This window comes from Lepisosteus platostomus, chromosome 10, assembly GCF_059453375.1.
Source record: "Lepisosteus platostomus isolate fLepPlt1 chromosome 10, fLepPlt1.hap1, whole genome shotgun sequence".
In the NCBI taxonomy this organism is placed as follows: domain Eukaryota; kingdom Metazoa; phylum Chordata; class Actinopteri; order Semionotiformes; family Lepisosteidae; genus Lepisosteus; species Lepisosteus platostomus.
The window spans coordinates 54,216,891-54,725,656 of NC_142620.1; the positions used below are offsets into that span (position 1 = coordinate 54,216,891).

The 508,766-nt window shown below is 47.3% G+C and overlaps 35 protein-coding genes, 5 long non-coding RNA genes and 1 other non-coding gene across 88 annotated transcripts in view; 21 read left to right on the forward strand and 20 right to left on the reverse strand.

The window, feature by feature from the left end:
- The first annotated feature begins 1,802 nt into the window (after nt 1–1,802).
- On the forward strand, nt 1,803–13,013 carry chic1 (cysteine-rich hydrophobic domain 1). The gene is made up of 6 exons (XM_088597323.1): nt 1,803–1,964; nt 3,677–3,731; nt 5,223–5,378; nt 5,946–6,002; nt 8,140–8,199; nt 9,048–13,013. Exons 1-6 carry the CDS (start codon nt 1,822–1,824, stop codon nt 9,096–9,098), a joined length of 522 nt encoding a protein of 173 aa, XP_088453449.1. The 5' UTR covers nt 1,803–1,821; the 3' UTR covers nt 9,099–13,013.
- Nucleotides 13,014–13,448: 435 nt separating this feature from the next.
- Nucleotides 13,449–26,466, forward strand: LOC148654090 (pre-mRNA 3'-end-processing factor FIP1-like). Of its 4 annotated transcripts, XM_088597330.1 has the most exons (17): nt 13,450–13,811; nt 14,500–14,539; nt 15,756–15,819; nt 17,006–17,115; nt 17,400–17,458; nt 17,680–17,790; nt 18,155–18,285; nt 18,803–18,939; nt 19,073–19,178; nt 19,462–19,603; nt 21,392–21,415; nt 21,858–21,915; nt 21,995–22,053; nt 22,835–22,862; nt 22,964–23,135; nt 23,571–23,729; nt 25,513–26,466. In XM_088597330.1, the coding sequence occupies exons 1-17, from the start codon at nt 13,721–13,723 to the stop codon at nt 25,882–25,884; spliced, it is 1,863 nt and encodes a 620-aa protein (XP_088453456.1). In that variant the 5' UTR covers nt 13,450–13,720; the 3' UTR covers nt 25,885–26,466. The 4 variants fall into 4 exon arrangements, with proteins under 4 accessions (XP_088453457.1, XP_088453459.1, XP_088453456.1 ...); XM_088597331.1 differs by lacking the exon at nt 23,571–23,729 and having other exon boundaries at nt 13,449–13,811; XM_088597332.1 differs by lacking the exon at nt 22,835–22,862 and having other exon boundaries at nt 25,513–25,796.
- Nucleotides 26,467–26,850: 384 nt separating this feature from the next.
- Nucleotides 26,851–44,201, reverse strand: lnx2b (ligand of numb-protein X 2b). Of its 5 annotated transcripts, none has more exons than XM_088597328.1 (10): nt 43,968–44,201; nt 38,559–39,111; nt 36,827–37,023; nt 35,835–36,031; nt 32,831–33,214; nt 32,583–32,732; nt 30,810–30,984; nt 30,082–30,328; nt 29,148–29,306; nt 26,851–28,389 (listed from the first exon to the last, which is right to left on the reverse strand). In XM_088597328.1, exons 2-10 carry the CDS (start codon nt 38,942–38,944, stop codon nt 28,254–28,256), a joined length of 2,031 nt encoding a protein of 676 aa, XP_088453454.1. In that variant the 5' UTR covers nt 38,945–39,111; nt 43,968–44,201; the 3' UTR covers nt 26,851–28,253. The 5 variants fall into 5 exon arrangements, with proteins under 5 accessions (XP_088453454.1, XP_088453451.1, XP_088453452.1 ...); XM_088597325.1 differs by having other exon boundaries at nt 32,583–32,735; nt 43,968–44,200; XM_088597326.1 differs by having other exon boundaries at nt 32,583–32,735; nt 38,559–39,215; nt 43,968–44,200.
- Nucleotides 44,202–55,541: 11,340 nt separating this feature from the next.
- Nucleotides 55,542–66,450, forward strand: slc25a43 (solute carrier family 25 member 43). Of its 2 annotated transcripts, XM_088597356.1 has the most exons (5): nt 55,546–55,953; nt 57,960–58,201; nt 59,357–59,529; nt 61,897–62,031; nt 64,665–66,450. In XM_088597356.1, the coding sequence occupies exons 1-5, from the start codon at nt 55,682–55,684 to the stop codon at nt 64,869–64,871; spliced, it is 1,029 nt and encodes a 342-aa protein (XP_088453482.1). In that variant the 5' UTR covers nt 55,546–55,681; the 3' UTR covers nt 64,872–66,450. The 2 variants fall into 2 exon arrangements, with proteins under 2 accessions (XP_088453484.1, XP_088453482.1); XM_088597358.1 differs by lacking the exons at nt 61,897–62,031; nt 64,665–66,450 and adding an exon at nt 59,675–60,136 and having other exon boundaries at nt 55,542–55,953.
- A 1,802-nt stretch (nt 66,451–68,252) lies between these two features.
- slc25a5 (solute carrier family 25 member 5) lies at nt 68,253–71,180 on the forward strand. Its single transcript, XM_088597372.1, has 4 exons — nt 68,253–68,473; nt 69,624–70,110; nt 70,233–70,373; nt 70,707–71,180. The coding sequence occupies exons 1-4, from the start codon at nt 68,363–68,365 to the stop codon at nt 70,862–70,864; spliced, it is 897 nt and encodes a 298-aa protein (XP_088453498.1). The 5' UTR covers nt 68,253–68,362; the 3' UTR covers nt 70,865–71,180.
- On the reverse strand, nt 68,274–133,663 carry septin6 (septin 6). Of its 8 annotated transcripts, none has more exons than XR_015924964.1 (11): nt 133,506–133,662; nt 128,739–128,853; nt 126,591–126,786; nt 124,238–124,424; nt 121,945–122,106; nt 120,236–120,332; nt 119,136–119,304; nt 118,768–118,900; nt 118,351–118,538; nt 110,875–111,782; nt 68,274–71,180 (listed from the first exon to the last, which is right to left on the reverse strand). XR_015924964.1 is itself a non-coding variant. In XM_088597355.1 (11 exons), the coding sequence occupies exons 1-10, from the start codon at nt 133,533–133,535 to the stop codon at nt 116,652–116,654; spliced, it is 1,281 nt and encodes a 426-aa protein (XP_088453481.1). In that variant the 5' UTR covers nt 133,536–133,662; the 3' UTR covers nt 107,942–109,551; nt 116,611–116,651. The 8 variants fall into 8 exon arrangements, 6 of the variants coding, with proteins under 6 accessions (XP_088453481.1, XP_088453479.1, XP_088453476.1 ...); XM_088597355.1 differs by lacking the exons at nt 68,274–71,180; nt 110,875–111,782 and adding exons at nt 107,942–109,551; nt 116,611–116,655; XR_015924965.1 differs by lacking the exons at nt 68,274–71,180; nt 110,875–111,782 and adding exons at nt 113,097–113,981; nt 117,012–117,067.
- Nucleotides 77,995–90,903, forward strand: LOC148654095 (uncharacterized). The gene is made up of 16 exons (XM_088597334.1): nt 77,995–78,474; nt 78,906–79,014; nt 79,786–79,993; nt 82,153–82,295; nt 83,190–83,346; nt 84,092–84,147; nt 84,356–84,564; nt 84,894–85,007; nt 85,575–85,703; nt 86,011–86,115; nt 86,214–86,369; nt 86,934–87,510; nt 88,034–88,094; nt 88,541–88,743; nt 88,844–88,929; nt 89,610–90,903. The coding sequence occupies exons 1-16, from the start codon at nt 78,286–78,288 to the stop codon at nt 89,697–89,699; spliced, it is 2,592 nt and encodes an 863-aa protein (XP_088453460.1). The 5' UTR covers nt 77,995–78,285; the 3' UTR covers nt 89,700–90,903.
- Nucleotides 91,565–99,392, forward strand: ube2a (ubiquitin-conjugating enzyme E2A (RAD6 homolog)). Its single transcript, XM_088597377.1, has 6 exons — nt 91,565–91,877; nt 92,136–92,216; nt 94,160–94,185; nt 96,102–96,191; nt 96,764–96,852; nt 97,758–99,392. Exons 1-6 carry the CDS (start codon nt 91,834–91,836, stop codon nt 97,884–97,886), a joined length of 459 nt encoding a protein of 152 aa, XP_088453503.1. The 5' UTR covers nt 91,565–91,833; the 3' UTR covers nt 97,887–99,392.
- Nucleotides 100,055–107,804, reverse strand: nkrf (NFKB repressing factor). 4 transcript variants are annotated; one of them, XM_088597337.1, is made up of 3 exons: nt 107,483–107,804; nt 104,441–104,565; nt 100,055–103,924 (listed from the first exon to the last, which is right to left on the reverse strand). In XM_088597337.1, the coding sequence occupies exons 2-3, from the start codon at nt 104,547–104,549 to the stop codon at nt 101,772–101,774; spliced, it is 2,262 nt and encodes a 753-aa protein (XP_088453463.1). In that variant the 5' UTR covers nt 104,550–104,565; nt 107,483–107,804; the 3' UTR covers nt 100,055–101,771. The 4 variants fall into 4 exon arrangements, with proteins under 4 accessions (XP_088453463.1, XP_088453462.1, XP_088453461.1 ...); XM_088597336.1 differs by having other exon boundaries at nt 107,473–107,804; XM_088597335.1 differs by lacking the exon at nt 107,483–107,804 and adding an exon at nt 106,683–107,411.
- A 2,710-nt stretch (nt 133,664–136,373) lies between the features above and the next one.
- Nucleotides 136,374–139,507, forward strand: sowahd (sosondowah ankyrin repeat domain family d). Of its 5 annotated transcripts, XM_088597364.1 has the most exons (3): nt 136,850–137,249; nt 137,613–137,657; nt 137,853–139,507. In XM_088597364.1, the coding sequence occupies exon 3, from the start codon at nt 137,967–137,969 to the stop codon at nt 139,065–139,067; it is 1,101 nt and encodes a 366-aa protein (XP_088453490.1). In that variant the 5' UTR covers nt 136,850–137,249; nt 137,613–137,657; nt 137,853–137,966; the 3' UTR covers nt 139,068–139,507. The 5 variants fall into 5 exon arrangements, with proteins under 5 accessions (XP_088453492.1, XP_088453490.1, XP_088453488.1 ...); XM_088597366.1 differs by lacking the exons at nt 136,850–137,249; nt 137,613–137,657 and adding an exon at nt 136,374–136,837; XM_088597362.1 differs by having other exon boundaries at nt 136,850–137,657.
- Nucleotides 139,508–142,553: 3,046 nt separating this feature from the next.
- On the reverse strand, nt 142,554–144,975 carry rpl39 (ribosomal protein L39). Its single transcript, XM_088597380.1, has 3 exons — nt 144,833–144,975; nt 143,889–143,992; nt 142,554–142,763 (listed from the first exon to the last, which is right to left on the reverse strand). The coding sequence occupies exons 1-3, from the start codon at nt 144,833–144,835 to the stop codon at nt 142,715–142,717; spliced, it is 156 nt and encodes a 51-aa protein (XP_088453506.1). The 5' UTR covers nt 144,836–144,975; the 3' UTR covers nt 142,554–142,714.
- Nucleotides 143,566–143,701, reverse strand: LOC148654100 (small nucleolar RNA SNORA69). Its single transcript, XR_015925012.1, has one exon. It is a non-coding gene; the product is annotated as a small nucleolar RNA SNORA69 (small nucleolar RNA).
- A 555-nt stretch (nt 144,976–145,530) lies between the features above and the next one.
- upf3b (UPF3B regulator of nonsense mediated mRNA decay) lies at nt 145,531–153,343 on the reverse strand. Its single transcript, XM_088597349.1, has 10 exons — nt 153,090–153,343; nt 150,892–150,998; nt 149,857–149,963; nt 149,654–149,752; nt 149,314–149,424; nt 149,093–149,136; nt 148,819–149,007; nt 147,865–148,028; nt 147,404–147,674; nt 145,531–146,696 (listed from the first exon to the last, which is right to left on the reverse strand). Exons 1-10 carry the CDS (start codon nt 153,201–153,203, stop codon nt 146,577–146,579), a joined length of 1,326 nt encoding a protein of 441 aa, XP_088453475.1. The 5' UTR covers nt 153,204–153,343; the 3' UTR covers nt 145,531–146,576.
- A 1,448-nt stretch (nt 153,344–154,791) lies between these two features.
- ndufa1 (NADH:ubiquinone oxidoreductase subunit A1) lies at nt 154,792–156,821 on the forward strand. The gene is made up of 3 exons (XM_088597379.1): nt 154,792–155,024; nt 156,146–156,235; nt 156,715–156,821. Exons 1-3 carry the CDS (start codon nt 154,923–154,925, stop codon nt 156,733–156,735), a joined length of 213 nt encoding a protein of 70 aa, XP_088453505.1. The 5' UTR covers nt 154,792–154,922; the 3' UTR covers nt 156,736–156,821.
- Nucleotides 156,822–157,734: 913 nt separating this feature from the next.
- Nucleotides 157,735–162,565, reverse strand: LOC148654103 (putative defense protein Hdd11). 2 transcript variants are annotated; one of them, XM_088597374.1, is made up of 5 exons: nt 162,273–162,565; nt 160,151–160,263; nt 159,555–159,664; nt 159,054–159,118; nt 157,735–158,194 (listed from the first exon to the last, which is right to left on the reverse strand). In XM_088597374.1, the coding sequence occupies exons 1-5, from the start codon at nt 162,475–162,477 to the stop codon at nt 158,094–158,096; spliced, it is 594 nt and encodes a 197-aa protein (XP_088453500.1). In that variant the 5' UTR covers nt 162,478–162,565; the 3' UTR covers nt 157,735–158,093. The 2 variants fall into 2 exon arrangements, with proteins under 2 accessions (XP_088453500.1, XP_088453499.1); XM_088597373.1 differs by having other exon boundaries at nt 157,735–158,197.
- A 3,646-nt stretch (nt 162,566–166,211) lies between these two features.
- On the forward strand, nt 166,212–168,310 carry LOC148654104 (uncharacterized). Its single transcript, XM_088597378.1, has 2 exons — nt 166,212–166,616; nt 167,383–168,310. The coding sequence occupies exons 1-2, from the start codon at nt 166,430–166,432 to the stop codon at nt 167,499–167,501; spliced, it is 306 nt and encodes a 101-aa protein (XP_088453504.1). The 5' UTR covers nt 166,212–166,429; the 3' UTR covers nt 167,502–168,310.
- A 1,129-nt stretch (nt 168,311–169,439) lies between these two features.
- On the forward strand, nt 169,440–172,756 carry akap14 (A-kinase anchoring protein 14). The gene is made up of 6 exons (XM_088597376.1): nt 169,440–169,741; nt 170,020–170,132; nt 170,228–170,322; nt 170,765–170,944; nt 171,956–172,008; nt 172,588–172,756. The coding sequence occupies exons 2-6, from the start codon at nt 170,027–170,029 to the stop codon at nt 172,670–172,672; spliced, it is 519 nt and encodes a 172-aa protein (XP_088453502.1). The 5' UTR covers nt 169,440–169,741; nt 170,020–170,026; the 3' UTR covers nt 172,673–172,756.
- nkap (NFKB activating protein) lies at nt 172,314–178,888 on the reverse strand. 3 transcript variants are annotated; one of them, XM_088597361.1, is made up of 10 exons: nt 178,704–178,888; nt 176,470–176,855; nt 175,682–175,762; nt 175,479–175,546; nt 175,083–175,184; nt 174,571–174,625; nt 174,333–174,454; nt 174,105–174,174; nt 173,804–173,953; nt 172,314–173,553 (listed from the first exon to the last, which is right to left on the reverse strand). In XM_088597361.1, the coding sequence occupies exons 2-10, from the start codon at nt 176,817–176,819 to the stop codon at nt 173,379–173,381; spliced, it is 1,173 nt and encodes a 390-aa protein (XP_088453487.1). In that variant the 5' UTR covers nt 176,820–176,855; nt 178,704–178,888; the 3' UTR covers nt 172,314–173,378. The 3 variants fall into 3 exon arrangements, with proteins under 3 accessions (XP_088453487.1, XP_088453486.1, XP_088453485.1); XM_088597360.1 differs by lacking the exon at nt 178,704–178,888 and adding an exon at nt 177,451–177,539; XM_088597359.1 differs by lacking the exon at nt 178,704–178,888 and adding an exon at nt 177,451–177,538 and having other exon boundaries at nt 176,470–176,876.
- zbtb33 (zinc finger and BTB domain containing 33) lies at nt 177,572–183,898 on the forward strand. Of its 3 annotated transcripts, none has more exons than XM_088597342.1 (2): nt 177,572–178,206; nt 180,428–183,898. In XM_088597342.1, exons 1-2 carry the CDS (start codon nt 177,937–177,939, stop codon nt 182,147–182,149), a joined length of 1,992 nt encoding a protein of 663 aa, XP_088453468.1. In that variant the 5' UTR covers nt 177,572–177,936; the 3' UTR covers nt 182,150–183,898. The 3 variants fall into 3 exon arrangements, with proteins under 3 accessions (XP_088453468.1, XP_088453466.1, XP_088453467.1); XM_088597340.1 differs by having other exon boundaries at nt 178,085–178,206; nt 180,060–183,898; XM_088597341.1 differs by lacking the exon at nt 177,572–178,206 and adding an exon at nt 179,651–179,855 and having other exon boundaries at nt 180,060–183,898.
- Nucleotides 183,899–184,542: 644 nt separating this feature from the next.
- On the reverse strand, nt 184,543–198,119 carry tmem255a (transmembrane protein 255A). 4 transcript variants are annotated; one of them, XM_088597367.1, is made up of 10 exons: nt 197,195–198,119; nt 194,673–194,815; nt 193,277–193,339; nt 191,155–191,259; nt 190,853–190,921; nt 190,435–190,523; nt 189,782–189,853; nt 189,360–189,522; nt 188,811–188,954; nt 184,543–188,323 (listed from the first exon to the last, which is right to left on the reverse strand). In XM_088597367.1, exons 1-10 carry the CDS (start codon nt 197,247–197,249, stop codon nt 188,180–188,182), a joined length of 1,047 nt encoding a protein of 348 aa, XP_088453493.1. In that variant the 5' UTR covers nt 197,250–198,119; the 3' UTR covers nt 184,543–188,179. The 4 variants fall into 4 exon arrangements, with proteins under 4 accessions (XP_088453493.1, XP_088453494.1, XP_088453495.1 ...); XM_088597368.1 differs by having other exon boundaries at nt 191,170–191,259; nt 197,195–198,112; XM_088597369.1 differs by lacking the exon at nt 189,782–189,853 and having other exon boundaries at nt 197,195–198,115.
- Nucleotides 198,120–200,017: 1,898 nt separating this feature from the next.
- Nucleotides 200,018–211,303, forward strand: atp1b4 (ATPase Na+/K+ transporting family member beta 4). Its single transcript, XM_088597371.1, has 9 exons — nt 200,018–200,365; nt 200,627–200,696; nt 203,788–204,010; nt 206,577–206,705; nt 207,109–207,213; nt 207,415–207,617; nt 208,708–208,764; nt 208,968–209,060; nt 209,522–211,303. Exons 2-9 carry the CDS (start codon nt 200,631–200,633, stop codon nt 209,681–209,683), a joined length of 1,038 nt encoding a protein of 345 aa, XP_088453497.1. The 5' UTR covers nt 200,018–200,365; nt 200,627–200,630; the 3' UTR covers nt 209,684–211,303.
- A 3,667-nt stretch (nt 211,304–214,970) lies between these two features.
- Nucleotides 214,971–228,675, reverse strand: lamp2 (lysosomal-associated membrane protein 2). Of its 5 annotated transcripts, none has more exons than XM_088597346.1 (10): nt 228,535–228,675; nt 224,912–225,030; nt 223,856–224,060; nt 223,269–223,430; nt 222,743–222,821; nt 222,523–222,688; nt 221,928–222,053; nt 221,700–221,760; nt 221,268–221,435; nt 217,341–218,011 (listed from the first exon to the last, which is right to left on the reverse strand). In XM_088597346.1, the coding sequence occupies exons 1-10, from the start codon at nt 228,578–228,580 to the stop codon at nt 217,866–217,868; spliced, it is 1,278 nt and encodes a 425-aa protein (XP_088453472.1). In that variant the 5' UTR covers nt 228,581–228,675; the 3' UTR covers nt 217,341–217,865. The 5 variants fall into 5 exon arrangements, with proteins under 5 accessions (XP_088453470.1, XP_088453472.1, XP_088453473.1 ...); XM_088597347.1 differs by having other exon boundaries at nt 222,523–222,685; nt 222,740–222,821; XM_088597344.1 differs by lacking the exon at nt 217,341–218,011 and adding an exon at nt 214,971–216,936 and having other exon boundaries at nt 222,523–222,821.
- A 3,218-nt stretch (nt 228,676–231,893) lies between these two features.
- Nucleotides 231,894–249,557, reverse strand: cul4b (cullin 4B). 2 transcript variants are annotated; one of them, XM_088597389.1, is made up of 22 exons: nt 249,485–249,557; nt 248,097–248,217; nt 247,262–247,699; nt 246,330–246,445; nt 244,612–244,715; nt 244,089–244,158; nt 243,706–243,779; nt 242,974–243,136; nt 242,464–242,553; nt 241,321–241,403; nt 240,671–240,738; nt 240,306–240,424; nt 239,514–239,706; nt 239,326–239,430; nt 238,966–239,076; nt 238,638–238,723; nt 238,167–238,274; nt 237,573–237,686; nt 237,204–237,309; nt 236,162–236,334; nt 235,584–235,736; nt 231,894–235,387 (listed from the first exon to the last, which is right to left on the reverse strand). In XM_088597389.1, the coding sequence occupies exons 2-22, from the start codon at nt 248,125–248,127 to the stop codon at nt 235,292–235,294; spliced, it is 2,601 nt and encodes an 866-aa protein (XP_088453515.1). In that variant the 5' UTR covers nt 248,128–248,217; nt 249,485–249,557; the 3' UTR covers nt 231,894–235,291. The 2 variants fall into 2 exon arrangements, with proteins under 2 accessions (XP_088453515.1, XP_088453516.1); XM_088597390.1 differs by lacking the exons at nt 248,097–248,217; nt 249,485–249,557 and having other exon boundaries at nt 247,262–247,922.
- Nucleotides 249,558–249,664: 107 nt separating this feature from the next.
- mcts1 (MCTS1 re-initiation and release factor) lies at nt 249,665–253,885 on the forward strand. Its single transcript, XM_088597398.1, has 6 exons — nt 249,665–249,833; nt 250,353–250,505; nt 251,142–251,239; nt 251,895–252,028; nt 252,808–252,875; nt 253,645–253,885. Exons 1-6 carry the CDS (start codon nt 249,823–249,825, stop codon nt 253,724–253,726), a joined length of 546 nt encoding a protein of 181 aa, XP_088453524.1. The 5' UTR covers nt 249,665–249,822; the 3' UTR covers nt 253,727–253,885.
- Nucleotides 253,886–254,421: 536 nt separating this feature from the next.
- Nucleotides 254,422–261,348, reverse strand: c1galt1c1 (C1GALT1 specific chaperone 1). The gene is made up of 2 exons (XM_088597396.1): nt 261,198–261,348; nt 254,422–258,706 (listed from the first exon to the last, which is right to left on the reverse strand). The coding sequence occupies exons 1-2, from the start codon at nt 261,245–261,247 to the stop codon at nt 257,746–257,748; spliced, it is 1,011 nt and encodes a 336-aa protein (XP_088453522.1). The 5' UTR covers nt 261,248–261,348; the 3' UTR covers nt 254,422–257,745.
- Nucleotides 260,348–267,973, forward strand: urp1 (urotensin-related peptide 1). Its single transcript, XM_088597399.1, is given in 7 exon segments — nt 260,348–260,522; nt 263,874–264,206; nt 264,209–264,325; nt 265,519–265,656; nt 266,147–266,187; nt 267,004–267,109; nt 267,818–267,973. Coding segments are annotated over 6 exon segments (495 nt in total). The 5' UTR covers nt 260,348–260,522; nt 263,874–264,145; the 3' UTR covers nt 267,850–267,973.
- A 641-nt stretch (nt 267,974–268,614) lies between these two features.
- clic2 (CLIC family member 2) lies at nt 268,615–274,278 on the reverse strand. Its single transcript, XM_088597397.1, has 6 exons — nt 274,019–274,278; nt 272,447–272,556; nt 271,701–271,826; nt 271,453–271,553; nt 271,098–271,279; nt 268,615–270,694 (listed from the first exon to the last, which is right to left on the reverse strand). The coding sequence occupies exons 1-6, from the start codon at nt 274,067–274,069 to the stop codon at nt 270,533–270,535; spliced, it is 732 nt and encodes a 243-aa protein (XP_088453523.1). The 5' UTR covers nt 274,070–274,278; the 3' UTR covers nt 268,615–270,532.
- A 1,548-nt stretch (nt 274,279–275,826) lies between these two features.
- On the reverse strand, nt 275,827–278,316 carry LOC148654116 (uncharacterized). The gene is made up of 2 exons (XR_015924969.1): nt 278,068–278,316; nt 275,827–277,501 (listed from the first exon to the last, which is right to left on the reverse strand). It is a non-coding gene; the product is annotated as an uncharacterized LOC148654116 (long non-coding RNA).
- A 222-nt stretch (nt 278,317–278,538) lies between these two features.
- LOC148654117 (protein eva-1 homolog C) lies at nt 278,539–286,224 on the forward strand. Of its 5 annotated transcripts, none has more exons than XM_088597391.1 (8): nt 278,539–278,776; nt 280,951–281,156; nt 281,393–281,600; nt 282,342–282,494; nt 283,241–283,384; nt 283,839–283,910; nt 284,585–284,674; nt 285,095–286,224. In XM_088597391.1, the coding sequence occupies exons 1-8, from the start codon at nt 278,677–278,679 to the stop codon at nt 285,493–285,495; spliced, it is 1,374 nt and encodes a 457-aa protein (XP_088453517.1). In that variant the 5' UTR covers nt 278,539–278,676; the 3' UTR covers nt 285,496–286,224. The 5 variants fall into 5 exon arrangements, with proteins under 5 accessions (XP_088453517.1, XP_088453518.1, XP_088453519.1 ...); XM_088597392.1 differs by having other exon boundaries at nt 281,474–281,600; XM_088597393.1 differs by having other exon boundaries at nt 281,477–281,600.
- LOC148654118 (uncharacterized) lies at nt 284,262–286,700 on the reverse strand. The gene is made up of 2 exons (XR_015924968.1): nt 286,431–286,700; nt 284,262–285,740 (listed from the first exon to the last, which is right to left on the reverse strand). It is a non-coding gene; the product is annotated as an uncharacterized LOC148654118 (long non-coding RNA).
- A 143-nt stretch (nt 286,701–286,843) lies between these two features.
- ocrl (OCRL inositol polyphosphate-5-phosphatase) lies at nt 286,844–311,268 on the forward strand. Of its 6 annotated transcripts, none has more exons than XM_088597384.1 (24): nt 286,844–287,416; nt 288,610–288,689; nt 292,290–292,381; nt 293,012–293,050; nt 294,073–294,186; nt 295,769–295,954; nt 296,361–296,607; nt 297,084–297,251; nt 297,815–297,916; nt 298,718–298,832; nt 299,178–299,294; nt 299,520–299,701; nt 300,278–300,389; nt 301,041–301,150; nt 301,686–301,821; nt 302,439–302,549; nt 302,762–302,927; nt 303,798–304,033; nt 305,402–305,425; nt 306,356–306,475; nt 306,591–306,675; nt 307,082–307,209; nt 307,497–307,608; nt 308,170–311,268. In XM_088597384.1, exons 1-24 carry the CDS (start codon nt 287,369–287,371, stop codon nt 308,292–308,294), a joined length of 2,955 nt encoding a protein of 984 aa, XP_088453510.1. In that variant the 5' UTR covers nt 286,844–287,368; the 3' UTR covers nt 308,295–311,268. The 6 variants fall into 6 exon arrangements, with proteins under 6 accessions (XP_088453510.1, XP_088453513.1, XP_088453507.1 ...); XM_088597381.1 differs by lacking the exon at nt 286,844–287,416 and adding an exon at nt 287,436–287,963 and having other exon boundaries at nt 288,583–288,689; XM_088597382.1 differs by lacking the exon at nt 286,844–287,416 and adding an exon at nt 287,436–287,963 and having other exon boundaries at nt 288,583–288,689; nt 297,087–297,251.
- Nucleotides 311,269–335,324: 24,056 nt separating this feature from the next.
- LOC148654120 (uncharacterized) lies at nt 335,325–337,207 on the forward strand. Of its 2 annotated transcripts, XR_015941556.1 has the most exons (3): nt 335,325–336,305; nt 336,541–336,803; nt 337,047–337,207. It is a non-coding gene; the product is annotated as an uncharacterized LOC148654120 (long non-coding RNA). The 2 variants fall into 2 exon arrangements; XR_015941555.1 differs by having other exon boundaries at nt 336,541–337,207.
- A 3,702-nt stretch (nt 337,208–340,909) lies between these two features.
- apln (apelin) lies at nt 340,910–363,886 on the reverse strand. The gene is made up of 3 exons (XM_088597401.1): nt 363,438–363,886; nt 350,091–350,262; nt 340,910–345,141 (listed from the first exon to the last, which is right to left on the reverse strand). The coding sequence occupies exons 1-2, from the start codon at nt 363,502–363,504 to the stop codon at nt 350,096–350,098; spliced, it is 234 nt and encodes a 77-aa protein (XP_088453527.1). The 5' UTR covers nt 363,505–363,886; the 3' UTR covers nt 340,910–345,141; nt 350,091–350,095.
- Nucleotides 363,887–386,686: 22,800 nt separating this feature from the next.
- On the reverse strand, nt 386,687–391,136 carry LOC148654122 (uncharacterized). Its single transcript, XR_015924970.1, has 3 exons — nt 390,944–391,136; nt 390,077–390,155; nt 386,687–389,674 (listed from the first exon to the last, which is right to left on the reverse strand). It is a non-coding gene; the product is annotated as an uncharacterized LOC148654122 (long non-coding RNA).
- Nucleotides 391,137–395,250: 4,114 nt separating this feature from the next.
- LOC148654123 (uncharacterized) lies at nt 395,251–410,236 on the reverse strand. The gene is made up of 3 exons (XR_015924971.1): nt 410,126–410,236; nt 404,707–407,682; nt 395,251–396,383 (listed from the first exon to the last, which is right to left on the reverse strand). It is a non-coding gene; the product is annotated as an uncharacterized LOC148654123 (long non-coding RNA).
- Nucleotides 409,476–422,186, forward strand: xpnpep2 (X-prolyl aminopeptidase (aminopeptidase P) 2, membrane-bound). Its single transcript, XM_088597402.1, has 21 exons — nt 409,476–409,806; nt 410,776–410,855; nt 411,546–411,656; nt 412,143–412,206; nt 412,351–412,455; nt 413,264–413,350; nt 413,900–414,043; nt 414,417–414,518; nt 415,907–415,988; nt 416,517–416,721; nt 416,816–416,905; nt 417,211–417,320; nt 417,547–417,624; nt 417,874–417,945; nt 418,324–418,384; nt 418,527–418,596; nt 419,108–419,212; nt 419,933–419,992; nt 420,503–420,579; nt 421,100–421,189; nt 421,858–422,186. The coding sequence occupies exons 1-21, from the start codon at nt 409,761–409,763 to the stop codon at nt 422,056–422,058; spliced, it is 2,040 nt and encodes a 679-aa protein (XP_088453528.1). The 5' UTR covers nt 409,476–409,760; the 3' UTR covers nt 422,059–422,186.
- A 9,126-nt stretch (nt 422,187–431,312) lies between these two features.
- Nucleotides 431,313–443,665, forward strand: sash3 (SAM and SH3 domain containing 3). Of its 2 annotated transcripts, none has more exons than XM_088597407.1 (8): nt 431,313–431,467; nt 436,148–436,240; nt 438,201–438,341; nt 439,204–439,342; nt 439,825–439,985; nt 440,623–440,829; nt 441,170–441,311; nt 442,180–443,665. In XM_088597407.1, exons 1-8 carry the CDS (start codon nt 431,411–431,413, stop codon nt 442,368–442,370), a joined length of 1,131 nt encoding a protein of 376 aa, XP_088453533.1. In that variant the 5' UTR covers nt 431,313–431,410; the 3' UTR covers nt 442,371–443,665. The 2 variants fall into 2 exon arrangements, with proteins under 2 accessions (XP_088453533.1, XP_088453534.1); XM_088597408.1 differs by having other exon boundaries at nt 439,837–439,985.
- Nucleotides 443,666–443,765: 100 nt separating this feature from the next.
- On the reverse strand, nt 443,766–472,012 carry zdhhc9 (zDHHC palmitoyltransferase 9). Its single transcript, XM_088597409.1, has 9 exons — nt 470,778–472,012; nt 456,423–456,583; nt 453,473–453,631; nt 451,204–451,341; nt 450,422–450,470; nt 449,940–450,042; nt 448,121–448,224; nt 447,637–447,730; nt 443,766–447,164 (listed from the first exon to the last, which is right to left on the reverse strand). Exons 1-9 carry the CDS (start codon nt 470,942–470,944, stop codon nt 447,009–447,011), a joined length of 1,131 nt encoding a protein of 376 aa, XP_088453535.1. The 5' UTR covers nt 470,945–472,012; the 3' UTR covers nt 443,766–447,008.
- Nucleotides 472,013–477,681: 5,669 nt separating this feature from the next.
- Nucleotides 477,682–485,084, forward strand: tyw2 (tRNA wybutosine-synthesizing protein 2). The gene is made up of 7 exons (XM_088597406.1): nt 477,682–478,011; nt 478,456–478,624; nt 479,549–479,747; nt 481,085–481,235; nt 482,240–482,349; nt 482,464–482,621; nt 483,398–485,084. The coding sequence occupies exons 1-7, from the start codon at nt 477,956–477,958 to the stop codon at nt 483,785–483,787; spliced, it is 1,233 nt and encodes a 410-aa protein (XP_088453532.1). The 5' UTR covers nt 477,682–477,955; the 3' UTR covers nt 483,788–485,084.
- Nucleotides 485,085–486,381: 1,297 nt separating this feature from the next.
- On the forward strand, nt 486,382–497,177 carry sytl4 (synaptotagmin-like 4). The gene is made up of 17 exons (XM_088597403.1): nt 486,382–486,538; nt 489,233–489,521; nt 489,836–490,054; nt 490,171–490,280; nt 490,532–490,631; nt 490,880–491,014; nt 491,109–491,199; nt 491,579–491,657; nt 491,979–492,085; nt 492,434–492,526; nt 492,819–492,997; nt 493,629–493,731; nt 494,229–494,390; nt 494,507–494,609; nt 494,742–494,847; nt 495,039–495,247; nt 495,533–497,177. Exons 2-17 carry the CDS (start codon nt 489,403–489,405, stop codon nt 495,670–495,672), a joined length of 2,055 nt encoding a protein of 684 aa, XP_088453529.1. The 5' UTR covers nt 486,382–486,538; nt 489,233–489,402; the 3' UTR covers nt 495,673–497,177.
- Nucleotides 496,771–508,766, reverse strand: part of srpx2 (sushi-repeat containing protein X-linked 2) — a 16,172-nt gene continuing 4,176 nt past the window's right edge. Inside the window, exons 3-12 of one of the 2 annotated variants that reach the window (XM_088597404.1) lie at nt 508,455–508,553; nt 503,876–503,956; nt 503,593–503,784; nt 502,506–502,682; nt 501,388–501,514; nt 500,935–501,056; nt 499,770–499,949; nt 498,965–499,098; nt 498,132–498,253; nt 496,771–497,758 (exon numbers count right to left, since the gene is read on the reverse strand). In XM_088597404.1, the coding sequence (XP_088453530.1) occupies nt 497,578–497,758; nt 498,132–498,253; nt 498,965–499,098; nt 499,770–499,949; nt 500,935–501,056; nt 501,388–501,514; nt 502,506–502,682; nt 503,593–503,784; nt 503,876–503,956; nt 508,455–508,553 (1,415 nt within the window). In that variant the 3' untranslated portion in view covers nt 496,771–497,577. The remainder of the gene's footprint in view (nt 497,759–498,131; nt 498,254–498,964; nt 499,099–499,769; nt 499,950–500,934; nt 501,057–501,387; nt 501,515–502,505; nt 502,683–503,592; nt 503,785–503,875; nt 503,957–508,454; nt 508,554–508,766) is intronic. The other variant, XM_088597405.1, reaches the window with a different exon arrangement.

The window sequence follows — 508,766 nt, forward strand, 5'->3', positions numbered from 1 at the left end:
TTCTCTGGCATCCTAGAATGAGACGTTGTAGTTTTGTGATATTTGGATTACGCTTCGTTATTTTCTGTTGGACAATAATTGTTTTACAACGAAATTTCACGTCAGACTAAACTATAACATTTAGCCCACTGATTTAACTATCTCGAGTGAAAAACAGCCGACTGACGTTTCCCGACGGCACCACGAGAAAGGACCAGAAGGCTCTTCTAGGTTAAATAAATTCAACAGCCTTCAGGGTGTATAAGAATCAGAAATGACAACAAGAGAAGAATAGTTAAAGTTAAACTAAGTTTAAGAAGTACATTTCCCGCTTACATTCAAAGCACAAAAAGAATCAAACGAAAATTCAAGAACGCAAATCGTGGGTTGGCAATTTAGGCAACCGCTCTTCGGTTTAATATTTCTTTTCAGTTTCTAAAATAATTGTTTCACTAATGGAAAAATTACGCCTCAGTAAACCAGCTTATCTTTAATACAGCTAGTGATTTTAAATCGAGGTGTGCTGGCGTCAGTAAATCGTTTCTGGACTGGAATATGGTCGTATTTGCATAGGGTATCAAAAATGAGCTGTCGCAGTTGTGGTGTTGGTGCTTCTCCCAATACTACCAAGGAATGTAAATGCGTTTGTTTGTTTTTTTTTGGCTTACAATATCCTGTTTTCCTCATGAAGCATGTGTTAAACAATTAGTGTTGGTTACATCAAAATATTGAATTGGAAGCCGATAAAGACCACTTTGGTGTAAACGGACTTTGGGTTAACCGATTCTGGGTCGTGGCTGCACTCTTTCAGCTGCGTCTGTGTGCAGCTGCAGTTGCCGCCGTGATGTGGTTCAAAGGTCGCGTTTTTATTGTTGTTCCCAGGATTTATAAAATGTCCTGTCTCTGGGATCATTAACCTTCAACGTGTAAGGTTCTGGTGCTATTTGGTTGTCTTTAATTGAGTTAAAAGAAAGCTTTAGGGTTTAAATAACATGCGTTCATAACAAATAGACATTTTCCTACCCAGTACACCATTCTGAATTTGCCTGAATAGGCATACTGTGTGAAGCTTTGGGTGATTTTCTTTTGTTATATTATTTATATATTATTATATACTGCCCTCTATGAATTGGCTACATTACTCTGCTCTCCTCCCCACTGATAGCTGATGTGTGGGGAGTGTTCTGGCGCACTATGGCTGCCGTCGCATCATCCAGGTGGGGCTGCACACTGGTGGTGGTGGAGGGGATCCCCATTACCTGTAAAGCGCTTTGAGTGGAGTGTCCAGAAAAGCGCTATACAAGTGTAAGCAATTATTATTATTATTATTATTATTTGACGCCCAAGATCCCTTATGTTTGGGTGTGTGTATCGAGGGGTTAAACATGTAAATATGTTCAGAGATGCTAGATGTTAAACCAAATGTGTGTTTCCTAATGATTTCTCCAGATTGGTGTAATTCTGTATGTTTCAGGTCACATCATACAGCAAAGCCGAATCCGTGAAAAAAAAAGTCTGAATTTGTGTGCCTGGCTGTTTTATTGAATAGGGTCACAGTGGGTTGATAAGTTTGTGTTAATCGCAGCAGAATTAGAATTCAGAAACAGATGGGCTGCTATCGACCTGGGCGACTCTGTGCACATAACCTAAACTGCATCACTGGGGGCTACAGACACAGGTCCGGACGCGGTTGGCCCTCCAGACTAAGTGGGCATTTTTACCTGTCAAATAGGTGGGGATCTCGGGGCAGGAGAGCTAGGTACTCACCCCCTGCTGGGCAAGAAGCGCGCACTCGTGTCTATGTAACCGAGTGACGCGCTTCTCGGCGGCGTAGGTGACGTCATGAGCGTCCTACTGCCCAACATGGCGGACTTCGACACCATCTATGAACTGGACGAGGAGGAGGAGCGGGTGGTGAGCGAGGAGCATCTGGCGAGATATTGCCCGGAGCCCGTTATTATGCGCGGGGCTGGGCACATCACCGTGTAAGCAACCGGGGACTGTGACGTTTCTCGGCGGAGTTCGAGGTTATGTCGTTACCCGAGTTCGGTGGCTCTGATTGGTTTTGTGTCGGTCTGTGGGTAGGCCCAGGCTGAAACCGGCCACTTTCCTGTAAGGTGACGCCGGCGACAGGCGGGCCAGGCGTTTTTTAGCAGGGAGGGTGGCTGCACGGCTCCATTGTTGTTTTTAAGCACTGTCGCCTATCCCACAGGGATATATATAAAAGGGTGGATGACGTATTGTGTTCCCCAGTTCCGTGCATTCTGTTTTATTATGCGTGATTTATACCAATTAAGCACGCCGACTTGCAAAAGTAACTTCACCGTTGAAACATTTTTTTTCCACGACAGCATCTAAATATTGAAAGCACTGCATGATTACACAGATATGTCATACGACGTCTTGTGTGCTTGTTTTGTTGTGTGTGTGTACATGGATTATTCACACCGTCTCTTGGTACCGAGCTGCATCGCTGAAGTCCAGTGTTGACCAACGCGTTCAGGTGTCCACGCATTCCACGCGAGAACACTCCGAGCCACACATTTCAGAAGGCACGTGTGCGCTTTTCCGTCCTCTCTCACACGTTTCTCCATCCCGCAGGCGTGAGATGCGGGAAGAAATATCACCCCGGTGTGTTTAGGAAAGGAGAGGGGTTTGTACAGTAGGTCCAGCACCCGGCTCCTTTTCTGTATCGGCAAAGGCAGAAACACAATCCTGGATCCTCTTCAGGCACTTTGTGTTGCAGTGCAGTCTGATGAGTGAACTCGCTCGTATAAGGTGCACAGCCGCTCCTGTGCCTGCCTGCCCTGAGCACGGCCACGGCCGTGTGTTTGCCAGCTCCTTGTTTCAAATTTATATTTAACTTTGCCCTCAGTGGTGTTAAATCCTATTGGCGACGCCATGTGCCACTTCTCTGACTGATCTGCTGTGCTGTGGTGCTCCTGTTGCTTAAAGACCAGGTCTGCAGAGGCTGGTAACTAATCCCATGGTTAATAATCCCTTGCATTAATATAGTGCTTTACTCCTACATGTAAAGGTCTATATTAATGAAAATACTAACCACAGCATTATTTTTATTCACAAACACACCTTACAGTGAACTGAAAACCGGGAACTGCTTTTGCAGAAACCGTGCAGCAGTGTGCTGAGATCCCGACAAGCCTGGAACCCACGGAGGTACTCCACTGCCCACGGCTGTGGAAGCTTGTCAAGTACGAAACACGCAAGCCGAACATAAAAAGTCGCGTGAAGGTGCAGGAAGTCCACGACAGCAGGCCAGCGGTACGGGGGGGAGCCCCCATGCCTGCAGAAGGGGCAGGGCAGGGTGGACTGGGGTTTTAGTCTGGTCCTCGCGGTGCTGTACGTCCAGGTTCTCAGCTGGCACCATCCTGTCTCTTCAAGTCCAGGCATTTAAGCCAAAGGACAATTTCTAGAAATACATGGACTTAATATGGTAGAGTACACTGAGGCCTTGGAGAACAGAAGTGCAGCTTGTATGCTGTTCCATTTTCTTACGTTGTCACTGTAATTGTGGTTTTGGTTTCTGGGCCTTTCCTCATTAACAACTCGTTTACGGCATTTTCAGGACTTTGTTTTTGTCTGCAAAGTACTGTGGATAAAAGCTTTGTCTTGTTTTTGTGACTAAAAAGTCATATTCTCTAACGGTTATTTTTTTTTTATCCTTTCCCATTTAAAGGTTTGGCTTGAGCAACAAATTTGATACCGAATTTCCTTCAGTTCTTACCGGAAAGGTAATTTTTACGTTACTTTACTGTGGAAGTGGAAAGTTATGAATGTTCAAGGCTAAAGGTTATGCAGCAGCAAACAAAAAAATATATGAATGAAAAGATTTATAAGGCTCTTGACCTTTCTGCAGCTTTGAATATTATATAATTATTTTTCCCAGTGCTTTCACCTTTACAGAACGAAGAAAGAAACTAATGCAGTCATAATTTTACAGCTGCTATATCTTATGTCCTTCGTATCATATGCCATACAGGACATTTTTTTTCCTAATTTTTAAAGAATGAGTGAAGCTATAAGGTTTAAAAGTATAGACTTAGTTCCATCATTGCCGTGAAATTTGGAAACGGCATTTTCATATTTCAGTATTTACCATCTTAGAATTAAACTGCAGCTTCCAAGTGTTATGTGCAAGTGTTTCTTGGGCTGATTATTTCAAGCACACCACAGCAGGAAACAGAAAATGGGCCCAGTCGCAAATGGCATGCTGTCTGTGGTGTTTCTGTTACTTTGGCAGGGCCAGGACAGACATTTCCAGAGACTGGAGTGCGTTTTAAGCTGAGCTCTGTCAATGAGTAAGCCATCTCTTGGCAATGTCAGTGAAAAACCGGGGCGCAGGGGAGTGCAGCTCCAGGTGACAAAATAACAACGGAAAGACCGGACCATGCAGGAGAAAAGAAAGCTTCCTGGCCCCAGACCCTGAACACAAAAAGCCCACAGGGGGATGGCTGTGCACGGGGAAGTGCAGGGCAATAAAGGGAACCTCCAGTATTGTGACCCAGGGTGACACGTGATGGACGAGGTCACGATTATGATGATTGAAGGGTGCAGATCAGGCCTGCTGGGCTTTATACTTAGTGTTTCGCTGTTTGCAAAGAGACCTTTGCATCCTGTCATAAAAGATTACGACCCCTGTTTTATAGCATACATACCCAGAAAGGAATGGGCACCCATTCATGTTGTGTGGACTGTCCAGCCGCGGGGCTGTATGCTTATCTCTCCTGTTTGTCCCCCTGTGGCCTGAAGAGACAAAAGCTGGGCAAGTGGGTCACAAACATACAATTTGGAGATTTCATCAGATCTCAGAAGAGCATCTGCAACCATGTACCTTTTTTTTTAGTTACCTTTGATCTACCAGACATCAGATCAGAGAAGAAGACGGTGCATCTTGAGTACAATTTGGCTTATTTTGCATCGAGGTGAATCGTGAGGCAAGGGGCAGCATTTTTTTACACCCCCTGCACATATGGTTTTATTTTGCTGTTGTTGCCGTTGCCCGTGTGTTATCATATTATTGCAAAGGTGCTCTTGTGTTCAGATGTCCAGTGACACAGTGAAGGATACTGTAGAAAAACAAAACAAGGTGTTTTTGCCCTCCAGTGTTTCAACCCCTCCAGTATCAAAAATAACTATTGCTATGTGTGCATTTCGTTGAAACAAAGAAATCCCACTTTTTCCTAATTTTCTTATTGTTCTTCCAATCCTACCTTCTGCTGCAGGTTGCTCCTGAAGAATTCAAGACAAGCGTGGGGCGCGTGAATGCGTGCTTGAAGAAAAACTTGCCTGTAAATGTAAAGTGGTTGTTCTGTGGTTGTCTTTGCTGCTGTTGCACATTGGGCTGCAGTTTGTGGCCGGTTATTTGTCTTAACAAAAGAGTAAGTATCCGCGTGACTCTCCTGTATGTCTGGCGTCTGTTTGTATCTTGTGTGCTCCTTCCGTGCAGTCTGGCTTCACATTCAGAATAGCTCCGTGCTCGGTGAGATGAAAACATCTGTGTGTCATTAGTGGTGGAACACATAATCACTGATTCACAGCTCCGATGTTGTGTGTAAGCATGTGCATGTAAAACACAACGATTGTGTTTGGTTTGGAAGAAGGTAAAGGGGGAAAAACAAGCCTGTAAAATAGCTGGCTGCTTCAAAAACTGTTTCTTGATCCCCTGCATCCTGTTTTTGTGATGTTTTTTAAAATTCTTAAGAATTGAAGACCAATGTCTTTATATTAAGGTGAGACTATTGAGTTTCTTGCTGATGCTTGTTGTGCCGGGATCAGCTGGGTCCGTCCTCCTGGCAGATAGAAGACCGGTTCTGCTTCAGCAAGACTGTGCGTTGCAGACTGTGTCTAGGTGGAAGGCTGTCACTGTTGTGTTTTTATCACACTTACACAGAGTTGAGTCATAGCCTCCCAGAAATATTAAACAAAATGTTCTCTTTTTTTTCTAGACAAGAAGATCAATTCAGAAATTATTAGAATGGGAAAATAACAGATTGTATCATAAGGTGGGTATACAGAAATAATCTAACATACACATGTAGTTCTGTGAACAGTGATGAAAGAGCACAGGTTTATTTCCATCAGGATAATCCAACCCGGTACCTGGAGAGTTGAAGTCCAGTTAGTCTTATGGGGCTTCAGCGTGTTGTGACTTCTGTTACAAATGATTTTTAAATTAATTTAACAGGTCACCTATTTAACAGATCAGGGTTAAATCATTCCAGGCCTTTGGAAGTAGATGATTTAGTGCTTCATTGTTAGAATTTTCTCAACCTCCCAACCTTTTCCGTCTCACAGCACACTTACATAAATCTAAAAATCCCCCCTGCCAGCGCTCACAAACACACACACTGTGTACACACCGACACATTATAATTGACATTGTAAACAAAACTTAATACTACTGGTTTAAGTGGTGTCTTAAAAGTAATGTAATATGTATGGTTTACATGGTGACTTGATAGATTATTTTAAAAAGGATTGTGATCTGTAACAAGTGTTCTGCAGAACTGTAGTTTGATCCTATGTTTTTAAGATGTACAAAGTGATAAATTCTAACGTTGTTTACCACTAATTGTAAGCCAAGCGCTTACTCACTGCAGATTGATGGTTCTGACTAAAAGAACCACAGAGCTGTTGTTATCAGCTTAACATTGGTAGTGTTCCCAATTATATTTTTAAGAAGATACTGGGATCTTCGAGAAGGTGCCTCATCCGCAATGAATAAATACCCAGATTTTCTGCACAATAAAACATTTCTTTGTGTACATCGAAAATATCTGACATCCCAGGTAGGGGAGGTGACATCATTGCTGAAGCTCTTAAAGTGTGTTAAAACAAGATTAGCGTGAAACTTCACAGGTTTTGCAATATATGTAGACATATGTTGAGCATAGCTGTAGCCTCTCTTTAAATCACCCAGCTTTAGTTATTTTCCCTGGAGGCTGATCTGTTGATAGTCTACAGAAGCTAAACCATCGAGGGAGGGGTCAGCAGTTCAGCTCACATACACAGAAAAACTGCTGTATTTCGTCTCGAGACGTGATTGATAGCTCGCAGCAAAGTTTGACCAAAACAGGGAAACCCAGTCGACCTGCAAAGACAAGGTTCTGTGTTAAAACAGTGCGAATGCAGAAGGTGTAGAAGTATTGCACACAGCAGAAGCACTAAAGATAAACAGAATTCCAGGGCCCGATGCTATTTGACCAGATTGTACTAAAGGAAACAAAAGAGGTTTTTAATAGACTGTTAACAGCACTCCTCCAGCAATCACTGAAGACAGGGGAAATACCTATTGACTGGAAAATTGCTAATGTAACACCAATCCATAAAAAGCAACACAGCTAAACTAAGTAATTATAGGTCAATGGGTCTTATTTTCATTAAGGTTAGGTAAGGTTATGGACACAATAATTAGAATCAAACTAAAGGATAACATGTTTGGCAATAGGTTTCTAAGGGTTACTTGTCATGGATGTAGACAAGGCGTGTGTGTCTTGCGCTATGTGTTTTTGGTCTTTGAATCGGTAATGGTTTCCTCATAATAAAAATATTACATTTTGTACATCAGGCTATTGCTTGTCTTTGGATTAAGTACTGGTTATTATGTAAAAATAGAGTAGAGGGTATTGAAAGCTCCTAAATTGCTGAACACCGTACTGCTGTTCTAGTCGGTAGATGGGAGACCGCATCGTTTAGAAGCTTGTGTACCAATGTGGACGCTGTTTTCCAGAATTGATATTGCTACTCGAGATTTGATCCAAGGCAAAGTGAACAGATACTTTTCCCTGGCCTCAAGGAAAGTCCTGCACTGACAAGCTAGAGATTAGCTCTGAGCAGAGACGACCACTAGGGAACAGATTGACAGAGTCAACCAAGAGGACTTTTCCAGAACCCCCAGTGAAAGGGTTGAGCTGGCCAGGGCTAAGGTACATGACCGGTGGAATATCTCACACCATTTCTAGGTACAGTTATCAGGCAGGTTTAGCATTGCTCGGATCTTTGCATCTATTAATCTCCTGATTTTAGATTAATGAATTATTTTTATCTCTTGAGAAATTAAAATTTTCAGATTTTTTCATTTTCACGTAATAACAGTGGGTGGATCAGTACATATAAGTTGTTTTCTATTCTTTCTTCCAGCTTGGTCTTCACTGGAAGTTAAGTAAAAGGAAATGTGAAAGCAGTAACATGATGGAATATGTGAGTTCCTCATTGATTTTTTTTCTTGCTTTTATTTTTTCGTATGTTATTTGCCAGGTTGATTTAAATATTAAAAACATTCTGGCTATCTACCAGTGAGAAGCCCTGTAATAGGAAATGACAAATTCTACTTCTCGTGTTTTAAAGAAACAATTACTTCCATTATTTGATCTATCTGTGTATCTAATCACATCTTAAAGCCTTTATCTTTATCTTGAAGGAGTCAGTGGCATTCTCTTTAGCACAATTGGTACAGTAAAAATCAGTGATCAGTGGGAAACCATAAAGACTTCAAAAGCAGCACTAATTTACAAGGATAACCACAGAAGGGCAACTTGCCTGACAGTCAGTGAAAACAGATCATAATCACTCTTCAAAGTCTACCAGCAAGGACTTCCAGCCGTATAGTTGTAAATGGTATTACAACAGCAACTGCATCTCTGTATGATGGGGCAGTTTATTCTAATTTCTAAAATGTTATCAAACCTACAGTTTCAGTTTGGTGTAACTGCACATGCGATTATATAACGCTGTGCTTTATTTTCAGCAGCTCCTTAGAAAACTCACCATTTTGAACACTTGCTTAATTAGTTCCACTTACAGGAAAAAAAAGTTTATTACTGAATGCAAATTAAAAATCTATGTTGCTTTTGTTGGGCAAACTGTTTTTCTAGCATGGTCAGTTGTAGGAAAATCGCCCATAATGTTTACTCAGAACTAACAGATTTGTTTCTTTTAATACCACAGGAAAAAAAAAGTTGTATGTCTCTCTGAAAATTAAAAGAAACTTGCTTGAGCCATGTATTGATTTAATTCTCAATCAAACTTTCATTTTTTTTTCCCCACAGGTTATTCTTATAGAATTCCTACCCAAGTATCCTATATTTCGGCCGGACTGAAGAGATTCCCAGGACATCCTGCTGCGTGATTTTTCATTCCTATCCTTAGTGCCTTGTAGATGTGTTGGACAGACAGTCTATGCTGCTGTGTTGTAATAACCTAGTACCTTGTACAGCAGAAACGCGACACTGTCACTTCAGCTTTAGAGCAGATTTTGCACACTTTCTTGCATAAAGTGATGCTCCCTTCGTTGCACTTGAGACTTATAGTTGTAAACGACAAGAAAGGTAATTGCCATCGAGAACCTTAACACTGGTGCTGTTTTAAATGTGCGCAAAAAATCCTGCAGGCAGTTCTGTTGAAAATAACCTACTCAAAGATAGGGTGCAGACACAAGCACGCTTATACATTATATATTGCTTATACCTCACAATCCATACCTCTTGTGTTTGCGGAATTAAATGAGGTTTCGTAAGGGGACTGGCATAGCTCATTTCCCGTGTCACCTGTCCCCTTATGTTCCTGTATATAATACACGCTTTTGTGTATATTGTGTCACCTGCAAAGTGACACGTCGGACTGCTGTAACCTCATACAGTTAAACCTGGCAGAGCTGATTTCTCGTAGCGCAAGGGGTTCCACCTGGTAGACAAACGTCTTACACGGATTGCGTGGACAGGGGGTTGGCCGCTGAGCTCAGACCAAAGTTTTACCTTCGACTCGACAGCTGAAGGGATTGCCGCTGTGCTCAGTTCGGCAATCTGAATTCCAGCGTGGTGGTGGCCCCTGGCATTCCTGTTCGGCGAGGTACTTATTCCGGTGAGCCGGACTCCTTTTTGATTTTTCTGGCACTTATCGGATACGGGGGGACGTGGCTTCCCAGCCGAACAGCTGATACCGTCCTGTGCTCCCCGGATGGGTTTCCTGTAACTCTGGTTTGCCACAGACATGCACACCTATCCACGCCCCCATGGCCAGAGGAAGAATCCCACGCTTGGGCGTGGGAATTCACTTACCACGCTGTAGTAATGTGGGTTTTTTTTGGCCATGAGGTTCATTCTTGCAGAAGTATCATCCATGCAAATGTTCAGACGGCCATAACACCAGAGCATTGGGGCGTGCCGGTTTCCAATCCGTGAGGTTTAATCGGTTCGTCCCAGAGTCGCCGGACGCGCCGGGTTCGCCACTCGAGCATCATGGGGGCATGGCGGCACGTGGGCAGACCCCTCTGCCGACCGACCAAGGGGCGGTTTTCTCATTTCGGCCGACTCGACGATCCGCCTCCATAAACCCAGCTGGTGTGGCGCCACGGCCGAAGAGCTCAAACCTGGTGGTTTAAATGTGAAACCTTTTCTTCTTTTTGTGTTCTTGAAGAGTGTTTTGTGTGTTTTGCAAATAAAGCTTAGAGGAACACCATCGCTAATTTCTAAGCAAATTGGAGCAAATTAATCCACAGATCAATTGGACGCTCATACTACAAGAAATTATCACCTTAAAAAGTTTGAGTTCATGTCAAATGCAGTGCAGGAGCATATTTAAGGCAGCATCACTTTTTTCTGCACTTTGGAAATTACCTTATATTGACAGGTCAAGAAACAAGCCTGTAAATAGTGCTTTAGCACATAATGTACAGTGTGGTATGCCATTGTTTACAGAATGTAATATACTTTGTTTTGCCAAGAAATTAATGTACTGTAGATTTATGAAGAGATTTCTAAGTATCTTTGCTATTTATATGGACCCATTTATCTAGCAAGCCATATTAGTTATGTACATAAACGCTAGACAAAAGACTGAAAACTTGCACTTCAGTAGCAGTTCTCCAGCTGGGGGAGAAGTATGGACTGTCTTCAGTTCACATGAACACTTCCTTGTCACAGAGTCAAGTCACTCCATGGGTGTGCTTTGTAACAGTACTGATGGTGTAAAGTCAAATGGGGATTTGCCAACTAGGGATTTTTTTTATTATTTTTTTACATCGTTGAATTTGTACTTTCAAGTACCACATTTTCTTTCTATTGATAATAAATATGCTTTAGTTATCCATGCTGTTCATGGACTTTTGTATTAATGGATTAGTCGGTTGATTGATTAATACAAAATTGCTCTTGGCTTCTAAAGTCATTCACTCTTCACATATCTTCTCATCTTGTGCTGTAGACACAGGCTCCAAGTTTTACCTATATTTTCCTTCTTCCTCGGTACCCTCAAGTACTTCACTGGTGTGGTGTACACTGCACATTTTCTTTCGTTAGCTAAACAAAATGACTTTTAAGGTCCGATGGAAAGGTCAGACATTGTGTACAGTGTCTTGTTTATTTCCAAATACAAGACAAGGAAGAAGGACTACCAGCACGCTTTAGGCTGGTGCTAGAGGCCAAGGGAAAAAGATAAATCATGGGACTGCTTGGCTAATTGTAATAAAGGAATGAAACATCATCCCAGGCGATGAGAGGGATTCAGTAAAACAGAGCTCTCTTCAGTGTCATTCCTACTCGAGACAGTACTATTTTTTTAAACATGACTTGATTCCTAAGGATCACTGAAACAGTTTATTCAGTGGTTTCTACTTCTGTTTTCATTGGTCCACGGTGAAACTGGATTAAATTATTTTAATGTGTGTGTTTTGTGTTTCCTATAGCTAAGAATCGGGGGTTCGTGGTGAATTTCTACTTTCAGAACGTGAAGCAAATTGATTTTGCATTAATGATCTATCGGATGTTTCACTCCATGTTATTTGCATGTTTTCTCCTTATGATTCAAAACGATTTTATTCTGGCAGCGGATCTTCCTTGCCCCTGTAGTGTGTGGGAACTGTGTGAGTACAGGCTATTTGTGAATAACGCTGACTGTGAATTAATTCACTTGTAGCCGTTAGAGGAAGTGTATTTCCTTAGTTCCGTTAATAGTGCAATGCATAAGACGTTTCTAATTCATGCAAAAATATTTCTTCAATTCTGACGCTTTTTAAAATGTGCTAAATCAAATAGTCAAATAAAGAACATAAGAGTCAGTAAAAACAAGGGGTGGGAGTATCTGGCAAATGTCGCTCATTTTATTTAACTACTGTACCTGTTGGTGAAAATGGGCATTGCGATGCTTGTTGACATTGTGGTTTAGATTTAGGTTATTTTCATCGGCCAAGTAAGTGAATAATGTTAATTTACAGCATTTTGTTACACAACGGGTTGGGTTCTGACAGGGGTAACAAGCTGGTAACAAGGTTTCAGTAAATAATTCCACATTTAACTTGGCGATATGAACTGTTTTAGTGAGAGGAATAGTGCACACTGTAGCATGACAGCTGTGAATCTTGACTGCTTTTCTTTGCTAGTGCTGTGTTCCACCTTGATTCTGCATGCACACGAATTAGTTGCCAATATGTTAGCTTTTATGTAAAGAGTATAAAATGAATAGATTCAATTTTTGTTGTAAAAATGTATTTTTATAACTTTTTTAAATATTCTTTTTCAAATACATTTGTTTAAAGTTCTGTTTGCAGCCTGTTTTTATGTACAGTCATTGGGTTTGTTATTTGAGGAGCAGTCTTATGAAAAATGAAGCTTGGAGAAAGAACATTTGCAAACTTTTTTTTTGAGAATTTACAGCATTTTCCCCTTATTTGTGCACGGTGACTTTTTAGTACAATCGGAAAACAACAGGATCTTTGGGACAGAAAGATGTTTTGCTCACTTGTGGTTTTCTTGAACCCTGGACGACCGAAGGACCTTAAAGTCATTGGACCTGATTGAATTTGGATTCCAGAAATGAAGAGCACATTTCATACTGCACATTTCCCAACAGCTGTTCTTTAAACCGAACTGGAGCGACGATCAGCACCGGCAAATGTGCAAATTGTACCAGAATGATGTATCTGTGGGAATTTGTTAAAGACCTCTGTCATGCTTGTCAGCGAAATAGAAGCCGATAACCTCAGGATTTCAAAGCTGAAAATAAAAACTACAGATCTCAAAGAGCGTGTCTGTGTGTTCCGTCAGGATCGGTGTGAGGTGTTCGTGTTTTGCTCTGCGTTGAAGACTGAAAGAGTTTCTTCTGTTGTGGAAAGAACGGGGAAAACGACAAACAATATCTCGTTTTCCGAGATGATGGTCAAATAATATAGAACATATTTAAAGATACGCAGATATTAAATAGTTTCAAAGAGGTATGCGCATCACTCCCCAATTCGTAACGAGTGTTTTCACTTCACAACACCTTTAAATGTTGTCACTTACCAATATTTTGTAACAGTGATGGTACCAATCGGTTTGTGGCAAAACTCCCATCAGTGAGGTTGTCCCTGCTGCGAAATGGGGAACCCAGTGGACAAGCAGGAGTCTCCGGTCTGCTGGGACTCGTTTTTCCCAAGCAGTCGCTCCTCGAGGAATACGCGGGACTTTAGGACCGCGGGAAGCGCAGCTCTGTTTTCCTTTAGGAAACCGACCAGCGATGGCGGAGCTTTAGCCAGGCAGGAATCACAATCCTCTTGCAAATCAGTTTTTATTAAAAAAAAAAACTCCAATCTATTTTATTCATTAAGAAAAAGAAACAACAGCGATGAATTGATGGCGAGGCCCTGCTGGATCTTAAAAATCCCCCTTGATAGGAACACCAAAATTTGACATGTCATGCAAAGCCCCCTTTTCCAACAGCAATAAAATTGTTAAATTGGACGGGGACCATGGCGACTGAGGTGGGTACTTCAGCCCCGAGCTCGATAGCACATCCTGGGGTCGAGCCCGAGGAGGATGAGGAACACTGGCTATACGGGGGTAAATATTTTCATGAACCACGCCAAGCCTGCCTCTGCTCAGCTCGTTTGAATAAGAAGGGATAGGGGGGTCGCGAGGCCTACAGATAAGCTATACAGCTCCTTTTTTATTAAAGCACGTATGATCTGACCCGTGTACGGTTTGGGATGCTTCCGTTACTTAATTATATGATCTTCTGGGGGGGATATATATCGCAGTAAAAGGAGAAAAAAATAACGTTAGCTCGGGCGCATCCGCTTGGGCAGTGTGTTCGCTGAAACCGGCTGATGCTCCTTGAAGCATCGCAGGTTGTTCCGTGATAACAGCCGCACACGTCAGGCTAAAATAACAGTGTTCGCACACCGGCTGCTGATCCTGAAGACGGTAAAATTATAACCGAGAGACGCGTTCGCTTATTTGCGGCTGTTTAAAAGTTCCTCCTTTCTTCAGTGTAAAGACCCTGGTCATACAAGCCGTGTGTAAAGAAGTTATCCGCTTTGGCGGAGGGCAGTTCTTTTGAAACAGTCCGAAGCGAAGGGTTAATTATACAATCCCGGTCACTTGTTTACTACAGTATTTGAAAGAAATATCGTCGCAATACTTAAAGCAACCAGTACACGTGCGACATCCAGAAATCAATAACCTATCTCCAGTTTCTGATGGATGTATGATAATACATGAGTGTCACCAGAAACTCGTGTTTTCGCAGATGAGAACTCTGAGAAGCAACCCGGAGACCCGGCGCCAGGGTATGAGAGACATTACATCTTTTATTGCAACGCATTCGTTTGTACTTAAAACTCACCCGATCCCTCACGAAAATAACCTAGAGACATGTTACAATTTTAATTTCTCTGTATTCGTACGAGACGGCTCACAGTACACCCTGAAACATGGTTTTTGTGAGAGTAGTATGGGCGAGATATCGTCAGTTTGTTTGGTGACAGTTCTGGTGATATTTTCACCATTAAAACTATAACGTTTCCTCTACAGCGATGTCATTGTATTGTCATACAGATACATTGCTTGGGAAACCTGAGAGAAACGCAGTGGTCTTTCTTACCGTTAAGGAGAAAGTTTGAAATGTTCCTTAATCTCAGACGACAGACGGACAATACATCACCTCTTATTTACATGTACAGATGCTGTAAAAAAAAATATAATAAGACGTGTCTGACAAGTTGTTGAAGCAACAGATTTAAGTTTAACATCTTGAATTGTCGGGTTCACAGGAGTTACTTGATCTTAACAGCATTAAGACTGTAATTATGATAAATGACATTTACTGTCGGGTTCAGAACAGTCTCGGAAAGACTGCGAATATAGTCTCTGAATAGGAGGTATTTTGGTAGTTGGTAGATAAGTGAGCAATCAAGCAAGGGAATGTTAGGGTGTACTGGACTGACTGAAGGCGATAGTGGGACAGTAATGACACACTGGTCTTGAGAAGCTTGTTTTGTTCCTAGTGAGGCTGAAAATGGGCAGTAAAAGCTACATTGCCTCATCTGATGGAGAACTACTGCAGCATGCAGATCTAAGCTGTAGCCCGAACTCTTCTGATGCTTAAGAGTGAATAAGCTGATAAGTGAGAAACAGAATCTAGGATGCAGTAAGTGTAATTCTAATTTACTGCTTCGGTTATCGCAGACAGGGGGTTCTGCAGTTGGGAGCAGTTAGCACTATATGGCACTATAGTGACCCCAACAGGTAGACAAGTGGCCATCTCCCCTCATTCAGAATCACACAGACTCTGCATAGTGGCAGGTGTGGATCAGAATGCAGTATCTTCCCTCCTGGGTAGAAATGAAGACGGAGGGGGCAAACTGAGTGTACACCACAGGACAGGACGATTGGAGAGCAGACAGAAAATGACATCAACAGTTGCGTGTCTGCGACAATCCCTGTAGGAAAGGGGGATCAAATTCGATGTCGCGCGATTAAGCTGTTCTTTCCTCCTTCTCCCAGATTCCCGGATTCCACTCAGGAAAGTCACGTCAGCAGCTCGGAGGACAAGGACACCGCAGACCAGGTGGGAATTTCCTTGTCTCTCTTGTCCCAAAAAAAACAGAAATGACAGCAGTTACTAAGGTCCATGCCTTTGTGCCTTCTGCAGTGCTGTTTCCTGCCCTCGTGTTTCCCCTGCTAGGACACTGTGCTGTGCCTGCTGGCAAGATCTTTTAGACTTGTTAATCCACGAGCAGATGGGAAAGAGCTCTTCTGGTCTCTCCTGCATTTTAGCCCTTAATGCCTGAACTCTGATGAAGCAGATTGATGTTTGTCGGCTGCTGTGACAGCTGGTCTTGTGGGAATATATTTGTGCTGCACTGTTGATGGTTTTTAGCCCGGATTTCCTTGAACAAAGCTGCAACGAGGTCATTCCAGTGAGAGGCGGCCATGTCATCCGTCTTGCATGTGAGGTTGTTTAATAGCAATGTGACAGTGTAATTGCAGCCCGGCCCTTCTGGGACGAACCCCGAGTGCGGGCCTCAATGATCTGGCTGCGGAGCCTGTTCCAGACACCCACAACACTTTGTGCAAAGAAGTGATACCCATTCTGCATCCACAATGAATCCCCCTGTGGTGTCTAAACGGAGGGAATCTGAAGGAGTTCCCCGTATTGGGCTTTGTGTTATACCCCCTTAGGATTTTACAGACGTTTTTAGATTTGACTTACCTCCTCTCATGTTGCTTTGCTTTAGATTGAAGAAACGTAGGTCCTCTAAAGTATTTATATGACGCCCCCCCTGAGACCAGGGATCGTTGCTGCTGCTCTCCTCTGACCCCGTGCAAGCCTGTGGTATTGTGCCCGACATCTGGCAGGGACACGCCTTGTGCCCAGAGAGGCCTGGCTCCAGATGTGCGTGTTGCTGTCCTGACCCAGGAGGAGGCCAGGAGACCCAGTAGCAGGACCAGACGTCGGCTGGCAGCCCCAGAGCCCCACCCCCCTCCTCAGGGGGGCTTGAATAGTGAGCGGAAGAGAGCTCACACCAGTCCCTCAGGCCGCAGAATAGAGCAGACCAGTTGGCAAGTTGTTTCATTCGTTCGGGCCCCTCCCCCGTGCGGTGAAGGACATGAAACATTAAGCTGCAGTTTCCTCTCTGTGGTCTGGTCTCCAAACCTGAAAGCTGTGGTCTCCTGCAATTAGACCCACTGATGAAGAGACGGCAGGGGCTGTCAAGAATGGCGAGCTGGTTGATGACACTCTTGTCCCACAGGTTGCTCAGAGCGGCGAGGATGAGGATGAGGAAGACAGTGACAGTGACAGCGATGAGGATGACGTCAAGGTCACCATTGGCAACATCAAAACAGGAGCACCGTCATACATGTGTGTACATGCAAGAGCACGTGATCACCCGCGTCAGTGACGACACCCACCACTAGAGGGCAGTAAACTCTGCGCCCAAAAAAGAGTCGCTGAGGGACTCCGTTAAATGCATTTACCGTACCAGAAACAAACACTGATATTTTATTGAGATCATAAGCATGACTATTCTGGTTTAAATCGATACCTTATAAACCTTCTTGGTATTTAAAGAAGCATTATTTAGGCTCACTCATCTGTATAAACTCATCTCATTTCTGTTTCTGTTTTCTCTCCACATACCGCAGGGCAACACCGATGAACCTCAGTCTGAAAACGGGACGGGGATACGGAGCAGCTGCTACCGGTACGTCATCCTTCCTCTGCAAGGTTTAGCACTGCGGGAAGCGAGACGCCTCCTGGAAAATCTCCGCTTGGGTCTTGGAAGGTGTGGCGTTCCCCGAAATTCCGGAGATTTGAGCGCAGAAACACCGAGCCTCCTTGTGGCTGTGTAGGACACGAAGGCCCCTTCCTGCTTGTGTGGATGTGCTGCAGCGGTGTGACCCCGCCTGTCCTGTTCCCCTGCAGCCAAGCTGCAGCCGAAGGGAGTGGACCTGGAGGCCACCGGGAACATCAACGGGCTGCCGGCGCTGGAGGCGGACCCCGACTCCTTCGAGGACAAGCCCTGGAGGAAGCCAGGTCAGCCGCGGGAAGCGCCGGCGGGGCGGGGGGGGCGGGCTGAGATGGGCCAGGTGGGCCTCGCCCCTGGTCGGCGTGCCGGGGCCGGCGCTGGGCCTCGCCCAGGAGTCACGTCACCCCCCCCCCCCCCATGAAGTCTAGCCGGTGTGAAGCTCCGCCTCTGTCGAGGGGGTGTGGGACCCCGCGAGAATCCTGGGTTCGAATCTCAGCGGTGGGGGAGGGGAGAGCAGCACCGCAACAGCGCTGCCGCAACTCTCTTGGTGATGTCAGAGGAGTTTAGCGGGAGAGTAGGGATCGTCCCGTGATCGCCCCGCCCCCCTCACGCCCCGCCCCCCTCACGCCCCCGTGCCGCCCCCTCTTGCAGGCGCGGACCTCTCGGATTATTTCAACTACGGCTTCAACGAGGACACGTGGAAGGCGTACTGCGAGAAGCAGCGCAGGCTGCAGCTGGGCCTGGACCCGGCCGGCCCGGCCGCCACAGAGAACAAGATCACGGTGGGTAACCGGCGGAGCAGGGGGGAGCCCGGAGGCCGGCAGGGCAGCGCGGGAGTCCAGCAGCAGCCTCCACGGTGTCCGGTTTGAGAACCTAAGCATGTTGACGAGTGAGAGAGAGGCCATTCAGCTCCTCGAGCCCATTGCTCGTTAGTAGTTAATTGATCTGGGTACTATGAAGAAAGCCAGGGTATCGGCTTCAGTAGCATGGCTGGGAAGCCTGTTCCACACTCCCACAGCTCTTAGTGTAGAGAAGTGCCTCCTGTTTTTTGTTTATTGGGAGTCGAGATTTAATTTGCAGTTTTAAGCAGTCGTTCTGTACGAGTTCGTTTTTCAGAGACCGATGATGGGCGTTTCCGAACTGAAATGATATGGGTTCTTAAAATGAAAAAAAAAAGTCATGTAGCTTTAATTCAATCTAAACATAGTGCGTTGAGACTTGAGGAAGCCTGTGACGGCTCTGCCAGCGGGAGTGCCTGCGCTCCGGAGAGCTCTCTGAGCCCTGCTCTGTCTCTCGAAGGTCCAGCAGGGGAGGATGCCGGTGTTGGAGAAGGATGTGGACCTGGCCGCCATCAAACCCGAGTTCAAAGCCGACTTCCCCCCCACTCCCGTCTCCCTGCCCCCCGGCAGGGTCAAGGCTGGGCCACCCCCCAACAGGTAACCCGCCAGCCCGGCACCCGACCTTTCACCCAGGCGGTGGGCCACGTCTCCTTCAGACCCATTCTTATCACTTAAAAATAAACTCCTGATATCAGCGGCTTCTCGCTGTCGCCCCCGTCTCCCTCGGCAGGAAGCTGGGGGGCACCATCGACGTGATCGGAGGGCAGACGGGGGCCATTCGAAGGGTGGAAGGCCGGCGGAGAGAGAAGCACGCTTCCGATGAGAACCCCATCCAGGTGCCAGCGCCGGGGGAGCGGGGTCCGCCGGAGACTGTGATGCCCACAGGGGCGGCGCCAGGACGAGAGGGGAGGCGCCGGACGGTGTTCTTCCCTACACTGTCTGTAAACGGGGCGATTTCCTTATTAATGGCTGCTTTGAGTGTTGTTTTGGGGTGGCAGGGATGCGGGATGATTCCCTGCGCGGCCTCGTGGGAGGTCCGAGGGTTTGTTTTGTCATGGGCGTCTGCAACGGGCTCGCCCTGCGGCGGCGCTAACATCTCGTTTCCTCTTCCGCCGGCAGGTCCTGGGGGACCATGGCAACAAGAGCCAGGCGTTTGCTCCCCAGGCAGGACCCCCCCCACCCCCCATCGGGGCCCCCCCACCGCATTTCCTCCACCCCCCTCCACCCGTCACCAGCGTGCCGCCGCCTCTCCACCCCCCGGGTAAGATCCTGCCCCGAGGATTGGTCTGGCTTCAGCGGCTGAGGCGCTTCTGGACTGGCAGTGCTTCAGCTGTAGCGTCACGCGTCCCTCTGCGCCATGGTGTGGCCACGCCCCTCGGCGCGCTCACACCGACACCGGGCGGTTCTGAACCCCTCGGTGCACTCACACCGACACCGGGCGGTTCTGAACCCCTCGGTGCACTCACACCGACACCGGGCGGTTCTGAACCCCTCGGCGCGCTCACTCCGACACCGGGCGGTTCTGAACCCCTCGGCGCGCTCACACCGACACCGGGCGGTTCTGAACCCCTCGGCGCGCTCACTCCGACACCGGGCGGTTCTGAACCCCTCGGCGCGCTCACACCGACACCGGGCGGTTCTGAACCCCTCGGCGCGCTCACTCCGACACCGGGCGGTTCTGAACCCCTCGGCCCGCTCACTCCGACACCGGGCGGTTCTGAACCCCTCGGCGCGCTCACACCGACACCGGGCGGTTCTGAACCCCTCGGCGCGCTCACTCCGACACCGGGCGGTTCTGAACCCCTCGGCCCGCTCACTCCGACACCGGGCGGTTCTGTGGTTCCTGAAGTGGCTGGAGGTGTCGTATCTGTGCCTGATGGAATAAGCAGGGCCGCTGGGAGCCTCAAGCCCGTTCACCTGCGCTGAAGCCGTCTCTGCATGTGTGCATGCACGCGCACTCAAACGGTTCGGCCATACTTACTGCAGAGAAGGATGAGGAGGTGCTGCCTCGAGGGGCTCGTTTCCAGAGGACGCCAGCAACTTCCAAACACGCAGTGCCTCAGTGCTGCAGGAAGGCAAGAGGGTGTCTGAGAGGCACAGAGGTGGGGGACCCCACATCAAGAGCCCGCAGCTACACTTGTGTGCGGCAGCATGCCAGGGATTGGGGAATGGGTGAGGGAGAGAGGCCGGGGGACTCGTCCTGTCTCCAGGAGAGAGCCGGAGCAGGGTCGCTGTGGGGGTCGAGGAGAACCCCAGGCTGCTGTTTCCTGGCCTGGTCTTTATTTGACGAGGTCACATCTCGGGGGGACTGTGCAGTGGGCAGACCTGCTTTGGCCGTTGCTATGGAATACGATCCAAGTCGAAGAAGCGAAGCCACTGTTCTGTTGTGGAGTGCAATACTGGTCAGACAAGCAGGAGTAATTGTGCTTACACCGCTTTCTAGTTCAGTAAATTACATACTTACTTCGACTTAGACAAACAGGTTGTAACAGATACCGCAACATTTTGGTTCTTTCTTTAATCCAGGGGTTGACAGGTAAATTAGCCTTATGGCACCAGAGAAGTAAACTGTAGTAAAATTCAAATTCATGTCTAACACTAAACATTAGTGAAGATTAACTTCTAATTTCTGCAGAAATGACTGTAATCTAATGTAATGACAATACTAATAATAATAATAATAATTGCTTACACTTATATAGCGCTTTTCTGGACACTCCACTCAAAGCGCTTTACAGGTAATGGGGACTCCCCTCCACCACCACCAATGTGTAGCATCCACCTGGATGATGCGACGGCAGCCATAGTGCGCCAGAACGCTCACCACACATCAGCTATCAGTGGGGAGGAGAGCAGAGTAATGTAGCCAATTCATAGAGGGGGATTATTAAGAGGCCATGATTAGTAAGGGCCAATTGGAAATTTGGCCAGGACACCGGGGTTACACCCCTACTCTTTTCGAGAGTATGTTTAACTACATACTAGGTGTAGTTAAAACACAGTAAGCAGTATTCTTGATTGTTTGACAACAGTATGTTTTTTTTAACAGGTATCCCTCCACCAGCCATTCCAGGTGAGTCCTCTCCTGTCCTAGACAACCTGTAACAGTAGCGCAGTAGACCAAGGGATTTCCATACCCCTTCACAGGCCAGGGGAGAGTTTGGGTTTATGCATCTCGTGAAACCATTCAACTGGAACGGGTGTGGATCACAAGCTGGGCAGGGGATGCAAATTATCAAAAGAGTTCCTTGAACAGACATTTGTAGTGGTGAAATAAGGAGGTGATGCATTTATGGCTCAGAATATTTCTTTGCACCAAGGGTGGTGGGTGTCTGGAACGAGCTGCTCGACCATGTTGTTGAAGCTGATTCTGCTAGACCATTCTGAGATCCTTGCCTCGGGTAGCCCCTAGCGCCCCATGTGTGACGTCTCCCAGGTGCTGTCTGAGGCAGCCCTGGATGTCCTGTGGTAGCGCGTGTGGAAGGAGTCACTCATGCTGCACTTGATCATTTCAGGCCTGTTCCCCCCACCGATGGCCCCCCCCCCAGCCCTGCTCATGCCCCCCCTGGACGGGTGAGTGTCACTGCCCCGTGCGACACTGTGTCCCAGCGCTGTGCGCCCCTGTCCTCAAGCCTCCTGTCTCTCCTCACAGGTGCCCGACCTCCGCCTACGGCAGCCGACCCCCTCCTCCCTTCGGCTACAGCTCCGGGGGTGAGTGGAGCTCGAACCCCTGCCTCTCGCTCGGGCTGCGTCCACTGGGAAGTCAGGGGATGATACATGCTGGGGGATGTTAAAAACACAGCAAGTAATATTGGTCCCCGTACTCATTTACTGATGCCTCTCGATATATAATTTTCTATTTTTCATCGCGGAGAAGCCCGAGGGAAATTGTAACAGCTGTCGATAGAAATAGACCCTCTTGGCGCTGCATGTGGCCAAGGACAGGGGAACATTCAAAACACTCCGTCACTGTGATGTAGGCGCATTCTTCCCTCCAGTAGCTCCAGTGAGAAAGATCTGCACCAAGGCAAAAGGGTTATAATTAAATCATTAAGACGCTTGGAACCTGTCATTACAGAGTTCAGCGAGCGTGTGTTTTTCCTTCCAAAAAAACGCATGGAGCCCAGGGCAGGCTGCTGGGTCGCTCCTGGTGCCAATCTGTGGGGGGCGAGGAGTCGGCCTCTGCTGTGGAGGAGGCTGAGGCTGCACTGGCACGCTGGCACTACGCTGCCCCCTCAGGCTGCCAAGTTTCCCAGGCTTCTCGTTCGTGTCGTTAATACAAAGAAACCGGAGGTTGGAGGAGCAGGAAATTTGGGGGTAGCACAAGTGGTTTAGACTTGAAGACAGGGGGTGTCCTGGGATATTAAGACTTGGTTCTCCGAATTAAGAATGAAATTGTCCCAAACTGACCGGGGGCCCCTCCTCCAGGCACGTGTTGTTGTGAAGAACTCTCTTCTCTGCAGGTTGTTTTATCGCGGTGCGTTTTTCACAGTGCTGCTGGTGATCCAGGCTGCGTTCCTGTAAGAACCTCGTCCCCCGTGGGCCTCTAGACGCGGAGGGGACCCCGGCGAGCCGAGCTCCAGAACCAGAACTCTCTTGTCTCTTGTCTCTCTCCCCACAGACTCCAGCTTCGTCAGCTACCCTCCCATCTCGACCTCGCTCACGCCTTGGGTCACCTCGGTGGAGAAGGGCAGCAGTGGCGCGGGCAGCGCGGGACACTGGGAGTACCAGGGCTCTCGGAGAGACCGGGAGCGGGAGCGAGATCGGACCCCCACCACCAGCGAGTACAGCAAGTACGGCCGCAGACTCCGCAGGGGCTGGGGGGGCAGAGAGGGGAGGGCTCGCGGCCGCAGGCGATGGGAATCTGGCCACAGGTGCCCCTTTCGGGAAAACGAATGTACTCAAGAGGCGCCAAAAAAAAACAACAACAGGATTTAGCTCATTACTCCTCAACGGGGCAGTCTGTTCCAGTCCAGACATGACGGGAGTTAGTAAGTCATTAGTCTAGACAGTTCAGATGTGAGAGTGACGTTCAGCCTGCTCTCCCTGTGGCGTCACTGTTTCCTCCTGTGTGGGCGAGTGAGAGGTTGGTAAAGAGCAGAAGCGCTGTGAACTGTGGTCTGAGGGAGCTGCCGCAGCGGGCGTGCCAAGAGGAGGGTGGTCCGCTGCAGCTCGGAGCCCCCCCGGGCCCCCCACGTCACCCCTGCTGCCGCCCCGTCTCCCCGCAGCGAGGACGAGCGCTACCGCTACTACAGCCGCGAGCGGAGCTGCGAGTACGAGCGGGAGTACCACCACGGCCGGGAGCGCAGCCGCGAGCGGGAGGAGCGGCACCGCGAGCGCCGGCACCGCGACAAGGAGGACGGGAGCAAGCACAAGTCCTCCCGCCGGTGAGACCGCGGGGCGGGTAGGGGCAGAGCACGAGAGGGGCAGGCACAAGTCCTCCCGCCGGTGAGACCGCAGGGTGGGGGAGGGTAGGGGCAGAGCACGAGAGGGGCAGGCACAAGTCCTCCCGCCGGTGAGACCGCAGGGTGGGGGAGGGTAGGGGCAGAGCACGAGAGGGGCAGGCACAAGTCCTCCCGCCGGTGAGACCGCAGGGTGGGGGAGGGTAGGGGCAGAGCACGAGAGGGGCAGGCACAAGTCCTCCCGCCGGTGAGACCGCGGGGCAGGGGGGAGGGTAGGGGCAGAGCACGAGAGGGGCAGGCACAAGTCCTCCCGCCGGTGAGACCGCGGGGCAGGGGGGAGGGTAGGGGCAGAGCACGAGAGGGGCAGGCACAAGTCCTCCCGCCGGTGAGACCGCGGGGCAGGGGGGAGGGTAGGGGCAGAGCACGAGAGGGGCAGGCACAAGTCCTCCCGCCGGTGAGACCGCGGGGCGGGGGGGCGGGTAGGGGCAGAGCACGAGAGGGGCAGGCACAAGTCCTCCCGCCGGTGAGACCGCGGGGCGGGGGGAGGGTAGGGGCAGAGCACGAGAGGGGCAGGCACAAGTCCTCCCGCCGGTGAGACCGCGGGGCAGGGGGGAGGGTAGGGGCAGAGCACGAGAGGGGCAGGCACAAGTCCTCCCGCCGGTGAGACCGCGGGGCAGGGGGGAGGGTAGGGGCAGAGCACGAGAGGGGCAGGCACAAGTCCTCCCGCCGGTGAGACCGCAGGGCGGGGGCGGGTAGGGGCAGAGCACGAGAGGGGCAGGCACAAGTCCTCCCGCCGGTGAGACCGCGGGGCAGGGGGGAGGGTAGGGGCAGAGCACGAGAGGGGCAGGCACAAGTCCTCCCGCCGGTGAGACCGCGGGGCGGGGGGGCGGGTAGGGGCAGAGCACGAGAGGGGCAGGCACAAGTCCTCCCGCCGGTGAGACCGCGGGGCGGGGGGAGGGTAGGGGCAGAGCACGAGAGGGGCAGGCACAAGTCCTCCCGCCGGTGAGACCGCGGGGCAGGGGGGAGGGTAGGGGCAGAGCACGAGAGGGGCAGGCACAAGTCCTCCCGCCGGTGAGACCGCGGGGCGGGGGGGCGGGTAGGGGCAGAGCACGAGAGGGGCAGGCACAAGTCCTCCCGCCGGTGAGACCGCGGGGCGGGGGGAGGGTAGGGGCAGAGCACGAGAGGGGCAGGCACAAGTCCTCCCGCCGGTGAGACCGCGGGGCAGGGGGGAGGGTAGGGGCAGAGCACGAGAGGGGCAGGCACAAGTCCTCCCGCCGGTGAGACCGCAGGGCAGGGGCGGGTAGGGGCAGAGCACGAGAGGGGCAGGCACAAGTCCTCCCGCCGGTGAGACCGCGGGGCAGGGGGGAGGGTAGGGGCAGAGCACGAGAGGGGCAGGCACAAGTCCTCCTGCCGGTAAGACCGCGGGGCGGGGGGCGCGACACGGAAGAGGGGGGGGGCGTGTTTTGTTCCGGTTCCGTCGTTCGGGGGTTAAAGAGTCCAGACGTGTCGTAATTACTTTCATATCCCTCACAGGAAGTGGTCACGCTGCTGCATCTCATTCTTGAACTGGATTCGGTTGTGATGTACAGGGGGGGTGAACGGGTCGTCCACGGCGAGCAGTTTAAATCACGAGCGCTGCTATCTGGCAGAGAAGAGTTCTCGTACCCGAGTTTGACACAGTACCCAAATGAAGCTGTCCACCCTTTGGGGCAATAACAGGGGAAAACACAGCGTTGTTTCTTTACTGCGTTTCCTGTCACCCAACCAGGAAACAGCACGACGGCGAGGAGGGAGAGAGCCACCGCAGACACAAGCACAAGAAGAACAAGCGCAGCAAAGAGGACAAGGAGGCCGCCGAGGACGGGGCGGGGGAAGGGGAGGAGCCAGACAGCAAGGAGCAGTGACTTCCTGCCGAGGCCACGCCCCCTCCAGCACACGCCGAGCATTCCCACAATCCACTGCACTCCCCCCTTCTGCCAGGCGCGCGCGGCCCTGCGGCACGTCGTCCCTCCTGGCCTCGTGGGCCCTGGAAGGCGTCGGACGCCTAGTTAGCCAACCTTCCAGTCCGCGAGTCTCCGCAGGAGCCAGCGTCCACTGCCATGAAGTGGGCTGGGCTGGGCTTCTGCTAATGAAGACTTGAGGGCTTCTTGAGAGAACAGTACACTCTATAGTATTATTTTTCATATATTGTCATGACTTCCTTAAGAAAAAAACCCAAGGCTGTATTACAGTTTTTCAGAATTAATTTTTGTATTAAAAGAGTTTGCTTCGTCTACGGTATCATAGTTTTGATGACGATGATGATGATGATGATGGTGCTCATTCGGTCTTTCCCACCAACGGGCTGTGGGTCGAGGAAGAGAGGCTTGCGGGAAGCCACCAGTGAACTGTTTTATCACCAGCAAATGCAACCCTGTCCGTTTTGGGTGAAATTGAACAGTATTTTAAGAACTTTCATGCATGTAACACCGGCTGTTGAAGCTAAATTGCAAATACTGCGTAATTTAAACCCATCATGAGTATGGAGCTGTTTCAGTGTTATAGAAAAGGTAGGATAAAATACCTAATGGAGTCATATTTGTAAGCCTCGTTGACGAGGCATGGGTCATGAGGGGATGTGACTGCCTGACTGCCAAATCTGTTGGAGCTAATTTCCTGGCAAGATCAAAAGCAGTGGATGTGTAACAAAGTGGTTTTGTAATAAAATAGATTTTTAGCCATATTCCAAATAGTTGAAATCTGGGAAGTTAATGTTTTATTCCTTTCTTTTGCATAAACTGGAACATCCAAAATGTTGTTTTCCTTGTTTTAGGCACAGCTTCACTGTTATAGTGTATATCAGACTGAAGTGACAGATACTTGTATAACTCCAGAGAAACAGGCTACAGGTGTTTTAATTTAAAAACCATGCTCAACTTTTGGTTTTGAAAAGTTCAGCAGGTCTCTCAGGAGTTGTGTAACAAGTGCTTCTGCACTGCAGTTCACAATCATGAACAACTTAAAGCAACAAAGTTTGAACTGTGCTGAATTTAGTTTCTAGACGCTATACAGAAATGGTCTAATGTATCTGCACAGGGAGAGCAAGTCAGAGCAAGTTCCAGGGAGGCAAAGTAGAAAATGACTTTACTGGATACAGTCTTGAACATCCCAGCTGTACAAACGCTTTACAGCATCTCTTTCAAAGTCCAAAACAAATTCTTACAGAATCATTTACTTTTTTTTTAACACTGAAGATTGAGAAGCTTACCTTAAAAATACCAAACTAAATTTACAAGGTATTTATTTTCATATGCATTTAGCAAGCTTATACCTTACATTTGGTTACTAGAATTCTATGGTCACACTAGGTATAAATAAGACTTCACTCTATGAGTGCTCTCACTCCATTGCTCCCTATCAGTGCTGAATTCAAAGACATCTTCAGCGGCAAAGCTCCACAGCCTCTTCGACCACCCACTGTGAAGTGTAGATTAAGAAAGGCTGAAGCGTTGTGGGGTTTTGTGAATTAAGTAACACGTACCGTAGATATGCACCCAATGACAGTGGAAAGAAAATCACAGGCACAGCCATGTACTGTACTCAATGAAAAGCACCTTGATTAAAACTATGACACAGCTTTGGAATGTGATGACCACTGTGATTTCTACACAGACCTTGAGCTATACTTCTTAATGGGAGCAGATTCTCTCTTGAGTCTAAAGGTCACATTGCAGGAGGCCTACTCCCATTGGTCATTTTAATGTCTTTTCTCCTTCTGGAACAGGGCTCTGGTTAAGATATTAATAAGGCACAAAATATGAGCATGGTGTGTCAGAATTCCAGCCACTGGCACAAGTGGCACCAGTCTCATCACTGCAGGGTGCACAGAGAGCACAGGAAATCAGAGCACAGCTTCACTGCACAAGGGGGAAATCACACAGCTGTAGGTTTAGTGCGACAAAATGTCAGCATTACAAAATAGAGAGGGTACGAGAATATCCGTCTCCTAAAGCGTGGAGAACAAACAAGGTCCTTATTCCAGCCATGCAAGGCACGGCCCATAAAAACATCAGAGAAGATTTTTTATTCTACCATCGCCGGACACACAAACTCGTAGAAAAATCCAAACCCTTCAAAAAAAAAAAAAAAAAAAAGAAAGGTCTGGGTTGTTCATGCTTCACAGCGGAGTCTTCTCCCCCCTGTCCACCCAGACACGCAGCACGCGGGGAGGACAGCCCACAGCTGCGCTCACGCAGCGACGCTGCAGGCCAGGTGTCCCCAGCGCGTCCCGCCGCCGGAGGGCTGCAACACAGCTTTCTGCTGGTCTCCCAACGACAAGGGGGGAAAGGGGGGTGAAGGGTGGGGGAGGGATGATGTGCAAACAAGCCGCCAGATAAAACAGCAACTGCAGTGGGGGGGCGGGGGGGGAAACGTCACTTCCTCTTGCTTTAGCGGGAGCGCGCGGGGCCCTGCTGGCGGACGCAGGTCCGAGGTCAAAGGTCATTCCCGCAGCTCCCACAGCAGAGGGCGCTACACGAGGCTCCCCGGCCAGGACACCACCGTCAGGGTGACCTGGTTCTTCTGCAGCTTCAGCATGGGGATGAGGGAGGAGTTGTTCATGCCTCCTGTGGCGGCTCCGTTCACTGCCACGATCTCGTCGCCGCACCTGCGAACGGCAGGAGGCAGATCAGCGAAGTGCGTTCAACATGTCTGCTGGGGGGGGGGGGACTGTTTAATCCCGTGACACACCCTCCCAGATTCCTTCTGTAAGCTGCAGGAAACCTTTAATTGGGCATCTGGCCTTGAAGATAATTATTGTTACAGAAAAATGCAGGGAGAAAGAGAGAGATGTTGCTCAGTCTCAAAAGAACACAGTCTTCTCTCCTTTTCAACAGCTCTTATCTTCCACTCACAGTTCGAACACTGTTCACCTTAATGCAGATGCTTCTACAATCTGCATTCAAAAGGACACTGGTTTAATTACACCGAACTAAAGATGGCAAAAAGAAAAACCTCAAGACCTCACAGGTCTCTTATAAGGGTGCGAAAATGGAGTAATGCTGCTGCACATAGGGCCACAAACAGGAAACAAAGCAAAAAAAATATCCTAAAATATCAATGAATTCACAAAATGATTCATACCCTTATTGCTTGCGAAAAGTAACTTGCAAGGAACAGGTAAATGTTTATTCCATGCTGAAGGGAAAAGAAAGAGAGACACCATTTTGGCTGTGGAGCCGTCTTCAGGTGTGGAGATGGCTTGTATTACTTTAGATTCTGACCCTGACCTCGCAAACTTCCCTCATCAACAAAAGCCCAACCCAGACGGGAGTCCACCCAAGAGCAGAAGCACCGTCCGGCGGAGGGCTGGCCAGTCGGCACGGGCAGGGCAGCCTGGGCCGGGGCCGGGAGAGCCACACTCACTTCAGCCGGCCATCGAAATGCGCTGGCGTTCCCGGCACGATGGTCTTGATGAAGAAGGGCTGGTGCCCGCTGGACTCCTCGAAGCCCCCGACGATGCTGAAGCCCCAGCTCTCGCTGCTGGTCTTGAGCAGGACGATGTCACGGCACCAGTGCAGGTGGCTGGAAAGAGGAAGGAGCGTCGTCGTTACCGGAGGCCTCTTTGTTACAGAAAGTGGAGCTCTCTGTCCCTCCCTCTCTCTCCACACACAGATTCACACCGCTCGCAAAGGCAAGGGATCGATCATGAGAAATCCTTGCATTTATACAGCGCTTTTCGCCCTGAAGGATCTCTGAGTGCTTCACATTAAGGAGGGGACCCACGTCATCCAGCACTGAAGTGCAGGAGCCTCCTGCCCGGTGCCATCGAATCTACAGCTCCAGGACGACCAGACAGCGATCTGACAGCCACCTCTAACACGCCCCACACTGAGCCCCTCCAGCAACAACGGCTAACAAAGTTGTTGTTTTTTTTCCTGAAGTTCAGAGACATTTACACACTACTTTTCATTCCTCTTGCAAAAAAAAAAAAAAGAAAAAGTGATTATATGATTCGATTAAGGACTTCTTGTAAATCCGGTAATGTGAAGCTCTAAAAATTGATTGGTCGATAAAATGGTCTACTAAAATGCAGGTGTCCGATAAAATGCATTAATGAGGAGTCACGAGTCTTGGATAAAGATCCGCACTGATGGTGGGGCTGAGTACAGTTAGCCCTTACTGTTTCCACTACTGCACAATACACAAGAGGTGTGCCGAATGCCTTAAGACTCCCTTCCCTAGAAAAGGTGGAAGAAGTTATTCAGGGATCAAAAAGAAACTCAAATCTGGCCGAGCATGAAGAAACTGCTAAATCGTCTCCAATGTGCTCCTGGGGCCCGGGGCGAGTCCACCTCACCTGGGCAGCCCGAGCCAGCTGGTCCACAGCGGCACCCAGCTGATGGCCTCATCCCGGGGCTCCAGCACCTCCATGTCCTCCTGGCCCTCCTCGTCACTGCCCTCCTCCTCCTGGGGATCCCCAGACAGGGTCTCCACCACCTTCAGGACCACCGAGGACTGGCTGGCCTGGGCCTTCAGAGCCGACACCGCCTCATTGTACGTCAGCTGCGTCAGGTCCACCCCGTTGATGCTCAGCAGCACATCCCCTGGGGGGGGGGACAGGCCACACGTGCAAACGTCTCTCTCGTCCCCGGAAAACTCCATCGTGGGACAGAGAGAGGTTCAACCCAAAAACTTGACATGCTAGAGCCTATCAAGCAGGAACATCCTAAAAATGCTAAACTTAAAGACTGGCAAAAGCTACAATCAATGGGATGCAATCCTATCCTCAACCCACACCTTAGTCAAGACATCAAGAGTCATACAGATGGAACCAAGAAGTGCTCTTAGAGCTAAGCAATAAATATATTTCTAAGAAAATCAGATTGTTTATAGAGAAAAAGCGATGGCTAATAACTGAGCACCTGGAGCCTCCTTACACAAAAGGTTGTGGGAATATGGAACAAGCTGAATCCAACACCCTGATTTCTTCCAAGAAGCTGCTGCACCAGACCCTGGGATCAATTAGCTACGAACGAATCACACGGGCCAGCGGGGCCGACCGGCTCCTGTTGCCCCAGCTCTCACCCGTGCGGATGGTGCCGTCGTGGTGAAGGCAGCCGACAGGCTGGACGCTGGTGATGTAGACGGGGACCCTGCTGCGGCTGTCCCGCCCCCCCGAGATGGTGATGCCCAGGGACATCCGGGGCTCCTTCTTCAGGCTCACGGTCTTCTCCCGGCTGGAGAATCCCCCCGGAGGGTCCTGAGCAAAGACACAGACGCACACACGCCGAGGCTCAGAGCGCCGCCCCCCACCACGCCTCTCCCCCGCCGCCGCAGAGATGGGCCAGCTGGGAAAGCATGCTGACCTCATTAGAGCCGAAACACTACCTTGGGTTTTCAGCTCATAAGTCAACTGCTTGATAACGACATCATCAAATTTTAGAGTACTAATCGCCGACGTGTTTGCTTTCTTCTAAACAGGACATGCTGCTTTAAATATCCTGCCTGGGAAAGATACCTCTCGTCTGCATTTTTCTCCAGCCCAAAGAACGTTTAGCAGCTCCAGGGCCGGGCTGTTGGCGTTTCGGCCAGACGCCCCGACTGCAGCGCGGGACTCGACAAGCAGCTCTTGCGCCGCGTGCAGGCGAGTAAGCCTGCAGCTCCTCCATCGCTGGACGGAGCCAGGGTGCCGAGAGGGAGGGCAGAAAGGTGTCAGGGGCCCCACGCTCTGCCCAGCAGGGGAGTCCAGCCTCCAGCAAAGCACTGAGCTCTGCAGGCAAAGACAAACTGCCGAATCCTTTGATCCTCTGCCCACCCACACAACAAACAACCACCGCCGCCACTCCCCTTTTGATCATGAGCAAGCAGTAACGCAAAGCGCTTTCCCCCCTCTGCCGCTGAGGTACGAGCCTGCTCTGAAGTGCTCGGCCTCCTCCTCTCACCCTGTTCCATTGTAAGAAGTCGGCAATTTCCTTATCATTTCTGCATCCCCTGCGGAGGAAGGCTGTGGTATCTGTGGTATTCAGCTCACCACATCTCAAATGCTTCCAGAGGAAATAACACAGAGCAGCATTAATCACAGGCAGACTCAGTCTGAGCTGCCCCGCCCCTGAGCTCTTAAGGAGCACTGCTCTCCAGACACAGTGAACCTCAGTACTATTGCTGTCCCAGTGGCTGTCTTTACGAGCATGAAGGAGCAGAGACAGGGTTTCGGAAGGATATCTTCCAGACAGAGCACAAGTCTCACCTGTAACCGTTTCTGTCTCCGGGACCGCTACTCCAAATGGCCACAATTACAATCTCGCAACATCATATCGGTCGTATGAGTGACAAACCCCACTATCAAACTTCCTGAGCCACGGAGCAGTTCTCGATCACAGACTCAGTAAAACGATCAACTTTAGGAAACAGTCATGCAGGAAGTCACCAATTCACAGACGGGTTTGTAAATCGGTTGGTCGGAAAAGCATTTCCCATACAGGATTTATATTACAGATGGTGGTTCAGTTCCCAATCTAGCTAACAAATTCCTATTCAACACTTTTTTTTTTTTGCATTCTGTATGTTCTTGCTTGTTAGTGGTGCATCAAGTTGTTTTTTGAATCGCAAATGACAGGGAACACCTCGGCTTTCACTCAGAAGGCGACAAAACAAGCAAGGTAGAGGTCCGTAGTCTGCTGTGACGCAGGCCGGTGCCTGCATGCCTCAGATACCACAACATCTCGGAGCTCTGAGCTCATGTACGGATGTTCGTGACTCTGTGGGGGGGGGGGGGGGGAGTTTCCGCCCTTCAGGCCCTGCTCCCGTGTCACACATCGCGATCGGCAAGATGCTCCCCTAGGTCCCCGTCGTGCTCACCTTCAGGAACATGGATCGGCGTCTGTAGTATTGGGGTTCGGGCCTCCTGGCCCCGCGGCTGGCGCCCTCGCTGCCCGGGCTGCCCTCCGCCACCCCTCTCCCCGGCGGCTCGGCCGGCCGCATCACGACGAAGTTCACCCGCGCCTCGCTCTGCTGCAAGAGCGAGACCACCCTTCACCCGGCTGCCAACCAGCGCGCCGCTCAACAACGAGTCCGGCCGACGGGGCGCCGGGAGACGGGAGACGTACCTGGATGATCTGCGCGGCGCTCTCCGGCGTGCCGTGCCTCAGGTCGTGCCCGTTGATGGCCAGGACCTTGTCGTTGTTCCTCAGCTTGCCGTCCTTGTCCGCCAGGCCCCCTGGAAGCAGGTCCAGGATGAAGACGCCGGGCTCCTCCGACTTGCGGATCAGCTTGATCCCCAGCGGCTCGGAGCGGTCCCTCTTGAGCAGGGCCACCTGGATCACGGTCCCGGGGGCGGGGGCGGGCGGCGATGCGGACGGGAGCTCCGGCCGGGCGTTCCGGGTGGAGAAGCCCTTCTCCTGCATCACCGTGATGCGCAGGGAGGCGCAGGGCCGCCGCAGGACGGAGATGGCCTCGCCGTGAGGGACGCTGGCCACGTTGACGTCATTCACCTGGAAGACACAGCCCAGGCCGCACCTCAGTCAGCCCCTCCCCATTCACCCTGGGCCAGACCACAGCAGCCGCAGAGCGCTGTGAAGGCATCAGGAGGAGAGCGTCTGCTAGCAGACTGCAGAACCAGGGCCCCACGGCGCCACAGGAGCACCTGCCACTGGAATCGAATCAGTTCTCTGGCTAGGAGCCAGGACGTTACACGAGTATCAGTATCAGGGCGTGTCAGCATGGCACGATCACAACATGACGAGATCCCTACTTAAGTGATTACTGCAGACATCGTGCTGCTGCTAAGCAAGTGAAGCTTTGTATTATGAACACAGAGCGTAATGTTTGCAAAGTCCGTGTCTGGAGCTGGTTTGCTATATAAGGAGATCTGGAAACAAACACGGGACATTTGAGGTTAAGGAGACAAGTAGAACTGAACCAGAGGATCAGCATCTGTATAGTAGAAGGATTATTCACGACAAGTCTGATCATGACACCAAAGAAGGAGGGCTGGCAAACACTATAGAAGCTACCAAGGAAATTAAAAAACGATTTAGAGCAAAAAAAGTGTGCAAACACCTGGAAGACGCATTTTAATAAACAGTAGATAACTGCACTACGTTACATACAGACAGATATTTGCTTTTTCTAGACAATATGGGGAAGAGATAAAGAAATTATAGGATAGTGAAGAGTGTATAATTTAAATCAGTGATGCTATGTTAAATTGTGCGACGCATAATCCTCCAAGTTCAGCTAAACAGACTTCAATATCAGCTGTGATACACCAACAAGAAAGCAAGTGGAAACATGGAAGAGCATTTAAAATGGAGAACATGAGGTACCTGTTACACAAAGAGTTGCAGGGGACGTGAAAAGAGACCCAGTCATGTTGTTGAAGTCGATAACCTGAGAGGAAGCCAACAAACTACTGTAGATGGTTTGAATGGCCTTCTCTCACTTGGAACTTTTCTTCAGATCAGTTAACATACCTTTTGCATACAAGGCTTTTTTTGTTTTATTCAATCAATTGGCTCATGTTGACCCATGAATAAAACACGTATGGCTAGTCAAAAGTAACAGGAAGAGCACATGGATCTCAAATACTCTCTAAAACAGGACTTCCCTGCTCTGAACGCCTCTGTTTAAAGACCTGTGCAACAAAGGTTCGGTTTACTCACACAGGACTCACAGCAGCTTACAAAGGTTTTGGGAAAAAAAAGGCTTTGCATCTTGCAGCTGGCATTCCTGCTGCCAGCACAGCGAGACCCATGTGTGCACATGTCCGCTTACCCTGACCCAACAAAGCAAAGAGAGTGCTCGGGCCTCGTCAAGCCAGAATTCCTGAGACTAATCTGAGCCCATTCTGTCACCTCCGCATTCCAGCACAGCCAGCAGGAGCGAAAAGCAAGTAGCAATGTGAGCAAACAGTGGCTAAAGTAATGTGAAACACATACGATACTGCCTCCAGAAGCTCTTAAAATCTGAAAGAATAACTTTCAGGGGGAACAGCGATTACAAATGGAAAATAAACGGTCAGCTTCCACCATGTTCTTCAAGGATTTCAAATCCTGTCATAACGCATTATAATTTCCCTCTTTTTAACAGACTGAACATCACGTGATTCGTGACAAGAACCCCAAGTATGCTGGAAAAAAACTGGTTGACATTATAAACTGAAAGCAGGAAACGTCAACACGGTAACAAAATCTAGTGGTGTTGTGAGTGCAGGTTTATTAAATAGTGCCAGTATGAGCCTTAGAGCTGCTGATGAGGGATTTTCAGGGGTGATGAAGCCCAGTACCGAGCTCTTCACCTTTAGTAAGCGTCAGTGAAACACAGACCTGTCCATCCAGAGTTTCTGCTTTCAGGAACCTGAGTGAGAAGATTCTTCGTGCTAATTAGCCTGTCCTGCTTAATGGACAGAGAAACTGTCCACACCAGCAGGTCAGCTCTAGCCTGTATTCCACTATGATCAGCTGCCGTACTTTTGTACAATCTTCAGGCACCTCCGATTCTGTTTTACATCTACAATCTGAGCTCACTGCTTTCAGGTCCTGAACCGGTGAAACAAACCACTAATTACCCATCAGCCAGGAAAAACCTGTGATCTTCTCACCATCTCACCAGTGGCATCAGCATGAGGAAGGATGTGATAATGAATGGACACACAGAAGCACTCAACAGCTGCAGGCTAGAACACACCTTTCGATCACTTATGTAAGCGCTTACCCAAACAACAGCTTGGCAGGAGAATTTCACTTTCTTGCCTTGTGTGAAGCTGTGTGCATCTTTAACAACACATGCACCCGTCACCTTAAAATGTCTCTCTAGACGGAACAAGTCAACCCATCTTCAACAGCGCAGGTGGAATCAGAACGCCAGCTGCCTGAGCAGTAATGAACTGGCACCTGGCTAAAGGCTCAGACAGAACAGACAAGGGTTCACTCCTTCATTACTTCTTCAGGTGTGTTCTACAGCCGAAACGCTGCGTTTGTCTTGAGCTTTCAGCATTGGAATAAACATTTACCCGTTCTTCTGCGGCCGACACATGCCGACAGAGCCTCTTACTCAAACGAAAGGCTAAAACACCGAGGATGACCTCAGTGGTGCCTCTGAAAGGCTCTTTACCTCCAGAATGTGGTCCCCAGGAGCCAATCTCCCATCCCGAGACGCCGGCGAATCCCGCAGGATCTCCTGGATGACAATGTTCCCCAGGGGCGTGTCCTTCCCTCCCACTATCCGGATCCCCAGGGCCTCCTCCGGCTCTTCCCGGAATATCTCCAGCACGCTTGTCTCGGCCATCAAGCTGGACCGCTGGGGCGCATCTGGAAAGAGCCCCCCCCACCCCAAGGAGTCCGGTGACACACGGAGACGGGAACGCCCACTGGGCGCAGTCTCCTCCAGCAGGGAGCAGGAGGAAGCAGCAGACGCACAGAAGGAAAGAGGGCCAAACATGGAGTTCGCTGGGTGTTAGTGAAGGAAGAAACGACCAAGTTAAAAAGCCCAGCAGTACATTCCCACGCCCCCCCCTCCCCAAGACCTACAAATGAAAATCGAGGGAGTGGCAGTTACTCAGCGAAATCCCAGAAAATCAAGTTTTGGGAAGGACCAGTTTTCTTCTCTCTGACCTCATCTGTTTTGATCAGCACTCTTGTAACCAGGTGGGAAAGGCCCTCTGGTACTGTTCAAACACGAGGCCTGTGGTTAGATAGTCATGCAGGGTTCACGTTCCCATTCACTGTGCGCAGACAATGGGCTGCCTGTGTGTGGGACTGAAAGAGCCCAGCACCGCCAGGCTAGACACTCGAAGAAGAGAACACCTGTAACCCAGACACAGGCCTCAAACCAGCCGACACAAATCCCACACTCTGCGCCTGGGACAGCTGGGCAGTCTCCGAGGCCTAAGTGACCAAGTAGAAGTTCAATCTGCTTCACTCTAGCAGCTGCACCTTTAGGTAATAATTTGCTTCACTTTCATTAAAGTTTAAATGTTCACAGACTTTTCCCCCCCCTTTTCTCTGACCACCAAATACCATGCAGCTTTTTGAGCCCACCAGCCAATGTGGCACAGGAGAGAGGGAGCAGGTGAGCGGGTGAGCAGGTGAGCTGGTGCCCCTTACCGTCCTCGCCCTCCTCGAACGCGGGGTTGACCAGCCCCGGCTCTGGGGGGCCGCGCGGCGCCAGGCTCCTGGGAGGGGCCGCGGTGGGCTTGGCCTCCGCCGCCGGCTCCCCCTCGGACTTGACCGACTTCGCCTCGTTCCAGTGGGGCCTCTTCCTCCGCTCCGCCTCCTCGCGCAGCTTCCTGAAGCCGGGGCACCTGAAACACACCGAGGCGTGAGGCCGTGCAGCTCTGGATACGCTGGGAACACTCCAAACTGCATGATGCGTCTTCACCTCCCCCCCAACCTGGACACTTCACTCACTGCATGTGTCTGCTTTATCTACCGAGAGGCTCCAGAATTACTGCTGTAACTGCGCTGACCCTTCGATCTTTGAGAGTTCGCAGGTTCTTCTGTTCCTCAGGGATGAAGATCTGTAGCCATGTAACAACAGGGTATTAATGGGAGCAGCTTCCTCAAGGATACAAGAGCTCTGCCTCACCTTGGATTCGAACATGCAATCTTCCCATGACAAGTACATAGCCCATATCCATATAACCACGGCGAAAAGGGTTCTTTTTACACGAAGGAGATTGCTTCATTTACTGTACACTCGCTTTTCTTCTTAGCAGTACCCAGTCTTTTGTGGTTGCAGTCAAGCAAATCTGCTGAAAATAACCTTCATCTGAGATGGCACGTCAGAGACCATCACTCCATTAATCATCTTGCAGCAGAGCCTCATGTAGTAACCAGAGATCCTACTGATTCATCTGGGGGGAGGGAGATATTGTCAACACACCTACGTGCGAGTGCATTGGGTCATCTGGAAAGGCAAACAGATGACGACTCGGCACTCCAGAGGTTGTTGACCACCAGGAGTAATGAGAAATCAGGGAACCAACTAAGGTACAGCCTGCAATGTGCTGGGCTACAGGACTTGAGGAGGAAAAGAGCTTTCTTATAGGAGGCGATGCCAGTATGAAACAGCACACGTTCAGGCTACATATTAAGGAAATATAACCGGATGCCAATCTTTTCTAAGGTCTGGGATCCATTTGTATTCATTACCTGCACAAACTCACACAGCATCAGACTTCCATTTTAGCTCAGAGAGGCTTACGCACGACACTTCCAAACTCTGTAGAAATCCAGTTTTCAGTTTATGTCAGAATAATTGAGTTACACGAAAGGAAGACGGCGTTCTAAAAGCGACTAACACACTCTTTAGCAGGAGCAGGGGCCAGCAGCAAAAAACCACTATGGCACCTTTATTTACATGTTGCACGAGTCACAGAAAAAGGTTTGCCATGACATTAACAAAGCCATTTAAACTTCTATAGCAGTTAAGGGGGGTGGGGGTACATAACTCAGCTCTCTACCCTAAAATCAAATGTTCTGCTTAAATGTTTCCACCAGTCAACCCCTCTTGAAAACAGCCCAATCCACATGCAATATCAAGTACTCAGAAAACTGTCTGATGTTAAAATTCAACCAGTGGAGTGAGATAGCCAAGGCTTAAATGAACAGAGAGACATTACATAGTTGAGAAATGTTTAACCGCATTGCAAAACACCCGTGACCCTGTGGAGAGCACATGATTAGGTCACCCATGCCTCTAAGTGACCTGTAGCTCTGTTTGCACTTCTACAGTGCTGAAAACGCCTTATTGGAGCAACCTTTCCCCCTTCATTAACTGCAGGTGATATCTGCCCAGAGACAGGAGAGAAGAGGGTGAGACAGTGACGCTCCTCACCTGTTGTGGAGGTGTGGCTGCAGCTCACACCTCTGCATGCTCTGCTGGCAGGAGCTGTGGTAGGGGCAGAGCACGGTCAGTTTGTCCAGCAGGTTCCTGACCAGCAGGCTGGACTGGCGGCACTGCGGGAGCTGCAGCCGCTGCCTGTCCACGGGACAGAAGTCCTGCTCCTGCAAGAAGCTGCTGAGGCACTGGAAGCAGTAGGTGTGTCCGCAGGGGGTGTCCATGGGGCGCAGAAGCGGCTGCAGACAGATGTGGCAGACCAGCTCGTCGTCCACCTCATCCTGGTAGTCGTACAGGTGGCTCTCCTGGCTACCGTGGGCCTGGCCGCACTCCTTGCACACCTGGCCCCAGGTAAGAGGAGCTGGGGGCTTGGGCTCCGTCATGTTGGCCAACACAGACGAGAAGTGCAATCCTCCCGCTTTCAGAATGGCAACCAGATATTCCTTTATCCTTCGCAGGGGGGGCGTCTCCACGAGGAGGCATCCAGACTGCGCAGAAGATCCGAGCCAAGATCAGACGATTACCTTCGGGGCCTGGTCATCGTGGGCTCCTGGGAAAGAGGACACGCAGATCAGATTTTGATTCTCCCTCCAGCCCACACTTTCTCCTGCTCACTTCCCCCTGAGCACCGGAGCTGCCCCGAGCCCCGAGCCTCTGGAACGACAGAAAACCAGACTGGTTTCCAAAACCGACAGCCTCTCAGCACAAAACAAATTAATTTAAAGAAGAACTCAACTCTACGCAGTCATCTAAAACAAAAAACAGCAGTACTTATTTGTTAGGAGTGAACACGTATATAGTAAAGCATGAAGGTCTGGCTGAAGAGCAGCCCAATCCCAGCTGCCAGTGATCTCCTGTCAGCCTATCAGCTGACTTCCATGAGGTTTACAATCTGTGTTTTTCCCCTGTCTTGAGGGAATTGCCTCATCAATAATGAATGCATGCCTTATCACTGAGAAAGTGTCTTTCTGCACTCTGATACCTCATAGAGGGAAATAAAACCAGCAACATCTATAGGTCTCCCACTTACAGGAAACATCGACAGCACATTAGAGGGAGAGAGCGATCGATAAGCTTGTCCTCTTATTGCTGAAACATACTGACAGAACCATAAAACACAGCCAAATCCAGATAAAGCATGCACTTGCCTTCTCATGAGAATCTGTACAAATACTTAAACAACACGATCACAGAATCTCATATTTACTGCACTTTAGTCTACTTCTGGTAAAACAATGCTGCTGTTGCAACTGGGTCTGCTGTACAGTAAACAAGTTATTCAAGCACAGGTGGTGAATACTTTCTCCACAGGTGTAGAAAGTGAATGCACAGACGACATGCATGTGACAAACACAGCTGAAATTATCTTATTATTGAAGCCAAATTCAGTCTCCACAGTCACCAGGTGAAAAGTTAAAAACGTCCTGTTGATACTACTGTATACCTCAGGTATTTTATGGTTCATGAATTGCTTTAAATGCTAGCAGCCATGTCCCTTTAAAAGCATCAAACAGAAATACTCAGAAACACTGCTGTTTTGTTTGGCCAGGCTTGGACACTGCCAGGAGATACGTTAAGTACACAAGAGCAGCTCTGTGCAAGCTAGTAACCAGAGCTGAGTCGCTGGCTAGCCGAAACCAAACCCCAGAGCCTCACAGCACGTGGACAGCAGGAGCCATGAGGTGCCCTGTGCAAAACCTCAGGTGCTGTGGCTAGCAGTGCCCACGCCACTGCGTCCGAGTGGAAAACCTCTATCTCTCCACCTGCACACAGCCGCTAAGAAAGAGGCCAAGCAGTCTGTGGCTAGCGCACTGGAAGGCCCCTGCCTCAGAGGGCACAAGCAGTAACAGGAAATTAATGCCTACTAGAGAAGTCTGCCAAATAACCGCTGGCCATGTGTAATTTGTTGGTGTGGACAATGTGGATTTGACACCGTCTCCTACACAAGGAAAAGATGCAGGATGCACCCTAAGAGGCTGAAACAAAATCAGGGACATATCCTTGAATTAACAACTCACTAGGCTAAAAGAAACGTATTATATACTCACTGCCTAAGGCTCTACAGGAAAAAAATCGTTTTTCATAACTAAAGAAATTTGAGGTGCACAGAGAAAGGAGAAAACAATGAACTTCAGAGAAAGCGCCTCATTCAGGCACGCTCAAACTTGCTCATTTTAGGACATTTCTGCTTCCACCAGACACAAATAACTCCCCACGAGGCCGATCTGCAGAGCGACGCTGTGAACGCACGAGACAATGACACACACCTGCTAATCCTGGAATTTACACTCAGGATGCAGCCAGCCTCCTCTTGGCTGAGTGCTTAATTAAAAGGGCCCCGAGATTCCGAGCGGCTCTGCTAGTTCCTGGGCAGGCTGCAGGGGGATCCTCGCAGCGCCCCGGGACCGTTTGAAGACCGTGGGTGGCAGAGCTGCCAGATTCAGGACGGGCTGGTCCCGCAGACGAAAGCACGGTGCGTCAGTCAGACTGCTCCCGACTCTCAAACAAATATTTGCAGCTCGGCCAGCGCCAAGGGGATCTTTGTTCTCTGGGAATTCCACCCAGGCACCTTCGGCCATTCTCTCGGAACCAAGAGCGTAGAAACATTCGTCAGTTTTGACGCTTCCTTTCCTCCTCAATAGGATGGGAATTCGGCCTGGGCAGAGCTGGAGAGCAGCTGTTCATGTAACGTAAGAAGCTTGGCCGGCTTCTTACGTTCTTGTCCAAACATTCGGTACAGTGGCACACATGGTCAGCCCCACCAGCCCTCTGCCGCGCAGCTTTCCGATCTGCCCTGCGGGGCCGGGGGTTACCGGCTGCCCAGCCCCCCTCTGCTGCTCAGGCTGAAACCCCTTCGGCCCAGCACGCCCACGCCACGCCAGCTGTGAACCCCGGGGGTGGCCTGCCCGAGCCCGGGTGAGACACCACACCAGCTCCCTCCTCCCTGTTCCTGCCCACCTGACCGCCCATCTGGAGCTCAGCCCCGCGCACGGCACCGACAGCACCCGGTCCGAACACGAAACCCGCAGGAGGCCCTGACCCTCCCTCGGCTCCGCCGCCTCATCTACTGCGCACACAGCTTCTACGTTAAACAAGAAGCCGAGCGGGGGGGGCGTGGTGAATGGGGAGGTTCCACAGCTTCTTAGCTCCCACCCCGAACACGCAGGGGTCCCCAGTCAGGAAACTGGACCCAAGAGCAACAGAAACTGGGCTCGGCTCCAGCGTTGCGCAGCCGGGCCGTTCCGCTCGGAGAGAAGCCGGAGCTGACCTCATCCCTGATAAGACCCTTCACAGCGGAGAGGAGGCCCCCTGGGATGAGCAGGGCCTCAGACGACTGCTTTTAAAGACGTTCAATGAAATGAAGTTTATTACTAACTTTATTAGGAGTTTATTAGAACAGTTCTCCCTGCTGCGAGGGGCACACAATCAAACATGACAAAACTGCACCTTATTACTATCAGGCAGCTTCACAGCACAACCGTTCATATCCACGTCAGCCTACTGCAACATGGAAAGGCTGAAGCCAGAATATAACAGGTATTAATGGAAATCAAATGATTACAACATCACTTGGTCACTCCTGGTCATGGTAGTCAATGTGTCCCTGCCTCACTGCAACATAAACTGATATCACACTGCCACACTCTCACTCATAGCTCATTTTACACCTCTCTAGACAACACTGACGAACATCACATGCTCAGGAACCACTCCCTTCATACAGTTACAAAGCTTCAGAGACACCCTTATCATCTGAAAAGTAGTTAATTATTTTCTCAGAACCTCCCAAGCCGCTGAAAATGACTTTACAGCTGGGGCAGAGCTGTTGGGTTCTGGTTTCAATCCTCGGGTTTAATTCGACTGGCAGCCTGTATGGTATTTTACTGTGCTCAGTTTCCCAAAAGGCAGCGCATGTGATCACATTTACATGCTAGCACTTTTAACAGCAGAAAACCTGCATTTTGACTGAGTAAGACAGGAATAAGATGGGAATAGCACCTTAACACACGCAGAACATGTTAGAATATTAAAAATAAAGTCAATGGCTCCAGCCACAAATACTTCCTTGCGTTATTAAACTACTGATAAATTGTTTTGTCATTATATATTACCACACTTGAAAAAGTGAATCAAGTGATTCCACTCTAGGTAGAAATCAAAATAAGTCGTTGTGCCCCTCTGTTTCAAAAGGGCCTTTACTTAATTGATCTTTTTTCTGCCCCCTTTCCTCTTCCCACATTCAAAACCTTTATTATTGTCCTAACATTTTATCTCCTATCATCCCCATGTTGTTTTCTTGCGATAAAGCACTTCGATAAGCTACAGTAAGCTTATTATTATTATTATTATTATTATTATTACTACTACAACTGCTATTCGAAGTGGGAATCCTGTTTGGGGATGTCATCTATGTATTTAACAAAACGTGTGAATGAAAATAAATCTTTCTTGAATAAAAATCAGATCAAGAATGAACAGAATATCCCTTCCAACAGAGTAGCACACTAAGTGAAAGGGGCACAAGACAACCACACAACTCCCACATAAAGAGAAGCAGGGGTGTATTATATCATAGTGCTAAGACAGACACAAGTAATTTAAAGCGAGATAGGACAGAAGTTTGAGTTCCCCGATTCTACTGCATGTACTGATTAAGTTATACAATCTTTTTCAATTACTGAGACAAAATGGCCGGCGAAGGGGATTCCTGGTTTGATTAAAAAAATTCCTCATGCAAAATAAAAATCTTAAAAAATGAAATATCAGTTATAATTTTACCACCGGTATAAGCCTAGTCAATGACGTTATGGTCCGAGTTCCAGTCATTTCTTTAGGTCCCGGTGACGTGTTTTTAACCCAGAACCAAGCCCCTCCCCAAACACAAACACCGCGTCTGAACTCCAACTTTAGTCTTTTTTTTTGCCGAGACACAAAGGCGGTGTTTAAGTTTCTCACAGGTCTCACACGGTTGCGAAGTCTGAGACCCACCGCCATAAATTAACCAGCGACGCGTCAAGGTTAGCGAACACAAAAACCCTCTGTCACCGCCAAACCCACCTGTTTATTAAACACGAAGAAATGCACATTCTGTAGAAACGAAAAAATGAAAGTAATTTCTGAGTCCACGTAGCGAAAAGGAAGCTTAGACAATGACAAGTGGTTTAAATAATATCCAGGGGAAGCGGCCTCCTACATTACACATCTGGAAAAAATCACATTGGTAATCCAAACGAAAAGAAGTCTTTTAATCCGGAAAAGGGTATCTGTGCCTAAAATTCAACATCCGAGACCGGTGGGAATCTGAACAATAGTTCACATGCGTGTTGTCAAGTGACTCAGTGGGCTTCACGCCGTGTCTTCCCGACCCGACCCACTACCTGGGTGAAGACCGAAACTGCGCCCTACCTGTGTGCTGCCCGGAAGCGCCTTCAAACGCGCAGGTAGAGCTCGGAACCGGGTCCCTGGACGCACAGGGCTCCGGCGGCCAGGGAAAACTTTTCACTCGACTCTGTAACAACGTGAGGTCCAAAGACGTCGCGGTTGCCGTCAGGTTTCACCACTTCAGGTGTTCATGGAAGACGCAGGTCTTCCCCCAGTTTCGTACAACAAAAAGAGTAGGATCTGACGTTTTCTGGCAGGAAGTCAGTCCAGGTAATATTCAAATGAACTCGTCCCTCCTATGGTCGGTACAAATATATTGCAGCATTCAACGCTTTTCTCATCGGAATGTCGTTGCAGTGTCGCGACATCTCGCAGGAATTGTTTCGTATTTAAAAATTGTTCTGGTTTAAATTATTCATCTGCAACATAAATTACATGATATGGACAGTTACGTTACATAATTATCACGGCAGTATTCCCGGGATACAGTCCATTAGTGAAGTTTGGACTGAAAGTAATTGCGTTTGTAAAGCCGAAGAAAAGTATTTATCTGGGAAAAAAGAAATATTGTTTCCCCAGCTGCCCATAAATGGTCACTTTAATTTTGTTTTACTTTAAATGTTACATTAAATATGAACCGATAATAACTCCCTACTGTGTTGTCTCCATATGGTGATTATTGTACGCTAATATGAATTTATTTCGCGAAATTTTAGACTCAGAATACCTCCAATTTGTCTTCAGTTCTAAAAATAGTGTCCTTTTATTCCCAATTCATGTTCATGTAACTAGAAAACATAATGGTGCCGAATACCGAGGGGCAATGTTAAAAGTGTTGACTTTTTAAATATCCTATAACGAATTGTCCATATTTGAACATACTAGTTTTCTCGCATTCTCACAAGTCTCAAGTATTGCATAGTTCTCAGGAAAAAAAGTTATTTTTCTTTCAGGTAATTGCAATAATATTATTATAATATTAGAGGAAAATGTTTTTTTGTGCATTTTGCATCTTTATTAGTACAGTGACAGTCAGTTCGAGGGAAGTTGTAGTGAAACGGTATTCCCGTCAGAAATCAGCAGTAAATGCAAGGAGAGACTATTGTTTTCCATGTCCTTGCATTTATTTTAGTAAGATTTATTTTGAAATAGTAAATAATTAATAAAACGGTCAATGGGTTTTACTTCAAAACAGGGCAGTGGTTTCCTTTTTCTTTGAGTCGTTTCCGTGCCTGACACTGAAGTGGATGCGCCTTCAGTGTCCGGCACTGTATTAAAACAGCGAGCGAAGACATTGCAGGTCAGGCAGGAGGCGATCCGGTTGCCAAGCCTCTGCCTGTCGCGCTGCCTCCTTTAGTTGATCTTGATTCATGAGCCGGCGGGAGCACCGGAGAGTAAAAAGAGATCCGTGTGACTGATGGGCAGTAAAGTCATCATCCGCGGCCTGGGAGTCTGCCGGGTAGGTCTCTCCACGCTTGGGCGGCGTCAGAGTCACACCGCAGCAGAAGGGCAGGGAAGTGACGAGGCTCGTAAACCTGCCCAGCTCAGGTTTGATCTCCTAGTTCTTTGTTAATTTATTGTTTGGAATGGAAAGGGCGTCCTCTGTGCCTGAGCCAAGCAGCAGCCCTGTGAAAACAGCCGCATTTCTAAATGTCCACTTGGACGGTAACATTGTGAGTCTGCCTTCAGTTCCGAGCACCGCAGCACATTAGTCGTCACTTATAAAGAAGTACATAGTACAATACCACAAGTATTTTACACTTCCTATCTTCCAGATGCCTTGAGGTGCGAATGTGCTCTTTTTTTGATCACGCTGTTTTGCAGATTACTAGTCATTATCTCGTAAAAATGGCAAAGAGAGTCTACTAAAAAGCAAAAAAAAAAAGATGTATCGATTATGGCATTAACGCCGAAACAATCTTTCCAATGAAGCGTCAGTCACAAGCAATCAATGGGTAATCAATATTCAGCGACCAAGAGAGGGGTAAGAGTGAAATCAATCATTTGCGTCATAAACTTAGTGAACACAAGTCCCACCTGGTTCTCCTGCAGACTTCTACCCTGATAAATCTTAGCCCCTCAAATTCTGTATTCAAAAAGGAACTAGGTTTGTATGCAGCATTAACGTACAGCTCTTAAATAATTCTTCGACACGAACTGCATTCACTTACTAGAGCGCTATGGCTGATTACGTGCTCCACCTAGTGGCCAGTTACTGAATCTACACGAATGTCCCCAAGCTCGTTGTTCATAATTGAGCATGTAAAGCTTTATTCCATCCTTAAAAGATTAGAGACACCACAATAATAATAATAATAATAATAATAATAATAATAATAATAATAATAATAGAAGAAGTATTTCCAAACCCAAGGAGGATGTTTACATTGTGTTATCTGTAAGGCAATCAGACATAGGACCTAGTAAAAGTTAGTTCAGATTGAAAAAAGTCACAGCATTCATCTCTTGAACAGTCAGAGGAGGGGAGTTCCATAAAGATGGAGTGGCAACAGAAAAACACATAACCAGCATAAGCATGTTCTTAATGGAAAGGATCTCTATTACAACATCTATGGTGTGAAACGTTAAAGACACACGGCCGTTTAACGGGTTGCCTGGGTTCTGGGTAAGCAGCCATTGAAAACATTGCTCAATTTAACTGTAAACAGAGCCACCCACCCCTTCAAGGAGTCAGTGATGGCTTCACAAAGAGCAACTGGAGAAGGCCACTACTGTACACTGTACACACAGAGGCGCCACCACAGCAGAGCGAAGATTCGTACACTCAGTGCCTTCACAGCTGGAGCTCTCTCTGTCTCTCGCGAGGACAGAAGCACAGTGTTGTTTCCCATGGGGGGGAAGAAAAGAGGGTCCCCTTTCATCTCAGAGTGGCCAGCTCCTTCCACACACAAGAGGCAAGCGCTCCAGAGCCGCCTGCTCTCAGGAAGCAGTGCTTTGATGTGTTTAAAAACAGCGCTGATAACAGGGATTATAACATCTGATACCAACGAGTACAACATCTTAATCCCTTTAATTACTAAATAAGGTGACAAACGTTGTGGAGCAGACCAAGAGAAGCAGTTCAGAACGAAGGACGCAAAGGGATACGGTTTGGAATTGTCAAGGAATTCCATCCACTGTACCTTCCAGTTTAATTCCCAATCCCAGTCATTTCAGACCCCCCTGGACTGGAATCACTGGAGAGTGAGAGCAACAGTGAGCACATCACAGAAGCACGTTTTCATTCATGTGTGTTAGGAAAGCAATTGTGCCATACCTGCTCTAAAACATTCAAAAGATTGGATTTTATTTTTCATTAAACCCATTCAGCACTCCAAGCATTTAAGATTGATTAATTTATTGGAAAACGTTTATTTGATGGGTATCTCTTGACTTTATGGGGTGCAGGTCCATGCTTTGCAAGTGTAACAACCAACATGATCATTAACACTGAAGTAGCTGCTATTAATTGCTATTCATGCAAAGGATCTAATTAATCATTGGTAAAGGTCACTTATTATCAGGCCATGGACCCTGTACTAACACTGTCTTTGTGTATTTTGGGTTAGAAAGGTCTACAGCCTCTGTGCGGAGGTAATACTCCTCATCGCCTTTCTTTTAAAATAAAAACAATTAATAATTATTGTGAAGTAGAAAGTCATTTCTTAAAGGTGCAAAATCACATTATGCAAAACTAAACTCACAATCCTAAGAATAGAGTTAATATAATATAGTTGTTTTGATCAACATTTTTATTTCAGCTTGGGTAATGATGCACTTTTAACTTTTTTTAACCTTAACCTTTATTGGAATAATAATGAATAACTTTTATTAACCCTTATTTCCCCTAAGGGAATCTGTCTTCGTCCAGACTACTGTAATACGTTATAACTGTGCCAGCTTACCAAGTGACATCTGGGTTCTGCACATTTCTTAGACGGCTACTGCATAACATTGCTCGTTGACACACCCGAAGCCATGAGTGGACTCTGGTGAGCACGACATAGAACAGCCTGTGAGAAGCATTAAAGAGAGTGTGAAAAAGTGTGTTCTGCTGTGCTAAATTACAGCACTTTGGAGTTCATGGTGTTACTGCACACTTGTAAAGAGAATGAGCCGCGTTCCAGCTACTCAAATTGGCCGCCTTGTTGAAGCACACCTTCTGAGCTCCCGGCTCCGAACGAGCCCCCTGCTGGTCCGCCTGCAACACTGCGCACAGACGCAGGTGCCGGGCAGGTTGCTTCGTTACTGGCCAGTCGTGTGGGGGTGTTATGGGAGGGGGGAGGTCGTAAACCCACATTAGCAGTGCAGGCGGTCAGACTCCACCCAGGGAGAACCGCACAGCCAGGCATCTGACCCTGGCCACAGCTCGTCCTGAATGCCAGGCTCTGTCTGGCCTCCGCACATATGGGATCAATCAGTTCTGGGCAGACCTCCGGGCATTGTGCTCAGCCCCAGCTCCCACAGGACTCCTAAAATGTGACAATCAAGTGTCACTTTGACAAAGCCCCCGTGTGGAACAACCTCTCCTGTTTCCCAGGCAAGTGGGGGCGATCGGAAGAAAGTCATGGCCTCTTCCTCCGCCCTCACTTTTCTTTTTTTCCTCACACCCATCCAGTCGCTGATGGGCTACTGCCCTCCACTCAGGGCTAATCGGGTTCAATGAAATCATTTGCCATTTACAGATCTGTATCGTGGACGGGTTTTCTTGAGAGAAATGAGCGCTGAAGAGCGATCGAGCAGACATTTTGTGGAAGCTTTCCAAGCCATCAACCCAACCACACATATTCCTTACAACAGTGTAAGTATTATCCCACTTGCCAAAGCAATTTTTAAGTAATTGCATTTAACCCCTTCTTAATTGTGTACTTCAGTCGGGTGTTTGGAAATTAAAGAGCAGTTCAAAGACAATGATGTTTGCCGTGCTTAACTGTGTCATTTCCTAAATTTGCATGGTTTTACAACTGTCTTTTATGGATAATCCAAGCTGTTGCTCTTCTTTATTGCTCTTCTGCTGATTGTCCTCCAGTCCTGCCTGTTTTATTTCCTTACCTGCTCTGAAACCCAACACCTAGCCCTCTTGCCTATGTCAGCCTTGCCTGCCCAATCTTCACCACACTTTGTAACCCTTATCTGTCTCTGAGAGATCAAAGCTCTACAGCAATCCTGATCAGATAAGACCGGCCCTCCCTCTTTGTCCCCACACAGCAGTGCTGTGAACAAACCAGAAATGCAGTCTCAGCTCCTGAGTGTCTGCCACCACTTTGAGCTTTGCTTTCCTTATCAGACCCAAGAGCCCTGATTCCACTGTCCTGATAATAGTCACTAAAAGACTACAGCTGTCACCCCAGCACACACAGCTGCCCCCTGTTCTCTCTAAGGCAAATTGAGCTTCTTCTGCTCTTCTGAAAGTGAACTGTTCGTGCTGCTGGTCCACTTCGGAGCAGGTCAAGATGTCCCTGTAATGCAAGATGTGAATGTTTCTGCTCTGCTTTAGGAATTTCTCGTTTGCCCGGCTCTCCTTTCGCGAGCAGGAGATGTGGAGAAGGTTGAAAAAAAGGTGACAAGAACCCGTGCAGCCATGTGACTCAGCTATAGCCTGAAGTAGCTGTCTTAGGTGTCTGCTTTGATGCTGGCTATTGATTTTCAAGACAATGTGGGGAAGCAATAAAAAAAGGCAAACAGCATGCTGGGATATCTGGATAAGAGGAGAATTTAAATCAAGGGGTGTTATACTCAAATTGTACGATGCTAGTAAAACCTCATTTTGAGTATTGAGTATTTGACAATTCTGGTTGTTGTGGATTGCAGTATTGCAGTTTTACTACCCTTTATCTCTAACTGCTGTAAGTGGTGATGGTGGACCAGTGGGTGGCGCTCTTTCCTCTAGTATGGAATTTCTAACAGGGAACGCTGCCATGGCACTGTTTGTAAGAGTAGGGGTGTGAACCCAGTGTCCTGGCTGTTACGTCCTGGGTTTGTTGGTGAGGCAATTTCTCCCTTCTGTACCTGAACTACTGAGTAGTGGAGCTGCAGGCACATAAAGACTCCTGCCCAGGAGGGTGTTGTTCAGGGGGTCTGTCTACAGATAGGAAGGTGCACTAGGCAGACAAAACAGGCCGGAGTGCCCCGGTGTCCATAGCAGTGAATCATGACCTTGCCCTGACCTATGCAAGGAGGAAGTGTCAGTGATGCACGAGACAAAGCATTGAGGGGCTGGAGGTATGGAGGGAGGCGGAGGGGCTGGGCTGCTGGCTCTCTGACAATGGGTCTGCACATTCAGACTGCCAGCCAAACAATGGAGAGAGGAGACCCCTCCACCCGGGCCGTGCACTGCAATGGGCCAGGCATTTCACACTGTCCCGAGAACAGCCTGCTCATCAAACCCCTGTCTAACCTGACCTCTGGGCTATGCAGAGGTCAAGACATGCTTATGTGGGATGCTGAAATGCCTTGTTAATGGCATCTTCCTTTTTCTTCTCCTTTATTATCTGAGAACTCAACAAGGTATTGAGAGTGGGAGGTCGGTACTGCAATTTGTTTACACATCTGCAGGTCATTCACAACCGACTGATTGTAATAGTAGAAGAATATGGAAAAAGGTGTGAATACGGTCCATTAGTATTATTAGATAATAATATATAAACACATTACAGTGGCTACACAGTAAGTCTACACATTCTGGGACAATGAGCTAGTTTTCTGAAGCAGCTGTTCAGGAATCCCACTCTATGTCTGTGGTCAGAGTCACAGCAGAATTTCTTTTTTTTTAAAGAAAAATCCTCACTGTTATTTTGCATTTGAAGATCCGAAGTGTGAGGGAAGTGTGAGTAAGAGGAGAGCTGCAGCTGTTTGAAGGGGGCTTCAGTTCTCCAGTGGAGGATATTGACATAACTGGGATGAATTTAAGGGCTTTTAACTGGGATCGTAAACAATAAATTAAACCAGGCGCCAAGTGTCAATACAGTACTGTTGGAAAACAATCTGTGGCAGGCAATGCCACTTTTCACCTGAGACATGCTGGACACGCTGCACTGTAAGACATGGCGTCCCACAGAGCCACTTCCCAGGGCTGGGTGTGTTTCTCCCAGCAGGGCCCGAGTCTCAGCGCTGCAGGCTGCGTCTCTGCCAGAAGACAGGCTGGCCAGGCCAGGCCACGAAAGGCCCTCCAGCCAGGGCTGCAGGCAACAGCAGCTTGCTCCTGGAAGTCACTCCCCTCCCCTTACATTACCTGTCCCGCAATGCACAGAGGGCGGAGACGAATATCAAACAGGACTGGGCCTTTGAAGTGGGAGAAAACACAAGCATTGTTTTCTTTTCTTTCAGCTGGAGTCCTAAGAGCCTATTTGTCTCCTATAATCATTCATGGGTCCTTCACTGAATAACTGTGCCTTCAAAGGTCTGGAACCTGTCTCTGTTTTACTGTGGCCACAGTACCCTGGCTGCAACTTTTCCAAAAGAAATCCAGACGAGAAGATCAAGTCTCTATGGCGTTTAAAGTAAAAATTAAAGATGTGAATCTAAGTGAAGACATAACATTTATTAGTGGCCATTCTGATATACTTGTTAAAGTGTAAGACAACATGCTTCTTCCTTTGGAATTCAACCCCAAACCACTCATCCTGAATCTTATTTTGTCCAATCCCCAATTATTTCCTACTGGAAACATATGTTACATATGTCAGAGCTCTAGAAAAGACACTTTGAAAAACATAGAGGCATCGGTACCCATGTATGATTGTCCAAAAAGTCATTTACAAGAAGCACATTTATTATTACGTTCTTATAATTATAATTAATAATTGCATACACTTATATAGCGCTTTACAGGTAATGGGGATCCCCTCCACCACCACCACCAGTGTGCAGCCCCACCTGGATGATGAGAAAGCAGCAATAGTGCACCAGAACAGTCACACTCACGTTGGTGGAGAGCAGAGTAATACAGATGGGGATTATTAGGAGGCCATGATTGGTAAGGGCCACTGGGAAATTTGGCCAGGGCGCCAGGGTTATACCCCTACTTTTTTTGAGAAATGCCCTGGGACTTTTAATGACCACAGGGAGTCTTGGTTTTACATCTCATCTAAAGGACAGCGCCTGTTTACAGTATAGTGTCCCCGTCACTATACTGGGGCATTAGCATTAGGTGAGCGCCCCCTGCTGGCCCTACTAACACCTCTTCCAGCAGCAACCTTAGTTTTTCCCAGGAGGTCTCCCATCCAGGTAATGACCAGGCTCACACCTGCTGAGCTTCAGTTGGTTGCCAGTTGTGAGTTGCAGAGTGATATGGCTGCTGTTCTTCCCATCATATACATATTAAATGAGCTTTGTTTGCTATGCCCATGAATTACAGTCTTGCCAAACCAATAACAATTAGCAAGACATTTACAGATACTTCACAACAAGTTCAGTTGTGTTCAAGCGGCTGATTCTCAGGCTCTGACAGGTGATCACATACAGCGTGTAGTTTGTTAGAGAGAGTGCAGGGAACAAGGGTGACCCTGTTCCTTTCATTGTTTCGGCTTCGAGGAGAAATGGAAAACCCGTTGGAGGCTTGATTGGCTCTGCACCATTCTCTAAGATGCTAAGGAACGTTTGAGACTTTCGGGGGGGGGGGGGAGGTCATGTGATAAGCAAGTTGTTGCAACGTCCCATAGGTGTGCTTGCAAAGACTGTCTTTCTAGCACAGTGTGAAAAGACAGGACCCCCCACCCCTCCCCCAGGCAGAGAGAAGAAAGCCCCTGTGAAGTGACTGTCATTTCCTTGGAGCTGCTCTGTTATTCCAGTAGCCTTTGTGAGGAAGCCCAGAGCCGTGGCCGCAGACAGGAGATCCGGGCTCTTCACAAGGAGCTGAGGTCATCATCCCAGCAGGGGAGGGAGGCACTCCTGCCAGGCAGACACAGGCACAAAACAAACACAACCCCTGACAGGAAAAGAGTGACAAGCCCCTGCTGGGAAGGGCAGAGGGAGAGGAATAGAGAGGGAAAGAGAAAGATGAAACAGATAGAGGGAGAAGGAGGCTGGCTTTCTCGCTCATAACAGAGGGGGCACCTGACGCACCTAACCTGAACTGGATGGCCACACAGCACGGAGCAGAGTTCGCCGAGTCAAAAACACACCTTCCTCTCTAATCCCTTGGCTGCTGCCAGCGTGTAGCATTGAGACCATAGGCATGGTGTGCCTGGTAGAGCTCTTCACAGTACTGCATGGTAGATCTGAGCTGACATGCAATGTCCTGAACGGGGGACTGCACCTCTAGTTTTGTATTTCAGGGTTAGAAAGAAGCAGCACAGGTGAGTGCATTTCAAACCACAAAAAAAGTCCAATTTAAAAGCTCCAATTGACATCACAGAACAGAAATTTCCAGGTATTCACAGCGCCATATTCTGTGATTCAGAACAAGGCAACAAAACTCCCGGTGAGGTGAAGCGGCCCTATTACACTGTAATAATAATAATAATAATAATAATAATAATAATAATAATAATGTTTCTTTATTAGCCCTATACAATTTCTTGCATTAGGAATTCGTCTTTTCGCATACCCCAGCTTTTCTCCAAGGAGACACAGACAGGGAGAGAAGCTGGGGGTCAGAGCGCAGGGTCTGCCATTGTACGGCGCCCCTGGAGCAGTTGGGGTTAAGGGCCTTGCTCAGGCTTGTGAGTCCATCTCTTCTCATCCAGTAGAAATATTGCTCTTGACTCTGAGAAGGTTTTGCCCACAAATACTACCTAGTTGTGAACTCTGCACGCAGCTCACATTAGTACTTTCACAGAGTTCACGGTTTTGTGTTTCATTGGGAATTTGTGAAATGTTGTGATACCCTCATGCAGCCAAGACTCTCTCACGATGTCATTCACTGTTCGTTTTCAATTAGCGCAGGATTCGTGCTGTGAAGAGACTGGGCTTGAAAAAATGACCGGTATGACCACAGAGGAGTGTGCTAGATGATTGAAGTGCAGAATTTACATTCCTCAGTATCTCACCCCAGCCATGCCCACTGCTGTGGATCTTCGTTAGTGTCCTGGGGTTTATATCCAACACAGCCGCAGACGTCATCACTGAACTCAATTTCAGCATATTCTTAACTGAATTTTGTAACTGAACAGGGCACTAAAAGTAGGTTTTATCTGTCCCTGCAGGGCCTAAAACCGAAACATATAAACTGTTCAAGTGATGTAAGATACAGTAGGTTCCTCAACAGCAATCATTTTCAGGTGAGAACTCCATGCTTCTTCAGTATAGGTGGGCTTTGGCGCCCTCTAGTGTTAGTGATTCTGCAATAGCAGCTGACGCTACAGAGCTAATTCAAACACGGACACTGGCGCCTCCTGTCTTTCGGTTCCCGAAATGTAACACCCTGTTTAAATTGCAGGCGTGGTATGCGGTGTCTGTGTCGCCTTTTCTGTGAAGACATCTTCATGTGTAATCGCATATATCTGTATGCTCCGGATGCTGATCTTTCTATTGATGCATGATTATATTTCCCATTGGCCCTTACCAATCATGGCCTCCTAATAATCGCCATCTCTGAACTGGCTTCATCCCTCCTGTTCTCCTCCCCACTGAGAGCTGATGAGTGCTGAGCCTTCTGGTGCACTCTGGCTGGCATTGCATCATCCAGGTGGGGCTGCACATTCGTGGTCCAGAAAAGTGCTATATAAGCAATTATTACTATTATTCTATCATGTTTCAAGTGATAACAACTATATTTCTAACCTACAAGTTGGAAAATTGAAACCAGGGCCTGTGAACCCCTGGAAGGCCTGTTGTGTTTTAGATTTGCCCTTGGGATCTTAATTGCAAAGTCCTATATAATCCCAATCCTATATAATTATTTAATTGTTTAATTGACTGCTCAGGTTGGAGAAAACAGAGGGTATTAAACCAGGGATCTCAGACTCTGCTCCTAGAAAGTACCGTGTCCCCTGCCATCCTGAGCTCTAACTTACACAGTGGGGCTAATTAGTTAATTAACTGCATAAGTGTAATACTTGTAACTCGGCTCTGAGGTGTTAGATGTACCTTTAATGAAGGTTTTTTTGAGTAATCAGCCGGAGAAGACCTTCAGTGACCTCCTGTGACTGTGTAAGAAAATAATTAGGCTAATTGTTGAATTGACGATTCAGGCTGGGAGTACAAACAGCAGACAGCGGATCAGTGTAATTCAATAACGCACAATAGGAACACTAATAACGAGCTGTGATGTAAATAGCACCATGAGGAGACCAGGAGTTGATGCACTACAAAAGGCTTCAGAAAGACTTGGTAAGCACACAATTACCAATCAGGATGGTGGTGGCCTGAGCCTCAGTTTGTACAAATGGTGTCTCCCTAGGAGCTGTGGGGGGAACCTGTGTGGATTTGATTTTTCTAAAATAACAATAACAAATGCAGGTGTATGCAATGAAACCCCCAGCGGTTTTAGAGGGTGCGGACCTGAATTAGAGGTGAGCCACTATTCCAGAGATGTCCCGTATGGATGGATAATCAATAAGACTTTAGTGCCCAAAAGTGGGGGGGGGACTTTAAATCAGCGCTCGGCCCTTGATTGGTGAGCTGAGCGCTGAGCGGCGTCTTCCGCAATGCCCGGGACGTCACGTCACGTCACGTCACGGGGCGGCCGGGCAGGCAGGCGCGCGCGCGGCAGGGTGTCAGCCAGCCAGCTGCTGTCGGGGAGAGGGGCTGTGTCCCGCAACGAGCATCGGCGCCGGGCCGTGCCAGGGGGTGACATCATGGCAACGATCAAGAGAGACACGCGAGTGACGGCGTCGCAGGGGCTGGCGTGCATGGGCATCGCGGGGGTCTTCAGCAAAACGGCCACTTGCCCCCTGGATGTGGTCAAGATCTTGAGTCAGGTGGGCACGTTTCACTGCAAGCGGGGCTTTCTGAACACTTTCCGCCTCGTGTACCAGAAAGAGGGGCTCCGGGCGTTCTGGAAGGGGAACCTGGTGGCCTGCTCCCGCCTGCTCCCCTACAGCACCGTGCATCTGTCAGCTTACAAAAGGTGAGTTTTGCTTTTCTTTAAAAAAAAAACACGTATAGAAAACTTGTTGTTGTTTTTACAAAATAATCGTCGCATCAGGCACAGCTTCTTGACTGCTTGTTTATGTAACCATGTGACCAACAGAGAGCGTGACATGGATCCGATCACGTACTGGTCCTCTCGGGTAATGGCTGGGTGTTCTGACTGTAAACCATTTAGACAACAAGTGGACATTTAACTTGCTTAACTTAAGATAGCGTAGCTTTTCTTAACTAAAGGAACATGTTTGTCGGCTGTTTGTTTTCCAATGTTGATTTAGTCCCACGGCACATATAAACTACAGCTAAATGCACAGGGTTTGCTTTTGACTGTGCAACAGTGACTGTAATTGCCGCTGTTTGCTCCAAGTTTCAATGTTTATGTTTTATGTAATGCACAGTTCGGAGACAGCCTACATATGGTTATATAAGACAACACAATTTCCCCTCAGTGACTCGATGTTATTAAGGAGATGTTACTGTCGTGCACCAGACTGGTACAGAAAGCTATTTTCTTTTCAGGAAACGAAACACTTCCGAGCTGTATTTCTGTGTACACCCCTCCCTCACGGTGGGTTACAGTTACAGCTCGGGTTCACTCGCGTTCATGGCCTTTCCAGCGCAGGATCACGCCTGCTGCCGCCCTCCAATCGCGCTCTGCGGCGCAGCTCGGCTGATGCTGACGTCACCGCGGAGCGAGACCGGGCAGCTCGCGGGGATGCCGCACGTGTCTTTTATAATAATAATAATAATAATAATAATAATAATAATAATAGCTTACACTTATATAGCGCTTTTCTGGACACTCCACTCAAAGCGCTTTACAGGTAATGGGGATCCCCTCCACCACCACCAATGTGCAGCCCCACCTGGATGGACATTTAACTTGCTTAACTTAAGGCACATGTTTGTCGGCTGTTTGTTTTCCAATGTTGATTTAGTCCCACGGCACATATAAACTACAGCTAAATGCACAGGGTTTGCTTTTGACTGTGCAACAGTGACTGTAATTGCCGCTGTTTGCTGGAAGTTTCAATGTTTATGTTTTATGTAATGCACAGTTCGGAGACAGCTTTCATATTAGCTTCGTGCCAGATCGCTTGTGGAGGATGGAGGTTTCTGTTACTGTTGAAGTCCCTTTACCTTGGTGTCAACGGAACGGGCTTTTTGGCAGACTGAGCGCCTGTCACGCTGATGGCGCTTGTGTTTCTGTGATATCACACGCCCAGCACAGCGACGTGCTGAGAGCATTGAGTCGACATTTATAACAGGCGAAGCAACACCTACTCGTCTGTTTCTCGGTTGTTTGGAGTCAGGCACAAAACTTTCAATTAGTCCCTTCGACATTTTTGAAAACAAATCTTTGAAGAGAATTCCCTTGTTCTTGTGTCTATTTTCCACCCATTCATTCCAGTTCAGGGCCTCAGAGGGGCCAGGACCTATCCCAGCCAGAAACAGGTGGCAGGCAGGGTACGCCCTGGACAGGACGCCAGTCCAGCACAGGGCAGACACACACCTGGAGCAATGTTCCCAGCAGCCCGTTTACCTGTGGGAGGAAACCAGGGCACCTGGACAAAACCCACACAATTATGGGGGAGACTCCACACAGATAGCACGCAGGATCTGGAATTGAACCCAGTGCCCCAGTGCTAACCACTGTACCACTGCGCCGCCCGCCCTTGACTCTCACCAGAATTAACGAGGGTGCCGATGAGTTTTCCAGAGAAGGCTTGCTGTGCGAGTCCAGGGGCAGGCGTGTGTGTGAGTGTGTGTGTGAGTGTGTGTGAGAGTGAGTGTGTGTCTGTGCTGGTGTGAGTGTGTGTCTGTGCTGGTGTCTGTGCTGGTGTCTGTGCTGGTGTCTGTGCTGGTGTCTGTGCTGGTGTCTGTGCTGGTGTCTGTGCTGGTGTCTGTGCTGGTGTCTGTGCTGGTGTGTGTGTGCGGGGGGGGAGCCGGCCGCTGCTCATGCTGTCCTCTCCGGTCTCCCCTCAGGATCGTGCACCTGCACATGGACGAGCTGGGCTGCATCTCGCCGGGCCGCGCCGTGGTGGCGGGCGGGCTGGCGGGCATCGTGGCGGCCCTGCTGACGTACCCCCTGGAGGTGGCTGAAACCCGCCTCGTGGTCCAGAGCTGCCGGGACCCCTCCTACAGGGGGCTCGTGCACGCGCTGCGGGCTGTGCGCCGCCAGGAAGGGCTCCGCGCTCTCTACCGAGGGGCGTCGCTGACTGTCGTAGGTAGGCAGCGGCGTCGGCGGCCTCAGTGGTGTCAGCGGCTGTTTCTGGGTCGGCCTGCACCTGCCGAATTCCTCGACCGCTCTGAGCTGAGCGCGCTCGTCTGGGCTGCAGAAGGGACAGTCACGCCCGGCTCTCGGAGCGGTCTGTGGCCGTCCGGGCCTGCTCCGAGCAGCTCCTGTTGCTGCCTGCGGGAGAAACTCCTCGTCTCCGGTAGCCAGACTGGTGTTTATTGCCTTGTGCCTGTTCCTGGGGGATCTGGGGTTTGTGGAACCTTGTGGAAAGAGAAACTGTAAACAGCGCTTCAGCTCGGAAAGAGAAAAACCCTCATTCACCATGAGGATACAGACTGTCCGGAAACCTCATGGATGTCTTCTGGACGAAGCCACTTAAATCCCTTGTTTGGCTGGAAAAGAATCGAGGGGAACACCTTTCTGAGATCGTACTGGGATGATCAGGGCAGGTGCAGGCTGGGACTGCGTATATAAACCCATGCGTTATGTGATATTCTGACAGGTGCCAACACTGTTTAATTAATATATTTGAACACTTGCAGGAGACTGGCGCCTTGTGCTTGTGTAGGATTCAGACAGTAAGGGAATCCCTCTGAACTGAAGAAAGCAGTGTTCAGCAGTACAGTGTCTTGAGACTGCTAACGGAGAGTTGTGAGGTTTTGCAGGGTGGCCTTTGTGTGTGTGTGTGGGGGGTGTCTCGCAGTGTTTTGTAAGTGACTGTACAGGGACTGAGACTGATGAAATCATTTTAATGTCAGTCATTAACATGGACTTTAAAGGGTCCTGAAACTACTCTAATCGTCTTGACTTGAACCTGAAGGTGTCAGTAAGGAAATGGAGACGCAGTCACAGGACCTGGGAAAATAAACAAATGTTTTATATTTAACCAATGATTCAATTTATCCATCAGCTTTTGTCATTGTCATCTGATTTCTAGAGCTAAAACGGTTTCTCTTTCGGAAACACAAGATGGAAAAATGTGCCACGGCCGTGTTGACTCATGCTCGCCATCTGGGTGTCGTCCCCCTGGGGTCCTGGCTTCAGGGTGCCTTTGTGAAGAGCGGACAGCCGCTCGTCTCTGGACTGTGTCCCTCTGGGCGCTGGAGGCACTGGGAGCCTCATTCCTGCTCCTTTTCCATTGCAGGAGCAATTCCCTTTTCCCTGGGCTGCTACGTGGTCTACGTCAACCTGGACAAACTGTGGCGAGAGCCCAGCTCCCACCTCTCCCCGGGCCAGGACTTCGTCAACGGCTGTGTGGCCGCAGGGGTGGCCCAGACCCTGTCCTTCCCCTTTGAAACCGTGAAGAGGAAGATGCAGGTCAGTATGCCAGCCTCCCACACCTTCCTCTTCCTCCTCCTTCAGCGGCTTTCTCTTCGTTCTTCATTACTGCCTTTTTTATTCTCCCTATGAAACTGCGGCTTGAATTGCTGAGTCTTTAGAAATATTCACACTTTTTTTTCAGATGGAATTTCCTCCTTTCGACGTCGCTTCCTTCGCCACTGCTGTACTGGGTCCAGCCACTAGATGGCTCCCTCCTACTTCAAACCACACTAGGTTCACATTGGTAGCACCGAACACACCCGCACAGCAGTACAAATGTGATCCAGAATTTTAATATCTAGTACATTACTGTGTGGAGAATGCCACTATAATATAATTGCTTTTAGTGAGCTTTAGTTACACAGAATTAGAATATTGAATTCAGACTGATTTCTATTCTCAGAATATACAGGATTAGAATTTCCGAGTATTTCTTTATTGCTTGTTTATTGAGCCAGATTCACCTTTTTGGAAGTCCTTAACTTATTCTTGCACTGTTCAAGTGCTGCACTAAAAGTTCGAAACATCTATTTACCTCATTAGAAAACTCAAGATGGTGTTCATTAATTTGTCAATAAAAGATAGAATTGGCGTACTTCAAAAAGTGGAACCGAGCAAAAACTTTTTTAATTAAAAATAAAATTATTACTGGAAAAGCTCTTCATGTGAAGTGGCAACAGCATAGTGTTCAGATGGAAAGTGAGGGTGTATTCCGTGCTGGAAGGAGAAGAAAAACAAACGCCGGTTCAGCTGAGGATATTGATACTCTTGGAAGAGCAGTGAGGTGGTGTGTAATAGACTCCTCGGTGTCTATACCTCTGCGGTCACACAGCGCAGTCATTCACCCTGCCACGAGGACGAGCAGGGGCGAGGACAGTCTTCCTGTCTTCTGGGAGACAATTGGCCATATCCAAGCTGAGAGAGAGGGGAAGACAGTAGCACTTGTTGCAGAGAGCACTCAGGCAGCTGAGAATGTGCAAGTTATTCTGAGCGCCTCTCAGCTCTATAAATAACATTTTGAAAGTTCACATGATGCCCATTAGGCTGCACCGCAGTAGTGGTACTGTGCGCTGACATATACAATTCTATGTGTGAAGGTCTGAGCTGGTTGGGATTTAGACAGACTTTGAGAGGATCTGAGCTCTCCTGGACAGATCTTATTGTCACCCTAAACAAACAGCTGGCCAGAAACAGTCTATAGGAAGCAAATGTAAATGCACAGCCCAGTACCCGATTTCAGCCACATTCTCGTTGACTGATTTGTTCATTAACGCACCCCTCTTTTAGAAACAAACCCAGTTTCGGCACTGTTACCCAAGGGCAGATGACCAGGCTTGTCCAGCACAGACTCTGCCCCAGGTTGTGTGTGTGTGAGCTGGAGGTTCCGCATGATTCTTCTCCAAACCGGGAACAGTGGGTGTGGCTGGTTAAAAAAAACAGCCTTTTCGGGTTGTGCCGTCTTCCGACTTGTCTTGTTACAGTACGTACACGATGCATTCCACCTCTGACTCAGCCAGCAGTGAATCACAGTGCTTCTGGGGACATTCCTTTGTGGAAAAACAAGGCATTTCACTTCAGCAGTGTGTGGATCAGATAAGTTCACTTTATTGGCTATATACAATTTCTTGCATTAGGGATTTGTCTTTTTGCAGACCCCAGCTTGCTCTCTATGAGACACACAGGCACACAGACGGGGAGAGAGAAGCTTGGGGTCAGAGCGCAGGGTCAGCCATTTATATGGCGCCCCTTGAGCAGTTGGGGTTAAGGGCCTTGCTCAGGGGCGCAACACGGTAGGATTCCTCTGCCTCTGAAACTTTAGGATTCAATTTCAGACTGAAAAATGGCATAGCAAGTCATGCAGGTCTGATGAGTACAGCATGGACCACTTGGTATTGAAAACATCCACATGACAAACCGGGACAAACGGATGCATTGTGGGAAATTGTTTCTAACCTTTTTATTTAATGGAAAGACAACATGATCAGATCATAGTACACCAGCTCTATCTCAATCTGCATGAGGTGTTGGCTTTTTACTAATGCCTTCAGTGTCTCCACCTTTCTGTAATTCATACTCACGAACCTCCAGACAGAAACCGTGAACTGGTGGAGATTATTCAGTGCGATACTTCTGACAGCAAACAGAAACCGAGGCTGAAGTTTGCCAGCCTGAGTGAAACACTGCAGGGCTGTGTCTTGTCCCAGGAAGTTCCTCATTGCCTGGTTCACCAGCGTGTCTCTGCAGGCCATGAAACGTTGACCTGTGACCTGGGTGATTTGAAACCCCCGCCGCATCAGCTGACGTGACTGTTTAGGACAGGCGAGCTGGGACTGCTGAGCTGAGCTCGTGTTCTCTCTGCTGCAGGCCCAGAGCGCTGTCCTGCCTCACTGCGGGGGAGCTGATGTCCACTTCACGGGGGTGGTGGACTGCTTCAGGCAGGTGATCAAAGCCAAGGGCGTTCTGAGCCTGTGGAGTGGCCTCACTGCTAACCTCGTCAAGGTAGGCACTCTGGCCCCAGTCTCCTGACGGAGAACGAGTTGTTTTTACTGCACACCCCCTGAGTGATACCCGTTCACATGTGTGTCTTTGAGCTGTGCTGTTTTCAATTTGATTTGTCTAATGCAACAATATCGGACTCAGCTGTCTGCTGGCTGGAGGAGAACAGCATTCTCCGCTCATCCTCCTAGAAACTTCCTAGTTTCTGCATCAGTAAGAGAAGATCACTTTATTGGCCATATGCAATTTCTTGCATTAGGAATTTCTTTTTTGCAGACCCCAGCTTGCTCTCCATGAGACTCGCAGACAGGGACAGAAGCTGGGGGTCAGAGTGCAGGGTCAGCCATTGATACAGCACCCCTGGAGCAGCAGGGGTTAAGGGCCTTGCTCAGGGGCCCAACGGAGTAGGATTCCTCTGCCGGCCGCGGGATACGAACCGGCAACCTCCCAGTCACAGGCGCAGATCCTGAGCCACAGAGCCACCGCTCCGCCCTGCCACCCCCTAGTACTTTTGCTTATAGGGCTTTAACTCCTTGTATGTCCAATGTCTTCTGGACTTGAGCTCAGAAATTTCCAGCAGGCGATGCAGAGGTGCAGTGAGAGACCGAAGTGGAATATTGACTCCGCTCCGAATTTTATTCCATGCATGTTGTTGGCTCCATTAACCCCTGTGTGGTTTATGGAACAACTACAGGAGCAGAGTGCCTGAGGGACAAAGATCTGTATCCCCCTGTCCAGATCACGTCTGAGCCATTCACGGCCTTTTACACCCTCCTCTTGTTTGTCCTGCTCCAGACAGAACAGGGTTCGATCAATGGGTTCAATAGGCTGGATCAATATTCTCTATCTGCTGCTACAGCAGTGTGCTGCGAAACAGTGGCCTCGGGCTCTCCCTCCTGCAAGATTAAGATCTGAAGAATGAGAGCACAGCCCCACCCCACCCATGCATACCAGGCAGCTCCTGAATGAAACAAGAGCTCAGCAGGTTTCATTAAGGTGTAACCAATTACAGTCGACTCAGTCACCTTGAAACTGTTAAAACATGAGACGCTCGTCTGCAGAGGAGTTTACTAATCTCTGCTGACCAGCCTGAACTAATCAGCTGGGATGGTTGTGAGCATTTCTACACACATTGCATTGCAGAGGCAGAGCAGAGCGCAGCCCTGACAGATAACCTGGGCATTTAAATCCATTTTCCTGGTTCACTCCCTTGTACCCTGAGGTACCTGAACAGCAGGATTCCGTTGAGTCTTTTAACCACGAGCGTCCTAGTTTGCCGACGAGGGCAAGAAGCGAGATGTTCATTCATTAGCGTGTCAAAACACCGGGAGCGCAGGTTGACCTCCAAGTGAATCGGAGGACCGCAGTGGAATGCTGGCCCATTAAACCGCGTGGATTGCCCAGATCTTTTGGGATTAGCTGTTCTTACTCGCCCTGTTGTTTGGCCGCAGTTCCTGGACTTTTCCCCTGGTAGATAGCCGACGCACGAGTGGCTGTGCGCTCTGCTCTGAAGCGACAACGCTGCCTACAGTGCGGCGCCTCTCCTCCAGTTTCTGTCCCGGAGCCACCTTCTCCTGGATGGACTCCAAACATGGTGAACTCAGTCTCTCAAAGTCCAAACTCCTTTTCCTTCCCCACTTGGAGCTCTCCAGGAGTTGGCTTCTCCTGGCTCCACCCTCTGCCAAGAACTCCGGCGTCACTCTCCGACCCTCCCCTTCCTACTCCTAACCAGGAATTTAAACCGGAATTCTTTCTGTCCGGAGTCGGAGCTGCTCACTCACTGACCACCTTTCAGCTCTCCTGACCCGTTCATCCACACCAGCAGCTCCCAGCCCTGATCCCGGAAAACAAAATACCTGCTGGTCTCTGGGAAACCTGAGCACTCCATTAAATAACTGCACTCTTGATAGACCCAATGCGTTCAATTTGAATTCTTTGTTTTCGGTTCCTAAACAGGTAGGAGGTTGCCTTGTAACTTTCGCTTTTCCCAACTGGCTTCAGATCTCAACTCTTTGAGAGCAGAGGTTCTAAACCAGCGACTTAGAGATCTATGGAAGTAAAGAGCAGGTGTGGGGGTCCCCAAGACCTGCTCTGCTCCACTTATTGGTGCTTTGTATCCCCACTGTTTGTATATGCCTGTTATTGCTTTAGTTATTACTCTTTCAATTTTTGTATTGCAAATCCAGAGTTATCTTGCCTGTTATACATGTAGCCCTATCTACAGTACCGGCTCCTTTGCAGTTACACCTAAAACGCTGTATACATTGTAAGTTGCCTTGGATAAGTGCATCTCCTGAGCAAATAATAATACTGTAAATAATTCCGAATGGGATTCTGTGCACTATTTTGGATGCAATCTTCAGGTTAAAAAAATATGATAAAAAGAAATCATTTAAGGGCTGGGTCTCTTCCCAGTCCCACAAGAAGGTTATTTAGCAAAAGTCCTGAATAACAGGTTAACATGCAAATATGTCCACTAAATGAGCTCATCTGTGGTCCCACTTTGGAAACTTCTGTTTCACTGGATATTGATGACTTTACCGTGTAAACTGCCTGAAGTAAACTTAAGGTCTTTTAATGTACGAAAAGCGTGGGAATCTTCCACTCACCTGCTCCCTACTGTCGTTTCCCTCCAGATCGTTCCCTATTTCGGGCTGCTGTTCAGCTCGTTTGAGTTCAGCAAGCAGGTGTGCCTCTACAGGAATGGCTACATCGTGTCTCCACTGAGCTACCAGCCGGCCCCCGGCGTGGACCAGAGTCTGGGGCCCCACGAGCTCCGGGAGGTGCAGAGGTACCTGCGGAACAGGAACTTCCGCTCGGAGCAGCCGGCCATGAGGGGCTGAGGGGGGGCCCTGTCGGCACCCCCTTTCTGAAAGGCACTGAGGACTGAGCAGCTGGCACAGGAGGACAGGGCTCCTCAAGACAAGGGGAGACGAGGGGAGTGTGGCCGCCTGTCCCAGTTATACATACCTGCAAACATACTGTTTCCAGCTGTACTCCCTGATGCAGGTAACACTGCATTTTACACGTTTACTGTGTCAAACATTACGTGCAATAATTTTTATGTTTTGCTATTTACCTGCCAGACCTCTTGCACTTACACAGTGCTATGCATTACCTGTTCCATTGTGCTGTAGTCAGAAGTGTCTCGTCTGTAGTGCACTCTGCATTATCCGGCGTGCTTTTCTGTGTTTTCCGTGTTGTGCGATGCACCGATCACGGTTTTGTCCCATTCAGATCTCATGGTAAAACTGCACATTTTGAGACGCTGAAAGGGTATATCGCTAAAAGCATGACTGACGGACAGGAATCACTTGTACACACACTGGCGGTGCCCCGGTAAACATTTGCTAAACGTGCACAGTTAACAGTGAAATCCTCGATCTTCTGATCAGCCAGTTAGCCACTGGCAACCTAACGAGCTAAATGGGCCAAATCGGCTGTCCATTGTTTGTAGTTTTTTATGTTCCAAACATTTAGCTCCTCGCTGTTTATTTCCAAATGTTGCACTCTGTGCAATGAGCTGAGAACAGTGTATTAAGAGCTTTTAATTGACTTACCCATCTGTGCCTTGCTTGTGACTTCACAGTGAAAACAGGACCACATCACTTCTGAGATGTTTTGGTCACTTACGTTACAGGAAAGATTGAAAATCTCCAGTATTTTATACTTGAAACTCCTGAGAAGTACAACGAAAGCACTTTGCTCCTACAGTATGCCACGGAAGCAGGAGGTCACGTTCCAAAAGCACATGGCCGCCAGGGACAAACACAGGCGTTGTGCAAGAGAAGCACGCTGCTGTGTTGTCATCTCAGACCTGGAAGGGCCCGCCAGTGCCGGGTTTCGTCATTTCAGGAAGAGCACATGAAAATCTAAAGTATTCTAAGATTGCAAAGGTTTTTTTTTTTTTTTTTATATTGCACAGCTTGGCGATGCCAAATAGTATTTTCCAAATGTAAAAATTCACCCGTCATGCTGTCGATGTCCTCACAGTTGATCAACAGTGTTTTACAAAGAGGCCGAGCGCATCCCTTAATGTCGCCGATCCGTTGCGCGTCCTGAGGACAGGTACGGAGTAAGACACGCTTCCTCGGCCGTGCTCGACTGCAGCTCTTTCCTCTCCCGGTGCGGAGGGCCGTGTGGCTTCAAGGTCGCTCGCTGTCCTGCGCTGGTGTGTAAACACGGCGGGCGCCTGCGGCGTTGCACGGGGACAGAGGGTGCCCGGGGTCACCGTGCACCTCGGCACCCACAGGAGAGCCACGCCCACGAGCGTGTGGAGAGACACTGCAGTGCATGGGGGTGGGCAACTGAAAACAATGGGAAAAACACCTAGAGATATCCTGATCTGCCAGCGCAAGACGCCAGAGGTGTAAACCGAACGCAGGAGCATTAATAAAGACCCTTCAGTCCCACGTACTGTAATCGCGTGTGTGTGTTCATCATTGTGTGTCTGCGCTTCCTCCTTGCATCTCTGTGACATGTGTGGTTCCAGACCTGCCTCGAGTTTGTACGTTCTCCCCATCTTACTGCTGGGGTCCTTCCCACGATGCAAAGACGTGCCGGCAGGTTATTCGGCGTCTGGGGAAACTGTGTCCCCCGTGGGACGGACTGGCACCCTGTCCTGTATTGGATACAGCAGTTTAAAAAAATAAATAAATCGGTGCACGTTCACGTTCTTAAATTTAAGATTTTTTTTTAATTTAAAGAACAGCTTTAGAAACTTCAGTTTTCAGGGACGGTGCAGTCCTTGATCTTCCTTTCCATGTGTCCCACGGGGGGAATTGGACTGGCTTCCTCGGTTGGGAATGATTTCCCTTGGTTGGGCTGTATCCCGTGGGCCAGGTGGGAGTCCCAGGGAAACTATATATGGATCCTTGATCCCTCTGCTTCCTTAGGACTTGTCGGAGCTGCTGCTGCACCTGCAGTGGGATTATAGGGGTGCTGTAAACCATAAACTGCGCCTCCTGTTGTAGCCGGAAGGTCGTCAGTCACCCGAGGAAAGTGAGGAAGGGGTGGAAAATCCTCAGAACGGCAGGATCCTTCCAGGCGGATCTCTGTTCTAGTCCTGGTCCGAGAGGCAGTAACCCACTGGCTCCACACTGAATAATGAAACCATCCCTGAGGATATCCGAGTCGACGTCCCTGTCCTACAGGCCTGGTTTTGCGGGGAGATTATTTCACACGGCACGTTGGGATTTGATTCATATTCCGTGGTTTGAGCACGACTTTCACACTTTGCACACTCGTGTATGTGTGTCTGCATTCTGACTTGGCTTTTTTTTTTTAAAAAAAAAAAAAGAGGTATAGAAATGTTGATGAAATTATTTATCCAACGAATCGTCGATCCATTTTGTCAAATCACGGGCGCGCAATTCAAGTGGCACTTAACCCTTCTCGGGAAGTCTGTAATGAAGTAGTTCAGAGCGAATGCAAGAAAGGGCTGGTCGATAAGGGGACAGGTGATCTCACAGGAGCAAGGGAAGCAGCTGGAGGGTTTTGAAGGTGACCTACCAGACACCAGCAGTGTCGACTTGCAGGAGAACTACTCTCGTCACGGCTGTGAACTCGCACAGGCCGGTCTCGATGACGCCTTACCGGGGGGGAGGGTGAAAGGGCGTTTTCTGTACCCGAGCACGAGGAGGGTAGAGGTTGTTATTATTAACCACGGTCACGGGTCAGGGTTTCGCCGGCTGGAAAGGCCTCTTGGTGACCAGGTCGACCTTGACAGCGCACGGCCGCTACAAATCAGGCCTTAGCCAAGCCGCCTTTCTCGAACCGTCGGCCTCTCCCGTCCTCATTTAAGCGCCGAGTCCAGCGACACGGCCGTCATGCTTTTTTGTAAAAAAAAAAAATACAGTTTCAATATAGTTCCAAACGTTTAACGATGAAACTTACTGGACTCCGTTTTTTCTGCCACAGGCGCAGCTTTTGTATATAGCCGGCGTCTGTTACCAAGGGGGGGACGAGTTTATGAATGCATCACACATGAAACTATTGACATGTTGCTGTGAAAGCTGTGACGAGGTTGGACTGGATTCCGCTTACTATATCTCCCTCCCTGCCCAGCGTTGTTTCTCGGTTACTTAGTAACCTTTCTTCTCAGACGTCATCGTTGGAATTCTCTCATTGTCTCCGCCCCGGGGACGCGCGCGGGGGACCAATCACGTTCCGTCCTGCGGCGCTCGCGCGGCGTCTCGCGATCCCTCCTGTCTTAAAGTCTATACTTCCCCCCGTCGGATCGGCCATTTCGACCGAACCGGTGTAGAGCTCCGAGCTTGCGGCAGTTTTCTTTTCATTTCCCTCCCCTCCCGGTGTAGCACTTCTCCCTCTCACAATGACCGAGACCGCGATTTCGTTCGCCAAGGACTTCTTGGCCGGAGGTATCGCCGCTGCCATTTCCAAAACAGCTGTAGCGCCCATTGAGAGAGTCAAGCTGCTCTTGCAGGTAAGCGAGTTGTGCAGCCGGCCTCTCCGGCGCCGGCGGACCCGCAGCCCAGCTGCAGCCGGCCGCTCCGGTGTGTGTGTGTGTGCGCGGGGGTAGCCCTGCTTCCTGCTCGGGGTGCCTGCGCTGTTCAGTGCTGTGCTGTGATTAAGGGTTGACTGTGGTTACGTAACCTCTCCCTTACGGCGTGCAGAAAGCCTGGGAGTATTCGCCTGTCTGGGGAATGGACAGGGGGAGCGCCGAGACGTGTCCCAGTCGGCAGGCGAGGTGGACCGCTCGCTTGCGGGGCTGGCGGCCGCTAACCCCACCCGGCCCAGCCGCGGTACGGGGGTGCCGTGCCGTACCCCCCTGGGGGGGTCACCGCCAGCCAGATCGCGCTCCGAGTAGGGCGGCGGGTCCGCTTCGCGTTGCCCGGCGCTGCCTGAGGGGGGCCAAGGTCGCGGCAAGGGGGAGGCCCTGCAGCTGAGGCTGAGAGGCGCAGCGCCCGGGGTCAGGGGTGCGAGGAGGACGCCGGGATCCTTTGTCCCCGGAGTGGGAGAGTCCGGGGGGGGGGGGGGGGTCTGTCCGGGAGCGTCACGTGAGCAATCCCCCTCTTTTTTTTTTCCGCCCTCCGAAGGCTCGTCTCTCTGTGGCGGTGTCTAGCAAGTCGCCCCTCTCTCTCTCTCTCTTTAATTTGAAGGCCCTTTTTTAAACCACGTGCCCTTGCCGGCATCTTCTCCATTTTGAGTCGATCGCGACCGGGGCGAGGTGTGCCCGCGGCCGGAAGGCGGAAAGCGCCGGCCGCATCCGTGGCGCGTCCTCGGCCCGCTCGGGTTTTGACCCCACGTCCTCTGAAGGTCACCCCCGCCTTGTCAGCTCGGTTGCTTTTTCTTTTTTGGGGGGGTTAGACGGGGAGCTTCCGAGCGTAAAGGCGCGTCTGCCTGGAGCGTGACGTCACGGCTCGGCGTGAAGACCCGCCCCCGGGCCGGCATCTGCTTCCGGGATCGGTCTTAAACTGCGTGGAAGTGACCTTGTGATGCTGCCGCAGTACCCCGCGCGAATAACGCGTGAAGACCGGATGTGGAGAAGATGATAACTTAAAGAGCTGAATGGGAGCGAGGTACCCCACCCCGGGCCTCCACAGTACTGAGTGTTTTCCGTTCCCCCCGTGCAGGTCCAGCATGCCAGCAAACAGATCACGGTGGAGAAGCAGTACAAAGGCATCATGGACTGCGTGGTGAGGATCCCCAAGGAGCAGGGCTTCCTGTCCTTCTGGAGGGGCAACCTGGCCAACGTCATCAGGTACTTCCCCACCCAGGCCCTCAACTTCGCCTTCAAGGACAAGTACAAGAAGGTCTTCCTGGACGGCGTGGACAAGCACACCCAGTTCTGGCGCTACTTCGCCGGGAACCTGGCGTCGGGCGGCGCGGCCGGGGCCACCTCGCTGTGCTTCGTGTACCCGCTGGACTTCGCCCGGACGCGGCTGGCGGCCGACGTGGGCAAGGCCGGGGCCACCCGCGAGTTCGGCGGCCTGGGCGACTGCCTGGTCAAGATCTTCCGGTCGGACGGCCTGCGGGGCCTGTACCAGGGCTTCAACGTGTCCGTGCAGGGCATCATCATCTACAGGGCCGCCTACTTCGGCGTCTACGACACCGCCAAAGGTACGCCGCCGGCCCCCCAGCCCGTGTGACCCGAGCGCGCTCGCCCGAGGAACGCTGCCCGCCTCTCGCGGAGGTGCGATGGGTTCTCAGTTCTCCTGTCTTCTGTCCCCCCCCTTCCCCAGGGATGCTGCCGGACCCCAAGAACACGCACATCGTGGTCAGCTGGATGATCGCCCAGACCGTGACGGCGGTGGCCGGCCTCACCTCCTACCCCTTCGACACCGTCCGGCGTCGCATGATGATGCAGTCCGGGCGTAAAGGAGGTGGGTTCGGACCCTGGCGGGTCGGGTCGCTTGGGGGTTTGGGGGGTGGGACAGTGGGAGGTGGAGCCCCCTGTAGGGGAGCAAGACCCCGAGGAGCCACAGGCACAGGGGCGTCCCCTTTTGGGGTTACTCTCCAGTGCTGGCGGGGTCCCGTTAAAGGTCATGGCGCCTGAACCGAGTGATGGTGCGTTACTTCGGGGGGGCGGGTCTTGCTGTGCCTGTTCTGTTGGAGAAGTTGAACGGGGGTGTAGCGGTAGGAAAGGTGGCGCCCCGTTAGCCTTTCTGTCCGAGCCGCGCGGCGTGCTGACCCGTCCCCCTCCCTCCCTCCCGCAGCGGACATCATGTACAGCGGCACGGTGGACTGCTGGAAGAAGATCCTCCGGGACGAGGGCGGCCGGGCCTTCTTCAAGGGCGCCTGGTCCAACGTGCTGAGAGGCATGGGCGGCGCCTTCGTGCTGGTCCTGTACGACGAGCTCAAGAAGGTCATCTAAGCGCGTCTCTCTCTTTTTTTTTTTAAGCCCGACGGGTCAATGTTGTGAAACGGTGTGAAATGTAACATATCTTGTACATTCTGGAAGGACTGTCACGGATTCCGCCTTATTTATAGGGACCAGCTAGTATGTCTGTACTAGTTGAACTGGGGGAGACACTTTCCTTATTTTATTTTTTTTCCCCTCTTGCCTCCTCCCCCTGCCAGTGTCATTCCCATACAGAAAGAATGTGGGACTCGGGAGCTCTACGTGTTTCATCCAGCCGGTCTGTTTTTAACCCTACTCTTTAATAAAAACAACCTGATGAATGAACCTACTTTTAGCGTACTGGTGGTACTTTGTCCTGAACGTGAAAGGTTTCTCGGACGGACGATGCGATCGAGGTCCTCGGGCTGGGCTTCCGCGCTGTTTCTCCTCTGGGATCCGGCTTGATTATTGGAGTGGTCTCGGCATTCCTGGCAGCGTGTCTGGGAATGGTGCTGGGGACCAGGGGGTCTGTTGAACCACCTGGAGGAAGGAGCGGTAGGGATTAGGATGTACGTGCTGCAAAGACTCTGGGACAAGATGGTTGACTGCTGACAGGCGTGAGCTGATTGACTGCACTTGCTGAAAGCCCCTCTGGGCTCTGAGCTCGGGCCAGAGCAAACTGCGAGAAACCTGATCCGAGTGGCATGTGAGCATGTAGCCCTCCCCCGCCTGGACAGTGGGAAGGGGTGAGATCTGTGAATGTTGCTCAGGAGTACACTGGACTTCCTCCCGTCTTGACGGATTACTCTTTAAAAGCAGCAGGAGAGCCAGGAAGTGATCAAAACCGCCCGTGTGGAGCAGCCTGCTTTATCAAAGCGTGAACAGAGTCTCTCTTCCGTGGTGGTACTGTGGTAAATGTGTAAATTGTAAGGATGAAAACGAATATGGTAGTTTTCCATTTAACAGTAAGAATGCAAACTGAGAAGTGGTTGTCTGTCTCATCTGGAACGTTTGGGTACTCGTAGGTTAATAACCTAGTCTCACCTAGTTCTTTCTTGGAAGAAGTCGGGTTATTGTGTTTGACAACAGGGAAGTAGCTCGTTCTTTCCTTTGTGTAAAAAGGGATTGTTCTGTCTTTAGGTTTTTACTTGTGACATTCTCAGACTGTCATGGGGTTTATTAACCACACTTTCAGGAAAGTTGTTACTGCAGCCTACAAGCACGAGGCTGGAGCTGGTTGTAGTGACCTCATAACAGGATAACAGACTTAGTGACAGCCTCCACACATTGGCTTTGAACAGAGTGCCAACTGTGTCAGCTGGCAACACTCACCAATGCCCTTGGACAAAAGTCCTGCCGTGGTGACCAGAAAAACATCATGTACAGTAGGTTTGTCTTGTTGTTTTTCAGGCTATTGGGGGATTTTTTGCAGTTATTTCTTCATGCACAGGTAGTGAAAGAAACAGGATCAGAGCCGGGCAACTGTATTGCCTTGTATGATAGTATTGGGGATGAGTGAAGTGGCCACAGAACTTTACACTCTGAGCCCCCTAAAACTAAACTTTTGCCAGCTGTGTGTGCAAATAAAGCTTGAAGGTTCTGTACAGACTTTTGTAATAAATGACATATCCTTCCCCCTACCGCACACAGAGAGAGACAGCTCGGCGGGCTTCACTTTTCCGACCCACAAGAGCCGACACCTTGAGGCTTTGTTCCGGCCTGTAGGATCCCTGCTTTTAACATTCCTGCTGCACGGGGGTGCAGGGGAGAAAGAAATCCGGGCTGGATTAGCGAACTGTGGATGGGATTAGGGCTGTAACTCCTTAATATAGCCCGTGTCTCGTGGTTCTGCAGAGCCCTTGTCGTGACCTTGTCATGTCTGCAGGCCGTGCAGCGACTCTGCCCGTGCTGGAGATCTCCGCTGCCCTGGGCTCACTCTTCCACTGCTGCTGTGTCCCCGGGCTTCTCTGGAGACCCTCAGCTGGCGGGGTTCAGCGGCCTGGTGTGAGACGCACAGGCCCACGCTGGCGCCCCACGGAGGAGACTGCTCTCGCTCCTTCGGCCCGGCAGCCCCCTCTGCCTCGTCGCCCTGCTCCCCCGTGCAAACCCACAATCCCTTTCCCGGCGCTTCGCGACGAGTCGCGGACCGGAGTCCTGGCAGAACTGAAGAGCGCTGAAGAAGACCCATGCCTCTGGTCAGCCATGAGACAGCAGACAGTCACCCCCTGCCTTCAGGAGACGAGCTGGCACTGGGCTCGTCCCTCCCAGCAGCAGGGGAAGCCACATTCGAAGGGGCCCGAGCGGAGTTGATCAGAGCCGAGTCCAGTTCGCCAGCTCTGCGTCCACAGCACGCCCCACTGGACACACGCTGTGCGAAGGGGCTGTTGGAGCTCTTTGCTTTGCAAATTACAACACCAGGGAGAGAAAAAATGAAACCCAGCTTTCATCGATACGGTTCCTTTCCCTTTCCCAACCGCTGTAGCCAATTCGGGGTCACGGGGCAGCGGGAGCCTATCCCAGCAGGCAGCGGGCACAAGGCGGGGCGGGTGGCTGGACGGGGCACCTGTCCATCGCAGGGCAGCCACAAGTCTTCTGTCACCTTTGATATCACGGCTGCTGGGAGACCTGATGCGGGTGTCATTCCGCTGACACAGCTGTGTTTCCAGGCGGTGGGAAGCGCTGTAAATGTTCACTCAGGACAGCTCGTGTGACGAGACGAAGGCTGGGACACTGGCTCGGCATTTGATAACGGCTCTATATTCCCGAAGGGTCGCAACCGGAGAGAAACACTTTCCGGCTGAGGGCTCGCATCCGACAGCAGGCTCCGAGGCGCGGCGGGAGGGCTGCGCTGTTGCATAACAGCTCCGGGCTCCGCCGCTGCAGGATGACGTCACCCGCAGCCGCAGAGCGCCTCCTGGCAGAGTTTCGGTTCCGCTCCTAATTGCCAGCGCAAGAAAACTCTGTCCGCTTGACGCGAGTCACACGAAAACTCGCAGTTCAATGTGCATCTTCACATACCGGAAACGCAAGAACTACCAGTCTTTGAAGACATTTTGGAAAAATAATGCTGGACAGCCACGCAGTCTCATTTCAGTTTGACAATGACAAAATGTAGCCTCCCTGCTGGCCTGTTACGGGCCGTGAGGAATGCAATCAGGGGGTCTCTGGGTCTCCCCAAGATACAGTGCAATAAGCGAGACTCGAGACCCCTCGGCTTCCGGGTCCAATCGACTCCGAACGCACGAGATTCCCAGCGCCTGTGACGCAATAATGAACCATGGAAGTGAGGCGGCGGCCCGACCGGAACACCACGTTCCCGTGGCGGGGTCGGGCTGTGACGTGTCTGCGGCTGACGCCGTCGCCCAGGGCGAGGTGACACTGGCACACCTTGACAAAGTCGAACTGGATCGGAGTGAAGTGCTCCAGGGTGTGACAGCAGTGTCTCCGCTGCGACTGGAATCCCTCACTTCACTCCGATGTCGTGCGATTCGTAAATCCAGATTCCTAACCACTGCTCTCACTAGCGCGTTGCGTTCAGGCACCCCATTAATTAAGCGGGCACGGTTCCTTATTCTTTCAAGCAATCGTCACATTACTGGCCTGCGTGGTGCAGGGGTTCTGTTCGAGTCGGATTCTGTCGTAAATGAATGATTTTATACAGATCCGCTCCAGTAGCAACGATCGAAACGCTTCAAGAGCCCAGCTGTAAATGAAAGACTTCTCTTCCGAAGGCGGGACGCGTCGAAGTAAAATAATTCAGGTGGGGAGCTGCGTCAGGGCAGGGCAGTAAGCAAAGGTGATATAGGTTAATGTAAAATAATGTATACCTGCCACGTGGTCATTCGCAAAAGCTATTCGTTATTTTACCTTTTGAGTCCAAAGCCATTCTATTAATTAATCTATTAACAATTCATTAAATAAATCAGAACAAAGCACTCCAAAAGGAAACTCAGTAGTGTTTGCTCTGATGGTCTGAATCTTGTTCTTATTGTTGATGTTATTACTGTGAGTAATAATACTGTTGTCTCCCGTGAAGGTGACCCTGCGGTGCTGTGTTTAGTAGCTCAATGTGATGTGTGTGGACATCAGGAAGAGCGCTGCCTAATAAGGAGAGCTCATACGATTAGCTAAAGCTTAGAGTCTACGTCGGCTACACGCAACTGCGCCTCTCTACCAACACTTCTGAAGGTCTCACTCCGGGAAATGGAACTGCGTGACAGAGCGCCCCCTTGTGGTCAGAAGTGTTTGGTCTCTCTAAAGCAGGCCACCTCAAAATACAGTAAATCTGCGATATGCAATTAAGTAACTTCTTAGCACGAAGGCTCTTGCTGTTACGTCCTTACATCCTTATGTTTATAACCAGAAATCGGCATTAAGGAAAAAATATAAACCCAGCACGAACCTTTATTGCTGTTTATATGTAGTAGTAGAAACAATAAAAACTGATAATAAAAATGACTTCATGTAAGAATGTAACTTGTAATGCTCATTACAGAAATGTTAAACACACTATTATTCCCCTGAGTGTGTCTGCACATCACTAACAGATACCCATTTAAGAGTCTTTTAAACGCCACAGAGCAGCAGTCATTATAAACCAAGTTAAAAACATAATTCTGATGGCTACCTAAATAACACAGTTTGCATATAAAAGAGGTTATTCGTGAAAATAGAACTTCAATGCAGAAAATACTTAAAAATCAACCTACTGGTTCAACTAGGTGCCTGGTGGGGATGAAAACCAGAGTATTTCATGATCAGGACTGCTTTTCCAGCTGTGGAGAAGAGTCAGCTGGGCCAGTTCAAGCGAAACGGGGTCAGATCAGCACTTCCTCCAGGTGAAGACCTGTTCCTCCCTAGAGAAGACCTAGAAACCCCTCTGGGATCTGAGCCTGCAGAGTCAGGGGTCAGTAATAATGTCTCACTCTCGGCCTTTGAGTCGGATTTCAGGAGCCTGTCTGAAGAGCACTGGGGTTTGTCCCGTGTCCTCGAGTGCTTTTCATTTGTGAGCGAGTCTACAAGCTGCAGTCTCTGCTCGAGGTCAAACGTGGCTTTACTCTCACTGTGAACATCTCCTAACATTACTGTAAAGGACAGCTTCTGCAGCGCTCCCTTTTAAGAGTCTGCGTGGATGTGATTTACAGAACACGAGCAGCCCACTACACAGCAGATGAAAAGAAGTGTGGAGATGTGGCTGAGGGTGATGTTTCATTTCTCTTGGTGGGTTTAGTTCTGTGGTTCAGTTGGTTACTTCTGACTATCCAGCACTCTGCTAGTGAGCCCCCTGCTGTTTAGTGTTCAGTTTTCTCTTGGGTAAAGGCTGCTAGTTGACTTATTGATTCTAGGTGTTTGTACTGTTTCTGTTTATTTCATTTAAACTGGATTTTGATGTCCCGTGTTGCCATAAAATTAAATCTAATTTATGATTAGATTAAGATCAAACAAATTGAAAACTACCTGCTGTTTGCATGATACGTAGATGTTTAGTGTATTCAGAGCAAATTGTGCCAAGGCTTTTCGAAAATGTGAACAATTCACAGGAACTTAAACCTTGAACTTGTGCAAGAAAAAAGCACAAGTAAAAAAAATGGGCTAATATAGATCACACATTTGTTACATTTGCCTCCTCTTGACATAAAGTGATGACTTGGATTCCAGAGGTGCTGGATAGAAATAATCACCCTCTGAGGGCAGACAGATAGTGGACACGCAGCCAGCCAGGGTCAGATCAATAAGGACAGAGGCTCAGAGGGGAATAAAGAGGTAAAATATCAACTCGATACCGAAGAGCCATACCTTGTAGGGTCTTCATTGAACGCAGAAGGGTTTTAAAGTGAACTCAAAACCTGTCAGGAAGTCAGTGCAAGGACCCCAGGACAGGAGTGATGTGCTCACTGCCACATGCACTCTCCATCAGATTCTGAATGTCTTGTGAAGTGCCGTGTGAGACACTCCCGCAAGAAGGGTGCAGCAATAGCCAGTCTTCGAAGAAGCAAAAGCAAAGGACCACTTCCTCAACGAGGAACACAGGCAACGCGGAACAAATCCGGGCAGTGTTTTCAAGTTGAAAAATCAATGTCTGCAGAGTATTCTGCGCCCAAGTTACCCACACTGCTTTTCTCCAAACCTGCTGGGAGGAGCCAAATAGCATGAACTAGCATGAGTCTCATCATGGTTGAGATAAAGAATTGTCCTCTGAGCTTCAATCTGAGAGAGTGTTGTCAGTGCTACCTGGATAGCTTGATTAATTGATTCATGTGCACACAGATGTGAGTATCAACTGGGTAAGTAGAAGGGATTAGTAATGGTAATTTAGAAAATATACTTGTAGGCTTTACTTGTACTGTACGTGTATCATCCGATCACCCAGATGAAACTGCAGTATAAAATAGTCACACCTCACGCCTGAAGAAAGCTTCACAGCCGAAACGTTGTGTTTTCTCTCTTCTCTTTTCAGCAGGAATAAACCTGTTACTTGTTCCTCTGCAGAATACTCATGCTGACGCAGCTCCCCACCTGAACTACTATAAAATCTAATGCTATTTACAGACCCAGGATGTCATGGCTTGTTTCTGTTGGGTAAAGCAGAATTTATAGACAGTTGATGTGTTAGCCTGAACGATCTTAAACACTTTGATATTTAATTAGACTCCCTAAGGCCCAAAACACTTGTAATGTTTACAAAGGGAGATAGTCTGTACTAAAATCAGCTATTTAAGGTACACGAAAGATGTGGGTGACATCTTTGAGATCAACCGAAATGATCAGGGACTGTATGTTCAATAACAAGGCAAACTGAAGTAACCTCTTTCCACCGTCAAAATAACTTTTACTAGCAGTTATGAAGTTCATAACCCATTGATTTATGAACAAAACGAATACCCTGTACAACTTCCCAAGACAAAAAAAAAACGTTGATTTAAATGTTATTTAAAAATAAACGTGACCTTGCTTCAGAACTGTTATTTGATTACAAAGTCCTCATGCAATGCAGAAAAAGAAAACCTTTTCATGTACCGGTCACTTAAAGTCACATACTGGTGCATAAAAAGAAAACTGGTGGGCGATTAAAATCTATTTCATTAATGATAAGAACGACATATTAATGAGGTGCTGTGTTTAACCGCCCGGTTTGTTTACAGGCTCACCTGTGTGAGTGCCGTACCAGCGTGACACCGACCGCAGGCGCTTCCGCATCGAGGTGCTCTCTTCACAGTCATCTGACCAATCCGGCTCTTCCTTTCTGACTGAAGCGTCTTCTCCTTTGAGGAATTGCAGACTTGCCCCCCCCTTTCTGATGAACAGTTTCGTGTTTCAGCGAATGGTGAAATAAAATTAAAAAAAATACTACAATCGAGAGCGCTTGAGGGAGACATGCTGCCCAGCCTCCAGCCGGCATGCGAAGCACGACAGCGGACTGACTAGGACCGACCGCGGTGCGCTTGATCTCCGACATGGACTTCGGCTGGGCACTCGTCGTCGGCTTGTTGGTCTCATCAGCATGCTTCTTCGAAAGTTGGGGTGCCGCGATTCAGGTGGCATTTCTGTGTACCTGGTGGTGGTTTGGGTTCACGGTTACCCCGAAGGACAGCCTAGCCGAAACAAGCACTCAGACGGACGCGGCGGTGGAGACGCTCGGCACGGTAAGTTGCAGATAAAACCGGTATCTGCTTAGTACGTAAGCAGCGTTTGTTCAGCTACTGAAACTTTCTGTAGCTGCACTGATCACAGAGGCTAAAAAAATATACTGGAGAGATGGCAGTACTGTGCGGCTGTGCTGTATGCACAAAGTTCAGAATGACAAAATCTTATCTATTGAGAAATGCTTTTTAAAATTATGCGGAACGCCTGATTTAAAAAAAAAACACACGAGTTGTTGCTCTGTGTTTCCATGTCGTATGCTATTCAGCCAAATGAAAAATTATTTACCCATCTTTGTACTGTGTTTATAGAGGTTACTCATACTGATACTGATGATCTTCACTTCCTCAAGATGTACCCAGTACTTTACTCTGTGTGTTAAGCCTGAAGTTGAATTTCTCTGTTGAAAAATAGCTCTTGTGGGTTTCCACAGGAAACCGAGGGTGAAGAAAGCATGACTTGCATTGTTGAGACTGACTCTAGGATCCAGGCTCTGTGCCCGCAGGCTGACTACCCAGTGGTGAAGACTGCTCTAAGGCAGGGTAGGCTGTTGCCCCAAGTGTTTGCTGAACAAGTCACCCCTGAAGCTTCACTGGGGCATTTATAACATTGAATGTTCTTTGTGTTCTTTGTGAACCATCTCACAAAAATCTCACACTTGGTACTTCAGTGTGTGTGCTCTGTGTTCCCCGGTACTCCAGTGTGCGTGCTCTGTGTTCCCCGGTACTCCAGTGTGCGTGCTCTGTGTTCCCCGGTACTCCAGTGTGCGTGCTCTGTGTTCCTCGGTACTCCAGTGTGCGTGCTCTGTGTTCCCCGGTACTCCAGTGTGCGTGCTCTGTGTTCCTCGGTACTCCAGTGTGCGTGCTCTGTGTTCCTCGGTACTCCAGTGTGCGTGCTCTGTGTTCCTCGGTACTCCAGTGTGCGTGCTCTGTGTTCCTCGGTACCTCAGTGTGCGTGCTCTCTGTTCCACAGTACTCCAGTGTGCGTGCTCTGTGTTCCTCGGTACTCCAGTGTGCGTGCTCTGTGTTCCTCGGTACTCCAGTGTGCGTGCTCTGTGTTCCTCGGTACTCCAGTGTGCGTGCTCTCTGTTCCTCGGTACTCTAGTGTGCGTGCTCTGTGTTCCTCGGTACTCCAGTGTGCGTGCTCTGTGTTCCTCGGTACTCTAGTGTGCGTGCTCTCTGTTCCTCGGTACTCCAGTGTGCGTGCTCTCTGTTCCTCGGTACTCCAGTGTGCGTGCTCTCTGTTCCTCGGTACTCCAGTGTGCGTGCTCTCTGTTCCTCGGTACTCCAGTGTGCGTGCTCTGTGTTCCCCAGTATTCCAGTGCGTGTACGCACAGTTCATCCTGGCCTGGTATGATGCCCCCGAGGACGGCCAGCCCCTCTATGAGGCTCTGCAGAGGGAGTTCGACCTGGCGGTGGAGTACATCATCGCCCGTGCCTGGAAGATGGAAACATGCGTTCTCTGCGTGGGCTCCCTCAGGATCCTCACCCAGCACCTGAAGAACACCAAGCAGAAGGAGAGGTGACGCAGCCGCCTGGGCTGTCTCCGGGGGGCGGTGTGCTGTGTGAGATTGACTGCGCTGGTTACGTTTAGTGTTCGGCTTCTTTGTGTCACTTTCACTGTCCAAACGCAAGGACTCCGTGCCAGTTGAGATCTTCCTCTGGAGAGTGTTTTATTTCCTCTGTGTGTCGCTCCTGAATCCGTGGCTCTGCCAGGCACTTGGTTGTAAAAGCCTGTGTTTTTCAGGGCTTAAAGCTGCAAAGTTGGCCCAATGAACAAAAAAAGTTTGACATTATCGCTTTTTTATTGGATGTAGATTTGTCTTCCGGTATAGTGTAACTAAAGAGTTAATGTACTATAAATACTGGAGATGATAACCATCCTTGTTGACTTCTTAAAAGCCGCTGTTCCTCTGTGATAACACCAGAACACAGTGAGATATTATGGGAACACGTGTTTAAACAGTCTCTGTAACTTCCCATCTGTAACTTTCCTTTGGAGATGCAGTCCGCTAAAAACCATGATTGCGCTGTAATGGCGTGATTAAAGTGCTGTGCTTCATAAACAACAAATTATTTTCGTAAAAACAATGACATCTGTTGTCTCAGTAACACAGGTTCTAGAGGGTGTCTGTTGTCAGTGCTGAGGGATGATAGAGTCTTCTGTCTGAGTGGAGATCACAGTTAAAGTATAACTGTTCTCAGCTTTTAATGCCTTTCCCTGGGTTTTCCCTTGAGTCCTCCTCTGTCGTCTTGTTTCTCTGTGGATACTGCAGTAATCCTAGGAGTTGACTTTGTTTATGCCTTGAGGAGAAATGCTCTAAGCTGTTCTTCAGAGAAGATTAATCTTTCTCCCAGCATGGGGGATGAACAATAGTACACGTTTCGCAGTTATGGTCCCTAGTATCTTAAGATGAAGTCAAGAGACTATAAACATGGAGAACTGGTGGATGAACTGGAGAATGGTCGTCCTGGTGTCTGTTGTAGAATTCCTAGGAGGCACTGCATGGTGCTATAATGACCAACCTCCTGAGATGGCCTAAGTCACCCAGAGACGTGCCAGTGCAGAAGTGTGATGATGCAGGCTGCCTCCTGATTTCTTACAATAAGAAAGTGGTCTCTCAAATTGAAACACAATGCTTGATCCTGCAAAGTGAGCCAGTTTGCTCAGGCTTTTTGGTTTTCAGTCCGCACAGGAGTGAGGTTTTCAGTCCGCACAGGAGTGAGGTTTTCAGTCCGCACAGGAGCGAGGTTTTCAGTCCGCACAGGAGCGAGGTTTTCAGTCGGCACAGCAGTGAGGTTTTCAGTCGGCACAGCAGTGAGGTTTTCAGTCGGCACAGCAGTGAGGTTTTCAGTCGGCACAGCAGTGAGGTTTTCAGTCGGCACAGCAGTGAGGTTTTCAGTCGGCACAGGAGTGAGGTTTTCAGTCTGCACAGCAGTGAGGTTTTCAGTCGGCACAGCAGTGAGGTTTTCAGTCGGCACAGCAGTGAGGTTTTCAGTCGGCACAGCAGTGAGGTTTTCAGTCGGCACAGCAGTGAGGTTTTCAGTCGGCACAGCAGTGAGGTTTTCAGTCGGCACAGCAGTGAGGTTTTCAGTCGGCACAGCAGTGAGGTTTTCAGTCGGCACAGCAGTGAGGTTTTCAGTCGGCACAGCAGTGAGGTTTTCAGTCGGCACAGCAGTGAGGTTTTCAGTCGGCACAGCAGTGAGGTTTTCAGTCGGCACAGGAGTGAGGTTTTCAGTCTGCACAGCAGTGAGGTTTTCAGTCGGCACAGCAGTGAGGTTTTCAGTCGGCACAGCAGTGAGGTTTTCAGTCGGCACAGCAGTGAGGTTTTCAGTCGGCACAGCAGTGAGGTTTTCAGTCGGCACAGCAGTGAGGTTTTCAGTCGGCACAGCAGTGAGGTTTTCAGTCGGCACAGCAGTGAGGTTTTCAGTCGGCACAGCAGTGAGGTTTTCAGTCGGCACAGCAGTGAGGTTTTCAGTCGGCACAGCTGTGAGGTTTTCAGTCGGCACAGCAGTGAGGTTTTGGTATTCCTTTTCATGCACTCCTAAATCACTGAAAACAGGCTCTCGGCCTCTCGAGGAGTAGTTTTGGAGGTGTCCTTTCTCGCTCGTACAGCGGCTGGTGTGCGGACACGGGTGTGACCCGCTGTCCCGCTGTGTGTGTGCCCGTGTGCCCGTCAGGAGGGAGCTGTTCCCGTCCCGCGCGGAGGAGCTGGCCGTTCTGAGGACGTTCGCCTCGGCGCTGGTCCGCAACCTGCTTCCTGCCCCGTTCTGGCGCCAGGAGTGCATCCAGTGCGTCTTAAACGAAATTGTGGCTTTGAAAGGTGAGCGCCTCGGCCCTCCTCCGCACACTCCTAAAGGCACAGCGCGCTACCCATGATGCACGGGTTCTCAGAAGGGGGGGGTCAGGCGGCTTGGGGTGTGGAACCCCATCGATGGTCAGCAGGCCGTGTGGTCAACCGGCAGGGTTGCGGTCACTGGAGAGGTGGGACCGGGGTTCTGGGTTCGGCTTGATCTGCATCCCCATCCTCACCTGTGAGTCTGGCCTGGGAGCACTGGGAACATTGGGGACTGGGGGCTGACCAGGACTAGTGCAGTAAAAGAGGTTGGATGGCGAGGGAGCGCTGGGAGGGACTTTAGGCCCAGTCCCCTGAGCTCCGGCGGAGGACAGGGAAACGACGAGAAGACGGGGAAGTGGTAGAGTGGTGGGGCTTGGAGGGACTCTCTCATTGTGCAGATCCAGCCCCATCATCCACGTGCACTGATTGATAATGGACAATCACCCGAATCCGAAAGTTTTTCATTGATGTACGTTTAATCATTTGTTAGAGTGTGTACTTATTGTGAGAGGTTTTTCATGAAATAAAGTTTATTGTGATAGGAAAAAAAAGAGGTTGGATGGGTTTGGTGTGATCAGAAACAAAGGGACGCTTCTTCCTTCGGAGGAAGACTAGACGGCAAATATCCAACCCAGCAGCAGTAGCGTTGGATACTTGTAGTTTCTTTACAGCCAGAACAGGTTGGAATCCCCTGCCATTCAGACACTGTCTTCATTCTCCATGTGGTGAATGTGCTGTTTACGAAGTTCTCCAGTTTATTGCAGCTATTCACTCTGGCTGGACAGAAAGTCTTTGTTAGCCTCCGATAAAGACTTCATCTACAGTACGAGAGGCTTGCCGACTTGGTCTGTAATGTGGCCTTGGTTGTTTTCCCATCAGTACTGCAGATGCTGGTCAGGTGGTTCTCAGCCCCTGACAACCTGAACCAGCTGGTGGTGAGCTGCCTGGACACTGTCCTGCCCCAGAGTGCTGCAGAGGAGAGGGCCAGCGCAGAGCCGGAGGAGTGTCCCGGACGGGAAGACCACAGGGGAGGAGAGTGAGTGAAACCACTTGCTCCCTGGAGCAGACGGGTCACTTTTCCAGTGTCTGTGCAAGCTTCCTCCTCTGTGCCGCGCTCTCACGTCAGCAGGGTCTGGACTCCAGGCTCCGAACAGGTGCTGTGGTAGCCATGGCCAAGGCACTTGATTCGGATCGCTCCGGTAAAGACCCTGCTGTAGAAACGAGTCTCCAGGTCATCATGCTTACAAGTGAGAATCAGTTCTCCAGTGGCTTCCTAGGTAAAAGAGGCCAATAGAAATGTTTAAACTGGTTCCTCGAAACATTGTCAACATGTCTCATTTTCCTCCCTTCCTCTCTACCAGAACACTAATTATTTCACAAGTAATGCAACTAAAACTTGAAAGTAAAGCCCTCTCTCACTGGAAATCGTAGACTTGTAGAGAGATCCCATGTTACTGAATGGCATCTTTCTCATTTTTTTTCCATCCCCATTTTTGTCATCCAAGTCAACTCCTAAAATACAGGGTTTGTTATTTATAATTAACAAAGGAGGAATCTCAAAGTTCAATGTACAAAAACCTGTGCTACAACTATTGGTATTTTCAATAACCGAATATCTTAGGATAACATACAGTAAAGTTAGAAAATTAAAATATTGATGTTGATTGTTGTTACATTTCTCCCATAAGAACCTATTTTTCTTAACATTTTCTGACACAGGCGCTTGCAAATTTGTATTTTTCATCTGGTGTCATGATGTTTTTGTGTCGGTTTGTTCCCAGAACGGCAGAGAGTGCAGACAGCGCTCTGAACGATCAGCCCAATAAGAAGAAGAAAGGTGAGAGAATGTCAGAAGGGCTGCAGTGAGAGAAGATAATTTGGCTAAATTGCTTGTGTTGCTTGTTTGAAAAATGTCATGAAGCCTAAGGTGGTCAAAACAGTTCTCAGACATGTTTGCTAGATTTTTTAAGTGCCCTTTTAAGTGCGCCCACAAGCTTGGTGGAGCAGTCGAAAGTTTCTCTGCACTGTGTTGGTTCCTCGCCCAGGTCAGAAGATTAAGGAGCACCTGTCTAAGGTCCTCCAGAAGCTGAAGCCCAAGGACAGGAAGAAGCGCAAGACGGTGGCGTGTGAGAAGCAGGGCGATGGCTCTGACCACGCGGGGGGCCTGGAGCCCAGGTCACTATTAATCCAGACCAGCCAGTCTGCCGAAGACCTGGAGGAGCAGTCCACCGCCAGTCAGGACGACTCCTGTAGTGTAAGAGACTTGCTATCTGTCTTCTTCTCACTGATCACCTACAGCTGACCAGAAGGAAACTGACGGGCACAGAGAGCATTTTATATCAGTTGCTTCAGGTATTTTGGCAGTGGCATTCCTCTGTTTAAATAAACTCTGCAGTATATGTGTGATTTAAATTGGAATATTATTGAACATGCTTAAAAGATTTAGACTACAATAGTGTGCCTATAGGAAGGTGACGAAAGAGTTTGATCTCTGGACTTGAAATAGACATTTCTATGTTAGATGCATCTGGATGAAATACTGATGCGCACTTAAGATACTGTGTTGTCCGTGTGGGAGTGTAGGAAGGCACAGAGCTGGAGACTGACAGCATGGACAGTTTCTCCGAGGACATGATGGAGTTCAAGCTGCCCTACGAAATGTGGTGTGTTGGATCCTGGAAGGTGACGGTTACTGAGGTATGGCGTCACGCCCTGAGTGACAAACTTATCTATTATTGGATTTGCAAAGCCAAACCTGTATTGATTGTATAAATGCGTGACTTAATATTGTGCTTTTTTTCTTAAATTTAGAATGGCTAGTTATCATTGTTGCAGACAACCCACCCAATCTGGAATAGCCAGTTCTGTTTCTCTTCTCGACACATGGAGATGTAGCCTGAGAGCGCACATGGGAGACGGTGGAGGTGGAGACTTCTCTAGCCCCGCCTTCCTTCCCACATTCCATCCACTTGCCTTTGCACACAGGCAGCACAGCCCCTTGCAGGAGTGCTGATTTGACAAGAGGCGGATCTCTCCCCCGCTGCCCTGTATGTCTGCATGAGGTCGTAGGGGGTCACCGTTTTGCAGTGAGAGCCCTGGCTGATTAATCTCACCCTTTCCCTACTGTATGTCTAAACTGCATAGTGTGAAAAAATACACACTATACTACATTTTTAGTGCTTGAAGACAGCGAATCTCTCGGGCTTCGTCATCATTTTTGCCCACCCAGTATGACTCCAGCGGAGCCTCTGTCTTGCACTGCAGGTCCTGGAGGAGAACCAGGAGCTGATCTTCACCGTGCACCTGGAGGAGAAGGACAATGCCGATGCTCTGCAGTGGGACGTGAGGAAGTCCCTGAGAAACTTCCAGGCTCTTTATCACAGTCTGCAGGAGGTGAGGGGTGGGTTCATGCCAGTCACAGGAGCACATTTTCAGTCTGGAAACCACCACCAGTGAGATATCCAGCAGACGAACGACTTCGCACTCCGACACCTTCAAATTTCAGAAGGCGGAAGCATTTGAAATGCTCTAATTAAGAAAGTCATTGGGTCAAACAAGGGCCGGTTAAGTAACCGAGAGTCTAGCTGGAGTGAAGTCCATCAGCAGTGGACAGGGGGATTGTGATTAGGGAGAGCTGGTTTAAAGGGATTGGTTACAGTCAATTTTGTCGCTCTGTATTAAGATGTTCGTTTTTTTCCAGACTCCTAACTTACCGTCAATATCGGATGTTCTGGAAAGTAAGGAGCAGGCAGCGGATGCTGAGGTTCGAGAGAAGATGAGGGCGAAGCTCGAAGAGTTTTTACAGGTACAGCGCATCTCAGGAACACCCTGAGCCCCGTTTCTGACATGAAAAGTTCAGTGGTCCCACAGCTCTGTTGTTTTTTTCCCCTCTGTCTTGCACAGGAGCTGGTTTCGAAGAGCCCGCAGGGGTCGAGCCAGGAGGTCTTCCAGTTCCTGTGCCCCTTCGAGAAGCTGCTTCACTCGGGCGAGCCCCTGGGAGGGATGTGGGACCTGCTGTGCAGCCTGGTGTCCTTCTTCACCCCACCACAGGAGGAGGAGGTACAGCCTGCCCCGTCCGCACACTGCTGCCCTCTCCTGGCCGCCGCTGGAAGAGCAGGCCCATTATAAAGCACTTACAGAATGTACAAAAGAACAAAACCACAGTGCAGCACTGCAGACCTGACTGGATCATCTCCCATCTGAGATGTTAAAGCAGAAAATCAGAGTTTTGTTAAGTTTGATCCAACACAGACAAAGGTGTTTTTTGTCAGAAACAGACTGTGGCCGTAGGGGAGAAAAAAAATCTTTCACTTCCATTGATATATTTATTTTCTGTTCTAAGTTTAATTGAATTTTTGAATCATTTTAAGAAGGTCCTTGATCGAGGCAAAATTGGAAGTTTGTTCTTGTGACAAGGTGCCCTAGTCATCTCCTTGCCTGTGCTGTGGTAGAATCAAATGCATTCGCACTCTGGCGATGGTTTAGAAGGCTGTTATCCTGGGGTTTGTGTTTTGAAAGGTGTCTGCATTAGTCTGCCACTTGAAGTGCAGCTGCCAGTTATAAAGTGTGTGGTTCAGGGAATGTGACTCACCTGGTACCCAGTGGCTTGCTTGTCATCCTCAGGGTGGCAGTAGAGATGGTATTGAATGCCCCAATGGGGTGCCACAGTGCCTGGATGGTGACAGCCCAGGTGTGGGCTTGGAAACGGACACTGGGAGCTCCGGAGACGTCCTTGGCTCCTGTCCTGCCAGCCTCCCCAGCGCCCACACCAAAGAGCCAGCAGACAGCAGCAGAAACAGAGACGCCCGAGCAGGTGATGGGTCTGCCAGAGTCCCCTGGCCAGGCGGAGCTGGTGCAGCAGAATCGAGCCACTCTAACCTGGAATTCAGGGAACTCCGGCCCGACTGGCACCCTGGTCAAGCGGATCTGCCAGAACCTTGTCCCCTCAGCAAACGGCTCTCCGTCTCAGCCGATGCCCTGCAGCGCAGTTCTGGGGACGGCCCGACTGCCCCCTTCAAAAGTTTCAAGATGAAAAAAGCCAGCCGGTTTCCGAGAGGGCCCGGGCGTGGCCCGGCCACCGGAGAACAGGCCCAGGAGAGCAAGGAGAGGAACGAGAAGAAGGGCCAGGAGCAGCAGCAGAACAAGACCAGCAACCTGGACATCTCCGCTGCTGTCTGCGATCTGCTCAAGGAGATGGGGGGTATGTCCCGAGACTGCACACAAGTGATTCCCGATTCCAACACGTTCCAGTTGCACTGTGGCTTAATGTGCTCTTCTGTGTAGGATGAGCCAGGGAAAAAGGTGTCCCACTGCCTGTGGTTCTTTGTGTGTACTGCCTTTGCTTGTGAAACCCTGTTTACCACATCTGAATTTGTATGAGATCTGTTTACTCTGGAGCAAACAGTTTTTGCAGTATAGGTCTTTGAATCAAACACAATCCATCGATCCGTTTTCAAATCCACAATATGTAACAGAGCCTAATTTGGCCAGCAAGGCAGGGTACATCCTGGACAGGACACCAGTCCATCGCAGCGCGCACGCGCACGCAGGGTTCATGAAACACATCTGTCAGTGACACAAATGACTAAAGAATTTAATTCTTAATTATTCTCTTTTCAAAATGGCAGTTTAAGAGTCCGTTATCTGCACTGAGGGCGATTAAATAAAAACGGTTTGAATCTGCTATATGAAACCTTACGTAAATGTTTGTCATTTTCTTCCAGGGAATATCTTTGTTAACCTGGCTCGTTTTGTTTGCAAACTGCCGGTGCTGAACTTGGAGAAGTAAGTAGACTTCTTTTTTCTTCTGTAGCTAGTTGAAGGCTAATGCTTTTGTTAAACTGTGGAAGTGAGGAAGACTAACTGCAGAGAATGAGAAGCCCTGGTGCTGCAGGAGGTGAGGAAGGGCTGACAAGGCAAGGCTGTGCGATGTCATAACCGGCCAGCAGCCTGCAGTGTGCCGTCGGCATAGAAGGAAACCACAGTCGCTCAGGACCTCAGCAGAATGCCTCCGCTGATGTAAGGAGCCGAGAAGCGAACTCTTCAGCAATTGCGTGTCGCGCTCGCTCATGATGGTAACTCAGAAATCAGGCCAGGAAATTCTAAACGGATAGTGGCACGTGTTTCAATCACCCTGTAATAACTCAAGGCCTTCAAGCAATAACTGATGATTCGGAATAACTGATGTTGCCTGCCGTGCCAGACGTCTGTGCGTGTCTGCCGCTCTCCAGGAACCTGGACGCTTACTTCAGGACCCTGAACCTCACGGAGGCCCGGCTGGCCTCCTACATCGACACGCTGCGGGAGAAACAGTGGCCCGCGGGGCAGCCGGCCGGCCCCAGCCCCGGCCCCAGCCCGGCCCCGGAGAGGACCGCCGAGCAGAGGGCCGAGACCAAGCAGAAGGCACGGGAGCTGCTGCAGACCAAAGTGCCGTGTGAGTGTGCCGCGCGCCCCCCCCCCCCACTCCCGCCCGGCCCCACAGAGCCGGGCCTGGGGGGCGATGTGTTAACGCCGGCCCTTTCTCCTTTTTTCAGATTTAAAAAAAGTCTTAAATAAAAGCGACGTCGATGCCATACTTGATGTCTTCCAAAACGAAGCAGAGAACAAGAAGCTGGTTTATGTGAGTAGATCTCTGTACAGGACACGGAGTAATGCCAGACATGATGATAGCGGCACTTTGTGTATAACTCTAGTGGTGTTAGTGGGGCCAGCAGGGGGCGCTCACCCTGTAGTCTGTGTGGGTCCTCATGCCCCAGTATACTGACGGGGACACTGTACTGTAAACAGGCGCCGTCCTTTGGATCTGACATAAAACCGAGGTCCTGACTCTCTGTGGTCATTAAAACTCCCAGGGTTTCTTGAAAAGAGTAGGGGTGTAACCCCGGCGTCCTGGCCAAATTTCCCATTGGCCCTTACCAATCATGGCCTCCTCATGATCCCCATCTCTGAACTGGCTTCATCACTCTGCTCTCCTCCCCACTGAGAGCTGGTGTGTGGGGAGAGTACTGGCGCATCATCCAGGTGGGGCTGCACACTGGTGGTGGTGAAGGGGATCCCCATGACCTGTAAAGCAAATTGGGTGGGGTGTCCAGAAAATTGCTTTATAAAGTGTAAGGAATTATTATTATTGTTATTATTATTTATTATTAATAATAATAATTAAAACCTTTGCTTATAAGAAGAGAATAAAGAGGGAGCACCAAAGAAACCAATTAACAGAACAGTTTTTTTTCTGTTTCTTGGCTAACTCATCACAAGGTTAATGAGAGGGGTGTGAGCCTTCCTGTTCTGTTTCTGCAGATGTTGCTCTCGTTCCTGTTGAGGAAGCTGGTGCCCGAAGACCCTTCCCTGAAAGTGCCAGCCCTGTCCTGCCTGAGCAGCCCTCTGTGACCCCGAGCAGAACCGCCACAAGGGGGCGCTGAAGCAACTTCAAGAGCCGAGAGCCTGTATATTGAGACTAAGTACATCTTGGAGCTCTGGGGTGACATGCCAAGCACAGTGTAGCTGGAAGGTTGTTAAACTCTTGAAAGGGTCCGAACAGGACGTATTGGAATGTCCTGCTTCTCCTGGGTTCATCAACATGCTTTTGTGTAGTGGTGCAGTTAAATTTGCACAACCCGTTCATCATCTGTATCGTACGCCACCGAAGGCATCCACAGCCTGCGTGCTGTAAAACGTCCCTCTTCGTTTCCTCAGATACGAGAAGAGATGCGTTTTGTGTTAAAAATCAGTTGTTTCACATTCCTGCGGTGCCCATCGAGTGAGCATGTTTACATGTTTATAGTCTCCTTTTTTGTTACTTTCTGTATCGACTCCTATTAACCCAAAGTAATAAATTAATATGAGCCGTAATGGGTGGAAAAGGCAAAATTAGATTTTTTTCCCCCCCTCGTGGCAGGGTTGTTTCTTCCGTGACCACATGGCCACTCTAGGTTTGAGAGGGCGTAAGTGCAATTAAAATGATTTTATTTAGCTCTGGTTCCAGTAAAGTGCTCTCTTGACAGTTTGCTTGCAGCAGGCTGTGGTCCCCTCAAAACAAGGAATATCTCACTGTGAATTTCTCGTCTGTTACTCGTTGACTCTTTGAAACTCTGATTCTGCTGTTTAACACGGATGCTGCTATTACACCAGACCTACTTGACTCTGTGTTCCTCCCAGAATCCTCCTTCACCCTCTTCTGAACCAGCAGCAGGTTGGTCAGTTTAGCAGATTCTGTACGGGGGTGAACTGCGAGACTTTATTGTACAGTATTTAATTTTAATTTGGGAGGAATGGTGGTTTCTACTGTAAACGGACCAAGTTAGCCTAGAAAACGTACATACAGTCATTTTTATAACTTTTAAAAAATACTTCTGCTTCAGAGTAGTATCGCACAGAATTATTTTTTGGATGGTTAGAGTCATTTTCTCCTGTTTTTAATGGAAAGGGATGGGGGCAGATTCACTGAGTTTTAGCAATCCTGAATATGTGATCCGTATTGAGTGTTTTGAACGTTACCAGTTGCTGAGGGCACTTTGTATTTCTTGTGTTTATCCATAGGTATTTCTTGGATTATGCTTGTTAATCATTTTTCAATAAATTACATTTATTTTAATTGTCTTTTTTTGGAATTAAAAATATTCAGATTCTATACACTAAAATTTGGCTTTATTTGACTTAATGACATTACTGTATCCATAGTCACAACTACCTATGAAATCGTGACCTTGTTCCATATTTTTGGTCTTATTCCCTGGAAGACGTCTGTTAGATTGAATAGTTTGGCGACATATAAATGTTCGGTTTCTGTCAAATTATAGTATGGATTATCGTTTAACAACAAAATTAGTACTGATTGCCAAAGATGTCACTGAGTGAATACCGTTTATACTTGATTTGTAATAAAGCAAAATTAACCTGCAAAGCAAATCGCATATAAATTGGGCTCGGGTTGTCAAATGCTCTTGCATGGTATACATGTTTTTTGGTGATTTCTTTAATTAGAGGACTGTTTAAAAAAAGGGCATTTGTCGGGGAAGCAAAAACGTCTGGTTCACGCTCAGTATTTCAGCCGTGCAGGTAAACATTTGACGCCAAGACTAACCCAGCAAAGCAATGAACAAAAAAAATCACATTGTGATCGATAGGCTTCTGAAACCCGGGGAGGGGGGGGGTGTCGGCGCAAAACACGTCTCTTTCAAAACTTGAGCTCGCAGTAACCGGAGTACTGGAGAATTGAACAGCCGCTGCTTTATTTTCCCCGACCCTGGGCGGTGGAAACGGGATTTAATGTTGGGTGGTTTTGAGCCGGGCCGAGCCCACATAGGGTTGGTCCTCCCCCACGGCAGGGCGGCGGAGTTGGTATCGCCCTGAGTCCTCCGAGATCCCGGCTCGGGAAACAGAGCCGCACGGGCGTCAGATACGTCTTCGGTTGGGGGGTTAAAAAAACCGAGTCGCGCTCGACTTCCCGGCGTCTAAAATCAGAAAACGACCGCCTTATGTTTCATTTTTAACTTTTTTTTTTCCTCCCTCCCCCTTCACGAAGATGTCAACCCCAGCTAGACGGCGTTTAATGAGAGACTTCAAACGGTAAGAGGGTCGAAGGCTTCTTCGGGCGTTTTGTAGCGACCGAAAAAAAAAAGAGGAGGCGAACATGGCGACTATTCAGAAACTGTGCGGAGTGGGACCGAGCGCTACGCAAGTTTCGCAGCGTCCGCCGCGGCGGAGACCGCGGGGCCTACGCGAGCAATGTGGCGTAACGGCCGTTCCGGGATAGGGAAGAGTTTTGATGACAGGATCTCTCAAAAACAAGGCAGTGTGTTATTTTGTGTTGTCTCTGTGAATCAGGCTGCAGGAGGACCCCCCTGCGGGCGTCAGCGGAGCGCCCTCGGAGAACAACATCATGGTCTGGAATGCGGTTATTTTCGGGTAAGTGGCGGGCCGTGCGCGTTTTTAATCCACCCCCTTTATTTTTCGTAGTCGAGTCGGTTGCCCTTTCCAGCCGCCGGGAGAGAAGCGCTGTGGCCGGGAGAGCCGGTTAGCACCGGGTCCCGGGAGCGAAGTTTGTGAAGACAATTGTGCGGACAGCGTCTTTACGCCAGTGGCTGGCTTTTTCCTTCCCTTTTCTAGAGATGTCAGCGCTGTCGAAGTCTCTTTCATACCCAGTCCGTGTGCTTCCAGCTGGGCAACAAGTGTGACACGGTGTAGGGTGGTTATTTAAAGCACCTGGCTGCGCGACACGTATCCGACACCTCGCGTTAAATACACGTTTTAGGAATTGCGCGATTCTTTTTTTCCTTCAACGTTTTATGGAGCAGTCTTGCGTTACTGTCTCCGTCACCGATATTTCATTTGAGTTGTTCCGCATGGCCACACGTTTTTGTTTCTGACACAGAGTCTGTCCTTAGTTTGTTGGTTTGTTTGTGTTTTTGGTGGGGGGAAGGGGGTGTGTGTGTGTGTTGTGAAATGTCCCAAGGAAAACATAAAGAAGACCGTCCCCCCCCCCCCTGTCCTGCTTGTCCTGTTTATCACACAGTTGATTCTCACACACAAAAAAACAGAAGCCGACTGTTCCTGTCGTGTGACGCGTCTACATCTACAACAGGAAATGTTAAAAAGCGATCAACTGTCTTTTTTTAATACTCTTCTCGTACTTTACATTGAATCGTCCCGGGTGCGCTCTTTCAAGGCGGACCAGCGACATCAGTTCAGCGATGGTACTTTAAAAAAAAAATACAATGTGACTATGCGTTTCTCTGGCCTGTTTCCAGTGGGGCTTTGCAGTCCAATGCGCGACAGCTGGTCCGTGGAGAAGACGCTGCTGTGTCGGTGGCCGGTCCGGTGGTGTTAATGCACTTTCCCCGGGTGTCAGTCGCGCAACAGGTCGTCACAACACCCCGACAGGCCTTGAGTGGCGTAACAGGCGGTGGTTCGGTGTTGTTCTGCTGGGTCATGGATCACTCTGGTGCCTGGGCTCCGAACCTGGGCCAGAGCCGGTCCCGGACACCGCTGTCCGCACTGTCGGGCTCTTGAGCTGCGACCAGCATCGGCCTGTTCTAATTGCGCTTGGATTCAGTTCGGGCTGAATCTATTCCATAACAGCAGACACATCGCAGAGACTTAATTCCTTATTGGGGAAAAATAGAAAAAAATAAAAAGATCATTTGCAGTGTCTAAGGGTGGACGGCATCAACGCTGCCTAGATCTAGGCTGTTGGTTGAGAATTATGGAAATGAGTATGCAAAGGAGTTCAGACAACGCTGATGTGTGGTGTCTCCTACCTGTGGGATTAAGGCTGGTTTTTAGTAACTGGATTAATGGTAGAACCACACCCAAAGAAAACAAACTAAACATTTCTAACCCACAGCCTTGTTTCTGAGCAATCGGATGAGGTGGCTGAGTAAAGGGTGTGATATAAGTTTCTGTGCCTTGCATTCTTTATTAACATAACAATGAAGGAACCTGGTGACAGGTTTTTATACTTTTTTCCTTCTGTTATAATTGCACGTCTGTATTTTTTTAAGACTTCCTTTGTTCATACAAAAGAAAAAAGTGTGCGATAGGCTGGTAATGGTATATTTGTTTTCCTTAATGCTTTTTCTGCGCTTTATTAAAAAAATAGAACCACAGGTTTCACTTCTATAGAAATCTAAAACCTGAGAAATGAATGCTGTGTTCACAGTAGCCATACCGATAGTGTTGCCACTAAGGTTACAATGACCAGCTCTGATGTAAATGCTGATTAGTTTTTAATCTCAGGGCTGTTGACACAGATTAACCTTCTAGATTTTCTTTGTTAAAGGAAGAAAAACACTTTTTTAGTTTGTGCTTTGAGGTTCACTAATTCTTTCTTTTTTTTCTCCTTTCTGTAGCCCCGAGGGAACACCATTTGAAGATGGTAAGTTCCTAATTGTGATTTTATTCATTCAATATGTAATGGCACCAGGCACCATTGTGCCGTTAAATTATTGTGGATTTTTCTAGAGAGTGGTTAGATCTGATATTAACGTCACGTTTAAGAGTCAGTTTCTGTTCCCTTGTTTTTATTTGGATTAATTCCTGAGCAAGATGTTGTATTTGTTGCATGTTAATAATTTAAGAGACTAAGCAAAGAGATTTAATAAAGTATCTAGGCCTTAAGTCCAGGTGTGTGCATCTGAGTTTAAATTCAGAAATAAAGAATTCATTTCTGTAGCTGGGAGAAAGTGTCTGATTTCACTGGAGAATATCTAGTCCTTTCCAAACTGGGCTGGATTCTTGTAGGCCTGTACACAGAGTGAATCAGTGGCAGGTGAGACCATGTGCTTTTTATCCTCCTGGCTTTGGTAAGACTAAAGAAGAGGCTGGGAGTTTGAGAGATGCACACTGTTCTTTGGCAGAATTCTAGAAAGACAGGAGAGCCCAAGTTCCCTGCTGCACCTAGTTCTGACTGACAGTATGGAGTGGCTTGGCAGATGCAGGGTTATTTGTTGATCGTGGAAAGGGAACAAAAGATTCAAGTAAGGTTTCACGTGGAGTTGGATGTCTGACATTCCAGGGTGTGTGTGTGTGTGTTGCTCCTGTACACCCTGCACAGTTTGTGACAGCGGATTGTTGGCGCAGAGCACAAACCCCAGCGCTGGAGTGGTGCGTGGAGATACTAGTCGCTGGTGAAAGGGCAGCAAAGCGAGCACAGCCTGTGTGTTCGGGTTTCATTGTAAGGGGAGCTGGCACCTTGCCCTTCTGGCTTAAGTGTAGCAGCTGGGCTTTTGATGTCACAGCGCACAGAAGGTACGGAAGTAAACTGTGTTAGGTTTGGAGTGCCACCCAGGAGCAGGGAGTTCGACTGTGAGGAAGGTGCCAGACAAAAGGAAGTCTTGCTAGGGATTACGCCTTGTGCTGCCAAGGTCCCTAAGTAATGACCTGAATATCTCGGATTTGCACCATAGGAAAAGGTCACACAGAAACTCTTGTCAGTTTATTGCTGCAAGTGCTGCGTTGGTGTCTAGTTCTGTTGCTTCTTTTTACCATTCGAAACATTATTTGGTCATTCAGTCCTAGTGTGGCCTTGAAGATTTTAATAATCAAAGAGCTTTACAGGTCATGGGGATTCCCCTCCACCACCACCACCAATGTGTGGTCAACCTGGACGATGCAGCTATCATTGAGGAGGAGAACAGAGCAATGAAGCCAATTATTAGGAGGCCATTATTAAACATACCACTGTTAACATCATGGATGTAACATTTAAGGCAGGAGCAGCGGGTGATTGGCTGATCTTCTTTAAATAAGGATTGCATTGGAAGCTGTCATTTCATAATTATACACGTACCCCACGTTTCCCTGTCTTTGGAAGACTGGAGCCCCATCGCTGCTTGCTGTTTGACTGACTGGCTTGTTCTGTGACCTTAGATCTGTCTGTAATGGAGTTTGCACTTGTGCCTTCTGCTGAAATGCCGTCTTTGCACTATTCTTCAGTGATTGTTATATCAGAAGGGTTAAATAAGGCTGTGCCTATTGGAGGAATTGTTCTAATCATTAGTATTTCTGCAAGTAATTGTAGATGCATAAGTCTGTAAATTTAGAAGTTGGCACCAATGTTTAATGAGTTGAGAATATGATGATGAATATAAAATCTTTAAATTCTGTAGAAGTTCTGTGTGCACACCAGAGTTCAGAGATGCTGAAATATTATATTCATTGAGTTGCAGGATTAGGTTTCATACTCTTACTTTTTGTGGTGTTTGTATCTCCATTTTTGCTAAGCTGTTTTAAATATTTTTGCAGCAGGAGGTGAAAAACAAAAGCTTATGTAGGACTTCTCTTGATTTCCAGGAACCTTTAAGCTCACAATAGAATTCACAGAGGAATATCCCAATAAGCCTCCTACAGTTCGCTTTGTTTCAAAAATGTTTCATCCAAATGGTAAGTTAGTTCACTCATTATAGTGGCAGTTAACGTGACAGCATGTAGACGACATTTATGCCTCTAGAAAATGGCAAGCTTTTGGTGCACTGTGGGAAATATTTGTAAAGATTAACTTTTGTAAAAAGATGTCAATGCAGTTGGTGCAAACCTTCAGTTTTACCTTTTATTATGGATTATATATGTTGTTGTTTCATATTTCTGTCCATCCTCCCATCAGAATTTGTTTATCATTTTATGTAAGTTTAAGAACCATTATGTAGTAAATACAAACTTTATAAAAAAGTAAAGTCTAGTATTTGAGTTGTTGCATAATTTATTTTCTTTCTAAAGAAAATATATGCATTATAGTTTCTTAAATGATTTTTTTAAAAATGATTCTGGTTCAGAATTTCATGCAGAATACAGATTTAGACAGAAGTTTATAAATTACAAGTGTTTATTTAAAAAAAATGTATTTTATTCATTAATTGTTGCCAGACAATAGATACACCTCGTAGAAATGTGAACTTGGTGGTGAGCTGACTTTATTTTTGTATGATTTATCGTGGTTTTCTCTGTTATTACTTCAGTTTATGCAGACGGTAGTATATGTCTGGACATTCTTCAAAACCGCTGGAGTCCAACTTATGATGTTTCCTCAATCTTAACTTCTATACAGGCAAGTAGACCTGAAAGGTCTTGGTTTGTTCTTATTAAAAACAGTGGTCACTTCTGTTGGGGAAATACATCTGCTTTTTTAAACAGGGCTTATGAATTTGGAAAATCATTTTATATCACCTTATGTTTGAAATGGTAGAGCTTTTAGGGAATAAAAGCAGGTCAGGTCATTTCAGACAAGCTGATACACGGTCAGGTTGATGTGCCGGAGCTCTGCTGTTTGTAACTCACGGCCCTTGCCTTTTACAACTGAGTGTGATGTGGTGATGTGAGCATCACGCATGTGTAGAACACGTCTCTCTGAGGACCATGTGTAACTTGTTACCACTTGAAAGGAAAGAATAGGCACTCAAACACCAGAGGGGAAGGAATATAAAATTTAACTTGCATGAAAAACAAATAGCAGGCAGAAAGCGAACGTTGTTTCCCCTTTTTATATGGGCCTAAAAGTAGAAATAATTTCAGTGGCTAGAGGGCTTCCTAGAAAATAAACTTCATCAGAGTATGTAAATGTGCTCTACGAGACTTAAGGGAAGTGGTTCCCAGTCGTGGCACTGGTGACCCCCATACCTGCTGGTCCTTGGAGAATTGAAGTCTGACTTCATCTAAGAGGTTCCTTCAAGGGAACATTTGCCCTCCGTTTCTAGCTACAAGTTCAGGAGTTTGTTTCACTTGCAAAATAAAATGGCTGAAGCGCCAGCATGTCTTAAGAGCTGGGAACAAACAGTTCAGATTATTCCTGTTGTTCAGTTAATGAGGAGTTTGATTGTATAACTGAGGGCTGGGCTGGAACAAAAACCAACAGGCGTGTGGGTCACCAGTGGGGAAACGCTGCTTTAGGTCACGAGCTAAACTTCAGAGACGTTCATTGTTTTTTTTTAATGTCATTTTTTTATGCCCCCCCAGTCTTTACTGGACGAGCCGAACCCCAACAGCCCAGCCAACAGCCAGGCAGCCCAGCTGTACCAGGAGAACAAGCGCGAGTACGAGAAACGCGTGTCGGCGATAGTGGAGCAGAGCTGGCGCGATTGTTGACCTCGCGCGGGTGCGCGCACACATCGTGGACAGTATCCAGCCTCGAGATTGACGAAGGAAGAGAAGACACACATCTCTTTAAAAAATAATAAACATCACGTTTCCGAATTGCCATCCTCCTCCTCCTCCTCCTAGCATCATCAGTACCGTAATTGTTGCAAGATAGAGTGCCGCTGTGTCGTCATCGCCTTCTCCCTCACCACTCACAACCTAGCCTCCTGGACAGGATTGCACCTTCCTTGAAGTAAATGTACCACACTGTACCTGGGTTACTTGCGACAGGCGTGTCCGTTTCTTAATCTTCAGATTTTAAATCTGATTTTTTTTTTCTGTCTTTCCTCATGCAGCTCGAGCAGGATTTTTTGTTCTCTTCATTTTTTTTTTGTCGAGACTGACGTGTGTACAGTTCTGTTCCAGGTTGCAGTAGCTGTAAAGGGCCGTTCTTGTAATAGGGATCAGGGTCCTACTCATCAGCTGGCTCATGTTGACACAGTGCAAGCCTTTTTTTTCTTTCGTTGTTCCTGGAGTTTAAAATGGTTTTGTCTGTGTGTGTTGTTGCTGTTGAATGAGGTAACTGATGATGTAAATCGTAGACAAACAACCTGTCTTGCAGTTTCTTGACGAGTGTAAGGGAAGAGCTCTCTGGATTACAGAATAATGGTATCCATTTTAAGAGCTGCTAATGTCACTTTCTCAATTACACATGTATGCATCTGGTTTTACAATTGTATATGAGCTGTGGCATTTCACATCCCTACACTCACAGCCGTTTCAGAAGTGAAATACAGGTGACTTGGCAGCAGTCTTTCACAAATTACATGAACGAACAACATTTTGTCATAGAATAATCCAATAATTCTTAATATTTATGTGCTTCTTGTTGATCTATAAATTGACTAATTCTTGGGAACAAGCATTTTCTAGGCAAGATATAGATCAGATTTTTATAAGTTTATTTACATATTGCAACATCAGAAGAGTTTTGGATCATGGAAGTAGAGCAGGAACCTTTTTTGTTTTCTGGCAGCAATCAAGGTTTTTGAATGCTCATTAACACCAGAGGTAAAAAACTCCTAAACCAAGCTCAACTTGATTTAGGATGTTAAGAGCTCTACACTATAAGCAGAGAAGGTTATCCCACCTGCAAGTGCTTCTTCCTCTAGGCATTTCAGGGGGTCAGCTCTTTTTCGTGTATAGGTCTTTGCTATTGCAAATGCTGCATGTTTTGCTTGGTGACTTTTATAGGTTCTTTTAAATTGTTTCTGTGACCCTTCCCCCTCAAAAAAAAAAAGCTACAACAAAAGGCCCATTGAGTGCCTGAAATTGTCATTTTCTACAGATACTGGGCAAATGCAATGATATGAGAGTGATGAGACCATGTCATTTCTGCACATGGGATGTTCCTTTTTCTAATGCACATGCTCCACAAGTGACTGTAACTGCACTAGTAACCCATGTAAGAAACTGTACATTTTCTCACTTCTTGTAAATAAAAAGATAAAAACATTGTTTGGTGTTTTATCTGGATCATAGGCTGGTGACTTTTAATAGGTCAAATGATTCAGGCAAGTTGCTTAGCTGCAAAAGCATTGGGATGAAGAGATGGGATTATTTATACCTTCAAATCAGAATCTCCCCTCGGATGAACCTTGAAGTATACAGTTCTCATTATCACAAGGACCATTTATAGGGAAAACTACAGTTTACTTATACCTGTGAAGAACCTGAAGTAAATGGTTTTAGAAATCTGGGTGGCAAGTCTTTTATTCAGCAGTAATTGGAACTATGAAAGGTTTATGGCACTAAATTATGAGTCCTATACATAAAATACCTTTTAGTAATGGCAAAAATCATTTATTTTATTTTTAAGACCACGTTTCAGCCTAAGGCTCTTTAGGTAGTAAAGGGGATACACTTTACACCCAAGTATTGTCAGCCCTCAGAGGGTAGTGTAATGGAACACTGATAAAGCAGCATACACCTACTTCTAATGAACTGTCCCCTTCCTTCTGCAGAAGCTTTTTAACTCATTTTGATTCTAAAGCTGACTCCACGTGCCGCCTGCAATGGAGTTGGCCGACAGGACAGTCTCTTCTAATATAAAAAAAAACTGACCAATGCCCTTTTGTAAGATATTCACAGTTCGAAAACACATTGTAGTGCAGGACTTATTGACAAAAATACTGTATTTGTGCTTTACATACATCAACCAAGAATTAACCATTTTCTTAAACAAAATCTTTCGTTAAGCCATGAAAGACCTGCATCCAAATAAGAGGTATAATTGTTACAACACACCAGCACCAAGACTGTTTACACTTGGATATACTGTCCTTAAATTATTACAATTTACAGAGAGAGCACTGTTGTTCTAGATGATTACTTATTTTCCCCCTTCCTGAATTCAGGGTTATTAAAAACTGTAAATGGAGACGGGAAGACCCTTGAAAAATGAAAATTAAATGAAACCCTTAACTAGAGGAATGGAAACCAGATGTGTCATTGGTATTCATATGAAAAAAAAAACATTTGCATTTCAGTGGTCACTATAGTCCAAGACCCTTTGCTTACAAAGACAGCTGTGCTTTTTAAATGATCCTACACCGATGACACTGTTTGAGAAGATAGTGAAAACTCATTAACACATGGAATATATGATGCTGCAACTACATGTTATTTCTTGTAACAAAAACTGTGCTGCACCACCCAAATCACTCTGAGCTTTCCTTTCTTTGTTTGCATTCCTTCCACCATCCTTTTCCATGCACTGACTTCTCTCTAACACAGCGTTTCCAGTCCAGGACGCCAGAGGCTCTTCAATTTTTGTACTACCCGAGGTGGGGTTTGTCCATCGCTCACTGAGCTGGTCTTAACCACAAAGGTATCGTTGTGTCTATCCAGGCAGGGGCTTTCATCCTCTAGAAGATCTCCAGGGCTAAGACAGCTCTGAAACTCTCCTGCGTTTAAAGATAAAGCCCTTTGCATCTACTGTTCTCACTGCCACGGGGTCACATCTGCTTTGATTGTTCACAAGAATCTAGGAGAGTGGTCGGCGCAGAGGCAGCTTAAATTAGTCAAGTAAAAACATGCAACGTACGTTAACCCCTCCTAACTAAGCAACTCATTGATCCAATGAAGGCCTGAGCTCAAATGGACTGAAACCCAGAAGAGACTTAAGATTCAGGACAGCAGTTCCAGAACAATGCTCTGGAAGCAGGCTCCAAGTATGGCTACAACTAAGAAAACCATTCAGTTCACCTTACTAGATGCTGAAATGCAAGTTTTATCAGAAAGGCATTCTGTTAGAACTTATATTTTTTCTGCCACAACCTTCTATTTTATTGAAAGATGTCTGTAAAGGTTACAGCATGGTTAGAAGTGTTCAGTTCAATGTATACTGTTATAATCCAGTTTTAAATTCATACATTTCAACAATGAAACACGAAAGATGTTCTAGGTTTTCAAGTTCTCATGATGATCAAGGTAGAGTGTTGGTATTACAGTACATGGTGCAACCTGCAGTTCAGTCCCAAAACAAACACATACACTCATGTCAAAGGTACAGCAGATTTCCAACACGGATCTGAGGAATGACGGGTTTCGCTTTTGAAAGGTTATAGTGAAAAGTGGTCTTCCTATACAAAAAAAAAGGAGAAAAGAAAACCTAAATACTGACTTCGAAAGGGTTGTGCCAAAGTGATAGTACACTTCACGGACCATGGAATAGAAACGATAATGAAGTCTGCCAAGAGATTCTTTTTATAACTGCGTCCTTAGAAAAATGATAAAAGCTCTTTGTTCCCCCCCTGCCACGTATGAAGTGCACATTCTGTTAAAATAAGGTACCAGCAGCCCTCGCCATGTGCCAGGTACGAACCAGTCCAGTCAGTGAGAAGCCTGGGGCTTCACCAGCTCGTAGCGGCCAACCTGCCCTTCCTGGAAAAGCTGCCCGATCAGCTGTTCCTTCTGCACCTTCCTGCTGACAACGAGGAAGCGCTGCATGGCCTGGCCGTAGGACTTGCTGCGCAGCCCATACTTCTGGGCCATCTGGTGGATCTGCTTGCGCTCCTCGTTGTTCAGCTCCGAAGAGAACCGCAGGTCGTCCTGCCTGTCCGAGCTGGCGTAGTTGCGGATGATCTCCTCGATGTCCCTCTTGTTCAGCTGGTTCCCGCCCCTGTCCACGTCCAGCCCGAGGCCCTCCCTCGTGAACTGCTCCTTCACCTTGATGGGCTCCGTGATGCCCTCGCCCTCCCGGCCCAGCCCGCCCCCCTTCCAGCCCATCTTGCGCAGCAGCTGGTTCCCGATGTTGTCCTCCTTGATCTCCTGCTTCTGCGCCTCCTCCCCGGACAGGCGCAGGATCTGCTTGCGGGAGATGGCGTCCTCGTTGCCCTCCTTCCTGAGGTTCGACTTCACCACGGCCTGCGTCTGCCTCAGCTTGGCCAGGGCCTCCTCCGCCGCGATGTGCTTCACGGCCTTCTTGGGCCCGATCCCCGCCGCCACGAACTGGCCCTCCAGGTACACCTCGCACTTCCAGCGGTGGTCCGCCAGCACCACGAACTTGTAGTCGGCGCTCACCTTGTTGAACTGCGCCGTGTCGTTGAGGATGCAGATGGCGTTGTCCGAGTTCTCCAGAATGACCAGCTCACTCAGGTGCTTCCTCCTGCCGTGCTGGCCGAAACGGCCGCCCGGGAACTCGGAGCCGTGGTTCCCCTGGGAGAACTGCTGCTGCTGCTGCTGCTGCTGCTGGCGGCTGGCCTGGTTGAGCCGCAGCTTGCGCAGGGCCTCCTCCGCCGCCGCGTGCTTCGAGGTCTTCTTGTTGCCGGCCGCCTGCGCCACGAGCTCGTCCTGCAGGTAGACGCTGCACTGCCAGGAGCTCGTGTTGGGGATCACCTCGAACTTGTAGTCGATCTTCATCCGGTTGAAGGCGGCCGAGTTGTTGAGGATGCAGATGGCGTCGTGCGCGTTCTCCACGATCACGAACTCGGTCCAGTGCTTCCGCGGGTCCGGCTCGTACTGGCCCCTCGAACTCGGCGGAGGCGTGTCCTCCGGGTTGCACAGCGCCGGTGGAAAGTGGGGAGTCGGCAAGTGCCGCTGGCAGACCACGAGGTCGCTGACGTAAGTGCGCCTGAACTTGCGCTGGATGACCCTCACCTCCACAGGCCTCAGGAAGAGTTTGACCGCCTGCTCGGAGGCCCGGTCCCTGGCTCCGTTCTTGCTCCCAGAGTACCCAGTGGCTAAATAAACGCGTTTGCACCTCAGTTCACAAGCGTACCCATCGGAGGGCACCTTCCTGTTTTTCGGCAGGTCGCCCGGTGCAATCTCCTTGAGGTTCACGTAGATGTACTCCGGGTTGGTTTTGCAAGCCTGGATGCTGCGGCTCAGTATGAAGTTATAGTTCGGCGTGTCTGGGCCGCTCATCGACGTGGGGTCCTTGTAAGTGGCGGCCATCGCCGACGCCACTCTGGCGACCAGCTTCTGCGTCTTCTCGAGGGCAGACGCCAGGTCGCCGCTCTGGTGAGCAAGGCTGCCGTCGCCTGGGGAGTCGGCCGCCCTGGCCGCCGCCGCGCTGTCCTGATTCCCGAACCCCAGGCCCCTGCGAGAGTCCCGGCTGCCCGCCGGACCGCCGGCCTCCGCCGACTCGGACCCGGAGCCCCGGGAAGCCTCCGGCCGCCTGGAGCGGTGCGCCTCGAGCTTGGCACAGTAGTCCTGCTGCGTTTTCAGCATGAAGCCCGCGGAGCCGCTTCGGCTCCCAAAACCCAGGCCGCAGGCGTTCGACCCCGCGTCCTTGTCCTCCCCATCAGCCCACGCGTCGAAAACATAGGGCTTGGCATTCTGGAAAGAGGGGCCCTGCCTGCCGTGGGCTGGGCGGCTGCTGTTCGATTCTGGCGAGTGCTCGAAGTCCGTCTGTCCGGGGCTGTCCCGCTCCCCCTTCCTGCTCTGCTTCTCCTCCGTACCGCTGCTGCTGACAAAGTGCACGGGCTCAAAGCGGGGTCTGGGGCCAAACTTGGACACGGGCAGCTTCTTCACCGGCGCCTCTTCTGCAGAGAGCAGGAAAGGAACACATCAGAGTTGTTCGGCTAATGCAAAGAGTTCTGCTGCAGCAGCCAACTCTCATACCTGGTATCGTAATAATAATAATAATAATAATAATAATAATAATAATAATAATAATAATAATAATAATAATAATAATTAAGTTAAAACAACAAAGAGGAACAAAGAGAGAAATTTAGCACGAAAAACAGCAAGGTTTAGAATGCAGCAGAAGATACCGAGGGCCTGACAGACATCCGTAAAATACATTCTCACAATATAAAACAACATTTCCATATCTGCCATTAACAACTTAAAACGACGACGTCAAAAGTTATATCCATCCAAGACTGACTAAACCGATAAACAATGTTAATTTCTATAAATGCTATTCCGGCCATAAAAGGAATACTTCTCTGAATACCATGTAGTATTCGTGTAACTTGAAGCATCTCCAAAGAGGAGAAGTGGAAAAAAAAAAAAAAAAACTTTTCCTGCTCCGTATTTGTGTCGGTACTCACTGTCATCTGATGAGCACGGCCTCTTCTTCTTTTCAGCACCAGGGACCAGCTCAAAGGAGGGCACCTCCCCTATGTCGATGCCCTCGGCCATGCTCTGGACCTTCTGCATCAGCTCGGGGCCATACCTGCACACAGACATCATGCCTTACCATCTCCACCCGGACAGGACACACCTCACAGTAACAGCACGCAGGCAGGCGGGTCAGTATGTGCAGGCTGCAAAGGGAAGGGCACGGAAAGGTGTACTCCTTTTCCTTTCGGCAGGGAACAAACCTTTACCTGTTCCCCAGCGGTGCTAACCCTTACATCACACACAAACCTGCTACCGCCAGAAAGCTTCTAGCCCCACCAAAATACAACAACTGTCATCGCGAAGATCAAAGGCTCTCCCCGAGGAGCAGTGGCGCACAAGAACCAGAGTGCTTCTGTAGCCCAGGTCTGATCTACCCGCCGGTCCAGCCTGCGAGACTTAATACACAGACACCCCACTGCTAATACAGCAGCCTCACAGGCTGCAGAACAAACTGCTCGGGTCGCTGTCCCCCAGCTCCTAGGAATGTGAACGCAGACATACATGTGTTTCTTAAAAGTGTTTACACTCCCTTTCCTGGTGCATGAATAAATAAAATCAGCGCACACGCACACGCACACTACATTCAGCGCCTGCACAGAATCCCCATGGGTCAGTGTGAGGTCACGCCCCTTACCAACAGCACAAGAAACGTTTCTCAGGTCCGATTCAGGGTAACATCAGCTGCTGAAGACCCACAGAGTCCACCCTGTCCACCTCCCTGGGGGGGGGGGGGCGGTACGATACTGGGCTCTTCCCAGTCCGCCCAGTGATTCCGGAGGAACCTGCACAGACGAGGCTCGTGCCGACGGAGCTATCCGGCATCTGCCTGGCTCAGGCCCTTCCCTGGTCGTAGCGCGGGAGGGGGAAGCGATCAGCCTTCCCATCATCCCGAGACCTGACCTGCAAGAGGCCCGTGGGAACCCGGACCACCCTGCAGCCCCCACCCCGCCCGCCCGCCCGTACAGCGCCCCTTGGCCCCCACACAGAGCCCAGTTCCTCCAGCCGGGCAGAACAACCTCCCCCAGGAAGGGGCTTCGCAGTCGGGCTGACTGCCTCTCGTTTGTAAGCACTCTTTCAAGACTCAGCAGTGTCCCGCCCCTCATCCAAGCCCATGCATGTAAGTGCTTGGAGTCGGTCTGGCCATTCCCTATTCCTCCGCCTCCTCACAGCATGCCCGGGATTCTCCCTGCTCCGGAGTTCAGGAGCTGCTTTATCTTGAGCTCGTGTTCCTTCCTCTGACCCCCGGGAGCCATGAGGTCTTCTGGTTACCTTACACCCGAGCCCTTACTGCTTTATGAATTCATGAGAAAACTAGGACAGTAGTTCGGATGTTTACCAACACCAGAGCCCTGAGCTGTAGCTCCCCATTCTGTATCCCTGTATAATTGTGCCATTTCACCAGACGACTCTCCTTGCATGCGCAGTACAGCCGTCGCTAGGGCGCCGCACACGGCAGCCAACTCGCTGCTCCCGCCTCCGTGATACAAGTGAAAAATAAACCCGGCGATGCGATGACCAGGCGCGGAGAAAATAGAGATTTATTTTCTTTACACAGTTCCTCCAACCCGACAGCTTAAGGTTGACGGGATCTCTAACAGTTCCTTTTTACTGCGTGGGAAACGGGATCAGACCCATGTGCAGCACGTGTACTTCCTCTGCTAGCATTTCTCCTCCTGTGCATCACAAGCTAAACCAGCAGAGACCCCCCCCCAAGGCCGGGGGTGAAGAGCGCTGCACTGGAGGGCTTATGAATAACGGATAGAAAAATGATGTGATGAGCACTACGCTTAAGTGGTCAGGGGGGAAAAAAAGGCATCTGAAACTCAAGTGTCCTGCGCAGAATGCAGTACGGTCAAGGGACGTGCAACGTTACAGCGGCAGCGCTGCGCAGACCACCCACCACTGCAGAGAGTCCAACAGCACACAGGACAGCCCGTTCTCTTCTGAAACCACTTCAGCTGCGCGCACGCCTTTAACAGCAAACGCAACCGGCCTCGCCAAAAAAAAAAATCCCAGCTCCCGAAAAGCGCACCCCAGCCTTGCAGTGAGCAGACAGCCCCCCCCGCAACACCGGCCGGTTCCTGCGCTCCGGCTCCGCTCCCGGGCATCTCCGCGTCTCACTGCCTCCTGGGTCGTGCACAGCCTGAGCTCGTGTTTTGTTTACCTTACCTGCAGCCCATGAAGACGTGGTTTGCCCACACCATCGACAGCGCCAGCAGCTGGTCGACGCTGTTCCGCGCCCGGTACTCCTCGACATGCTTTGAAACAAACTGCCGCCGGACGACCCAGTGCTTGTCGCTCTCGTTACCCTGCCTGTACTCTTCCAAATTCAAAGGGCTGGCTTTCCGCTTACGAGAAGCTTTCCTCACGGCCGCTTTGGAAGAAGCCATTTAAACTCGCTCTGGAAGCAGCATGGCCACTCCGCCGCGCAAGGCATCGTGGGAGCGTCGCCGCGAAAAGAAACTAAATTACTTTTTACCCAAATTATTCGAAGAGCGCCCTTTCCGATACATATGTTTATATATGTATTTGATTCACGAACCGTAAAAATGATTATATTGACAGATAAGTAAGCTGCGATTTGAGCGGCCTCGACTCTGCAGCGCGTCCGGCGAAGCGCGCCCCCTGGCGTTCGCCAAGCGGAACAACAGCGAGGATGCAGCGCTCGTTCTAGAAACTACTGCGAGGTATTTGTCCGCCGTGCAGATCGCAACAGTCAATAAACTAAATTAAGCAGCGGGGAAACGTGTGGCACAGTCAGTATACGCTGCTCGGATATCTGCTTCTATTTCCCTGCAATTCAATGTGATCTAGTCGTGCCGGACCTGCATCACTGTCGATGTGCATTGCAGTGAGATACTAAATAATCCCCCGTGTTCACACTGCTTTAGCTCTGCAGCGCAGTAAAGGGTTTGAGACGCGGAAAGGGGTACAAGACCGTCAGTCGGTGAATACCTGCCTTGTCTTACCGAAGCGTTGCTGCCTGGTTTAGCCCTGCAGGTCGGGGGACAGCGGGCGCTCGTCCTGGGAGCCTCTGCTTCCAACACTGCGGCGCACTGGCCTCGCACACACCCACTCTCGCACACTGACACCCTCTCACACACACACAGCGCCCGAGCAGCAGCCGCGCCGCTCGCGCAGACCTCTCGCGGCACGTCTCCCGTCACGAGCAGCAGAGCTGGGGGGCCTGGAGGGATCCGCCCCCACACTGGGCCGGGGACCCCCTCACGCCAGGGGCAGCCTGGCTGAGCGACAGAGGGAGGGGACGAATGTAGTTCACGCACATCACCTGGACCGGCCGGCTCTCGCACTGTGAAGGATGGATTTTGTGCCTTTGCAAAGGAAAGCATTTGACCCCCAGAGGGCGCTACATACAAACCAAAGATCAGCAGACTGCAGCGAGCAGACATCAAGGTCCATAAAACCAGTTTAGTTTTCAAATTTTTTATTGAAAATGTACACCACTGGCATCAAACTACAACAAAATATTTAACAAGTCAATATAGGGAGCTGGGTTACATGGAATTAAAATCGATGACAATTTTTCCTTTCTGGAAAGATTTAACAGAATGAAAACAGTAATTATACAATATTGTTGAGTCAATAGACAAGGCTCCACTCCTATAGGCCTGTTGCTTCACAAAATAGATTCCCTCTGAAGTATGTAAGTAAACTAGTTTACAGCGTTTTGTGTTGCTCGGCCCTTCTGCACAACCTGATCAATTACAGTTGCCAAGCCGTGAGGTTAAATTGTAAAATTTGGCAAGTTTGCAGAGATCAATTGAAATGACACATTACAGCTGCCGCGTGTGAAACAGAGGTACAGCTGGTTCCAAACAGAATCTCCTCTGTCAAAACAAGCAGTGCAGAATGTAACTATTCCAAAATAAAAGACACTGATCAAAACAAGTTAGATGGAACACAGCGCTCAGTAGACATGCAGACGATACAGATTAGGCAGGAAATACTGAAAGCACATGTTGTAAAAGGTGCCCTATGTGGCCCACATGGTATTTAACAACGTGTGGTACTAAACTTCAAGGAAAAAAAAAAAAGAACATCTAATAGCTTTATATTCTGGATTTTCCTAGCATGAAATCTGCATATTCTCTAAACAGAAAAACTTCAATTTAAAGCTGAGCCATGCCCAACCTGTACCAAGTATGATGTTCAACACACCCATCTCCTTGTCCCCTTTGTGCTCAAACTCGTTTTTGCAAGACGCTGCCCGGTAGTCGCTCACAGCACAGGCCGAGTAAACTGAGGTCCAAGTTCACCCAGAGGCTGTGCAAGTCGAGTGCACAAGTTCACTAGTGCAGTAAAAGTTTTTTTTTTAAATCAAGATCGAACCAGTTACACTGGATGCATGTTTCAAGAAAGACTATTGAAATACAAATGTGTTGAGGACTGCATTCTTTTAAATTAAACCAGCATATGGCAAACTATTTTCTGTCATGGAAACTGAATGCTCTATACTCTCACAGGTTCTAAACCTATTTTGGGATATAAGTGTTTTTTGAATAGAATCGAAAACAAGATACACACTGATACATTTCTATTGTATTACAACGTTTATTTAAAATCATGAAGGTCTGACAGAAATATTTTTGACAACACTTACGAACTACACAAATCCTGATCCGTGTAGTTAGCTGGAAACTTTTTTTTTCAGTCAATTCTGTTTTCTGAGTGAAGAGAGCAATATGCTTTCTCCAAGCAACAGTGGCTGTAGATAACATGGAAGCTAACCATTCAGTACGCTGCTTTCCTTTCAACAGTCCTAAAGTTGACCCAAAGAGTGACCAGAGAGCCCAAGTGTAGAACAAGCCCTCCAACATCTAGGATTCGGCAGTGTGGATTTCTGTGTAAAATACCATGTCAGGCACACATGTGGTTAAGCTCAACAGGGCATACAGGATGAGAGTGAAAAACCACACTTGTACAAAGAACTGGGGTGGGGAGGATAGGGAGGATGCCTAATTCTTGTTGAAGCTGCAATCCCCTCTTCAGACAGGCGACCAAGACAGATTAAAAGAAGCTAGAGGAGAGAGAAACACAGTGCAGGTTATCAGAGGAGACGAAGCAGCCAGTGAAAGCAGTTCCTGCAGGTGTGGGCTCACAGGTCGCGGGGGTCGGGAGGGGGCCCACTTCCCACCTTCTCCCCGATCTGACCACACGCTCAGCCCTGCGGGCACCACACCTCTCCCAGGACTGCAGGAGACACAAAGCAGGGCAGGCAAACAGCACTCGCATATCTGCTCACTACTCAGATCACCGACAAGGTTATCCACACACTGCAACACACAGCCCAGCAGAACACAGCTTTGTTTTGGGTCTCTGCAACACCAATCTTTACATTTCTGATAAAAAAAACATGCTCGTTTTAAAGCTGATGTTTTAATTACTTCTAATCTAAACCAAGTCTCTTGCAACCTAATATTAATCATTATTCATTTTAAATTATTGCACAACATTCACACTGTTCTTATCTTTATAGGCATAGAACTAAGTTACTGCTTAACCACTTTCTAGAAATTGTATAAAAACGTGATCCCTGGAATAGGGCAAGTCATTCTGGTGTCCCCTGTGCAACTGCTGAAGTTCAACTTGCGTCATTGGTAGAAACAACACTAGAAAGTGGTTGAGTTCTGGCACACCAATTAAATAGCAAAAGTGAGGCTCCTTGGAAAACTACTGATTATACTGTTAACAACAATGGTTTATATAAATATATTTTAAAAAAGCAGATGAAAATCGCTATGACTGCCATGGCAGGGCGCAGCTAACTAACAAAGTACGAAAAGCAAGATGCAAACAGGATCAAGTCTGCAATTTTTAAGAATGATCAGGCAGAACATGCTTTCTGTTATGCAGTTAGTAGAAAATGCAGTACTGTGAAACAAAATACAATATTGAAATAGCTTATTCTTTCCCGATAACATGGGTGTGGGTGTAGTGCTGATATTCTGTCTCCTTGGCCCTTGGTCGCATTAACAATAAAGACAACACCTGGTTCCTTAGTAAAGCCTGGAGCGGAGCAACTACTCTGTGCAGAGCCAGGGAGTACTGCAAAGGAAAGTAAATACACACACAGCAATGAACACCAGCCTGACAGGAACCTGAACAACCAGTGATTCCAGAAACCTGGATCAGAGCCCAACAATGCCCAAGTCCTGAAAAGACTGAGGAATGTGGGAAAGAGAGTGAGACCCTCATCATAATTCAATGAAGACATACTGATCAATTACACCTCCCCCATCCCCAGCTTCAATATAGCAATCCAGTTAAAATGCCCATCTTTCACACCATGATCCATTTTATAGTGTGACTGTTTTTTTTTGCTTTGATGGACTTGAGGAACTGTAAAAAAAAAAAAAAAAAAAACCTGGCTAAAAACAATTTCTTTTTCTATTTTTTTTTGCAGAAATATTTCAAATCACCTTTCCCCATAGATGGTTCTTTTAAGCACTACCGCCACAAATAAACACATGTAATCAAAGTCTAATCAAACAGTCAGGCTTCAACGAGACTTTTTTTTAGTTATTTTAAACCCAATGTTATTAATGAAGACCTAACAAAGTACTTGGAACCTTTGAGATCCTCAAAGCAGAGTTAAAAAAATGGATCAAATATTCATTAAGTCATGTCCTACAAATACCACCTCAGCAAAATAAAATGAAGGTCAAAGTGAGAGACAAAAATAACTCAAGACTCTTCGAAAGGCCAGGAGTGAGAAACATGCACACAGTAAGCGATTACAACTCCAACCCACTCATCATTGATCACTAATTAGGATGGTAAAGATTCAAATTGAACTGTACTTAAAATCAGAATCCTTTTAAGCCCATTGAACCCACTCTTTCCAAAAAGCATCAGTTAACATTTTAGTTGAATTTATTTCTATTTGACTCTATTAAGTTCACTTCCATAGCTTTACAGACCTCTGTTCGCTGAAACATCTTAGGTATGATTAATGAGGACAAAATGGGTGATCTTATACATTCTTAATGATTCAGAGAATAACAGTGTGGGGAAAAGCAGTAAGCCGTTGGAGAGCAGCCCAGAGAATTTCAGACAACCCAAACACGAGCCTTGGAGAAGCAGCCAGTCAAGGACTAGGGCTGCGCTGATCTCTGGCCCTGTGTGCAGCAGGTCTGCCTGACGGACAGTCTCAAAGAGCTGTGCCCCGACCAGCCAGAGCCCGGTCACACCCCCTCCGTCACCCTGAAGGGGGGGAGCTGGGGTGTTCAGAAACATTACCACAGAAAGCTGGAAAAACAAAACAGAGAGAGAGAGAGAGAGAGAGGGGGAGAGATGAGAAGGCTGGGAGGTGTCTCCCAGGAGGAGACGGGGAAGGCAGGAGAAATGGAAAGAACAGGGAAGGATGCTAAGAGCCCACGCGCCAGCAGAGAAGCACAAGACTGCCGAGTTCTTGCGTCCTCCAAATCCAGGAGGCACACGGCGAGCTCTTCCTCGGGCCATGACCTGTGACACAATGGACTTTATTCTCTTATTTTGTGCAGGAAAAAAAAATACTATTGCAGAACCTCACACGCTGCAAAGGGGTACCCAAGCTGCACACCTTGGGGTTCTCCCCAAGACACTGAAAATGACTGCAGCCATAAAACACGGGAGAACGCTCCCTGGAGAAGCCAGTCCTTTCTGCGGGGGGAAATAAAAAGGTCAAAACCGAAAGCCGTTTTCCACCTGCTGGCCCAGGGTGTGAGGACGTGAGGAGAGCCAGCCCAGGGTTCGACAGTGCACTGCGCAGGACCTGACTGCAGTAAGAATAGCAGCCTGCCCACAGAGCGCATGCAATCAAGAGATACGGCACTCGAGTGACAGACTCCCCACTTCCACTGGGAATGTCTGAAACTGGGGACAGGAGAGGGCACCACTGCTGAAATCTGACATCCCTGCATCACTATTGCTTCAAGACAACATCAGTCTCTAATTTCTGGTTTGGACCAAGAAGAGGGAGAAGCTAATCCGCCCATCAGAACCTAAAGAGCTCAACTAGAAACCCTCTCCACACCCCAGGCCTGGTCAGAGTCCCTGGATAAATAAACTGTTAGTAAATTACTAAACGGGACAAGTCTGCAACATCCTCATAAAAAAAACTCAAGGTTTACAAATAATGCAAAACAAAGTTTCGACTAAGTCAATGACCAGGCAGTAAATTCCGAAAGCATTCTGTTAAAAAAAAAACTGTCAGATAACCCATCTTTAAAAATACATTACCGTCAACCCACAGTGAAGGCTGAAATGATACGGAAGAAACCTGTCCTCAGATTATGCTGTAATTATTTTGACTTGTTTTTTTGAGGATTAATCGGAAAAGGCTGAGGATTTTTCTTTACATAACTAAGAATGTCAATACTAAAATTCTTATACTGATATCATTCCTGTCTTCCGAAACAAAGAGGAACTTAAACAGAGTAACTACGGACCAGTCTTTGTGAAACTCCCACCCTAGTCCCAACATGGCAACGGGACTCTACAGATGGCACAAAAAGAGTAACACAAAATGGAAAAAGATCTATATTTAAATGAACACAAAGACTTTGGCAACCAGTAAAAGTGTTTGATGTACATCACCTTTTATTTCCTTCAAGAACGTATGGATGTTTAATGCAAACACTGATACACAATTAAACTGGGTTCCTTCAGATCATACCGCTCGGTATGCATTGGGCCGGAACTTGTGCTTATACACAGAATAATAAAAACACTTCATTGGTTAAAAGATTTCAAACATATTTGGTATAAAATCTTCAGCATTATACAATAGCCACAACGTGTCATCGTGAAGCTCTTCTTCTAATACAGATGTGCTTTTAATATATTAAAAAAAAAATGAGGTATGGCTCTTAACATGACTAGAAAGCTCTACTAACTGCACATGCAAAATGTGGAAAAAAAGTTCAAATAAAGAAACATCGGGTCATAAAAGCTGTAAGGCTTCAGACTGGAAGAACTGAAATGAACGAGCTCTACTCCAATACCAGAATTTCAGATACATTAAACAAGAGATGTAATTAAATCTTTTGAAAGGATTAAACGGTGTTAATTTTTAGGACCAACCTCCACCTTATTAAAGGGGTAAAATAAACGAGTCCAAGTCTGTATTGTACTAAGTACTGCACCTCACAACCGATGTTTATTTTATTTGAGCCAACAATCACAAATGTTAATGTTACAGCACACACGAACTATGCAAGGTGTCAAAAGAAAAAAAAAGCTAACAATTTTATATAAAAATGCTTCAAAAACATGAAATGAGCAGTCCCATTCACAGTTATTGCTGGTTTCTTCTGCTTAGCACAGCCATGTGGTTTTGGGGGTGCTTGTGTTTTAAACTGAGGGTGGGGATGGGAAGACAAGACACACAGCAGCACTGCTGGGAACAAATGGGGTGAAAACTCATTCACAGCTTGCTGGGGAAGGACTTTCTACAGGAAGCCTGAACTGGAAACGAAAGAGAAGGAGGGTTAATGTTTTCTAGGGGTTACGTAATCATTAAATTGTATAATTTTTATAAAACAGCAAAAAAAAGTATGTCAGTTAGTGGTTTATCTGTACAATGAATCATGCAAATCAATTTGTATAGCAATGAGATCAAATAAAGAGGACTTATTCTGAGATGTACAATAAACATGATAAATTCTGCATCGCTACTGCGGCCATTTTTTCGCCTGAACTGCATTTTGCACTAACAGTGATTTACCTCCAACTCCAGATCTTAAAAGAAAGCACACTGAGAACCATTCAGAATGTTCCTCTACTCAAAGAAACAGAAATTCACTAGGATGAAGGGCCTCTGGCCTACTGCGCAGGCACAGGAAATCTGCCTGTATTAGCCAACACATCACAACAGAAGATGGAGAAACACTTATTACATTTTACGTGTCAACCTGCAAAGTGCTCACAAACAGGAAAGTCCTGTAGGTAAGAAACAAAATTAAATGACTATGGGGAATCCTGGAGTTTAGCACATCAATTCATAATTTAGGAAAGCAGGTCACATTCTAAAAATACTGATCTACAAGTTCCAAAACAAGAACCAAGAGGAACTAGATCACATCAGCAAGAAAAAAAAATTGGGATGGAGAAAGTTTTGAGATGCAAACTAAAGTGTAACTGGTGACTGGAATGGAGGACTGTTCAAATCAAGGCCGACTATGTTTCTTCTCTAAAGCGAGCGTCAGCCGTAATTAAAGAGCAGGGGGGTCTTCTTTTCGTATGAAATTAGTCTGAGAACAGTCCAGGTATTCCAACAACAGCTCCAAGGCAATGTCACTTGAGTACAAAAACAGGCTCAGGTTAGTGGTGACAACACTGTTTTAATCCTGCTCTTGCACTCAATCCAAAATGAAGACCCTCCAGTTCAACTTCAACTGAGATCACAGCCTCATCCTCTCTCTGTGCTCAGCTCCTGGGGTCTGTCCTAGCTACAATAGAACTACAGAATTATTTCAGATTGAGAGACATTTTGTCGGTTTATCACAACCTAACCAACCCCTAATCCCAATCTATTCATGTTTTATTCTCTAGACAAAAAGCCTCCACACACGTATTTCCACTTTCGGCATTCACATGTTGCTTTAATTTCACCAGTGTTTCAAAGCCAGATCAAGAATTACTTCTTCATCCTCTACAGAACACGAAACGCTGGCAGCTCTGGGCTAAAAATGGCCCACAGGAAATGGCAAAGCAGATGTCTCGTTAAAAGCCTTTTCTTTCTCTCAGGCAGATAAAACAACGAGAGGGAAAACAAATCAGAACTTTTTAAGCTAAGGTGGGGGGGGGGGGGAGGACAGAGTTAAACATCCACTGAAAGTCGATTCGTTTCAGAAAGAGATACAAAAACACAACAGGGATGAGCCTTTGTTGGAGATGCTTCTGAAGTGCGGGACTGTTGTGGGACCTGATCTGAATCGACATTTGTTCAGCGTCAACGAACAACAAGGAGACCCCACAATAGCATATTGTTGGAGGAGCAGGAGGAGGCAGGAACAGCACACTGCGGGGTCAGTAATATACTTGGTGCCTGGCACTAGCTGGACTATATACCACGGCCTGAATTTACTGCCACCGTTTCCTTCCCAGTGCAACTCCCTCAAGTCCCTCATTCTCCTGTTCATCTTTCCAAGGGAAGAGCATGAACACGTATCAGAAGAGTGTAACAGGAGCTCCAGCGCTCTGGACAGTCCGGGAAACTATTCATTGTGCAGAGATCTGTGCTCATGTCTTGTCAGGCTGACCGAAACGGACAACAGGGAGAGGCCATGTTTTCTTTGCCTAATGTCAGGCATACTGTCTGACGTATTCTTTGCACAATCCTGTAACGTAAATTGCACGCTGCACATTGCACTTTATGTACCCTGTACCCTGTCTGAAATGTCTATGTCTACACTGTCTATAGCATTGTCTTGTCAGTGTCTGGAGAACGCTATCTCGCCGCACTCTATACTTGTATATGGCTGGAATGACAAACTTGAACTTATCCTAACAGATCAGAAAACAAAGCAAGGCCACCAATGCTGCAGAACCAGGCACAGGCGACCTGCACCTGAAACAATCGGGGGGGACTGCTGCTCAGATTAAAATGTGAAACCACCCAGGAAAATGGCGTGCTCTATACAGGCAGGGTACAGCTTCTGAAGGTTTAAAATGAAGAAAGGGCCAGGTGACAAAAATGTAAGAAATTCTCAACACCGTATGGCAAACATGGAAAGTACCTTTACATCACTCTTTACAAACACCTGCACTCACAGTTCCTGTCTGAGCTGCATTCTACAAGAGATGCCTATGCAGCCCCTCTTGAGAAACTGACACTCCCTGTCAGTTCCACCTCTGCCCTGTCGCCCCAGGCTGCAGGCTCTGCAGGGAGAGAGAGCAAACAGGATTCCCCAGCTCTGCCCTCTAGTTTCACACACCAGGGCTGTTTTCCACCTCAACCCCTCACGAGGCCCGAGCCTTCGTTGAGATCAGGAGTCCGACACGGACGAACGTGCGTTGTGCAAGCTGTCTTGCCGCAGTTTCGACCTTCCATTCGTTCTCATTGCTATGAGCAGTGTTAGTGAACAAGCCTTACCAGGACAAGGGCGGTCATGCGCCATGCAGCGAGCGGCCGGATTAACTGTAAAACAGTACACACGTGACAAGCTGAGGATGGCAAGGACTCTGGAACATGCTTCGCAGCGAGCGCCGGGTTACTGCTCAAAGCCCGCCACGCCGGTCCTGACGGAAGGGCAAAGGTCAGCCGCGGAGCCCACTGACCCAGGCAGGAGCCCCCGCTGGGCCTGCAGGTCGAGATCTGGAAACCCCAGCGAGAGGAGCGCGGCTTTGACCAGTAACCCATCGACGCTCGATGACGAAGAGCTGAACATGAGAGACCCTACAGTGCTTTACGACAAATAGACGGGGCTGTGTGGCGGAAAGAGAACGGCCGACAATGTCAGCAGTGACACAATAAGAAATAAACGAAGAATGAACCTTTTTAATGCAATGGCTTCTTTTCCTCGGGAGTCCGGGTGGTCTTGTAAAATCAGCTTGAACAGACAACCACAGCGCACAGCGATGAGTGAAACGGGGCTGGCAAGAGGCCGCACTAGTGGGCATCTGCACCCCTGCTCCACTCAGGGCCCCACACACTAACTAGTCACTGCCTGCGTCAGACAGGCCTCCTCCAGAGAGCAATGCACCACGAACCACCGTCCCTCAAGACCACGCTATTTAGATTTCTTTCTTCCTTACAAATCCCTCCACACTTAGGCATCAGAAAGGAAAAACAACAAAAAACACCGAAAAGGACTGGTTTCACCGACCCTGACCCAGCTTTGTTTCTATTCCTCTACTTCACCAGGTCAGTTATTAGAGAGCAACCGGTCTTCTGCGGTTATGAACTGCAGATCCACGAACACAGCAGTGAGTGAAGGGCCTTGCTCAGTGTCCCACCTGGGAGCTGAACTAATGGCTCTCTGGTCTGGAGCCCAGAGCTCTCACCAGTACCTGCTGTTTCCCTGTATGAACAGGAGGCTGTGCAAAATCAGTGCTACGCAGGGTCTGTGAAACTACTGCAGCATAGCCACGAGAAACGAAAAGAACCAGGCTAACTGAGGAAGAGTAATGCATGAAGAGACACACTTTCAGCAGGCTGAGTAATGTAAACAACGATGAATTCACATCTTTAAAAAATACATCTTTAACCCCCAGATCCGAAACCCTTGAAAGATCAAGCAAACCACACTTAAGCATTTCGTAACATTCTCAGCTTCACAAGACACCTATAGGAAGTGTCAAGTTCTGCCCAATCACACTGTCCCACATGTTCTTAACGCTAAAAATAAGTAAAAAAAACATACTATGTTGTAATAATATAACTCCAAAATATGTTTGAAAATATGCAGTGAGCTTAGAAATAATGCGAAGAAAAGCAAACCATGCTTGTAATACCTGAAAGAATGCTGCAAAACAAATTAGCATGTAAATATTCAGACAGAAAAGAAAATGGAAAATGTTAGAACTTGTCTCCCACCCGTTCATTAATATTATATACTCCTGTTTTCAAATGGCACAGCTGCAGGCAGAGCCAGCTGCTTTAGTCTGCTGCCGCACAGAGCACCTCCGTTCACTGCAGCACACTGAGGGCAGGACTCTGACACAACCCCCCCGGTCACAGAGCAGGACTCGCCCGCAGGGTGAGCACAGGGCACCCGTCGCACACAGGGCCAGTTCAGACGGTGTTAGACGGCCCATCGGGGCAGACAGCGCCCAGACCGGGCTTGCAGAGGGTGTTCTGTGGTGGGGGGGGAGGGGAGGGGGGCATACTTACTTTTTTCTCTCCTTCTCCCTCTTTAGAGTCTGCGAGCCCCCTGGCTGCCCCTGGGACTGCAGCAGCTCTGTGGCGGTCTTCCTCTGCTTGAAGGCGTTCACTTCGTCGTCCAAGACCTTCTTCTTGTCCTCCAGCTTCTTCTTCTCCTCCTGGTGCAGCTTCTTCAGGCGGTCGAACTTCTCGTGGAGCTGGGGGGGAGGACAAGCACGTTATGGCAGCTGTGTGGAGGAGGCAGACGCTAACGCACGCGCGAGACCGCATGGCCGCGCCACCTTCTGGGGCTCTGGTGCACGCTTGTGGACTGAGGGTGGTGGGACACGGATTAGGAAAGTCAACCTGAATATTCAGCACTGCCACCATCCTGTGCAAAGACCTGCCTTTGGAAAGGGGACAGAAATGCACAGCAACAGGCCCGACCTCTTTCTCTGCTTCCTTGAGCTCCGCTTCTTTCTCCTTCACCCTCTGGACGAACATCTGGCGCATCTCCTCCTCCTTCTTCTGCAGCTCGCCCATGAACTCGTTCCGCTTGGCCTCGTAGGTCTCCTGCAGGCTGCGGCGCAGAGAGGAAAGGGTGGGGGGTGGAGTTGCCAGTATCACCGAGCGAACGCGGATCGAGCAGAGCCAGCTGCAGATCACCGCCCAACAGGACAGTCTACAGGCATCGCGACCAAATGAATTACAGCTTAACCTGACGAATATGGGCAATTAAACTGAAAAGGTTCCAGCGCAGACTGGAAGTCCATTTAAAGTAACAGAACGGCCTGGGCGCGGGCCGGCTCACTGACCTGAAGGGCTTGCTGTCGGGGTCGGTGTCCTTGAAGCCCATCTCCTCCAGCTTGCAGCGGCGGTACAGCTCGTAGTGGCGCGTGTGGGTCTGCTCCCGCAGGTCCTCCATGTTGACGCGGATCAGCATCTCCCGCAGCTTCACGAAGTCGCAGTGGTTCTCGTTCTCCACTGGGAGCGACAGAGACACAGCGGCTCCGTTTCTCAGGGCTCTCCGGCTGCGCGGCCCCCCCCGCTCTGCTCCGCCCCCCCCCCACACAAGCAGAGAGCAACAGAAGCAGCCCAGTGGGGTTTAGCACCGGCCTGCCTCCCGCAGCCCAGACTCAGAAACCCCTGCAAGAGCAGTCTGTACTGCACACGGCTGGCCACAGTGGGGTGATAAAAACCAATCAATCAAGTCCAGTAACAGACTCCACACAGGTTACTTAAACAGACTAGATAAGGACTCAGGACAGAACGTGGGCCGCTTGTGCTCCGGTGTCACTGGACCTGAGTTAACTGGCGGCAGGACGAGAGGAGCAGAGCAGGCAGAGCTGGTCAGTACCAGGAAGCTCTGCCCGGTGTGAGCCGCACCGCTGTGTGCCTGCTGCCCACACAGGCAGCGAAGGCCAGCAGCAATGCCAAGGAGGCAGCCCTTCCCTGCTCCCGCTGCCCTGGGGCGCAGCGCGGCACAGCCCTGCGCGCACACACCGCCCAGAGCTCCTCCGGGACCCGCAACGCTCGGAAAGCTCTTCCCTCTGCTCATCGTTTCACTGCCGGCGCTGGCCAGTAGATTTTAATTTTGTTTCTGCCAATGTGCATGTGTGGGCTGCTCTCGTTCCCACCAGATCAGACACTGACGACCAAGACTCTCTTCTGTGTCTTCTGCATCACAGACACAGAGGACACAGAAGAGACGCCACTCTTGAGCTGCTGGTGGATTCCAGTTAAGGGAGAGGGTGGAGCTGTAAATGAGGAAATTCTTGATCCTGCCTGATAAAGAGCAAGACACACAGAGGCACCAGCAAGCACTGAGCCTCTGGGCTGCAGGACGGTCCAGCCCAGGCCCAGCCGCCGGAGAATCTCTCTCTCGTTTCCTGCCTGGGACGTGACAGCAACTCACCCTGCACCGTCCCCCAGGGGTACTGGCGCGCCTTCACCATCTTGTTCCCGATCTTCACTTCCTCCGTGCTTCCCACCACCGCGAACGGCAAATGGCCCTGGAAAACACCCCCGGCACACAGCCCCCCGTCAGCCTCCGGAAGGGCAGGAGGGACGCGAGAGGCAGGGCCTCACAGCAGCCACGTCTTCCCAGGGGAAGAGAACATCACACCCCCGTTCAAAACCATTTCCAGAACTGTGCCTCATGTTCTTCGCTGTGTGCCCACCTCGCTTTCTAACGTAACTGCACATCTGCACTCCAGTGCCAGTCTAATTCTGTACCCACTTTAGAAAAATCACTTATTTCTTTGATTTTGCATGGATTGTACTTGTTAGATCGCTTGCCTGTGTCTATGAAAGGAAGGAATTGGATTGAAAGATGTACAGATCACATTGGGGTCCTGAGCACAGTACAATTCACAACCCATGCGCCATTTCTTGTGCATGTACAGGTAATGGATGTTTGCATGGGTCTGCAAACCTGTCAAGAGTCTGTCAGATTACTTCAGCTCGACAGTGACACAATTTATTTTCATTCCACTTCAGACGCGGTCTAGAATCACGACGCTGATTCAAGAAATTATAGACCTCAGCAGAGAGAACCTAATTACTGCTAGCAAAAAAATAAAACAGGTCGCTCCAAACCTGCCCACTGCCTGCGCACAACCCTAGTACCCGAAGCACAAGGCTGCAATCAGTGAACCACACAGAAGGACGCTACCTATCAAGAACTATTTACAAAGTCTAGTAACCATGAAACCTTCCAGGCAGACAAAACACCCCCTCCCTGCACAGAGAAAGAGACCAGCGACTGTGAGAACATGCCTGCACTCTTAAGGAAACACAGGAGAAGCAGATCAGCCCAGCCAGCCCCCCCCCAATTGACTAACGTGTACTGACACCCAACTGCAGAGAAGCACACAGACGTAATTTCTATTGGTTTTTAAGTGAAGCTGCCTGGGGTGCCCACTGCATCGACTGGACACGTGACCTTGCTGTGGAGCGGGGGAACTGGAGGGCTGCAGCAATAAGCCGATGAACCAGGCGAGAGTCTAGCGGACAGCTGTACAGCCACTTGCTGGTGGGGATTTGTAAAGGTCCTACCTCGTGGTTAAAGCTCTCCTGGCCTCACATTCACGACCTGACCCTGGCTATTCCTAGCTTGAGGCACTGGGATGTGGGAAGCTGACCGCTTAGGTCCAAACAAATAGGAAGGTTGGTGTGGACAATAGCCTAGTTCTCTTTTACACAGGGAATCTGGCTCGAGTCCAGTCCTGATGATAGATATATATGCAGACACACAAACACAATAGGCCTTCAAAAACTAAATCGGCTTGGAGGACACTGGGGAGCTCAAAGACTCCAAACCGCCACAAGGAAGGATCCGGAGAGCAGAGCATTTGGCACGGCGGATGGAAAACCTTGTAACTGTTTTTTTTAATTGGATTTTCCACTCTCTCTCTCGCCACTGCGTTAACAATTAAACAATGAAGTGAAAACCCAGGCTCGCTTGTGTAAGAAAAAGTGACAGCAGCCTCTGACACTACTAAGGCTGAGGGACCATCATAGCAGAAAAGGATTTAGAAGCAAATCAGCTTTCTTTGACTGATTTGAGAGCAGATTCTGTGGAGGCTCCTGCCGTACTGAAGACGACCACACCGCCAGCCTTACGTTCATGGTGGAGTTGATCTCGGCCACGGTCTCGTCGTCGGTGGGGAACTGGTAGATCTGCACGCCGTTGCTGACCAGCTCGCTGGTGATCTTGATCTTGAACTTGGTCAGCTCGCTCTTCGAGATCGCGTCCGATTTGGCAATGATGGGAATTATGTTAACCTGGAGAGGGGTCGGGGGGGGAAGAAAAAAAAACTTTCATAGCAATCAAGCAGTCAATAACTGCCCTAGTGGGATGTGTACATGTTCAATCCACTTACGTCACAAGCTCACAGCTGAGAGGCGAGTAATTAGTACTGTAGTAGAAAGTCTAATAAGCAGCCTACAGCCCGGCAGTATCAAACTGCTATTACCCCAGCAGGATCTGGGCAGCTCTTCAGTTAAACATACCATTACGCTAAATGGAAGAGCTTTAAAACTCCAAGCCAGTGTCATCCTTGGCTTTAATAAAGAAAACATCTGGCCAGTGCAAGACAGAACGTGCACTACACACCGGTTTCATATACTGTGTTGTATACCTCCAAGTCTCTTCAGCGCTTGAGACCCCCTGGTAGGTTTTGCACTTTTCAATGTTCACAGTCTGTCTGCAAACATAGTACTATGCACCTGTTATCTTTTCAGGTTAGTTGTTTAGTCCAACTACCAGACATTAATTGCCTTTTCTGGCTCTCTCCAGAAGTGGTAGACCATCTCCCTTTAAACTGAAACCCGCTAATTAATCCGTCTATTTTATGTGAAAGTTTGTGGATTGATCTGGAACTTAAAATAACTTAATTTAGTCACAGTGGGGGACACATCTTTTTAATCTTCAACAAAGAAAAAGGGGGAGACTTATTAAATGCTCACGTTTTCAGTCTTTGAAGCACTGAAGCAGTTTGAATACTTTTAAAAGAAAAAAAACATATGCTTCTTCTGGATAATTAGCAAAATAAGCACATTAATAGTAGAATCATCTAATTAATATTAGATTAAAAGGACTGATGCTTCATCACGGTATTTTGTGTGTTGAAAAAATATACACTGAATACTACCAAGCCTGCATATACAGTACCATAATGTTCACTGTTTTGGACGCATCCATGAAACTGAAGCAGCTAACTCATTCTGCAGGCTTGGCTTGAAGCCGCACAACGGACTGAGACAAATGTTTCAAGACCAGAACCCACCCGGCCACCGGTCCGAACCCGGGCACTGCCAGGCAGCGCAGCTGGGGCACACAGCTGGATTTCACCTCTGCTGGCAGCTGCCAGCGGGCCCAGCAGAAGCGTACTTCACTGCGCTGCTCCCTCAGCTTGCTAACTAATCCAACCCCTCCACGATACCACTCTGTGGTGCTATTCGATTTTGCGACTGGACAATTATAATGGGACAGGAATTGAGGTCACGTGACCATTTCTGAAAGCCCAGTTTGCTACATTTCCGCTACCTTGGGTTCTCAATGACCTGCTGTGTACAGCGGGCCCCTGACACAAACACTCGGGCCACAACACAAGCACTCCTGCGTTACTACTTCGGCAGCTCATACATTTCTTTTGTGTTTTTTTTCTCCAATCCCAGCTAGTGTTCTTCAGCTTTTATTGAAAGAAAACTTAGACAGCCAACTCTAACAGGAGAGCGGAAGGATAAAATAAAGATCCTCCCTCCCCCTCTGCTCTACATCCAAGAGTGAGAGCTGACGATCCAGAGCCCCTGCACTTGAGGAAGACGAACAGAAAGCCTCAGACAAGGCACAGCTGCCCTGGCAACACAAGACCGCTGTAGGCAGCCACTGCTGGAGGGCTGAGGGCTTAGGAGCAGCCTGCATAAATCCACCTCTGACCGGCTCAGCACGCTGAATGGACCCACAACACCAGCAGCTCATTAGAAGTTTCTGCAGTGCAGGAGCAAACAAATGCCAGCACTGTGGGATTTTCAGGGATCAGTTACCAAGGTGTCTCTATGCACTGCTAGGAGCGCAGAGCACTGTGGTCTGCTAGTTGTTGAAAGTAACACTGCCTCCATCTCCCCAAGATACTTATGACCCAGATTGATCACTAACAGTTCATCATTTTCACAGATTCAGCTGAGAGTAAAATCTTTTCATAGCCCTGCAAAAGACTATTACCTGTTCTGTCATTCTGCCTGTCACTATGCCAGCTTCAGTATGCAAAGAAGAAAGGTATTCCAGAGCTCAGTTCACTGCTGTAAATTCTGCTCATCATGACTGCTCTGCAGTTACTTTCACTGAGTTCAGCTCTGGTGTTTCTCTGGACTCCCAGCTGCCCACGCCCTCCGGAGCACCCTGGGGGTTTACCTTGCTGTCCAGCTTCTTCATGGTGACCAGGTCGAGGGACTTGAGCGAGTGGCCGGTGGGGGCGATGAAGTACAGGCAGGCGTGGATGCGGCTGTCATGGTAACTGTGGAGCGTGCGTTTGATCTTCAGCTCCTCCTGCAGATAGGCCTCGAACTGCGTGTCGATGAACTCCACGATGGGCTTGTAGCTTTACGACCGGGGGACAAAAAAAAACAAGCAGATGGAAACTAGTGCTTTGGTGGGAAGGTACCAGGATGCAGGGTCATTGTGTATCAATGCTTTAATCAAAGCTGTATTATGGACCCATTCAAGTGTTCTTCTACATGTTGTATTTGGACAAAGGCCAAAGGCTGGCAAAACTATAAACTGTGACACCAAACTGATCGCTCCTGATAAAACGTAATTCTGTATGCGACTAAGTTTCTGAAGCTACCAATGCTTTTCCAACAGAAAAGAAGATAAAGGAGATAAAACAGACTACAACACAAAACTTTCTCCAAACACAGCGCTCCTGTAGCTGAGCAGCGATTCTCAGATCCTCGAACACAATTATGCAAGGTCACCATGTGGTTCATCAGATGCAAACCATCAGGCAGAGTGGAAAGGGCCCAGGGGACTCAGCACCTCCCTCAGAGAGGCTGCTGGACTTCAAAGGCAAACCTCAGTAGTGACCGAATAAAAAAAACACCCTGCAACTAAGCTGCAGTTCATTTTAGCTCATGACTGCACACGTGTACTTCTTCAGACTTGTTATACCAATTTATAAAGTTAACCCGATACTCTCTATGGATAAAATGGACAATGAAACAGGATAGAGGTCTGAGACAAATGTCTTTATCAACAGTAAAAACTAGGCTCTTCACCGTGAGCAGGAACCTTTATAGACGTTCCCAGCACATGACTAGAACGAGCAGGATAAAGGTTAGAATACTTTAGTCTTCTCCTAGAGATGACAAACTGAGATCAAAGAAATGAAAGCAAACAAACCCAGATATGTCTGCGGTGGCAGAAGAGCAAGGATGGACACAAGCTGGGAATGCTGAACAGCACTGGGACCCCTCTATTTCCAACACACATGTGCGGAGCTCCAGCAGGCTGTCTTACATACTTCCATCCTCCAACCCCACTCGCTCTTCAGGCTTGGAATTGCCTGTTACTGTATTTTTGTTTTTATCTCAACTCACAAGAACAGTTACAAAGCTGAGGAGGTCATGAAGGTAATTGATCTGTGAATCTCACCCAGAAGCCGGGGAACGGGGTACCTCTGGAGAGGCAATTCGTTCCGTACACCCAGAACCCCTTGGGTAAAGAAGTGCTGGCTGTTCTCACTTCCACATGGTTTCCACCTACTGCATGTCCTCGTGTTTCACTCTGAAGAGTCAGCTGCGCTCTACAGCCTCTGTAGAGGCCCCAATCCTGCTGGATCTATCTGGCTGAAACCCGCTTAGTTCCTCTCTTGAACAAGCAAAGTAGAAGCACTGAGCCTACAACCTCTTGCCACTGCCTTCTGCCACTGTGGACACCCTGGCTGCCACAGTGCCTCGACACCAACTGGAGGACTGGTGGAGCCGACTCAAGACGAGTGCCACAGCTCCAGCACACCCTAGTGCTTGGTCACCTGTGCTACTTCCAGACTCAGTCAGCTACTATCACAACGGGACTCCAACCAGCACATGCCTGGACCGCAGGAGTCTGAGAGTACTCCCCATTGCCAACCCGTACCTCCGCGTACGAACAGCCCATTACTGCTGAACACTTCTGCCATTACAATATCGGTACGTCTCTGCATGAAGCAACAGAAAACCACTAGTTTCAAGCACTTTGCACAATTCTAGAGTCAAGCAAGGTGCAGCCCCTGGAGCACAGTCCAGCACAACGCAACCACAACGCATCTAGCTTGAAAAAACAGCTCTGTATTTGCCCATTGTGACTCTGCATGTGTATAAATGGAGATAAGATTTTATCTAATCGGGCTCCTCTGCCCTTTTCAAAAGTATTCTACTGTCGGCAAAAAAACAAGGCGTTCTGAATGCTGGATTGATGCAGCAAATAAAATGAGTGTGGAGTAAACTCTTCTGAGCTCTGAACTCTCTACACAGCTCTCACTGAGAGCAAAACTGGATCATGGAAACAGGAAATAACATTTAAAAAGCTCTGGCGTGGCAGACAGCAATATTCTTGCTGTTCCTGAACACTGGCCGGTTATTCAACGCAAATTAACCATGGGAAAATAAATCAGCATATGTTCACTGTAAAAGCGAGCAGTTTCTCCCCCTGAAATTGCTCAGACTGAGACGCAGCCCATCAGAGGAGTAAAGAGGAAAGGGGTACAGTGCCCCCAGAAAGCCCCTACCTGTCCTCCTTGTTGATCTGGTCTCCGAAGCCCACAGTGTTGACCATGGTGAGCTTCAGACGCACGTTGCTCTCCTGCAGCTCGTAGGTGTTGGACCTGAGCTGCACGCCGGGCTGATTGTGCTGGGTGGGCTCCCCCTCAAACTTGGTGTTGAAGAGCGTGTCCATCAGGGTGGACTTGCCCAGGCCCGTCTCGCCTGAAACCAGGAAACCAGCAGGCTCAGGACACAAATGCAGGAGGTGCTGTCCTTCAGGTAAAGTCCTGACATTTAACAACATGGCTAACACCCCTGCTCTTACGAACGGTATGGTAGGATCTGAGTTATGACACTGTTCATAAGAGCAGGGGTCTTAGCCCTGGCTAAGGGCTAAACTCCTGTTCGAGCTAAATTCCTACCTGGCCTCCCTACTCCCACCCTTAATTAATCTGTGCAAGCAGCTTCTCGTGTCTCCACCTGGTCTGCTGTGCAGTGGGACTTCTGGAGCAGAATGGCTGCTGCAGTTCAGTGGTGGAAGAACTGGGCTGTATGTGAGATGTTCAGCAAGACTGTGGGATGAAAACTGCTATACAAATGTACTGGATTCATTATTTTATAAATTCAAGAAGAGGTATTGTTTAATGCATGTTGCACCCTTACATCACACAAACCAGGCCAATGTTGCACACATACTGAACAGGCACACTGAAATTGGAAAGACGCCGCACTGAGTTAAAAGTGGAAAAAGCTCTGAAACCAGGGAATCCCTGAGAAACTACATATTGGCTCTTCCACTCCAATGTGTGAGGTCAGAGTGTGAGGGGCCTTTGTGTTTAGCCTCAAGAGAAAACCACTAAGAAGAGTTCAGCACATCTTGGCAAAAACGAACAGTCTTGTCTGGCAGAGGATCAGCTCCAAACAGAAAGGAGAGAGCTTTTATACTGGGAATAACATACCCACAAACAACAGAGGAGAACTCGCAATGATAAATGACCAATATGAACTCAAAATAAGGCCACTATTTCAACATCCTCAGATACTCATACCACAGCCATATGGAGCTACAGCTCTTTCTTTGCACTAAACTCGAAGGCACATGCAGGCTTCCACAAAAATATTCCAAATGTATTCCTTTCAAATCCAACAAACAGATCCAGATGTAAAACATGTGATGTGCTTGAAGCTCCTCCAGACTAAAGTAGCTTCTTCTCATATACAGTATATTCAATACATGCTGGATGATTTAGAAATTCAGTTATTTGATAAGAGTTTAAAACAAAAACACTGCTGGGGGGAGAAACTTCTTTGCCTCCTAAAAAAACCAAGAAGGAATGAGATTTCATGAGGTTCAGTTTTAAAACTATTAACAACACTAAACCTCACAAACTAGTCATTAACTGTTAAACCATGCGGTTTTTCATTCCTTTACTAGATTTCATCATTTTATTGTTGTATGCTGCACGTCCCCAAATAACCAGCGATTTTCAAGTGCAATGGCGGCACGTCACTGCTCTCTTGCAGAGCTGGGCTATGAGAATCGCTAGAAAAGACGGCTTGTTTGTTTCACAGTCGAGACAGGAGCTGCTGTGTTTCTTCATCGTTACATGTCACAGGCAGCGGAGAAGAGGAAGTGAAAAGGTCACAGCATCCAGCTGCTCTGCGCACTCTGCTTCCCACAGTGCACTGGAAGATACATTTCCACTTCATTAGGACTTTAATTCCATGACCTCACTGGGCTGTTATGGATCTAAGAACAACATGTCAAGTATGCAAGCACAAACATCTTCAGGGCACAGTTTACAAGTCAAGAAACAGAGCAGCACAGACATTTATAGAAAACCAGACAAGTGAAGGCAAGAGATGGACGCAAAATTATCTTCAGGCTGACAATAATCCTGCAAGACCAGCAGCCACTCAAGACGCCCTCTACAGGATCAACACATGAGCGCTTGGAAGACATAAAAGGAACTGCGTCATCTTCAGAAACAGCTTTAACAGGCTGGACAACCATCTACTGTGGGACTGACAGGCAAGTAGCCTGTGACCTCGGCTGTGTCTAATTCACAAACACCATAGACATGGAAAATGAATGGCCACACAATGGAAACAGTCCTGGGTTTACCTGGTTTAAGCCCTTCACAAGAATGACACTGGTACGGAGTCGGACTCACCGACACAGAGGATGTTGAAGCAGAAGCCATGATTGACGGACTTGTTGACCAGCTGGTCAGGCATGCTGTCAAAGCCCACATGGCCGGACAGGGGGATGGACCGTGCACCTTCTCCCTGAAGGAAACACACACAGTTAGCTCAGACAGGACGCTGCAAACGCAGCTCAACTTAGGCACCCCTCATTACAAAATCAGGGAATGAAAACAGAATTTGACAACTTCATTTCTTAACATGAACATTTTTACATGAAAGTGAGAAAGCATACAGAATTTCATTAGCAATATATACTTAATCAAATATAGAATCACCGGTTATTTTTCAGACTTAATTTGGAAGAGACGTGCTTTGCAAATCTCGATTCACGGGTGTGAAACCCGCGACCGCACACGGGGGAAGAAAATGAGGAAGTGTGGGCTCTGACTCGCTCGCCTGAGAGCCACACGGCTTCCACCACCTCACAGGTGGTAAGAGGAGCCCCTCACTGATTGCCCTGCACGAATGCAAGCACCTGGGGGGCCACAGGGGGCGCTGTGTCACAGAGCACCAAGAGAGCAATCCAACCCAAACCTCAGAAGTGCTCAGCCAACAGCAGTCAGCTAGTGTCATGATGCAGTCACGAATCTCAGCACTAACGCTGGTCAGATGGACGTTAGCTGGATCACAGTTCGCTGCAAACCTTTAAAAATCACACCAGTACAGCAATAAGATCTGTCTGTTCCCTTTATTCTTAGGCAACAAAAGACACCCTATCGCTCATAACTTCACAAATTCACAAATTTATCAGGAAAATAAAAATAAACGTTTTATATACAGTAGCTCCTTTAAAGGTGGCTGCGCAAAGCACAAATTGATCTTTTTTGTAGCAGGAACACTGTCATGTGTTTGAAATGCCATGACATAACGTAAATTCAACATCCAGGTGAACACTTCTCATCAGCTAGGCTGGTTAACCGTCTGCTGTGAGACTCACAGACGAGGAGTATGATGTGACGTCTGCTGGCACCAATGCAAGCTGTGTACCTGTGATTCCTCTGGCCCATTCCTCTCATGCAGTCTGGACAAGCATGTGTTCACTGTTCACACAGATGTCTCACATCATCACAACGGATCAAACAAATGTTCAATGAGCCTCAGGTTGAACACGTCACAGCATAACTGTCACATTTGCATCTTGTTGTTCAATATATTCTTTCAATCAGCTTTCTACAAACTAAGAGTCTAGACCTCTGCAATAACCTGGACCAGCTTCTTAATGCTCACGAACAGAACGAGCATGCGCTATAAACTGCGCGTGCCTGGTTGGTAAAAACTCAAGGAACATTTTCAGGCGGTGAAGCGTGTTTCACTGAAGCTCTCTGCAACACTGGAAACTTGGACTGTGACGGGAGGAGAGCCGTTCCAGGACAGGTCTCTCAGGAAGTAGCCCCAGCTCATCAAAGCACACCCCCACACAGGGCCCGAGGCGAAGAGCTTTCCCAGAAACACACTGGAACATCAACTGCACATACACGTCCAGGCTGAATCCTTTGGCTTGTTTTTCGTGCAGCCGAGGTGCTGATTTTCGCTCGGGGTGGATGAGAGATCTATCAGGGCCAGTCCCAGGTGTGAAACTCAAGGCGGAGTGACATGCGCAAGAGCACGCCGACCGTCTGCTTGAGCGCAGGGATGGGGCAGGAAGGCCCGTTGCACCGCAGCTTCTGGTCACCCCCACCCCCCGCCTCAAGCGCGCAGCCTCCATCGGTGCTGCCGTCTCATACCGTACAAGGTACTCCAGTGGCAGCCTGGCTGTTGTCTGCTGCTCACTTCCTGTTTCCTGTCTGTTAACCTCGTTGAGAATTCGAGCTGCTGAGGCAGCCTGCCAAACCGCAATTTACATATCCGGAAAGTCCTGAATGTTCACGGCTACTTCATCTTCCGCAGAAAACGTTCCACGAGAGGACGTGCAGGACACAGGCCCCCAGGACGGGCGGACAGAGCAGACGCCATTACAGGGTCCCGAAAGCCGAGCGGGGCTGGGACCGAGCGTTCTCCTGTCCCGCGTCTCCAGCTGGACACACAAACAGAGGGGAGAGCGCGGCACGCTCGACTGCTCGCACCTGCAAGCGGGAATCCACAACAAGCACAGACACCTCGAAGGTTAGCAAGACTTGAACAGAGGGCCATGCCTGTTACAACAGCTTCGGCGAGTACTGGGCTTTCATTCAACGCTGCGTTTAAGATGCCGTGGTACAAGTCTCTAATTACCAAAGTGTAAAAGATATCCCATCTATCAGATATGCTCACAAAAAAGAATCTTCCTTAACACCTCAATCACAGCGGGAGACTGCAGGGCCTGACCCTCAGTCGAGACAGCGAGAAGGTTTCGCACACTCCAGTGTGTGTCAATACAGTACCAGAGCCAGCAGTGAGCACAACTACTGCTCTTTCCATGCAGACGCCAGTCCCAATACTCAGTACTCAAGACCCCTGGGAAACCAGTCTGTCTCACACACCCACCGAGGGCACACAGTTCAAACTCGGCCTTCTGATCACGCAAGACAGCTCCCTCTGCCACTCGGGAGTGGGGAGGCACAGACAGGCACGACACTTCAGTCACCAGCTATTCTGTGCTAACCTGCAGTCCCCCAACCAGGGGGCCTAGATACCCACTGAAGAAAAAACCCTGAGTGGACACAGGTAATAGAACATTTGCTGTGTCCAATTTATTCTTCTGTCCCAGACAGCACTGAAAGGTCTTCGAGTATCAATAACAACAGGCTGACTTGTAACTTTTAAGGAATAAAGTTATTGTTTACGTGTCATCACAAGAAATGTTGTAGTGGGAAAAAAGGTGGATGTTACACACTGGTGGTGGTGGAGGGGATCCCCATTACCTGTAAAGCGCTTTGAGGGGAGTGTCCAGAAAAGCGCTTTATAAGTGTAAACAATTATTATTATTATTATTATTATTATTATTATTATTATTATCAGTATTAGTCTTACTAGACAGCATTGCCATTCAAAAACAACAAGATTCTGATTGAAAGACTGTCAGTAGTAAAGCAACGGTATTTAAGGCTATAGATCATGCAAAGCAGAAAACTGAACTGACTAATCAGTCAACAGTCCAGCAAACAGCATTGTAAAACATTTCTTGTGTGGTTCAATGTTAATCAAAAAAGAAGGGATTTAAAACGGTTGTGAAACATCATGATCAGCACATATGAAACAACTATGAAACTACTATACACCGTTTAAAACTGGGCACTGATGTCTTATATTCGCAATTTGATCAAAAGATGACTACAGCAAATGCAAAGCAAATTAAAATAAAGATAGTTATTGTAGACACAAATCTATGGAACCAGACACAAACCCATCTGAGCAGACAATCAGGAATTATAATGGGATACAATCAAGTAAAACCATTCAAAGGCATACATGATTAAGAATTCAGTAAAAAAAACTATTCAAACCTTTAAGGTTCCCAAAATACATCAACAAAGTTTTTTTGTTTGTTTCAGGTGGAGTTTTACTGTGGCTTGTCAAATCGAACATGAAAGAACATCTTCACTACTCCGCCACTTTTACAGAGGTGGCAAGCAAGCGTGACTACGCCAACTCCAACAGGCCGGTCTCAGACATCCCATCAGGGGAGAAGAGCTTGCTCACACACAAACGGCCCTGGCAGTGGGAGGCCATGTGTTTAAACTCAACAGCACCCCCAGGTCACCAAGGCCTGCTGCAGAAACCACCCGGGCAGCCCGGGCGAGTCCTGTACAGTCCTGATCAGTGGGGGCCCCATCTGCACTGACACCTGGGCCTCAGCAATCTAAATAAACCGGCCTTGGGGTCCTACATAAAGTGAAGACACGGGGGGGAAAAAATATCTTTAAATCTGAACGCACGGCGCAAAAACGAGTGTCGTTTCCTCCGCTCAGTGTTTCCGAGCTGGCGTGCAGCTGGCGAGCCCTGCGAACCAGGCGCTCCAGAGTCAATTTACTGTATCCGGCCCCTTCGCTCATCTGCAACAGTGTTGCCTTCTTCTCCGGCCATCGCCGGGAAACTCTCCCGCACACCTTTCCACACCTAAAAAAAGCACAAAACCCACCGACGCATCCGTCGTTGTTGTTGTTGGGTTTTTTTTTTGGTCGCTTAGCTTTAATCCGCTTGAGTTAATTGAATTACAGTACGGCAGATAAGACTACGCCCAGCCAGCCAATGAGACAGGCGGCCGCAGGACCGTTCAATAGCGGAATCGGGGATGATCGTCCCACACCGATGTCGGACAAGACTGTTCTAATTTTTCGTCTGTGTGTACATCCACGGACGTGTGCAACGAAAACGAAACGCGCGTTATAACACACCTGAAATATTCGCCGAGCCGATAGGAAGATACCGGTTTTATATAACGGCTGATCTTATCCACATGAAAAAAAACAAAACAAACAATCGCATGGTTTATCGATTAAGAATAAAACCAAAACCCGTTCAAACCCATCACTAAAAACACACGACAGACATATCATTCACCGGGATTAAGATGCGAGGAGTTGTTGTTGTTTTTTTTTTTACCAGCCTCTACTGGAAGAAAAAATATAACGTTTCCCTTTCCGTGACTCGCTACACTGGAGAATAAATGAGGGGCTGACGGTGTCTGGCGCTACAGCCCGCGACCGGTAACCTCGCACCCCGGCCGTGCAGGGCGTGCAGACGGTGGGTTTCGGACCGGCTCTGCCTCCCCGGGCAGACAGCAGCGCTGGAGCCCCGGGGCTAGAGACACTCACCGCTTGCCGAGCGATCTCCGTGGCCGCCATGGCTGCAGCGTCTCGCAGTGTCGCCGAACAGGAAGCAGCGCGGAGCCGCGAGCGCGGGGCGGCCCAAGGGCGGTGCCACAGCGGGGGCCGCGCCGCCCCCGCCACACCGGCCGCCCCGGCCCCGCCGCACGCCCCGGCCGGAACATGGCCTCTCCTCCCGCCAGCGTCCAACACGCAAAGAAAAAAAGCGATCTTTGATCATCCCCTTTTCATCGGTGAGATTTTAATCCGCTGTCCTCCCTGCGAACCCCCCCCATTCCAATTCCCCCCCCCCCAAATGGTTCGTTCTGCTGTGATGAGGTGGGGAACAGGCCCTGAAGTTCAAAAATTCACGCCTTTGCGTCCCAGGCGGGTGAAAGAAAAGTGCGTGTTAGCGCTGCCTTGCCTCACGAACACCGCCTTGCGTGTAACTGTTCGGGAGCTCGGCTGCCATTAGGGTTTTTGACATCATTTGTTCGCGTATGTAAATAACACAGCACAACGGGCGTTCTAACAGACCTTTACACCAGCGGAGAAACGTGTGTACAAATTCAGGAGTTCCTGTTCCCATGAAGTTTCTCTGTATTAAATAGTTTCTCTGTATTTGTTTGGAGCATGTTGTGGATAATGAGTTTTTGGCCATTTATTCCTACGCCGCCGGACCCCTCCGCCTGACCTAGAATACAGTATTGCGCAGACAACACGCGTGCGTCGCAGGACCGTCCCAGACCGCCTCGCCTGAGGGGCACCTCTGCTGGAAGAGCAGGAAACGGTCTTCTGGGCCTAGGGAAAGCGAACTGTTGCTGGGGATAGGAACCTTCCGTTGTTGTTCTATTTTCCGTCATATGTGTATTTTAATATGTACGTTAATCATTAGAGAACATATCAGAAGTCCCACCAAACTCCGTTTCGGCTCTCTGCAATCAATTAAGAACGACTCCAGCAGCACCGACCGGGGCGGGTTCTGGCTTCTGCCCGAGGTTCTGACGTGCGTGCCGTCCAAATCCTTCTCTGTTGCAGCGGTTGCCAGTCCTGGACCGGGGGACGCCCGTGTCTGCTGCCGCCGCTGTGCCTCCTGGGCTCTTCATCACCAGTAAGGCTGGCGTCCATAACAGACACCGGTGACCCCTGCCTGCTGGTCTGGACGTTTTGTGTTCTGCACAGTTTTAAATTTCAGAAATACCCCCTGTTGAATCGTGTTATTTCCAACATCTTCATCCTCGACTTGCTGAAGAAAACGTTGCTTTACCAGAAGGGGTGTGGGAGACTGGAGCTCCTTTCAAGGAAAGGCTGGATGAGGCCCTCGGATACATTATCTAGTAAAACCCCAACGGGCTGCTGCAGTAGTGTGACCCGAATGACCTCCACTGTCTTGTTATGCTCTTGTGTTATAGCGTTTCTTTATGTTCTAGCTCAATAAACAGCGCGTGTGTGCGAATCATGAACACGTCTTGCCGATATATGGATAAACCAGGATTAAGAGAAACAAACCAGGTGTCTGACATCACCGCCTCCGCCTGTGGATGAGCTCTATTCAGCACGCGACTAGGGGGGCAGATACAGACAGGACCTGGGAAGCTGACGTCTGCGAGATGCCAAGACTCAAGAGTGTAAATCAGCAGGAAATGCGATCATTCTCAAGTTCTCAGGAAGCTTATCAGTGGACTAGAGAAGGAAGCGCCAGAGGGGTTTCTCGTGTTTTGATCCACGCTAGAGAATCCTGCCGCCCTGAGAGCTCTGCATGTCCCGAGGCCGCACGGCACACTTTCCATTATTTACGTACCCCCTAATTGGGAAACGCCCTCCTATCCGAACAATTGACCGTACCGTCCCGCAGTTAGAGATTCGAGCAAAGTGAACACGCCGAGATCTGCTGTGGACTTCGGGCGGACGTCGAGACGGCGCAGCCCACCTCGCCCACCTGCCTAGTTCCGTGTCGCGTTTTCAGTTTGCGCGATCAAACCTTTCCTGCCTCTGACTTGCACTTGGTAACTCAACCTCATTGGCCGGCGGCACCTTCATACAGGAGACAAGAAGAGTGTGTATATGAACAACAGGGTGTGCAGTATTTTCAAATATTTACACAAGACATTTACGGGTCTATTTTTGTACTTTCCTGTGTTCCTTAGAGATTTATAATTTTAGTAAAGACATAGTATTTAGGAAAAGCGCAAACGTAGTCCTAAAAAACTACTTTTTCCCCCCATTTTTTTAACGATTTCACCTGTTAACAAGCATAAGTGAACTAGGAAAAGTTGGAGGATATCTTTGAAATCTGATGCCAGGTCTTGGTGTCGACAAATGTGTAGGAACCCGCTCTCCCAGTCTTGATAATAACCCCCTCAGAGAAGACACGCAGCACACAGCAGTGAAAAGTGACACCGAACCGCGCTGTGCCGTTTCTTGCGCACACGGCCGCAGCACCGCCTATTGCAGGAGCTACTGCGACTTCCAGTGACACGGCCGTGCTGTGGGGCCTGAGCGCTTGTTTCACCGGTAACACAGAACTGCGGATAATTGTTCCCGGGGCGCTTTCCGGGACAAGCCGCCCACCCCCGTGCTGGCAGGGAACCCGGGAGTGAAGTACTCACACCCAGAAAGCCAAAGAGGTGCAATGAGATGCCGCACTCACGCGTGCAATCCTGAAGGTGCCCCAGAGTCCGTGGCAAAGACAAAAAAAATTTAGCCATAGCGTCGACAGGCGAATGGCCATGGCTTACGAACGCCTCCTCTTTACCTCGATCTCATTTCAATTAAAATATTTCCGGGCCGCCCCAGTCAAAGGCACTGAAAAAAACGCTCCCCCAGCATAATTACCATTATTTTCCTGGCGGGACAATGATCCTGAGATTACTCCGACGGGGGTTAAAAGGAGAAAAGCAACGTCACTGCCTTTCCCTGTGGTCTAAAAGGAATTCGGCTTCCTCAGGCTTGGCAAGACTTGGGAAAGATCTTTTACAGGTTTAGCACACTGAAGACAGCTATGAAGATTAGCTATGACGCTAATTGCATCGTTTTAGAAACTTCCATGCGATTTAAACACGATTGGTCTCGAGGTGCAACTTCTGAAACACTGCAGCAAGAGAATGCGTTCACAGACACTCCAAGAGGAATTATTTATTCTGCAATATTACGTAGTTTCCAGTATTCCCGTATTGCCCAGTTGCTTGTAATCTTGTTTTAGAATATTACGTAAACAAACTGACTGTCGAGTACAAACAGAGCTACGACGTGCTGTTCTCTTTACTTTCGCTTCGAAAAGCTTCACTGTTCAGGGCAGATTTGTGGTGTGCGGACTCTCTGCTCCCTTAGGACTGCTAGAGGTATCCATACCTATCGAAAACAAAGTATACTTTATCTTTCTTCATGAGTAACATATTAAAAGTGATCGTGACGGGGGAATACTGATAGACGTGTGTCGCGGCTTGCATACTGCTGGTTCAGTAGTGGCGCAGGATTAAATCTGAACTTTGTTAGCAGCGGTGGGGTGAAAGCGGGGGGGCGGAGAAGGAGGGGTGAGACCTGACCTTCTTGAAAGAGGAGAAGCGATTTCGGTTTGAGAGTATTCTAAGCTTCCGCGGAATGGAGAGTCTTAAACCAGGCTATTTCCTTGAAGGATCTGGCATTTGAGGATTTTCAGCGATAAAAGCTGGGAGAATACCGCCCGGGCAACCGAACTGCGGGTTTGCGTAAAGATCTTCCAAGGAGATAAACGCGCACAGGTGACGAGGAAAGGTACATTGTTACAGACGTTGAACTACTTTAAAGAATATAAGAACCGCTCAGTAACCTGCGGAATGAAAACCGAATAGGTGCGTAGTTTTACCCCATATGTCAGCAAGGAAAAGGGTCGTGCAGACAAATCGGTTTTTACTGAGGCACAAACCAGAAACCTCAATGCATTTCCGTGGGTTTGGGTAAGGGCGTAGCGCCTTTAAACATCACACGTCTCAAGCCCACGGAGCGCAACGAACTCTTCTTGTGCTTTGTTTTTCCTCTCGCATATTTTGGTAGTTTATCTTAAGACCAGCAGCGGAAACACGAGATACCCGAGAAAGAGGAACAGTTAAATGGGTGGCGCTCTCTGTGTCTTTTAAGATCACACATTCGGAGAGGGCAGTGGGGACGATCACAGCACACCAGGTGAGTCTTATATCAATCTATAGATAGGTGTTATGGACTAGCGCACATTGACGAATGCAACAGCCACCGCGAAATTTGCTCTCTCGTCGGTTTCACTTTGTTTGGAGTCTGGGTTCAGGACGAGTACAACAGGAAAAATAATTTCAGAAAGCTGCCCTGGGAACTGCTTTTCTCACTGTTGTTCATTTCCCTAAGGGGCCCGGGCAAATACTCGCGCCGGGGATGAGAACTTCGATGTCTGGAATTTAAAACCCTCTTATCCGTCAGAAGAGCACTTGATCGAGGAAGAGGAGGAGAAATTCCTCAGCAATGGGCGACAGCGCCGGCGTCTCCGAACCGCCAGGGACGGTCAGCCCGGGCGCTCATTTAGATGCGTATCAGATAGCCGCAGCTTCGCCGCCGGTGCAGGAGGAAGAGGAGGAGGGGGGGGAGGAAGGGTCTAGATGCGCCGCCGCGGGTGCCAGCGACGGGGGCCCCCCGATTCCCAGAGCCGCCTGGCGGGCGGCCGGAGGCACCGGGAGCCGGGAGGAGCGCGCGCCCCGGCTGAGCGCGAGAGCCTGCGGGTACGCCTCCGCGCGCAGGGCGAAGCTGCAGAGGCAGCCGGAGGTGAGCGAGACCGACGGCGCCCCGTGCGCGTCCCTCACCCCGGCCATGAGGAAGAAATACCTAAAGGAGCTGTTCCTGCACAACGGTCTGCACAACGGCCTGGGCAGCATACTGGTCTCGTCGCAGAGCTCCAGCGCTGCCGGGGACTGCGGGGATGAGGCCGCCCAGCCCAGCACCGAGGACGGCAACCTGACCAGGACATTCTGGGCCCTGGATCCGGTGGAGCACGCCTGGATGCTGTCGGTCGTGGACGGGAATTACGACACCATCGTGGAGTTCCTCTCGGAGGACCCGAGCCTGCTGACCAGAAAGGATTTTGTCTCCGGGTTCACGGTCATGCACTGGCTCGCCAAGCACGGCAAAGACGAGACGCTGATAAAGGTGATGAGGTACGCGGAAAGCCGGGGGCTGCCGGTGAACATTGACGTGAGAGCCAGCGGGGGGCTCACCCCGCTCCACGTGGCTGCCATGCACGGGCGGCACATGGTGGTCAAGATCCTGGTGGGCGCCTACAGCGCCAGCGTGGACGCCATGGACCACGGCGGCCGGAGAGCCTGGCAGTACCTGAGGGGGGACGCGCCCGCGGAGATGAGGGAGCTGCTGGGGGCCATGGACGAGCAGGGCTGGGCTCTTGGGCCCCTGAACACGAACAACAACAGCGCCGACGCACTGAGCCGGGCGGAGCCGGAGGCCCCGGGCCGGAAGGGCCAGCTCGGCGGGTTCGCGTCGTTCAAGAGGATGCTGAGCCCCCTGCTGTCGTTCGTCAGCAGAAGCAGCAGGGAACCGCTGGGAACGGCGCAATGAGCGGGGGGGGCCCACCCGCGTGAACAGGACGAGAAGGGGCTTTTGAGTTGTGCTTGAAGCCTGGTTTTCATGTCCGTGACCGAACCAGTCCTCCAGGTGCGTCTGAAGCTTTTCCAATGGGATCTGCGCGCCGGCCCAGCGCCACATCGGATAAAAGAGCGGTTGTGTTCCTGGACGCTGCAACGCTGGTCGGCGCGTTAGAGAAACGGCGAGGACAGTCGATCATCCGTGACGCAGGAGATCAGAATGTTCCGATCGCAGTGTTTCGTGTGAAGGGATCAATAAGCACATGGCTGCTTCCTGAATGCGTTGATCATTAATCAGACCGGGATTTTTTTTTTGCTCTGTCAGTATTTGTCTCTCATTTTTTGGATAACCTGGTGCACATTACTGTAACACCAAATATACTTTTGTATATAAAACCCTTTAATATTTCTGAACCCCAGGTGTGGAACGTATTTTAAAGAAAGTGATTTCACGGTACTGTCTCTATTTTAGAGACAGCCAGGGAAAACTGCGAGTTTTTCCTCTCAGAAAACTATTTTCAATTGAGTAGCTGGCTCAGAACAATTGTATCCTAGTTAAGACTAGTTCGTTTGTTTATCTAAATAAACATAAGAATTATTTCAGATAAGCCAAAATTAATTTGTAAAGAAATATTCATACATAGTTCTCAGCAGAAAAAAGAAACGAAGGAGCAGAAACTTCTCGGATTGTTTTATGTATCTCGACTTCCCACTGCACGCGCTGCACTCTGTCGGTATGAAAGGGGAACAGGAAATATTTAAACCCAAACCACCCAGCTGCTTTGAGTTGTGCAGTTTTGAGCCGATTCCGAATTACGAAAGGTCAGTAATACGAAACGAGGAAGCCGATTTCTTATTTGTTGCACCAATGGCGCAACGTCCGTCCACGATTCAACTCGGCTCACAAAACTCCTCGCCATGCCACCGGATCTACCGCACTGCTCAAGGCTAGACAGGAAAAACTGAAGCCCAAGATATTTGGTCAACTATTGACTATCGACTATTGACAAAACGCCCGCTTACGATTAAAAAAAAAAGATGGAGTTCTCTGTTGCATTTCGCATGATTTAGTTAATAAAATTACGTAGTAAAATGCTCAAAATGATGAGACGAACAGCCAACATTATTTTATTATTATTATTATTTATTTATTAGCCCTATACAATTTCTTGCATTAGGAATTCGTCTTTTCACATACCCCAGCTTTTCTCCATGGAGACACAGACAGACAGGGAGAGAAGCTGGGGGTCAAAGTGCAGGGTCTGCCATTGTACGGCGCCCCTGGAGCAGTTGGGGTGAAGGGCCTTGCTCAGGGGCCCAACGGAGTAGGATTCCTCTGCCAGCCGCGGGATTTGAACCGGCAACCTTCCAGCCACAGGCGCAGAAACAGGTTGCACAAAGCATGTCCGAGGCGTCCACCGTCTCCTTGCACATCTACGAAAGAGCCCGAAGCAGCGATTTGGCTGGATCGGTCTACTCCCACTCGGGCCAGCTCAGCAGCCTGCCTGCGGCCGTGTTTGCTTTCCAGCGAGAGCAGGGCTGCACCGCCGAGCGAGAGCGCGCTTGTCTCCCGCGCTGCGCAGGACGGCTCGCGTCCCGGACTCGCGCTCCCTCTCGCGGACTGTCTGGGCTGCGGGGTGCTGGAGATCCGTTCACAGACCAGACCGCTTAATTGGCCGTGTACGATTTCTTGCATTAGGAATTTGTCTTTTCGCAGACCCCGACATGCTCTCCATGAGACACACACGGACAGGGCGAGAGATTTGAACCGGCAACCTTTCAGCCACTGTGCCACCGCTCCGCCCAAATACAGGAGGTACCAGACGTGAAGTGTGGAGCACACAAACACGACACAGACAGAAAACGGCAAGAAACTGGAATCATTCCACCCACCTTCACCCACAATTAAAAGCTAGTATTGTACCAGTACAACAAACAATAGGAAAGACCTGAAATAGCAGAACCTGGGAGATTAAATGTACTCGAGTGCAAAGTAACAAGTAGGCAGCACAAACATACAGTACAACTACATATAAGATTGGAAACGTCGATTTGAAGTAGCGTGAAAAAACATATAGTATATGTTGACATAAGCGAACAGTTATACAAATACTTCAAACAGTGGGGAAAAACCACGATGGAGATACTGTAACAAGTGACATTTCCTCATCGGGACGAATCCAGAAGTGATTACTGTTTTGTCGATTTAAAATGAATGTCCTTCAGATGAAAACACGCGGTCGGGACTCTTGGAATAACACAGCTACATCAGGGCGTGTCTGGAGAGCAAATACGGTGATCACTAGAACTGGGTCATGAGGTCATGTGGGTTCTGTACAGACATTACCGAATCTCCATAAGATAAACACTTGACTAAGCTCCGACTAACAGTATCTGACAATACCAGTCAGAAGCCTTCATCAGAAAATGAGTAAGTGCTTAATTAGCCATATATAATTTCTTGCATTAGGAATTATCTTTTCGCAGACCCCAGCATGGTCTCCATGAGACGCACGGACAGGGAGAGAAACTGGGGGTCAGAGCACAGGGTCAGCCATTTATACGGCGCCCCTGGAGCAGTTGGGGTTAAGGGCCTTGCTCAGGGGCCCAACGGAGTAGGATTCCTCTGCCGGCCGCGGGATTTGAACCGGCAACCTCCCAGTCACAGGTGCAGATCCTGAGCCACAGAGCCACCGCTCCCCTTGTCCCGAGCTCGTCATGGAAACCCCTGGGTCCCAGCAGGATCCTGCCCCGGGACACCAGTAACTCTTCAGAGACAGAGCAGCACAGGCAGCCTGATGAACTTGGCAGGAAACGTATCATTTGTAGGAAACCTACACAAACACGGGAACATGCAAACTCCACACAGCAGGCACCCATCTAGAAACAAACCAGGACCCAAGAGCTACGAGACAGCTGCCCAGCAACAGGAACCACAGTCACTACTGTCTCAGGTCCACACGGGTTGCTTCACATACGTCACAGCAGACCTCCCCCTGTGCCCGATTTGAATATTCATTTCATCCCGTTAAATATTAAAATCAAAGTTTCACATCTGTCCAGTATCCTCAGGTCCTCCCAAAACGGATCTGGATATTAATACAGATGTGTTGTGAAGGTCACCGTCGTTGGGGTTGGCAAACCAGCAAAAGCTCTAAAGAAAAACAATGCACAGTCTCAACCGACATTGCATCAAGAATGTTTTAGCAAAGAAACCCCAACTGTTAAATTGTACACTAATGTAATTCGCTGCAACTGTTAAAAGCATAATGTCCTTTCCCAACATCCTAATTTGTGGTACGTGCAGCACTTTAGAAAGACCACAGCTTTAAACTGCACAGAGAAACCAGGATCTGACCGGTGTACATGGGTTACAGAGCAGTTCTAGAGGCCCAGTTCTTCAGTCAACACGCTGCTTCTGCAAATGACCCATCCTTGAGCCACAAAACACAACGGACACTTATTCCTTCACCGAGTGCTGGTTTTTATTGCGCACACATGAACATGGGTAGAATCTGTACAAAAGAGAGCGACAGCTGTTCCTGGTGACGTGGCTTCTCTCCTGACCTCCATCCAGCAGGACTGCCGGCAGGGTGCAGGGCTTCGAGCTCAACCGCTGGCTTACAGGCCCAGCTTGGTCCTCCTCCAGTGTCTCCTCTTGGAGTTGTACCTACAAAACATGACTTCAATCCTCAGCTCTTCTCTCTTCTTGGTTCAAACTGATCAGCAGTTGTCTTAAGCTCGCTAGTGTCAGGAAATGTCTCTCTCTCTCGGGTGCTTGAGATATGACCACGGTAGTGGTGGCACATGGTTTTACTGAGCACCTGGAGTGACAGGTCTAGGTTGTGCCAGTACAATCATTCCTTGCAATTCAAAATCAAAAATCACCAAACGTCTGCTGACTAGATAGATAAGACTTTATTGATCCCGAAGGGAAACTGATGTGACTACAGCCATGGAGAGCTGCTTTTTGCAGCCAGAGCTTTCCCTCTTCAGCCCCTCAAGGCAGAGTTTACAGGCAGTGCTGGTCACTAATCCCAGAGTACACAGACATTCATATTGACATGTATTTTTTACATGCTTTCACCTGTGGTGTAGTGAGACAGCCAACAGATCAAAGGTGTATAAATAATTAAGGTTAGTAATTTATAAATATTCCGTATCCCATCAAAACCCAGTTAAGGTGCAAAATGTCAATTTAAGGAGTGCACCAGCTACACTTTAATGATAAAATCTCGCTAGGCTGGGAGGAGGGATGAATTATATCACCTGTCCAACATACCCCCAAGCTGTTGAGTTACATCATTAAGATAACACACGAGAATTTATTTCCACCCCCCAACTCTGACCAACATGTAAGCAACACAATTTTAAACATCACCCTTTACGACACAAAAGTGATGCACTGTGTAGACAAACAGTACACACACGCTCTATGAAAGAAATCGGATTTCCTTCCCCCTGAAGTGTCACTGTGTACCTGCTACAGAACACTCACCGCCGGCAACCAGAGTGCCGGCGCTGAAGACGACTGCGGCAGGACCTCGCTCTCAGCAGGTTAATGGCAGTACTCCCACAGAATGAAGCACTGTAATTGCATCCTGCTGTAGAAACCTCAACAAGGTGGACGCGAATGAAATGTGGGACTTAAGAGCACTTCTGCTGACATCAATAATAACAGCCTGGCGTGCACACAGTTATCTTCAAGACCTTCAATTATCTGTCTGACGGCTTCAGACTTTAGGTCAGCGACCAGGAAACGCTCTTTCTGCTCACTGCGACCCCTCCGGCTCACCTGATCTTGTTGCCGGTCTTCATGCGGATCCACTGCGGGATCGGCCTGTTCTGCTTCTGCTTCTTGGCGAGGAAGCGCTTGATCCTGAAGGTCTTGTGGGATGACTGTGAAAGAGACGTCGGGCAGCGGACGTTACGATTATGTCGTCAGGCAACCCCTCCGATCACCCCACCGGAGCGAGTACCGGGCAAGTGACCCCCTTCCCAGAAACTGAATCCCCACTCCACGCACGCCCGGACGCGCACGGCGTGGTGCCACCCCAGTCTCCCACGAAGCAAGTTCCCCGAAGTCCTTTCAAACTCAACGGGGCCCCCAGGCCAACTGTGTGTCAGGCCACGACGCGTGAAGACGCTTCATGATGCTCACGAATTGTCTCTGTTAAGTTTCTAATCACATCGCTACAAAAACAAACACTGGGTCACGGTGCAGACCGATCGGGAGTATCGCAGCCACGTCCCAGGAGCTCAACCTGCCGGATTCACTAGGAGAGCTCAACGTGGGAAATGACCGCAGTTTTCATTCTTGAGAGGGAGAGCACCAGTCCGTTCACACTCTCGACAACCTGTAAACTTCGCCTTACACAGCGCCCATCACGGTTCACCACCCCGATGCTTCTGCTAGGGCTAGCTGGGTTCGCCACCGTTTCCCGAAAAAAAGTTATTTTTTTTCCCTCTAGTAACAGTAATTACCCTCCTTACGCAGTGAGATCACGCATTGACGGTGAACACAAATACATGCTGTGAATGTCACGTTTACACAGCGGCTATCCCTTCCAAAACGGAGAGGAACCGTCCGTCCAGAATCCTCCATCAAGGGTCTTGCTGGCCTGCCTACACCTCAATATCCAGGCTGTCGGAAACGTTAGCAAGTACATTTCGCATCTGAGCTACCGATTGCAGTCTTTACTTTGCTATTAAGTAGGATGTTTAAAGATTTTTCCTTACCATTGTGAATTCACAATCCTATCACCACAATGGCGGTTGTCAGAGAGAGAGAACGCTGGGAAAGGTCAAAGTTTACGTCTGCTGCTTGGAGGAGGGGTGGCTTTCAACATAGAGCGCCCCCCAGTGGCTCCGAGAAATGCCTTCAATCGGAGTACTTCCGTAATAACTCACCTTATGTAGGATAATGGACGATAATTATATTTCTATAACTTTTTTCAGCACTAAAGACCCCACAGTGATCTACACAATGAATGTGTAACTTCAACCTAAAAAATACAGCCCACACCTAAGTAATTAAGAATAAAACTAGCTTTTTACACTCGTTTACAATGGTTAGAATGTATGAGTTTGCCTTTTGGATTAATTTACACGTGTTTTAGAGTTGCCATAAAAAAATCAGTCCCTGTAATTTAAACATCATATTACACTGATTTAAAAAAATACATTTAACAAGCACCTATCACCAGCATCGTGAGGCAGATGTCGCTTTCACGATACAGACTAGCGACGTATATAGTTTGCAGTGCAGCGTATTAATAAAGCAATTTAACATTATAAAAATGCTACATTCCACCTCAATTAGATTAGCAGAACTACGATTTACATCATAATAATGAATTGATTTACCACACTCAAACCACAACAAAACAATATTTATGATAAAAACCTTGGGAAAGGTAAGCAACAAAGAAGACATCAACAATTAAATTACTTTTATTTGATGTTTCTTGTTCATCTCTTTAAAAAAAGTCACGACAAGTGCATTAAAAAATAAAAATAGCACATATCAGAAAGGGAAGTGAGCGCACTCAATATTTTAAAAGATGTTAGAGGATGGGGAAACAATGAGCTTAAACACCGTTGATCTCCACAGAACAGCTTTATTGAGGGAGATGATCACATTCAGGGGATGAACACGCCTCACATGCAGAAATGTGGAAGGCCACTAGGAGATAGAAGCTGTATTGCCCACAGTCGCCTTGAAGAGCAACTGGGTGCTGGCTGAACACAAAGTGCGTTTTCACAGCAGCTCTGGCTAAACGAATCTCAGTGTAAAAACTGAAAATGGGAGGAAATACATTAGGCCATCTTAAGAAGATTTATTTGGAACCAAAATATAACAAGTGAACTGAACGGCCGAATTGTTCAGCGCAGGTTTTAGAAATGATGAACAACAAACAACATTACTCCGAGACGTAATTATCCAGGCTTCGGGAAAAAAACAAAACACAATGCAATGGACACTAGATGCTGTTCTGCAAAGAATGAATTAAGAACACAAGTCCCGGTAAGAAAGTAGGATGTTCTAGGCAGTATGTTGATATTCTCGGGTTTTGGGTGTGTATGCGACAGCTGCAAACTATTAAAGGGTGCAAGCCTTCTGAACACAGCGCGAGAGCCGCGTGCTGCTGCTGCTGCTGCTGCACGGGGCAGCATGTAGGGCTCTGTGCCTCTGTAAGGTCACTTCAGGTTCGCTTGGTCCTGCGTGCTTTGGCTTTTCGTACTGTGCCCTGGCTGAGCTCGTTTAACATTCGGGGAGCCTCGCGCCCCCCCCCCCCTCTTTCTTTTTTTTCCCCCCTCTTCCCTCAAACAAAACTAAAGCGTCTCATTCAGGCACTAGAAGGCAACCGGACTGAAAAGCAACGCTGCCCCGCCGTCCCCCGGCGGTGGGAGGGGAGGAGCGGATCTGCTGAGGCCGGGCCGCGGGCTGCACTGCCCCTCCGCCCCCTGCGCAGTCGGGCCCTCACTCTTCCCCCTTCTCCTGGGCGGTCCTGGCGTCGGTTTCGGCCGGCGCGTCCCCAGTCGTGGCCACGCGGGTGCGGCTCCTGGCACCAGGCTGGTACAGCTGGATCGCGGGCCGGTCCTGCCGGAACAGAGACGCACATAACCACCCGCCGCTTCCAGACACCTGGGGCTACACAGCTCCTAACCGGACTAGAAATAACCACTCCGGGCTTTCCAGAACTACCAGCCCGTTAACGATCAGTCAGAGCAAGGAATTAAATAGGCCCTGAGTAAAGGGAGGAGCGGTGGCTCTGTGGCTCAGGATCTGCGCCTGTGGCTGGAAGGTTGCCGGTTCAAATCCCGCGGCCGGCAGAGGAATCCTACTCCGTTGGGCCCCTGAGCAAGGCCCTTAACCCCAACTGCTCCAGGGGTGCCGTACAATGGCAGACCCTGCGCTCTGACCCCCAGCTTCTCTCCCTGTCTGTGTGTCTGTGTCTCCATGGAGAAAAAGCTGGGGTATGCGAAAAGACGAATTCCTAATGCAAGAAATTGTATAGGGCTAATAAAGAAACATTATTATTAAAATTAAATATTATCTGGGCAGGTTCATATGTCCTTACACGATGGCCCCGACCCCTTTAGTGCCCACTGCCATGGAGACAAACCACCAGCGTTCCAGGAAGCTCTTCACCCTTTCCCAGATTTAGTTGTCGACCGAGACCAGAAGGAAAGTCCCTGCGACACAATGCCGACACATTGTTGGGTCACTTCAGGTTCGCTTGGTCCGGCATGCTTTGGCTTTTCGTACTGTGCCCTGGCTGAGCTCGTCTGACACAAAACACGCACCTTGTTGCGCAGCCGGTCTCTCTTCGCGGGCTCGTCCTTCTTGTCCTCCCGGGCGGCCGCGCTCTCGGCCCTCCTCTTCTCCCAGGCGTGGTCCTTCTCCCTCCTGCCCTCCTCCTCCCAGCGCCGGTACCCGGGCTCCGCCTCCTGCCGGTCCCTCCTCCGCCGGCGCTCCTCGTCCTGCCGCCGCAGGCGCTCCTTCTCCCGCTGCCTGCGCTCCCGCTCCCTGTCCAGGTCCCGCTCCCGGTAGTCCCTGCGGCCGTCCTCCTCCGACCTGCAGCAGCGGACGGGGAGCAGAGGCTGACAGCAGTGCCCGGCGCGCAGCAGATCGCACTTTATTCCGCCACGTGTGTTCGCTCCAAGTATGTGCATTAAAGAGAGTTGAAATGAAGGAATATTTCAACCAAAAAAAACAGCAGGACTGAACGGTCCCAGGAAACCACTTCCACACCCTACGCACTCACTTTCTTCCTCTGTCCTCGTGCACCCCGACGTTGGGGCGTTTTTTAAGGTCACCCCCAGACAAAGACGACCGGTCCTCCTTTATCTTCTCCTTCTCCGATTTCTTCACCTTCTCCTTTGGCTTCTCCAGGTCTGCATCATCCCCCTTTTCCGGCTTCCTCAGGAGCTGGGAAGAGTGGAGGTGTTGAGGGGTGACAACACATCTCGTAGCGCAGCATGTTCCCGATACCGAGGTCACAACACTTTACACCAACATATTCAAATCCAGATTGAAAACCTTTAACTTCAGCCTAGCCTACTCACACCTTACACCATAGCCTGCTGCAGCCATGGCTGCTGGTGCTGCTGTACATGCCACTGTGTGTCTCTGTGTGGGCCCACCAGGTAGATACATCTGTTCTGACCCGACTATCCTACTCTCCTCTCCACATGTCCGGATGGCGCCCGGGCTGGGCACCATCTGAGTTGGATGCTGCATCACTACCACGGATCCAAGAGAGACATCGTGGATACAGCTACCGTTTAGGAGGATTTTGCTGGTCTACAGAGATCTGTATGGAGTACTGACATACAGAAGACATGACGGATGGATTAATACCAGCGTTCATTTATTCCTTTTTTTAATTATATAATGTTAGCATGCCAAAAGGGGTTGGGCAGCCAGTTGACCTTGGACCCCCAGAGGTTTTGTTTCTCCTTACAGAGGAGTTTTTGATTCCTCTCCTCCGTTGTCCTCTGGTTTTTCCTGTTCTGTATTCACAACCTGTACGGTCACTTGCTTTGTCAAGCGCCTTGGGGGCAGCCTTGTTGTGAAAGGCGCTATATAAAAATAAACTGAAGAGAAAAAAAATCCAGCAGACAGCTCCCAGTAATGACACCAGGAAGCCGCAGGGAATGGTTTCAGCTGCAGCTTCGCGACCGGCTGGGAGGGCAAACGGCAGCGATTCTTCCGTTACCTTGATCTTCGGCTCCTCCTTGGACTTGTCCCGCTCCTTGTCGTAGCTCTTGTCCCCCTTCTTGTGCCTCTCCACCTCCTTGCGCTTCCTCCTGTCCTCCTCCCTCCACTTCCGGCGCTCTTCGTCACGCAGGCGCTTGCGCTCCAGCTCCCTCCTCCTCCTCTCCTCCCTCTTCTCCTCCCTCATTCTCTGCCGGGAGCCAAAGCCGGGCGTTAACCGAGGCCGGAACGGCGCCGCCGGAGCGAAGCGTCCGAAGCCACAGGGCCCACTTTACCTGCTTGTTCTTCAGGAAATCCAAGAGCGGAGTCGTCTTCTTAGCTGGAGGAATAAAAACAAAACAGTGAAAAAGAATCAAATATCCCACCCGCTTCTCAACGAATCAATCGTTCTAGGCTCATTTTTACTCCTGTGCGCTGGTTAGAAAAACTGGGGAAGAAAAAAAAGGAAGATACTTTAACAATCGACCTCACACAAACTCATTTCTGACTTACACACCTACTAACTCTTTCGTCTTGGCCTCTATTTCTTCCAGCAGCGTCTCCGGTGTAGATGTCAGCTTTTCCTCATCTCCGTTGTAATGCTCCAAGAACTTCCTGTAGTCCGAATCTTTGAAAACCACAAAGGGAAAAAGCTGAAGAAGTTAATTCGTTATGGTTTAATGAACACTGTAAGGTCATTCTAATAATATTTAGAGTTGCTGCAGTTTAATAACGGCTGAGGGATTTCCAAACTGCAGTGCATTATATATGAATCAAAACACCTTCTAAACAAGGCCATCACTTAAAGAAACACTGTAAGGCTCTAATGTTAAGTTAATAGTTTTTGAAATCTTTACCTTCTTCAATTGTACCAGCCTTAGCGTCCTTTTTCTTAGATTTCTTTTTGGCGATCTTCTGAAAAGGTGCAAACTCAACAATTGCTGGGTACTCCTGACCTTTTTCCCAGAAATAAAATCACAATGTTACAATCCCAATGCTTGTTAGTTGTTTGACTTTTTTTAAAAAAAAAAAGACCGATCAAACTAGGAAGAGGCTGTACCTTTGTTATCAATGAAAACATAACCATCAAACCGGTCCCTGAAAAGCATAATGTCTTCTTGGTTCTTGAAATTGATGTAGGCTCTTGAGAAAAGGTGGGGAAACAAACTGCACAGAACAAAATAATTATTTTACACGCAGGTTTACAGATAAACAACACTGCATCAATACGTTACAGTTCATTTTATACAAAGCCGTCCAAGGCAGCGTCTTTACATCCATCAGACCCGAAGTCTTCTTTGCTCAGCTGTACATTCAGACTCCGATTTACTGACCTCATGTGTGGTCATGGCGCGAGTCAGCACAGTCCTCAGTCACACCACACGGACACAAACCCAAGTGCATACGTGGAAACAATTCATGCAGAAAAGGTCTTAAATTAGCAGCATTGTGTAGAGTTGCACCACGATTCTCCAATTTCAGCGGGCTCAGCAGAGGTGCTGTGCCTCTTACTCCTGGCCTGGTCACGCAGCGCCGTAAGGCCAGAGTTCCCAGTCCTGGGACAGACAGCCAGACACCAGCTGAATGAGTTCACTAACAAGATGCCTGACTTTTTCCAGCCATCCATTTTCTGTCCGCCTATCCCAGCAAGCAACAGGCACAAGGCTGGATCCACCCTGGACAGGACGCCAGTCCACTGCGGGACACACACACACACCAATTTTCCCAAAAGCCAATTCACCTACCAGTCTGTCTTTTGGACTGTGCGTGACGAAACCCACACAAACTCAGGGAGAACATGCAAGCTCCACGCAGACAGCGCCCCAAATCCAAAACTGAGCCACGGGCCCCAGCTCTTCGAGGCAGCAATGGCCGAGTTTTTTCCCCTGCTGATTATTTATTAAATAATAACAGTCCACGTGTTGGAGGGCCCCAACATCTTTAACATGTGACAGCAGTCAAACAGTTTGAATTAACCCTGTCTGTGGAGTAGGGGCTCAGCTGTGTAGCTGCTTGCCAGTCAGGAACAAACCCAACAGCGGTGTGCGAGTCTCCAGGCGCCGCGCGGCTCTCCCGCGGGGTCCGGCTGCGCTACCTGGTGTCGTTGGCGAAGAACTCCAGGTAATCCACCTCCGGCAGGGGCTGCAGCTGCTCCTCCAGCTGCTCCTTGGTCAGGCTGGGAGGGAGTCGGCGAAGGACGATCTGTAACAACAAGAACAACAACATAATCTTCCATATGATCCGATAACAATAATCTTTTATTTTAAGATAAGATCACTTTATTGGCCATACACAATTTCTTGTATAGGGAATTTGTCCTTTTCGCAGACCCCAGCTTGCTCTCCATGAGACACACAGACAGGGAGAGAAGCTTGGGGTCAGAGCGCAGGGTCAGCCATTGTACAGCGCCCCTGGAGCAGTTGGGGTTAAGGGCCTTGCTCAGGGGCCCAACGGAGTAGGATTCCTCTGCCGCCCGTGGGATTCGAACCGCCAACCTTCCAGCCACAGGCGCAGATCCTGAGCCACAGAGCCACCGCTCCGCCCGGTGCCACCTCCCTACTTTTAAGTACAGTAGGGAGCCCTGTCAGCATGCACAGGCTGCAAAGGAACAAGTAGAGGTTCATTCCATGCAGAAAAGCAACACAGTGTTTCGGCTCTGGAGCCTTCTCCGAGTCTTCCTCCTGCCACTCCTGAAGAAGGCCCCACAGCCGAAACGTTGCGTTGCTTTTCTTCTCTTTTCAGCAGGGAAGACGCCTTGACCTTTCATCTCATGCAGCGCCTTTAAAAGGGCTTCTCAAAGCGCTTTTCAAAACAACGATAAAACCAAAAAATACACAAAGTCCATACGCATTGAAAGTGCACAACGAGAGGAGACGGCAGAAGGGGGTGTGGAGTTCAGCAGGGACACCAGAGCACACAGAGCCAGTTAAACACAGGCCCTTCTAAAGAAGAGGGACTTGAGTCTAGCTCTGACGGAGCAGGGGCAGGGAGAGGTCGAGGAGGCAGAGCTGCAGAGCTGACCAGGCCCTGGCGCACACAAGCGCAGTGTCCCGACTCCACCACACAGCCCTGTTCATCAGCAGGGTTACACTCCTCCCTGTAACTAACAAGAGGCCGTTCGACCTCGTGGCCAGAACCCTCCTCTTCACCCTAACTGAATCGGGAGAGCTTGTGCAAAGTTTTTTTTTAAACTTACATTTTTAAACTTCGGGAGAAATTATTACTCTGATGAACGTCAGCCTTTTATTTCTTTCCAACTAATTTTGGTGTGCGACACCTTTATCTAAAACAACAGACATCTGCAACTATTAATACAGAACACAACCAGTCGAGTGACAAATTCAGAAACCTGGCCACCGTGCCACACAGCTGCCTTTCCGACTTTTCAGGAGTAAAAGCAGGTTTTGCGTACCCTGGTCTCCCCTTTCTGGCTTAGACTGATCCCCTCCGAATCTGTCACTAAATGTGCAGATGTTTTTGATTTTGTTAAAAAAAAGTTTACAAATGTTTATTACAGAGAACACAGCTCATTTCATTCAAACACGAGGAGGACTTTTAAAATCACGGTGTACAGTGCACCCAGCCATCTACCACTCAGCCTCAATGTTTCCCAAGACACGGCCACATCTGCCATCTGAAGAGGTCTCTCGATCAATACAGGTGCACAAGAGATCTTTCTTGCAGCGACAACATGAACGGCCTGACAGCTGTCTTCCAGGTCTAGACTGCTCAACCAGCGGATCTAAAAGAATCAGGACACATTTAACACGTGTTTATCTGTTGATCTCCCAGGGCCAGGAGTGACACCCCGCCTGTCACAGCCCTGGGTGCGGGCAGAGTCAACACTCGCCAGTGACACATCGGAAGCGGGACTCCGCGACGTCCAAGATCCGAGACTTATCACGATTCACATTTATTTATTTATTTTTAAAGTTAACTGGAGAAAGTGGCGCTTCTGCCGCCGGGACACCCACCGCTCCTAGGGCGAACAAGCACACGGCAGCGGCCGAGAGAGAGAGAAAGAGAGAGAGACGGGCATGAAACACCCAGACAGGGGGCATGTCGGGGTCACCGGAATCGCCGCTGGGCTCCGGCGACCTAACTTTCGGCGACTCTCGCGTCCCCGGCCGGCGGCTCAAACTTGGACGCTTTTGCGCCGCGCAGCTCGGCTCGGCTCGGCAGGGCGGACGGCGATGTGTTTTCTCCGGCCCCCGGACAGCCCCCGATGTGCAGCCCAGACCCACCACACCGCGCTGAGGCCTCCCTGCCCTGCCCACCGCGACCGGGTCCTACCTTTGTCATCATCTCCTTCTTCTCCCTGCTCGGCTTCTCCGCCCTCTCGGGCTCCTCGCACCTCAGCTCCGCTTTCCTCTCCTTCGGCCGGGCGTTCTCCTTGTCCTCCTTCATGACGGGCAGCAACCCCGGTTTTTCAGTCGCGAAACAGGTGGGCCGGCCTTAACCCCCTACCCCTGCGGTCGGCGATCCTCTCAACTTTGTGTTTTGGGATTTCTTCTCTCTCTTTTTTTTTTTCCTTGTGGCAACAAGCGAGACTTCGCCCTGATTGGCTGGTAATCGCCGACCGTCACAGGGTATCGCGATATCAGAAGGGCCTTCGTCTGCGGGAAAACTCCGGCGATGCCAGGATCTCGCGATATTTTGGAATCCCCCCTCACCCCCCTCCCCTCCTGAAGGGGTTTTGAATACTCCCGCCTGAAACACGGAGCTGTAAATCTCCTGGAGAGTTTATTCGGGGGGATACCTGACTTAGTCTGGGAGCGGCAACGAAAAGACCAAGCGCTGCATATGCATAACTGTTATTCGATATGTGCATAAAGTGCGTTTAAGCGAAAAGCAACGCGCAATTCAGAAACACGATCTGATTCATCCGATTCTCGAGTATATTAGAGACTAAATTCGCATCGTAGACCTCTACAGTACATCCACAAGGACAATCCTTGCAGCAACAATACAGAATAAAATCACACCTAGTGGACCTAGTAGCAATGAAATTTAAAAAAAAAACGTACTGTTACCTCCCCCGATTATAAAAGATTATAACCCTGTAGAATATTTTTTCAGAAGTCGCATATCCTCATTAAAGACAGAAAAAAAAACCCTGGACTGTCAGCAATGACAAGCTTTGTGCTCACTCGTCAGCTGAGAGGCAGGTCGACAGAGAGAATATTTTTTTCTGCTCACCCGTGTTATAAACACAAAACTGCTTCCCCGTAATCGAGAGCCCTAAAATACACGCCATACTCCTCTGAAAACACAATCTCCATCCTGCTGGGAGAGCACGGGCAATCAGACCTGTCACAGCCCGAGGGACAGTGGGTGACACCCGGCACACACCCACTACAAGTGGAAAGACACGCAAGCCTGCGAGCTCGCTTAGAAGAAAAACTTATTCCCAGATATTATTCCCAAAAATTATTCCCCAATTCCCAAAGCAGGGAGCGAGGGAGCTGCAGGCTTGTATTACACAATATAAACTATAATCAAAGATCAACTCTGCGTTATTACACTGAACTGTATCTTAATTTGTCCCCAGTGCTAATATTAGTACTAACCTTCTGTTTCGCACAAATGCTTTGGCAGCTCCCCTGTAACGTGCCGTGCCAACAAAACTCGTTTATTCAATTTCCTTCATGTTTATGCTGCTTGCAGTTCAGACCAACAGGTCGTGGTTTTGTCCGACCGGGAACCTCATAGCATAGCTAGAAAGGAGTATCCATTGTCACAGTTTAGTGTCATTTGTGTATTAGCTCGGGAAAAAAAAAACAATCTTAAAAAAGCTTCTTTAAAAACATATTATTTGCTACAACCAACAAATACACACACAAAAAACGGCCGAGTATTAACAACTGTAACATTATAGAAGTTAATTGAGCAGCTGGAAGAGCAGCAGTACTTTGCAGCAAAACTCCTAACCAGCAGGCGGCGCTACTCGTCGCTCGGCGCCCTTTTTTACTTTGACCGTCGTTTCTTCTTCCGGAAGTGATGGAGTTTGTCGGAAGTGTTTTGCAGTGACCCACTGGAGGACGGCGGAGCGAGAGGGAGGTGATTAAATAGCGTTTTCTTCATGAAATAACGCGAAAGCTTTGATATTTCATCAAGCAAGTCATTATGTGGTACGAAATTTTGCCCGGCTTTGCCATCATGACCGCTTGTCTGATGGTTCCTGGGATGGCGACGGCTCAGATTCACAAGTGGACGAACGGCGGAAAGGTGAGGTCGATCTGTCTGGCTTTTGCAGTGCGTTTGGGTTATGGCAAATCTACAGGTATCAACGCTTCTCCAATGCTGCACTCTGTTACATTGAAGATGTGCGTGAGTGTGGTGTTGGTAATAAAGCGTTTGCATTCGAAATAACATTTCTAATCTGAATTTCAGGTTGAGGTGTAGTATACTGGTCATCTAAAGAAATGTCTAACGGTGCCAAACTCTCAGGTCATGAAAATTTGCGGTCTCTGTTGTAGCAGGTGCACTGGTAGTCATCATGTTGATTAGCATTTACCATCATCGGGGCTGGTCTGCAGTGTGGGGTCTCCTGTGAAAGTCACGGTTCAGGGCTGTGTGGAGCCCCAGCGTGGCTGTCAGTCGCGTCTCCCAGGAGAGCAGCTGTTACGTGAGCAGCAGGAGTCCCCTGTCCTGCTGGAATGTTGTCTTGTCCGAAAGAGAAGGGCGATGGGTCCCAGGGCTTGACGAGTGTAGCTGTCAGAGTGCCATCCAGGGGCGGTGTGGTGGCTCTGTGGCTCAGGATCTGCGCCTGTGGCTGGAAGGTTGTCGGTTCGTATCCCGCGGCCGGCAGAGGAATCCTACTCCATTGGGCCCCTGAGCAAGGCCCTTAACCCCAGCTGCTCCAGGGGTGCTGTACAATGGCTGACCCTGCACTCTGACCCCCAGCTTCTCTCCCTGTCTGTGTGTCTCACACAAAAGACAAATTCCTAACGCAAGAAATTGTATATGGCCCATAATAAAGTGATTTGCTGCAGAGCTTAGACACTCCTAACATCACACCTGGGGCGTCCCCTTTGTCCTTGGCCCGTAGTGTCTGTCCAGGTTGGCTTTGACCTGCCCAGACGTGCCCTTCGCACCCTGAATTGTTCTGTTTGTAAGCAAGAGTTGAGTAAGGATTCACTGGGGTAACTGAGAACTCAGTTAAGAGGAAAACCAGCAGCCACCAGGGGCCCTTGGAAATAGTCTGGAGGGGAAAACACTGGAGCAGAAAATATCACTTTTCAGCACAACCCAGGACTGTATCGTGTGTTTGGAGTGGGTTTAGCAGGCGCCGCTTGCCAGCACGTTTCTCCAGTCGACACTCAACTGTCCCCCTGTTCTGCTCGCAGGAAAAGCGAACTGCCCGGTACCCCTACCAGTGGTACCTGATGGAGAGGGACAAGCGCGTGTCAGGTGTGGGTGTGTATCACAAATCCAAGGTGAGGGATTTTAATTCATTTGTAGGGTACAAAATGCCCTTTGAAGAAAAAAATAACTGACCACTGAAGTTGGATGTTTGGTGGTGCACTTATTAAAGAACATGCTCCAGGGATTAAGCCTGGATGTGTTAGGTTTCTTGGAAAAACACTTTTGTGGGGGGAAAAACACAACTAAATGCTGTTATGTATTTAGTGAATGCACAAACCATCCAGAAACATACTGACATGCAAAGTGTAGATGTAGATGTTGTCAGAGAATTACCTTATACTATAACTATTTCAAAGTTTTAAAAATGTAAAGGCACAATCACAAACTCATTTTGTAAAAGAGCTTAAGAAAAAGAGGCACATGTAGCTTATACTAAAACATGGATTTAGTATAAAATGTAGAAAATGATTTACTTAAACTATTTGAGTGTAGCCTGTCTTGAACTCTGTGACTGGCATCTCCTGAAATTAATTTCCTTTTCTCCCAACAGGGTTTAGAAAACATTCACTGAAGGCTCCGAGCTCTGCAACACCAGCTGCAAATCGGATGTTTGATTTTCTGGACCTATTGTACATTAATAAAATTCTATTGATCACACATCTGATCTCTGGGAGAGGGTTCTTACACATGCTTCTCCATTCTGGATCAGTGGAGTTGTTTTTAATACAGGAACGTGTCCACAGGGTTTTGATCGAGCTTGAGGAGTGTCACTAGCCAGCTGTGACCAGGGCACCCTAAAGGATAGTTCACAATGGGCAGAGAGCTGCCCATTTATTAGTCCAACGGGATCTTCTCAGCTTCTTGTTAAACTGCGGCTTCCGTGACATCACAGGCAGCTGCATGCTGGCAGTGACATCATCAGTGCCCACTTTCCCAAAAGCCACTGAAGAGACGATCATGTGACAAAAGGTAAATGGCTGTGGCAGGCTGGAATGTCGAAGTTTATCATGGTCTTTCGTGCAGGTCCCTGTGCAGTCATGGAGACATGGTCGAGAGCCCAGTCATGACTGGTGTTCTAATTTTTTTTGTTCACATTTAGTGTAATCAGTTAAGAAATGTGGCATGTACTGCACAGGTCTTGTCTGGCGTTCTCTGAAATTTTAGTATCTTGAGGTTATATGGATTCAATTTCTCTTCAATGATTATTATATAGGAAAAAGTGAAGATGTATTAACCGTTGATGTTTTCCCAAATGTACCAAAGGTCAATGAAAATGCCTTTATTTCTTTGTAGTATTAGACATTTACATCTCCACTTCACACACACGAACAGCTTCATATTGCTTCACTGTAAATGTTAATATATACAGCAGGTAATGACTCAGTTCTGCCTGGATCTGTGCACTACAGTGAACCGTGTTCCAGGCTGAGATTGTTTTAGCTCATGGTGAAGGGGAACCCAGGAGGAAGTAATTGTGTTGTACGAGACGGCAACTTTGTTCAGGTTCATTTTATTACTTTTCTTATGGTTGTAATGCGCTATTACAAAAAAATACTTTGTGGAGCATTCGAATGGTTTAATATCTTTATTAAAGTGTTAATAGCAGTACATTTGAAGTAATTTTGTAAAATGACTCAAAGCTTAAGTGACATTTTATTTTGAAAGCACCTGAGTGGACTTAAAAAAAAAATATATTTTTTAAAATCCTATAAAACTAAACTGAGATAACTAATCAGTAAAAAATATTTAGAAAAGGCCATTATTAGAAAGAATCTGAGACAGAACTCAAAGCCTGGGGGAATCAACTGCAGCTAAACCTCACAGATGAGCAACCTGTTCTAGGCTCAGGAGATGAGCTGCTCTTTCCATCACGATCCCTGGGAGAGACAGGGGGCCTCCTCTCCTCTTGGCCGCCAGAGCTCTGTGTTTCTAGCTGGAGTACAGCAGTGTCAGCAGAAGGCTGGGCAGGAGGAACAGGAGCCCCCCAGCCACGGCCACGGGACTGGCGCCCCCCTCCAAAGACACCCCACCTGCTGGACGAGAAGAGGAGAACCCCAGTGAGCAGTTCTGCTCATTCCTCACTGGACACGGGTCGTTTACTTAAAATGCGTCCCAGAGTAGTGACATGCAGTCTCCTTTCTCATGAGTCGATCTTAGTGCTCTGTGCTTTGAAAGGCAAGATGCTTTGACAGGTCCTTAAAACATGTAATGTTACAGGGGAAACAGGGAATGCGGTAGAATGGTCAGAGGTTAAAGAAAATTACTTATTTAACTTTTTGAAGAAACCTGGTATTTGATATGTACGCATTACACGATGTTTTAGGTATTGTCACCCTGGTCTCATTTCCCCAAGTGGGATTTTATTGGTAAAAACCATACAGTGTATTTCCACTTCTGTGTTTGTCTTGCCCTGCAGCTCAGGACTGTCTTGGCTCCTTAGTGAATTTAAATGCATAAAAAGTGAAATTACTCTTTAGACACCCGGAATGTTTAGTGGTGGATTTTGAAGATGGTGCTGGGCTCATATTAAGCCACGGGATATTTGTTCACTGGCATGGAGGTTGCTGGCATGGCCAGAGAGGTGTGATGTAAACTGAGGAGTCAGCATTTTCCAGAATCATGTTCTGGAATATGGTGTGCCTGAGGGATGACACTCAGATTTGGGGTTCAGCGGTAGAACAAAGGTGGACCCCGCTTGAAACTGAAAATACGCAATTCCCCGCCAGACTCGCCAGAAAATATCTGAGAGACCTAATGAGCACCTTCCACCAAGACCCCTGTACACGAAACCCCGGCTCCGCACTGGACTGAGAGCAAGACCTGTGTTTGTGTGGTGCTCGGCAAGGCAAGGGTTAACTGTCAAAGAGTAAACAGGCAAAGACGACTCACTGATGGTCAGTGGTTCCGACTTCACGTTCAGCCAGTAGACCGTTCTTTGCTGTGCTACGGTTGCCCTGAAAAACAATTTTAAAGCATTAAAAAAATTTTAAATTAAAATCGATAAATGAAGATTTATTGGGCTAATGCTTCTCCTTAAGTTTACCTCTCAGAGCTGCACTGTAGTGTGAGCAGTTTTTACAAGTACTACGGAGAGTCCTCGAAAGATAATTATGTTTCGGAGGACACTGTTGAGCTCTTGCACATGTGAAAAAACAAATATTTGTAACGTAAGGAAGGGAAGGGCATCAGAGTACGCGCTGCGGAGAACAGGCAGAAAAAGAATGAACTACAGACGAGTGTGTGAATCTTGCCTCCCCACACATCTAGACTAGATGGCTTAAACATTATGCTTCGTCTCCTGTCTTTTAACCTTTCAGCATGCTGTAAACCTCGGCCCGCCCTGCGTTCTGTGTGATCTGTTTCAGGGCGGGTGAAGTAGGCGGCTCTCACATGAAGAAGATGGAGCTGGGCCCACTGGGCGTGATCCAGGTGTAGACAGTGGAGTTGTTCTTGATGTTGGTGTTGCTGTGGGTGATCGCGCCTTGTTGATTCCCTGAGCACTGCGAAACACACAACACATCGGGTCCCAAATCACACAGCGGGCCAGGGCCGGGGCGGAGGACAATGGAAATGAGACTGAACCCGCTTTCGCACGACATAGTCCACAAGGAATTACGACGCCCAGCATGGAGGTGCGTTTGAGGATGTTTAAGGAGTGCTTAGGTAGAGTTGGACTCGGCTTGACCACCAAGAGTGAGGTCCAGCCCCCTGGCCAGAGGACGAGGAGACTGGGACCCCCGTGGAGTGAGGAGCGACCCGGGGGCGTCTGCGGAGGGTGGAGGAGGGGAGCGTGAAACACAATGGAGAGAAAGACGGATTCATGTAGGATTAGCGCAGCTTTCAGGGAATGACGTCGGGAAAGGTTATGGGTTCGAGCAGCTGGGATGAAAGCCTCTCGGTTGTTGCTATCCCTCCTGAGCCTCTGTGCTGTATGTGCATTTGACAGCCTAGATGTACAGCGGCGTGTTTGTGCAGATGTCACCCACCGTTAGAAATTTGGTGTTGGAAGGAGGAGTCTGCCAGCTCCCCAGGGCACGGGTGTCCGATCCCGACCGAGCCTCCAGGAGGACGCCTGCATAGTCCGGACCCAGGATTGTTACTGAAAGCACAGAGGCGAGACATTCGCAGCCGAGTCAGTCAGGCAGAGGAAGCAGGCCAGGAAAGATAACCACAGAGACGCACTGTACAGCGTCACTGTCCCTTGCAGAAACCTGGAGGGCAGCTGTAGTTTGTCTGGTTCCGTAAGGGAGGAGCTAATGCTGACCTCTGGGTGCTGCGTAAGCAGAAACTTGTTTTTATCCATTTACCTGTTAAATAGCGGAGCTGCTCTGAGTATGTCCCCCCAGACAAAGGCTGATCAACACGTGTGTCCTAAAAGATGTGCTATAAATGCTTTTATTGAACATTAGTGAAAGGTTTTTTTTAGAACAGCGTCATGCTTCAGGAAGGTGTGACTTTACCACAGGGAAAGTGGTAAATGTATACACATTTGCTGACTGAGCCGGTCTATACCACCATGCCTTTGTTACAAAAGAGTTCCTTCAAGACACAAGGCTCTGTAAAAAAGTGTACAGATTCCAGAGTGACAAGTAGCCTGTGCCTGTTCTGAAGAACGGCACGTTCTATCCTACTAACTGCATTCCCCAGGGATATGACAGACGGATTCTTACATCTTTCACACAGACTCATGGGTTTGCCATAGGGGAATCTATAGGTCCTCCATGATGATGTTGATTTTAAAGGCCCATGTTTGATTATATCTTAAGCTAATTAAACATAAAAACCTTTTTTCATGATTATTGCTTCAAGTCAATATTCAAATTTTACTGCATAATTTTTTATTTCATTAAATCTCACTGGCAGTGAATCTACTTCATGTGATGGGTTTTTAGAGTTTCTTAACGTCCCTGACCTAGATTCAGGAACGAAAGTGCCTTGAGTAAGAGGGCATTAAGAGACTTCTCTGGTTTTAGTGAACAAATGTTTTAACAGGGGTGACATGGCGGTACAGTGCTGTGCATTGCTGCCTTCACTTCTGGTCCTGCGTCACTATTTGTGAGTAAGTTGTATGTTCGCCGTGTGTGGGAGCGTGGGCTTCCTCCCGTAGTCCAAAGACATACCAGTAGGTTAACTGGCTTCTTGGAAAATTTGCCCTGGTCTGTGTCTTTGTGTGTGCCCTGTGACGGACTGGCGTTCTGTGCAGGGTGGATCCTGCCTCCTGCCCATTGCTGGCTGGGATGGGCTCTGGCTCCCCAGCGATCCCGAATTGCTAGGAGTGGTTAGAACACGGATGGAGTCATGTTTTAGACCTGACCAAGACATCAACCGATTCAAAACGTGTCTGTATGGATGAGAATACATATGTGTATCTTTATCATCTAACAGTTGTCATCCCTTTATCTCCTTTACTGTTCAGAGCTATTGTCCAAAATCGTTCCCCAGAACATTACTCCTGGAGGCTTGCCATGGCTCGAGGGCACTTCGAAACCCACTGTAAAAAACACTTGCTCTAAAGGGAGAGGGGAGGGAGGCTTCGTACTTAGCCCTAATGCAGGTACATTAAACTTTCCAACTCAAATCTTTTTTGTCCTTGAAGAACAAAACCGACGAAAAATGGATGATAAAAATCTGATCTTATATTTTCTATTGATTCTCCCACTGATCTGTATCTCTGAAATGGATTTCACTGAGTTATGATAATATCAAACCTCTGATATCCAATCGGGAGATTACAATGATTTAATACACTCATAAAGTGGGGCAAATTTCAAAATTATTCTATGAAAATATGAAACCCTCTCACTGATGTCTGGTGCAACGCAAACAAATTGCACGGGAGTCACCTTACTTAATTTCCTTTAATTAGAACCACTTCCATCATCTTCTGTCTGTTACTTCAGGTCAGCTTAAAAAATGAGCTCGTTTACACAGCTTTCCATCACCTTGCTTAAATCATCTTGGAAATGAAAAAGACAACCACTTCATTTAACTTATTTTCATATAGTGGCAGAGATGAGCCGAAGTGATTTCTAATTGACTCCGGAGACGAGACACTAAGCAGTATTCCTGGTATTTCCTTTGCGCGGAGGAGGAATGCTGGGAGTTTACCTTGGACCGGCTGGCCCGCTGTGCTGGTTCTGGTGCTGACTCGGATGGTGTAGGGTGGCGGGGTAGGCTGTGGCTGGACCCCTTGATGACGAGGCATCATGCTCTCACAGGCTGAAGTGGGGGCTCCGTTGGGAAGGCCGGTCACAGGCGGTGAGACCCCCAGGAGACCCAACAGGGACAGCGCCGGCAACAGCAGCCTTAACATCTCCGCACTGAAGGGCTCTCCTCACCCTCCGCTGAGTGAGTCGGAATCTGCAGCCGGCGTCTTTTCAAAGGGGATGTTGCTGAGTCACTGAGGCACAAAAAATCCATTTTCTTCACTTCCCGCATCCCTCATGCCCCCCTCCTCCACCTTCTGTGTGGGAGGGGACAGCCAGGAAGTTACAAAATAATAATAAAAAAATATTTATCTTTATATGTGTTTTGATGGCTAATAGAACACAGAGCATTTATTTACAGCTTGGGCCTGAAGACAGGGAAGTGGAAATAACTAGTCCCACTGTCAAATGTGACAAAAATGATACTGGATTCACAGTATATTTATGTCAACAGAGTAAGTACTTCAGGTGTTGTCAAATCATCTTTCTTGACCCATTACATTTACGAACATATTTATCTTTATTATGTACGAAGGAACACATTTTTGTTGCTGCAGAGTTTTTAATTAGTTTTTGATAACTACCAGTAGGTGTGAACTCAGTGAAGTTGCCCCCCCCCCTACAGAACAGCACAAACAATGAAGCCCACCTCATTCCTGAGTGCTGCGTTTGTGCTGCTTTCGTTTCCAAGATATAGCACCTTGTTTTTCCTGGTGACTATCTACAAGGAACTTTACAAGTACCAGCACACTCGGTACTTTAATTCCTGGAGGTGATGAAAACAAAGGGTGCAGTGTGTTTTCTGAGCCTGTCAGCCAGAAAAAGAAGGCACAATACTGAAATGTAAAACATCCACCCCACCCGACCAGACAGACTCGTTTTCATCACGTCCAGGAATTAAAGTACCGAGTGTGTTGGTACCTGTAAACTTCCTTGTAGTCACCTGGGCTTGCAGTCACCTGGGCTTGCAGTCACATGATTACCAGAAACGAAAGCAACACAAACGCAGCACTAACGACTACAGTGGGTTTTATCGTTGCGTTGTTTGTTGGGTGGGGGAGACAACTTCAGGGATCTGGACAAGCAAACATGTTCGGGATCCTTACGCACACTGCAAAAGACACAACTTCACCTGGGAGAAATATGACGATCTAACAAAGGCCGTCAAATGTGTGTTTTCAGAGGTCAAGGTGTGCCCTCACGCTGTATGCAACATCAAGGACTGATTGCCCATAGGAACCTTGTAAATACAAACACGTGGAAAATGACAGTTTATTAAAGAACTAAGATATATGTTCACTTATGACATGTGAAGATACAAATTGTTTTTTCCAATATTGTCGCGGCCGGCATGTGTGAGATGGTAGACTTTCCAATGTGCTATGAACTACCTGTGTCAACTTTGTACATAGTGCCCCTTAAAAAAACATCCTGGTTCGTTTTCACGTTGACGAATGTGCTTTGCAGAAAAAGTGCAAAAGTGGTCTTGTTGTTCATAAAGTTGCAGATTCAAGCCTTTTTAAATCCTTTGCTCGAGAGGCGGGTCGAATCTTTACATGTCCCTTGGTGCGCATGTTTATTTAGGAAGGAGACAAAGAGAAACCGATTACTTGACCGGGGTCACTGGGGGTCAATGTCACCCGAAAAACAAGGCACTATATCTCGGAAACAAAAGCAGCACAAACGCACAAATGCAACATATATGAATGAGGTGGGTTTTATCGTTTGTGCTGTTTGTAGGGGGGCCAAGGTCACAGAGCTGGCCACTAATCCATTGGTCTTGCCCAACCTTTTCTTGAAAGCCATCAGTGTAATGGCATCATGGTTTCAGCAACATAGCTGGCTAGCTTGTTCCAGGCTCCCACCACTCTTTGTGTACAGAATCATCTCCTGGTCTCAGCTTTGAATGCACTCTTACATAGTTTCCACTTGTGGCCATTGGTTCTCCTTCACTGCTTCTGAAGATGTCTGCAGGGCTGACTTTTTTCAATGTGCTTTTGAATATCTGGACATGGAGATAAGGAGAACTCTAGGTTATTAGTCTTCTCCTTCTGCACGATCCAGGGGTGTGTGTAAGCCATCATACTAGAGACGTGAGTTAAGAGAAAGTTAGGCAAGTCATTGTTCAAACCAAATCTCCCATTTTTTGGGTGCTTACAATCTTGGGCATCAGTACAAGTAGTCCTATACCCTCTATGTCCTGAAGGACATCTCCTTAAGGAGGCGGTTCACGAGGGGGTCGCTGTGGTCGAGGTGGAACCAGGCTTCCCGAAGGGAACCCTGCTCAGGCATGAGATCTGCTCCTTCCTGGGGCGGGCAGCAGACAAGTGAAGAGAGGGCTAGGGGATCGTGTTCAGGTTCAGCGTTACAAGACGGCATTCGAAGAGCAGGAAACCAGGAAACAGAGAAGGGACATCACGAGACAGCAGAGACAGGCGTGCGTGCAGCGCTCATCTCTCACCCCTTCTGCAGCTCTGTATCTGTGGGATCACTCAGCCAGGCTTCACGCTCCCTGTTTGAAGCCTAATTTAATCACTGACCATGCAAGAGCCTCTGGTCTAAAGTCTAAAATCTCTTGGGCTATGGTGGTATAATTCATGGGAACGTATCTAACTCAGCTGACAGCCCTAGACGTGACTTACAACAATCTATGTCAACTTATTCTGATTTCTACTTATTAAATTAATTAAACAAGTTCTACTTATTTAAAAGCACTTATCAGAACAAAATACAGGATATTCTTTAGACCGTCTGAGCAAAGATATTTTAAGGTTCATTGAGTATATTATGAGATTGGAAGGAAAGCTTTTAGCTAGAAGGCTCCGATGGATTGGAATAACTTACCCCCTAAACTAAGATCACAGAGTTTAATTTGTGTATTTAAAACTAACTCATTTTGTATTTAAAAACAGGATGTCCTTGTAATTGAAAGAATTATATTCTTATTAATTTTCAGATTTTATTTATTTCAGATACCTTTCATGGCAGCTGTATTGTTTGTATTTTTATTGTATTTTTTATTGGCAGCTGTATTGTTTTCTTTTTTTGTTGTCGACTCTTATAAATTTTTGTATAAGTATTGTATATGTGCTCTAATGTATTCTAACATGGTGCTTTGAAAAAACATGAATACAGTATTTCAGTCATTTTCCAATAAAATCATTTCCAAACATAATGTTTTTATTAGCTAGGCTAGTTTCTTCACAGAATTTGCAGCTTTTTCCTTGCACAGCATGATCAAATTGTAGCTTTAGAAGACTGCAAGTACAAACCACCCTTCCTACTCGTGATGTGCACATCCTTCAGGCTCCTGTCAGATGAGAGTGTGTGAAGAGAAATGCAATTCGTTTCATCGTTTGAGTGCTTTTTGGCTGAAGACAAGCATAACAGTGGCGGTTTCATTAGAAGACATCACATGAGAGAAGGAGTGAGCTGGTAAATCTCCAAAATGTTTTGTAACCTTTAATTGCCTCGCATTAAAACTTACACAAATTCACAAAAATGCCTATTAAACACACAGAAAACCTGTACTGTATCCTGTTATGCAACAGGGGAAGTGCTTCAGTGCTGTGAGTTTGCACAAATGGTTAAGAAATATGAAAATAAGCCAGCAACGTTGGTACATTGTGTGATTGACTGAGACTGAATATTTTGTTTTCCTTATATTTTAGCCCGCCAAATCGCATTTGTGTTCTCTCGTGCATTAACTATATTTTAAGCCACATGTTACTGCAGTGTGGTCACCTGATTTTTTTTAAATACGACCCCACAACACCTTTGGGTACACTGTAGACCGAAAAAAAAATGTTGTTCACCATAATGGCTTGGAAGAAGAAAACGACTGAAACCTCAAGGAACCACGGATGGAGTGTTTCAAACAGCATCTGCCAGCATCCGATTCTCAGCACTGCCACCCACCCCCTCTCAGCCCCTGCTTCCCACTCACAGAGCTCTCCAGCCCTTCCCACAGAGCAGGGAGAGGATCGAGCCCATCAGCTCCCACCTACCTGTAGCCCGAGCTCTTTTTCCATCACATGCAGCGCCTGAGCAGCAGGCACCATGGGGTGTGCGCCCTCCAGATCCCCCTGCCACTATCACGACCCCCAGCCGCACAGAGATGGCCGCGACCTGGACACCTGCTCCACCTTCATCTCCAGCCTGAAAAGCTCCTCTTCCACCCCGGAGAGGCCACTGTGCAGCCCTGCCGCCCAGCCACAGCCGGAGTCCCGGAAATCCTTCCTCGGGGGTAAGGGAAGGAGCCGGGAATAGCCCGAGTCCGAGATCTGTCTTCTCTCTTGCTCAGCAACAGCCGGTTCTTAACAGACATATAGGGATTAACCGCACTGGCAGCTCAAAAGGCCTGCATTTGCAGACAGACCCAGGTTTCACCAGCCATGTCCACGGTATTGCTGTAAAGGGCTGTCAGTGAAAGGCTCTGCATTACAGCTGTTTCTTTATGTTTGCAGGTTTTTTCAAGAACACCACCAGATTTCCCCTTGGGGTGTTCTCTCTCAGTTCATGCATGCATAAAGATTTGTTTTGCTTCGCCATGGCTGACAAAAAAAAAAAATCCAACAAATTAGTATTAAACTAACATTTTGAATCTGTGTGCTTTTTCTAAAGACCAGCTAATATTACTGGAGTTATAAATATGCCATTTACAGTTTAGTAGCAGATTGTCTATAGGCTCTCATGCAAAAATCACCAGATGGGCTGTGTTTCTTATTGTGTTTGCACTTGTCAGCACTTCTGCTCCTTTGCGTACTGCACATTAAACAGAACTTGTCTCTCATAACCTTATGACAAGTCTGGTCCATATTTAAATCCATAGCTCAATTCTAGACAGAAAGAAGTGGGAATAAAGCTTCAGTATCGTTGCATATGACCAAGTTGGCCCAAAAGTGAAAAGCTCAGGCCTCCTCTTTAAAAATCCTTCAATGGTAACAAACTGCAGCCATCAGGTGTTTGTGACTGTAGCGGTAAATGACACTCTCTCATTCTTCTCTTCTCAGTTCCTTGCAGTGACCATCATGGACACCCACTGGTCCAGCCCCTGACCCCTGAGCCGGGGCAGTGCCAGCTTACAGACAGAAGGCTCAGTGGCACGGAGGCACCTGATGAAGAAAAGTAAGCCCAGCCTGAACTGATACCATTCTGTCGGCTCTGCAGCAGGACCTGTCTCGCTGGGAGATCTCTCAGATGCAAACACACTGGAGGACCTGCCTTTCCACATCTCGAGAGCTATCGGCCCAGCGAATTCTACAGCAGTGTGAGACAGGGTGTTCCTCCACGAGGAAGAAACAAGTCCTCATGCTAAGACTTGTTTCAAAACAACAATATATCATTTTGTTTCATGATAAAGAATGTTAGTGTGGAGTGGTGGGTTACATCGACATGTATCAGTACAACATTTATATATTAGCAATTCCATATGAATACATTTCTACATGCAGCACATGTAAAATAGGACTAAAACAGTACAGCTGATTTACTAACACTTTCGGTTATTTAATTTCAGTTAAAGTCTTACTGAATACATTGGTGTTTTGTCTTGTAAATATCCAATAATTTAGTTCAGGTGGGAGCTGTGTCAGCATGCGTAGGCTGCAAAGGAACAAGTAACAGGTTTATTCCATGCTGAAAAAAAGAAGAAAGAGAACACAACGTAATTTCCATTTCCTGCATTGAGAAAGCACAACGATGACAATCATTTATAAAATATATGAGAAATCAAAGGACATTTATTATTAGAAGCATTACGCAATTTTGGGGATCAAGTGGTATCTGACTTACATGTATATACAGTATGAATTAATTGTATTTTATTTGAATGAGCTGTTATGTTCTGCACCTCTCTGCAGCTGGTAAATGAAGAACGCTCAACAGCCAAAATGGAGTATCTACTTTTCGACAAATAATTAAACTAACCTTTATCATCTCTTCCTTGTTCATTCGCATCTTTAATGTATCCAGCAGTTCAGAAAAGGCTTCAGCTGTTACAGTGGATTTTAAAGACGAATTGGTTAACTTGGAGACCAAGTCCGTTCAAAAACTTAAACCAACCTGGACACAACTCATAAATAACAGCTATCTCAATGCACTCAGACAATATACTGTACATTGATATGAAGAAGGAATGACGAAGAGTGGATGACTTGAGTATAGAGAGGGCTTTCATTTCGGATAATTCTCTAAAAAGAGCAGATCTAATATCACTTACCAATAATAACCGAAATACCTTTGGACTGGTTTGGAGGGGGGGGCTTTTAAAAAGGATCAGTAAATACAGTATCTTTGTTTTCAAATTAATGTTTCGTAATGGAAAATAAAAAGAGCATTTAATTACCCGAGAACAAAGGACGCTTTTGCCGTCCCTTTCCCCATGGTAACCTTCATCGGAGACAATGAAGTACCAGAATAACAAAACAAAAAACAGCGCTTAAGGACTCTTCGTCTCCCATGATCTCCCAGCAGAAACGGTTCAGCTTGGAACATATCAGGTCATGTGAATGAATATTAATGAACCCTTGCCGTTAATTCACATACTCTTTGCACATAACTTATCGCTGAAAGATTATCCATTTACAATGCAACGAAAACATTTCAAAAACTATTCCAGGGCACATGTTAGTATATTTGGGGTAGCTCAGGTCTACCGTAAAATTAATAACGATCTAGGATTAGCAAGGATTTTCCAAAATCAGACAAGAGGACTCTCCTTCGTCAGTAAGGGGTTTGGCCAGTTGTATTTGTACTAGTAGTAGATGTTGGTAACAATTTGTAAGCCATTTCGAATCGAAAACATCTGAGGGACAAGAATAAGGGAACAATTCCGGAAATTTAAAAAAATATTTGGAAATTCCTTCCAGACGCAGAATGAAGGAGCAAAATGAAGGAGCAAAAAGCAGGGCATGTCTGGGACACTGCCGATGTACGGTATCCCTAAAACAATCATAGCTGATACAAAAACAGAGCCCTTCGTATACAAAACACAATCGCTCTTCAGCAACACAGGAACAGGTAAAGGTTTATTCCAAGGGTTATTGGACCAACAGGGAATACACTTTTACCTGCTCCTCCGTGCAGGCTACGCAAGCTGACGCAGCTCCCTACTCCAACGAAATTGTTGCCGATCTGTTGTAAGAAATTGTTACAAAGTTCGAGGTGATGTAAGAGATGTGACCAAAAGTATCCTGAAAGGCGATTTTCAAAAACGGATGGGGAAAACATACGGCACTGTGTTTCTAAGAAAAAAACCCACAGTAACGCTCCGTTTCCACCCTTCTGAGAAACCGTAGCCGTGGAAACCGCAGTAAACACGAACCGGTGACTTTTCCCGTCGTGACTGTGGGATGTGAAGGACATTTTAAGGTAAACTGGGTAGCTCTTTATCAATCCTAATGTAAAACTCATTTTAATATGTCTTCTGCTATTTTAATACTGTTTGTGCAGCTCTCCGGGCCCGGCTGGCCTCCTTGACTCCGTTTCAGCCGTGCTTTACAATCTAATGCCAAGTGTACTGTATCTAGCATGGGTAAGACTAACACACGAGTGACTGCGTACATGCTTCGCCCCTTCTCCCCTTTTTAAAAAGGAATTATAAAAACATTTTTGTTAAGAATGACTTTGTATATTTTATGCTGTCCTAGGGCAAACATGGATGACAATGCAGATGTACTAAACAAGGAAGCGTCTACGATCATCGAACTTGCGCTGCAAAATGCGCAGAACTACCTCCTTCACAAGCAAATAACTGAAAACGGTAGGACGCAAAACACACATGAAGTAACTTCAACGGTGCGCATCCGCATTGCCACACCACACTCAAGAAAATAAAGTATTACTCGTTCCTTTCAGACTGCACGGATTATGAAATAAAGAATATTAACTGGACTGCCTGCAAGGATTTCACGATAGAGCTCGGAAAGAAACAAATTGAAGAATATATGTCTGTAAGTAGTCCTAAGCGAGACAAATCCACATCTTGTCAAGACCGGGGTCTAACTAGAGTCCTGAAGAGTTTCCCCTCCACTAGGTTATATAGGTCACCATTTCTCAAGTCATGTTTTTTACATTACATTGCGATTGTGTGAGTTTTTCAAGAATTTAGACTTAATTTGGCACCAAAAGGCTGGCCTGAAGGATTTCCGGATAGCCTTCAGGAGCAGTAAGACTTTCTGTGTGAAACGCTCTGCCCTCCTGTCTCCTGTAGCTTTGTTTCTGTTATTCTGTGTAACAATACGGGATGAACCACGAAGAAGTTTTGAAAAAACTCGCTCCATTAAGCAGCGCACACGTACGAATCAAAGTGAAAACCTGGGTACCTTTCTCTCCAGTGTTTTTCCTGTTCAGGCTCAGTTTTACTAACGGGGTTTAAAACATTGCTTTTTCCAGACGTGGGAAATGCATCCCCGCTGGCTTTACAGCTTGGAATTTCTCCAGGAAAAGGACCTGGAATTCCACAGACAGTATCACTACAGAGTGCAGTGGAGCATCCCCACAAGGAGGAGACCTATCCCGCAGGCTACAGCTTGCGTCTACTTCATCATCTCGACTTCCAAGATCAAACCACAGGTACAGCCTGTTCATGTGTCTGGTGGAAAGGGCGGGGGAAGGCCGAATGATTCCGTAAACACCTGCGGTGTGGGAAGACGGTCCTCACCGTCCCTCTAGAACAGCTGCTTCTAGCAGGAGCTTCTGTCTTCTCTCAAGGTTGAGGTCAAGGAGAGGAAAGGAAAGTCGCCTGGGCCCTTTCACAACAAAGGATGTTGATGTTGCAAACGGTGTCCCAAGCTTGCCTAATTTTCGTTCAAAACACCAAGCTCCTTCATTTCGACAGGGTCAGACTTCCAACTGTACACCCCGGCAGGATACACCCCGGATGGGACGCCAGTCCACTGCAGGGCAGGCACAGACATGCACGCGCCCACACCCAGGCCAATTTCCCCAAAAAACAATTCACTTACCAGGAGGTTTATGGACCGTGGGAGTAAACCGGAGCATCTTGAAGAAACCCATGCAAATAATGGGAAAACTTACAGACGCAGATAGCAGCTAGGTCTGCAATTGAACCCAGGCCCCCAGCCCTGTGAGGCAGCGATGCTGACTAACCACTGCATCACCATGCCTCCCTGGGCAAGTCCATACCTGCAATATGGTCAAGTGCAAACTCTCCTTTTTTTTTTTTAAGGTATTAAACGGTTTTGGGCGGAGGGGCTCGCTAAGCTAGTCCGGAGTCTCACAATGCACAAGCACCCCTTGCACACACATTCTCTCCCTCACCATCTTCTGTCACAATCAAAGCTGGTGCTTCTGTTCATGTTAATCTCAAAACCTGGGGCCCGTAATGTGGAAACGCTCTCAATTAAGAGCAGAAGAACATGCCGATAGTACAGCCCGTTAATGGTAGAGGTAGAAAACCCTTCCCCAGATTTGGTTTGCATGCATTTTAACTGCAGCGATTTTAGACATACCACTTCTTTGCAAAAAAAAAACCTACAGTCCTCCTATTAATTTAGTGAAAGATTACTGTATTTATCATACTTAATGCATCTTGTTTTGCTGTTTTCTATCACTCTCTGTTAGACCTTGCCTGTAGAAGTGTATTTTCTTGTGGAATCAAACCAGTTGCAACACAGGTAAATATTGTCATTTTTTTAGGAGCTTATTCTAGTTTTTTTACCTAGAATTGTAATAGAATCCACATGATGTCCAACAACGGGGTGACACTTCCATCTATCATCCATCCATCCAGTTTCTGAACTGAGGAAGATCACTGAGCGAGCATGTGGGACTGTTGTTCCAAGCTGTGCTGTGAAACTTCTAGAATTCACACACAGCAGCATTTGGGTCTGCTTTAGTCTAAGCCATTGTTACATTAAGATGTAAAGATAAAACAATTATGAACTTTAATTTACTTAACAGAGTTAGGTACACAGTGAACTTGAAAGTTAATACCAACAATTTAATGAAGGTAAAAAATGATCTCAGACAAGCAAGTACATTTTGATCCCTTCATATGCAGTACTCTTCTAAGTATATCATATCACTATTCAGAAGTGTACTGGGCATTTTTCCCCCTTTCTAAATCTCTACTTTCCTCAAGCATGAAAGGTACTTTGAAGCACATTATTAATCCACTGTCCTCTAAGCACAGACTGCTTAAAATGAATAGGTGCTTAATTAATCATTTGAACCATTTTTATTTTTCTCTGTAGGCCTGGAAAAACAAGGTTTAGGGAAAAATGGCTGAAGGATGTAATTGAAAGCAAGACCCTTCTACAGGAATCTATCGACTTCTAATAGTATTTTATGAATACAAAAATAAGCATTTTCCTATTCAGCACAGGGTAATGCATCCATTCTTAAATAAAGATGTGACATTGACATTCGGATATCCAGTTGTATTTTCTAAAACAATTCATATCTATAACACTGTAGGGAAAGCGATAATCATCTAGATTTATTTTCTGCCTAGTACACCTGTTCAGATGATTAACAAAATAGAAACAGAAACACCAAAAATTACAACAATGTTTTCACAATACAAGTATTCTGATGTCCATTTTGATAAAGATTAAAAATCCTTACACCAGCTGGAAGTGATGTAGTCTGGACCATATCCGATTTCTCTGCCATCTGGCTAATATAAAAAAGTGCAAGTCTGGTGTTTGAAAGTAACGTGATCCCAGTCGTAACACAGCTAATTTTCGAGATTTTGGATTGTTTCACATTTTCACATGACTGATATATTTCACACACAGAACTAAATATGAACGCAAGTTTTTGGGGGATTTATGAACGACAATAAGGAAGGCATACAGACTTAACAGACTTGAAATATTAACTCATTCTTAAAATCGGGGAGAAAAAAAGTAAACGTTTCATCATCCAAAAAGAAAAAAATAGACGTGTTAAGTCTCCCGTAAAAAACAAACAAACAAACAAACAGCCCAGTCCACATTCTTTTCCACAAGTGTGAATCACACGGGAAGGACCGTGTGGGATTTTACTTTTCATCCTTGCCTTTGGTTTTCCTGTAGACCATTTCCCGGAAACTGGAGAGAATCTTGTTCTCCCTCTTCCTCCGTTCTTCCTGGTTGAAGGACGCCAGGGCTCTCTTCTCGTCAGCACTGTAGATCTGGTTCTCCTTACGCAGACGCACAGCCTCCATGCGGCGATGCCTGGGCGCAGACCACAGATTCTGTTGTTACACCTCAGAGATCCCTTTCGGCTGGATCATGCAAGGCTATCCAGCGGGAGCCCTCAGAGCTACAGTTCTTACATTTAAATTTAAATCCAATTTTTTTTTCCAGTGATCATCTTGTAATAAATGACTTTGGGAGGGTGGGGGGGGGTGTTAATCTAACCAAAGACCAATTCCCTACTGTGGACTCCTACAATAATATCCTGCTGTGTTTAAGTTGTCCTTACCTGCTCCCACTCATGACGTAACCAGATTTCTCAAAGGATGCAATCTCGTCGCTGGTCAGCCCAATTTCACCTCTGCGAGGGATGCGCTTCCCTGCCTTAACGTACTCCGCCATCGCAGCCCCTTCTCCTGGCAGCAGGGCATGTCCATAGCTAGCAACACACACAGACAGGCGCCGTGACCTTCACGAACTCTGCAGAGCTCTCAGGAGTCTAGCGCGGGCCTGACTGATAAAACGGTTAGGCTCCTTCTAGTGTGGGATAAAACAGGCCGCGCATGGAGTCGGCACTGAAAGACACCTACTTCAGGGGTTTGTCATCCTGGGACAGATGAGTCATCGGAGCCTCGGGACCAACAAGGTCATCCTGAACACCTAGGGGGGGAAAGAGAGAAAACGTGAAAAACCCAACAGGTACAGTCGTTAAACGTCTTTTAAAATGCCTTCTGTTTTATCACCACCTGCGTGACAGGGGAATAACTCAGTTTCTTAGTTCAGTAAGAGCTTCAGGAATCACCAAGGTGTGGATTTACCTGTTCTCTCCACCCAGAGTTCTCCATTCTGTTCATCTTCCTCTTCATCAGACTGCTCACTGCTAGAGTCACTCGACTCTTTCCTGTTTTTCTTAGCCTTCTTCTTCTTTTTAGGCTTCTTCCTGTTAGTATAAAACAGCAAATGCTTCACTGTAGCTATCGGGACTCAGGAACAGAACACAAGTCAAGTCTCCCTACGAAGTTTATCCTACAGTCAGCGCGGAAGAATGTTAGTTACTTTTTGTTTTTGCTTTTGCCTTTCTTCTTCTTTCTCTTCTTCCGGTCTTCTTCATCTGGAGACACAGAAAACAATTCTGTAAGCACAATGTTATGTTTTGCTCAGAATCGATCTTTCTGTGTACTTCCGTTGTTTAACTTTCCACAAAAGAAAGATATTCCCCTACCCAAGATCACATTAAGGAGATGCATTACAATGTGGTATACCCACACACACTGACATATACTGAGGCAAAAAAAAAAAAAGACAGTGTCCTGATGCGGATCCAAATATGGCATCTGTTTGCTATCAATAACACATTTTTGAGTGGATAAATAAGACCTCCATGTTTACATATGAAAACTACTAAGCCTGACATGACACATTCAGTACATGTTGGAGTTTACTGGCCCTAGTTTCTAAATGCAATTAATAAAGCTTTAATTTGTACAAACACTTGCAATCACCTGACCAATGAAGAAATTCTCACGTATCTATTCGGAAACTCCTTTTATGTCCTTCCCATTACTTACCTTCAGAATCACTTTCAGACTCACTGTCTTCTGAATGTTTTCTGTGCTTCCTCTTCTTGGACTTCTTTTTCTTTTTCTTCTTCTTCTTCTTTTTCCTTTCCTCTGCAGGTGATAAAAATATTAATCTGTGTGATTTGTGCGATGGCACCACCTGCGTAAAACCGCCACAGGGTAACTTTCCCCCTCATAACTAAGGATAAAAAACAAAAGCTACAGCTAAAATTCCACAAAACTGTAAAATGCTAAACATGAATTACTAGTCTTCAACTTAACACTATTATTACTCAACCTATATGATACTTCAAGTCCATATTTTTCAGAGGAGGGTTCAAAAGCTGTCTTAAGTCAAGACGGAACTGATGTGATATTTACCAAAAAGAGAATTTCACCACATACCCTCAGAACTTGAATCAGAACTGCTGTTCTTCTTGTTATCCTCTTCAACCGGAGTATGTTCATCTGAACTAAAAACAGAGAGGTTGATATGTTTAGGCATTTGTTACAGCTTTTAAAACGAGACTGCAATTTTTAAATCCATCTGAGTTTCCATCTCCGATCTGAGGAACAGCATGCCGTTCTCATCCATCTCCTTAACTTACTCTGGCTCCCGGACTCTTGGGGAAAATCCCCAGACTTCAGGCGCTCCTAGTTCCCCTATCCTCTCCCGTTCCTGAAGTCGCCTATGATGCAACGAAACAGCAGTCACATTTTCTGTATTCCCGGATAAACAAAACAGATTTCAAAGACGGAACAGACCTCAGCATGATCGCATGTCGACAGCTTCGATTGCTTACAGCTAGAAGTGCTGGTCCTAAATGAAATCTCTAGCAATGACAGTTATTTGTTGAGACAAGAGTGTCAAATATCCGGCAAACATTTAGCTGAAATATCACATACCCTTCAACATACAATCTTATTGAATTACAACAGAGCTATTCCTGGAGAGCCCCTTTACAGCAGGTTTCATAGGTGACCATTACATCACCAGGACTTGGAACAATCTCCCTGTGGCAAACTAAGCAGCTGATTTTTTAAATTAAGTAGTTTAGGGGTCATGTGGGACCAGAATCCGAGACCCCTTCAGTCTCCATGGACCACAGTTCTGTTAATTGAAAAGGTTACTTCTTTAATTAAATCTACGTCACACTGTCACTGCCAGTGCTAAGAAATAGGTGACATTTAAGTAACTGAACTGGAACCGTTGAAGACCAGGTCTGGAAACCTCGAACTACAAAATACTTCTATTCTAGTCCATTTAAGGTGGAGAGTTAAGTTCGTACGTCGTAGACCCCTTGAGGAATGTTCTTCGAGAAAAGTGGGTTTCTGACAGAGGTCAGAAGGTTTTCTTAATTTGAGGGTTACAGAAAAGGGAAAAGCACGCACACACCTCGATATGAAGGCCTCTTGTCTCTGCCGCAGAATGTCTTCCCTTTTGTCGTAATGGTCAAACCGGGACTTGTCGTAACCGCCGTGGCTGTGTCTCGCCTCTCTCTCCCTGGACCTGGAGCGGCTGTGCCGGCTGCCGTTGTGAGGTCGCGGCCCATCTCTCTCCCGGGAAACGGACCTGACCCAGCGCGTCCTCCTCTCCTCTTTGAAGGAGCCCCCGTTGTGCTTGCTCTGCTTGACCGCGGGGCTCCGCGACCGACTCCTGCCGCTGCTGGTCCGGCTGTGCCGCCTCTTCCTCGGGCTGCTCTCGGCCTCCGAGCTGCGGCTCCTTGACCGCTGGATGGGCGGCATAGCTCCAAATCACCGCCGAGACCCCTGAAAGAACCGCTAAAACAAACCAGTGTTCATCTTAAAAGGTTTGTTTAAGAGGTGTAAAAGACACATTAATTCAGTACCGTTCGTAACTATTTTCTCAGCTGTCTTAAAACTAAGTATCGGCAACAACAATGGTTCCCGGTTGAATGGACATACGCAGGTGAAAAAGTAATTGTATTGATTTTCCCAACTATCGATGATGTTAAAAGAGTTACCACGATACACAGCAACACCGCTCAGTTATTAAACACGTTCAATGAACGTTTTACACTAAACTTTGACATTAAAATGATTGCTAATTGTTTGCAGTTACGACTGGAATTCTATAGCAACATTAGATCCAATTAAATAAGTTTTCAGTTACTGGATCTCACCAAAAACAAACCTGTTTGAAAGATTTAATATTACCCCCCCATTAAACCACAAGGCCAAGAAGTTTTCATTACCTCCCCCGAAATTTAAGTGTTTATGAATTATTAACCTTCATTTAATCCAAATAAACCATAAATCTAAGACTGTAGAAGCAACGATGTGTTGCTTCCACCTGCCAGATTTAGCTTCCCAGCATTAAAAAGTATTTAAAAATAATGCGCAACACAACACTCACCTAACCATCCATACTCGGAAGCCGGAAATGTAGTGTTGTTTACAGACAGCAAAAGGAAATCGGTGCGCCGCTGAAAACGTCCCGCGATATCAGAAACAGCATTATTAGTTCCTACGCTGGAGGAACGGATTCGTGCTCAAATTTAATAACGTATATTTGACCAAATTAGTACAGTTACATGCACCGTTTAGTTATCGGTTACCAATATTATATTCTGAATTTACATCCTACTGTTGGAAAGTAGTTTTCATGGAGAAGGGATTCTAATACTCGGAAAAGATCCGTTCCCCTCCCTAATTGCTTAATAACATTGCATCTATACAATACATAGATAGGCCCCACAAAAGCCAGTAAATTAATAATTAAAATAGTAGCATGAAACGCAAAGGTCTTTGTGAGGAAGCACACATCGTGAGCAGCGGATATTTTTTTCACCAGTTCCTTGACACCTTAATCTTGTAACCGTTATATTTTTGCACAGGAACTATGTTTGATTTCCCCCGCTACTTCGCCGTTATACACAATGAAACAGTCCCAAGCAAAAAGGGGAACAATGTGACAGCAGACTGGATTCAGATCGTCACCACAACTTCAAGCGGTTTACGTTTCAGAAACCTGGCTTTTGCGACTCCTGTTGGCCGTAAGATTAACCAACAAGACTTTTATTTCGACAGCAAAAAGGAAGGGAGGGCTGTACTGTCTGCAGGTATCGTGGGTATTGGCAGAGAGAAGGGAGGGAACGCTTGGTTTTTGCAGGTAAATCACAAATGCATGTCTGATATTACGTCCTTGAAACCATTAGCTCCAGATATCGATTTAACTGAAAGCGCCAGGGAAGACAGAATGGCAGTACTGCATCAATAAGGCCGCAACCCGGTATGAACCAGGAAGACAGATCAGTGGCGAATAGTTTCCCTTTTGTTCAATATTTAGCCCTTTTACCTAAAATCCTTTTGAAATCATATTCTATAATTTTGTCACACGTGTACAGAAGAAAACCTTAAAAGAAAAAATGCTTAAATGCATCTATGATCTTACGAACTGTTGCAGAATTAAACTCGCTTTTTGTTTTGCGAGGCTGTGGAACTGCGTGTAGGCCTCTCTGTTCTGAGCGATTTCTTTTATAGTTTATACACACACTTGCACATTTTATTTAACTGTACGCTGCACCCGAACCTTTTTATTACGGAAAAAAATCCGCATATGAAGCCTAAATATTTTGTGTAAAACCCGGACTGTAACGTCGGACTCACCAAGGTCTCAATTGTCAACAAAGGTTTTGAAAGGTTCTTTTAATAGTCGATGTACGGCTGCATTCATTTCCCGACCTCAGTGCTCTCATAATACAAATCTACACAAGAGACTGTAGTTCATTCCAAAAAGAGAAAAAAAAACGTTGTTTTGGTCATTACTGCATTATCACTGGAAAGACTTCTCAGCTATAACCCTGAACTTGAACGTATCAGTGGATGCACTGCGGTAGCTACATCAAGGAAATGAACGTGAACCTGCTTTCTGTTGACTATAATTAAAATTGATTTTCACTTGCTAATATTCATTTGGTTTAATATGTCGCAAAGAAAGAGACATGAAAATGAATGATATAGGAGCACATCTATCTCCGAACGCCAGTTCAAGTCCCAACTTGTACCTAACGAGTAAAGCAGCTTTTCAGTCGCCAGTAAAAGCCCAAGATGGGATAAATAGTCGCCTTTTCAGGTGATTTGATTTAGCCAGTACCGTGGTATATTGTGGGTGCAAATGATACTATATGTTATATACAAGTTTGACTGGGGATTTGCGTCAGTGTGCAGGCTGCAGAGGAACACGTCAATGTTAATTCCAGAAAACAAAGAGAAAACGGAGTGTTTTGGTTGCTGAGCCTTCAGTCGTGTCCTTCAGTATTTATGAACTTGCACTTGTTCATAAATGGAAAAATTGTTATTTTCAAAACCTGAAATCCAGTGTTGTCCAAGTACTCTTTAATTTTAACAGGTATCAAACATTGCTTGCAAATACTGTAGATATTGTTCATTTGTAGGTATTTCTTCTCTCCAATCAAAAACCCAGGTCACTCATGATGAGGTTGATAAATGCCTAAGTAATAAAGAGTTGCAAAATTAGCAGTACTCTGTGGTTGTTTTGTTTTCTACTTTTTTTTGTGATTTAGTAATCTTTTGCTAAAATGTTTTGTGCAGATCTAATATGTCAGACATTTTACAGGAATGTATGGAAGTCTCTAGGTCTTCTTGACACATTTTAACAACATTAAAATGTAAGAGAAAGTGAAAACAAGGGGCCATTGTGCCCACTGTGCTTGTTAGGCATTTTATTAGCTGAATGTAACATTTCGACCAGCTGCTTCTCAAAGGAGCCCAGACTGTGGACTTTAACCTCCCTGGCTGGTAAGCCTGTTTCAGTCAACCGCTACTCTTTTTGTAAAGAAGCATTTCCTGTTCTCTCTTGTAAGCAAATCCCATTTTTCCAGTTTGGCAGCAGCACATTATTCAATATGCTAAATAATGTTAAATATGTGTCACTATGCAGTATGCCTGAAGCCCCCCCTTGTACAAATCTGTTTTTACTGAATGTTTCGATCTGTATTACAGGGATGACGAGCTTAAAGCTGATTTCTGCAACAGACACACAGTATTCTGGGACATTGCTGAAGTCTCTTAATGAGCAGCGCACAGTTGGATTGTTCTGTGATGTCACCATCATTGTGCAGGACCGCAAATTCCGAGCCCACAAAAATATCCTGTCGGCATCGAGCTCTTACTTCCGTCAGCTCTTTTCAGTCGCTGGACAGGTGATAGAGCTGAACTTCGTGAAGGCGGAGATTTTTGAGGAAATCCTCAACTACATTTACAGCTCGAAACTCATCCGCGTCCGGTCAGACATGCTGGAGGAGCTGATTAAGTCGGGGGAGACGCTGGGGGTGAACTTCATCGCTAACCTGGGCTTGCCTCTGTCTCAGGTTAAAGGCCTGCCTGGCTTGTCAAAGGATGCTGCTGCAGGCGGGGAGGAGTCTTCCTCGGACCCCAAAGATCTGGAAAACGGCACTGGAAACCCACCGAGCGACCTCATAATCCAGGATTCGTGCACAGCAGCCATGCCCATCATAACCGAGGCGTTCTCACTGTCTGCTGAAGAGTTCAAGCAGACAGATGGCTACGTGGATGAGGACTCCGATAATGACGATGTCATTTTTTGCTCTGAGCTTGTACCCCCAAGAACGGGGGCATCGGGGAGCACAGCTCAGTCCGCTGGGCCGCCCACTGAAATTATCGACTTGGAGGGGCCTTCCGAGAAGGAAGGGGACGCATCAGGAGGAGAAGACAGCAAGGAGGTTTCCACTGCCGGCTCTTCTGAGAAGCAGGCGGAGGATGGGGACAAACCGGAACCGAACGAAAAGCCTCCTGCCAAAGCCCCAGAGGGGGACAAGCCAGCCCCTGGTCCCAGCCCCGCGCCGGCCCAGCCTGAACCCAGTCCTCGGCCCTGTCCCCCTCAGCGGGAGCCCCCTGACACGAGTAGCAATCCACCGCCGTCCCCTGCCGGCTCCTCCTCCTGGGACAGCTTCTGTAGCCCCCCATCCACCCCTCACTTCGCCACTGCCTCCCCCTTAGAGGCCTACCATGGTCCCCCGCCCAAGGACGCCTACCATGGTCCCCCGCCCAAGGACGCCTACCATGGTCCCCCGCCCAAGGACGACCAAGAAGGCACAGGCGTCCAGAAGAAGCAGGTGACCACAGTTCTCGAAGCTTCTCCGGCAAAACCAGGGGAGTTCAAAATCAAGCTGTCGGATGTGAGGTCAGCAATCGGAGCAAAGAACGGAGCTGGGCAGAGCTCCCCCCAAAACCTGGTGGCAGGGAAAAAGACGATTACGCTAGACAAGGCGTCAGAAATAGACTCTCTGTCTACAGGGTGCAAGGTTTATGCCAACATAGGAGAAAACACCTACGACATTGTGATTCCTATGAAGGATGACCCCGGGGAGGGAGATTCAAAAGCCAGCGGAGGGAGGAAGGCGAGAATGTCCTCTCCCTACAGCCAGGACTCGCCGAGCCGGAAGAAGGTCAAGGTCCGGCACGACGACCACTACGAGCTGATCATGGACGGGCGGACCTTTTATGTGTGCATCGTGTGCAAGCGCTCCTACGTGTGCCTGACCAGCCTGAGGCGGCACTTCAACACCCACTCGTGGGAGAAGAAGTACCCCTGCCGCTACTGCGACAAGGTGTTTGCCCTGGCGGAGTACAGGACGAAGCACGAGATCTACCACACGGGGGAACGCCGGTACCAGTGCCTGCTGTGCAACGAGTTCTTCATCAACTACCAGCTGCTGTCCTCGCACTGCAAGTCGGCGCACAACCAGGACCCCTCGGGGCGCAAGGAGAAGGACGACACTGACAACAACCTGTACCGCCTGCTGCCCTGCAAGTCCCTGCAGCTCAAGCCCTACTCCTACGTCCCCAACTCCTCGGGAGGCATACCCATCATAAACGAGGAGGGGCTCGTGTACCATGTGGATCCCAGCAAGACGCCCCAGTCCAGCCCGGGGACCCAGCCCCCCAGCACGGGCAAGCAGGTGGTGAACTGGGATGATATCTTTGTTCAGCCAGGTGCGCAGCCAGAAACTTATATTAACCCCACCGAAGGCACGTCGGAGTTTGAATTTGTTATACCAGAGACCTACTGAGTTTCCGGGGGAGGTCTTCATCTTCCAGGGTCCAGAACGGATTTCCACACTGAACTGTTCACTCGTTGATACTTGTGTGTAGGAAGTTCTGATATTTTAGCACTGGTTTGGTGGTTCTTTGTGCACCTAGGTTTTCGTTAGCAGCTGTTCTCATTTCATTATGCATTGTTGCATAGCAAGTTCTGGCTACTCTTGTCCGTTTTTTTCTTTGAAAGCTTCTCGTGTGTTGCTCTGACATCCCGGTATTGAACAAGCCGGCCTGAATTCTCTAACACCATCAGTAGCTCTTATTCTAATACCCAGATAAAAAAAACAGGTTTGTGAGTTTAATATGCACGTCAGGAAAAGAATTGACTCAAGTAATGGCATTGCTTAAGTAACGATATAAAGACCCTTCCCGATTCCATCGTTTACTTGTAGAGAAATACCAGAAATGAAACATAAAAGACTCAAAGGTGTTGATGTAAAAGGAAAATATCTTTTTGTACTTAATTGTAATGTACTTCGTTATACTTTTTCTGTATATTGAGTGGTGGGAGGGGCAGGATTTGGGAGAAACCTTCCACCACGCAAGTACAGCAGAAGACAAAACAAGAAGTTGTTTAGAATTCTGATTGTTACTTTGCTTGTCCCTCAAAGAACCGGGCTGTTAACAAGCTTTTATTCCTCTCATCATTGTTTCCTGCGTTAAGGACCATGACAGATTAATTGTTACTAACAGGACTGTTGAATTTTGTGTAGAACCCTTGCTTCACAAATGTCATAACTCATTTTATTTTTACACAATCCCATGTTTGTGTTCATCTCTCTATCACGACTGCTTCGTAACATGTTTTACAGCAGCTTTTTTGTGACAGTGCCTGTGGATATGTATTGAAGTATCCATTTTATGAGATAGAGAAATCTAAACATCTTGTCCCTAAGAGGGTTGGTGTTGACAGAAAATGCTCTTTTTCTAAATGCTGTACAATAGTGGTATTACACAACGTGATAATGTGAACTATTTACAGTCCATGATTTTTAAAATGAACCTAAAAGATCACAGCCAGGAATTGAACTTCATGCTTGATCTTGTAGTTCTCTGCTGTTGGCAGCTGAAAGCTTTGATGGGGATGTGACCCGTAAATTCGTTAAGGAAATAAAGTAAGCTACTTAGCTTTTTTTAAAACAAATTTGGAATTGCCAGCCTCATCAGTTTGGAGTTGGGAGATGTTGGCCTACCCGAACCCTCGTAGTAGCATGCGGAGGTAGGATAGCACCCATCAGAGCTGTGTGCCAGCTGTCCTGCTGACTCTCACAGTGTCTACAGTGGAGTGGGTAGCTCTCACTGCCAACAGTGTGGGGACACAGGGGCTGCTGTCCCACAGCACAGTCTGACGACCCGGTATATCTCTGGGTCTGGGCAGGACTATGTCAGCTTCTCTCGCTGATGGGGAAGTTCCGCTCGCCGTAACATAACCTTTTCATTTCAAATTTTAAAAAAGGCTTACTGGTTAAACATTTACAATTTAGCTGCTTTGTTGTATCCTGTGAATGTCTTTGTCTTCTCTACCTTTAGGTAACTTTGCAGCCTCTTCCTACAGGATATAAATGTTCTGATGTTGCATTTCTGCTTAACCTTTCCACCTGCCAATGAAGTAAATTTAGATTTTTATCTATTTATTCCATTTTTAGAAGTTTCCAATGTCATAATTGATCCATAATACCATTAACTTGAAACGCCCAATAAAAAGTTTATTTTTGTAGCTACTTATGATTGTATGAGTGAACATGAAGTTGTCTTTTTTGTATCGTTCAAAGGGCTGTGACACTGTCACGTTTATTTCTCGAAAGAAGGCTTTTAGTTTTTACTGTGATAATGCATAACCCTTAGATACTTGCCACGTGAGATTAGTACACAAATAACAGTTAGCTATGCAACCTAATGAATACATTACTGAACACAGTAAGTGTTAAAAGACCCTGGGTCCAAGCAGTGTACAGAAAACTGTGTGGAGACCAGATGTCCTCTTCAGTCTCAGTTTATTTTGCTACTTCCAAGGTTTCAGAGGTGGTTATTCCTGCTCTCGGCTCATAAGAGCACCAGGTTACAGGGCAGAAGCCCAGGGCAGGATGAAATCCCAGTAGCTGTGGTAATGAGCAGAACACAAACAGACAGGACGGGTCTTGATGCGTTCGAACGCCACTCCACTTTGCTTTTGATTTCCCCGCCTGTGGGTTGTTCCCTTAGAGATGTCGGGGCTAGCGAACGTTTATTTGATAGGAGTTAAACGTTGTCATTTTGGAATGTTTTCCGGTTTGAATCAAGTTCTTTGCTTCCTGACTTTCCAGGGACTCGGAAATTCCAGGTTTAGTCAATAAAGAAAAAACACTCCATTCAGGATGAGGGGCCCTTTGGTGTGATGTTCCAGAAACTTTATTCTGAGCATGCTCACCATCCTATTGGTCTGTTTTCACTTTTATTTGTTTTCTAGTCAATCAACAATTTGCAATTAAAAAAGTGTCAATAACAACATCCAGTAAATGTAGCGATAAACATTCCAATAAATATAAGCCTTCATTTACCAACACACAGTATTGTTCCTGTGGTGCCCTGGAATCCACTAGTATTCTATATTTTTATGCTGATCATACAGGACAGTCTGCTGAGTGCCTCTGCTGTACATTGTAGAGGAGACCTGCTATTATCCTTGTGTTCAATTTGCGTCATAGAAACTCTGAATTACATTTTTTCCCAAAGGCCGATGTGCTGTTAAGATCTCAGCTGAGTGCTTAACTGATCATATCAGCTATGCACTCAGTGTACAGTGTGTTACCTCGTAGTGTTGTTTGCTATTGCAAATTTTTCTTTTGACCTGTTTTTGGGGATGTGGTTACTTTTACGCTGGCCAGTAGGAGCCACTGGTGAGTCATTTTTCTGTAGACTAATTCTTTATACTATCCCAGTAGCTCTTGAAGATCGAATGTTTGAGCAGTGCTACTCCATTCCCCCCCCTCCAAAAAAAATACTTTAAAAAAACTTTAAATAACTATTAAATGTAAATAACTGTACTAAAGCCTTTTCTTAACTTGTTTTTTTCATATTTTGAAACCTTATTTATAGCTCTTAGTTCTGTCCAGAATGGAAATAAACCTTTATGAAGAGGAATATTCTTGTGTGTGTCTGTCTCCAGGTTGCTGGTGGTAGGCTGGTGTCTCTGGTTGTGAAAGAGCAAGAAAGGGCGGGGTTCTGGCCATGACTGGGGTGGGCAGCTATCATCCTGACGCTCAAGCCCCCTTCAGCTCTACCTCCAGTGCTAGAGTGGACCCTGACCAGTTCAGTTCTGCCCGAATCTGAACACAGGCCGGCTCTCCTGACCTGACGGGAAAATGCTGGGTTAATTGGACAGTGCAGTTCAGCTATGATCATCCTGGGTTTTTATGTTAATTTCAGTGATCTGCCCAGGCAGGAACCATATAAAAGTGGCCTGTTTTTTATTGGCATGTATTACCTAATATGCACGAGAAAGCATTTATAAAAACAGAACAGTAGTACACCCCTGGCCATCCGCCAGCACACTTGCATGCACTCTGTCCCACATCGCTGGAGAAGTGGTCACCCTGGCTGATGCTCAGTGGGTGGTCAAATGGGTGACAAAGCAGAAGGATGGTCTTGTAAAGTGCAATCTCGTTCTTCTGTTTGTTGTGTTCCAGGAAGAGTGCGTGTCCTGTGTTTAGGTCAATTACCAGTTTCAGAAACAACAGCGTGTTGGATGGTCATGAACCAGAGGAAGACAAGTGGCAGCCGTGCTGGTGTGCTGGTTTACTTGGTTCTGTCCTGCTGTAGTAAAGTGATCCAGACTTTACTACACTGCATGGAGAGGCTACAAGATCTAAACCCCAGAGAGACCTGCAAACACTGAGCCACCAGTTAACGATCCAGGTGAGAATAAATGGAAGTGTCTCAATTAGATTTGAAGGACAGTCTTGGATTAACTGAAAAAGGGGAAAGAAAATCACAGATTTTCAGAAAGAGTGTGCCTCCACTGAGCCTACATCCCATTCCTGAGGCAGGAAGCCATGCCCAAGAAAAAGAGATGGCAACCTTTTATTAATCTTCATTTTGACTCGCAATGTTATTGAGACATCTTTACAGGGCAAACTGGAACTCCAAATGCTACATGTTCTCCAAATGTACCAAAACACTACTTGCAGCCCTAAAGGCCATGGGACTGTGGTGGCTCCTGGCACCCTGGAACTTTCCCGTTCATTTACAGTTTAATTTTAAGATCATGAAAATTCATAAGCTCATTTGCAGTTCTGCCCCTGCTATCTATACACACACCAAGAGGCCAGAGGGTGGAGAAGGCCAGTGTTGAACAGAAGGGGTTGAAACAGGAGCCATTGTCTGTATTTCAGGTTCGAATGAGGATTCTGGAGGCTGAATGCTTCCAGTTCTGTGGTCTGGATATACTTACAGGAGGTATAAACAAGGCTGTCACTGCGGAAGTTTGATGGTAAAGCTAAATTTGTGGGGATGCAAAAACAGGCAGCGGTTCTTGCTTTTTATTTGTTAGGGAGCTGTTTCAGATCATCTGCAAATTAATGATATATCACAGACAATAATTAAGCAACAATGACCAGAACAAGACCATTTTCTGTCATTATTGTACATCACAGACTGTGTTATGTCTGTCATCTACCAGAAAATCAAGCTGCTCCTCTCTGTAAGCTGCAAATTGTGTTCTGGTAACATTCACCAGTCACAGCAAATGGAATAAATCTGATTTCCACTGTGGGCAAAATGCCCTTGTGATTCATTTACTCTGGGGCAGACAGTTTGCCTCCAGGAAAAATTCATATTAAATAGTTATACTGCTGTCTTTCTCATTGCAAAATAGAATATCAGCTTAAACATGAAGAATGTAGGTATGTATTTCCAAGCAACAAAGCTTGTAACATTTTTATATAAATGATGGTTTCGAATTAAAATGCATATACACTTTTACACTAGCCTTCTGAATGACTGTCATTTAAAAAAAAAGGTAAGTCAAATTTCCAGTAACTCACAGCATATACAGCATTGTCATAGCTCTGCACACAACGGCTTGGATAAAAAATGTGAAGAGATCTTTATCTAACTGCTCCTCGTAATAAGTAAAAAAACAAAGGTGAGCTTGTATATTCAGTGCGTTCTTCCAGACGATGCCAGGACACGGACTACTGCTAATGAAACATGGTGGATCATTAACACACACAAGTGGTTACAACTGACAGACCTCAGGTACTCCCTCATAGCGTATTAGAAACATGAGATGGTGCTCAGCGTGGGGAAAACGTGCTATACAAAGTAAAGATTGGGTGTTCAAAGACTGATTCTCAGTACAAGGTGATTCAGTTGACCACTAAGTGAAAACACGCAGAGTTCCAGTACAGCAGACATCAAGGCAGTTCTTTCTAGGAAATGCTACAGCTGACGCTCCTGCACAGCCCAGGAGGGACGTTCTAGCCAGCTCGTGTTCATCATCAAAACGGTGCTGTAAACAGTCCTGGAGTTGAGTCGACAGAAGTGTCCGAAGTGCCACTTGTGACCACTAGAGGCCGGTCTAAATGGGCCACTGCCTCTGGTGCCCTTCCTCCTTGTCATCTGAAACTTAAGTCAGTGCTGCAGTGATGTGTATGGGCCATGCCATACGGTCAAGTAGGATAATAAAAGCTGTTCTGAAGCCCCTTTCCTTCTCCTTCCGATGTAAAAGCAGCAGGGGCAACACTGCTAGAAAGAACCAATGAGCGAAATCCATTCTTTCGGATGCAGCAGAAGCATGAAGCGATGTAAAGTTGGCAAAAATCCTGTCGATAAAAAAAGTTCCGCTCCTGTGGAGCACAAACAGGAGGATTCACAGTGTCTTTATGACCAGGCTGCAAAGAGAGGTCTCCCATCCCTTCTGCTGTAAACTGGGAGTTTCCCCCCACCCCCTCCAGTTCTTCTCCTCCATCTCCCCCAGAGTTTGCGAGATGCCGGAAGGGTGACCCCCTCCTCCCCCTCCGCACTCAGGGGCTGTAGGGAGGGGGCTTCTCGTCGGGGGGGTAATACGGAGGCGAGTAGCGAGGGGGAATCTGGGTGGGCCACATGTAGCTGGCCGCAGACTGCGAGTCATCGGAGAGGCCGGAGGAGTCCGGGAACATGCTGGAGCCCTGCAGAGGAAACACACCCAGCAGCCCGAGTGAGACCGCCGGAGGAGGACAAGACGAGACCCGCCCCGTCCTCACCCAGGCCCGGGGGAGGACGAGAAGCGGGGGCAGATAGCTCTACCCCTCCCACCTTCTTTAAGCCAGACTAGACTAGACTGTTTCTCAGTGCAGAAGCAGGGATTTCAAGTGGGGCTGCCATTTTTACATTTAAATTTAACTTGAAATTTGCCACTTGATTCAAAACTGCACGCAGAAAAAAAAAACCCATTTGACCGAGCACGCTGCTGGCTGACTGGTGAAACAAACTGAAACAACATCCCACTAACGGAACACAAGTTGGTTGTTAACCTGTGTTTCAGCACCAGTCACAGGACAGTCGATTTTAAACTATTCAGAGACTCTTGATGGGGAAACTGGCCACTCAAGCTGAGGAGCCCCCTACCTCTGTACCACTGCATGCAAGTCAACAGGACAGGGAGAGAGACAGCACCTGCAGGTCGTAGGCAGTGTAGGGCGGCAGGCAGGGGGCGCTGTTGTAGTAGGAGCTGTAGGAGGCCACCGGAGGTGGGGGCTCACAGGAATCCCGAGGGGGGTGAGGGTCTGGCTCATAGCTATCTGGGCCAGAGCTGGGAGTCTGGCCAAAACACAGAATAACATTTACTGCCCCACTCAAAACACACTCCCGGTGGAAGATTTCGTAAAAAAAAGCAGTAAATACATAAGTTATTAATAAAACACTGGCGCACAGTAAAACTGTCTCAGCGTCTGAAAAGTGTAGCTGGGTATGTCTGAAGCAACAAACCTTTGCTATGGTGCGTTAAAATGAAAGACACAGCACAAGAAGACTGCTCTGCAAATGTGCTGAATCTCAGGTTGTAGAGAAAGGGTGATAGATTTAGCACTCTAGCTGAGGCTGTGCCAATTCCCAGCACATGTTTAACAGCAATGAAAAGAAGTGCAGAAATATTGCAGTCCTGTGACGCCAGTTCTCAACTCAAAGGTTCACAATGGCGTTGAGGCATCGGAGCGCTGGTCTCACCATGTCTTTAAATCCCCCCAGCACTGCGGCAGTGACAACTCCAAGAAACAGAGCCACTATATTTAGTATTGTGGCCGACCACAGCAAATGGTAAAGATGCACCACGTCCTGACAGCTCCGCACGTCCATGTACTCGTGGTAGCCGCCCATCACCTCCATGCGGCTGGAACACAAGAGGCAGAAAGGGAAGAGTGGATCAGGGGACCCGGTGGACCGGAGTCAGGCTGGAGGCCCCAGAGGGACCTGGGCTCTCATGCGCACCCCAGCAGGGGAGGAGGAGCCTGGGCAAGCAGCTAGGAGCACCAGAGCCAGACTCACACCCCATCCAGCAGGAGCCAGACTCAGGACATTAGACAGCCACGCTTTCTCACCCAGCCACAACCAAACAGCGTAGCTGTGGGAAGTAAACAGAAAAGACCTACTTCCAAATCATGGGAGTTCTCTGATTTTTTGTCAAAATGTCTTTGCTTTGAGCTCCTAAGAGAGGATGATCTCTGAAACAAAGGTGAAACAAGAGGCAAGGCTGTGTTTGTGACGAAAGGCGAGAAGGGAAAGATCAGAAACCGACCACGATGGGCCTGTTGTCTTGTGACCTGGTGCAGAACTGACACCACTGAGCAGCCAGGGGGAGGAGGGGGGCAGCACAGTCTGAAGGAACACTCCTGCAATGCTCTCAAGCAGCCTTGCTCCTCCCCAAGCGCCTATCTCATGTTACAGATTCCCCTCCTTGTGACAGAGGACCCACTGGGAGGCGAGACAGTACAGGGCTCTGCTGCACGCGCACGTCTGTTTATACCAGGACTGGCCAGCTCTGGCCCTTTGGAGACACACTAACTAGACCTGGTCTAATTTGGCCCCTTGGTCAGTTTGACTGGCCGATTAACACTCTTCCTAGGTATGAACAGTCGATGGTTGAAAAGCAACTTGAGTACATGCTAAACCGCTGCCTGCAGATTGCAGCGCCCTCTACATATACATCAGCCCAGTCCTGGGTGCAGGGCAGAAAGGGCTGTGGCTGTTTACTAGCTTTTCCACCTGTCGTTAGTACCGAGAGGACAGGGGAATGGAGACGCACTTGCCGCAGTTGTACAGGTCACAGCAGTAGCAGGTGTTGCTCTTCACACGCAGGCTGCAGGATCCCCGCGAAGCAGTTTGGCAGGGCACCTGGGAAAAACAGAGCACTATGGGTAGGCAAGACAGACTACCCAAAAGTTCCTCGTCCTCTTAACAAGCTTTCAAAGGGCACGGGAGAGCACTGGACATGTAAAATTCCTCCCTTCTGTTCTGTGGGTTTGACACTTGTAAAAAGTCATGTTATTATAGAAGTACTCTTCTGTGCGTTAATTACATGTCAATACCAACTGCGTGTCAGGAATGCAAGCTGTCAGAAAACAGTCTGCTTATATAAACAGGTATAAAAAGGGTGGTATGGTACTGCTTGTTGCATTACTGTAGACTGAATGGCTGCACAGAACACAAACAAGGTTCTTTACCTCTTGGTCATCAATAGATGTAACACTAGAGTAGTATTTGCATCTTCCAGCATACAGAGGCCTCAGATCCTAGAAGACATCGTTTTTACATCAATATACGTGGAAACAGAATCTTGCGTGACAGAAACATCCAACAACTTGAAATGCAACATTTTACCTTTTAAAGTTACACTGTAAAATTGCTTAACAATGTTTTTGTAAGTCTTAACAGGTTTTGCGATGCCAGTTTGGTGTCAGGCTAACACAGTGCCGGCTATCAGTGGGATGAACTTCCAACAGCTGCACAGCAGGTACAGACAGACCTGCACAACACTCACAATGTGCCTCGCAGCAAACACACCGTCCACAATGGCACAGCAGAAGGCAGCCACCACCCCGAAGCTGATGAACACAATGGAGGCCACCAGCTGTGGAAGGAAAGACACGCACTCAGGTGAGATCAGCCCCTTGCCTCATGTCCTCTTCGCCCTGTTTAATTTAAGAGTCCTGCTTATGAAAACCTCTTCTGGAGGTCGTGTAACCCTGGAAACAACTAGGAATTGGCTCAGATGTGACTGAACCCCTTCGGCCAGCTGAGTTACAAGACACGACCAGTAACTGCAAGACCTTCCATAATAGTCACTATAGTTCAAAACACTCAGAACACATCGAAAGACAGTCATTAGGATATCTTGTGCTGTGGTAAGCAACACGATTTAAAATGATTTCCTTTTGCAATTACAGAAACAAATAAAACATCTCAGCTGTAATGTAAATGACCATTAAATTGGCACTGCCACACGTGTGTATAAAGCTTTGACTAAAGCAGCACTATCAGTCTTCCTACGGTAGTTTATATTGAGCAGAATTAGTGCTTTAAAGACACTTTCCGATCCCCCAGTCGGAGGATCCACAGCTTGTGCTAATTCAGGATCTTTTTTTTTTCCTCATCAGCACTTCCTCAAGATTGAAATATTTTCACACACTGCCTGACCTGGCTAAATCTTTGGTCAATATAAAAGGAAAAGACACAGTCAATTACAGGTATTTCAGTGTTAAAAAAGGATTGTATATCGACTGACACAGCAACAGTGTACGAAATCAAACGGCAGGAGGTCTGGAGTGACCACTGCTGGGTTTGCTTTCATTGACGAAAGCAACACAGTCACTGAGCTGCTTTTCATCGGCTCCGGTCTCAATCACAGTTGCCCGACACTGTGCCGGCAACACAGCTGCAGGAAACTTTAGGCACTGATGAGCCGAGCATAAAGTCTTTATCTCACCGGTTAAAAATGTAAAAGGATAATTGCTTTAATATGTAACAAAAGCATCTGGATATGCTACAGTTGTGTACGTTATCTCATTTGAAAAAGACTGGTCCTCTGACAGAAACAGACAGCTCCCTGTTCTAAATAAGCTGCCGTTGAAGACGAGAGCTGTGCGTTTCTGTCTCTGCTGCTGGGAGAGGGAGTGGGGCTGCCAGGCAGGCTGGATCCAGCAGCCCTGGGGTCACTTCTCTCTGGCGACGGCTTGCTCCTGGCCCAGGGCCCAGCTCTTTACTGGGGCCATTTGTATCTTTCATTAAATAAAGGCAGGAAAGATTCAATTACACCTCACCCCACCGTGCACAGCAAATCAGCAGCCCTAGTGACAGTGAGGGCCTATTCAGTCTGCAACTGCAAAGACCGTGCTGCTCCGCCAAATAAAAAGACAGCCCCAGCTCTCGAGAGCAAGGACACGCCTCCAGGTTCCCTGTCCAGCTCCCGCTCCAGTACCGGACCGCGGTCCCACTGGGCCTCCGGGCGTGGGACAAGAGCCCTGGCTTACCAATCTGAGCCAGCGAACATCCGCCCTAAAAAAAATCATTACGGGGCCACCTGATGCATTGTCACCCTGATTAAAGCCATTTCAGTGAGTAAAAATGCACAAACTGGGCAATCAAAACTAAAAATGAGCCGTATTTTCATTTTGCTTTTTTCAGCACGTATATCTGTTTGGCGATTGCACATGCCTGACCCAGCACAGGGCTTGTTTCATAAACGGTGTTCAGCTGGAGTCAAGGAAGAGGTTCAGGCCAGACAGGAAAAGCACATTAAGCACTTCAGTGCTCAGCCTCCCCCTTCGGGGGCGGGCGGCGTGTGCAGCGTCTCGCCCCCGGCCCCCGCGCTCACAGACCAGCTGGCGGGCTCTTCACTTCCACTTCTTCCTCACATTCCTGCCCGGCACTCCGCCCTCCTCCTGTTACACTCCGCTATTTCTGTTGCCATCTCACGAAGCATCCGGTATCACGGCGCTCCGGCGGTCCAGGACGAGACGTACGGGCCCTTCGGGGGGCTGCGCTCCCCTCACAGTTCCGCGCAGGGGCTGCCCGCGGATCGAGACCCCAGACCCTGCCTCCAGAGCTCCCACGCGCCCCGCGGGAATCGGAAGAGGGAGAGAACGTACCATCTGCCTTTTGTTATCGATCAGGTGGGCTCCAATGATCCCAAGAAACGATCCGAATCCGAGCTGAAAAACAAGTGGGCAATGGAGATCGGAATCATTTTCAAATTCCCCCTTCAGTGTGAACAAGCCAAGGGCACTGAAAGGTCCAGTGGTTTCTGGTTTTGGGAAGGGAGTGGACAGTAAACCCATTGCCAGGGGTCATGTTGTGAATATCTTTTGGCCCTTCCAGGCCTTGTTTGAAATGTCACAGCCCACATTTTCACTGCTCTGTCCTCTCCTGCTGGGGAGAACAAGGTCAGGCCTGGGCTCCTGACATGACCACAGAGCTGATTTACGACCTGTTTGAGGTCCTCCGCCCTGGGCCGCAGGGTTACAGCATCACGATGTGGTTTCCACACAGAACAGGGTACATGAGAGCTTCTCTCAGCCATGTTTGTGGGCAAGACCTGCCAGCCTTCAGGCTGTATCTGCCAGCCTTTCAAGCAGGAGTCTCAAAGCTCTGTTCTGAAGCGCAAAACTTCCTGACCCATTGAAAGGTGGCAGAAGCACAAAGATTTAAAACATGCCAGAGAGAACATAAGTGTGGAAAACCAAAAATAAAATTAGGATTTTTTTCCTCTTTAAAACACAGCTGGGGATTTCAAATGGGCTCTATCCCATGGAAGGAGACATGGAGAAAACCGGAACGATGTGTTTCCTTTCTTCTCCTTTAAGCATGGAATAAACCTTTACTTGTTCCTATGGAGCAAACTATGCGCTTAACAAGAAAAGACTGTCTTAGGGGTCAGGCCTACACAGTTGTGCCACACCTGGGTTTGCTATGCAAGGTATAGCGTTATCAGCCTTAACAAAACATTTCTGACGCAGCTGGTTGGGGGATGAAGGCTGACAGCTGGGAAGCCCTGACTTTAATCAAGCAGTTACTGCATGTCGCCTGTCGGAGTCACCAGTGGGTTCCTCCTCCCGCCCTGTGCAGTTTGCCTTGAGCTGATGCGTGCAGAGACAGCTGTCCATTCCAGAGTGGCTGGGCATAAAAAAATGTCATTTTTTTTTGTAGTTGCTCACAGACTTTAAGCATCAGAGACCGAACAAAAATAAACACATCAATTGCATTGCTCAAATCTCATTAAACTGTACTGAGCAAAGATTCTACTACCCGTAAAGCTTGTTTAAGAAAATAAAAAAACCCACTCATTCTGAGTGTTGTTTCTCCTGCTGCACTCTTTGGTGGGAGACAATCTATAACACGCACTGACAACTTTAAGAAAGTCGGATTCCGCTGCAGGACATCTCTGGAAATGTGGCTCATATCGTTCAGGTCATAACGGGGTTTAGTCATGCCGGGCTGTACAAAGAAAGGCGAGTGTTACAGCAGCGCCTCTGGATCCGTACGTACGATGACACCGGGATAGTAGCCTCCCACGGTGACGTTCTGCGTCCGGGTGGTGGCTGCCAGTCCTATGGTCAGAATCAGCAGGGACACGATGAGGAGGGACACTGTCACCATGATGGAGTTTCTCTTTCTTCTCTTGAATGAACCTTCAAACACACAACCCCAACATGAGCCTTTCCCCAGACAGCACCCCAACATGAGCCTTTCCCCAGACAGGACCCCAACAACAGCACTCTGGACCCCAACATGAGCCTTTCCCCAGACAGGACCCCAACATGAGCCTTTCTCCAGACAGGACCTCAACAACAGCAGTCTGAACCCCAACATGAGCCTTTCCCCAGACAGGACCTCAACAACAGCAGTCTGAACCCCAACATGAGCCTTTCCCCAGACAGGACCCCAACAACAGCAGTCTGAACCCCAACATGAGCCTTTCCCCAGACAGGACCCCAACAACAGCAGTCTGGACCCCAACATGAGCTTTTACCCAGGACCCCAACAACAGCAGTGTGGACCCCAACAACAGCCTTTCCTCACACAGGACCCCAACAACAGCAGACTGTACCCCAACATGAGCCTCTACTCAGATAGGACCCCTGTTGTGCTCAGTGCGGAAGAAAGTCAATGGGCACAAAGATTTAGACACACGAGTGAACTAAAACATTATAACACCAACAACAGACAAGTGTCAGAAAGGCAATAAGGGACTTGTCTTACTTTGAGTAGAAAACGTATTTTACCCCAGAAAACACACTTCCTATTTAAGTGAAATATTGTGCCATAGGAGCTAGAACACTGTGCTCTGGACTGGAGGTCACAGGTTCAAATCCCAGGTGGGAATCTACTGCTGGACTCTTGACTCGGATCACTCAAGCAAAGGCTGGCTGTGTATCTTTCAGGTCGTCAGTGTCACGCCCTCTGCAACCAGAGGGCGCTCCTTCTCTGTCCTGTCCCTAGTTTCCGGTCTGCTGTCCTTCCTGTCCCTCTCTTTCCCTTGGGCTATATATTTCCGGGTCTTGCACTGTGTCCGGGCTCAGCATTGACGTTCGGATGTCCTGAGACCCGCCTAGCACCAGGGCGCCCCACATCCGCTCCCTGAGGGCATAGGTTTCTATACGGCATTCCTGAACTCTCTGCACTACGAGCCCGGGCCTTTTTCCCGTCTCGCCGCTACGCATATGGGTCTTTTCCGCTCTCCTGCTCCCCACGGTTAGTCCCTTTGGACGTCCGTGACAGTCAGTGGAAACCAGAATTTGTTCTCACTTGACTCACCTAGTGAAATACAAATTGAAAAATCTCCTTATACCTCGAATCCTATCGATGGCGACTTTCTCCCAGGAGGATACACTCTGGTTAGACGTGAGATTTACCAATACATATAAATCTAATACTAATACATTATACTTACGAACTATTATGCAGTTTTCTTTTAGGTGTTAGCACCTCAATTAACAACTTTTTTTTTCATTTTAAAAGCGGACAAGGTGTTTTACTACGTTATTATGGTTCTCCCATACAACGTTAAATAGATCTTGCAAGCTTTTTGACAAGGGCTGGACTTTAGCGTGAAACTGGGAACCTTCTTTACAATGTATTTAGCAACTTAGCATACGAATTGTTGAATATAACATTCTACGTCATGCATATTCTGTTACGCGTTTGCCTTTGCAGGGAGAAATCAAAGTCATTTAACAATGCATTATTTTTACAAAAGGATCAGACTTTAAAAGACACGAAAGTTGTTATCATTCCACCTACATTTGAAAAACTCCGAACATTATTAGAATTGACTTGTCTTCTAAAAGCTAATTGAACAGTACGGAACCTCCAAAAAACATAGATTCCAATAACTATACTATTTCTAGTATAATACAGAATACTATTGCTGTGTTCTGTCTGAATACAGGAACTTCAGACCAGTCAAGCAATTCCAATTGAACTTCGTCTTTACGCATGCTCTACACTCGCTTTCCAATTACACTTAAATCACAGCCGCACCTGCGCAACAAGAGACGAAAAGGGAGCAAGTCAATTAAAGCAAGAAAATACAATTCATTTCGAAGCACAATGACAGATCTGTAAATACTAAATTGATACAGGCATCCTTTCCTCTTGACTATAGACTGTGCTCACGGACAAATGAGACAGCGCACACGACCCATCTGTCAACGTCCTCCCTGAACCGAACTCATTCCTTCGGACAACGCGCATCGAGGGAAATAGTGAACACATGCCAAAAAATAAACAAAGTCGATGTTAGGGAGTAATAAATACTGTTTCATGACGCAAAGAGGGACGTCAGAGTGCCAGACGTATCTTCTTAAGGTTGTCCTTAAATAGGGGGGTTCGTACGGGTGAACGCGCGACTTCGCATACAAATTCAGCGGGACACTGAGCAGGGCGAAACGAGAAAACGTCGCACTCTGCAAAAGGGCTCCTTAGAATAAACTGTGCAGCACAGAAACCCCCTGAAACACACACGGCAACCACTGGACTCCCAGCCTCTGCATTGACCTTGTACATACCAGCTGTGGCTGACAGACTTATTCCATTGGCTTGCTGCTCCTGTCCGGGAGGCATGGCGAATTTCTAAGGCGCCGGACAGGTTCTCCGCTACAATGCCGCAAAGATTTAGAAAACCGAGCTCCGACGCGGCGGTGCGGGCAAAGCCTCAGGGATGAACGTCAGCACCACCAGCAGCGGTGGACCATTCCTCTCCTGCCTGGGCAAAGCCTGACGATACTCCGGCAGCCTGGCTCTCCCCTGCCGCGGCGGTCTTCTCATTTTCCTCTGCGCTCCCGATCCGGAGCGTCCAGGTCTCGGCAGCCCGGGGCACTGGGCATGCGCGGCTCTGCCTGCCGTCCGATCGATCGCGCAATCCGAGCGACACTGTCAGCGCCTGTACTGGGTTACATTTCCTGCTTTATTAGAATTACCGCTTAGTTGCAAGCAACTCTAACGGTGTGAGCAGGTTTATTTTCCACCAGCTATTACCCTAATTTACATGTTCTCGAAATGCGTCTTTTTATCCTTAAGCCAACGTGCACCCATGCAATTATAACTCGTAAACGTGCTTTCATATCAAAGACGTGCTCAGAGGGAAAAACTATCACTAACAACAGCTGCAGCAGCGACAGTAGTCGTCGTAGTTAACTGACTGTCCCCCTTTAAGTAAATTAATGGAAGGAAATTATCTGTTTAGGATCATCCTTTACCCCCTCCCCAAAAGTCTGCATTTTCTCCAGTAAATATTTGATTGCAAACCTACAGGTCAGACAATTGCAGGTTATAGATAAGAAGATTAAAACAACATTAACAACGAATACGTAAAAAAAATTACGAACAAGTACATTTTAAACAATCAATTAATAAGAAGAATACAAGCTTCAAATAAATAACAGGACAACGACCCTTGAAACGAGAGACGCAAGGAGGAGAGTTGGGAAAGAGACCCCCCCTTGTGGTTCAGTGGAACATTCCACAGCGGCAGGCTGGGCGTCCTGCAGTGAGGATGCGGTGGAGCCGCTTTCCTGGACAGCGCGGACTACGTGTTGTCCACTGTCCTGTTTACATCTCACAAAAGACGCTCTTGACGTCTGTGAAAATGAAGCGGCAGTTTCAGAAACGCATCGTGCAATGCGGGGGTTACGCATCCGCGGTACCAATGAGAGCACGTTCCCGATTTGGAAACCATGTAACTATATACTGATTTAAATAGTCTAGGCCGTGGCAGAGTACGAGTGCAGGGACCGACCATTGCAACAGCGATGACGATGGCAGGAAGATAGAGATAGTGATGCTGGAGAAGTCCGGTGTTGGCTGAGCAATTAGGCGCAGGCGTCCCCTGCAGCCCGCGAGTTAACGTTATACTACAAGAGAAGGTTGTGTTACATTCCAGCCATGCCTGAAGCCAGCGCCGATAGCAGCCCAGCAGGCGCCTGCGGTGTGGGCCTTTGATGGTCGCGTATCGCCCGGCCAGCCGGGGACCAGGCGATAGCGGGGTGCTGACGGTGCGCGACACGGAGCCGTGTTTGCAGAACAGGGCAGCGGCTGTTGGCGCAGCGAGCCCGAGGAACACTAGAGGGCAGGCACGCCCTGTGTCTGGCGGCCATCCCCACGAAAAGGTTCGCCCATAGCCGCGAGAGAGCGCCGAGGAGGCGCGCGGAGGACTGTCACAGTCTGGATGAATGAGTACTGTCTTATCGTACAGTCGTAGTGCAAGTTGTTCATGAGGACATGTACACATTTCCCTACACATCTCAGAAACCCATTAATTATCCGCAACGCATCCTGACTCATTGTTGCAGTGCGTTTTGTTCTCAAAATAACTTTAGACCTCATTGATGTGGGTATTTATTGACGATGTTGATTCCTGTCATTTTTTTCCACAGTCATAAACCAGCCTGTTTAATGTTGTAATGCATTTACAACGTTTGGTAGCGCAGTAATTCTAATAATTACTGTGCACTTTACAATTATGAATTACAATTATTGGGTCGAATGGCCAGCCTCTTGTTGGTAACTTTTTATGTTCTATACAGAGGATTGTACACCAACTAAATCTCTCTTGGGCGAAAAAAAAAACATGATTTGGATTATTAAACATCTAGTTTAAATTTCTCATATAACTCATATGAACGTAAAGATCATAAAGATAAGTTGGAAGAAACAATATATAGCTCTTTGCAAAAGTCACAATACTTAATACACAATTCACAATATTTAATTATATAATTATATAACAATAATTAACTCTTTGGTCGCTAAATGACACGAGAATACATTTCAGTCACACACAAAAAAATGTCTTTCAGTAAAACAGACATTTCTAGAGGTTTTTACAGTGCTCCTGAAAGATGAAAACATAAGGACAGCGCAGGCCCCTGAAAGCAGATAAGACGATCCAAACAAATCAGGCGCTCAAGGGTGTGTTACGCCTTTCAGGAGAACATTCCCCCCTTTTTAAAATTAAAGAAAAATCAAAGCTGCAAATCAATTAGCAGCGCAAATCTCCCTGGGCATTCGGGTCGGGGGGACTCTTCGCTCACAGAGGCCTCCTCACGGTGAATTCACGGCGGGACTGTGCTGGACGTGGGCAGAGGCGCCCGAGGGCCACCTGCACACACGCGCCCAAGACACCCTCCTGCTCATTTGGTGTCTGAGAAGGAAGCCCGTTCCGTTTTATATTTAGGCAGGAAAACTGACCAAGCAAGTTCAAGCGCACGGCCAAGTCTGAGCCAGGAAGATAAAAATAGAAACCGAGCCCGGTCCGAGAGTTTTGCCCTGTGTCCAACTTGGGGCCCGCGCTGATTGACAAGAGCATATTGACTGGGGCTAAAAAAAATCTTATCTTTTACACCAACAGCTCTACTACCGCCAGAACTCGGGAGACAAAAGAGTTCGCCGTGCGTGTCTTGAATACTGTGGAGCGGAGGAAACTGCGCAGCGGCCAAAAACTCCTCTGGGATTAAAAAAAAAAGGCTCTCACGCTTCCCTCCCAGTCCCCTGCTTCGACGAGAATCCATTCACTGCGATGTCTGCCTAGCGGGGAAGAGGACTCCTTCAACAAGCGCGCGTCGCAGGCGGCTCGACTCTCCGATGAAAGCAGAAGTTATTTTCTGACCAACTCAGAGGCTAACAAGGGTTAAGTAGAGCTCAAGACTCCAAGGCAGCGTCCCTGCTCAAGACACCTCGAGGTATCGCGTCTTCTTCAATTATTGCAACCTTTAGTGGCCCGTAGACCTAAATAAAACGAGCAAATTCGAATCTTTACGCGCATCGTGCTTTAAAAAGCTAGGCGCTCTTTTAATCGGCCTGCCGATACATCACTTTCTGATGCATTTAAATTTAGATTCTCGGGCTTTGAAGCCTGGGTGTCAAGCGATAGCAGGGCTGCTTTATTATCCGGGGAGAGCTGTAGATGTGATTGGCTTAATAAGTACTTTTTTCCGCTCTAGAATCATGGAGCCGGATACCACCGCGGGCGGGGCGGAGGAGCAGCACCATGGAAACTACCTCCCGAAAGCGGTGAGCTTTTCTTGGGGGTAACTGGGGGCACTGGGCAGCGCTAGCCTTCACGCTGGGGCAGAAACACACACACACACCACAGGTGCCCCGGTCAGCGGACTGGGTCACCGAAAGCCACCGACCTCTTTGTGCTAAAGCCGGCGGCCGAAGTTTGCGCTCGCAGCTGATAGATGGGTTTTCCGAGGAAACACGAACGGTCGTGCCGGAGGCGATCGCTAATCGCCGTGAAATGGCAGCAGAAACGGCGCAAAATGTGCTGTTGGTATATCCGTTCTATACAATACACGAGCAGTTTATATTTTATGTGCTTTACGTTTATTTTTTTAAAAAACACGCTATCTTAGCTCAGATGAATGATGTTTGGCAAACTCCTGGCAGAAAGCGGTAAAGACTTTTGAGCTACTTAAACACTTCAAGAATGACATTACCGGGAGCCTCCTTCTGAGAACAGGCTCGGTCAATTTTTCCCTGTTGGCGGAATTTTGGAATGTAGTTAAGAACTCGGTCCGCTCGGTGGAATCTTCACAAAGTGTTTTTCGACAGTGAAAATACTTGTGCGGTATATATAGATAGAGAGAGAGAGCTAGGCAGTGGAAAGATGGTTTCAAAATTATTTTTAATGTCCCTGGATGCAGTTACGAGAAAATTAACGTGATGACGTTTTGGATTAAGTGTTAATCCGAGAAGGGTTCATCTGTGTCCTCTTCCTTTGAGATCCATAGCCGTGGAGTAACGGTAACTCTAAACCAAGATGTATGTATTACTTTCTTAAAAGTGTTTGTGTGGGTCTGTTGATCCAACATGAAAGCGTGTGGGGAGACAGTTTGGCCTGCCAGCGTTTGTCCCAGGTAACCTGCACGGGCACACAAACAGAAACCCTTATCCGAATTTTTCCACATTTTAAAAGTGTTGCATTTAGCCGCCCTCTATTGACTCGCTGAATTCACACACTGTATGTCTGGTTACTGAAAAAAAAACAACAGTTTTGCAATAACGGTACACTCATTCTAAAAACGACCCGAAGGATGGGAGTTATGTTAGATTGTAGCCTCTGTAGTAGCTGTGATGTGGAGTTCTGCTCGCAGTGCTTGCTGCTCAGGCTGCACTGTCGCTGCTCCGCTGAGGGGTGATGTGCAGACCAATGGCTCAAGGTGCTGGTGCACACAGGTGCTCTCTTCCTCTGCAGACAACAGAAGGAGATAAAAGTGCAAAAGAGTGGGTTAGAGCCACTGATTTCCACTCCCAATGTCCCAAATGCATTTAACAGGATTGAGAGGGAGGAAAGTATTTTTTAAATGATAAAAATATCTGATCAGTGACTTCAGGATTAAAGCCTTTGTGTCTCCTTTTTGGTTTGCTAAATTCCCTCTGCTGACACAATGCTTTAAGAGTGTTCCTCCCCCCTCGTAAATAAACTCATTTCAATGAAGCCCCAGGAATTGTGCACGGGGCAGGGCTACAGACTTTAATCTCCTGGCTTGGCGACAGACCTGATCTAATTATCGTGATAATAAGATCTTCATTGAACCCAAACTGAGAGGACTGTGTTTACTGCGCTATTTCATCTACATCCTCCAGACCAAGGACTGGTGCCCGGCTGCATGGTCAAAGTTTGTAACAAATCACAAGAGAACATCTGGCTCAATCAGTGATCTTTGGCTTTCCTGAGCCCAGAGGACTAAATTCACAGCAAGAGAGATTTCTTGAAAGTCCCCTTACAGTTAAAAATCATTACAGTGCCCCCATAACATTTATACTTGTATCATTAGAATTGAAAATGCAAACAGCTTATTTAAGTGGAACTAAGGAAATATTCATACAACATATTGTTAAACAGGCACACCTGTCAAGTAAAAGAGTAAGGATTTCTCCCGTAAATTCACTATAATCAGAGACTCCTGTTTTCTCTTCAGGTAGATTATTATGCGACTGAAGAGAGTAATGAGCGACTAATATTTTAGAATTTTATCATTTCAACACTGAAAAAGCTCATTAGAACTGTCCTTGTTTCTTTATTTCTAATTAATGTTATTTGATTTAGTTTTTCTCTTTTTTGGTGCACTTATGTTTTTACCTTGTAAATTGCCCCAAACACTGTTTGGTGTACATGGGCACTGAAATAATTCCTTGTTGTAGACCAAATATATCCATGCCTTTCAGAACTTCTGAAGATGTGCATTGAAATGGTCACTGGTATAGCAGTAATCTATGTTTGCCTTAATAGTTAATAATTAACCATTCTGATAAGCCTTTTCATCACTATCTGTTGTCAAGAGAAACCCAGGGAACATCTTCAGATAACCTGGGATTTTTGTTGTGCATCGCTGAGTTACAGATAGAGAGGATTTTCTCATGACTCTGCAGCAATCAGTGTCTCCTAGCTAGCCGTGAAATGTTTGTGTTCTGGTTACAGTAAATGAGCACTGTTCCTCTCAAGGACAATGAGACACAATCTCTGTTCTGGAAAAAGAGAAGATTTTTACATCAAATTTCACAGCTGTATGAAAAGTCTTTTTGTTTCAGAGATGTACATTGAGATACATGTTGCCCGTGCCTTATCTGACCTAATGCGCTGGTCACTCCTGCCTCTGATGAATACTTGACAGGGGGGTTTCCACTGGCAGGCCTGCAGCTCTTCCTGTGGCTACAGAATGGGACAAATCAGGCAATATTAGTATATTCTTCCTTCAGAGTATAGAAAAACACAGCAGTTGTCAACGCAGGCTTGTTCTCCTTCTAGGAAGACCCCCATTGATATTGTAACACACATTCAAAGGGCTTTATTTACGTGACCGAGCAATTGCAGTGTCGCCAAAGCAGTAAGAATGAGCAAACATTTACAAATATTTAGAACAAAGACATAGTTTTTGTTCTATTTCTATTTATAGTTTTTGAACATAGTTTTTGTTCTATTGTTCTATTTATACGCATCAATTTCCCTACGGGATTAATAAAGTATTATCTATAGTATTATTGGAGAGGCTCACTGTTTGATGCTCAGGCTGGGCCACAGCTCTGGAGAGTTTTCTCCGCCCTGCCGCAGCGGGAGCGGGAATTCTGGGAGATGACGTGTTGTTGGCCACTCTCCCAGGCAGGTGAGACGGAGGCCCAGCAGGAGCCGGCTGCGGCAGAAGGCTCTGAGGAAGAGGAGGAGGAGTCCGAGGAGGAGTCAGATGATGAAGAGCCTGGTTTCGAGAGGTGGAAGCCGAAGCCAAAGCCGAAGAAGACCTGTAAGGAGGTCATGGCGGATCTGAAGAAGTATCTCTGGAACCCCGAAACCAGGGAGTTTATGGGACGGTCTGGAAAAAGCTGGAGTAAGTGGTGAAGGAGCTTAGTCTGTCAGGAGTAAGGAGATTGATGAGACCTGAGTGTCAGGGGTCAAGAGACAGAATCTCATTTTGTCTTAAATAATGTTGCAGTGTAACTATGTTGCATTAAGCACAGTGATGGTTGCAACATATTCTGTTTACTTTCAGCAGGTGAAACGTACAGAAAAAAACAGAAAACTGAGATGCTATAATGGTTCAGATAATACTGAAGCTTACAAAGTATGACCAATCCCACAGGACACACAGTACAGAATACTTTCAGTATGACAGTGTGATTATATTAATTGGTCACATTGGAGAGAACAGAACAGTCTTCCTTTCAAAGGCTTGTGTCCTGGTACTGTCAACATGTTTTCAGGAGGTTTCTTCTCAGAGCTCATTTGTTCAGACTAACCAAGGGCAGGTTCCTGATCTCTGCTAGCAGTTAGAACTGCGGTTTGGGATTTCAGCACCACATTTAAGCACCCTGTGCTTCAGGTACCATCTCTCTTCCACAGCCTGTAATTTTCTGGACACAGCCCAGATCTCTGCATCTGGAGTCTGACTCTTCAAGTGGATGACACAATTCGCCCGTGATTTTCTGTGCGTTTTTTTTTTTTTGTGTTGTTAGGGCAGTTGGTGGAAGGTATGGAGATGCAGTGATCGTTATCATCCAGTTTTTTTCCTTTTTTGGCTGCACTGCGCCCACTTTAGTCTGTATCGTGCAAGTAACATGAAGTCACTGTTTATGTAGGTGTGCAGATAGCACGCTTCTCCTCTGTGGAACATGGACAGTCCTGGGAAAACATCCTCCCCAACAGAGCTTTCCAGCCATCTGTCCTCCTGCCAGGACTCACATTTCTCGGGCAGCTCTACTGTCTTCTTTCCTGCTTTCCTGAAGCTTGGCGGAGCCTCAGGGCATTACACACATTTCACACATGTCCGCCGAGACCAGCGGCGGCACTGGTCACCATGGCGATGCACAGCGAGCGTGGTTCATCTCGGCGAAGCCCATTCACCGCTAAAGGGTGAAGGTTCACAGAAGTATAAGACCTGGAAGGCATTCATTTACTTCTGTGAACATTTCTTATACTTGCATGATAAAGCAGCACATTTTGTTGTTGTTTTGTTGTTATTCTGGGTTTCGATCAATTAACAATCCACAAGATGGGAAAGGGGATAATTACTTTCCTGGGAGGGACTTGCAGACCACGTTGTGTTAGTACTTTCACGGCTAACATACACTTCCTTTTTCCTGTGCGCATGCACCAGCTAATATCCGTACGTATACATGCATTATCCAGATCACTACGGTCCATCCCAGCGGTTCCGCCCCCCGTGAGGGATCAGTGTCTCTCCCTGACAGGAGCACATGCTCAAAGGAAGCCTGTGAGGGAGTTTCCCCTGGGGCTGTGCTTGATTGTCTGGGGAGAGGACCCCATCGCCGACCCTTCAGCTGCTGAGCGGTGAAACTCAGAGGGGTCAGTGAGCGCAGCATTAAAACTGGAGCTAGAAGGCTTCACTGCGAAGCTGCTGAAAAGCACTGTGTGTCCCTTTAAGAGAGCTGGTTGAAAAGGAGGACAATACCCCAGTGGAGTGATCCCAGTTCCATGGAGCTGGCCGGCTCTGTGGCTGCGAAAGACTGTCTGTCTAATAGCAACCGGAGGTTCACTGTGTTCCTGAGTGAAAGGACAGCTGGGAAAATTCTCACTGAGCTCAAACAGAAACTCCTTTGTCAATCCGGGACCCAGTGCTGGCTGCAAGCAGCCCTTCTAACTGCACGCTGAAATAGCCTGCACAGCAGCTAAAGCCACTCAGTGTTGTTCAAGCGCAAACGTACCTTGATTAGGAGTCAATGGAGTTTCAATGGGAGATTAACAAGCCCAAAGACTCACATTCCATTATTTCTTTATTTTTCACACATGACAGGCAGCCGAAGTTTATCATTAGCAGATAAAAATGGATTTCCCCCCATCTGTCTGATGTTATGTGTGTACTCTTGCAGCCTCTCTGCTGGGATATAAATATTTCTTTTTTTACAGCCCTTGACTGAGGAAAATCTAGTGTTTTGTCACCTGCAGATATCAGCTGGTTTTGTAACGTCTGCTCTAAGATCCTGTGCAAGTAAAGTCATTTCAAAGCAGTGAGACAGAGGCTGAAATGAGCGTACTTGCAGTCAGTACTGGCGGATCTCACTGCCTGTACAGGAGTGTACAGCGGTCTGGCCGGGCAGCACACTGTGTATCCCTGCAATGAGATCAGCTGCCAGCTGGACCGGGACAGAGTCAGAGGTCAGACTGTATCACACAGTGTCAGATTATGTGGTGCAAGTTCAGTTCCAAAGAGTGATGCAATCCCAGTCCATGGGCTGTGAGCTGCAGGAAGGCTCGTGACGAAGAGGAGAAGTCGCAAGGTGTCTGATTGCTGATGACCCTTAATGGATCTATCCAGCCCATCCACATCCCGGAGAACCGATATAGCAGGAGCCCTGGCTGGGCTGCGGTCAGACTGGCTGGGGGTTTATCCTGGGGATGCTCGGGCACCTGTGACCTTGCTCACCTCTCTGTTTCAGGCCTCATTATCCTCTTCTACCTGGCTCTGTACTCCTTCCTGGCCGCCATGTTTGCAGCCTGCATGTGCGGCCTGTTGTGGAGCATCAGCCCGTACAATCCCACCTACAGCGACAGAGTGGTCCCGCCAGGTGAGAGCCCCTGTCCCAGTGCTCCACAGTCCTGCTGTCCCTCTGTCCTACTGTCCCACTGTCCTTCTGCCCCAGTGCCCCACTGTCCTGCTGTCCCACAGTCCCACTGCTCCACTGTCCCTCTGTCCTACTGTCCCACTGTCCTTCTGCCCCAGTGCCCCACTGTCCTGCTGTCCCTCTGTCCTACTGCCCCACTGTCCTGCTGTCCCACAGTCCCACTGCTCCACTGTCCCTCTGTTCTACTGTCCCACTGTCCTTCTGCCCCAGTGCCCCACTGTCCTGCTGTCCCACAGTCCCACTGCTCCGCTGTCCCGCTACCCCGCAGTCCCTGCGCCCTGGTCAGTCGGTGTGCAGGCCGTGACCCGCGGCTGCAGGTCCTGACTGTGTGCACGTTGCCCGGCAGGCATGATGATGTCGCCCAGCCTGAACGGCTTCGACATCTCCTTCAACGCCTCGGACCGCAGCTCCTGGGAGAAGTACACGGAGGCCCTGCAGTCCTACCTGAGACGTGAGCGAGTCTGTCTGCGCCGCGGGCGGGAGTTACTGGAAACAAGGATATCTGAAGCATTTAGAGCCAAAACGTTCTCAGACTGTGTTCATTAAATCGGGACTGGAGGGCTTTGGTGTCGAAACTGCTTCCCAGTCGTCTTAGAAAAGGTTTGTGCTTCGTTTACCGAGTCCCGTGTCAAGCAACTATTTTTTTTTACAGCGTATAACGACAGCCTTCAGGAGGAGAGGAATATCGATTGCCGTGATAAAGAAGACTACTTCAGGCAGGACTTTCAGCCAGAGAGCGCTGAGCGCAAAGCCTGCTGGTTCAAAAGGTCCTGGTTGAAAGAGTGCTCGGGCGTCCAGGATCCCGACTTCGGCTACTCTCAGGGAAAACCTTGCGTTGTGCTCAAGATGAACCGGGTAGGTAAGGCGAGACGCCACACGGGGGCGCAACTGCGCGCTTCAAAGCAGAGCTGGAGCCGAAATCCTTTCAAAACGTTTTATTTTAAGTTTGTGTCAACCTTCCTTTGCGTCATCTGTGACACACAGCTTTAGCACAGCCCACCGGGGAAGGAAAAGTTTATGACCAAACTTGTAGACTATTTTAGTGCAAGAGACTAATATCTGTGTTTTGTAATAAAGCCCTTTAACAGCGGCGGTTTTCCCAAGCTGTTTTGTAAGCGCACAGTGGCATCTATTGGCTGTAACTAGAACCGCGTCCCCTTTTCCTGGCTCGCTGCCGTGGGTCATTGCTGTGCGTCAGTTTCTCGACCTGCGACCTGCAGATCCCGGCTTCCTGCTGTTGAGAACGTTTGGCTGAGAACATGCCTCCCTTTCGATTCCCATTCCTTGTGTAATGTGCTCCTTTTTCAACTAAACAAAAACAAACTTTGTAGAAAACGCTACAAAGCCTTGTGCCAGATGTCTCTCGCTGCCAGAGGCAGGCTCACCTGTTCTTGGCATCTGTTTTGTAAGCACACGGCATTCAGACTTTGAATTATAACACGAAGCAGCCTGTGTTTTGAGCACCTGATCAGCTGGAGTCTTAAATGCTTTAATATGGTAAAGTGGTTACTACGTTATAGTATGTAGAAGAGCAGACAGCCACCAACAAACAATTAAAAGCAATTTTACTGCCATCAGTTTGATCGCCTAAACCCCCTTGTTTACTGTTATGATGTTCACATTTTCAATTTATTCATTAGCAGTATTCCTGCTAGAAAAATCATGGAAATAATGTGTGGAAATAATATGGAACTAAATCTCAGGGCTTAAAAGGCTGTGCCTGTTGGAGCTTGGCTTGAAATAATACCTCAGTCACCAGCATAGTCAGACTCGAGCACCTGCCTGTCCCATCTCAGGCTGTAGGGGGTTTATTACCTGGGCAGTATGAATAACAACTAATGTTTATGTGAAACACTAAATGCATTTGATCATGTATGAGAACCTTTTCCTTATGCTCCGGAGGCTCTTGACATTTCTTTCCGTCTCTCTCTGTGTCTTCGATCAGATCCTGGGCTACCTGCCTGGAGAAGGCACTGCTATCAACGTGACATGCCATGCTCAGGTACCCATCATCCTCTCGTTCCCAAGTCTGTCGTCTCCGGGCTCCGGAGTTTAACCTTTTGGGCTGTTTACTGGCGGGTATTTAGGGTTGAGGGGGGTCAGTTGTGTTTGCAGTGGGTCTGTCTGTGATGAGCTGCAGCACAGCAGCAGGAAACCCTCCTGCTCTGCAGCCGTTCTCCGGTAACACAGCGCTCGTCATTTCAGAAAGGTGGACCAGAAAACCTTGGAGACATACAGTTCTATCCCGACAACGTCTTCAGCAAGAAGTACTACCCTTACTATGGGAAACTGAGACATGTGAGTATGCTGGTAGTGTGTTTTCTTTTCACCTTATAATTAGGTTTGCTGGCTCTATCTTTCGTGAATTAATATACAGGATTAAGAAAGCAAATTCTTTTACTGGAGACATAATTTCCTGCGAATCGTCTTTATTTATGTGATTGACCACTTCCGTGCACAAACACAGACACCAGCGTCTGGGAGGAAGAGGAGTGCCCTCTAGCAGTCTCTAGGACAGCGGTGGTAGATGTGTGCGGCCTGAATGAATGACACCCTGGCTGAATGAATGACTTCCCCTATGAACAAATGTTGAAGTTTGTTTCTTTATCGTATCCGTATTGGAGCATACGTGCAAATAAGTGCATATGACAAACAAACCGGACCCTGAACTCTGAACCCTGAACTCTGAACCCTGAACTCTGAACTCTGAACCCTGAACTCTGCTCCCGATGGTTGACATCCTCTGCGTTCTGCCCCAGGTGAACTACACATCCCCGCTGGTGGCGGTGCAGCTCCCCAGCGTGCAGCTGGACATCCCGCTGACGGTGCAGTGCAAGCTCAACGGCAAGGGCATCATCAACGACTCCCCGTACGACCGCTTCCTGGGCAGGATCACCTTCACGCTCAGGGTCGGGGCCTGAGGACGCGGGGCTCTCCAGGCGGCTAGGGCTGGCAGGGGGTCTCTGGGGGGAGGGGGGGGGGGCCGAGGCAGGAGGGGGCGGGGATCTCCTGCAAGCGAATCGCCGTCGATATCTGGAGCCGTAGCGCAGAGAACGCTGGATGTGTCGAACCCTCTCTGTGAAAGCCGGGGTTACAGAAATAACATAGCCGTGTCCTTGTCACACACACCACCACCCCCGGCAACAGAATGACGCCGTCAGCAGTGGTAATACGTTAACAGAAGCTGTATTTGTCGGTGACTTGTATCCACAGATAATCCTTATAGGAAACACTAAGCACACGGTCAGCAGAGATAGAGTCAGGGCGATTGACCACTGTAGATCTAACAGCATTCCCGCACAGCCAGATCTAGTCAGGTACACACACATAGATGTCGAGGTTGTTCTTTGACCACTTATCACGTGATTTTATGAACGAGGGAATGACACTCTATTAGAAAAAAAACGAAGAATAATATTCACACGTCACCATCATCACCATAACAATTTTAAATCGTATTGAGCACATAGCCGGGAGAATATTGAAAGTCTAGTTATGCGTCACTTGATTTAATGTAACATATTGTGTTCTTATGTTATTCCTGTCCACCACTATGGCCTTTGGATCAAAATCACTACCTGGATTTGATGGAGGAGCGAGGTAATTTAATGTTACAACCACTAGGAGATCAAATGAATTACAAAACAACTCAATCAGAATTCCTTTTCCATTTCTGCATATTTACCTATAACCTAACCTACCTTCTTCTTTGCCCACAAGTAGCAAGCAGAAGGAAGAGAATTCAACGGAGACTAAGTCTGTCATCTGTAGACGTATTGAGCTTAACAGTAGTTTCCCAGTGTCACTTTTAGCTTTAACCCTGAGGATGGTCATTGTTTGTCATGTGTTGTGTTGCCTTCTCTTGAACAAAATTGAAATAATTAAGGTAGTGTAATTATACAACACTATATTTCGACATTGAAAATCTACATTTGGCTTTTTCTCAGCTACAGAACCAGTAACGTGCCTTTGTTTCATAGCAGAAAAGGGACAAGTGATGCCTAGACCCGTAAACAACTGTTGTTACAGGTTTTAGATCATTCTGACCAGTAAATCCTATATAATAACTTGTTTTCATTGTAGCAGTATTTTGCTTGAATGCAAAATCTAGCCATATTATTTTCAATTCATATTTGTATTAATTCTTAACATTTTGTGACAGCAACAAACTTTATCACTAGGAAGATTAAAATTTGAAATTCAATTGACTGTAGTAGATGTTACTATTGTCTAGCCCTTATTTTGAGACTTTTTCTGGATTTTACAAAATTCACTTTTAAATTATTTATTTGCCTTGATTTATTAATTAACTTTTGATTTGAGTTTTTAATGTGATATGGCTGTCTAGAGAGTCTATTAATCGAAAAAGCCATATGTGAAATCACAAGCTCAGAGCAGGTTGAGAATGACTGATTCAGTGCATGCACTAAAATTATGGTGAGAGAGAATTGTCATTTTATATATACAGTATATATTTAAATAGCCATAACGTTGTTATAGCAATTCAAAGTGTTGAACTAAATAAACTAATTTAAAAACCACATTTCTGCTTTTAACTGCTTTCTGTGAAATATCAGAATGATGTAGTAGGTTTATAATGTGAGCCACATTCGAGGACTTGCACAGAGCCACTGAATTTACTTTCCATAAAAAAGCCAATTGTATATCACATGCACGTGCCAAAACAGTTTAAAAGATGTAGTAAGTTGTATAGATCACAGTGTTTGGCTATTATAGGTCAGAACTATATTCATTATTGCTCGTCTACGTGAATTTCATAATTCGATTGGTGCGGTTTTGAATTTAATGTATATGGTAGGAAAACATTAAGATTCCTCACAGGAACAGAGCAGTGGACCAGCTCACGGAGGTACCCAAGGCTGGGGAACTCAGGCCCGTATGAAGTCACAATTTACATTTCTGGTGTCATTTCCCCCGAGCGCTTCTGCGTATAGCTCCTAACTCGTCTTCGTGCTTGAACGAGTTCAGACTCGTGGGCGGAATGCAAAGCGATTCATTCAGCACTCTGATCCCAAGATTCCGTGAAGATGCGGGAGGCGAGGTGAGTGCTTTACCCCACCAGCCCAGCGGTGAGTAAATTCTAATTGTATTACTAAATTCCGATTCTAATCTCGACTCCCGTTTCTACAGCAGTTCACTGGCGCATCTGGCGGAGCACTCTGAATGAAGGATACGACGGCAGTCTGAATCCCAGAGCCCTCAACATAACTTCCACGCAACCATTGCGCTTGACTCATTCCCTTTCGGGTCTTTACGAACTGTATACTGTATTATACATGTCCGTACCGATAGGAAAACATCTAACAACGGCGAATGGACGGCCTATCTGAAAGTTGCAATTCCAAATGTAAAGACAGAGACAATCCCCGCTTCAGAAGAGTCCTCCGGCTGTGGTGTGTAGTGCATAGCTTATCTATAGGTCGTGACGTGGCAGGAGGGGTGCACTATGCGCTAATTCCCTGGACAGATGCATCGCCGGTTTCGGCGCTCGGACCCGTGCCGCTCCGGCTCCTCTCCTGGCTGTTCAGACAGCGTGGCTGGAGCGAGTGCTGAAGCGCCAGCGGCCGGCACAGGGCGCAGGCGCGGTCCGGGCCCGGAGACCTGCGGCAACAGGCTCGTCCGCAGAGCTTCGGCACCGTGGACGCTGTATCCCGTCTCCAGCGGACTGGGGAATACTCCCTTCAGGTGGGATGAGTTTGGGTTTGGGCAGTGTTGGGGTTGGCTACGGGTTTGGGTTTGGGTTGTGTATTTTCTAGGCTTGGGACCAGTGTGGCTAGCTGGCCCAAGATCAGCCGCAGTGTCCAGACCTGTCCTCCAAATGACAGTACCAAGTTGGACAATAATTGTTTGCTAAACGGAAGATGTTGCTTAACTACATCATTGGGTAGTTAAAATGATATAGTTACGAGAAAAAAAAATGTCATCTGGAATATTCTGCATCTGCACTGTTTCTTGATTTTATGGGTCTTGTTTCAGAATTAGCTGTGCTGCACAACTGGAGGCTGTCCTCAGTTAATTGATGCATCCTCCTAAATCGCCTTGGCTCTTTGCAAGAAGTTAAAAACGTAGGATCAGCTGTTCTGCTCGTTGGGATCCTTGGTTGACGATAAGAAAACAAACCAACTATGTCATCCTGCTTCGCTCACATGCTAAATTATTTCAGTTTAGAGGCTGGACTTGAGTCCTGTCCTGTCTCCACGGAAAAAGCAGTTGGGATTAAAGGCCATCCTGGGGGCCAGACAGGTATGGGCAGTGAACTGGGTTCCAGTTCTAGTTGTAACTTAGTAGTCTTAATAGTTAGTAGTAGACTTGGTAGTCAACCGTTTTGACAGGTACCACGCCTGTTTTTCTATCCAATGGGAAGTCCCGCCCCCCCACCTGAGCCAATGGCACGGTGTTGCTGTGACCAAAATTTCTCCCACTGTTGCTACTCGGTCGTATATAATTTTAGCAGTGTAGACTTGTATGAAGAGTAAGCGAGCACACCCGAAGAGGATTCCAGTGTGCTCTACTCTAGTCCCGGGGGGTCGGGGAGAGCCTGGTCAGGGCTGAGCGACCCCGGGGTGGTCGTGCCAGGGCGGGTGTCTGTCAGACGCGAGCCCTTTCCCATTCTCGCAAACGCCCACACATCAAATAGTTACTTAATCGCACCGCTCGCTCATCACCGCACCTTCGGCTTCCCCGAGCACTGAAGGGGCCGTTACCACCACAACGCCGGACCCATCCCCGCCCTCTAGGCGTCTGGGAAGACTGGCCTGCTGGCAGGAGCCTCATGAGGCGCTGTGTGCCGACAGCCCGGGCCTGGAGCCAGCCAGCCCGCAGGATGGCTCCGACACCGATGAGGAAGCTGGCAGGTGTCTCTGCTGGAGCCCTCGGACGCCCCGCCCCCCAGTTCCAGCCCCTTCCAAGCCTGGCAGTGCGATTGCGGAGTCAGGGCTCTCCGCGGGACATCTTCAGAGCTGCTCGGTCTTTGCTGTCCTGGGCCTGTGGTTTCCCCCAGGCAGTGGCCAGCAACCTGCTTCTGAACTTGGGGTGAACAAACAACAAAAAGGTTCTTCCTTCCACGAGAGAAAGAGCGATCGAGAGAGAGAGAGCTGGGAGGCCAAGGTGTCCTGTTGGAACAGGGAGTCAGAATGAATGACACTCGAGACAGGGGGGTGTAGCAGAGGAGAGTGGCAGCAGGTCCTCTTTCTCTGCAGTGTGGTCCAGAGCTCAGTCATTAAATGACTCATGAACAAGCTGCTGGCACCAGACAGAGTGGGAACAAGAATAGGAATCGTCAGCCCATCTTGGCTGATTTTAATGAGGAATACATTTGCAAAGTGATGTTGTAGCAGCAACGTCATTGTGTTTCTTTTTCTTCAGGAATCACGTGAACACAAAGCCGAAGAGGAGATGTGGAAAATTACTGAGGCAGCAGAACATCACAATTTGCAATAAAATCATGTTTAAAAAAAAACATCAGTGTTTTCTGAAAAAAAAAAAGGCTTCCAACTTCATAGACTTAGGAACTAAATGCTTGCTTCTATAACAAATGCACATTCATTTTAAAATGATGAAATGCAGCAGTTCTTTTCCAGCACCACAGCAAGTATTTTATTGTACTTATTTATCCTTCTGACGAGACGTAAAACCGAGGTCCTGACTCACTGTGGTCATTAAAAAAATCCCAGGGCGTTTCTCAAAAAGAGTAAGGATGTAACCCCGGTGTCCAGCCGAAATTTCCCCATTGGCTCCTACCAATCATGGCCCCCCAAAAATCTATGAATTGGCTTCATTACTCTGCTCTCCTCCCCACTGAAAGCTGATGTGTGGTGAGTGTTCTGGTGCACTATGGCTGCCGTCGCATCATCCAGGTGGGGCTGCACACTGGTGGTGGTGGAGGGGATCCCCATTACCTGTAAAGCGCTTTGAGTGGAGTGTCCAGAAAAGTGCTATACAAGTGTAAGCAATCATTATAGGTCACCCTCAGTCATATCTTGGTTATGACAATAATGCTCAAAGTCCACCAAAAGGCAGTGAACACAGGTAACACTGGTGAGACTTTTCTAATCTCTACTCCCTAGCTGTTAGCTTGAACTACAGTTTAAAGTCCTCAAGGAAGGGGATAAGCAAAGCTCTGGTTTAGTGTCATTTAGTTTCTCTAAACCAAACTAATTTTGTTGTCATTCAGAAAATCACACCACATTTTACAAAACAAAAGCAATTTTATTTCTTTCCACTGACTTCAAACAAATACCGGGTTGTGAAAGTCTGATGCAGAGAACTGGCAATGAAGAAAAACAGAAGTAGATGGAAAAATAGAAGAGCAAACAAAAAACAAATGCATCTTTAAAATAAAACTTTAAAAACCACCTACTCAGCTATGAATGGTAAAGGGTCTCTGGTGTGTTTGCATACTGAGAACCAGGGATTTTATATAACGGGCACATGTCTACAGCTTATCCTTACTGACAAGGAAAGGCCCTCTTCTGTTCCACCTACAGTATGTGGAAATAAAGTGCAGATTCCTCCAAAACCTGGTTCCAGAAGCATTTTTCCCCTCTTTTGCCACATGTGGTATATAACATGGGCCACTGACATGAGGCGTGTAATCTAGCCACCATTTACAGAAAAGCTTTACTGGAAGGGATGAGCTAAGAAGTGTAGCTTTAAACTCCATTACAGCTCTCCACCACCAGAAGACTCCAGAAGGGGACCACCTAGGCCCTCACACACAGGCATCCAAATCAGCCATCCCCTACCCCACAACAAGCCTTGCACTCACAATTCAACCAATTCGGGAGTTTTTCCTACAATACCTCCTGTTTATTAATACGGATTCATACCCTGTTGGTTACATGACTTAGCATTATTATAGAGACACTGGCCATGAGAGCAAAAAAAAAAAAAATGTGCTCAACTAGAATCTTTATAATACCTTAAGCGTGGCTTTTTTCCCTTTTGCTATCAAACCACTTGGAAGATTCTAATTTTAGACATAATTACGTAAAGAAAAGATGCAAAAGAATGAAGTTTTTTTTTTAAGTGAGGGGCAAAATAGCTCAGATGTACAGGTTAGTGGGAGTTCTGCTGCACTGTTTTTGAAGTCAAGACAAAAAAAAAAAATCACTCATTTTATACAAGGCTGTAATACAGCACAGAACTTTACAGAACAGTTTCTGAGGGATATTTAAGTGGACCAGTGTTTCATAAGAGCAGTTTCACAGTTGCAGCAGTGGTGTTATGTTTGTGTGGGTTGCCTCCATCAAGGCCAGATAACCAAAACACCATGAGCTGTTTCTCCATCCCTGCAGGAACATGACTCCTGTGTATTACCAGTAAGTAGTTTTCCCCAAATGCAAGGATTTTACAGCTGAAAGCCACAGGAGTTAGTATTATGTTTAGAGTGGCTTTAAGCTGGACACCCAAATTCTGACTTACAACAATGCAGAATAGACTGTGCAGATACTGCTTTCTCTTTAAAACTACCAATAACCACAAACAGAATTTCACTAAGTTTGTTTTATACAAATCACAAAAAATAGTAACCAACTTTACAATGCATACAACTGATAGATTGTCTTCCTTCATGAATGTATTCCAAATAAAAAGAAATACATGCAATGGTATGCTAATTCTTCTTGTGTTCTAGCATGCACTCCTCAGCCCTTAAAGCTTCTTTTACGACATACTGTAATCAAGGCATCTTTGATACTGTATTACTAAAACATGACAAGAGTCTTGTGACAGGCCAGGATTACTAGAAGTACAGCGCATGTGGAAAAACGGGGTGAAACCCAAACAGGGAGGCGCCTTCTCCATCCGTACCCCCCCCCCACCCCTCAAACCCACAGCACACGAAAACCACAGTGGGAGAATCATGCCACACGAGCAACCAACATGAAACTGCTCTTGAACAGCACAAACCCCGAGAAGCCAACAAGCTTCCAAGTTCGTAAGGAGTGAGACGCTAAGGGTTAGCATTGAAAGCAGCAGCAACAGTAGTACAGGCCACGGCGGACAGGGCGCTATACTGATTGGTAGCCCGTGCGGCTCTTCCTCCGTCCAATCAGGTAAGAGATAAGCACGAGGATGATTAGGAAGCCCAAAGCCACCCCGACAGCGACAGGCACAAGAAAGCTCAGGTCAGTGTCCAGGAAACACTCTTCCGCTGTCGTGGGGAAGAGAGAGGGAGAGAGAGGAGCAGAAATTCCATGTTAAATGCCAAAGGCTTGGAACCCGAAACGGAATAAATCAGTGGTGCGGCACAGAAGCAGCATCCTGAAAAGGAGGAGAAACTGGAACGTGAACGGAAAAGCTCCCAGCAAGGTATTCACAGGAACGTTCCCAGTAACCAAGTTCATCACTACTTTTTATCCTGTTGGGGAAAATAATTTTTTTTAAAATCCTTTAGGGCATGCATCACATCCATACTTTTAAAAGGCATGCAATGGTGATCCTGTTGGAAAAACAAGGATCCATGGACACCTGTGCTGGGAAGCAGGATTGGTTTCCTTCTTCTGTAGGAAGGATCACTCTGGGGGGGGTGATGGGAAAGCCACTCGCACACCAACATGTAGAAAAGTATTTTATTGCGTCATTTCAACACGAGACAAATGCAAACGTTCCCAAAGACAAATCAAGAGAAACATTTCTGGTATTTTTACACCAGCTTATACAAACAGGTATGGAACCACATTAAGGGACAGAACAGAGCTAAAAAGTTACTGCAGTTTGGGGAAGGAGGAACAAATTAAAGACAGCAGCAAATTCAAAGATTATTTGTGGTTAACTGTAAAAGTTTTATATCCTATCAGCTTTCAGCATTTAATAGCAGTAAAAAAAAAGTAGCACTTCCATGCAAATTCAGGAATTTTCCTACTTCCGTTTTGTGACAAGTGCGCAGGTGGCAAAAACTAAATTTTTAGGTGTAGATGCATTTAGACATCTAAATTTACATAAAATACAGCAAAAAAAAAAACTTTACGTAGTGGCTTTTTATAAGGATCATCAACACTAAAGCCAACAGCCACTGCAGAACAATGGAGTGAGATTCTGCTTAAATTTCAGGCCTTCAGCTTCCACAGAAAGGTCACCTTTCTAGAACGATTCATATCCCCCCGCCGGGTTTTTCCTCCGTCCGACAAAATACGCCACCAGTACAACAAGAACCAGAACTCCAAGCGCCACTCCGACCACTATGGGCACAATGAAGCCGTCGTGCTTATCAGATGAGCATTCCTCAGCTAGGCAAGAAAAAGCCATGAATATACAAGTTACACAAACAATCAATCCAAAAACATTAACTGCAAGAGAAAGCACTTGAAATGTGGCGTTAAATTGAATATCTGAGGTGTGGTTGACACTTTTTATACAGTGACATTTAACAGTCTAACCATCTTCTAAAATCTCATTCCCAACTCTAAAGGAATGTTTCAGAGGAGCTCTAGTTACATCTCCTGCATCATCTTTTAGAACTTCACAGCCAAGCACACACGTCTTGCTGTTACAGCACTGAGCTTCTTTCCTTAACCACCTTGCCAATGTTGCAGGGGTGAGAAAAAAAAAAGACTTGCATAATGTACACCACAAACACAGGGACAACCAAACAGATCTTAATAAACTGCATACCAAGATGCGCAGCACTGAGCTCTTACAAAAGAACTAGGTGTGCATGAACTTTTTAAACATTTTACAGATCGACCCAAAGTGCATGAGAGATTGTTAAGTCTGTATAGATAGATAATACTTCATTAATCCCGTAGGGAAATTGATGAAATTTCCCTACGGGATTAATAAAGTATTATTAATACAGGTATAAGGCTATTTTATCTAAAAAAAGGACATTTCCCACCAGGAATACCAGCCCACACCCCCAGAACGATTCTGCATTCTTTTCTGCGCTACTATTAATTTCTTTGGAGAAACAAAAAAGTGCATTTGGAAAACAATTTCAGATACAAGCAATTCATAAATTCACCTCTTATTTGGGTGTGCTGTTCAATAAACTATCAAGTGTAATGAGTAGCAGGATGGCTGCAAGTTACTGTGGATGAACAGCAAGTGGTATATTGAGATAAAATACTGTGGCTTCTATGGCAATCTTGCAGTCTTGATTTAGAAAAGGATCAAATTAAAGTTTTGGTGCAATAAACTAGGTTACTGTACAGGTAAATCAACTGAACTTTAAAGTGGTTAAAAGCTGTATTGATTCAGATGGTTAATACTATGAGATCTGAGATTTAGCATGCAATTGATTTTACAAAAAAATGACACAGCCCAAAATACATTTACGTGCAGATGTTTTGGCCATGAAATTAATCCTTTTCTGATCCCCTGATACACTAGTATGTTAAGGTATTGAGCAAGTCACAGCTAAACAGCACAGTAATCGTTGATAAATGTATCAAAGCAGCCAGTTTACGGAAATGCAAAAATTGATTGTTATAGCAAAGTGCAAATAAAAGCAGTTTAAACAATCAGCTACATGAACACAAATATTTCCTACATATTCTATAGGACTATCCCTTTTTCAACCTAATGCCAAGAGACTGTAAATTGTTTTTAAAAGCTACTGCTCAACCTTTGTTTTGAAGTTTGTCAGTGCAGGCGCACTTTTATTCCACTTCGATAAAGGCATGTCTTGAAATACACGCATGTTGGAAAACATGATTTTGTGTGGAACGCTAACAGGATAGCATAAGGTGGATTAACAAACACAAGAGACTTAGTCTGGGGGGGGGGGGACCCCCAAACAGATTTAAAAACAAGTTTCAACTAAAGTATTGAGAAAACTAACATCCCTGGTGACATCCAGTGGGATTCGGCAGCTAATGTCACAGATGTTACAGAATCAGTTACAGAGGACCAGTGTGAAAGAAAGCTCAAGAGTCTTTCACAGGGAACAGGGAGAATTAGGGAACTGCACTTTTGCAAATTCCTTGACAAACTTTCCTGCTTCAGATGTAGGAAAGGCAAACTCAGAACAAAGGTTGAGCTTTATGGTCGCAGACTAAAGTATCTGACACTCCATACACAGCAATGTTCTTCACCAAGTGATGAAGTGCAACGCTGAGACAATACACGTTTACTAAGCATCTTCATCCTAGAGATGGCCAAGATGTCTAATGGGCTAAACAAACACTCCACAGAAGAGTATGGGAGTACCAAATTGCTTAATCCACCAGTAAGCTTTGGCTAGTGTGAGAGGACAGAGAAGAGTCCAATCAACCTAGAGAAATGAGGTACAGTGCTCTTACACTGGGTAAATGAGTGAATGACATTGGAGCAGATGGAAGTGTGCCAATAGTTGCGCCTGAGACTACACCGATAAAATTACATGAACACAACACAGGGAATGCCATGTGGAGGAAGCAAGTGCAGGTTCAGTTTCATTCTGCATAATGTTAAGGAAAGCCACTTAAAACAAGACCAGACCATCGGATATCGGACTACCACTGCCTGCGCAAGGAAATCCAGTGGAAAAAGTTAAGGTGAGCAGCAAACCTTTTTCCAGGCACCGGGGCTCAGAAAGGGGGGGAAGCCACATTTCAAAGTCTCAGCTGAAATAGAGCATCACCCCCCCTGCCTTTGGGAAAACAGTTTCTGAAGTTTGGGAAAACAAGCCTGAAGTCCCAGGTTCTCTGGCAGCCTTAGATAATTTTTTGCCAAGTAGGACCACAGTAAGCTGCAAGCAGTCACTGCTGCACCATAGCTCACACACAAGGTGCTGTAACCACGCCAGAGCGCCAGGTGGCACTGCTCATTTCTCCCACCACAGTCCGTCTCATGGCCGGTGCTACACAGCCCTTTAAAAGCATGCCCTGTGGACTGACTTCAGTCACCCAGGCTCAGATCTGGTATGTGCGCAAGATTTTAAATGTATTACAGGACCAAAACGGAACTTGCACTTGCCCCTGGAAAGAAGAAAAAAAAATTCAGCATCAATCCATTAAGTTAACTGCAAATGATTGTTTTAGAGGGTCTGATATCCAACGTAGGTCTTTCTTCTACCAATCACATATGCAATCACTACAATGAGAATCAAGCCTGCCAGAGCAGCGCCAACAATAATTGGGATTAGAATGCTGGTGTCATCCACTGAGCATTCCTGAGCTGCAGACAAAAAGAAAAAATAGACGACTTTAAAATTAAAAATGAAAAGCAATAGATTAAAAAAAAAAAAAATCGCTGCTAAACACACGTCTGGATTTGGAAAAGGTGCCGATGGGGCTTTTATTAATGCGATTCATCCAGAGTGGAGGAGAGAGCTGGCGAGTTTGCCATGATCATTCATGCTTTATATATAGATAAAATCAAAAAAGAAGCAAGTCTCAAATGGTCTAATAATAAATGTAATCCATGTCAAGCACTGCACAGATCCAACAAAACTATTTATAAAAGGAGGTTACCGGGTCTCTAGCGCACACTGCTCAAACCTAATCAGAAGTCATATAAAGACATACTCAAGTGACAATACTCACAGGGGTAAGCCCAACTTACCTGTAGAAAACTTCCCAGCTTTCACGTCAAAAGGCTGCACTCTGAGCTCCAAGGTGGTGATGGAGAGGTCCCTGGCGATACTGTAGGTCTGCTGCTTGTTGCACATGTAGGAGCTGCCGAGAGATGCCTCCCAGTAACCCAGGGAGCTGTTGCTGCTGTTGAAAATACCTACAGGAGAGCAAAAATTGCCCAGGTTGGTTACAGCTAGAAGGATAAAGGGCCGAAAGTTTCAGAAGATTTTCCTTTTTAGTAAAGGACTATCCTATTCACACATTCGAAACAATATAATTTCTGCATCAAAATTGCCACTTAAGTCATGCATTCATTTCTTAGTGGATAAACTATTGTCTATTTAGTCCCCCCCACCCCCATCTTAAGAGTACGTTAGGAAAATGTAAAAACCATACCCATTAAGGCAAGAGTCTCACTTACTTGAGCCGTTTAAACTTAGTTTTACGGACACTCCCTGCAGGACAAATTTCTTGGAATTGCTCTGTAAAAACGCAGACAAACTCCGTTAGAACCAAGATGAACCGGAGGACAAGTCAGTAAGATTTCCTTTATGCCGAACTGGTCCCAACAGAAACGGTGACCACGGCCATTACCATGACCCTGAGAGGAGATGAAGGACAGCCTCATCGTGCTCCACTGCTGGCTCACCTTGTTAAAGCTGAAGGCCACAGTCTTCTCTTCGTCATCCAGCGTCAAGGTGGACTCACTGCCATCGGTACTGCACCTCCCGCCAGCTTTAGTCTTATTGGGATTAATGTTCACCTGCAACCAATCCTTTAGAGGCAGAGTAAATAATTTAACCTTAAGTAGAGGCTGCATATTTCCACTGTAGACAAACTTTTAGGGATATAACATCTCTCTTCCAATTCTGCAGAACAGGTTGGTGAACAACAAGTCCTGAACAGCAGAAAAAACCTTTTAAAGAATTTTCTTCTAGCCCATTTAAGGACTTGAAGAAAAGGTACCACCCCTACTCCGGCTTAAATGGATTAACAATACAGACCGAATTGGGTATGGTACTCCCAGAAAACCAGGAGGCAACGTAGGTCTTCCAATAACCAGGTTTAAGATCCCTGGCTCTGAAGCCTGTGGGACAAATCCTGGAATCCTGTGCCCTGCAAGTTCACAGGCCTAAGATCAAATAAGGAAGTCTTGTGTGGTTGGGGGATACCAAGGAAACACTTTGCAGTAAAAGCATGCAGCAGGTCGGAGGACAATATCCACAGGGGGTCCTCACTCATACCTTTCCATTGAGCGTGTAGTTGACCTGCAGGCCCATGGTGGCCAGGAGACAGACTGTGCCGTTTCCGTCGGTGATGTTGTAAGCGTGCTTCTCTGGGCGGGGCAGGGGCGGCGCCGGCGTGGTGGTGGTTGGGGCTGCAGTCGTGGTGGCGTTGGGAGCCGTGGTATGAGCGGTGGTGTTGGGGGCAGTTGTGTGAGCGGTGGTGTTGGGGGCAGTTGTGTGAGCGGTGGTGTTGGGGGCAGTTGTGTGAGCGGTGGTGGGCGTTGGGGTCACGGGGGTGTCTTCTGGACACACAGTCTCTGTAAAGAAAGAGGTCTTAGCAATTAGGGGTGAGGGGGGACACAAGATTAATACCTGCAGCAACACCATGCATCAAATATTTTTTTGCAGCAGCATGCAGTAACCCAGTTACCCCCCAAAATCCCGAAAGATCCGGGCACACAGCTTAACTGGGCACTAACCAGCAGTGAAACTAACCGTCTGACCTTTTGTGAATTCTTCACGTCATATTGCGACGACAAATCCGAAAACCCCATCAGAGTTAAATGACGGAACCCAGACAAACCTGCACATACAGACTGGAGGCTCTTTTATGGACTTGAGCAGCTTGAGAGCTGCAGGGATTTACCTTGGCAGCAGCAAGAGTATCGGAACAAAAAGTCCAACATGCAGCAGGTTGCCGACACTCCTAAGAATTACCACAGAGGTTAGCGAGGATGCAAATCATTTCCGCCCGGCACACTCACCGTTCTGGCTGACAGTGCCGTTGAGTACGAACACCTCCAAGGTCACATTCCAAAAGGTCTGCGTGATGCCATCCTTCTCAAAGGACTCGTCGCTCCTGCACCGGTAGGTGGTGTCCACGGGAATGTCATAAGGTTGCAAACGGATTTCCACCCTTTTCAAGCCTGCCGCCACCATGCAAGACAAACAAACGTCAAGCACAAGCACCGACGTTTGCAAATGAGTCTGTTCCATTTCAGAAACAATTAGTGCTCGATTTTGAATACCTGGCTATTTTCTCAGAAAAGGGCTTATAATAAGGGCATGGGATTTAGGGTAACTTGTTGCAACGCTGATAACCTCCTGCTGCTCATTAGCTGCAATTAAATACTTTAAGATACAAATCATTGCATAAGAATAACACCTGAAAAAAAAATCCACGGACAAGAATGTATTATTTCTACTTTTCTATATGGAATTTACTGCTACTTGTAATGGAAGCATTTCAGATCCACTTTCTTATGTGACAATTCACAGAGATTTTAACAGGGAACCTACCTGGGAGTGGACCAATTCACTATCTGTCACACACAAGCACCGGCAAACTTACCCTTTTCAGTGGCATTTGGAAAGCTGCTCGTATCACTGAGATTGTAGGTGAAGACTTCGACCTCTGCTCTGTAAGAATTATTACTCAGCGAGTAGTTTACAGAGAGGGAATGACCTTCTCCAAAACCAATCATCAACACAGAGCTGTTGGTACCACACGAGCTTCCATCCGTGTCCACGGTCTCTGGCAGACGTAAAGTTGCAGTCTGAAGAATCGGAAATTAAAGAAGCGTTAAAAACACAAATGAGTACTGGAACCAACAGCATTGTTAATGCCTCTTCATACACATAGTCTTCCACCTGAAACATGCAAACACATGACCTTACATTGCCACACATGGAGAGCCTTACAAAAGACTACCTATTCACCTAAGAACATCCTTAAGATTTAATGGGAAATGGATGCAGGTGCCACAGCATACACGCAGTCAGGATATTTTAAATTTTATCTTGTCTGCCTGCTTAGAATGATCTACATACGTTTCCTTCAACCAAATCCTCAACCAGAAAAATGACTCATACTAATCCTTCTCATGACCACATTGGGTTCAATACAGAAAGCTTTTGTAATTTTTCCTAGGACTGTTAAAGAAATGTTGAAATGTAAGTGATGGAAGGCAGATCAGCCTCTTCTGTATGTGGATTCCTTATTGATCCAGGGCTCTCATCCTGCCTTTTTTATTTAAGGGTCCTGGGAATCTTTTGGTTTGCTTCAGACACCCATGAGAGTGTATAAACAAAATAGTGTTTGAAAGGTACTAACGTGTTCCAGGCTTTTCCCCAGTGACAACTCCTACAAGAACAGCCACTCAAAGCCTCGAACACAAATGACTTAAGATTTTAAACTCAAAAGGTATTGATCGTCAACCCAAAGGACCCTTTTAGGATCAAAGTAACAGACCAGGCAACAGTGCATCTAACCGAGAACTGGTGCTTCTTCAAGCATATAGGAAATCTTTGATCACAAGTAACCATAACAGCTGGCACAGCCACATGGCTCTACTAGTATGAAGTTCTGCTCTTGATGCAGGAACTCCACACAATGAGCTGCACTTACAGAATTAGTGGTATTTGTTTTGTAGACGATGGTGAAGTTGGCCATCAGGCTGTTATAGATGCATATCTTGCCATCTTTATCCTTTACAGTCACGTCTGTGGTGCGAGACTGGGGGATTCCTGGAATAAAAAGTTAAAAACAATATTGTGGTATTAGGAGCGTTCAGTTTACGAAGAGCGTGTGGGGAATTCTTTCATCTCCTCTATTGGCTTAAAGCAACAGAACTCAGGGGTGGACCCGATAGACTGGAGACGAGATACTTTACAGCCGCTGCTTTTGGGTCAGCTGAAACTGGAAGACACTATATTGCAATCAATACCAGGTGCAGCAAATTTACTGCAGTAATTCCCCAAATATTTTACAGAGGCAATGTTGAGACAAAAGGAACGCAGAGGATATCAGGAATAAAGGAAAACCATCAGCCTCTCGGACAGCAGTATTGCCCAGCCTCAGCTCCTCAATGGTCATACAGTTTCACAAGTACTTGTATCCACCAGCCGACAGGAATTCCCCACCTATTCTGCAACAGGTTAAGATTACACACAGAAGTAACACCATAGCGGTGAAACTCGGGCATTCTGACCCCAGCCTCCTCCACGATGGGCAGATGCACCAAACCCATAGAGAGCTGGTGGCTCTTCCGGAGTGCTAAAGATTCCATTGCACTCAGAAACATTTCTCAACGCTCCTTTAGTTACACCCCGACTCTTACAGCAATTAGCATGCATGTGTGGATAACAATTAAAGAGAACTTACAATTCTGACCGCCTTCCCACAGTCTTGCAACATCACTCAAATCACAGAGCCACAAAAAAGATTACAAACAGCCAAAACAAGATACATGATTTCAAAATTTCTCCTGCACATCCCACTTTGAAGTGTAAACATTGCTTGGCATGAACAGCAATAAAGATTAAATATTTGCATGTGGCTAAGTACCATTCAGTTTATAATGAACAACACCTATATAACAAGTACAGGGCAGAGTTTAACAACTGCCTGTGACTGATAATTCCATGCTTTTCATCCCGAAGAGCTCAAAGCTTTTGAGAGATCAGAGGGAAACCACTTACTGCAACTCACCGCTGGAGTGCAGCACCCAACTGCGTGAAGAGCTATTATACGCCAGCAGCCCCATTACCCAGCCCAGGCAGAGAAGGGAGAAGATGCCGGACTTCACTCATTGAATTAAGGGAGCTGTTAGGGAGTGCATATTTTGCAAAATGGGAGTTGAAATTAGCCAGGACAAGGATTAATACTTCTACAGTTATAAAACTGAGGTCTACAACACCATTTGTATCTTATGCACAGAACAGCACAGTGTCTCCTTTCACCATCATTAGCCACTGTTTCAGAAACTGATGCAGCAGGAAAAGCACAACCTACAGGTCCATCAACTCCACTTAACAACCTGGCTTTCAGAACCCAATACTGACCCTGCACAGCCTTGCTGAGCTTCCGAGATCCGACACGATCACTCTGCAAGGTGCTACCATGCATCACAATAACAGTTGAATCCAAGTAAGGAATACTTCAAAAAATAAACAAGACATGTTTGTGCCACCAGAATACATAATGCACTTCCTTGTAAAACAAGTAAGCAAACTCAGAACATTCCAGTGATCATCTCCCAACTGACCATGCCTGGGTCAGTAAAAGGGCACTGAAGTGGACATACAGTACAGCATTTCTGATGCATGACTTTTAAATGTTTTACCAAGTCACTTAAACAATTTAAACAGCTCTGGTATCATACACGATTTAACACTTTCAGGGTGAGGTACGAGTCTGAACTCCTGAACTATGACTGCACCTTCACAACTACCAAATGACAAAGACCAGAAGAGCAAGTTCACTCCAGGAAAAAAGAAGAATCACAAGATCCAGCCATAAAGTCAGACGTGTTGTAGCTACATGTGCTGAGAAAGAGATGTGGGTTATGATAAAGATGTTGGCTGCCTACACATGAAAACACAACTAGGGGGGCAGGTTCTGATCTCCAGGCATTGTCCCGGTGAGCCCGAGTCCAGCAGGTCTCGCGGGTCAACACTCAATCGCCTGGAGACCTGCAGCAATCTCACTACAGGCAGTCGGGCCACTTGAAGAACTGGGACCACAACGTAGGTACTTCTCAGCTGTAGGTACAGCTGTCATAATTAAACACATTCCTTGCTCAATTCATCGATCAGCAGCTTACAGGCATCGCCCATCTTTACAGAAACATGACCTGCGAGTCCAACCGAGCAGCAGGAAACACCGGATCTACACCCAACCCTGCAAGAGCAGCTGCTTGAGGAACGCCATCGGCACTTTAACCAACGCCAGGGAGAGAAAGACCCCCAGGTGTAACAGCTAGCCCCCAAGGTGGGGGTGGATGTCGATGACATGGAGCTAAGCATCCCTGCAACAAAGGAAGTTTGTCTGGGGCTTTAATAATGATCCCAGAAGATTAGGAGGCTGGCCAGCCCCAGTCGCCAGACCGTGAGGACACCAGCCAAGTCCACACAGAGGGCTCAGCCCTGCCAGCCAAGTCTCCGAGCCGCGCAGCCCTGGGCGGGGGCGCTACACGAGCCAGGACGGGAAATTACCCCGGCTCCCGCAGCAAGAAGCCCTCTTTTGTGCGCGGCAATCGCCAAACCCCAGAAGAACGGGGAAAAAACAGGAGAACGGACGTTCATCGTCGCTGCAAACGGGCGCTGGGATGCGGACACCAGCAGGCTGTCAGGACGATCGGCGCCCAGGTGGCGCTCGGAAACCTGCCTGCTCCTCCCGCCGTCACATGACTAACCTGGCGCACACACACACACATCACATGCTCGCTGAGATCAGGGCTCCCAGGTCAAAAACCAAAACAAACGGCCAACAGCGACGCGAGGTAGAATGTACTCGAAAACCGCAAAAATAAAACACACATTCTGATGTACTTCCTGAATAGCGGCGCAGAACCAAGCCATGAGACCTGTACTGAGGGGAGCCCAGACACTCATCCTGGTTATCAAGAAACGTGATTCAGCAGGTCTGGGGGAGACGGATGAAGGGGGCAAAGTTACATGCACTCTGGTAACGACCACGTCGACCGCTAACGTGAAAGGAGATGGAGATCACTTTACATTCGGGACACCGCTTCGTACCTAGAGCGTTCCGCCCAACATCAGGGAAGAAAAGCCCCAGCTCTAACACTGGACCGAGAATTAAAAATGACGGTTTATTACTCAGCGGATTAGATCATGCAGATCTGTTTTACCGTACTCACTGATGAGCCCGCATTCATTTTAATGCACTCAAAGATGATCATTCAGCCTCCTAACTCCTAGCGACGACTACCTGATAGTACTACCTATTAAATCATACGTGTAAACGAACAACCATTTGATCACTGACACGGGTCTCCCGCATTTCAGGGCGGCGGGGCAGGGACACGCGAGGGCATCAGCAGCTGGCTCTGGGGCTCCAACCCCCCGGCGTCAGGGAGAAGGAGAGTCCCAGGCTGCGGAGCTGGGGGCTAGGCCTGCCAGCAGGAAAGGACAGACGTCAAGCTCCGCTCCGCTGTTCAAAAAGAAATCGTCCTGCGAATAAAGAGTCCCCGCCGAGGGTGGAGGGGAAGGGGGGGGAAACACACTTACCACATCCCAGAATCAGAAACAAACCCAGGATAGCGCTGCCGTCCATGGCGAGGCTGGGCTCCCGTCTGTGACTGAGCCGCACGCGGAGCAGGAAGTGAAAGTCATATGACACCTTCAAAGGCGGAACCCTCGCGGCCGACCAACCACGAGCTGGAGGGGGGGCGTGTGCCCTTGCAATTAATACCCTGACGATTGCAGTTAATAGCCTTATTGAAAGATGGCATTTTTTTTTTAGAAGAAAAAAAACTTCACAGTGTTAAAGATCTCTCTTCTCCGGGTCTGCACGTCCATCTGACGAGCTCCATGTGCTGAAATAAATGAGATCTTCCCCCTCAGCGGGGCATAGACTGGGAAGCGCTGTCAGTCCTCGCTGTAAACTAAATCACGGTCAATTATGTCCCCATCCGCGGTGGGAAAACCGCAGAGGAAAATTAAAACCATTGCATTGCAGAAGTTGGTACGGCCATCGTATCTAATCTGGTGCCCGCTTCTGTTTTTAGTGTTAATTTTCTGCCCCTATTTTTCGATCACATAGGAGGAGTAAGAGAAGTACGAACCGGGGTGGTACGAGGGTCTGTGTCAGAAGTTATGGAGCTTACTTTAAAAACACGCAACACGGAGGGAAAAAATGACGAAAGTTAGAGATCATTAATGGAATATTGAAAGTCGTTATTTAACACAAAACTGTTACTCGGAGCACAATGGTCACTTTTCTCAGTTTGAGATAAAGTTTTTTTCTGTGTGAGAAAAGTAGTAATAAGTTAGAAAAAAATAGTGAGTTTCCTCATACATCCACTCTCATTTAGATCGGGAGTCTCTCCGGATCTTCCTTCAAGCCGGACCCAGTCGAAACAGTTGTTGACGTTCTTGGTCTTCATGAAAACGAACGAGCTACACTGGGCTCTCATTTACAGACTTTTATCTTTAAACGTCTTAATTACATCTGTTGCGGCCTTTTGAGGAGGTCCACGTTTTGTGTTCTCTAATTTCGAGAAGACTCTCGGAAGTCCCGTTCATGGCCCTCACTTGAAATGAGTGTCTGTTTTGTTCAGGATGTTATTAGAATCCACAGTTTCTCTACAAGGTCCGTTTTCAATGATTGTCCAGTCCAGTCCAGTGCAGGGCCTTGGTGAGCCAGAGCCTGGCAGACAGTGAGCACAAGGCCGGCACATCTCGGGCTTTTCTTATAAAAAGGGTGGTGGCATTGCGGTGGCTCTGTGGCTCAGGATCTGTGCCTGTGGCTGGAAGGTTGCCAGTTCGAATCCCGCGGCCGGCAGAGGAATCCTACTCCGTTGGGCCCCTGAGCAAGGCCCTTAACCCCAACTGCTCCAGGGGTGCCATATAAATGGCTGACCCTGCGCTCTGACCCCAAGTATATCTTCCTGTGTGTGTGTGTGTCTATGTGTCTCATGGAGATCAAGCTGGGGTGTGTGAAAAGACAAATTCCTAATACAAGAAATTGTATAGGGCCAATAAAGTGATCTTATCTTATCTCTTATGCCAGCCCATCGCTGGACACACACAGGGAACAATTCAGAGGAGTCAGTTAACCCAGCCAGTATGTCGTTGGACCGTGGGAGGAATCTGGAGCACCAGAGAAAGAGCCACAGACTGACATCCAACCCAGAACACAAGAGCTGTGAGGCAGAAGCAAACTGCCAAGTCATCATGCTGCCCTAAAAGTCAGTATCGTAATTCTGTTTGAATTATAGCTTCCATAAGAGGCCATAACCTTTTTCATGCAGAATGTTTGGTTTCCTGAAGGAAATACAAAGTTCTACGTGACTGTGAATCCACAAACACAGAAATACACACTAACCCCACGTGTATCTTAGGTCACGGAATACAGTCACTGTCACTGTCCAGAACGTGTTGAGAAAGATATTAAAGTACCTGAACTGTTGAAACATGTACTACCATTTATAAGGGAGAATCAATCTGTCAGTTTTTAAAATACACATCACATTTTTACAGCTTGGAGTTCTGGGCTGAATGATTCTCATTAATTGTTAGTATTGAATAATTATGTATTACTTTGACATGTGCGTAGTTTGTATTTACATACCTTTTGGTTCTCCTTAAATATGCCATTAGATTTTGAAATATTTTTTATCTCATTTTTCATTTTTATTAAAAAGTGCTATGAAAAATAAAGTTAAACCTAATTTGATTTTCAAACTTTTCGGTTTCCATTTCAATCTAAAAATAATCCATTTAAAGTGTGAAATGACATGAAAGCTTTGTTAGGGTATAACATTTAAAAATTGGTTATACTCATTTACTGTAAAATGTAATATACGATGCCCACTTATGATCATTTAGATAAGATCCATGTAAATAAATTAGATTTCATCCTTTTTGGTTTTATACACTCAGCTCAGTAAACAATTATTTTGATCAATTTAACAGAAAGGACTCGGAGGCTTTTAAAAATAATAATTCCCTACACTTACATAGCGCTTTTCTGGACACTGCACTCAAAGCACCTTACAGGTAATGGGGATCCCCTCCACCAGCACCAGTGTGCAGCCCCACCTGGAAAATGCGCTGGCCAGTACTCTGCCCACACACCAGCTCTCAGTGGGGAGGAGAGCAGAGTGATGAAGCCAGTTCAGAGAGGGGGATTACTATGAGGCCATGATTGGTAAAGGCCAGGGGGTGGAGAGTTTGGCCAGGACGCCGGGGTTACACCCCTACTCTTTTCGAGAAACGCCCTGGGATTTTTAATGACTACAGAGTCAGGACCTCAGTTTTATGTCACATTCAAAGAACGGGGCCTTTGTACAGTGTAGTGTCCTCATCACTATACTGGGGCATTAGGACCCACACAAACTGCAGGGTGAGCGCCCCCTACTAGTCTCATTAACACCTTTTCCAGCAATAAACCTTAGTTTTTCCCAGGACTCTTCCATCCAGGTACTGACCAGGCTCACACCTGCTGGGCTTCAGTGGGCTGCCAGCTGTGAGCTGCAGGGCGATATGGCTGCTGGCTCTTGAATACTGCTGCTTGACTGAACTATGCACCACCTGGCACAGTGACAGTATCCAGCTGTCCAGGAGGTGTTGGGCTGGGGATGCTGATATTTTGGATAGCGAGTGCATACATATTTAAATCCAGCATCTCTTTCTTTTGAGCGTTCAGCTTGTTTAACCTTTTTTCTCTGGTTGTGAAAGAGGTGGCCGAGGTGGATGGACACCCCAAATAAGAAGCAGGTGCAATCAGGAAAGAAAATGCACAGAAGAGCACGAACTGCTCCAGCCCCTTGGTACCTGGTGTGGACTCGATGCTCTTCGGGAGGTAAAAAAAAAAGCTAAAATTCTTCTTTAAATGTACAGTATGTAACAAAAACAGGAAAACGTAATTTTTCAAATATTTATTGAATGACACAAAAAACTAGAATACAGACTCTCACTCTTTTCTTTCAAGGGAACATCTATTTACAGTATATAACATACCCTTGACACCCATTTTTTAAGTATTAAAAAGGTTTTACGGCTTTTATAGTAAAGATGTAGACTGTCACATGCCCATTTCATTTTAGTCTGTTTTTTTTAAGCATCACTTTAAAATGTGCAGCTTTAAAAATAAAACAAGTGGGATCCAAATGACAAAACATTTCCAACTTTGAAGAGGCCCTAGCTTTGCAGAAACTGAAATACAGTGCCCATTTTCAGTAATGGCTAGGAGGATGGTGATTTCTAGAATGCAGAAGGAATGTCTGAAGATCACAAGCAGCTCTATCAACAGTGCTCTTCAAAACCTTTATTTCTGCTTTATGGCATCTAACCCAATTGTTAAAATCTAGAGAATACACAGTCCATCTTTTCTGGTGGATTTATATGCAAGCATCTCTTCACTCAAAGGCTTGCTGCTGGCGTTTCGGGAAGGACTGTATCTGTGCGATGCGTTTTCCTCAAGTGTTCTGTGTTGTCTTGGCACGGGTCTCTCGTTAAAAGAACGCACAGAAGTCTTCCAGGATATTTCTCCGACATACGCGTTTTGCATATCCACAAGCTACCTTTTCTGTGTGATGTTTTTGGCACCATCTTTGTTTACAGCTGCGGAATCTGAGATGCAGGACAGCTCTGGGAAGAACCATGCATTCCTAGATTGCTGGAAATTCAAGTTCTATAGAGTATTCTTAGTGTCTAAAATTTAGGTGAAGCCTGGTCCAGTAAATACACTACAAATTCAACTTGCAGGGGAGATTTTTTATAAATTGTCCAAAGGTAAAGTAGTGATCACATTCTGAAGATATAACCTGCCTTACCACAGCTTCAGTAAAAGAAATCTTGGGATATCCGGAGTCTAACGTGTAAATCATTAGTAGTGCTAGCAAAAATGCAACCGCAACCAAGTTACATAGTATTTTAACACTAGGACAGTCTGATCTTTTCACCCACGTATATTCACAGTTACATTATCCAATGAGACACAACACACAGTATTGAAGGTGTCTTTACTGCCAAGGAATGATGAATAACTTGCGTAAAGTTTTTGGTTTTCCTGAGATTTTATAAACAGAAACTTGTCACGACTTTAGAATTAAAGAGACTTTTGCGTCCTGAACAAAACACAGATTAACAAATCTTAGCTACCAAATGGCATGGGTAAACCACTGAACTTCCAAGAATAAGTTTTTGCTATACCTTTTCCTCCAGAGACTAAATGTGAAAAGGATATAACGGATGCATCATAACTGGCCTCTGCACTTATTCTGAAAACCTATTTAGAATTTTTATTGCTACTACTGATCCAAAATTAAATTGGGAACCACTTCAAATGTACTCAAACAACCAAGTAATAACATCCCCCCCAAAAAAACACAGATTAAAACACATGAATCCTTCCTTAACAATGATTTTCTTCACTATATTTATAGAAACAAAGCAAGAGATCTGAAGTTTAAAGAACTTCTGTTCAGTAAATAGAGCAATGTGTCACATCCTCATCTGGTTCAACGCTCGGCTCTTCTTGCTCTTGTGATCTGAAGGCATGCACTTTTGCAACAGCAGTCAAAAGATTGCATTACACTTCCTATGGGCTGTAGCAGTAATTTTAGCAGTTCTGCTTCCTAATGGTGACACGCATAATTCAAACAGGGCAATTTTCTTTCACTTTTGAAAACCAAAGCTTAAGAGTCAAGTTCAATTGAAGAAACTCCAGCAAAGAGCCACTGCAAAATGACAATGCAGAGTCTAAACATCTGGACATCACACAGGTCTTTTCGCATCAGCACAAAAGGAGCAGCTCATAAAGCCGCTGAGTGTGCCTTGAAAACTGTAACAACCTACAGCTAACAGCAAGTTTCAAAAGCTTAAAAAATAACCTGAAGTCAGAATCAGGCAATCTGCTTTGGACAAACAAAAAAAAAAACCAGATCTTTCTGCTTTTACAGACTTGGGTTCCGGGAATACACAATTAAGAATAAAACAAAACAAAATATTTGAACGCTTTTGTTGTTTAATCTGTTGTAGCAATAAAAAAAATATATTAATGAACTCAAATGTAGACAGCAGTCAGGTCCTGCATATTGTACACCAGTAACCTCACAGCTATCACAAATAAATGGCTCTATCAGTCCACTTGCTAACATACAGTGGACTGCAGTGAGCACTTTATTCAGCCTATAGAACCCTGTGGGACTAAACTGCACTATCAGTGTTATAATTCTAAAATCCCAAAGAATCTGTGAAATAATAAAGATAAGGACTTTTAAATACAGCCCTGGGTAATGAACAGCGTTTAGGCAAAAAAAACACACGTGAACATTAATGAGGAAAAGCACATATACTTTAACTTTTTTAACAGCTCTTATATTTAAAACAGACCTGTTTTTGTAAATGCAGAGTTCGGGTCGTACTTTGTTCTTTAAATCTCAGAAAAAAGAACAACTTCTAGACAGTTTTGCATATACACACAAAAACTTTAAAATGTCAAAATGGAAATCCAACATCCAAAAAAAGTTTTAATATGCATTAATAAGTAACCATGTTTAGCAGCATCAAAAAAATCCAATACAGGTGAAGTGCTGTCTTTTTTGGCACCTTACTCTTCGAAATAGTTTATCCTCTTTAACTACAATTTCTTCTCTTGCTCTTGTGACTGTACTGAAAAAATGCAGTGATCTTCAGAATTCTTTGCAGTCAAAACTAAGATCTGAAAAAGGAAAAATCATTCTGCTCTGGAAAACGTATGGACTTGGCGAGAAAAGGGTAAAAAACGGTAGAATGAAATTGCTTTGTCAGCATCTGTCTGCCCGATTACAAACGGGTACCTAAAACTGTGCTGGCTGAACCAACAGGCTTTAGTTTACTGGGCTTTCATACAGAATCTGTGTCGAAAGTCTCCTGCATGGGGCAAACACAGCGAAAGAAAAGTAAAAAGTGATTTAAAAAAGGAAAAAAAAAAAAAACTAGGATGCCATAAACATATAATGGACAAAATGTAAGTTTCAAAATAAATACTGTTTTCTTTTATAAAAGCAATTTAATATACTCATCCAAACCCCATGTTTTGTCTCGTTATCCACGGTGACCTTTGCTTCTCATTGACCAGCATTCTGAAAATGGATAATATTCTCTTTAATGGGCATGCAGTCCGCAGGAAAACAGTCCCCAGAGCACGTTGTGTTTAACAGGGGCCACATCCATTCTGTTGTCGGTCGCTGGGTTCAACAGGGTGATAGTGACGTCCACTGGAGCCTGGGATACGAGGCCAAGTGCTCAGAGCAGCTGACAGCGCGCGAAATCTCCTCTACGCCACGTAGTTGTACTGGTTGGGGTTCTCCTTGTCACGTTCCATATAGTCCCTGTCAATTAGCGACTCTATTCTCTTCTTCAAGTCAGCCGGCTGAAAAAAATGGAGGCGAAGGAGATTAGCGAGGTGCAGAGCAATACTCTAATCGGCTTTCTTCCTCCTGTTTAGATTTGAGACTTTCTCTTTGGAACTGCTGATTCTGTACGACTTGGCTCTTCAGCTAAGTAGAGGTTTTTACTACAATTTAAGGAAAAGGGAGAAAATTACTACATTATGGCAGCATACTAACCTTGACTGGGAATTTGAGCTGGTTATACACCTCTGACACCAGTAGGTTGTGGCTCAGGGTCTTCCTCATCTTCATTATCCTGACGATAGCAGCATCGATCTGGTACTGCCGGTCCTGGAATACTCTCTCTGTAGTGCTGGCTTGTTCCTCCACCTAACAACAAATAAATAACACCAATAACTGTATTGCTTTTTCCATATGCCTCCAATAACAACTCTGTGATTTTTAAAAAACGTTTGCTCCAAATTAGCATTTTATCACACGAACGTTCTCAAAAAAGGATTACTGGTAAAAGAAAATCTTGGAAAACAGGACTTTTACATAAAAAATTGCTAATATTTTTTTTTTCGCAGTAATTGTGAGGGTTATAGAGTGGAGATGAAAAACATGACTAAATGTTTGAAATAACATATATTGCTAATCATAAAGTGATTGGCTTCTTCACGTAATTAGCATCAACGTGACTACAGCCGTTGAATGAGCTACTCGGAAGGGAAAACAAATCCCTGTAAACAGCAGACGCGTCCGTCAGTTCAGCGCTGCTTCCTTCTCCCTCACGGGCCCGTGAAACCGCGTACCGTCTCTTTCATCTGGATCTGGTTGATCTTTATCCGGAAGAGCTTGTGCCTGAAGTCGTCGTTGCAGGTGAACTTGTCTCCGTCCTCCACGTCCTTGCTCTTGGGGGTCTTGGTGAGGACTCTGGCCTTGCCGCAGGCCAGGGACTGCAGTGTCCGCCGCAGCTCGCTGTCCTCTGCGCGGGACGCAACACAATTCTTGGCATTCGGTTCGCAGACTCGGGAGAGAGAACCTCCCCGCAGTGGCCGCGGCCCGACTGAAACCCGGCTCTCGGAGAGCCGCGAGCAGAGACCGTGGGGGACGCAGCTCTTTGAACACTCCGAGAAGAAGAGAAAATCACCAGGAAACACGCGAGGCCCTCCAGGAACGGAGATCGAGTACCCTGGCCAAGAGCGCTCACGAGCAAATGCGTTTGTGACCTGTATTTTAGGTGGTTGCACAGGCTTTTCTTGGGCAGTAAAACCTATTTGCCCCTTTTCATATTTGCTTACAGAAATTACTTGGGAAACGTCTACCTACAGGCAAAAACAAAGCCGAGAGAATAACCTGCTTCTTCAAACATTCAGGGTCACAGCTTCATACAAACCTACCATTTTCACAAGGAAACTCTGTCAAAGGACAGAAAGCCCTTTGGAAATACCTAGGTTAACACACTACACTTCTCCAGCCAATAAAACAGTGACAATGCTACAGTTAGCAGGTGAATCAATCATCTCCAGATCACAAGGCTGCTGCAGATTCTTTTTCATGGTGTACTGGATAGTAAAACACTTTTGTATAGACAATTCCACTCATTTCGACTACTTATGACTGTCAGCTCCCAATCTGAGTCCAAAGGTCTTTCCTACTCTTTATTATGAACCTCACAATGTGACACAAAGTAGAAAATAAAGGAGCTTATTTTCATGCCAAACTGAAGCCGTTTTATCCTAGGAAATTGGATACGGTTCACACCAATTCCATTTTTGTAATGGAAAAAAAGGAGGAAAAAGCAAAGTTTGGCTGCAATCCCCTCGCACAGCTGAAAAAAAAAACATTACAAACCTATTCCAGTTGCCTGCTTAATATCTTCCAAACTGAACTCCTCTCCTTCGTTGAACATAAGTAACACCAACGTCTGGAACAGTGAAACCTGCAGCTCTTTTTTACCCTGGGGATGGGGGAGGAAGAAACAAAACAAAAACCGCAGAATGATTAGAAATATAGAGTCTGAGCTGCAGCTGAAGAACCGATTAACCAAGCCAGGCTTCAGCTGGTTTTACAGAAGACATACTGTACAGGCTCAAATCTCACCACTGCACCGTACCAGACGTTAACAGAAAAGTCTACAGAAGAATTGATTTCTGGAATTTGACTGTAGGACATTCAGCAGATTCTCAATGCTCACTCCGTTATGGTAATTAAGAGGATTACCTCCTTAAATTCAGCTTTTAGTACACAGTGTCCTAATGTGGACTGCCACTGAAGTTTCCTCCCGCTGTGCTTCCCAAGGTAAAATGTCTTAAAGATCTCCTGCAGTTTGACCATCTAGAGAGAAAGGAGAGGACGCCGTTACCGACACGCGGTCCGCACCGTGACTCGTCGAGCTGCTCGCCCTCGAGAGAGAGAGGGAGCCCCTGCGCGGGCAGATGCCTGGTACACTCGCAGACGGAAGGGTGAAGAAATTCACGCGAACTGACGAGGGAGCCCGCGCGGCCGAGCTCCACCAGCCTCCGATCTGCCCACCAGCTCGCAGTGGAGTCAACGCACCGGCCCGCCGACGGCATAACCCCTCCTGCCGAGGGTCCAAGGAGCCAGCAGTGTGCGAGAAAGACAAGTGGGTCCGCCGCGTGGCTAGGGCAGTGGGGAGTGTCCACTGGCTTTGTTCTCCACACGCAGCACAGGAGCTCAAGATGCAACAGCTCGGCTGTGGAACCACTTTCAGACTGGATCGGCGTAAGATAGAAACGGAGATTCCAAAAAACCCCAATAATAAACGTTTGACAGATAGTCACCATCAGCACTGACCTCTGGGGGCAGGTGAACTTCCATAGGCACGTAGGTTGGCCAATAGCCCATTGTTAAAATATTCACTGTCAGTTCAATGTTACCAGGTATGTTTTGACATTGCATATACTGTTGAGGAAAAGAAAGAAATATCTATTAAAATATAAAACAAACACATCGCGCAACCACGTGGACTAACTTTCGAATTCTGAAATTAGCATTGTGACGTGTTCTCTTAAAAATGATCGCGCTAATGAACAACGTTCTACGTAGGAATACCGAAATGATTAACCTCTTGAAGATGGAAAACTAACCATTTAAACTAAAATATCGTAAAAGGAAAAAACCTCCTGAAAAGCAAAACTGTCACCCAGTCCTGCGCTGAGGGGGTCTTGCAGAACGACGAACGAGACGGAATAAACGCACTACAGATCAGCTCGGTTCCACGTGGCTCAGGGACCCGCGAGGACAAGACTGCCAGAGCAGGATTACCTGCTTGAACTGCACCATGATGTCCTTCGAAAGTTCCATGTCCTTGAACATCCCTTCCAGTTTACTGGTGAAGGCAGCTCCGCACTCTGGTGGAGGGGAGGAAAAACAAAAACGCATTCAGAAAGGCGAGACAGGGAAGAGCATCAGTTTCACAGAGATTTCGATTTCAGATGAACCAACAGACACCGCGCCGAGAAGCAGACCGACCCTAAACCCTCTCTGGCTCACTGCCGTTGCCGCGCAAGTCTCTCTTGGTGGGTGGGATTGCAGAAAGCCCGCCTGCACGCGGGGCCTAACCAGCACCCAGGAAAACGGGGGTGCGACTGACCGTGTTTGAGCTTGGACAGCATGGACTTCTCCGCGTCCACAGAAGCACTCTTCCCCACCAGCAAGCGCTTCGCTAGGTCCTTCTTGTAGAAGGCCTCAAATACGTCTTTGCCTGCAAAGAAACGGGATGCTCAGAAATATTAATAATAAAAACAATAACGGTCTATAACAAAAAAACAAAATCAATGAAATGATGAATGGAGATAATCCAGGAATATGTTCTTACCCCTGGGAAACCAAAATAATATAAGGTTATCTAAGGAAAAGATTACTCTACAAAGCACTTCATTTAAAAAAATACATAATTCTGGCTGTACTGAAAAAAGTGTTATTAGAAACACCTATAGCTTGAAGACGTTACCATAAATGAACCTGAAGATGATCATTATCTTGTCCAACATTTTTTCCAGTTCCTCGTCTGTAGCCTCCTTGTTTCCCGCTCGGAGCTTCGAATCCACATATTTAGCTGTAAAATGGAAAATTAAACTGCAGCAAATTCAAAGGACTGTTTTGCAGTTTCCACCTAAGCAAACCGAGACCAAGACCTACCGATAAGCTCAGCTGGTTTGTTGGGCCTCTTATTGATAAAAGTTTCAAATGCTTCCTTCATGGCGTTGACAAACTTCTCATTCTTCAGGAAGCAGATGTCGATGATGTGATCCACCTTGTCTTTGAAATCCAACAGCTCCTGGACCATCGTCTTGTCCTTCTCGGGGTTGATGACGATTGTGCTTCCGAAGGCCTGCGAAAAGGGACAATGAATTCCTGGACAGTTCCCAAGCCAAGCCTTCCCACCTGCGAGGACTGTCCGCTCAAAGTGCTTGTACTTCTTTTGAAGTGTACTACAGTACTACAGCTTAGACCTGAGGCCGGAGCCAGAGCCGGAGCGGGAGACGGACACAGCAGGCTCAGGGTGCGATAGAGGACTAAACCCTGACTGGACGCCCCCCCACTGCAGGTCACACTCACACTTATACTGGGGCAATTAAAAAAAGGCCAATTAACCTGGTCAGCATGTGGGAGGAAGAAAACCCACACAAACATGGAGAGAACATGCAGATAATGCACAAAAGGGGCTCCAGTGTGGATCACCATGATTCTTAGGATTGACAGTGTGACAAAGTCATTGCTTTCTCCCCCATCTTACTTTAATCCACTGTTCCAAGTGTTCCCCCTTTCTAGAAACGACAAACTGACTGGAATCTAGAAACCAAAACCGGCAACGAGGGCCCAAATGGCCTGCGCGCCCTTTGACCCCGTGCTCCTAAGAGGGGCCAGACGTTGTAAGAAAGCCGCCACAGCAGACAGCAGGAGTGCCGCGCGGGCAGCCCTGCAGCAGACCTTGATGTACTCGATCCAGTGCTGCAGCAGGACCTGCACGCCTCCGCGCACCCGGCTGAAGAGCTGGTAGAGCAGCGACAGGTCCTGGATCCGATTCTCGTCCAGGAGGTGGTTCAGGCCTGGTGGGAACACGGGGAGGGGCAGGAAACAAAACGCTGCTTTAAAACCCAGAGGATTTTCTTTCCAACACAGGGGGGGTCTTGTTCCTCCCAGCTGGGAAGTCTGTCCTGATTTAACAAAGTTTTCAAATGAGAGTTTCCCCCCCTGCAATTGGATGCAACCTCCCACGACACCCCTTTCTGCATTGAAACACACAGTAGTTGGACAATAAGACATCATTTCCTTAATTTAGAAAAGAGGCATACCTTTCTGAAGGGTGGCTGTTAGATGTTCACCTAGTAGCTGCTTTTCCACAGTGGCTATAAGGGGTTTTCTAGAAAAACAGAAGAGAGGACTTCATACAGAGGGGCAAGACCACAAGTCACCCATGTAGCTGCTTCCTGTCTCTTTGCCCCCCAAGAAGAAACGAGTCTTGCTTCTCTGCTCTACCTCCAATAACACACAAAGAGGAAGGCCAAAAAGTGAAAATCAAAGCTGGGGGGAAGATAGAATCATCTGTGCTTCGTTTCTAATCCACTGCTTAACCAAGACATCTCTGCCTTTTATCAGTCAATTCATACATTCCTTGTAATTTATAATAAATTGTAAAATAATTTAAACGAGTCCTGCATGTGGATGTCAATGATGTTAAGGTCTAATAAAGAACGCTTTAATACTAAGACCCTAAGAAGACAAGATTCTTTAATGGCAGGAATACGCAGCCAACAAAACTCATCAATATATTTTGAGCATATCTTCGTGACATTATGAATATTTTGCCATGTGCAACGTCGCAAAAAGAAAGCAGTCCGAGTTCACACCAGTGATAATGAAGAACAGTTTGTACCTTGTCAGCTTGTTAAAATTTTATCCCCTGAGATTCCACCTGAACTTCAGGAGGTAAGCCGGGACTTACTGTGTGCTCTGGTCTAAATACGTGATAACTCTGTCCGCCTCCTCTTCTAAACGCTTATTTACATGGTGAAGGTACTCGGGGACCTGAAACGAGAAAGCTCAGTCCTCAGCAAGACCACAGCCCACCCATGTAGCTTCTTCCCGTCTGTGTCCCCCGAAAAAGAAACGAGTCCTGCTTCTCGCCAAGACCTCCGATGACAAAGAGTAGCGACAGAGGATTTTCTTTTTCTTAAATTTACTACTAAAGTACAAAAACAGTTTTGATTCACTGAGAACTTCATTTATTCCCCCAACTCTGACTGTTTATCTCCATCGCAGCACCATCAGCCATAATATCGTGTTCAAAAACCCCTCTATCTGTAGACGGTGAAGCTGAAGACGGACCTGGCAGGCTCAGGGTGCGATGGAGGACTAAACCCTGGCTGGACCTCACTCCACTGCAAGCTTGGGCATGTGTGAGGAAGCCCGAACAGCACAGAAAACCCACACTGACATGGAGGGACTCAGCACCGAAGGCAAGCCAATCTGGAGCACCAAGATCTTCTTAGAAAAGTCAGATTCACGGCACGACACAGTAATTGCTTTCTCCCTGTCCTACTTTAATCCACAGATCTTTAACCCCCGAAGCAAACACAAGTAGGCAGCTACGCCGATGACCAGGGATTGACCTTCTCAATAATCACATATCCATCCAAAATAAATACCCAGCAAATCCACGGGTCTTTCCTTGTATCCACACATGCTGGCCACCTGCAGAACCTCTGACCGCGATAAATCACGCTGGACAGGACAGCTGCTATGAATCTGGAACTACAGGATCAGCCCTCTCTCAAAATACCCCGAAGTCAATAGTGCGTTTTTTTTTTTTATTTGGTAGCCTTATTTAATAAACTTACAGTCTATGTATAAATCCTCTTTATAAAAAAAGAAGCAAGAGTAAAGCAAGGTCACCGATACCCAACAGTCACAGCAGGTTTCATTTTGAATCATCACCACTGCATTAAACAAAAAGGCTAAAAAACATAATGCATTAAATGTTTTAATGGTTTTATAAAACAATCTGGGACACGCATAAAAGCAATTAGAAAAAGCTACATGTAAACAGAGTTGAAGAGTTCGCGTCCCTTAAAAAAGTGCAAGTTACCTCTCTTTCTTGCATCAGTCTCTGTCCTTCAGCAGCATACAGGCGGTTAGTCTCTTCCAAAAACCGCTGCTCAAATGAGTCTTGATAAATCTGTTGCAGAACAAAAGGTATGCCAGTTCATGTGAAATGGGTATAAGCTGAAGGCATAGCTAAAAGAAATCAGCCATACTTCGGTTAGTGCAACTATAAAAACAGACTTAATAGGTTATTTTCAAATCTACAGATTTATTCCCTGCAGTGTAAAATAAATGTTTTCTTTTCTTCTGCAAAAATAATTAAGTCTGCAGTAAATTAGGAATATACAAAATGACGGCACAAAACTCAGTCGTAAATCCTTTAAGTGGTTTTTCATACTTGCATCAAAGGCATTTTTAATTTTGAAATGGTCTCTTCTGGTAGATTTGAATATAATGAAGAAACGGTGTCATTTTAAAGAGCTGTTTTTTTTTAAATGAGGAAGATTTTAAGACGATGAGAATTCCTAGGATTTCAGTCTTGCAGAAGACTTGCCTGCAAATCCGACAGCATGCTCAGGAGGCTCCGAAGCAAACTCCGGTCGATGGCCTCCCCATTTCGCTCTCTCTCAATCAACAGCAGGATGCCATCGATCGTCTTGTTCTGGACCTTCTGATCACTAATTATGTAGGACCTGAACAGCTCCAGACCCATATCCCTGGAACAACATGGAGCCAAAGTTCAGCAAAGATCAAACGGACCAGGAAACTGCTAAAAGGGAATTTATCCTTTTCACAGCTGTTAAGCCTGACACAACACATTATTGATAATTTCTATTGACTTTTGTCTTATTCACAAGAGCGTAGGAGTAAACTGCAACGCAATTTATAAAAACAAAAACGAATAAGTTGTCTGCAGTTTCAACCACTTTCCTGCTGAATACAAGACAAGGGAAGAGAGTCAATCCTCTATGAAAATTAACGACTTTTCAAGAAATTCTGGACATTCAAGAAAAAAACATAAAAGGCTTCAGTTTCTATCAAGGTAAAGATCAAGACACTTAAAAATGTCAGACGGGGACAGATTTAAATCCTTGGTTTAAAACACTGAAATGCTCATTGCTAACAAAATGTTTTTCTTATACAGTATAAACATTTTGTTAGAGAAAGATCAGAGGGTAATCTGAACAAGAATACTGAATACTTATTCTGTTTTAATGGCAAAATGATTAAGAATACACTACTTAACATGTTCCAGACAAAAAAAAAGTTAATTAAGATAACTTACCAGATGGATGGCAGCATTGAATTTTGTAAAACATATGTTCGATCCAGAAATAGGAATATACTTCTAATCATGATCTGTAAAAAACAATTATTAACATTGGCAAAGGCTAAAAATAAGGAAGTGTCTTGTTCAATAAGTGACAACAATACTGTATACATTTCAACATCTTTTGCATGCATTTTTTAATATGCAAACCACTGGGAACTTCATGACTTAACAGTAGAACAACGTGATATCTTTGAAGACGTACTGAGGGGTTTATTAAACTTTACACAACTGCATATTCAAAATTAGTCAAATTATGAATCACTGTGTTATATAACCGTTGATGTCTGCAGTTAGCAATGGCAGAGATCTTCCTTGGTTTAATGTGTTAGTCTTACCATTTGTCTGCAGTGATCCTGCCAGCACTTATCGATCTTCTTTAGGAAGAGGACGCTGTCCAGAGCATCCGTGCATGGCTGAGTTAAGGAAGGGATCTTGGTCGAGGACATCCTTAGAGACACTATAGAGCTAGAATGCTTATATTATCTGACAGCATGATTAACAGCATAGCAAAGCATGGTGCATTACCTCCAGGAGTACTTGAAGACAACCCATTTATTATAAAATATCCACGAAATGATCCAGGGAAAAATGTTTCAGGGATGCCGCTGGATGTCACTAATTTAAAACTACAGCAAGAGTAGTAACCATTCTGAAACATATTAAACGATTCAATTCCAGCATAAAAAAATAAAATTTTATGCTCAACCAAATCTTTGCAAATTCTTTTTACCGTTCATAAACACTTTGCCTCCAAGGAGAAAGAGAGGTACTTTCATAAGTGTACAGTGATAAAATTGACGCTTCAGTGAAAGAAAAAAAAAAAGTTAAGAGGGCAATCTTGCCCATTGTAAAGGATATTCTCTGAACTGATGGATCTGTGCCTTAATGTGGTCTTCACACACTACCCTCAACTGCTTATAAAGATTTGCAGAAATTTTATGGGAGCAGAGATTTTCAACAGCCTGAATTAGAGAAAAACAGTTAAAAAAACATTTTAAAAATCCACCCCAGTTCAAATGTGCAGCACATCAAATAGAAGTCTAATATTGGCTCATTACATAATTCATTCAAAACCCATTGGTGGCAAATATAACAATAAAATGACTTCGAAAGCACAACAGGAAGTCACTGGATAAAACTAGATAAAACTCTCATGAAATAAACCAAATCAAAGCATCAAAAAACTACATTAGCCTAAAATTAATGACTGAACCTATAAAACTGATCCAGTCCCCAAGCAACAAAAAAACCCATTTCACTCACATTATTGGTGAGCATACAAAAAGCACTCTATGAAACAAATTTAATCATGCATTCACACAGCTTTTGCAGTAAGTTATTTTGAGTATATACAGTTTACACATTTATATCTTGCAATGGTGAGATTTCTTGAGGTCACATTCTCAGATAATATGGATATAAGCAGCACGAAAATTCAGAATTTGGCAGCTAGTACCCTAAAGAGGTCATAGGCAAGTGATCACATCACTCCTATTCTGGAGTCGTGCACAGGTTGCCTGTCACATTTCAAGTCGATTTTAAAATCTGTCTGCTTTCGTTCAAGGCTTTAGGTTATGGCTCCTCCTTATCTAGCAAACATGGTATCGATTTCTTTGCTCAGGTGACTGTCTCACTGTGTTCCCACAGCTCATCTACACTTTTATGATCAACAAACTTTTTTGTTGCTATGCTCCAGGGCAGCTTGGAACATCATCCTAGCAGAAATCAGGACTTTGGGTGCTTGTAGAATGTCTTTTTCGCACGATGGTTTTATCCTCTACATTTTTTTTTCTACTGTGATATGAGCTATTTATACAACCTACAGCCTGTTATCACTGAATATGGTGCCCTTCACTTTATTATTGAATATGGTGTCTTTAAAAGCAAACCATCTCATTTCATAATAATTCACAAGTCAACTGCACAGTAACACCATACTCTGTACATAAGCAATCCTATGAATTTAAAAGTCTCTAATCCAAAAAACATGCACACAACCATTCCATGAAACAAAAACTTACTAAAAATGCATTAAGGGCTACAAAACAGCCTCTTCCCATCAGCAATTCCAGTTTCAAAATACAAGCCATTTCATTCAACAGAATGATTACACATCCAACTTCAGTAGATTATATAAAAAGCAACAGTCCTGTATCCCATGTATAAATTCAGTAAAAACACCAAAGATGTCTGCATTCTCAATGGACAGTGAATAGGTCACAGTGAAAGCCGAAAACAATTTGCTCTTTAATCTATAACATCCACAACCCCTTTACTTGTACTACTGATGTGCTAGACGACAGCAACTGGCTGCAGTTTTATGATAATTTTCTGTTTAATTGGGGCAATCTGATTATGCTGGTCCCGATCAAGGGCAGCCAGATCCCAGCAGTTACCAGCGATTAGTGTTAATGCTCTAAGAAATTGAATCAAAGGAAACAGTTCACCGACACGCATGGCCCTTGCAGCCAGGAAAACAGACGTGAATTAAACCCAGTCGTTCGAATGACACAAAGCCTTGGGCTTCCTTGCACAACCAGCCCGCAGCAGGAATGGACAAAGTCTGTTTGTCATACCTGGTAGAGCTCCTCTAGGTTATACTTGATTGAAGTGCTGTTCTGAATGGCCTCCACTGCCCCCTTCAGTTTCTGCCAGGTTTCGTTGGTATAGTTTTCTGGCAATTTGGGCTTTTCTGCAAAAGAGGAGGATCGCAATGGAGAGGTTTCTTGAGGTCAGTGTGGTGCTGGGGTGCTCGCCATTCATTTACAGCTCCCCAACACGTGGCCTCGCAGAATGAGGTGAGTGCAAGTAAATGACAACAGCGGAGACACCCTCCGGGCCTCACAGGCATACAGCATGTGGAACAGAGCCCCTGAGCTCAATTCTCCGCTAAAGGGAAAGACAACTGTACAGACTGTGATCTTGAAAAAGCAGGAGAGGACTTGAAAAATAGTGCACGTTACCTGCCTGTTTCATTAATATGGCTACAGACATCCACAGAGCTGTACTGTAGTGAATTCTGTAGGAGTCTGTAGTAGTTTCACTGAGGCAAGTCTGCCATGACTGACAGCGTTAAGAACGAGCCATTTAAAAGGCTAGGGAGCCCCGTGCTCACTCTACTCAGGTTCCTACAACTATGCTTTACAACGTTAGAGTAAAGGGTGCCTATCTGGCATCAACAGAAGGCTTTCATAGGAACAAACATCTGAGCAAAACACCTCTGAAGTTTTACACAGGTAATCGAACCTTCACAACACTGGAGCAGTAGCAACCCAAACCTGTTTAAATCTGCCGATGCTCTTAATTACACCACGACCAACGGACGCATTTAGAGAGGAGAAACACTTAAAAGATCTAAATAACACCTCAGTACGTAAGACTGGTGATGATTAAATGCCGTAATTCAAACTTCCACCGACTTTGAGCCAAGCACCGCTCGTCATCGCACGGTTCGGCCTGGGGGAGAGGGGACAGCGAGTTGGCAGCGGCCGGCGTGCAGGAAGGTTACCTTTGAAGTTCTTGATCACTAGTTTCTTGGCAGCTCCGGGTTTACTGTTGGAGAAGGTGGCGGAACCGGTCGAGGTTTTGGTCAGTCCGTTAGCGTGGTGTCCGACCCCGGCGGCCAGAAAGGCGTTTTTTGCCTTGTTACTGGACGATGCAGATGATGAAGATGACTCCTCAGCCATTTTCACATTCAGCCCAATGAAATCCACGGAGTCCTCGAACCTCAGTTTCTTTTGTATGTGGTGAGAGGTGGGAGACCCGGAGGAGCAGGACGCACTGATGTTTTTGGGAGGAGACGAAGACAGGGAATCAAAGTCTTCCTTTTCGGAGCTGTTTATTTTTCTCTTTTTGGACGTTGAATTATTGCTGCTACCGTTATTACCATCAGAAGCTGCTGGTCTAACCTCCTGAGCTGGCGGTGGGGGATTAGGGGTAGATAAACCTGTTGGAAACATGAAAAAAATTACAAAATCAAATAGCCAGTCTGTTAATCCTAAGAGCCTTCAGGTTTGACGTTGACGCTCCGTGTGTCTTTGAGCTTCGACTCCTCTTATTTCACACGTTCTCGTCTCTTTTTAATTGAAAACAGACAATAAAATGAGACTACTGCTCCACTCTTAGATCCTCTTTCTTGTTATTGGCAAAAAAAAAGATGGCTGGAAACTACTTCCTCCGGGGCGCACTTGAACTCCACGGACTGAAAAACGTTTTTAACCCCATGTTCGAGTTTTCTGCCACAGAAGCCTAGACTATCCCTGAAGACTGTAGTATTCTCGAGATTAATGTGCCCCACATCTGAATACCAACTTATAATCAAGTATAACCATAGCTTGACCTACCGGAAGTACTTCCGTCTTTCATCGCAAGCATCGGGGGAAAAGTGGCCACTTGTATTCTGGACTTTAGCCCCCAGGTGGCGCCCTGACAGTCTGAACTAGTTGAAGTTTCGATTCAAGTTTTCTTTTTAAGAGAAAAAAAAACACCTTCGGGTTAGTATTTTATTTTAAAAGCTATTATTTGATCACGTTTAATCTAAAAAAGAAAAGGTTACAAGTTAATGTACATAACCATTATGACGTGGAACATGAACTTAATTGCATAACCAGAGAGGTTAGGGCTAGGTTAAATAACTCAGCTACCCAAACATATATATATATATCTTAGCTACCCCTGATTCATCTTTACTCAGTAAGGTTTCGTTATAATAAAAGTCTTTATTATAAGGAAGAAATATTAATAAAAAATGTATAGTCCTTATTTCATTCCTTTTTCTGCTGCTATTCAATACCAAGACACGTTTCGCACATCCATTCATTATAAAAACAGTCTTGGCAAGATTATTCCTGGGAGGTGTCGCAGACTCGAAGAAATGCGGATCCCTTTCCGGAAGGACAGGGTGTTAAAGAGAGACTGCTCTTTTTGAGAGGGTGCCAGCCTATCGCCTGACACAAACACGCTGTGATCGCTAAGAGAAACCAGTAAGCTGGAATGAAGGATTTTAAGAGGTGGGAGGAAACCGGCGTTGTCGAAGAAATTCAGGCACAGGAGGAACATGTAAACTTCACACAGGAGGAGCACAAGGCCGGAACCAAACCCAGAGAAAAATGTTAAATGTGTCTTAAACCTCATTTCACGCTTCTGCTTGTGTCGAATATGTACTGGATTTGGCATGTAAAGGCAAATATTCCTTGTTTTTGTAATTGTAATTATGACGTTGAAGCAGAAATGACACCACATTTGAACCATATGATAGGCGGAAAGATAGTCCGTGGGTAAGGCACAAATGGAGAACAGGACAAAGAGAAGTTGGTTACTATCATTAGATAAGTGCAAATTAGTTCTCAGCAACACAATGAGCAGACCAGCCACACAACTTCTCAATAGCATGTTGTTTACCAGATAAAAAAAAATATTTTTGAAAAGCATTTACATAAATAAAATACAGGGTATACATGCTAGACGCTTTTGCCCAGTGTACTTAGTTTGCTCTTAGCTCTGCGACCGGAACTGCTATAACGTAGGTTGTATTATAGTTTGATTAGTTGTGTATGTATTTTGTAATGTTTCATTCTTTGATTAATTATACAGGATTCATCCAGACATTTTCCTGCAAGGCAGGATACAGACCGGACTGGACCCCAGTGCATCGCATCACTCACGGAAGACACTTTAAATAAGTGTCAGACAGCATGTCTTCGGGCTACTGAAACCAAACAAACGCACTCACTAATAGCCAAGGGGTTGATAACATACAGACTTCAACACAAACGACTCCCACGGCGGGATCCAACTCTGGTCAAGAGGTGTGAGACAGGAACACATGCCCTAAAAGGAAATCCCTCTAGAAACCGAAACTGAACTCTATGGTAGAAGCCGGGTGCCGTAAACCGATCGACGCTGTCGCGCAGTCGTAGCTCTTCTGCTGTAAAAATCGTGAAGAGCTTGTGTGTGCGGTACACTGAGAACAAGCGTGGAGACTGAATTGTACTTGCATGATTTACTGAAGACTGCGTGCCCAGGAGCTTCAGTTAGAATTCGCTTATTCAGCAGGGGTGACGACCGAGGATGTTTAAAAAGTTGGGTGTTTTGTTTCTTTGGCAGTGATTTGTCTGTGTCTCAATTCGCAGCCGTTGGTCTGAGCCAGTGACGTCCAGAAACATTTTAATAATAGTCTCTGTGCCTTTCAAGTGTTCTTTTTTTAAAATACTGTCTTGCACCTATGTAGTGTTTTTAAAAATATGTAAAAGTCTTCTGTCTATGCGCTGTTACGTGTTACATTGTAGTAGATTTTCTTGAATTACATATGTTTTTGTGTTATGATGAGACTAAATCTTTTCTCGCATTTCAAAGCACGGGAGTTTCTAAGGAAGACAGTATATTTTGTTTAAATCCATTTTATCTCAGCTTTCTATTACCGTCATACAGGATTCTTGTTTTCTTAAAACGAAATAAGACTTTAATGTTACATAGATCCAACTCTCCAAGCTAGGCTACCCCGGGACTTGAGAAGGTGCGGTTTGCCCTCCTGATGTAGAGCCACTTACCCCTATATTTTACCGCACAGCTTTGAACCCCTCTTTGTAATCTCATTCCAGATTTGACGAGAAGGAAAATGTTTCCAATTGCATTCAGCTGAAGACGTCTGTCATCAAAGGCATAAAGAACCAGCTGTTGGAGCAGTTTCCTGACATCGATTCATGGCTCAATCAGATCATGCCGAAAAAAGATCCTGTCAAAATCGTCCGATGGTAATCCGCATACCTGAAAACCCCTGTGTTCATTGTGGTCTAATTCTCTAGAACCAGCAAATTTGGGCATCTTAGCTAACATGGGGAAGAGATAAGGAAACAGGTTTTACCACCTTTTAGATTAAGATTGGCTGTCTGTGACTTCTGTAATATATCTGTCTTAGACTGACAACGCCTGATAAGCAGAAAGCCTAGTTGCCTTCTGCTGTTTTGAAAGGGAACTGAAAGTTTGCTTAAGGATCATGCAGGGAAGGCTTCAGAAGGCAAAGAGGTATTGCTTACTGCAGGTTAGCACATCTGCAAACCCAATAAAGGCATGCGGGTTTTCTTTTAATTGCTCACATTCTGACGGGTCTGTGGACTTGGCAGTTATGTGCCCAGCCCAGTTCTCTCTCAGGGTGTCTGTGAGGCTGCAGGCTCCCTGCCTGATGGCACTCCCTGCCCCGACACAGCCAGCTGCAGGGGCTCTCTTGCCAGCGTGAAGGCAGACTCGCAGGCCTGAGAACCGAGCAGGCTGTGAGCAGTTGGAAGAGAGCGCCGCAGGGGCGCCGTGGACGCGGCCGCACCAGTGCGGATCGATGAGGGGGCGCTTTGTGGAGTGAAGCTGTGTAAACTTGGTGTTTCGATCGTTTGCAGCCACGAGCACATTGAAATCCTGACTGTGAACGGGGAGCTGCTGTTCTTCAGGCAGAGAGAGGGCCCGTTCTACCCCACACTGAGACTGCTTCATAAATGTAAGCTCTTGGCTGCTCCTTTTCTCACGGCTTCAGAGGAAAACGGCCAGTGTTGTTTGTTTGTAATGTGATAGCAGAGCAGGTCCAGAGCTGTATGTAGGGTGAGAACACTGAAGATTTGAACGTGGCTCTTAATTCTACATTTTCAGTCTATCTGCTCTTTCATGACTTTTTTGTGATCTTTAAGTGTTCCTGACAGTGACACGTTTCCTACTTGTTCTCTTCATTCCTTCCTGTTTCGTCTTTATATCCAATGTTGTTTCTATTTAATATAAGTATTTCATGGGTGGCATGGTGGCGCAGTGGTTGGCGTTGATGGGTAGCATCACAGCGCTGGGCCCTGGTGGGAGTACGCGTCTGCGTTTGTGTCTGTGAGTGCCCTGAGATGGACTGGTGTCCTGCCCAGGCTGTATCCTGCCCAGCAGCCATGGCTGGCTGGGATAGGCTCTGGCTCCCCCACCACCCTGAATTGGAAGAAGCAGTTCGAAAATGAATGGATAAATAATATTGAATGAAATGGTCTATAGTCAGTTAATCTCATGGTAGCAAACAAGATCCATAGTTTGTTTTTCTCATCAAATTACATATTTGACTGCTGGGTGGAGGATATTAACCTGAGTGCTTTTGTGCTTTTGTGTTTACCTTGCTCTCTTAGATCCCTTTATTCTTCCACACCAGCAAGTAGATAAAGGAGCCATTAAATTTGTCCTGAGCGGAGCCAACATCATGTGCCCAGGGCTGACGTCCCCTGGAGCCAAGCTGTACCCTGCAGAAGCTGACAAGGTAGTTGTATCCTTGGAGAGTTGTGTCCTACATAATGGAAATAGTGCCGGATCAGAAGGAAGGGGCCTGTATTCCCACCTGTCCCTGTCTGTGCCCTTGGCCCGGCACTCTGTGGCAGATCCTTGAAGCCAGTACAGGACATAGACCCGGGGGTTTTGCAGAGTGAGCGAACAGTGATGGCAAACCACTCGAGGTTCCAACACCACCAACCTCCTGGACAAAGTACATAGCTAGAGCACAACGGGAGCAGACTGGAATCCCTGCTTTGTTTCAGCTCACGAATTTATCAGGAGGATAAAAATGCTTAAAAGTTGCCAATATAAAAACTCTTACATATCCAGTCCTGTAAACCTTGAGCTTAACTTCTCATACATCTGTTATTCGGATCACCACTTATTCTTGTGTGTTTTTTATATTTATTCTGATTCTTTATTGGGGTGTTTTTTATGGATATACACGATTTTGACAGAGGAAAAGGAGACGGTTTTGTAAAGCTACAAGTTAGTGTAATTATTATTTTTAGGTGTTCGACATCAATTGAAAGCACTTTTTTTTTTGTTTTATTTTGTACATTGGCTACTGATTTACCAACATGTTCTTTCTAACCTGCCAGGCCAATCTCAGACAAGCGGGAAAACCTGTTTTTAGAATCCCTGCCTTGGTCACTTCAGGGTAGGGCGTGAAAGAGCAAGAACAAAGCACAGCAGGTTAAAAAGGAATGCATCGTGGTGTAGCTTGTACCTGGTTACGTCAATGTCTGTGGTTTCCTTAAGTGAGGTATGTAGGCTATAATGGCAGAAGGAAAGCAACATGCCCTCTGTGTTGGAGTGATGAAAATGTCGGCTGATAACATGTAAGTACTCAACCTAATTCACTTACATTTAACCGAGATTTCATTGGAGTTTTCCTTGTATCCCAGTGGCATGCTTTTCGTAGGCTTCTCTGGGCCATGTTTTCCTATGAGATAACAATTACAGGATTCTGGGTTGCATACCAGATAGCTTCACCATCAGAAAACGAATACGAGGGCGCTCACGTGTGCGTGCAGGTGGGTGCCACTGCAGGTGCTCATTCATCCTGGTTGGAATGTGGTGTTTTAATTTTAACTGGATGAAGCAGCAACTCTTAAGACACCTCGTCTGAGGTGGAAGTCGACCAGTCAGGTGTTAACCCCATGGTTGCTCGCTGTTGGAGCGAGCACAGGCAACAGCAGGCTAGGGTCTGCAGGCAGACGTGCTGTGTGAGATCAGCTGGAATTTGAAAGGATTCTGCACCAGGAAGGCAGCAATTCCAGTAGTCGGGATCGCTGATCTCTTCCTCACAGTCGTTATTGCTTTGACATCTCACATTACACAAAGCAAGGGAGCATAAATGATAATCACGCCTACGTATTTTACAATAGTGCTGTCTGAGGTAGAGTGAAATACAGCTGTCCGTTTTAACTTGGAGTCTGAGTTAGTGACTCTGAAGCAAGTTTGGGAAAAATTAAGAAACGCCGTATTTTCCTGACACTGCAAGTCCTAGATACTTGTCTTTTATCTTCTTTTTTTCTAGTCTGTCTTGCCTCTGCATGTGTTGTGATTCTGTTTTGAAAAGCTGCATTTTTTCTTCTTTCTCTGCAGTGAGAAAGTGAACAAGGGTATAGGGATTGAAAATATCCATTACCTTAACGACGGGCTGTGGCACATGAAGACATACAAGTGAGACCCACCTGTGGGCTGTGTGTTAGCGAACAGAGAGTGCCTGGAACACCAGAGGATGTCCTACAGTCCGCGATGATGTACAGTCTATAGGGATGGATTGTTAAACCTTTGAAAAACCTTGCTTTCATGATGTTGCACAATAAAATAGCTTTGTATGCTTTTTCTCTTTTGAGGTGTTCTTCTATGCTCTACTTCTTTGTCAGGAAAGAGGGGTGATTATTGATGTGGATACGTTTAAGGTTGCTTAAAATAAATGCAGTCTTGAGTTAATTATTTGCCAGACTCAGCTTTTACAAGGCTTATAGGACTTAACAATTGCCATTGTGTGTTGGTTAATCGTTGCAGTTACTGGGAACTTTAACTGACTGGCTTCAATTCAAATCATCAGAATGACTGAAATGAATTATTGGCCAAGCCTCCAGCACTATGCTGTGCATGTAAAGACAGCTGGATAAGTATTAAGGCCTAGCTCTGGCAGTGGAGAGCCAGCTGTGCTAAAGCTCGTTTACCATGTGTAAGTTATAAGGCATGAACTGTCTGTTAGTTTTTATTGCTTGAGGATTGTACAGAAACTGGATTAAATCGGACTTAAACCTGAACAAAATGAAAACCAGCACAAGTTCTCAATGTTTAAGCAAGTAAAAACCAAACATTTTTAATGTTTCATATTCAAATCAGTTTTGAAATCACTTCAGATATTTACAGCAATATTCAGTCACAGACATACATTGACAAACTACAAACAGTCCAGAGAATCTTGACTTTGTATTTTCATTTATCCAAAAAGCTAGTAGAAAAGTATGTCTTATGCAAAAATATTTATTTAACAGTAATATCAGGTTTATTTTACAACTTACGAAACATTTTAATAGAGCTCACGTCCAATTAAGATAAGATATTCCTTCCTTTTTCAATAAAGCTAGACTTCAAAAAGTCTTAGAGACTTTGTGCAGCAAGTCAAATGTCAGTAAAAAAATATACACAAATATGCTTCAGGACTTTTAAGATGAGGGCAGCTGTTCTTAAGACATGAAAATTACAGGAAAATGTCTTGGTCTTACTTTCAAAACGTTAGAAAAGCTGAGCATAGTGTCACAAATATGTTGTATTATACAACAGAAAAATGTTATCGTACTATAGATGAGACTTAAAATGATACAGGTGTATTGCTGATTCAGTGGGACATTGATATGTATTAAATATATTTTTTGTAGACATACATCTATAGAATGTTATTTTTTCCTCAGTGAAAGGGTCCAGAGAACTGATAGCATGATATAGTAACAGAATCCAAACTAAACCTGGCTTTTCATTTTAACACTCAAAATGGACATGCCGGAATTCGTACCTGTAACCTGGTATGCAGTACACTCAATTATTTAACCATAATTACGTATGTGAAAGCCCGATGTTCACAACTTCACATTGTCACAATGTTCGCTAAAAACCAACATATGTCTGTGTTCTTTAATGGACAGTTTAGCAAAATGCAGCACATTGCAAAGATCACAACTGCTGATCTTCTGCTTATCGATCAACATCATTGCTCATTCACATCAGTACAGATTGTTTTAACAAGCATCGTATTGTACAAAAAATTCAATGACTTCCAGGCAGCAGGCAGAGTGGCACTGTGGCCTCAAAGCTCTTTGATCTCGTGTTCGATTCCGTTTGGAGGCAGGGAATTCTCCAAGTGTGTCTTCCCACCTCCCAAGCACCTGGTGGCTAGGTTACCTGGCGTCCCAAAAGGCTCCCTGTGTGCATCCCCCCTGCTCTGGCCTGGCTCCTCTTCCACAAGCTAGTCCCAGAAGCACAGGGCGCAAGGTGAGACATGTCCTGGGATGCCCTGATCCGGACCAGGAGCAAGTGGCTTTCTGATGATGGGACAGTGGGAGGAAATCGACTTTCCCCTCCACTCACGGGCAACGGCCGACGGCGAGGTGAAGAGAAGACACCGTGTTCCGCTGTCTTTTGGTCATGATATTGTAGAAGAGTCCCTTTCTGCATCCTCCAATACCGTTCCAGTGCCCCACCGTTCGCCTGCCGCGTGTTCATGGGCTCGGGGTCAGCCAACGGCAGAGCGGACTTGGAGAACAGAGCTGCAGATGGGGTGCACAGGTTCGAATCCAGCTCACACAGTGCAGATGTGACCAGCAGCATTCCTGATGGGCGCACTGGAGCCCAAGTAAAAGGAAAAAACACTGCCACACTCAGCGCAAGCTCCTACTGCCTGCAACATGCATGACTTGACCAAAACTGCAGGAGGAACTCTTTCCTTTCTGGGATAAGATCCTGCTCTAAAATAAACACGACTTCAAGTGCCAGTTAGGAGAAGCGTTCTGCACTGTTTTTCCAGCAACAGCATCAGGAACATCCCAAGATAAACCTTCGGTGCCAGTCTGGTCTAACGTCCTGGTGCACAGTAGCTCAGAGCTCCTGAGGACACAGCTGCACAATTCTCTGCCACAGGCTGTGTGCTGAAGTGTCTCTACACACTCTTTCAGTTCCAGGTCCGACCTCCCCAGCCCAATACTATTGCACAAAAAGGTCAGGAAATGTGGGTGGCGTGGCAGAGCGGAATATTAAACAATAAAAGGTCTACTTTTCTCCAGTACCTTGAAGTATACTCAGTACCCGACTGCAATAACCACAAGGCACAAGAAGTGTTGTCACTCTTGAGGTGTGCAATACTCTGAAGCCGGAGTGACCCAGCCAGCCCCGGGCAGACAGTGTGTCTGCAGGTTCTCTTTCCAGCCGAGCTCAGCTGGAACCATTGAGCAGCTGGTCCCAGCTCTACAGGCACCGTGGCATTAGAGACCAGATACCTGCAGACACGCTGGCCCTCCAGCACCAGGACTGGATACTCCGGCTCTACAGGACCTCCGAACTAGAAAACACTCCCACTTGACATTCCAAGCATGCTCAGTTTCTAAAGCTGCTGCATTTGGTTTTGCTTTTAATGCTAAAAAAAAAAAACTTTTCTTTCTCCAAGAGAGTCTGGTACTCCAGTGCTCATGACTGGTTAAGATAAAATGGTACAATTCCAAGTCATGACTTGATGTCCCTCCGCACCCCAGTAGCCCCTGCAACCCTGCTGGAGGCTCAAGTGAACAAGTAAGGATTCACTGTGCATTTTGTTTCTAGAATCATGGAATTTTATCCAGTAGGAACCTGCAACACGTGCAAATGTGAGGCATGAGGGCTCAATCTGAAGCCCTTCTTCCACAGCTAAAGGGCGTCAGAATTAAATCTACAGGCCATGTATTTCTTGAGAATCAGGTGCTTCATAAATTGCAGTGCAGGACAGCCAAAGCAAACAGAATGTTTAGCAAAGATGTTTATCAAAATCACAGGAAAGCTAAGTGAAAACACAGCAAACTCCTTGAGGAGCTGGAACGTTCCAAAACCCAAGAGGCAGCTGTGAAGTTCTCTTTCCTGTGAATCTGCCTCATCTCTCTTGAGTATGGATCACAAGCCAGTCTCTTTCCACACTTCGCTACACTGCACAGCTACTCTGGCAAAGCGCAGCAGGAGGAACAAAGGAACACCCTGCTGAAATGCTAAGGGAATAAATAAATTGGTGGATCAACTGTGCCCCACTGGTGTCTTTCTGGCAGGTTTTCTTGTACGTTAATGGAATAAAACTGAACAGGACACTAAAATCAAAAACTGCACAAAAGAATCCCCAAGAAGACGCCAAGCAGAAGAGGCCCTGCACTGAGCCCACAAACCCTTACTCACATCATTGTACGACACCCCCACCACAACCCAGAAGATCTAATTTGCTTTCCAGTTTAAATTAAATTCATCCCCGAGACTTAATTCCCTCCATTTTAAAGCTGCTTCTTTTTACAGAAGCTGCCTCCCTTTTACAGAAGAGAGGTGATCCCAGAAACCCAAAAATAAAATAATGAGGCATGTGTGTACGTTTCGTGTATAAATACATAAACTTAGATTCAAAAATAAACTTTTCCGCTGAAGTCTGGCCCGTTCACCTGTGACCCCACAGGTTGGCGCCGCTCAGTCATTGTCGGAGCCCTCTGGAGGCAGAAATATCAGCGAGTCGTGGAACGTGTGCCCGTAGGGACGCAGCCGGTACACGCCGAACATCATGACGTGCATCTGATTGGGGGGCACCGAGCTGAAGGAGATGGCCAGGTCCGACAACTTGCCGATCGTCTCTCCGGACTTCTGGGCCAGGGCCTCCTCGATGAGCGCGCCCACGGCCTTCCTGTGAAACAGCTCCCTCCCCTGGGCGTCCTCGGCGTTCTCCGCAAACACGCCCGTGTACTTCAGGCACGCGGCCAGCTCCTTCTCCTCGCTCACCTTCCAGATGGCGCGGCCCTGCTCGGGGCACTTGCTGGGGTCGTCGAAGGCCCCCAGCAGCCGCCGCAGGGCCTCCACGCTCAGGACGATCCCGCTGTTGTACTCCACGTACTCCAGCTCGCCGGACCTCACCGTGCGCCCCAGGTAGAACGGCTGCTCGGGGTCCTTGTTGAGCACCAGGTACTTGAGGTTCTCGATGACGGTGAAGGTGCTGGGCTCGGCCAGCAGGAACCAGCTGTACTCCTTGCCGTGCTCGTAGGCATGCTTCAGGGCCTTCCTCATCTTCATCCAGTCGTCCTTCTCGGCCAGGTCCACGGACTCCAGCGCCTTCACCGACTCCGAGCTGTAGAACTTGGCCTTGTCGCAGTGCTTGCTCCAGGTCTCTTTGGCGGCCACCCACTGCTGCAGGTACCTGGGCTGGACCAAGATGGCGCAGAACACGCGGACTCGCTGGGCCAGCTCCCGCCTCTTGGCCTCGCTCAGCTTCAGGAGCTCCTCCTTGGTGGGGGCCTTGACGTGATGGTGCAGGTGCAGCTCGGGAGAGGGCTGGGGCCCCGCGCTGAAGTTCCCGATGACCGAGACCACCGCGCAGAACAGGCCCCCCATCACCATGCCCTTGACGAAGGATCCGCCCTCCGAAAGCATGCTGAGCAACCTGCGGCAGGAGAAGAGCACCAGTGACGCGGGACAGCCACGCAGGCATGAGCCAGAGAAACCCCCGCCGGGCTCCCCTTCGAACCCGAGCGGCTCAAAACCCACACAGTGCGGTTCTGGGAAAAGCAGCTTAATCCCCTTAATGAAAGACAATGCTTGAATCAAGTTAAAGGAATGTGGGCTTGGTCAGACCTGAAGAACCTCTGCTTGATTAAGAACGATGCCATCTCCGCAGTGCTAAATGCAGCAGAGTGTTGTTGCTGTAGGTGCGCAGAGACCCCTTCATTCTTACGTGCTGAGGGTTGCTCAGAGGGATTCAGAAGCTTTGTGTAGGACGGGGGACTCCTGCCTTTTGTTTAACCTCTGCGTGTGACAGAGAGGACAGATCACCCTCAGACAAGCAGCAAACAGGCGCTCTTCTCATCGACACCTCACCTACGTACCCTTGCAGAATCTTCTCACCTGTCACCCCTAAAAGCCACGCTGATCTGGAGACAATGAGGCCATATAAACAGGAGGAGCAACTTCCCAGGAAAGAGAAGACTACAGGTGAACTTTGCACCCAGCGTAATTTCTTAAACACACAAATGATCCGGAAGCCAGTTAACTTATCCTGTGCAAATATGGACTCTGGATGGGGTCCCAGTGTCTCGGGAAAAAGTGGGTGGAGCGTGCCCTGGACCAGGACAGTCTGGACTCCTGGCGTGAGGACAGCTTGGTCTTCTTTCCACAAAGAGTGGGGGGAGTGTGGAACAAAGCCACTCAGCCAAGCTGTTGAAGCCGATAGCCTGGCTTCTAGCAAGAAACACCTGGATGAGACCCTTGTGTCACTGAGCTACTAACTACCCAGGCGTCTGGATTGGCCTAACCGACCCCCCCATTTCTATACTATAATGCGCTGGGTGAGGCAGTAGTTTTTAAATCTGTAAAGCGTGCCCAGGACAGAGAACTCACGGGGTCTGGCATCTTCTGGCTCTTGCTCTAAGCTGGGCAGGTCATTAAACAAGCAAACTCATTTCCTTCTCGGCTGGAGATTTATAGGATTAAAGTCTTTTTACCGCTGCTCGAAACATACACGTCATGAAACGTGGTACAGCTACCCATGAAACACGCTAGAGTCGGGAACAGAAATATGAATATCCGGCAGTTATTTAAACACACCAGCTGTGTAACCAAGAGCTGGACTGGGACGAAAACCCCCAGAAGACCCTCTACGAACCGGATCGGAGACACCAGGTCTCAGCACTGACAATCCATGAAGATGGATTTCAGGTGGAGAGCTTCCCGAGAGGTCACTGTCCACACGAAGACAGTGGCGCGATGAACACGCTAAATTATACGATACTTCAAAAACACAGCCTTCATTGCATTTTCAATTGATCTCAACACGCCCAGGGAGAGTTGAAGCCTATCTGTGGCGGTCGCTGTAATTGATGTTTTCCACATCACAGCGCGTTCCCGGGGACTAAAGCACAATTACGGAAAACTATACGAGACAAAATCTAAATCCATATCAGCCACACCACATTATTAAAACTCAGGCCGAAACAGACCATTAAGGACAAGATCATCTGGGGCTACAGTACGTAAGAAGCTTATTGCAGCGGGAAGCCATTTTTCTGCTCCAAACACTTACAGTGCTGGTAAATAAGAGACCGTGAACCTTAAACTCGTTTTCGGATCGACTGAATCCGCAGGAATGCAATCGGCCTCCCGCAAGACACAACCCAGCATGACAAAGGCTACATAACACAACAGATCAGCTGTTTTAAAGAAGACAGAGAAGCTCTTCTCCCTCAGCCCTCCTGAAACTTCAGGTAAACTCAAGAAGTTTAACCCTCCCCAGCATTATCGACACCCCCCATTTCCCAGCGTTAGTCACTAGCTGATCAAGAGCGATATATGCGCTTCGTTAGGTTTACTGACAAAGTTGTATACATATATATACACACACACATCTTCAAAACAGACTGAACATTTACTAATCCGGAGCCAGGAGTGAGAGATTTCGGAATCAAGTGCGACTTTTGCCACGGGGAGGTTTTTGAAGAAGGTTAGCCGTGATCCCTGTGACAAACGTACAGTATTAGGGGCTATAACCCTGCTGCCGAGTACGGGGACAACGCTTATATCCCCGACCTTCTCTGGATGCTGTCTGAACATAATCGACTCCGGAGAACTCGGCAGGAGCAAACCAAAATGAGACCGAACTGCACCGACAGCGGCAGCTTGACCAGCTGGCTGTGCAAGTAACACGGAATAAAGCAGCGCCTCCGGTCTGGAGGACGAGCTTGATCCCGGTGAATGATTAAACTCGAAGCACACTCGGTGCAGTAACATCTAAGTTTGCCTGTGCGGCTGCAACACTGAAAAACACTGCCGAAGAGCTACCTGTGCCGTCGGGAAATCAGATCCGGCCGCAACCCCTCAATCGTCGAGTTACGACAGAAACATTAGCGCCTTTTTTTTTATTCTGAAGATCATGAGCTTACCTTTTTTTATTTTCGTTTGCTGCACACGGTAGGAAAACGTGATTTCTCATAAACTGCCTGGTTGTATCCTTCCTGCTCTCATGTTATTAGCTCAGTGACGTGCCCCGGGCACTTCCGCTTGCGAAAGAGCGCGTGACGTCAGAGCGGCGCGGGGCCGAGCGGGTGTGCACCCAAGGGCGTGTGGCGGTGTGTCAAGATCAGCACACAAATTGCGAGTCGAAGAAGTTTGTTTTACTCCTTTTCTAAAACGAAAATGCGTTAAATACGCAGGCCGTATGTGTGCATTGCAAATAACCCAGTATACACAGCGGGCGTCTACTTCCTGAACACAGGTTTGGTTCAGAACGCACCACACGAAGAAGGCTCCAAGGCCGAAACGTTGTGTTTTCTTTCTTCTCTTTTCAGCAGGGAATAAACCTGTTACTTGTTCCTTTCCAGCCTACGCATGCTGATGCAGCTCCCCACCTGAACTACATGAGATTATTTTGTTCGTTTATAGGTTCTTTTTAGCTGACATACCTCAACAATCCGAATATAATGCTTTATATTTTATTTCAGCACTTGTTTTCACCTTCTATCTGAAAGTGAAATTGTAGACTATTGAAATAGTCAATAAAGGGCAAGGAAAGGAAAAACAACAACGTTTTTTTCATTGCTTTTGGAAGTGGTAGTCCATACTATGTGAAGTCTGTCATGTCATTGTTTCATATCAACACATACATACTACTAAAAGTGGATGCAGGAATTAAAAGCATTTGTTATCTAATCAACTGGTTAAATGTCAGCTTAGGTTGCAAGTAAAATAAACATTGTACTTCAAAACTAGTTCCAAATACTAAATCATGCTTGGGCCATCTTGTGCTGGGTTCAGTAAATATACTGTATTTTGTTGGTAAGATCGATCTTTATAAAACAACAAAATACTGTCATGAGCGCTCATCGCGGAGTTCTTTGGTTTTGCTTGCCTGATGCTTGACCTTCAGTGTTAGATTCCTGCCGCATCTCTTTGCTGGAGCAAAATCAAATCATTTGTGTGCTAGAGCAAGACACAAGACACCAAACCGTGACTTGGCTGCGAAGGTGATGCTTGTTTCCGAAAACAAGAAAGTGAAAGTAACAAAAAGTCATATTTGATCAATCGGAAGGAAGCAACAAAAATATATTTAAAAAAATCAATTAGAAGGGTCATAAAAGACTGCAAATACGGTGTAGAACGATTCCGCCCCACAGCTCTGTCAGGACTCAATATGCTGTAAGTACTTTTCCCCAGACTGAGAAATACATCTTCTGTTAACTAGTTCTATGTTTAGATACTATTCTTCATCAGATACGGCCCGGCCAGCAAGAGAGTGCAGCAGCACCGGCTGTCTTTAACAGCAGCACCACAGACATTTTGACACCCTCATCCATCACAACCAGCAAAGTTCCAGCTCTTTCTAATGTTTCTCCCCAGTTCGATTAAAAACCTTTCATCTTGACAAAGAGCCCCTGTAACTCGATCTAAAAGCCCAGCGCAGTGCCTCAGCCACACCATCACCAAGAGCGCGCGAAAGGGCTTTACTCCTGGCATTCAATGCTTGTTTTGCCAAAGCATCAGTGATGACATAGCGAAGCAGACTGGCTGCCCTGGATCTGAGTTGTTAGTGAAGAGGAGAAAAAAGTACAAAACTGAGAGTGAGATACATGACTTACAACACATTTAAGCCTTAAAATATAAACAAATGAAATAAATGAAGTTATTATACATGTATTTGAGTTCTGCAAATGGAAGCTGATCAAGGTGCCCAGCCGTGGTCCAATGAAATGCCATCTGAGACCTGGAGATGGCAGATCACCGGGAAGTCAAGCCTTCGCAGGAAAGCCAGTTACACCTCACCTGCCTGTCTTTGCTGCGTGGCAGGTGGGAGGAAACTGGAACACACCCACACAAGCACAGGGAGGACATGCAAACTCCAGCCAGAAGACCTAGTGCACCAGTGAGAATATGCCACAGCTGCCCACGGTCAAAGAATAAGATACTGAGGCTGGCTAAGACAACAGGGCCTGCAGCCTCACTACACTCCAGCAGGAGGAGAGGGCAGAACGGAGCATGGACCTCCACCCTCTGTGCATGATGTAGCAGCTCCTGTTGCCATTGGATTTTGTCCTGGGAAACACGGAGTTCTACCTCTGGCTTTGATTGCTGCAACCTGGGCTCATGTTTATGGTACCATTTATTGGTGTAGAAAGTAATATTTAAGACCTCAGGTTACAGCATCTTAGCTCGTATAGCAGATGGTCTCATAGCAACTCTTTTGATGACCAGTTCTCACCTTCTGAACAGAAGCTCATGCACTGTCCTTAATGGGTTCACTGTTAACCAGTGTCACAGTCGTCCTTAATGGGGTTCACTATTAACCAGTGTCACAGTCGTCCTTAATGAGGTTCACTATTAAGCAGTGTCACAGTGGATGAGTTTGCTGCGATGCCGATTAAAAGACTTTGCTCTTTTACAGTTTAGGCTGTGCAGGACGGTTTGGGTTCCTGCAAGGTTAAACGTGCACAACAGTGGCTCGTTAATGTGGAGCCCTGGCATGTGGCTACAGAAGCTGAATTCTGCAGGTTACAGAGACAGGGAAGGGACAACATTCTTTTCAAACATTTATCTGCTCAGCCTTTTGTTTGTGTGATCGACAGACCGAGCTGAGTGAGGGGGCTTATCGGCGACGCGGGGCAAACAGGGCAGCGCGCAGGGTTCGGAACCCGTCCCGCAGGAAGAAGGAGCCAACATGACTTCACTGAGGCAGCTGCGAGTCAACATTTGTGAAGGCGCTCTGCACAGGCGGTGATAGGGGAGATTTAAATTGACAGCAACCTGCTAATGACAGCAATGACGAGGGACCTATCACATCAAAACCATTAGAGCCATGCTGAGGTGACATGATAAAATATCGATCCCCCTGTGATGGATGGCCCTGGAAGATATAAAAGTGAGGCATCTCCAGTCGCAGGGGAGCAGAACTGACCCCAATCCCGAGGCACGATCATGCAGTCCTGGGCTTTGGTCTACACAGCTGTTGTCCTGTTGTCTGCCAGTTGCTGCCAGGCTTTTCCGCTGTACTCAGGAGCCAGTCTGGTGCCGCAGGCAGGTAGGCATGATGAACTGCAAGTGCTCAATTGAACAGCGGGCACCTGTTCTTTTTTTCCACATTTCAGAAGCCGACTCTAAAAACTTTAGCCCTGCTATGTGAGTTTACCACACAGAGGGGTTTGTTCAGGTTTGTTGAGTTTAAGTCTGCTGAACTTTTAACTGCTTTACTCCCGAACAGTGCAAAGGGGTGCAAAGTTTTTTTTGTCAGGGTTTGTGCAGGCTCTTAGAAAACTTGATTTCTAGACTGAAGAGTGGTTTGCGACTTAGCACTTAAGCACAGAAAGGTCACTTTTGCACTTACCTAAAACCGAGAATTGAGCTCCACTGGACTGACTTTTATATCTCAGATATGCATACATATTACTAGGACAACTTAGCAACACAATACAAATTAGGGGGTATTACACGATTAAAGCACATTGAAGAAGCTATTGAACTTGCATTTACTGCTTTATTTTTAAAAAAGCAAACAGAAACACAAATTAATGCAGAGATGGGATATGTGTTTGACCAAGCATTGTCAGATGTACTGGACATGGGCTTGCTCAGCTGCATGTGCACCTGTATTTATGTATATTGGGACCCACTGTGGTGCAAAGCTTTAGTGTATTAAGAGGTATGGCCACATGAAAGGTTGCTGTGGCATAAAACCAGCTAACGTGCAGTGTGAGACAGTCAGAATGTAAATCACAGCGGTACATCATGATGCATCCCATAGGAAGACATAGGAAAGAGATGTGACTGTGGTAAATTTCCACAAGGAGAGAGATTAAATATGGTGAACAGATGTTTACAGGGATCCATGTGAATGCATACCAGGTTTGTTATCAATCATCATAGAACTAAGTGACTGACCAGCTTCTATTCCCTTCAGCTTCCCTCGAGCTGTGAGTATGCTACAAAAAGGGATGGTCATAATTCATTCCTGCCTCCAGGCTCCAATCATTTGCTGTCTGCCCTTGTCAGTCTTGAGATAAAATGTTCTAGGAGTGAAGGATGGTGAATGTGAAGTCATATGAAGCCAACGATTGCTGCCATGTCTCATTCTGACAAGCGTCTGACCTGAATCTCAGCTCGGCTGTGTTTATGAAGGGAAGAGAGGTCAGAGGGTGAGGCGGTGCCGGTTCTTGGTCGCACTGCCCTGCTTGCTGCGTTGCTGTGAGGGGCTCCAGGCATGCTCTTGTTTGGCAGATATGTTCCAGAGGGTGGCCGCAGACATCGAGGAGGCAGAAGGCACAGGAGGATCTCTGGGAGAGAGCAGAGGGCAGATGAAGGGTCTCTACCCTCTCCTCCTGCCGCAGGGACAGGACACGATGAGCAGGCTGAAAGGTGAGCAGGAGCTCCTCACTCCAGACACTCCAGACACTCGGGTTCCAGCGCCGTTCATGCCTATTGAACCAAAATCCAGAAGAGCTAACTAATACTTTACTTATCAGACAGTTTTGAATTGTTCTCCTCTCTTTTAAATGAACCTGTACCTATTCATATGTAACTTGAAAACTGAAACTTTGTAAGGGCGGAAAATGATTAAACATTTCGGATCAATCCTACAATTGCCATTATTTGTTCAACTGTGTAACTGAATGTCACACATGAAGAGCAGGACTGGGAAGCGTTGCTCTAAAGGGGAAAATGTGGCTGCAGCCAGAACCGGTGTTCTACAAAACAACAGTAATCATCGCCTCAAACATCATACTCCAGCATGCATTCAAGGATGCACTTTGAAACTTTATCAAACAGAGAAAAAAGATGGTAGCTGAAGATATTTAAAAATAAAATGGGCAGGATCAAATCAAACTCTTATTTCCTTTCATTTCAGGCACTAAAGATTCTATCCAACAGGAAAAGCTCAACAACGTGGTAAGAACTGGTACATTTTTGAACAGTTAATAATAATGATGATGATGGAACTTATGATGAGACTGTTTAAAACTGTTGATTACAATTCCATTGTGCTGTACAGAAGAAGAGGTATAGGATTTTTTGGACTGATAATCTGTCTCTTTGTGACATAATTCTGTAATAGTTTAAATCTGCTGTGAAAAACAGTGTTTACCAGCCGCTGACCTGAAGAAACACCGTCCTCAGATTTTTGGGTCATAATATCAGACTAATTGATTACGGTTTTCTGTATCGGGTGTATCTGTAAATTTGTTTTCAGCACTTAGAAGGACAAATGGTCTCTCTTTCAAGATTTTGGCCTGAAATGTAAGCAACTGGACCTCTGCAGAAGGAAAAAAAAAGGTTAAAGTGTGCGTGCCTGATTCAGTGACCCACCCGCTGTGGACATGTCTGATAGTGTCACTCTGATCTGTGTCTGTTCTTCATGATCGGTAGGAGCTGTTCATTCGGAATAACAGCCAACAAGCCGCAGAGAGGCTGTGTGGAGTCTTGGGTGCTGAAGTTGTCTGAAACAGTGCCCTTGAAGTCATAGATTTTAGGAAATTAGATAGAAGCCTAAACAAGCGAGCAGATGAATGAAGTCGTCAGTTAGCAGAGCGGATGTAGAGCTCAGCTGGAATGACAACCAGCCGACACGGTGTTCCTCCAGGGCCAGGGCTGGGTCCAGCGGGGCTCAAGTACTTGCCTGATCTAATACCCCTGCTGGGAAAAACAGGCAGCCTGACTCCCGTGACTCTCTGTCCTTCTGTTTCTGTGCGTCGGCGGGGCTCCCAGGTGGAAGACGTGAAGGCAGCAGTGTTGAAACTGGCGGCTCTGGACAGGCTGCGCACACACAGCCTCTTCAGGTCTGAGCAGAACCCGCAGAAAACGGACAAGAGAGGTGAGGACACAGCCCGGGGGGCGGGGTGAAGCAGCTAGGGCACATGTGCACTGGTCTTTCTCAGGGCCAGGGCAGAGCCAGCCATTCGGGTTAGGGATTAATACACTGGAAGGCAGATCAAGTCTCCCAGTGACTGCTCCTGCACCTTTTAATTAATAGGTTCTGCAGAAAACCAGATAAGCACTGCACCCTAGGTCCCCATCCCAGGTGTTAATAAATATGTCTGCCTGGCCGCCCCCTAGTGGCTCAACTAGTGAAGACACCTATACAGAGTACTGGTGGGGCCTTAAAAGAATGTAATGGCTTGGCTGTCCCATCAGATTGGGAACCTGGGAATCCCAAAGTGTTTGTGCTCAGCTGGTAGATCACTGCTGGGGGCCGGTGAGGCTGCTGTGGCTTACTGGGTGCAGATGTAATGCCATCCACCCCTGTGCTGCAGCTTCGTCCTCTCATGTAGACTTGGGCTGGCTGGGTTGTGAGTTATGTCCGAGCTCCACTGAACAGACCCTGCAGCTCCATCTCCGCCCGATGGCCCAGCTCACATCCACCTGTGACAGGGCAGAAATGGGGCAGCAGACACAAGTGCCCCCTAATGAGATCCGAGACAAAGGCACTAGAGAAATTGCTTCATCAAACCATCTCTCTTCACCTTTCACCTCTGAATGGCAGCCAGTGTGTATTCGAGAACTTCCCCTCTTCTTGTTTCAGCCTGTTTCTGGAAGTACTGCGTGACGAACTGAAGGTTTCCGCCGGCCGTGGAAGAGGACAGGACTAAATTGGACAAACACGGTCCCCACACCCCCTCCCCCTCTCCCGAGTCCCCTGTATGGTCACATTAAAGATTCAACTCGCAGCCTCAGAGAATGTGTAAATAATTTTGTACAGAGGACTTATTATAATAAATAAATAAAGTAAAATACGACGTTTTCTAAGCCAGGCGAAACTGGCTGCTTATTGCAACTGACTGGTTTTAAATGCAATACAAATGCAAATCTTTACACAGTAAGGTGCAAAACGACCAAAATAATGTTCTGAAATCTCTCTTTTTCTTGGTGTCATTTTAAAATTAGGCTTCTGTATCGAAGCAATGAAGAGAACACGTTTGTTCTCTAATAAACCAGCTCTGGTGGTTGGCCTATTACCAAACAAAATATAGGATGTCACATAAGACAGCAGTTTAATAAACAGCTAAATCGGTACACGGTTTTAGAAGTGTTTCTCTCGACGTTCACCGTTTGAAACGCAGATGCAGCGGCGCTCGAAGTCAGTTCAACTCCGGTTTAATGAATAAACACCATTTGCCCACGGGGTGGCAGTATTGCTCCAAATATAAAAATTGGTTCAGTATCTCGTATTCCGCGCCACACCCCGACATTCTGCCTTTGACAGAATTTCATTATTTTGTAGGCGCAGTTTTATGTCGGAAATAATTTTACCTAACAGTGAAGCTCATGAAATCATTGTAAAATCAATAACTTGAAGGTGAAGACGAAGGCTAGGCCATGGAATGTGGACAACATAGTTTTAATAAAAACACCAGAGAAAACAATAAAGCCATTTTTACAGGTACATACAATAATTGTTTTACAAGGAGTACAATGTATTGAACAGAAGCACTCGCCGGCGCTCTGCAGCCAGTTCAAGGCGTCACACTCGCTTTTCCTGGGTTTTCAAAGCCAGACTCAGACCAGTCCTCTAACGGCTCCTGTGATTGTCATCATTGCCACCTGCCCCAGGGTAGTGTGCAGACACCTCCATACACCTCCAACACTAATGCACGCACATGGGTAGTGTGTAAAAGTAATAAAAAGCACCGTACAGCTCTATTTTTGGGATGTGTGGGATGGGCCATCGAGACGTATTTGCAGGAAGGTTTGAATTCGCCTGCTGAGGTGCCAGCATTACAGCTGCCAGTAACTTTACAACACACTGGGAGACAAGTGTGTTTCCACATTTCAGCCCCACGCAGAGCTGGGCTTCGGGATGCAATAGTAAATGAGATGTTTTAACCCACTGATATATCTCAAATGTTCCATTAAAAAAATGCAGATTATTCCCGGTGAGAACCCAAACTCTATTCCAGTCCTATACAGGAGACAAACCACACACCTAAGAGAAGTTCATTTAGAGACACCAGTTATATCAGTAGACGTGTCTTTAAAAGGGAAGAGGAAAAAGGAGCAACTGAAATGTTTTCAATGATGTTTAAAGTCTCTTTGAAAATACCTCACACTTTCAAGTCCATCACTAGTACACTGTATTAAACTATTGTAGATATATCTATCATGTGTTTGAAGGTTACAACATATATATTTATATTAGTTATATCTAAGTGGAAAAAATAACAGAAGGGGTTTATTTACAGCTGGCATACAAGCTAAGAGCAAATGCTTATTTTGCCGCTGGGCTGAAATGATTTTTCTATCACCTGTCAGAACTGCCTGGGAATTGTTCCTGGCTGGTGACCATCATCATCCGTGAGTTCTTTTGCTGGTGTGATTTCTTTTCTGTTGAAGGGGCGCTGAAGGGTCAGGTACCCATTTTAACTGTAGCTAAAGCAAAGCAGGGTATCAACTGTTCTGTAGGGAGAGCTGGACACTGTATGGAGCAACACAGTTTTTAAAAGGCACAAAACTGTAGCCATCTGTAGCTCTCAGGTGGACACTGTAGGTGGAGCTCTCAGGTGGACACTGTAGACTGGAGCTCTCAGGTGGACACTGTAGTGTGTAGCTCTCGGGTGGATACTGTAGACTGAAGCTCTCAGGTGGACACTGTAGACTGAAGCTCTCAGGTGGACACTGTAGACTGAAGCTCACAGGTGGACACTGTAGTCTGGAGCTCTCAGGTGGACACTGTAGACTGGAGCTCTCAGGTGGACACTGTAGGTGGAGCTCTCAGGTGGACACTATAGACTGGAGCTCTCAGGTGGACACTGTAGACTGGAGCTCTCAGGTGGACACTGTACGTGGAGCTCTCAGGTGGACACTATAGACTGGAGCTCTCAGGTGGACACTGTAGACTGGAGCTCTCAGGTGGACACTGTAGTCTATAACACTCAGGTGGACACTGTAGACTGGAGCTCTCAGGTGGACACTGTAGACTGGAGCTCTCAGGTGGACACTGTAGTCTATAACACTCAGGTGGACACTGTAGACTGGAGCTCTCAGGTGGACACTGTAGCTATGGACTCTGGAGCTGTTCCTGGAGCTCTGTAGTGAGACTCAATGCTTCACTGGCCCTGGAGTAAGTTGTACTGAATCCCTAGATGGCATGGAATCCTAAGGTAGTTTTGGCACTGGACATTTCTGAACTTTTTTTGCCTGGAGGGACATTTTGGATGCCAGATTCTACCATTTTCATTCTTTAAAAAAACAAACAGCAAGGTACCCCCTCCTCCCCCCACGACTCTCGGGCTCCTGCTGGTCACTTCCTCTGGGTGGCCACCCCCAGGTAGGCCCTCTCAACCTCCTCGTCAGCGGGGCACGTGTGGCTGAACTCCTCTCTCTCGGAAGCGTTTTTCAGGTAGCGCCACACGCCCGTGAACTGGCTGGGGATGTCGAAGTCACAGTATTTCTTGGCGGCAATCTGGAAACAAAGCAGAGGGGACTCCAGTCTGGCGTTCTGCCTGTGTGTGAGTGAAACCACATTGTGTGTTTCGAAAGCTCTCAGGGGACTTTTCCTGATTAAACCACCTGCAATTGCAGGAGGCAAACCTGGCAACCCATTTCATTCAATTGCAGGACATCAATTACTTTAATTAATTTGCTTAATTGATCCTCCTGCTCAAGATTTGTTGCACAATCAGCGATCAGTTAACCTAGCACTAAGCTAGAAAGTCCTATTCACCAGAGACACAAATTTTCTCCATACATTGTTAGAGGAGTATATCTTCAAAATGAATGTGTTTTATGCATCTTAAATTCTCACGTGTCGCATGTAGTACCTGATAACGCACTGCCACGTGAGTGAAGTGCCAGAGAGGTCTCACCTTGATGATGTGTAACTTGGGCAGCAGGTTGCAGTCGGCCAAGGTGAGCTGGTCGCCATCCAGGAACTTCCTGTTGGAGACGAGGAGATCCTCTGTGCTGTTGGGGTCAATCTCCTCGGGGAGCGGAGTGTTCAGGTAGTCGTCCAGGCGCTTGAACTCTTTCAGCAGGGCCTTCTCAAGATCTGAGGAATGAGAGACAAACATGCTCGTCTCTCCAGGACAGCCTTTTAGGTGTTTCATCATCTTGGGCAGCTGCATAAGCACGTGGGTGAGGAGCAGGTATGGAAACCTGCTTTGCTAGGGTGTGCAGGGCTGGCTGAAGCATGGAGGGCCGTGCTGCTCATCTCCTACTCACTCTTGTTGGCCGGGCTGTTCTTAATGAAAGCAGAGAACTTGGCGAAGATGTCGCTGCCCACGTCAAAGGACTCCTTGTTCAGCGGGCTGAGCCGAGGGTACCTGGGGGAGACGAGGGAAGTGGGAGCTGACTGAGGCACACACGGACACTGAGGACAACTTTCAACTGAAAGAAGAGCGCGAGGGCCAGACGGCGAGGTCCAGCTGTACTCAGGCTCTGCGTGTTCCTTTCGTTTTCTCCCGCCCTACCTGGGGGGAGCCAGCGTCTGCTCCAGGAACTCCTCAATCTTGAGGAAGTCTGTCTTGAGCTCCCCGTTGAACAGGAGGAAAGGAGGGTTGGTCCCCGGCGCCAGGTCCTTCAGCTCCTCGGGCTTCCTGGAGATCAGAAAGAGCAGCGCTGCCTATCACACAGAGTGGCCATGGAAACCCGGCTTGTCTGTGGCCATCAACAGTCCCGGCGTTTATGTAAGAACACAGAGTCTCTTGTTGGCTTATTTCTATCATCAAAGTACCAAAACTGAAGTTTTAATTGTGTCATGGAGAGTTTCAAAAACTCTGTATTACTCGCAGGGGCGGGCCTTTGCTTCACAGGCTAATTTTTAAAATGGAATTTCCTTTTTTTTCCGTTAATGTGATTGTCCTGTTTTTGAACAACAGGTGTTGCTATTCACAACGAGAAACACTAGCGTGAAGTATTGATATGGGCTGCGGTCTTCATTTCTGAACGTGCTGTTTTCTGCTTTAAGATTGTGTTTCGGTATCCTGGGACCTCTGTGAATTCCCCTGGAGTTCCATTCAGTTTTACTTTTGATTCTCGCATTCGAGCTGTGCTTGCACAGGAGCACGAAACCCCCAATCTGTTCCCTGTTATTTAAAGTGTTCTGGAGGCTGAGCCCCTGCACAGGGGCTGTCAATTCGCTCTAAGCTCAGAGAAGAGAGAAATCCAGCAGGAGCGGAGCTGGTGTACTGACGCAGTGTTCTGCGGCCACACTCACTTTTTCATGTCCACAGTGGTCACAGTGAACTTGACCCCCTTCAGCCACAAGACCATGAAGAGCCGCTGACAGAAAGGGCAGTTGCCCACATTCTCCCCGTCCAGACCAGCCTACAGGAACAACCATGCGTTAGATTCCAGCCGGTAGCTCGACCACTACCTGGTGACACTTCTTTGTTCATACTTTGCTCTGTAATCGATGGCAACAAGGGACTCTACTCCACCTGCAGCTCTAAAGACGACTATAGCAGCTGCTGACACTCCGCCATTTGTTTCATCTGAAAAAAAAATATAGCAGAAGCAAACTACCCTGACAAGTAGGATTTATTTTTAGGATAGCAAAACCAAAGTTGCTAATTAATTCACAAAGGAAAGCAGAGAAGCAGAGAATGGCTGGCAATAGAGTTGACAGGTAACAGACAAGAAAGTCATGGTCCCTAGGCCATGCACATTATTTCTGCATGTTTGTATTCACTGGTCATTTGATAACAGCTCTCTTAAAAGCCCACAGTACATGGTTTCCCCCAGCCTACACAGAAGCCCTATTGACCCAGTGTGCGTGAAGGCAGTCCTGGGGAAAGTGTCGGGTCACGCTGGTGTGTCAGTTTGCTCCTAGGAACACCTCCTCTGAAGAGGCAGCCAAGCGAGCAGCTGGTCTGAGCCGGGGCTGTGGCAGATCAGGAGCGTGCAGGCTGCCTGTGTGGCGATAAGGTACTGCTGGGGATGAAGGCTCCCGTACTCAGCCTGTCTGTGTTGATAAAGAGCGAGGGCCCTGCTCACTGACGCAGGCACGGCCAACACGACGAGCGGCGCTTCCCTCTGGGAGCTGAACATGCAGGTCTGGCTGTTTGGCTGTGTTCAGAGGCTCTCACACTAATGGATTATCACCAGCAGATATACGACAAGAGTCAAATTAAAAAATAAAACACTTGTTGAATTTCCACACCATGAACACCATAGAAATGTATCCTTGTAAAAAAAACAAATCCCCAGTTCGCATCCACACCCCCCTCAGAGGTAATAGTAAAGTTTTAGCTACAACCCAAACTTTGAACACACTCTCAACACATTAGTACTTTTATTTGATGTCTTCTTCTTATGCAGAGGAAACAAGGATTTTTGACACGATGCCCTTCAAAGCTTCCTGCAGCAGCTACACATCTGGGATGTGTTCTCATTCCAAATACAATCCAGCTAATTTTCAGAATCTTGTTTATTTGAAAGAAGTGTTATTTGTTTCTTTCCTGAAGGAACACTGTTTTAATTATTGCTTTAAGCTTGCGCAATTCTAGAGTTTAAGAACATCGTCAGCTCTCAAGTGTTGTGGGAGTCTGGAACAAACCACCCAGACATGTTGTTAAAACCGATACCCTGACGTCTGTCAAGAAACAGCTGGATGAGATCCTCCTCAAGGATTAATTAACTGCCAGTTTATGTTTGCATACGTTCTTATATTCTTACAGCAGTGCGTTTTACCCTACCAAACAAATTCTCTTAGGACATGGACAGAAGTTCCTACCTTCAAAAGAAAATAACAGAACATAAAAATGAAAAATAGAAAGAAAGGGCTAACCTTTATGAAGAGCTCAATGTTGGGTTCTTTGCTGGATCTCCTGAGAGCCATGTTGTTCTGCAGTTATACTGTTTTTCCAGTGATTCCTGGCTTATCTGACAGTGTTATTCCACACTCAGGGGCTGCATTTAACTGTGCGCTGGACCCACCTCTCAGAACACTAAAGTAAGAGAGCGAGCGAGGGAGGGAGGCTGTTCCAGGAAGCAATGTGACTCCCCTCCGCTGGTGTGCAGTCAGACTCCTGCTGGTCCTCCAAGTCATCGTCTGGGAGAGCTCTTGGCGAAACAGCCGCTAGGGGTGGGCCCATCAGAGGGGTGTGGGGTCTGAACAGACAGAGCGCCAACCGGAAACAAGAAACTCCCCCTGAGGAAAGGTCCCTCGAGTGTGCCGAGCCTTTTGAGAGAGATCGTTATGATAATATGGAAAAAGGCTGTTGTAATTCTGACATGGTGACAACAGGCGACACAAAAGAATTATTAGGAATTCACGAAAGGGCCCGCAGCCTTTTTGATTAAGCACAGTAACCACAGCTGCAGCTCTTCACCTGACTTCTGATTTTTTTTAAAAAGGAACAAACACAAAGTATGTCTATGTCTCCTCTTTGGTTCTGGAGATTAAATTTAGAGACGCTGCTTTCACTTCCGCTCCTGCTGATGTGGTCTAGAAATGAATATGTTACAATGTGCGCACGTTTCATCATTTTCTGATGCTGTTCTGAGTATATATATATACTGTATAAGGAGGAACAATTCAACACATTTTGCTGCAGAACTGTTACTATTTTGTGTCTCCTTATTTGTTTTGGTAAGTTGAAATGCCCCATGCAGTAGTAATTTAAAATTCATACTATACTTTGTGATGGCAAAATACAACAACAAAAAACCAACTTAACAATACACTTGCACCTGAATTAGCGGTGCTCATGAATAATTACAGAGTGGCATGAAAGAGTTATGCACCAGCCCCCGTGACTCAGTACCGTCTGTACTGCTCTCTTCCTTCTGTATGAATTCACTGGGCGGTCCGGGATACCTGCCGAGCAGAGAGAAGAAGCAGCCCAGCTCTGTCTGCGCGTGTGAGGAAGCGTCGGAGCAGAGACTGGTGGAGCAGGGTCTTGCATTAGCAATGTGGGAGATTTCTGATGTGGCAGGAAGCATCCCTGGATCTCAGAGCATGGATATCCTGAGCAGGGGCACGAAGGAGCTTTGGGCTGGCCTTCACATCAGTCAGCCATTAGTCCTCTGGCGGTAAATAGTAGAAACTCTCACTTCTGGAGTGGGGAAGTCCTTTGTGTGAGGAAGTGCCTCTTTCGATATGACTTGGTGGACGCAGTGGTCCACATCCATGCCTGCAGGTCTGCTGTGTCTGCAGGCTTTCATTCCTTCTTAACCAACCCAGAGACTTACTTATAGAGTGGTGCAGCTTAACAGATCTAAAGACACTCAAAAAAAAACTGCCGGCCTGCAGCTCTGAGTCTGGCACTGCTGGTATGGAGTATGTAGAGCATCAATTCAGTACAGGTGCCATACACCTGAAGACAGCCGATTATTGATATCAGGATTAATTATTTCCACATGTGTGTATATTTTAATGAGGAAGCCAGTTTCTATATTGTACCTTATACCTTGATTTCTCAATAAGGTGTGCTGGATTAATGGTTAGAGCTGGTGAGACGAAGGGGGTAGTAGATATGTGCCCCCTTCTCATTACCGTGATCAACTTCTCTCAGCGTGAATCGGAATGCAGACCCCTCTAGTGAAGCACAAAGAATTAGTACAGAGGAACACAATCAGTGAAGCAGGCCGGTGAAAAGTTTCTGTTTTGTTTTAATGGGTGGTTTTGAGGGGATTTCATAACTGCTGCTGGGGAATTTGATTTGGTTTCAGAAATGATGACATTGTGTATCGGAGTGAAAAATGCAGGTTTTACTTAACTAGTTTCAGCAGTAATGGACAGATCACGTAGCACGGTATGCTTAGATTTTCAGAAGGCTCCTGATAAAAGTTCCCCATCAAATATTAATTCTCACATTGCAGGCAATAGGCATTCAAGGTAATACACACATATTCAATATTATGAAGTGGTTCATAGACAGGAAACAGAGGGCACATACAGTATAAGAGGTGAATACTCAAATTGGGTGAGATAAACTAGTGTTCTGCAAACAAGTCATGCCTGCAGATCATACCAAACTCCTCGGATTAGAACACTCCTAGGATACGTTATCAACCAGCAATAATTGCACCTGAAACGGACCTCTTGGGCAATGATATTGCCACTAGCAAGCACTGTTGAAGCTGCAAAAGAAATTTCAGAGGATCAGCAAGGGGCAAACACCTGGCAGATGACATCTACTGGGACATGTGCAGGGTTTTCTATTTCCCTTAGCAAACACATGTGCTCCAAACATTGAATGGGAAACATCAAGCTTCATAAAAAAAAGACTGAAGTCTTTATGTTGACACATCACTTTCATCAGTGACAGTACAAATGCAGAATTTATATCATGGGAGGCTGTTCTACAAATGTACAAACCACTGCTAAGACTAAGAAGTTGTTTAGAATATTGTGGACAATTTTAACCAGCAAGTTACAAGAAAGACAGTGCTGCTCTGGAGATGGTGCTATCGTTCTTGACATCGTTCTTCAAACCCTGCAAAAGCACGATCCCCCGGGAGACAGGGCGGGAGTTCACCCAGATATCAAAGCCGCAGTGTCTGGGCCCTGGCTGTTTCAGCGTCCTGCCCTGCGCCCGAGAGGGGGGAGGGGATTTCCATGAGCGACGGAGAGGATGAAAAACAAGAGCTCGACCTGGAAACTCCCAACAAATCCTGGAAATGAAGTGACTCACACAAACACAGCAGAGGAAGTGCAGCCAGGGCCCTGCGCAGAGGGCCTTCTCAACGCCCCAGAGACGCCAAGGCCAGCGAGCGATCGCCTCCAGCACCCCCCTGAGGACACGAGCGCCCTGCTCTCTGGGGGAGCCCCCCATCCTGCCGACTCGCAGTGTGCCGCAGGGGTCAGAGCGTGGCAAGGCCCTCTCCTGGACAGTGCCCCCTGGCAGGAGTCCGGTCGCGGCCTTGTAAGGAGATGAAAACAGCGGCAGATTCACGGACTGGCCTTCGTCCTCGTCAGCCTCACTTGATGAGGTTGTCAAACCAGATCAGGAGTAAGAAACCTCCTCCCCCTCCCTTCAGTCCCCGGGCTGATGGTTTCAGAATGAAGACTTCCAGCATCTCTGAGACGGGGTGCCTGCCGTGTGTCACTGAACTCTTCTCCTAGATCGGCTCCGAATTCTCTCCTAGGGCTCTCCTGCAGCGAGAGGAGGAAGAGGTTACCCTCTGCAGCTCTCATTCCAGAGCGGAGTCTCTGAAGAACAGGGTGAAGAGGTTTATTTGTCTTGGCAGCTCCTCGTGAGCTGAGCAGCCGTCTCCCACATCTCTCGCAGTTGGACAGCTGGACAGGCCGTGCAGGGCGGCGGCGCTGGGGACGAGAGCCAGCAGTGATCCGTGAAAATGACACATTTACCATTACAGTTTCGCAAGAGTGAAATCTCTTAACACACAATTTCAATTATGGGATGTGTTTGTGTGTGTGGGGGGGTGACTTTTACTAAATTGTGCTTGGCATTTGCTATTTCATTTTTGACAAATACAGTATGTCACCCGTGAGAATTGGCCAGAAAAAAACAATAAAGTGAAAAAGTCAGAGAAAGTAAATGGAGGAGTTTGACAGGGAGTGGAGAAACGAAAGACTGCCGTTCGGCGGGTCACGATGATGTTGTAGAAGCCCGGTGCACAGCTAGGCTATGACATCACCAGGAAGCGAGTGAAGAGACGTGACACCTCTTGACCTGTCGCTGTCACTCAATTTTCCATTCAAGGTGCTTTATTAGCATGACCGATGGGTACAATCAGTGTGGCCAAAACAGATAAAAATAATAAAAATTAACATGAAACAAAAGAAAAAATAAAAGTAAAATAAAATCTACACACATATTACAGACATTTACAACAAAGACGTATCATAAAATATTTACACATACTCACTCTCTCTGCAGGAAGAGGAACTGGCCATTTAACGGAGAAAAACAGCCATTTCTAGGTAATCGTTAAGTGTTACACAAGCTGGCAGCAAAACCGAAAAATTCCCCCTTATCTTTTGAAGCACATCCTACTGCATTTCCCACTTGGATTTGGTCATTTTCATGAAAGTGCGCTCAGTCTACAAAGCAGACAAAACTATTCACTGGGATGGTGGTGGCCAGTGGTACGTTCAGTGTAACGAAATAATTTATGACACTATAACACATGCTGCTCTTCTGCAGGCTGTCCCTAATCCAGGAAGAGTTAACCCTAATCCTGCGGACACGGGCACAAATAGGGAAATGCTCTCCCCGAGAACAGGGCTGATCGAGGGTACTCTTAAGGCCTAAAACAAGAGCATCATTACATGGCATCGCGCCACGAGCTGCCAGCGATTGTGTTAGCAGTCGTAATTGTGAATAGGGAAGAGTCAGCTGCCTGCTTCTGGCCCCGGTGAAGAAGAGCATTGTTCTCCCCCGCGGACAACGGTGCCATTGACCGCTGTGGGTCTGTGGCACTGGCCCGCGGGGCAGCGCCACCAATCCGGCCAGGTCGCCATGTGGATCCCGCACCATGCCCGTCTCGTACAATAGGAGGACATTTCTCTGCGTTGTAGCTTTTCTTTCTGTCGCCCTTTGCCCACATCGCCTAGGTGCGGCTCCTGATTTTTCGGGTGAGTGACCGTGATCCCGATTCTCTTTCAGCGACACCGGCCCGTCGGAGTTTCAGGGAGTGAAGAAGAGAGAGCGCAGTCCTTGTCGTGCTCGGTGCGCCTGCAGATTTAGCAGCTGTGGAGGTCAGTGAGGAAAGCGCTGCGTCCGGGCTGTTCCATTCTGACATTTGGGAACCTTCTCTTTCCGGACGGGAAATAGTCAGGGATAAAAGTACATCTAAGGCTAAATAATAATGCTTTGTGAGCAAAACGTATCATAAACAAGTTTGTAGCGAAACTTAGAAAAACGTGAAAAGGCTATCTTTTATTGCGCTACTGAAAGACTGCTATAAGTTAGCACAAGAACAGAATAAAGGTTACAAACGAGACAAGGCGATTCGGCCAAACACGCCGGTAAGGCTCTTAGTAGGTAATAGTTTCTAGAAGAAACCAGGATATCATCTTCCACAGCTTTGTCTGGGCAGCTTGTTCAACACTCCCGTGTTTACGAGTAACACATACATTTAACAAGAATTACTTTGAAACAATACAATAAAAATAGATCAACAATATAGACGTTTCTCGCAGTCATGCAACATGCATACATATTAGACATACATTTAAGTTAATGGGTTTTCCTATCTTTGCGTTTATCTAATGTTATATACAATATGTGTTATGTGTGATAAAAGTGTTTATTCTAGACGGGGATGATGCCTGGAGCTGGAATGTGAAAGGTTGGCGCGCTCTTGAGCTCCTTGAATGTCTACCGTGGTTTCTGATTAGATCACTGTAAATAAGGACGCCAGGGGTCGCAGGTGCTGGGCGCTCTGGGCGGTGAAAGGATGGCTCTCTCACACCCCGACGGGCTACAGCATGTACCGAGCAAGAGCACCGCCGGTCTCACGGCTGCTCAGAAAGGCCTGGGTGTTACACTGTGAAATAAATACCCTTCTCAGTCTCTTCCGAACCCGGGCCTGCATGAACCGCGGCCCCACTCAGATGTCACTCCGCGTGAATACCAGGGCTTCCGTCCAATTCCGGATTAACCAGGTTTGAATAACCGAGGCTTTCCAATCCTGGAATCGGAGGTGCTGATTGCGTTTCAGCCCTTAGCTCAGCGAGAACTGTACTGCGGAGGTCGGATTTTGGCCTTTTCAGTAATGCAATTCAAAAGCAATTTTTAGAGTGTGTTTAAAATTCCACAGTATTTTGCAAAAAATACATTTTTATGTTTTTTTTTTTCACGGGTGTAGACTTGTACATACAAAATCTGCAACACCACACAATGGCGTCTGTAACCACAAAATGCATAGAAGTAAAATAGAACATCTCGTCCAATCTTAGGTACTATCTTTCAGAAAAGACCACTGATTTATTACTAATAACAATACACTGAACTGCACTGCTTACTTCAGAAAGGCCGTCTCCTTCTAAGGATATCTGACCGTCCTGCAGACTAAGAATAGATCATTGTCCCCAGGCGCCTGGTACGCAGACGCCCGACTGGGTGTGTGTCTGGGCAGAGGAGTCCGAGATGTGCCCTGCCCACGCCTGAGCGTGACACTAGACATCCATCAGTGCGAGGCGTTTCCACAGACCGGGCGTTCCATGTGCTATTACGTCTGTCAGAACAAGCGCAGATCTAGTCATGGCAAAAAAAAAAAAAAAAAGATTTAGTCATGTTAAAGGCGATTACTCACAGGTTTACTTCTCAGAAACGGGAAAACAAATTAAACTTGTAATTTATGTATTGTGTGATTCTGGCTTCTGTATGTGGCGACGTTTCCATAAACATCGGTCCAGTCTGCATTTTCTTGAATCTACTAGTGTCTACTACAGATTATAATTCCCAGATAATTAACGACGTTCTTTACAGGTGTATTTAACTATTACATCTGAATGAGAATCTTGAAGAGGAAACAGTTCACATTTCTTAATATCCGAAATACAGCCCCGAGACTGATGAGAACACATGTAAAACCTCTTTACTATTCTTAAGATAAAATAATAGTATCGTCAGCTATAGGTGACACATCTTAATTTCCCTTCCTGCACGACTAATGCCTTTAAAAAATGCTATTATTATTAGGAAGAGCCAAAGTCTGAGTTACTCATTAAAAAACAAACAAACGTGTTGACGTGCGGTCCGCTGTGCTGCGGTGACCCTGCCTGTTGCCGTGCCCGCCCTGCAGTGTACCTGCACAAGATCCTGAGGAACCACACGGCCCACGCCTGCGATGGCCAGCAGCTGGCGGTCACATGCCCCTTCAGGACGGCCGTGGCGGTGCTGTCGGCCTTCTATGGCCGCCGGGTGCCGAGCGAGTACCTGTGCCCAGGTGCAGCCCCCGAGGACGGCGCGGGAGGGAGCACCGACTGCACGTCCGGCATAGCTGCCCAGGTATGGAGCCACGGCTGGCGGAAAAGACGTGGAGATCATTCGTGGTGTGGGGAGCTCCGTGTAGGGTAGGCTTGCGCGGACACGCGGGAACCCGAACGCTCGAGTTCGCGATCCGACGCGGCTCTTCAAGTCGTTGACGTGTTTGCCGTCGCCTAAGGAAGCGCGCAGCCGCGCAGCCGGTGTGGAGGTGAGTTTACGCGGACCCAGGAAGGATATTGTAGCACCCTATTCAACAGGCGCAGGGCCGGAGACAGGCAGTGGGGTCAGGAGCAGCGACGGGAGACTCTCCACTGACGCTCCCTCTCTCCGCACGACAGCAGAAGGTCGTGGACGAGTGTCAGGACCAGCGATCCTGCCAGCTGCCGGTGAACAGCCGCGTGTTCGGACTGGACCCCTGTCCCGGCACCAGCAAGTACCTGATCGTGTCCTACAAGTGCAGGCCAGGTGGGACACCGGGACATTCCGATCTTAAATGTTACTGCGAGCAACATGTGAACATAAGAGGGTTTGCAAGCGACGGGAGCTCGTTCGGTACAAGGGCTCACACGCTTGGCTGAGCAGCCTGATGCCTGCTCCCACCACCCTTTGTGTGAAGAGGTACCCCCCCCCCCCCCCGTTCTCAGTCCTTAATGCTCTTTCCCTTAGTTTGCACTCACGCCCCTCTGCCACAAGCCTCGCTGTTGAAAACTCCTGCTGCATGAGGGGAGGTTTTATCCGAGTTGCCAAAAATGAGGCCTAGAACTAGTTATCACGTCACCTGCCAGCGGTCAAATGATCTACTGTCAGGGAGAATGGTGCTGACATTGTTAACTGGGGTGTTGTTATTCTCCTTAAACATGAGGTCTGGCAGCTCCCAGCTCCCAGGGTTTTCCAAAGGCCGTCCTTTCCAGCAGTGCGAACACTGTATCCCGAGTCCAATGGAATGTGAAATGAACGCTCGTCTGTTTCAGCAACACTTACAGTGCAGCCGATATGGTGCAGTTCAGCTTTTAATATACTACGAGTAAACAGTACCGTTATTTGTAATTACTATAGGTCAATGTACTTCAGTTTGGTTTCAGATTTAAATCAGAGGCCCTGGGGAACACACGTTTCTTAAAAAACGTTGCCGCCCCAGCGTGCACAGATTAAAAACACGCAGCTAATTTGCGTGCCTGTTCTCCCGCGTGTGGCCCCACCCTGCAGAGAATCACCGCAGCAAGCTGGCGTGTGAGAACGACAGGCTCCGGCTGGTGTGCCGGAACGACACGGTGCTGGCCATCTACTCCGCCACCTTCGGACACCTGCTGCACGGGAGCCCGCAGTGCCCGGACGAGCCGGCCTCCGGGCCGGACATGGGTGAGAGCACAGCAGGGGGGCTCTGGGGAGGGGAGGAGAAAGGAGATAACGTAGTTTGTCACTGCCCGGAGCAGGGTAAAGACCCTCGACTGCAGACAACCCTCCAGGGCAGTGTCGTGCTGTGGCAGCGGGTGTCCAGAATCACTGGGTGACAGAGCCGGTTCTCCGACCACAGGAACCGGACTGTACCGTCAGGGCATGTTCACAACCCCTTCAGCCAGTTTGCAGAAGGATTGTCTCGGGTCCAGCAACTAGCGGCCGCTCACAAATGTACCTGAAGGAGCGCAACAGCTCTCACCTTGGACCCCAGGATATGCATCAGATTTTGTAGGTCACTTTGTGGGCACCCCAGGTTTTTAGAAGAAGGAGCTTCTTGGCGATATGTTTTATCGGCTTCAATGAATACATTTTTTTTTATCAAGGCATTATATGCTGAGGGTAATGTAGAGAATAAATACACCCATTCACATTAGACGTAAAAGCGAAAAGCTTTTCGCACCGGGCAGTAACAGTATTTTTTGTTTGCGGGCAATTGCCCCCTCTAGTGGATAACACCTGCCATCGCACTGTCATTTAAATTTCGTCGACTCGGTGTCGAACACTTGCATTGCATCGAAGAAAAAAAAAAACGTTAGTACCTTCGGATTAACAAAAAAGACGTGAAGAAAACAACACGATTATAAAGCAGCACAATCGGTATGAATGAGGCCGATCGGACAACCCTGCATTGTTGTGGTGCTTTGCAGAGTGTCTGTCCCCGTCGGCTCTGAGGAAGGTGTCTCGCAGGTGTCACGGGAGACCGAACTGCTCGGTACTCGCGGACACGCAGAGCTTCGGCGACCCCTGTTTTCCGGGGATGAAGAAGCACCTCCGTGTGTCCTATGCATGTGGTGAGTGAGACTGTGTAAAAACGCAATTTAAATATTCCTTGTCACGGGCAAATTTTGCGGCCTGCCTTTGCCCTGCATCTGTCAATGTCCACGGTTAATTTGAATAGATTGAAATGACAGGAAAAGGAGGACTGGAGAAAGATGAGAAAAAGGAGAGGAGAGTGTTCAGCCTCACTAGCTCTTTTTTGCTAGAGGCCAACTGGTCCTAGATCTCATCCCACCTCTTCCCCTTCTTCCATGACAGAGAAAAGCTGAGCAGCTTGTTCCACACTCCCACCACACTTTGTGTAAATAAGAGCCTCCTGTAATCAGTAATCAAAGACGATCTGCCTCAGGCAGTTGCACATTGGGATTTTGATCCCTGTCTGTCAGCCAGCTTGCCTTTTATGTTTTTTTGCGAGTTCTCTAGATGAGGGCTCCTTCCCTTGTGTTTGTGACTCTCCCTGTCTTCCAGTGCCCAGAGTTCTCCTGGAGGAGTTGGGACGGGGCTCTCCAGACCCTTTCTCCATCTCCGACTACACTCACGGTGAGAGACCCGCGGGCTGTCCTGGAGCTTTCACGTTTATCAGCGCTCTTATCGGACAGCGGCCTGCAGTATCCACACCAGACATCAGAGGACACGAGACAAAGGGTTCCAAAACCCACAGTGGCGAGAACACTCCTTTCTGGTTCAGCATTTGTGGCACCTCATTCGTGAATTATGAGTATGGATATCGAGGAAAATAGGCCAAAACATGCGAGCCCCTAGTTTTTGTATCAATAATCACTGACTCTTTAACTATCTTGGTTTTTCTCCCATTTTCCTGATCTTTAAAGTGTTAGCAAGAAAAGATCTGAACAAGCGATGATTTTATACATCTTGCTTAAACTCAACGGGTTATTTAACAATATTTATTGGTCACGCCAACATTTAGAATCCGTGTCCAAAAGACATCTCTGTCATTTTCCTTGCACACGCCGGCTCGCCAGCAGAGATGCCATATTTCAGTCCCAGAGCAGCGTGAAGGAAATGACAGCAGATCACAAGGCGATCAATAGAGATACACGGCCCTTCGCTGAGAGCTCTGCACGTCCCCGGGGGTGAGGCAGGACGGCCTGAGGTGCCCCCGCTGGCAGGCTCCCAGCACGGCACACGCAGGGTTAAACATACTGGTCTGGCCTTCTCAGCGGCCCCTAAGCCCAGTCCCTCTTCACCCACAGGAGGCTGGTACACTGGCCCCGGAGTGTCCAGGCTTCATGGGAAGGTGGTGGTTTTTACCAGTGCTTTGGAGGTCTTTGCCCGAGTCTGGGGTACGTCGCTGTGTGTTGTGATCAGCCCCAAGGTCCTCCGTGTCTGGTTCAGTGTGGTCTGGGCGTCAGGCAGAGTGAAAGTGAGAGTGTGTGGAGAAAGGTCCAGGTCTCTAATGGCTCCTAAACAGCGAGCCCAGGGCACTGCAGAGGCAGTAGCTCCATGAACGCAACAAGAGGAAGGACTAAGTCTGCATGCCGGTTCTTATTTTACCCATCCTATTACATATTAGCAACCCCCCCCCAGTTTTCTGTTTCTGTTACTGTACACGGTGTGTTCTATTTGGTGTGAAACACTGACTCTGGCAGCCATCAGGGTGCTGGTGTCGTCCCTGTTTGAGCTGTACCAGACAGAGCGGGCCCGGCGGGCCTGACGAGCCTGACGAGCCTGACGAGCCCCGCCCCTGCCGGCTCTTTCCCCAGGCCTGCCCGAGACGGTGGCCCTGTACTTCGTCTCGGGGATCTGCGCCGGCCTGGTCTTCCTCCTGTGCGTGTTCGGGCTGAAGTCCATGGTGCTGCGGGACGTGAAGAGCCTGTGGCTGGAGCTCGAGGTGGCCCGGAAGGCCCGCCTGGCCCGGAAGGCGGCGGCGCTGGCGCCGGCCCGGCGGGAGCTGGTGGCGGACCTGGAGGACGACAGCTCCTCCGACTCCTCGTTCCGCCGCCTGACCTGGGCCTACCGCACGGCCGACACCCTCTTCAGCTCCGAGCTGACCGTGGAAATGGAGGAGAGGGGCGACGGCAAGGAGCTGCAGGAGGGGGACATGTGGCTGCCGGGCGACTCCAGCCCCTACGCCATCCACAAGATCCAGGCCTCCGGCCCCTAGGGAGCGGCACGCCGGAGTTCTGGGACAGCCGGGCTCGGAGTGACCCGGATCAGCTCATCACGGGCTCAACGGGACCCCTTTAACAGCTTCTCCCAGCTTCTCTTCAGGGGCTGGAGCCTCAGAGACGCCTGCAGGACCTGGAGACACGCTGCAGTCCAGCCGGATCGGGACCAGAGAGCCCCACCGCAAAGAAAGAGACGTAAAAAAACCCACCCGGAAACCTCTTGAGCGCTGAAACTTTATTTCTGTGAAGAAGGCATGAGAATTATTATTACTATTATTATTGCATGGTTTGTGAGCATTTGTCTAACAAAAAAAATTAAAAGCCTTTATTTACAATTAACAACTGTATGTGATGTACAGTAGCTGTACAGTTGTCTCAGAGTTTAACATGAACTTCAATGCTACAGATATTGAATGGATTAATAAAGTACTGAACTGGTTAACATTTCTCTGGTGCCTAAAACGTTAAATCAAAATTATGGTATGAATTATTTCTTTAATATTTTTTATACCTAAATCAGCAATTAGTTTTGTTTTTTTAATGTGGTACCATAAAGCACAGTTAAAATGCAAAATGCATTATCTGCAGCTCTTGTTAAATCATGAACATGTAAAAAGTATTTTATATATTGACCTTTTAATATTTCCCTCATGTTTTTTCACTTATTACTTGCTTTGTATTGGGGAAAAAAACAATTCTAAATATAATAAATAAAACTAATAATATGTGGTTGTTATCTGTACATTTTATTTTATTCGGTTTTCTGATATGATAGTTTTGGATCCATAATAGAAAATACCACGTCAACAGCTACTTGTCGTCTCTGTCAGTTGTCTAAGATACAGTTCATTACAGACGGATAGTTCAAAGTGCTCACATTCAAAATCAGACAGTTTTGGGACAAAACAAAGTGACGAGATTAAGGAGTTACCGGCTTTGTGTGGGAAATAGTCTTGGATGACAGCAGCAAAACTTCGTGGAAATATGCCCCACGAAGAAAACTCCATCGCTGGTCAGCTGGTCGAAAGAAAACCGATAAAATAACCTGGACTTGACTTGAGGCGACCTCACCTCTTTTGCTGACATTATTAACATGTGCATTTCTTTAAAGAAAACAGTAATCAGGAATTTATATTTCTCTAACCGTGTCAGAAATTAAACCTGGGGAAAACTAGAGCACAGCCCCTTCTGTAACTCGGGGAGACGCCGGTTTTGTGCGCGTCTCTTTGACGCGGCCCGTAACGTAAGACAGGGTCTTCCCAGCCGGTAGAGGGCAGTAAGTTTCGGAAATGGGGGTATATTCTTGCAGCCGCACCGCCAGGACTCTTTCTGTCGCTCGGCCGTTTTAATCCGGCTCCAGTTTCCAGGTAAAGCGCAGCTGTCGAGTGGGAGCGGAGGCGCTGGAGCCGGGGCCTGGGAGAGTCTGAGTGCACCGCGGTGTCGAATAGGGGGCGCAGCCGAGGACATGCGACTTCTCGCCGGCGAGGGCTGCAAGACAACACTGACCTCCGGGGCAGCCAGAGCGGGTTACAGACACGACCCAGTCCGCGGACTGCGGGAGCCTCGGGATTAGTTTTGTTGGCGAGGGGGAAGATCGGGTTGTGTTACTCCGGCCCTGCTCCCGGGACACAGGTATTGTGAGCGAAGTTGGTCGGACCTCGGAAGGCACTGTGCGCCTGGTAACCCCGAGCAGGAGACCGAGAGCCCCGGCTTGTCGGCTCTGCCAGACCCCGGTCTCCAGCATTTCATTACCATTCCTCCTGGAGGAGCAGACTGCGGGGGAGGAGTGTGCCACAAATAAATACGGGACCTGGGGAAAGAAAAGAAAATACGGCCGAGCTGTGACCATCATCACACCCTTAGTCGCTGATGGAGACGTCTTCAGCATTCGGACTCTGCAAAAGCCAATGTATTGCAATATCCTTTCATTTCTGTACTTTTTTGTTTTCCGAGTATTTCCTGCCTCAGAAATACCATGCGTCTTCGTGTTAGTGAGGGAGGCACGCAAGTTGTGATAATATGCAGCGCAGGTGACTTACGCCGGACACTTTACGTCCCGTTTAAAAATGGCAATATATCTCTTAATCGTTCTTTAAAGAAAGGGGAACAAAAAGAACGGTGCTTTTATATGTCGAACCGCATTGAAATACGTGAAGGTGATGTTCAATAGTCATAATCCAGCCGTAGAAACAGCTTGATCACACGATTCATTGAGTTTGTGGGCATCACCCCCGGTGCAGTGTTGACAGGCACCTACGCAAGCAGGCCGGCTTGGACCCAGAGTCAGTCAATCTGTCTTGCAGCAGCCCTTGAGGGGGTGTGTTTGATACGCCCTTGTGTCCTTATCTCTCTCCCCGCCGTCTTCAAAGGCCGCACGAACCTGGCAGTGAAAATCAATCTCCGTGCACGCAGTGTAGGTTTATTGGTCATGTGCGACATCCTGACGAAGGGCTGTAAAGCGCAGGTAGGCTCGGGGTCAGAGTGCTCTCCCCTACGGTCCGCCCTGTGTCGTTTGAAAGGAGATCTCCGACATTGACAGGGTCTGCACACGTTATGACGAAAGGCATGAGTTAGGACGGCTGTGGCGCGCTGCAGTGTCACCGTGAGCGTTTTCATTCAAGGTTGGTTTGTGTTCAAAAACGTGTGGCTAGGTCTGTGATCAGTGTTTACCGTTGATCCCGAAAACGTGTACCGGTGGGACGCGGGAAAGCGTGTGTAGGCACGGGCGCGGATTTGTACATGGCTGGAGAAAACGTGAGGAATTTTGTTTTTTGGCGTTAATAAAAATGTTCCGATTGCCAGAACCCTTTAAAAATACATTACCTGCAGGAATAGACGCGGGCAGTCTTTGTTCTCGTCGCTGGTGTCGCGGGGTCGCCCGGGGCTGGTGGTGGGGGACTTGCAGATGTGCGGTTTCCAGCTCTGGCGCTGTGGTTTGGTTGCAAGGATGAGGCGTACTGCTAGTCTCCTCCTTATCGCTCTGGCACGCTGAAGAGGTTAGTGCCTCATTTGTGTGAGGCTCAGGACAAGAGACATGAGGTAGCAATACCCCATGCCTCCTCCTCCTCCTTCCCCACCCTCAGCCCTGCCTCCTTAACCTGCCGCCTCACACCGTGAAAGCCCAGGAGGTCAGAGGTGGACAGAAGGAGCCCAGGCTCCTCTCCCTCATCGAGTCCGCAGGGGAGTACAAGTAAGTATCTTCTCCTCTCCGTGCTGCCTCATGCAGGCCTGGTCTCCACTGTGGAAGCAGAGTCTCCGCGAACCTGAACAGAGCCAGGCGCCGTCTGGCCCAAACCGGCTGGCTGGCTGGGACGGGAGAGAGGCGGCGCTGCACGCGCTGTCCTCGTCGCCATTCCTGTGTTCTTGTCCTGTTTCTCCGAGGGTGTGTGCTCTGGGCCCAGGAGTACGCATTGCACTTTGGCACCTGTGACAGTGCAGTAGCTTTCTGGTGCTGCCGGCTGCAGAAGTCTGTGAGTGTAAAACTCGGCTTCAGGGTACACTTCCAGCAGTAAAGCACCACCTTCAGGGGCTCGGCGGGCACAGGCCTTCCCGAGGGTCTTCTTGCTAGTGAGGCTGTGTGGGAATTGAAATGCATTCCTCCACTTTGTCACGGCTTCATCCAGTGGTGGGGGAGCTGGAGCCTGTCCCAGCAGGCAACAGGGGCAGGGTAGGGCACGGCCTGGGTGCGACGCCAGCCTGTCACAGGGCACACACTCACACAAAGGCCAGCCTTGCCAGAAGCCAATTAACCCACCAGCATGTCTTTCGACGTGTGATCCAAACCCGGGGAGAACGTCCGAACTCCACACAGACGGCACCCCAGGGCCGGAACCGGACCCTGGCCCCCGGTGCTTCAAGGCAGCAGTGCGTCTCACTCTGCCATTATCCTGCCCGAAAGAAACATCTGTATTTTCCATTCTGAAAAGGCTTTGGATAGAATATTGCTTGGTCGTCAGGTGCGCTGAGACACGCAGGACAGAGCAGCACCGTTTCTGCTCACTCGTTTGTTTTTAGGGGATTACAGTTCCAGCCAGCCAAGAAGCTGGGCTCATGACTTTGTTGACTCATGCAGACAGATGTTCACTCAGTTTCCATGTAATATAAGCGATTGACAGCGTCTCGTTTTTTTTCTTTGCGAACGGCACGAGGCTGGTGTGGGCTGTCATTCTGCATCACAGGGAGATGTGTGGGCAGTGCTGTAGGCGGAGTGCCATCCCCTCCCCTAGTGCACTGTACTCACAGATAGAATAAAATGTTATCTCCAATAATAATATACTAACTAGGGCCTTTTATCAATTTGGTCTGCTGAATGCTGTCTGAAAAGAGGCCTTTGTTGTCAAGTGTGCTCATGGGCTCTTGTACAACTTGAGACCCGTAACTGTGTGGCTTTCGTGGCACAGATGACATGCAAATGGAGTGATTGTATTGCTTGCAGAAGACCTGTGTCCTTGACCTGTTCCCTGTTCTGGGGGCCCTGGTGTCCCTGCCCTGTTTCAGAGTCCTGCTGCACACCATCTCTCTCCTGATGGAGGGAGGTATTAGTAGGCATTGTGGTTTAATGCATGCCCTTAAACCTTTCTCCCACTGCGATCGCGACGGCTTTGTGTTTTGCTCTTGTCCTTATTTTTCCGATGGCTGCAAAAGCCGGGATGTTTTAAGTTTTCCATCAGCCCCGAAAAAAGGTCACGAACATGAAGAGGGCATTCAGTCCCTTTTCCCAGTTTGACTGCTGGGAGTTCAGGGTTCTGGGGGTCTCCTCAAGTTGGTTCCCAAAAGAATCCAGGGTATCAGCTTCACCAACATGGCTGGGGAGCTTGTTCGAGATTTCCAAAATCTTTTGTGTGCAATTTACCTGTTCTGAACGCACTCCCCTTCAGATGATATTTTTAGGAAGTTTCTTCCGTTCAGTTAGGCAGTGTTGTTTTATCTCTGCGTTCCTCTGTCTTAAGTTAAGGACCTGTATTAAAATTAAGCTATCATCGAAATGTTGCAGCAGCACGACTGCAAGACAGTCTGTGAGATGCCACAGGTTTGCCTTTTGTAAACCATCTTCCTTGTGTGGATGTTAAGAGACAGTTTTAGTATTCATGTTTTCAGCATCAAAAGGTGCAGTGAGTGTGGTGCAGAGGTACAGAATGATCCACTAATTGTGTGCACCAGACCAGTCGGTGAGGAGTCCCAGGTGTGATGATCGGGACAGGAGTGTCTGGTTGGTACAGTACGTCATTGGTAGTGATTGATGCCACCTTGAATGCGCAGCTCTGCATTGATCTTGACTGGAGCCCCGCCTGTTGCTTTTCCTGCAGGATTCATCCTGGTTCGATACAGAACATCCTCATTTGTAACAGTGATTTTTTGCGTGATGGGGGCATACCATTTATACTTCGGAATAGAGACCAGTGAACAGGCACGCGCTTGTCCAGAATTTCCTGAACAGGAATGGGCCAGATACTGACAGCTGACAGATACTGAACAGCATAATAAGCACAATTTGCTTATTTGTGATAAAATGTGGACCTGCTATAGAAATTATTTTCCTGATACCTTTGTGAACTTGTTGCGGTTCTTGGTGGTTTATTTTGCTGTGCGGTTGATGTGCTTCATGTGGTTTAAGAGAAAGGCAGGCTGAGTTGCAGCGAACTCCGGTGTCAGGAACTCCTGCTGCGGTCTGTAGTAGGGGTCTCCTGGGCTTATTATCCCTTTCAGAGCCTTGCAGGGTCTGAAGAGGCTCACATGCTTATAACCCTTCAGCTGCATTGGAGCCGTACTAATCCGCTGCTCTAGGAGAGCGAACTGTCCTGCAGTGAGGCTCTGGGAAGCTCATTTAGGTCGCAGGCTTAAGAGACTTGCATCTGAGCCCCTGCACAGAAGAGGAACATGAATAGTGGGACAACCTGACTCTCTCGCGCCTTCTCACACGAGCCCCACGGGCTGTTTCACAGGCAAGGCCGAGGGTAGAAGACGTGTGCGCGGGGATTCACCCCGGTCTGGCACCGCAGGCGCGCTAGTGTCCTGTACTGAAGGGGGTAACGGCCAGCGGGGTGAGCCAGTTCGCCTGGCTCTTGTCGGAGAGGGTGAAGCGGAGTTGCAGGGGAATGACGCCAGCAGAAGACTTTCACTTCGATCCAGCCCTCTTCGCCAGCGAGGCCGCGGGGGGGCGGAGTGGTGACCTGGCTGTCTGACGCGGGGCTGACTCCCTTGTGTACCTTACAGTCTTGGCTGACGCAAACCTATTGTTAGGTGAGGCAGTGAGATCCCGTTCAGTACCAATTAAGTCATAAACTAAAAAAAAAACTCTGTTTCGCAAACATTTGATAGATTGGATATCAAATGTCAGTTTCCCTTTTATCCTTTTTTAATGGGTTGTGTGTTGCTGCCTTTTAGCGTTGGTTGAATTTCCCGAACAGTCAGGAAAGGCGTTGTTTCGGCACAGCCGCGTGTACACAAGTCCTCTGTGGCTGCACACCTACAAGAGCACAGTCCGGCGTGGGCGTGTCAATGCCAGGGACCTGGTGGCAGTCTCGTATGTCAACCTGTGATCGGAGGGGACTTTCAACAGGATGTGGTATTTACTTATCGCCCAAAGGCGTGCGCGTTACAGCACAGTATAAACTGTGCAAGCGAAAGAGAAACCTGAAATTCAACAGGAAAGAGAGACAAGTGATACTCTCTGTACATCTCTGTACCTTTTGTGCACTAATTGAAAACCAGATATCAACAGTAGACTGTGATGTGTGTGAGAATATCTGATTTTTGCAGTTATGTCAATGTAGGTCTGAATTTCTTGCAGGTTAGATGTTTTAGCAAATCCCGAAGCAGTGGTGAACTGTCCCGTACCTCAGCTCTCCATACCGATCAACAGTCGCTTTCACCTGGTGCAAGGTATGTTCGTCTGCGCACTGTCCGGTGGCAAGGCCCTGTGTGAAGATAGGAGGCACAGAAAGACACTGCTTTAAGCAATCTTGAATTTGAAGGCGTGTCCAGCCGAAAGAGTGCTGCAGAGCTGAGAGGGTCAGAAGTGAACCCATGAATTCTAGGAAGAAAGTCTAGTTATTGAGCAGAGAACAGGATGTTTGTTGACAAAAGAGCAACCCCGGCAGAAAGATCTGCTCATGTTAAAGACCGCAGCAAGTTTGAGAGGGAGGTGCAACTAGGAATGCTTCAAGCAACACGGTACAAAAAACCCCATCTGCCTTACCCACAGGTGCAGTCAGTGTGGGAACTCCAGTGTCTTGGTATTCTTTACTCCTCCCAGAGAAAGCTTTTGTCTTTTCCCAGGGGTTCTGCTCCCTGTTGGTAACACTACATCAATTAGAGGACACAGAACAAAGCCCGTCATCGCTTTGTGGTGTCTTTGTCTGCTGGGCTTGCAAAACCTCTTCTGGATCTGGAGAGGACGGCTTGGCCACATGTTCGAGAGTTGTTTAGTTCATGTGGAGAGGAGAGCTGAGGCAGACTTTCTCTGTGCTGGTTGACTGTGCATTGACCTCCCTGCGTGTGTCTTGGTTTCAGAAGCAGAGGAGGCACTTCTCATTGACATCCCAGTGAATTGTGAGTATCGTTTTGTGAGGAATAAATGCTTGCGATTCTAATCAGCGCTATTAACATGTGCTGTTTTTCTGTCCGTTACTTTTGATGAGTTTGCTTTAATGAAAACTCACAGATCAAGATGTACCAGCACTCTGTATTCCTTTCCTTTTGTGTTTGAAAACTATGAGCTGAAAGTTGGATAGCAGGTGTGTAGCTCTTGAGTGTCCTCCAGGGCACTGGTATGGGGTTGTATGGCTCTTTCACAGGGCCTCGCGTGGATGCGTGTGCAGTAAGGTCATCAGTTACGCACAAAACATAGGATGCAAGTCAAAACTAAAGGGGAGACCGACTGAGGATGGGAGGCACTTCTTCATGCCAAGGGCTGTAGGAGACAGAAACTAGCAACCCAGCCACATTATCAAAGCTCTGGTTTCCTTCAGTAAATGGCTGGAAGAGATATTCAGATCAGTCTCCTACGACCAATCGAATGAAGGGGATGGACCACATGGCCTCCTCTCATGCGCACTGTGAATGGTCTTATGTTCAGATCTTTTTTTCCCTAGCAAAGACAGGTCTCCTGTAGTGTTGACTAACTTCTCCAGCATGCACGATGGCGTGGAAGGGTTTGCTCACTTGGGCAGGAAGTTACAGTGTCTGCCAGGCTGCTGTAAAACGTGCTTTAGTGCTAACAGTAAGGTAAATCGCTGTATATTCAATTAGCGGTTATTCTTATTCTTCTTTTTTAGGAAGTCATTCTCGAAAGTCTGTCCAGCAGTCTTTAACGGACATGTGTGTTCTGCAGGTGCTTAAATGTTAGTATATTGGAGACAAGGAGGGTGTGCGATGTGGGGGTTGGACAGTTTGCCAGCTTATCGTCCTGAGTTTCACAGTCCATGCTCTGATTTGCATGTGCCCCGTGCTTATTTGCAGGAGAGGTGTGGCCTGTGACCGGACAGAGCCTCTCTGTGGGCTGCAGGCTGGTGCTCTTGGCCTGCAGAGCAGGGATGGTGTCAAGCTGGTCCTTCTGTCCTTGTGCCCCGCAGCCTCGTGTCGGATCCGGGTGCGAGGGGAGCGTGCTCCAGAGCTGCTGCTGGAGCTGCCGGACGATGACCGGAGCCAGGCCTTCCTGTCGCAGGTCAAAGCGGTCAAGCAGCAAGGTAGGACCGGCGCGTCGAGAGGCGGTCCTCCTGCCTTAGCACTGACCTCGGGGAGAAACAAAACACTGAAGTTCGTGTCGTCCTTTTCCCGTTTTTAGTTTCTTCTTGAATTGAGGGTTTTTGGGGAAGTTAGCCTTGTAGCTGTTGTGATTATCCAAGCGAATTGAATAAATGGCTTGAAATAAAAAAAATACATACCACTATCACGTGGTCCAATGTTGGTTTTCTTAAAAGTTTGGAATCGCAGGTTGCCCGATATTCTTATATCCACATTATGAGCTGGCTTTGCGGCTGCAGCCCCTGCTCCGCTGGGGGAGGAGGAGCTGTAATCGTGGTGCGTTGCGAGCTGCAGGGTGGCGTGTAGGAGCCCCCCTCGCTGCGGACACGCACGCGCCCCCCGGCAGGAGGGCACGGGAGTCGCTCTTCGCCGGGAAGGCCAACCGAGCCCCAATCCCAGCCCTGCTCTGGTGGTGCTCAGCCAATCGTGGGTCGCCGCTTAGGAAGCTGCAGGCCTGCCTTGGCTTGGAACCTGAGTGAGAACAGGGCCACGGGGCTCTGCATGTGCGCCCCTGGCTCTGTGAGCACCCCCAAAGTCAGGGCAGGACCATGGAGCTCTCAAGCCAATAGGGGAGTACTGGGATACGGCTCTGTGTGCACCCCCAAAGTCAAGGCAGGACCATGGGGCTCCCGAGCCAATGAGAGACCGCCGGGCTTTGCGTACCCCCCTCGTGCACCCCTCCGTGCCGTGAGCGAGCACCTTAGCAGGAATCCCTCTTTCCTGGGCACAGGCTGCTGTCGGGCAGCAGGGCTCAGGTCGCGTGTCTCAGGCAAAGAGCCGGTTGTTCCTGTTGTGCTGATGTTGACTCCTGGTTGCCGTGGACAACAGGCGAGGGGTGAGCACGGCTCTCGTACAGCGAGCTGCTCTGCGCCTCCTTCTGGGACTGGTCCGACCAGGGAGCAGAGCTTCCTAAGTGTTTTGCACAAACGATTTCTATTTCTGGATTTCCGCGAGCTGGGTAGAGTGAGAGATTAAGAGTCTGGTTTCAGGAAAAGTAAAAGTGTGAACTAGGCTATTCCGAGTATCTTCCTCTCCCCTTCTCAGAATGATTCTTTGTTTTTTCAAGTTGCTTTTTGACTTTCCCCAGAGTATTTGTGTCTTTGATGAGGCTTCCTTTGCTTGAGGTTATCAGAATGGTGGTGGTGGTATAATAGGCTGTGTCTGTTGTTGAAATGTGTCACTGGTGTTACATTACAGACCTCTTTGGTTTGTTCATATCACTGTTTGCCCTTTTCTCTGTCTTTAATGGAGTTTATGCACAAGCAGTTAATGTGTGTTAGATTTAATTTTTAAGTCTTTTTGCTTAATCCTGGAAAGTTTGTCATTACTTTTATACAGTATACAGTAGTGTGGCTGTGTGTTTCGGTGTTGTGTTTCAGGGTTAGAGGAGTGTGGTTGTGTATTTTGGTGTCGTGTGTGGCTGTGTGCTTCGTTGTCGGTGTTGTGTGTTTGTGGGTCAGAGGAGTGTGGCTGTGTGTTCCGTTGTTGGTGTTGTGTGTTCAGTGTCGGCGGTGTGTGTTTCAGTGGTCTCCAGGAGCCAGCCCCCAGTGAAGATGGACCCCTCCGCTCCAGTATCAGATAAGGTCCAGGTGCCCAGGCCTGCTCAGAACAACACTAACAGACTGGCCAGCGTACAGCCTGCTGCGCCCAGCACCCACGGCGTGAGGACCACCAATTCACTGCCTCACAAACCTGACCCCTTCACCACAGGTACTGTTCTCTTGGTCAGTATTGATGCATCACGTGGCCTGTGGCTTGGTGCACCTGCTTCAGGCTCCAGACATTTGAAAGGAATAGGACTGATGCCTTATATATTTGACACCAGGATTGCGTAGTGTTGCAGCATCCCATGACATGCTCTCAGGCTGTTTCCATTACCCAGTGCTTGTTCTTCTGCTACCAGTAGGATGCTGTGAATCCTTCATGAACGTAAATAGGGTACCAGCGGTCAGCCTGACTTCGCTAAAGCAGTATTAATTTACTCTTAATCATGTTCTGGATAAATATCATAGTATTAGAAACATTATCACATTGTTGTGCTCCTGTAGCAGCTAGATCTGTTCAGGTTCTTGATCCCTGCTTCAAGCTTGTGGGTTTGCCCTGCTGCGTTCACCAGATCCCCGAGGTCCCTCTCAATCCCTGGCGTCCGATTTCGGCTTCGAAGAGAGTTTTGCGACCGCGTTGAAGATGGAGGAGAAGAACAATCAGCAGAACCGCCTGGGCGCCCCCCGGGAACCCCCCCCAGTCCCGCCCCTCCCGCCGCGGAGGAGCTCCAACCCTCCGAGCTCCGGCCCGGCCCCCAGGGACAGACCTCAGCCTGCGCAAGCGAGAGATGGGCCCCCTGGGAACGCTGCGAGCAAGGAGTGAGTGCTACAGCTGTTCTTATTCGCTGGCCTGACTCATTCCGGAATACCTGACTCATTCCAGAATACCTGCCGAGATGTGTTTTGACCATAAAGCAGTTGTAGACGGTCCTCAGTGCAGTGCGTAGCGTGAGTTTGCCTTAGGTCCTTGATCATCAGTGCACCCTTGTGAAAGATTCATTATTGGATTATTTTGGGGTTTTTTTGTCCGTGACTTTATTGTGCTGATCTGGAAACATACAAGATAATTATATTTCCTGCTTTTCCCAGTGGAAAGAGTATTTTTAATCCATTTAAGTGACATCTGTCATGGACATTTTGACTTTCCCAGAAACGGAATCGCAGTTCAGAGTTAAAAAGGAAGAAACGTACGGGCATGGACTCCACATTCTTGTTTTGACTGCGTTAGAGTTGCTTTTTGTGTGAGAGCTGTATGTGGTAAGAAGCGCTCTTCTGGGGCCCTACTGTGCTTGCAGCAGTTCCAGGTTCCCAGGTGAGAGGTCGCAGGCGTGGAATGACAGCCCCACCCACATGTCCAGCACCATGCGGCACATGTTTACCAGCTCCGCGGGGCAACGGGAGGGCCTGATCAAGCACCGGCTGGTGAAGAAGGAGAAGGAGTATGTGGACTTTCAGAACTTCAGGTGAGACCCGCTGAGCCCAGAGATGGGTCTGGTTCCACAAGGGCAGAGTGGGACAGGCGAGACGTGCTGAGCCCAGAGACGGGTCTGGTTCCTCAAGGGCAGAGTGGGACAGGCGAGACGTGCTGAGCCCAGAGACGGGTCTGGTTCCCCAAGGGCAGAGTGGGACAGGCGACACGTGCTGAGCCCAGAGACGGGTCTGGTTCCCCAAGGGCAGAGTGGGACAGGCGAGACGTGCTGAGCCCAGAGACAGGACTGGTTCCTCAAGGGCAGAGTGGGACAGGCGAGACGTGCTGAGCCCAGAGAGGGGTCTGGTTCCCCAAGGGCAGAGTGGGACAGGCGAGACGTGCTGAGCCCAGAGACGGGACTGGTTCCCCAAGGGCAGAGTGGGACAGGCGAGACGTGCTGAGCCCAGAGACGGGACTGGTTCCCCAAGGGCAGAGTGGGACAGGCGAGACGTGCTGAGCCCAGAGACAGGTCTGGTTCCTCAAGGGCAGAGCAGCGCAGGCCTCGCTCAGTTGTTTTCAGGTGTGTGGCCGCGTGACTCGCTTTGCTCTCCGGTCCAGGTTCTTCACTGGGACGTGGAACGTGAATGGCCAGTACCCCGACAGTGGACTGGAGCCCTGGCTGAGCTGTGACCAGGAGCCCCCAGATTTTTATGCTATTGGGTGAGTGTCTGAACGAGAGAACAGGTAACACTCAGTACCTGGTACTAAAGGGTCGTTTCAGCCAGTTTTGCCTGTGAAAGGCATCATGGGCTGTCGGTGTTGGCCGTTGTCTGACAACTTTTCAGTTGATTTCTTACAAGTTTGCTACGGACTATTCTGTTTTTGCCAAGCAGCACCTAGTGCTGTAGGTGTGTGTTTGATCTGAGCTGAGTAAAACCGGGTGTGATTAAATGTTATAGCTTCTTTGCAGCTATAACATTAGAGTATATAATAGAAATAGAGTATTTCAGCATGATACACACATGTGCTTTTAGATTTTAATGTAGTATCGGTTGTTTTCAAAGAATCTTGGAGTTATGTGCTTAGTTATGATACGATTCCTAGAATTAATTTAATCTTGATAAAAATCAAGAGCAAAGTCTTTTTAGAACTGAGTATTTCAAGCAGATTTTGCTTTAACTGATGTTTTTTAATAAAGGAAGCAAAACCACAAACATCCTGAACCAAAGAGATGTTCCAGGAAAAGATCACCCTTTCTGAACGTGACCTGTCCTACGCCGAATCAGTTGACATGCTTTAACTACCATAATTCCACTTTTCCAGTAATGCCATTTCACTTGCAAAATTTATCTTGCTCATTCTATTGAATGCCTGACTGTCTCTCATCTGACCGCGTCGTGTCACAAGGTTCCTCCGTGCGGAATGCCAGCCGTCCGGCCGTGCTGGGCTGGTGAAGTGGTGATTGGTGGGGTTGTTGGAGCTGGCCTGCTTCTCCTCTCATGTGACTCCTCTGTCTCCCAGTTTCCAGGAGCTGGACCTCAGCACAGAGGCCTTCTTGTATTTAGACTCTTCCAAAGAACAGCCCTGGGTGGACTCAGTGGAGAGGAGCTTGCACCCAAAAGCCAAGTACAAAAGAGTGAGTGCAGACCCAGTAACCAACAAGTATTTTGTACTTAAGATTTTTGTAATGATGTAAAGGCACGCCTTGTGTGCACTGTTATTTAAGTGTTTTGAAATGTTTCAAACATTTTAGTCTTAAACAACATACTCTATTTTAGTACCTGATTTGTATTGCATTTCATGTCCAGGTCATCAGTCATTTGATTTTTGTCAATTTTCATGGCATAAAAATGCTGACCCTAGTCATAACCTGGTATGGCCTGTGACTCTTAGGTGTGCTTTGCCACTGTGGGAGGCAGTATCCCAGAATACCTCGGGAGAGCTCATGGTTCAAATCCTCCCCCCTCCAATTGCTTTCCAGATCCGCCAGATCCGCCTGGTGGGAATGATGCTGTTGATCTACAGCAAGAAGGAGCACAAGAACCACATCCGAGAGGTGGTGGTCGAGTCTGTGGGAACTGGCATTATGGGGAAAATGGTATGGTGTCCCGCTGTTTCTCAATCCATCGCCTTGTTGTGCTTATTGCTCTGCATGGTGGAGCCGGGAGGATTACAGGTTACGTAATGAAGTTAATCACCTCACAGGCCTGACGCTCGTGCTATCTGCAATGAAATGGTAACTGCATGCTGATATTCTGGGCTAGTTTAGGCGCTCTCCTGCGAGGGTAGGGACGATGAGCCCCGCTGTGCTTCCGGGTTTCAGGGCAACAAAGGGGGCGTGGCGGTGAGGTTCGTGTTCCACAACACCAGCTTCTGCATCGTGAACTCGCACCTGGCGGCCCACGTGGAAGACTTCGAGCGCCGCAACCAGGACTACAAGGACATCTGCGCCAGAATGAGCTTTCACCTCCAGGACTGCCCGCCGTGTAGCATCGTGAAGCACGAGTGAGTTGCGCCGGGCTCTGGATGAGGAGCGCCAGTTGAACGAGACATTAAAAAAGCTAACAATTTGGAGCCGCCTGGTCCCCCCCTTGTTTGTTGTCATTGCTGTATCCTTGTGTAGGTAGTGGAACCACTGAGGCAGTGTATGTAACCCTGGTCCTGGAGGGTCTAGGTTTTACAGCTGTAATTGGTCAGTGAGCACCCATCTGCAGTTTCTTTTCTCCCCCTAATGAAGGAATAGGCTGATCCAGTTGTAGTCTCTCAGTGCTCAGATGGAATCAAATGCTGAACACCGTTCGGCGCTCCAGAACTAGGGTTGCATTTGCTCTGCACTGTCGTACTGAATATTCCCTTTCAGTGCATCTGCTGCTTTAGTTTAGCATCTGCAGCTGTGCAAAGGGCATAAACTCTGCTTGCAGAGAGAGTTCTTGTGTAACTGTTGGGTTGTCCTTTGTAGCCAGGCGCACTCCTTGCCTCACTCGCTTTTGTTGCGAGTTCGTTTTTGCATGGCCTGCAAGCGATGGCGCTGAGCAACTCCCAACATCTCTGACGTGCCCTTGTTAATGTTGTTCCCCTCAGCGTGGTGATCTGGCTGGGCGACCTCAACTACCGGCTCTTTCTGTACGATGCAGCTGAAGTTAAAGCACTAATTGCACAGAGGGATTTAAAGAAGCTGCAGGAATACGACCAGGTGGGAGACCTGCAGTGGAGAATTCACTAGTTCGGTCAGGGTTGCTTTCTTGGGTTCTGGGTTTGTGATTGAGAGTGTCTGTATGGTGTGCGGTTCTTAGTGCTTTGCCAGTTGACTGTTAGAGCTTCCACACGTCCACATCCTGTATTTTCTTTGTTCTGCAGACTTTGGACACAGACAGCTTCTCTAATTAGGTTACTGTGACTGTTGCATATTAACACTGTCAATTGTACTTCTGCAAATTCAGAAAACACAGTTTTGCAAATGCTCTGTATTGCCCACAACCACTGTGCACTGCGAAACCACTGAAAATCTGTCAGTCCGCTGAAAATTCGATAACAGATATAGTCTGAATGACCTTATTTTTGGTGTTAATGAAATTCAGAGTCTTACTAATTTGTTTTTTATCTGATGAAAATTCACCCGTGTTTTATTTGGTAGTCTAGTTAATGGCAGATGTATCCTGTCCAGTTCTTTATGCTTTTTAGATTCAGAAACAATTTTGTTCCTTTATAAGTAAAGCTAATAAATGTTTGTTTGACAAAGGAAGCTTCCTAAGTGACCTCTTGTGAAAGTGGAGTAAAGCTTGTGTGATTGATGATCCTTCGGGCCTGAATGTCAGAAGGTCTCTCTGCTTTTCCTTTTGTTTAGCTCAATATCCAAAGACAGACGAAGAGAGCTTTCACCGACTTCCTGGAGGGAGAGATCAAATTCATACCGACGTACAAATACGATGCCAAAACGGACAGATGGGACTCCAGGTCTGTGTCTGTGCTCGCTGCCAGCGCTTTATCCCGGGGGTTTCTCCGCTAGGTAGCGAGAGGTTTCAAGAGAGAAGAGGAGTCCTCTCTCTGGGAGCAGGGCTGCGGTCGTGAAGCAGGGCGCGTGGTGGGGGAGTCACAGGCACGCAGAGGTGTCTCCAGTACACCAGCAGAGCTCTTGCCACCACTCGCTGCGTCACTGATCTGAACGTGTGTTAACGGTGTTTGGGGAGAAGATCTTCCCTGACGCAGCGAATGACGTGGTTGGTTTCAGGGAGACTATGATTCGAAACAAGTTGATGACGCTATGTATGTCTTTGTGTTTTTATGGGTTATAGGCATGTTAATTGTCTATACACCTGTCTGGACAGCATGCTGGGAACATATCTCAAGCTAACGTCATTATTTTTATGGATATACGGGAGGGAAGCACTCTTAACGTATTGTCCCAATCCCGACTCCTCCATTGATTTGTATGGGAAAAGCCTCCCTTTTTAAGTCTCCACCCCGATCCCGGGTCTGCTCCGTTCCGCAGTGGGAAGTGCCGCGTGCCGGCCTGGTGTGACCGGATCCTGTGGAGGGGGAGCAGCGTGACGCAGCTCCAGTACCGGAGCCACATGGAGCTGCAGACCAGCGACCACAAGCCCGTCAGCTCGCTCTTCAACGTCGGGGTAGGAGCTGCTCTGCCCTCCCGCCTCTCTTCTGGAAAGCACTGTAGCTCAAGAAGAAGACCTAGAACAAGATCGTGTGAAAGTTGTAAAACGCTGCACAAGTGATATTTTTTGTGCGTACTGAAGATGACATATTTAAAGGGAAACAGAGTATTTAAAGAATCTTAAAATTCCTTATTGCTGATGAAAATGCTCACAGTGCTCAAAGGCCATTTAGGTGTGCTCACATCACCTTAAGTCCTCTTTTGGTAGTTTGTGCATGCTGTGCCGGGTCACTCTGCATAGGGCCTGAAGCTTTGTCTGTCACGTTTCATGACAAATCCTGAAATTCCACGTAACGGCAGCAAAATTAGAGTTGCGTTTGTGGACCGTCCACGTGCAAAAGCCCACTTCTGTACAGTGTACCTCTGCTGCCGGCTGCAGCTGACCATCAGACCTCGGCAAGCAGGAGAGATGTTGGAGGTGCGAGAGGGCTGCGGCTGATCTGTCTCAATGTTGAACGGGACGGGAATGGGATTATGGTTTTGCTTGTTGCTCAATTACGGGAAAAGCCAGGTGTGAAATATAGGAAGGAGCTTTTTGTAGGGATGGGCACTCATGTGCTTCTCTGTCGGCAGGTGAAGGTGGTGAACGAGCAGCGCCACAAGAAGGTCTTTGAAGAGATCGTGCGCTTGCTGGACAGGATGGAGAACGACTTCCTGCCGTCCTTATCGCTGAGTCGGAGGGAGGTGAGGCTCGTGCGCTCTCGAGAGTCTGGCGCGGCTGTTTCTCTGCCTTTCGCTTTGTGCCGGGGAGAGCTCACGCCGAGCCCTCTTGTGTAGAGAGTCGGAGGCTGCGTTGGCCGCTTTTAGCGTTTGTCGATTCCCTCGCCCCGCGCGGCTCGGACACGGTGGCCCGGTGAGGCCCCCCCTTCAGCCCCGCATTGCTCTCTCCTCCGCAGTTCGTGTTCGAGAGCGTGAAGTTCCGGCAGCTGCAGAAGCAGCCCTTCCTCATCACCAACGACGGCCAGGTCCCCTGTCAGTTCGCCTTCATCCCCAAGCTGAACGACACGCAGTACTGCAAGCCCTGGCTGCGGGCGGACCCCTGCGACGGCATCCTGGAGCCCAGTGAGTCCGCGGCCGCGGCCTGTGCTTTCTCTCGCTGCCGAGCTCAAAAAAGACCAAAATGGAAACGCGGTGCAAGAGGATGTGTTTCTGCTTTCTGTTTGAGGTTTATTAATTCCAGAGCTGCAACCACGGACTGAAAGGGGAACGGCGACGCTATTTTCATATTTCAGGGTTAGAAAGAATCGGTATGGATGAGTGCATTTCGAACAAATTTACAACAAAAGTAAAATGCACACAGTAACTTGTAAAACCTCCAATTTACTTCACAAAATAGGCGAAATTTCCAGGTTTTCACGGACCATATTCTGTGATTCAGAACGAGGCAACGAAACTCCCGGTGAGGTGAAGCGGCCCTATGACACTGTAAACAAGCAGGCTTGTGAGCCCATCTCTTCTCATCCAGTAGAAATAGTGCTCTTGACTTGGATGTGGTTTTGCTGATAAATGGAACGTGTTAACTCTGCACGCGGATCACATTGGAAATTGCTGCGGTGAAATGTCTGCTGCACAACCTGTACTTATTCGCTCGTGCATCACAGTACATTAGTCACTACGGTGACTAGTGAGCAGGAAGGGCCGCTTCACATCACACTCTGTGGGATCTCTCGTTCTCGCACGTGGGCCAGACCAGGAGTTTGAGACAACATGGCGAGTTACGGTACCTTCATAAAGTTCGCAATTTCGTGCTTGCTTCTATACTGTCGATGTATTTATTTTGTTACCAAGATCTAGTAACCGGTCTGACTGCGGGGGGGGACAGCAGCTTTTCTTGGAGCTGCACCCTTCACCTTTCTGGGGCCCTGCCGGGGTCTCGCCGAGCCGCCTGTCGCTCTGCCTGTCGGTTAACCGCGGCCCCCTGTGCTTCCGCAGACGAGACGCTGGAGATCTTCCTGGAGGTGTACGTCAGCAAGGACTCGGTGACCATGCTGAACTCCGGCGAGGACACCATCGAGGACATCCTGGTGCTGCACCTGGACCGCGGGAAGGACTACTTCATCACCATCGGGGGCAACTACCTGCCCAGCTGCTTCGGCACCTCGCTGGAGACGCTGTGCCGCATGAGGAAGCCCATCCGAGAGATCCCCATCACCAAGCTCATCGACCTGGTGAGCCCCGCCGCCCCCAGAGCGCTCGGCCCTGCTCCGCCTGTGAATGTGGAGGGCCGGGGTACAAAAGAGTAGAAAGTTGGGAGCGTGTGTTGGTAGGCACACTGCAGCTGGGAGGCGGGCGAGGACCGGACGCACACGTGTGCCGGGTGGGCGAGGCTGTTGTGAGGTGAGCAGCCCAGCGCCTGTGAACCATGTGAGCAGTCCAGGGGGGAGGCATTGTTGTGATGGACTTGCATAGCTCTGGGTGATAAATAGGGGTTAATGTAGGAACTAAACTCAGGCTCTCTTGTTGCCCCTGTGGGGCAGAACACAGAGGTCGCACACAAGAGGGGGCTCGCTCCCTTCTGCCTGTGTGCTTGGCAGGAGCTACATGAGAACCTCGCTTCCAGGAGTTGCCTGTTGAAAGAAGCCGGGGTATCCCGGGGGACCACACGGTTGGACAGCTTGTTCCAGTCTCCCCCAGCCCAGGAGCTCTCTTGTCCCTTCTTTTCTTCAGCGTTACGTGCATCAGGCTTTCCATCCGTCTGTAACTGCCGGCCGCAGCAGGGGAGGGACGTGCAGAAGTCCCTGGCTCTGCACGAGCTAGCTGAACTGCGGAGGCATGCACGAGTGATTTTGATGAGGAAGTTGAGGTATTTTTAGAAAGTAGTTGCTGATTTCAGCTGTTGCACTTCTTTGCGAGGGATCCTTAACGGCGCAGTGGAAGAGGGACCTGGGAGACATCCCCTGCTTTGTGTCTCTGCCGAAGTGAGCCCTTAGAAATGGGAGAGGACCTGGCTGCATAATGAAGTTGTTGAAAAGGGGATGGAGCTGCAGAGATATTTTTGCAGTGGGTAGTCAGTTCTGTCTGCCTGCAGGTCTTGTGCAGGGCGGTGACATACATCTACATACTTCCTTATGCCTGGAGTGCAGGTTCTGTAAGACGTTGCACAAGGTTTCCTTTACCATACCCTGAGGTTTCTTAGCTCAGCGCACTTGTTGGCGGCTGACGTCTGCATCAGTGTGAAGCAGCTGGGCGTTGAATAACCTTTTTAGATTCTTATCTTTATTCCTCTGTTTCTGCTTAGTTGATTTTCAGTGTGAATGTTTAATAAAAGCTGTCCTTTTACCGTCTTAAAAGCTGTAGTTTTCTGTCCTGAACTTCAGATTTAGAGCTGAACTTCTCCATTTAATGTCTTGCTGTGTGTGTGTGTGTGTGTGTGCTTTTAAATGAAGAGCGCTTCACAGTCTTTGTTGTCAGAATGAGGATCTTCTGTCTTTCTGCGAATCGATCTGATTTTGATTTTTTTTTCTTCTCTTGTTTTCCCCTCTCCCTCCCTTGATCGCTGTCGATCACTCCCTGTGTCTGCGCTGCTCGGTGCTCAGGGAGAAGATAGCTGTCTGGAGAAGGTAAACGCTCGATGCCTCAGTGTGTGTGCTGGCACGAGCCCTGTGTTCTCTGAGGCGCCAGGCCTCTCGGGCTCAGCAGCCCTGCCAGTGCAGGGGGTCCCAGTCGACTGCTCTTCACCTGCAGTGACCAGCTTGTGCAAGAGATCTGAACCTCTCAATAGAGTTTTTGTTGGTTGTTTAAATTTAAACACCCAGTTTGAATGGCACTGGACCCCATTTAAAAAAACAAATTCACCTAAATTTAGAGTTTAACCCTGCCAGATGAATTGCTAATTAATTAGTAATAACAAGTTTGGCCAAAAAGCGAGGAGTCTCTCTCTTGTTCCATTGGGCGGTTCTGCCTGTTCCTCTCCCTCCCTCTGGTTTCTTGGTAAGAATTGCGTCTCCTTGCTGCGTAGTTCTTCTCTGGCAGCGCTGTCAGCTCTTGTAAGCGCGTGGCGTGGGGTCCTCTCGTTATCCACTCAGGATGCGTTTCGCTGACTGCGGTATGTTCTCTAATAACTTTTGAGCTCAGGATCTGGGAGTAAAAGTCATGTTCCTCCTCAAGGTCATATTATGTTAGTAAATACTTCTTTGAAGCCAGCCCCTGTGTTAGTCAGACAGCTTATCAGTCTTTCCTACTCAAGTTTCCTTTGACTTAGTAACCCTGTCACAACAGACTGTTTGTGTTCCCTGCCATGGCGAATCCCTGGGTTTCCATGTACAGAGCTTGGAAATGTACAGTAAGCAAAGTATGAAAACTGGGCTTTTCCAAATTGCAGATCTTTTTTTTTTTAATTATTGTTTTGTTCAGTTTCTGGTCCAGGAAAGACCAGAAAATCAACATCTTGGCAAAAAATTATAAGGCATATCAGAACTTCAGCTATAGAAATAGAAGACCTTCGTGCTACGCGCCTCTGAAATGGGTGAATTGTCCTTGTATTGAATCAGGAGAGGACTCGAGTCAGCCACCTCCTCGTGGACAACGCCGAGACGGAAGACAAGCCGCTGAAGATTCCCAAGGAAGTGTGGCTGCTTGTAGACCATCTGTTCACCAAGGCCTGTCAACAGGTCAGTCCGCCCAGCGCCGTAGCGTCCACGCTCTCGCTGGTGTGCACGAGTTAGGCACTGAGGCACAGGCATTAACAAATAGAGTAACTCTCTCCTGTGGCTGTTTCGATTCCAGGAGGATCTCTTCCAGACGCCTGGGATGCAGGAAGAACTGCAGAACATCATTGATTGTCTAGACACCAGCATTCCCGACACCATCCGTATCCTTTTAAATGGATCTGCGATGGGAACGTCCCGTCCTGCTCCCTGGGCTCGCAAAGGGAAGGAAACGGAGAAAGTAGCGGGTTGTAGATTTTACCTGGAAGACCCGATAATGATCATTTCTAGCTCCGAAGCTGTAGTATTGCTTTTGTGGAAAACGCCCTTAAAGAGTCTATCCCGTTACGGTTTCTTAAAACCCACAAATAGCAGAACTAGAATCTTTTAACACAGGGGTTTGGTTCCATCTGGTTGAACGCCTTGCAAGCCTGCTCTGCCCTGTGCATGTTTTTGCTGCAGGAGGTTGTTAATTGAGCTGGATTGCTCGCAGGAGCACTAGGAGCGCTCGGAGCGCTGTTCTTCTCTTCTGGGCTCTGTGTGTCAAGCTCCCTAACGGACCTCAACCAGCTGGCAGCAACCACTCGGTGGCCGAGGCCCTGCTCATTTTCCTGGAGGCCCTGCCGGAGCCGGTGGTCTGTTACGAGCTGTACCAGCGGTGCCTGGACTGCTCCCACGACAGCCGTTTCTGCCGCCAGGTGAGTTCCTGCCCGCGCGGGACGTCCCGCCTGGGGCTCCACCTGAACCCCAGAGGGTCTTTCGCTCGGCACGGCACGTTCTTCTCTCCTCGTCGGCGAAATAAGCTGTGTGTCTGCCAGGCACTCTTGCAGCAAAGGTGGTTTAATCATGTCTGGGATATTTTATCTCCTGAAGCAGATTTTCGAAACGTTTGTTGCAGGCTGCACGTACTGCGCGTTAGCTCATCAAACGCTGTAGGCAAGTTGTTCTGACTTTTTTTTTGTTCTGTTCTTCTGCTCAATTGTAGCTGATCTCCCAGCTGCCTCGAGCTCACCGCAATGTTTTCCGGTACCTCCTGGCGTTCCTGCGAGAGCTGCTGAAGTACTCGCAGCACAACAACCTCACTGCCAGTCTGATCGGTGAGTACAGTCGTCCCCGGAGTGCCACCACACTGCCTCCTCGCGCGCGCAGGCCGGCCGCTTGCCCTGAGCGTCTCCTCTCGGCGGTCTGCGAGCGCTGCACTCTTAACTTCAGACTCATTTAGCGAGTATTTTCCTCTGCAACGTATATTGCGGTTTTCTTGAAGATTTCCCAGAATTCAGGGTTGGACATTCTAAAAATGAGAATGAGAATAAAAATTCATTTTCATGAATTAAAAAAAAAAATCGTTCTGGGGGGCCTGATCTTATCAGCTGTGTCTAGCGGAGGCCCATGGTCCAAGACTGTTGGCCGATGGGCCCAGGGGGACAAGCTGAAAGTGAAGTCTCAGCCAGCCAGATCAGCCTGAGCTTTCGTGGTGCGAGGGTGTCTTGATACGTGGTCCAGGCACGGTCTCGGGCAGTCCCCAATATGAGTAAAATGAACGGAAATATGTTTTTTCCCCTTGTGCTGGCGCCGTTGTGTCATCAGTGGAAGAGGTTTTAAGTAGAAGAGTGTTCGGAGGTGGAGGCTCGACTCTTTTGTTTCTCTTCCCTGCGCAGCCACGCTGTTTGCCAGTCTTCTCATCCGGCCTCCCCCGAACCTCATAGGCAAGCAGACGCAGCAGGACCGTCAGAAAGCCATAGACTTCATCCTGGGCTTTCTCATGGGCGGCGACGACGAGTGAGGGCGCCTGGGGTCGGGGGTCACCCCCAGCCTCCGTGCAGCGGCAGCGGCGCCGTGGTGGAGCGGAGCTGGGCGAAGGCCAGCCGGCTGCCGCTGGGGCCTGCTGGTCGTGGGCCGGGCACTGGGCAGGGAACCGCAGAGCAGGAAGAAGGCTGGGTCCCCCTCTCCACACACGTACCCCTGTATGGTCCCAACATGACCGCTGTGGTGCACCTGGAGACGACGTAGCGCCCCGATTCTCATCCGTTCCACTCCGGCAGCATCACTTCCACTGTTCCTGGTCTCTCCCTGCTCCCTGAGGCCTGTTTCTCAATGCTAGGTGACCATCCACAGTTTAAACAGCCACCGGAGCCTATAAAGGTTTTAAATCAATGCCATTGCATTGCCACCTTTATACAGAGCTGTGGCAGTGGTTTGCATCACTTCGAAACCTCAAACACTTCCCCTGTCCTTGGAGTCAAATCCACTCGATTGCATTAAATCCATCTTCCCAGTTCTGTGTGGAAGGTTGGGTGCCCATTTTGTGCCAAAGGTTCCTGATCTGTTGAGTCTGAATGTGTATATAAATGCCCATAAGTAAAAACACCATAAATATTACACTAAAGCCATCACACTAAAGCTGGTGCCTTCTGCACCGAGGGTTCGTGCTGCTCATCTGTATCAGGGTGCAGAAAAACTGAGTTTCTCGAAAAACTCGAAGGAACTGCCTGTGGTCCAGCTGAGCCGGCCTTGGACAGTAGCGAGGAAACCTTCCTGGAAAAAAAAACAAACGTGGAGAATAAACTTTGGTCTTGAGGCCCTTAGAAGAAATCGAGACAATCATCTAGCGCCTGTGCAGCGAGACTCCTTGAAAGCCGCCCACCACAGAGCTGGTCTGGGCGAGAGCCGCCAGGAGCTCCTCCCAGTCCGTCGTTTCCACCCGGCCCGCTCCTCCTCTCCCGCGTCCCGTGGGTCTCGCTGAGCTGTTTCGTGTGTCGTGCTGCTGTGGATGTGGGGAGGGTGGCTGTTCCTGTCGCACTGCTGCTCAAGAAGAGGGGAGTGAGGCTCTGGGAGAGCTAAACCGAGCGCTGGGGCGTTGGCTCGACGGCCGCATTGCGATTGCTCCGCAGAGAGCGCAGCTGTCCTGTGACTCTCCCCTGTGCTCCAGCCTCACTCTTCACGACGTCACCATTCCTGAAGCCTCCCGCCCACGTCTTTCTCGGAATATTTCCATTCCAGCTTTCTGGAAAGATGGTTGCTGAAGACCTGCCCCGTGGCGTCGACGTCTTAATCTCTGCTGCAGCCAGAGCAGCTGTTTCCTTGTCCTGCAGTGTGCTGTTGGACTGTGTTGTCACACTGTTCTGTGGTGCAAGAATGTTTTCTGTGTATATGTATGTCTTTGGGACTGAGTGGCGTGTAGATGGTACGATAAAAACATTTCGTTTACAGCTTTTGTCTCCTTGTGTATGAGCACGAGAGGGCCTGGGTGAAATTCACCCTGAGCCAGGCTGTCTGGGATCTAGGAAGCTCTCGGCAGTTTCAGCAGTGATCGGCCTCTGACTGCTGAATGTGGGTTTTAATGTGAAATACAGTAATGTTCTTATCACTGACTGTATTACATCACTTTCAATTAATTTACAAAAATCTGCAAGACTATACCTATGTGAATGTCTAATGCCAAGATGGAAATACCTAGATTGTTTTAGAAACCCATTTCAGTAAAGCTCGAGATTAGACTGCGGTCTGGGAATGATTAACAGGGCCGCTAACAGGCAGTTTCCTGACTGAGGCTGTCGTGCAGAAACACTCCAGTGTCGGTCCCGTACTAGAAGCTCAACATGCACTGAAATGTATTGCGTGTACGTGTGGGGCTTGTTTGGGGTTGGGGGTGTAAATGTTAAGGTTGAGAATTGCTTTCCAAGTGTCACAATGACGTCCTGTATGTACAGTTTTTGTTTTCTTCTCTTAAAAACTCTGCCCTGAAATGCAGTTAAACTGTTTCTGCAAAGGCTCTGGCTTGCAGTGTGCTGTGTGGAAGTATTTCTCTTGAGCTGTTGCGAGATGTACTGTGTTCAGCTGAACTCTTGTCGGAGACCAAAACGAGCCAGTCGTGAGCTTTGAGACAATATGACCATTCTTCTCCCTTCATCGCCCACAGTCCCAAGTGGGGTCATGAGGTGGGTCATGCCAGTCTCTCATGAACAAGGCTGGGAGAGGCAGGCACCTGGCAAACTAAATGTTTTCAGCATGCTGTGAAAATCTATACCTTTATATAGTTCATATCGAAATCTGTTATTATTTCGAGTGCCAGGTTGCATTTTGTTCCCTGTCCCGTCTGGCTCCAACACTACCTCCCCTGGCGCATCACTCATCCTTCGGACAGTGCTATGTCCTTCCGCAGGTCTGCGTGATGGCGGTGTCCCGCGTGTTAGTGACGTCATCGTTTTCTCTCTGGTCCAGCCTGCGAGAGTCCTCCCGTGTGTGTGTGTGTGTCGCAAGAGCCTAAGGAGGCCAGTGCCATTACCGCCAGCCAGTCATGTTGCACCCTGCTTGCTGTTTGTTGACAGTACACCCGTCGAGCCCACGACTGGTGTGATGTGCTCTGCTGGGAGCACACCCGCTGGTGTCGCGCAGCTGTGCGGGCAGACAGACCCCTAACGAGCGCTCCTGCCCCTCGTGCTCGTGACGTTGCAGTTCGCTGCTGCAATGCAGTGGCCTTGCTGTAGTGTGCCGGGTTAGTGCCCTCAGGCTCCAAACCTCAAATCTCCCGCTCAGTCTGGGCATCTTCGCCTCGCAAGTTATTTTTAGCAGCTGCCGAGGGCACTATTTTACCCTTCAAATATTTGATTCTCTAGGTATCTGTATTGTCATTATGGTACATAATGTTTAAGAATTCACTTGCACACCTGTTGTTTTTAAATTCTTTTGTGTATCTTTTTTTTGGTACTTTTTAATTTATTTCATGGGAATAAAAGCTAAAAAAAAAACTAGAGAAACTGCTTGATTTCTGCCCCTTTGTCTTTCTGTACCCCTCGTGCTGGAGGGGCAGTTCACTTGCTCTGGGCCGGGGAGACGGGCTCAGGAGACAGCAGCCAGGTCCACGATGGAGGCAGGTCTCTGGGCCGGCGTACTGCGGGCCCTCGGGTAGTGATTTCAGGCCCATAGGTGTAAATGCTACCTCACAAGGACTTCAGGCCCGAAGGAAGGTGCCCCTGTGGTGAGTTTCTCATGCTGGAAGGTGAAATTCCTGGGCCGTCTGGTAGCATTTCATCACTGCGCGTGAGGGGCTGTGCAGGCGCGCGCTGAACTCACCCCCTGCGGCTCTCATCGGGCCGCTCACAGGGCCCCACACACTGTAGCTGTGAGCAGCCCTGGGGTGAAGTAGGAATAACTCCTGCCTGCACCTTTCAGCCTCGCCGCAGACAGGGACACACCTGCTGTTTGAACTTGTGGTCCAGTATGGAAGAAACAAGCTCTAATAGCGAGTGAGTGAGACCAATATCTTTTAATTGTTGACCTATACTGTATGTTCCCACTTATAGGGCTTCAACCTAACATCTGGAACTGGTTAGTTTTTCTAACAGGCTCATTTTTTGCTGTAGCTTTTAATTAAACTGCAAGCCTGTAGTTAAGACTGTCAGTCGCTTAGTTGATTGCTTTGTGCATGTTACTTAGAAACGAGATCGTCAAGCATGTACATCTAGAAAGTGCATGAAAGTCACCGTCTTACAGTCACCTTGCAGGAGGTCTGTACTGGCTTTAAGAAAATAGATTTCATGCTTTCAGAGGTCCACGTTTCCTGATAACTTACAAATGTATCCACTCTCTCCCCCACATTCCCCAGAAGAGAGTCTGCACTTGGAACTCACTGCAGGCCTTCTACAGTAGCTGGCGGCGCTGCCCCCTGGTGCCAGTGCAGTACAGCATGCTGCAGTGAAACAGCTGGGGCGCTGTGGTTAAGCACAATGCTTTCTAGGGTACTGAAGAAAAGGGAAAAAGTACCAGAGTACCCTGCACATTTTACATAGTTAAAATCTTGAGATAATGGAAACGTGAAGAAAACATAATTGCTGTAAATGTTTTAAAAAAACATTTTATTGATTTAAATTTAGTTTGATTTGTTTGCATTTGATTTGCTTGCATTTGCAGTTCAGTTTGACTCAAAATATTATAAATATGACTAAATATGTGGGAATATATATACAGTATATCTGTATATGTAGTTTTTTCATTTTTGACTTTATTCACACATGAGGTGAGTCCAAGTGTAATGAAGACTGTCAGGATAAACAGCCCAATCTTTTAGGTCTGAAGTTCATTTTCGACTGCAGTCTATAGAACACAGGATGAAAAGATTGAGTATTCATTTAGTAGATGAGGCCCTGTCATTTAGCAGAAGGTGGACACTGTTTCTGTAGATGGTCATCAACACTGGTCAGCAATTTCTAACAAGGGAAAATGAAACTAGTGCATTTCCAGCCCTGGTTAGGAATGATTTTGGACTTTTTTTTTAAATTGTAATGCCAATATTGCTTGTATAGAGAGAAAAATATCAACTCTATTTCGTGGACTTTTTGGAAAACTTGAAAATTGTTGCTTTATAAAGTGGACTTACATTAGGAATATGCAGGGAATCAGAATCTAGTTGGGAAAAATGCCCATTATTCTACATGTCAGCTGCACGCCATGCTGTGATTATTGACATGCCTGCTGTAGGAGCTCTGTTGGAGAAAATGACAGGGCTGTCTGTGGCCTGGGGGGGCAGCTGTATCCCCCAAGCCTCCCGTCTCTCTCTCACAGGTACCCTGTTGATTGACCACGATTAGTGAAGGGTGATGCCAGCTGCCTTTTTCCTAAAGACGGCACAGATTCCTAACCTAAAAAAAAAACGGGATGTTTATAAGAAATGAATGACACCTGTCAGCACGCCTTGAGTCTTGCGCTCTGTGGCCTCCCGGTGACCTGCACCTCCTGGTTTTCACAGGAGCAGAGCCGGAGCGATGCCGGAGAGAGGCAGGTGGAGCTGGAATTCCTGCGAGTGAAGTTTGGCCAGGTGGCGCGGGACCGTGCTCCGGATCCTGCCGGATCGGCAGGAGAAGGAGGAGATGTCCACAGTAACACGATGTCTGTGCCCGCTGACATTCCTCTCTCGGCTCCGCAGTTCAGATGCACTGACCTTCTCTAGCGCTCTGCTCTAGTGTGCACTCGAGGGCATGCTGCACAGCCACAAAAGTGGATCTGATTTGACAGTCCTGCTGTTTTTGAAAATAATTGTAAAGCAAGTAAAAATAAATTGATTAACTTGAGATGTTAGAACTATTTACAGGCCGAAATGAAATATCTGAATTATTTAAATTACCATTTCATTAAGACGTGTTCTATTTTGAGTTAATCCGTTTATGACCTTTAATAAAGGGAAGGGTTTATTCCAGCAGGTAAAAAAAAAAAAAGATTTTATTTTTTAAAGCTGGAATTCTGTTTGTTTAAATGTCAAGGAAGGCAGTGACTGCTGAGAAACGTTTCCAGAAACCAAAATAATATTTCTTCAAATGGGCAGCCTGTCTCCTCTGTTATTTATGTCACTTGCTTTGCTCATTCGTGAACGATGCATGACACCCAGATGTGTCAGCTGTGAGAAATCTGCAGATAATTGCCAGAGAGAGAGAATTTTTTTTTCATTTGATATTTGTTCTGCCTATACTCGAGGAAAATTAAAAGGGAAACTGTATTTACTCTATTTCTTCACTAGATGTCACTGTTGGCTAAGAACTCCAACACTGTCATCTCAGTGCAGTAAGCTCTCCCAAGTCCCATCTCCCTCTGAGCTAATGTGGGCATTGCATCAACACAGCTGTTTGTTTCTGGGAGGGCTTAAGGACTGCTGCAGACTCTGGGCCTTCAGCCACAAAGAAATCAAACCCAGGACTTTAAAAACCATTGTGTCAAACACAAGCATGGCATAGCACACGTGCTTAATGACTAGAAACTGAGGAGCTGCTGCAGAGTGTCTGTGTTCTGATGTTCAAGCTTTTTTTCTTCCTCTGTAAGGAGTGGGGGGGATCTCCAATTGTGCACCATGCTTGACTAACACAAAAGTCAAACGGGAACCCGCAGATTAAATTCTTCCGGTGGGGACAGGAGGAGGCAGTGAAACTGGAGAACAGTCGCTGGTCTTCAGCCCTGCTCTTCTCCTGCTTGCCTATGGGTTTGGGGGTTAAAATCTAAACTGCCCCCTGCAGGAGAGAGGTGTGGCACTGCTACAGCTTAAAACAGACCATATTAGCTATTGTATTATTAGGCAAATGTATCCAGCTGTTATTCTAGTCATCTCGTCAGCTGTGGATCGTGAGGACTGCACTATTGTCTTGGGGGTTTTCTGGTCTTGTAGTTGATGGGGGTATGGATGGCTCCCTTGTGGGCGTGGGGTAGGGAGACACTGAGGCTCAGGAGAGGCAGGCCCACACCATGCCTGCCGCTGTGGCTATGAACTGCACTGAAAGTATTTGATAAAACAATTGTCTTTTGGGATCTGTTTCAGAGCTTAGTGCCTAGAGTTTCTCCAATAACAATTTTACAGATACAGTCCTTGTGGACAGAAGGGAATGTGTCACTTTTGCTATAGAGCATTATTTTTTGTAGTATTGGGCTGGGTAGTGAGAGTGTGTGGCAGCTACGTCAGACTGACTTTGCTCTCTGGTGGCCCCTACAGGAAACTGATGCTCTTAAATCAGATTGTCTGGCATTGAAGGAGCAGGTGGCCATTCATGAAGACCAGCTACCCAGGATGCAGGATAAGCAGGACAAAGTGAGATAGTGGGAGAGGGTGAGGATCCTTATACCATGGTGTACCATGTTAAAAGTAGAACAACCGATTAACATGACGATAAAATCATGGTAAGGCACATGATACTGATCATACAAACTGATACTATAGGAAACTACAGCAAAGCCAAATAAAAGTCTGTTTTAATCATGGTAACAGAACATTTCAGAAATACTGGTGGATAATATCCGTGGTCAGGTTTCACAGAGATCCAGCTCAATGGGAAGGATTGAACAGACCAGTACAACTGATCACCTAGAGAAGGAGGGAACAGAGTAGTACAGTGAATCGCAGAAAGATGGAAAAAGGAGGTGACATCGCAGTGACAAAGCTGTGACGATCCCGTTAGTGTCACATAAACGATTTCCACCACACAGAGAGGAAACCTCAGGGTGTGACGTGACAGGACAGGACAGAGGGCTGGAGCTGACAGAAGGCTCTGCTGTCCCAGTTGATCGTTGACACCGGAGCCAATGGCCTCCTCTTGGTTGGATCCTTTCTGGTTTTAGACACCCGTCGTGGCAGAGCAGGGCAGTTGATTCTGCTTGTACCCCCTCCTCACTTGAGACTGCCCCCGGGCACTAGCACTGTGGCAGAGATCCCCACACAGCGGAGAGCAGGCCTGCGTCTCGGCCTCTCAGCGGGGCTGTCAGACACGGGCAGAACCCTGAGCCAGGGGGAGGACGAGCCTGCAGGCGGGCAGGAGCAGAGGAGATAAGCCCCTGACAAACACCTCTGTACTGACGGCTCCAGCACCTCTCCTCTGCCTGACGCTGACAGACGCGGCTTCGTATCAGATCTCGAGATCTCAGCTCCGAGCATGAGCGCCAGAGAACAAGGAGAAATTAACCGTGCTCTGAGTCAGGCTTTGTTTTTTGGAAAGTTCAGTGCAGTAGCGCTCAGCACACTCCCTCTGGGATGGAGGCTATTATTTTTCGCGGAGGATGTGTGTCTCGATGTTAAGTGAAAACAAAGGTCTCAAGCTGCACCATTTTTAACTGTCGCTAGCCTCAGAGACTACTACATTTCCACACCAGGCCAGTTGTGGAACAGTATTGATACAGAGCTTCTTTCATTTTTTTTTTACCAAATCTGATTGTCAGGAATGACTTTTGTTTCAACTTTCAGTTGATTTTCCAAAATTTGTGTAATGAGTGTCACTGTGTGTACTTTTAAAAAGTGAGCGTGACCGTTTATTTTTTTTTATGTGCACCAAATACTGTATGATGTCAATTATCTGTTGCCCCAAAAAACTATAAGATGGATAACAATATACCCCTTTAAGGCAAAGACAATTTCAGTCTCAGTCTGGAACTGTGAAGACGGTGAGATCCCACTGTCTGTCTATAGCGGGTTGAGCCCCTCCTCGTCCCGAGCAGTGGCATCCTAGCCGTCACTCTGCAGTTCCCCACCCCACACGCGGCCCCTGCTCTCAGGGAACTCCAGGCCTGCTACAGCCTCCAGGTAATCTGCTGTGACCATGGCTCTTTTCAAGATGCTTTCTGCACTGTATTTTCTTTTCCCGTATGCGGTATCAGAACTGCCTGGAGTCGTACCACTCTCTCATTTCGGGTGACTGGCTAGAAATAGTTTTTTTTTTGCATTTAGCCTGTTTCATTTCTGTATATAGCTCACCCCTCGGGTGTTTCCTGTGCAGCACGGTGTGCTGGCCGTGGTGCTACATGGGAATGTGGGGGCTGTGATGCACAGTCTCCAGTGGCGGTGTGGTCTTGTCGTCAGTGGAGTGCCCACCTGGCTCTGGCATCCTGAGTCCTGACCCCAGCCTGGAGATCAGGCTCCTGCGTGACCCCGGGCGCACACAGCCACTGCCTCTGCCAGCTGGGACTGCACCAAGACCAGGCCTGGGCTCAATTAGGGTGTTAAAAGTGCAATTGTGTAAATCACAATTGATTGCACTCATGACCTGATTGCGATTTTGGACAGCCTTCGGCACACCTGGCTTCCCCAGCAGCTGCGCTGGCCGTGAAGACGTGATGTCTTGCCTTGCTCTGTCTCTCACATGTTCCCCATTAAAGCTCTCCCCCTGCGCTGTGGGTGAGGGGTTTGTTCTGGGTGGGTATGCGGGCAGGAAGGTGGAGGGGATGTGTGGGCCAGAAACCCACTTCCTTGCCTTCAATATGTGCAGAGCCGAACTCCGAGCGACCAAGAGACTGTTTCCCAGTCTGAGCCAAAGCTGACTGCCATTGCAATGGGCAAGGAAGAGGAGACAAGGTGGCCCGGGGACCCCTGGGGGAAGTGAGAGACGGAATTCCAGTGGAGGATATGGCCGAGCTTAGGAAACTGGAGAGTAATTGCGTTGCTGAAGCTCGATGGCCACCAGGGCACCTGCGTGTGAAAGAGCAGCGCACGCGGAAGGGAGCATCTCGACGTGGCGGGCCAGAGGGAAGAGCACGCGGGGAGGCATCACGGGCGGCACTCGTCAAGAACGTCCCCCCCCCCCCCGAAAGCAGCTCAAAATGCAGTAAAACAAGTCCTGCATTGTTCCTAAAGAGGGCTCATCGATGCAAAAGAGGAACAATACTGCAGATGGGTCTGAACGTTTTCATTTGCCTGAGGCGATCGTTAAAAAATCAAGCAGTTGGTTTTCTGCCAGCTAGATTGTTTACATTGCCAGATCTGGATAGGAACAGCGAGGCCCTGATAAATCTCATTTTTATCTCTGGAGCGGGATTTATCTTGCTCTGCTTTTCTTTATTAACAGTTAATATAACAGACTTCGTATTTTATTAATCTCTCTTTTCAAAGACATCAAACGGCCCGGGATGAAATTGCCAAGGATACCAAACAAGCCTTCAGTTATCTGCCCTTCTCTTTTTTTTTCCAGAAAGCTGTGCTAACAGGCCTATTTAGTCTAGATGACAACATGTCAGGGCCATGAAATCTGAGATCATTAATGAGTTGAAAATACAAATTTGGCTTTTTTAAATTAGGACCCCATTTTCTCGATTACAGCACAGCATATAGCATGTAAAACATTATTCTACTAATTTATACCCGAGCATTTGGTAAAAAACACTCCAGCATTTTTGTACTCCTCCTGGCTACACCTCCTGCACTCTTGGAATCTGCTGTGTGTGGCTGTAACCCACAACCTGTCCTCTACTAACACAGTAACCTTTCACAGTGCTGTGCAAATGGATCTGTCAGGCATCTCACCTTCCCCAACTCCCACCATTCGCTTTCCTTGATAGATGTTCAGGGCACTGTTTCTTGAACAAAAACAGATTAACAAAATAAGCAGTCTGCGGTTAAAACCATCTCACCCGCACTGTTTAGAGTAAGACAGGTACTATAGATTAATTTTGCCTTTTGTGGTGTTTTACAGTTTGGTGGCAGAGCTCCAGACCACACTAATCATCCAGAATAACATTTCCTTGCTCCTTCAGACGGAAGGCAGCTTCAGTTTGGAACTCATCACCCTTTTAATATTGAAGCAGCAGCTTTCACAGGTCTACCTGAGGAGAAATAGGCTTTGGAAAGATCATCAATCTTTCCAGTTAATTGTTTAACTTACCTGATTACGACGATTATTCAGGAGAGTGACACTGCCAAGGCAGAGAAATTGTCTTTCAGCAGATTGTCTGTGGTGCTGGCTGATTGTAGATGAGTCGTCTAACTTACTGGTGTGGTCTGATGTTACCCGAGCCACACAGCGTGTTGGTGCTTGGGTGCAGCTGGAAGAGCGTGGTTTTTGATTTCTTCTGTCTTAGTAATCTTCTGTGGGAGCTCAGTAGAGTGAAGCCGCACAATGGTGGTGAAGACAGTACTGTACGTGCGTTTCCAGGAAAAACGAGGCTTCAGGATCTATGTGTCAGGATGAAGGCATCGGTTTAGAGCAGAGGAAAAACACAGCTCCAGTCCTGGAGGTTCACCGTCTCTGCAGGTTTTCATTCCACCTCTGCTGCTAACGCCACAAGCTGATTGTTAGCTTAATTGAACCAAAACGTTTAGCACTTTTCCAAGGTCTTCAGCTGCTGGTGATCTAAAGAGACCCAGGAAATCCTCTGGACTCTGGCCCTCGGGGACTGGAGTTGTGCACCTGAGACTGAGAGGATGCTCAGGAAGGGGTCAGAGGTGGGTGTGAGATACAGGGGCCACTGGAAGGTAAAAACGGATTACTCTCTGACAGGCAAGGGGTTGCAGCTGGGCGAAAGCAAAGTGACCAGGAGGGTAGCTGAGAAAGCTGATTCAAGAATGTTGAATTGGAAATAAGCAGATGTTGGCAGAAAATGGAGAATCTGAAAGAAAAGACTTTCTTGGGAGAAGTAAAGCAGAGGAATTACAGAGTAAAGCTGAAACAACAAGCAAGACAGCAAGAGTGCACGAGCCAGCAGTGCAACAGTACAAGCATGGTAGAAAGAGGATAGTCGGAGATCAGGCTGGTCACAGTGCAGAACAAACGATCCAGGCGATACAGCCATCAGCTGTATCCTGCTCAGGTCTAGAAAGACCGGTGGAAGGCTAAGAGTATAGCAAACAAACAGGCAAGACAAACAGCACAGCTGCTTTTCAGACTCAGCCTTAGCCAGAGAGGAACGTAGCAACAGTTACCTCTCTTTCAGCAGAATTAGGATTCAGGGTTTAGCAGAAGACTGGCCACAGACAGTGCCTCTCTGATCTCTGGAGTCTTTTAATGATCAGTGTGTCGGAGAGTGTCCTGCTGATCCCAGACACCAGGGGGGTCTTTGTTGTCCATGGGAGAGTCATTAAGATCTCGGAATACTGAATGTGACCCTGTGAAATTCAGAATTCTGAATTCTGTACCATCCCTGTGCCTTTTGTATGTTATTTTTTTTCTTTGTGAGGTACATGTTTTTGTAATGACCTCTTTGTAATGACCTCTTTGTCATTACAAAAACAATTTTGAATCCTTAGATCACAGCACCATTGCATGATCTCTTTGTCTGCGTGCTCAGTCCTTCTCAAATGTTGCCTGTGTGTGTGCGCACACTGTAGACCTGGGAGCTGCAGCAGGGGAGTGTGGACCTGCAGGGGCAGATTGAGGCAAAGAGGGCCGTGCATCAGAAGGAGATCATGCGGCTGGAGGTAAGCAGAGTCCTGCGGGGAGCAGGGTGGTCCTGGCATGTCTCACAACAGCTCCCAGTTAATGTTCTCACGCTTGCAGCACACGTGACCAGATTTGCAACTGAGTAATTGTAACTGACCAACTGGCCGGTATGGCGATGGCTACTTTCTTCATTGAGAAGACCTTCATCCCTCTAGCAAGACTATCTGGCTGGTCGGTTGGAGTTTTATAGGTTTTTAATTGTCTAGGTCTGAAAAAGAAAATAGACTCCCCGTGCAAAAGCTGGTTTCCTTCCAAAGCACGTTAACGGAACAGCTGACAAAGACCTTGGATTTCTAGCAGTTCTGCAAGTGAGCGTGGCTCAACAAGCCATGCCGAGCCTCCTGGGTATTTTGGTGCTTTGACAGAGGGGCAGTAGGGCGAGGTGATGACTGTCAGCCTTTCCTGCCTGGCTCTGTGCTTCCCCAGGGCCGTGTGGCAGAGCTGCAGCAGTCTCAGGGGGTCCTGGAGGTGGAGATGAAGGCCCAGTGTGATGAGTACAAGCAGCTGCTCGCTTTAGGAGATGGGCCTGGACATCGAAATTGCTGCCTACAGGAAATCAACCGAGGTTAACGCTGGGTACACTTTGGCAGCAGCGTGCCCACTCCTAAACTTAAGCATCAACAACAGCTCTAATGGTGAAGTTGTAACAAAAGCTTCAACTCCCTCCCTTCTTTCATCCTAGACCCCTTTTCTGTACGGCACCCCTCTAGCTAGGTTACACGAGAAACTAGACTTCGTCTGGGATGCCCAGCTAGGAACTTAAAAATGCTCAAATTGCAGTGATGTAATTGGTGGAGTACCACAGGGATCTGTATTAGTGCCACTGCTATTGAAATATTCAATATCCTTTTATCAGGTATCTCTGTTTTTTATCCATTAACCAGCTTTCAGTCCGAATACATAAGAACATAAGAAAACTTATAAACAAGAGGCGGACATTCATTCCGTGTAGTGACATGTAGCCTTTTTGGGTATCAAATAATTGAAAGAAGCCACTGTCTTGCCTTTAACGACATGGCCAGTATGTGCATTACCTAGAATGCCAGCTGCCCACAAATTGAAAATTAATATTTTATGAGAAAATTTATCAAACGCCTACTCCTTTTTGTAAATCATTATTCCGTGATTCTATGTGAACAGTATGTCCTAGAAGGCAACAAGAACAGCGATCAGCTGTTACTGAATTAATAGACCACTAGGAAATGTGTCCCAAGAAGAGACGATAGTGTGGTTCGTGCTTCCAAGTAAGCTTCTTTGTGAGTTCTTCACAGTACTGGTTGCTAGCACAAAGCTTCTTAACGTACCTGTTGTATGTACCTACGTGTAGATATGAGAGTAGATAGTCACTGATCTGTCATTGCAGGACTGTCTTCCTTCCAGTCCTATCAGTCCTTCCTGGATTCCTTCCTAACATTCCTATCAGTCCTACCTTAATTACATTAGGGATATATTTTAAGATCTGTTGAGTAAACAAGGGTGAGGGAGGAAGTGTGTTCTGTAATAGAGGCAATGGAAGAGGCCAAGGCTGCCTACCGCTGGCCTACGCAATGCAGAGATCTCCAGTGGGGGGGCCGTGGCCGTTGCCTGGGCAACACCGTGCGCTGCAGGAGGCATTCCGAGGGGGGTCGCCTGTTTCCTGAGGTTTCTGAAGGGCACCGGGGTCACGGGGAGGGGGGGGATACTTCTGTGGACATTCAAAGATATTTCCACTTCCTGTGGCCTTGGGGACATTGGTGTCATTACGCCTTTGTTTAAAGTGATCTCCGCCACCCGGAAGCTTGGATCTCAGGATGACACCGGGTGTGAGCTGGCGTCCGTCTCCTAGCGGTGCTCGAACTTGTCTGACCCGCAGGGGGCACTGCGGAGTCGCCTTGTCCGTCTCGGCGCAGCAGGACCTTCCCTGCTCCGCGGCTCCTGTAAACAGACAAGGGCACCGTGGCTATGAGGGCTGTAGCTCGAGAGCTGCGCTCACCTGCAGGGGGACGGAGCAGCTCCACCGCCATTCCCTAGGCAGAGAGTCTGCAATGAGCTGGCAGAGCCTCCCAACCAAATGCATTTCCCTCCTTCCCAAAGTGGCAATGGACCATGAAAGAAGCTTTTTATTTTTTAATGCCTCAAAATGTGTGCGTATCGTATCCTAATCACCCCGTTAATACATAGTTAGTGTCCTTTGTTTTAAAAAAATCCATGAAGCACAGAACTGGCAGAAGGGGTAACGAGCTTTTCGAGCAGATGTTAAATGTTTTTGCTCCTGAACAGGGGTCCCTCATGCATAGTGCTCTGTGCTCAGGGAATGTGCCCACTAATCAAGCAGTGAATCCGCCTTCTTTAAATGGAGATTTTCAGAAGCCGTCGCGATGCAACTGCATCGTGTGTTTTCTGGGATGTGGTCCTCTGCCGTCAGGATCGTTCACGATACTGTTCTGTTCTCCCTCCAGAGGCCTGGTGGAGGAGGAGGAGAGGCTGTCCTACCTTCAGCCAGCGGAGCTGCAGAGGTGGAGGTGGAGAAGAGGATGAGACTGTGGGGGCTGGTTTGCAGAATGACCACTCTTCACCCCCATAAATAAACAGGGGGTAGAAACAGCTTGTAGTCTTGTAGAGGAGTTAGTTCACGTGATTTCCTCTGGACAGACCTGAGATCCGTGCGGTGCCTTTGATTACGGGTCAGAGGAAGGCAAGTCTTGTCCTACAGGAAACACATAATTGTTTGGGAGATGTAGGTGAAATGATGAACCGCAGGCAGGTGGGAGCTGGATGCAGCACAGGTTTTCTAACAAGAATTACAGCTTGTGATCTCCTGGACAGAGTCTGTAAGATCAGGCCTCCCCAGTGCTCCCTGTCTGCTGGTTCTTGGATGTGTGGACCTCTCCTATTGATACTGGCTGTTTCTCATTGTGCTGATGTGCTTCTCCTGAGACAGAGACCTGCGGCTGCTGAAAAGCCTCATCCTTCCTGAGATTCCAAGCCACATAAATCACCGCTGTCCTGCATCGCGGAATAGAGGAGCTGTGCACTTTGCTTAACCTCTCCTCCATTTCGGGGCTGTGAGACCTCTTTCATTTCCAGACGGGACACCTGGAGCTGTGGATTGAAAACTATTCACCTGGACTGGAAATCGTTTATTATAGTCTTACGGTCTTTCACGTTATCGCTGATGAGATGGACACCTGTTCCTGGGGCACATGTCAATATGTTTCCAGTAGTGGGAGACGCTATGCTGATGAGCTGTGTAAGAGGAAGAGACACTCTGCAAATGTCCTGATGTGGGAATGTGTGTGATACATGCGCAATGCCAGCTGTGCGTTCCTGTGACATGCCCTCACAACTGATTGTTCCCCTTTTGTAATATAGTGTGCTCTGAGCCTCATGGAAACAGTAAACGTGTTCTGAAGAAGCATGTGGTAGACGTCTTTAGAGAAAGCCACATCATAGTGTTGTGTTTCAATTAGATAATGGCACAGGCTGTGCACATCACTGAGCATGGTACTGAAGTCTTATTAGCTGGACATACAGTCGAAGCAGAACAAATCAGTCAACCTGGCCAATAAGATTTTTCTAATCCTTTATTTAATCAGTCTATTGACAATAAATTCTCACATACAATGTCAAACTGGAAAAGCAGTTATAAAGCAGGCCATTTACTGGAGCAACAGCAGTGAAGTACAGTGCTTAAGCATACAGCAGCAGTTTCCCACCTGAGGTTTGAACCCATGACCCTCTGCTCCCTAGTCCAGAGCCCTAAACGCTAATCCATACCATCACTTCAGTGTGCCTGTAATGTTAATCCTGACTTGAGTCTGTGCTCCAGGCCTGTTTGGGAGGCCACTGTCTGGCAGACCTGACTCCTTTAATTCTGCGGACATGAACCATTGCTCGCACAGGAGGAAGCCAGTCTGTCTGTGGTGTGTTCCACAGGCCCCAGAGCTCATTCATCTCTGCACCGGCACAGGGCTGACCCTTCACAGCTGATCACAGCCCTGAAGCCCATGTGTGTGTGAGAGAGAGACTGAGGATGTCATGTAACACTATCAATGTGGGGACACGATGTCTGTATTTTCAGAAAGAAGACAGCGTCACCCTTTTCAGTTTTCAAGAGCCAAAAGTATTTGCTGCTGGTCGATTTTCACCCCTTGTGGAGTTTCGTTTGAGCGGAGCAGAGGGGAAGTCAGCACAGATGTGTGTGTGTGTGTGTGTGTGTGTGCGTGCGAGCGTGCGTGCGAGGCGGCCAGTGGGCTGGCCAGTGCGGTGTGAAGGGGAGGGTGTGGAGGAGGTGACCTCGGAGGTCAGCTCTACCCCTCTGCCAGGGTTAATGTTTCGAGTTCTTGAAGCCGGAGGGCAGTCTCCGAGGGGTTGCCGTGGTTTCCAGAGATATTGACAAATCGGAGCTATGAGACAAATCCATCTCAAAACACAAACTTTCTTCTTTACTTGTTTATGCCTTGGACTGGCGCCCCATCCAGGGTGAGGCCCTCCTTGTGGGACAGGCCCTGGCGAGTCCTGCCAGGAAAAAAAGTGGCTTTCCTCAAAATGGACAGATGGATGGATGTAGTTCAATTCTGAGGGGGGCCTCTGCTTCCAGTTTTTGAAGCAGTAACCCGATCCTCTGGTCAGTGAACAGAAATAACGCAGTTTGTCAAAACCTCGCGGAATTTCAAATCGCACAGGATCGGAGTTTTTGATTTTACCGTATAGTTGATTTTGAAAATATGAAACTCTTTCATTACTGATCCTCCTATCAGAATTCAGGGGTTGTTTTTCTACAAAATACAGTTGGTGAGAAAAAGGAAGTGTAGTCAATCAGAAAATAAATGTGCCGTATTTTATAACTGGTGCTGAATCATTGAGTTTCAAATTGTCCTTTGACCACAGGAGAATTTATAGCACACAGACTGCAGTGTCATTGTGGGGCCTAGTTAACAAATCCCCATTCTGAGGCTTCTGAGAAAGGCTTTGTTAGAATTCATTAATGTGCTCATTTAAATGACTGAAATAATGTTATTAGGTCTAAAAACGTAACACCGCAGTCTTTTCCCTTTTGTGTTGGACTTGTCCCTGAGAGCTGTGAAGATTTATCTCTCACGTAGAAAGTTAATCGGACCTTAAGCCTGTTGCTCATGGAGTTGCTGGCAGTGGCCTGAATGTTAGTGGTCTTGTTTTTCTTGCGCTCTTATCTTGAAAGGGGTGAGGACCCCGGGCAATGTCTGTTAACCCTGGAGCTGGCCTGTGACACCGGAGGCGTGTGCTACCCCAGGCTCATGGCCCCAGTCATCGCTGTCTGGGCTGCGGTCAGGGCAGTCAGTGACCGGAATGGCCTTTTAATCAAGTCGCGGGTTTGAGTGCGCCAAGACCGGGGCTGTGAGAAAGCGAAAGCTCGTGCCAAAAAAAAATTATTCAGACATTTCTCCTTTTCCATTTCTTACTGTTATCACAGCTGCGGCACCTGGATATTATTATACGTATCGGAGCGCAACACAATACCTTCGGGCTTCTTGTGTTTGCTGTTCATTAGGAACAGAAAGAAAACAAATAAACAGGAGGTGAAACTGAACACAGACTGTAAGTCATTGCCATCTCGCTGCTGGGGGAGGCTCATCGCACACCGCATTATCTTTAAGCCAATTTTTTCACAGAAGTTAAATTTTTAATAAGGAGCTAATTGTGTGATAAAATAAAGCTGTTAAACACTTTTAAAGTGTTTGCTCCAGGTTTATTTTTCATTTGGATGCACATTCTGAAGAGTGGATACCAGGTCAGAGCAATGAAGCTGATGTCCTTCCTTCAGGTTTTTGACTGTAAGAAGAATGTGTTTGTTACGGCCATGAATACACTTCTCCTGCTATAAATGCATGTATTTTGTTAACTCTGGCCTATGAGAGAAATATGCGGATTCTCATACCAACCTACAGGATTTTAGACCACAAAGTTTCCTTTTGCTGCAATCAAAATTTCCCTGGTGATTATGAATCAGGAACTTGGATGCTGAACAAGAATTGCACTCTGAATCTGGGAGGGATTTTCACCACGGCTGCTCTGTGTGTGACCTCTGTGTTCATGCAGTTACAGGTATCTACAGTATAACACCTCCATGAGCATCAGATGGAGAATTGTGTTGCTTGGAACCAGCTGACGTCCCTGGTTGTTTTTTTCAAAAGATTTTGTTCGAGGAAACTAGATCTAAGCTGATGTTTAGATACCAAATAAATAGCAGAATGGGGAAATCGAGGGAGAGAAAAAAAATAGTGTCAAAATATACAGCTGGGAGGAACAATTGGACAAGTATTTCCTTAACGCATAAGAGCACAATTCAAGTGTTAGGGGGGCATGGGTAGGGACTCTCACCTAGCTCTCTGTGGCATTGCGGTCAGTCTGTGCTGGGCTGTACTAGCAAAGCACTCTGGGTGAAGAACGTCTCTGCATCGCCGTTTTACTCGCAAAGTTGTTTTTCACATTTAATTCTGATGTTTAAGTCTGCATGCACAGCTCTTTCCTGATTATTTCAGGTAATATGACCTATGAGGTACATTATTGAAATCCAGATGAAAGCAGGATGGGCTGAATGGCCCACTCTCACTGTTGGCCAGTTTTACTGTCCTAGAAAGACAATTGCATTGCCCATGCTTCTGCCTGTAATAGGTCTTCTCCCTTCCTCCATACTTCCAGAGCCTGTAGGGCAGGAGGCAGGGGCTGGAGATCACTGCCACATGGCGTAAAAACCTGGCCTTGGGCTGGAACTGTGGAATTAGAAGACTGCTGGTGTTTCTGGCTCTTGCTTTGCCCGGTCACCTGTCAAACATCTCTAGCAGCTGTGCTTGTGGCCTTAGACATGTGCCTTTTTTTTTCACTGGTGTGTCGATCACCTAAGAATTTCTTCTGTGTAAGGGTTTGGAAGAATGCTGACAGACTGAGTCAAAATAATGCTTCTGAGACCGCACATCCACCATGTAAGCAATGTCTAGCGCCAAGGATCAAGCGAGCAACACTGTGCTGCTTTCAAGTGGTTTTTGAATTGCATGAGTCACCTGGCTCACCCCTTGGGCAAGCGTAGCTGCTCCACTCTACGTCATGATGCAGACTGTGATCCAGGAATGAACCATCGTGTGTTCGTGCTTGCTGGCAGGATGTAAGTTACCACCGTCAGAGACATTTAGAAAGAAATGCACCTACAAAGGCTGTTGGAATGTGCCCTTTTCATAAGCTTCCCAAGCAGAAAACTGGAGCCTTTGGGTTCATATTTGCTGCTGACACTTGTGCACTCAGATAAATTGCATAATCTCTTCATCACTCTCTGCAGCTGTGGCGATCCTGTCTGTGCTGGGGGGGATATACAGTTTCACCTTTGTTTACTGTACTTTACACAATCGGCCCAAGAGAATCACAGCTTTGTGGTGTGGTGGGGGGGGGGGGAGGGTGGTATGATCTTGTAAAGACTCACAAAAACCATCACCTCTGACCTCAATGCCTTTCATTTTCATGTTGTGGAACTGAAGCTTAATCAAGGGCTCCCATGCGATACCTGTACTGTTTCAGGAGCAGGAAAAGAGCACAGGTTGTGCTCTGGGCTCCTGACAGGTCTGAGTCTGGGTCACGTCAATTGGAGGCTGTGACTCCCTTGGGACACCCTGGTCCCAGCTGGTCGCGCCTGTTTCTACCTCTGCAGCGGATTCAAAGAGGCTGGTTGTGTAGAAGATGGCGTGAACGCGTGTTTCCGAGCGCAGGCCCTTTGCACCAAATGTAACATTGTGTTCCGTTCTCTATTAAAATGAGAGAAAAAAAGTTTCCTCGAGAGCCGCTTGTGTTCTAAAAGCCCTCGTCTTTTAAAAGCTCATCCTTCAGTTTTTCTCCTTCTCTGCTCGGCTTCCCCCTTGTCTTTCAGCTGTGCACACAGCCTCGCTCCAGAGCCTCAGACACACAGCAGGGCCGGCGTGAGCACACCTCCTGCGACTGTCCCGGTGCGCCAGCGGGAGACACGCGCAGCAGCCCTGTCTCCACACGATTCCTGGAAGACGTTCGGAGAAAGTGGTAATTCATCTTCGTTCAGACCCGTCTTTTGCTCTGGCTCATCTGAGTGGTGACAGATCTGGCATGGGAGCAGGATTTCAGGCTGCTCAGTGGTCTGGAGGCTCAAGGGTGGACGTTTCTTAATGACCAGCAGCAAGGAACATCGCACAGGGGAACCTGCTTGATCCTTCCAGACGAGTCAAAAGCTGGCAGCTACCTGACGTGAGACATTTCACTAGCAAAGACAGAGTTATAAAAGAAACATGCATGACTTTTATAACCCATAGAGGACAAGAGGAATGTGAGAAAGGTCCTGCTTGTGGAGTGAATGAAGACTGTGTCATGGGCTGGTAAAAAGGTCATCCATGTATTCATTTGTTAATTTGATTTTTCGAAAGAAAAACCTTTATCTTAATGGAAATCCCACCCTCCCTGATGGGATCTTATCTTCCCACACCTTGCATAGCGCAATCCCAGTCTCGGGGAATGAATTGAATTATTTGCTAATGAAACCCTTGTAATAGTTTTTGGCTGTAAAAAGTGTTGAATGTTTAAAATGACTTATAAAAAGTTTAAATGCAAGGAACCTAAAGTCAGTAAATGTCTTCAGATCTGAAACTTTTTTCCAGAAAGTCTTAATTATCCCTTCAATTTAGGGTTCAATTATGTAATTGGAAGCTCAATTTGGAACAAGAGCCTCAAATAACACAGAGGCTGCAGGGCCCAAGCCTGGACATTGCCCATGTGACCAGTTTAAAATAGTCCAGAAAGTTGTCTGAAAGGTTGAAAGCAATCCAACAAAGCCTCTTGAGCAGAAACAATAGTGTGTCCATTAATGGTCTGCCTGGGTGTTGGGTTGACAGGACACTTTCATAAGGTCTATTGAGCTTGATGTCTGTGGCAGCCAAAGTTCCTCACCATAGTGTTGTTTCTGTGTTATTTTACAGGTCAGTTTGCAGACAAAACAGCGCTTAACCAAACCGTAACTACATCTGTTCACAATTAGGGGACATTCCAGCAGTCAGGCCTGTTTAATATTCACATGGCCTGGAATCTACACTGTCAGGGACTGAGAGAGCAGCCCCACGCGGAGCACGACAGGCGCTGAAAAATGAGGGTTAAAAAAGTAAACTGGAAGTGAATTCTCCAAGGAAAGGCAGGTTATCCCAGCTAATTTGCAGGAAAAATAATGGTCTCTTCCAGGGCCCGGGGAGAGATGAAGAGTAAAACACAGGCCTGACGCTGCGCCACACAGGAAGTTTACATGATACCCCAGCAAATCAAACTGCGTTTAATCATCAGAAGAGCAGAGAGGAGCTGTCAGCCCTGCAGAACTCAACAGCAGCCAGAGATGATAAATATGCAGTAAGAGTTTAAGAGGGAATTTGTGCCTTAAAAAAAAGGGCAGATTGTGAAAGGGGGTTCACGGTAGAGCCTTTTGTATATGTCAGCTAGACGTCTTTTGCAACTTTGTCATGCCTGTCTATGAGACTGTTCACTTCTATTCAAAGTATTATTTAAGCAAGCTGCTATAAGGTGGGCAGTACAGAGGCACTGATGGCCAGCGCTGCTGCCTTGCTGCTCTTAGATCTTGGGTTTGATCACAGACTGGAGCACCTTCTCTGTGAAGTCTGGTGTTTTCTCCTCAGGTCCATGTGGACCTGCTGGATAGGCTGATCGGCACCTAGATATTATTGTCTGTCTGCATCCCTGTGGCGGACTGGCGACCTGTCTCGCGTGTCGTGTGCTCCCATGACTGCAGCACAGGGTCACCACCCATGCCAGGAACAAGCAGCTACTGGTAGTGCATGGATGGTGCTTCAGATAACAATAATCACTGCTTTTTCAATACATGTGACTTTTGGGTGCATTGAGGTGGTAACTGCAAACAACACACATCCTGGGAAACTGGAAGGTCTATGTCAATGGAAAAGCACAGTTTAACAGTATTCGTAGATCCTGATTGGAAGACATGAAGGGAGACGCTGTTAACTGAACAGGGAAGAATCTCTGAATCAAGAGCCAGAGATCAGTGACTTTGTCTGGAAACGATTCAGACTCCTCAATGTGAAATTCATCACTATTACAACACCATCATGAAGACGCGTTTTAGAAATAGAACTTGGCTCCCAAACACAGGTTTAGTGGGATTTCATGATGTTTCCAGGGAAGCTTGCAAACTCTTGTTACCCTTTTTTTTTGGACTATGGAAAAAACAGTAATTGCTTTTCCTCTGATCTGTTTTGCTGGGCTGAGCTGTGAATTTGACCTAAAGTACCCAGTTCCTGTTGAGGAGTGTCTCACAGTGCTGAAAGGAGGAAGACGCTGCATGCGTTGAATGCATAATTGTGCCCCAAATCGAGAGGATTCAAAAACAACTTTCCCCCTGCTGTTCCTTCGAGCTGACAGCACTTTCGCAGTCCACACAAAGAGGCTCCTCTTTGTTTTAGCACATTGGACAAGAGCAGCTCTTTAATCAGCTGTCAGCTGAGGAAGGAGAGAACTATTAGGGTCATGAATCCACTGGCAATCCCAGCTTGCACTGCTCTTCCCATAAGCTTCCTCTCTTCTGCAGATAATGCGAAACAGATACATCAGTCAGCAGCAGCTATCTCTGAAAGCCATTCCCTGTTGCCTTCATTATCTGCAGCTTAAGGGAAATTACTGAGTGGTATCGCAAAGCCGGCATTTACAACTTGCTGTTTTGTGGCTGGCTTTGACATCAAGAAATGTGTGAGAAAAGCACAACAGGAAAAGCTCGGTGTGAGGGAGCAGAAGCCGGGCCGCGCTCTGTTCCGAGAGCTCACAAGAACGAGTCAATTTCCGTTAGGTGGTTGAGATGTCGTGGGTTTTTTTCCACTGCTCGGTTTCTCCCTCTCCCAGTGGGGATGGTATAGCTGGTATTAAACACACTGTTTGTGTTGGACCCCGATCTTATATATTGTGGTGCTGTGTAAAACAGAGTTTTTTCTGTGAACTTTGTCTTATATTCTGTATCAAGCTAAACAACTTGACAAATGTCTACTATGGCCTCTCCTGCCTGATGGCTTGTAGAGATCACTGTGGAAGGGAGAACAGAGAGCGTGGCGTTCATCTGCCTGTTGTCCTGAAAGAGCATTGATCTGATTAAGAAAGATCAGTTGAGGATGGATTGATTCTGCAGAGACTCAGTTTGAATTGACAGCTTCCTTCTTTCAGACTCCTGCTGGAGGTGGGGCTCTGTTTTAAGATCACTTTCTGCAAAATTATTACCCCCCCAGAAATCCCAAGGGCAGATTGTTCTGAGATTGAGTAGTTTGAAGTCCAATAGTGTGAGGGGCACGGATGCCCACTTTTTAAACAATGAAACACAGGAGTTGCAGCAAATTGTCTTGACATTTTCCAGCATACTGGTCACAGTGATAAGATGCTCGTGTGTCCTGGCCTGCTGTGTTGTGTCTGCAGAGTGGGCTGAGTGGCTGTACTGAGAGCCACGTTGCTCTGCACTAGCACCAGTGCAGTGTGATTTATAGTGGTGTAAATCCAGGAGTCAATGGGCAAAAGCCATTCTTCTCCTAAAACACTTTAACAGTAAGCAGACAATAGGTGGAGAGCAGCACAGTGTGGAGCACTGCAGGTAAATCCAGCTTCGTACAGCTCTGCTGTTTAAGTGAATTTCAGACCATTTTCATAGCAATGCATTTGAAATGTTCCTTACTGCAGAAGTGCACCTGCTAAACAGATTTTTAATAGCAAAATGATAATGATAATAAAAGAAATGTAAACTAATTCATAACTGTTTGGGCTGTGTAGGATACAGGGCTATCCAACACACCGATAGAAGAATCTAAGAAAAGCTGATACCAAGAAAAGGCCACTCAGCCCATTAATGCATCTTCCCTGTTCTCCAAGTGCTTCTGTCACAGCTTGGGCCCTCAGTCCTCAGGTTGGGGGCTGAAAGATACAGTACCAGCATCTCCATCTTCATCACTTGACACCAGTAATCTGATGCCTTGTGTCGTATACATTTTCTACATACAAAACTTGTAATTTCCCAAGTTTCCAGTTTTAAAACATTTCCTAGGATCAGCTCACTGCTGGATGCCAGATGCAGCAGATTTTTTAACCTAGTAGTTTTATGCAAAAAGTAACCAATAGCTCACGTTTGTGTCGGAGACGGCAAACAAGCTTTGTGAAACAGGGCCTGAACGCACTGAAATTCTCCACTGCTGGCTGATGAAGTGAACATTTATAAACGGATGCTGGCAGATATTTTGAGCGGTAGCTTAATACGTGTGGCCATGAGTTTGTTTGTTTGTTTGTTTGTTTGTCTTCCTGGTTCGGTTCCCTTTAAATTCAGCCTTTGGCACTTCAGCCAAGGCGTGGAGAGCTGCCAGGGAACCAGAGGTCACAGAAGCACAGCTCTTAGCTCCAGTTACCATGACCAGAGTGCCTCCCAGGGCTGATCACAGACGGAGATAGAGCTAATAAAAACTCCACAAAGACGGGCTGCCGTTCCTACTGATTATTTGATGTATTGCTGGTTTATTTTAATACACCGCGCTGGCTAATTTAGACCTCATTCTTGCAAAGAAAACAAGAGCAGGCAGGGTTTCATCCATCTCCTCCTGCAGAGGGGCAGGGGCACCAAGTGCTTGAGCGCCAAGGAGCCCTGCTCGTTAACATCTGACCCGCAAGATTATTTACAGCGGGACCTTTCTCAGAACCCGGCAAAACCTGAAGGGGTTGCCCGCGCACTTGGACATTCCTGACAATTTGTTTTCCCCTGCTTCTCTCCCCATGGAAGCGGGAGAATCCAAAGAAAGTGGGGCGGAGAGGTAGGGAGCTGAGAGCAAATCACTAAAGACCCCAGAAATGAGGTATGTCTACCTATATGCCAGGAGTATCAGGATTGAGACGCAAACTGTGGAAGCTACTATATCAGCATGTGATGATGCTGGAACCAGGACTTGGATGGAGTGAAGGCCAGCAGTACAGAATTAAGGGATCCACAGTGATCCGGAGAGATGAGAATGGTGGAACAGGGAGAGCTGTAGCACTGAGAGAGCATGGAGGTGCAGGAACTGGACCTACAGGGTGTACATTGGAAAGAAGTGTACAAATACTCAAATGGCAGAGTGTGAGGAGCATTCTAGTCTGCCAGCTCCAGACATTGAAATCTGAAATGCAGTCTTTCAGCGCACAAAGACATCAGGAGGATGTGTGTAAATTAAGAAGTGGTTAACATGGATGATTTTAGTCGTCTCTTAGATTGGGAGAGACGATTAGGGACATCAGCTGCTGAAGCTGATTTGGTAGACAAGGCTAACCATGGCTTTCTTACGAAACTTGTCAGATTGGGACCTACTGGAACGGAGTGCCTGTCCTGATCTAGTCTTCTCAAATAATTAAGACAGAGGGAGGAAAACGCAGGCCCAGTCAGAATATGGCATGGCTTTGACGAGCGCTTTTATAAGGCTGATAATTTCAGGAAAGAGGACTATGAAGGAATAAGACAGAGCTCAAGGGCAGTGGAATGGAACAGGATAGATGTGGAATTGGTAGAGGAAGGATGAAGAATCTGCCTGAAGATCAGAACAGATTCGTCCCTGAAAAAGTGAGTCAAATTCTGGAGAGCCGTTGTCCGAATGGTTAACTATGTTAATCAAGGAAAATACAGGGCACAAAAAATACCTTTTACAAACAGACACAAACTATGTTGAAGTGTGTTTAAAACAGAGAAAAGGAGGCACTTCTTTACTTGAAGAGCCGTGGGAGTGTGGAACAAAGTGTCCAGCCTTGTTGTTGAAGCCGATATTCCGGCTCCTCTCAAGTATCTCCTGGATGAGCTCCTGTGAGCAGCTAGCTCCTAGCAACCAAACGAGCAGATGGCCAGCTCTTGTTTGCCACACTTCTTACGTTCTTAAATACTCAGGCAGTTGCATTCTTTTAAGGCAGGAATTTGCTGTTTTTGTTTTCAAGGCATCCACCTCCCAAATCCTCCTGTGTTCAGTTTATCAGCCTCACACCCACATGTCCCGTCCGGCTTGTATCAGCAAGCACTCACTCTGATCAGGGTGCCTCACTTCTGCATAGCAGATAGTCCTGGTGTCTGCCTGTGCTCTGCTTGCGGGCGCTGTGTAGTGTCTGTGACAGCAGGCCAGCCCTCTGGCCTTCCCTGCATGACCTGTGGAGGGCAGGTCTAAGGCGGTGACTCTTCTATCTCCAACGCCCACAGCTTGCCAGCTCTCTTCGCCACGTCTATTGATCTGGACCTCTGGGTGCCGGGGTGAGTAAACCTCTTCGCTTGGGGAGTCATCAGCTCCTTGTTCTGATTCAAGAGAGAGCTTTGGGATTTGGGCTGAGACTGGGAAATCCCAAAATATATGAATAATCATTTGGACGCTTGTCACAAGTGGAACTATCTATTACCTGACTAGCACCTCCTTCATTAATTTTAGTTGTAGAAAATCCATAACAAGCATGAGCTTTAACAACACCCATTTGCAGACCCTTGTCATTATTACTTGAAGCTGAGCTTTTTAATATGAAAAGAAATTTGCATCTTTGCCCCTGGAGCTGTTCGTGTTGGCTTTACAAGCACATTGGTGCCCTTCACAAAGCTGGCACGATGGATGAGCCAGCTGCGAGGAAGGAGCCTTACTCAAGTGGTGTTTCACGCTCCAGCCTGGCTTCACTGCACTTGGACTAATTGCTGTTTTTCTAATTGATGTAGATCTGATTATAAGGCTTCTGGGACAGACGTTTATCAAATCATCAAAAAATCGAATGGCCATCTATGTACAGCAGGGTTTCAAAGCATCAAAAGCTTGTAAAAATGTGCAGTTTTGGCACTTACTAAAGAAACCAACAATTAACATTTTAATAGCCTTCTTCTAATCCTAGCAGATTAGAAGCGTCTGGACAGCTCCCAAACTCTAGGAACCACTGCAGTCTAAGAAGGAGCAAGTTGCTCATTCCTTCTCCACGATGAGCCGCATGGTACTCACAGAAGGCCAGCAAATGTGAATGTCATCTCACTGGGCGGGTGGTGGGGGGGCTTATATAGATGACTGGGTGGTGGCTTAAAATGAATCAACAGTGCAGCCCTCTGACCAATTTTTTAAAACTAATGTAAAGAGAAGTGAAAACAGGTTTTGTGCCCGGGGCTGCTGTGTTCTTGATGAAGGTAGCACTGCTGTCACAGGCGCCACTTTCTATTCTACAATCAGCACAAAAGGGGTGGCAGTCTTCATGTGCCCTGATAACTTCATGTTCCAGCCTCCCCCTGTCCAGCTGCAGAGCTGCTTCATGTTATGGTTTTAGGGGAATGCAGGTCTGTCTGATAAATGTTCAGTGCCTCTCTCCGAGACCCCCGTGGCCATCTGACAGCGATTTTCTTGCCGTGCGCAGTGATGTGATGGCTCACATCCTGAAGGGCCACTGGCCTCCAGCGTCGGCCAATTACAGCTCTCCAGCCCTGCGCTGCCCACAATTAAAGGTCACTTCGTGTCAGGGTGTCATTGTCTTCACTTCTAATTGTACGCCTGTTCAGTCCTGAAGCGAACCGCTCTTAGCCTGTTTTTTTTTGTAGTTTATTTTCTGCTGCTGAGATCTCAGGAGGTTCAGCCCAGAAATGCAAGTTCTGCTTCCATGATGGCTTCTCCCCTCCTCTCCCCTGCCAATTCTGACTCCGCGGAGCGGCTCAAAGTGTAACTGGAACTGCCTGTCTGTCAGGGGGAGGAATTAAAGGGAGGCCTCATATATGAAACACTTTTGCCCTGTTGATATTAACACCAATGCTTTAGACTGTATATCCTGACAGAGAGGCTTTAAAGCTCTGCCATTTCCTCCAGGAATAATTATTTCCGTAACGATTTATTCAATTCACGGAGTAGACAGCTGGGATCACGGACATGCCGATGGGACTGGATTCGGGATTCTCCGCTTACAGAGATACAGAGAGCGGCCGAAGATCGGCATAGAGCCAGCATGATTCATAAAGTTGTTTTTTTTGTTCATTCTGTCGGTGCCACAGATGTGGCTGAAGAGGTCAGACACGAGCCTCGGGGCCCTGACGCTGTCCTGCCCGAGGGTGGCAGAAGGCCCGTTGCTCGTCCAGGAATCCTCATCATCGTGCGGGGGTGAGCTGTTACAGCAGGAGGCCTGGAGGGAGCGGCTTTGTGAAGCACTAACGCACTGTGGCCATGTGTCTGGATCACATCACAGGGCGAAATCTATTCACTCTCCTCTTCATTTCAGAATTTCAAAAACATGTACATGGGAATTACACCCTTCTGAATACACTGAGTCTGAATACACCCCAGAAGAGTCGCACAAATACGTAACAGGCCAGTGACACATTTCTCCCTGTTCTAGTCTCAAGGGCTGATGTCCCCTTTGACCGCCCCACTCCCCCAGAAGCCCAGGAAGACAGGTGGAGCCGGCGGGCTCGGGGCCAGGGGCTCCGGCTGAGGGAGGCGGTGGATTTCAGTGAAGGTCCAGCCCCTGAGACAGCGTCCCCCCATCCCACAGCTTCCTCCATTTCCTAGACTCCAGCTGTTCCAGGCGCTGGCTTCCACTCCCTCCTGGGGAAGAGGGGAGATTGCTTTTCTCCTGGAAAGACGAGCGGAATGCCTCAGGTGCAGTGACTCGTGGTTTGTTCTGTCTGGTTGGCTGCTGCTGCTGCCTCTCCTTAAGACCTAGAAGTGGGGGCGGCCTCTTCACCACTCCCACAAGATAATAGCGCAGGCTGCTGCTGTCAGCGCCAAACTGTTCATGTAAACAGTTCAGGTTGAACCTAAGTGACCTTGAATGGAAACCAACAGTGCTGTCACCAGGACCAGGATCTGTAGCTATCTGACTGTAATCTCCACTTTCCACAGAGCTGATAACATGCCGGAAGGAGATTTTGAATGTTGCCTTGTTCTTCGTCACACCGGACCCACAGTGTATATCCACTAGGAAGTGCACGTGTGCTTGCTGTATACACACACACCCCAGCTTACCTCTGGAGATAAAAAAACACTAAACAGAAACATCTCAACCATTGTGGACTTTATTTCATTATTTGGCCATTGTTTTTAATCTTGTACAATACAGAAGACTGCTGCATGAAGAAATAAAATACCAGTGAAAGATATTGTAACACTGCAGAGTACACATGGGCGCCATCGCCACTGCCACACCAGGTCGGCCCCCCACCATCAGGGACTCACACCCAGGCCTCCGGCGTCACTCAACAGGGACCCAGCCTCTTGAGCCAAAGGGAAATCTCCCATCAGCCCGGCGGCTGCGGTCCCTGCTATTCACAGGGATGGGCGGTGACGTCACCGCTCTGGTAAGCCGGCTCTCGCAAGCAATGGAGGCCGTATGGGTTACAATATCATATCTGGACCAAACCGAAGTAAATGAACTTGCATGTGTGCATAACTTGCATTCTGCTCCAATACACAGTTGAGCTACAAACAGCTGCTCAATTATTAATTGACAATTAGAAGAATCAATATAGTCATGGAGGTGCTGCTCACATTGACATACACCATTGGAGCAGATTGGGGGTGGGACATGTTGCGTAGCCCAGCTCTAGGCTGATGTACTGTATGTGTTCTCTGCTAGAAATCTTTTTCCCATTTGAGAAAAAAAGACCCACCAAGAGACCCAGTACTTTATCCCTGTGTTTCTTGTGTGGCTGTGCCCCGATGACGTCACAAGCCCCCAGCGAGCAGGTCACTGAGAGAGGAAGAACATTAATGATCAGCAGTCTGTAACACTGTTCCTCCTCCACGGCGCTCGTCCTCACTTCCACAGCCAGGCAGAGATTAGAAAAACAACATCCAGCCAAGGGTGTTAAGAACTTCAAGATGTCTTTGTCTCATTAGGGAGAAGAGGGTTGTTTTCCTTAATAGCCCTGGTTTTAAAAGCTGGAAGGAAATCATTCTTTCCACACTTCACACTTAAAGATACTCCCTGAAATCCCGCACTGGGAAACGTGTGGTCTTGGGGTTAAAGAGGACATTCTCAGAAGTATGAGCGGTGTCACTGGATGCTGTCTGGAATGATCCTGGCTCATTTAGAGGGAAAGCAGTTCAAGAGCAGATGCGCAATTTATGAGAATAAATTGCTGTAAAAGTGTCAAAGGTTGTGTTGTGTGGCTTTTCATGCTGACCCTAAAGCTGACTGACCTGGCTCAGAGTGGGGAGCTAGAAGTTCAGTACAGTCTCCCCAAACCCACCCCACCCCCTCTGCAGCCACACTCTCTCCCCTCGTCCCTCTGCCTGCCCTGGACTTGGCAGACAGGGGTGTTTTTATGACCATTCAAGTGATCCGTTCCTGGTCTGGAGTGGTCCTTGTTAATACAGCTGAGGCACATTAGTGGGGCTGTTGTTTCTCCTTCACACCTGAGTGGGGTTTTATTTGCAGTTTCTAATTATTTGACTTAATTGCCGTGAAACCATGAAACCATGCAGGGCTGAGGGTGTCTTACCTCTTACGCGCCGACATGTGTTTGTTGTTGAGCTTCTATTGGGCTGCACATAGTGTAACACTACCCCTGGGCTTCCTACCCGAATGAGAAAAAGTCCTTGACGTCTGGGGATTCTGGGGCCGGTGTGGGAGTGCTGTCTCTCTTTGTTGATGGTGATTTACAGCTCTGCACTGGGCTAGAAAGCATTGATTGATCCCCATAGATGTATCGACAGAAGGACTCACACGAAAATTGCATTGCACACTCCACTTGCCCTTGGCAGTTCCTGGGCACTGATCATGGTGCCAGTACGAGATACAGAATGCAGTCAGCGTTTGGGGATTCTTTATGTACGACAGTACTGTGTGGAAGAGCCAATTAAACATCTATCCTGTCTCTATATTCTCAGCTGTAAATCCTGGCTGCCAGCTCAGATTGCACTCAGCTCCAGCTCTGCTTTTCGGTGCAGAGGCTGCTCCAGATGTTGTTGGCACAGCTGGGTATTAAATCTTTTCAGATCTTCCAGGATGCAAGACAGTCTCTGGGTTTCTCAGCTGCTAGCATTAAAATTCAGAATAATTAAGACGCACTCAGGAAGGTTTATCCAAATCTAACTGCCATAAATCTGATGCTCACTATGCTTTTCATCTGTCCGCCCACTGTACTTACCTGACTGCAGACTGATGTAGGCTTTTTGCTTTGGCTTATCAGGCTAATCAGACTTACTGTATTTGGCTTATCAGACTTGTCTTTACTGTGTTTGGTCTTCCGGAATAAGCACTATGGTTTCACTACGCAATACGTGATCTGATTGATCTTTTTTTTTTCTTTTGTAAAACGTTTCTCTCAAAATTTGTCCGGTTCTTCTAACACAAATCCTGCAGATACCCACAGAGCTGATCTATGTCACCTGCACGTTATAATTTCTGCTCACTCCTGGCTATCTGCTTGCAGAGACATCAGCTGATTGGTTTCTGTGCCCCCTGAAGTTAACTCAGCCTAAAAAGGGGGGTTATGCAAAGTGCGTTCAATGACACACCTGCCAATCGGGTGCTAAAGCAAGGCCTCCAGATTCTTTGGATTGGAAGGATCCTTTTAACCTTGACTTGCTGATGAGAAAGCTTAGGAAACTTACTGGTCAAGTGAGCTCGCAACAAGCGATTATTTGTCATGCCAACTGCAGTGGGGCTCACAGTAAATCCCAGTAACGTCATGAAAGTGACAGGAGTAGACTTATTCTCTAACCTTAACTGCCTGATGTCCAAACCGATCTCTAATGTGTCTCCCTTTCTCCAACCGTCCCGCTTGACTGCAGTGCTGAAGACCCAGCCCGGCACGCCCCTGCGCTGTGTTATGTAACACGAGGGCCGTCTCTCACGCCCCATGTCACGTCTTTGACCCAAGTCCAATTACACAGCTGGCTGGGGTTTGAGGACATAACCTCATTTCCTAGAAGAGGGCAAGGCGGGGTGGAGCGGAGTGGGGGTACAGTCCTTCAGAGCAACACCCATCAAAGAGCAGGGCGCCCACTGGGAGGGCAACAACACAGCCACCTGGGCCTGGCCTGGTGCCGTTTTACAGCGTGTGGAACTGGTGCTGACATGCCCATTACAGCTACAGCGCATTAACGGGCTCGCCCTCACCACCTCTCGCGTTCTGCTCTTTGACCCTGGAGGCCCTCTCAGTAATCACCCTCCAGCGCATGCAGAGCCACATCATCGCTGCCGCAGTCCATGTGAAGGGACGCAACTCTGTGCATAATGTTGCATAATTCATTGGAAGCATTTTCTGCTGATGCCAATACAATTCAATGCTGATGTGCAGTGCTCGCTCTTAATGGAATGCTTGGCACTACAATTGCTTGTTGCTTCTTTTTGTTTGGCTTTCGTACCATTAGCATCAAATACAAACTTATAGCTAGCCAGTTAATAAGGAAACAGCTAATACCCACTGTCATAATATGTAGGTTCTGTACACAACTTAGGACTTGTGCTGTATTAATATTCTGTGTGCTGCAGACTGTCACCAGGTTAACAGGCAGGTAAACGCCTTGATTAGTCCTGATCCCCTCATTAGGAAGTCCTGTCATCCTCTGCCCACAGCTCAGCCCAGGACTGCAAAGGGCTTGTTTGTTGTAGGTTTTACAAGGTTTCCGAACTGTGTTTTCTAACGTACCCACCACCCACCATCCAGAGTACAGAGCAGCATATACACAGGGCTGGCCCAGCGTGACCTCAGCGTTTGAAACTGTCACAAAGGAAAAAATATGACAAAACTCCATGATTTCTTAAAATAAGATTTTTTTTTAATATTACTTATTATCATAAAGATGTATTTACACACTTTACAGAAATAGAAAATAAAAACACAAAAGCTACGCATGAAAGAGAAAAAAATAGGTACTCCCAAGAGCTAAAGCTTATCTTTATAAATTAGAAACCAAAATTTCAAATATGTACACAGTATTCAACCAGTTCTGATACACTTTGCCCAGTTCAACATCAAACAGAGACTGTACATTTGGCCAGGCAGGTAATATTAACACACAGATGTGAACCACCTGATTACAAGAAAAATAAGAAACGGAGTAATACACAATGTCTTTGATGTCCTTCTGCAACATACTATTACTGGTCAGACAATAGGTGGGTGTAGGTCCTCCTAAGCTCCTCCTAAGCTCTTGTTCACCGTCTGCAGTGGCATATTCACATTTAAAGGCTATAGGAGTGTGCACTGAAATAGACAGAGGGCTGATCTGCTGTATCACTGGGTCACACTTGAATGTGCTGCAGGAGAAATGATTCTCAGAGTAACAGAAATTCTTTGGGAGGTCAAATCTTGTTCAACCTGTTGATCACTCAGCAGCAGAGGTGAGTAACAGTGAGTACATTTCAGCTCCCTGGCCTCTTCGCCAGCCTGTGTTTTACTTTAAAAAAAAGCAGAGCGCACACCTCTTTTTCCTTCTGAAGGGTATTAGTGGAATCTGACAGGAAAGCCCCTCCTGGCTCAGGAAAGATCATTTTCTTTCCCAAAGTTGATGTGTCTGGGATGGAGGACCATGAAGACGCAATGTTCTGCACTTCTTCCATCGCCAATACTTCAACAGCAGATCTCACCCCCCCCTCAACCAGCTCCCTGCCCCGAACTCATGCTAACAGGGTTCGTGCAGTCTTTCACTTCTAAGCATCTCGTTCCCAGCCAAATGCACATAATCACAGGTGAATAAGAGCAAATATCTGAATTAGAAATGCTTCAAACATATCAGAGAAACAAGCTAGCAAGTGCATAGGAACAACATTACTCAGGCCTCGTGATTTAATGAAAATAAAACAGAGAACAGGAATTGTTTTCTCTGACGTGAGCTCTCCTGGAAAAGGCCATTAAGGAACTCTGGAGGGCTCCATTAAAATGTATTGGTTTACCATTTCAATTTGAGCTGGTGTATCTTTTCTTTTCATGCCATGAAGCCCATTACTCAAATGCGCTTCTGAGGACTGTGGATTACGCTCTGCATGCAGGATGCATGTTAGTTATAATGTGTCCATTGCAGAATCTGCTGAAAAAGATTTCTAGACCAATACCATAACAAATAGCCAGTGTTCCCACTGTAGACAGAAAGGAACATCAATCTACCTTTGGGCAGCCAGCTGATGAATAGGTACAATTCCTATACAAGGACCAGGGGAAAGTGTTGTGAAATACTGGAAAACCACTACATGCCTGGAGCCTCTGATTTATTTTTCCAACAGTGCAATGGAATTGCAAAAGAAATGTGCATCCTCACAGGCCCGTGCGCTGAAGTCTTGAAGGGAAGTCAGGGACCCTGGGAGCACAGCTCTGCAGTGTTGAGGAATAATGCCCTCTTTGCTGTGTCTTCTCAGCAGTGCCACTGACCGGTGAATTGGAAAGAATTGTACTTTGGATCTGTGATATTTGGTTTCAGATTGCGACATTCAATTCTTAATGACAGAGAATTTGTCACTGGTTTAGCAATATTGAGGGGGTGGCAGAGAGGGCTAAAAGACCCCCCCTCCCTCAAACCAGTTCTTGACCTCCCATGCTTGTTGGCTTTGGGCCAAAGTGCTGATCCTTCGCTTCAGGGTGGTGCACATGGAGAGATACATTCATGAAGCAGGAGCACGGACACAGGCTTCATTCAGCACCTTAACAGTCAGGGGCTCCCCGAACCGCACATTTTTCACACCCCTCCTTTGTGCAGACGCCCCCTCCCCGACCCCCCCCACCCCCCACACCCCAACTCCCCCTTCCCACTCCTTCTCTTGTTGCTGGGCTGCATGGGCCCCCAGCACCCCGTCTCCGAGACACACCGGAGATCTTACACAGACACACAAGGCAGCCCTTGAAACTCCTCAATTATGTGCAATATAAATCAAATCTAAATCATTCAGAAGGGATGAAAGAATAACGGTCAGACTGAGATTATTAGTATTCACCGTGCCTTAAATTTTAATGCATTTTTAATCAAGGTAAGCTAGGCTCGGGTACATTATCACTGTTATTACTTCTGGATCTTATTAAGACATGTTCCTGCAGGCTGGAAGAGCTGCTGAAAGACCACAGCTCTTCTGTTTTCATTAAAAACGAGCAGGAAAAAAACGATTGCATTCTGCATGGTTTGAGCTCCAACCAAATTCTTTCATAAATAATAAGAAAAAGAAAATCCTCGCAATCCAGCTTCTAGTAACATCATTATAGCTGAAAGGCTATTTGGGGAATATAGTTGTGGGTTCCTGCCTCACTTTACCTTGGGGAATTATAGAGATTTAGCATGAACACTGAGCTATTGGAGACAAAAGCTTGAAGTATCTGAATGCTCCTTAATGTTTTATTACCACATTAAAGCCTGCCACTCACCTGCAAATTGCTTGAAAAAACTCTGGGTTAGCTAATCCTTTCTTAACCTGCATCCTATTCAACTTAGGTTGATGTGACTTGTAGGATTGCCTTCAGCGGACCATACACGCTTGATAGGTTAATGATGGCAGTCCAGAACTCTACAAAGCTCTTCTGCAGAGCCTGACCTGAACATTGAAAAGGCAACTATATCCCCATGGTGGCATTACAGTGGTTAGCAAGTCTGTGAGCATGGAGCAAGAGGTGCATATATAGGCAGAGAGATATACAATATTATAAATACACATATATAAGTATAAGTATTACTTAAATAAATGCACAGAACAGAGATAGCTCTGGTGTAGGCTTCTAACACAGCACCCTGAGAAAAACAAAACAAATTCCAGTATGATGTAAAGGCATTGCATCCCATCAATCAAAAGTTTCAATCTCTTCACAATGAATGTAAAGAACTCTAATGCCAGTCAGTCAGATAGCAGACAGTGCAGCGAGGATAGGCTGGAACAGGTAACTTGGATACTGAGCTAGTAAGACAATGTGCAGGGGTCTAATTTATTAAAAAGCTGACTTCCTTATCATGTTTTCTAAGACCTCTGTATAGTACGATTTAGCATCGTGTTTGTCAGCTTTCGAGGCTCCACGTTGAGGTAACCTGGCAGCGTTTTGGAGACAATTATCATTTGGCACTTCATTAAAGAAAAAAGGCAGTAAGATGACTACATTGGCGGTGCTGGCAGGGTAGTATTTTACAGAGGTACTAAAAAAGGAATATGCATGTACACGTATTCTTTCATAGGATGCCAACAAGCAGGAGAGTATAATTTCAGTTTTAGCCTGGTGAAAGCAAAACTTTGGAACTAAATGTTTGGGAACATCAGAATTTGGGTTCAAATAAGTCTTGAGGGAAAAAACAACAACATTAGCAATACCATCTCATGCCAGTCTACGATAAACAACAGCCTCGCTTTGCTTTCTTAAAAGGAGGCCTGCTGCAGACCTGGAAGGGTTGGAGTAGCTGGTCCGACAGTGTAGTCTCCTGACCGGGGATGAAGCTTGTTGGGTGGACTGGGGAGAACCGAGCGCTGGACACTCGTGACTGACCGATCGCCTCCCTGCTCTCCGCAAGCCCCCTCCTCCCTACTCGTACAGCCGAGAAGAGCGACATGGCAGCAGAACAAAGGACCACAATCACCTTGGACTGGAGGACGGCACTACCGCACCTTCTGAAGGGTCTGACGCTTTAGGACTAAAACTGATTGGACCGGGCTCCTGAGTGGGCCGCACGTCATGCAGGGTGTGTGACTCCGGGCAGAGGGCAATGAAAGGGCTCTAGAAGCGAGTGAGAAAACACAGAGAGAGAATCTGGTAGCTTCCAGATTCCAGATTCCACCCCCCTCCCCCCCACACTCCCCTCCCTCCCCTCCCCCTCAACCCCCCCAACACACACACTCTCCCTTGCAGAGCCGGGGGGAGTTGGCTTGTCCTTCTGGGCAGACGAAGAGTTGCTTGAAAAAAAAAAACGCGAGGCGCTGTTTAGGACGCCCGTCTTCGGGCTGGGCTAGCCCAGGCCCCCACTGCAAGGCCCCCCAGTGCAGAGGAAGAGCGATCAGAATCTGGGGGAAGGGCGTTCTCGGCAGTGCCTGCAAGAAAAGGGAGAAGACAAGAGGTGTAAGCCGAGGCAGTCCCCCATAAATTGTGATGTTAATTGAATTGCAGAGGTGCCAAGCCGGCCTGTACTTGTTGTAAGCCTCAAGAGCAGCTCCTTCAGAAGCCTTTACAGGATATCATGCCTTCCATGCAATAGGAGTTCATTCTCAAAAGTGCTTGGGGAAACAGGGCAGAGCCTGACTGAGAGGCACAAGGACGATTCAGGAGTGTGCGGGCCTTTTGATTGTGAAACTGAAACCAGACCAGGAAAACAGTGCAGACAGTCAGATAGGTTTCTTACAATGTGTGTACCCTGCACCCGAAACATTTGGAATCTGTTTCGTGAATGAAATAATCTTTCAGATCTTTTAGTTTTTTATCTTGCTTCTTCCTGCTTTGATTGCACTGAGGCAGTATTCTGGTCTTCTCTAGTACTTATCACAAAGCCCAAATCAGTGACCAAGCGGCTGATGACAAAATATATTTACACACATCTGCAAATGAGCCATGATAATTTAATTTTCTTTCTGAAAGAGTAGCAAAGCAACTTCAAATGTCAGTTCAGTAGTGTTCATTCTTCTACAAATGTCTTGTGTAGAAAAAAGCTAGACTGGCCCATTCTATATGTAATAAAGCATGCTCAAATGTTTGGATTTTCTAACTTTTCTCACTAGTGGCATCCAATCAACATGCTCAAGGCAATGTCTGAGATCACTCTGGGAGTCACATGGCCAGGTATGAGTCTCTAAACTGCAGTTTATACTTCTTCATCCTGTGCTGTCCTGCTGCCGCCCCTATCTCATTGCTCGAAAAATCTCCTGAGCTCGGAAAAATATATTTCCAGCACTGTTTCCCTAATCAAATATAATCCCCCCAGAAGCCTTATCTATGGCTGAGTCCCTGTGTGAAAGGCAATATTTCTCACCTAATCCTGCTGCACCTCTGAGGGACTCAGAGTGGGACCACAGTGCTCTGTGCTGACTAAGGTCCATTCTTGGGCATTAAGTTAAACTGCTGCTGTGGCCAAATTAGAAACAGGATTTAAGTGTTTCATTATTTCTGAAGTTTATTTTTTGTGAATGCTTCTTCCGATTCAAATCAGGTTTCCTGCCTTTTCGTTATTTGTTTTCTTTTGTCACACCCTGGCAGGAGTTCAGCTTGGCTGAAAAGACTCTCACCTCGGGAACATGTGCTCTGTTATGACACAGGAGTTTCTAAAAGTCAGGATTGAGGCACCTGCTAGTTCACCCTCTCTCCTGTGGGTTTTGCCTGTGGAAATCTCTAATGCTTGGACCTTAGACATTTACTAAACCCTATGGCATGAAGGTACAACTGGTTCAGCTGAACCCTGAATGAAAACGATCAGGGTTTTCATTACTTTATTAATTTTTCCTTTCAGCTGTAAAACCGGCAAGCATGCCTGAACTCGGCCCCCAGCCTCTTTGTTCAGGCAGCGGGAGCTGAGGTACTCAAGGCCTCGTCTCCATCGGCAACAGTGCTGGGGGCAGGGGGAGTGTGTGTTTTTTTTTTTTGGGGGGGGAGCTTCTCCTCCCCACACACTTGTTAATGGGAGCCAGGGTCCAATTCTGACTGGCAACACAGACAGGCACAATGGAGCCTTTTTCTCCAGCTCCCATTGAGTTTGATCTAGGATCATTCCCTCTTGGGTGGAACAATACCTGACTCCCACTGTTTCCAAAGACAGGCTCCCCCATGAGAAGAATGAGAAGAAGCAAAACAAAAACTGGCAAGTGAAAGTGCTCCCTGGATCAGGGCGTGAGCAGTGTGGTCCTGCTGTTGGCAGTCCTGCCTGCTGAAACATTAATTCCCCCAGTACGAGACAGGTCTCAGCCTGGTTCTTAGCATGATGGACTACAAGTCTTACAGTTTTCATGTAGATGGGACTCATTCAGGAGGGACAGACTGTAGGACAGGCCTGATCAGCAGAGTTTTCCACAGTGATTTTTTATAGTGGAAGGAACAGACACAAATGATCTGTCTGTGAAAGCTGGACTGTTACAGATTTCACACATTAAAACTTCAACTGTGTGAAGATGATATGAAGACAATGCCTGGACTTATGAAAATAATATATTATCTATCCCCCCAAAACATTCAAATTTTAAACATTGCTGAGCAGTTTATACATACATTTCATGTATTAAACTCTTGGAGGGGTGTGGTATTGATGCCTGTGGTTAAATATATAATATTTTTCTTTCTGTAAAAATTCCCCTGTTTAGGAGGTGCAACAAGAACAACCTGTCGTTGAATTGGTTGCCTTTTGCACTGTTTAGCAAATGTTTAGCAAATGTTTAGGAATGTTATTTTCAGTATTCTAGTTTTCTTAATGCTGCCATTGGTCTGTTTTTAATCCTTAATTCAAAAACTGTTTTCTGACTAAGCACTATAGACAGATCGTACCAATGAAGTGTACTAAAAAAAAGATAAAATAATTTCTTGCGCCTGCATTGAGCGAATCAGAACCATTCCGTGCATAGCTTTTGTGCGCATGATGCTCCTTCGTTTCAAATAGGATTCACCACCCTATCTGGAAAAAAATGGTCGCCTTTTGCCATTTTTAAAGCGCACTGAAACTGGTAAGGCGAACAATGTCCTATTTTCAACCTGCGCTTCCTAGATGTCTTCCTGTCTGTACTTTTCGAAGTGCAGAATTTTAAAGCACACCAGTTATAAGCTTAATTCCCAGAAATAAACAGGAGCATGACTGAAAAACGTTTTAAAAAAAAAATAAAGAAAAAGGCGGCTCACCCACTGCCTCTTTCATGCCCTGCCTCTGCAATCCTATTAACCCCGTCATTAACCAACAACACCTCGAACGTTTACAACACGGCTTTCCCTTCAGGGTTAATTTATGGTGGAGCTCCGCAGGTTTGCGCAGTGTGTGTTTTGGCATGTCCTGTGAGGTTACTGCGTACTGCTGTAGGGTCCCGGGCTGCAGTAAGACAGCTGGACGAGTCTGCTCTGACACAGAAGTTCTCGGTATTGCTGGCATGCAGGTTGTTTTCCCCCGCCAGAGAACACGCTCGAAAACTATCGTTCGCGTCTATTCCGAGGAATTACCGGGGAGTAAGGACTGAAAATTTTTAGGTGCAGATTTACTGTTACTGCGCTTCATGCTTTCAGAAACGTACTGTAGGTGCGCTGATTTGCGTACAAGGTCTGAGGTTTCTGAAACTTGGAAGGGAGTAAATAAGGTCATTTGAAAGGCACCGTATTATCTGGACCCTCGTAGTAGCTTCGAATGAGAAGCGTCGAGCACAACGTTCGTGCGTAGGGAAGGTTTCTCATGACATTCTGAGGAGACCGAGATATTTTAGAGACAGAATCACTGTGTACAGCAAAACACACGGGTTGTCGAGTGGCCTGTCCGCTTTCTAAAGTTCTCTCATTTCACCCAGGCGCACTGCTGCTTAAAAGGTTGTGTGACTTTCCCCCCTTGCTCCTCGACTGATGACTACAAAATGTTCAAACTCAACATAAATACAAAGGCTCACACCTGAAGAAGGCTCCACGGCCGAAACGTTGTGTTCTCTTTCTTCTTTTTTTCAGCATGGAATAAACCTATTACTTGTTCCATAAATACAAAGTACAACTAAAATAATATATATATATAAATTATTATTTGGAAGACATGGCTCACACAGCTGTTTTCCTGCAAAATCAAATATTCTTAAATTTTAAAGCTGACCTAGAGGTCTATTAAGATTAAACTTAACCCCCCCAATGTAGTCTTTCAAGGAAATGGCTTTCATTAAATTATTTATTTTAGAAAGGGGGAGTTGAGCCCTGGCTGGTAGGTATGATTTCTAAGTTGTACAATCCAAACCACCAGTAATTTGAGTTTTCTCTTTTGTTAATAAAACTCGAGAAGTTATTGGAGAAATGGGAAAGGTCAGGCTGAAGTCCAGTAATGATATAAAGATATGGGGCTCTTGCTGCCAAAAATAATCTAACTTTGGCTGTGCTGACTGTTTTCCTGCCTGGACACATGAGCCTTGCTCAGGAAGACTGTTACCTGTAGGTGCTGTTTAGACATGGTCGGAGTAATGTTTTGCTGGCTGGTTGATACATGAACTTTGAAAAGAAAACATTGACTGTGTTTTCCTTTTCCTTGCCAGTGTTTCTGTTGTGCTGTAACTGCTCAGAGAGCAGCCCTCTCACAAATACTCTCTGTCATAGGACAGCAATATGACACAATGACACACGATTAATTTATAAATATAATTGGTTAACAATTACCTTTCCATAACCTCATCACCCCTACCTCCCTCAGTCCCAGAATAACATGGTAGGGATCTGGTGTAAGAGGCAGATAAGCTGTTCTGGACTGTACATTGTAGTGGGCAGTTTGCCTTCTGCACATTTCAGTTTCAGACAAGGGAAAGACACTATAGATTGTAACTTCACTATAAGTTCAAGTATATTCTATATATATTCAAGGAAAATGAAAGCAAACAAGGTATTCAGTGCACATTTCTGTATGGCTTGTGTTGAACTGTAGGTGACAGAGCCTAGGTACAGTGCACAGTGCTTTGAGATCATTGAGGTGTTTTATAAAATAAAGATTAATTATAATATTTGTGTTCTAAAGCATACTTTTTCGGTAAACCTGCTAAAGTCTACTCTGTTATCAGAATATGGAAGCCAAATAAAAAGACTCATTAAGAAAACGTTCTTACAGAAAGCTTCAAATCCATATAAAGCACAAAAAGGCAATATTGTGGGGCTGCATGAAATAGAAAAATATCCACAATAAGAAAAGGTTTAAATTGCAGGGCTGTTTCCCTTTCTTCCAGATGATGGCTTCCACTTGTTTACACTTGACACCCCTTGGGAGAGCATGTTGGAAAAGCAGGGGGAGGACGTAGTGTAAGACGTCCTACACCCAGCCCCCTAGGGGGCGCCAAACCAGACTCACCTGCTCTAGAATGGCATGGGCCCCTTGTGAGAGAGGCGGGGTCGGGGGCGTCTCCTCTTCCACCCGGCCGGCCTGTGGCTCTGGCCGCCCCGCGCGGCGCTGTGCTGGACAAGCTTCCTCACGCTTCCTCCTTCCTCCATGTCCTTGCTCTGCTCCGTGGAGGCCAACGGCCCTGCAGAGACCAGAGGGGAGGCGTTGGTCTGGGCGTGCGTGTGTGCGTGCGTGTGTGTGCGTGGGCCAATACAGGGTCTATCCCGCGCGTACCCTGAGCTGATCGGAGCTGAGCCGGTGTAGAACAGATGAGCGCTTCCTCTTTCTCACAGAACCAAGGAGAGCTGCCAGCTACAGACCACCGGTGTCTGACAGACCAGCGCCGTGGCTCAGTCCTGCCACTCTGAAGCGCAGGGAGCTCTTTGTTTAAACTGTGTGGGCACACGGGGAAAAGAGACTCTCTCCGGCCTTCGCACCACGTGCCCAGCAGCTCTGTGTGTGTGCGTGCTTGCGTGCAGATGTTAACAGTCATCTCTCAACAAGGCTGATCTTATGCTCTAGGAGGAGTGGACGGGAGACTGTGGAGAACACAGAGCCTCCAGGCCACAGCTGGACTGTCAGTATGTACAGTACATACATACCATAGATAGGCTGTTCCCCCTACTGCTTGTTCTTTATCAGAAAATCATTCATTTGCTACAGAACGCTGAACAACAGTTTTCCATAGATCCCTTTACATTCAGCAATCTGGCACAGCTCAGCCTGGACTGGTCTGTCGCTCGGAAATGATTGAAGCCACACTGTTCCTGTGAGTGTGTATACACTATATATATCTTTCTCAGGGCTGCTGTGCTTTACAGTGGAAAATTCCCAAAGCCCAGCCTGAGAATGATTGCTCAGCTGCAGCTCATTGTAGCCTGATATTAATTATACATGTGTCTTACCAGGAGCAGGGCTAATCGTGACTTCTTTTTTTGTCTGCTCAGGAATGTATTGATTGATAACTTATTTATGAGATGTTTTCACATTTTCTTACTTGTTTGAGCCCTGAAGTATTTTTCTGCAGTATCTGACATATATTGCTTGTACTGTAAATGGCACCTCCAGTATATAACTCTCAGGTTGAATGGTAGTGTTCTACAGTTCCTCTCCCTCTCTTCCTGCGTGCTCAGGAAGCTCCCCTTCTTCTGTAGTTCATACGTGTTGGGATCCCCTCATCTCTCGCCTTCCAGCCCCCCCCCCTCCCCACACCCAGTCCGGGAGCACGTTCTCTCCTCAACGGGGCATCTTCAAGAGCAAGCCGAGCGGCTGTCTTGGAAAGACGGAAGATGCCATTTGCGCTTTCCTGTCAACAACCAGAATGACATCACTCACATTGTGTCCAGAAATTCCCACTCGTTCTGAGGAAAAGCTGGAGGTCCTAAAGGAAATGGCTGCCACCGACTGCTACTTTTAGTAATTGAATTGACTATCCGTCCTTGAAATGAAGCACAATCTGACATCAATAGATTTTCTGTCATTAACACTTTCTTAAGTACGAATCCTGTAACTCCAATAGATAAAATGCTGTACATTTTATAGAAAAAAAACAATTTAAGACTTTTGTCTCAACAGTAATTCAGATTTAAATGGGTTAAAATTAAATATGCTGCAAGTTTCCTCGTTGGCAAGATTCATTGCTTGTGTCTGACTGCTTCCATTCCAAGACTGACTTTGTGCATGATATAAAAAGAACAGAGACTCCAGTTAATTAGTCTTATTGGAACTGTTTGCAAATTCCATCTGCTGTCAATCGATGGTAGATCTGCTGAGCTGTCTGGTTAGATATGTTGGAGCTGCTCTCCTTTTACTTTCCAGTCCAGGCAGTTAACAAGTAAACTTTCTCTAAGCGATTCTTATTAAACACATGTATTACTTACAACATTGCATATGCAGCTTTAGAACAAGTACTCTGTCTGTAAAAGGATTAGAGATCTATAAATCCATTCATGCTTGCTCTGTCTGCATATCTTCAACCATTCATGCAACTGCTAACCATTTTCTGGCTTTAAATTGCTAGTGTATGAGTAGATACAGTACATTTTCATTTTAATCTCTTTTTAAGGAGGAAAGGACTCCTGACATTATTTTTTAAATAGTGGAGATAATTCATTTATACATACAAATGGCTACAGGACATTTATTACCATCTCAGAACAAAAACAAGATCTTTTTTACAGGCACCTAATCCTCATCTTATCCTCATGTTATGATAGCACATACAGAAAGAGCAATGACAGTTTACACTTTCTGACTGCTTTTAGCTTGTGCCTTTTTTATCTTGAGGGCTTAATGTGTCGGAGGCCCTGAGTGTGTTAATCAGCAGGAAGAATTACTGCCTATTCTCTGGGGCCCCTGTGGGAGATTTCCCCGAGACACTCGCTATTGCTGGGGCAACTCTAGAGACATTTGAGGATATCCTGCAATTGAGCCAAATGTCTCCTATCCTGCCTGTTGAATACAACGCTTGGTGCACTGTCTCATCCACAATTTAATTGCTCTTCAACATGCATAGTCACGTGTGTCACAATATTTGAGAAGTTACGTTTTACCCGGATAGAGTGAGAAACGCTCTGATTATGCCACACCTGGAACTACGCTTTCGCAGAAGGCAGGAAAGCGTATCGAGAGGCACTTCTGCTGAGCTCTGTCAGGCCTTTTTTAATGAGGCAGCTCAGGCACTCCTAGTTTACAGAGCTGTCAGGCCTGGGACCGCTCACTGTTCAGCGCAGAGCAAAAAACACAGCTTTTTGAAGAATCTACGGCAGCCAGGCCACAGGAAGGGAAAAAAATTAATGAAAACTTCTAAAAATAATTCTGTCAAAGGAAGATAAGTCAGTAAGGAATTAACGTGCCGCCTGGAGGGAACTTTGGTTCAGGCACATGGGTTTGGTCTTTTCTAGGAGTAAGAGTAGTGTGGCAGACCTCACCTGCTGAAGATACAGGAGCTAGGTCAACAGAGAACGGTGCAGAGCCCCAGGCCAAGACCAAAAGCAGATTCAGCCCAGTTAAACCCAGAATAGTAGGTGCCTGGAGCTGTGAATCTTTACTAATGAGTGGCTTTAGCTCAAAACTAGACTTGGCCATCAGGACGTAGTGTCTCCTGAAATTGAAGCTGAAGGAGGTGAGCACATCAGCTCTGATTTCAATTTGCCGAGCGCACCGGAATATATTTGGAATATATGTATTTTTTTACTACACACAGTAAGGTAGCCGAGTTTGAAGTTGAAGCGATCTTCATCTTTCCGAGCTTCAGAATTACACTTAGAAGAAATTAAGTGCAAAATGGGGCTGTTTGACCAGAGAGATGTCTCATGATACCCGCAGTTAACAACTGATCGTCTCAGTGAGAATACTCCTAGTATTTTGCCTTCAAACAAAACGCCACTCATTCTCCAGTATGTAATTCCCAGATTAAAGCTTAATAAAACGGGAATTTCAGGAATGCATCGATGCCGGTTGGTAGTCTGAAGAAGGAAGCCTTGCGTTGCCGGTTGGACTCTTTCCAAACCAAAGACAAATGGCCAGTGGCTCCTGTTTCATTTCCTGCTCCTGCTCCTCCACACTCCTCAGGCACTCTCCTTTATCTTTCCTCTTTCGTTTGTCCTACTGACATCACCTGTCTGACAGCAGGCTTCTATAAATGACAAACTAGCCCTCAGTGAGTGAAGTTTACATGTGTAACTTGCCTGCAGCTTGGTCTGTTAGCGGAGAGAGCTGGGAGTGGAGGCTGATGGACACCATGAGCAGAAGTTCTTCTCAACTGTGTGGCAAGCTCGAGCAGTGGCACTGCATCCCACAGAAGGGCATAATGGACTGAAGCTGTAGTGCTCTGCCAGCTTGGCGGCACCTTACGTGTTACAATCTGACAATGTAAGCAAAGGACGGCACTCAGGTGCAGTGTAGCGTTAAGGTGTGAGTTTGTTGTGGGTAGCAGCTAGTGCAAAAGAGTCTAGGATATCTGGTTGTGTGTCACATCATGCCTATCATTGGCTAAATGCAAGTTTAGATTGGGTCTACCTAGAAAATGCACTGAAAATATTAATATGTTCATTGAAATAAGATGCTCCTTGGGTATTTCTCCTGTTCATAAAACAGTGTTCCCTAAGCCTCTTACCGGAATATTTCTATTCAGCCTCTAACCGATATTATTATTTTGTTTTGCTTTGCTCAATCCTTGTTGCATTGCTGATAAAAGGCGTGTCTGCAGGGGTCCGTACAGTTTTTGCTGAGCTTGTAGGCTCTCTGGAGCCTGTTATGCTTCTGAGCCCATTACCCATTATCATCTCCCCTCTGTGAGGGAGAAAATAAGCAACTTCAAAGCTCTCTGATGGGTAAACAAGCAGCTGCCATTGCATGGAAATGAGCACATTGGATTGGAACCCAGGGCTGCAGTAACCATGGCGAGCGAGGCCTGGCTGCTGCCTGTTCTGCCACACACAGCCAGATCTGCAGCTCTGAGCGCTGACAGCACTAGACACAGCCTTGCCATCCCACTCAGAGGGCATTGTCTGCCTGATAATTGATCTTGGCAACAGCTAAGTGCCCAGAGTCAAAGGTGAAGGGATGTTGTAATGAGCCTAAAATTTGTTTTTGAGAAGTAACAGAGGCAGAATGAGGAGGCATTTAACTGATCTAGGTCCATTTGATCTTGGCTACCACTGATCCAGATCCCATTCTGAGCCATTTAAATCCTTGAAATGGCAAAGCCCAGCTGCTAAGAGTTGTTTCTGTTTTTACTCTTTTATTGTTATCTGGTGACATGTGGTCCTGACTTTGCAGAAAGAAATGTTGTCATTTTTAAAGTTCAGTAAAGATTCACAAGATACATAGATTCACTAGATAAATATATACAGTACTTACACTGAACAGCTTCATAAGTACACATATTACCCACTGATGAAAATACCTTCCCAGACAGGAAGGCTATATCTGTACTTGAACCAACAAATTGAAATTCACGGGTTGATAAACATGCAGAGCTGGAAGAAAATTTCACTGGAATTCTGGCTTCTGTCTTAAGAGTCTTTATGAAATATCCACTGCACTCATTTTCCACAAACTGTGCAGCCCAGCAGGAGAATCTGGCGATTGAATGTTTCCCTAATTTCCTGAGATTGATGAATCTGCTTACTCTCTAGTGGCCTCTGACCTAAATTATGCCAACGGTCCACTCTGGCTGCTGTCACAGACGTTTATACTAGCAGAGGTAAACTGTATCTGAACTGCTGTATTTCTATAGCACCAACAGAGAGGTCTCAGTGCCGGTCTTACTGACTGGAGCTGGAAGGCCTCTGCTCAGACCCCAGCCCCTGCTCTGCTGTGGGAGGCAGGAGGCGAGAGGAGTGTGGAAGGTGTCTGACCATCAGTGCAGCTGTGTGTGTTTGTCCAGGTACACCCAGCCTCCTGTTCCTCGCCAGAGGGATTTGTTATTCAGCTTTTGAATGAGAAGATCTGGGCATGTTGTAAATTCATGGAGATTAAATGTGAGCAGGAGGTCTTTCATTGTCCATCTTAGCGGGCTCTTCAACAGAGCATACCCAACAGACACATCACTCATCAGTGCTCTCCAGAACGGACACAGAGCAGAATACCACGGGAAAGATCATGAATTTCCCAGCAGAGAGAAGACAAAAATGACAACTGCGATGCGTCTATGTTACATACAGGATGTGCATCCTAAAGACTTCGGTGTTACTATTAGAGTAAATGCTACCAGTCTGTGAATTATCTTCAGGTCATGTTCTTAACTCAGTGTTACCTTGGAAGATCACTTGAGGTGGGCACTGGTTGGCCCACCACAGTGGTCGAGTCGGAGCTGCAAAGTATTTTAATGTCTTTAAATGTCTTGCTTTTCGACAGGAAGTTTCCTGAAAGGGTTAAGAGAAGATATAATCCCTTTCTAGCCCTTTTCTGCAGCCTGCGGTTTCTGATGAGTACAAGAAAGCCATGCCTAGCACTAAGCAGCCCATCTGTGAGAAACAGGCTGCCGCTGAGTTCGCCTGGCGCGTACCTGATGCGTGAAGAGAGAGGTCGTTACACATCCCTGAACCGCAAACGGGGAAATAATAATTAAAATAAAATCCATTCTGAAAGATTCTGCCTTCTGAAGGCAACGCTGCTTATCGCTTGCCTACCAGTAACTCAGGTTCTTGGCAGAAACTGGTACCAATCTCTTGTGGACTTTCAAACCACGTTTCCATGGCAGCGACAGTGAAAGGCGCTCAGTTAGGAATAAAAAGAATGACATTGTCAGCTGGAATGAATCAGGTTTCCCAGTTTACAAATTTCAGTGCACCAGCCCTGAATCCGTGATGAGTGTGTCTTGGGCGCTTTAACCCTTTCCTCGTGCTGCTCCCAGCGTGTGAGGAGTGGATTCCAGCGCCCAGCTCCCTGCTTGACATGCAGCATTGTGCTGCTGTGATAATGCCGGGCTTGTCGGGCTGGAGAAGGGCGGCTTTGTCCGCCACGACTCCGCAAAAGGAAAAGAAAGTGCATGAAAAATGACAAAACTGCCCCATTTCGGACTTAACCCCTCACCTGCCAGGTGTGCATCGACCGCTCCCCCAACTCTGTAACGAGCGAACCACAGCAAAGCGACTAACAAACTCCAACGCAAACTACTGCAGAGGACACTTTCCAGGCCCACGGAGACGTCTGTCACCCTCAGGTGAAACACAGGACGCAATGCATTTGTTTTGCTTTGCATTTGCAATGCATCCTCCTGGTCTCTGCGCTTTACCATCTCTCTATGAGCTGTCACGCCTGTGCCATGCCTTCGCGCTGTTGGCCTTTGGTACGCTTTGCCCTGCTTCAATTATGGTACGCCACAGCAATCCGAGAGCAGCAGACACAGAAAGGTATAATTGAGGTGTAATTGTAGCTTTAGCTTATATTTGCAACCAATGTGCCGCCCACCCAGCACAACTGACGTATTTCGTAGTATGAAGTCAGATTGTTTGGTTTGAAGTGTCTCGGAATTACACAATGACACCACGCTGGATGTGGATGAGCAAACGGTGTGGTAATCCGGCGAAGAACAACAAGTGCCTCCTTATTCGAGTGACCTGAGGTGAATCCTGGTGTAGAAAGAGCTGGGCGGGGCCAGGGGATAGGCCTGACGTACGATTTCCCCAGACCTGGCGCTGGAGAGCGGAGGGGGCCGTCCTGACAGGGACTGTGTAGGGATGGCAGCTGTGGCACAACCAGCCAGGACCTTGCACAGAAGAGCTGCCAGTGGAGACATAGGGTGGTGCCAATCAGCCCGGGGGGGGGCAGCCCTCAGCCACCGTCTTCTGAGACGCCAAGCTGGGGGAGCGGGGGGCATGCTCTACACTCTACCAAGGGAAGACTGCCCTTCCCACCTCTCCCCTCCGCCCGGATCAGCTGAAACCCACGGGCTGTCCGAAGGAGACTGCTGGGAGTGGGGAGCAGGCAGTTTGGTGATGGTTACCGCCAGTGGGTGGCACCCAGACCCCCACGAGCTCCCCGATTTCATTCTGAGGTCAGCCCTTTGGGTACTGCTCAATGCTCAAGCTCCTCGGGGGATGCAAAACTCTCCTAGGCTGAGAAGCAGAGCTTCTGCTCTTAAATTCATTGAAATGCTGGGCGTGTGCCAGACCTTTTGGATCAAAAGTTAACAGGTGGTTAGCTGGCTTGTTATTAAAGGACAAAGCAATATATTCCTGCTCGCAATCATGCATGTTTTAATATTTCCATCAGACGCGGCTGCAGAGGTGAGGACAGAAATGACACTCTAGGTGTGAATAAACAATTCTCACTCCGCGTGCAGACAATTAAAATGGGACAAATGGTTGAAAATGAAAAAGCGTAATAAGAAAACGTCCATTTTATGTAAAACCTGGTATTAGTTGGAAATAATTAAAAATCCTTCAGTTCGTTTAAGGCTTGATTTGGGGTACTGGGACGCTGTACTGTTTTAGTACATTATGGTGTACATTACTACTGTGTTTCCATTAGCGAACATGGCCCCAATAAATCCAAGATGTGTTCCATGGCTTTCAGTAAATGCTAGCAACTGTACTTTTCCCTGATAAATTCCTTTTCTTTTTTGACTCATAAACAGCTGTCTACTATACAACACTTCAGGGAAACAGGAAATGCAAATTAAATAGAACAGCTTGGCGGTAGGCATTAAATTGTTAGAAAAAAAACAACAACAAAAAACAACAAGAAGATAACAGTATTATATCCACACAAAAAAAAAATCCAATTTTCCCCTGTAAGTAAATGTGCGAGGCCGGCAGCTGGTACATCGTTATCTTGACTTCTACTGGGAACCCGCAGTTACCGCGCAGAAAAAAATCCCTTTTCTGCATAATTACTGTCGATGATGACAGTTAGAAAAGATTTCAGGTGCGCGTGTGGAATTCATTGCTGCCTGCAGTAAACACAGAGCTTCAAAAATTGATGGAGCTACTGTAGTACAGAGTGGAATAAAACATTTTTAAAGAAACACCCGGAACGTCCTCGACCGCAAAAACTTTTATGAGCTCATTATCGCATTTTCCTATGCACAGCAAAAACGTCGGTCTGCGTTCGAGTTTAAAAAAAAATAAATTCACTCATGTTGAGCTTTGCAGTTTCACGAACAACAAAAGGCTTCTGGGAGCGGGGTTAGGAACACAAGGTACAGCAGTGGGACTGGGGACCTTTGACCCGCAGCTTGAAGTCCACCGAGGAGGCTGCCTCGCCCTGCTCACCGTCCCGTTCACAGATGACACCCGAGACAGTTCTCGCGAGGTGTCCACCACATGGGTGGACACCATGTGGACACCTTGCCACACGGGTGTCTGAGTGCTGCCCTTTACATCAGCACATGAGTGCTCCCGGACATCTCAAAACTGCAATCTGACTTAGTTCTTACCTGTACTGTTCGTTATGCGATTAACTGGTCTGACGTGATCCCAGCCCATCCCACATCTAGCAACAGTGGACGCTAATTGAAAGACTAATTTATTTTTCTCCCATTTAATGAAAATTACTTAATTACACAATTACTTATGAGTGTCTGCAATAAACAATCTAAGTATGCCATTTAAACCTTAGTAATAGTAATAGAGTAATAGAGAACAGCAACAGGCTACTAAAATCACACAACCAAAATGTGTTTGTACTCATTTATACATGTACATGGGGCTGTATTTTTATACTTCACACCTGAAGAAGGCTCCACGGCCGAAACATTATGTTTTCTTTCTTCTTTTTTTCAGCAGGGAATAAACCTGTTACTTGTTCCTATATTTTTATGTACAGGCACATCTTTTTCCATTCAAATGGACTGTGAAACTAATTAAAGCACACACATTCACCAACCTTAAATATTCATTCAGGAGTTAGCCCTGCGGTTAATAAAGAAATTCACCCTGTTCATATCAGGCGGCAACAACTGTAACTACACTTCAGTTTTAAAAGGGAGCTGTAAATCTTTTAATATTCCGCCCTGGTGGAAATGTAAGTTGTTTGAAATTTCTGGGTTTAATTAAGCCGTCAAAGCCGTGAATTGGGGTTCCTGGGAGTGTGGAGGGGCTGTGATGTTGGAACAAAGGTTTGCTCGCGTGCTGGTGGGCGAAGGCCCCGACGGGGTCTCGAGAGGGAGCTGCAGCAGGCCTGACTGAGGCTCGCTCCCTGGAGCCGTGCAAGGCCTTTCTCTCATTATCACAGTGTGCCTTTCATCCACCTGCAAATTTGGAAGAGGCAGAGAGACCACCAGCTGTGAGGTTTTACAGGCTTTTTAATATTTCAATGCCCGCCTGCTCCTTCACTCCTGAAAGCCCGCGGCACCTGTACAAACCCAGACCCCCCGCTGGCACTCTCTCTCTTTGCACTAAACTTAAGACCAAAGCCAGAGCTCGGCTTTTTCTGATTTATTTATTTGAGGTCCTTAAATTGCGTGCAGGCTCTCTGCAGGCACGCGTGCTGGAATCTGCAAGGTAGAGCCACCCTCAGAGGTAAACAGAGAACCAAACTCGCTTTTAGACCTTTAATGAATATTTATGAATATTCATCTAGATACCAGGAAGAAAATCTTAACATTGGGTTTGCATTTCCTTCTACACAGCTGAAGAAAGACTTCTTTTCAACATTAAATAGTCTTTTCTTTTAAACTGAATATCTCTGTATCTCTGGTCATCATTAGGAAAACTGCCTGGTACCTGCGGTGGGCACTACAACATGTGGCTCATGTAGAGGGGAGGCACTGAATTATACATTGACTGCTTCATCTGTGCCCGGTAAAGTAACAGCCTGCCACCCTCAAGCCCCAGAATGGATCAGCCTCCAATGGTAGTCTTATTTGCATCGCCGAAGAAGGCCTGGGAGTGATTACCTGGCCTTCATTGTCTAGGTGCTTTACAAACACTTCAGCCAGGATGAAGGTGTTCGCTGGGGTCCCTGACTGCAACCACAACCAATCCTCTCAACAGCTCACGAACGGGACGGCTAGTGTGGGATGCAGTTAAGAGAGGATAGAAGCAATCAATTTGCCATCCAGGCCGAAGGTGCTTGAAGAGTGCTGTTCTGTCAATTGGGGCTTGAGGAAGACAAAGCTGAACTGCTGTGGCCACCCTGGCTGCAGGCGGCCTGCTCTCTCTCTCTGCTTCTGCAGGATGGAGCCAATCCAGGTTATTCATAAAATAGATCTGAACCTGTGACCTCGTGATAGAGAGTTTCTGCTGCCGTCTGCCAACAAGCAGTAAGCCTCAAAAGACCTGCCAACTGATTCCACATTGTCCTGTAATAGCTGCACAGGCCTTCTGCACGGCTTTTGTCTATCATCCTGTTATTACAATATATTACAAGAGAGGCCTGATTTTTTTTTGGGTTCTTTTTATGACCCCTATGATCTTGATTGTAGACCCACAGACTTTCTTCCCGTTAAGCAAGTGCACTCAACGTGCTGGAATCATGACTTAATAGCTTCTGTGTACTTCTAAGAAAGGTCCATTGATGTGGATTAACAAAATATCCCAGTGATCTTTGAAAAGAAACATTGCCTGCCTGCAGCTTCCTTAACGAGGCCCGTATTTATTGTGCCGGCCTGCCTGTGGCTCTTCTTGACCCAGAACGTATGGCAGTGTGTCTGAAACATCCATGCTGGTGTGAGACCCTACGCAACAATACATCAAAGTTTAATACAAAATAAAAGCAACGTTGACAGCTTGCATGAAATTGGCCCTTTGCACGCACAAGCTTTCACGAACTCTAGCCAGGGTCTAGCCATTAAACAGGTGAGTAATCTTCGCTTTAGATAACTCACCTGTTTAATGGGGGCTGCACATAGAAAGTCACCCAGACAGCTAAAATTAGATCTTTCAGGCTTTTCTGTTTCTCTGTTCTGACCCTTTCTGCTCATTGCGTGTTGAGGGATTTATGCTGTTTCAGTGCAAAGTGACAGAAGAGAGGAAGCAGAGGTGCCCTAGGTACAGTATCAGTCAGGGGCAGGCTGGACGCTACTATTCCCACTGGCATTTCAGTCCAGCCTCAGATGTAGCTGATCGATAGGGGATCAATGAGGCACAAGCCCATACAGCACACCTTGGAGACTGTCTGCTCAGTTACCAAGCACAGGTAATTTAAACAGACCTTCACACACAGAGCCCATTGCTTAAAGGCCAGAAGAATCAGGAAGAAGCACAAAGGCACGAGTGCTTCATTCTTTTCTGGCACTACTTATTCTGCACAGATCCCTTCAGCACCCTCTCCTGTCGCAGGGTACACTGAGCCCGACTGCTACAGCCTGTTGCATTAGTGGCTCAGTGTCTTCAGTAGCAAGAGGACTAAAACCATCAAAATCATGAAGCCGCTCACACAAATGACTGAAATAGCTTGAAATTTCTAGCAAACTAGGAATGAACTCAGAGCATTGATCTAAAGATGAAAGACTTCACACCCACTGCCTACACGCCGAGCCTCTCTTAACACCTTCCCTCGACAGCAGACATCAGATGCATGTTTAGCACAGACAGATGTAAGCTTCAGTGACGCTCAGTATTCTTTCAATGGAGTTAACATTGCAAGTGGCATGCACTGGCACAGAGGAACGGAAGCTCAACCTGCAACAAGCAACATATTCCTGCTTTGCACTAAACTGCACTTCTCCCGCCTCTGTCTAACATCCTGTAGTGTTCTGTGCCTAATGGTGCCACCCTAGGGCATGTAAAATGACACCTTAATGTAGGCTGGTCATTTCCCATTGAGTCATGTAAAAATAGAAATGGTATTGTGTGGGTATAATGCATGCGTGCAAGCATGGATAAATATTTCTTGAAGCGATGCCTAAAATGCATGTGTACCCACACATACCACTCACTGCCCATTAGTACAAGGGTGTCATTACTGGCAATAATCTAGGAATTTACCGTATCTCCCTTGCTCATTTTTACACTAAACTGTTACTGTGCTTTGCTCTCACAGCCTGGATCTTGCTTCAGCAAACTGTTTCCTTCCAAACCATCTGATTTCCTAAAATGCACTCCTGCATGTCAGTGCAACAGCTTTTGCAAATCAAGAAAGTGCCCCCAGCCTGGTGCATGACTCTCACTGAATGCAATTTTATGATTTACATTCGCACCTTTGTGTGTGAGTGCATGTGTGTATTACATGAGTCAACCTTAACCGCGATCGTGGTCCATCTGATCTGCAGTGACACCATACTGTGCTTCTCTGTGTGACAAAGCCGTACAATTTCATTCACCATGGTTTAAAAGTCAGCTTCTACTCATAATGGAAAACATTCAGCCTTCTGCTCATATGCAAATAAAAACATGTCCACCCAGAAAGACTTCTTTGGCACCAGAGTGGCAATTGAATACTAGGGTGTGATTTTATAAAATGTCAATATACACACACATAAATGTATATAACATGCTCATTATATATAAATACACATAAATAATACCTACATGTTCTCTGACAAGCTTGGAGGTACTCAGAGCAATTTTGTTCTATTAATGTCAGTGTATTGCCAACAGAGGAGCAGCCCCATGCAGAGATTAAACCTCTCAGTCTGAACAGAAGCATTTTATCTGTGAGATAAGCAAGTTATAATCACAAAGCAATCGATGCCCATTCAAGTTGATCAAATAAAACAAACAAGCCACAACAACAGAAACTAGAGAACCACTGCACTGCAGTACAGCCCTTGACCAGGTGCTAATACTCTCAGGGTTCGAAACACTGAGGACTAACCGGTTATGTAGTGGATTAACTACAGATGCCTGGCTGAGCCTGTGCTGTCAGGAGGAGAGAAAGAATTCTAGAGAGCCTGAACGCAACATCCAGAGCTCCCTGACTTACCGGCACTGGCAGAGCACAGCAGAGACACCAACAGCACAATCACCAGTGTCAGGATCTTCACATTCATTTCTGCACTTCCCTCTGGCACTCCGTTAGTCAGTAGCTGATATAGTGCAGCGTGCGCGCGTGTGCGTGTGTGCGCGTGTGTGTGTGTGAGAGAGAGAGAGAGGGAGAGGGAGTGTTCTCTCCTGAGGGGAGACTGTGTGTGCGAATATGTATGAGTGTGTGTGTGTGTGAACACTCGTCCAGACCTCTATCTATATATGTATTTGTAATGTATTTATATATCTGTGTGCAAGCCTGACAGCGCCACGCCGAGACTGAAGGCACGTCTCAGTCTGAGCTCTCCTGAGGAGGTGTGTTTCTGTTAGAGAAAGGCTGCTGGTGCCAAGTTCAGCAGAGCTGTGAATGTGTGGAGCAGCAGCCTGCAGCAGGTTTTTGTATGTGAGCTGTTTGCCTTGAATAAGAAGCCCAGTCGGTCATGTGGCTTATGTATCATTGACTCTCTGGGTCACGGAAAAGGGGCCTCCCTGTTACCCCCCCACCTAATCGACCCTCCCACAGAGGACACAGAGACAGGGGGAGAGGGAGAGAGAGGGGGAGAGATCGTGAGTGAGTGAGTGGTGTTCGGGGTTATTATAATAACAAAACAGGGTCTTGTTAAAAAGACATTTCCAGTTCTTTTTGGGAACTAGGAATCCAAAAATTAAGGTGAAGCGGGAGCGAGGGAGCAGAGAGGGAGAGAAAAAGTTATTTTCCTTTTGTCTCTTTCCCATCTGCACAGAACAAGTCTCTATCCCAGTTCTCCCTCCTGCCCCCCAGCCTTGTTTCCTTTGACAAATTGTATGAAATAAATACTTGAAAGTTATTAACCCTCCTGCCACAGAACCGACTGTAGGGAAACAGCTGACAAACTTCAGAACTCTGCACAAATTCCCCTGGATTGAAAACTTAAATAGTAAAGGCATGATATTCAAAGTTTTTTTTCTGGACTAAAATTAGATTTGTATCTTCAAAATTTTACAATCGCTTTCAGAAATGTAGCTTTGCAGAGCAGAATAATCTACTCCTGTGCACAAGTTTAACCCGTTTCTTTTTCTCCTCCAGAATTTGGTTTTGAAATATTTTCCTTGACTGAATTTTTTTAATCGAATTTGAAAATACACGACTATTTATTCAGAAAAATAGATCTTTTCAGCATCCGTTGGAGAAAAAGGGAAAACTGTTTTGAACAACAACATCAAGAGCAGCAAGTCCACATCACCTTTACTCTGCGACCGATGTTGGAGGTTTACACGAGCCAGCCTAACAGTGCAATCATTTGTATATAAATCACACAGATTACAATAGTCACAGGTCATTGAACTATAAATGTGCCTCAATTGAATAAAAACACTAGAAGCAACAGCCCGGTGAAGGTACTGTCTGCACAGTTGTAATGATGTAAATTGAGTTTGGGTACATTTTGCTGTGCTGTGTCTCAGGACACTCTGAAACATATATAGACTTTGAGCCTAAGAAATATATCAGTGCCAGACAGCATGAAAAAGTACCCCATTGCTTAATGAAAAGAAAAGAAACAGCATTTCAACTGCTGTGCTATGCTGGTACTAATAATAAAGTTCAACTTCTTGTGTCAGTGAACTTCAACAAGTACACGTGCAAAGCATTACAGAGCGACTGTAAATGCTGTAAAATCCCTTGTCTCCTTTTACTGTGAGTTAATCAATAGGCCTGCGTGAATATTTGAACTCCTCAAGCGAATAAAAGGGTTAACAGTTCAGATGAGAAGCAACGTGTTCTGACTGCGTTCAACAGGAATGCAGAGAAAACAATGCTGGTGTACTTCATGCGTGTTGGTTTGAGTTCACTCCGGTTTAGGAGAGGAAGCAGCAGTGTGTCGGATCTCACATGCGTGTGCAAGGTGTGGACAAACCACGGGAGGAGATTATCTAGTCGGGAGAATTGCCTGTGCTCGCTGCGACTGCAGGCTCGGCCACTGCGAATTGGTCTGCGTTTTGCGCTGTGAGACAAGAAAGAAGGTGCTTCTTCGTGATCGGGAAGGCAAGACGCAAGGACCCCTGCACCCTCTGCAGTCTGAGGGATCTCCCCGGTGGCCCGGCTTCTGAATGCAAGAAGTAAAACCGGATGACTGCACTGTGCCTGGCCACAACCCCAGATAGTCCAGCTCCTGCTCACATGCTAGCTAAAGGGTGGCTGGGTTGTGCTGCCCTTGTTTCCACCTGTCAGAGAGGGCATTGTGACGTGTCTGGAGGCTAACATATACATGGACCTGGCACCCACTTGAAAATGAAGAACAGGAGTACCTTACAACCTTTTTCGCCCACTTCAGTGCCTAATCAATTAGCCTCAGGGGTCACTGAGATGCTGTCTACTGATTCTTATCTACATGGCTCTTTTATTTTGCCAGGAGATGTGCCAAGCAGCGTTAAAGAGATGCGCTGAATGTCACTCTCTGCGGTGTTTTCTAGGGAAGATGATTCATTGCTCTGCGCTGGGAGAAGCCAACCCTTTTTGAAGATTCTGTCAAGCAATCCTTTACCTTGTCTTTGCTTTTTAGTCAGTTTGTTTTTCAAAATGCACCCAAGCCTTTCAGTCTCCGTGTGGGTCTCCTTGACTGCATTGCACTTCATCGTGTCGCTTGAACAGGTTTCCTCCTTAGTGCCGAGACTCGTCTGAAATGAATGACTGTTAAGCCACCTATCTGCATTATCCAGTTAGCTTATCGACATTTGTTGTTGAATTTTATAATGATTGAGTCAGGAACCATCACGATACCCAGGCAATAATTGTGAGAGTGTTGAGTAATAAAGTTAAAACACTTACGTATTGCAAGGGGAGGTAATCAAACTAAGCACATTTCAGTGTCACTAACAATGACAGTGTGTGTGATGCAATGGTGCTGAAGCAACAAGTCATTTCTGACCCCTGAGGACCTGACTTCCCCTTCAGTGGCTTTAGAAGTCGTGCTGTAAAGATGGCCGCCCCCCCTACAAAGTGACACAGCTGCACAGACCATGAGGTTTCTGTTTAAACTCACATGGCCTCCGTAGGAGAAGGGCTGTACACCAGTAGGGTGTGGACAGACAAGTGCTAAATGTGAGACGGGTGAAAGGGATGGAGACGTGTTAGTGATAACAGTGACCTAGCTGAGTGTGTTTCCAGGATTGTCTCCCCTGGCAAAGTGTGTGCATGGCGGGAGTCTGTGATACCGCTGGAGACTGCTCCACCACAAGCCCTTGGCGGTGTCCCTCTGTAAGGAGACCAAGCGTGCATGCACATGGGCCCAGGGCAAGGGCTGCAGTGGGGCGTCTCACGGTTCCGGACTGTGAGCTCCGGCTCGCCCATCTTGTAGGGGCTCCCACCTTCAGAGCCTCACGCCTGTGCCCTGTGAAGGAGGCCCTGGGAGATGGGGATGGACGAGACAGCAGGGTCTGCGTGGCTTTGCAGGAAGGGCCCAGAGACCCAGCCAACATCGTGCCATTGGCAGGGCACCAGTACCATGTGAAGCATGAGGATGTGCCCTACCCTTGACAGGTAGTTGGCGGAGAGTTTGCCGATGTGTTTCTTTATTGCACAAAGAGAGGTGAGACCAAGCTGCTAGACTGTGTTGTTAAACTTATTATAGTAATAGTAATAATAATAATAATAATAATTGCTTACACTTATATAGCGCTTTTCTCGACACTCTACTCAAAGTGCTTTACAGATCATGGGGATCCCCTCCACCACCACCAGTGTGCAGCCCCACCTGGATGATGCGACGGCAGCCATAGTGCGCCAGAACGCTCACCACACATCAGCTATCAGTGGGGAGAAGAGCAGAGTGATGAAGCCAATTCATAGATGGGGATTATTAGGAGGCCATGATTGGTAAGGGCCAATGGGAAATTTGGCCAGGACGCCGGGGTTACACCCCTACTCTTTTTGAGAAACACCCTGGGATTTTTAATGACCACAGAGAGTCAGGACCTCGGTTTTACGTCTCATCTAAAGGACGGCGCCTGTTTACAGTATTGTGTCTCCGTCACTATACTGGGGCATTAGGACCCACATGCACCGCAGGGCGAGCGCCCCCTAGTGGCCCCACTGACACCTCTTCCAGCAGCAACCTTAGTTTTTCCCAGGAGGTCTCCCATCCAGGTACTGACCAGGCTCACACCTGCTGGGCTTCAGTGGGTTGCCAGTTGTGAGCTGTAATTTAACTTAATGCCCTGGCAGCCTTCAAAGGAACAGTCCAGTGGGTCGAATAGCCATGTGACCTCTGGTTCTGATTTCTGTGCTTTTGCTTTTTCTTCTCTCTTCCGCGGCCTCGACTGGGTTTCTTTGGTTTGCTTATTTTTCTGGTACAGCTGGATAAGTGCGTTCCTTTCGGAAGCGCAGGGCGACCCGTTCTGAGGGATGGAAGAGCTGCCCGGCCGCCCCACGCCGGACATGAGCAGCGGGCACACGCTGCATTTCCTCGACAGCTGCCCCCCTGCAGGAAGCTCTTGAAGTTTACAGGAAAAGGGCCGATAAAAGAATTCCAGCAAGATATCCGTTTTGTGAGCTTGACGACGCAAACCATCCTCTCGCCGGTGGGCACTTAAAGAGTTTTTATTGTCTCTGTGAAGTGAACTCTTCCTGAATTGGGGCTTTATTAATAGTTTGAAACTTGTCCTTTGCTGGACAGCTGAAGTCAAAATTTAGATCTGGAAAACAAAGTGTTGTTTTCCCCCAAGAAATTCACGTGTGATAATGGGAAGACATTAGCGGGCTTTTGCTTCATACTTTGCTAAACTTCCTCTGTTTTTCTTCTTATATTTGGAGTGATACAGTAAGTATGTTTGTTTCCTGCAACACATCTGTTTGCAATTTTACCCTGTGAGTCAAGCACCTTAAAACAAAAGGAAGCAATCGGCCATTAATTTTTAATATGCAATTAATACTGTTTGTGTTTTAAACAACCTTTCCCTTAATGATTAAATAAAGCCTGATGTGCATCTGCTTCAGAACACCTTGAAAGATGCCTACGTCAAACAGGTAATATCTGGACTTAAACCTCTTGTATTGTCTGTCGTGCATTTCTCTGGGTGTGCTTGAAGGCACTGGAATTTAAAGAGAGGGCCTTTTGCAGCAGGGCTGAAATTAGTGCAGCCCTCTGGGTATTTTCTTCTCTTGCTTCATTTGACAAATTTCAGGAATCAGAGACCAGCAAGCTTAGCTTTTCATTCCTACCAGCAAATATATACATTGTCGTCAATGCAGTGCTTGTAATGAAAAATGTATGAGCGTTAGTTGGGTATATAGAAATAAGTATTGTTGCTGTCATTTTTGCAATACGTATAAGTGGTCACACTTTCTCCTCATAAGGTGAGCATGATTATGAAGGGTGAACTCTTTTCATATCCACTTCATATCCTACCCTGGACCCAGGAGCTGTGAAGGAGCACTGCTAACCATCACAGCACTGTGTAGACTCTTGTTGAATTGTGCAGTAAGTGTTTAAAGATTCTGAGTAAATAGAAGCCAGGTTATTACCCATTTTGAAAGATAATATATAAATGATTACCTTAGCTGTTGGAGATGGAGATGTTGGTCATTGTAAGTGATATCCAGAATTAGAAGCAACTTTTACTGTGCCTCCACAGCAGGCCGCCCCAGAGATCTTGAATTAGTAGTTGAGGCTGTGGATTTCAGGAATAAAACAAACAAGCCCAACACTTTCCCCCACTTTCAGGCAGCAGGCTGGACCCCGCCGTGTCTGGTTAGTCGGCAAATTGCATAGGGAGCTCCCCAAAATTTCAGCCTCAGTTTCAGGACAGGCCTGGGGGGGTGGGCCATGCATCTGCCTCCCACCCAAGTGGGATAATGATGTTTTGCACAGGATGGTAATCATCCAATCAGGTCCCTGCTCCCTTGGGGGCTCCGTCAAGCTGCAATTACTGAAGCCCTGGACTCCCTCTGAAGGGGAGCATATGGCACCCGTGCCAGCCGCTGAGAACTGCCCCTGGAGGCTTGGATGAGAGGCCTCCCCTCTCACATACAGTGCAAGGCTCCCGTGTTTGGGAAATGAGCGTTCACCTTTTTGTTTTTTTCACGGGAAGGGTGAAGAACCTCCCTTTGCAGCAGGTGCGGTAGTTTCTGTTCGAAGCACCGTGCCTATCCTGCAGCAAAGTACCCCTGATCGTCCATTTCCAAAAACCCTTAAAAGCGCCTGGCCTAATTAGCAATCAGAGCTTCCCGAGCTAGTGCTGCATGACAACAGCGGGCGCGCGGCGGCTGTTTCCAAGGCCAGCATTAGCAGGAGAGTCTGACGGCGAGCAGTCGTTGAGCTCGAGACGCGAGGATGACGCCCTCGGCTCGAGTGGGTCGGCTGTTGCTTCTGGGTGCAGGAGGGGTGAAAAACCACTGTGAGCCCTGAGCTGCTCTCTGACTCAGAGCGTCTTGAATTCGGTATTATTGTTGAAATCAATCGTCTCGCTCAGGCCCTGTCCCTTTTAACTGTCTCGAATTCCCGGGGCCCTAAAACAAGAATCAGGACCCGGACGCTGTCTCCAAACTCCCAGGCCAGCTTGTTTTTCTGTTTCAGTAAGAGAGGTTGCAGGGGAGAAGTGGCCCATTCGGTAGTTCCCAGCTCATAGATGCAGGTATCTCACCCAGCTGGGTACCGGATTAACCAACAACATAGCTGGGTAGATTGTTTATTACTCCCACTGTACGAAACATCCATTTCTTAATACTGTGCTTTTAATTGTCTGGCACGTCTGTCCAAAGCAGCTTATTTCAGCACGCATTTACACAGCTAGATATCTTACCAGGGCAATCTGAGCAAAGGGCTTGTAGATGCTTGAAGTCTTCTCTTCTTAAAAGTATTGCACGGTGGATGATTACGTATTTGGGGTATTTTAATATTTCAGGGTTAGAGTATTTGGTGTGGGTTATTATGTAAGACATTTTCTGTGATTCATATATGGCTCTTTGAATTCCTTTGTACTTATTGTCTGATCTGTCAGTATCTTGAACTCTCTTTACAGGTGATCCAGGTGCCACTTACTGCATCAGCTTTTGTTTAGATCTTTCTCAATGGCTGTGTTGAATGCGCATCTGACAGGGGCGCAGAAGAGCCACTGCTCACTCTCTCTGTCTCTCTCCAGCCGTACTGCACACGCCTCAGTGGAACAGAGCCATCATTCACCATGCCTCTGTGAACTCCAAACTGCTGGCTGTCTGCAGTCAGGTCACAACTCAATGGACTGTGCTGCACCATTTTCCCTTTCAAGAAAGAAGATTGGCGGCTCAGCCTGAGTTCCTTCTCCGTAGCAAAAGATCAAAAGGAGTCAAAACAATATTAAACAATTGGCATCTCTAGCCCAGAGCCAATGGCTCCTTTCACAACATTGTTTTGCTTATTGGAACTTCAATCTGTTCTCACAATCAAAGGTAGTTTGGAAACGGCTTGCCAGCTCTTTTGTAATCCTGGAGTAAGATGTAGGGGCTGGACTGTGTTTAACCTGCACCAGCTCCACTTCTGAGGCACCTCGTGGCGCACCGTGATGCGCTCTGACAGATCTGAGACAGGTGGAGGAGACTTCGAGGCAGGAGGTGGTTGGTTTTGTCAGGCAGGATTGTAACTCCTAAAGCACAGATCTCTGCATTCGTTCACGGTACTCATCGAATCCTCCGCGGGTTTCCTGTTCCACTTGCGGCTTTGCTACACGGAGTCTTTCAAGTTATGCGAACAATGCCGCCTTCTGTAGTGTGCTGATGCAGAAATAACAGAGACCTGTTCCAAAATGTCGCATTCAGGATTGATTGTAATCTAAGCATCATTATACCTGGTGAATAGGAGCTTTAGAAAACAAACCCAGTGCATTAGTGCAGACTGATGTTTTAAACGATCTTTTTCCTCTCTTCATTAATTAGCAAGTGCTGTTTAAAAAAATTCACCAGATTAACATCAGGTGTGCTGAAATTGCTTCCCTCACCCTGCTTAGCTCCTGGTCTCTGCCAAAACAAGAGGTTTACGGAAATTGCGGTAATTTTCTTAAAGAGGCCGGTTTTCACAGATGCAATCAGGGCTTGTAGAAGGAAAGTGACAAAGAGGAGATGGCTGTGTGCACTGTGCATACTGTGGTCGACAGAGTGAGTGCTCTTCGCCGTGTGACAGAAAGGTAAATTAAAATGGACACATGATGCAGAAAGTGCCGGTGTGCAGCTCCCATCTCTGCACATTGGTAACCTTCATTTATTGTGTTCTGCATGAGCTGTAAATCATTCCAATTTCAAACACAAGGTACCGTGGAAAAATTGCTTCCCAGAATTCATTTTCCAGATTTAAACAACTTCATTTCCACATGCACAAAACAAAAAAAGACAGGCCTCCAAATACAACAGCATGAACTTTACGTGCACTTTAATTGAAGGTGAGATTTACGACAAGGATTTTAAGTCTTCTGCGTTAGTGTTTCTCCATTAGTAACATGTGCTCACGGTGCCATTCTCAAAGCTGTTTGATGATGAAGGGTTTAATATGGTTTGTGCAGGGGAAGTGGCTAGCCAGAAATTCAGATTTCCGATGAGATATCCACAGATCTCACTGCTACTCCTAATCCAGGAGGTGCTGGTGTTTAATCACCACATTGCAGTAAATTTATACTTTGGCAAAGGGTACGAAGGGCCTAGGAAATGCTTCACAGTTAGGGCTGAAATGAATGCAGGATGACCTCACAAACCCAGGTGCATGATTTCCTGATATTTCATTTCTGCACATCAGGGAAATGGAATGAGCCTGAGCCCAGGATCTCTCTGCCCTACTTCATGTCACTTGTGCCACACAAGAGTCCATTCTGTCACCTTTTCTTTGACAAATTCTTCCATTTCACAGAAAGAACAACACAGGCCTGATCTTTTACACACTATATCACAGGGAGGTGATTAGTAAGCCATAAATCCTCCTCTTATCTTCACTTCATTATCTCATGTTTTGCTGGATTTCAGAGAAGTAATTTATGTCATGTTGCACAGAATATTAAAGCCCACATAACCTGGGTCCACTCTGGTTCTTCCCCCGCCCCTCCCAGCTGCGTACTGCTAACTGCTGTAAGAAAAACAGAAAGAGCGAAAAAAGCAATTTTGTTAATGACCCATAACGCCTAATGACCGTCTGGGAGCCACAAATATTAAAATCATAAATCAGTTCTTATCGTAATAGAGTCCTCCTGTTCCCTCACCTGCTGAAGGCCAGCTAGCCTGGTGCCGCTTGGCGTCCAGGTTTGCTTCGCTGCCCGGAAGATGTCCGGACCCTGAAGCTCTTTCTCTCTAGAGGGCTGTTCTGTGGCCTCTGCCTTCCTCTGGCAGAAACCAACCGCGCAATCGCCTCTCTCCTTTCTCCTCCTTCCTACAGTATGTGGTTTTTATGACTGTGCCTGCTTGCCCACAGTATAAGTCAGCTGACGCTGACAGAGCCCTCGCTGCCGTGGTTGAGCGAGCTGTGCTGGAGGAGCGGTCAGCGGCGCAGGGGCCTGGAGTGAGGGACACGGGGGGTAACGGGGATGAGGAAATGGACAGCTGGACACGAGACCGCTGGGGGGCCAAGGACCGGGAGGGGGAGAATGGCTCCCCACCATGACCCGACTTCACCGCTGCCGGGATTGGTCACCAACTACAGACTCTCTTCCGTCAGTGCGCCGTTCTGGCCTTGAGTTCGGTTCTGTATGAGTGTGCGTGTTTGTGCGGCCAGCCGGCGGTCAGGCGGGCAGGCGGGCGGGCGGGCAGGCGGGCAGGCAGGGAGGCAGGGAGGCAGGGAAGGGGGGGACTCTTAAAAAAGACGGAACAAGGGAGGAAAAAAGCAAAGGGGGGAGAGGGAAAAAAAAAACTCAGAGGGAAACGGAGCCAGAGAAAAAGATCTGTTGTGCTTTGTGAGTTTGGCAGGTTAGCAGGACTTGATGAATTGGTGCAGCTGAAGAAACCCATTCCCCACACACAATAACACTGACCTCCTCTGTAACGTAGCAACTAGCCTGTCCAGCGCAGAAATGGGATTTCATTTCATTTTTATCTGTATACATATATGTCTTAACACAGGAGGTTACCGGATCTGCTCAGAAAGGGCTAATGCTTTGAATACATTTTTGCGACCCATTTTAAAAGTGCTTTGTGTGTTGGAGAGCTTTTCGACAGCGTGTTACTGACACTCATATTAGTCTGCCAATGGAGGGCTGCTCCCCTCAGCCTCCTCCTTCCAAACTGCTGACCTTGGCTTTGGCACGGCTAGCCAAAGCCTTGAACTGACAATGGGATAATCTAATCCCTGGAAGTTTTCCTATTTTTCCAGGATGGTCCAGTCATGACTGGGATAATACATTTTTCTTCTTTCCTAAACCTTCAACTCTGACCTCTGTGACCTTGTGATGAAAAACACAGAATTTGCCCATTCTGTATTAGATGCATATGTTAATGGTATATGTACTGTGCAAGTTATATCAGATTTGACGTTGTATATATATAAATATTACAAGATGATAGAATCAAAGACATGTCCATACTTTCAACTTGACCTTGATCCAGGAAGCACTGCAGATTCAGGCTCATACACAAAGTGGGGAGAGTGCACCGGAGTGTCCTGTCAGACAAAGCCTGGACCGACCAGCTCCAGTGTGGCTGTGAAGAACGCATGCTTTTAATGTGGAAGTACCTTTTTTTGCTTTTTCCACAAAAGGTTAGTGTTTTCCCATTAGAACAATTACACACCCAATTTGCAGAAAGAAAGAAAGTTAAGTGGCCCTTGGAGTGAAAAGAGGAAGAAGATTCAAGTTTCCACACCAGTGAATGGGTCAGAGATACGCTCTAATTGGAACAGGGAGGGGAGACTGGTATATTCAGCAGAAAGAGAAATATTAATGTTCAGCTGAAAACTCACTGGGAACGCTTGAAGAAAACAGGGACTGTAGTAATTTAGAGCACGGAAATATCCTGGCACTTTTGTTACAGAGGCTTTGTTTCATCACTTTGAGCACACAGAAGTTTTGGAACAAGTGTGTAAAGCTGGATGGAACATTGTAAAGCAGGGCACACTGGTACTGAGCCTATGACAGCAATGGCAGCCCGCTCTTGAACCCTAGACAGTGCTGGACTCCTCCTCAGCAGTGCCACAGCAGAGTGCCCTGTCACCCGGGGGGTGGCTGATGTGGCTCTCAGCCCACGAGCGAGTGGCAGGGGCAGAGAGCACCGTCACGCTGTAGCTTCATCACACCGGGGGTAAGGAGAGGGCAGGTTGAAGGTCAGAGTGAATGTCTCCGGACGTCTGAGTAACTTATTCAGAGTTTAGAAGATGCTTTGTATCTTGCATGTATTGATATTGCATGTATCTCTCTTCAGTTCTGTTTCCTTTGAGCCTGCCTGAGAGCGCTGGCGGTGCTCCTCTGTCTGAGTGGCAGAGGCTGGTGCTAGCCGGGTCAGGTCTGCTGGGGAGCAGGGCTTGGGGGAATCAAGGATTCCTTTCGAAATGGAGCACACATATGGCTTGAGACCTTGACCTCGACAGTCAAAGGCTCTCTCTGCCTGTGAGTTCAAGTTCTGTCTCCAGAAAACAGAAAGTGTGGCTGCCGGAACTGTGGATCAAATCTTTTTCCTGCTTCAGACCTAACATTTGTGTCTGTGCTCTGACGTAGCTGGGCGCTCCAGCAAATGAACATGCCTATTTTTTTCTTGCAGGAGTGTTGTTCTGACACTTCAGAGCCAAATGTAGGCACTGGAAAAGACAGTGGAAAAATGTCTGTGCTATACACACAGAGCCTCCTTTCAAATCTCTTGCCTGCGTTTCTGCACGCAGTGTCCTCTCCCGACCGGACTCGGGGCTCTCCAGATTTTTCTCTCACTCTTCTCCCTGCATTGGATTACAGTGCTCTCAGGGTCACATTGCATACCCTCCCTGCCAGTGCCCCCCTGCCCTCCCCCCATCCCAGCCCGCTGGCAAGGCCTGGCTGAGATGGGAGGGGCTGCAGAATATCTACAGACCCCCCCTTCCGCAGTGCAGCCCCTATCCCGTCTTGGAGCGTGGCTGAGCCTCACGTAGGTTGGCTGTCCCCAGGAGCCACCTAGAAATCCCACAGGTAGGACACAGATGCATGAGGCAGATTTTCGGGGGTTGATTGTCCTTCACAGCAATTTTACCTGCACTGTCCCGATGTCTTGATGCCAGCAGACCCCAGCCCTGGAACAAGGAGCTGGAGATTCAGCAGGTTTCAGAGGGTAAATATACTCCCCAGAGACCTTTGAAGTGACTGATATTGCACCCACTTTGGTGATTATGTCTACATCCTGTCACTTATGATCTTTATATTTTGGGACTGAGTGAGGATAGTGCAGTAAAATCAGTGCTAACAGCTGTTTTGTTTTGCTGCCAAATTCTTAACCTAATTCCGTAATCATTCACTCTTTCATTTTTTGGCTCACATCTGCCTTACTTTGCATGGGAAATGGAACTGAACCACAGCCAAAACTGCCTTGGGCACAGATGTACCTCGAAGTTTACACTGGCCTTGGCTTACCATAGGCAGTACGGGCAGATTTGACAAGGCACAGGGAGGAAGAGGAGCAATCCTCAAAGCCTCAAAAAGAGGGTGTGGCACATCTAGAAATGCTGGCTCCTGAGAAGAATGTGGGATTCACTCTCTTGCGCCTTCCCATTGATGGGCACGGGCAGAATTCTCTACAATGCGTAAACAGCATGGCAGTTGCATGTGGTGGCGCATTTCCTATCAGAGGCCTCTTGTTGTATTGTGGAACGGTTCAATGCAGCAGCTTGTCAGCCTGCGTAGGTGCCCAGACCCCCGCTTCTTCTATCACCCTGAGACACTGACAGCCCCTCCTGACCCAGACGTGTCTGCAAGGGAACATGAAGTCATCTTGTTTCCGGCAGGCTGAGTCGACTGTTCCAGAGAAACAGCTGTAGGTAGCTGGGAAAAAGAGCACGCTGAAGGGGGATCAGCATTCCCTTCGCTGATCCCCACCATGATCGCTGCCAAAATGCTTCAGCTTCCCGTTCTGCACAGGATCTGCCTCACTGACATATTTGGCTGCGATGAAATGCTCTGCCCCTAACTGTCTCCATCCTTCTCCGACTCCACACAGCCTCACTGCAGCTCATCAGCAATTGCATTTCAGCTTCGCAACAAGATCTTTTCGTACTCTGAGAAGAAGGTAGGCATGAGCAGCACCTTGCGCCACCTGTACTTTGCACAGGGCGGGGAGTTCCTCTGGCCAGAGAGAGATCCAGCTCCTGGATGGAAATGCCTGGGAAAATATTCTGTATTCACTACTCTGCTGAAACAAATTTCAAAATTTTTAGTGCACAGAAGTCCTTTGAACACCAAGGATCCGTTCACGTTAGCTGGAGTGATAATCGTGGGTTTCCCAAGAGCTGTGTTTACTTTTCCAAACTTTTCTTTTCTTTCTGTCACATTCCGCACCTCTGCTCCCCAGCTGCTCTGCCTGCAGCTGCATCGCGCTGTGAGCATCAGAGCGGGGCGTCTGTTCACATAAGAGAAACCCCCCGACCCCTCCCGGCAGATGGTGATTCACCACACTCCTTCAGCCGGAGTGTCCCCATGAACTCTTCAGACTCAAGCTGAGGTTTCCACTTGGCAAACCTGTTTGCACTTCTTGTCCAAGAAGATGACACTTGTATCTGCCAATTTGGACCTGAAATTGTGTGGGTTTAACTATCGTATTGAGTTACAATTATTACAGCCATGGAGTGCAGGCTTGTTCACCAAGAGCATGTGTCACTCGCCACAAAGCTGTAATATCAGTGCTGTAAAACGGCTTTTTCGTTTCAAACAAAAAAAGCAATAAGAGGCCACCAAAGATGGGAGTGATGGGAAAAGCAGACCTCCTCAGCCCACTGGTAGACAGGAGAGTCCTTATCCTAACCAAAAGGACACTCATTTCCTTTACTCTGAGACTTTTACATCCTCTGTTAATGTCTAGAAACTTGATGGAAAAGCCTCTTTACTGAAAGTGTTTCATTGAGGAAGAGAGATCAAACTTCTCAAGGTTGGAGGCAAATATGAAAGAGACTTTGTGGGGAGGCTCCTTCTCTAGAAGTAAGAATAAATAGAACATTGTCTCTGATCACAACACCATGGTGTTGGAGTTGTGTGGGGAACTAACAGAGCTTTTCTCTTGCTTCCTGAAAGAGTGAGTTTCTTTAAAAGGTTATGTGAACATTAAGTCAAAGAACGAAGGGAAATTCAGGCATCAAGCAAAGGGACAAGTTGCTCTCTATAAATAAAGAACAAAACCAGTAAGAGGCAGAGGTTTTGGCTAATATTCTCTAGTGAGGTATTATTGATTGTTTAATCTTTCTAACCATTGATTTCTGTTAGACCCCCGCGATTTGGAGCAGTCAGTCTTCACATCTGGGCTTGCAGGCGTGATCCCTGTGAATGTGCACAAGGTGTCCCTTTAGATCCGTCTCCCAGGGTCAGCACTGACTGGAGGACAGGTGCGTGAACGAAATGTGATCACACCCTCACTTTTTGTGGGTACCTATCCTGCAGATTTTTTAATCCCTTTTTTTGTAACACAACAGACACAAATTACACACGAGATTCTGAATGAGGTCTTAAAAGTGCATTTCACAATTTTAACACAACCTCTCGATCTGAATTGTATGCTTACGTATATGTACTATACTATATCAATCTGATCATTGTTTGCCTCTTTCATTGCTTCTCCCATTGTCTAGAAGATGTGGCTAAGTTATTTCCAGAAAAAGCTTCTTCAGATTTAGTGTTTCCTACCTTGTGTTTATAGTTTATTTTTTTGCTAACTTCATAACACTCTGTAACACTCTGTCCTTCTCTACATTAAGTGTCATCTGCTTGATGTTTGGCCAGTCTGGAATTTTTGTGTGACTCCTTTTGAATTTCCCCGTGTTGCCTGGGTCTCTGCTATGCAGTGCTTTGCTTGTCTTCCAGTGACAAATCACTGGTGTTTTTTAAAGGGGGGGGGGGGGTTATGGGTAGGGGAAGCAGGGGGGGGAGAGTTGGACTGAACATACCAGTTGATATCTCAAAGCTGACAAGCTGACTGTGAGCTGACTTTGTGCAAAGTGCTGCTGTTTGATGTTGCTGATAACCCATTGGCCAAAAGCATCCAGCCTCCTCCATCCAGGCCTCTGAGGTTCCTCTGCGGTGATGCAACACAGCTGCAGGCAGTACTCTCTGACTGTGGGAAAGAAAGGTGTGCCTCCAGTTCTCAAGATAAATTAATATTATCTTTTACTCTGGAACTAACTATCTAACCTTTCTCCACTTGTTTAGAGATATTTAGTACAGACGTTCCCTTGAGTTACAGTATTATATCATTGCTGTGATTGCTCATACTGTAAGGCTTAAAAGAAACAGCAATAGAATATCAATGATGGGGGCACTGATGGGGGTGATTTTAATCAAGTATGAGTGCAGGGGATTCCAGTCCTGCTCCTGCATGACCACACACCTGCTGGGTTTGTGTTCCAGCCCAGCTCTCAGTCACACAACTGAACCCTTAATTGGCTTAATAAATGGATTAATTTGAAATGTTTGTCTGCTTTCAGCTTTTAAACATGTTGGGGGCTGCCTTTTAACTATTGCATTTCACAATTAAAATAACATCTTGAGTTATTTTTTAGTAGAAAAAAGAACTCGCAAATATTCCAGTCAAGCAGCTTGTTAGTTTGTAATTATGGCTTCATTAGGTCATTAGGCTCAGCTGTAATGAACACCAGCAGCTGTGTGGCCTCTGGGACCAGGACTGGGAACTCCTGTAGTAGAGTATTCATTTACAGGGAATGATAGGACTGACAGTTTTCTGTTCATTGTACTATTGGAGGGTTGTGCCTATCTGATCAGCACTGGCAGAGTGATCCAAGTGGGTCGGATTTGAACAGACTGGGAAAAAAGAGGGAAAGGAGTGTACATTCTGTGTGCAAAACTACTCTAAGGATTTAAATGAACTGGGCTCTGCAGGGTTGCAAGCGCTCATGGGAATTCAAATGTGCGTAAGTGCATGCGGATGGGAGACGCTGGGACTGATTCTTAGTTTTCTTTTCTCTACAGTATGTTTTATTATTATCTTAGCAAAGCAGGCACAGTGTGAGGTTTGACAAATTACAAATGCCATGATTCAAGCATCAAGATCAGATTAAAGTTTTTCTTATAATAGCAGGAGCTTAAAATGGGCTACTTTGATGAAATTGTAACAGCACACTGATGCCAAGATGCTGACTAAATGAATGCTTATACAAATATAGAAGACCTCCAATCAGATGGGGGAAAAAAAACGAAGTAGTAAAATTTGTAAAAAAAAAAGCTGAATGAGAATAGCTGAAATGAGCAGTTTGTGAAAGATTCTTGGTTGGATTCTTTTGCACACTTCTACAACAGTGCACTGGTACTGGCTGAAAACGATACGTGCATGTAATGTCCACAGCATATACATTGTTTGTCTTGGTATGATAGTTTGGTATCCAGTATCCAGTCTGTTGGTATCTTCATGGGAACAGCAAAAGCATTAAAATGATACAAAAGTCAGAATGTGGTGGCCTGTGTAATTAAGAGGCTCCGTGTTTCATAATGGAGACACAGAAAACAGGGAGGATGTCTGTGACAACCCATAATTTTTTGCAGGGGGTGAGACCTCAGATGCGGCTCTTTGTGCCAATGATATATCATGGCTGTTCAATGGTAGGGTGTCTAGTTTGTAAAAGACGTGTAAATCTGGAGACCTGAATGGCTGCAGCTGTAGAAGCTACTATAATTCAACAAGCGATCTCAAAAGTCAGCTGACGTATCCTGACAGACCAGGAGCCCAGACTTGCACACACAAAAATGTGGATTGAGTTGTGGTCTAGTGGTAAGTAACCACTAATTATAAGGGCTGATTGTTCTGGTAACTCTTGTCAATGGGTCTGAAAACTAGGGGTAGTGGGTTCCTTATAAATTACATGTTAATGTTCAGAAATGTCAACAGTTTACACATAAGCATTGGATTATTGCTATTTTTTCCCCTGTCAGGCTCACTTGTGGCTGCTTTGAATTGTTTTGATTCAGTAAAAACCGACTTTAAATTGATAGACACAGGGAAGACCTTTTTCTTAAAACACCCATTACTGGAATTATAAATGAATACCAGGAATTGGTCGACGACGTAACAAGCCCCTAGCAGCTGTGGAGAAAGAAGCTCTCTTTGTTTCATAGATAGGCAATGTGTACAACTGCTTTGCAGCTACGACTGATTGCAGGCCATCTGTGTGCTGTTTAGATAGTTTCCCAATAGCTACGGCTGCTTAATTCAGAAACTGTCAGAAGCGTCGTTAAGTTTTGCCATTGGAAAGCACTGGGTTTCATTAGTAGCAGGAAAGCCTAAATTACATTTAGGATTAATGTCAACTTTTGCGGTTCAACGCATCAGCCATGCCCTACATTGGTATGACTTCTCTCACCCTCTTGTTTAAAAAACACAGCCCCCAGTCATTAAAGATTATGTAGGCCAAGGGGAACCCTTAAATAGCCTGTGAACAGGGGCTACTTGTGCATCTTAATCACAATTCCTATTGCTACTCACTTCCCTTGTAACAATGGCAAAAATGTTTTACAGTGCAGTTGCCTATTTGCTAGGAGTGAACCCTTAAATTCTTAAGAAGATGATCTCATTCATGCTTTGTTGCAACGCATCAGCTTCTCCAAGGCCAGGGTGGGTGTGCTTGTTTGTGGGTGACGTTATCCACCGACGGCCTTGACCAGCCTCCAGCGTGACTGGAAATCCAGCGGGAGATACAGGGTGCTGACTCACTGTAATCAGCGATGTGCCTCCACTGCCAGAGCACGATAACCAGCCAGGGAGGAAAGACAGCGTTATTCTTAGGGTTTTAATTGGGAAACTGTACTGAAATAGGCAATCAAGTCATCAATGTCCTTTCCTGGGAATGATTAGAGATGTGCGTACATTGGTCAAGCCCTGTTTTTTTTTAGTACAAAAGAGACAAAAATAGAAAAAAAACACAGCAGTGAAAAGCTCTGTCAGGATAACTTTCAGGCGATATAATTCATAGTTCCTTTAATCATTGGACTGCTGCCTTAATGACTGGCCAAAATTAGCCACTTCATCTCCAGTCCTGCCTCATCCAGGACTTTGAACAGTCCAGAAGCAAGAGGGACGAAGGTGCCTTGTGTAATGTAGAAGTGCTTTCGCCCCCTGAATTCACTGTGGTGTATATTATCCTACTGAATGGACTAAGATATCCTAGTTACTTCATTCTGAAATACCTGGGCAGAAAGAGGAGTTGAGTGAAAAGCAGCAGAAACATATAAACAACGCCACCTCCATTTTCCCTGAGGGGGAGAAAGGACGATTAAGAGCTGAAAGAGTAGTGACCTGTCCTGCAGTGAAAGCTGTCTTTTAGGAGACCAGAGGTGCTGTAAGATGTGCAGCCACAGATATTTCTATAGAAAAGCCTTTTGTTTTGACACCTTGTCTTTACCCTTATTTTCATTTCAAACCTGCAAACTTATGCCTCATAGTAAATGGGCTGTGGGTAAGGACCATGTATAGTAAATGGGAAATTCACATAATTCAGAGTTGGCAGTGAAATCTGTCCTGCAATTAATACTTTTTTTGTGTAAATTCTAGTGGGCCCCAAAGTAACCACATAATCCTCAAAGGGAGTGGAGTATCACAGCCTAATGCCCTTTCTAACTACAGACGCGGCATGAAAGATTTTTCCTACAGTGATAAAATCTCCACAAATGCGCTTTAGCACTCTTGTTCTGAAATGTTCTATTCAAACAAACCAAAACACGGCTCTCGGGTATCAAGAATTTAAAACAAAGATGCCAAAAAAATCTTAAATAAAATGGAAAGAAAAATGTAAAATTGAAATGTCAAAGAAATGCCACACACCTGACGCACAGACCTGATCAGCCCACGAACAGACTGCTGTGGGATGTTCTGTCACTACCCCTGTACAGCTGCAGTCAACTGGCAAAGGCTGGCCAGTCGCAGTTGACTTCTATTAACGGAATTGTTGAGTTGCTCCTACAGAAGTTCTGTAGGCCTGCAGTATGGGCTTGACATTGTTGTGTTGAGGAGACGCCATTGTAATTCTGGCACTGTGTGAGGACACAGTTCCCACACCAGCACACTCCCTCCACCACTGATCTTCATGACTCCACTGGGTCATTCTTGTGTTCATTATAATCAGGTGGTTTTCAGTAGCAGTTTAACAGAGTTAAATATATTATAAATATATATCTAAATATATGTTTAACAGATATTCAGCTCATTGTTGCAGTATTAACCCAACTCAAATATCAAATACCAAGCTCCTGAACATTTTGTATAAAATCACTTGCATTGCAATCTTTGTTTGTTATCCCAAACATCATACACAACCGACCTGTCTGCTCATTGTTTAAACTGTAAATGCATGTACCCAATGAGCTATTGATTTAGAATTATATTGTTGGATTTTCACTTTGCATCAGAATTACTGTATTTCCTCTATACAGTATATATCTGCACATTTTGTCAATAATGTAAGGCTCCTTTTGGCCTCTGTACTACAGACACTGCTGAGGTTTATCCAGCAAAGAACTGATTAATGTAAATGTTCAATTGCATACATAATTAATTATTTTTGAACATATTGTGTTGTCCCCCAAAAAAGGAATGGATTCTCTATAGCAAGCTGCTTTTCTTCTCGGCCTTGCTGGGGTTCTGCTGAAAGCAGACGTTACGAGTCTTCAATTACTGCCGAGCCCCGGGAGACGGATTAAAAACTGCTTCCAACAAATTAAAAATAAAAAGGGGGGAACAAAAAACAAAACAAAAACAAACCTCAAATGGCAGTATTAGCGCAAAAAAGCTCATGAAACAAATGTCAACAAAATGCAACAAGTGCAGCCGTCTACTGAGAGAGACAGGCACCCTTTCAAGAAAGACGCTTTGTTAGGGAGCTGGAACGACTCCAAAGACCTGTTCCACAGGATCCCACTTGCTAACCCACTGGCTGGCTGATTTATAGGCGGCATTAAAGTGTTGAGTAAACTTCCTGACAAAACTCTTTCCCAGTGAGCCGGACAGCGAGGCGGTGGACAAGCTGTGTGGATCCTTGTCTGGTAGGGAAGAAGACCCTCAGGTCCCTCAGCTGGGATTTTCATGTGCCTGGGAAAGTCAGAAAATGGATTGTATTAGGATAAGGCTTTGTCACCTATGAAGTGCATTTAACATCATCTCATTCTAGTGCGTTCGTAGCTGCTACAACCCAGAGATAGAAACCGGCAGTTGTCTTGACATCGCTGTATGGTGTCTGCCCCCCTCCTCTCGCAGCTCCACAGGCAGGCTCATCAATGGATTCCAGGCAAGCCCCCAGCTCCCGATGCGGATGTCATTTTAGAAAGGTTTGGGTTCAGAGCTTTATCGTACTCTTTGAGTGTGTCATGGCTTCTTATTCTTCACAGCTTCACACAGATCTCACGGCAGGGGCTGTCTGTTCATGTTCCTTGGCTCTCTCTCGGGCCTGTATTGTGTTTCAGCACAGGGGGTTAAATCCATATTATTGCACAGGAACCTGAGACAGTGCTGCATGATTTACAGCTTTACAAACCGGAGTTGAACAATCATGGCTTCTTGGCACAATGTTCCCTAATCCAAACAAGAGCTGATAAAAGTGCCCAGGAGGAGAATTGAGAAGTTTTTCTTTTTGCACATGTTTAATGGTAAAAATGTGCGAAACAGGGTAAAGCAGTTCTGGGTCTCTGTGGCTAGTTTCTGATTACAGTGCTTGACAGGCTCCCAGAATTTCATCCAATGTGGAAATGAGATGCTAGTTTTGTCACGTGTTCCCTAGTCCCCAGCCCAACTTCAGAAGTAAAACGGTGCATTTCTCCTATCTTTCCTTCACTAAATCCACCTGTCCTGCAGTCCTTATTGTAACTCCCAGTCAGCTCAGGTGCTTTGGAAATGAAACCAGATAGGAAAGCTGTTTCGCCGGCTCAGTGAGACACTCTGTGTGGCACAGTTATCAGCACTCAGCCCTGAGTCAATACGAACTTGAAGGCTCTTTGTTTTGTGATTGTGTTCTGCCTGTGCAGCAGTGATTTAAAGTGCTTTTCAATTACTGTCATTAACTCAGTCTCCCCTGAATCCCTACATCACCTTACCAGACACATGCTGGGGTTTCTGAAATCTGCTGTTGGTTACAATTTTTGCACAATCTGAAGCAGAATTGCTCCCGTTTTCTGTTTAACCCCCATTAGAATATTTCTCTAAACTTCTGCTGTGAAGGTCACACTAAATGTCGGAATCGCCAGATGTTAAAAACCAATACAGATAACTTGTTTTAATGAATGAGCGAAGGCAGGATTTACTGTAGATCTGAACTTTGCGATTGGTGTTTTATTTTGTTGGTTTAGCTTTTTTCTTGAGGAGAAGTGACCTCTCAGTGGTGTGTTCCAGCGTAATGTTGTGTTAAACTTGGCCAACACTGCATGCACAGCCAAATTTGCATGACCATAAAATCGCCATCTCCAAAGGGTTTCAGATGATTAACAAAAAGGAGCACACCGCCTGGAAGATGGCAAAGGATTAATGACTTCCAATTGGAAAATGTGAGATTGCTGTGCGGAGTAATTATGCCTTCCACATTAAACACAGTGCCCATCCATCTGCTCCCCCTGTCGCTCTGTCCAGCTGTTCCCGGAATATCCAGATGTGGAACAGAATGTTAAATGGTCTGGCTGCCGTCCACAAAGGCATCGAGAGCACGTTTCCTGCTGTCTGGAAATTGGATGGTGGCATGGTAGCAGGTAGAGGGATATTAGACTGCTGGCAGGGTGACTGATGGATTGAGCTGAGAATACTGCAAACAAGGGGATTGAACAGAGGATATCTGACACTGCTGACTAGTTCCCAATTATTAAAAAAACAACATTAAGACCATGCGCAGGAATACCTGGCTGGAATAACATATCCACAAGGAATATTGTGCAATGTCTCATTCACAGGAAGTCATTGTATTAATTAGACGTTAGTCAGGTGAACCATATTAAAGTTTATTCTTAATGTTAATATAAATATCAGTATGTGCCCAATGACTTATAAATGACTTATACCAGTGCTGAAATCCCACAATGTGATGTCTTATTAAAAACCCATTCTAAAGAAGTCTAACCCAATACAGACTGACCAGTACTGAAGTAAATACCAAAGAATTCAGGCTGAATTCTTTCATTAATGAGCTCAAGCAAAAGACTTATTTTCCAGGACGTTTCCTAATCTTTCTTGATCACACGTGTAGCAGCTTAATAAAAAGCATCATGTGTGACTGAATTAAATTATAAGAAGGAATTTAAGTTGGCCTCTTTGTTTTTAATGCATGTTAAGGTATGTGTCCCTTTCCAAATGAACAGATGTTTTTACACAGAGTATGAGAAACTGTCAGTTTGTATTTTATTATTTCTGTTTCATATTGGACACTAACTGTTCCTTCTTATACACAGCTGCCCATTCCAGGAGCTGAAAGTAGAGCAAAGCTTTTCATTGTGTTTTTATCTTTTCCACCATCATCAGCTCATCAATGACCAGACACTTGTACCATGGACAGACACTTATTGTGAAGTGTGAAAAATTTAAATCTTTTTGATCTGTCTGCTGTAAATGCCTGCAACACTCTTTGAAAGTGGTGACCCACTAGGTAACCCGGGACATTTCCGATCTGGTGAATGGCTGGGAACGTTTCTGACTTTTCCGGTCAAAGTGCACAGGAGCAGTAGGTTAAAAATCTCTATAGACTGCTTGTTCAGACAAGGAGGGCATCATTATCATAATAATAAAAAATCTTTGACAAACAGCCTTTCACAAAGTGGTAGTTGTGATAGTACTGTATGTAGTATATCAGGAAATACTTTAAAAGCATTTAAGAAACAAGGAAACAACGCCAGTCATTGTTGGACACATCTGACATAAATCTGCCACACAACAGACTGCTGCCCCTGCTTCCAGGTTCTGCTTTGTCTTGAGAAGCATGTTCTTGTTTGCGAGATTTCGTTATCCTACTGTCAGTCAGAGCCCCGGCTGAATGGAGAACCATCAGAGGGAAGACTTTTCCTTGGTCCTCGTCGCCAGGGGGGATCACTGAGACCAGGGGCTGGACCCCAGTGAGGGCAGTCCACATCACTTCCTCCTGCTCAAACACAGACTCCCAGAGCTCAAATTAATTCCACTGTGTCGGAAATCTTGCATTCCTACCTGTGGCTTTGCTGTAAACCAGATGTATTCTGCGGACGCTGGCCTAAGGCTTTGGGTATAAAAAGGGGAACCCATAGGAGATAAAGCCTTCTCTTCAAAGTTCTCTTCTGACACTTCCCTTCTGACAGAAGCGATTTTTTGTGGCTTTGTGTGACGGCTCATATATTGGAATAAAGCATTGCAGCAGAGCTGTCGAACCCCGGGCCTGCAGGGCAGGTGTGTCAGTAGGTTTTCACTTTTGAAGAGCTAAACCAGCTGGTTTCTGACTTATCTGGACCGATATTGGAGCCCAGTCCAGCTCTTCAGGTGCTGCTGCTTTAAAGCCTGCAGACACTCTCACCTTCTCTACAGTGAGTCCCACAATATAACAAACCCCAAAGGAGGCTCATTCTGTAGGTACCAGGCATTCATGTGCATGCTTTCCTGTGACCCAGCTGACCCAGCTACTCCAGAAAGTGTTATATATAAAAACAATCTGTTTGAGGGTTATGTTTTGCTTTCCTCTTACATTAAAAAACATTCAGCAGCTGCAGCTAGAAAATTGCCTTTCATCTTCCTCACCACTTGCAGCGATTGGAGTGGCTCACTGCATGACATTTTAATTTGGTCTGTATATGAAGGCAGTATTTCCCACTGCTTGTCAGAAATGCTGACTCCAGCTCGTCAGTTTCTTAACTTTCCTGTACCTTCCTATACCTACGTGTTCAAAAACCTGAATGTCCTCCCCAGTGTCTAACAACTGTTTCTTCCTTTGCTTTCACAGACAAAAGTTAAATCTACTGTATATGAAAGCTGTGAACAACAAATTCAAATCTTACATTTCCTGATGAGCTTCAGCTGCCTAGATGGCTCCCATCAAAGCATATCACTTTATCTTCCGACCACACAGGGGTGAAGAGTGTAATTTGATTTGAAATTCACACAGACAGATACCATAGAAAAACACTGGCCCCGGTGGTTAATGGCAGGGTTAGTGACACTGTTGTTATTCCATGCCCTCTGTTTCACAGGCCGCGATCTTTCAGGGCTGCAGTGGCTCTGCTGTGGGGAACATGTCTGTACTGGATGCGTTACTTCTCCACCTCTTCTCTCCCATACACACGTAGTAGTCATGGAGGTCTAGTGTCCTCTCAGGTCTGCAGATCGCCCTGTCTGCATTCCCTGCTGTACCGAAGCATAAACTAATGACACGACGTGCTGAGTGAAATATGCAGCATTTGTAAGGACAGAGACTGCTTTGAGGCCTGAAGTACGGGGCGACTGACCCACTGAAGCTGCTCTGTTGGTCTTGCTGTTGCTCAGGGTTGGCGTCAGAGTCTGCTTATGTCTGACAAACCTGTTGCGACTGGAAGTTCTTCGGTGGCTGCTGTTTCAAAGGTGTAGTTCGCTCCGATGTTTTTGTGTGTCACGTTCCATTACAAAGGCATTGCGTGTTTTAGGATGGCACGATAGAACTCAGGATGGGTTACAAGAATGCCTGGGTCTTGTGTTACAGTTACACGTGATACCTGAGATTTGTAGACAAACAACTGTTAAAAACCCCCACTGTGAAGCCTTCGGACAAAATTGATTGAATGGTAAACCTAGAGGCAAGGTTAGTGTTTGAGCCGTCAATTGGGGTATCAATTCATGCGCCATTTGACTGTTATTGCACTCCATGGGGCCCATAACTGAGAGGCTCCCCTGTGTGCGAAGGTCTGAGCTGATGAGCTGGTCTATAAATGTGCGCCTGAGCCAAGGGCATTGAAAAGTGCTAATAAACTAGGGGACAACATTCTATAGGATTCCTGTCTCCTCAGGAGCGTGACCTCTTAGGAATTTAACTAATTCCCTCAGTATGGTAGGTAGAAAGTTTATTGCTTTAGAAAGAACCTATGCCTATTTGTGTGGGACACTTGTGTGGCTTATGTGTGTGTTTGTGTGGTTTGTGACAGTGGTCATTGGTGGCAGCTGAAGGATCGTATTCTCCTGTTTTTTGAAACACACACTCTTCTTCACTCTAACATAGGTCCAGACTTCTAACTTGCGGTAATATTGCATGAGGTTTGTCTTCATGTCACCTTCACTACCTTGGACTTTAGGCAGCTGAGAAAAGCCCTTTTTTCCCTCACCAGGGTGCAGTTAAAAATCCATGGATGATTTCTCATGGAGCTGTGCATTTGACGAGATTGATTTTGACTGTAAACACAGCCCCTGCCCCAGCCAGCCTGGGTTCATTGCTATTGCCTGGTTAATGAGGTCGACTAAACGGATTATAATCAGTTAAAGGATATGACAAGTCATGTGTAGCTCCAAAGACAAGGAGACCTCCAAAAATTTCTCCAACTAAATTTCTTGATTTGTTCCCTTTCAACATGCTTACTGTATGACAACATTACCCCCACATCAGAACTGCTCCAACTTGATTTAACCCAACCAGACACTCCTTAAACAGACAGGTTTGAGAACTCTCAGGCAGGGAAACTACTGCACCTCCTCACTTCCCCACAGGAGAGAGGATTTCATCTGGTGCAGTGAGGCCAAGTACTCGCCTTCACTTTATCTCAAAAGCTTTGCTGTGCTGGGGATCAGCTCACCTCTCTGTCAACAGTCAGTAAATTCAACACTTAAAAACACAAAATACGTTTGAGGACTGTGACTTATGTTTCCCTCTGGCTTAAAAAGGGAAACAGTCGTCCATTGACCTCTGGGTGCAGGAGGTCTTTTTGGTCTCCCGAGATGAGAGCACCCTTAATCTGAAGCTAAAGACGAAACAGTTGCTGAGCTGTGTGGCATGTGGAAGGCATCATGGAGCTCTGCTCCCATCTGTGACAGCACACAGCAGCCTCTGATCCCAATCCCGTCTGCTGGCACCCACAAGACATTGCGCAGGATGGGAATAATCAACACAGGAGCATCCGTGGAACTGTGATAAGTGGCGCAATTCCTTTGGGACAGTGGTTCTGTAGAAGGAAGCAGCAGAGCACAGATGTTTTAGGGTGTTTACAGACAGCAGGTGCCCAGCGGCTCAGGAGGGCTCATCGGGTCAAAGATTCTCACATTTCTAACAGAAAGAAACTGTCCTGCCTTCTGTGCAACAAGGAAAGAGTTAGCAGAGACCAGGGACTGGAAACATTACTGCATTCTACAGCTGTATTTCTATTACTTTTAAGAATAGAATTGCTTCTATTCTTCAGTGTTCCCCTTCATTAAAAACATGACCAATTGTCAAAATGCAACAAGAATGAAACCGCTTTTTAAAATGTTGTCACTGAAAGCATGAACTTTCCATGGAGGAGAAAGACACAGAGACACACTGCCCCTCTGTCCCACGAGCACATGGTGAAGCGCATACTGTACATTACCTTCTCACGCTGAGCTGGGGAGCAGTTTCGCTTGCTCCACTGTGCCAGACGGTTGTGATTTATTTCCATTTGATTCATTCTGGGAGTAAGCCAGGTCATTGGTTTGGCAGAAATTAAAACAAAAATTAAAATAATGTAATTCATCAGGAAAATGGCCCTGTCTTCCCATTTTTGCTTGAATGATTTTAGAACTTTGTTTTCCCAAAGGGGAGTGTTGAAAGAGTGTTAGAGACGCACCAATGGCACAGCACTCTGTTATCCGAGAGCCTTCGCCTCAGATAAACTTCATACACCACAGATTCTCGAAAGTGAAGAATGCTACAGTCATTTTCAAAGCTGTTCATGCGTGATTTTTGGTGCTCGTTATTCTATTTATAGTTGATTTTATTCTTTCCTCTCGCCGAACTTCCTAAATTGACAGCTCATGGAAATATAATTTCTTGTACTTTAACGCAGACAGGTCTATTCTGAAAACAGGGGATGGGCGGGTTTTGTCATTAAATCAAGGTTTGTGTGGATTATGAATTCAACTACTCGATTTGTTCAAAATATGGTTATTTTCATTCTCATAAAACTGTTGCGCATAATGTCCATTAAAACCAGTGTTTACGGCAAGAATACTGCCCTCGCACAGAGATTAACCCATTAGGCGGTGTCATAATCCATTCTCGCTTCAACAGAGCCAAATCTGTGTCGTGTGTGACCAACGTATCTTAGGAAAACTTGGTGCATATTCTGCACTGAATGTCACATGGAATTCTTTGAGACAGTATTTGGATTAATTTTATTTCAAGGGTTTGGACAATCTGTCACTAAGGTAGGCTAGAAACGGGATGGGTGCCGGTCTGCTCCACCGGGGTGACTCACCTGGCTGAGCGAACGGCAGGCTGCCCACGAGGGGGACGCTGACAGGACCCCCGCTCCCTCTTCTCCCCGCGAGGGACGAGCCAGGAGCTGCTGCAAGGAAGGGTGAGGGTGCGAGAGGGGAGGTGAGAATGGAGCTCGCAGGTGGGAGGAGCGGGGTATTTACTGTACATGTGGGCAGCCGGAAACAGGCAAGACCGGGGCTTGGCCTCCTCCTGAGATTAGATTAAAAACTCTGAATGTTGTCGTTTCAGCTCTCTCCTTTTTACCTTGTTTTAAGCAGTTCTCACAAGCTAAGGACACGTGAGTCTGGTTGATATTGTGAATAGATATTAAAGTCTGTGGAAAAGTTCTAAACCATTGCCCAAGCATGGTGCGATAGGAGACGCGGCTGTTCAGATCAGAGTATAATCTAAACATCTGGCTGCCTAAATACAGTACATTTTACGCAGACTTGTTGGAGAAGCAGGTATCCTGGCTTCTTTCAAGAAAGATGGATGAGATCCTTTGACCAATTACATGCTAACAACCAAATGGGTTAGACAGGCCTGATGGGCTCCTCGCATTGGTAGGCTCCCTTATGTTCTTGAAAGGGCAGCAGTACTAATGCAGGTGGACTGACCACATTTCAGTTCATGCTTTCACAATCTGCTCTTCATTTTCCAACAGGTTCAGTGCACCCCCCCTCTCTCCACTTTGCCTGCTGTGTAGCTGAGCTGCTGCTAATGAAAGCTTGAAAGTGGCATGAAGTCCCCTCTTAACTGTAAAACATTATGGGATCCTTTAAGATGAAAACCACAGAACAAATATAAGTTATTACTGGATATTAGTTTTGCAATCATTACTGTTCCGTCTAACATCTGAAAAGAATTCTCAGAAACTATTAACAGGAGGTGCACAGGAGTTTATTCATGTTGCACTTATGAGAGGCCACATGGAGAGAATTAAGGTATTTCACGAATACACTTCCCTAACTCTGCCCCCCGCTCCTTGAGGGAGTCTCCTCTGAACCGGATTTTGTCCTGCTTTCTCTAGCTTCATGTGCCATTAATTTGCTTCCTGGAAAATCAGCTCCGAGAAGTGTTTTCAGGTGCTCTTGTTGATGGAGGAGGTTGCTACAATGGGAAACAATCAGCCAAGAGGAAAAGGCAGTACAGGAGGATACAGAATACACAGAGCGATCTAGGCTACACGATCGGATAAACCGTCATGAAGATCATAATTATATATTGTTGGAAGGCATGAGATTTGCCTACTGCAACGCTTATTGGAGTAAAGGAGTAAAGACATTTCATTATACACATCTTATAAAATCATTCACAGTGGGAAACTGAAAGATCCATTAACTCCCAGGTGGCTGACAGAACACAAGGACACCCGAGGATAAAGAAACACAGACGTTAATGATGGCAGCTCAGTGGAAAACTTGTATATTGTCAAGTTTCTGTGCTCGTCCTGCAGATTTCGTGATGAATGTGCAACTCGTTGATCCGTCAAGCTAATATCAAACGCAAGTGAAGATGTTACCCGTTTTTAACAAGTGCGCTGCCTCGTCTGGTTCAAAGCATTTCAGCATGTTGTCTTTTGCTGACCTCTTATTTTGTCTGGGAGCTGGAACCATTCGGTTTCTGGTCTGTGAAAAATTTACTGCAGGTGATAAATCGTTCGGCGTTCCTTTCCAGAGCACCCTTGTGGCACAGGTTCCTTTGGTCTCTAAGCCACCCCCCCCCACCAGCAGCACTTCAGAGGAAACAGGCCCGCCTGTACAGACCTCTGGCTAATCCCAGAGGTGGGCTCTGCTGGCAAGCTTTCCTGCAGCCACTCACAAAATGTGTACATGTCAAAATTATGCACTCGGTGTAAAATTACCATTGTGCTCCAGAAGGAAAGTACTGAATTACTACCTTCCCATTCCCCTGTGGAGCCTTCCAGAGCACTTGACATCCCCGTGAATCCTGCAGTACCTGGCTGCTGTCCCATTACAGGAACATACTGGCACCCTTGTACGGGACAGTGCCCCCGGGTGAACCTGTAAGGCACTAAGCTGAGCCCAGCTTGGCCTGATGGGAATGGAGAGTGGGGCGGGGGGCTACCATTTTTACAGTTTCCCCAAAATGTATAGACACCTGTGATTTATTTAAGCTTACAAATTCCCAGACAGCAGAAACAGATGTCGGGATTTTCTTTTCCTCTCGAGATGTTGACAAGAAGAAGAGCAGTGTTTCCGTTTCTCCTGCTGCCCCCCCTGCCTGCGGTCATGCCTTCTGTGTCACCCCCGTCATCTTCATCCTCATCATCTTCGTCCTCATCATCATCATCCCCGTCATCTTCATCCCCATCGTCTTCAGCTTCTCAGTCCTGGTCCTCTGCTGGACAGGATTCATGGTCAGTCCCTGCTGGACCTCACTAATGAGGTTGATGCAGCATGAGGACAGAAGAGGGGGTGTTTTTGGTTTGCAGGAGTGAGTTAAACCCATAAGACAGGTGCTCCATGTAAGAGTGTTGCATTTCACCTGTTACTTTGTACATCTCAATGGTATATGTGTCCTCAGTTCTTCAGAAAAAAAGTATTTTTACTTCATTTTGAGTTCTTTCTCTCACCTTCTGATATAGATCCATTTCCATATCCTGAGACAAATCCCACTGCAGGCATGGCTGAATCCACAGAAGTGACCCAGGAGTGGTGTGAGAACCTCGGATATCTGTCCGCTGCCCAGGGTGATTATCCTGTTTGTTGCTGTGGAAGAGATTTTGTTTTGCAGGAGTGTTTGTTTCCATCAGTGAAAACAATCCGAGTGTTTCTGTGTAAAAGGTGTGGCCGCCATGCAGCTGCAAAAGGCCTCCTGCTTTGTGACAGAGCCATCGACCCATTGATGAAGTAGTTCAAGGTCTCCTTCAAGCAGCTTGGCAACCTACCGAGACTTGGCTTGAGGGCGCTTTGACCCCAATCAAGGCTGGTATATTTCGTTCAAGTCAACTGTCAGGCCCTTCACTAATATTTATTCCCATGACAGGAACTAATCTTCAGTGCTTTTTTAGTGACAGCAAACATGCTCTTTATTTATTTGTCAAATTCATGCAGTGTTTTCTGCAAGGAAAGTTATGCCATTGATTCTTTTATAATCATTTAGCTGTAATTAGTCATGTGTTAAAGCTAATCACTCGGTTTGGTATTGTTTTCACCGCAGAGCGTTCAGTTCTTGCAATATTGATGTTCATTGCTTTACTCTGATATCCAAACAATGTACTCTATTCAAAACAGGACAACCAGCTGTATTTTAATTTCAATGCAAAGCTGCAACCACCCATGCCAAACTATGTTTTTTAAACTATGCATAAACACCCTGAGTGGAGATTTTGGTGAAAGTACGTTGTTTATGGGTTCCTTGAAGCAGAAAGATTTTGGTTCACGGCATTGCCGGTCTGTGGTCAGTAGTCACAGACTAATATATTTCAAAAGAGTGGTCAAAAGGTCATCAAGGTGGAGAAGAGGCGTGATTTGAGCAGCAAGCTTCACTGGAGTAAGTTGAGTAAAATGAGCTGCTGCAGTGGTGAAAGTAATAGTGAAATCTTCAAAGGAGTCCGAAAAAAAGCACGATGTGTACCTGTATATTATACTTATGTAGGCAGTAGTGGGTGAGACTAGGGTGTGACCTCCCACAGAACGTCTGTTTTAAACAAACAGCAAAATGAAGAACATTCCAAAGGAAAATGAATGCATGTGATCCATAAAATCTGAAAGAAATAAGAATAGTATTTTAAATTATATTCTAAGAATAGGATGTTCAATGATATAAAGTATATTTAGGTGATCACAGAAATGAAAAATGTATGATCTTAATATGGGTTTACTGGTAATTCTAAGTGCTTTTGTAACATCAATGTTTTTAAATGACTAACATAAAGGTGAATCAGCCATTGATAAATAAGTATTGTTTAAGTCTTGTAATTGGTTAATTAAAAATCAATTGATTTTACTGTAAACAAATCCTGCACAAATCCGGCTTTTGAGATTTTTTTAAAAACAAAAACAAATGCAACCCAATTCTGAGATCATTCCTGTTCGTCTGTTTCTGCAAGCTAAGGGTTTATTCCGAAGCCCAGCATTTCAAACCCTCTGAGAACTCATTTGACTTGAGATGAAGCAATTTTGAGCAATTTTTTGCTTTTAAGCCCATCTCTTGCAATCACCATGGCGATATTTAAAATGTGATTAAAGTCAAAAAGCACTCAGATGAAGTGCAAATGACCTCCTTTTACTAATGACCCTGCCGCTGAAAACACCACAAGAGCAGCGCTTTTCTTTGGGAACATTTTCTCTTTATTTCTTTCTCTCTTTTTTTTGCCTCTGGTTATTTTTATTTCCCACAAAGGAGCAGAAGAAGAAAATGTGATTGCAGTTTGTCCGTTAAAACTTTTTCAGAAAGATGAAGTCTTTTTATACGGTACGCTGGTCAAGCTTTTCCTGCTAATTGGATGGGAGCCTCTTTTGGACTGTGCTGTTTTTCACCCACAGAGCTCCGGCTTCTGCTACAGAAAAGTGTGGTTGAGTAACCAAGTGTATCTAGGCCGACCTTGAAAGTTTATGTGTGAGATGCCAGCCTATTCCAATTTTTTCCTATTCTATTGTTCCTTATTCCCAATCCGATTCTCAAACAGCCAAGGCCGAAGAGCACCGTGCATACGGTCACATACAGTATCTGGGTGTCTTATCTGCAGCATCTAATCATGCATGAGTCCATCCTCCTGCATTCCTTCCCTTTTGTTTTCCGATGGAAGGGAAAGCCATCAGCTCCCCTTCTGTTTGCCCAACTCCTCAGGAACGTCGTCTTGGCCTCACACCTGCTGCCCGGACCTTGGAGGATCCGTGAGTGCTGAAAAAGGAAGCCTCACTTGGAAAGTATTTGATAACTGAAAGCACTCAAGGCAGCAAGGAGTGCGTCTAGGAAATGGCCTGGAATGTCAACCTGGTCTTTACTTCCACATTCTTGCAGGCTGCCAAGATTCCTGCATTGTTTAAATCCTTCAGCAGTTCATCACTGATATTAAGCACCTGCAGACTTAATACACTCATTGTTTAATGGATGCTTTTGTTCCTCTTGTAATTGACATACAAGGCTGGAATTCCCAGGGTGCTTGTCAGAGGACGTGGAGCGGACGACTGTCCTGGGGTTGCAGACTGGCGTGTTGGTGCATTTCAGGGATCAGCTGAACGAGCCCTCTGGCACAATTCGCACATATTTCAATGGCCAAATCCATCTCGTCGCCCACCGGGAAGCAGCTGGCTTTCTGGAGTGCGAAACAGGGAAACCAGGCAGAAGGGAGCCTGCCGGGTCTGAGCTGCTCCTCGGCCGCGACCCTGGCAGGTACATCAAAGCAGCCAACCCGAGCGTGAGTCCCTGTTGCGAGCCAGTTCGACCTGTCCTTGTTTCCTGCTCCACACCTGGACCGAATCACAAGGGGAGAACAAGTTAAGAAACCATAACCAGAACTAAACGGGTTCGAAAAGTTGCTAGATCACAGTCCAGCTGCTTCTGTTTGGCTCACAGCCTGCCCCTTTTCTGGGCACAGTGCAAAAACTCTGCAGCACTTAAAAAGAGCCCTTTTGGGAAAGGAGAATATGTGTATTCCGAGATTTTTGGAAGACATAAGTCTATTTGTTTTGACAACACTTGTCGTAACACTACATATATTTTTGTCGAGAGGCATAGCAATATTTTAAGATTTTAACTTAACTCACATGATTAATAACACGTAAATGATCTGTTACATGATATAACATCATCAACAGACAAAAAGGCATGCCATTCCAGCCCCTTTAATAATCGCAGTAGAGATGTGTTTTTATCACAGTATCACACAAAGGCATTTACTGGAGCCCTTCTCTTTGGCAGGGCTGCAATGTGACTGTTCGCAAGACTCTTTTATTGTATTTCATGTTATATTTTATTGATTGTGTAGGTTTACTGGCTTTTACACTGGAGCATGGCAATTATCATACTGGGGTATCTTTTACACGAAGCGAGCGGTGTTGGATTACTGAATAGTAGAAATCTGCGATTTAAGCTCTACAGTAGTATGGATTATTACGTTTTTGGGGGTGTTGCTCTGCAGTGTTTAGGCAATCAGGGGCTTAGTCAGATCTACAAAACATTCTAACCTGCGTTGAATGAATTATGCGTCTTTTCAAAACTGGAACCGAACAGGAAAGGATCTCACAGTGAGGTTTCACACCATGTTTATACTGTAAGAACTATTGAACTATAGAACTATATAAGAACTATATTGAAACCCCTTGAAAACACAGGGGATGCTTTGGGAAAGAGTCCCAGAGGTGGTGGCTTGTGCTGTATACATGTCCGAGTTACGTTGTTGAATCTCTTGGTAAGAGAGGGATGGAGTGAAACGTTAAAATGTTTAACCCTGGCAATGCCACTGAGCACTGGGTGAACTGCTGAAGTGTGGGTCAGGGTTTATACCTTCAATTGAACTTCTTATGATGTTGAGTGAATCTTGCTTGTTTAATGATTTCACTCTTTTATATAAACCTCCCTGGGATTCAACCACATGGAATTCAGAAAGTGATCAGCAGATCAACAGACTGCGGTTCCAACGGTACAATATGCTGTATTTAATCTACCACGTCCCGGGTTAGGAATGCTCTAGCTGAGAATGAGAAGTGTGCTCATACAATTAGATGGTCCCGTGCTTTGCTTGCCTGTGAGATCATAACAAATACTACACTTTAGAGCAAAGCTACAATGGCACAAATCAATGTTAATGCTTTTTCATGGGTTTAGGGAACTGAAGCTCTAGTGGGGTTTAGGTGGCAGGGAAAGGTAAAGCATTGTTTAAACTACCCTCAAAAGTAGACCCTTTAAACTCCTTCCTCATGTTCCTGCTCCTGAGACTGATTTTCAGCATGCTCCCAGCACCACTGTCTTTGCTCCACAAAGCATCTTGTCTAAGCTCACCTGGTGTGACCCAGGCTGTCTGCACACAGTCACGCACCAGTTTGTTTTAAAGGCTGCTCTGGCGTCATTGCCCTTGACTTTACACGGTGCGCTTTGCATTTGACCGTTGAAGTTTATTGTCAATATTTAAGCGACAGGCTGTGCTCACATCATGTGTTAGAAAGTGAGATGGCACTGGAGGCAGGCTGCTGAAATGAGCCGAGCAATTTCCCGTGAAGAGCTGGACCCTTCCCTGGAGAAGGAGACCCCGAGGGGAGTGATGATCCAATTATCTCTTGCCTCCCGCCTCCCCGGAGAAAATCCCTCCAATGCAGTTTTCAGCCGCGGTTTGGAGCTGATCACAAACTGAGCCCTTGAAGCACATCTTTAACGCATTTGTGTTGAGTCACCATAATGTATGTAGCTTGAGATCCAGCAGCCATATCACTCTGCAACTCCGAACTGGGAAAAACTAAGGTTGCTGCTGGAAGAGGTGTTAGTGGGGCCAGCAGGGGGTGCTCACCCTTTGGTCCATGTGGGTCCTAATGCCCCAGTATAGTGACGGGGACACTATACTGTAAACAGGCACCGTCCTTCGGATGAGACGTAAAATCGAGGTCCTGACTCTCTGTGGTCATTAAAAATCCCAGGGCGTTTCTCGAAAAGAGTAGGGGTGTAACCCTGGTGTCCAGCCCAAATTTCCCATTGGCCCTTACCAATCATGGCCTCCTAATAATACCCCTCTATGAACAGGCTTCATTACTCTGCTCTCCTCCCCACTGAGAGCTGATGTGTGGGGAACATTCTGGCGCACTACTGCTGCTAATGCATCATCCAGGTGGGGCTGCACACTGGTGGTGGAGGGGATCCCCATTACCTGTAAAGCGCTTTGAGTGGAGTATCCAGAAAAGCGCTATATAAGGGTAAGCAATTATTATTATCATATTTTAAAAATAAAGCTGCGTGGTTCTGCAACAGTTCTCTTTGTTTATCCGATCAGAATGTATTTTGTTTTCATTTTTCTTTCCATTCAGCCCTTTCAAACTCTGAAGAGAAACTCCAAGCTGGCAAACTAGACTACAACTGCCTTTGTGAAGTACTGGTCCTCGCCTGACCATAATTAACCAACGAAAAACCTGAATGTCCGGCGGCGCAAACCGGCGATCGGTCATGCAGCTGAGCAGCTGAAGGGCTCGATCGTCTGTCGACACGCTGGCTTCTCTGCAAGCAACATAATCATCTGCTCATGCTCCATTAGCATTAACAACATCACCATTAACCCTGGGAGATCTCTGGGGGGGGGCAGCAGTACCTTTATCGCAGCGGAGTAGGAAGAAAAACATGCTCTTGATCTCCTGTTTTGACAGCATTGTCAATAACACTGGAAACCGTTAAACCGCTGTTGCTTTATTATCTCACTCTGCTTTTATAAATGCAATGGCTGTGCGCCGTTTCATCGGGAGTGAAGCATTAGCAGCACATCCCTATAAGTGAATGCATGGCTGTGGGGTGGAGGAGAGCAACCGGCAAATGGCCGCTTTAAACGCAGTAAAACACTTTAACCACCTTAAATGTTAGCTGATGGGATGCTGAAAGGTGATAGCCTGAGAATAAGAGGTGGCAGAGATAAAATGATCTAAAAATAACCCAGTTACCAGAGCACTGAAAGAAAAGCTTTCCAAGGGTCACCGATTACAGACTGGCTGCAGGATTGAAATGTGAGGGGTTATATGGGTGCCAGCCTGTGCTATTTCTCTCTGTGTGTAACGTCACCTACACCAGCTTCCAAAGAACAAAGTGAGCACATTCGCATGAGAGAGTCTCATCAGTGAGCCATTTGTTAAATTTAAAAGAACTCTAAAATCAATCCAATTACTCCATAACCTTGACTTCTAAAATGCATTTCTCTTGGCAATTGAGTGCATTGAGTCTAAACATGCTGTGTTACCATGGAATGAATTCAAAGCCTTGGAGAGTTCAAACCATGTTCCCTACAGGTACTTTGCTTTATATATCTACAGTACATTTTGACATTTGTTTTTGCTGTGTTATATTGTTTTTTTCCCAGGGAGCTGGAAGTATCTGATTTTCAGCGGGGAGGAGAGGGGGTGTATTTTCACCTAGTGTGAGAAGCAGAACTCTCCGGACGGCCTGGAAAAAAATGGAAGAAAACCAGTGCCGTTGGGTCTGTTTTGTGCTGAGGACCAGCACCCACAGAGGACTGGACTGACACCGCCCAGCTCCATACCTTCACGACTGTTCGAAGAGGACTGGGGGGCCATCTCCTGTGCCTCCTCTTGGATCGACCCGTGACAGAGCCCGTCCAGGCCAGAGCTCAGGGAGGCTGGGTGGAGAATTCACAGCAAAAGGACGACTGACTGACAGCCTGACGCTCTACAGCTCAGCCAATTCCATTGTGTGGGGGCTCCGCCGGGTCACGGCACCCTGGGGTGTACCTCTTGAAGGATGTCAGAAGCAAAATGACTTCCTTGCCTTTTCTTTAAGCTCTGTCTATTAGCAACAGCTCAAGGCCCTTGTTCCAAAAAGGTGAGGAGTTCAGATAAGGCTGTGTGGAAATCCCTTCCCAAGCCCATTGTAGTCTCTGAATGCAAAGAGAGCAGCTTTGAACAGGCAGGCTGACATACAGAAAAAGCTGTTGAATGTTTTAAGTCACTAACTGTCTTCTTTCTGTGAAAGAAGGATTGTTTCTCACATTACACATTTTTGTTATGCATTTTTTATTCATTATGGTCTCACAAGATTTACTGTTAGGCTCGGAATTCATCAGCTTCGATACTCCGGGTGTGTTCAGAGAATTTAATGCTTAGCTTTCAGACATCGGGCCCCCACCAAAACTCAAGGGTCCCATTCACTGTAGAGTAGTGCTCTATTGTCTTCGGCACAAGCGGACACGTGCATTTGTGTGTGAACAGTTGGCCAGTAACTGGGACCTGGGACTGCTGTCAAATTCCTTAGCCAGGAGTAACATCCTATTCTGCTAATTAGGAAAAATTCCACCAGCTGATTATTCATGGACAATAATAGCTGTACCTAGACAAACAGACGGACAGACACGCGCGCTTGAAGAGACAGGATGCTACTGAAGGCTGGAGGTGAAAAACAAAGCAAATGAGCCACAAACCAAGGAAACTGCATTCTGGGATAGGAAACAAAACTGTGGGGACTGAAGTGTGGCTTGTCCCTGAAGCCAGCGTGCACTTGGGCCTCTCCTTCCTGTCCGTGTTTTCCTGTTTGCTGCTTCTCTCAGCTGTTTGGATGTTTTCTTTCCCCTCCAAAGTCAATATCCTGCCGCAGCGCCTCGGATGTGTGCTGGGGTTCGCTGCTCTTGTCCTGTGCACCGGATGTCATTAACTGCCCAGAATATCGACCCCAGGAAGGTCCGCAGCCGCGCATTGTTTTGGCACTGGGATGGCTTGGCTGGGGCTATTTCAGGAGCTCCGCACTCTGCTGGGTCTGGGCGCTGGAAGGGTGACGAAGTCCACTCTTCCACCCGGCAGCTTGCTCCAGAACACGAGTCCTGAAACAAGTCTCGGAGGACAGGAGGAAGAATCGATCCATTTCCTGCACCTGCTGTCTCCCTGATCTCACAGTACTGATGCCTTAGTTGTTCGTGAAAAGTATTTGTAATTTTAGTTGTTTTGTTGAGCTCATTTATTCTACAGGACATCTAGTAAAAACAGTGAACAATGCCTTGCATGTGAGCAGCACTTTTCTTCACAAAGGATCCCAAATGGCTCTGCGTGTGGGAGAGAGTGCCCACTTCACTCCCCAGTGATGCACAGCAGCCCCCTGCGCCGCAGATCGGGGTGACAGAGAAATCACTTCACCGGCTGAATTAAGGGAGGACGCCACAGAGGCCAGACAGTGAAAACTTACAGTGGAATGTAGCCCAGACGCCAGCGCTAACAACCTTACTCCAGTGCAGTGGGATATTCAATGACAAATTAAACATGACACCAGTTGAACATGTTATAAGAGAACAGCAGCTCAGACAGCAGTGTCTCCAGTCCCCGTACAGGGGCATTGGTTCGGACATGCTGGGAATTGCACAACCTTCTAGTCTCCTAACCCCACTTAAACCAACAACTGTCCACCCCCAGCCTGGTCCAGCCTTAGACCCTTTTGAACAGAAAAAAATCTGAAAACACAAAGAATTGTGTAGAGTGCCAAGACACAACGCTCCAGTTTGGGCTCGGCCCGTTGTGGTCTTTATGGACCGTGAACAGTGTGCAGTTCTCTGCAGGTCCATCCCCAGTGTTGTTATACTTCACCTGAAAATCAGCCTGCGCCCCACACAGCATCCCTGCATCCAGAGATCACAGAGCCAGTGCTAGATTTTGGCCAGATTCCTGGTGACCCCTGACCCCTGAGCCCTCCCTGTGGAGAGCCAAAAGTAAACTGTGGCCCCCACAGCTTGAGCCCGCTGGGCGATCCCGTATTTATCGGATTTTATACTTGGGATGGAGCTCGGAATGGGATGCCGGCTTCTTAATCCCAGCCAACCTAAACATGTCCTCAAGACCCCCCCCACCCCCCCCGCCAGCAGCTTCTCCTGTCACCCATGGCCGGTCTTTCATCTCCTCCCAAGAACAACTTCTGAAGATAAAGGAGGGGAAAGAGGAGCTTCTGCTCCGAGTCTTGAGAGGAAGCAGCCGGATTCTATCCACCAGTAGTGGGAGGGAGAGACGGTGTTTCTGAGCAGCCGCTTGGCAGGTACTGTATTTCTAGCAGACACTCACAGGCACAATAGAGTACTGATGCCTGTATGGACAGTGTAGTTCAGGCATGTGACAATGGAGGACAGACAGAGCAGCAGGTGAGTAATCACACAGCCCCGCAGGGACCCTTCCACTCCATAAGGAACAGAGGATTCCCTGCGTTACCCTATCCAACTCCTGGCAGCACTGCAACTGAAATTGCAGCACTGCACAATTGAAATTAAATTCAAATTCAAATTAAGACTAGAAGCCACAAAGCTGTGGCTTCCACCCTGTTCTTCACAGAGAACAGGCGATCACTATAGGAGCCACACAAGGTCTCAGTAACATCCCATCTTGAATTCCAAGGAACTCCAGGAAAGCTTTTTTTTTTTAAAGCTCAGTATGGCCAGAACCCATCGTTGAACTTCCAGATCCAGATACAAACAATAAATGAAATATGTGTGTAGTTTGCATTCATGAGAACATCCCTGCTTGTGCCATTTTGCTTTTCAATCAAACCACAGTTTGGTTCCTCACACCACATGTGCACATTAATTGTATGCAATGTATTTAAAGCTCACGAGTTTCATACATATATATTTTTTATTTTTGTGATTCTCTGCCCTATTCCTTTAGTTTTCTACATGTGCATAGAAAGTGCAGCTGTATAAATTACCGGCAGCACACTCAGCTGTTTGGAAAGTGGCCCTGTCCATCACTCTGAAGGCAAAGGTACTCTCCTGATAAGTGTGCACCGTGTTCTGCATGGAAGGTTTTGCTCATTATTCTGCAGTCTGTTAACTGCGTTATCTGCCGAGTCTCTGCCTGCACTCTGTTGGCCTCCTGGATCGCACCAGTGCCCCTTGCAGTTCAGCCACTGAGCACAGTGACACAAAGTCTGGCCTGTCCTTGTCACATGCGGTGCTGTGCTGCAGGCCTGTGGGAACCACACTGGGCTAGCTGCACGACGAAGAAAGAAAGAAACGTTTTTGTTCTGTGCTGGTTCTTGCAGCCTCTCCGTCTGGGGTCTGTGCTCTGCATCTGAGCGCCACATCAACACAAAAGGGGATTGAACATAGACTTAAACATATCATTGTCCAGTTTGATATTTAGTCTGTTGGAAACGTGTTCCTTTTCAGAAAGGAGGATGTAACTGTCTTGTTATTACAAGTCTGAGGTGGAGCTGGGGATATATATATATATTTTGCTTTGCTAGACTATTTTTTTTAAAACATCCTGTGAGATTCGGCCCTCTACAAGTGTGAAGCCCAAAGGATGTTCTCAACCTGAGACCAGGGTTAGCTGAATTGTTGCTGAAATAAGTTATTTCAGGTTTATTAGCTTGGATTGTCTTTGAAGAGGTTCATTCAAAACAGACGGCTCTGAGAATAACAAAGCTACCAGATTTCCTTTGTCCATCAACCACCACAATAGGACTGGCAAGGCTTGGGCTTTGCTGGCAACTGGGAACAATGAAACCCCCAAACTTTCTGTACAGACCCTCCTTACTCACCGCTGTGTTTTCAAAACTCAGGACGGTTCAGGAAAATCTGGGCAGACTAAAACATTTTCATTGTTCAATATCTTTAGAATAATCTTATTTAATCTTATCATACAGTATATATTGCAAACATTATGTTCATCATGGGCCACTGATTCCCACCCCTGTCTTGGAGGAACACTGGTCCTTCTGGATCTTGCTCTGAGTTTTTAATCCCAGACTCATCGATTTCAGTTTTCTATTTGGGGCACATGTGAAAATTCGCTTTTAGGTCTTAAAGGATTTAGATAGTGGTTATCAACCCCCTACCAATCTGTGATTTTCAGAACCGCCCTCATTCAAGTGAAATGGAACTAACTGGACATCAGCAGAAGAAAAAACCTCTCATACAGGGAGTGTAACACAGCGTCATTCTCACCAGCATCATCAGCTGACCGACCAGTGAGAGTAGTTTAGCCAGTAAGTAATAAAAAGTGCCCTGGAAGCTGGGCATTTTTGACACTCGCGATTAACCAAAGAAACAAGGTAAACAACAGTTTAAACAGACAGATCGTCTAAGTTATCAGTAAGCAGAGGAGATGTAGAGCTCACCTGGAGTCAAAACCAGCAGACAGAGCACTCCAACAGGACCAGGGCTGGGGAGCACTGATCTAGAAGTGCAAAAGACTGGTGGACCATGTGAGTTTACTGGAGTATCTGGAGTCCAAGTTAGCAGTTCTGTTGGAAAGCTCACTGGAGGAGGGAAAAGGCAAGGCACTGCTGTTAGGGTAAGTTGTTTAATCATTGGTTAGGGTATAGTTTTTCTTTAAGGATTAATGTTAAGTTAGTGTCATTGCTGAGACAGAGATGGGGTTAAATCTTGGACTGTAGAAGAAATTTGTTTCAGGGATGATCCACAGACCGAGCACCTTGTGTCGTCGCTCCAGAGCCACAGCCTGACAGCAGAGGATTCTGGGTCCTGAGTGGAAACCAGGCTGCAGCGGCTCCCTAGTCCACCTACCTCGCCATCCCTCTCCCCCTGCAGTCCCACTGCGCTCACAGAGTCTCTGTCTCCGCGGCCTTCACCCCTCCCGGTCGGGGGAAAGCGACATCAAAGCAGCAAAGTCATCCATCAGCCGGGAGAGTGACAGCTGCCGGCCCCCAGGCTCGCTGCAGTCTGTTTTGTCTTTCCTGTGTCCCACGTGTGGGAGTCCAGGCCTTTCTTGTGGCTGAGGGCTGGGAGTTTCCTCATTCAGAGCTTCACTCAGAATGATAAGGAGCCGCTCTTCTTGCGAGGTCACGCTAGCTTTTCAAGTTATCTGTCTCGTGCATCTCCTATCAGGGGTGAAGTCACTGATGCGGGTAATAGGCGAGCTGCGTGGCTTTGAAAATAAAACACTCCAGCTTCTGTGATCGTGATCGCTGAAGGAGAAGCTGCGGCTCGGAGAGCATCTGAGCAGCAGCCCTGAACCGTTGAGCAGGAAAACACTGTAATACAGGATTAACAGCTCAACACATCAGCAGGGAGAGCTGGATGGGAGGACTCATTTAAGAGCTATTACTTCCTTAAAAAAGTAAATGGACATATTCTTTGGTCATAATGGTTTAATGTAAGACATGAGGTCTCAGAGAGGATGTGCTTGCCTATTTGGATAGCACAGCTAGGAAAGCGCACTGGTCCGGACCTCAGAGGTTGTCACCGTGCTGGAAAGAAGGATCAAGCAAATACAACTGCTTCAGGGGGTTCTGAACTGCTGCATGATGGGACTGGTTTCACCAGGAGGAACATCTCGTTACAGGTTTGGATGAAGAGGAGGAGTTGCCCCAAAGGTCACCCAGAATCCTGCAAGCAAATCTTCGTTACATCAGTTATATAAATATTTCTTTTGCATGTGCAAAGTAACTGCACAAATTGCAGGCAGAATGAAATCCATCTTCACTGTCTGCCAGCTACAGTATCTCAGACCAATCTCCTCTCAGGTCTGTGGGCTGTAGCCCTCTGAGAGCTCGCTGCTTTAGAAATCAAAGAGTGAGAATAGTCCTTAATGATGCATTTGCAGTGGGAAAGAAATAAGATGAGAATCTGACTGGCCTATCATCTTATCAGCACACAAAACAATAATGCCTTCAAGATGTTTGATTACAAGGTATACAATGCAGCTCATACTGCAAATGGGGGAAAATGTTCCCTTCCACTTTGGTATGATCAGATTTGAGTTCTGGTGCATTTTGTAGAATTGCGTTTCTCTGTGGCAGTCAAATACGTTACCGAACCACAGAAAAGGAAATGATCTCAAATACATTAACTTAAATGGCTTTAGCACTTGGTCAGGAGAACAACAGAACACAGCCCTGCCAATGGGACTCCTAGATCTAATCCAAGAGAAATTATTTGACCTGCCATGAGATTCTGGAGGCCCTACATTGGTGCTGAAAGAAAAACGTTCAGCTCTGTAAAATACTGTGTTTATTCTTTGATAGCCTACTGACCCGGAATCGCACAGCACATTAAATTACGTGACTCTGGTCGCTCAGTTCTCAGCGATAGGGTTCCTATTGTCACTGTTGTTTTACAGCCTGCCTGCATTAGGCCAAGTATGCTTTGGACTTCAAAGCCAGGAATTCACAATCACGTCCCCATGGAAAGTTAAGAGCTGCTGCGCCCCATTGCTGTTGTTCTGTCTGTGATTTACAGGCTGTCACAATGCAGGCTGAGCTGGTTTCTGTGTGCGCTGTGGCTGTGTGTCTCCAGCACACGTGAAGCATGCCCTGCTCATCGCTGGGAGGACGAAGGCTGTAGGTGCAGAAAAGAGGACAAATCCCACGATCACAGCTAACGACCCGAATGGGCTCCACAGGAATTAGGGGATGTGCTTCCTGTGCTTGTCTGTGCAGGGATTGTGAGAAACACAGGCCGTGGAACATCGTGAGGTGAAGCAGTGCCATGCATAATACATTCGGGCCGAGGCCTTTTTGGCTATTTTGGGAGCGCACTGCTCATGATTTCGAAAACATGACTGGGAGCTGATTCTCTGTGAGTGTTGATTGCCCTGCCCATCTGGGCATGCGGGGATTGTTAGAAATACTTCTCATGTCGATTCCTGAAGTCCCACTCCTCTCTTTTTTTCCGTGCATGCCTCCTGCCTCCTGCTCACGCAGGCTGGGGGGACTCCTGGCGACTTTCTCTGCTCCGCTCGATCGATACCCATATACAACCCCGAGCCAGGCTGTGCTGTGCTGCTCCTGGATGCCGTGTGTCTGATTGGCCTCGGATCCAGGTGCTCCCAGCAGACTGCTCCGTCCACTCCGCCGCGCTGTCTCCAGCTCTGCACGCTGTTGCTGTTGCCACGGCTACCATGTATTAATATCTATCCATAACTTTCAGCTCAGATCTCTTCAGCACCAAACGCCTGATGAATCCTGCGAAACAGAGACTCTAGGACGACGGATCCAGTGTTACCTATAGCCCCTGTGCTGTATATGATGAACTGCACGATTTCTCTTCTTCCCCACCCTGTGCTGGGGCACCATGTGCAACCTCAGGCTGGATCACGTTTCCTTCTCCTTTTCCATGTTTGTGCCTCTCAGCTGAAGAAAAAAAACAAAGCTTTAAAAAAAAAACCCAAAGGGAGCGTTGCTTTGAATGCTCGCTGTTGGCTTTAAGCGAGTTATCGCAATCAAACAGCGCCCCCTGCTGTCCATGCGGGACATACACCTTCCCATCCATTTTTCCTGCGTGCAATTACAGTACTTAATTAAACCCGCTGACCCTCAGTGCTCAGGCCGAAATGAAAGCAGATTTTCTTCTTTGCGGGGATTGTTATGCCAGAACATGAGCACGAAATTCGTGACACCCGATTTCCATATTTCACGAAGGTACCGTGCTAAAATCGATATAAATGCAATGTATCGGTTTTTATTTCAAGTAAATATTTTTTATGACGCTTATTATAATAACTGGCTGATAGAAGTGTAATATTTTATCAGACATCATAAAATTGTATCCGACTGGTTTCCTAATACATGCATTCAGGAGTTCTAGACAGATGCGAGTGAAATATCCTGTGCTCCCTTCTGTGGAGCAAGCGCCCCCTCTTGTGGTAAGTGTGTGAAATGCAGACGCGCTGGCGGCGGGCTCTTGGAGGTGCAGTTGGGCGCCACCACAGCACACCGGAGAAGGAAAGTGCACAACTTTCCCCTGGTAAACTGCAATAATTGTAAATACTTGTTTTTACGGTTGTCCGCTGTAGTTACACCGCTCAGACCTAACAGAAGCACTGACTGGAAAGATAGATAGATGGAGTTTTCTTTTAAGAGGAAGCTGAATATTGTCCTCTAGAAACGCCACGAACTACTTAACTGGGCTGGTTTTTAAACAATTTACTACAGACTCGGTCTCCCCAGAGGCTAAAGTACGTTCATGGCCGTATAACACGATAACATTTATGACTTAATTGTGCTGTAAAAGTGGTTTTATGTTGTTCCGTCATTCTGCAGTGACAGAGCCGCAGTGTTCGGGCTCAGAAGTACACAATACACAATAGTACACAATAGATGTATGCTCCATGGCAAAGCGAAACAATGCAACCTAAAATGATACGAAATGGAATACAGCACGGGCCTGGACTGTAATTTGTCCTCCTAATTCAGAATCAGAAGTAACCAGCAAACATGAATATGTGCAACAAGTTATTTAAAAAAATAAAGAATGCATAAATTGAGAGATTCATTGCGGAGTCGCACAATTAATATCTTTTCTGTCCAACATCAGAGTGGTTGTTTTTATTTTAGTATTGTAACGCTTACGGCCGACAGGTACTGTGTAAGAGCCGGCGTACGATAGCAGGTGACGTCACCGCCCTTCTCAGAGAGATCTCTCTTTGGCTCACCGGGCTGGGTCTCTGTCGAGTGACGCGGGAGTCCCGGGTTCGAGCCCCCGACGGTGGGGGGCCGACCTTATGCGGCAAGGGTATTCATAAAACTGAAACCACAGTTTCATGACATTACGATCTAACTGAGGCTGTTGTGCATTTTAGCAGATTACCCCATGCTGTACTGACTCTTGACAATAAGAGATTCACAGGCTTCCTAAAATGTAGAAAATGGACTGCCCCCTCTGCTGCCTGCTTTGAACATGCTCCTCAAAAGCAGCCTTGGACATTCACTGCTTTAGTAAGAAGGCTAGTCTCCCCCAAGGACATATTGCTTCCAGGGGTGGTTTCCTGCAGCTGAAGCCCTCGTTGTTTCACTCTTCTGGCTGCACTTTTTACAGCGCTGAGCCAATAGGGAAGCCAGAGGGAGAGCTCGCACCGACGCAGGAAGGGAGTAAGAAAATGCTGAAGGAAAGGGAACAGCAGGTGAACCATAGCTAGAGAACCTTGGGACTGCACGTGCAGAATTCATTTTCAGCACGCAACGCAAGTTCAAAGTCAAACAGCTTGCTGTTAAAAGAAGGGCAGTTTGTATCACTTAAGTGTGTAAGGACGCAGCATGAAGCCAGCCCATATCCTGGAAAGGTCCTCCCCCTCCACATTCTATCCACATGATTGCTACACGAGAGTGGCCCTATCTGCAGGCAAGCTGGAGAGTCCCAGAGCCTGCTGCACGGCAGACTACACTACACGCACCCAGCTGTGGCCCTGCTGTGAAGAGGCCGGACTCGTGTGATGGCTCCATGTTTTGGGATCCTGTTCTTGGCTTTCGCCCTAGGAGGTAGAGTTTCAATTTACTTTTCTTCCTCGTGCTATTACGGTTTGCGTTAGTCTTGCTGTTGAGTCTCCTGAGTTTGGGCTGCAGTATTGCCAGGCAGCTGCCTGGTCCCTTCAGTCACATGCAGCCTGGACAGCACCGCTGTGTGTAATGGTGCGATGTTTTCGTCGTGGATCACTGATGTGTGCGCATTTGTTTCACACTGAATCAGATGGACAGAAACTACTTCAGACCAGCTTATTTTTCTGGCAGCAATGTTACTTCTGGGCTTTATTGGAATGTTTTGAGTGGACGTAGTTAGATTGGGCAGAATCAAGGTTACCTGGGAAGTTGAGCATGTTCTTCACTCCTGTGAGCAGTTCCGAGCCTGTGAAACTCTTCAGCGCTGCGGGTCATGGCAGGTGACCTCCTGTCCTTCGTCCTGTATCAGGAAGGATGAACCTGGGTGTGGAATTGGAGTGCATAGGCTGGTCTCTTAGAGCTGACTTAATAAAATGGCTTTTATTCTATATGAAGAGGAAATGTTTCAGTTCCATGTAGGAAAGAAAAGACAGGAACTCTGGAGTCCTACTTTAACTCAACTCACTTTGCAAATGATGTTTACACAGGCATTTGGATAATCAATTACAATTGTATTGATTTATTATCATTATTATTATTATTATTATTATTATTATTATTATTATTATTACTGCTCCACTGTGCCAGATCTACAGCTACAGTACATTTCTCATGTCCTTATATACACCAGCCCTTAACTGACAGTAGAAAATGGCTGCAACCTGGGACAAGCCGCAGCTGGCCTGTCACTGTGACACGGCCTCTCTGTCACCTAGCTCCGTATCGGTGCACACACCTTGATAAGGCCAGCGGACCAGGTGTGGCGGGGAGCTTCCGGTCAGGAAGCTGCAGGCGCTCAGGAGTGGAGCACTTTTTCACTGTGTCCTCCTCCATGTGTTTGTGCCGTCGCAGGGCTGCTGCAGGACGCCGGCGGGGCTGCCCAGCCTGGCGTGGGACAAACCAGCGCAAGGAACTGCTCAGCGACGCCTCCGGTACGACCGCAGCCATCTCTGGGCCGTCACTTCTCCAACTGCAGTGTCCGCAGAAAACTACAGGCTAAACAGAGCGAGTTTGACGGCATTGTGTCACCTGGGAAGACAAACAGTGAGAAAGGAGTGCTGTCAGAGGGCCTCTGTATGAAAGCCCCAGTGGCGTAGTGTTATATCCCTTGGCCACAGCTCTTTAGCCCAGCTCCCTGAGGACTGAGTGTTTGGACAGAGTCTCAGGGAGGCCGGCTTGGTCTGGGCAAGGATATGTCCAGAACAGGAGAGGGAGAGAGAATAAATCAACTCCTACACCTCAGACGTCCAGGAAGGAGAACAGTCTCCTTATTCACAGAGAGGCTAAGAGAGAGTGTCTTCTGAGTCTGTTATTTATCCCCAAACACCAGTGTGAAACTGGCACATTCCTGTGATTAGAATCCACCTTCAGCACACAGTTCATCACACCTTATTAAATATGACCGTGAGTATAGAGGCAGTGTTATTAAACCATACGGAGGTAAAAGATTGAAAAGCATCCTGAGGCCCCTGAAGAGTGGCACTGAAGGGGTGTCTTGAATCAGTGAGAAAGTGACAGCTTGACCACAGCAGCGCAGGGAACAGCGATAAGACAACGCGAGTCAAGAGTGCTGGGCACTTAGCAAAGCTCTCCTGCCTGATCCATCTCTCTTTGTGTTGCAGTATCTTCCTCCCACTGCAGTCAACACCTCGCTTAGGCTCCAGGCTCTGAGGAAGGAGATGGAGCCCCTAAACATCCGCGCCTACATCATTCCGGCCACCGATGCCCACCTGGTACAGCTGCAGACCGCTCTCACTGCAGTTCCCTGGAGAGCACAGCGCCCTCTGCTGGGTTACCAGTATTCCTCTCTTATGGAATTACATTTTCTCCACATTTACCAAATATTCTAAAGCTCATGATACCAGAACACAATAAGAGAAGCAGTTCTGATCACTTTATCACTACTTTCAAAGGCTTTGTTGTAGAAAAAGCTACAGTTGCCTTATTTATGCATTTATTTACTGTATTACTGACTTCTGTCAGTAAAGTAACTCTTCTGATGATGTCCAGAGAATGTCTATTCTTTCCATGAAAAAAAATGTTTCATATAAACATTTGGGTCTACAGGGGTGAAGCAGGTTTAAACCACCTGCAGCCGATAGAAAGAATGCAGGACCAATTGAAATCAGCCCCACGCCCCCTTCCCGTTGCTCACAGGCCAGTGAGAGCGGCCTTGTCATGCAAAACAAGTCACCCGTGTGTCTCTGTCCCCCTCCCAGAGCGAGTACATTGCAGAGCGAGACGCCGGGCATACCTGGATCTCGGGGTTCAGCGGCTCCGCAGGTAATCTGCCCCGATCTGCTCGCTCGACTGGACCGCTTTCTCAGCGGCGCGAGACTGCGCCGCCCAGCAGCTCGTCTTTCGAAATCCTCAAACGTCCGTTTCCCAACAAGCAGGAGGTGAAGAGCAGGTGCTGTCTCTCCCCAGGCACGGCGGTGGTGACGCAGGGGAAGGCGGTTCTGTGGACCGACAGCCGGTACTGGACCCAGGCCGAGCGCCAGATGGACTGTAACTGGGAGCTGGTCAGGGCCTGTGAGTGGAGCTGGACACATGCAGAGATGAGGGGCCAGGCTCAGACCGCCCTGTCCCAGTGTGCAGAGCTGGTGGCCACTCTGCACCAGACAAGCAGCTGTAACTCCATGAAGTATTCATGCAGGGGGCTGCGTAATTCAGTGGTTTTAGTGTTTTCATTTGCAGATTTTTCTTGCATTTAAGCTCTTTTACCCATGAAAGTAGCTTGAGCATTCAGGCTTTGATTAAAAAAGGCTTATAGATCAGTTGTAATTCAGCAGATTGGGATGTTCCAAGGCACTGAATGTCTCACACACACATGGTCAGAATCAAGGTGTCTTGTGGACCATTGAGAGGGCACTCACTCACAGTGTCCTTTTCCTTTAAATTGTAACAAACTTGTCACGATCTGAAGCTATTTAAAACACAGGACCATGCATAAAAACACATGCGCTCACATGAACCAGGCCTTCCTGTCTCCTCGGTGTATGAGCTATGAGGACTGAAGATATTCAGAACCTACGAGACCCGGTGACGTGTGTGTGAATCAGGCACACACTTCTCACCCAGTCTCACATCTCTGATGTCTGAATAACCATGTCGCAGATGTGCACTATCACCTTTACAAAAACAGACCGGCAGGGCGAAGGCAAACTGGTAGCTGTAAAGGGCCACTTTCCTTGTAAAACCAGACCCTTCTTAGTAGATAACATTGTAGTGAAGGTAAAAACGAATCTGTTTGTAAAAGGTTCTGTGGTGGCATTTGATTCTTGGTCTTGCACTGCTGCTCTGCTGCTTGAGCCCTGCCCGCTGTGCTGGTGTCTTTCAGCTTACATCGACAGCATTGCAGACTGGCTGATCCAAGAGCTTGCCCAGGGGGAGCAGGTCGGGTTCGACCCCTTTCTCTTCTCCATAGGTGAGGAGGAGCAGGCCGAACATCAGAAGTGCTGAGGGGTTGGCCAAGCTAATGATGGGCTTGGCAGGAGTGAGTGAAAGCTCGTGGCCTGGAAAGTCTTGAAGATTGGTGGACCACATTCCAGCAGAACATGGACACTAAACCATACATTCTAACCAGTGCTTTCAAGATCTCTCTCGTTCCTCAACTGCGTCTTGTCTGCAGTCGTTTTATTTGTTTCTTCCCTTATGCGGAAAAACTAATCTTCCTGCCAAAAAGCTGAACAAATACATTTTCGCTGAACTGCTGTTTCTGAAATTGCAAACATTTAATCTTAGCAGCACCTGCGATTTTTAGGATTTGATCTCTCAAACAATGCTTGACTATGTTTTGATGTCTTTGATATGTCTCTAAAGGCAAATACAAGAATGATAGAAATATTGCTTTTTTAAGTGGAAAAAAAAACAGAATCACCCTTTTTAAGTAAGAAAAATGCTACAATTAACATTTGTGCCTTTTTTCTTCTTCTAAGAATTTTTATTTTTCATTTGCTGGCTCTCTGCTCCTTAGACACATGGAAGGCTTACAGCAGGAAGCTGGACCCAGCCAATCGCGTTTTGAAGTCCCTGCCCTATAACTTGATTGACAAGGTGTGGAAGGACCGCCCTGCTGCCCCTTCAGAGCCAATCACAAAGCTGCCTGACAGCATCACAGGTGTGTCTGACTCTTTGAAGTGTTTTCCTTATCTGAAGGGAGACAAAACAGGCCACAGATAAAGGCAATCCATTTTTCCTTGAATGGCATCATTACTGCAGCAATAAAAATGTTTCATTCCATTTTTAAGGATATTGTCACAGCAGGTTATCATGTCCTTATGGGGCAGAGAAGGGAGGGCAGCAGCACAGCTTGAGAGTAATAGAGGGTTATTTCCCCTTCAGGACTTCTTTCTGGGTAATCACAATCAGAGCAGATGTGGAAAACCATAAAGTTAATAGTGATTGCGAGCCTGAGGTATTTATTGTTTTTTAAATATATCTTTATCAATGTTTATCCCCTTTCTGTCATGCTCTGCTTCTCCCGGTGGCAGAGAGGACCTGGCAGATGAAGGTGGAAGAGATCCGACAGCAGATGAGGAAGAACCCCTACAAGCCCACCGCGGTCCTGCTCACTGCGCTGGATGAGACTGCCTGTAAGGTCTTTCGCTGCGCTGGGCCTGGTGACAGCTGACCGTGGCAAGTTGGCACGGCGCTCTGTCCCTTTCAGCAGGAGTTCCACAAATATATCATGCATGCAAGGTTTTTTTTTCACAATACAGTATGATAATGCAACTGTAGTATCACATGTATTATGAGGTCCAAAAAAGTAATAATAATAATAATAATAATAATTGCTTACACTTATATAGCGCTTTTCTGGACACTCCACTCAAAGCGCTTTACAGGTAATGGGAACTCCTCTCCACCACCACCAGTGTGCAGCCCCACCTGGATGATGCGACGGCAGCCATAGTGCGCCAGAACGCTCCCCACACATCAGCTCTCAGTGGGGAGGAGAGCAGAGTAATGTAGCCAATTCATAGATGGGGATTATTAGGAGGCCATGATTGGTAAGGGCCAATGGGGAATTTGGCCAGGACGCCGGGGTTACACCCCTACTCTTTTCGAGAAACGCCCCGGGATTTTTAATGACCACAGAGAGTCAGGACCTCGGTTTTACGTCTCATCCGAAGGACGGCGCCTGTTTACAGTATAGTGTCCCCGTCACTATACTGGGGCATTAGGACCCACATGGACCACAGGGTGAGCACCCCCTGCTGGCCCCACTAACACCTCTTCCAGCAGCAACCTTAGTGTTTCCCAGGAGGTCTCCCATCCAGGTACTGACCAGGCTCACAAGTATCACAAGTATTTATGTGATATTAAATCTGAATGACTGAAAGCACTGCCAACCCATCAATGGGAACCCATTGACCAGAGGAAATGGAGGGCACGAGTCTTTCTCTTTTATTTCTTTCTTTTAAACAAAAATCAGAATCGCCCACAATCTCCCCCCATATTCGAACGGCCAAGTCTGTCATGCTTGACTCACAACAGTAAACCCTGCCGCCGCACACGGGGAGATTAGAGAATGAGGAAGCGCCGGCAGACTCCTCTGACCTGCCCCCTTCCAGCCACGGCCTCAGGAACAGCTGCATGTGGGAGGAGGGGGACGTCTGTCAGCAACAGCACTGTAAGCCTGTAAGAGCCCGGGTGGGTACTGGGCGTGCTGCATCACTGAGAGCTTAGAGAACCCCACCAGAGCAATCCCACCCTCACCTCGGCCGCGCTCAGCTGACTGTGCTGCACCCCGCAGGGAATCCCGGTCACAGCCGGCTAGTGACGTGACCCAGGCTCGAACCCCAGCGAGTGCCTTTGCCAGCTAAGCAAGGGAGGTTGTAGCACACTGTCTTGGGATATTTGATCAGCCACGTGGAGCTGCTGAGGGGCTACTGGAGTTGTAACTGAAGGATGGGGGTGCTGCTGCCAAACCCTGAAGCCTTCCGGGGAGACACTGATACCTTTCTCTTGTACATTTCAGGGCTCTTCAATCTGAGAGGGAAAGACATCCCCTACAACCCCTTCTTCTACTCGTACACGTTGCTGGCCCTCGACCGGATCTGGTGAGATGCCGGTCGCTGAGGAGGTGGCCCAGAGAGGACCTGAGTCTCCACGTGTCCCAGGCCTGGGGCCACAGCCATATGCCCTAGAGATCACTGCTTGGGGCAGTTGCTGGGGAACAGGATGAGCCTGGGCACTCTGTAGTCACAGTACGGCCCAGGAGCACTCCCAGGGCTGGAGCTGCATTCATTTCACTGTGCCCTAGCCAAGACAAATCAAGACCAGCACTTCTAAAAGGGGTAGAAAATAACATCAGATCAAGCTTTTTTGAATGAGTGCAATTAAAATATTCTTTCTTCATGTGGCTTTTTTTTGCGGTTCTCCTTTAGATCGAGTATTTTTTCATTAGGTTGGTAAGAAGTTTCTTGCTGCGCCAGGCCCGATGCTTGGGGAGGGAAATCCAGATCGTTCTGGTTAAGACATGCGCACAGCCCTCACACTGAGACATGAGGGCGTACGGAAGAGATGAGGGGTGACGTTCTGGGCAAGTCGTCCTAATGGAATGTTTCTTTTTCTTCTACACTGAACAGGCTTTTCTTACACCCAGGTCGCGTGACCAAAGAGATTGAGGAATATCTGGATGCGGGCTGTCAAAGTGCGAACTGCACTCAGATACTGTCCTACGAAGATGTACGGGCAAATATTGTGAACTATGTTAACGTGACCATCGGCGTGAGAGTTTGGATTGGAACAGAATACACGAACTATGCTTTGTATGAGCTGATTACCCCAGAGGTAAATGATCTGTTGCGCTGCTATCATCATCATCACCACCATCATCGTTGTCGTCATCCTCATCACCCTGCTTTGTGCCTTGATGCTCTTACAGGAGAAGATCCTGACCAGTGCCTACTCTCCTGTCCTCATCACTAAATCAGTGAAGGACGCCACCGAGCAGAGAGCCCTGAGGAAAGCTCATGTAGGTATACAAGGCAACTAACGCTGACAGTTCTTCACGGTGGGGGAGAATTAACTGAGCCTTTGAAATCAGTGTGTCTACCTTTCCTCCTGTTCCCACTTTCATTTTGCTTTCATTTATTTTCTCATCTCCCGCTGGAAAGGATTTTATGGCCAGAAAATAAATCGATTAGGATTAAATCCACCAGCTGGGTTGGCCTGGGCTGAGCTGTAGGCCCAGGGGGTGTCTTGCTGTCTGCCGCCCTGCGGGTCCTGGCACTCTGAGCACGGTGCGCTGAGAGGGGACCCGTCTGTGCTGCTCCACAGGTGAGGGATGCAGTGGCCCTGATCCAGCTGCTCGTGTGGCTGGAGGAGAGCGTGCCCGCGGGGAAGGAGACCGAGCTGTCCGCCGCCCGCTATGTGGAAGAAAAGCGCCGGTGAGACGCGATCGCTCGCTCGGGTGCGCGCACGTGAACTCGGTAACAGCTGTAGGAGCTGTAGGGGCCCTCGGTGTGAAAAACTGCATAGAGCGCACCCCTCCTGTGCTGTGTGTGAGCCAGGGGCTCAGCTGATTAGCAATAGAGAATTCCAAATTAGCTGGAACAGAAAAGAAATAGCAATGGTGCCACTGTTTTTAAGAAACATTGATACTTTTTTTTTCAGTATGCAGTCTAACTGTGTAGGACCCAGCTTTGCAACCATATCTGCCAGCGGACCAAATGCTGCTCTGGCTCATTACAGGTACTGAACGTTCTGCATTTCTGCAATCACAATACTGTGAGTAGGATCCTCCAAGTACGAGCACTCCCAGGCAGTAGCAGTTCTGGTGTTATGATATCAGAACAATAGATGGTTCTCTCTTTCTGCAGATATGAGTTTGTCAAAATGCTTTTCCTTTGTTTATTTTTCAAATGTGTTTCCTCCGTTCACTTCCCTGTGCGAAGATGTGTTTCTCAGTTATTGACTGTTATCTTCGGTTGTGTCTGGCAGCCCCAGCAACGAGACCAACAGGAACCTGCGTGTTGATGAGATGTATCTCATTGACTCTGGAGGCCAGTACCTGTAAGTGCTGAAGTACACAGAAAACACCATCTGCCTGCTTGACGGGCCATTGTTTTGTTGTTACTCTTTGCAGAAAAATTTCTATCTAATGCCCACGAACCCAGGAGAATCACCTTTCCCTTTCTGCTTGGCAAGTCTGTGTCAGATGGTCACCGTTGTTCCTTTAGCCCAGTTTCTGCTTCCTGTGTCTTCTGATCTTGCTCAGCCTGTTCAGTTTGAAGTTTCCGAGCAGACCTGAGGACTGTGCACATTCTGCACACTGTGTCTGTCTGCTTCGCTCGGAAGAGCAGCCAGGTCAGTTTTCTTTATAACATCGTTGTAGCTCGGGTTTACTTTTACATTTATCCATCCTTTTATTTTTTCATCCTTTCATCCTAGGGATGGGACCACTGACATCACCCGCACAGTGCACTGGGGCACGCCCACAGACTTCCAAAAGGTGAGGGTGACAGAGTCAGAAGGAAGCCTGTACTTCCGTGGGCACTGTAACACAGAGCCTTTACTCCACAACACAACGGCAAACAATTGATCCACTTTGTCCGCAAAGTCACACCAAACTCTTCTCTGTTTCTGAAACGCAGGAGGCATTCACCAGAGTGCTGATGGGAAATATCGATCTATCAAGACTTGTCTTCCCAGCTGGGACTAGAGGCAGGTTTCTTACCAGTTAAATAAGACACTGTTTCTTAACAGCTTAGTAGCCCAGAGAGTGGTGCAGAGAAGTACAGAACTGAACGTATGCTTCTGAGCAACAAACTGTTGAAGAGAAAGTGTTCAATCCTTATAGATTTCTTATTTATGTGTTCACCTTATACACAAAACACAAACAATATACACATGACTGGAAAAGACAGACTGTTATCAGGAAGCACAGAAGTAAAGTATACATTTTGTACTTAGTCTTCTTTACTATATTTTATATTGTGTACGATTTTGTAACTTAAACCTTGTGTACGTCAAAAAAAAGACATTTTTCTATAAAACACATAGCATGTTTTCAGTTCGGTATGTACTTTATACATATTGCTAGAAACTGTATATATACTGTATGTTTGGGAAATGATGACAAAATAAATCCTGTGATCATTATATACCATGAAATCAAAGCACGAGACCCGGAAATGATCTGCATCGCTGAGCCCCGTGTGTTTCTCTGTGCCAGGTATTAACATCGAGATGCTGGCACGGAGGGCACTGTGGGACGTGGGTCTGAATTATGGCCATGGAACAGGTCATGGCATCGGAAACTACTTCAGCGTCCATGAATGTAAGAGCGCTCGGTCGGGACGGCAGCATTCCATTCCCACCAGGAGCTCCCCCTTCCTGTTCTGAGACGAGAGTGATCACAGCCCTGGTGAGGATCTCTCTGTGTTCTCCAGGGGAGCCCAGCTCCGCTCCTCCCGCAGGGTTTATACTGTCCGGGAGAGGCTTCCACTTGTCCAGATAAGCAGTTAACGAGTTCATTTGGGTCAAAGAAAATGAGAAAACTTCTGTCCTTCGGGGACTGGGGTTCTGCTGCCCTGCTCTGTACAGATCTGACAGGGACTCAGGAGTCTGAGTGCACATTTAAAGGCATAGACCAAAACTTTTTTTACAAGCTTTTTTCTGCCTGTCATACTACTTTTATAAAAGAGCAAGTAATAGGTTTATTCCATGCTGAAAAAAAGAAGAAAGAGAACACAACGTTTCGGCCGTGGAGCCTTCTTCAGGTGTGAGAGAGACACACACCTGAAGAAGGCTCCACGGCCGAAACGTTGTGTTCTCTTTCTTCTTTTTTTCAGCATGGAATAAACCTATTACTTGTTCCTTTGCAGCCTACGCATGCTGACGCAGCTACCCACCTGAACTACAACTACCTTTATAAAATATAGCTTTTATGGTCTTTATGCCTATAATTTACTTTAAAGTTACATTCAGAACCCTTAAAGCTTTATCTTTGGCAAATGTCCTTATCGTGCACTGATCCCCTTGTGATCTCTCCTCACAGGGCCTGTAGGCTTTCAGTCCAATAACGTTCCATTCGAAAAGGGAATGTTCACCTCTATAGGTAAGACATGCGCTATCCTCTACAACCCTGATCCTGAAGACTCTTTCTAGAGCGACTCAGACAAGCCAGCCACACTATGACAGTTCAGCACCACCAGACCACCTTTATGATCACTGTCCACCTTTCACCAAGAATGATGTGTCTTAGAATGGAAGGTCGTTTTAGGAATTGATAACCAAATAGCTTTTTTTTCTCCCTGACACTGTCATGACACATGCAGAGTTACTTTTCAGAAATGTTCAGCCTGCTGCTGCTAGCTTGACAAAAATCCCATGCTGAGTGGCAGAGTCTGAAGAAGCAGAATAATGTGTTTGCAAACAAAGAGCACGGTAGTGAGCATTGTTTCACTGCTGCTTCATGCCATCAGAATACTTTGTGCAACGAAATGATCTTGTTTCATTGAACCACACAGCGTAAACATTTGTCACAAATTGTCTTCTGATTATTCTGACATGTTAGGACCCTTGGAGCACAGGGCAGACCTGTATTAACCCTTGTCTGTTTTCCTAGAGCCTGGGTATTACCAAGACAATGAGTTTGGCATAAGAATAGAAGATGTTGCTGTTGCAGTAGAAGCAGAAACAAAAGTAAGGTTTTAATTCCAAAATACTTGCCTGATTTTTGTCATAGAGGTGTCCATCAATATGTATCTGTATCAGAATGTTCTCAATCGGGCAGATGACATACAAAAATTGGGATATTCTTTAAAATCAGGTCAGTCCAAAGCCCACTTCCAATACTAAATCCTTAAGACATAAAATTCCACATGTGCAAGACATGAAGTAACACATTTTCTTGTGTACCTCATAACATTTCTGTTCTGCAAGACAGCTCGCGATGTGGAGTATAGCTTAATCATACATCATGAGCGAAATCTGACAAGACCATTTGCCAAGGATCGTTTGGAAGGGAAGGAGGAGACGGGAGATTAGAGACAAGGGAGACAATCTGTAGTGTTCCAGCAGTGCTTCCAAGAGCTTTCATTGCAAGAGAAATTCAGTACAGGATATCGGAATGTCAGGACAGATTCTCTTGCTCGTTCCCTTCATTGTTCCCTGTGTCATTTAACAGTGACTCACTGCAGTCTTCTGTGTGTTTTTGCCGCAGTTTGGCTGGTCTTACCTGACATTTGAAACGGTGTCGCTGGTCCCGTATGACAGGAAGCTGATAGACGCCTCCCTCCTGAGCAGAGAACAGGTGAAGGCCCTGACCCGGGCAATGACATTTCCTTTCTATACCTGCTTGTTTCGTTTCGAAAATACAAAATGGCCTAAGGTGCTGCTGAAGGGTGCACGTGTGGAGATTTTCCTCCAAAACCCCCTCGGAAGCACACTACGGTAACTATCTTCACGGTTCCGTTGATCTTATCTCAACCCGGGGGATTTTCATGCAAAGCCAGCAACTACTCGGGTAAAAGAATCTGACATGTGGCTCCGTCTAGAGCACGCAGCTTCTGAAAGGCAGCAGCAATGAGTGGCATAATCACATCGTTCACATGCTGCTTAAAAAGCTTTAACGGATCGTGTGGAAATAGAAATTGGCGACTGTAGCTGGCACCAATGTCATCAGAGCTCTGGCTTCATGTTGCCAAGCACCAGGGATAAGTCTTCTCCCTGAAGATCCTGGTCCGTTTAAGCTTTGAATTCAATGTTTTGCATAATGTGTTTTACACAATGCCCACAACTCCTTGTGTCACACCCAGGCGTTAAGAAACAATGACCAGTATAACCTACTGTATACCCATACAGTATACACAGGAGAGGGGAAGGAGGTGAGATTAGGATCTGACCTTCCTTGTGTGACCCACGAGAAGCACGGGCAGACGCCACGCGGCGGTAATGAGCACCACGCGTCCTGTGTCGCAGGTGGACTGGCTGGACAGGTACTACCGCCAGATCCGCAAGGAGCTGGTGCCGGAACTGGAGCAGCAGGGCCTGAGGAAGGAGCGGGACTGGCTGATGAGACACACCGAGCCCTTCACCCCCGCCGGGGCTGGCCTGGCGCTCCCCTCCCTCGCGCTGGTCGGCGCAGCCCTGTCCGCTCTGTCTCTGGGGCACCTGCTGTGACCTCACACCGCTGCGGAGTCTCCACACCAGGAATGAACACTGGGAGCACTGGACACTCTCGTCTTGGCTTTTGGTTAATGATTTCTGTCAAACTGGATGCCTTCAATTAAATCCTGCTTATCTCTGAACTTAGTTGAACTTGCTCTTTCTAATTTCTAATATAGAAAAAAGGGTTCGAATGACGTCGTTATATGTCCCTGTGAAGACAGTTCGTTTTAAGGGAACACATGTGCTGACTGTCTCTTTTTGTTTTGCTTGTGATTTTCTGATGAAGCACTATTGCTGTCATTAACATACCTTATTCAACCTGCTCAAGGCAAGAGTTCAAACCAGAACAGCAGAACAGAATGACTGAAATTCTGTAATGATGCCATGAAAAGCATCTGACTAGATCTCCACCAGAAGCCAGCACAATACTGAAATACTTCTGTATTCATATTAATATCTGTGGTTGTCATGGTTTCTATGATAATAGTGAAGCGTGCATAGGAGATTCACAGGAAATGAAATATCGGCAGGATGTGACTACAGCCCTGCTACCTCTTTTCATACAAGTACAGCTCAGTCCTCTTTGTCTGAGTGCTTCTGTTTTTAATAATACTGCCTTTACAGTGAATTACCTCAGTATTTATTTTACGTTTAGATGACAAATACTGCATATTATACAGTATATACTGTATACAATCCTCTCTCTTAAAATTCATGGTATTACAGGTTTGTTCTTGTACTGTTTTTCGATCATATTCCCCACAGCCATCTCCATTGTTTCTAACCTTATTGTGCTGAAAGTTGGGTTTCTTGAAGCATTTAGAATAACACTACAGAAAATGGAAATTGACATGTCTGTGACTATCCCTCTGCCCTTTACAGATGTATTAATACAGCTTGGAGTCCCTGACAGAGGGATGGGCAGTCATGGCACTGACATCAGCAATGAGCTAAGTGAGAAGAGAGTTCGGAACCACTCTGAAATCTTCGGACTGTGTGGCAGCGGTTGATGGCATGAATACACAGAGACACACAAGCCAAGCCACCCCTGCAGTTTTAGGAGATCAATCTGTTGCACCATACACTTGCACTGGGCAGCTGTAATGGCTGGAGCAGAGTGAAATGTAGTCTTTTGGGAATCTGTATGTTTCACTGGCACTCTGCACTCTTCTGACACACACCCCACTTTGACCCTCCCAGCTTTGAGCTACACAGCTCCTCCTCAACAACAGCGAACTCTTTTCCAAAAGGATGCCCACTAAATGCAAACATTTCAATGCCAGCCAGGTCTCCTTGAGGATTGAAACGCGAGTAACGGGCTCAATGAGCTCTGCCACTCTGTGTCTGTGTCTCAGCTCATTGCACAAGGCTCCTTTTCCTGTCTGCTCAGTGCAGGGTCTTTGATGTGCTCCGGTGAAGGTGTTGAGAAGCTACAGGATATCCTGTCAGGACCAGCGACTTGAAACATGCCCCCAGGTGCAGCACGGTGAGGCAAAGCTGCCACAGGCCAATGTCTAGATTGTTTTCCTGAAATCAAAACTTTTCAGTATATATAACTGCACAAAAGTAGGACATCTTAAGAACAAAAGGAGGATACCCAGCAAATACAAAAAGGCACTAATTAAATTAGCACTCATTTACACAGTGCACAGAGTAAGCTGAGATGAGAATGTGACAATATCCATCCGTACTTTTTCTAAACACTTTGAGGTCCAGTTCAGGGTCATGGGGGGAGCCAGAGCCTGGCCTGGCAAGCAACAGGCGCAAGGCAGGCTACACCCTGGGCAGAACGCCACTCCTTGACACAAACAGACACACACAGACACGAGCACACATTCACACCAGGGCCAGTTTTCCAGAAGTTTATAAATCCACTAGGACGTCTCTGGGCTGTGGGAGGAAACCAGTACGACTCCTCACCAGGGGAGAAGATCCGAACTCCATGGAGAAAGCACCAAAGGGCTTCAGTGCTGAGAGGCAGAAGCTCCACTGTGCCTGTGCCTGTCATGATGTGACTGTATAACCTACTGAAATAGACTAGAGGAAAACAGTGCAAGTCAAGGTACAGGATGAGTACAGTAGAATGAAGCAAAATTATACGATTAAGCATTAAGAAAGAAAGCTCACAAATATGACTTAAGAACAGAAGGGCAATGCAGGTATAATTCTAAATACTGTGAAAGCTTAATACCCACTACCGACAGAGTAGAGAATTGAGAGCTGAAGCCCCAGGTGTTTCCTCACTGCAGGGGTTTTTCATGGATCCTTGTCCACTGAGTGTCCACTAAGTGTCCACTATCATGCTGTTCAGACACAGTTTCCGGGCTCTTCAGATCGCAGCTGAAAAGGAATCACAGGGTATTACAGCCAGCAACAGCACCAAATCAAACAGGAAACTGACCAGTGTGCACTGAACTGCACATCTAAAACCCGTCCAAAAATACAAAATACAGCCCCTGTCATAGTGAATATAATTCAGGACACAGCCATGTGGTGACAGCTAGTCTCTTATTTGTACCATCATACTGGAGAGTTGTGGGAGAGAAAATCAGAGCTGTGTGCAAATCGTCTGACTAGCCTTCTGGGGATCTGTAGTGACTGTTCCAAGAGAAACGATCTGAATGAACGATTCTCCTGCCCTGCAATCAGCACTGAGGGTCAGAAAAATGCTGACACTCAATAGTCAGTGGCTATTATTAAAATGTATCATTCAAGGACTACAATATCTAATACATTCATCTTTATGGTTTTATTGAAGACAAGCGATTGATTGGCATTAAAATGTAGTAAGTCTTCTGTGACCAAAGTCTATATTTCAGACAATAACAGTTGGGCGGAAAGATTTTAAGTTAGCTGGCAGCCCAGGCTTCTGCAGCCAGCTGCCAGAACAGACCAATCTTGTGCCAAGGACCGAAATCTGCTGGGAGAGAAATTAAATGGCTGAGAGAAATCCCCACGCGCTCACGGGCAACAGAAGATATGCCACTCGTCACACTCTGCTCGTTTTCTCTGCTGTAAAAGTGAAGTTTTCAGATTCTGCACGATGTCATCCCAGTGCTTGTGCCACATGTGAGCAGCACTCCCTCACCGCGGGCGCTGTTGCTAGGCAACCCTATCGTCACGGCGGCAAGGTGTGTGAGTGCGGTTTTATTGGAGACGTCGGTTCTTTGTTTTGCCTGATTCTTATCTCATAACAGCCTGAAAATAATTTAATACTGAAAACAAGCAGCTTGGGCACATTAATGATAAGCTTACTTTCCAGAAGACTGTGTAGCTGGTGTCTTATTGACAACATGCGAAACAGAAAACACATCCAGACCTTTAAAGGAACTATGACCTCCTTACAGTGGAAGTTTAGTTTAGTTTCCTATATCAACAGTCCTTTGATCCATCCATTTTGGACCCCGGCGTCCTGGCCAAATTTCCCATTGGCCCTTACCAATCATGGCCTCCTAATAATCCCCATCTATGAATTGGCATCATTACTCTGCTCTCCTCCCCACTGATAGCTGGTGTGTGGTGAGTGTTCTGGCGCACTATGGCTGCCGTCGCATCATCCAGGTGGGGCTGCACATTGGTGGTGGTGGAGGGGATCCCCATTACCTGTAAAGCGCTCTGAGTGGAGTGTCCAGAAAAGCGCTATATAAGTGTAAGCAATTATTATTATAATTATTATTATTTTCTAACCACTTTATCCAATGCAGGGTCATGGAGAGCTGGAGCATATCCAGGCAGGCAACAGGTGCATGATGGGGTACACCCTGGATGGGACACCAGTCCATTGCAGGACACACACACAGGCCCGCACACACTCACACCAGGGCCAGCTTGCCCAGAAGCCAGTTAACCTACCAGGATATCATTGGACTGTAGGAGAATACCAGGAGGAAACCCACATGAACACAGGGAGAACATGCAAACTCCATGCAGACAGCAGCCCAGGTCCATAGTGCTGTGAGGCAACAAAGCTAAAAACTCCACCACCATACCACCTCACATCAACACTCTTCGCCAAAACGCTTTCTTTTTTCCAAAAACATTTGGTCATCAAGAATATGTGGACAAGCGAATATGTGAATAAAGAAGTGTCAGGGTGCTCAGAGTGGGCAGTGCAGCAGCGACTGCAGCACTCGTGTAACTGGACGGGCGACAGTACAGTGTCACAGTTAAAGAAGCAGGACAGGCAACATGCTGGCATTAACACTGAGTCAGGGCAGACCTTATCTGCCAGTGCCATCCCCGTTCACAGCAGTGCTGTAGCAGATCACTGGATCTATACCCAGTGCGTGGGGGCCTCACTTCCCTGCTCTCCCCCTCCACACACCCACACCTGAAGAGGCTCCAAAGCTGAAATACTCTCAGTGTGGGATTAGCTCGTACGTCTCCCTGTACACATCTATCACTTGATTTCCAGTGTTTTATTTCATAAAAGTATTTAAGAACATAAGAAAGGTTAGTAAAAAGAGGAGCCCGGGCGGCTCATGTAGCTCTTGAGGTATTTAGTGGCTAATTGATCAAAGGATGCCATTCAGCTGTTTCGTGAAAGAGCCCGGTTACCGGCTTCAACAACATGGACGAGTGGCTTGCGCTGGACACATGCCGTCTTTTGGCGGGAAGTCAATGTGCAGGCCTTTCCAGCCCCAGTCAGAGCAAGCTGTGCCTCCAGCTCTAGTGCGTGTTTATGTGTAGCGTGTCAGCTGGAGACCGAACTGTGCCACCGAGCGGAACTGAAGCACAGCCAGTGAGCGCGGAGGGGCCCTGGTTGTGGCGGGGGCTGGCGGTCCCCCTGGGGCTTCTGCACTGACATGAATACATGCTGCAGCCCCCATCGAGGTGAGTGTAGCAGAATGGAGTGGCAGGTGAACACCGAGCTCGGATTCGAGTCTCCCTTTACAATCCCCTCGTGTTGGTTTGTGTCGGGGGCCCTGGGGGGGGACAAGCGGAGGAACAGCACGGTGATTTGGCAGGCTGGTCGAGTGGCCCGTGTCTCACAGCGTCACAGCGTGTCTGTGACATGTGCACTTCCACAGAAACCCGCGTCGTGCTGCACAGGGCTGCGGAACGAATCAGCAGATGGTGGAAAGTTTCTAAATAGCCTTCCACATGAGAATTAAAGAAGATGTTTTTACTACTATACACAAGCCACTTTCTAAAGAAATTAGTAACTTTCTGTTTGTACATATTCATATATACTACTGGAAAGAGCTGCACAGAATAGGGCCCATCGAGCATGCAAACTGTTCTGAAACCTGATGGGTTTGAGGTGATCAAGAGAAATGCCGTATTTAAGAAAATTAGAAAAGCCCAGAACCCCTGTTAGAAGGATTGGCACTGTTTGCTAAAAGCAGTCAAGGCTGCAGCATAACGGAGGTCACATCTGCACAATAACACTACTAAACAGCCCACATTAATTTCGATTTGTCGTGAACACTGGCAAAGGCCTGCTAGCTGTAGGAAACAGCATGCGGTTCGTTGTGGAAGGTACTCAGTGGCACACCAAAGCAGTGTGGCATACTCCAGTGCACGCTAACCAGAGCCAGTGCAGTTTCTGTAACACCCCGAGAGCACTCACACTCCCTCCATTTCTCACAGGCTATTACAGGAAAGGCACTACCTTGAAGGGAGATTCTATGGGGAAAATTTAGAAGAGCAAAGCTACCTGATTTCAGATTGAAACTGTCGTGCTTTTCTCTTAAACGTACGGTGACACATTCACAGTGAATAATTTCATAGGACAGGATATAAAAACCAGGAACAAAGCAGGATCGGGTCTAAGACAAGCAAGACCCCAGGTGCTTGGTGCTACAGGGCGTAACCTGAGTGAAGTTAGCCATGGAATAGAATGGAAACCTCTACTTATGGTGAAGCAAAGCAGTAGTGTTAATGGCATCTGATCTTGTCAGTCTTGAAGAACTCTATAAAACATTGTTGTGAGAAGCAGGTGAGGCAGATGTTAAGTGGACAAAATTTACTTATTAGTCTTTCACAGTATTAGTGCAATAGCACCATTCATGGAAACTGGTGACTGGCGGTTTTCATTGCACTGTGCGCACACTGCCTGACATGAGTCCTCCCCAGCTCTCTAAGTGATTACATACCACTTTTCAGTGATTTTCAGATTGCAGCCTTTTTTTATCTGATAATATGTTTATTCATGTTTCTGTTCAGGACTGTAACTTTGTCATAGCTTTGCTGAGATTTGCTGGATTTGCTCATGCTTCTGTGTTTTTCTTTTAACCCTGTTCTCGGGATGAATCAAGGCTCATGTTGCTCAGTTTGGAACAGAACCTTTGAGGGTATTTAGTGCAGATTGCTGTGTATCCCTTCCATCACAGCAAGGCAAAATTAAGGCATGCAATCCTGCATGTGGTCAGCAGTCAGAAATACAGCAGCTGGTGGTTTAATCATTGAGACTTCTCACACACACATCATGCCAGAAATGTCTCAGTAACTGTCTCTCATTGTCTGAAATAGACAAGGAGTTTCAGTTTTGAAGAATGTTTTTCTTATTTCACTTGTGTTTTTTTCTTTTTGCGGCTAGCGTGGCCTCCTCTGTGAATTCATTCTACACTCACCGGCCAAAATATTAGAACATGAGAAAGGTGACAAGCAGGTGGAGGGCATTGGGTTATTTCAGCTCATTTAGCTGCTCTCTGCTGGTGGTCAGCAAGGCTAATGCTGTATGTGGGGTATTGTCCTCACCAGGGAAGTTAATGGAAGCCTGACTGAGGATTTCTAATGTTTTGATCATTTGATATAAAACCTTCGGAGCTTGCAAAGAACTATTGTACCTTGAGCCTGGGAGTTATTGCAGGTCATTTACATACAGCATAAGTCTTGTACTCAGGAGGGTTTCAATAACACAGACATGATTCTGGGACCATTATCCCCAAGTCCATTACATCTCCTGGGCAGTCAGCAAACGCTCTTCAAAATGTCCTTCAAAAGCCACCTTTCCAACTCTCCAGCATTCTGATGTTCCCTATCCCACTGTCAGAGGCAACTCCTCTCCTTCCTTCCTCTCCTGGTTGTCTTATCAAGAGGCACATGTACCCTGTCAATTCCCAGCCTGATTTAGTTTAGTAGAGTCAGGAGCTGTGCTTGACAGTGGGAGATGCAGCACTTCTCTGGACTGAAATTGCCAACTTTCAATTTCTGACTTTTGCACCTGCTTAGCATCAGTTACACGCTACTAAATCTGTCCAGTCTAAACGATTTTCACTTTCAACACGCAAGGCCACACTCTAAAAATATACGTGGGTGTCTGTGTAAAGTGTACGACTCTGTGTCTTTACCTGTTCACAGTTATTGCAGACTGTTAGAGGTGAGAACAGCCCTGGTCAGCTGCTTTCTCTTCCAAATTCCTGCAGCAGGGCAGCCCACTTAATATATTACCCTGAGCATTGACCAGGCACACAGCTGTGAGCGAAAACAGTGTTGAAAAGTGGTTTAACAAGGGCAGGATTTCGTTGAATTCACACATCCATCTTCGTTTGTGTTTCCTGAGTTGCAGAAACCACATCGCAAGCAGTGTAAGAAAGAATGAAGAGGAAACAGCCTTAACAAGAAATACCCTTCTGATGAGCTGCTTGGAACTGCTGAAATTTTACCAGCCACCCATTGCACTTCTGCTTGTTCTGGTGAATTTAATCAGCTGAAATTAAACCTGCATGGTACTGGGACCACAGCCCTTTGCATTTCTGCTTTCTACAGACCCCTTATCCACCAGTTGTGCCTTCTCACGTAAGCTAATTAAACAGTTTTCTTTCTGTGCAGGGTGTAAAAACAGCTCACTACCAATATTTAGTTTCACTTAGGAATATCAGGACAGGTAGCTGTTCATCCCTTCTGAAGCCCAAGGCAGAAGCAGCACCAGACCCCCGCAGACGGCTCTGTCCACATGCACCAGACCCACACTGCTTTCTCCTCTTTCCTGCCAAGAAGGTGATGCAGAAGCAGTGCCAGTCAACTCCCGTCTGGATAGGAATCTTGCCGAGTGCTGGATCACAAGACTCAATGTGTTTTTCAAAGCCTAATTTAAAATCCTAATTGTTTTTCTCCTCCTACACGCACAAGTATGAGATTTTGTTCCTCCTCCTGGCAGGACGTGATGAATCACTCTGTTCTGAAACTCTTCCACTGTCTGTTTGGGTCACAGCCTGTTTTGCAACTGAATAAAGAAACAGATCAATTGAGCAACACCTCCTGTTTGTTGCTCTTTCGTGGCACGATATAGCAAAAGTATCTTTTACCAGAGCATGAGGACAGCTTCTGCATTTCGCATTATGTTGTGACTGTGCTTTAGCTATACAAAGGTGGATGAATAACTAGTTTCAGACAATGAGAAGTCTTGCAACTTTATATATTGACACTCCTGTGCATGTTTGATTGTAGTTTTAATACTATTTAGCCCTTGAATAGTTGAACAAGGGTAGAAATTCACATGAAACTTGCTAGAACATAGGTTTCTTCTGTCCTTTCACTCAGGTTTAGTGGTTCAATGACTTGGTTGAATTTATCCAGTGGGCTATTGTTTAACAGTGTCATTGATGAAGCGTTTGGCTAGAAAACTGTTGGGAAGCAACTGTTTTAGATCAAACTGAAACTGAGTTCCACTCACTAGATTACTAGTTAGATTGTGAGACTAAGCCCTGAGAGCACAAAACAGCTAAAAAACAATCAATTGGTTTAATTTAGGATTTGGTGGCCTAATTGATTGAGAGCTCCGCTGGAACAAAAACAAAAGACACAGAGGGATCCTAAGACTGGGAGACACTTGTCCAGTCAAGCCTTGCAGAGGACTTGTTACAAATCCTGAGGCTTCTAAAACAGTTCAATAACCTTATCATCCAGGTTCCTTAGAAGTGAAGATTTCTCTTCAGCCCATATCAATGCTAACCCATGAGTGCAGAGGAAATTTGTTCACCATTTTAAGCGTAGTAGAGTAGGTGTGTGCTCCAATCACAGGAAGCTTTAGGAATCAAGAGAGTCCATCAAAACCCAAGGTCTGATAAGGCTAGCAGGCAGTGTCACTGGTTGCAATGAAATGTTCCTGAGATGGTTGTTAAAGGATAAAGATAAAAAGGCAAGTCCTCTTGCTGACCAGTGCTTGGGTCACCTGTGACATCTCGGGGAGGTTGTTGGGCCTCAGCTTGTAAACAATGACACCCCAGCTTCCTGTTCTATCAGACACCCAGAGCGCTTGACTGCACAGTTCCTGCAAGGTCACGTGACTTCCTCAGAGCGCTCCTCTCCGCAGTAGGCGGCTGCTCTCTTTCGAAAAAAAATCATTTCAACAGGATACCGGGGAGGAAGAGACACGCTTGTGCGAGAGACACGGTGTACGTTCACCCCACAGTTCACCATGCTGCGAAGGAAGCCCTCCAACGCTTCGGACAAGGAGCAGGTGCAGAAGAAGAAGGTGAGTGGGCATGTGGCGGGGTCTCGGGGTCGTGGGTTTGTCCTGCGTTGGGGAGCGAGGCCAGCCCGGTGACCTGAGAGCTCTCAGGAAGCCAGCAGTTGTAGAGACTAGAATTCACCAGAGATGAGAGAAACATTCGTGGTATCAGCCTCTCAGTGATTCACGGGTGGCAGGGAGCTTGATCTGCTGGCTGTTGTCACTGCGAAGTGCCTGAGGTGTTGGGTCATAACATGTTCAGGTTATTTAAACTCCTGTGCTGTTGCTTCACATCCTGCATGCCGGCCTCTGCCTTAATGTATCTGACACTGTCTGTGAGGCTGATGCTCCTCTCAGAGGGTAAATGTCTGTGTGGCACTGGGACTATCGCTCAACCAGGTGTAGGAGCACTAAAGTGTTTCCAATATCAATTGGTATCTTTTCCCTAAGCTTTTGGGCAGTGAAAGAGACTTCAGGGTTACTGAAAGTGCAGCTAAATTTGAGGAAAATTCTCCTACAGTTGCTGGGCATTCTTTCGTGAGTTGATTCCCTCTTGCAAAAGCTGCCGAAATAAAAACCTTCTTCTATCACGCAAAACGTCAGAAAGAGCCTCTCTGATCTGTGAAAAGGTGGGAGCCTTCGCCTCACAGCGTTGTCCATTCTGCAGTGCTCTGGCCACATGCCACATCTGGATAAAGCTGACTAGCAGAGGGCTGATGGCAGACCTGCAATCTGAAATAGCTCGATAAACCCACTATCGCACAATCAGCCAGGCCTATATCTTCACGGAGACGTTTTTTCCAACTAGGACAGACAAGCCTACGCAGTGAGTCAATAGTTACACTTGTGTTTAACCCCAAAAGTCACTGTGAAGAGGCAAAGCTTCCTCCCACTCTGTCATTTCTTTTCTAGCTCAGACCAGAATGAGAGATTTCAGAACTGCACCAGTGGCCCTCATAAACCATCAGACCCTGCTCTCCTGATGACTGCAAGGGCATCCTCAAATTAATCGTGTCGTGCTATCAGGAGGAGTCATCTTTTGTTTTGCAGTTTCTGCAAATTAAGTGTTCAAATTATGAGTAGTCACAGCCACCACACATGAAGGTAGTGGCTTGTATAGCAATGCTACATTGCTCTAAATTAAGCCATCCTTCATGACGGCTGGAAATACAATGTCAAATTGTATCACCTTATTTTGAGAGTCCTAAATATTAGCCTGATAAAAATATTCAGTTTTACAATAGACAGTGTTCTCCACACAATGTGAACAAGAAAAATAAGAAAAATATATTGTAGCTGATTAATTGCAAATCCCACTGGACTTCATTAAATTCTGCATATCAATTAAAGATTAATTCACATGATATGGAAAGTACGTTTATCAGATATATGAGTATCTGTTTAACAATTATTTATGACACCTCAAAAGGAAGCATAAGAAATAAGACGTGGATTACAGCCATAATTAAGATCTCGCTTGCTGACTGTCTAATGTGTGATAATTGCTGTAATTAATAACCTGTAGTTCATGCTGTTATTTTAGCACACAGTTCATCAGAATAATTTTGGAATGATAAGAAATGCAATTATTTAGAAGGAGGAGATGTGAATCTGTAATGCAGAGGTTGCATTTTTCTGTTCTAATACCTGTTCTTATGCCGTTGCGGTTTTTTAACAAGAGCCTTTGTGCGTCTTGAGAGGAGATGGTCTGATTTGCATACAGTGAAAAGAAGCATGCTAGCAGGGAAAAGGCCCAGACTATTGCAAGGTACTTCCTCTCCAACCTCCTGCAGCGATTGGCTGAGGGTAGCCGTGTGGCCACACCTACATCCTGCGGTTAGGCAGAAAGCAGAGTCGAGTGCAGATAAGGGCAGCGCAGCTTCAGGGTGAGTCAAAAAAGATGCATTTCTCAAAAAGCAGCCTGAGCGCAGTACAGAGCATCGGTTCGTGCAGTTGTCGTGGAATTTAACATTAGCTGTCTTGTTTTGGATCTAAAGTCCAGTACAGTAGCTCACAGTACTATGAAGAGCCCTTAAGCTGTAGATAATAACACATGCGTTTGGAATTCCTGCTTTTTAAATATTTTTTTTAATTGATTGTTGACTGTTTTCTTCCTCACGTGTTGGGCTTTCCAGTTCAGAGCTGAGGATGTAATTCTGTCAAGTCATGTAAAACTCTCTGTGCCATAGCATCATTTTTAATCAATCATTTTTGACATTTTTATCTTCAATATTAACAAGCATTAATACTGCGAATCTAATGTACACAAAACACATCCATGGTTTTAATGGCTTAATTTAAAGCAAGTTTTATTAGGCTTAATTTAAATACACTTTGTTCTCCATTCCTAATTTTTGCATAGTCAGTAGTGGCCAGATAGGTTGGTTAGTGAATTAGCCTTAGAGAACCAGTATGGCTTTTCAAGGTCAATCTGTACATCTTTCCAATTTGATTACCCCTCAATCAATACATTTCCCAAAGGTGTAGCTTTCCCTGATTTCTGATCTAGAAGAGGAACGTTCAGGACTCTGATCACAACCACCTTCCTCGCTGTCGCTGGATATTGGCCATCTGTGTTGATAGCAGGGCTTTGTGATAGCTGCTTGCAAATGCTTTGAAGAATATTCATTACTGTCACATGTAACACAATTAGCTCCACATGTGACCAGCAGAGACAATCTCTTTGGAAACTAAACCTACTGTATTTACCCCAGATACAGGTACAGATCGTTTAAATGTCAGATTCACTTAAGGTTTCTTATACTTACAAGAACTACAGGATATATTCTTACAGATAGGACAAGTTCCTACTGTTGTTCAGATCTGGCAATTAAATAATTATCTTGACTCATACATTAGACACTCTTCTTAGTGCGTTTCAATATGTCCAAAACTTGCAGCTTGATTTCTAACTCACACCAGACCTTGGCAGCATATCACTCCAACACTCCTGCGTTGTCTCCACCTTGGTTGCCTATAAAGTCACGTATTCAATACAAGCTCTAGTTACTGACTCCATCACGCATCCCTGAACTCTTCCCTTCTCACACACCCTCCCTTCAGTTGCTCACTGTACTCGGGACTAAGTCTCAGACCTCGTGTGATCGTGCCTGTTCTCTTTTCCTTCGACTCTCCTTCTTTGTTGTGGAATGTCCCTCCCCTGACAAATTCCTTGACTCTCTTCAGATCTGAACTCAAAACTCCTCCTTTTACCAGGGCTTATGTCTCATTGCCCAGCATGATACCCTGTATGTTATTTGGTTTATTTATTTTTTTTACTTTTATTGTACTTTTTTATTTTTTTCTTTATCACTATGTATGGCATCCTTGGGTCTGGAAAGGTGCTTTATTAATAAAATAATAATAATAATAATAATAATAATTATTATTATTATTATTATTATTATTATTATTATTATTATTATTAGCAAATAAAGAAGGGAAGCTGTAAGTAAGAATCATGCCATATTTGTTTTTAGAGTATGACGTTGGGCGTTTGGTTTCTCTGGATTTTCTCTACCACACTTCTGTTGGCTTTCAGTCAGACTCATGGTGTCCTCACTGTTGTTTGCATCACTGCTGGGTCGCTGAACATTGCTGGTTGGTGGTTTGTGCAATTAGAGCAGTTCTGCACCCCGGAAACGTCTGCCTCTGCACTTGCTTCTGCTCTGCTAAATGTATCCAGCTGCTCCAGTTTTAGTGTCACACTTGTCTTTCTCTGCCTTCAGCGGTTTCGAGGTGCTGACACACATCCTGTCAGACCAAGGCCATTTCTGAGCAGTGAGCCTTGTGCAGAGAGCTCAGCACGAAGGCAGATTTCCTTTTGTCAACAGAGCCCACAAGTCCCAGTGTGGAACACACAATCCAAAAGACAGACCAGGACCTTAACTAGATCCTGCAGGAAAATCTACACTTATGAGCGAATTGTCTGTTGATCAACTTAAGCACGGGCATCATGTGGGTCTGAATCACTGACCGGTGTTTCTGTCCAATGTTCAGTACAAAATCCCTAGCTCAAGAGGCCAGCGTGTTTGTTGGCAGACACCTGAGTTGATAGGCTGCGCAAAACCTCATTACACCACCAGAGTTTCAGAGTTTGGCTGTCTTCCACTTCCACTTGTGAGGGTGGGAGGTGCTGCTCTGAGCAATTTTCATTTTCACTTTATTCTCATACAGTGTGTCAGTTCCCTGTTGAAGCAATGCAAACTTTCTGTCAATCATTCGATTAATTATTCGATTATTAATCAATCAATGAATTGGTTTTAACATGGCGTAGTGCCCTTTAAAACAAGTTGCCATGGATCCCTTTGCTCTTGGCAAATAAATGAATGGGTTGGAGGGCACACATATTTGGGCAGGTGATAATTTGCCTTGAGTGCAAGATCAAATAAAAACAGATCAGAAGTAACAATAAATGTGTTATTACCTCTCACAGGCCTTCTTATAATCTTATTTCAAACCTGAATTGAACTCTGCTCTTGCATCCCTACTCTTCCAATTAGCAAAACCCTTCATGATCAAGGCCCATGTTGTCTACTTCATTTTGGTAGTGAAGACATTGTGATTTTAGCCTTTGATCCAGTGACATATTCCGCATTGTTATTTCTCATTGTATCTGTACGGATATGGCCTTTGATGGGTCTTTTAGGAGAACCTGCTAGATAGAGCAACTAACGTCTCTCCTCCCCATGTCGATCTCCACAGCTCTCTCTTCAGAGGTCCAGCAGCTTCAAGGACTTCATGAAACACAAGCCCTCCTCCCCCGTGGTGGACAAGGAGGGGCCCCTGGATGAGAGCGTGAGTATTCCATAGTTTCTGACCCAGGGGGGCAGAACTCACCCTCAGCTAGGGTGGCACTAGGACAGCCACAGGCGTTCTGTGTTTGAGTACTGATATCAATCCTTAAAAATTAAAAAATGTCCAAAAGAGCTCATTTTGGCTGATGTTCATGCTTTCAGCGTTAGTCAAGGAATAAATGCAGAACAAGAAGACTATCAGTAAAGCTAGTCCCACAGGAGCAGTTAGACAAAGGCCTTCCAAAAGTTATTTTAAAATGCTTGAAATGACACGGGCTTGTTTTGTTTTTTGGTTTGCTCACTTGAGACAGAAAAGTATTTTAAGAATACCACAATGAGCAGATTAAAAAAAGCAGAAGTAGGCATGCTCTGGGTCAGGATACAATTCCAGCTAAAAACATGGAGTGGGGGTGTAGTTCCAATGAAAATCTCTGCCCCCGACCCATTCTCCTGCAGAAACGGCATGATTCATCATCAGCCTGAAACAACAAGGCAGACGGCATCATATTCTTGTAAGAGAAGGCCTTCTGTTCATCTGGACAGATCCGCGGTCTGCGCAGAAGCTGCGGTCTGGTCTGGGCTGAGAAAGTACTGTTGTGCGAATAACCGACCCAAGGGACTCGACTGTCTTGCTGTTCTCTAAATAAATAATTCAAGGGGGAATCAAAGGTGAAGGGCATGAGTGCCTGCTCCCAAACGAAATCTTCAAGTAATCATCAAATCTTAAAACTCAGGAACACCTAAAGAAATTGAGAGTGAAATGGAGCCATGGTTTTGGCACTGCTGCAGGGTCCTGGGTTCGATTCTAGGGCCTGTCTGTGTCTTCCACTTCAGTGTGACTCGTGCTCTGGTTTTTTTCACACCTCTGGAAGACATGGGGGTTAAAGGTTAAGGGACAAATCGAAACTTCCTTTTCCTGGCGAGATTTAATGGGCCGTGAGTCTGTTCCTGGTTCATCAGATGAGCCACGACTGCAGCTTTACTTGTGTACAGACAGGACGTGCTCAGTGAAGAGCAACTGGAAGAGCACAGAAGGGGAAGTGGTCTCTGAGAGAACATGAGCTTTCAAATTTAGAGCAGCTCTGCACCATGGCTACACCAAAAGACAAAAGTGCACACTGAGGTGGTTCTCATGTGAAATCATCTCTTTTGAAAGCTGCGTCAAGAAAAAAAGCATTTCATTTAAAGTGTGGGTGTTCTTTAAACAGGACACACAGAGTTATCAGGCAGTAGTTGCAGACAGAACTCTTTATAGTTCATATTCAACAAAGGTTCACAGGTCAAGATAAATAATCCAAAATGAAAGAAACAAAGATCCCTGTGTTCTTGAAGCAGTGACAGACACTACAGCACGTTAGGCTTAATAACACTGTTATTGACACTGAATATATTTTAGGTTTTTAACCATGCAGCAGAGTGTGACCACTTAACCACCCCTAGGCCCTTATAAATGTCCTCCACTCATTTCTCCTATTCATCATAAGGAGGATGTGAGCTTCAGTTTTTTATTGCTGCTGCAGTGACCTTCAAGGCTGGACTGTCATCACAAGTCAGCACTGACTCGGAGCACCAAGCCACATGGGAAGGAGCCTCAATGACTCATACAGAGATACACAAAGGGAAACGGACGGCTTTGCTTGAAACATTAAACCGTTTGACGTCCTGAGATGAAATAAAACACCATTTGAGCTGAACTTTACCGGAACCTCTCGCATTTAGGAGGCAGATAATTCACCACATGTTTCCAACACAGGAACTCATTTAGTCATCGAGTTTGATTACTCAAAAATAAGCTACTGTAGCTATAAGTCCCCTCGTATCAAAGAGGTTGGGGGATAGGATGGATACAGGACTTCTTATCAACCAGTACACTTTTCCAGGGGTCTGGGAGGGATTGTGTGAAAGATGGGGCAGTGGCCATCACTGGCAGTGACCCTAGCTGTGCCCGTGACTCCTTCCAGATCCTGGAGGCGGATGGCCATCATCCGGAGGAGAGTGGGAAGAGCAGTGGAAAGCTGGGAAAGAAGTGGAGAGCTGTGATATCCCGTACCATGACCCGGAAAACTTCCAAGATGGTCCAGAAAGCGCTGGCGGAGGAAGGGGTGAGTAGCATCCTTCCCAGAGGAGACACTCCTGTGGCCCAGAAAGCCAGAGCTGCAGAAAGTGACTAGAATCCAGCACCATTAACAGATCCTGATTGATCAGCATCCCAGAAACACCTTTATTTTTACTTTTGGGGAAGCCCTTTATTTATTGCACACACAAAAAAAGCTTCTCTGAGGGCTCTCTTGAAGAATGAACAAATCCTGCTTTTTCTTGTTTGCCTTCTCATTGATTCAGAATGACTTTGCAAAAGTCTGGAAGCGTTTGCACATGCTAGTTATATAACCATCCCAGTACCAGCAAAATGTTAAAAAAAAAACATGTGAACAACAGCACAAGGCAGCACAGCATTCGCTTGTAGTAGAAAAAAAAAGCAGAAAGCCTTGAGGCTGTTAATAAGCAGGGCGATAGAGCAGCGCCCTCTGGTGAGAGGAAATAGGCAAACACTTCCTCCTGAGAGACTGCCTAGCGCTGTGGTTGAGCTGAAGGCAGCATTTAAGGTCAGGAGGAAGATTGTGGATTTGACCTATGGTCTGAACAGTTCCACTCTGCAATCTTGCCTCTGTTCACCTGGGTGAATGAGGGTGAGAAACCTTCTCATATCCATACATGTATTCCTGCTCACACAGGATCAAAAGGTGCATGAACACACACTTGGCTTCTCGCTGTCTTGATCTGCTGCTCCTCCTGTGCTCTGTGATCAAGACAAGTATTGAGCTGGAGGTAACAGAGATCACAGTTTGAACAGTTTGCACTGCACTGCCAAAAAACTCCTCGTGTGTGTCGCAGCCCTCAGTTCTTCCAAACTGCGGCTGATTCCTGGGACGAGCGATTGTGAGTGTGGCCTTGTCTCTGCTGCAGGTGGAGAGTGGAGAAGAAGGCTCCATGTCTCCGATGTCGGAAGGCCTGCCGGACTTGCGGATGGCCGAGAGGACGTCTCAGTGCTCCTTCGACTCGGAGGAGGCTGTGCCCAGCCCTTTGAGTCGCCAGCTCTCTGGATGTAAGAGCCTCCTCTGTATACTTAGTGAGAATAATAGTGACTCACACGCTGTGAGTGTGTTCGTGCTTTTCAGATGGTATTTTCAGAGCAGGAAATTAACGTTACTCTACATTGCTGCTGCATATTAATTCATTTCCTGTGAAGTCTTGCTAGTAGATTGTAGGCAGTAAAAGGAGCATCCATTTCCTAAGAAACGCAAAAAATACATCCTCTGATTTAGTCATTTATTGTCATCTTTCAAGAGCCGCCCGTGACAGTTCTGCTAAATAATGCTGGCAGTAGCTTGACTAAGCAGATTGCTAGGATTGCTTCATAGAATTAATTCCGGCTCAGACCACAGCCTGCAGTATATCCCACGGCCAGCTTGACTATAGGTTGCAGGCGCCACATCACTCACTGTGCTTGGTTGCTTAAGGAGAGGAGGGCCTCTAGAATTTTATACTTTTTCTACTGTTAGAAGCCATCTGGGTGACATTAACCAGGTTCTTTCTCAGGTGGAGACAGGCACAGCGTGGACAGTGGCTGCAGTAATCGAGATAGCATGAGACTGGAGGATAACTACACGGGCCCGTTCTGTGGTCGTGCCCGCGTGCACACAGACTTCACACCCAGCCCTTACGATATCGAATCTCTCAAGCTTAAGGTATGCCCCACATACTCCTCGTCGCCTCTCTTGGACAAATATCCAGTGTGTTAAAGTACCAGATAGCAGATCTGTGTGTCTTAGATCACATGGCAGGAGAGCTCCAGCTGCCCCGACAACCTCAGTGTGATGTGAACTCATGCCTAAACACTTCTCGGTTTCAGTTCTGGACTGGAGCACCTTCTGTGTGGCATTTACATGGTTGTCCCTGGTTTGCTTGTGTTTTTCTCCCAATGCCCCAGTTTCCTCCCACCTTCCAAACACTGGCTGGCTGGGTCAGTTGGTATCTTTCAGTTGTTTCTGTGCTTGTGTGTGAGTGTGTTCCTTTGCTCTGTAAGGGACTTGCCTCCACAGTCACACCCTGTGCTTCTGGGATAGGTTTCAAGTTCCCACAGCCCTCTTCCTGGAATAAGTGGCTTTCTGATGATGATGGATTGAGGGGTCAACGAGCCCAAGGCCAGAAACTGGCATTCCCTTCTGCACTGAATTCACATGCACAGACATGATGGAAAACAACATCTCTTGCAGCAATCGAGTGAAACACATTAATAGTTGTTTGTTTGGGTTTTTTTGGACGTGAATTTGGCTTTGCAGTTTCTCCCTCCCACCCCCATGTCCTGCTGTTCTGGTCTTGCAGAAAGGAGACATTATTGACATCATAGAGAAGCCCCCCATGGGCACCTGGACGGGCAAGCTGAACAACAAAGTCGGCTCCTTCAAGTTCATCTACGTGGAGATCCTGCCCGAGGAGTCCACCCCGCCCCGGAGGAAGAAGTGCCACAGCCAGAACCGGCGGGCCAAGCCCAGGACCCTGGAGGAGGTCCTGGAGAGAATCAGCCTGATGGTGACTGGACCGGCCGGACGAAACACACAACAAACACATGAAAAGCTTAGTTTAGGCATTGGTTTAGTAATGCAAGTGTAGATGTGGCATTCTGGGTGAAAGTGATGTTTTCTTGACTGAGGTAGATACAGCTGTTATTAAATCCGGTCTCCCATTCCTTCATGTGTCTCCTTCGCCATTGCTCCTGCTTCCTTTACCCTTCCCAGCGAGCTGTATCCCCACACCCAGCACTGAAAGGAGCCTGTAGCTGATTAATCTGCGGATGTGTGCTGTCTTTCCCCCTCTGGCCCTGCTCCTTCTCACAGCTTGTGTCCCTCTGTCTCCTCCCCTCCCCCCGCAGGAGCTCAGCTCTCTCCTGTCCATGCACGGTTTCCAGAGCCTGGATGACTTCAAGGAGCTGCGGGAGTCTCACCTCAACGAGCTGAACATCACCGACCCCGAGCACCGCGCCAAACTCCTCAAGATCCACAACGATTACGACAGTACGTTGCTCATTACTCCCCCTGCTGGGAACAGCAGGAACCGTGACAAACTGGTGTCAGGCTGGTCAGAAACCATGCCCAGCAGACAGCTGTGTTGTTTAATAGATGACTAAAGCAAAACTCCACCGCACTTCCTTGCAGAAACCTGCTCTGGCATTGCATTTTATGAGCACCTCCCGCTGATAGAAAAACAAAACATTCTGGTGTTTATGTTTTCCTTTGTTATGAAAGGAGAATGCATTCCCTTTCTCTGGGGTGAAGATTGCATCAAAGGCAGAAGCAGGGAACAGGTTTATTCCAAGATTAAAATGCTGGTGTACAATGTATTCATTTAAATTCAGTGCAATTAAGTTATGCTGAAGTTCTTAATTAGAGATAATTAGTAAGCTCTTTTTGGTGGAGGGAGGATCCTATCATCCTGTTGTTCTGGGCTTGAAGCACACTTCATAGTGTGCCATACTGCCTGCAGAAACTCTCATCTGCCCTGGAGAAACACTTTGATATTTTTATCCTCCTTCCCACCACAATCATCAACACAGATTGAAACACCTGCACTAACACTGCTTCTGCCTGAGAACGCCAGCTGCTTTGGTGGGGCTGTGTCCAGGAGGCAGCAGTGTTAACATGCTTTGGAGTGCTAATTTGACAGCCGCCTCTATATTCCAGCCGCAATTGAGAAAAAAACTCTTGACAGTAAGTGCAGCGCAGAGAGGAATGAAAAGAGAGCATGGCGTTTTTAAAACAACAGCAGAGCCGCTGAAACACAGCAGAGCAGTAAGTTTGCTGGGTCAGGAGAATCACCCCCAGGGACCGCAGGGAGGACGAGCTGTCGGCTGGCGTGGTGACCCTGCAGGTTTCTGCTTCCCAGGTGAGAGCGAGCCGGAGGACGGGAGCGAGGAGAGCCGGTCCCAGAATTCCGAGGAGAAAACGGACATCCCCCGGGACTCGGGCTGCTTCGAGAGCTCCGAGAACCTGGAGAACGGGCGCGAGGAGCCGGAGCCCGAGCTCGGCGCCCTGGAGGAGCAGCTGCGGGGCCTGGCGGTGGGGGAGGAGTCCTGAGGGAGCAGGCGAGAGCCAGCCCGGCCCCCCGCCACCTCCTTCCGGAACCACGCCGCCCTTCTTCCTCTGCAGAGCAGCCCCCAGGGGCCCCACCGGCCCCCCCGACTCCAAGCCAAGCACCCCGAGACTCGACCTCCACACATGGATTTACTGGCATTACAAACTCGCACGTTTTTCGGCTCGCTTCGGTGCGTGTTTCATTTAAAACCTTCTGCTGGGAAAGGTTTCAGGGCATCTTTGGAAATGAAGCCGCAGTTCCAGTTTGAACTACTGGACCACAGCGCTCCGAAGGTGAATACTGAGCAAAGACCTGGCTTTCTGATGTCTTCAGGCGAGAAGTGCTCTGCTAATGGAAGTACTACCAAGCAACTGAGGAACTCTTTTTTTATATTGAATTAAGAACAGTAGATAGTTTTCCAGTGACAGACGCCCATCATGTCTTTACATTTTCTGAGGAGATGGTTCTGTACATTAGGCTTGTTGTGAGGGCCTCCCCGCAAAGCCTGGGTTCTGTGAGCACGGGTTCGAGCCTGGGTCGCGTCACTGGCCCGCGGTGACCCGGATTGCTGGAGTGGAGGCTCACGCGAGGGGGCGCTCGGCGATCTCCGCCCCCTTCCCGGGCGCCCGCGGGCGAGGGACGCGCCGCCCCTTCCGATCGGCGCTGAACCTCCTGCAGGGGCCATGCTGCCCGTGACGTGTCAGAGGGGGCGTGGCTGCAGGGTGGGCGGGGCGGAGGAGCCCGTCTGCACTTCCTCTTCCTCCCGTGTCACGTGGATACAAGGAAAAATAATTGGCGATTCTCAAAGCTATATATATATAAAAAGATCGTTGTCCTTTACAGATAGATGGTGGCTAACACTAAAGTCAGAAGATCTCTATCTGACTGCAGGTGAAAGCTCCGTGGTCGAGGTGAATTTGTGCAGAACCAGACTGTTGTTTTGGATGATCGCAAGTAGTAATGACACAGAAATAGATTGTAGCACACTGACCTCGAATGGTAAAGTACATCTCAAATGTTTTTTCCTGGAAAGGAAAAGGTGTAGATTTTTTTTTTCATTTATAGTCAAACTGGTACCAATTTTTATACATATTCTAATTTTAAAAACCGTTATCTACAATGAAAAGCATTTGATGAGCTTCAAATCTCGTACATTCAATTGTAGTGTTTTACTGTCATTATTTGCTCTTAGTCGTTTTGTATTTTTCTGTTCATTCTTTCCTGATGATAATTTTTTTCATTCCAACTCTTTTGACTGTAAACTCTTTTAAAAAAAATAAATGTTGTTTTTCCCCAACATCCTGCAGTTCTGCTACATGTTACACCAAGCACACAGTCTCTCTCTTAGGTTTCGGCACAGGGTTTACCAGCCGTTTTCAAACAATGAGCACACCAAATTCAATAAGACAAGATTTTCTTTTTAATCAACACACATTGATCCTTCATTTAAAAAAAAGTGATAAATAAAAGAAAATATACATAATCACAGTGTTATTACAAAGCAAAGTGAACACAAATTCCAACCGTGATAAATAGGTCTATATATAATTTCAATATTCTGCTCTCTTTCATTTCCTTTATTAATATAAATGATTACAAATCCGGCAAAATTGGTTTTGCACCGAGACTCCTAGTTACTGTACACGTTTGATTTTGGTCACTAGCGGTTTTTTATGTTCAACACCTGGACTGAAGAATCCTGAGCCATTGGTACAAACCAGGACAGTGGCGATTCTATCAAAGCGTGCAGACAGAAGTGCCAGTAGCCCCCTGCTCTCAAGCACGCTCCTGCAGGGCCAGGACGGGCAGGGACACTGTTGCAGCCTCTCCTGTCAAACACTGTGCCCTTTAGTCCAAGCCGTGAGGGAGCCAGCAGCAAGTACTCCTGCCCGAAGAACCCCACTCTGCAGAACAACCCCACTCAGACTTTTTCATCCGCCCTGCAGGTTCATTCATTTTACAACCCCTGCCTTTCCCATGGGAACCAGACACACCCGCCAACACGGGACAATGAAAAATGGATCTCTGTCCGGAAATTAATTATTCTGCAAGGATGTGACTTACAGAAACACGGCTACTTCTACCACACAGCTCACCTCTGTCTCCTCAGGAGGACAGAGGACACTCTCGCCACAGGCCAAGTGAGAACAGCTGAGTCACAAGGACAACGACACACTAGGTCAGTATCTACGCTACGTACTGCTCGTTTCGCTCACACCCCGAGCGCCAGCAGTGCAATTCCTTCACTGTAACTACAATGTTCACAAGGCTAAACTAATCTAGAACTTATGGGCTTGATGAGAACAACAAGTGGTTGGGAGAAAATAAACAGTTTAGCGCTCTTGGGCTGCTGGCCTCTTAAGCTTATCTTTTTTTAAAGGGAATTTAAATATCATAGCCCGCTGCCAATGTGGTCTACGATGCTACAACAGTTGCAGTAGCCTACTCAAGAATCAGAAACACTTTTTTAAACAGATGATAATTATAATAATAAGAATAATTGCTTACACTTATATAGCGCTTTTCTGGACACACCACTCAAAGCGCTTTCCAGGTAATGGGGATCCCCTCCACCACCACCAGTGTGCAGCCCCACCTGGATGATGCGACGGCAGCCATAGTGCGCCAGAACGCTCCCCACACACCAGCTCTCAGTGGGGAGGAGAGCAGATTAATGAAGCCAATTCATAGATGAGCAAAGACATTTCCCGCTATCACATTACTGCATCCTACAGACACTGGCACCGTGGCACAACACTCACCGAAGACTTTCCAGATCTGGACGATCACGTTTCCTGAATTTTCATCCCGTTGCCATTATTAACCACGTCTCCGATGGCCGCCTAGCCCACCCTTACTCACTTGGGCGTGAAATTTCAAAAGGTGTGAAAACAACTGGTTTCCTTGCACAATTCCTTTTGACTATAAAACAGCCCCCAGTCCTGCAGCAGAAAACAGGGCTGAAGCTGAGCTTCATGGACAGCAGCGGCCTTGAGCCACACAAACGTTTCTTCTGAACAGATTCTCCAGGCACAGATCTCTGCACAAATAAGGCGGAGGAAGTGAGGAAAAAAGGCAAAATGCCCCTCAGAATGAAATGAGTGCCTTGCGCTGGAACAAGGCACCCCACATTAACACCCAGACATCGAGACACAGCAGCATGCAATCAAACTCAAATCTCTTCATTTCAAGGGATTTCACTACATTATGAACTTTTCTATTTCACAAACGATGGCTTTTATTTTTAAAAAAGTTAACTATTTTATATAATGCCCTGGTCAAATTATTCTATTCAATGTCTCAGATTATATATTTTTTTAATCTTGTAGGGAATTTCCAAACTACCAAGAAGTCATTAAGCTTCTTCACAGATGGCCTCAATTGCATGTGATAGTGCAGCTTTTAAATAAGGCACAGTTACTAAACTCTAAGGTCTACAGAAACCAAATTTTCCCTTCAAACAAAGCAATGTTGGGATTTACACAGTCACCTGCACAGCCAGGTGTGGGGCTGGATTGAAGCATGTGAGGGTATGAAGAGCCCTGCTGGTCCCTCCTGCACTCCTGTCCAGAGCAAAGGGGATCTGATAACTCCATCCTCCCTGACAGCCCCACCGGCACACGTGTGCAATACAGAAGAAATAACCAATCTCCAGGAACAGAAAGTGGGTTTAATACGCAATACACTACCAGGCTGAGAGGAAAGACCCATCTGTCTTAAATACCAGGGCATTTTTCCATCATTATGAACTCAGTCAATCAAATTAGGTCCAATTTAAACATCTCTTGTTGGGGGGCAGGTGTTGTTGGTATTACCAGCCACAGGAAGTCTGCTATATTTTCTCCTCAGGGATTCTCTTAAAACAAGCTTCCCTTTGACAAAAATGTTTAAAAACGCAACCTGGAGTTGTTATCACTGAGACACAGCCACACCCCCCCCCTTTGCTGCTTACAGGCGGGGATGATTTCTGAGGGTGCCCCACCCCCGATCCATCACCATGTACCTTCTCGGACGCGGCAGGTCTTTGTGCTGTTCCATTTTGTGTCGTACACTGAAACGGTTCACCTGCGAGTCCTGCAGGAGTAATATTTCAGAGGAATATGTTCACGATCAATGGGCCTGGAAGGAATGGCCGTGAAGCATAACGGCTGTAATTAAAAATTGAAATAAAAACGCTAACAGTGGCAATCGATACTTCAGAACCAGCCCTCAGCTAGTGGTACGCAGTCGGCTCTCGTACAGGATATGAAGGCTTTAGGGTCTTGTTCTCGTTTCCCCAGCTGATGTCTAAAGGATTGAGGGCAGTTCACATCAGGTACACATCCCAGTGCTCCCAGTTTGGCGTGAAAGACGGGTCTGTGCTCTACTGCACCACAGCAACAGTGAGAACAAAAGATTCCTCACAGCGGTTCAGTTTGGAGTTTTGCCAAAAGGGCACGAGGATACGAACAGGCTCGTGGAGTTCCTCAGGAGGGGGGTGGTCACCGGCCAAACTGCAGAACACAGATACCTTTGTTTTGTGTTGGTTTTTTGAACGCAAGTTTTTATATTGACGTTTTTTTCCGACTTCAGAAGAGCATGGCGTTTCGGAGCTGAATACTGCAAGGGGAGACCTTCCTGGAAGGTCCCGGCGGCCGGAGTTAAAAGGCCTTCTCCTTCACCGGGGTGGTCTCCCCCGTGTCTCCCAGCGACGGAGGAGGGGGCTCCTTCGGGGAGCTCTTCTCCGGCGAGGATGCTATGCTGGGCTTCGTGTCATCCGGGGTGTGCTCGTTTGGGATCAGGGGTGCTGTGGTTTTCTGCAGTGTGACAGGAGGACATTGAGAGCCTGTTGTAGTAAATCTGTCCCATACTCTGCTTGCACACTTCAGTCATACACAGTAGAAAGTAGTTACAACACCACCAATGGAGAACTTGTGTCATTACCACATCCACTGCAAACTCCCTTTTTTCCCCCCACTCATGACTATACTGCCCTCCCGCCCTCCTTCATATCAAGATGGACAATGACCAGCTTCACCCTGCTGCAATCTCAGCTAAACGCGCTCCATCAGGTATTCACCCTAACCAGGACTGTCTGCTCCTCTGTATTCTCAGCTTCCTGCAATGTTATGGAGCCGAGCAACGCAATGGATTAAGCAGCTGCAGAAGCATCACCTTCTACACAGATTCTTTTTTCTATTTTGCAGTCCATGAATGCACTCCAGGAACTTGGTCAAAACAAGAAAAGGAACGGACCTACCAACAGAGAAGAGTTTGAAAGTATTTTACCGTGTTTTGAGGGTCTGGGTCACTGTTCTTGGTGGCGGTGGTTGAAATGGGGGGGGTGGGCGTCTCCACCATCAGCCCCCTCCTGTCCAGAACACTGCAGAGAACGGACACACAACGTCACTCCTCCTCGACGACCCCCTGCCCCCACTCCCCCGACTAAAGCCCCCAGTCACTTCAGATCAGACTGACAACAGCTCAGCAAGCCCAAGCGCTCGTCCTGCACACAGTAATAATACTAGCCAGTCTGATAATAACAAACAGTGTGCAGCATGTTTCCAGAGAGCTCAATAGGAATAGTATACTAGGCAGCATAGCCACACACTGGTCTCCAACAATACACGTAATCCTTAATAACCACTTTTCAAAGTGAAAGAGAATACTCATAAGCATTTCTAGTTTTCCTACATTTCACCATGAAGAATCTGTCAAACGAATGGCAGAGAGAGAACTGAAAAGCCAGACCGGAGCTCAAGACAGCCCTCACCTGGGGTAGACAGGCCCACACAGCACCTCACAGCAGTTCTTGATGATGTTCCTGTGGCTGTAGGGGTTCTGCACTCGGTTCTTCCCCGACCAGGAGCCTTTAATCTGCACAAAACAGAACACCCCCCCCATCAGCAGTCTGCCAAGACCAAGACAAGACCGCCAGCAACTCACCACTGACAGCCCACTGAACCCGAGCAGGTGTGAGCCTGGTCAGTACCTGGATGGGAGACTCCTGGGAAAAACTAAGGTTGCTGCTGGAAGAAGTGTCAGTGGGGCCAGCAGGGGGCGCTCACCCTGCGGTAAATGTGGGTCCTAATGCCCCAGTATAGTGACAGGGACACTATACTGTAAACAGGCGCCGTCCTTCGGATGAGACGTAAAACCGAGGTCCTGACTCTCTGTGGTCATTAAAAGTTCCATGGCATTTCTCGAATAGAGTAGGGGTGTAACCCTGGTGTCCAGCCCAAATTTCCCATTGGCCCTTACCAATCATGGCCTCCTAATAACCCCCCTCTCTGAAGTTCTGGTGCACTATGGCTGCTGTCGCATTATCCAGGTGGGGCTGCACACTGGTGGTGGAGGGGACTCCCCATTACCTGTAAAGCGTTTTGAGTGGAGTGTCCAGAAAAGCGCTATATAAGTGTCAGCAATTATTATTTTTATAAGACCACCAAACCCAGACGTGCACTGTACTTTGTGTTTGTGACACTGAGGGACTTCTTTCCCTGTGTTCAGATCTTATTTCAACACGAGAGTTTTAAGCACTCGTACTCTAAGTCGCACTGCTTGACACCAGAATGATAGCCCTGAGACCATGTGCATGAGTACATGCTGTTTGAAATTAAGATTTGAGATTATCTACAGGACTAATCCACATACACTGCTATGAACATGTGAGACAGGAAGACAGGAGACAGTACTGCAGTGACTGTGGGCTGTAGGGCTATTGCAGAGCACTGCTTGGAATGAAATGTATTAGAGAATGACCACATGTTAAGTTTGAAGGTGCCCTTTTACTCCTCTGTTTATCTTCCACATTAATGTTTGGCTGCCGTACAACAAAGGCAGGTATTGATTCTTCTCATAATACAGTAATTAGAGATGAGTAAACACAGGCAGAAAGTTTCCAATTTTCGTCAAATATTTGCTTCTCATAGCTAATCATTTTTCAAACAGGGCACCAAGAAACAGAGGGGAAAATAAACCAGCAGGGCAAAGGGCGGTTCTGTGCTGCACATTTCTACAGCTTCTGTGGTTCAAGCCCAGCACGCCAGGCTTCAGACATGAATAATATCCACTGCTGTAAAATTCCCCTTGAATGCACAGGCCTCTGCTACACAAGGTCAGGCTGGGATTCATGCCACAGAGGAGGAGAGAGGCGCCGAGAAACACTCAGCTGAAGCCCACAGATTCGCTTGGTTTCTAACCATACCTCATGCCAGGCAAGGTGACATCTGGTTTGGCACAGCACCGCCTGCTTACTCCCCCCTGTGTATATTTAAAGGACTGTGACGTGCAAGGAGTTGAATCTTTGCCTGGTTCACAGTTTGCGCTTGAAAAGAAGATTGCTAGAAATTTCCAAACCTTTCCATGGTAACTTTCACTACATTAGATGCGATATTCTGTTAGCCTGATCCGGCAGTGCTCACGTGCACATGCCCAGCATGTCAGAGCTCTGCCAGGCATGTTCTGCCACTGTCTTGTCCTGGGCTCCACAGCGGCTGGTATCACCACAGGGAGGCACAGAGACGGGTTCAGTAGGCATTGAGCACCGAACAGAGGGAGACCCGGGGAAAAGCCAGATACAGAGTACTCACATCCTCGTTGGTGGTCTGATTGAGAGAGATCAGGTAGGTGTGGAAGCCCGTCAGCCCGACCACAGACCACAGCGTGAAGAAGCACACCAGCACCTCCAGGACAGTGGGCTGAGTTAAAGAGACAACGAGCATGACGAGCATCTCCGCACCAGGACTGGTGGCTGAAATGTACCAAACCATCTCCGGCCTCAGATTTCTCTATATACAGCTCTGCGCGTACAGCCTCTGTGGCCTACCAGTTCTTCCAGATGGTATTATGGACCAGCAGGCACCCAGCACAAAGCAGGGGACCTGGCCTCGACCGTCTCTGCACAGGCTCAGACCCGCTGCACTGTGAAAAGAGCCCTGCGCGTTCTCTCCCATCACACAAGTGCTTGCTTGAGAGGAGTGCTCTTACAGGCTGTCTAAAACGAAATGTATTCACTAAGTTATACTGCTGTTACGTTGTTGGATTAAATATCAAAGCCCAGCTTAAAGGATATGTCCCCGGAGTTTCTTTGAGTGTGTTCACGAACCCAGAATCCACCGAGCCTGAAACAAAAACAGCAACCAAACAGCAAGACATCCGCAGTGAGTGACGCAAGGCCAGACACACACACGCACACACACTTATCCATCTCTCTGCCCACTCCAGCTCTCAAAGCTGCGGCTGCAGATTGCTCACTGATATATGCAGATCAGGCACTTGGCAAAAGCACTGGGAACAATCTTGTCTAAATTAAGATTGCAGGCTCTGAGCTAATTAACCAAACTAAAAATACAGTCCTCAGCCTCCTTGCATTGCAAGGAGCCCTTTTTTAATTAGGGTGGACAAAGATCACTTTCAGAGACTGAAATCCATATTCTATAACCAAAAAAGAGGCTCTTTCCTAAGGCAAGTGCTGAATACATGCAAAATATGCCTCTTAGATTAGCATTAATTTGTATGCTAAACAGATGAGAGAAAGGAAGAAGCAAACAAAACTATTTAATGCAACAGAATTTCCATCCACAGTTTTAAGTATAAACATGTACATGTTAACAACGCTACAGCGCTGTTAGTCAGCTGACATCAGGAAATATTCAGATGCCATACCATGTCCGGTTAGACACTAATCATATACACATTAATACTGTAGATACTGCATATGAGGAAAAAATTAAATCTGTAGACAGGATGCACAAACCCATTTGTGGTTATATATATATATTTATTTCCCTCCAGCACCAAAAATACTGATGCTATCACCCCACGCCCCACGCGCTGCAGTCCCGGGACACTCACGGAGGACGACGTGGACGATGTCAAAGGTGAAGATGTAGATGGTGAGCAGGGACAAGGACAGGGTGAACAGGTAGAAGTAGCGGTAGTTCCTCTTGCCCACGCAGTTCCCCACCCAGGGACAGTGGTGATCAAAGCGCTCTGCGGGGCAAAGGAGATGGCAGACTGGTCAGCAGAACACAGTGGGTGTTACCACTGCACGCACGCACACGCAGAACTCACATGCATGCGCACGCTCACAACTCAGATGCAGAACTCACCTGCACGCACACACACACACAACTCACATGCATGCGCACACATGCACATGCAGAACTCATATGCATGCACACGCGTGTGCACACACAGGCACACACAAAACTCGCATGCATGCACACACGCGTGTGCACACAGGCACACACAAAACTACCATGCATGCACACACACGCAGAACTCACATGCACGCACACACACGCACATGCAGAACTCGCATGCACGCACACACACGCACATACACAGCACTCATCATTACAAATAAAAAAACAGTTCTGTATTTACTCTGGGAATGTAGTCTGGGGCTGGGAAGCCCTAACTCTGAATGTTACTCTCTCAAAATCTATGTATATTCCTCTTCCCTGGTGCCTGGAATGGATCCAGGACTCCAAGCACCTGGGTGAGGCTCTGTGCTGTCACTGCCTCCCAAGTCTCCTCTCTCCTCACTACCCACAACAGCTGGGTAGAAAAGAAGCTGGACCCACTCTCTTCTGCAAAACTGTTTCTCAACTCATCAACATTTCAGCAGGACACACGCCTTCAGTTGGACAAGGAACTCAGAAACTAGTGTTCCTTCATGGCTGGCACAAAGTCCTTTCTTTACAGAAACAATCATGAAATAAATTAATCCATCTGGCCATAGTTGTATTTTTAAAATCCTATCAGGACTTGCATATAAAATAAGTAAAATATAAACCCACATTTGTTCAAAAACATAATTATTGTTTTATCCAAATTTGAAACAGTTGGTCAATGTTTGACATGGAATTAATCATATTTTGTATGTTGAAACACTGATGAGTTGGAATTATTCATAATTAGTTGAAAAATATTTTGGCCTAGAGAAAGTGTGTGTCCAGCTTCTTACAATCTTTCTACTGGTGACATCTACCGGACACCTCGGCAGTTTTTCTTTTTCTGTGTAGCACCAGGCTAGCACTACAGGTTCAGGGGGAAACCGGAATCGCCGCGGGCACACTGGGCTGTTCCGTTTTTCCTTTCTACTCAGGTGAAATTGGAAAAAAGGAAGAAGAACAGAAAGACAAAAGCTTCAGCTGGGGAAGGCCCGATGAAGAGAGAGAGCTGCAGTTCACCACTCTCGGGACGTTTACCTCCCGCACGAAGGCCAGCAGGCCTGGAGAGCAGCAGAGAGGAAATGAGTTTGCTGCAGATCTGCCGCAGGTGCGCAGGGCTCCTCCGTGTGCTTGTGTACGCCCACATTCATGTACCAATTACCACGTGCTGCAGGCAAGCTCTGTCCTGTTGTTCCCACTCCTGTGGAAACACCTGCTCCTCTCAGCCGTCGCTGGCTGTAGCAGGTGCATAAACCCTTCTCCGAGACTGTTTGCATATCCAGATCATTTTCTACAGATCATGGAAAAAACACCCTAAAGTTAAACTATGGGCTGGCCAGGCCTGGTCGTTCTCATAACCAGGTCTCGATCTCAGCATTTCTTTCTTAGGCTGGAACTCCGTCAAACGTAGATTGCAAATAAAAAATATATATATTTCTTTCTCGACTGGAATCAAATTCAGAAAGGCAACCGAAAGGGCAACAAAGATACTGGTGAGGCTATTGTTCTTGGCAATTGCCCATATGAAACAATAACATCTTGAAGTGCTCTGGTGTTTAAAGTGGTCAGGTCACTCCTTTCAGCTTTCAGTCTCATTCACAGGGGCAGAGCCTGGCACACAGACGCCTTCACTGGCACAGAGGCTGGAAGTTACCCTACGTGTGTCAGAGAGCTCTGATCTGAGGTAGCCTTGTTACTTCAGATCGGACCTGCGGCCCTGAGGGTTTGTCTCCTGAATGAAGGCTCAAGAGCTGAAACGCCGCGTTTCTCCGTGCTGTTTTTCCCAACGTGGAATTAACCTTGGCAGGTTTGGTTTGTTGAAATTGGATGTTTATTTTTTTTTTGTAATCCCAAACGAAAATTTGGCAAGAGGGTGACTCAGGGAAGGGCCGAGCCCACCTGCTGTAGCCGGGCTGGACCGGACCGGACCGGCCGGCCTGACTCACCCACGCAGTTGTCGCAGATGCCGCAGTGCGAGGCGCGGGGGGGGCGGAAGATCTTGCAGGTGTAGCAGTACTTGAGCTTCACGATCTGGTTGTTGATCTGAACGTTCCTGATCCGAGGGGGTGGGCGCTGTCCTGCCGGGACGTTCCCATTGGCCGCCTCTGTGAGAAACAACACAACAGATCTTATCTGGAGGCTCGCAGCCATGTCTCCCAGCCTCACCAGGGACAGCTGGGTCTGCAGTGAGCTGCATCCAAAGCACAGGAGCTAAGGCTTCAGCTAGAGCAATTTTCTTATCCAGATGGAGGCCTTTTCAGACCCCGCTGAGATAAGCAGGCTGCTGCTCGAGATCGGGCACCCAAACTGGTTATTGCTGAATGGCAGCAGATCACTGAGTCATTTACAAGCCAGCAGTGGAACAGCTGAGATAGAAAAAATCTGGCTGGGTCACAACTGGGGGAAAGAAGGTGTGAGGGACCTGCGGGCTTTCCAAGACTGCTCTGCCATACAAACAGGAAAATGACAACAAGATAATTACAACAGGAAAAAAAATATTTCTATAACCTCACACCTTCCAGAACGTGTCACAGTTATTCTTAATGCCCTTTTGAGGAGAGAACATCTTTCATTTTTTAGTTTAATTAAGACACTACAGCAAATCTAAAGTTTACTGAGAGACTACCGCACATCTGTCAGTCACTGTGAACTTTGACAATGGTTGGAATGTTACCTCTCCGGCTGCACCCATTTCAGAGTGCTGCCTTGTGCTGTTGTAATAATTCTCGGAAGAAAAACATGCTGCAGAGTCTGTGCTGACACTTAACGTGCCTTTCCAACAAATGTTATCACAACACACCTGCGTGTGGTGCTACGCGTTCTTAACTGCTGTGTTTAGACAAGCTTAGATAAAGGCGGTCTTGCCCAGCACCCCTGTTTGAGAATGAATTATGAACCTGTGGGGGAACATTTTCAATAAAAACACTATGTGTGAATAAGACACTGAGATCTGGAACTCAATCTAGATTTGTTTAGTGTGATGGAATATCTTGGACAAATACAGCACAATACTGTTTAATCACTTTGCCCTGATTAAACACTCCCCCTCTTTCTTGCACTGTCCTCTGCACTGGGAGAGGAGTCTGGACTTTCAACCCTGGCCTCCGCAGGGATCGCTATAGCAACTGTCCGATAGCTGACCGATAGAGACCATGCCTGCCCACTCCCTGGGCAACAGCAGCCCACAGCCACTCTGCTGACATACGCACTCCGCGACACTGGATCAAACAGGTGCTGCTCCGCGCACAGAAACACGCTCTCTTTAAACATGTTTCATACTTTGAAAACATACTCTTTGAAAATGTTCGCTTCCCCTCCCAAAAATGACTCTGAAGTCACGAAAGGTGGAGGTGAAGCCATTGTAGACTTCGTACCCTCAAACAGCTGTGCAGTGTGTGATTAAAACACTGGGATGCGTTGGATATTATTTGTCTTAAGATTCTGCAGGACGTCTGCAGGACACACAGATTTTTTTACCACTACTCTCTGTACTTCCTGGATGAGCACAGTAATGCACAGCATATCCACATCTGTAAAAGGTACTATTTAATATCTGTGTGCTACTCTTGGACAGCATTGAAAAAGATATTAATAACTGCACTGTGAAAGCAAACACACATTGTAATGAGTTACAGATTCCCTACTTAGATCTGAAGGTAAAAATTACTAATTACTAAGTTCAAGTAAATTACTAAGTACTAATGCGTGACTGATTACACATAGGACACCCCCCACAACGGCTTCAGTTTCTTTTTTTGGTTACTGAAGCATCAGCTCAAAGCTGTGATTCAGCTGTGCAGAGTGCCTAACATTCACTAGAATTAAAATTGCTAAGGAAAATATTACTTGCATTTAACAGCAAAGACAACAAATTTAGAAAAGCCGGTTATAAAAATACCTCAGTCCCTGGGGGAAATACGATATTCACATCACTGTCTGCAGTATCTACTCTCTCTCCCTCGGTGTGCACCCCACAGAGCTCGGAGCAAGAAAGCAGAAGCTGTGCTGAATGTCTTGCAAAGATGAGCTCAGACCTATGCCAGCTGTTGCCACACAGCCAAATGAGGGAAGTGATTAACATCCATTGCTTCTTACTTCTACTATTAGCCATGTGATATGTGTTTATGCACAGAAGGGTTCATTTGGCTCATTTATATATGGGCTAAACAGAGGGTAGGCCTGTCCAAATCCCCAGTGAAAAAACAAAGACCCTCGTGGAACTGGCAGAGCACCTTCACCAGCCCTGGGTCTCAGTGACATCTACCCCAGCGAGAGAGGAGGGGGACGGCTCAAGGCCCCCCATGTTGACCGGCCAGACGTGTGGCTCCTCACACACGCGTGCGCCGCCTGTCAGCCTATCAGAGGACACCACCTGCCAGCAGGGGTCACACCAGAGTGAAGAGTACGGAAGAGTTCTGTAGCATGAAACGGACAGAAGAGCACGTGACTCCTCACATCAAACACAGGGATCATCCCCCAGCAACACTGATCCCCACTTATACAGCTGGGAGGACTGGGGGGTACAGGGGTACAGCACCTTGCACAGCGTACAGTAGCAGGGACTCGAACCCTTAGCCCACCAGTCACGACTGCCAATGCACTCACCCCCTGAACTAGCCACCCCCTACTGTGAGTTACCAACAAAACATAGACAGAACTCAGAAAACTAAACTGGAACGTTACAGAGAAAGTAGAGGTCCGCACTCTTGCTCTGTACCAGCAACACAGAGAACCACCTGCAGCAGTAGCCCACAGGAGCAACAGCCCTGCGCCACCTGACGCTAAACTGTTTGCACTCTGCACCGCTGGAGCCGCTATATCCGGATACAGGTCTCCCAGCGTGACCACGCGTCCGCACATCGTGCGGTCCACACGCAGGAGGGGCGCGGCGCCTACCGATCTCCATCTCGATGAAGGTGGCCTCGGCAGGCAGGGCCCGCGGCAGCACCCCGGGGTCGCTGAAGCTGGTGCGCAGCAGCATAGCCATGACGAACAGGAACAGCACCACGGCGAACACGGGGATAGCCGGGGACAGGTGGACGGCCAGGTAGGGGCACCTGTGAGACACAGCGCAGGGAGAAGGAGAGAGACTGAGGTCAGTCAAAAGAGGACCTTATGAGAAGGGCATCTTATAGACCCGTCAATGCTGCAACTTATTTATTCTAGAAAGACAAAGACAAGTAGACTTTCAAAAGTTACTTCATGGAAAAAAAACCCATGATCAACTCAAATGACTGCTATGACTTAATTTGCTGCAACAATTAACTGTCACGAAGCACAAAGAAACAGCACACGACAGTGGGACCACACACCTTTTCTCCTAGAAGAGAACAGCGACAGGTACCGACAGCAGTGACCGATCGTGGTCCAGCGCGCTGTGGCTCCATGGGCGGCTGAGCTCCTAGCTGTGCACACTCATCCAGGCGGGTGATCCCCTAGCAGGACACTGCAGACAGATGGCAGGCCTGTGCTCCCTCTGGGCTGAGCAAGGACAGACCCTCCGCTGCCCAGCAAGCGCCAGACTGCCGGCTGTCGTGCTGGTGCACTCTGGGCAATTACACTGAGCTGATACTCTAAAAGGTAGGAGACACTGATTCGGGAACCAGGAGCCAAGAGGCTCATTTTTAAGCTGCTGGTTGGTTTGTTTCAGGTCCAATTCTGCACAGACTTTCCCCTCCAGGACATACCTTTCCTGCTCTATTCTCAGCACGGAGCACAGCCATGCTATAAAATATGAGCCTAATCCATCACTGCCCTATGAGGAATTAAGAAATGTCTTTTTAAACAAAAAGGGTTTGCAAAAGCTGTCAATTTTAACACATTAAAAAATAAAACCTCTGCAAAAAAGCTCCAATTTGGCATCTGAATTAAAGAAGGCACCCACTCAGCTTTCTATTTTTTTTCAGAAAAAGCTTCTTAAATTGATAAATTAATAACTCGAGGCATTCTACACTCTCATCCATCTTCAAATGAACAGGCTGAAGAACGTTTAGCATTAAAAATAACAAAAACAAGATGACACCTCTGAGTTTCTGCTTGAGTAACTTTGCGCACAGCTACAAGCAAGCAGACACAGTGGTGTTGGTCCAGAAGGCAGTGCACTGGCTCATCATTCAGAGGTGACTGGACAGACAGGCCAAAAGACCCGGCAGGACAGAGCCCACACATCCCTGCTGACAAACTGCCAGCGATAACCTGTCCCCAGACTCCCGGCTCGTCCCACAACAGAGACAGCAGTCACCACCACAGGGATGCAGGGAATACAGATTCCTGGGAAGCAGCCGTATTCCCTGCAACACTGTGACAGGCCTCCTATTTCTGCAAGTCAATTACACAATTACAGCAAGAAATCATATTACCAGGCTTAAAGAAATCTGAATCATCTCATGGTAAAAGGACGGTATATGAAGATGGTTCCTGGAAGTACTCTGACACTGCAGATGAGTCCAGCTGCGCAGTGCTCTGATACTCTGATAGCACTTCCCAGAAAGGGTGGAGAATGCAGGGACTAAGACCTCCAGCAGCATGTGGGTACACTGGCAGTGGAGAGCAGTTGCTCCTTAAAACAGACTCCACGTCACTGTGAGTCACCCATACCTCAGTAGCTGATGAAGTGGGTCCGACTCCTCTCCAATATATAAAGCACTTTAGAATCCTAGATTTGCCAATTCAAGGAATTACTTTGAGATTGTTAATATTATGCTGTAACATTAAGCTTAAAACTCAAAACGTGGCTCAGAACTGGTTTCAGAACACCTGCCTTGAAATCTCATGTGCTTGACACCTAAAAAAACAGCATCGTATTTCTTCAGGAAATATGAACCCCTTTTGTCTTGAACAAGCGCCAAGCGCACGCCTTTGGAAATATGTCAAGAATCTATTCTATTGGAAAAAGCAGTGCTCGTTATACTGAGAGCTGCCTTTCCAGCAACAAGAAAATGGGATCCTGGTTTACCGGGCAGACAGGACAGGTGACACAGCACCGCTTCCTCCAGCCATACCTGTTTCTCAAGAAAGCACCAGAATTGTGCAAGAATCCATAAAACCATTCACCCATTAAGAAACAGGCAGGAGGGCGTCAGCTCATTTTCCTCCTTAATTTCCAAGAGAGCTGAAGGCGAAGTCAAGTCTGACACAAATGGCAGTCTATCAGCATATCCAGTGATCTCTGAGGAGTGTCCGGCTCGTCTTGGTCAGCTGTCAGCAACACTGCAGCCTCATCCTCAGACCACTCGTGTGTTGGCCAAGCCCCTTTTCAAGTACAGTGCAGGACTACATCACTCCATAAAACAAAAACATAAACATGTAAAGAAAAAAAGCACAAAGCGTATCTAAGCACCCTCCTTTCTGAAATATTCGGGCTTCTGTCAGAGCTGGTTTGGAACAAAGCTGATTCCAGCCCGAACAAGGGCTCTTCAATATGGCTGGTCTCAGTTTATCAGCAAACCCCTTCCGCCATTTTCTAGAAAGATCTATTGTTCCTGTGTAGACCAAGATGGCCGCCTGGCCACCACACCATTTTGTTCCCACTCCTCCGTCTCAGACACCACTGCACGGACTGTGGTGTGCTTTCACAAACACCCCAAGCTGTTTCTGTTGCGCCTCACCAGATGCTGGGATAATGTTGCTACCCACAGTGGGTCATGGAGAAACGTGGCCTCTAAAACCACTTCTGTGCAAGGACTCTTTAGAAAACAAACTCCACACCTGATGTCATTTTAGTGCCATTGAATTTAACATATGGGGAAATGGGGGGGTTTGTGTGAACAACAATTGTTGTCTGACTGCAAAATTATTATCTATCATTATTGTGGAAATCACTACATCAACTAATTTTAAACTCGACAGGTTTTCATTATACCCAAACCTACTGCAAATGCACACTTCACAGTTTGCAGTAATAGTTTTTTCTGTGCACACCAGGTCATCGACTGCTTGACAAAACATCCCGCAGTTTCAGTGCTACATCAAATCCTATTTAGCCAATAATCTCCGACTGGGTAGGTTTCACTGTGGATATTCACATTGTTAAAGTAATTGGGCAGGGGCTTGCTTGGAAGCCTTCAAAACAGCTTCTACTTGTCTTTATATTTCACTGGAATTTCCAGTAAAAAAATATTTTTTCATATGGTAAGGAGATTTGGATATCGAACTATTTCTGAAACGAATGTTGCTCAAGGCTTCCAAATTAAAAAATTAAAATTTTCATATTTTTTTAAACAAAGCTTTCAAGGCACACATCAGTGCATGAATAATTAAGGCCGGCATCAGCAACCAAGGGCCGCTCACTTTCACAGAGAGTGAGAGTGCAAGGTTAATAAGATACTGCATTGGGTAAACCTGTTTGCGGTCAATTGGATCAAGGCCCTCCTGTAACACCTTATCTTCCAAGATATTTCTCTCTGAGGTTTTATAATCCCATTTAAAGGGTACTTCTAGTCTGAATGTTTCCTTAATTTATTATTCTTTAGGAGGATCTGCTCCTATTATGCATTTTCTATTGGATTTCTGTTTTTTTCCCCCATTTTTCATTCCATATTCCCAAGGAAAAGCCGCAAACAAACAAAGGCTGGTGCTTTGCCTCAGCTGGAGTCTCTGGTCTCAGGGTGGCTTTGGCTTCACTACAGACGAGCTGCTGGTTTCTGCCTCTGCGGCGCTTCTTCCTTCTTTTCCACCAGAGCCCTGTGGAGGCGGTGGCCGCTGATGGAGAGGAGTGATCACATGCAGAGCAGGTTCTGGCTTCAGCCTGCAGCAGGTTTGCAGCCTAACAAGGGGTCTCATCTGTCTGGGTGGGAGAAGACAGAATCGGGCCACCGGGACGCTCTGGAAGTCACGTGGGGAGGCGTGTGCCCTCCTGAGCGCCGTCTGGCAGGGACAGCGAGGACGAGACAGGCGCAGCAGGAGACCAACAAGCAGACGGGCCCGTGGCCGGCCCCGGGAGCGAAGGATGGCTGCGCCACATGCTCAATAACCTGGAGAGTGCAGACCAGCACAGGGGGAGCGCCGAGGCCTTCACACCCAGCCCCTTACAGACACACAGAAACTCCTTCAGCTCTCTCCCCCATCTCACTACATCGCTTCTTGTTCTCATCGGCTCCTGTCTGGCGAGACCTGCTGAATGTTAGTTATTACTGAAGAGGCCCGTGTACTTGTACACGAAATAAGTTAGATGTACTCCGCTGGGTTAAAAAAATCCACATTTTGGGATTTGGAAGAAGTGGACACATACGGACTCTCTCGGGAGAGGCAGGGAATCTGGGCCCAGGACAGCAGCCCTCTTTGCTCTGTAAGAAGGTGGCCGTCGCCTTTTTCAAGACCACAGTTGATTCAATAACTGTTCTTGTACAAGAGCAATGCTGAAAACACAGATAACTACAGGATGGTTGGGTTTAGCAGTTCCAGAGAGATTATCTGGTGAGGTAAAAAAAAGAGAAAGGTATAACAATAGGCAAAATACATGCAAAGAATGTAGAAATCTGTGAGCACACCAGGCTTTGGGTATAGCTGCACTGATAGAATCACCTGTGATAAGGACTACTCATACTACTGCAAACCCTTTGAACTTCAAACAATTATCAACTTGAATTTCACTATGTTCAGAGACAATTAATGAGGATTTTACTAGAATGTCTCAATGTCTCCATTGCTAAAGATATGCACAACATTGAAGGCACGGTGGACTACAGGAGGCTAATTATTTAAGGATCTTGTCCAGGTGTTACTTAAAAGAAGTTATCAGCTTCAGCCACATGGCTGGGTAACCAGATTTAGATTCAAGACTAAAACGTTAGCCTGTCAGTGTAAGAATCTTTTATCCTGGGAATATACACCTGTTCTCTCTTCTCCAAACTGATTTTCTCCTTTTATATTCACCATTGCTGTTTTTGAGTACCTACAGTATATTGCTTGAACTATACTATTTTTTTGGAGTAGCAGCCTAGAAGTCCTTTTGACAATGGACCCAGGTATTTTGTAGCCTGCAATGGCTTTCAGGAAAGACTCAGGTAGAGCCGTGCAGACTCTGTTCACAGGACAAAGTGATGGACAGCCACGGTTATATAGCTAGAGCAGACAGGTGCTCGATCTGAGCCACTAAGGGTGTTCTTATACCAAACAGCCCTTCTCTACAGTTTGTGTCTTACTCAACCTGACCAAAAGAGTACCCCCACCCCCTCCAACCTTTACATTGCAAGGGGCTTCTTGCCTGGTGACAAGACCACGCCAAGTTTCCTGGCACGGAGGAAAATCCCAGCCAAGCCAGTGGACCCTGGCGCACACATGTGCCTTTTCCATTTCCTCTAGATCCTTGCCCCTAAAACCCCAGCGTTTCGCACATAGACTCGTCCAGCTACAGTTCAAATCCCTCTGAACAAGAAAAGCTGTTGACAGGTGCAAGTGATTAAGCACCAGAGAAACGCCACCGAGCACATCAGATCACAAAACTGTGACATGGGCTTTGACCACAAAATATTTGTAAGACCTCAATATACAAATCTCCCCATTTCACATTTCCTTCAACCCAGCTGCCAGTGTCCATGAAAGAAGGTGAGAGTTTGACACTTCCTTCTAATGTTACATTTGCTAGTCAATCTGACATTTAAAAACGCATGAAAACCATCATCGCTTGTCAGCTTGTCTTTGGTTGTTTTACAGATGAATGGCGCAGCTGATAGGGAGGGGGAGGAGACACACCTTCAGCTCAAAATGTCACCATGAGATGAGTCCCGTTCCACTAAATCTCAAGAATCTTCCTTTGGGATCACTTTTCTAGAAATTGTAAAAGCCAGTGAAAGACCCAGATCATGAGGCTGAGGTTAAGCACTGCTCTGTCAATATATACTACTGGAAAAACAACCTTCCAGAGGCAAAGCTGTCCAGCAATGGTTTTTGTAAAGATTATAAACTGAAGTGGGGTTTGGCCTGCTCACCTGCAGCTAGATTAACATTAACATGCACATGAACTGGTGCAACGTAGTCAACTCATTCTGACTCGTGTTCTTGTGGTTCTGCAACTGTAATCCACAATCCCAGCCACGCTGCCAGGTCTGTTCTTCTCTATCGTTCTGCGACACAAACCACAGCGAGAAAAAGGAATGGGCATCGTCCAGCCCCACACATCTTCTCACTACAGCTTGCTCCCTGATGACCTTCGATCTCCACTCATCTGAGAAAAGGCTGAGGCAGTTTATTTTATTTTTACAAGACTATTCCAAACATGATTTATGTATCACATGGACCATAAAATCCTGAGAATGTGTTTATTTAGACATGAAGCCAAGGTGGGTCTCCTGCAAGGCTTTGCTGGAATGTAGTTTATGAATGAATAAGATCCCATTCTTAACAGCTGCTCTCCTGGCAGAAAGTCTTTGGCATTGTCTGACATCCCTGTGGTTCTCTTGCATTGTAACAATCCCCTTGTAACAGTCAGGAAAAACACACAAAGCCCAAGGACTAGAAAACCAAACCCACAGTCCTCCACCCACAGACACTGAGCAGAACAAGATTTCTTAGTTTTCCACTTGGAGAAATTCCTGTCAGCTGTGGTCTGAAACATTTCTGGAGGCATGAGATCCCTGCCAAGGATACACGAGAACAACAGCCAACAGAAGTTTTTTTTCTCCAACTCAATTAAGGGACTGCTGTGCCATTACAATCCATTACTGCTTTTCTACAAACTTGGAAGAACCAGGCCTAAAGAGACACTTTATCTGAGCCTAAGATAGCTGTGCTGGACCTCGCAGAGACACTGCAGGAATCGCCCTTCAGAGCACTGAGACCAAGAAACCACATTTTAATTCCAGCACCTCTGCTGCTCATCCAGGAAAGCAGAATGGTGATGGGAAGATTCATTCAATTAACTGTGGGTTGCCAGAGACGCAGACCAGGGGACATGAATTAGGTAGCTGCTCAGATGGCTAGCAATAAAGATGGGGTGCAATACATATACCTTCAGAAAAAACAATTAAAAAGTGAAGCATGCATTTTCTATTGTTCTCCCTTTACAGAGTACCCAAATCAAAAGTGTCATTTAACAATAAGCTATGTGCTGGAGATCTATGTGAATCTAAATTCATGCCAATGTCAAAGTGTTTTTCTGGCTGACTCACAGCAGCGGCAGTCTGTGCAGAGGTGGGCGCCGCAGGGCTGGTTCTTTTTATAATAATAATAATAATAATAATAAACTTTATTTTATATAGCGCCTTTAAAGGTGGCTTCTCAAAGCGCTTTACAGGATGACAATAACAATAAATAAGAAGACTACAACAATAAATAAGAAAATTTCACAAGACAGGACACAATTATAATTACAACAATACAACAATAACAATAGAGGAGACCGTGGAAGATGGTATTAAGAAGAGCAGAGGGGTGAAGAATGGAACCAGTTAAGTAAAGGCTTTTCTGAAAAGGAGGGTTTTGAGTCTGGATTTGAAGGAGTTTAGAGAAGGTGACTCTCTAATATCCTTGGGCAAGGAGTTCCAGAGCTTGGGGGCATAGCAGGAGAAGGCCCTGTCGCCCATACAATGTAGACGGGCTTGGGGGACAGTAAGGAGGGCAGAATTTGAAGAGCGGAGGTTGCGAGGTGGGGAGTAGGGCGATAAAAGTTCAGACAGGTATTGAGGTGCCAAGCCATGTAAAGCCTTGTAGGTGAGCATGAGGATTTTAAAGTCTACGCGGAATTTGACCGGAAGCCAGTGCAAGGACTCCAGGATAGGAGTAATGTGAACACTTGCGCTAGATCTGGTCAGGATTCTGGCTGCTGAATTTTGGACATACTGCAGCTTGTTCAGAGTAGATTTAGATACCCCAGGGAGCAGAGCATTGCAGTAGTCAATTCGAGAGAATACAAATATGTTGATCAGCTTTTCAGCCACAGTTAATGATAGCATAGGGCGTAGTCTTGCGATATTTCTAAGGTGAAAAAAAGATGTTTTGACAGTATGCTGTACATGTGGGTCGAATGTTAAGCCAGAATCGAATATAACCCCAAGGTTTTTCAATTTTGATTGGAGCTCAAGTACAGAGCCATCTACAGACAGGGTTACAGGACTGGCTTTACGAAGTTGATGGGGGGTACCAATAAGCATGACTTCAGTCTTGTCACAGTTAAGATGAAGGAAGTTTTGAGTCATCCAAATTTTTATGTCAGAGATGCAATTAGATAGAATAGAGACAGCCACATCAGTGTCGGGTTTGGTATGGATGTATATTTGAGTATCGTCAGCGTAAAAATGAAAGCTTTTTAATTGTGTCAGGCTGTCTTCTCTTCCTTCACTACTCACAGACAGCCCACCTGTGGCTCTCCTTTACCCCACTGCCCTTAATCTAATAGAGCAGGGCAGACGCTGCCCTGTCATTCCCCGGCTCAGATCAGCACAGCCTCCCGCCCCGGGATGAATCCTGGGACACAGCTGGCCCGTTCCTTTCAGCGGGGATCAGGAGATTGCCATCAGCACATTCTGAGTGATGAAAGACCATCACCGCCATGAAAGCGACATCACACAGTTATGGCCCAGCACTGACAGAGGGGTGAGCCCTCAATGGGGCCTCTAATGATCATTAGAGAGCCCTCTAATGATTGTCAGCACTGGTGGGAAAACCTAGGCTTCCTGCACACCTGAACAGGTACATACTGTATCATGGGAGCAGCAGGACCAGCAGCTACCTGCGGACTGTGCCTCATCCCAAGCAGGAGTGCTACTGGGTTGTCTCTCCCACCGGACACACTGGGGCGGCCTGCATCTTGTCTGCTGGTGAACATCACACTTATCCAAAGGGAAGAGGAATAGGTATTTTTAAGAAATGGTTTTGCCAACATGAAGAAATCACGCTGATCGTGCACGATGTCACAGTCTTCTCAACTGAGCTTTCACACCAATTCCACATGATTTTTCAAGTCTTGGGAGTCTAAAGGACACCCCAGGAAAAGACAAATCAAACCTGTCCAGTACCTGGCTTGGCACTCGGGGGGCAACAGTCCCATTGAGCCGCAGCAGAAGCGGCCCCCTTAACGCAAAAACAAAACAGGACCATTGTACAGCTTCTCACTCACAGACAGTCTGTTTCACTTTTCTTTAACCCTGCAGATACATGATAGCTCAATTTACAAAATGATTTTTATTTAAAAAGAAAAGCATTTCTCTTCTTTTCCACCCCTGTGGCTTTTAAACAATCCAAGATCACTTGCGTTAGGGACCCACAACACAAAAGGGGTTAGACCGCCCGAGAGACAGACGATGGGGAAACACTTCAAAAACAAAGGCCAGATGCGAGCTTTTCGTAAAAATGGAGTGAGTTCCCTGTCAGCAGCAGTTATCTGCCATCGGCTAAATTAAAAGAAATCCCAGCCTTCCACTCCTTTACTGTAGATGCCGAGGACGGCCACTCTCGTTTTCGTTAGAGTCAGCGCTGCTTTTCCCACTCCCCTGTGCTCCAGCTCAACCCCCTCCCGCCCAGTTCACAAGCTCAACGCAAGACAAATTCCCATTCTCTGTCAATCTATCTATTCCAAGAGCATTTGCCAATTGGAATTTCATGGGTAATGAAAATCAACTCAATTAGAGATGCATAAAAAGGGATCGCAATGTGATTTAACACTCCTGATCTCTATAAACCGATTAGCTACAAGCTGTCACAAAAAAACGTGCTCGCTGATTGAGCTTTCGTTCCAGGCTTGTTTTTCAGACCAGCTGAGGCAGCGAGGCTGCAGGAGCTGCCTGTACACCCACGTTTACAGGGAGAGGAGCCATATATCCCAGCAGAACCAGGCACTGCAACGTGTCACAGCCTCGCAATTACTTCCAGGCCCATCTGCTCCTCCTGCACATAAAGCAACAAAGCTCGCAAAAAACAAACCTGTAATTGGCCTCATTCCTCTAGAGAGCTCTAGCAGACTTGTGCGAGGCACTTCGGTGGACTAGAGACTAAGCACAACCCAACTGGAGGGGTATGTGGTGCCGGTGGACCAGCCGGTGAACAGACTGTGATGCAGGAGGTGCCAGCCTTCGCCATCCGCAAGATTCCTCGAGTCCTGATCCACTGTCCCTCTCGGTAAGAGCAGGATGTTAACCCTGCTGTCCTGCCTAAACGCAAACAAATCCAACTGGCCAAGTAGGTCCTTGCTTCTCTGCTGTTCTGTAGTAGAATGGGGAGCGCAATGGCCGCCACACGTCCCCCAGGAGGGGGTGGTGGGTGAAGTGGGTGCCCTCCTCTAGGTGATGTTGCAATGGGGGCCTCTGGGTGAGCAGAACTTAAGACAGGCAAGCAATCCTGACTAGCGCTAAATTCTGGAGACTTCGATAGCATTTGCCGTGCACTTTGCCTTCTGTGCCTAGATCTAATCCTCAATGGACAGCTACAACTGGTAAGTTAATAGACCACGTGGACAGATCTTCATGTGACAAACACAGGATTCGACCATCGCCGGAATGACCACTCTATCTCGATCTATCTAGCCATCCTGGACAGGAGGAATGTTTTCAAGCAGCTGCAGTACCGATATTCAGCAGTTATTTCATCGGCTCATAACCCACAAGTACAGCCCTTTGTGATACAGGACACAGGCAGCACCATGCCAAAAAGCAGACCCTCAGACGCATGTTCACAGCACAGAAGCATTCTGGGAATGCCACGTTCCAGCCACACGCACCATTCTCGCTGGGCAAAACCAATGTCCTTCCATTCCACAGCTGATGGGAATATGTACCAGGGCTGATGTTCCCAATTTGAAATCAAACTTGAGCTTCTTTAAAGTAAAATAAGAACAGGCGAACAAGCTTTTTTACATCTCCTTCTTCACACAAACATTCATGTCAGGATTTGACCCCCCTATAAAGGACTTCCACGGCAACAAACAAACAACAGTTCTCAATGAAAGAAATAATTACAGCCCAAGGAAGTCTGCTCAGAGAAATAAAAACAAAATATGCAAGCAAGAAATAAAAAACTGCAAAATAACACACATTTTAAGATTTCATTATCAACGTTTTGAATAAATGTTACAGTCAGAATATTTTATAACCTCGCTAGAAAGATATGGACTTTTCCCCAGAGAGTAAGTAATGACGATAATAAATTATATGGTGTGTGTGTGAGTGGTGATTTTCTTCCTGTAAGTGGCTTTTAAAGACAGCTACAACTGTTATATCACACAGCGACTACTTACAATGCCACACCACCATAGCTGTGGGGCTTTGGGCTTTCTATATTGTTCACTCAAAATTCACACAGCACACAGAAACAACACACAAGCTGAACGGGTGCTCTTAATGGAAAGCACAAGCAAAACTGAAAACCAATTCTAGCCATGAGCAGAATTAGTCACCTGAGGCTAATAAAACTCTTCGAGAACCTCCTGTATGGATCCCGTGAAATTACCCTACTGCCACTGAACAGAGAAAAACATAAATAAAACCCATAAAGGCTGAAATTGCTCTATAATGGGAGTCTCCCATTGCACACTGGGATACTATCCTCTCCACAGGAGCGATAACTGGCTGAGGGTAAGATGAGCAGAGCCGTGAAGACCTCTAACCCTTACTTGGCCTGTCCTCCTCCCGAGCTCGGCGTTAAAGGGCCCGTTCGGAAATTAGCATCCAATTCCGCAGGAGAAGCGTGCTTTCATCAGGGCTTCTTACTGGCACTCCCACAGGAAAAGGGCTGGGAATTAATGGCCTTATCGTGGCTGCCTGCCGCCCTCGCCGCTCGGAAGGGCTCGGAGGAGCTGCGCCAGCGCAATCGGACCAGGGCAACTCCGACGGGACGCGGGGACCCAGAGCAGAACTCGCCAAGGACTGTCGCCCCCGAGCCAGCTCCACCACGCCACCCTCCAGGAGCAACGACTACATGAATCACCAGAAACTGGAGCTGCCCACTTGCAGGCGTGACCGGCCAGCCGAAGAAAGCCCAGCAGCACCCACACAACAACAGTCACTTACACAGTCCAGCACCAGCACCAGCAGCTGCCCCCTCTAGGCATGCCTTCCATGAGCGCAGACTCAAAGCGCACTGAGAAAGGAAGACGCAGGTGTCCATCGAGATCTGCCCCCATCTCAGAAGGAAGGTGCCCTAAGAGGGAGGACTGAGGACTGCACAGCTCAGCGAGATGCTTTAGTCAGAGTCTGGGGCCTTCGCTCAAGGTGCTCAGGCTTTGGTCACAAACGGATTTTGCTACAACAGAAAAACTTGCAAAAAGCTCAGTGACCAAATGGTTAAGAGAGCATCAAACCTGTGCGCCAGAGTGGTCCTCTCAGTCTCTACTAGGACATGTTTGTGAGGTATGAGCCGAAGACCACAGGCACAGGTCAGACAGGGCTGCTGCCAAACATCCCACTAGCGAAGCATAAGAGCCTATTAAAACCACAGGAAGCTCATCCCTGGGTTTATCAAAGCTTAGTAATGGTTTCACAAAATAGTGATTGCCAGGAAAGGAATTATTGGGAACATCACATTTTTAGAAACATATGCAACTATTCTGACACATTTTAGACATACATATAATATCGCCAGACATACAAGTCTCTGTGATTGACAAATATCAAGAAATTGTGAGTGTACACCTGGATTTACACAAGAACCAGCATTTTGTTCGAGTTCATGAAGGAGGTGAACAGCTTTGCAGGCCACTGTAGGAGTTTCAATCATCAGCCTCCTGCCCGATGCCTTTACCCTGAACATCTCACACTGGGGCGGAGTGGTGGCTCTGTGGCTCAGGATCTGCGCCTGTGACTGGAAGGTTGCAGGTTCAAATCCCGCAGCCGGAAGAGGAATCCTACTCCGTTGGGCCCCTTAGCAAGGCCCTTAACCCCAGCTGCTCCAGGGGTGCCGTACAATGGCAGACCCTGCGCTCTGACCCCCAGCTTCTCTCCCTGTCTGTGTGTCTGTGTCTCCATGGAGAAAAGCTGGGGTATGCGAAAAGACGAATTCCTAATGCAAGAAATTGTATATGACTAATAAAGCAACATTATTACATTATACTTGCACCCATTGACACACCGGGGTATTTCACTGGGGCACTTCGGGTGAAGCCCCTTGCTCAAGGGTACAACAGCAGGGCCTCAGCTGTGGGATTCGAACCCACAACCCTAACCACTGCACCACACAGCCGCCATTAAACCCCCCCTTCAGGCCCCCTCCCTCTCGGCACCCCAGCTCTCTGATCTCCCAGCGCTGGGGAGGCCTCTAGCTCCAGTCTGCGGCCCCCCTCTCCGAGCGGCAGAAGCACCCCGACTGCCGGCTGCGCTGGGTGCGAGGGGGTGACCAGATGCAGCACGAGCCCCAGAAGAGCCCCAGAAGAGCAGCCGTCAAAGGAGCTTCTGTCAAAGCTGAGTGTCCCGCTTACAGCACCCCTCCCCTCCGCAGTCACCCCCACTGTCACCCCTCCCCGCGGTCACCCCCGGCCGGGCGAGCAGAAACACACCCCTGGGCAGCGGGCGGCTTCCAGGACAACCAGCACAAACGCCAACACCCTGGGCAGTTTCACACTCAAGCCCACCGCGGGAGAGAACAGAGCACAGGGGCCAGCCCCCCCCCCCCCCGCCACGCCACGCCCCCCCCCGCCACCTCGTGCGGTTTCTGCTCTGGGCCACAGACGCCAGCTCAGCTCAGGCCCGGGCCCAGGTCCAACAAGGCTAGCCTGCTACAGTAGCGCCTTCAGACAGCCAGCGAACAACACTGCCTGAACACCCCCCGCGTTTGGCATTAAATCTTTAGTTTCATGCCGAGTGGAAAGGGACACCTCCCAACAGCTCAGAATCACAGGCCCGGCTGTAACAAGTCTATACTGTATATAGCGGTCTTTGCACCTTCTGACCCTTCGGAATATGGTGCAACCAGCACTTTGGCCAATTCACCACACACAGCCACTGTGTTGGCGAGGCTTCGTGCACGCTTTTGAAGGCGCCAGCGGCAGACCTGTCCGGTGTTGACGTCACGTCTCCGCTCAGGTGTGACCCACAGTGCGGTGCGTGCAGCTGGGAATTATGAGACGCAAGGTGTCTCGATGACGGTCTCCGCCAGCCGGATTTTAACTCCGCTCGGTCACCTGCTCAGCGTCGCCCAAAGCAAACCCTTAGCGTGGACACCGGACCGAGGCGAGGCGAGGCGAAAGATGGCCATCGACGGACTCCCCTCCGCGTCAGGAATGAGGCTCGGGGCCGAGGTTACGCCCCGAAATCTGACACAAAGGTGCCGAGGCAGGCAAAGGGGGACCCCGTCTGCGGGAACGCGTGGGAAGAGGCGGGTCATACTCACTCGAAGGCGAAGAAGAGAGAGCAGGTCCCCACGATGAGAAACAGGGTGAGATAGAATACACCTTTCTGCCTGGCCATCATCACTCTCCCGTCACAGCAGAAAGTGTTCTTCCCGGGAAGCTTCTCCCACCTCCGAGGCGCCTTCCTGGCCACCATTACCGCCGACATGTTGGCTCCTTAAAGTATTTAAATTAAAGTTTGGGGAAAACAATGAAGCAGGCGGGGGTCAGAGTCCGATCGCTGTCTTTATCCCTACTCGGAGTCCAGCGCTGCCGGGCGCACCTCTCCGGCGTTACAGCTGGGCGATAACTCCGCCACCGCCAGCGCAGGCACCATGGTCTGGTGATGTTCGGGAAATATACGCGACAACGCCGGGGCGACGTCTCCGGGAAACGTCTTTAAAAGCTTGGGACACAATTCTGCGACCTTTGCTTCCTTGGGTTTGTAATTATTCGCATGTTCCTTTCCGGTCCTTTGTCCTTCTCTATTGAAATATCAGATCAAGGCTGCATCTTTTGACGCGGAACAGGCGTCTTTGGTCATTTCTATTATTGTTAGAATGTGGCAGCTCTTCCGTGGCGCCAGTAAAATTCATCCCCGTTCAACACTTTGCTCTTAAATGTCATAAACCCATTTTTACAGTCCCCTAAGTTTAAATCTCCGTGTGCAACTGTCAATTCATTGTGTCCCAGCCGCCCTGCAGGTCTCCATTGTCAGATTCTCCACGTACAGTACGAATTCCAATATTGTTTCCAGGGGATTCTAGGGGAAGAAAAAAATGTGTAAAGATTTGAATCCGGGGGCTCTGCTGCTCTGTCCCCTCCGGCCCTTCAGGAGAAACACATTCGGGTTTGATCAGTGCGTCTGAGGTGTGCGCGGAGCTCGTTCACCGCACGCCAATACCAGCGCCCGGCCGAAAGTAATCACGGCGGCTCGGCTTTAAGGCTCCGCAGTCCTCTCGCTCGTTTGCGGCGGTATTGTGACTTTTTGCTCCGATTCGCTCCGGGTCCCGTGGCAGACAAAGTGAAAGAGGCGCTGCTGCAAAATTGCGACAAAACCGCGAGATGTATGTCGCTCCTGCTGGTTCCTTGCGCGCTGCCGCAGCGGGAGCGCGCCTGAGCGGCTGCTTCTGATCAATGGGAGCAGGAAACACGCCTTAAGGTTTTTAAATGTCCTGTCTTAAAGCGCCCGCGCACGCCGGGGGAACCGGAGGAGAAAACGGACCTTCCTCTCATAATATTTTACACAGAAGGAAACCCTATCTAAAATCAGCACTGTAGTTATTACTACTACTATTCAAAGTGTGCTTTTTGACGCATTTGTGAGAAAATGAATCCCCCTTAATGTAGGGATAAAGCAACTGAATTCGCACATTTTCGACGCAATAAAGGAGCAATCTGATCTCGACACGTAGAATCGTGGTGAACGTGGTGAACGATGCGCATACTGAATGCAGTAATTTAGTAGAAAATGCCATTGCTATACATCATAGAGATAACAGCTTGCCAGGAGTGAAATAATAATGCCCTGCACATTTTTCTGCTTTTGCCACTAGTACCTAAATTATTAATATTAAGGCACGTTGCTGCTTTCTTGAAATAGCTATATTGTAATTTCCTCGGGGGATTTACATAAATTTGTAATTTAATCTTTCACTATCTGCTGAAATAGCTCAATTTGCATCCTGCTTCCATATGCTCTGTAAAAATTGTTCCCTGCCCTCTTCCCAGGAGACACCTTATGAGCTGGCTCCATAGTAACCTTGCATTAATTACTGTACATCACATCCTCCCTGTGTTCACTGTCGGGGATAAAGGAACAGTGCAGCCCTGTTTCAACACTGTGAGGAGCACGGAGCTCCTGATACTAAATTGAACAGTTGCACACAAAACCTCAAATTTGAATTTTAAAGTATGAATCCCCGTACGGGAAACGTCATGGGTGTTTGATTGGACAATATCATTAGCTTTCCAATATTATTGGCACTTCAGAGTAAAAGGGTTAGATTGAATTACAGCCCGTCACCCAGACGAGGTAGGACAATAGGATTGGACCGGCTGCTACAGCTCTGCCGAAGAGGAAGCAAAACGTTTAAGACAAAGAGGTGTCTTTGCGGGCTTCGAGTACCTGCTAATGTCCACTCTGCCATGCATAGGCTACAGGCTTGCTATCTGCCCTCACAGCGGCCCTGATCAGCAGAGAGGGGGCAAATAAACACCCTCCAGCCTTCCCTTCTGTCACAGCTCCACTCTGTGTACCGAGCGTCCCTAGCCCATCGTGACCTTCATATAGGAGCTCTGCAGAGCTGTGCACATGGTGATCTAATCTGTAGGATATTGTACAGTACCTTCAAGGCGCATGTTGTGGGAGGGCTGAAGAGAGAGGGGGTGAAAAGAACTGAAGCATTCGTCTTTATCTCCAGAAATGCTGAGAAGGTCGCGATAGGGGGTGTAGAGGCAGAGCTGAATTGCATTATCATTGAGGAGTCTTCCTATTTCCATCCACACTGGCTAGACATGTCTTATTTATGACCTGTCAGAGCCTACCAAGGCCGCGCTAGAATACTGCAGGTCTATCATTTCAGCCTGCGCCCTCGTCCCGGCGCTCCCCGCTGTCGGCTCACAGATGAAATCGATGTGCTCCGGCGTGATGTCTGAATTACACGACTCTGCGAGGGCCTCAGGCCGGCGGCGGCCGGTTTGCTTTCAGTTGCTGGTGTGGCTTTGCTGCATTTAAAAGCGAAGAAGAAATACGCACATGAGAAACCCTCGCTTGCTCCTCCGAGGTCATATAAAGGCGCCTGGTGAAGCTCAGAGGAGGACTGCTCGTGTGAAAGGATTTTCACATGGAAAAGAAGAATTACATTTGAAAGCGGGTCTCCCACAACGAGCTGCTGAACCGTTCGTTTGGATCAATGATGCCGCCATTACAAACTGTTTTTATTTTTAATCTATAGTAGTTTATACAGCTTGTACCATTTGTGTGTCTCACGGCCATTATCGCTGGATCTGATTTGTGTCCTGTGCGTCTCGGAGACATGTGCTAAAATGAAAGACCGATAACCTGGGCTGCTTTCTCCTCCCAGGAGACCAGTTCGTCTGCAGTGGGAAATGAGATCCAGGTCATTAGTAGTCCTACGGTATACAGGGTTACATGCTAAAAGCCAATTTGCAATCTCATTTCTTGCAATTATGTTTTACATTTATTTAAGCGTCGAACAAAAAAAAATAAAATAAAAGATGAATTGGTGCAGTGTGTCTAGTTGAGGTGTTACAAATTATTTGGTATTGATGGGTATGATGCAAGGTCTTATTTTATCAAATAAGAAAAAGATAACTTTATGTAGGAATGGGGTCCTAGCAGTTTGATTGACTTAAAATAAATAAAACAAATACAAAACAAAAAAAAACAAGATAGTTCAGGTGGGTGGCTGCGTCAGCATGTGTCGTTCGCAAAGGAACAAGGAAAGGTTTATTCCCGCTGAAAAGAAAACACAACGTTTCCTAAAAATCAAGATTAGTTTGCAACTCATTCAGTATATGAAGACTCCATTGAAATAAAATAGAAATAAATATATTACGTATGTATGTGATATTTAAATATGGTCTATATTATAAATATGGTTAGAATATATGCTCTTTGGTTTTGTCTTTATGAAGACACAGGCATGAAGACAGAGAATACTTTCTCAGTGCTCTGTATTTTCTACCACTTTACTGCAACTTCAATTTCACAGTCTAGAAAACACAGTTTCATGTGGAAAATGCACTTGCATTTGAGCTCTTGTGTGGCTGTGTCATATTCCCTTGTAGACTCGCCAGATCCTCTCCGGTAGGTGGTACAGAAACAATGAAGAATAGTCACTAAGGCTGTAAATTAGGACCTTCGGATCACTGGCGCCTCACAGCATACCGAGAACCACTGGAGAACTCACGTTTTGGTACAAATGTCACTCTATCTGCTGGTGTCTATTTGTCACCAGCTTTTAATTATTTTTTCCCACCTAGCCAGGACCTGGCGTGGGCATTAGTCCTGTTCTTGGGCTCTCTGCGTGGAGGTCCGGAGATATAACTTTAAGGAACGTCAACGACTGTATAACTTAAACTGAAAACCGTTGGGGAAACTGGTTTATTTCTAAACACAGACAAGGCTTTGAACGCACTGTGAAGTCTGATCAGAAAGAATGGACCCGGAGGACATACACCAGCCCGAGATACACGCTATCTTCACTATCAAAAATAGACGCACTTTCTCGTCTGTCTTGCTCCGCGCAGTGTTTACAGAAGGCGTCTTTCACTGGGGAGAAAGGGCGCCGGATCCACGCAACCTCATAAATTTCAAAACAGCTCTCTTGGTTTTTACATCAGCCGCATTCTGTGCCGAGGGTCTGCTTTGTTTCGAGGGTGGTGCTATTCCGAGCACGAAGATATTTGGATAAACAGTTGAAATTTACGTTGTAAAACGTCTCAAACCGATTTTGTTTTACCCTGGATCGGAGAACTGCAGCTCTGTTTCCCCCAGTTCAATACGTGGCTTGGTTTAGAAAGATGCTGGAAAACCCCACCAACTGAAGTTCGTGTATTGTATTAATAAATACATGTCAAGAAACTAGAATAGTATATACACAATAAGGAAAACAACTACCCGCCTTAAAATAAAGCAAGGGTAAAAGCAGGATTTAACAAGAGCTCTATGGCCAAAACATTGCACTTTTTTCTCCTAACTTTTCAACATAGAAAAAAAAAAACTACTTTGCAGCTCGCAGGACGACACATCTCTTGCTCCAGCCGAATGATCTCCGCGAGTCCTGCTCGGCGGAATAAATGCGAGGTTTCTTGAGACATTAGTGTTGGTTTTGTTGCATGTTTAACGACTAAGTTTGGCTTCCGTAATATGAGAATTATATTAATGAGAGAGCATGTGTCGAATAATAATAATAATAGGAAGAAAAATCTACTGAGAACGCAAATGAGGCGTCTTTGTCAAAAAGCAGCTGTGAAATCGACCGCACAGATTTACGTGGATGGTGTGCACCGTCGTGGACCCTTTCCATCTCCCGGACGGTACGGGGTGCCACAGTGCTTATCAGACAGCATGTCGCGGCAGGGCACGTATTTCCTACGCACTCGGCACTACAAAGCGACACACGTGGCCGCCGGCCGGGCCGCGAGCCGCGGGACAAAGGCTGCAGCCGCGCGGGGCGAGGCGAGGCGAGGCGGTGACGTCAACGCGCCCGACGCTGCTGTCTGGTAGGACTCAGCGGGACACCTAGATACTCGCTGAAGGCGGCAAATGAATTCGGGGTTGTGTTTTCAATAATTCATCTTCTCGGAAATCCACAGGATCACCCAATTAAAATTTGGGCGGTTCGGAAAACATTGACTGAGCTCTGCCTTATCCACAGCAAGCAGTGAGCCAGGACAGACCTCTGATTCGCACGCCTGAACTAGGTCTCTCCTCCCCGTCAAAATAATGTTCTAAAACTGGACGAGCCGCCGTCTCCAAGTGCCGTGGCTCCCGACAGCTCGAAATGTGAAAACCGTGCAAACCTTTTAATATCAAACAATCCTTTTACAACGCAAAACCCCATTCCACACCTTTGAGAATATCTAGACACGCAGAGAATGCTTTGGAAATACGCTTTTTCTTTGGACACTGTTGTACTTTTATTTAAATTCCGATAACTGCGCTTTCAAAGGCCGCCGGTTTAGGTGCGGTTCATTTTCTGTTATGAACTGAAAATCCGTTAATGTTTCTGTGATGTATATCTAGTTATCTTTTCTTCAGCTGTGAAACACAGTAAATAGGCTTTCGAAACCCTTCATTCAGAAATTATGCTTATAATTAAAACATTTTACTGTTAAAATCTTAATGTCCGTCTTCAAGGGAGTCTAACTCAATGTCTTTCCAGCTCATGGTTACAGTGCTCGAAAGCGCTCACAGTACAACGAAACAAACGTGACTCGCTCCACCTAGTGGCAATAGTCTGTCACTACAAATGATCGGACATTCGTGGGAAAAAAAACAGCAAACTATTTTCAGTCCTTGCTAATTTGATGTGGATGGGGTATTTTGGTATGGGGAAGGAATTTCAGCTCTGTTTACAGAGACAGTCTGCCATTTCTTTGAGCTCCGTGAAATTGTCCTACCCTCACAGCTCTAAAAGTTACCATTTCAGAGGCGTTGGACTAAAGTCCTGACTACTTGGTGATTAAAAATCCCATGTTATTTTTTAAAAAGGATAGGGGTGTGTCTTTGGCTAATGTCCAATCTTTAAATTTCAATTTCATAGCTCTGCACCTCATCTGCATGCAGCGAGGTGGCTGAAGTGAGCTGCACACTTCAGAAATAGGCTCTCTTATTTCTGAAGTGTACACACGTCTCCACCCCCACCAGTGGCAGTCAGAGTGCCACTGGGATTTTTAATGACTACAGAGAGTCAGGACCTCAGTTTTACATCTCATCTGAAGGACGGCGCCTTTTTACAGCGTATTGTCCCTATCACTGGTTCAAGTGGGGAGATGCGTCAGCATGCGCAGGCTGCAAAGGGACAAGTAATAGGTTTATTCCATGCTGAAAAGAGAAGAAAGAAAACACAACGTGGAGCCTCTGTGGAGCCTCCTTCAGGTGTCACACCTCACATACCTCACTTGTAGCCTACGTTATCACACCTGAAGAAGGCTCCACAGCTGAAACACTGTTAATTTTCTTCTCTTTTCAGCATGGAATACACCTTTACTTGTTCCATTGTCCCCATTGCTATAATGGGACATTAGGACCCACACAGACTGCAGGGTGAGCACCCCCTTCTGACCCCTCTTACACTACTTCCAGCAGCGGCCTTAGCTTTCTCAGGAGGTCTCAGACCCCTCTAGGTGTATTATTTTCTATGGTACTATAAAACGGAGGAAGCCATATTGAATGCGGTTGTGTCACATAAACCCGGGGGTGATGCCTTTTCTGTCGAGCGTGTGTAGGAAGTGTGTATTGAAAGTGATACACTTCGACCCCCTTCTGGGTTTGAATTCTTAGATGATGCAGTTCTGCACGCAGGACTAGGTCCAAAAAAAAAAAAGCGGTGAGATTTTGAAACGCCCACACTGAAGCTGGTTGCTCACGCCTGCCTTCTGCGGCTCTTTCATCTGGGTCTGTCCGGGACTGCCGCGGCGTGGGGAGGCTATGGACGTCGATATACCTGCCGTGACGACACCTGTACGGTTTGCGCAGTCATACAGGTTTGTGAGATGGAAAGCGACTGAACGACAATCCTCTGTTCGCAACCGCCCGGGTGTTCCTGTGTCCGTGACCACGCCCCCTCCGTGTCGCACACCAGACCCGCTCTGGATGGGCGGCTCAGCTTGGCGTTGAATAAGAAGCTGATTTACAGAAGTCTTTATTAAGTAGCTGACTGAAGGGGGACAGTAGAGATACAGTCAGAAATATCGAGTGCTTAATATTACCTGTTAAAATAGTTTCAAGTTAGTTACTGTATGTGTAATTATTCTTGTGATTTTCTCAGTGTTTCAGATGCTTTTTCTGTGTGAAGTGTCCTCACCTGCTTTCAGGTTCAGATGCAGCGCTCCGCACTGTTATTTCACTGTTCAATATAAATAAGTTCATTGTTTATAATGCGTCTTACTGCACGTTTATTGAGAACGGCCCCGCCCCCGATCCCGCAGGAGGTACCTGGAGGAGGTGGGCGCGCTGGATCGGAGGTTCTGCCTGCAGGAGCGCACAGAGGGCCTGGTGGCCTTGCCCATACTGCCGGCCTGCCTGGCACAGCTGGACCTGCAGGCCCTGCAGCGCACTGTGGCCCCGGGCAGCACCTGCTGCATCGCTTACATCCGGGTAAGAGCAGGCCGGTGGACTCGGGGAGAGGGGCAGATCACTGGGGCAGCTCACTGGGGCAGATCACTGGGGCAGCTCACTGGGGCGGATCACTGGGGCGGATCACTGGGGCAGCTCTGTGGACACGGGGAGAGGGGCAGATCACTGGGGCAGCTCTGTGAACTTGGGGAGAGGGGCGGATCAGTGGGGCAGCTCTGTGGACATGGGGAGAGGGGCGGATCAGTGGGGCAGCTCTGTGGACTCGGGGAGAGGGGCGGATCAGTGGGGCAGCTCTGTGGACTCGGGGAGAGGGGCGGATCACTGGGGCAGCTCTGTGGACATGGGGAGAGGGGCGGATCACTGGGGCAGCTCTGTGGACTCGGGGAGAGGGGCGGATCAGTGGGGCAGCTCTGTGGACTCGGGGAGAGGGGCGGATCAGTGGGGCAGCTCTGTGAACTTGGGGAGAGGGGCGGATCACTGGGGCAGCTCTGTGGACATGGGGAGAGGGGCGGATCACTGGGGCAGCTCTGTGGACTCGGGGAGAGGGGCGGATCAGTGGGGCAGCTCTGTGGACTCGGGGAGAGGGGCGGATCAGTGGGGCAGCTCTGTGGACTCGGGGAGAGGGGCGGATCAGTGGGGCAGCTCTGTGGACTCGGGGAGAGGGGCGGATCAGTGGGGCAGCTCTGTGAACATGGGGAGAGGGGCAGATCACCTGGGAGGCATTGCTGCCACACTGAGATGTGTCTCTTCATCTTTCCTAACCAGAAGTATTTATTTAATCATAGACTTTAACAGTACATACCATGTAGTAATGAAACACCTTTCCAGGAATTTGAACATCAAGCAACAAAATGTGAAAATAGGTGCACTGTTTCAGTGACACTAATGCAGAAGTTGCAGCAAGAGAAAGAGAGTCGCAGTACAAATATGTGTGGTCTGCACCAGGACCCTGTCCCATCGAAGAGGCAGCGAGTGAAGTCGGCTCATGACCAGCTTGCGGAGGCTGTCCAGGGCCTGCTGGAGCAGCGGGGGGAGCAGTGGAGCGAGGAGCTGAGGCAGGACCTCCCCCACAGCTGGCAGCGCCATGGAGACCTGGTCCTGCTGGGGGAGGGCTGTTTCCTCAAGCACATCTGGAGCAGACTGGGTGAGTCACTGACACAGCACAGACCAACACATCTGGAGCAGACTGGGTGAGTCACTGACACAGCACAGACCAACACATCTGGAATAGACTGGGAGAGTCACTGACACAGCACAGACCAACACATCTGGAATAGACTGGAAGACTCACTGACACAGCACAGACCAACACATCTGGAGCAGACTGGGAGAGTCATTGACACAGCACAGACCAACACATCTGGAACAGACTGGGAGAAACACTGACACAGCACAGACCAACACATCTGGAGCAGACTGGGTGAGTCACTGACACAGCACAGACCAACACATCTGGAACAGACTGGGAGACTCACTGACACAGCACAGACCAACACATCTGGAACAGACTGGGAGACTCACTGACACAGCACAGACCAACACATCTGGAGCAGACTGGGTGAGTCACTGACACAGCACAGACCAACACATCTGGAACAGACTGGGAGACTCACTGACACAGCACAGACCAACACATCTGGAGCAGACTGGGTGAGTCACTGACACAGCACAGACCAACACATCTGGAACAGACTGGGAGAGTCACTGACACAGCACAGACCAACACATCTGGAACAGACTGGGAGAGTCACTGACAGCACAGTGAGGACCATCTGGAGAGATGAACGCAGTGGTCTTGTGCATGAGGGCCTGTCTTCACCAGGACTATAAGAAGATAAGAAGGTGTGTAGACAGGCATTAGTAGCTGAACAATCTGAGGATTTTGTCCACCTGTTTCAGACTCCCACAACCCTTGACGTAAAAAAAAGGTTTTGTTCTCAGGTTTAAATGCACTTCCCCTTCATTTCCACTTGTGATTCATGCTTCATGTGCATCATGAGTAGGAGTGGGACATTCCTCTAAGTCTGAGGATGTGTCTGGTTGCTTGTGTCAATATAAACACCTTTTTCATAAGAAGCTTCTTCAGGCTTAATGTTTTGCCCTCATATAATTACAGTTTACATTTTTACTGCATGCATTGAATAGTTTGCACTTTAAATGTTGTCTGTCAGGTAGTTCCACAGTCTTCAGTTTAGTCTGTGTCATTTTGAACTTCCTTTGCTGTTTCGACAGTGTTTTCTAATCCTCCCAGTGTGGCATCGCCTGTGAGCTTGACTAGTTTACTGACTGTGCCGGTACAAATCCCTGCTGTAAATTAGGAGCAGCAGTGGTCCAGTATTGACCCCTGTGGTACTCCACTGATGACTTCTCCCCAGCCGGGGTCTCCAGGCTCCTCCCTGCAGCTGGGCCTTCCGGGAGTGTGGCCAGGGCCTGAGCCTGCAGGGCGTGACTCAGCTTGGTTTGGGGGTGTTCTTCCCACAGAGCCGGAGTTGTGGGGGACCGTGGCATTGGCGCTGGGTGGAAAGCGGCTGGCCAGAATGGGGCGAGTGTCTGCAGACAGTTTCCGGTCCCCTGCGGTGACCCTGTTGCTGGGAGAGGACAGCTGGGTCACACATGTGGACAATGGGATCAGGTAGGACAGCCTCTCCTTTAGATCTGTCTGGACAACAATGTGCACTAATGGTATTTTTATACTTTTTACTCAATGGTATTTTTTATCAATATACTGCTGTGCAGATCCAACAGCTTGGCCTTCCCAGTGACAGGAATGATCCCTAAAACAATAGAGGAAATATGAGATCACTTTATTAGCCATATACAATTTCTTGCATTAGGAATTTGTCTTTTCGCACACCCCAGCTTGCTCTCTATGAGACACACAGGCACACAGACAGGGAGAGAAGCTTGGGGTCAGAGCACAGGGTCATCCATTTATACGGCGCCCCTGGAGCAGTTGGGGTTAAGGGCCTTGCTCAGGGGCCCAAGGGAGTAGGATTCCTCTGCCGGCTGTGGGATTTGAACTGGCAACCTTCCAGTCACAGGCGCAGATCCTGAGCCACAGTGTCACCTCTGCACCCTCTGCCATCACAAAAACGTGACTAAATGAGATCTAGATAAAGCATGTCTGAAATCTGCTAACAGCCTCTCTTTCTAAGAAGGAAACAACTAGAATTTGATAAGAAATATAAACCTTGCTTTGTCACTCTGATCATGTGGTTTAACTGGAAAAAAAATCATTGAAAAGGAAATATTAATTAGGTGAGTGAGAATGTCAGCTGATCCCATTTGTTTCCGGCAGCGTCCTTTCTGAATGACATTGCAGTAGCTCACAGTGAAGAAGGCATGTAAATCTACTTGGCTCATATTTATCAGACTGGGGGAGCAACAGCCAGCATCATATCACGAAGAATGGGCACAGACTGTAGCCAGCACAGGTGACAAAGTGGCTTAGTGTTGTACTACAGGAAAGGTCAGAAAGACAGACTAACTCAGCCTTGTGAATCCTCAGTAACCCTGTAATAGTTAGCCTTCTGGGAAGACAGGAGAGACCCTTCTTTGAATCATTCCACCACTAGATAAAGTATGCCAGGGTGAGAGCTTGGGTACGGATGTGTAATCAAGAGAAGCGTGTTGCAGGTATGAATTTGATGTCACCAAGTGCATGTTCTCACCTGGAAACATCACGGAGAAGCTGAGGATCGCCTCGCTGGACTGCAGCGGGGAGACCGTAGTGGACCTGTATGCAGGTAAAAAAGAGAACAGTTGATTCCAGTGGAGCCGGTGTTTGTTAAAGAAGAGTGGTGACACAGGCACCTCCTCGCTCACCTGCTCCCCGCTCGGCTCCTCCTGCCCCTCTCCAGGCATCGGCTACTTCACCATTCCCTACCTGGTGTGCGCCGGGGCGGCCCGTGTCCACGCCTGCGAGTGGAACCCCCACGCGGTCGCCGCGCTGCGCAGAAACCTGCAGCTGAACGGAGTGTCCCAGCGCTGCACCGTCCACCAGGGGGACAGCAGACAGGTGAAGACCAGCGGGCACCGCCGCAGCCTTGCATGCCTCTGAAACTGGTTTTAGAGCCACTGGCGTGTTGTAAGCGTGGCACAGTGGTGCAGCACTGGGGACCCTGGGTCCAGTTCCTGGGGCGCTCTCTGCGCGGAGCTTGTACCCCCAATGTTTGAAGTGGGCTTTCTCCGCGTGCTCCAGTTTCCTCCCACATTTCAAGACATACTGGTAGGTTGATTGGCTGCTGGGAAAACTGGCCCTGGTATGTCTCTGAGTGCCCTACAGTTGACTGGCGTCCTGTTCAGGGTGTACCCCGCCTTGTGCACTTTGCTTGCTGAGACAGGCTCCGTCCCCCCCCCCGACCCTGAACTGGGTAAAGCACCGAGAAAATGGATGGGTGGATGTTGAGCTCTATCCTTTTTAATATCTGAGTCGCAGTACAGAAGAACAAGAGGAACTATGTTGTGTGTTAAGAGCAGCGCCTATTACTGTCACATCCGCTGCTGCGTCTATAAATCCTGCAAAGCTGGGAGAATAGCGCCCCATGTCTTCTTGCAACCTTTACCGATTAAGCTGCTCGATGCGTACCAGTAAAACACGATAAAATAATAAAACACAGTAGAATAAAGATAAAGTCCAGCTGACAGAATGAAACAATCAGAGATCTAGTAGAGGGAGTACTTCCACAGACGAAGGGGGTTGGCGTGAGAACGCGTGGCCGGTACAGTAGTAGACCGTGCCGATGCCTGGTGGTCCTCGAGACGCAGGAGTGAGCCCCCTCTCTGGTCCCGCAGCTCCAGCTCGGCGGCGGCGCGGACCGGGTGAACCTGGGGCTGATCCCCAGCTCGGAGGAGGGCTGGCCCGCGGCCTGCCGGCTGCTGAGGCAGGACAGGGGCGGCGTCCTGCACGTCCACCAGAACGTGTCCTCGCGCCCGCCGAGAGGCGCCGGGGCGGCGGCACCGCGTGACGGGGGCGGAGAGAGCGGGCAGCCCCCCGGGACGGGAAGCTCCCTGCGGCGGGAGTGGCGGGAATGGGCGGAGGACGCTTCCCGCCGGATCGCTGGCCTGCTGCTGGACGCTCACGGACAGCCCTGGAGCACCCGCGTCCTGCACGTCGAGCACGTCAAGTCTTACGCCCCTCATGTTGATCACTTGGTGCTGGACCTGGAGTGCAGGCCCGTCTGAGGCTGGGAACGGACCTGGACTGGGACTGGGAGTGAACCTGGGACTGGGACTGGACTGGGGCTGGGGCTGGGAGTGAACCTGGGACTGGGGCTGGGGCTGGGAGTGAACCTGAGACTGGGGCTGGGGCTGGGAGTGAACCTGGGACTGGACTGGGACTGGGAATGAACTGGGACCTGGGCTGGGGCTGGGAGTGAACCTGGGACTGGGACTGGGCTGGGACTTTGACTGGGAGTGAACCTGGGACTGGGGCTGGGGCTGGGAGTGAACCTGGGACTGGGGCTGGGGCTGGGAGTGAACCTGAGACTGGGGCTGGACTGGGGCTGGGGCTGGGAGTGAACCTGAGACTGGGGCTGGGGCTGGGAGTGAACCTGAGACTGGACTGGGACTGGGACTGAACTGGGACCTGGGCTGGGGCTGGGAGTGAACCTGGGACTGGGACTGGGCTGGGACTTTGACTGGGAGTGAACCTGGGACTGGGGCTGGGGCTGGGAGTGAATCTGGGACTGGACTGGGACTGGGACTGGTCTGGGCCTGAGTAAAGCACTGTGCTGAAAAGGCTGGCTGTGAACATCAGGGCACTGGTGACCTGCAGCCGGGTCACACCTGAGTCCCTGGCTGGTTGCATGTCGATCAGGGGTCCCCAGCAGCTGTCCCGGGATCCCAGATTTCCATAGGTTTTTTTTTAATTTGTTACCTTGTCAGGTTATGTAAGTTTACAAAGAGCTGCACCAATCTCATCACGATCGGCTAAACCAGGTGATTTGTTTCGTAACTTTGATATCAGTGAGGACCAAGGAGGTATCGCGGGTGTCCATCATCCCCCGAGGCCCAGAGTTCTCTTCCTTGAACAGATTTCCTGCTTAATTCAGCAGCAGTGTGTCTACCGGTGTTCCCAGTCTTTAGAAACTGGTGACCTATAAGACTAACTGGAGTGAGAGCCCTGATCTAGAACAGAGAGCGCAGATCAAATCAAATAAAAATCCATTTTATGCAGCAGTTACTGTACATCACCAGACAAGAAGCGCTCTTCCCTCTCTCATAATTCAGTGTGTGAAAAATAGGGTCAAAACAGGTCAAAAGACTAACAATAAGCAGATAATTACAGAGTGCTGGGTGGAACAACAGCTACAATGTCATTATTCAGACTGCAACCCCCTGAGCTTTAACCACTGCCTACAGCTGCTTGTACCCACACCTAGAGAGCCTCTTTTAAAGCATCCTGTTCTGCAGTGTCTGTAAATGTCACACTCCTGTTGTAGCATCTCGTCTTCTGAATAAATGAGAGATTTTTTTTTTAGTCCTTGGCATTCTGAATCATTAATTCCTTTTACAGGCGTGCAGACACAGGGAGACTGGAGTTTCCTAGAAGAGCCCAGGACCCCAAGCTCTTGGCTGAAAATAATGCTCCATGCAACTACAACTCTTTGTGTAAAGAAGCTTGTTATAAATAAATTACTCTTTAATTTCCAGTTGTGCCCTTATATTGTGCCAGCAGCCATATCACCCTGCAACTCACAACTGGCAGCCCACTGAAGCCCAGCAGGTGTGAGCCTGGTCAGTACCTGGATGGGAGACCTCCTGGGAAAAACTAAGGTTGCTGCTGGAAGAGGTGTTATTGGGGCCAGCAGGGGGCGCTCACCCTGCAGTCCATGTGGGTCCTAATGCCCCAGTATAGTGACGGGGACACTATACTGTAAACAGGCGCCGTCCTTCGGATGAGACGTAAAACCGAGGTCCTGACTCTCTGTGGTCATTAAAAATCCCAGGGCGTTTCTCGAAAAGAGTAGGGGTGTAGGCCGGCGTCCTGGCCAAATTTCCAATTGGCCCTTAACAATCATGGCCTCCTAATAATCCCCCTCTATGAATTGGCTACATTAATCTGCTCTCCTCCCCACTGATAGCTGATGTGTGGTGAGTGTTCTGGCGCACTATGGCTGCCGTCGCATCATCCAGGTGGGGCTGCACACTGGTGGAGGGGAGACCCCATAACCTGTAAAGCGCTTTGAGTGGAGTGTCCAGAAAAGCGCTATATAAGTGTATTTATCCTTATTTCACTTCTCAGCCCCCTAGTTTGTACCCATTTATACATCCCTGCCGACAAGAGAAGAAAGAAAGCAACGTTTCGGCCGTGGAGCCTTCTTCAGGTGTGTACAGTACATGCTTAACATCTCCCCTCTGCTCCAGCTTTTATTTTCCGTGTTCAGTTGACAGACCCAGCGCGCAAATGTCTGCTCCTAAACCACGTGGCATGATCCATCTGCGATTCAAACACAGCGCTTGACAAGGCGTTATTCTGCCAAAAGCACTTTTTCACGTAACGTGAAGAAAATAACCCGAATGTTATATGTTATTGTATCCGTTAATATATTTTTCTCAGGGGATATGATGCGCCCACGTAAAAAAAAGAACACGAGGCTTTCACTAATAGAGTATAATAACCGACACGTTTCACGTCGGAGGTGAAAATAAATCCCCTTACTGTCATTATTCGATTGATTTGTAGACCGAATGTGGGCAAGCGGTCAAGCAGTGCTGAACTAGGAAGTGATACCCAAGACAAAATCACCTGTCGCTGAGCGCTGCGTACGTGGCTAGCGGTTCCTTTAAAACCTCAGAGCTCTGCCTCTGGGCGCAAACAACAAAAAAAACTCCTCTGCCCAAACAGCAGCTTTTGGTGTTTTCCGGGATCGGGATTGCTGGCCGCAGGATCGCGAGAGGACAGCTCGAGGACGGGGCGCCTTGCACCTGGAGGTGAGCCGTGCGCGGTCCTCTTGCGAGCGGGGAGCTTTGAGATCTTTTGCGTTTTATCAGACAGCTGGGTGAACGTTTCTGCGTTGAATCGGAACTTTAAAAACTTTTTTAACGGGTTTGGGACGGGGGCGCATTTCGTTACATCTGGGTGTCAACGGGACCGAGAATCGGTCTCCCGGCCGTGATGTCCGTTCTTGCTCGCTTCCTTTCCTTTTCTAGGAAAAAAAAAGTTCACCTGTAGTTTCAATTGAGTTTTATACATCGGTATTATAAGCGTTCATCTTTTCATCTAATGTCTGATTGTAACTGTAAAACATTCTGACCTGATCCTTAAAGGAAACAAAGTATTCGTAGTTTAATCATGCTCGTCATCATTTTTGTTGTTGTATTATTTTGTTACAAATCTAAAAAGGTTTATTCAGATCGAATAGCCTGATGCCACGCAAAACTGATATTTAGGCAATACAGTATGAGAAAGTATTGTATATGAGAGCAGATGAGATTCAGATGGTGCCTGCTTTGTCGCAGAGAAGTTCTGAATAAATGACACCGTTTCCTTTCCCTCCGAGTGCTTAAAGCAGTGGACGTGCTCGTTAGTTAATATTAGCTTTGATTCAGTGTACTCATTTCGATATTTCGAATCGATATTCTTTTTTTTAACGAATTCCCCCATTGCTTTACGTGCGAGGTCTTTTGTTCGCGAGGTCTGAATAACTGTGCCGCAGAAGGTCGCGTCTCCTCCTGTTTTGTAAACATGACTCCAGGAGCCGCAGATCGCCGCCGCGGTAGTGCCCCGGTACAGGAGATCGGTATGGTAGATCTGGGACCGCTGCTGCACTGTGCTTCCCTCTGGGGCTGGCCAGTGAGACTGTCTCGCGTAAAACCCAGCTGTCCTAGCACATGCGTCCGGCTCTCTGAAGCAAAGGTGGGAGTCTTTCTAGGACGGAACTGCTTTTGAGTGTTGACCGTACGGGTGCTCGCTGGAATTTAAGCACCTGTGTCATTGCACCTGAGGAACAGTAATACTAACGATCACCATAGCAAAGGTCAGTAACAGTAACAGTAGGCTGGAGGACCCAAGAGGTGGGTGATCGGTGGTCGCCGTGGTGACAGGGAGACCAAGCCGACGTGGAGGGACAGGGGCTCCCGCTGCGGGCGGTGGGACCCTGCGGGCAAACCAGCGCACCGGAGCGGCCGAACAGCTGGCCGCTCTGCTCGAGTTCGGGCTCAGATTTCTCAGTTTGTCCTGCCTGGGTCCAGCAGCAGACATGTCTTTCACTCGACACGGGATGCCTAAGTGTTTAAAGGTTGAGTGCCTTATGGTTCTTAGCTGGGCAGCCTAAGACCATTTTAATGGCATCTGCTACTGGTGACTTATTTACCGGACAAGTTTACGCACACCAAGCAAGATCATCCAGAACTTCGAGCCAGGAAAGCTGTGTATGAAATAGATGGGCAGCTTTCTGGAGCAGATTACCTCAGATGCACCCCACTTCCAGTGCACTGGGTGTTCTTACTTGCATACAGTTTCTGTTTAAATGCAGTGTTCTGGAAAATACTTTGTGAAGAGTATCTTTTAAAAGATCTTGTGTGCTTGACTTAAAATAGTCAAATAAATAAGATACCAGTGTAGTTTCAGCTCTTAAACATTAATTTTACCTTTCATAGAACAGATGGGGTCCCCCAGTAGCAAAGTTGTTACTGTTTTGTGACAGTGTGTCTATACTGTACACATTCCCCTCCTGGGTTTGATTGGCAGGAGACCAAGTGAGTCCACAGCTGTGAGTGCAGGGTTTGGCCAGGACTCTGATGTTTCTCGGGGCTGTGTGTTGATAAAGGAAGCAGCCACAGAGCTCCACCCTGGCCTGTGTGTCTTTAAAGGGTGGGAGCACTCTGACAGACATGCAAGGTCTTATTGTCTTCTCCTTTTCTGCAGAATAAATAAGATAGCACTGCAGTTTCAGCTTTTTTCTTAAGCTATTTTGAATTATTTTACTTTTCATAGAGCATATTGGGTCCCCCAGCAGACATCGTGTGCATTCAGTCTATGACGTAATGCTAAGGTACAGGCCACAGTCTCTGTGTTAAATACACAGCATGGCCTGTGATGTCACTGACTCCACTAATCCTGCAGAGCAGGCTGTTTATTTTCTCTAATCTTCTAGGAATGCTCAACCGGCGCAAAACCATTCTGAAGTTGTGCCCATTTTCTCACATAGGTGGATTTTACGATGTTACTATCGTTCTTGCACTTGTCGCTCATGAGTCCAGTCATATGTTTAATTTTTTCCTCGCGATCATCTGTTGCAAAACAGAGCTCCTGCTCTGTGTGACAGTGTTGGTGATGAAGGGGTTGTGTCTCTTGTCTGTACTGAATTACCTACATTTTCCCAAAACGGACCAGTCTGCCCCTGTCTTTTAAATCCGACTCCTGCTTGCTTCCCCCTGCCTGTAAAGGGGTACACCTAGAGGCACCCCCAGTGGAGCTGGGTTCTGCATTTACACCAATCGGAGCATCTTTTTTTATCGAATGAGCCTGAGCACTCAGTAATATCCATATCCTTGAACCAGCGGATTTTAAAAGGCATCTTTGTGAGGTGTCTGCGGGGCGCGGCCACTCGGAGCGGGGAGCGGGAATGGTCTCGTTAAGGATTAGGGATTTCGGAGGCTAACGAGCGCGCTCTCTGCCTGCAGTGCTCTTTGAGGAAGACCAGTGCAGGGGCGAGCGAGGAAGCACCGACCGCAGCCAGGCTGCCGGAGACGGCCGGCCTCCCGAGCGCCGGCGTGCGCGGCCTTGCCGAGCCCGCCCGAGCCGAGGCGCCTCGCTCTGCGTCGGCTCGCTGCCCCGGCCGGCCTGCTGCAGGATGTGGCCGGGGGCGGAGGTCATTAACGTGGCGTTCCTGACGGAGCCGGAGCGGGAGCTGATCCTGGCGGTGCTCCAGCGGGACCAGGAGCTGCGCCGGGTGGAGGAGCTGCGTGTCAGGTGGGCGCTCGGGCCGGGGGGCTCCGTGGGGGCCGGGGGGCTCCCTGTACCCACAGTGAGGGGTGTTGAGCTGTCACGTTTGGCGTGGAGCGTGGGTGTTGCGCTGCCTCTCTTTGATCTGGGAGAGCCTGTACGTTCTTTCTGCTGCTGCTTCCTGAAGAGAGCAGCTCCCCGACCTGCGGCTCTCTTGAGATGGCTGAGCTCCTGCCGTTCCGGGCGACTATCTCTTCCTGCTCTCCCCAAACACCTCCCAGCGGAAGCTGAGAAGCGGCCAGGGGTCACCGGCTGTCCCGCTGTCCCTCTGTCCCTCGCAGGAGGCTGAAGGCCGAGCTGCTGGACATCCGCCGGAAGGGCGCCAAGCGCAGCAGCCAGGACTACAGCCGCCGGGCCTGCGGGCGCTGCCAGGAGCCGCTGGGCAGGCTGAGCGTGGGCAGCAGCCGGTGCCGGAGTTGCAACCACCTGGTGTGCCGCCGCTGCCAGGTGGTCCGCGGCGGCGGCGGCTCCTGGGCCTGCAGCGTGTGCGCCAAGGAAGGGTGAGCGAGCCGCCCCCCGCGCTGAGCCTCGGTTCCCGCCGCCGCCGCCGCCGCCACGCGCCGGAGACCGAGGTGGTTTTGTCGGCCATGTCGTTTTCTTCCCCCTCTCTCTCCAGGGAGCTGAAGAAGAGCACGGGAGACTGGTTTTACGACCAGCGGGTCAACCGCTTCATGAACGCCCCCGGGTATGACCTGGTGCGGGCCTCCCTCAGGAAGAGGCCGCCAGGTACGTGCCCGGGGCTCTGGGGAGGGGTGGGCGCTGGCTGGCAGCAGGAGCAGCTCCGCTCTCCTGTAGGTTAATCTCTGTCGTTGCCCTCAACTGGAGAACGGTCTTTAGGGATACTGCATGTTCTGCAGGCCATAGGAAATGTGGAAACTTGCCTGTCTATATATGTCTATGATAAGTTCTTGCCCGCACCCACAATCGCGTTCTCGGCGGTGAAACTGCGCCGCTGATTGTGATGCTCTTGTCCGCAGCGAAGAAGCGGGAGACGGTGGGAGAGGTGCTGCTGCAACGCTCCGAGCTGAACCCCAGCCCCCGGCCCAGAGCGACGGACCCCCAGGCTGTGGACAAGGGGTGAGGGAGAGAGAGGGCCTGCTCAGGCCGGCAGACAGTCCAGAGTTTGATATGCCAGTGGGCTGGCTCCTTCCTTGACGACTGTCCCTCCTGGGCGTCTGTCTTCGCAGGTTGCTGTACAACGGTGGAGAAAATGGGTTCCTCTCCCTTTCCCTTTCACGCTCTTTGAAGCTGCAAGATCACAGAGCAGCGTCTCCGCAGCCCCTGGGTCTCTGTGTATCTAACCGCGGCCTCTCCCTGTGTTTCAGGCTCTTCCCTGAGATCTCTGTGCCCACAAAGGCACGAGAGCAGCAGGGCAGCGATGCAGAGCTGCTGGAGAGAGGCAGCCTGAGCAGCTACCAGCCTGAGATCCACTCCTCCCAGGCTAGCCCTGTCCTGCAGCGGTAAGGCTGCGTCTGTTTGCCGAGGAAGACCGTGATCTGCCTTCCCAGGAAGCCTCTGTTCTTTCTAGACAACATTCCTACTTCTTTCTTCCAGGAGGGACTCTGTACAGGGCCCAGGGCCTGGTGCGTCCACTCTGACTGTCCCCACCAAGCCTGAGGAGGCAAAGAGGAGTGACCCTGAGCCAGTAAGAGCAACGTCCTCTCCCATCTCGCGCCAGTCTGCGGGTCCAGCTCTGTGCTAAACCCCAGAAGTCTTTCAGAAGCTGTATCTGGACACAATGTGTATAACCATTTGTTGTAAAACATGTGTATTATATAAAACTGCAAATTTAAACAATGTTTCAGTTTAAAGGTTGTGACCTTATTACATTCTTCATTTATTTGAGGGAAGGGATTTTTTTCTTTGATCATATTTGACCTGTAAATGCAGTTGAAGGCGAGGAATTCATGAACATGTGGCCTTTCACAAAATGTTAAGAAACTAGTTGTTACAAAGTTCTAGAGTGGAGCCCAGCTGAAAGCATGTATCTGCTTTTTCTTCCTGTTTCTATGGTGCAAAATCAGTTTTCCAGCTCTGGTGTGACAGCAGACGAGAGTGACGTCCTCTTCAAGAAGAATCCCAGGAGGACATTGAAACCTCCAGGTGAGACGCAGAGCTTACACACGCAGGTAGACATTTTCATTTTAGTCCCGTGTTTCTTGACCAGGATATCAGCATCAAAAGCATCACTGGGCGAGTTGCTCTGTAGAGAAGTGCTTCCAGATTTCAGTCTTAAGTTCACTTTGTTTGAACTTGTATCCTCTGGTTCATGGTTCTCTGTACAGTTCGAAGATGTTCACTGGGTCGGAGGATTTTGTATACTTGAATCAAAACTGCTCGTAGCCTTTTCTGTGCAACACTAAAAGGATTCGGTTCCTGTCACCCATGAATGTGTCCCCTATATTATTGTTCTATTGTCTTCAGAGTACAGTCGGCCGACCTCTGTCCTGGACCTGCGTGAAAACGCTCTGGGGGTGGACGGAGGATCTATGGGAGACCGAAGCAAATCTGTCCCAGGCCTGAACATCCAGGTGAGAGGAGCTCTGTTAATGAAAGCCAGAGGCGTGCTCCGAAGGGCACAGAAACCAGGTCTGCTGCAGGGGTTGGCTCCAGCTCCCCCATCAGGCAGGTTGTGGGTGGATGGATGGATGAAGTTTGATGATGGTCTTGAACTGGTATGGCAGGTGGGATGGTTAATGCTTGTGTTGCACCTTATGTTGGCCTGCTGAGTCAAAGCATCATTTCAGGCCATCGCTCCTCACTCGCTGGTGAAGCCCTTCTTTCTTCATGGCTTGCCCTTGCATGAACTCGGTGAGCTGCTGTTTTGTTCCCTCTGTTCTCCTTTTCTGAAGCACCATGGTGACTACACTCTGTTGCAGGAGGAAGAGGAGGAGGAGGACATAGACAGCCTGGTGGAGATCCACAGGAAGTCTGCAGGCAGCACCTACAGTCTTCGTAGCTCAGGTTCCAGGGTGAGCGCAAAGCATGAGGGCTCCCGTCGTTCGCCTCTACAACACCGTGTGGTTCCTGCAGCTTCAGTCTCTGGGCTGGACTTCTGCAGGCAAGGGTTGTCAGTGTAGGAACCCCTTAGTGCCATGTTCGCTATGGGATTCTAGTACACTGGCTCAGTGAGTTATAGTTCTCCATTACTGTCCAGTTCTGTCTTTTAACCGTCTTTGTGTTGTTCATGCGGTGCTTGTCCACGTGAGGTGGGGGCGTCTCCCTCGTCCTCCCAGCTGCGTGACTGTCCCTGTGTTTCTGCAGACCACGCTGGGAAGTATGATGAGCGTGTACAGCGAGGCGGGAGACTACGACAGCGCAGAGGTCTCCGGCGAGATCGTTTTCTCGCTGAGCTACGACGAGCGCACCCAGACCCTGTGCATCTTCATCAAGGAGTGCCAGAACCTAGCCCACGGGGACGTGACCAAGCAACGCTCCAACCCGTAAGTCTGGCTGTCCCTGGGCCATGGGGAACCCCGGTCTCGCTAGACCAGGGGTCTCCAACTCTCGTCCCAGAGAGTCCCCAAATTCAAAAGACGAAAGATTTCCACGATGAGTATCCTTCAACCCTTGATGACCAGAGGTCTCTTAACAGGGTAAACTACTCAATGAATCCGTTACTTAAAGGCGTTTTCAGTTTTCAGAAACAGGTTACCTGTCAGACTAACTAGACTGGGGCTCTGCGGGACCGGAGCTTGAGACCCCTGCAGTAGACATTCCTGCGTCCTGCATTGGGTCCAGTTACTCTTGTATGTCACTTTTGCTTTCTAGTCTAGTTAACGCACAATTAAAGTGGTCTCCCTTCTCTGTACAGATGGAGAATTATTAGCTTCCTACAAGGCTAGTTGGTAGTTATGGAGATAAATGCTTTTACCAGCATGCCTGTACAATACAGTACAATAAGGCATGGAAATGAAAATGTTAGAATAGAGTGCTTTTGGATTTCCTGTTTCCACAATCGGGAGTAATCAGAGAGGTGCTGTAGTTGTCACTGGACTCTTGTTTCTGTCGTGGTGGTGAAGACTGAGAAAGAAACGGGTGCAATGCTCTGCGTGTCGTCCCTTTGTGCCGAAGGTACGTCAAGTGCTACCTGCTTCCGGACATGTCCCGCCAGAGCAAGAGGAAAACCGCTATCAAGCGCAACACCACCAACCCGTCCTACAACGAGACCCTCAAGGTAATGGCCGCTTGTCCTGCTGTGGAAAGGGGACGTGTGAGGCAGCCCGAGCCTCTAATCGCTCAAGACTTGATTTTCATCTGCAGGTTGTTAAGCCGATACTGTACGTCCACCTTCAGCAAGCTATCAAATCGCAGTCCTGTCTAAAGATAAGAGCCGAGTTATTGTCTGTGATGAGCAAATATTGATTTTGGCTGCTTTTACAGAATTAGACTGCGATCTCCGTAAGGTGTGAAAATTTGTTTTCATGGAACAAAGTATATGATGGAAAACTTTGAACATTTTTCAATATTTTGTTAGCGTTGTTGCTAAAAGCATGATTTCTCCCTAATCCATTCTGATGGATTAGTATGCCTGTTACTGTACCTGTGAAACCATTGCTCCAATCCTTATTCTTGCTTCAAATTAGAACAGCTGAATGATTTTGTTATACCCCCCCTCCCTCTGAAACTGAATAGGTACTGGTGTGTGTTTACCTTCTGCTCTTGTCTTTGCAGTACAACATCACCCAATCCCAGCTCATGATGCGCTCCGTCCAGCTCTCCGTCTGGCACTATGACCGGTTCGGACGCAACGTCTTTCTGGGCGAGGTGGAGCTCCCGATGGACTCCAGGAACTTCGACACGCCCTTGGAGGAGTGCATGCCTCTCTGTGGGAAGGTACAGTGCCTCACCGATTCAGACTCCCTCAAAAGAGAAGCTGCGATATGGAATGCACACCTTGCACAGTGAGGCAGAGAGACATCCTAAGGTGAAATACATGTGCTTTCTTCAAGGTTAAGCCTGAGAACGGTGGTGCCTATGGGCAGTACAAAGGCGAGTTGGTCATCTCTCTCAAGTACGTCTCTCCACACAAACTTCCTGCTGACAAATCGAGAGGTAAGCGAGTGCAGGGAAGAGGAAACGTGGCACTCTTCCGTGGCTGTGTTTAGAACCTGTGGTTTCTGGTGAAGATCAGAGTAAATGAATAGCTCCAGCTGTGTAGCTGACAATGCTGGTGACTTGTGACAGGCAAGAGGAAGAAGGAGGAGAGTGGAGAGCTTCACGTCTTGATCAAAGAGGCCAAGAACCTGAATGCAATGAAGTCGGGAGGCACCTCCGATTCCTTTGTGAAAGGGTGAGGGCAACGATTCGATCTCGGGGCTTCTGTGGCAGCCTGGCATCCAGAAGTCGCTAGTTGATTTTTAAAACTCAAAGTAACTTTGTTCTAGTTATCCTGTAAAGGTGTGGAAACCACCAGCTTGAGAGCGAGGTCTGCTCCAGCCATGGGACCGCCTTGTCTCACTGCTCTCTCCACCAACCATGCAGGTACCTGTTACCGTCCAGGACCAAGATGACCAAGAGGAAGACACCGGTGGTGAAGAAGACTCTGAACCCGCACTATGACCACACCTTCGTGTACAAGGACCTCCGCCTGGAGGAGCTGAAGAACATGTGCGTGGAGCTCACAGTGTGGGACCGCGAGGCCATGTCCAGCAACGACTTCCTGGGGGGCGTCAGGCTCAGCACAGGGACAGGTGAGCAAGTGCTCGGACGCAGGATGAGGCTCACTTTGTACTTCACTGCTTCACTGCCACAGTGCTCTTCTGACTCCTCTCTGAGCCTGGGTTAGGAGCTGTAGCGATGCTGCCCTGGCCTCTGTGTAAAGTGGTGCAAGTGACTGACTCGGAGCTGCACAGAAAGGGGACTAAGGATGTTTTTTTTTAAATAATCTTCATTTACAGTTGCCTTCCTTTCAACCAAAGTGCTTCAAACGCTAGAGGCAGGGCAGCACTGAGGGCTGTGTTTGGTTGCCTTTTCAGGGCTGGCCAAAGGGGAGAAGGTGGACTGGATGGACTCCAGGGGTGAGGAGGTGTGCCTGTGGCAGAAGATGATGCAGTACCCTGACTCGTGGGCAGAGGGCACTCTCCCACTGCGCTCCTCCATGGGCAAAAGTCAATGAGCAGGTCACCCTGAAAGAGACGCGAGGGAGGTGGATTGTAGGAAAGGTCCAGAATGGATCCTGATTTCTTGCTTTTCTTTTCCTTCGTGTTGCAGGAAGCTGTCATTTTTTGAAGGCTTTCAATAAGGTGCTCTTAACTGTTGAGAACGTTTATTCTTATTGAAAATGGCGAGATGAACTATACATCTCCATTTAAAAAAGCTATATAGGCCCCTTATTATGTATCTTTAAAAAACATGTTTGAAAATCGGGGCCTTTTTGTTATCTGCTAATTTCTTAATAAGGTTAGGACTTAATTGTTTAATTAGACAAATACATTCCACAGTCAAACACTGGATTTACCAAAGGGTTTTAATGGCACATAATATATTTATTTTTGCCTTTTAAATGGGGAGGGGTAGAGGATTTTAATTATCCCTTTAAGTATGAAGAGCACTGGAAACTGCTGACTTGCATTTTTTCCAACATTTTAGTTCAGTACTAGAATGTCAGTGCTTCAGTTTTGTGGCTTCATCCTCTTACCAAAAAGGGAAAAGCAATCAGAGCAATTGAGTTTCTGGAAGCTGGTGTCATGGATTTTGCTTTGGGAAGATATAAAAAATCCCAGGAGAAAGTGCCATGAATGCTGGGGATCATTGTGTGTTGGAGCTCCTTTCACTGTTCCGAGTCTGCTGTTCACACACCTCTTCTGCAGTTGAAGTTTTTTTACATGTAACAAAATGTTCTTAAGACCTGTTTGATCAGTTGCATTGCTGTGTATAATGGGCTTCTGCTTCACTGAAGCACACAGAGGTGGGGAGCAAGTAAGACCTGTAAAGAAACAGCTTTTTCCTCTCATTCTTGACTGTCTGGTCTAGTGCACAACAGGAAGGCAGAGAACAAATCCATTGAGTGAGTGCTGCTTTCTGCATTCCAGATACGGTTTAGTCACCTTGAGAAATCCTTTGTAATTTTATTGTTAACAGTCACAGTCGCATTAAATAAGGCAGAACATTACTCCTGAGCCCACAATTACCAGGCATGTCCTGTGCAATGTGTGCAAACCTTTGTCTTTTTCAAATCCACTTCACAGAGCAAAGGGACTATTAGTATAAAAGGTTTCATTTTGTTTGGATTTGTTTATTTAGAAATATTTGCCAAAATTATTGTGTGCAATCATTGCATTCAAAATTTTGTTCACAAATGCACAAATAAAACTTAAAGCATTAACTTCTGAAAGCAAAGTGCCACTACGACAGAAGGCGATCGGATTCTAAATCTGGAAAAGCTTTTAAATGTTTGTAATCTGAGTGACGGTGTTTTGACTTTAAAATGTGCAGGGAAGAGCCACACAGGAAGTGACCTTTGATGCTCACTTCCTTCCTGCAGCTCGTGACTGCAGGCTGGGCAGAACATCCGGCTGTACTTCTACAGCGGGGTCATGATGAAGAGGAGTTATTTTTTAAAAAACTAATTTTATCATTTATCTTAAAAAGAATGCTTTAATAAATATTGTTTTGATTACACTCTGCTCCACTGTCCTTATTTTTTACTATTTTATGTCTAATGCTGCAGGTCTGAGGCAGTAGTTGGTAAAACAGGTGTCGTGGGTGTGAAGGGGTGACAGCCAACACTCCCTTAGATTAGATTAGCAGTTTAGTTCTTATTAACAGGATCTGACTTATTGAGGATCTAATGCCCACTGTTCCCGATAAGGAAATTCTCATGACCTAAAACATGCTTGAGCACTAGTCTGGCATCTGCAATCTGACTTTGTAGCACTGGGTGTAGGAGCTGCAGATTCTGAACGCTTCTGGTCCCAGGTACTGTGGCGGAAAGAAAGCCTTCTGTCCCTGGTCCCCGGGGGGACTGCAGCCTGTCCTGGGGAGGTAGTGTGGTGCTCGGGGCCCAGGGGCTGCCATCTGCTCAGTCGCAGTAGTCCTTGTACTTCTCCAGCCGGTCCCGCTCCTCCTCGCTCAGCATGTAGGTGTCAATGAAGGTGTAGACCTCATCCGAGGTGGTGGGGGCTATGAACCGCTCGCGGTCGATGCCCTGTTTGTCCAGCAGGATCATGCTGAAGTAAGCCCTGGTGATCCGCAGCACCTGCCTGCGCGGACACAGTACACACCAGCCTCAGACAAACAGCTTTCTCCTTCTCTAGCAGCCTTATTCTCCTCTGTGCAAATGAAATAGTTTGACTGCAGCAGGGACCATTTTATTGTTGTTCTGTGTGCTTAGCTTTTTTCGCTCTCTTTGCGCTACAAAACCACAACATAAAAATGAGCCAAACCCTGTATTGAAGACACCTTTCCTTTGATGAAAACCTGGCATTTTGTGATATGAAATAAAGTAAATAAAGTGATGCCTTGGTCATGCCCTCATAAGCATGAGCCAATCTACCACTCCTTAGTTTGTAAAATGAGGTCGCGCTTGTGTTACCTGTGGCAGAGGACAGCTCCCCCAGGCGAGCGGCCCGTTACCTGAGCTCCTCGATGGCCTGGGACGTCAGGCGCCGGTCCTTGATGCGGCCCACCTCCCGTGGAGGAAGCCCCAGCAGCTCGATCACCGTCACCTGCCGCAGGTCCAGGCCGCAGCTGGCACTCTGGGCAACACAGCAGCAGCAAGACCGCTAGAGAGACGCCGTTGCCCTTTCCTAATCTGCGGCATAATGTCCTGCACTTTCAGCTGGTTCCCCAGGACGAAAGGGAGACTTTACTCCACTTCAGCAAGCTGCATAGGCATGACTGGCGATTTACAGTGCTGCCAGAGCAGATGCTTAACACACCATTCGTAGACGTCAACTTACAGTACTTAAAAACAGTCTGAGTAGTGTGTGAATACTAACCCTAACCCCACCTGGGGTGTCAACTGAGCATTTCCACGATCTAAATCCGAGCCTCTCTGGGCATAGGATTTTGACATGTTCCTCAAACCAAAAGGTATGAGTGGGAACAATCAAGACCACTGATAGGAGGAGGATCTGAATAAGATTCAATAATGCTTGGTTACACCGTGACATCCAGGTCCTCTGAGATTCCGAAAAAAATATTCAGATAGGAGCTAAAAACCACTCGTCCTAAACCTGTCTTGGGACCCAAAATCCAGCATTGATCTTGGAAGAAAAAAATCAGAAGAAGAAGAAAAATTGGAAGTATGAGTAAAGTATGAGTAAAAAGTATGAGTGGGAAACCATCAAGACCCTTGCAATTAAATGAGATTCAATAATGCTTGGTGACAACTTTTGATCCCACCGACTCAGAGAAATTTAGAAAACAAGACAGAGAGCTATGAAACCTGCCATCTGCTTGCTAACCTGCAGCATGATGTTCTGCAGCTTGTAGTTCTCGTCTGAGTTGTCGGGCGTGGACACAATGAGCAGCCTCCTTTTCTCGTAGAACTGGTCCAGCAGGGCGGCAGCGGTGGTCACCTCGGTGTTGAAATCCATGGCTGTGAACACAGGCGTATGCGTCAGGCCCTGTCTGGAGCTCGGAGGAAGAGGCTCTTTCTTTCTTTCTTTTTCTTTCAGTGGGGCATTGCAGGGGAGGCATACAGGGGTTGCTTTAAAATGGAGCTCGTGACATGACCAAAAAGGAAAAACTGTGGACACTTTGGGGACATGACTATAAACGTAAATGTAATTCACTGAATGAGGCTACATTCCAGGTACAAAAGCAACTACAAAACTGCCAGCGCCAGGCCATGATGCTCTGCTGTGGGCAAAACGACCACCCTGTATGGAGCTGTTAAATGAAAGTTCAAGAGGGGGTCAAATTATAATGTTCTCTCAACACATGAAAAAATTTCCTGTCGAGGCCCCTTCATGCGTATCTATGCAATAACCCCCTCCACCTCAACTTCACCCCTGCAGCTGCCTCCCTGGTTCATTCCTCGCAGGGGGGCGGGGTTTGTCAGCCTTGACCATACGGCCCTATTTTTACATATTTATTTTTTAATGTAAAAGTTCTTTAATTTGAATTTAACCGAAAGGGGCTGTGTAATCTGACAGGCGAGTTGAGGCGAAAGTCACCAGACGTCAGAGTCGGGAGGCCGCAGGGACAGTTGGCTCCCGTGGAAGAGGGCAAAGTCACGGTGCGATTCCGCTCGCACGGCACACTCACGGACGCAGACTGGAGCCGTTCCTGCCCAGCCGTGGTTGAACTGGCAGACACGGGTGGGGGGGCCCCTCCTCTCGTAGCCCCCCTCGCACGAGTATTCACACGTGGCGCCATAGTTGTTCCCATCCGAGGAGCAGGTCAGGTGCCCGTGAATCGGCGGCTTGAGAGCGGGGCACCTCCGCACTGGAGGAAGAGCGGGAAGGGTTAGCGCCAGTCCTCACGTCAGGCGCCTCACCCTGAGCGCACAGCCTGGGAGAACCCAGAAAGGTTCACAATTCATCCACTTAGACTCATCTGCGGCACAATCCGGTAGGTCAATTATGCCGATTTGAAAAGCCATAGGAAAGTACAAACCTCGTGGGTTTTAAGTTTATTTTCCTATCTACTAACCAAATATTTAAATACATCCATTCATCCGTTAAATGAAATCCGCTTATTCCTAAGCCAGAGTGTCTCCTGGAAGCACAGGGACAGGTCACAATCCGGACAGGACACCGGTCCGCCGCAGGGCACACACACACACCCTTTAAAGACACCGAATTATCCCAGCTAGCATGTCTTTGGAGTGTGGGAGGCCATCGCAGAGCCCAGAGAAATTCCACGTGACCATGAAGGGGAGCATCAGTTTAAATCTGAACCACAAATTCAGGAGACACAATGCTGTCTGCTGTTCACAATTCAAATACTGACGCTCAAATCTTTATTCTCTCTAAAAAGCATCGTTCGCCCCTTTTCAGATCTCTTGTCCTTCCGTCTGTCCTTTCCCAGCCTCGGAACACCAGGCAGCTGCTCTGAACTATACCAATATGATTTTCACTTTTCATTTCATGCTTAGAGATTGAATTTCCTGGCTCTGAGAATCCCAGAAGAATTTCCTAAAGCTCCGAGCCTGGGAGCCAGAAGCTCTGGTTTAAATTGGAGCAGCACAGGGGATGGGGGGGGGGAACCTTTTTATGTTTTGGTTTGTTTTTTAGCTACACGTAAGAAAACATTCCAGAACAGTCACAAGAGGCGCAGTTATGATACAAAACTATCCCGAAGAGTCCATCATGTGACTGGATCTTCCGTACCCCAATGTCTGGACCGCAATCCCGTACCCCAGTGTCCAACAAACCATTAAAGTGGACAAACTCATGGCAACTTTCTGAAAACTCAAAAGGTTGTTTACCTTCCACTCGTACAATAAACTTGCAGGCAGCTTTGTTCCTGGCTTGGTCGTACGCTCTGTAGCGGATGACGTGAATTCCCTCTGTGAAATCAGATCCTGGCTCCGGCCCTATGAGCGTTACGCTGCAGAAGGACACGACGGGTCAGACACATGTTAAACTCATTTCTTTCTTTCACGCAGACCATTCAAATATTTACTGCATGGAACAGTCCAATGTCAAATCACATCAACACTGCTTTGGCGGAACTGAACTTCTTCATGGGAGTGAGAATATTTCCTTCTAGTCTTCTTTCCTGTTACAGGAAAGGCTCGTGCTACGTTGCCTTAGCCTGCGGGTTCAAATCTGCCTTTTTTTTAAAAAAAAGGAAATGAAAAACCACATGCATTAAGAACTTTGCATTTCCTTCTGAAAAGCCCTTTCTTCCATTCAAGCCCTCCCTGGTGCAGCCTTACTCAGTGACAGAAGGGTTGGTCGTGTCCTTCACCGCAGGGGGGTCCCAGGTCACCTTGGCTGTGAGTTTGTCAGGCTCTGCCACCTTCACCCGGGAATACGGGCACTTTATCTTCGGGGGGTCCCGGTCTGGAACACAGGAGGGGGGGGGACATTCAGTTTCGGCACTTCTGGAAACATATAAAAGAACACAATCTAATCCTCTAATCAAGAACTCCCTGGACCTGAATGTTTAAAAATACCATGCTGAAAAATAAAAAGCACGGCCTTGTAATGCTGCACAGCTCTAAACAAGGCTCATGAATGGGTTAAAATAAAAACATGTTGTTTTGTTTTAAGGGCACTATGGTGGTGCATTGGTAAGCACTGCTAAAACATAATACAATATAACCCTATAATATTCTTTTAAATATCTTTTAAATCCTGTATGCTTACAGCCGTGCATGGGCAGAAGACAAATACCATATGTTGACACTCAAAAGATGCTACCTATTACTGAAGCTTTAACAAAACAGCAGCATTCAGCCCGGTGCAGTGTGTTCCTCAGGCAGTGTGCGGAACCTCAGGCACAAGCTGCTTGTTAAAACAAATCCTTAAGCTAATTTGAGGAAGGAAGCTTTGGAGTTTTGGAAACATCCCTCAAAGGAGCCGTGAATGAGCCCGTACAGCAGACAGGAATGGGCTCTGATGTCGTGTCCTGCCTGCCCCAGGACTGAGACACCTGTTCAGCATGGACAAAGACACCACGCACTGCTCTACTGAGACAGTAAACACACCTACCGCCAAGCTGCCAAGCTTTCATTGGATTTGAAATGACATTTTAACAATAATGCTTCCAAAATGTTATACATTTTATAGTAAAAACTCTTAAGTTCTATTATTTACAAACAATTCAGAATGACTAAACGATGAAATATATGACTGTAGCACTTCACTGAAATAAATATCCACCATAAGGAAAGGACTGGGAAACAGAACTAAGAATAAACACAAAGGAACATCCTTTCTAAGCACACTGGCATCTCCAGAATGGGTCTCCCTGTGAAGGAGGCATTTTTGCGGGAGTATCGATTTCTGTGGGTAGGTGGGTGATCAGTATTATCCCAAATGTGTGACTTGCCCACGCATGTGGGCTCTGTGCCACTCCAGCGCCCGGACTCCAGGCAGGTCCTAAAGCGTTCGCCTTCCAGCTGGTACCCAGGGGAGCAGGTGTAATCACAGCGCGAGCCCATGGCCACACTCCTGGTGCAGGTGTAGGTGCCATAGTAGATCAGCGGCAGCACATGGCATCGGATCTCTGCAGGACAAAGCACACTGCAGGCGACAGCTGCCGAGGGAGGGGCAACACTCGGACAGAGGCGGAGGATATTTATTCTGGACATCCACACATTCCAGTAGTGACCACCGCTACTATAATTCATTACTTGCTCACAAGGCTCCAGCAGGAATTTCAAGAGACTGTTTTCATAAAATAAAATCTTGTAAAAAAAAAAACTCCTGAGCACTTTACACTCATGTGTACGAAAAACATCCATCCATGCATGCAGAAAGCATTGTCAGATGTATAATTTTAAACATCTAGAGATTAAGACTGGGATTCTTCTGGTGGTTCTTGTTATGTTGATGTTTAAGGAAACCTGTGGTACCACATAATATCAGAATTCAGGCTGCAAGCTATAGAAGGCGGTCACATGAGTTCAATCGAAACCAAACTTTCCACTGCCTGAAATTAAAAGAAACTCAGAAACTTTTTAAATAAAGTACTTAGTGTTTTTTTTTCTTTCTGCAAACATCTGTAGATGTGCTTCTCTATGAAATAAGAACAGAGACATTCAAGATCTTTGCAGATTGTCTCCCTATTATATGAAGTATCTCCCACTCCCCCAAAATACAAATTGGGAATTGCTATGGGAATAAAATTAAACCTTTAAAAACTGTAAAGCAGACCTGCAGAGTTTAGCCTGGAGACCAGCAGTGTGCTCCTTGGAAGGGGACAGCAGTGTTTCCTAAACACTGGAGAGAATATCTGCCTGACCAGCGCCCTGAATACCTATGCTCCCCTCCTGCAGGTTTTTCCTAAGCCCCTGACTTTTCTCTTTCAGGACAGGCATGGCAGAATCTCTCAAGGCCCTTATCTGTTCAGTGCCGAAGCAGTGGACTGATGTACGGACGAGCTGTGCCACGCGGGCCAGCTCCATCACACTTACGCCGACAGTAGGCGGTCCCTGACCAGCGACGGTTGGGCAAACACTGCACCGACCTTCGACCCAGCAGGCGGTACCCTTGGTCGCACGACAGCTCGCAGCGCGTCCCCAGGGTGCTCTGGTAGTTGCCCCCCCGGGGGGAAAAGCAGGTGGCCTCCCCATTCGAGATGGTCAGGGTGTGGCACCAGCGGGGCGCTGGGACATAACCGGAGAGGAGTCTCGTCAGGAGGACACACACCATCATCTGCAGCAGTCCAGCCACACAGACACAGGGGTCAGCACTTACTCTTAAAGTCCAGCTGGGGGGGGGCCTCGGACTCATCCGGCACGACGTCATTGTAGCCACTCTGCTCAGGAGGCCCAGACCCTGGAATCAACAGCACAGCCATCTCTCTCTCTCTCACAGCAAGGGACCGAACCCCCTGTTCATCCTCCAAACAGTTCCGCAGTGAGCCAAATGCAAAGCAAACAACAACTCTCTGTCTATATTCTAACTGTGCACTTTTCTTTGTTAACTGTCAGATTACAGGTAAAATGACATACAAGGACTATATGTATATGTAGGCTGTATATATATACATACTGCAATTCCAGATACATTGACAAGCTGATGAGCTATGGTGAACTAAAATGCTTACAGTACTTGTTTACCTATTGCTGCAGTTCCTATAAAAAAACCTTAACCTCTAATTAACAATACATACTAACAGCAGGTCAGAGTTTTGGACTTGGAACTGGAATGCTGTGGGTTCTAATCCCAGGAAGGACACTGCTGCTGTGCTCAGAGTGCTTCAGTAAAATACCCAGCTCTATCGATATTAGTCTCTTTGGCTGAAAGTGCTGGTTAACCAAATGAACACCAATATTAAAGACGACTGCTGAAGTCCCATGTTTTTCAGAGTTTGCTGAGACACCTCCATTCCTTACTTCAGCTCTAAAAGCAAGAGAACTGTTTTCAGTCTTTCAGGACCTCATTACTGCCTCTGTATTTCCAATCACAGGCACCCAGCAGGGAGGTCTAGCACTGCTGACTGTACAGACCACTCAGCTACAGGACTGAGACACCCCTGAGACACCCGCAAGGTTGGAACGGTACCATCGTTAAGACAAGACATGTATTCCCCAGGAAGTATGACGTGGAAATTTCCACTCGTGTCACTGGGAGGAGAGTGAGTCAGGGCCCAGGCTGAGACAGATGGAGTTGCACTTCAGTGCTTTATCCTCAGTAAGCAGCAGCAGCAGCAGCCTTTAAAGTCAGCAATTAAATACCCCCCTCTTTCCCACAGCCACCTCCCAGGAGAGGAGGCCATCGCACCCACTCATCCTTCCCCACGGGCTGCGGTTTCATCCTGCCTTCCAAGCCCTGGGTTGCGAACAGAACTCGTCCTGCTAGCGCACGTTCCCAAGAAAATCAAAGCTTTGGCTGCCAGCATCGTGATTCTGCCTGTTCCCCAGCACTGCGTGTGTTTGACGTCTCCCCTCATCACCATGCACACAGACCCTTAATGCATTCTGAGGGAAGAACACCTCCGTCCTCTCTGTGCCATTTATTCAGTCCTGGGCCCCCCCGAAGACAAATGCTCCCAGCAGTCCGAGGGCAGAGTTCCTGTGAAGCACAACTGCATCCTCTTCAGCTGCTCCTGAGAGCCACAGTGTCTATTTTATGACTCGCTGGGCTGCAGGTGTTGGTGAGCTCCTCACAGTTGAGCTGTGTAATCAGCCAGATGGTGGTGGAAGGGAGTTAATCCCCATTACCTGTACAGCGCTTTGAGTGGAGTGTCCAGAACAGCATTATTTAAATGTAAAGAATTACTAAAGTTATCTATTATTAATTGCTCAAACTTTGCCACTGTTTTTAGTTTTGATGATTAACAATGATTCAGTTCTTTTCTTACATTTACAGAGCAACAGGAGGGGACTCAGGTCACCCTCACTTGAGTTAACGTGTGCCAGCTGTTTTACACCACACAGCAGCCTAGATCGAGGAGGAAGAACTGATTTCATATTAATTAAGGGTGCAAGCACAAAGTGGAATTTAGTCGCCAGGTTTAACACTATTCTTCGTTACGGGACCTTTACTGACCAAGTAGTCAGGACCTCAGTTTGTCTTGTCTGCAGGACTGCACCTCCTACACACAGTGTCTGCTGTTATTATATGGGGGCACTGCTTGGAAAATCCTCATTCAAAGGGAAGGGCGCCACCTATTGGTCCACCCACTGCATTTACAGCAGCATCCTGGTTTCCTTGCACGTCAGAGCCCTCTGCCTAGACCTGCCTGGAGCCCCTCGTTTCTCCTGTGACAGGCAAGAGCAGAGCTCTCCTCCTCGCAGACGGAGATTTCAGAGCAGGATTTGTGACTGATGTCCATGGGTCCTGGGTCTGACAGGTACTGTATCTATCACAGCAAGAGATTTCTTATTAGATAAAAAAAAACGAAATGTTATGGGCTCTGATTTTTTTCTTCTCTTCTCCACATTCTAAAAGAGGATTCGTGCTCTTCCCGAGCCCCAGCAGAGGCAGAACGGAGGTCACATCCTGAGACACTCTGGAAAGAGCAGCAGGCACAGCCTGCAGCCACAGTCAGACTGGCGGAGCACGCAAAGACACTTCCAGCAAGTCTGGACAAGGCCAGCAGGCCAAAACAAAAGACACAAGATCCTTAACAAAATCAAATCTAGCAGCCGCTTGATGACGTTTTCTGAGATGTTTTGAAAGATATCCTGCTTTCTGAACATAAATCAGTGAGCACAGCAAAACCGGGTTTGGATCAGAATCAAAAAGGGCAATTCGTTCTAACCCATTGCCATTGTAACACAGAGAAATGGAAAAGCACTGAACCAGATTTAAATGTAGACTTTTACATGAGCACTGTTGTACTTGTGAGGTTACTGTACTCTCTGACCCCCCCAGGGACCTGGATGCTGTGTGTCCAGCGTGTGTGTGCGGACTGTCCTGTCCCCTGGACACTGCACCTGGACCGTGTGGCCGGTGTGTGGGAGAGCGCTGTCCCCCAGGGCACTGCGGCTAGACACGGCGTCACAGCCTGTCATCATACAGCTTTACTGAACAGGAAAATAATGCAACCAAAAGAAAGAAGGTTCAGATCCGTTTGAATATTCATTCCTATAGCTGTAGCACTTTCTGCAATTTGTATTCTTTTACTTATTGTACTTCTGTTTAATTATTTTTGTTTAGCCCACCCTACATTATGCGGCCCTCTTAAATGGTCAATTACCATTTAAGAAAAATTAACAGTGTTACTTTTTTACAGTTCAGTAATTAAGGAATCCTTTCAAAATCAAAAACTGTATGGAATATTTCAGCACCTTATAACAGGCACAGATAGTCTTCTCTCATGCATTTTTAATCGCTATATTCTAATTTAATCAATAGGCGACAGCACACGGAAACGGAGAGCTTGTCTTGCCGCTGTGTGAATCAGACAAAGACCACATGTGACTGTGTGGCCTGAGCAGGCTGAAAAGCAGGAGCAGCACATTGTTCAGATGTCTTACAATTCCACACCACCCACAGCTAGTCAGCATCACACACCAGCAGCACAGGATTGAGCAACCACTGTACCAGATGTCTCTAATGGTTTATTTATTTTGGTCTTTTGGAAACTATTACAGTGCTGCACTGCAAAAAGATAAAACAACAGGAAATGATTACTCCAAGGGCAGGATATTTCAAGCCCGTCCAGGGGTTAATCTGACCAGAATTTTGTGCCGAGCAGCACAACATCAGAACCCAGATGTTGAGGAGTTGTCTTCTCCAGGCTTTGGACATGAAGAAGACCGCCTCCCATGATCACTCTTGGCCATGACGATTTAAACTCTGAACTCTCTATGAATGTAATCAAAATTCAGCAACTTATCGTTGTGCTGTTATGTAAGGATAACGTTACAGCAAATTTCATCTATATTTTCATGCATCAAACCTTGAATGCTGACAAGTGTGACATCCTTTTACTGCATAAAGTAGTTCCTAACTATTTTCTAATAATCATCTTTAAAATCAATGTAAAAGCACACACAGACAGATATTACATTGTCACTGAAATTGGCCATTGCAGGCATTTTCCAGGATGAGGTTTAAAGCCCAGCCACCTGAGGTGGGATGTCCTCCCAACATGGGGCCATCAATTTTAACACAAACCACCCTCTAAAGCCATGTGAAAAGCAGGTTGTGTGTGATGATAAATGTAAAACCATGTACATCCTTTGTAAGAAAGGTTTAAATTGAGTGCCATGCATCTTGATCTTCAACTTAAAAAGCTGATTTCCCCAGACATTAATGTGCAAAAGTTTGCTTTCCTTCCATGCTCTGGGCTTGTACAGTATATGTGCTCCATAGATCCCTAAGGTTCAGGTGAAGCTCTGTGATTTGAGTGCCCTGCTGGGACTGTGTCAAGGAGATCAAATGCAGGCTTTCTGCAGCTGGTGCCCTTGCAGTCTGTAATTTCAGGTGATGAGAGTGAGTGTACAGTTACAGTTACAAGAGAGCAAGGAAGTGCATTAGGTCAACATCACAGGGGCACTTAAGAAAAGACAGGTGCTTCACTAATTGGCTGTGCACTAAGACCCTTCTTCAGCAAGTAGGAGTTTAAACATTTAACAATAAACTATCCTGTGAAGAAGTAACTGCAAGCAGACATGCAGTTAAGACGTAACAGAGCTCACGTACCCCCAAATTAATTTGCAACCAACGTAAAATACAGACAGCCATCTGTATGTGACATTTAATTTCAAAACGTATTTTATCATGTTACTTTTGTTCAGTTTAGAACAAATTCTCATTACGGATGACAACCTGAAGAGCACTCTTGTATAGGGAAGGCATTGACTGGAACAACATACCGTACCTTCCTCAAGGGGACTCCAGTCCGCAGCCCTCAGTGCTGCTGCACACTGCCCGGAGGAGCTACAGCAGCTCAAGAAAGCTCCTGGGACCCTCACTACTACTGGATATTAGCAGAAGTGGGTATTAGGAAAGGAAAAAGAACGCAGAACAAAACATGGACCAGTTTCTGTTGGCTTTGTGTGAAATAATGAGAGGAAAAAAATGATTCCTGCAGGAGCTGTAGCAAGAGCTGAGGTTTGCTGTGGAATTTTACAGCTTGACGAACACAGGCATTTTCATGTTTTCATACTGTTAATGGGTATGGAAAAATCAC

What these genes read in the sequence shown, in the direction of transcription:
- apln (XM_088597401.1), bottom strand. Translation starts at nt 363,504, where the DNA reads ATGAATGTGAAGATCCTGACACTGGTGATTGTGCTGTTGGTGTCTCTG. An exon ending in GCTGTGCTCTGCCAGTGCCG is followed by an intron (nt 350,263 to 363,437) that starts GTAAGTCAGGGA and finishes TGGTCTCTGCAG; the next exon opens with GGCCGTTGGCCTCCACGGAG.
- tmem255a (XM_088597367.1), bottom strand. Translation starts at nt 197,249, where the DNA reads ATGCCTCCCGGACAGGAGCAGCAAGCCAATGGAATAAGTCTGTCAGCC. An exon ending in GACCTGTACAACTGCGGCAA is followed by an intron (nt 189,854 to 190,434) that starts GTGCGTCTCCAT and finishes CCTTTGTTTCAG; the next exon opens with AGATCATCCTCTCTTAGGAG. An exon ending in TGGGGGGATTTAAAGACATG is followed by an intron (nt 188,955 to 189,359) that starts GTGAGACCAGCG and finishes TGTTTTGGCCAG; the next exon opens with ACTCCCAGCTCTGGCCCAGA.
- xpnpep2 (XM_088597402.1), top strand. Translation starts at nt 409,761, where the DNA reads ATGGCTCCATGTTTTGGGATCCTGTTCTTGGCTTTCGCCCTAGGAG. An exon ending in ACTGCTCAGCGACGCCTCCG is followed by an intron (nt 410,856 to 411,545) that starts GTACGACCGCAG and finishes TTTGTGTTGCAG; the next exon opens with TATCTTCCTCCCACTGCAGT. An exon ending in CGGCCACCGATGCCCACCTG is followed by an intron (nt 411,657 to 412,142) that starts GTACAGCTGCAG and finishes TCCCCCTCCCAG; the next exon opens with AGCGAGTACATTGCAGAGCG.
- sash3 (XM_088597407.1), top strand. Translation starts at nt 431,411, where the DNA reads ATGCTGCGAAGGAAGCCCTCCAACGCTTCGGACAAGGAGCAGGTGCAG. An exon ending in GAGTCGCCAGCTCTCTGGAT is followed by an intron (nt 439,343 to 439,824) that starts GTAAGAGCCTCC and finishes GACATTAACCAG; the next exon opens with GTTCTTTCTCAGGTGGAGAC. An exon ending in TGGAGAGAATCAGCCTGATG is followed by an intron (nt 440,830 to 441,169) that starts GTGACTGGACCG and finishes CTCCCCCCGCAG; the next exon opens with GAGCTCAGCTCTCTCCTGTC.
- septin6 (XM_088597350.1), bottom strand. Translation starts at nt 133,535, where the DNA reads ATGGCGGCCACGGAGATCGCTCGGCAAGCG. An exon ending in TGAAGAAGCTGGACAGCAAG is followed by an intron (nt 122,107 to 124,237) that starts GTAAACCCCCAG and finishes ACCCCTCTCCAG; the next exon opens with GTTAACATAATTCCCATCAT. An exon ending in TCAAGGAAGCAGAGAAAGAG is followed by an intron (nt 118,539 to 118,767) that starts GTCGGGCCTGTT and finishes CCTCCCCCCCAG; the next exon opens with CTCCACGAGAAGTTCGACCG.
- atp1b4 (XM_088597371.1), top strand. Translation starts at nt 200,631, where the DNA reads ATGGAGCCGGATACCACCGCGGGCGGGGCGGAGGAGCAGCACCATGGA. An exon ending in GAAACTACCTCCCGAAAGCG is followed by an intron (nt 200,697 to 203,787) that starts GTGAGCTTTTCT and finishes CCACTCTCCCAG; the next exon opens with GCAGGTGAGACGGAGGCCCA. An exon ending in ACGTGACATGCCATGCTCAG is followed by an intron (nt 208,765 to 208,967) that starts GTACCCATCATC and finishes TCGTCATTTCAG; the next exon opens with AAAGGTGGACCAGAAAACCT.
- zdhhc9 (XM_088597409.1), bottom strand. Translation starts at nt 470,944, where the DNA reads ATGTCGGCGGTAATGGTGGCCAGGAAGGCGCCTCGGAGGTGGGAGAAG. An exon ending in TCTCTCTTCTTCGCCTTCGA is followed by an intron (nt 456,584 to 470,777) that starts GTGAGTATGACC and finishes TGTGTCTCACAG; the next exon opens with GTGCCCCTACCTGGCCGTCC. An exon ending in ACCCAGACCCTCAAAACACG is followed by an intron (nt 447,165 to 447,636) that starts GTAAAATACTTT and finishes GTCACACTGCAG; the next exon opens with AAAACCACAGCACCCCTGAT.
- ube2a (XM_088597377.1), top strand. Translation starts at nt 91,834, where the DNA reads ATGTCAACCCCAGCTAGACGGCGTTTAATGAGAGACTTCAAACG. An exon ending in TGGAATGCGGTTATTTTCGG is followed by an intron (nt 92,217 to 94,159) that starts GTAAGTGGCGGG and finishes TCCTTTCTGTAG; the next exon opens with CCCCGAGGGAACACCATTTG. An exon ending in AAAAATGTTTCATCCAAATG is followed by an intron (nt 96,192 to 96,763) that starts GTAAGTTAGTTC and finishes TTATTACTTCAG; the next exon opens with TTTATGCAGACGGTAGTATA.
- sowahd (XM_088597366.1), top strand. Translation starts at nt 137,967, where the DNA reads ATGGGCGACAGCGCCGGCGTCTCCGAACCGCCAGGGACGGTCAGCCCG.
- slc25a43 (XM_088597356.1), top strand. Translation starts at nt 55,682, where the DNA reads ATGGCAACGATCAAGAGAGACACGCGAGTGACGGCGTCGCAGGGGCTG. An exon ending in CATCTGTCAGCTTACAAAAG is followed by an intron (nt 55,954 to 57,959) that starts GTGAGTTTTGCT and finishes GTCTCCCCTCAG; the next exon opens with GATCGTGCACCTGCACATGG. An exon ending in TCACTGCTAACCTCGTCAAG is followed by an intron (nt 62,032 to 64,664) that starts GTAGGCACTCTG and finishes GTTTCCCTCCAG; the next exon opens with ATCGTTCCCTATTTCGGGCT.
- zbtb33 (XM_088597340.1), top strand. Translation starts at nt 180,062, where the DNA reads ATGACGAGCTTAAAGCTGATTTCTGCAACAGACACACAGTATTCTGGG.
- rpl39 (XM_088597380.1), bottom strand. An exon ending in AAGACCGGCAACAAGATCAG is followed by an intron (nt 142,764 to 143,888) that starts GTGAGCCGGAGG and finishes CATGTTTTGTAG; the next exon opens with GTACAACTCCAAGAGGAGAC.
- chic1 (XM_088597323.1), top strand. Translation starts at nt 1,822, where the DNA reads ATGAGCGTCCTACTGCCCAACATGGCGGACTTCGACACCATCTATGAA. An exon ending in GGGGCTGGGCACATCACCGT is followed by an intron (nt 1,965 to 3,676) that starts GTAAGCAACCGG and finishes TCCCATTTAAAG; the next exon opens with GTTTGGCTTGAGCAACAAAT. An exon ending in GCAGTAACATGATGGAATAT is followed by an intron (nt 8,200 to 9,047) that starts GTGAGTTCCTCA and finishes TTTTCCCCACAG; the next exon opens with GTTATTCTTATAGAATTCCT.
- ndufa1 (XM_088597379.1), top strand. Translation starts at nt 154,923, where the DNA reads ATGTGGTACGAAATTTTGCCCGGCTTTGCCATCATGACCGCTTGTCTG. An exon ending in AGTGGACGAACGGCGGAAAG is followed by an intron (nt 155,025 to 156,145) that starts GTGAGGTCGATC and finishes TTCTGCTCGCAG; the next exon opens with GAAAAGCGAACTGCCCGGTA. An exon ending in GTGTGTATCACAAATCCAAG is followed by an intron (nt 156,236 to 156,714) that starts GTGAGGGATTTT and finishes TTCTCCCAACAG; the next exon opens with GGTTTAGAAAACATTCACTG.
- tyw2 (XM_088597406.1), top strand. Translation starts at nt 477,956, where the DNA reads ATGGACGTCGATATACCTGCCGTGACGACACCTGTACGGTTTGCGCAG. An exon ending in GCTGCATCGCTTACATCCGG is followed by an intron (nt 478,625 to 479,548) that starts GTAAGAGCAGGC and finishes GGTCTGCACCAG; the next exon opens with GACCCTGTCCCATCGAAGAG. An exon ending in CGTAGTGGACCTGTATGCAG is followed by an intron (nt 482,350 to 482,463) that starts GTAAAAAAGAGA and finishes GCCCCTCTCCAG; the next exon opens with GCATCGGCTACTTCACCATT.
- nkap (XM_088597361.1), bottom strand. Translation starts at nt 176,819, where the DNA reads ATGCCGCCCATCCAGCGGTCAAGGAGCCGCAGCTCGGAGGCCGAGAGC. An exon ending in CCAAGAGTCCGGGAGCCAGA is followed by an intron (nt 175,547 to 175,681) that starts GTAAGTTAAGGA and finishes CTCTGTTTTTAG; the next exon opens with TTCAGATGAACATACTCCGG. An exon ending in TACGTCATGAGTGGGAGCAG is followed by an intron (nt 173,554 to 173,803) that starts GTAAGGACAACT and finishes GTCTGCGCCCAG; the next exon opens with GCATCGCCGCATGGAGGCTG.
- sytl4 (XM_088597403.1), top strand. Translation starts at nt 489,403, where the DNA reads ATGTGGCCGGGGGCGGAGGTCATTAACGTGGCGTTCCTGACGGAGCCG. An exon ending in GCTAGCCCTGTCCTGCAGCG is followed by an intron (nt 491,015 to 491,108) that starts GTAAGGCTGCGT and finishes TCTTTCTTCCAG; the next exon opens with GAGGGACTCTGTACAGGGCC. An exon ending in GAGGACATTGAAACCTCCAG is followed by an intron (nt 491,658 to 491,978) that starts GTGAGACGCAGA and finishes TATTGTCTTCAG; the next exon opens with AGTACAGTCGGCCGACCTCT.
- lamp2 (XM_088597343.1), bottom strand. Translation starts at nt 228,580, where the DNA reads ATGGACGGCAGCGCTATCCTGGGTTTGTTTCTGATTCTGGGATGTG. An exon ending in ACTACACGCTCAATGGAAAG is followed by an intron (nt 222,054 to 222,522) that starts GTATGAGTGAGG and finishes CTGCCTCTAAAG; the next exon opens with GATTGGTTGCAGGTGAACAT. An exon ending in ACTAAGTTTAAACGGCTCAA is followed by an intron (nt 221,436 to 221,699) that starts GTAAGTGAGACT and finishes GCTCTCCTGTAG; the next exon opens with GTATTTTCAACAGCAGCAAC.
- akap14 (XM_088597376.1), top strand. Translation starts at nt 170,027, where the DNA reads ATGGATGACAATGCAGATGTACTAAACAAGGAAGCGTCTACGATCATC. An exon ending in CAAGCAAATAACTGAAAACG is followed by an intron (nt 170,133 to 170,227) that starts GTAGGACGCAAA and finishes CGTTCCTTTCAG; the next exon opens with ACTGCACGGATTATGAAATA. An exon ending in TCAAACCAGTTGCAACACAG is followed by an intron (nt 172,009 to 172,587) that starts GTAAATATTGTC and finishes TTTTCTCTGTAG; the next exon opens with GCCTGGAAAAACAAGGTTTA.
- LOC148654117 (XM_088597391.1), top strand. Translation starts at nt 278,677, where the DNA reads ATGCCCGTCTCGTACAATAGGAGGACATTTCTCTGCGTTGTAGCTTTT. An exon ending in TGCGGCTCCTGATTTTTCGG is followed by an intron (nt 278,777 to 280,950) that starts GTGAGTGACCGT and finishes CCCGCCCTGCAG; the next exon opens with TGTACCTGCACAAGATCCTG. An exon ending in CATCTCCGACTACACTCACG is followed by an intron (nt 283,911 to 284,584) that starts GTGAGAGACCCG and finishes CTTCACCCACAG; the next exon opens with GAGGCTGGTACACTGGCCCC.
- LOC148654103 (XM_088597373.1), bottom strand. Translation starts at nt 162,477, where the DNA reads ATGTTAAGGCTGCTGTTGCCGGCGCTGTCCCTGTTGGGTCTCCTGGGG. An exon ending in AGCGGGCCAGCCGGTCCAAG is followed by an intron (nt 160,264 to 162,272) that starts GTAAACTCCCAG and finishes CTGTGCTTTCAG; the next exon opens with TAACAATCCTGGGTCCGGAC. An exon ending in CCAACACCAAATTTCTAACG is followed by an intron (nt 159,665 to 160,150) that starts GTGGGTGACATC and finishes TGTGTTTCGCAG; the next exon opens with TGCTCAGGGAATCAACAAGG.
- LOC148654095 (XM_088597334.1), top strand. Translation starts at nt 78,286, where the DNA reads ATGGACTTCGGCTGGGCACTCGTCGTCGGCTTGTTGGTCTCATCAGCA. An exon ending in GAAGACTGCTCTAAGGCAGG is followed by an intron (nt 79,015 to 79,785) that starts GTAGGCTGTTGC and finishes TGTGTTCCCCAG; the next exon opens with TATTCCAGTGCGTGTACGCA. An exon ending in AACACCAAGCAGAAGGAGAG is followed by an intron (nt 79,994 to 82,152) that starts GTGACGCAGCCG and finishes TGTGCCCGTCAG; the next exon opens with GAGGGAGCTGTTCCCGTCCC.
- lnx2b (XM_088597325.1), bottom strand. Translation starts at nt 38,944, where the DNA reads ATGACGGAGCCCAAGCCCCCAGCTCCTCTTACCTGGGGCCAGGTGTGC. An exon ending in GCCGATCCATGTTCCTGAAG is followed by an intron (nt 30,985 to 32,582) that starts GTGAGCACGACG and finishes GTCTTTGCTCAG; the next exon opens with GACCCTCCGGGGGGATTCTC. An exon ending in AGCTGGCTCGGGCTGCCCAG is followed by an intron (nt 29,307 to 30,081) that starts GTGAGGTGGACT and finishes TCCTCTTTCCAG; the next exon opens with CCACCTGCACTGGTGCCGTG.
- c1galt1c1 (XM_088597396.1), bottom strand. Translation starts at nt 261,247, where the DNA reads ATGAGAAATCACGTTTTCCTACCGTGTGCAGCAAACGAAAATAAAAAA. An exon ending in GCAAACGAAAATAAAAAAAG is followed by an intron (nt 258,707 to 261,197) that starts GTAAGCTCATGA and finishes CTCCTGCCGCAG; the next exon opens with GTTGCTCAGCATGCTTTCGG.
- upf3b (XM_088597349.1), bottom strand. Translation starts at nt 153,203, where the DNA reads ATGAAGGAGGACAAGGAGAACGCCCGGCCGAAGGAGAGGAAAGCGGAG. An exon ending in CAAGACGAAAGAGTTAGTAG is followed by an intron (nt 149,137 to 149,313) that starts GTGTGTAAGTCA and finishes TTATTCCTCCAG; the next exon opens with CTAAGAAGACGACTCCGCTC. An exon ending in CACGAGGACAGAGGAAGAAA is followed by an intron (nt 147,675 to 147,864) that starts GTGAGTGCGTAG and finishes CCGCTGCTGCAG; the next exon opens with GTCGGAGGAGGACGGCCGCA.
- ocrl (XM_088597381.1), top strand. Translation starts at nt 287,928, where the DNA reads ATGTGCGACATCCTGACGAAGGGCTGTAAAGCGCAG. An exon ending in ACCTGACCCCTTCACCACAG is followed by an intron (nt 295,955 to 296,360) that starts GTACTGTTCTCT and finishes TGCGTTCACCAG; the next exon opens with ATCCCCGAGGTCCCTCTCAA. An exon ending in CAAAAGCCAAGTACAAAAGA is followed by an intron (nt 298,833 to 299,177) that starts GTGAGTGCAGAC and finishes ATTGCTTTCCAG; the next exon opens with ATCCGCCAGATCCGCCTGGT.
- slc25a5 (XM_088597372.1), top strand. Translation starts at nt 68,363, where the DNA reads ATGACCGAGACCGCGATTTCGTTCGCCAAGGACTTCTTGGCCGGAGGT. An exon ending in GAGTCAAGCTGCTCTTGCAG is followed by an intron (nt 68,474 to 69,623) that starts GTAAGCGAGTTG and finishes CCCCCCGTGCAG; the next exon opens with GTCCAGCATGCCAGCAAACA. An exon ending in GCAGTCCGGGCGTAAAGGAG is followed by an intron (nt 70,374 to 70,706) that starts GTGGGTTCGGAC and finishes TCCCTCCCGCAG; the next exon opens with CGGACATCATGTACAGCGGC.
- LOC148654104 (XM_088597378.1), top strand. Translation starts at nt 166,430, where the DNA reads ATGGGGTGTGCGCCCTCCAGATCCCCCTGCCACTATCACGACCCCCAG. An exon ending in CCGGAAATCCTTCCTCGGGG is followed by an intron (nt 166,617 to 167,382) that starts GTAAGGGAAGGA and finishes TTCTCTTCTCAG; the next exon opens with TTCCTTGCAGTGACCATCAT.
- mcts1 (XM_088597398.1), top strand. An exon ending in CCTGTCAAAATCGTCCGATG is followed by an intron (nt 250,506 to 251,141) that starts GTAATCCGCATA and finishes GATCGTTTGCAG; the next exon opens with CCACGAGCACATTGAAATCC. An exon ending in AAAATGTCGGCTGATAACAT is followed by an intron (nt 252,876 to 253,644) that starts GTAAGTACTCAA and finishes CTTTCTCTGCAG; the next exon opens with TGAGAAAGTGAACAAGGGTA.
- clic2 (XM_088597397.1), bottom strand. Translation starts at nt 274,069, where the DNA reads ATGGCTCTCAGGAGATCCAGCAAAGAACCCAACATTGAGCTCTTCATA. An exon ending in ACATTGAGCTCTTCATAAAG is followed by an intron (nt 272,557 to 274,018) that starts GTTAGCCCTTTC and finishes TTGTTCCTGTAG; the next exon opens with GCTGGTCTGGACGGGGAGAA. An exon ending in CAGACGCTGGCTCCCCCCAG is followed by an intron (nt 271,554 to 271,700) that starts GTAGGGCGGGAG and finishes CGTCTCCCCCAG; the next exon opens with GTACCCTCGGCTCAGCCCGC.
- cul4b (XM_088597389.1), bottom strand. Translation starts at nt 248,127, where the DNA reads ATGCTTGCGATGAAAGACGGAAGTACTTCCG. An exon ending in TCAATGCTGCCATCCATCTG is followed by an intron (nt 243,137 to 243,705) that starts GTAAGTTATCTT and finishes ATGTTGTTCCAG; the next exon opens with GGATATGGGTCTGGAGCTGT. An exon ending in GCATGCTGTCGGATTTGCAG is followed by an intron (nt 242,554 to 242,973) that starts GCAAGTCTTCTG and finishes GTTCTGCAACAG; the next exon opens with ATTTATCAAGACTCATTTGA.
- LOC148654090 (XM_088597330.1), top strand. Translation starts at nt 13,721, where the DNA reads ATGGCGACTGAGGTGGGTACTTCAGCCCCGAGCTCGATAGCACATCCT. An exon ending in CAAGCCCTGGAGGAAGCCAG is followed by an intron (nt 17,791 to 18,154) that starts GTCAGCCGCGGG and finishes CCCCTCTTGCAG; the next exon opens with GCGCGGACCTCTCGGATTAT. An exon ending in GCTGGGCCACCCCCCAACAG is followed by an intron (nt 18,940 to 19,072) that starts GTAACCCGCCAG and finishes CTCCCTCGGCAG; the next exon opens with GAAGCTGGGGGGCACCATCG.
- nkrf (XM_088597335.1), bottom strand. Translation starts at nt 106,903, where the DNA reads ATGGCTTCTTCCAAAGCGGCCGTGAGGAAAGCTTCTCGTAAGCGGAAA. An exon ending in CACGTCTTCATGGGCTGCAG is followed by an intron (nt 104,566 to 106,682) that starts GTAAGGTAAACA and finishes GTCTGTGTGCAG; the next exon opens with GTATGGCCCCGAGCTGATGC. An exon ending in GCCGTGCTCATCAGATGACA is followed by an intron (nt 103,925 to 104,440) that starts GTGAGTACCGAC and finishes TGCTCTCTGCAG; the next exon opens with AAGAGGCGCCGGTGAAGAAG.